This window comes from Camelus dromedarius, chromosome 20 (assembly GCF_036321535.1).
Source record: "Camelus dromedarius isolate mCamDro1 chromosome 20, mCamDro1.pat, whole genome shotgun sequence".
NCBI classification, from domain to species: Eukaryota; Metazoa; Chordata; class Mammalia; order Artiodactyla; family Camelidae; genus Camelus; species Camelus dromedarius.
The window spans coordinates 3,984,800-4,531,079 of NC_087455.1; the positions used below are offsets into that span (position 1 = coordinate 3,984,800).

The 546,280-nt window shown below is 45.5% G+C and overlaps 1 protein-coding gene across 1 annotated transcript; it reads left to right on the top strand.

Moving 5' to 3' along the window:
* Window positions 1-35,518: 35,518 nt before the first annotated feature.
* Window positions 35,519-274,756, top strand: FAM135B (family with sequence similarity 135 member B). Its single transcript, XM_031439672.2, has 20 exons — window positions 35,519-36,008; window positions 117,565-117,660; window positions 152,127-152,206; window positions 182,332-182,471; window positions 185,719-185,789; window positions 190,851-191,024; window positions 194,270-194,396; window positions 233,804-233,957; window positions 236,023-236,072; window positions 242,865-243,020; window positions 243,786-243,859; window positions 250,673-250,827; window positions 254,661-256,680; window positions 258,585-258,751; window positions 263,002-263,093; window positions 263,773-263,870; window positions 264,900-265,051; window positions 267,546-267,656; window positions 269,226-269,339; window positions 269,687-274,756. Exons 2-20 carry the CDS (start codon window positions 117,584-117,586, stop codon window positions 269,890-269,892), a joined length of 4,218 nt encoding a protein of 1,405 aa, XP_031295532.2. The 5' UTR covers window positions 35,519-36,008; window positions 117,565-117,583; the 3' UTR covers window positions 269,893-274,756.
* The last annotated feature ends 271,524 nt before the right edge of the window (window positions 274,757-546,280 follow it).

The window sequence follows — 546,280 nt, forward strand, 5'->3', positions numbered from 1 at the left end:
GCAGGTGCATCAGGCTCATATCTGTCTTCAGCTTCTCAGCGAGCAATTTCCACATCATTGGACCTCACTGCTTATCCCAGAGGGAACTGGCTAAATAGGAAACATAATGACTTTAATGAGGATGACGGTGACAACAGTTGTGAGAGCAACGAGGAAAGAGCTCACGTTCTCCTCGAGCTGCTTTGGCATCATATGCCCCACTGAGCACCTCCCGATATCTCCTCCATCCTCATGGCACGATGAGATGATGACTGTCACCTGCCCCACATCAAACAGGGTGAGTCAGAGTCCTAGAGAGAGAAAAGGACTTGCCGACGTCCAAAAGCAAGGGGCAGAAATGGTTCTGGTTCTCAAGCCAATTTGTACCCACTGCATGTGGAGTTTCTCAAATTGGGATGATAGGGTCCGGGTTCAGTTCCAGAAGTTCTCAACAAGTTGCTTATAATGCTTAGTTCAAATTTAATTTAAAAATAACAGGAAACTTATTCTGGGCCACTCGGATAACGAGCTTGTAGGAAACTACATCCATCATTTTCTGGGGTTGCATTTGTGTTTGTATTCGTGCTTGCCTTGGCCCAGGAATCTTAGCATTTAGCTTTTTTTTTTTCTCAATCATTATTTAAAAAAATTGGGAGGGAGATAAAAAGCAAAACAAAATAAATTACTTCATTATAGCTTAAAGAGTGGAGTTTACACCATGCCTAAATCCACGCACTTATAAAAATGTAAAGTTGACTGAATAACAATATACTATGTTAGTTCTGCTAGAATGGAATATATGTGTTCTTAAAATCACTGAGCTACTTACAGTCATGGGACAAAACCCAAAAGGCTTATGGGAAAGTGGGGCTTGAGCACAGCACTCAGAACAGTCATCGGTGAAATGTTTAAAGAAATCATCCAAACAGTAGCATTGCTTTATAGCTGCAGAATTGTTAAGAAATACATAACTATTATTTTAATTAAAGTAAAGTTGATTTACAATGTTTGTTAGTTTCTGATATACAGCAAAGTTATTTATTTATATACAAGCATATATATTCTTTTACATATTATTTTCCATTATGGTTTGTTACAAGATATTGAACATAGTTCCCTGTGCTGTACAGTAGACCTTGTTGCTTATCTCATTCATATACAGTAGTTTTTATCTATTAATCCCAGACTCCAAATTTGTCCCTCTTCCCCTTTCCCCTTTGGTAACCATAAGTCTATTTTCTATGTCTGTGAGTCTGTTTTGTTTATAAATAAGTTCATTTGTCTCGTTTTTTAGGTTCCACATAAAAGTGATATCATATATTTGTCTTTCTTTGTCTGACCTCACTTAGTATGATCATCTCTAGGCATACAATGGAATACTACTCAGCTGTTAAAAAGGAATGAAATGATACATATATATCAAAATAAGTGTGGTGTTTTACATTGGAAAAGACCTGGAGTTTGCTCGTGAACATGGGTATGAGAGGCTCACAGCGAGTGAGGTGTTGGGAGGTGGGAGAAAGGCTAATGTGAGGCGGGGGGTTGTCGCACCGCCTGGGGATGGGTGTGCCTCCTAACACGTCCAGCCCCTAGATTTTCGCCGTGTGTGTCTTTTGCGTGTTCCTACAGGACCTGGTTTTGCTGGGTGCCATTTTCTACATACGCTTTCTGTGTTCACCCAGTGTCATGAACAAAATCACACATGAGCAGATGCAAAATTCACATTATGCTCCAATTGTTCCCTACTATAGCAAGCATCTCAACTGTGTATAGATGGTGTTGTGATTAATATAAAATATATAGATGAGTTAGAAATGATTACAGAATTGATTCATTCAGCAAATATTGAATTAGTTAATTCAACACAGTCATATTCACTATTGATTCTCTGCCAGGCACAGGTGAAGCCCATAGGAGACTCTGTCTATTATGTAGTTTCTCAATCAGTGGATCCTTGTGCATTACAGTACTTGCTTTTGAAAAGAGGCTCTCATGCTTAAAAAAATTAGGAAAAATTTATTTAAGAATCGGAGAAATTGAAGAGCTGGGAATGCTAATTAACCACCTAGATGATGCTTCAAAGGACATTGGGCAGAACACGATAGACTTCTTGTTAACCATGAGGATTGAATGTGAGTTTATTTCCTTTCCATCTAGATACCCCACTCATACGATAACAAAGAAAAAAAAGAAAGAAACCCACGAAGACACACACACAAAATAACTCCTTTGGTGTGAGTTCTTTCTGTTGTACTGGCCATCTGCATTTTGATTAATTAATTTTAAAGTGGGTCAGCTCAGTGGTTTCTTGTGCTCCTAGAAGTGTAACATCTTGGTTTTCTTGCTGGTGGCTACCCATCATCCACCTAGCACAGTGCCTCACACGTGGGGAAAAACAAAAGAAAAGAAAGAAACACATTGTGATAAGACTAAAAAAATAAAAACACATTTTGTCTGGGTTATATCTTGGGACACAAAGTTTGGCTATCGACAACAGGGAGAGAGGCATGTCTGCCAAACGTGTAGCCTTGGACCAGGAGTCAGGAAAGCGGGATTCCAGCCCCGATTCTGCCCTGGAACAAATCAATTTCTTTCTCTAGACGTTGGTTGCATTACTTATAAACAGCTGGCTCATTTCTATCTCAAGGGTTTGTGTGAACATGAAATAAAGACAACCCAAGTTAGAGGGTCCAGCCCCATCCCCTGCCTGGCATGGAGCCCTCAGTGGATTTGAACTGACTCTCAAACTGAATGCGTGCATTAGGTACTAGTCAGGGAGCTTTTATGTGATTTAATGAGGGGAACATCTTGAAATAGGATTTTAAAATCTGTTCGCTATCAACCTTTTCCAAATGACCATAGCTCATAATTGCTAATAAGTCTGCCCTGGCATCCCCCAGAGTCACAGCCCTGCCAGGGTGGAAAGAAATAATGCTAAGAAAGATTGACCATGAGACCTTAATACATTTATTTTGTAAAGTCTTCAGGGTGCCTAGCAACCATTGAAATTCCTATCCTATTTTCCTCCCCCTCCAAAGGTACCTAGTCACTCAAACACACGTTCCATCCTGCTTGAGGAAAGAGGAATGTTTAGTGGTTCAGGGTCCTGGTCTCACCGTCCCTCCTTCCACCTTTTGTTAGGGGAGCACATCCTGCCACAGGAACCGCTACTGAGTAGAAAGTCTCTCTCTGAATGAGGTTATTTCATCTCTGCCGCACGTGCTCCTCCTGCATTGGTTCTGCTTCCTCGGGTGATCATGGAACGGCCCTGGGGGAAGAACGAGTAATACATCAGGTGGGAAAGCAAAGCACAGCCCTGTAATGTCCCCACCTAATCCAAGTCGTCTCACCAGGAGTAGGTCTTCCCAGTGTACTTGCTTAGCTCACACAAGCTGAGCCCTAGAGGGGGAGCACCCACACCCGGGCACACTTGGATCCAGTGCTGGAGTCGAGGTCAACTTTCACACCCTGTGGCTTTTAGTTCAGTGATGTCCCTGGAACCCATGCTGTCCTTTATGATGTGCACAACATTTGAAGGAACTCGGTCTTGGAGATGCTTGACCGTGAAAACTCAAGTGTGCACATCAGGGTCAGACAGGACAAGATCATAAATTCCCCAAGGTCAGGAACCCTACCTCCTTCATCTTCATGTAACCCCGATACCTGGAGCATCTCTGCAGCTCTCCTGGTGATAATGACTGTGTGACTCCAAACTCCACAGCCAGTGGAAATCCAAAAATCTCCCCCAGATTTATGAAAGTCATTCATTTCCTTTATCTCATCTTCCCCTCAGGTTCTACTTCTTTGCATTCAGTTTTGGTTTTCCACCCTATTGATTCAGATGTGACTCCTTCGTCTGTCTCCGCAGAGAAATAAAAATACACAAAATTCAAACACATAATCAATGTTACCAGAGGAATTGACTTTACTGAAGATCTAGGGTGGGGAGGTGGACAGTGATGACAGGAAAGATTCACCTTGTTCATTAAAAAGTCACAGTAGATCTTTCAGTTCTTAAATATTATCTCTGAGCATCTTCCCTCAAGAAATTCCTCTTTGGTTCATCCTCCCTTCAGTACAATTTTTTTTTTGGTGTCACTAAAAGCTACATACCCCCCTAGGAGATAAAGACTCAGTAAAGAACAAAATAGGCAAGTTTCCCATCCTCAAGAAATTTACAGTGCATTTTAGGGGACAGATTAAAAAAGTGACATACATGGCAATATAATTGCAATGTTCATTAACCGCTGGGGAGAATTCCAAGAGTGAGCAAGAATGCACACACTCTCTTAAGGTCTAGGCTCAGGAATAGCACAGCATCTCCACCTCACTCTGCTGCAAGATCGGCCCATATTGAAGGCGTTGGGGGGTAACACCAGCTCCAGACAGGAGGAGCTTCCTGCAGAGCCTTATTGCAAAGACCATGATTTTAGGATGGAGGTCCCTAAAGAGCCACTCCTAAGACTGTGGATAAATTGGGAGGTTCTGTAAGAGGAGGAGACTACATTGCTCCCCAGGTGATGTCCTTCATCCACTGGGCTCGCTGACCTGACTGATCTTCTTGGAGAAGGCAACAGAGCTTTGGAGAAGGTTAGCCTGGTAACAAGGTCATGAAGAAAAAGGAGAGAGGACCGTTTTCCTCATGTTTCCATTCACCAGAGTTCTAGAAATAGACCCATGCACCGGCCCCAGAGTTTGAGTTCACAGTAGTGTGAGACTGGGGAGTTCAGGCTGGCCGAGGACCCCCACACGTGGAGCTAAGATGTTTTTGCAGCAGAATAATGAAAGGCATGATGGGAGTCAGCCTTGAGAGGCCAGCAGGAAGGCACCGCCTGATTGGGAGGGAGTCCCTTGCAAAGGGGGCGTGAGGAGGTGAACATCCACCATCAGCAACCCTACCACAGGCGGCCACTCCTGGAGCTCCCTTCTCTGCACTCCTTCTCCCCAAAATCAGGAGAGACGGGGAAGAGGGAGTGAGAAGAGAGCGCTACATTCTCCACTCTCTTCATCCCGTTTCTAGGACCACTGATCAAGCACCAATTAGCTTGCTCAGGTAGTGGGGCGGTAGGGTCAGGGTGTAGGGAACCTTGGGTCAGATATGGAAAGGAACTATGAAAATGACCAGGCGAGCCTGAGTAACTTAAGCATGGTGGCTTCAATAACTGAAAATGACCAAAATATCATTGGATCTGACTTAGACGCTAAAGAAAAGCACTTTCCAGTGGGAAGAAAGATTTGAACAGATCACAGCTGGAAAGGGGAAATGGTTTCAGGTTTCTGCCTCCAGTGTATTTAGGTGCCTCCCTACATCAAAGACATAATGGCTACGACACTGATCATTATAAAAATCATCAAGAGGTCTGTTGGGTATCAATCTCCTAGTATTTTTTTTTTTTTCCTTTTGAAAACATCCCTAAGCTTACTTTTTCAGTGTCTGTGGTTGTAGACAATGGGGGATGGATGAAGGCTTTTGAAACGGAGTTTCATTCCTTTTCTTATAGATTTGCTGCTGCTTTAAGTTACCACAAAGTTCAAGTCTCAAAACGTTTTTTCTTCTGATCATTTACTCCATTATTAAACACAAGATCCCCGATTTTCTGTCTGGAGAAAAGAGGAGGAGAATATTACTTTCCCAGCAGATGAAGAAATAAACGGAAAAAGTTGATGAATGTTAAGGGAAAGATTAGTTCTCCCAGAAACATTAAAAAAAAAACCATTTAAAACACTGACACAGATAGAAAGCAATGCAGACTCTTGGAAACTTCCATCTGGTTCTCACAAAGGAGAAAAACCCAGGAAGAGTGAAGAGCGGGTGCATTCTTAATGAATTCATCACTTTCTGTTCATTAAAAATTTAAAGTTGATAAATACCAGATAAAGTAGTAAGTGAAATTCATTATGTATAATAAACTGATACTTGATGCACAGTGAATCTGGCTGGTGCTGATTTTCTTTAAATACCAAAATTTAGTGATTGTCCCTGAGCTATTCATTAAACTTCAAAGTCAATGAATAATGAATAGGAAATCCATTTGTTCATTAACTTGAGAAATGAAAAATACTTCCCTCCCCTGTTATGTTTCTGATTAATTGGGCTCTGAAACATGTTAGCAGGTCTATAAACACCCCCCAGGGCTATATCTGGCTCAACAACCACCACTTTTCTCAAAAGAGATGCAAGTCTGCCTGCATTCAACCTGTTAGCACCTGCCCCAGGTGAAGGTCGGCTGGCTGGGGCTTCCTTCAAGTGGGTTTTCCTACCGTGTGGAGCTGGGGTCATTAGAACACAGTCCCAGAGTGTGCCCCTTGGGTAGGGTTTTAGTGGAGGCTGGTCACTTTTCCAGAAGGCATGTGCTTCTTTAAGGCCATCTAGCAGCAGAAATACCCACGGGGACCAGAAGCAGGAATGCGTTCCAGCTACAGCTGCCAGAATTCCAATCTGGGTCATCTCCGTGGGCTCCCTTTATATTTACTGCTCCATTAGACATTCCCGTGACTTTGACCTGATTTAGTTTTATTTAAAAAATCCCTCCATTTACACATCTAGTTATTGGACCATCCATGCATCTATTCACCCACCTACTTTAGTGAATGTTTGTGGAGGACCTGCTCTGAGCGCTGTGGGTGGGGCCTTGAGCCAGGGAGGCAAGACCTTTGCCCCAAATGTAATGACCCTGACTCTTGGACTCTTTAGTCGACAGAAATTGACAAGAGGCCAGACGAGGAACTTGGCGGTCTTTGTGGGGACCCTTGCTGCAGCACGAAGGAGGGAGGACAAATAGCGCATCCCCTTGTCTCCTCCTTGAGGCGGCACATGCTGGCCCCTTAAAAGGGCTGAGGGCGGGGTCGGGTCTGTGGGTTGGGCTGAGAGGTGGCTGAGGGGGTCAGCCCGCCCCCTTGGTGGTGTGTGCAGGGGTCATGCACAGTCCCCAGATTCTGCTCCTCACAACTCCAAAGTGGCCGTTGTTGGGGGCGAGGGTACAGCTCAGTGGCCATGCATGAGGTCCTGGGTTCAATCACCAGTATGTCCATCAAAAAAAAAAAAAAAAAAAAACCAAAACACACCTAAAAAAAAAAGTGGCAATTCGGTTTTGGCTTCTTTGTATCTTCTTGCTCATAATTTGCCCCAACTGCACATGTATGCAGTTATTTTCGGTCCTTTATAGTTTCTTTGTACCCTGCTGCTTGAGGGAGGAGAGGTTTGTCCAAGTATGAGCACTGCAGCAGCGGGTCCCAGGTCCCAGATCCCAGGCAATCTCACAAGGCACTTACATTCTGGTGGAGACAAATAACCAAAGAAATAAGGCAGACGATTCAAACGGCGACAGGTCAGTGCAATGAAATCCACACACAGGCAGCGGGCGCAGAAGGACCAACAAGGGGAGGCCCCGGGGAGAAGTGGCATGTGGGTGTGAGAGGAAAGAACAGGAGGGAAGCAAATGAAAGACAGAAAAGGGAGAGAGTGGGAAGGTTGCTAAAAAGGAAGGAGGCCCTTCCACGGTGGAGGAGAGAGGGAGGAGCTTACCTCCCAGGGCAGTTTGGAAAGAGGGGTCCGTAATGACTAGATCTTTCAAAGGAGGGCATTGGCCTCGCTGTAGCCCTAGAAGCATACAGGTTCCTCAGAATGTGACGTAACCCAGGCCAGGAAGCACAGTTGTGCCCGATAATCTTTTTGTTCCATCAGAAACTGATTTAAAATCACAGATCTTTGCTTGGTTAGAGTTGACAGACCATGGATAAAACATTCATTTTCCTGACACTCAGTTTCCTCACTTGCTAGAAACAGAAAGAAAAGGAAAAAAGACGTGTATTATTTTTGATGGCTGCCATAAGCAAGGACCCCAAATTTAGTGGCTTAAAACAACACACGTTTATTACCTTACATTCCTGCAGGTTGGAAGTCCTACACAGGTCTCGCTGGGCTAAAGGGAAGACATTAGAAGGCTGTGGTTTTTTTCTGGAGGCCCAGAGGAAAATTCATTTTGCTGCCTTTTCCAGCTCTTAGAGGCTGTCAGCATTCTTTGGCTTGTGGTCCCTTCCAACATCTTCAAAGCCAGCACCTGCAGGTGGAGTCCATCTTACTTCACACCATCCTGAACTTGCATCCATGGTAATGTCTCTTCCTCTGATTCTTCCACTTTGGAGATTCCTCAAAAGACTGAAAACATACTTACCATATGATACAGCAATTCCACTTCTGGGCATATATCCACAGGAAAGCTTACTTCAAAAATATATATGCACCCCAATGTTCATAGCAGCACTGTATACAATAGCCAAGACGTGGAAACAACCTACATGTCCATCGACAGATGACTGGATAAAGAAGATGTGTATATATACAATGGAATACTACTCAGCCATAAAATTAATAAAATAATGCCATTTGCAGCAACATGGATGGACCCAGAGAATGTCATTCTAAGTGAAGTAAGTCAGAAAGAGAAAGAGAAATACCATATGATATCACTTATATGTGGAATCTAAAAAAAAAAATAGACAAATGAACTTATTTACAAAACAGACAGCCTCGCAGACACAGAAAACAAACTCACAGTTACTGGAGGGGAAAGGGGTGGTAGGGAATAAATTGAGAGTTCACGATTTACAGATACTAACTACTACATATATAAAATAGATAAACAACAAGTTTATACTGTCTAGCACAGGGAACTATATTCAATATCTTGTAGTAACTTATGGTGAAAAAGAATATGAAAACAAATATCTGTGTGTTCCTATATGACTGAAGCACTGTGCTGTACACCAGAAATTGATACAACATTGTAAACTGACTATACTTCAATTAAATACATATGTGTGTATGTGTGTCTGTGTATGTGTGTGTCTGTGTGTCTGTGTTGTGATTACTTTGGGCCCACCTGGATGACCTCCCTATGTTAAGGTCGGCTAATTAACAACCGCAATTCCATGCACAACTTTAATTTCACATGGGCTGGGCAATCAACGCATTCACAGGTTCAAGGGCTTAGGACGCGGCCATCTCTGTGGGGGGTTATTACGTGACCTAATTCATCTTCCTCGTTTTCTGTAAGAACCAAACCAGATACTGGGGGTAACATGTCCTGTGTTGTGTCTGCTGCAGGTTGAGGGACGGATGCACTGTAGTCATCATTGCTGTTTATGGTTTCAAACTCTAACCCCCACAATGAACATGGGAAGCAGGCCTTGGGAAGCGGGCCTGACAGGTGCTATCACACCCCTCCCCCGCTGCCTTTTACAGAAGAGGGAACTGAAGCTCAAAGAAGTGGAGAATCCTGCCAGGGGCCACCAGCTGGCTGGCAAATGGGGAGGTGGGCTCTTATTTCAGAGATGCCTCCATAAATCTTAGAATTCTGGGGCGGGATCCGAGGAAAGTGCTGAATGACAAAGCAGTTTCTTGCTTTTAAGAAACGACAGCAAAGCCCCCGATCACACCTCTCCGCTGGGCTGTGCCAAAGCGCTAATGGAAGACATTAGTCAAATTGGAAACAGGCTGTTCTCATTAACCACAGAAAAAACTCCATTTCACGCCCAGATGGAAAGCATCTCACTGTTCCCAACAAACCCTGCTTCCCTTGCCTGCAGTCTCACTTGGATTCATCCCCCACCTTCACCTCCCGGGGCCTTCCCTGCTGACCCCACTGAGGGCACACAGCTTGAGTTTGAGAGGCCCCCTGGGGCTCACGGTGGGACAGAGGGCCAAGCCCCTAGTGCACTAGTGAGGCGTGACTGCAGAGCCTTAGGTGACGTGCTCACAGCTGGGCTGCAGGAAATGGGGTTTGCTGACAGTAGATAAATGAGGCACCTTCATTATCGCAGACACTGCAAAGGAGAAAAGAAGATAAAATCGTTCAGTTTTCCATTCAACATCTTTTTGGTTGAAATACAGTTGATTTACAATGCTGTGTTAGTTTCAGGTGCACAGCAAAGTGATTCAATCACACATACATGTATATTCTTTTTCAGATTCTTTTCCATTATATGTTATTACAAGACATGGAATAGTTCCCTGTGCTGTACCGTAGGCCTCTGCTGTTTATCTATTTTATATATAGTAATGTGTATCTCTTAATCCCAAACTCCTAATTTATTCCTCCCCTCTGCCTTTCCCCTTTGGTAACCATAGTTTGCTTTCTATATCTGTGAGTCTATTTCTGGGTTGTAAATAAGTTCATTTGTATCATTTTATTTTTAGATTCCACATATAAGTGATATCACATGATATTTGTCTTTCTCTGTCTGACTTACTTTACTTAATATGATCATCTCCAGCTCCATCCATGTTGCTGCAGATGGCATTATTTCATTCTTTTTTATGGCTGAGTAATTTTCCACTGTGTATGTATACCACAGCTTCTTCATCCATTCATCTGTCAATGGACACTTCAGTTGCTTCTGTGTCTTGGCTATGGTCCATAAACATCTCTTGACCACCATCTTGGGAGTTGAGCCCCGGGAACCTGGAGATGTGAGCTCACAGTCCAGTGGGCTGACAGCCACACACACATAAACTCTTGGCTGTGCTGCTGGCCCTGCAGCAAAGGCAAGGAACCAGCTGTCACTTCTCCTTGTATAGGTTAGGGGTGGAAGGGTGGGAAGGCAAGAAAGCACACTGAACTCACATCCAGAACAATCCATTTTAGTATCCTTCTGCCACAGACAGGTTATGCCATCTGAATCTCCAGGTTCCTCGTACCTAAAACGGTAATAGTGGCACGTGCCTGCAACCCTGGGTGAATGCAATGGCTGATGAGCTGTGTCTGCAGTCTCCCCAAAATCTGCTGCCGTCCAGGAGCGCACCATCTCATTCTCTGCTGAACCCCCTTGTGCTTGAAGCAGTGCCTGGCTTGTGGTAGACACTCCGTAAATATTTGTCAAATGATGGGGTAAAATGAACCAACTTTGCAAACAATAAAATGATGAGCAAATGCAAAGGACTTTCTAAAATTTAAAAAGGAAACTTGACATGCAATGTTGTTCACTCCATCATCACCGAGAGCAATAAAAAGCAGAGACCATCTAAGTGTGAGGATTAAGAAAAGTGGGCACATACATTTGAGATATTCTGCAGGCAATAACAATCGTGTTCACAAACCTAAGCAAAGATGGAGAGATTGTTTATCTTATAAAGAAAGTGAACAAAACATAAAATGCTATATAAGTCTTGTGTACTCTGTTATCACTGCTGGGTCAAAAAATAAATTCTGTGAAGTTTCCTGTTAAAATCTATAAAGAGGAAAATCAAAGTGCAAAAGGAATTACACTGTTATTCAATGTAATTCAATGGAATGATTACACTGTTAGAACAGTGTGTCTCTGGCTGGTGAGTAACTTTATTTTCTGCTTTCTGCTTTGATGCCATTTCCAACTCCTTTTAAATGAGTATATATTGCTTTTCGAATGGAACAAATAATAAACCCATTAAAATCCCAACACGATTTCTTATTATGGTATGTACTGTGAATATTTTCCTCATGATCGTCTAGCTTGATGTTCTTATGCTGACTCATAGAAGATTGCACCTCCTTTACCAAGAAAATAAATCTTTTTCCTGCCATAGACTCATCACCGCTCAGAGCTAGAATTCTAATCACTAGCATTTGTCACTGAAGAATAGATGTTTTTCATATTATCTCATTTGAATCACGCTATCCCTGTGGGGTTAGCCTTCCTTTAATACCATAGTAACTACCTTATTTTGAATCTTTCTCATGTCGCACGACCTGTGCCAAGCATTATTTATAAAGGCTTCGTTAGATTTCGACAACCTCGTACAGAGAGAACAGCCCGATGCTCACAGAAAGTAAACAACGAAGTCACTAAGCTCATTGAAGTTGCCGGACGAGAATTTGAATCCCGACTTTTGTCTTATTTCATTCAAGCATTCATTCTTTCATTCACTTATTCATCCATCGTTCTTTCGTGTTTAGCCATGCACTGCCCCGTTTTAAAGGGTTGAATGTTCAGCACGTTGGTGAAGCGTGAGCCTGTCTCGGTGGCTCAGCTTGGACACCTGTCGTCACACAGGCTGGGAGGGTCTGCCTTCCACCCTGCTGAGCAGCACAGTGGTCCCGATGCTTGGAGACCATCACTGTTGAAAGGTACCCTTAGGAACTACCAAGCGCACACGTGGGAATGACTTAGAGCTTCACAAAGGAATGTATCCCCGCCATCTCAGCGTAACTCTGTCTTAGGGGGCCCTCGGGAATGCTAGCGCCCCCTTGAGGCTGAGCACTAGATTCCCTTCGGAGGACGTCTACTTGCTCCGCGACTGGGTCCGCCCCCGCCTGCCCTGGGGGAGGCACAGAGCCAGCGCTGCGCACCCACACTTTTATGAGCTACATTCTTAGATATGTATGTAGTTTTATGAAGTTTTATGAAGTTCTAGCAGCCCTGCAAAGTAGGCATGCCCCCATTTTATAGATGCGGCGACCAGGCCTTCGCTTGGACTGCGCACTTCTGAGCTTCCTGAGGTTCAGCCCCGATACAGTAGGAGCAGCTGCTCCCGGGCTTGCCCTCGTGGGAGCGGTTTAGCTGCTGTTTGCTTGCTTGCTTCCTGGGGCAAAGGCCTACAAGTCTCACGTAGAAAGCTTTCCAATTTGCCCCTGTTTGTTTGCCGTGGCGGCCTTGCCTGCATGGGCCCGGAACGGAGGCGGTCACGCAGTCCCCCGCCCCAGACCGCTGCACGTCCGCGCCCCCGCGACCACCGCCCGCACGAGGCGCGGGAGGGGCCCAGGCTCGGGGGGCGGCGCGGCGCCACGCGGGGCGGTAACGTGGAAACCGCCTCGGACCCTGAAGGGGACGCAGAGCGGCCCGCGCGTTTGCGGCTGCTGCTGTTTTAGGGCGTCCCAACATAAAATCTCCCCAAAAGAGCGTCTTAAAAAATGGTTTTCCACGTCTCGGCTGGTGTCCCAAGCACGAGGCTGGTGTTGTTACACTAGTGAGTAATTCAACACAGGTGAAGCCCCAACTTTTCAGTACTATGACTCCATTCATTACTGCTTTTTCTTATCTAAGAATGTAGCTCAGTCCACACACACACACACACACACACACACGCACACACACACACACACACACACACGGACTAACTCTCTCTTTCTCACATGCGTACAACCCCCACACACAACTTACAAACACACACATGTATTTGCCAGAGCTTCTCTCCGAGGCCTTGTTAAGACCCAGAATGCTAGGGCAGCCGCCCATTAAAGGCGCGCCGCCTAGAGACCCTGCAGAGGAGGGAAGCGGGGTCAGCCTGCGTGGACGTACTCATCCCAACCCCAACACTGCTGGCCGTCTGCTCTGTGCCAGCCCGGGTGCTGAGAACTTCAGATTCTCCAGCTCATCGAATCTTGGCAACCTTAATGCGCATTAAAATGTGTTTGTGTGGTGCCTTCTTACAGGTGAGAAGGCTGTGACTCAGATTGGCACAGGCAACCGCCACCTACAAACCAAATCTTTTGGCAAACAGAGTCCTTAGTGGGGCCTTCCTGACGCCTGGACCATCCTCTCCCTTCCGTTCAGTGGCCCCCTTCTGGGTCCCCAGATGAGTTTCTCCTCTAAGTCCTTACGCTTCATCTCTTCAATGATTTATTCTACAGAACTAACCAGGGGTACCCCAGGGGCGGGGATGGGAGCTGCCTCTGTCTTCTGTTGTTCAAGAGGTTGGTAAACTGTTTCTTCCGAGAGCAGAGCCAGGGGTAAATACTTAAGGCTCATGGGGACCACACAGTCTCTGTTGCAGCTACGCCACTCTGTGACTGGAGCAGAAGGCGCTGCAGGCAATCCATGAGTGAATGGGTATGGCCCTGTCCCAACAAAACTTTATTTACAAAAACAGGCTGCCAGTCCACCTTAGTTTGATGACTCCTCTCCGGATCTGATCACGCAGGCAAACTCTGGCTGATGGGATTGTGGAAATCGTGGAGGTAGCTTCCAATCCAGAGGTCACCATCTTGCACCATGTGGACACCACCACACCCCAGCCCTGGTGGAGGGTGAGCTGGGAGGAGCCCGGATCCCTGAGGTCTTCATGGAGCAGAGTGAGACCACAAGCCCTGGAAGGCTTCCTCACGACGGAGTGAAGTCAAGAGAGGAATGACCTTGCCTGTCATAACCCACTGCCGTTTGGGAGCTGCTTTCCCTCGCAGGTGGAATTAATCCTACCTAGGCAAGTGCAGCTGGGCTCACGGTGTATGTTTTGTAGAATCTGCCATCTTCAGACCTTTATATACATCAAAATTATGTTTCACCTGCCTCTGCTCGTTGTAATAGTATCCCCCCTTGCCTCCCTTCCTTCCTCCCTCTCTTGAACAAGTGTCTCTAGAATGCCATGGACGGACCCTGCGCAGGCTTGGGGATGTAACTATGACCAAGACAGGCGAGGTCCCCACTCTCATGGAGCTGTAGCCCAGCAGTCCCAGGAGCCGACTCACTTCATCTCCGCCCCTCTTGGACGTGTCTTTATTTCATTCATTCATTCACATATTTATCTTATTTTATTTCCTCTTCTTTCCTTTTCATTTTTTTCCTATTTATTTATTTTTTTTCCATTTCCTTTTTTGACATTGCTTTGCCCTCTGACCTGGGTTTGGCTCTAACTCACTCTGCTCCCCCAGGACAGTCTCTTTCTCTCTCTTGGACTCACTCCTCATACCCATGCTCTTTAGAAAAAATAAACCAGAGCATGTCACTCACCTGTTTCATGTCTTCCAAGCTTCCAAGGGCTTCCTGTATAAGACTAAGAATAGAATTCCTGAGTCTCACACCACGGCCTATAAATGCTGTGCAGGGCTGGGCTAGCACAGTGTCTGGTACGTAACAGATGCTCATTAAACACCTACCAAACGTTGTGGAGGCCATAATGAGCTTGAACATGATTATTTCCAGATCTGATATTTGAGAGTCTACATTTTTCATTTCTTTTAACTTTCCCACTCCCAGCTTGTGTTTGTATGTGTGGAGGAGAGAAGGAAGGACATAATTTGAGGGAAGAAGGTGTGTTGGCTGGGACACTCACTCCTCAGGTGGTTAACGTAGAGGGAAGTAGTAGTAGCAAGATTCTGAGCCTTGGGGTCACAGGTACAGAGTCTTCTCTTAGTGTCCGAGTGCCTTGGACAGGCTCTCACATTCCCTGAGCCTTCGTTTCCCCTCTGTCAAACGGGTATGGCGGCAGCTCCTTCCATCGGTTGCTGGAGTAGTTAAGGAGGTCTTGTATGCTTCAACACATGTCCCTTGGTGCTTCTCTTGGCTCCATTCCTGTCCATCCCTAGCCCTTCGAGACCAAGACACAGCTACCTAATCTCTCTCCAAAATGCAGCTGCAGAGAGAACTCCTCTCCTGCTCACGAGGTTACGAGGGCTTGCAGAGGCCCTCTCATTCCCTGTGCTATCTGCCGTGAGTCCCAGGTCAGCTGACGGGTCTCTGGGTTCAGGAGGGAGCACATCAAACACAAGGCTGCAGGCGTCCGCAGAGGCTGCTCGCCCTTCCTGGGTGTGAGCTTTCTCCTCCAGATCTCCTGGAAGCTTGCTAAGCCAATTAAGAGCTCAGGCTCTCCTGTAAGTGTAGGCACAGGGAGCCAATCAGGCCGCTTGTCTGCGAGATAGCTCTGGGATGCAGTTAACTTTTAGGGAAAGAGGAATGCTAACTGCTTTCGGAAGGAGGCGAGGCTGTTGCTCTGGAGCTGCAGAGGGAAGAAACATCACCTTGTATTTGACGTTCCCTTTCATTATAATGAACTCAGGGTACCAACCTCCATGCTGAATTGTTTCCATGCTGTGTAATGTCTTTTCCTCTCACCCTCTGTGTGAGCTGAAAACAGGTTCCATTTTAGGGATGAGAAGAGCTAAGTTATAACTCAGGGGTGAATAACACACCCCTGCACCTCTCAAGGAGGAGCTCAAGGTCTCCACGGCAGTGGAGACAGTGGCCTCCCATATGCTCCAGGCTGTAGATCCCCATCTCCAAGATGGTGCTGGGCAAGAATTACATCTAGAAACTCAAGGATGCGTGGGTGTGACACACACATAGACAGTCAGTTCTTTGAGTCTCTGGGGCAGGAACTGCTTGTTACCCGTCTTTGTGTCCCTTGTACCTAGCACAGCATTGATGTTGATGCCAAGATTTCCATGAAAGGACATGGAAGTTGAAGACTACTCAGCTCCAACGGTCACCACGCACTATTACAGGCCGTGGGAAAGGCGTCCTCCAGAGCTGTGCAGGCACGACCTCCGTGGCTGTACGCAGCCTCCCTGCGTCGATGGCTGGTCTTCTTGTCATTTTCCCACTGTTACAAATTGCTGACACTGCCTTGGGCCTTGAGGGCGGTGGAGCTGAGCTAGAACTCAGGTTTCCTAGCTTTGGCTGGGGTGTCGATGCTGATGACATAGCCTACTGTGACTTTGGCCAATTTGGTTCTTCACTTAATTGGATCTGATCTCAGGGCACTTTTCCCTCCCATCCATCTTAATGGCTATTCACTGTGGTAAGGGGAGTACGTGAGCATGTGTATCATTTCCTGCTGCCGTGTAACAAATGATCATAAACTCAGTGGCTTAAGGCAACACAAATTCATTCTCTTATGGTTCCAGAATCCAGAGTCTAAAATGGGTCAGCAGAGCTATGTTCCTTTTGGAGGCTGCGGGGAAGAATCTATTTCTTTGCCTTTTCTACTTAATAAAGATGAGCTGCATTTTTTCAGTTCATGATTCCACATCCGTCTGACCTCTGTTTCATCATAACATCTTCTCTGACTCTGATCATCCTGCTGCCTTCTTCTAGGAACCCTGGCAATGATATCAGGCCAACCCAGATCATTTGGAATAACCTCCCATCCTTCATTTAATCACCTTTGCAGTGTCCCTTAGGCCATACCTGCTAACCTCGTCACAGGTCCTGGGTTTAAGAGTGTGGACAGTGGCGGGCATTTTTCTGTCGACTATAGCACATATATTCCAGAGGAAACTCTTGTTCACTCTCTGACTCACCCAGAGGGCTCCACTTCACCTGTTTCCCATATTCTACTTCCAATTTCAATTTGTTGGAAGAAACAGTCTTGCCAAGGAAACAAATATGCTTGTTTGAAATGTCAGTTGTCCAGGTTCCCTACAGCTCTGAGATGAGAGTTTCCTCAATTCAGAGACTCAAGACGATCTGTTCTGTGGCGTCTCCGATTGGCTGAGTGTCTCCTCAGCACCAGTCCCTCCTCTGGAGGGTCTGACTCAGTGCGTCTGGGATGCCGCTCGTTCGCATTTTTGACCAGTACTCAAAGTGCCTCTCAGCCCTGGCAGGGTTTGGAGGACACCTCTCATCACACTGTATCCACACCCTACCCTGTCAGAGCCCACCTTCAGCCTGCAACCCCTCGGAAGAAGGGACAGTGATGTGGAGGGTTCATTTACAGGAACCTGCTGGCTATTGGGCACCATGCCATACACAAACAGTGTCACAATGTCATCTAGTCCTCAGGATAACCTGAAACGTCAGCATCGGTGTCTCCATCGGGCAGAGCTGGGAGAGGAGGCACGGGCCCCCTTCCGAGGGCCATAGCTAGTGAAGGGGGAGCTGGGATGACAGCGGGGACTGTCCAGATTCTCCTCCACGCCACAGGAAATTTGGCAAGGACTGCACCGGAATCTATGCCTGAACAACTCGACATTGAACTGACTCAGACGTCATGTACAATAAAAGTTCGGGCTCCAAAACCCACTAGAGAGAATCCCTGAAACACATCATTAGGAGGATGTGTTTGACGAATACAGGAAGCCCATTTGTATCGTGTCTGCTGAAACATGCCTCACTTTCCACACAATTACTGTTTTCCTTTCAGCTCAAATTATTGGGATAACTCTGTCCATTCCCCATTTTCCTCGTTGAGTTTAAACATAGCTATGACTTGCCGTTGTTCTCAAAGGAAAGTTGGACCACAAGCAACCAAGCAGAGATTGGACCCGTCATTACCCAGAGAAATAGAGGGGCTGGTAAATGATGTAATTTCCGCCAAACCAAGGGCTTCTATTTTCATTCACAGAGTGAAGCAACTTAATTGAAAAGCATTATTTGTAAATGGACAGACAGGGAGTAATAGGTAAGAGCCTGATGAAGAAACGAAGGCAGGGAGTTGAGTTTCCTAACCGTGTATTCTAAATTTACTTTATTTTCTTAAAATTAAGGGAACACATGGCAGAATAACGTACCATTAAAGCTAGCGGTTCCAGCCTCCTGGGTGAATTTCAAAGAGGTCCTGGCATAACACAACGCCATCAATTTAAGCTCATCCAAACAGCGTATTATTAAGTAAACAGTTTTCCAATACTTCGAAATGAGCAAAGAATGATGGCGTATCTTTTCAATATCATCCTGGAAAATTGTCCAACAGGCGCCGCCAAGGATGCTTAATTCTCTAGGGGCTGTTTTCTTTGACTTATAAATTCACTATTGATTAAGGTCAAGATCTCAAAAAGTTGAGTGTTAATTTGTAGCTTTTTGTCCAGAAGGAATGTAGATTATTTCTTGCCAGAAAGGAAGATAACCACACAACTTCAGATTTTATTGACCTAATGGGCATGGAACAATATTTGAAAGCATTATTTCTGGTGTTAGAATTAGCTAGTAAAAAGGAAATAAAGGTTACAGTCGCCATAGTACAAAATCTTATTTTTCTACATTGAATCAGTTCCTTTATCATTACCTTTCATTGTTGCTGCCTCCTCTGTTGTAACCTTATATTTGATTAGAAAAAACACACCTGAAACTTGAAAATAAGTCCAAGAAGGTGCAGAGAACCCTTGCAATTTCGCTGTGGGGCATTAACAAGTGCCTCCAAGGATTATTGAATTAGCTAGGGGAATTCACCTCTGTCTCATTTGGGAACTTGACATTTCCATGTGACACTCCCTGTCTACTTCTGAGCATTTGCTAGTAATGAAGCAAACGGCTTCTGTCCAGTAGAAAGATGACCTCAAAGGTCGTGGTCTTATTACCCTGCAAACCGCCAACCAGTTCCGTTTTTCTTGCAGACGATTTATTTCAGGCTGCACTTGCTGGGGATCACTTTGTTCACCACCACGTGGGGAAAGTTTCTCTGATGAGTGTGGTCAAGTAGCGACAAACAGAAGCCTTTTACGCTATAGATTTTCATCTCGATTATGATTTTTACAATCTGTGCACTAATCCCACTTTGAAGCTTCATCATGGGGGAGGATTTCTTCCGGAAGGTTATAAACTCTGCAACAGTCTCTCTTTGCATACAGCAGGTGCTTAATAAGTAATGGCAGTTTTGAATCTGATATTTCCTTATACCCTCAGCTAAATAGCAAGTCTCTTGTTTTCTGAAGGAAGCACTGGAACAATGGGCCACGTGGTTTCAAATCTGTTCCCCACACTCCACGAGCGATGCAATGATGTGTCAATTAAATGGTTGATTATGCAACGAATATATAATTTCCATATTCATAAAGCAATCATCTATTATTAAGATTTCTTCTCCATTTAAATGAACAGAATCCTTTCTGTAGGAAGTTAGTAAATTACTTTTACATCAGAAGGGATGGTACATGTTTTCTTTAACACATCAGAATCTTACTTGGAGCCTTGACAGCTTCCACAGATGCATTTATGTGAAAACTGCTGTTTGTGGAATGGTTTGGGTTTCTGCAAAATGAAGTGGGCAAGGCATGAAGTCTGCTTGGAAGCAGAAACTCTCAGGTCACACACGTAAGGAGTGGGGGCTTTGAATGGGTTTCCGCGTCTGTTAGTCCTTTTGTTGCTTGACCTGGAGATCGTCACACTAAGTGAAGGAAGACAGAAAGAGAAAGAGAAAAAACATATGATGTCACTCAGACATGGAATCTGAAAAAAAAAAGGACACAAATGAACTTATTTACAAAACAGAGACAACTCACAAACAGAGAAAACAAACTTATGGTTACCAAGGGAGAAACGGGGTGGGGAGAGGTACATTCGGAGTTCAGGATTTGCAGATACAAACTACTTTATATAAAACAGATAAACAGCAAGGTCCTACTGTACAGCACAGGGAACTATATTCAATACCTTGTAATGGCCTATGATGAGAAAGAATAGGAAAAGGAATATATATATATATATAGGTGTGTGTGTGCGCGTGTGTATAAATAAATCACTATGCTGTACAACAGAAATTAACACAGTATTGTAAATTGACAATACTTCAATACATATAAAAAGAACCCAGGAAGGCAGATTGTCCTGAGGTCATTGTCCCACTCACAGATGCTGTAACGGAGAACAGGATTTGAGTAATTCTCTGGAGTCACAGAGCCAGTGAGCAGGACATGAGCCTCAGGGGGTCCTGAGGAGCGAGGTAGGGATGGGGTGTTGTCAGGGCTCGGCCTTCCAGTGTCTTGGGTGCATGGTCCTCCTGAGCCTCATTTCTCAGTACAGATGAGAGGGTTGCACAGTGAGGCGCGGGGGTCTGAGACCTGGAAAGGGCTTGATGCATGTCAGTTATCACTATTGCCACCGACCCCTACTTCTGAGACCCTCACATAGCAAACTTCCCATTGACGTCCACTGTTTTCTGTGCACAGAGTCTGACAGTCATCTAGGACCTTGCTCAGTGTGCCTCTGGCCCTTGGGTTCCACACCTGCCTCTCCTGGTCTGCTTCCGCACAACGTGCTGCAACGGAGGAGACACTCCTGGTTTATTTTGTGATGTGCACTCAGGTCTCAGCATAAGGCAGAGCTGGACGTGAAGAGCGAGCCAGCCCACAGTCCCGGCACCCCCTCCTTCTGAACTGGCAGATTTCCAACCCTCCCAGGGGCTTCTGTTATGTCCCAGCGGTCTCAGGGAGTCTAAGTAGTGAGAAAATTATTTTCCCTCGGGTGGATGGATGGAAGGAAAGACGGATGGATGGGTAACTATTAAAATACACAAAAGTCTAGAATTTCAAAATTTTGGGTTGTTCAAATCTAGGTGATCAAAAACATTAAACCACATTTATTTTTGCCTGATGACACAAAGAATGATTTCTTATAGGATATTTAGAAAATGTAGCAAAGCATAGCAGAGAGGATTAAAATCTCCTGCTCTTCCAATTCCCTGAGACTATCTTGGTTTTAAATACTTTCAGGGTGTTCTTTTTGTTAATTTTTGTTGTTGTTGTTGGAGGGGAGGTAATTAGGGCAGGCACCAGTGCCTGGCATTAGGTTTATTTATTTACACATTTTTTAAATGGAGGTGCTGGGGATGGAACCCAGGACCTTGTGCATGCTAAGCACGTGCTCTACCACTGAGCTACACCCTCCCCCCAGGGTGTTATTTTTTTTCTTCTTAGTTTTGTACAAAAATGGAATCACAATGTAAAACTCACACAATTGATTTTTCCAATTTTTCCACATAATAGAACATTTTTCTTTATTTTAAAGTACATTTAAAGCATAACTTTAATGATTGACTAATAGCTTATTCTCTTTTATTTTATTCAACCAATCCCTTCTATCGTTGTGCATTAAAACAATCCCCTCCATGACCGTGAATTAAAACGTTTTTCCCAGTTCGTGTTACCACAAACAATGCAGGTTGGACATCCTGGAATCCCAGGAACAGGTTGTTTCTGAGATCACCACACTGGGCTTCACTCTGATTGAGACTTTGCAGGTTGGCTCAAGAAAAGAAGACCTTCCCTGGAGCTTTTCCTTATCTGCTGGGATATCAGAATCAGGGGACATCTTAAAAAGGTGACTGAGGGTTGTTTTATGAATTTGGTCTTTCTGGACTTGAGATCAGTTTGCCCAGGAGAGAATGGCTAACGGTGCTTAGTTTGTGCCTGTGTGCACGTTGTGTGTGTGAGGAGGGTGATGTGAGATTTTAGTTCTGATAAATAAGCAGTTATATGCCAAACAGCAAGGAGGGAGGGAGCAAGGCATGGAAACCTGACAAGACGCAGACGACTTGAGAGATGGCAAGTTGCGCTGTTTGTGTGGAGCACCGACTACATTGCAGAGGCTGCGAACACGAGTCAGAGTTGTAGCCAGTCGCGTAGGCTGTCATGCTAAGCAGTCTGAACTTCCTCACATCCCAGGGCAACCCTCTTCCTAATAATAACTCTCATTTGCAAAGCAATCAACAGTTCCTAGCATGCTTCCTTAACGCTCCTCATTCTCCCAGCCCGCCTGTGTAAAGGACTTGTGAAGGATTACACAGCCAGCAGACGACCAAAGCCCCCTCTTCTGAAACCTCTTAGGTTACCCCTCGGCGGAGTGAGCTGTCCTCTGGTGAGCTTCCTGTAGTGTTTGATGGATGATCCGTTCACAAGTCGGAGGCCCCTCCAAGATGCTGAGCTGTGCTGTGCTCTCAGAACTGACCACTGTGCAGGGGCCAGAGCACGCCCTCTGTCTGATATAGGAGGACACAAATGCACGGACATGGTACTGCTTCCTCCTACATACACTCTCCTAAATCCACCTGTCACTTCCCTCTCCATCCATCACTCCCAGCCTCTGTCCCTGCAGTGGCCGGGATGGGAGTTGCCTTCTGAGGCTTTGGCTCTGTTGTAGTGTGAGGGAAGAAGGGACAGTCAGAGATGCACGCACCCCAGATGCAGGGGCCATATATTGCATCACAGGTCATCAGAGCTGGGAGGGACCTTAGCATAGACTTCATGCAATCCTCTCGTCCACAGGTGTGCCCAGTGTTACGAAGTTTCTGGTCCTTGAAAGGGGACCACAGATGCTTCTGGTATGGAAGAGGAACTCCAGCTCCTCACACACAGCCCATTTTCTCAGGACTGAATGAGATGTCTGTAAGTCTATTCTCGCCATTTGTGTTGTAAATAAGAAGGGCACACTATGGCAGGGAGTGAAGAAGGATCTTGGAAAGTGGCAGAGGATAAAACGACGCTGTATTGCAGGAAAGGGCTGTGCATTATGAACTCAAGTGAAGACAAATAAAGCCAGGTGTTTCAGAGTCTCTCTCTCTTTTTTCTACCTGCAGTGGGTATAGGTGAGATCCAACTCAAGTCTGGTTTGTTTGTCTGTCCTGAAAAAGATGTTTCCTAGCCATCAAACTAGATGATAGTTACCACTGGCCGGAGTACCGCCCACACCACGGGCAGAGGGAGTCAGGTTCACAGGCCCATCTTTGGTTGCACTGAATTTGCACTGATGTCCGACCAGGATGTAGGCAGGGAGGCAGGGCTTAACCCACTCACTGCCCAAGGCTCCAGGGGAAGCAGCGCTATGCAGAGGAATTTGCATGAGCTCTCTTTGCTCAGAAGGGTCCTTCCTACAGGCACAGCAGGCTCCTGGAGCCGTGTGAGTGCCTCCCCCAGGCTCTTGCAAAGGGCTAAGCGGAGGGGGCTGCTGCTATGGACATTTTCAACATGGGGTTTTCATCAAACTCTAGAGATAAGGCCCAGTGGTAGCCATGCCATGAAAATAAGACTTCATATTTTCCTGAGCACCTTCTCTGTGTCAAAATCTGTCATTAGAATCTATTGTGGGTTGAATGGTACCTTTCCAAAATCCGTAAGTTGAAGTCCTAACCCCACCAGGTCCTTACAGTGTAGCTGTATTCGGAAATCAGGCCTTTAAAGAAGCCACTAAGCTAAAATGAGATCAGTAGAATGGGCCCTAATCCAATATTCCTTAGAAGAAGAGGCGATTAGGACACAGGCCCATGAAGAAGGAAGACCGCGTGAAGACACGGGGAGAACACTGACACCTACACGCCCAACAGAGGCCTCGCAAGAAGTCAACCCCCCAACACCGTGAGCTAGGACTTCCGGCCTCGGGAACTGACAGAAAACAAGTATCTGCTGAGTGAGCCATCAAGTCTGCGGTGCTTCGTCCTGGCAGCCCTCACTGACGAATGCGGTACTTTACCCGTATTATCCCAATTCATCCACTTCAGGGAAGAAGGATGCTGAGGTTAAAGTAAAACAAAACAAAACAGAATTGCAGCTTCTGGCTCACTGTGGGGACATGGAAGTTCTCTGGAATCCTCTGGGCCTCAGTTTTCACATGTGTTTAAATTACAGTAACAATCATCATCGCTGTTGTAAGTAACAATTAGAGAATGCTGGAGTTTGAGGAACATTTGCCACAACAACCCTCTGTAGTAGGAATACTGCTATGAGTACTGAAAAACAAAATAAACAACAAAGTCCTCCCGTACAGCACAGGGAACTCTATTTAGTATCTCGTAGTAGCTTATAATGAAAAAGGATAACGAAAGGAATCTATCTATATGTACATGTGTGTGTAACTGAGTCACTGTGCTGTACACCAGAAACTAACACAGCATTGTAAACTGGCGATACTTCAGTTAAAGAATAAAATTTAATAAATAGCAATGAAAAATGGAGGCTATAGCTCAGTGGTAGAGTGTAGGCTTGGCAAGCACGCGGTCCTGGGTTCAATCCCCAGCACCTCTGTTAAAAAATAATAATAAAAATAAAATGAATAAACCTAATCATCCCCACCCAAAAATGGAGACCCTGAGGGATAGAGAGGTTCAGAAACTACTCCAGAGCACACAGCTAGTAAGTGCCTAAACTGCAACTTAACACGACAACCCAGCACAGCAGCTGGGCCAGCGGATCCGCATCTGGGAGGAGGGCCCTGGCTCCCACTCCCCCAGCCTATGGTCTGACTTATGCAGGACGTTGGGTGGTGTGAAGGAAAAAATGTTGCCTGCCAAATCAGTAAACAAAGGATGTTGCAGCCATCAAGCTATCACATTACAGCCGCCCCAGCCGCCCAAACCAGGGAGCCCTAAGGGAACTCAGGATGGAAACCGGATGCAGACCATGAAGCCCTCAGTCTCTGCAGCACCCCCAGCAGTGCCCCCGAGGGGACTCCGGATGGGAGAGCACGGGACACTGGCCCTAGAGAGCTAAGGTGCAGATTAAAGGAATGATTTCAACGAGCCAGACCTTTGATTCTTCCAGTACAAAGAAAAGCGCTAAATTCCTTAACTTTGTTACCAAATGTGTGCCCTACGTACAGTGAGGCCAGACAAACTGAAAATTCAGTTTGGAGCAGAGAAAGTTTATTGCAGGTCTGAGCAAAGAGAACAGGGGACTCATGCCCAAGAAAATCCAGAACTCCCCGACAGGTTTCAGCAAAGCAGTTTTAAAGGCCATGTGAGGGTGGGGGGGAGGTCACAGGTACCTGATCAGCTCGTGCACAATTTTCTGATTGGTTGATGTTGAGGGAACAGGGCAGTCAACATTGTCAGTCCTTAGGCACCAGAAGGTCTGGGGGCTATTTGCTCAAGATCATCGAGTAGTTAATTGCTTCCTTTTGGTGGTCGTTTCTAGCATCTGAAAAACTCAGGGAATATGCCTGAGGTTCTATTATCTGGGTCCTTCAGAGAGGGGCTACAGCAGAAGATATGGGGGAGGGGGTCTGTCTTGGGAAGGCCCCGCAGGGTCCTGCTGGGTTGCAGTTTGCAAGATCTGGTTTTCCTTATTTAACAGTAATCTTTTGACATTTTGACTACCTGGTTTTTGTTGCAAAAACCCATGTATATTCTGGCTCCTCCCTCACCTCTTTGGAGCAGTCCCTCAGAGCTGTCTGAGAGGCTATCTTCTGGGCTTTTGTCTTCAGTTCATTTGCAAAATAAAACACAATTCTCAACTTTTAAGTTGTGCTTTTTTTTTTTTCCCAGGCGACAGGGGGCTGGAATTACCTCCTCTTGTCCCTCAGGGACCTCTCTCTACGTCCTTCCCTTTCTCTCCCCTATCTTCAGTCTCACCCTCAATGGTCCTTTCCCCGCAGCTTATAAACAGGCTCAGTCCTGACCTAACATCCCTCCTCCATCCCTGGGGCTCCCCTAGTGATGAAGGATGAATAAAATGGCCACATTTAGGTTAACAGATCCGCTTATTCTATGCGCGCCCTTAAGACGGTCAACTGACCTGACTGACCAGTTGCTACGCGCAGCTCCAGGCCTGCAGTTAAAATAAAGCTGTTAATTTTACTGTTTCTGCTTAATTCCAGTGATGGAAGGTAATAATCATACTTGGTTTCTGAGTTGCTCTCCAGGGAGAAGTTCACAGAACTGTAACCTTACAAAATAGGCTAAATACCAAGAAGACCATGCCTTGGATGCTTATGAGATAAAGAGATGGAAAAAGTGACAACTGCTAGCGTCTATAGAATTGGTTGCCTGGAGGCATCATGACTCCACTCGAAGTCTTAGGACCAGAAAATGATTCTGTTGATTGTTTGTTGTTCGAGCTATTACTATGTAACACCCCACCCCATCCCCAAGGTGGGTTCACAGTTTTGAAGGCACCAGCCTGCTGTGAGTCCCCTTTGCCCAGCAAAGGAATGAAGCTGCCTCTTTTCTTCTGAGCTCCAAGACCGGGTCTTTGGGTTTTAATTTGGCTCTTCCAGGGTTGGAGGGGGGACACTATTTCGGCAACAGTAACTACTCTTCCATCCAGCAACTGAATCAATAATTGAAACTCTTCCCACAAAGAAAACATTAGAGCCCCTCCAATGGTTTTACAACTGAGTTAACATTCAAGAAGCAGATTATTGTTAATATCATATAAATTTTATCAAAAAGTGAAAATCAGAGGAGACCATACAAGTTACTTTCAGAGGGTATTGTAACCTTGGTTCTACAACTAAACAAGGTGGACAGAGTAAAGGAAAATTCAAATCTCATTAATGAGCATAATGAAACATTTCTAAATAAAACACTGGCAGTCTGAAGAGGAGATACATACAAAAAGACGGTACCTTGTGAGCAGCTAGAGTTGATTCCAAGCATGCGAATTCACATCAGCATTATAGAACACATTAATGCCACCTGCTCTATTAACAGAAGTGAAGAGAAAAATTACTTCCTTATCTTAATAGACTTTGAAAAGAAAATTTGATAAAATTGCAATAACATTTATTATTTTAATAGTTTAGTAATATGAGTAGAAACTTATTTAAATTGGTAAAAAAAAGAGTATCTACAGATAAAATAATGGAATGCTATACCCAGTATTGAACTGTTAAAATCTTTCTCTTTAAAATAAAGATCAAGGGAAGATTGCTCACTGTCAATATCTTCCATTCTATGTTCTGCAGGAGACCTCAGCCAGGGAACTGACATAAAAGAGAAATAATTCCTATAAAATATGGAAAGTAAAAATTACAACTATCATTATTCATAGATAACACAAGTTCTACATCAGAAACGAAAAGAATCTATAGACACATTAGTAGAATTAGTGAGCGATTACAGGGCTCTCTCCAACAAATGATGCTATAGTCAACTGCATTTCTATCTACCGATGGTTAGAAAATGTGACTTTCAAAGGGATACACTGAAACTAGTAACATATATATAAATGGTACCCAGGTCTAAAGCTAACCAAATGTTCACAAGCAGTGTAAATAGAAAATTATAAAATTTTATTGCATTAGAAGACTGAAATAAATGTATAGTCATTTACATAAATATGTCAGTTACTCTAAATTGCTCTATTCAGAGCGATTCCAATGAAAAACATGATGATGTCATCAAACTCAACAAAAGCTTCTCTAACATTTAAAGAAAGAAACTTTAGTCCCAGTCCTTCCATTCTCAGCAGTCTTGAGTTGTCAAGAATCGCTTATAGATTCCTGAAAAAGTACCAGGTGTGTGGCATTGCCCTACTGGATAGAAAAGTTCATTGTAAAACTATAGTGTGAAAAACAGTGACATATTGTTGATAAGAGGGGGAAAAAAACTGTATCAATGAAGCCACATGGAGAACCCAGAGACAGTCCCCTCCATGGATGACAGACTCGGCTGGAACAGAGTTGGCACTGAAGATTACGGGGGGGTGGGGGGGAGATGGCCCAGAAAATAAACAATGCGAGAAGATTGGATGACAAACTTAAAGGTAAAAAGCAGAGAATTACAATTTAAGAAAGAGTAATACAGCAGAGGATCTTAATGTCCTCGAGAGAGAAGCAGTCCTAAAAATCATCAACAAAGAACAAAGAGGGTAAAACCGGCAGTGATACAAAGCTGCTTCCTCCTCGGAAGGCACCGGGGACGTGTGGAAAAGCAACAGCCACAAGCTGCGAGATAACGTGAACACACAAAACCGAAAAATGTGACAAATTCGTGCAAACCTCTAAGAAAAAGAGAAGTGATCCCGTAATAAAAACTGGCCAAACAGCAAGCATTTCAGAGAACAGGAGACATGAATGGCCAGTAAACACATATAGAACTCTGAACGTCATGAGTAATCAGAAACGTGCAAATTAAAACTTGTTCTGAATGAGATGCCATTTCCAATCCATCATATGGGCAAAATCAAATTCTGATCATCCAGGTTCTGGAAAGATGGGCAGCCATGGAAACTCATGTTCCCTGCTGATACAAGTGAAATGATGCTCTCATTTTGGAGAATAATGTGATTCTACCCAGTAAATTGGAACACACGTACTCTATAGCTCAGCAATTGTCCTGAACAGAAAGAGAAGCTGGCACAGGTGTGCCGGGAGACGCATACCTGAATGTTCACAGATATTCACGAGCAGATGGATATTCACTGCACCCTCACTGGAAACGGAGCACACATACACATGCGGGTGAAACAACCCAGATATCCCTCACTAGTAGAATTCATTAAATGAGCTCCACTGTATTCTTAGAAGGAATATTATGCAGGGATAGAAACGATGGACTTTACAGTTACCTTAGTCAACATGACTAGCTCTCAAACACATGAGAAAAAAAACCCAGGTCTTTGAGGAATACATACAATTTAATTTCTTTTACCAAAATAACTAAACAATGCATCTTTATGTTAATATATAAAGCAAGCATGGGACTTAATAACACAAAATTCAGAATAACACCAACCAGTGGAGTAAAGCCAAGAGAATGACATACATGACAAAGGACATACACGACATTGCAGAGGTAGGGACAACAATCTTTTCCTTAAACTGAATTGACTGCACCCAGTTTTTGAAAAATTATTTTTAATGGACAGATGTGAGCATGCTCACTCTCTGGGTGTGTATTACATATACATCTATGTATTATTTTGTCTGTTTAATCTATTTTATAATAAAAAAAACTTAAGACAACAGAAAATACATTCAATTAAGAGAGAAAACACTGATATGAAACAGAGTGATATACTGAGCTGAGTTTCATGCCAAACTTTCCCTTTTTCATGGAGCCACTAGGGGCACGGAGGGAATGGAGTGCGGGTCTGGAGACCCATGGCCAGAAAATTAGAAAGGATCTTAGTGCTCTTTCTATAAACCCTGTCCATTCTAAGGATGAGGAAACTGAGGCTCAAAATGATTTTTCCCAAGGTCACTGAGCTGGTTATTAGCAGATTCTAGGACTAGAAGCAAGGGCTCATAGCTCCCTGACTATATTATTCCTGGGAGATTATCACCTGGTCCCTGAGTCTTTTACATCCCCTACAGGGCATCTGAGCCACAGGAATTTGTGTCTGGGGAGACAATATGAGACTGCAGGTATCCGGGAGGAATGGGCCTAAGATAACTGGGGCCCTTTAGGGTCCAGGTCCATGCTGGGCACCTGAACACCCTGGGGTCCTTTAATCCCCAGAACCATCCCACAAGGGGCAGCATTCATATCCTGCTTCACAGAAGAGGAATCAAATCTCAAGCAGGCTCATGATAAATTCTTCCTCTTTGTAATTCACCAAGGGAAGGCCTTGGAACAGGGCCTGGAGTTTCTGCAGACAGGAATGGTATTGAAGTCCCAGACACTTCGATTACGAGAAGTGAGAAGGTCTTGGCCAACTCCCAAGGCTGTGTCCTTTATAAAAGGAAGAATTTGTCCTCAGAGTACCACTGTAGTCATTTAATTTAATGATTCACTGACTTAAAATTATGTATATATACATATACACAGATATATCTTCTTTACTGAGTTGAAAAATGGTATCATTACAACTTAGTAGGGACATTTATTTGTTAATGTCATCATACTCACTATCAACTCGAGTTCCCCTCTTTTCTCCCTAAGTTTCTGCATTCTAAAAGACAGTAATGATTTATTTCTTACCAATTAACTTCTTTTTTCCATAGTGAATCTAGCTTTTCTCAGCAGTGAAGTAATGAGCATCATTAAGTGTGATAAGTAAACATAACTTACGCCTGGCATTCCATCAGTCAGTCATTCATCACACAAAACTTTCTTGAGATGTCTCAGAGTATATTGGAGGAGGTCAAGGGAGAGGACATGATTTCTAGTTGACCCAGGACCTGGACCAGGTCAACAGGAGACTCCTTGCTCCCTCCCCTTTCCTTGACCCTAAGCTCTGCCCACCATTTCCACAGTTGGAGCCCTTGTGAAGGACACAGCCTTGAGAATGCAACATGTTGTTGAGGCCATCTGGGCAGTGCATGTGACTGAACCCCATTAAGTTGTCTCTATGAAGTTTGGAGATCAGGCCTAGAGGGTGCAGAGGTCTACTTGTTCTGTGGCTGCCCAAGACAAGCCTTGTCTGTAAATACCCTGTTTATTAAGCTGCCACCTACCAATCTGGAGTGGCTACCTCTTTCTTCCATCTTTCCTTGTCTTCTATGTATGGAAGCCAGTTTCAGATTTCATTGTGGGAAGCTCTGAAGATTTTGAACCAATAGCAGTCCTGTGTATAGACCCCAGGACCATTGATTACGGTGAAACTCTGACTCTGCCACTTTCCAGCTTGGACAAGTTCTGTTAGCTCTGTGGATGAAAAATGTTGACTGCCATATCAGCAAAGGATGCTGCGGCCATCGAGCCATCAGCCACAACAGCTGCTCTTATGGTGAGCCCTGAGGGAACTCAGGATGGAGACAAACAGGTTGTCCACTGCCAAGCCCTCAGCCGCTGCAGCCACCCCCAACAGTGCACCCAGAGGGGACGCAGGATGGGAAAGAACGGGATGCTGGCCATAGGTAGCCAAGGTGCATATCAAAGGAGTGATTTCAAAGAGCCCACACTCTTGCAACTTCCTATACAAAGAAAAGAGCTAAATTCATTAACTTGAGATATCTGGTTTTCTTTATAGTAATCTTCTGATGCTCTGACGACCTGGTTAGATTGCAAAACTCCTGTACATCTTGCCTCTTCCCTTACCTCTTTGGAACAGTTCTTCAGAGCGATCTGAGAGGCTGTCTTCTGGGTTTATGTCCTCAGAAAATCTGTCAAATAAAACATAATTCTCAACATTTAGGTTTTGCATTTTTTTTTCAGTCGACAGCTAGCTGTGCTTAGTTTCCTCATTTGGGAAAAAAATCGTACCTCTTCTATTTCCCCAACTCATGCCAACATTTAAAAAATAATAACAGCTCATAGGTACAAGCCTTACTCTGCATGAGGCACAGTTCTAAGTTTTAATCCATTTAAATCCATATATTTTAATCCACTTACAGCCATATAAATTTTAGTCCATTTAATCTTCACAGAAAATACAAGATATATTTATTATCATTCCTGTTTTACAGAAAGGAACTTGAGATACAATTAGGTCAAGTTCGATCTTAAAGGACACACGTTTGGAAGTAGCAAAGCCAGCTTTTAAGGCCGGGCAAGCTGCCCCAGTCTGTGTTCTTCTGTCAGCAAATGTTCCTCCAAACTGTCCTAAAACATGGGGCTGACGCGGTCCAAAGGGAAGGCTATTGCAAGTCCCCATCCTGTGGAGCTCTGAGAGTCTGATACGCATTTCATGACAGTTGCTTCTTCCTTTTTCTTTTTGAAGTATAATTGATTTACAATATTAAATTAGTTTCAGGTGTACAGCATAATGATTCAATATTTTTATAGATTATATTCTACTCGAAGTTATTACAAAATAATGACTACATTGTCCTGGGCTGTACAATACATCCTTGATGCTTATTTACTTTGTACAGAGTGGTTTGTGTCTCTTGGTCCCCAACCCCTATCTTGTCCCTCCTCCTTCCCTCACCCTACTGGTAACTACTAGTTTGCTCTCTATATCTCTGAGTCTGTTTCTGTTTTGTTATATATATGTTCGTTTGTTTTATTTTTTAGATTCCACATATAAGTGATAACAGAGTATTTGTCTTTCTCTGTCTGACTTATTTCACCAAGCATAATATTCCCTAGGTCTGTCGACATTGTGACAAATGGCAGAATTTCATTCTTTGTTATTGCTGAGTAGTGTTCCATTGTGTGTGTATATGTATGTGTGTGTGTGTTTGTATACACACACACACATACACTTTATCCACTTCTCCGTTGATGGACACAGGATGCTTCCATGTCTTGGCTATTGTAAAAAATGCTGCGATGAATATTGAGGTGCACATATCTTTTCAAATTAGTCTTTTCGTTTCTTCTTGATATACACCCATGAGTGGAACTGCTGAATTATATGGTAGTTCTATTTTTAGTTTTTTGAGGAACTTCCATATTTTTTCCATAGTGGCTGCACCAACGTACCTTCCCACAACCAGAGCACACGTGTTCCCTTTTGTCCACATGCTTGCCAACATTTGTTATTTGTGGCCTTTTTGACGATGGCCATTCTGACAGGTGTGAGGTGATACCTCATTGTGGTTTTTATTCGCATTTATCAATGACAAAACAAAAAGACAACCTACTGAATGGGAGAAGATATTTGCAAAAACCAGTAAGGGGTTAATACACAAAATAGATAAACAGCTCATACAATGTAATATTAAAAAAAAGAAAAAACTGGATTAAAATGAGCAGAAGACATGAATAGACATTTTTCCAAGGAAGACATACAGACAGGTAACTGGCATAAGAAACGACAGTTGCTGCTTCTTACCACAGGATGTCACCATCGAAAACCTGCCATCTGCAACAAAGTGATAAAAATGCTGGTCCACTTGGCTGTGATTCTTCACTCATTTTGAAGGGGCTTGAGCCTCTGTGGTCCTGTGAGAGAGGGTGACCTCACCCTCCCAGGCCCAAACTCAGCCAGGAGCACCCCACGCTTAGCTGTATCTCTCAGCGCTCAGCTCTACCATGTGAGGTGTCACCTTCCAACTGCATCAGAGCCCTGGGGCTGGATGGGGCTCTGCAGCTGTCCCAGAACCAAGGTCCTCCTATCCTATCTGCAGCTGCTCACCTCAAAACATAAAGCGAAGATGACACCCATTTCTCTAGACACCATCACTCACAGCCTCCTGATGAAGGACTTTACAAAAATATCTCCTATGGGGGCCCTGCTATTGACAACTTTGAGAGCTGTTTACCTGGTGGCATTGGCCAAAGCTTGTATTTAGTGAGATGTGTGGGAGATGAGGGGGATACAGAGGAGGCGGAGAGACCAGAAGCTTTGGATGATGTTAGGTTTCTGGCTGGTGTGGTATGATGGATGGTGGGTCATTCCCTGGGAGGGAGGGTAACAGTGGAAGGTGGAGGGTTATTTGTGCTTTTCAGTTGGTTCCACTGGGCGGTGGCAAGGGCTTTCTGCAGCCCCCTGACTGTTCAGAGCCTTACCCTGTCGGGCTGCGAATGCACCAGTTTGGTGCAGGGCTCCCAGTGCCTGTCCACAGGAGGGCACTGGGTGAGGGAACTTCTGGGCCCAGAGGATATCACTCCAGCTGCATGATATATGGGTGTCATGTTGGCCACTGCGGACCAGGGACTGTTGTCCAGGGAAGGAGCCCTGGGTCCTGACGCATGACCACGTGTACACAGCTCTGCTGGCGCTGGTGCTCCTGGCCTGGCCTCAGTTCCTGTCTCTGTGCTCCCTCCTCTCTCCTCACCTCTAGTTCACGAGCAGAGCAGGGACTGAATATGAAGGCTTCACAGTAACGTCATAATCCTCTTTTGCCACATAAGGAATTGGGGATGGGTGCGAAGAGTAGGTCTTGGGACACATTCATTTGGGACAAGCTGCATCTTGCATTAAAGGTTATCTCAAGATTCATTAAGAATCTAGTCATGGATGTTAAACATGATATGGGTAAAGTGCATACATATCTTATATACGTATATATGTCACACACATACAGACAGGTGTGTGCGATTTATTTTTGACTCAAAATTCACAAAGTTTTATAAATGTGTGTTGAAAATCTCATTCCTACTCAGATTTTATCCCCCCAGTTCTCCACCCAACTCCACCCCCATAGCGAATGTCCACTTCTACCAAGCTCCTTACACAGCCTTCCCGTATATTTTATGCCAAAATAATCAAATACAAATATACACTGGTGTCTCCCCCCTTTTTTTTTCCACAAGAGTTACAATGAACTCTATTCTGCACTTTGCTTTCACTTCACAATAGATTCTGGGGCTCTTTTATCCCAGCGATGGAAACCCATCCCAGTACAAGCAAACCCTGTGCTCAGGGCACATCTGCACTGCTGAGGACTCAGAGGAAATGGTGGGGACTTGCATTGCTTTTCACAAACAAGTTTGCAGAAAAATGGAGTGTTAATAGCAAACGAGAGGGTCATGTGATTTTGACCACATTGTAAGAACCAAAATTGTGAAAGAAAGGCATACCATTTCTCTGTGGAGAAATAAATATCGATTTATTTGCCATTCACCAGACATTGACAGAGAACATGCACTGTCCAAGGCTTGGCTGGGTGCGGCGGGGCGGGCAAGCAAGGTGGAAGGACCTGGCCTTCCTCTGCCCTGGCCAGGCTGCAGCAACACCATCCTCCTGATCCTCCTGGCAGCCTTAACGCCCTCTTTACCCCTGAGGCAGGCTGAGACCCGAGACCAGGACCCTTTGCTGCAGTGCCTGCACCTGGACAAGCATCACCCCATCAATAGATACAAAGAAACTATAAAGGACTAAAAATAACTGCATACATGCGCAGTGGGAGCAAATTATGTACAATAAGATACAAAAAGAACAAAACCCCAATTGCCACGTCTGAAATGCTCCCTGCATACAGCAGGGTGGGCCGACCCGCCTAAGCCACCCATCTGGCCCCACCCCTGGACCTGACCCCACTCTCACCCCATTTAAGAGACCAGCTTACACATCCCTGAACCCTCAATGTCCAGCATGAAGTAGGGGACCAGCAAATGACGAGTGAGTTGGTTGGCTGACAGCTACTGCTGTTTAGAAGGTAGAGAATGCTCAGGGCTTTATTTAACCTTTTCTCAAGCATCTAATGGGTTGCCCCGGGGCCCCTCTTCAAAGTCCACCACTATTCCCTCCCCTCCCGGGCCCCAGGCACCCATCCCCCTTCCCTGGGGGTCTGGAGAGAGCCTTTTTATTTCCCCTGCGTCCCAGTCTTCCAATTCGGGAGGGCATCTCCCGACGTGGAGACTGAGCATGCTCGCGGCCAGGCCGGGCTGGCGAGGGCGGGTGGGCGTCGGGTCCGGCTGCTTGCGCCCCCCACCGGCCGGGCGGGCGAGCGGGCGGAGTTTGGCTCCCGGGCGGCGGGCCCGGCCCCCAGGCTCCGAGCGCCGCCTCGCCGCGGAGAGGGCCGAGGCTGGGGGAGCGGGCGCCGCGCCGCCCCGCCGGACGCGCAGCCTCTGGGCGGCGCGCAGGGCTGCGGGGAGCCGGGCCAGCCGGCGGCGGCAGGGCGGGCTCTCCGGGCCGCGAGGGCGCGCTGCGCGCGGCGCCGGGCTCTGGCCGCGTCCCGGCGAGCGAAGGAGAGGAGCAAGGGCGCGGAGGTGAGCGGAGCCCGGCGGGCGCGAGCTGAGGGGCGCGAGCGCAGGCTCCCGCTCCTTTCTCTTCTGCCTCGGCGGCGGCGAGTCCTTTCACCGTGTTTGCAACCTTGCCGCCCGCCCGGTTCACTGGGGCTGCCCGGAGGCCGCGGCCGGGCAGCTGTTGCGCCGAGAGGGGGCAGCTGCGGAGTTCCATAACCATAGCAACCGCATCAGCACCACGGCAGCGGCGGCGGCGAGGGCAGCATCCTCTCGCTCCTCCTCCAGGCAGCCTTGCTGCGGGGACCCGAGACCCAGCTCGCAGGTGCTCGGACTCGGCGGGCCGCTTACTGCCGCCGCAAGTGTTGGCGGCCGGAGAAGGCGAAAACTGCAGAGCGAGAGCCCCAGGAGCGGTGGCCCAGGAGGCGAGAGAGGGGAGCCCTGCAGTGGGAGACAGGTAGGTGAGAGCTCTCCAGGGTCGGCAGCTGCAAAACTCTCCTCTGTGGCAGTGACGTTTCTGGAAGCGTGGTTGCTAGTTGGATGGCTTTCTATTACTTAACAGGGATTCCGCCGTGAAATGTACTTTATCTCTTTCTGTCTCCCCCAGTCTCTTGTCCTCTAGTCTCAAGACACATCTGGGCACGTCTTGAGAGGGCAAGAGGGGAAATCTGATGTGATTGGTGGGGAGGTGCTGGGTTAATGATAACGAGGTGGTCCCTGCAGAAGCCCCAAATGGAGGCTGAGGGGGCACATCCGGACCCTTGCCGAGCAAGTCCTCTGAGCCCGTGAACCCCGGGCAGGTTGGGGAGAAGACCAGGGTGGGAGGAAAGGAGCAGTGGTGGCGAATCTCTGTGATCCAGGCTGACCCAAGGACCTGTTCTCTCTGTGGCTTGGCTGGGGACAGGGTTGGGGGGCATTGCAGCTCAAGTGTGACATGGAAAGGGACCAGAGCACACACCAGGTCTTGCTTTGTAAGGTCAGCTTCAAACCCAGCAACTGGAGGGGAAATTTAGATGAAGGGAGTAGAAACTATTACCATTTTGGGATGCAGAGGTATCCCCGGAGTTTATCCTGTTTATTGCCTTTGGCTGTAAGGGGTGGAGTGAAGGTAGATATGGAATTATAAACCAACAGTCAGAAAATCTCCCCTCTTTTTACCTTGTCTCACTTCAGGCCAGTCCCCCCCCCCAACTATTGCTAGCAAAACAAGACTTTCATGAAGTATAAAACAGCCTTTGTCCCCTTGGCCGAAGGGGACGCTAGCCATTGGCAAACTACCCCACTTCGAAACAGCTAGAGGATTCTGCTTCCGTTCTCTGTTTGAACCAGGGAGGCATTGTTTTCCATCAGGTTCCTGATTATAAGCGATGTGTCAGAGCTGAGAGGCACCAGCGCTGTTCCCACAGAGTGATGGGCCGTTAACCTCATCTGCAGGCCAGAGAGGGGGCAAAGGTTTGGGCATGACTTCAAACCCAGCTCTGCAAGGGCCAGGGCCCCTGAAGACCATAGAGGAGGGAGATAAAGTTAGGTGAACAATTTGGGTCTAAAGGCTCTTGCCTATGGGTATGTGGGTCTCTGGGTAATTTCCAAGATGGGCCATTGACTTTGATAGGCTTTTGCTTTATATCCTGGCCTCAGGGGACAGAGATAAGTCCCAGTTAAAAGGCCATGCTCTTTAACTGGGCTTTTAATTTATGCTGTAGTTGTGTTGCCCAAGGGGATGTGATTTGACCAGCATTTCATTTGGGATTTGTGTCATAATGAGGATGATATTACTGTATTCTGGGCAGATAGTAAGGTGTAGAGAAAAGAGGACACAGTTTGAGAGTCAGGAAACATGGATGTGAACTCTGACTTCATCATTCACTTGCTGTGTGACCTTGAGCTCCTGCACCTCTCTGAGACTCCTTTCTCCCATCTGTAGAATGGAGATGCTAACGATTCTTGCAGCTTGACAGCCTCTTGTGACAATTTAGTAGCACATTGGAGAGGATGGATGGGAAAGGACTTCTCCAAACCTAATGTCTTGGGCAAATAAAAGGAATTATCATTGTTTTCTAGAGAAACTTTCTTCCTCAGGTCAGCAAAGCATTAAACAGACATCAGCTATGAGAAGGGAGTAGAAATATTGGTCAATGACTCACAGCTTAAGCATTGTAGTCTTGTCCACGATACACTCAAGGAAATATAAAGGGGGCTTTGTCGGGGAAAACAGCATGTCACCCTTATTTACAAATGTTGAAGGTCAAGGGCTTTGGCATCAAATGCAATGCTTATCTAGTTTGGGAACACTGAGGTCTGCTCATCGCAGAGTTGGACTAAGTGTTTAGTTTACAGTGTAAACAGGGATTTGCACACAGTGGGGACTCATTTAAATGTTGGTTAGATGGAGACGTTAGATACATTGTGAGCTCCTTCGGGCAAAATTCACCTTTATCCAGCTGTGCTCTGTAATGCCGAGTGTTTACCAAATGTTTGTCCAATTTTGACTAAATGCTTACAGCTTGATGGAATGGCTGGGCTGTCTTATACTATTTCCTCCTCTTTTCTACCCCTGTTTTTGCTCATACTCTCTTTGCCTGGAGTGATCATTGCTCACTTCCTTTTCCCCTTCATGACCCAATTCAAATGCCCCTTCCTCCAGGAAGCCTTCCTGGGCTCTCCCCTGTGCTCCGGCAGTGCTTTGAACCGGCTCTGGGACAGCCTGTGCTGTGTCATGTTGTTCTTGCTTGCACCCATGCCTGCTTTCTCTCTAGATGTCATGCTTCCTGAAGGCAGGAACCTGGCCCTTCCTCCCATGAGTGAGGCCTCTGCTTGTAGCGTAGCCACGATGGGTGATTATTGATCACGTGCATGAGCTGTACCTGCGACATGACCACCTGCACAGGAAGAGGCTGGCACGAAGGCTGGCCTCGCTGCCTTCCCCGTCTCAGAATGTGCAGGAAGCCTGAAGGATGCTTGCTGGGTTGTGCATTATTTAGGGTCAACCCACTGAAGCAGAGTGAAGAAGAACAGAAACACATACTTTGCCTTAAAAATGCTCATTTTTTTTCAAGTGGGTACTTTAGAATAACTGTAATCTAGTGTTGAATGGCCTTCAATAGCATTGGCTGGCAACAGCTGAAGGAGAATTTTAACGTGAAAGTGTATTTCTCTCCCTTCAATTTCTTTCCTTGATTTCAGCTCCAGTGTAATGGAAAAGCCCATAGATCGGATCAAGAAAGCCTAGATTTGAATCCTGGTTCTAGGTGGACTGGGAGCTAGGACACTTGGTCTCTTTGTGCCTCAGTTTTCTCATCTGTAAAATGTGGACGGTAACACCTGTCTCACAGAGATGCCAAGTACCTGGAGTGCATGAAAAGCTATGCAGGAAAAGCAATTCCTAAATATAAAATAACTTACCCCAACAATGATTTCTTTCAATTTTTTTTTTTGTCCTAGAAAATGAGCAAAACCTCTTATGTCTGATTACACAGCATCAGAGGACGTGCTGGAAATCCTGGCTCGTTACCCACTTACAAGCTTGGTGTGACCTTTAGTAAATCATTTTGCCCCCCGCCCCCAGCCATTTGCCTTATCTGCATTCCATTATAATGACAGCTACTTTTCAAGATGGGCTGGGAAGACATACATTAAGAAAAGTGTCATTCTGGCACATAATATGTGATATCTGTAATTTCCAAATGACAGATATAATTGCCAAAAATAGAAGGTTCTAACTTTTTTTTTTGGAAATGTCCCAAAATGCATTGTTTCTGTCTATCCCCCTGTTTCACTTACCTTTTAGAGGGGGTGAGGGTGGAGAGAGAGGGAGGGAGGAACTACTAAGAAGAAGATAGTGGGAATATGAAAATGAACGTGTTCATGTGTACGTGTGACTGGGGCCTTGGGCTGCACACCAGAAATTGACACTGTAACTGATTGTACTTCAATTAAAAAAAAAGGAAGATAGTGGTAGTTTACAGAACCCTCTTTTCATGTGAGATACCGTGAAAAAGTAGAATAAGCTAAAGGTTCAGACTGAGTCCTCTAGCTCTGAACCCAGCTGGCCACAGGACTGTAGACCTGACCTCCCCTTTCTGGGCCTCTATTTCTTAACCTGTAAATAGCCTAGGTGATTTCAATGGCCCCATCTTACTCTGTTTTCAGTGCTTCCGTCCACTAATTAATGCTTCTCCTCACCAAGGTTACCTCTGTGGCCCTCAGGATGTCCTTTTGGTCAAAACTCACCACTTGTCCAAACCTTAGATTTTAACGCCCCTCCCCCATCCTCACCACCATGTTCTCCTCTTTTAGAATGTCCCCAGTTTACAAGGTTAGAGTCCCTAATATAATCCTGGGACGTAGGGAGGTGTTGAATACACCATGCCTCCTCTCCTTGTTCCCACTCCATTTCTTGTCTGACCTCAGGCAAGACTTGGTCCATCCTGGAAGATCTCCATTCAAAATACGAGAAACTGTATGAAGTCCTGTCTTACCTGCTAGAGCTGGAGGGGATTCATGGTCATCTCTAATAATCTTCCCAGACCCTGGGCGCTCAGCAGCGTCCAGTGTTTCTGTTCAAACATGAATGATTTCTAGACGGCTGCACACTGATTGCGGGAGCAATTCCTGAGGGAGGGTTTAGCATCACTGGAAACTGGCTCTGTGAACCAGGGCTCTTTCCTGCAGCCCTCCACCTGTGATGTAAATGGAGAGGCCCTGTGTGTGCCCAGTATAGGAATTCTGAATCAGTAGCCTGTCGTGGGTCACTCATCACGCCAGATCCTGGGGGTCAGCAAGCAAGGAGCCTGCCCTGTATAATTGGGGGCTCAGACTTGCAGACAGAAGAATGAACCAGGTAATCAATGCAGGGTTCCAGAGAGCAAAGAGAAAGGGCATTTGACACATTTCATAGGAGAGTCTGTCCAGGAAGGCTTCACAGAAGAGAGTGAGCCTGAAGGAAATCTGCAGGCGTTTCTATGTGGCCAAGGGGCGCTCAGCAGCAGGAAGTAACATGAAAGCCTGGAGGCAGGAGGTAGCAAAGGAGTGTGGTCCAAGGCTGGACCACAAGGGGTGAAGTGGGGTCTGTGGAGGCTGGGAAGGTAAACAGGGGCCACATCTTTGGGAGTCTTTTGAGCCAGACTAAGGAGCATGCCTTCTCACCTGCAGATCTTGGGAACCATAGAAAAGTTTAGAGTCGGGCAGACCGCTTGACCCAACTTCAGAGTAGACGCTGGATTTGAAAAGAAGGATCAAGTAAGAAATACGATGGCCTCCTAGGAGACTTTGCAGATAAGAGCCTTGAATTCAGGAATGAGAGTTGAGATGTAGAGAAGTGATGGGCAGGAAGTAGTGAGAGAAGGAATACTAAGGAGGGAGAATGGAGGAGGGTCAGATGAGTGAACAGACTATCATTTCCCAGAAAAATATCAATGGAACATTCTAGGGATTTTGACCATGAAGGTAGGTCAGGAGGAGGGAAGGGATGCAGGTGACACCCAGGGGTTTCTTTCCATCTTTCCCATGATCACTCTGGTTTAAGCACCTTCACCCCTCACCTGGACGAACGTGCTAGGCTCTTAATGGACATCCCTGCCTCTGTCTCTGCTCCCCCAGTATCCTCTACACAAGGGAGCTAGAGTGATCTTTGTAAAACTGAAGTCGGGTGTGATGAGATCACTTAGGATCTACTCTCTTAGCAAATTGGAGTATATAATACAGTATTGTTACCAGTGTGTGCATTAGATCTCCAGAATGTGTTCATCTTGCGTAACTGAAACTTTGTACCCGTGACTAGCATGTTTCCGTCTGCCCGTCCCCCAGCCTCTGGCAATCACCATGCTGCTCTCTGCTTCTCTGAGCTGGACTCTCTTAGACTCCACATTTGAGTGGGATCATACAGTGGTTGAGTTTCTGTGTCTGGCTTCTGTTACCTAGCATTCCAGCCTCCAGGTCCGTTTGTATCGTCACAGATGACAAGATATCCTAATTTTTTTTAAAAGACTGAGTAGCAGTCCATTCTATGACTGCACCGCATTTCCTTATTCACTCATCTGCAGACGGGCACTCGGGTAGTTGCTGTACCGTGGCTGCCGTGAATATGCGGCCGTGAACGTGGCCTTGCAGGTATCTCTTTGAGAGCCTGATTTCACTTCTTTTGGACGCACACCCGGAGACGGGATTGCTGAGTCATATGGTAGTTCTATTTAAAATTTTTTTAGAAGCCTTCATGCTGTTTTCCATAATGGCTGTACTGATTTCCCTTCCCACCAACAGTGTGCCTCGTTCCCTTTCCTCCACATCTTCACCAACGCTTTTTTTTTTTTTTTTTTTTTTTTTTTTGCTGTTGAGTTGTATGAGTTCTTTACATATTTTGGGTATTAACTCCTTATCAGGCAGATGGTTTCCAAATATTTTCTCCTCTTGTGTGGGTTGCTTTTTCTCTCGGGATGGTTTCCTGTGCTATGCAGAGCCTTCTGGTTTGACGTAGACCCACTTGTTTATTTTCACTTTTGTTGCCTGTGCGTTTGGTGTCATATCCAAAAAGTCACCGCCAAGGCTGATGTCAAGGAGCTTTTTCCCCGCGTGTCCTTCCAGGAGGTTTTTGGTTTCAGATATTAAGTCCTTTCTTTTCCATTTTGAGTTGATTTTGTGTGGGGGTGAGAGAAGAGCTCCGTTTTACACATTTGTATTCAGATACTCAGTTTTCCCAACACCACTTACTGAAGAGACTATCCTTTCCTCATTGTGTGTTCTTGACGCCCTTGTCAAAGATAAGCTGACTGTACATGAGTGAGTTTATTTCTGTTCCATCGGTCTATGCATGTGTTTTTATCCCAGTACCATACCGTTTTAATGACTGTAGGTTGGTCATAGAATTTGAAATCAGAAAATGTGATGCCTCCAGCTTTGCTCAGCAGTGGGAGGACTTTGAAGTGGGAAGGACAGACACACATACACGCTTTGGATTCTGGCTGCAGTGGAGAGGATGCAGTAGGAGAAGCCTAAAATCTTGATGGGAAGCTATTGCAGGAAACCCAGGGTGTGTGGAGGCAGTGGTGGGCCCAGCCAGGGTTAAGGTAATAGGGATGAAGAAGGAGGAGAAGCTTGAGAATGATTAAGGCAGTTGAACGTTGGGAAGTGGGGGTGACTCAACAGACAGTATCTAGAAGTGGAGGAATATCAAGGATGCCCCAGCTTCACACATTGGCCTGATGGCTTGGTGTCGCTGCTGTTCACTGGCCGGGGGACACAGATTTTGAGGAGGGGAACGCTGACTGCTCTTTTGAGTAAGTAGATTTTTAGGTCTCTGGGGAAATCCATGTACATCTTAGGCAATTCGAGATCTCAGTCAAGCTCAGAAAGGTGTTCTTGGCTGAAAATGAAGACAGAGAATCCTCAGCACATAGGTGCCCACTGGGAGCACGGAGGTAGTGGTGACCACTCAAGGGAAGCATCTAGAATGAAGACATAAAAATGTTCTTTTAGACTCACAAGGTCAATAGCACTGCCCATTCAACCCATTCAAAAATAAAACAAAATAGACAAAGCACACGCTCTATAGCATCCTCTTTCTTTAAGGGCTTTTTACTTTGTTTCCAGTGCTGGCTAGGAAAGTCACCCCCTGATGTTTCCGTGGCTCCCTCTGTCCCCTCATCCAAGTCTTTTCTTTACGGAGGTCTCCCTGGACCACCCGTCAAACAGCCCCTTCCGGTCTCCAGCCTCGGAGCTTGCTTTATTTTTCTCTATAGCATTCATCACTATCTATCTGAATATGATTACAGATCTGTTTGTTTACTTAAAAAAAATGATTTCTCTCCTTTGCAAGATAATAAGCTCCATGGGGCAGGGGCTTGGTCATGTTTACAGCTGCACCAAATACTTAACAAAATTCCCTGGCACTCCGGGAGCACTCTGCCAATATTTATCAAAGCACATAGAGAAGAATTCGTACCAGGAATCCTCAGGAACGGAGTAATGCTTTTCCCATTGAAGAACCAACAGCCACAGCCCTGTGTAAGCACCACTTAGAGCTCCAGGTCAGCGGGTGGGCGTCCTGTTCGGGGACACCCTGAAACGTGCACCTGCCCCCTGGAATGGCCTGCCCTTCCTGTCTCCTCAGCCAGCCCGGACACATATCTTTCAAGTTTCAGTTGAAATTAAAAAAAAAAAAAAAAAAAGAAAGAAAATTTCCTCCCAGGACTAAGGGCTGAGGTGGATGCCTTCCACCGCCGTGCTCTGGTGAATGCAGAGCTGGGTGTTTGGCCCCTAAACTGGGAAACAGCTCTGCTTTAGACCAGTAAGTATGAGATATAAGTGCAGCTCCCCCACTGCTCTGCTTAATCCAGAAAGAAAAGCAGCGTGTTCTTGGACAATTGTTCTTAACCTTAATTATGTCAAGGATCACTTTGAGCAGCTGATGGAATCTACAGTCATGCTTCTCAGAAAAAAAAAGTTAATAACTGTATCAGACGGGTTCTGTGTCCCCTGAAGTGCGCCCCTGGACCCCAGCTCAGGATGCGTGTCCTTGGAGAGGGATGGGGCTGCCCTGAGCCTGCGACCATCCCTGCATCAGCGTCACGTGGTGATGTATTCTCTGGTGGAAGCTGAGATGGCAGGTGCCCAGGTTATCCACGAGGCCACTCTCACATAAATGAAGGAGCACCGTCTAGGGTGAGACACCATTAGATGAGGCAGACCTGGGTTCGAATCCTGGTTCTGCCTAGACTGACCAGCTTGTCTCTCTTTTCCCCCTGCGACTGTTCCGGTTTGAAAAGGAAATCTTGCATCTAGGAACCCCCTCAGTCCCAAACAAACCAGGTTAGTCGGTTCCCTTCATTCTGACACTTATTAGCCAAGTGACCCCGGACAGCTGCTTGGCCTCAGTGGAGTGGTCCTACCTGTTTCCTGTCTCAGGTCCTGAGCTGTGGACCTACATCTTCCATCCTGAGAGGCAAAACCTGCAAGTGCTCTGGGCCAGGTGATTGATGGGGTGCTCTCGGTGGAAACCTCAGAGGGAGCGAGGAAAGCAGAAACGGACAGGGAAGAAGGCGGGCATAGGTGCAGGTGCAGCCTCCTCTGCCCTTCGCCCCGTCACACAGGGACCAGGATCCAGGAACTCAGGGACGGGCACAGCAGCCTGCAGAGGGGAGCAGGGTGAAGCACCAGAGCGCCCACTGCATTCTAATGGGTATTTCCACTTATTTCCATTAGACCCCCCAAGTCTTCCTCTAAGAGAAACAAATGTCCCCACAGCTGCTTCTTGGGGGCTCATGACATCTAACCATAAACCCCTCTGATCCTCTTAGAATGTCTGCCCTAAAGGAATCATGAAAACATACTCTAAAAAGATCGCCTTAAACTTTATAATGTTGGTACCCAAGGAGCCCTGCTATAGACCCCCTTCCCTAGTTAGCCACGTCTCCTCGTCATCACTGGTCCAGGAGCATGGCGGTGGGGTGCCAGCTACACTGGTACCTCCCAGCCCGATCATCCATGTGCTGGTCTTCTGCTCACACACTACTGCCCAGTCACTGGTCATCCTGGCACCTGGGGCTTACTTTCCTCACCACCTCGAGTCTTGCCATTATCTTTGATGCCTTCCAAGTCCAGCTCAATGAGCCCTAGAGCAGCTTGGCCCTCACCCTCTCAGCTTGGATAGCTTTTCCTCGACTCCACTCAGCCATAGTCATTCCCGTCTCACGCTTGTTGTACGTACCAAATTACCTGTTGAACCCAGCCTCCCTCCTAGCTTGCTTGCTAGGTTTTTCCACTCATGCTCTTCTTTGACTTCGTGGAAATCTCTGGCCAGTGATCTGTCCTCTTTTCATTCATTAACCCTCTTTTTCTCCTTATTTCCCGTGGGGTCTATGGTGTGCAGTTTCAGCAACACTCTTGATAAGCTCGTCATAATCTCAGCTTCTCTCTAGGTGACTGTGTGTTACTTTACCTGTATTGATCTCGGTTTCCTTGACTCTGAAACAACGGTCAGAGGCAACCCATAAGAAAATTTTAATGAAAATTAAATGCAAAAAAAATAGAAACAAACCAAATCCAACATAACCTATTATGATACTTGACACACACTCGGTGATTAATCAGTGTTTATTCTGATTAAAGACTCATCTGTGTACTTTAAGATCAACGAAGAGGATGGTGAGATTGACATTCCACCATGAAAACGGGAGAACCTGAATGAGACTCTTCCTTGAGTGGAACCTCTCTATGGGGTGGACCAAGGGGTATCCATTAGGCAGGACCTTTGGATCCTGAGTGAAGGAACTCGGCGATGTTCAGCCCTTAGGGGTCTTTGAGAGCATCAAGGCATACCAGCACTAAGCAATAACTTATGTTTGGAAGTGTGACAATGAGTCATCAAGGAAGAACTAAATTATGGTCTGTAAACTCTGTTGAAACAAGGCATGGGAGAATCATTTCTAAAATGAGTTATATCAGAAATTGCTGAAATTGAATATAAAAGTATCGGTATTGAAAGGATTTAGTATAAATTATCTGGAAAATTAATTTCTGGGTGCACATCATCATAGCTGGGGTATTCCTGCAGGGAAGGAGTGGATGATGGAACCATGGTTTCTGTGAAGCCTTATTGATTTAAAATCAGAATATAAAATGCACTGAAGAATAAATTGCCCTTTTTAGTTTGCTGAAAGGAAATGTTTAAAGATAAGATTATCTTTGGAATCTGGCGCCCAAGGTAGAATTCATCACGCTCGGTATTTGAAACGTGCTGACTCGTGTTAGCCTTTTGGGAGAATCAAATGAATATTAATATAATTGCTTCTGAATAACAGAATGAGATTCCCTCGGTTTTTTCTTTTCCCTTTCTTTCCAAAACCACGTGTAAACGGGGGACAGAAAATGATCATAAATCACTGAATAAGGGGAGTCGTGCAGATGAGAGGGAAGGGACGTGCTTTCTTAGTACCTACTATGTGCTGATGCTGTAGTAGTTTTATTCAATCTTCACGCAGGAACTGTCTTTAAAGCTGCGGCGACGCAGGCACAGGGAGGGGAAATAATTTGCTCACAGTCGCACAGATACCCAGGCGGATGCCTGAACCTGACCCTCAGATTGGTCTGATCCCAGAGTTTATTCCTCCTCAGCCATCCTGTAGGTGTCCCTTGTAAAGGGCACCTAAAACTCAGCTGTAGATTATTTTTAAAATGACAAAAAAAAAAAACAAAAAAAAAAACCCCTCAAAAAACTCTTATTTGGTCAAAAACATTTAGCTTTTAAGCACTAAGCTGTTCAAATTTGGGAAATGTGATTAAGCTTCTGTTTTTGACTTAGAATATAAAGAGGGTTAGGGCAGGATTTATCTGATGACCCTTAATACCAGGTCTGCTTCTCAAATCTTTTGAATGTAGATTATGCATGACAAACTGCATGCGTTTATTTGCGAAGATGATTTATGGAATTAGGGGCCTGCTTAGGTTAACGAAAGAAAGAAGGAAAGAAGGAAGGAAGGAAGGAAAGGAAAAAATAAATCAGGGCGATGTGTGTGTCCCCCTGGTTGTTCAGGTAAAAGCAGTTGAAATTTTAAGTGTTTACTTTCCCACTTTGAACTTCATGGGCTGTCTCAAACCACAATGAAAGAAAATACATGGACTAAAATTGCAGAACTGTCTCTTCTTTGTGTGGTTTAATTGCATGCCCCCCTGGGTGTTTGCATTTGAAAGTCCGTGATGAATGTATGTATCAAAACTTCTGGGATGCTAATGTAATCTTCGTGTACATCTGAGCATAAAATCAGTATGTTCCTTGGAGACGCATCTCGTTTTAGTTAAAACTGAGGCCGAATTGGTGCCCAGCGGCATATGATGTGAGTTACGGCAGGAGTGAAGTGCTTGGTGCTTGAAGTTTCCTTTGCAGGAAATCTTGGGGTCCTGATTATGGCTGTCAGAGAGACAGGGAGTGAGGTGTCCCCAGAGAGGGGGTGGTGGATCCATTTATAATTTTAGCACAATGTGTTATTGCCCTTCCAGATACACCCTCCCAACCCCCACGCCCTCCCCCCGCCCCTCACCGCACACCCCGCCGCATCTGCGTCTGGGCAACTTCACCGATTCCGATTCACCCTTAGTTGTGAGGTCTTGATTCCTGGCGCTGGTTCTAGAGTGGTTCCGTGGAGTAGCCGCGAGAGGGCACTTGTGCAGACAGACGCTGGCTTAGATGGGACAGACACAGGAGCAAGGATTTGCAGTTACTACTATATATAAAGTAGATAAACAACGAGGTCCTACTGTAGAGCACAGGGAACTACATTCAGTAGCTTATAATAACCTATAATGAAAGAGAATCTGGAAAAGAATATATATGTAGTATAACTGGATCACTATGCTGTGCACCAGAGACTAACACAGCATTGTAAATCAACCATACTTCAATAAAGTGCAAAAATAATAGAATGGAGGGGCTGCCATTAAAATTGGAGCTTGGGAGGACACCTGGGTATAGAGTCGCAGAGCCAGGTGGGCTGTGTGGAAGCAAGCCCCGAGGGGCTGGACTCCCACGGCTGTTCCCACAGCCAGTCTAAACGCCGGCCCCTCAGCAGAATGGAGAAACCACTAGTTCTGTCCCCAGAACCTGCCCTGCTGGTGTTTGCTCAGGCCCACTCCCTGCCTGGTCGCGCCCAGCAGTGACCTACGAGAAAACTGCTCTAGCCTCAATGTCCATCAACAGATGATCCAATGAAGTTGTGGTGTGTGTATACAATGGAACGCCATTCAGCCACAAAAAGTAACGAAATAATGCCATTTGCAGCAACTAGGATGGACCTAGAGATGATCATACTAAGTGAAGTCAGTCAGACAGAGAAAGAAATACCATATGATGTCACCTGTGTGTGGAATCTCAAAAAATGACAAAAATAAACTTATTTACAAAACAGAAAGAGATTCACAGACATAGAAAACAAAATATGGTTACCACAGGGGAAAGCGGAGAAATTAGGAGTTTGGGATTAGCAGATACAAACTACTATATGTAAACCAGATAAATAGCAAGGTCCTACGGTATAGCACAGGGAACTACATTCAATATCTTATGAGAACCTATAATGAAAAAGAATAGGAAAAGGAATATTTATATATTTATATATTTATATTTATATTTGTATAACCGAATCTCTGTGCTGTACACCAGAAACTAACAGAAATCATAAATCAACTGTACTTCAATAAAAACAAAAACAAAATCGAAACCAAACAAAAAAACTGATCTGAAGATTGCAAGGAAAGCATTTGGGTTCAGAAAGTCCTGGCCCTCTTCCAGCTTTGCCACTCACTAGCTCTGATTTGGAAAACTTACCACCAAATCTGTTTCTTCATCTGTGAATCAGAGGTAGCAAGACCACTTTTCTCACAGGTGGCCTGGACTGTTAAATGACCTACTGCCACATGCACAGGACTTAGACAAATGCATGACACAAAGCAAGAGGACTGAGAATGAATAACTACTTTATTAGTAAAAGGAGTTTAATGTCAAGTACGTGTGATCTGCTGAGCATCATGCTACATGCTGGGACCCTGTGGAGAGCAAGACAGCCTTGGTCCTTCTCTCCTGGGACTTGCATTTTCCCAGTGGGCAGAGGAGGGAGAGGCCGGACACAGCAGGCAGTAAGTCGTTTCTTTCCTTCCGTCCTCCAGATGGGGCACTTAAACGCTCCCTCGTTCGTTCATGCATGCATGCGTTCACGTGTTTCGTCAACAAATGCGTGAACACTGTCCCTGCACCAGTCAGTCCTCGTGGATTGTTCTTGTGGAACCGCCACGACAGTTTTGGAGATGAAAGCATTCTTTCCAGTCCATTTTCACAAACGAAGAGATCAGGTAACTTGCCCAAAATTACACAGATGATCAGACTCAGAACCCAAATTCCAACTTAGGGTCCTCTGATTCCAAAGCTCTTTCCCGAGGGTAAGTTACAAAACAGGTGCAGGAGGATTGCTCCCAGAGCAGCGTTAATGAGGAGAAGCTGACCTGCTTCTCTTGGGCTCACTTTCCCCGTTTTTAAAATAAGAAAGGATGAAGAAGTAATTCCTGGTGGTCTTTCTGCTGAGCATTCTTCCACTTAGAAATAATTTCAGATTTCCTTTGAATTGTCCCTTCTCTGAGCCTCTACTGTTTTTTTCCCCCTTATGCTTTTCATATATGCTTCTTTTATTTTTTTTCTTTTAATAGAGGCATTTGCATACATAATTTTTCTTTCCTATTAGACTGTGGGCAATTTAAAGATGGAATCTGTGTCACAGTCTGTAGGCATATACTAAATACTTATAATTGCTCCAGTAGGATTTTCTTGTTTAACTTAGTGCAACGACCCACGGAAATAGGGTAGACCCACTACGTCAAAGTGCAGATGCTTTGGAACTAGTTGGATCAGAATGACAAGCTCTGAGATTCCCTTGGAGTCACCAGCACAGGCTGAGAGCTGCTCACCAAGCCAGGCTCCCCGGGGCTGAGCACGGGTTGTGAACGGCCACTCACTTCTCTCCAGCCCTCATCTGTCCAGAGAGCCCTGGGGGAAGTACACAGAAAGATGAACATTTCAGAAATGGTAGATCCAGAGCTACACTCCCGCGGACAGCCAGTTCCAACGGACAGCCGCATTATTTAGCCTTGTTTTTGATGAGCCCAGTCCTGCCAACACGATTCATTCCACCAAGAACCTACCTCCTCGGAAAGTTCCTGCCCCAGGGTTGCACTGTGCCCGGAAGCAGACTGTCTTAAGCAGGCATGGAGTCTGCCTGGCGGGGTCAGCCCCAGAGGCTAGCGATCAGGAGCTATTTTGGTGGGAAAATTAGGCGCCTGGGGGTAACACCAGAATTTTGTTATTATTTTAGGCTGGGACTTCAGAGTGCTTTATAATTTAGAATCAAGAGTAAAAGACCTGGATTTCATTTTTTTTAAGAGCTACTTAAAAAAAAATTGAGGTATAGTTGATTTACAGTATCGTGTTAGTTTCTGGTGGACAGCATAGTGATTTGGTTACACATGTATATGCCTTTTCATTATGAGTTATTGCAAAACATTGAGTATATAGTTCCCTGTGCGATGCAGTAGGACCATGTTGTTTCATTTTACTTCTGCATCCAGGAAATACTGTGGAGCACTTACCTAGGGCCACGTCCACTGCTGAGGATACAAAAATACAGTCATTAGCATCATTAGCATCCCAGTGGCTAATATTTATTGAACTTATTTAGCAGGCTTTCCTGTGGGCACTTTTTATGCATTATCGTATTTAATGTGTAAGTGCTCAACTCCCAGGATGCCAGTAGCATTTTACTCTGCACACATCCAAGGATGGGACACTGGTTAGAACACAGTACACTGTCCCTTGGAGTTGTGTTATATAGCAGCCCTAGGGTTATCTCGATTTTACTTATCTCTATGCATTATTTTACTAAATAATTTAGAGAGGAAAAGGTCACAGCTTCAGTAGGGAGAGGCAGTGGAGTTAGAGGCATCCTTACGCATGTGCTGAATGCCTGGTAAGGTGAGCTCTCTGCTCTCCAGGTTTCAAGTTATGGAGGAAGAGGCAGATGTTTAAACCAATAATTAGAAAGCAGTTCATTCATGGCTGTAGCAAAAACAGTCACGGGGGGCTCTGGAAGTTCCAGGTACGGAGGAACTATGGAATCAAGGAAGGCTTCCCAGAAGAGGTGACGTGCCCCCCAGGCTTGCTAGGCCAGTTTTACTTCTCCAGGTGAAGCTGGTGGGGAACAGTCATTCTAAGTCAGAACATGTGCAAAGACAAGGACCTGTAGGAAAATGGGGTTTTCGGGAACTTGCTAAGAGACCAGTTAGGATGATTGGGACTCAGAGAGCATGTGGGGTGAGGAGGTGGTGGGAGGTGGGAGTGATGAGGTATCCAGGGATGGAAAGCGGTTTCACGGCAGCGGGTTGAGAGTTAATCCTGTTGGAGAATGGGTCTCACATAGTTGTGTGGCAGCTGAAATGGGTTAGCTGTGGCAGTAGAAGCCTAATGAGAGTAGGTTGTCCAGACGGAGTTTTATTTCTCTCGGGTGGTGACGGGTCTGGCTTCCGCTGCTGGGTGTGGGAAGTCATCACGAAGATGGGCGCCCCGGGCTTCCTGCTCTGCCGTCTTTAGCACGCGGCTTGCTTTCTCAGATTCCTGGTTGTGGGGTCTTTCCTCTACCATCAGGCATTGCGTCCGTACTTCCGATGTATAGGAAGCAGGAAGAATGAAGAGTGAAGGACTTATGTCCACTAAGTTGATCTCTTGTTAAAGAAAATGATCGCTTTCTCATAATCCCATCCAATACACGTTCCCTAATATCTCCCTGTCCTGAAGTAGGTCTCATGACCACCACTGAGCTAAAGAATGGTCTGAAGACGTGCCTATTTTGGTAGGTGGCAGTGCCAGATAAAGTCTGTGTTCCATGGAGAGAGAAAGGGGAGATGTTTTTTGGATAAGAAACCGAAAGTGCCTGCCCTTGTGAGTGACATGACCAGCTTATGTTTCCAAAAACGGCTTTGACAACCATGAAGTGGCAGACCTTGCAACCATGACCGTCAAGCAGGACTCTGAGTGAGAAAGCAGGTCAATAAACAGGTGATGATAATAAAGAGTGAGGGAGATTAGTGGTGATGGGGAGTCAAATGAAGGAGGGCTTCGCCCAGCTTGGGGCATGGTCTGGGGAGGGGCCCCAGAGGAGGTGACTGTGGGGCGGAACTGAAGGAAGAACCCGGGTAGGTGGCAAAGAAGTAAGGACACACAAGGCAGCTGGGAGGAAAGAGATCTCGTGATACTTGCTGGCAAATGTAAATAATGTTTTTCTTTTAGCGTAGGGCGGAAGGATGTGAAACTTGAAAGAAAGGCAAGGACCAACCAGAGTGTCTTCTTTATCTCAGCTAGGCACTCAGATTCACGGGACAGCCACAGGCTACGTTTGGTACTGGCCTTCGCAGAAACCACAGGTGTTCCCCTCAGCAGGAGTACTTGCAGGAGCCATTCAGCAGAAAGCTTGGGTGCAAAGAGGAACAACCCACTTTGGCTGATGGAGGTTTCACCCTGGCTGGAGAACCTCGTGCCTTCCCGGAGCTGTTTATCTCTTGTAACAACTCCATAGGCATTGCTTCTAAGACCCCTGAAAACATATGCTCCGTACAGGAGTCTTGAAATTCAGGGAAGTCCCAAACAAGGCACCCTCATCAAACATCCATAGTTCTCCCAGTCCAGAGATAATCTCCCCAACATGAGTCATTTTGCAATAAGTGGTGGTGTTTAGTGATACAGTTCACACACACAAAACATCATTATCTGTTTCCAGGGAAACAGGTTTATCCAGTGGTCAGATTCTTAATGCAGAAAGGGAAAGACATTTGCTAACTCTTTGCCCAGAGCCCTTTAATTTGTGAGCTACTGAAAAGACCGGAAGGGTTTTTTGATAGTGGATACCTTGATCGGATTTCCTATTGAAAAGCCCTTCTAGGCTCTGTGGTGGATTGATCAGATAGAGCCATGATGGGTCCATGTAACTAGATAGGAGGCTATTTTTTGGTGGTTTATTTTTAATAGACTTTATTTTTTAGAGCAGTTGTAGGTTCACAGAAAAATTGAGTGGTGGGTGCAGAGTTCCATATGCTACCTGCCCCCCCCCCCATACAACCTCCCCCACTGTCAACATCCTTTACTATGGTGGTACCTCTGTTACAACTGATAAACCTACATTGACACATCATTGTCACCGAAAGTCCGTAATTTCACATCAAGGTTCACTCTTGGCATTGTGCTTTCTGTGGGTTTGGACAAATTTGTAATGACATGTATCAAATTTATTATGACATGACAAAACCAACTTACTATCATGAAGAGTAGTTCCACTGCCCTGATCTTCCGTGCTCTGTCTATCTGTCTCTCATGTATTCTTGGCAACCTCTGACCTTTTTACTGTTTCTGTAGTTTTGACTTCTCCTGAGTGTCATGCAGTTGGAATCACATAGTATGTAGCCTTCTCAGACTGGCTTAGTAATACGCATTTAAGTTTCCTCCATGTCTTTTGATGACTTGATAGCTCTTTTTTCAGTGCTGAATAATATTCCATTGTCTGGATGTACCATACTTTATGGATTTTTTTCACCTACTGAAGGACATCTTGGTTGATCATAAGTTTTGGTAATTCTGAATAAAGCTGCTAAAAACATCAGTGTGTAGGTTTTTGTGGGGGCATAAATTTTCAGCTCATTGGGTAAATACCAAAGAGCAGGGTTGCTGGATTGTATGCCAAGAGTGTGTAGAATTTCCTGAAATACTGCCAGACTGTCTTCCAAAGTGGCTGTAGCAGTCTGCAGTCCCACCAGAATGATGAGAGTTCCTGTTGTTCCACATCCCCAACATCCTTTGGTGGTGTTGGTATTTTGTTTTCTGGGTAAGAAGTGATGGGGTCTGAACTAAGGCTGGTGCAGTGGGGACGGAGCAAGCAAATTCTAGAACTATTGCAGATTTCAGATTGACAGATCTTGGTGATGGATTGGCTTTGGGTGTTAAGGCAGCACATTGAATCTTGGCTGACTCTGGGCTTCTAGTTTGGGTGACAGGATAAATAGCAATGCTGCTTGGAAACACAGAAGAAGAAAGGACCAAGACGAGTTTTCAGAGCTGCAATATGGTGTCTGGTTATGAGATATCCACAGAGTCTGTGGATGTTGGGAGAGATCTGAGTTGGAGATAGAAATACCAGTGTTACTGGCATGAAGACTGTAGTTGAATTCATGAGATTTGATGTGACTCCCCAGTTAGAGCATTTTGGATTCTTTCCTATAGAAAGATAAAAGAAAAGGGCAGGAGAAAGAATTGTGGATGGTGTGGGAACCAGCTTCAACGGGGTCAGGAGAGAAAGGAGAGCTTGCAGCAGACGACACAGCACCTTGCAGGAAGTTTGGAGCCTGAAAGAGTTGAGCTGAATTACCCAGTTTCTGGCTGCCTGTTGTGTTGGGAAACAAGTTATGACTTCAAAAGGCTTTTTTTTTTTTTGCTAATCTGGAAGCAAAAAGAGCAAAATGTTACACAGTTTGGTAACAGCACAAGATGGTACCAGGTCTTGTCCCAAAGTGAGCATGTAAATTATTTTATTCATTTACTGCTGACAACTGTTTCTTATCACTTACTGTGGGATGGGTACTACTTAACACACTGGAAGGAGAGAGCAAACACACCAGACCCAGTCCTCAGTCTCCAGAGCCTCAGATCTAGTGGCAGGAGTCAAACAATACGTAAGTTAAAGGAAAGAGAATGTGACAGGAAGTAATGCAGCAAAATGGAAGGTGGGAGGGCCGGCGGGGAGGCACTGCTTTAGCTCGCGTGCTCAGGGCCGCTCTCTGGGACGAGGGCCCCCATGAAGCAAGGGGCAGACTGTGTGCCTGTGGGAAGGACATTCCGTTTGAAAGAATGAAGCCAGGGATGCTCAGGACCGCATCTTCTGTGCTTCACCCAGAACCCCAGTGAACTTGCATCATTTCTAGCAGGAACAGGATAGGAATAAAACTCACCTAAGCAGAGGGGGCAGGGATGGAGTCCCCACTGTACTTACCCCTTGACCTTTTCTCCTTTGTCCCTGTGGCCATGTGAGCAAGGTAGTATGATTATGCACATTTAGCAGGAGAGAAGTTGAGGCTCAGAGAATGAATACTTTGCCCAAGACCACACAGTTAATGAACGAGAGATCCGAAATGTTACTTGGAGTCTGTCTGGCTTCAAAGTCCTCACTCCTTGGTCAGCCATCCGTATCATCCTGCACAGACAGCCCCAGCACAACGTCCACTGTGTATTCCATGGGGCAGTTTTCACCTCTCTCTGCCCTGGAAAGAAGGAACCAGGGCTGTCTTTGTTTTCTGTTGACTGGCTGACTTTTTAAAATGGTTTTACCATCCTCAGATGGAATCACTGAATCTATTTAAAGTTTTACCCAAGTTGATAAAGTCAAACAAAACAGGAAATATGGATCTTTGTGTAATGTGCGTAACAGGTCCATCCCACGGCACCCTTTGCAGTGTTGCGATCCCCAGGGATAGCTTGCGTTTGACGGAGCTCATTCTGTTTATAGTTTTATGCACATTTACACAGTGCTCAGACTGAATTAAAACAAGGAACGTGCAATCGAATAGAAAGGTTCTTAATCTCTCTCTCTTACATTGGTACGCCAAAAAGGAATAACCTAAAAATAACTACCACTTGGTCAACAATTCTGTTCTTGTTCGTTTTTACTGTCGTTTCATAATGGCTCTGAAGATGGCTGATCCCCTGGTTGTGTGCTGTGAATTACCAGGGCATCATTCTCACTGGCAGCAGACAGCTGCCTTCAGTATCCAAAGAGTCTTTGGGAAATTGGTTTAAAAGATGTTAGGCTGAATCTGGTCGGAACAATGACTTTTCCTCCTTAGAGTGTGATTCCCATTTCAAGAATGACCACATGTTAGCATTTAGGAAGGAAATGGTTATAAGAGTGTAGACCTCTCCAGGGTGTATATGTCCGTGGGGAATGTGGGGTCTGTGGTGGAACGGAGCAGGACAGGAGCCTGGAGGATCAGCAGGGACTTTACCCTAGAGGGCGTGGAAGGCACGCCAAGTGTGCTGTGCCTTGTTCTGTGTTCCTCACGGACACTTGAAAGATTTATAAGCAAAGAATGACATGAAAAGGGTTTAGAATATTTTTACAGATTGTTCAGTGGCAATGAGGGCGTGACTATAGGTTGAGTCAGGCTGGATGCATAGTAAGTACTTTTTAATTCTTTTTTTTATAGTTTCCATTTTAAAATTAATATTTTTTAATTGAAGCAGAGTTGATTTACCATGTTGTGTTAGTTTCTGGTGTACAGCATAGTGATTCAGTCATACATATATATTCTTGTTCATATTCTTTTTCATTATAGGCTATTACAAGGTGTTGAATGTAGTTCCCTGTGCTGTACAGTAGAACTTTGTTGTTTATCTATTTTATACAGAGTTGATTGTATCTCCTAATCCCAAACTCCTAATTTATCTCTCCCCAAGTACTTTTTATTCTTAACGCTTAGTTTCAGATTCTCCTACCAGATGTTTCTGTCTCTCATTATTAATAAAAGCTGTAAGTAGTCAGGAGACAAGCTGATCACATGATCAGTCTTAGGTGGAACAAAAGGTGAAAACATTTCAAGAAGAATTTAATTAATTTCAGTTTATTCTCATTTTTCCACAATGTGATAATTTGTATTAACAGCTGTGCTTCTGACTAGAATCCCTGATGCCCGTGTGCTCTGTGCTGGACTCACAGGGTTTCATGTCCTCTGGGTAGAAGGTGGCACCCCACCCCAAGCTGTGGTCCGTTTGAAATTCCCAAAATGCAGATGGGGTGCTGCACCCCCCACCTTCAGCTGGGAACCCCTCACAGGCTTTCAGGTGCCATTAAGCATGAACACGGGCTTCAGTGTGGTCTGTGCTTATGACAATCTTTCCACCTCCCGAGCCCACATTTTCCCTTACCCTCTGCCCTTTATTTACCCAAGGCGGTGGTTTCCCCAGTGAGAGGCACACATGTCAGGGAATGCTTAAGAGAGTTCATGCGACCCCAGACAGAAAATGCTAGAAATTTTATTTATATTGGTTTCGTAATTATAAAGTAAGAAATTGGGCTTTTGAATGTTCAGTATTCTGCATGGTATTGGTACCCTCCCCCGTGCACGTGTCAGGTGACAACCTGCAGGGTGAGTGTCCTTAGGGAGGGAGGGATGGACCCTAACAAGGCAGATGGGAGGAGTGTTTTTACTTGTCCTTTCACACTCAGTTTATTGTGACTGTCATTTATGGGGCCCAGTTATGTACATTTGTGGGTTACTGTATTCAGTTTTAATTAAACTGCCCTTGCAAAATGGACAGGTGACTTTAAAACATTCCCCCAAGGAAACCTCAGGGTGAAGACAATGTTGATCATTCAAATATGAATGAAAATCAAATAGAAGCTTTCTGTCTGGGGTCCAACCACAAGTTAAAAAAAATAGTTGATAATATTTTCAATGTAAAGAGCCTGCAACATAGCGGTTGGCAGTTACCCACACCTCCGGTGAGCTCTGCCTAGGCACACTGAGTCCTGAAACATTAGTGAGTACATGAACACCAAGTGTGCATGGAGTATGACATCCATGTGTCTGCCGCTGTGCGTTTGGACGGTCCCTGTTATCTGCTGGTCATGAACGTTCTGGAAATATTTAGGAAGCACTCCATGAAAGCTGCATGCTTCCTCTTCTCTTGCCTTAGGGCCTCTGGCTTTTTCCTATTTATGTCTTTCTGATTTCAGCTCAAATATTGAATATCACTTGTGAAAATTATCCTTCTGTTGCATTATTTATTTCTGTAGTGATTTCATTAGCCTGCCTGCTCCAAGTGGAAGAGAACACGTCTGCTTTTGCAAACCTCTGAAACTGCAGCCCCTGGTGTGTGCCACCTCGTCCTAGGTGTTGAATTAATAACTGAAGGTGTCAGTGAACTCCTGTCAGGGGCTGTGCTGGGTGCCTTGCCGCAATTACTGTATTTTCTCAATTAATGCTGCCACTTGCAGAAGATGCTTGGAACTCTGTGTTAGAGACTGTCACCCAAGCTAGTGGATGCAAATCCTGCCCCTTCTTCCTCCAGTGCTATTAGGTAGCATTAGCATGAAGATTCAGAGAGATTGTATCCGCTCAGTCTTATCCTGGGCTTTGCTTTCCCTTCCACGACATCGTGCCTCCAGACATGTGAAGTTACCTGGTTAACTGGGGAGCCTCATACTTGAAGTTCTAGGGCAGAGGGCTCTGTATCCGTCTCTTGGTGTCTGGGTGAGTCCATTGTCCGTTTGTAATGGGTAACACTTGTCTTCCGACTTACCTCCCTAAGATGTGAAGGGTCATGTAGAATCACCTTCTCAGGGTGCCCAATTGGTACCCAGGTTTTGTATTAAATTAGCTGCCACCTAAGCTACTTGGGTCTGTTCTGAGAAGTGCCTAGTTACTAAATTGCCCTGTAAAAATGTCCTTGTCTTGCCTTTCCCATGTCTATTCATTGCCAGTTCCTTTTACCCTTTTATCACGGAGTTCCTTAATTGTAAGAACTTGGTAATTTTTTGTTTTCCTTGTCTCTTACTGACATGGGAAAACAATTCTAATTTAAATGAAAAAGTATGTATATTTAAATTTTAAAAAAGTTTGGATGTTTAAGAGGAGGCTTTCTTGTTAAAGCTGGCTGAATCGAAAGCGAGTGGTGATACATGCAGGCGCAGTGAATGCCTGGTATTTAATGGGAAAGCTTAAATATTGCATGTAAACTTCAACACCCTGTTCACAAAGAGACAGGCAAAGTAAGAGGAGGAGGAGAATGGAGAAAATAATGGAAGCAAGATCGTAATGAAATCAGTTCCTTTGCGATTGGGAGAAGTTTGTAGAACATTTCGTGTTAGTAAACTGTGCAAGCTTTCTTCTGTCCATGGACACTGAGTCATCAAAAGCTAAAGGCTGATGAGTCACAAGGTACGATAAAGTTATTTCTCTCATTTGATCTCCTTGACACATGTAAATAAAACTGTTAGAAGAATGGAAGTCTTCCATTAGTAGGGAAGAAAAGAAAAAAGGGCTTTCAAATACAAACTGCCTTGGAGTTTTGACACATGTCAGGTTCTGTAAATTCCATAGGGATTCTGTATCACAAAAATTTTATTATGAAAATTTTCAATCATCCAGAAAAAAATGAAGAAAGGCACAGTGATTACCTACATTTCCTACATCTAGATTTGGCAGTTGTTAACATACTGGAATACTTCCTTTATCTGCATATGAATATATGCATTTTTTTCTAAAGCACCTGGAAAGAAACTACAGATTTCAAGACAATACAACTCAAATACTTAAGCATGCTTTACGCAGGAAAAATATTCTTCAGTGTGACTTGAATGACATCATCACACTGAAGAAAATTAACACAGTTCCATGATGCCATTCCACATATACTCCGCATTCATAATTTCCCAGTTCATAAAAGGCGCCTGTAGCTATTTTTTGGCTGTACCATTTTGCATTCCCACTAGGAGTGAAGGGTAGTTCCCATTGCTCCACACCGTCACCAGCATTTCGTGTCGTCTGTGTTCTCTGGGTATAGTGGTATCTCATGGTGGTTTTAATTTGTATGTGATACGGTTTCGTGTGCTTATTTACCATTTGTATATTTTCTTTGGCGAGTTACCTGTTAAGCTCTTTGTCCGATTTTTAAATTAGGTTGCATGGGTTCTTATTGTTGAGTTTTAAGAGTTCTTTGTATGTTTTGGATATAAATCCTTTATCAGGTGTGTCTTTTGCAGATATTTTCTCCTAGTCTGTGGCTTGTCTTTTCAGTCTCTTGACATGGTCTTTCACAGAGCAGAAATTTTTTCATTTTAATGAAGACCCGTGTATCAGCGCTTCCTTTCATGGCTCGTGCCTGTGGGGTTGTACCTAAAAGGTCATCACCAAACCCAAGGTCACCTGGATTTTCTTCTATGTTGTCATCTAGGAGTTTCATAGTTTCGTATTTTACATCTATGTCTGTGATCAGTTTTGAGTTAATTTCCCCCCAAGTTTATCAAGTGAGATGTTAGCTATCGTTTCTCTCTCTCTTTTTTTGTTTTTGTAGTTTTTTTTTGTCAAGTTGAGAAAATTCCTCTCTATCTTTAGTTTATTGAGGGTTTTTTTTTTTATCATGAATGGGTGTTGAATTTTGTCAAATGCTTTTCCTGCATCTAAAGATACATTCATGTGACTTTTCTTCTTTAGCCTGGTGATAGAATGGGTTACATTAATTGACTTTTTTAATGTTGAATCAACCTTGCACACCTGGATGAATCCAGGTTCATTGTGGTGTATAGTTCTTCTTATATGTTGTTGGACTTAATTTGTTAATATGTGTTGAGGATTTTTGCATCTATGTCGTGATTTTCTTTTGTTGTAATGGCTTTGTTGGTTTTGGTTTTATAGTAAAGTGGGCTTCATGGAATGAATTAAGAAGTGTTCCATCTATTTCTAGCTTCTGAAAGATATTGTAGGAAACTGGTATAATTTCTTCCTTACATGTTTGTTAGAATTCGTCAGTGAACCCACCGGGCATGCTGCTTTCTGTATTGAAAGGTTATTAATTATCGATTCAGTTTCTTCCGTAGATGTAAGCCTATTCAGATCATCTGTTTCATCTTGTGTGTGTTTTGGAAGATTGTGTCTTTCAGAGAATTGGTCCATTTCATCTAAGTTATCAAATTTATGAGCAAGGAGTTGTTGACAGGAGTCCTTTATTATCCTTTTTATGTCCATGGGATCTGTAGTGATGTCCCTGCTGTCATTTCTCTTAGTAATTTGCGTCCTCTCTTTTTCCTTTTTTTCTTAGTTACCCTGGCTAGAGGCTTATTGATTTTAATGATCTTTTCAGAGAATCAGCTTTTGGTTCCATTGATTTTCTCTAATGATTTCTTGTTTTCAAATTTAATGATTTCACGGTATATAAATTGTTTTTTAAGTGGACAAGTGAAAGGGTAAGTCTTGTCTTTTATTTCTCCTGACTCAGAGTCTGAAGAGAGCTGCATTTCTACGAGGTGATGTATGTCTGTGAAATTCTCTTGGGGATCAATGGAATATTTTACTGATATGGACTCACAATTTATAACTTTTAAAAACCTATTTCCATGATTATGACACTTCACCGTTTGCCTGTGTAATCTTCAGCCATGTCTTATCAATACTTCCTAGGTTTTTAATTACAAAATTTTTTTTTAGAATTAAACATGTAACCAAACAGCTTACTTCCGATATGCATTAAAACCAGACTGAAGAGGTTCTGTCTACTTTACTCGCTCTTCCTCTTTGTCTTAAACTGCATTTCAGCTAATATTAGTATATTTAGTTTCTCCATTTTCCATTTGTTTATTTTGAGTAATGCAGGAAAATATCATAAAGCTCCCAAATGGATCTGCAAATAAATACGGTTTTGATACACAGACGGTTGTTTATGGAAAGTGAACAAATAGGACGGGCAGGCAGAGACGGCCAGCGATGCTTGGCATTTAGTTGCTGGATAAAGGTCTAAATTTGAAATAAGGAAAATGGTCTAAGATTAGCAGAGTAAAAGTTGAGGTCTCCTAAGACAACGGATGTGTGCTAGAAATAGCCTAGCTGGTATTTTGGTTAAAGAATTAAGTCTTAAGTAGCCTGGCTGTTGGAAAAAGAAAAATCACACACACACGTGTGCACACACACACATGCCAGTTAAAGAGTTAGTTACAACGCTGAGGGATTGACATGTCTCACCGACACCAGCAGGCTCTACGCCACGTTGTCAGAGCCTGACCTTGCAAAGCTATGTGATAGGCCCAGCACAGGCCCTCAGGTTTCTCTTCTCAACCTTCTACTCACAACAGTGACTGAGAGGACGGGCCAGGTGTGCCATAAAAACTCCCACGTGCGGGAGTTGCCTGTTTTCTCGTAATGTCATGTACCTTGCTTCTCTGCCTCCTGTATTTCAGAAACACCGGAAGCCAGGTCTGAGGCAGTACTGTCAAGGCCAGCGTTGTGTGGTGACGGCAGGGCTCTGTGTGCACCGTCCAGCGTGGCAGCCGCTGACCACGGATGTTCACCGGGCACTTGAAATGTGGCTGGTGGAACGAAGGCCATGAGTTCTTACTTGCATTTAATTAATTTAAATTTAGATAATCGCATGTGCCTGGCCCTGTGATGTTAGATGCCACAGGTCTAGGGGCTTGATGAATGCAGGTTAACTATTTCAGCAGTAGTGCCTCAGGAATACTTCAAGTATGTTTTGCAGTTTTAGAGGGTTTTGTTCTGTTCATCCTTAGGTGAACACTAGGGTTAAACTGATCAGCCACTGATGTGAGGCAGTGAGGCAGGCTGTGTTTTTCAGTTCCTTCTGCAGGTTGACAGCATAAGCCGAATGGGATCTCCCCGTCAGTATTTGGGGAAGACAAGGATTACATAGAAATTTAGTGACCAAAGACTTCGCCTCGGTCTGTTGTTTTATTTTGGAGTTCGCCCTTTGAGTGAGGAGATAGGTTTTTGGAAAACAACCAGGAAGAATGCTCTTTAACCACCTTCAGCGCTGGGATCTGCTTCCGTTTGTCTCACGTTGTCGCACCTCCTTAATACTTATTCCATGTGAAAACAGGCAGCGTTTCACTGATGACACAGCTTCCTGATCCTGAATCATCAAAGCAAGGCTTATATAAATTTGCCACACCGTCCTTAATAAGGAGGGAAAAACGCAACAACAGGGACTGATGCAAAAATGACGTTCTCTCGTCTCCTGAACAAGACGTAGAGTCAGTTAAACAGAACATCCCCACCTCACCTACGGTGAACGAGGAGCTTTAAAAACAGAAAGGTCTCCTAACCCAGGCTGGCGGCATGGGCGTCGATAGGTGAATTTGCTGCTGCCTCTTACCCTGTAAGGCATCATTTCATTCTTATTTTAGTTTTTACGTTCAGTTGGTCAGCCATTATTTCTTGAGCAAACACAAGTGAACAACTTCTAGTACCAGACACCGGCTCTTCCACGTAAGCGTCACCCAGGGGGCGTTCGGTGGCTCCGTCCGCGCTCTGGCTCTTACACAGACGCTGCACTCACCTGCCCGGCCGATTGCACTGCCCTTTGCTGTGTGCCAGTTCCTATTCTCGTCTGTTCACGGTGAGCGTACTTCACTCGCAGCCTAGGACTGACCTAATTCCCACTCCTGACCGAGATTCTGACCCACTCTCTTTAACTGGGTCACAGTGCGGCTCTCTGGCTTGCTTTGACTTGTCATGGTTTCAGGGCTAGAGAAGGCGGGTCAAGAGCAGGCACCGGTCCGTCTCCTGGACTTGGAGGCGCTGCGTTTCTGCTGGCCAGAGCAAGACGAGGGCTGAGCAGGGGGCCGGCTGCCAGGCCAGGCTCCGGGGCAGGCAGAGAGGCGTCGGTTGTTTGCAGAGCTGGGCTCCTGGAGTTTCCACCAGCTGCACGTGGCTTCATTAAGTGAAGAGTGGGCTGGACAGAGGCACAGGGCTCGAGGGGCGACACCCACCTGAGCCCCGATGAGTTGAGATTGCGTTTGCTGGTGCTTAGGCCAGACTCCTGAGCAAGAAAGAGGAGTTCAGAGATGCAGCTCAGCAGAAAAAGAACAAGGTCCCGAGTGAAGAGAGCAGGGTATCTGGCATTGGATGGCCTTCAGTTCCTCTTGTCATCCGCCCCTCACTTACCAGGTGATCTTAAGGCAAAGTCTTTGACCTTGTGTAACCCCAATTATTGCACCCGTAAATGGGAGATACAGTTAACCCCTCACAGGAAGGTGAAGGTTACATGACAGGGTGTGTCCAAGAGGCCCTAGTGTGTGGGGCCAGGCTCAGAGCCGGAGTTTCACAAGCATCCCCTGGGAAAGGACCGTGAAGGTGACTGACAGGCAGCGTGCGGGTGTCAAACACCTGATGGCCACACCTTCGGGAAGCGCAGCTCCCTCCCTTCCCCACGTCAGGACTCCCCACATGGTGCCCCAGCGTTTACTTGGACGCTGGGAGGGCTGGCTCGGTCTGTGCCTCCTTTTCCCGCATTCCACTTGACAGTTTCTCTCTGAAACTGCAGCCTCTAATTTTCTTGATTGCAAAATTGCCCTCAAGCCTATGATTCCAGATTGTTGCTGTTTCCTTATTAATTGTTCTTTAAACAATGTGTACAGGCAACAGTTTTCCCCCAACTTCCAAATGTATTTTCCCTCAGGAGCTACAGTGTTATAATAGGGCTGGGTGAATGCTAAGTGCTCAGTTCAGGAAGAGACGGTTTCTGTTATTTTAACTGCCATATCCCAGGGCCTAGAATGGGGTGGGAGGCAACCCAGGCACTTAATGCGTGGTACAGAATGTTTGGATGCGTTTTCCATGAGAATATGCTCTGACTTGTTTTTCTAGCATTCTGGGCAGCGGGCCCACTGCCATCCAGCCCCAAGGATCTCTGTTGGGGTGATGGCAGAATATCCTGAAATCCTTCCATTCTGTGTTTTTCCATCTCGGAGCTGCAGTCCCGCAAACCTCCTGTCTCCCTTCCCTCCTTTCTCAGAGCGTTGCCCTCATCCTGAATTCTAAGGCTAACTTTTTATGTTTAGACTACACTGGGAGGGGCCCTTGCCCGTCCCTGAGGCCAGAGAGCTCAGAGATGCAAATGGGACTCTTGGCCCGTGGGGTGCACCCTGTATCCTGTGTAGGGGGGCAGTCTGTTGAGAAGTCCTTCTCTGAAGGTCTGGGTCTGAGCGGGGGCTATTTGATGTCATGCTGGGAACTAAACACAGCAGGCCAAGGAGGTGGCCGTTCCCATCTCGGGAGGGAGTAAGAACCTCTCCTGCGCTTCCTGTCCTCGCTTCCTTTCAGCTGCCCTTTGCTTGGTGACATCTTACCCATCTTACTGTCTTTCACTCTGTACTGCAACATTCTTGACGTCGAGGATGGTGCCCACCTTATTTCTTCATTTACATTATCTAGTGATGCCTGGCACACGGTTTTGATGGTCAAATAGTATGTGATGAAGGCATGAGTGAATACAGCCATGTGAGCTCTCTCGGTCTCCTTGTCTGTAAAAGTAGGTGGTGAGTACTTACTTCATATAATTTTTGAGCAGGTTAAATGAGATCATACAATTTAAGGGTCTACAAATTAAATGAGATGATACAATTTAAGGGTCTAGCATAAAACTTGCTATTTTTAATTGCCCAATAAATGCTGATTATTGTTATTGTTAAAATCTCCCCTCAAAGAGTTGCTCCACCAATCTTAAAATCTTAACATCTCCTTCCACGGGACCCTTCTCAGAACTGCGCGGGCTCAACACTCTAGTCCCCTGCCCCCAAATTTCCCTCCGTTGGGCTCCATCTCCGATTACCATCCTATGTCTCCTTCTCTTTGTTAACTCGCTCCTGGAGAGAGATGCCCACGCCTGCCGCTTCCTCTCTCTCCTGATGTGCCTCCAGGACGGCGGCTTGGGTCAAGGACCCCGGTGTCTTAGAGCCCCTGCTGTGCCCGTGCAGGACCGGTGTCGGGGGAACCTCGCCCCTGGATCCTCACCGCCACTTCCCGCGTAGGCCCTGAGGCACAGACTCCGCCTCCAGGAGCCAGTGGAACTGGGATTCTGTGCTTCCCCCATTTCACTTGGGCTTCCCAACTTATGATCACGGATCTTCGCTCTGTCTGAGAATCCCTGCACCGCCTTCCCTCTTATAATCCTCTTTCATCCTCCTTGAGTCCCCTGAAGCAACTGTCTCCCCATTTTCTAGCTCCTGGCTGGCCCGCCTCTCCTCTCTCACCATCCCTACCCCGTGGGTTCTGCCTTGAATCCTGATTGTTTGGTTGTTGGCCTTTTCACTCCATTAGATTTTTAAATTTTTTTAAATTTATTTTTTGATTGAAGTGGAGTTGCTTTACAGTGTTGGGCTAGTTTCTTTCACTACAGGCCATCACAAGGCACTGAGTGCAGGCCCCGCGCTGTGCAGGAGAGCCTCGCTGCTCATTTTATGTGTGCTAGTTTGCACCTGCTAATCCCAGACTCCCCGTTTATCCCCCCACCCTTTCCCCTTTGGTAAGCCTAAGTTTCTTTTCTATGACTGTGAGTCTCCTTCTGTGTTGTAAGTAAGTTCATTTGTGTCACTTTGTAAAAAGATTCCACCTGTAAGTGATTTCATATGATATTTATCTTTCTCTGGCTTACTTCACTTAGAATGACACCTCCAAGTCCGTCCATGTTGCTGCAAATGGCATAATTTCATTCTTTTTCATGGCTGAGTAGTATTCCATTGTGTGTGCATATATAAAAATATATATTTTATATGTCTATATATATATACACATATATAAATATATATATACACACATATATAAATATATATAAATAAATATATATAAATATATATAAATAAATATAAATGTAAATATATATATATATATATATATATATATATAAAATACCACATCTTTTTCCAGTCATCTGTTGATGGACATTTAGGTTGCTTCCATGTCTCAGCTGTTGTAAATAATGGTGCTGGGAACATTCACTCCCATTAGATTTTAAGGAATTGGAAGGCAGTGACCACCTCTTTTCTTTTTCTCTTTCCTCCACCTGCTTAGTGACAGAACCCGGTGAGGCGCTTACTTGCCCCGTGCTTTGACCACACATACAGGAGCAGAGCCTTCCTCTTGGGACTTCTCGGTCTTCGACTTTGTTTTTTAACACAGAAGCAGTGCTTGTGGGCTTGGTCACAATTTATTGTCATTTCTTACTCTCTCGTTTATTTAAAAAATGTGTTGTAAATGGTCTACCAGTTGTCTACTAGTAATTTTTGGCTGGGTATGTAGAGCAGACTTCAGATCCTGACCACCCGGAACCACTGGAGAGGCTGTGGGTGAAACCCTCAGGCAGGCTGGGCTGGGTAGTGGCTCTGCCCAATCTGGGCCCACATCCAGATGTGCCCTGGATCTCCCCCGCCTGTGTCAGCATCTTGACCCACCTTGCTTCTTCAAATCTCATGCTGGTCCTTGCTAGTGGATAACTATGCAGCATTTTCTAGGGAAAGTCACTAACTTATTTGTTAAAAGGCACCAACTCCCTGTTTTTCAAATGAAGTTGAATTAAAACCTTCCTGTAAAGCAGGTGGACAGAGGACAGAGCTGCTGGGGTTGCGTCACGAGTCGCCTCACTCAGTTGCCCTGGGTTTGACGCCGCCCACCTCTCCCCTGCGTCTCGGGGCTGCATTCTAGGCCCCACGGGCTCTCAGGAGGAGGGTTAGAACCTCCTGGCTCTGTGGTTCTTCCCCGCCTCTCACTGCAAATATGTACCTAACAGTAAAACGGCCTCCTCTGGAGATGACTTAGGTAAAAGCAGAACACTGGGGCCTTAACCCCCACCCTCTTGAATCCCTGAAAGAACGTGCTCTACCAAATGGGCAAGCACTCTGCAAAGCTATAAAACCACGAGTAAATGCGAAGGGCAGTAGAACAAACATGTTGTCCCCAAATGGCCTTTGGTGTATGAGAAAGTAGGGGTCAGCAGAAAGGGGAGGGAAATAATTGTAGTAGCACATATATATATATGTATTTTTCTTTGTCTCTGGAAATATTTGCATTGGATGGATATAGTTTATTGCTTCAATTATTGTGATTATTTGTGTCTATCCAGCCAACCTTGGAGAAGTAACTCAGCTGGCCGTGAAGGTGACTCAGGTTTCTGTGAGGAAACCAGCAGCTCTGTAAAGCTGTGTCGTTTGAGCAGGATGACGGCCACATGACTCATGTTGCTCTAGGTGGGTGGCTATTAGCAACTCTCTCCCACCCTGGTGGCTGAATGCGATGGAGAGAAGCTCATTGGTTTTGAGTATGTGCGGGTTTTGGGAAGACTCAGGGAACAATGTCACTGCCGCCGTGACTTGCAGACAGCGTCAGGCCGGGGCTTGGATGCCAGCACTGTCACAGTTGGGTGTGAGGTCCTGGACTGACTTAGATTTTTGAGGTCTGAATTTTGTCTTTTGTTAAGTACCCCACTCATTTCATAGGCTTCTCATGAGGAGTCAGTGAGAACCGTGAATAGGTGGGGTGTTTGTTAATGTTTCGTTTACATCTCTTAACAGGAGTTCATGTATCGTGGACTCCAAGAGCGAGTCAGTGTCAGTGCTGAGGCCCTCTGTAACTGATTTATCTGGTAATTCCTTGTAGGTATACACTGTCTTTAATGTGTCACACTGCTGCTCAAACCTTTTCTTTGGTTCCTCATTGTAAAAAGTGAAAATCTTCAAAGTGAAATGGACGTTTTCTGATACTTGATTTTATTTCCTTTTTAAAAACAAATGAGGATTGATTCTCCAGAGAGTGAGTGTTCCTTGGAGAACAAGCACCTGTCCCCTGCATCTGGGCACTTGCTGGCTCATGGTGAGTGCCTAGTATCCTGTAGATCTGAGCTCCTTGCAGTGTCAGGCAGATTCCTGTCAGCTCTAAGTAACAGTAGACTAGACCAAAGGTGGTGGCTTCAACTGTTGTTTAATTAACAAGCCTGGAGGTGATCAGTTCCTGACTTTTTTTTTTCTTCATACTTATAAAAAGGGGTCAACTCTCTGTTTTTCAAAGAAAGTTCTTTGCCATCCTTAGCTATGGTCTTGTTGCCTCATGTCACAACATGATGACCAAGGCTCCAGCCATCACATCTGTGTTCAAGGAAGAAGGAATGGGAAGGGCAGCCCCAAGCATTCACCTCCTTTGTCTGTCCCTTTATGACAACAAAAACTCTTTCCAGAAGCCTCACAGAATACTTTCCCTTTTATCTCATCAGCCAAAGTGGGGTCACCTGGCTATTTAAACTAGAGGTTAAATCTGGGGAGGTGATGCTCTGTCTTCCTGTCCCTAGCCTTTATAGGCGGGGCAGGTGCCCATGGAGAAGACTGGGAGTGAATTGCTCTTGGGTGAGACAGTCAGTAGCATCTGCCATGCTGGGGTGAACTGGCTCCCAGACTTGTACTGTGTCCTTTTCTCCCCTTCACTTCCAGAAGTAGGTGTGTCTCACCCTGGAGGCGTGTCTTCTGGACTCAGAAGTCAGGCTTCCAGGGCGGTGGGCATCTTGGGCATCGCAGCGCGGCTCTGGGTTTCGTTCTCATGGGCTTTAAAGCCACGTAGTCCACGGAGTCGTCCACGCGGGCCCCGCTGCTCACTGCTGTGCACCTCTCAACGAAGTGTGTCCCTGACCTGTGAAGTTTCCGTGATGCCTTTGCCTCGTAGAGTGGCCGTGGGGAATCACTGTGATAAGGAATGGGAGGTGCTTACTTAGCTCAGGGTCCCACTCATGTGAGTGCTTCAACTTCGGTAAAGCCAAGGAACAATGGTTAACACTCCCAGGGTGCTTACTAAGAGCCCAGTCCCATCCAGAGTGTTTTTGCAACTGTTAAAGCAGTTAGTCCTCATAACAGACTCAGGAGGAAGGCTCCTCTGTGACATTCATTTTACAGCCAAGGGAACTGAGCACAGACATGAAGTAACGCCCTCGGTCACCTGGGATTCACATCAACCAGCGCAGTCCCGACCCAGCACCCATTCTGCTCATGAAGTTAAAGAGACTCCTAGACTTCCGCAGGGAGCCTTCTCCTTACCTCTCCAGTTCCCCTTGATCTCGGTTGGAGGAGGAGGCAGGAACACCTGAGCTCTCGGAATATAAACGCTTTGACTGTAGGATGCTGGGAAGCCCTCTGTGGCGGTGTCAGGCCCTACTGAGTTGGGATTTGAATCCGAATCTGTGCAGAACTGAGCTTCAGGGTGCAGTTATCTTTGAAGAGGATGGAGACTGACCATGCATCACTGTCCTCCATGTTTAAGTACTGTATTTGCACACCCTGTGGCCCCCATGATCACTTTGGTCCTTGAGGAGATTGTTGCTAAGGCGTTAAAGATCTCTGTGGTCGTCGATAATCTGAAAGCAGCCCTCTCTGGCTGCAGACTGGGCAAGAGATTGGGAGGATTTTTTGAAGTGCCTTTTCAACTTTCTGATTTCACGAATCAGAAAGTTTACAACACTGGGGGTTTACAACACTCCCTGACACTGAAGCCTTCCTTCCAGATCCCCACTGCTCTTTTGCCTTTATCTGACTTCTCCCCCTTGCAGCGTTTTGGGAGAAGCAGTTCTGGAACAATACCAACCAGTTCCCTCCATGCCCGCAGGAAACAGGCTTTGGGAGCCCTGCTGCTGTTAATGACGAAACAGCTGTAAGTCCTGGAATGTCTTTTCTTTGATTGTTCAGTTACCACTTCTGCTGAGTCGCTGTCATTCTTCACCACAGAATATCACAGCCACTGTGGTCATCGCTTTCCCCCATTCCTTGTGCTCTGGGCAGACTTTTTTTTGGGGGTGGGGGTGGGTGGCTATGTGAATTCAGAAGCCGTGACTTCGTTTATTTTGCTGGGCATCTCTGTGTAAGGAATTCCCACACCCGGGCACTGTGTGGCCACTGGCACATGCTGGCAATTTTGCAAGTCAGCTATCCCACACGTCATTTTTCCTTTGCTTAAATTAGTCCTGTGCTGGCAGAAAAAGCATCATCTGCCACTCTCTGTGAACTCAGTGTAACTCGAAAGACAGCAGAGAATGAAGCGAGCCCAAGAGCAGCGTCAGCACACAGCTTCTGTAAACCGCTAGACAGATGGTGAACCTTTTGGGTTGTGTCTCAGGTTGTGCCTCTGTCACAGCTGGTCAGCACTGCTTTTGCAGTGGGAAAGCAGCCCTGGATGGTATGGAAGTGAATGGCTGTGACTGTGTTCCAATAAAGCTTTATTTAAAGAGACAGGCTGTGGGCATGAGATTGTGTGGGCACGTCTACTCACTCCCTTTTCCAGGAAATCCTTTCCAGAGTCTACTCCCCATAGTGACCTTTAACCATTATATTTTGAACCATAATCCTTTCATCTGGCTTACATAAGATTCTCCCATCATGCCTCAGAGCCCCATCTTTTAATTGGTCATTTAGATTCCTGTCAGAGTGCATTCACTTTTTTTAAATTTGTTTTTTTGTTGAAGTAGAGTTGATATATAATATTATATAAGCTACAAGTGTACAATATAGTGATTCACAATTTTTAAAGGTTATACTTCATTTATACTTACTATAAAATATATGCTGTATTTCCCATGTTGTCCAGTATATCCTTGTATCTTATTTTATACCTAATCATTTATACCTCTTAACCCCCTACCTCTGTGTTGCCCCTCTGCCTTCCCACTGGTAACCACTCATTTGTTCTCTGTATCTGAGTCTACTTCTTTTCTTGCTATTTTACTAATTTGTTGTATTTTTTAGATTCTATATATAAGTAATACCGTATGATACTTGTCTTTCTCTGTCTGACTTATTTCATGTAGAATAATGCTCTCTAGGTCCATCCATGTTGCCGAAAATGGCAAAATTTCCTTCTTTTTTAAGGCTGGGTAGTATTCCATTGTGTGTGTGTGTATGTATGTGTGTATATATAGCATCTTCTTTATCCAGTCATCTGTTGATGGACGCTTAGGTGCTTCCATATTCTGGCTATTGTAAATAACACTGCTATGAACCGTGGGGCGGGGGTGTATCTTTTTGAATTAGTGTTTTTATGTTTTCCGGACATATACCCAGGAGTGGAATTGCTGGGTCATATGGTAGTTCTATTTTTAGTTTTGAGAAACCAGAGTGCATTCATTTTTGAGTCTGTTCCTTTAGTCATTCAATATATATTGAGCTCCTGCCATGTGAGGGGCTGCCATTGCGCCGTTTTGTTTAGCGAGGAAACCTATAATGCGTAAGCCATTTTATGCTCATAAGAATACATAATTTATATGTAAAGTTGATGATTGTCTTAAATATTTTAAAGCATAGAGATCCGTATAAAAGGAAATATGAATGTCAAATCCCTGCTCAGAACCCCCCAGCGCCCCCTACCCCCCACCATGCCATCAACTTCGCACAGACAGTAATCTCCTGGGGCACTGGAAACACCAGAGCTGTTCACTGCCCTTCTTCCAAGTTGAGTTGTTGAGCCTTGTTTATTACCTTGCTAGGCCTACCGTGACAAAATGCCACAGATCAGGTGGCTTAAATCACAGACATTTGTTTTCTCACAGTCCTGGTGGCTGAAGGTCCAAAATCAAGGTGTCAGCAGGGTTGGTATCTTCTGAGACCCCTCTCTGTAGCTTGCAGAGGGCTGCCTCCTCCCTGGGTCCTCAGAGTCTCTCCTCTGTGGGCCTTTGTCCCAGTATCTCTTGGCCTGCAGATTTGCTCTTAAAAGGACATGAGCCACATTGGATTAACACCCACTCTAATGGCCATATTTTAATTTAATCACCTCTTCGAAGGCTCCATCTCCAAATACGGTCACATTCTGAAGTACTGGAGGTTGGGGCTTCCATATGGGATTTTTGATTGGGGGGATGTCTAAGTCAACCTGGGCTGTGCTAACAAAGCACCGTAAACTAGGGGCCATATCACAGCGGAAACTTGTTTCTCCCAGTTCTGGAGGTGGACGTCCAAGGTCACGGTGCCAGCATGGTCGGGTTCTTCGGAGCTGCAGATGGCCGACTTCTCATGGCCCCCCACCTGGCAGAAAGGGAGAGCCCCGGGCTCTTCATTCTCCTATAAGGGTACTAATCCCCTCCTGGAGGCTCCACCCTCATGACCGCACTCAAACCTGATTATCTCCTGAAGGCTCCACCTCCAAACACCATCCCCCTGGGGATGAGGCTTCAGCACTGGAATTTCGAGGGGACATAGACATTCAGTGCATAGCCAGGGGGCACGACACAGACCATGGCTCCGTACAAAGGCTCAGGATCTGAACTTCAATGCCCATCTCTGGGTGATGTTGAGGCGGTTGGTTTGCGTGTTACACACTGAGAGACTCTGGCTAGACAGCACGCTGAGGAGGACCCCGTGGGGCCTCCCGCACTCTGTGCAGGTTCCTCATGGATGCAGCCATCAGGTATGTCCGACTTCCTGGTTCCCCATGTCTCTGGGCCCTTGCCACCCTCCTTACATCTGTGCACACATGTACGCAGTGCTCTTTTCCCTTTTGTCCGGTTCCCAGTCACCTTCCAAGGTCTAACATGGACCTGGATGCAATCCCCTCTTGTTTCCAGAGACATCTTGGCTATTCTTTGATTACACTCTATTTTAAATTCTCCATGAAAGCTTACTTTGTATTCCTTTTATTTCTCCTTTTATATCTTCTTTGTGTCCCAGTTTTATTCTCCCCAAAGCTCTCTAGAATGATTTTCCTGGCCCTTCAATTGTTTCATCTTTCCATGTCAGAGATGAGAGAAGTGGGAGAAGACTCAGGAAGGGGGTGTGGCTCGTGTGTACACCCCCCAGTTTCCCTTTCATCTCCCTGAGTGCCGGTCTGTGCCGAGCAGGACTCTTAGAACATGAGTGTCCTTTTCATCCTCTCTCTGATGGGGGAACGTGTGCTTCTAAAGAGCTTCAGAGGACTATGGGGAAACCATCTTTTGGTGGATATTCCACTGAAGATGAAGGCTGAGAAGGCTTTGTAGTCATCTGGTTTTACCTGGGAGTTAGCGGAGCTGCTCATAGGAGACCCAGATAAACCCACTGCTCACAGGCGCCGTGACTAGGGCACAGGGGCTGCCCATCTTAGGGCCAGATGATGCCACCTCTCCAGGCTGGGAACCTGGGTTACACAGAAGTGGCTAACACCTCTTAGCCTTGCCGTCCCTCAGTAAAATGCTTTCTCCCAACTCCCTTCACCATCTGTAGAAATGCACTTGTTTTTGGCAAAGTGCAAATCTGCAGTGGCAAGAGACAAAGGATTAAGAGGATTACCGTCTTTGTGGATCACAATTAGCAGTGAGTTCCTTTTGATGAGCTGAATGTCTGCAAAGCCCGCGAGTTTCAGCTGCATGCCCAGTGATGGGCATGAGGGTTTAAAATCTAAATCTGGAGATTTTCATGGTTTTTTTTTTTTTTTTGCATTTGGGGGATTTTGTTGCTAAAATAATAATGTAAGAGAGACCCGCTGAGCCCTGGCTTTCACTCAGGCCGCTTGCCCGCGTGGGCGCCGTTGTGTTGCTGACTCTCTTGCACATCCTTTCAACATACATTTGCTGAGCGCCTACTATGTGCCGGGTCGTATTTGATCCTGATACACTCTTTTGAGTTGATCACCTATTTCCTTCATTTTATAGAGATTTAAGCTTCCTCCATTTTATAGAAATTGAGGCTCAGAGTAGTCACACAGAAGGGCAAACCTTATGTAAGTTGTAGAGCTGGCATGTGGGTGGATGTATCTGACTTCAGAGCCCGCATACACAGCCTCCATTCTTGGCCACCCCAACAATCCAGCAATGACTCAGCCCACACAACAGTGATCCCCACCGGGAGTCATGGATTAGGTTGGATACTTAGAGATGGTGTTTCCATAACAGTGACATTCCTTTAGTTGCTTCCTGTCTCTTTCCACTCTTTGACTCACCCATACATCTATCCACCCATCCACCCACCTCCTCATCTATTCACGAGGACAGTGATGTCAGGCAAGAAGAGGCAGAGTCAGCATTTAGATGTAGTTGGTCTGTTGGATTTAAATATTTCACCCTTCCTTAGCTGCCTCATCTGTAAAATGGGGATTGTAATAAAAATAAACATAAATGATAATAATAACCTACCTCTTATGTTTGTTGTGAGGATTAAGTGAAGTTATATGCGTAAAGCCTTTAGAACGGCGGCTGGCACTTTGTCCTGGTCATTATATCATTGCAGTTATTATTATTATTTCAACTGTGTTATACCCAGTTTCACGTAGTTGGCTGAAACTTACTAAGAGAGTCTGTCAGACCAACTGCTTGGAACTTACGGAATATGAGACCCTGGTTACTTTGGATTTCCACGGCTGAGATCTGTGACAGTTCTGCAGGCAAGGTCCCGCTGGTTTTTGTTTCTCTGTCTGTGGCCAAAGAATTTGCTGAGCAAATGGGCAGAACCAGCATAACTGCTTGCAGACATGGTTAACCTTCAAAGTCCTTCAGAAGGACCCGTCTACCAACAACACTGTTTCTGTTGGATTTGAAGCAGTCTTACTCCCACATTAAAATAGATCCCCCAAAGGCATCCTCTTTCTGAAGGTCACACAGTTACTCCTAGTTCCCACATTTACTCCTGAATGGACTGGACAAATCACTCAATGAGGCTGAATCCCAGTTCTCCCCTTTTTACTCAGTGCTTGTTCGGTTTCTTAAATTTAAGTGAGATCATTCATTTACTCGACATGTTTGTTGAATGTCTGCTGTATGCCAAGCCCTGGGTGAGACTGATAATACAGGGTCAGAAATGGTGAGCAGAGTTCTTGTTTTTGAGGAGACGACACTCTTGTGGAGAACACAGGCTATGTATGGGGACCTGTAGCAGAGTACCTGGCACATAGTAGGTCCACTCCAGTGAGTTGTTCTCATCCTTGATGTTCCCAGGCTCAGTGATGCTCTCTGTCCGTGAAGGCACATGGTATCAGAGTGAAGCTTCTCCAGTGGACTTAATCTATGGGTACAGGGGTCCTTTTCTTTTTATTGTTAAGTGTTAAGTAATGGAGGAAGAAGGCAAGACCTGAGAACTTCTCCTGGTTCTGCACTGTTTGCTTGATAATATCAAGACAATTCTATAATATGTTTCTTCATCTGTTTGATGAGGTGGTTCAGATAAATATAAACTCCCTGGTCCCTTCCAGGGGAAGATGCTGGAATTTGGAAGTCCTGCCAGGGGAACTCACACTGTAAATCCCTCAGCATTCCAGGGAGGGCAGTTATTTTCCATTTGATGGATGGAGGAGAAAATGGGACACTGTCACATGGCTGTGTTCCAGTCATCCACTTTCCTTTTGGCTCGGCCCATTTCTCAGCCAGGAGAATTGGCCTTGGAAGAAAACCTTGGCCAACGCAATGGCATAAGCACTTAGGCTGCTTGTCGCAAAGGGATTCTCAAAATCATTCTTTCCGTTTTTAAAACCATTGGACTTAAAAGGACCTATCCTGCAGGTACCTTTCCTTTCTCTTGCCCGAGTTGAACTGGTCTCCCCTTCTGCCGCCTGTCGGGACTAACGCGGCACCTACCCGTTGAAGACAGGACGCGTGACTCCTGGGCATAGCTCTCCCGTCTGCATTACGGTGGGAAACACCACTCGGGCCTCCCTGAGAATCAGTCTCCTTCAGTGAAGTGAGGAGAGTGGAGCGTTGCCAAGACAGCAGTGAAGAGCCTCCTGCTTTCCGTAGTTTGTACCTCACCTGGTGGAGGCGGTACTGTGGCAGTCTCCATTGTACAGATACTAAAACTGTGACCCATACAGTGTATGTCATCTGGCAAAAGTCATGACACTAAGGTGTTCTGAATGCTGGCAGCTGAACCCAGGCAGTTAGTCTCCAAACTCACTGTCTGAACCACCACACTCCACTGCTTCTAAGAAAGGTGCTCAGGGCAGCACATGGGAGTAACCTTGACTATGAACCCTGACCTCTAGCTTAAGGGGCTCCCCTGCCTTCTGCTCCTTTTCTGAACTGACCTTTATTATTCTGCTAATTGAGCAAATACCAGACTTCAGGGAGGAGCTCCTTTGGTTTGTAGAGCTGAGGGGTCCTGGGCACATCGGGACTGAGGGGTAAATGATGGACATCATTTTGCCTGTTTTATTTTCATTTTATTTTTTCCCTTGGACCTAAGCAGGAGAAAGGGGACAGTAAAAGGCAAGAATTAATTAGGGTACCTACAATAAATACACATTTGTAAGTGACAGGTGTTTTGTGGAGGGGATGTTTGTTACTAACCTCTCAGCACTGTCCCAGAACAAGCTGTTCCTAACGTGGCGTTTTCACATGAAGGATTCTAAATGTGGGTGAAGGAGGACCCTCCCCGGGTGGCTGTGGCGGGTGAGGTGTTATGGAGGTGGTGGAAGCAGCCCTGGGAGTTTCTGGTCCCCCTGTCTCGCAGACTTGCATCTTCACTCTGCTTCATTTCTAAGTTCTGAATCAAGTCCTTTTGGTAGATGGCTTCCAAGATGGCCCCAGGGTTCCCACCTCCTGATACTCTGTTCGTGTGTTTGTGTAGTCTTCTCCCAAACTGACCTGTGGAATCAGTGGGATGCGGCAGGAATGATGGGGCTGAACTTCTAAGGGTAGGTCATAAAAACGTTGTACCTGCCTCCTTTCTCTCCTGAACCATTTGCTCTGGGAAAAACCAACCGCCATGTAATGAGGGCACTTGAGCTTTCCTGTGGGAAGGCACATGGGAAACTGAGGCCTCCACCCAACAGCCAGCACCGACTTTCTAGGTGTGTGAGTGAACCATCTTGGACAGGGGTACTCCAGCCCCAGGTGAGCCTTGACATGACCACAGCCCTAACGGACATCTTGACTAGAACTTCAGGAGACACCCTGACCAGAACATCTAGCTAAGCTACTCCCAATTTCCAGGTCCACAGAAACTTAAGAGAGTGCTGTTTTTAAGATGCTCAGTCTTGAGATCATGTGTCACACCACGAAGATGACCAGGACAGCCCTCGTTCCTATGGTGGGCCTGGAGGATTTCTGTAAAGAGATGATGGCTCATGTCGCCTTTCTGCCTCTTGTGGTCACATTCAGCCTTCCTGAGCTTCTCATTCCTCCTGTGGACCAGGGTCACCTCTACTTTCAAAGGTAGATTGGGTGGATGAAATAAGAAATTTGGGGTTATAAGATGATAGAATTCCTATTGTGTTTATGATGTTTATATCTACAAAGAGGTCATTCCTTTTGCAAATAGCATTCCTTTTTTTTTCTGTTTAAATGCAATTTACATCTCAGCCTCAGTCCTGGTCAGCTCCATTCACGGCCCTTTAGGTTGGGTGGGTTTCCCCGGCACAGGCCTCTCTGTGGCCTGTGCTTGCCTTTCATTCCACTTAATACAACTAAGTGAATGAACTATTTGCGCGAAGAGCAGCTGGTGCCTTTCTTACCCATGAGACTGTGAGTTCTCGTTCAGCACGCAGCCTTAGTGCTTGGCACACGCCTGATGCTCAGGTAGTAATTTTGTCTTGTGGGTAAACTGGGGCCTCATGGGCTCTCAGCTTATTTACAGTTAATAGATTATTGTTGAAATGACAATGGGGCAATACCAACAACAAAATGGAAGACATTGAAATATAAGAAAAGCTGCCAATGGCCGTCATTAAAAAGTCCACAAACAATAGATGCTGGAGAGGGTGTGGAGAAAAGGGAGCCCTCCTACACTGTTGGCGAGGATTTGGTGCAGCCACTATGGAAAACAGTATGAAGATTCCTTAAAAACTAAAATATGTGATCCAGCAGTGCTTCTCCTGGGCATATAGTGGGAGAAACCTCTAACTCAAAAAGAGGCATGCTGTGCCCCAGTGTCCATAGCAGCAGTATTTACAACAGCCAAGACATGGAAGCAACCTAAATGTCCATCGACAGATGACTGGATAGAGAAGATGTGGTGTGTGTACACACACACACACACACACACCCGTGGAATAGTACTCAACCATAAAAAGAATAAAATACTATCATTTGCAGCCATGTGGAATGACCTAGAGATTGTCATTCTAAGCGAAGTAAGCTAGAAAGAGAAAGAAAAATACCATATGATATCAGTTACATGTGGAATAAAAAATGATACAAATGAACTTATTTACAAAACAGAAAGAGACTCACGGACATAGAAAACAAACTTATGGTTACCAAAGGGGCAGGTGGGGGAGGGATAAATTAGGAGTTTGGGGTTAGCAGATACAAACTACTATATATAAAACAGATAAACAACAAGGTCCTACTGTATAGAACAGGGAACTGTATTCAATAGCTTGTAATAACTTACAATGGAAAAGAATCTGAAAAATAATATATATACTTATATATTTAGTTATATATCTATACATGCATATATCATACATATGTATATGAATCACTATGCTGTACACCAAAAACTAACACAACATTGTAAACCAACTATACTTCTATTGAGAAAAAGAAAGAAAAGCTCCCAAAAGAAAACACAGATGGGTTAGTGAAAAGGGGTTCTCTCTTAAAGTGTAGGGAATCCTCTTTAAAATACTCATGTTCTCTCTGCTCATCTCAGCCATCTCCGTGTGGACAGTCACTGTCTCCCAAGAACTTTCTCTCTGATTCCTATTTCTATTCTATGAACCATCCATACACCCAACCCAAGTGGTTCTGACCTTCTCTGACCTCCCTCCCAAGCTTCTGTCCTTTGTGCTGTGGCTTCTGAGCTTTCTCATGTCTTCGTTGGATTTGTTCAGGACCCTGATTCAGCTCAATAAATCAGGTCATAGGAGAAGACTCAGCACGCAAGGCTCTTTCCCCCTCAGCGGAAGCAGGAAGCCGTGGGAGGGGGACTCAGGCTGCAGTCGCTTTAGCATAGACTGTGTCCTGTGCGTACTGACCTTCAGAAGGGCTCCCCAGCGCCCCACCCTTCGCTGTCTTCATAGAAGCTGGGTGTTACCTGACATGCAGCGTATTTCTTTGTCGTTATTTTGGTTATTGTCACCGTCTCTTCCCTCCACGTGTGTTCTGGGTTCCGTGTGTCAGTCGTATCCACGGCTGTATTCTCAGAGCCCAGGGCAGTGCTGGCCATAGTCAGTGCTGATTAAGCACTTTCTCAATGAATTGATACAGTGAATGAGAATTTTGAAGATAAAGATGTCTTGGATTGACCAGTTAGCACCTTTGTGTGAGTTCTACCTTCTAGGTTTGATGTAAGATCTTAGAAGATCACACAGTGTCTCTTTTTGTTTGCTTTTTCCTATTTTTGTTCCTTGTAGTGAAAGGCTGAGACATCTCAGTGCACCTGATGTAGTACTGACTCAGTGAATTGAGTTGGTATTTCCTGGCTCCTTTTTGGAGATCCTCTTTGGAACTGGTATGACCGAGTAAGAGAAAAATATATATAGATAAGTAAGTTGTTTGTGTCAGATAAACTAGATTTCAGATTCTGTCTCAAACACTTAGTAGTTCTGGAACATTTGCTTCCTGTTCTACTGTTTGGGGTTAATACAGTCTGCTTCACCCAGATGTGATGGGGCACGAGGCTCTCACTGCCTGGAATTCTGGCAGCTCATGGACTGACTTCTCGACTTCACCCAGTACAACGAACAGACAGTTCTGTCTGGATGTAAGACCTAGTGGAGTCATTAACGCAAGCCTTAGGAGGAGTCCTGACCGTCATCAGGAGAAGCTGTCCTCCAACTGTGAGCCACTAACTTAGTTACAGGTAAAGTAAACCGTGAGGTGACGCAGGCGTGTTCTCCCGAGGACCGTTGTCTGGTTCTTTCTGACTTGTCAGTGGCATTGCATTAAAATCGATCCATTTCCCAAACCTCATTGCTGTTTTTTTCATATCAAATTACAGACCCAGCTACAGTGCATCAGCCCTTCCCCTGGGGAGTGGGAACCCCTCTGCATGGCAAGGCTCTTGGACATAATATGGTTCGCCTGGAATTCATTACTCCAGGGACTTGGCGAATTGAAGATCTATTACTTTTTACATTTTGCTTTCTGTGGAGTGTCTGGCATAATGTTCTGGCTCCCCTCCAGAATCATTTTGATTGTTTTTGTCTCTGTCTCTCCTCCTCTCTTTCTGTATAAACACACACACACACACACACACACATCTATATATACACACACCATTTTAATTTTAATTTTTGGCTTTGTTTTATTTTTTCTTTGTGTTTGATGGTGAAGGTTAGGTGGAGACAATATAATGGAAAGATACATCAATTCTAGGCCTGGAAGACAGAACCTGAGTCCTAGCTGGATACAATCATTGGTATTTTAAAACCCGTTGGAAGCGGATGATAATAGCATCTGTATGAAGGATATTGTGTGTACCTGGCACGTAACAGGTGCTCTAAATAGGTGTAGAGCGAATGAAATACTAAACACAGGAACACACACAGTGACTTCTAAAAAGATGCTCAACTGTCAACAGTTATGATTTCCATCTTCTTCACATTAAACCTGATTATTTAAAAATGGAAAACACTAGACTAAGACTAAGAAAAGCTGGATTCTAGTCATGCTACTGTGTGAAAGCATTGTTTTTGGTATTGAATAAAGCAGCAAACAAACAAAATCCTTGGTCTCCTAGAGTATATTTGCTAGGGGGGCAAAGAATAAAAAAATAATAAGCAAATAGCGTGTTACTATGAAGCACCCCATCTACAGAATTGGAGGATCTCGTGATGACCTCCGGTCCAAAGGAAGCCCCCCAAAGCTCCCTCCCCCAAGACTAAATCCTCCTGTAATGTTTTGTGGCTTTGTGTGAGACATTTCCTTTAGGATTGAAGATGCGACTGGTGCCCTGAGATCACACAGTGTCATGGAATGAGTGTGGGATTCAGGACCAAGCTGGCCTTGGTTCCCCCTTGATGGTGCCATGCATGATGAGTTACTTAACTCACAAACCTCTTTTATTGTTCTGTGTGCTGTCAGTTTCCCTTATACCGTCCAGTCAGGGCCTTTATGGGATGACAGTTGCCCATGAGTGTGAAGGTGCTTTGTAATCTGGAAGAACACCACCTTTGTGCTGGTTCTCCACAAAGATTTCCCTGGGTGCACGCGCTGGGACCTTTGCCTGGTGAAGCTCCCCGTGGATAAATGAAGGCCTTCAAGCGAGCAGGAAATAATCGAATTTCTCTGAAAATTAATTGAGATCTGTGTTTTCTAAAGGTTAATGGCCTGGTGAGAGATGTTCTGAGTCAAGCCAATGTGATGGCCCACTGGTTTTTTCAGATACTAATTATCAAACAGGAGTCCCACCTGTCACTGTTCACCTGTTTGCACAGTGGCCTCTCCTGCTCCACCCACAATTGCCGAGTCTCCATGGCAATTACAGGGGAAGAAGATCATCCCATTAAAAGGCATGGAATGCTAACAAGTAAAATGCAGCCCCCGGGAAGCTGGGTTTTAGTCACTGCTCCATTTCATTAAGCAGTAGGACCAGGATGTGCTTGGGGCTACTGTGTGCCGGGAACCAGGCTGGACACAGACTCAAGGGGAAGGAGCCTTGGCCGCCATGCCCAGAGGGCTTGCCTTTCTATTGGGGGTGGGGGTTGGAAGAAGATTTAAAACCAAAAATCAGTGCATATTACAAGAGCAACAGCAATTCCATAAAAAGTAGGCATGAGGTGAGGATGGGCCATCGTTCAGGACACTGCTAATGCTGCTTCGGTGTCTTTAATGATTCCTAACTGCCCAAGATAAGGTGTAAATCCATATCATAGACTCACAGAAGGAAGCAAAAAAATCACCCACTCTTTACCCTTGGCACACTTTCTTCTACGTTGTTTATTGTCTTCGTATCACTTACCAGGGTTCAAAATTATGTTATTCTCTTTCTTTACACACCCCCCCCCCCACAGGGAGAGGCAACGTTTTGATACTAGACTGATAAATGAGAGCTTTGAGGGAGACTGAGGACAGGGTGCATAAAATAAGGTTTGAGAAGACCCAGATATAATAGTTTCCACTGTCAGTTGTGTGATGTAGACTGATAATCTAACACAAAGCAGTGGTAATTTATGCTGAATGTGTAACAGCAGGTCCAGGAAAGCTGGTAAGTGGTTTGGGTCAATTCTAGAACCATGCCTGCAATCTAGTGTGTGTTCAATCATATTCTGATTAATCAATTGATTAATTAATGCTTATACTAAGTTCCCAGGCTCCTTTAGCTGGTCTCTTTAAATACTTTGCCAACCCCCACCCCCGGTGTAAACTTCCCTAAAACCAATATCTTTGTGAGATAAAAACTTCCCAACCTTATAGGAGTCTCTCATTATTTTTTCCCTTTGAAGTCTAAGGGGTATGCGAGTGCTGCAGCTGATTTTCACTGATTGTGAGCATATTTTCCATTATGTCCTTGAGCACAGTTAGAATGGCTGCGAATTCCAATACTGGGTCATCTTGAGGTCAGTCTCCATTGACTGTTTTTTAAGAATTACATTTTTACATATTTTCGCGGACTGAACAGTTTTGGACTCTGCCTTGGATATTTTGAGTGTTGTGTCATGAAGACAGTCACATTCTTCCAGTGAGTGTTGTTAATGTTCCGGTCAATGTTATTGTTGCTGTTTCTTGGCTTGTTTGTTTAGTGGGAAATTAACTTGAACTCAAACTGTAGCCTCTACCTTTTGGGCAGCAGCTCACATCTCAGCTCAGTTATTGTAATCTTCGTACAGCTACGTGGGGCCTGCCCCCTCCGGGCACGGTTTTGGGGTGAGCCGAGATTTGGACAGAACGTATGCACAGGATGTGTGAGTCCTTTCTCTGCTGCTTTGATGTCTAGGTTGCTGCTTCACTTTACAAAGGTTGAAGTTGCTTTGATTTCTGTCTTTTGGTCCTTCTGGCTGAAAATGTTAGAGTCTTTTATAGGAGCGGTACCCTGCCCTCATGCTAAAGCCGCATAGATAGGAAACAGGAATGCAATAATAAGAGTGCAGTTTGAACTTGATTGGTAGTTTTAAGAGGAACTGGAATTTAGCTGGTATTTGCATGCCTTCAAATTCTCCTTTCTTTCACTGTCTTTTACTATCATATTTTCCACTGGACTCCACAGTTTTGCCAAGGAAGCAGAATTCCAAGAAATACTGGGAAGTCTGTAGGATCCTAGCCCTTAAGTACATAACACAGTGCCTTCTCCTAGATGAGAGCTGGAAATTGTAGGAGCTCCGTACTTGAGAGTCCCTTGAGTAATAATCATGAAAAGATGTTATAATAAAACTTTGCATTTAAATTGCCTCTTATTCTTCAGATGTCAGAGTGCTTTACAAACACAAATTGCTAGAAACCTTTTAGCTTAATGAAAACGAGCAGATTTCCAGACAAAGAAGGTGACTCTTTTTGTGATTTTGGGTGGCTTTCTTTTTTTTCACAGGTGAGTGAATCGAGGCACAAGTAAGTTCTTTAACTAGTCACAGCATGATCTGAGAATGGGTGAGTTCGGCATGAGCGCGCCAGCCAGGATGCCGAATTCCATCGCTCTGCCGAATAGTGACGCTAGTATCAGGGATTCACGAGCGCTGGTGTTCACGTAAGAGCATCCGTGCCACCGTGGGCTGGACAGCTGCCGTCAGTCGCCCGTTAGGTTCACAGTCGCATGTTGTTTCCTCCCAGTGCCTCTGTAAGCGGGTCTTCCCTTCACTTTACGCTGCTGAAACGTGGGTCTTATCTTCATTTTACAGCCCAGGAAGCTGGGGCTCAAAGCACTGAAGCAGCTGGCCATGGGTCCTCTTTCTAGGAACTAGCAGAGCTGGGTGGGGGTTTAGCTCAAGTTTGGGTTTTATGACTATACTCTTTTTTCCCCTCCAATGTCATTACCACATGCTGTTACCCCCTCCCCCCCCATTCCTAAACTCCTGAGGAATGTAACATTCTCATCAGAAACAGCAGCTCGTCACAGTCCTGCCGACCTGCAGAGGTGGGTCAGTATTGGGGGTTAAAGGTGATGAAAGGCTATTGGCAGAAGTCGGCACGTGGGGTCCTGGCAAAACAAACTAAGGCGTTTGGACCTCATTCTGTCTATGCATCATCCCGTCTGCCAAGGCTGATCAGGTCCCAGAGGCAAAGGAAAGGAGATTTCCATGATCCTGATTGTATATTAAGGCAGACGCTGTGGGAGACCCATTCCTAGATGTTAGCCTCACAAACCGTACCAGGGAGATTCTTGTCTTCATTACACAGAGTAAGAAACTAAGACTTGGAGCAAGGAAAGGGTTTTCCCAAGGTCGCGAGGCCCTTAAATAACATCACCAGCTTGTTTAATTCCAAGACATTCCAGTTGTCCAGTTCGCACACTGTTTACAGAGTCACGTTCGAATCAGATCCGATGGCTAAATCGGTCTGAATCCAGCATGCCCACCTGTGTCCGTGTACTACATAAGGGTTTCTGTTCAAGGTGGACACATGGCTGCCAGGTTTGGATTTGGAGACGATTGTGATTTTCCAGCCTGGTCACACCAGCAGAATCCAGGTTTTTGTTATGGGAGCACAGACCAGATTGCCATGTGCATTTCACAGAAAGCTGTACTCAGGATGCGGTGGCCACTGGTAAAAACCAGCAGACACTTTGATCCCTGCTGTCCAACCCAAATAAATACATTTCAACATGTATTTCCATAGAGTAAGCCGCTTCTCCACGCTGCATTCCCATCACTCTGCTCAGTCATGGTAACAACACATATAACATCGAAAACAGGGCAAGAGTGTTTTCCAGGGAAATTGAAGACATGCCCATTGTAAGTGGGATCTTTTCACCAGTTCATATGTATTGGTCCTACTACGTCATGGCCAGTGAACTTCCCTTCTTGTGGTTCTCTCATCATTTTATCACCAAGGGTGTTGCTTAGTCCTGTGTTATCACAGCTAAGACAAGCATGAGATTACATGTTCCCTGTATGTCAGGTTGCGTGAAGGTCCTGGAGACCAGCCCCACCTCTTTAATGACACTGTTATTACAAAGTAGGATACACCAGCCCACCCAGTACAGCAGGGCGTGCATATTGTCACAGATGGTGTAGCCCGAAGGGACAGGAGATGCGGTAGAAGGTTCAAACAGCCCTGGTCGACATGGCCGTGCTGACAAGGTGGTTCTGAAGTATCTGCGGAATCCAGACCGCAGCCTGCAGCTGTGCACTGGGGTAGCTTCCTGCAGTTCGGTGGGGGAACCAGATGAAGTCTCTCCTACAAGTTTTAAACAAAAGGGCAACGTGACTAAAGCGGTGGTTTAGAAAGATCACTTTTAGAGAAGAGCAGGGGGCAGTGTGTGAACACACTTCAAATATGTGTTTTGATCAGTTTATGTGGATTTATTTAGAAATGTTTATTGTGGACCTGATTCTTAGAGAAAATTGAGACAGGGTGAGATAATGTAGTTGAAAATACATAAAATCTTTCAAAACTCTTATGCATAAGCTATTTCTAGATACTGTTACTGCATTTGGTAATTAATGTTTAATTTAAGAATGTTATTCTTGCATTTGAGTAAGTAATAAACTAGTAGCATTACTGTCTTTGACTGCGGCAGTGACACTGCTGTTGAAGCTGGTAAAATGAAGACGGCACCCTCGGTTCCCGCGTGGTCAGGAGGCATCAGCGGGATGTCAGGGTGGAGGCTGGAGTGTGGCTTCAGCTGGACTTGGGAGAATGAAAGCTCTAAGAGCAAGGGAAGGGATTGTGGCTGGAGGGGCCTGTGGTCAGTGGCAGGTGGTGGGACTGCTCAGGGCATGTCGTGGAGCTGGGAGGTTTCCAGTCTGGCTGGAGCCACTGTTTTGTAGTTACGTGACAATGGCCTAGACCCCCCACGTACCTGAGCCATGCGTTTCATGTTAACTCTAAGAACCAGGCTTGGCTGGTATCTCCAACTCGTATCCAGTTACAGGTTCAGAGATGACTAGCTTTCCAAGTGCTAATGCAGTGTCCTAGGAGGACGGTAGACAATAAATGTCATAGACCTGTCGGGGAGTGCTGTGAATGTCACTTCCAAAGGGAGCCACACCATGGAGTCACCCTTTCTTGTGCTGTGACCTGGGGGTGGGGTGGGCAGGAGCATCAGGACCCCGGGATTTGGCATCTGCGCACTGTAACAGTAGCCTCATCTTCTGCTGCTTCTGCAGGTGTGTGATCTTGGGCCAGTAAATTACTATAGAACTCCAAGTTCTTCACTCTTCCCCTTTCCTTTCCTTTTCTTTTTCTTTTTTCCTTTCCTTTTTTTTTTCTTTAATTTAAGCTTTCCTGATTATTCTCCCTTCCAAAGAAAATGAAAGCTCAGAATTGAATAAATCCGAGAGCTGCAGAAACAACATTAGATTCCTATTTAGACAGCAATGGATTTTTTTTTCTTGGGTGAGAAAAATTATACATTTGCTTCTAAAATATGAAGAGTGGTGATTATGATTCATGCACGCATGATTCACAGAGAAGGCTGGAGCTAAAACACAGCTAAACTAATAATATTTCGCCCTTGTGACTAAAGCTTGTCTAAGCTTAGAATGCGTAGCCAGAGTCAGAGCAAAGAATCCCAAGGACAGTTTTGCTGAAGCTTTGCCTTCGTACCAGGGGCGCGGGCAGAGAAGGTTGCTTTCTCACAGCCCGCCTCCCCCAGGGGGTGCATTGGTACCATGTGCAGCGGTTCCCTTCTCTTCCCCTGACTGAGTTTCCAAGTATGATTGATTCTGGTAACAATGCCTAGAGCCAGACATGCTCCTCTGCTGTGAATTATTGCAGCAGCTCCTCACGGGTGCCCCGACCTATTCTGTCTCCCCTTCCCCGGCAAACCTGTTCTCTGTCTTCTTCCTGAAGTGAATGCTTAAAGCATCGGTCAGCTGAGCGGCTGAGAAGAAAGGTCATAGACTGGGGCATTTGTCATTTTCTCACCATGTGACCCTCAGCCCCCTAACCTTGCCGAGCCTGCATTTCATCATCTATGAAATAGAAATGACATCCATTTAGCCGTCTCTTTATGAGGAGTCAATGCATATCAGAGAGCTTACGCTGTTCCTGAGGCACAATAGGTAATCAGAAGTTATGTGTTCAGTGGTTTTTTATTGTCAGAAAAAATCAGACCTAATTTGCTTAGGGTTTTTGAGGCCCTCCACGTGTGTCCTTCCCCTTTCACTGTCTGGGTGCTGCCCGCTGCTCCCCTGCCTCCGCCTCCCTGCTCTGACTTGCGCTTTCCCCGTCAGAGTCTTCCAGGAACTGATGCTTGAATGGGGTCCATTGTCTTTCCTTCTGTGTGCCTTTTGCTTGGGCACTTGGACTGTTGCCAGAAAATGAAGGTCTTCTGGGGCCACTTCAGCCCTAACAAATGAGGCAAACAGCACCACTGCTGTGTCTAATTCAGTGCACGTTCATCAGGAATGTGCTACGTGTTCGTGCTGCTAGAGCTTATCATGGTAGCCTGGGTCTGAATCCGATACGGTCTCTCGTCGTACACAGTTTATCTCCTGAGAGGAGGAGAGAAGGCAAAACTAACCCACCCCTAAGTGTATACCGAGGAGACTGAGGAAAGTACCGAGACCGGCCGGGGAATGAGGCAGGGGGCGCATCTGGTCTGGAGGACGCGACCAGAGACTTCCGGGAAAACCAAGATGTGAGAGACGTGCTGAAGAGCAGGAGCAATTTCAGCAGGCGGCTGGGAGTCGCGGGGGCCACACACAGGCTCTGGGTCCAGAGAGAGGGCCTTTGCACACCGGCCCTGCTCCTTACCGCAACTCGCTGTGCCCGCAAAGCCCCTTCGCACCATGTCTTTAAGGCCGGCTCCTGTTCTGTCATTCAGGGCTGTGCTCAGATGTCACGTCCTCTGAGTCCTTGTCTGAACACTCTTTCTGAAGGAAGAAAGGACCCTTTTGTCATCTGTTACTTCTCTTCACATCAGACACTGTAGGCGTCTGGTTCTCTCCTATGCTGCCCCCCATTATTTTGGGTGAGCACCCCTCTGAAATGTGATTTGGGAGAGAGAGACCCTCCCCCCTGCTCCAGGGATGCTCCTGATTGGCATCCGTCCGTTTTGTTCGTCCCCTCCCTTTCCAGTGGCTGATTCAGGGATGGCTGCGTGAGTCAGCCCTGGACGGTGGGGTGTGGGGCCTTGTGGGGACCTCGGGAAGGATGGTTCTCCCTCCCAAGAGAAGCAGTCTCGAGGGGCTGTCTCTTCTGATGTTGTGTCAGTACGTGGACTAGCTGGAGCCACCTTGCAGATCTAAAGGGACCAGCGTTGGATAAAACCGTAACCCAAAAGCCAGGGGATGAAAAGACGAATGAAGCCTGAGAAACGACCCAGGGCATGACGTCATTGTCCTCTGAATCTTGAGTTACTGTGTGTGTATGTGGAGGGGAGGGGACCCGGTAAAGACATTTGTTACATTTCTGTATTGTTTAAGCCAGAGATAGGAAGTCTTTTATGATTTGCTGGCCTGTGACCTGTTACAAGTACTCGAGACTGTAATTGCATCATGAAAGCAACCAGAAGAATATGTAAACACGCAGGTGTTGGCTGTGCCTCAGCAATACATTTTCACAAAGCAGGCGTCAGGCCAGGCCCGTGGGCCAGCACTGGTTTAAGCCATTGACTAGGAATTATCTGTTTCTTTCAGCTGAAGCCAGACCCACTAACGCATTTTCTCTTCCTTTACCCAGGCCCATTTCCTTAAATGACATATTACAGGAAACTAATTATTTCCTTGTTTGCCAATTTAGTCTGTCACTAGAAGGTATGTTCCACTGTGACAAGGGTGCGTTTCCTCTTGCCCAGCGCTTGGCATGGACGAGGAGTTCCAGGAGCGTGTGAAGGGTGTGCAGACCAGTGCATGAACCTGGGCAAGCTTACTCATCGCTTTGACTTTGAGTTTCCCCATTTTCAGTAATGATAATAAATTTGTTGGAGTTCAAGATTTGCAGATACTAACTACTCTGTAGAAAGTAGATACGCAACAAGTTTCTTCTGTACAGCACAGGGAATGGTATTCAATATCTTGTAGTAACCTATAATGAAAAGGAACATGAAAAGGAATGCATGTATGTATATGGATGACTGAAGCATTATGCTGTGTACTGGAAACTGATGCAACGTTGTACATTGACTATACTTCAATAAAAAACAATTTTTAAAGGTTAATGATAATATTAGCTGGAGGTGAATATAAATCTCGGTGTATACCTGTTGTCTCCACATAGTTGCACAAAGCCGCCCCTCCCGCTTTCACTCTCAGAAGTCTCCCAAATTGGATAATAAATGATATGGTCCCTCTAATAACAGCAACTGCCTGTGGAGCCTTGTTCTGCTTGGGGCAAGTGTTAAACTCATTTTGTGTGTTACTTTATTTACTCCGTTCGGAAATCTCGTGGGATAGCTGCTGTTCCCCATATTTCAGAAGTGAGGGACCTGAGGCCCAGAGAGGGAGATAACGTGTTCATGGACACACAGCTGATGGCAGAGCTGAAATGTCTGACTCTGAAGAACGTGACTCTAACCATTATGCTCCAGGAGACTTCATTTCCATAGGTACGTGGAATGATATCTCCTGCCCTTTGCAAAGTGACCTCACCCGTCCCCTGTGGAGAGCCAGAACCTCTTCCTCCTCCCTTTAAAATCTGGGTCAGCCCTCTCACCTGGCTTGAAGAATCGGATGTAGCTGAAGGGCTGCCCTTTACCTTCCAAGCCTGGGCCTTAAGAAATCTGAGCTTCCACCGTCACCTTCTAGGGTGGTCCCTCTTGCCGACCAGCACCAACCTGGACTCTGACAGCCCCACCAGGCACCATTTTGTGCATTCCAGCCATGATGGAGAGCTCCCAGGCTGGGCGTGGGGCCATATGGCTGAGATCTGTGCACTTTCCTGCTCCACGGAATTGGGAAGTATTATTTCAGGGATAAATTGGAATATAAATTAACATATGTAAAGCATCTATCCCAGAGCCTGACGCACTGATGACCAACAATAAACAGCAACTGATTATGATGGTGATGCCATTATTGTTAGTGGAGGGACGGACAACGCATGAGAGTTAAAAAGAGAAGCCTTTGAGGAGGTGGCACGTGGCACCATGGGCACTGAGAAATTAGGGGTGCTCTGGACAGGCTGATGAGGTGGAAATTCCAGGCAAACAGAACAATCTAGGCCAAAACCAAGTGCAGAAACACACAGGGTGATTTTGGGATGAGTAGGGGGCTACTATAGCCAGAATGAAGGGTGCATCAAAGCAACACAAATTGACACATGGGGATTTATCAGGGCATGATATAAAAATCTCTTTAAAGACTGCATTCTGCAGCTAGGTTGGCATAGCTGTGTGATGGGATATGTAAAAATCTAATTGTAGTGGATGCTGCCATGTTGTTTTCCCCTCTGTGGGACATAGTGAAAGGACGGCATTGCTGAGGCTCACTCACTTCCTGCAGGCATTTATTGTGCCTGTAAATTGTTGCAATCTGTTTTCCAATTTAGTTCTCACATCGACTTTGTGAAGGTAGATCTTGCGACTGTGTCTTACAGATCAAGGCTCAGAAATTTTAACCTCTGTCTTTGGTAATGTGTTTTCATCTCGGGATAAAACATAAGGCTTTTGGAAAAATCAAGTTAAAAAGCATATCTCAATATGTTAGTGCCATGGAAGAAACTTTAAAAAAATAATTGAAATAATACACACTTGCATAATTTCAACGGATTTTTGTCAAAACTCAAAAAATCTGGTTTAACCAGCACCTGAATCAAGAAACAGAACATCGTATGAATTCTCCCAAATCCTCTTTGTGCTTTTCTAAAAGTAACAACCCCGAGCCACTGCCGAGGGTAGTTACCATCCTGACTTCTGACACCTTAGGTTATCGTCTTTGACTGTTTTTGAACTTTGTAGAAATAGGATTATATGGTATGTATTCTTTTGCATTTGCTTCTTTTGTTCAAACATGATTGTGCAATTCATCCATATTTCTGTGTATAGTAGTATTTTACCATTAAGTGTCCAAAGTATGAGTATGCCAGAGTTTATTTACCCATTCTGCTAAGATTTGTGTACTTCCCAACTGGAATATTACAAGACATAAGAAGAACATTCTTCTCCATGTCTTTTAACGCACATGTATAGGCGTTTCTGTTGAGGGTGTTACTAAGGAAGACATAGCTATGGTATAGGGTATGTGCATATTTAGTTCTAGTGAATATTGCTACATAGTTTTCCAAAGGGGTCCTATCAGTTCACACTTGCTCCAGCCATCCATAGAAGTTGCATTTATTTCACATCCTCACACACTTGGCATTGTCTGCCTTTTTCAGTTTGACCATCTGGTCAGTATGAACTGATAACAAATTATGATATTAATTTTCGTTTGTGAGATTGTAAAGAAGTTTAAGCACCTTTCCACACGGTTCTTGGTCTTTCGGCGCAGTGCTCTGATGTATGATTTGAGGCGTAGGTTCCTTTCTCGCTGTTCTTACCAGATTGTACTACAATTCTCCAGTTGCTGTGAACTCTTGGTTGCCGTGAACTAAGCCTCATTCCTTTGTGTGCCTTCAGCACCGAGGACAGTGCCTGCCAAACAGTTGTGTTTGACTCAAGCTCAGGGTCCACGTTGAGTAAGAGATGAAGGGAGGATGGAAAGCGGAGCCTGGTGGATGCTGACCCTGGGTTCTGACACTCTGAAGAGGGTGAATAAGGCTTAGTTGCCTCTTCCGTCTCCATTGCGCCGGAGCCATTCCAAATGGAACGCTCAGTGAAGCCAATGAGTGAAGTCCTTCTGAACAATGGGCATTCTGTAAGGGAGCACCCCTGCAAGGGATACAGCTGCATTCCCTCTGACCAGTTTTTGGGGTACAAGAATGGGCTCTGTCTCATCTCCCTCTGCCACCATGTCTCGTGTATGTGGAACCTTACTCAGAGAGATGCTTGATCTTCCAGCTGCACTTGATGCTTCTGAGTAAGTGCCTGTGGCTGAAATACAGTGCCTAAAACATATGCGCTTTGAGATCCAGTCCCACTTTTCATGTACTCTGAGTTTTCGTCAAGTTACTTTCCCTCTCTGAATCTTTTCCAGGTTTAATATCGGAGTGACTTCTTGCACCTCAAAGGTCTTTATAAGGATCAAATAGTCCATGAGTGTAAAATTACTCAGGAGAGCTCCTGGTAACTACTTATCGCTCACTCAATGCCAGATCTTATTATTAGTGGTAATACTTGGAGTGTGTGATTTTGAGATTCAGTGAAAGATAATAATGACCATGTTTGCCCAACAAGGCTTTGGGATGCATTTGTGATGGGCATATTTTGAAGTAAGAGACAAATCAATGCAGTAGATTCTGGCTAACTGAGCATTGCAAAGCTTATGTAGTGCCAGTGCATAGTAAGTATACTTTGAGAAGCTACTTGAGAATTAATATCCATAAAATGCAACGTGATGCATGTCTCAGAAAATGTTGTGGCCAAGGGAAGGAAGAGGAGTTTGCCTGGAAGGCTGGTGTGAGAGATGAGGCTAAGGAAATGCATTGAAGCCAAGTCAGAGAGGGCCTTGGGTGCTGTGCTGAAGAGATGGACTTCAGTTTACAGACGTTGTGAAGCCAGTGGAAATATTTAATAAAGGAGTAAGTAGATAAGGCCATTTTTCAGAGGATGGGCCTAAGGAGAGCTGAGGGGTTAGAGTTAAGTTACTGTATCACTGTCATTCATTCTTAGACTCTGGAGAGTAAAGGCTTTCCCCTGGGACAGTGTCCTCTTAATTAGCTCTTTGCACTAACGACCTCTAGACCGTCTGTCTTCAGCCACTTAAATCATTGATGATCTCCTGCAAAGTCATCTTCAGCTTTGCCCTTTAGGAAGCTTTATGGGAAATGGAAGGAGCTCTGGTGTGAATTAGAGACTTGGGTCCTGGCTTGCTCCCTGCTGCTGCCTTGCTGTGTCCTGGAGCATCTCTTCACCTCCCTGAGTTTCAGTTCCAAACTTTATATTGAGAGAGCTGGCCTGACACGTTCCCCACTGGGCAAAGATTCTGTGATGAAATCCTTTGTCACTGTCACCACAGAGAGCTAAACTGGGATCTGTGGTGCGTCGCAGGAAGTTCAGGGTCAGTTTGACATCGTAGGCAGGAAACTGGTACTTACTGCACACCTGCTCTGGACCAGATACTGTGCAAGGCCCTTAACTCATGGTGACATAGCTCACCGACACAGGCTTACAAGAAATACAGCTGATTTTCTGAGGTTGGACCTCATTTCTAGTCTAACCTCCAAGTCATAGATAACAACCATCACAGAATCCAGAATCTCTCCTCCCTCTTCTGTGCTGTTGAAGCCAAGTTCATGGGCCTGCATAAAGTCACAGAACTGGAGGTGGAGATGGAGGGTGGGAGATTGGCCATTTAACTCTTCGTTATTACCTGCCCTCCCCAGCATGTTTGGAGTTTTATATCTTCCTGTAAGATCCTGAGTCATTAACTTCTCACCCCCTATCCCAAGGACTCCTTCCATTTCTGTCTCAGTGACTCCTTTATAAGGTCCTTCTGATAGGGCACCAGTCAGCCTAGGAAACCTGAGGACTTGCTGTCGACCCAGGGATGTTGACCCAAGCTTGACCCAAGGATGAGGACACAGATACACTCTGCAGAGATTCCTTCGAGTCCTCTGGGGGTTCTGATTCTCTCTTTAGAACAGGGATACTCGGCCAGGTTTGAGGGTGGGGAAGGAGCATGGGGCCTCTTAGCAGGGAGTGCACCAGAGGCACAGCCAGCTCCGCTTCCTCTCCAAGTCTCTCTCAAATGGGCCCATTCCAGTGAAACTTTAAGTCGTTTCTAGGTTGGGGAGGGGGAAGAATAGGTTACAATATGATCTTCTAAAAGTTACTATGTAGTCAAAATTCCTAGACTTTCGAAACTCCAGAATATTTGCCACCAGATTGCAATCTTTCCCCTTAGATTCAAAAGTGTTTTGAAACTTTAACTCAAGGACCAGCTTTGCTCTTTTTGTGCCTACGGTTCTGATGTGCGATCTCTCTCTGGAGGTGGGGGATGCAGGCTGCCCCATGGCCCCCAGTGGAAGGGAGTGCAGGGACAGCAGTCCGTGTGGAAGAAAGCGTCTGTTTATATTTCAGAGTTTTACTCCACTCACATGATCGCCTGTAATCATCACTGCTACCTGTGATGTGTGGCCCTGCAGGCACATGATGGTTTTGATTTTACAGATGAGGAAACGGAGGATCGGTGGGTGGGTAATTTGTCACAGGTCACAAAGACATGAGCATCTTCTGTATTCATTACTTAGGTGGAAACTGAATGAGCTCTTTTGGGTGATACTGAGCTTCCAGTTTTGTGGTGTGTGCATGCATACGTGCATGCTCACGTACGAATGTGCGTGTTTGTACGTGTTCGTGTGCACGTATATGTACATGAACTCTGTGTGTGTGTGCGCACGCGCGCGTGTGCACAGGCATAAGGGATTTTAAGTAGATTGAATTATTAAATTACACAGCAGTTCCTCAGTGTTTTAAAGTCTCTGATCCGTAGAGACACTTCTCAGGTTATAGAACTTTGGGTACTTTATGTTCTTGTTCTGGGGAGTAAAGCTAGCACGGGAGGTGGGGGGCTGGGAGGGGAGGATTGCTGGTCTAGGCAGGGTGAAGAGGGAGGTGAAAAATGCTTGTCGCCGTCTCCCCAGATCTCCTCTGCGGTTTCACCCCGTCATCTCACAAGCTCTCCAAGGCATGAGGGCAGCCGGATCTTGGCCTTGCGGGGTACCACCGGTGACCGATCGGACGGTGGGCTCTGTGTGGAACTGGTTGAAAGAGTTGGTGCTTTTATTCCGTCTCCTCTTTTCCAGCACAGAAATGAGCAGCTTTCAGTTTCAGGTTGAACTTCTCAGCACAGTGTTCAAGAGAAAATTTTTTTTTTTTGCCATTACTTTCCTTATTCTGTTTATCATTTATTTGATAATGAGCAATGGCACGCTCTGGTGCCAGCCAAGAAAAGATCTTTACCCCTGTCCCAGTTGAGTGTGCGGTGTTTTTTGAGAACAATGAATCATTCAAGGTGGACAGATGCTTGAGGTGCTTCAGAGAGCTCAGCCAAGGGATGTGTAGACCAGACAGGGGTCTTCGGGGAAGGTGTCCTAGGTTACTGGAGAGGATGACCCTTTAAATGTGTCATTTAGAGTACTGAGGAATTAACCAGAAGGCCGGTGGTTAAGAAGGAACAGATGAGAAAAGACTTGAGAGTGTGAAACAGATGGCGAGGTGGGGGAAACCCGAGCTGGGGAGTGTCAGCAAGGCAGGAAGGACAAGGGTGGGGGGCGGCGCAAGAAGGTATAGATTCCGGAGGAGAGCGTTAAGCGGGAAACTCCTCATCAGTGTGATTCAAAACCTGTCCATTGCACAGGCGCTTTATTACGTGCTCTGGGAAGGTGAGAGGCTGTGAGAACAAAATTAAAGGATATGGACTTGTAAAACTTTAAGAGTAAAAGGGACACAGTTGGGGTCACCCAGCCACAGAGAGAGAAGGGTCAATAGTTCCCCTTGACAGGACTGCTCTGCTGGGATAGACACTGTCTATCTTAGCCTAGCTGGTCCTGGAAGCAGAGCTGGAGACGAAGGCTTGTGTGCGCACAGTATTAGGGAGGGTGATTCTTGGTTGCAGGAGACGGGGAAATAAAACAAGGCAGGAGAGAGAGCCAGTGCAGGCGATCCCCAGACGCTGTCTCTACGCTGTATTGCCTTCCCAGGGACGTGATCCTCTTCTGCTACTGAGGAAATCAGCTCAGAGGCCTTTCAACCCTTCGGGGGCCTGGAGCCCTTCCTGATCATATCAGCCCCACTGCTGCCTGCTTTCTCCCAGGCCTGCCTTGTACACGTGGCAGCACCAGGTGACATCCCAGGGCAGTGTATCCTGGCCTTGGTTCTCCTGTGTGTGCCGCAGAGCTTTGCCACTGCTACCACCGCAGTGAAATATGGACAGTGTCTTCTTCAACTGTGAACAGCAGTTTAGAATGTGGGTCTTGAAGCTGGACTTGTGGATCTGAATCTCGGTTCTGTGTTCCAGAGCAACTGCAGTAAACTCTCGGCTTCCGTGTCTTCCTCTGAAATAGAGTAGTATTTGTACTGATCTCATGATGCTGTTTTGAAGGTTGGTTAATTTAATACATGAAAAGCACACACACAGTGCAAGAATTTTGTGCAAGGTGTACAAGTTTCACTGTATACACTCTACCCAAGATTTCTCACCCTCGACACGATTGTGTTGTGCTTAGCTGCACCTCTGACCTCTACTCACTAAATGCTGGTGACCCTCTCCAGTTGTGAAAACCAAAAACGCCTCCAGATTCTGCCAGCAGAATTGAGGACCTCTGCCCTGTAGCAATCAAAAGTTCAAGTTTTGGGGGGTAGGGGAGGTAAGTTTGTTTGTTTGTTTGTTTGTTTATGTATTTAACATTTTTTTATTGAGTTATAGTCATTTTACAATGTTGTGTCAAATTCCAGTGTAGAGCACAATTTTTCAGTTATACATGAACATACATATATTCATAATGGAGGTACTGAGGATTGAACCCAGGACTTCGTGCATGCCAGGCACACCCTCTACCACTGAGCTATACCTTCCTCACCTTGTTTTTTTAAATGAATGGCTGGCTGGATGGGAGAGTGTGTCTTTGGGGAGGGGAATGGGCAGAGAGAGAACTGGAGAAGTGTGTAGAATGTGCTGAAGGGACTAAGCTTTCAAGGTCACTGTGCCCTGAGCACAAGGTCAGGGTATAGCCTGGCTCTTCATTGGCACTGGGAAGCCAGTTCCAGTCTCTGGTGCTCAGATTTGTCACCTGTAAAATAGGATTAAAAAATCCTCTTTTTTTGGATTACATGTGAACAGTATAAATATCTGTGGAAATCAGGGCTCACCCAGCCTAAGTTCCCAGAATGCTGGTACTTTTTGTGAAGACCCAATCAAGCCAGACGGTGTTCAAAAATGATGAGGTGAGTTTACTCTCAAAACTTTACCCTGAAATGTGTTACCTGGATGTGGTACTTCTTGTCCATCAGTCACCCTCATCATCAGCTCCTGAGAAAGGAAATGCAATTGGTCATTACCTCTGCAGGAAAATACTAGATTAGATAGAAAGTCTCTCATCCTTGGACTCCTCAGGTCCCAGCGCTGTGTAGCTGGAATTAAAAGGCCATTTTTCTTCCCTTTTGCTGAAGGCTGGGAAAATAGATGTGAAAACATCCCTGAGACCAACATTTGGCTCAGAGCCTGTGCAGGCAAACAGATGGGTTCCTTTAAGTCAGTGGCTGTCAGTCTGGGAAGAGAGGCACCACGAGTGCGCCGTGCCCGCTGAGTCTTGCTTGTTTTATAGTTACTCCACTTCTGTCTGTAGCTGTAGGTTGGGGAGTCCAAGGAGGCAAACAAAGTTCAGGAAGCTTCAGTGATGTGCTGCAGGCTGCAGAGCTGGTAAATGAGAGCTTTTTTCGGGGATTTGATGATACTGGCTTTTCTCAAAGAGTGGATCCTAGTCCATCAGTGCAGGTGATAACCCACAAAGTAAAACCTTCATAATCAAGGAAGGTAGAGACAGATCCTGTACTAGATTTGCTTGGAGTATCTTAGAGGAAATAGTCATATCAAAGGCTCTGAGAAGTCCCGCAACCTTGACACCTGCTTAACCCAGTTTCTCCTCAGATTGGTTGAGCATGGAAACCTCTTTTGATGTAACACCAACAAATATTTCATATAAAAGAGTGTCCAGGCTCATAATTTTGTAGAAAAAATATGCTCAGTTAGATGATCCCCAAGGGGTCTTCCTTTGGAACTCAAACGTATGATGAGTTTCCTGCATTCCCCAGCTGCTCGCTAAGCACGCTGCACTATGAAATCTCATCAGAGGTACTGACACGGTTGAGGCTTTAGTTTCTGCAAAGTCACCAAACTTTCAACAATAAACTGCAGCTAGTCTGCCAGGGTTTCGACTCTTCATCTAAGACAGTATTTCTCAAACATTATAGCTTCTTGGAACATGGACCCAGGGCATATTATGGGATTGTTGTGGGATATATGGGATTTGCAGGTGTCTAAAATTAGGGGAGGGACTTGGGGAGGTATAGCTCAGTGGTAGAGTGCCTGCTTAGTATGCACAAGGTCCTGGGTTCAATTCCCAGGATCTCCATAAAAAAAAATAAACCTAATGACTGCCCCCCCAAAATAAAAAAAATTTAAAAAACTTTTAAAAAGTTTTAAAATATTATTAAGAAAACATAAAAAGTAAAATTAGGGGAAGGAGTCACCTTCCCATAAGTGTGGAGCGAAGCTATGGGTTGCCCAAAGAGAAGATGGTTATGGCGGCCTTGGAAGTAGAAAGTTCCCTGTCTTGTCTGGGTTTAAACAAAGGCTGAGCAGCAACCGGCAAGGAAAGAGGGGATTCTACCGGTTGCATCAGGCAGCTCCTTCCGCATCTGGGATGCTGCTGGGAGAGCAGGCGTCTGCCCTACTTTCCCCTGACTCATCTCCTGGTCCTCCTCCTCGCCTTCTTCCCTTCCTCCCACTTCCCTCCAAAGGTGGTGGGTGGCAGGTGAGACTGGGATAAACCGGGGAGGCGCTGGGACACCAGCCTTACGGAGATGCCTGGGCTTCAAGTCTCCTACCCGCTCTTGATCCCGGGAACGGCACCCTGCGCCCTGGCCGCTCCGGAGCTGGTGTTCGGCAGCGTGCCAGTCTAGACAGGGCCCTGGGTGAGCGGCTGCGTGATGTGCCCTGTGTCTCCCGCTTTATGCCCTTGCCAGGGCACACTTTTTACCAACGAGGTCGGGGAGCTCCAGGATTCCTGTAATTAGGACTTTTTGTTGTATTTCCACATGATGTGCTCTGAAGTTGGGGCTGGATGATTCTGACACGGTTATTTCCATGACTTTTGCCGTGACTGTAATTGGTCACCAGGAAGTCTGTGTCGGTCATGTTCAAAGTAGCCGTCAGCCTGGGAAGATATTAGATGTTGATCATAGTTCATCCATTCATTTGATAAGTATTGGGACCCAACGTGCCCAGCATTGTTTTAGGCACTGGTGATCAGGAATAAATAAAACCATTTTGTTCAATTTTTAAAATATTAGACCTTTCCCCCAAGGAACTCTTGCAGAGCCCTCCCCTCCCCCATCTATAAAAATAGAAAGAAGGGCTTGCTCTGCTCACAGTGGGGCTATTAGAGCCTTCGCGCTGCACCCCCTTGGTTACCCTGAACTCCCTTGATGGAGTCTAAGAAATGTCTCTCCCCTGCCCTGGGGTCTGAGGGGTACCACTCACACTGAGAGGAAATGATTGAGGGAGATTCGAGCTCAGCCTCTGTTTCAGGCAAACTTGGTTGAGTCCTGCTCTGACACTCAGCTGAAATAATTCGTCTGTCTGGGCCTCATGCTTTATGTGTAAATGGGCAGCAGCAATGAGGCATCTCTTAGAGGGCTGCTGTGAACACGGCATGTCTTATTCACAAGCGGCCGCTTCGAAGCCTGAGTGAGGACCCGTTACTAATTCTGCTGGGGCACGACGTTAACTGGGACATTCCCCAGAAAATAAGGACACGTGGGTTAGTTAAGATGGTGCTATGCAGTGAGAGTCCTAAGTTGGCGTCTTTTAAAAAATATATTATTATTATTATTGATGGGGAGACTAAGACCAAATGAGTAGGAAAGTGTTGCTGTAGAGTGAGCTGGTCCAGAGTCCTGGAGGATCTGGGTTCAAGTTCTAGTCACAAAGTGAATACTGTTCTCCTAGTCAATCTTCAAGCAAGAGTCTGTCAAAGAATTTACCAGATGGTGTATTAGGGAAACTAAAGGCTGGAGGCAGGCCAGGGAGGGGTGAGGACTGAGGACAAGAATGTTTATTACTTTCTCTTGGGGTCTGAGCGCTGTTCTCTCAATAGCATATTTTCCATGGCTGCTTCACAAAGGTTCTCATCATAAGCTAATTGCATCAACACGCTGCCTTAAAATGAAAAGATTCTCACTTTGGGGGAACTTCCTCCCATTCTCTGTTCCCCACATCTCCCCTCTCCCACCCACCTGTGAGACCTTATAACGTCTGCGTTGTCCCCGAATCAGGCCTTCACTCCCACACTCTGGGGTCGTGTCTGCAGGTTGATGAGCCGGTTGCCTCCCCTCAGGGGTCTCTGAGCTTGGCTGATTTCTGGTAAAACCCATGACTCACTCTTCCGTGCGCTGTGCGCATCTGCTCCTGTCACCCGGGGCCTGCAGGGCTAGGGGTGGAAGGTAGCAAGGTTTCCACATGTAAACTGAGCAGATTTAATGTGAAGTCACCCATAGAAGAGCTGCTATTTTTTTTTAAACTGAAGTAGAGTCAGTTTACAATGTTGTGCCAATTTCTGGTGCACAGCATAGTGATTCAGTTATACATTATATATATTCCTTTTCATGTTCTTTTTCATTATTGCTGCTACAGGTATTGAATGTAGTTCCCTGTGCTACGCAGTAGGACCTTGCTGTCTCTGTTTTATGTACAGTAGTTAATATCTACAGATCCTGAGCTCCCTGTTTATCCCTCCATCCTCCCCCACTTCAGCATCCTTTGGGCTACACTGCATGCCCTTGAAAATCCAGTCCATGCCTCCTCTCTCCCCTGGGTGCTTTCCCCTGTGTGGACCCAGGGGGCCCGCACTCTGGAGTGTCTGTGCTGTGACTGCTTGCAGCCCCAGTGGGCGCTGGATGGCGGCACCGTCCCCTTTCACACAAGGTGTGAAGCAGCCCCCCGGAGGCCCCACAGTCCTTGAAGAGCGGAGGTGCAGAGCCGCCCTCTGAGCCTGAAGCGTCTGGGAGCTGAGGGAGGGCAGCAGACTCGGGTCCGGGAGAGCGCTACCCCCAGGGCTAAGGGTGGGCAGAGGCAGCCGAGGCTGGTGTGCGCCTCCGTAGGCTGTGACAGTAGATGCAGCGTCTGGGGGGGGAGGTGGCCACCCTGGCTGGTCCGGCTGCCCAAGAAGGGCTCCTTCCGGGCACCTGGGGGCTGCGGTGGGCGGGAGGAGACGGCGCCTCTCTCCTTCTGGGGCTGGAAGACCCAGCGTGTGGCGTCTTCAGAGAAAATGTCCTGGGGACCCGCGCGCTGACGTCAGGCTCTCGGAGCTCTGGCCCCTGGGAGAAGGAGGCTTACCTGTGGGGTCGAAACAAGAAGTGGAACCAGGAGGGGCAGGCAGCCTTGAGGTCAGCTCAGACTTAAGAAAATCATAAGGTTATTCTCTTTTAGAATGAAGTGGTTTTTACCGAGCTGTTGGATGTAATATAAACGTGTGATATTGGAGATTGCATTTTTTAACTTAACCTTGGCTTTTTAAAAAAATTATTTTTTATTGAAGTGTAGCTGAATTGAATATAGCTCCTTGTGCTGTACAGTAGGTCCTTGTTGTTCATTTGTTTTATATATAGTAATGTTAACCTTAACTTAAAATTTTTTTTTTGTTGAAGCATAATTGATTAACAATGTTGTGTTAGTTTCTGGTATACAACATGTGATTCAATCACACATATATTATTTTTCATATTCTTTTTCATTACAGGTTTTTACCTGTACTGAATATAGTTCTCTGTGCTGTGTAGTAGGACCTTGTTGTCTTATCTGTTCTGTATATAGTGGTTTGTATCTGCTAATCTCAAACTCCCAGTTTATCCCTCCCCCACCGGTTTCTCCTTTGGTAACCATATGTTTGTTTTCTGTGTCTGTGAGTCTGTTTCTGTTTTGTAAATAAGTTCATTTGTGTCATTTTTTGAGATTCCACATATAAGTGGTATCATATATTTGTCTTTCTCTGTCGGACTTACTTCACTTAGTACGATATTCTCTAGGTCAGTCCATGTTTTGCAAATGGCATTATTTCATTATTTTTTATGGCTGAGTAGTATTCCATTGTACTTATATATACCACATCTTCTTTATCTAGTCATCTATCGATAGACATTTAGGTTGCTTCTGTGTCTTGGCTGTTGTAAGTAGTGCTGCTATGAACATCGGGGTGCATGTATCTTTTTGAATTGAAGATTTCTCTGCATATATGCCAGGAGTGGGATTTCCGAATCATATGGTAACTCTATTTTTAGCTTTTTAAGGAAGGAGATTGTATCTTTTAAATTGAGATGAAATTCACATAATACAAAATTTCAGCTTGAAGCATACAATTCAGTGACATTTAGCACATTCACAGTGTTGTGCAACCATCCCCTTTATCTAGTTCCAAAACATTTCCATCACCGTAAAAGGACACCCCATTCTCAGTTAGCAACACTCACTGTTACTTCTCTCCACATCCCTGGAAACCTCACAGTGCTGTCTCCGTGGATGTTCCTGTTCTGGAATTTCCTACGAATGGAATCATACAATACATGACATTCTGTATCTGGCTTCTTTCATGTAGAATAACACTTTTGTGATTCATCCCTGGTGTGGGGCTGGGCTTTGCATGCTGGCTGTCTGGCTCCGGACTTCTTGGAAACACTTCATCTGTCACAGAGCCGGGCCCCCTGCAAGATCACAAATGCCTGTGAAATCTGAGTGGACTGAAGCAGCTCGCTGATTCTCGGGCAGCTCAGGATCGGAGGTGATTCCCTGGTTGGGTGATGAGCCGCACTGCTTTGCAGGCTGGGGGACTGCACGTCCCAGCTGAGGCACAGGGTAGCTGAGGTCTGGGGCAGGGAGGTCAAGGGAATGTCTTTTTATGTGTTTAATATGTTTCCTTGAATCCTCTGGTTCTGTGATTGAATGAATGAGCCATGTCCATCTTACAGATAAATGCTAGAGGCACATGTGTCCTTTGGAGAAGTGAGTGCTGGCTGGAGGTGGGTCCAGGGAGAGGGCAACCAGACGGGCTCCTGCTCTGTGCAGCTACGGATGCTCTCAGGATGCGGAGGCAGGGTGAGCTGAGTCAGTGCACCTCACCTTGGGTAAGGATTTCCTGTGTGTGGGGAGATGGGCAGATTGGAAGCTTGTGGTGGAAAAAAAATCTATGTTCCTATCAGCTCTGGACCTCAGTCTCCCCACCAAGATCACTGTTACACACAGAGTTGCTGTGAGGTTAGAATCAGTCAGTGAAGGTATCCACACATGAATACTTAGCGAGCCTTGACTGACAGTATCCAGGGGCTGGTGCTGGGTGCTGGGGAGGGAGGACCCGGTGAATCTGCTCCTGCTCCAGCCCCTCTTCATCCTCCCCACCTCATTCCTGGATCCTGGTGGCTCCGTAGATCACATGGCGCCTGAACACAATCAAGAATGAGTGTCTGCTTGTTCATATGGTCTTTATAGCCAAGCTGGGAAGTGGCTGCCAGCCTCCTCATTCTATCATTTTCTTCCTTTGTTCAGTCTCAGTGACAGTGCGGCTTGTCACATGCTGGCCCCCTGCTCCTCTTGTAGACACGTGGTCAAGGGCACACAAAGGACTCAGAGTTCTGTGGGGGGGACGTCTGTGAAAGGAGCCCTCAGAGGTCCCCGGGCCAGAGGGCCACGATGGGCAGAGCTGGCCTTCTGGTGCAGGTCTGACCCAGAGCCCACACTCTCTTTAGAAAGCCCACTTGTCCTTTCTTTGCACAGATGGGTAAATTGAGGTCCGTAAACAGAAAAAGTAAGTGATAATGAATTTTTGCCCGAGAGGCTGATACTGCAACCCCGATGCCCTGAGTCCTGTTCGTAGGATGTCAGTCGAGTGACTGCCTGCCTTGCTTTGTTGAGCACTGGCTGTGACCTGAAGGCCGCGATAGGGATTTTCCATATATTATTGTAATTGTCACAGACATATGAAAAGGTAACTATTATTCTCATTTTGCAGATAACAAAAATGAGGTGCCACAAAGTTAAATAGTCGGCCTAAACTTCTCTCTTCGTTAAGCAGCAGAGTGGTTAAAATCAAGGTCTTTATGAGTCAGAATTTTCTTGCTTTCTGCCCGCAAAGCACAGGGGCCAGTGACACTCTTTCAGGCTCGAGTGCCCAGAGCCAAGCGTGTGATTGTCAGTAAATGTTTGCTGCACAAATGGGACCTGTGCCCAAGGAGTCTCACCTGGGACCTGGGAAGATGAGATCCATCCTCACAGGTGCCCAGATCCAGAGCCTGTGATCTCATAGGACCGAATCTCGGAGAGGTCAGGTGATAGCACCACGGTCACCCAGGTGGTAAGGGGCAGAGTCTGGATGCGAACTCAGGTTTGTCTCACCCTTGGATTTTTCCCCTCCCCTAGAGCTCCTTTGGCTTTCCAAGCTCTGGCTGGCTCCGAGCGGATCACATCTGTGATGCCAGCTGGGAGACCTTTCATGCTAACCGAGCAGGGGCGATGTCTCACCACCAGGCTCCTTCTATTCTGGGGCTGGAAGTTCTGTGGGGAATTCCTTAGAGGACCCTGAGGCCGTGAGGGGGGCTTAAGAGCAGAGATCATGGCAGGGCTGTGCTGGCCAATTTATTGTACAAGTGGAGACATTTAAATATAATTTATGTCAGTGCAGTCTTACTAGAAAAATCACACTTGGGATTCAGGGTGTGTTTCCCTGGAAGACACAGGTGCACAGAGGAAGGCAAAGACGTTACCTTACTGTATCAGGCGTGTCCTGCTGGATCAGTGGCGGGTGGAGAAGGGCAACGAAATAGAGAAAATGAAGGTCTTGAGAAGGGACACAGTGATGTAATTGTATCCACACTATTAAATGATTTGCTTAGGTGGCTTTATGTGACCCCCCGATCTTTCAGGGAGTTGCATGAAACACCAGCTTCCCGGTGTGTGCCCAGCCAGCAGCCTGCCTCTGCACTACTGTTCTCAGTTGCACAGACCTGAGTTGGGACCTGTCTCCACCAGTCATGGCACTGGGGCCTCACTGAACCCAGTGAAATCGTTGGTAAAATTGGAGGACTGACCCTCACGGAGATGCTGTGGGGTTGAGTGAGTACCAGGGAAAAGGAACGTGGCTGGGGTACCGTGGGAGTGTGCCAGTCACAGAAGGAGGGTCTTCAAGGCCCCCAGCTGCATCTTGGTCCTCTGATGATGGGGACGTTGCTTAGCCTCCCTGAGCCTCTATCCCCTCATCTGTAAAGTGGGGATAATGGCTGTAACCACCCCTAGAACTGATGGGAGGTTGAGCAATGATGTGCTAGCACATAGCTGGAGTCCTGGCCCCTGGCGGCTGTTGAATGAATACTGGCTCACTCCCATCTGGTCCACAGCTCACGAACTGGTGGCCCTTGGCATACACACACTCCACAGATGGGTTTTGTTTGGACTGAAGATGGTTTTGAAAATTACTAAATTCATTGCCAATAATCGATACCAGGAGATTTCACCTAGTAAATAAGATGTCTGTCTTTTAGAAAAATAGGTTGTGCAGCTCCAGGTCTGTTCTGCTCAAGGCTGCCATCTCTGGGGCTCAGGGGTGCTGTGTTCTGGTTCATCACATGACCCCCAGTCTCCATGCATTCATGCAGGTCACCTGCCTGGCCTGATCTGGCCTGCCTCCCCATTTCATAGATGAAGAGACTGAGGCCCAGAGGGGACTTGACTACGTCACAAGCATATGGTGTGCCCATGGAAGAGCTAGGTTCCAATATGGGTGGGATGATTCCTTGATCAGAATTTTGGCTCTCATACCATTCCATCTGTCTCTCTGTCCATCCATGCATCCATGCATATATGCATGCATGTGCATGCATAAATCCATCCATCCATCTACCCATCCATCCATCCATGCATCTGTCCATCCATCTAGCCACATATTCCTCCCTCCATCCTTTCAATGGTCATTATGTGGATACATATTTTATGCCACACTCTACCCTGCTCCCCAGGACATCAGAGACTCCAACTCGAGAGGCATGCAAAGGGGCAATGCAGAGGGACAAGGATGGGGGTGAGTGAGAAGAGATGTCAGGCAAGTGCTCAGTGGGGGCGGGAAGGTACACTACCGTTAAGGTTCCAGCCTGGTGCTACCTGTTGGGGTTCCTCTCCCCTGCAGAGGTCCCCACACTGACATCACAGTAATTCTTTCGGGCAGTAGGGGATTTTCTGCTGGGAAATCTGCCCCTTCAGCCTGCAAACTAAGTTTCAAGAAGTATGTTCATTGTTCTTAGATAACATTGTTCAAGGCAGGGAGAACACTCTTAAAATGTATTATCATTATTATTATTATTATTATTATTATTATTATTACTACTACTACTACTACTATTATTATTATTATTTTAACAAATCAATGTCATAGTCTTCCTGCCTTGAAGACATGAAGTACCAGCATGTTAAAGACTTTGACAAGTCCTGCAGGGTCAAGGATTAACCTTGCTTAATTTGGTGATTCCCAAACTTATTTGACCAAGAGGTTCTTTGGGGAAGAAACGCCTGTTAAAGAATATTTTCTGAACACATTCTGGGAGGTCGTTTCTAAATCCTTTCCAGAGGCCTGCAGCAGGGAAGGGAGTGGGAGGGACGGGAGAAGAGAAACCAGCGCTTAGCGCACCGTCCCCTGCTTGTGCTGGGGCTGTCTCGGGCTAATCTGATTTCCCCCAGACCCATTTTATAGATGAGAACCCAGAAGCCTGGAAGATACTGTGTTACTTGCTCAAAGTCACAAAGTTAAAAAGTGGAGGGATTCAAATTCAGGTCTAATTCCAAAACACTGTTCTTGTCCCATTTTGGCTCAGAAGAAGTCCCACGCCAGTAGACAGCAGAGTAGCTTAGCTCTGTGACTTTGAAGTGAAGGGACGAGATCGACAGGGTGGCTGGGAGTGTTCACTGAGTTCCAAAAAGATTACACGCTTGCAACATACAGGGTTTATTCGGCTCCTGCTTTAAAGTGCATCCTCCCCTCTGCTCCCCTCCAACTGTTGGCTTCATTCACACTTTAGTGTGAATTACACTATTGAGCTAATGTCTTCACACATAGCAAAGTGCTACTTAGTCTTCTTGGCCTAGAGAGTTCCCTGAAGCAGGCCTGGAGTTTCGTGCAAGTTGGGAGTAGAAGCTAGAATGGGTGGGAGGGGTTCCTGGGCTCGGGCCAGAAGATGAAGGAGCAGTTTGCAAAGGCTGTTGCAAAGACAGGAATGGCAAACATTTATTCAAATGAGATGCTTACGTTCCAGACTTTATCTGAATGTGTGACTGTGCGAGGTGTTTTCCATACGTGATCCAGGTCTTTTCAATTAACGAATTAATATCCCACGGAGCCTGAGGAGGCCCGAGCTCCCCGGCGTCTGTGCGGTGCTGGGAGTCAGGGCTGTGGGAGGCTGGAGGGAGGAACTGAGGTACAGACCCTATGAGGTGTGGCCCTTTAGGGGCAGGGCTGAGAGAGTCTGGCTCTGGGGACTCCCTTTCCTCCCCCCTCGGCCAGCCCTGGATGCCCACCTTGTCCGGCGGCCATAGTGAGCTGTTTACCCTTGTCCTCCATTCCTGAATGTCAGATAACACTGTGTATGGTGTCCAGCTAAGTGGTGATGTTCACCTTAGCGATCCCATGTCACGCATGCGCAGGCTTCCTGAGGTGTGAGTCCTGTTAGGCAGTCTCCACCCGCCCTGCCTCTTACACACATGCGGTCCTGATGTGCCACCTTCGTGGCCCAGGAACAGGCTCCCCATGTGCTCCCCCCCCACCATAGTACTTGACGGGGAACACGGTGGGCCAAGTGGGGCCAACTGACGCCCTTCCAAGTCCAGCGACCCCCACTCCTGGGCTCTCAGATGTCTGCCTGGGATCCCGCAGCAGATAAACCACGTTCTTTCCTGGGTGTGTTTCCCCCACCAGCTGACAGCCCTGGGTGATGCCCAAGCACAGATAGCTCCGGCCGGCTTGTTTCAGCCCACCTCTCCACCGAGCTGGCGTCGTAAACCCCACCGCCCCCACCCCCGCTTCGTGGACCCTAAACCTCCTGTCTCACCTGCAGCCAGTCAGAGACTTGCGCACAAGCTGATCAGGCACCTTGTGACCGGGCCTTAGAAAAGACCCCCACAGCCAGCCCTCGGGGCTCACATTGGGCGCCTGTCGTCTGTGTGGCCACTGTTGGCTATGGCGGCTTCACCCAATAAACTCCTCTGCTCTTCTCCTCCTTCATCTCTGCTGAATTCTTTTACCAACCTGTGTGTCACCGTGTCACCAACCAGCCACCCTTGTGTCCCACAACAGGCCGGTGTTATGGGTGGTAAAAGAATTTACCAAAGACGAAGACTGGAAATAGAGAGTGAGGTGGGTGGTCTGCGTGGAAACAGAGACACACACACACTCACACACACACACACAGGCTGAGTCACAGCCGCCCTAGGGAAGCTAACGACAGATGCAGCAAAATTGGGTCCCTCCCGAAGCTCCGAGGCCAGGGCACAAACAGACCGCGCATCTGAAATGCCAGCCTTGACTCAGGGGGCGGGAGCCTCGCGGCTTGCTTTCACCTCCTCTCCTGTTTACACTGTGGCTTCTGGAAGGATAAACAGTGTGTCCCCTGCAGTGGCGCTGCCGTCGGCTGCTGCACCCTCTCCGACCGCCGCTGGCTCCTGCCTGGAATCCCCTCGGGCAGGATGGATCTTCCGCCTCCCGCTCCCCCTCCGCGGACACCCACGCCAGGACGGAAGGAACTCAGGCTTGTGTTAAGGCTGGGAGTTATTTCAGTCTCGAAGGCCTAAGTTGGGGCTGGTGCCGAGTGCTCGGGGAAACTGTATACTTGAGTGAAAAGAAGAATGATCGACCCATTCATTCACTTACCCATTTATATGTGCATTTTTTTGCATTTGTTTAGTCTTTCATTCGTTCTCTCTCACTTGTCCCGCACACGTTATTGCATTCTCTTCTCTACTGTGGGTTTTTTTTTTTTTTTTTTTTTTTTTTAATTTGCTAAACTCGGAGGCTGTCCTTCCTTTAAGGAGCTCGCAGGGCAACCTGAAGATGGATGTGCTCCCAGAATCTAAGCTGGTCAGGGCTGTAGAGGAGGGCTTGTGTCGGGAAGGTGGCGGCCTGGCGGCTCAGGAACGGCTTCCTGGAGGAGGTGTGTTGGACATTCCAGCACAGGGAGCTGGTCACGTAGGGAGGGGAGAGGTGGACCATCTCCTGGAGATTACGGATTGTGCAGAGGTGAGATGTGTTCAGAGGGCGTTGGGGCGCTTTGCTGAGGCTCCCTGCAGAGGTGCTGGTGAGGGTGAGTGACGGCATGAGAGAAGGTAGGTTGGCAATGCAGGAAGGTCCCAGATTTGAAGGGCATGGTTTTTCTGCTGGAGGTTTGGGCTGTGCTGAGGCGAAACGGGCGACAGTCAGGAAGCCCCTGCAGCAGAGGCGGGTCTGTCTGTGCTACGTCGCACAGAGCATCCCACTCCAAGGACCCGGACGGCCCAGGTCCCGCGTGGATCCCCTCTCAGGTGGCTCTGAGAGAAAGCCCCGAAGCCACCCAGACATCCTGTTTCCTCGGCCCCCGTATAAGGGGCTGAGCCAAGTCAGCCCTGAGTTTCCGGTGAGTCTAAAGCGCTGAGATGCTGAGGAGTCTTGTCCTGCCCACTTCCTTCCCCATCACCATGCAGACGTCAGGGGTGCCAGCCCTGCTCTTTTTCTCTCTTGGGGGCCACCTTCAATGATCAGAGGAGATCACGGAGGTAAAGACTTTGACTGATTGCTGTGATGAGTGAGAGTCAGAGACAAGAGACAAGGTGAATTCTGGCCTCCTCTCTGCCCCCTGCCCCCTGGGAGACCCCGCCAGGGGGTCCAGTAAGTCACAGGTGGAAGGAGATGATTGTTTCTTTCCTGCCGTGCCCACATCATGCTGGCTTGTACTTATTAAGCATTTATCAGATGCCAGGCTCCAAAGCAACTTCCATGTGGGGAAACTGAGGCACGGAGTGCTTACTGTCCTATAGCTGCTGAGGGGCTGAGCTCTGTGTGGTTGAGACTGGCCAGGCTCGGGCAGGCTGCCCTGCTGGGCTGTGGCCTTCCCCCCGGGCATCCTCGCTTTCTCTGCCATGGTACCTATCCCTGTAGACCTCAGTTCTGACCGTGGCTCCCCGGGAGCTTGCTGGGCTGTGGTCTGGCGTCCCTTCTCTGTCCTCACTTTCTGCACCATGGCATCAGAAGGTCCTTTCCAGAACCTTCCCCACTTACCATGTTGTAATCCTATGACTTACAATCTTTTGAGCACAGCGACTTTGAGTGCCCTTTCCATAAAGTCAATGCTGATAACGTATTAAGATCAACATGCTTTTTTTTTCATTTAATCTTCAAAGGCCACGCACTTCAAAGATTGATGTTTTAAAAGAAAAATTACGTTTGAAAGGAAGATGTGTTTGTAGAAGGATTTGTTTCCAGGCACTATCTGATGAGGTATTGACATGGTATTTCTCCAAAATAGCCATAATATTTTTAACAAATCTTCTCAGGGGCCACTGAGAATGTTCTAAAACATTTTTGAAAATGTAAATAACTGAGGAGACATTTTAGAAACACAATGAAAAGTACAAACATTACCCCGCTTTAATTGACACGGAAATCAGGCCTCTAGGGAGCCCAGAACCTCTAAAATACAGCAGAGAGGATTTGTGCGTTGGGTTTGGATTGCACCAGGGGCCTTTTGCATTTCTGCCAACAATGTTGCAGGCAGGAATAAAAATACTAGCTGCTTCCACCGATGAGTGATTGACAGTTTGCCAGAAAATGACTGAAGCTTTTTATCTTCGTGATGATCTTTAATGCTCATTGCCACCGTGATGCACTGACTCTCCCCCCGCCGCTTCCCTGTGGAGAGACCGGACCTGGAAAGATCACGTGGTGTAAGAACCAAGGGAAGTGGGTTTAGGCTCAGCTGTGACATGGAGTGGGGAGTAAAGCTTTCTGCCTGGAGGTGGGACTAGCCCAGGCAAGAGGATGATGACCTGGACAACGAGGGAGAGGCTTCGGAGATGGAGAGAAGGGGTTGGGTTCAAGGAACTAAAGACAGTGAGAATTAACAACCATCTGTCTTCGGTGGGGTCTTAGTTCGTTCTGGCAGCTGTAACAAAATACCAGGGGCTGAGAGCTTGTAAACCACAGACATTTACTTCTCACTGTTCTGGAGGCTCTGAGTCCGAGATCAGGGTACCAGCAGGGTCACAGACTTCTCCTGGTGCCCTCACATGGCAAAGCGAGAAGGGAGGTCTCTGGCGGCTCTTTTGTAAGGGCATTAATCCCATTCATGAGTTTCTACCCTCCCAGTCATCTCCCAAAGGCTCCACCTTTTAGTAATTTCACTTTGGGGATTTTCGGCATGTGGATGTTGGGGGTCGTGTTCGGAGTTTAGCGGGAGCAGGGAGGAGAGAGGACTGAAGGTGATGCCCCATTGACGCTCGGGTGAGTGGGTAGATGGCGATGTTCTGCTGCACCTTTGGTGTCACTGGCGGTGCTTCCAGGGTAAGGAATGCACATCTATCTTCTGGCCCTGCTTCTGGGGCAGAGAGCTGCAGGCCATGCAGAACAAGGATTCTCTCCCACCCCCGCGATGTTGGATCCATTAATTCTGCACCTCTTTGTGAACCCGTTCCGAGTGCCCGCCACTGCGTTAGCCCTGGAGAACTCCGAAACCCGTAAATAGACCCGGCCCCTGTTTTCCAGAGACTGCGTCAGTATCTCCTAGTCCTCTCTCCCCTCAAGGAAGAGTAAGGAACGTGCTTATGGTTCCCAAGTAATTTCTCCTCATACTTTACTAAGAGCCTGTTGCCAATGAGAACATTTTAGTACTTTGCAGAGATCTCTTTCATTAGTTACCATTTCAAATCACTCTGTTAGGTGGGTTTTCCCTTGAAGTACAGACGCGGCAATCCAGGCTCTGAGAGGTGACGTATGAGGTGGTGGGAGTCAGGGCTGAGCCGGGGTCCGGGACGTCACAGCCTGCTTCTCTCTTCCGCTCTCTGACTTAGGAGTCATTCCTTGTCACACAAAGGTAAACATGACCTGCCTGGGGATTATGGAGTCTTTGGTCCCTGTGGCTGAAAGGACATTCAGTTGTCACTTAAACACAAGGCAGGGGCCTGGGATTCCAGAAAACGGGGAAATAGGGACCCCATTCTTTGCCTGGACACCCCAGTGATATGGGAAGTTCGTCACACGATGAGATGACTCCATGTCCAGCTGGGTGGCCGTGATGGTTAGGGAGCTGCCAGGACAGGGCAGGACTATGGGGGCCACTCAATAAAGAAATTTTTTTTAAACAAATGCTATTCCACTCTTTCTTCTGGTTCTGCCTTCTGTGATAAAATTAACTAGCATTCTTCTTGGGTTTGTTACATGCCAGATTCCATTCTAAGTGGCTTATGTACATTAACATTTTTTATTTTTATTTTTGTTTTATTTTTTTAATGGAAGTATAGTCAGTTCTAATGTGTCAATTTCTGGTGTACCACACAGTGTCCCAATATGCATATATATGTGTATGTATGTTCATTTTCATATTCTTTTTCATTAAAGGTTATTACAAGATATTGAATATAGTTCCCCGTGCTATACAGAAGGAATTTGCTTTTTATGTATTTTTATATATAGTGGTTAACACTTGCAAATCTCAAACTCCCATATATATCCCTTCCCACCCCTTTTCCCTGGTAACCATAAGATTGTTTACTATGTCTGCAAGTCTGCTTCTTTTGTAGATGAGTTCATTAGTGTCCTCTTTTTTCTTTTTAATTTAATTTTTTTTTAGATTCCACATGAGTGCTATCATATGGTATTTTTCTTTCCCTTTCTGTCTTACTTCACTTAGAATGATGGTCTCCAAGTCCATCCACGTTGCTGCAAATGATATTTATATTAACATTTTTCATTCTCACAAGAACCCTATGAAGAATGTATCATTATTATTATGCCCATTTTACAGAGAAGGAAGATGAGGCACAGGGAGGTTAGGAACAAGTCCAAGGTCACCCCGTGTGAGGGGGACCCACCGCCTGGTTCTCAGCCTGTGTGTGCAGTGCGCCAGAGATAAAGGTGATTCTCCCATTGGCTAGGGAAGGGCTCTGAGGGTTGTTCATCTTCCCTGGAGGATGTTTTGGGGCCCCCCACTGCCCTCTCACCTTTCTCTCCAGGTGTGTTTGTCTGGAAAACGATACCCCAGGTGCAGACTGCCCCACACAGGTGCAGACTGGTGGTGATGCAGCTGAGTGAGGAGCAGGCCAGGGGCTGGGGGTCCAGGAGCCTTGCATGGAGTGCAAGGAAGTCCCAGGGAAGGCGTGCAGATGCCAGGTGAGCTGAGGCTGTGAAGACCCGCTGGAGGTGGGATGGGGAACGATTCACTTTTTTAGAGGGAAGCTTGCATATGTGAACATGGATCCATGCACGACCTGGTCACTCAGAAACCAGCCTTCCCAGGGAGGCCTTCCCGGCCCCGGGCCCGTCACTCTCTCTGGGACGGCTGCTTGATTGCCCTTCCCCAGTCTTTGAGCATCATGAGGGCAAGGCCAGCTTTTTTCTTTCTCTCTTTTTTTTAATTGAAGTAGGGTTGATTTACAATGTGTTAGTTTCTGGTGTACAGCATAGAGATTCAGTTACGTGTATATATACACACACATCATTTTTCATATTCTTTTTCATTATAGGTTATGATAAGATATTGAACATAGTTTTGTTCTGTTTATTCTGAATGTAGTTTTGAGCTCCGTCAGCACAGCACCTGGACACCCCACATCCCTGCAGGAGGTGCTTGTGTGACACAGCATCCCAGGAGCACACCACGTGTAGCAGAATGGTTGAAATCACTAGACTGTAGGTGGCTCTGGTTGTCATAGGAAGTGAGTACAGAGATGTCTGCAGTGTGTGGGGTGTGTGCGCATGGTGTGTGTTCTGTGGGTGGGGTGTGTTGTGTGTGTGGGTGTCGGGCGTGCACTGGGTGAGCACCGTGGGCAGCTGTGGGTGTGTTGAGTACTGTGTGTGCCGTGTCATGTGTTGTGTGTGTCTGCTGGATGTGTGAAGCATGTGCCGCGTGTCTGTCCTGTGTGCGCATCATGCCCATGTTGTGTGTGTGCGCTGATCGGGAAAACAATCTTATGGGGCAGGTACTCTTATTATTCCCAACTGCACAGGAGGGAACTGAGGAACAGAGAGGTTAAGCAAAGCCATGGGCTCAGAGTCACACAGCTCACAAGGAACCAAATGCACTTGGATCTGCTTAACTCTGCAACTCTAGTCTCTGCACCAGGGGTTCTCAGATTAGTGTTTGCTTCAGAGTTCCCTGGAGGACCTGTGAAAACACAGATCCCTGAGTTCACTCCTGCAGTTTCTGATTTAGTAGGTCTGGGTAGGACCTGAAAATGAGAATTTGCTTTCAGAAACAAAGGGGTGCTGGTTCCGCCGGCTGGGGGACTGCACTTGTAAACCGCCCCTGTAAGCATGCTCCCTCTGTTCCAAAGAAGGGTTGGGGAGGGTTGGGAACAAGCCAGAGCTTTTGGATTCCTGCAGATTCCTGCGCTTCCTACAAATTGGCTGTGGCACGGTGACCAGCAAAATCAATGTGGAGCTCTCAACTGATATTCTGAACGGGAGCTCATCCTCATCACTGAGTAACTGAATGTTTGGTTATAACGAATCACATGGTGTTCAAAAGGAAAAGGCAGTTTCCCGCCAAGAAGCTGCATTTGCAACTGCATGTTCCAGGATTATATCCTGCTAGTCCTGAGCCATAGGATGCTACAGTGCATCTTCCCAGTAGAAAACATTATTCCGTACGGTAGTCTCTATGCATTAAATCTGTTTTCTTCTAAACATTAATTTCTAAGACACACACACACACACACACACACACACACACACACGTTGTCTCAACCATTCTGCAAGTAAGGAATGGAGCTAGAAAGCTGAAGTCGTGGGCTCCTGGATCAGAGCTCTCCCCTCATGTGGCCTTGACACACCCCTGTGTGAATCGGGGTCAGTCTTACCTGCTTCAGAGAGGTTTTGAGGCAACATGAAGTCATGGATGGGAATCTTGGAGCAGGATTTAGTGTGTGGTGGGCTGGGGTGTTGGCGTGTACTGTTCTTCTTCTCCCTCTGTTCCTCTCTAATCTCCCGCCAGGATCAGAGAGCACAGAGGGTCCGGGTGTTACTGCAACTGAGAACCACAAGCGCGGCTTTGCCAGTTCTGCTGTGTTTTGAGGACTGAGACTGATGGGGTGATGAGAAAGTGGGGAAGATGCAGTGGTTGCTGTTTAAGGTGACAACAAACTGAAGCACAGAGTGGCTTTCTCTGCTGGCCCCTCCACCAGGCTTTTACTGGAAATACCTTGAAATCGAAACTGAAGGGCAGTTCGGACCTTGACTGGCTGCGGTGCATGAGGCGGGACCAGGGCGCGCCTGGATGGCTCTCCCATTAGGGAAATGGGTTTTCAGTGCATTTTCTGAGTCTGGCCTTTGCAGGCTTATCATCCTGAAATTCCATCCTGCAGATTTTACAGACGTTGGGTCCTTGAATGCTGCATTTTAAATTTGGTATGCAGAATTCTGTGTCCTCAGAAATGTTTACCTGTGGGGCCTGGGAATGTGCCCTGGGAGGCACCCTTGCCAGAGCTGAGATTCAGTGAAGGCCTGATTAATCCCTTGTGCTCTTCTTCTTGGGAGCTGGCCTAGCATGACCCTGTCAGCTGCAGTGAGCTTGGGCTCTGAACCCCAGTAATGGTCTGGTCCTTGAGGTGTCTTGCGGGCAGAAAGAAGAGGGGTTTTGAAAGGAGACTTAGGTGCCAGTCACCACTTGCCAGCTAGGAGAGACAAACCTCCACTTCCTTCTCCTCCTCCTCCCTCATTCTCCCCCTTCCCCAAGATCATGCCAGCTCCTACCTATTGAGAACCTTCTAGTTCCCCCAGAACCTGCTCAATTGCAAGTAATCACCTGATATCTTCCCTCCAGGTAGCTTATATCATCCCCATTACACATGGTAGTAACTGAGGCTGCTTACCAAAGTAGACACCACTAGAACATTCTAGAGTCACAGAGGGGCTCCAGGTTAGAGACGTTCAGATCCTTTTTAAAATCTGTGACATGGGGCAAGATTCTTCTTGGACTCAGTCAGACAACTGACATAAAATGCTTCATGCAGCACCAAGAATATAATTAATACTCACTAGAAGTCAGTTTCTTTTCCTTCTCCAAATGCCTGGTATCTAGATGATTTCATATCCTTCGAAAATCCAGCCTGCCTTGAGTCTCCCTGTCAGTTTATTTCTCTTTCTAGACTGGGAATATTTTAATTTTGGACTCTTTCGTCTTTCCTATCCAACCTTAGTATTGGCCAAGGGTCTCCTGGCTTGGGAAGTTAACAACCTGTCAAGTTGGGTTTAGCATCTGCTTGGTGACTCCCTCTGCTTCCCCTGCTCAGTAGAAAACATATCTGTCCGTGCTACTCCAGACACCTTAGCTCTGTGGATGCCATATGCTAACAACGATAAAGCCATCTTCAGTTATTATTATTAACTATTATTAATGATAGCTACCATTTGTGGACTATTTACTACATGCCTAGAACTGGGCACCATGCTCTATGTCACAGATTTAATCTTCCCATCATCTGTCAGTTATATGCCGTTACCAGTCCTCATGTTACAGATGAGGAAGCTGAGGATGGGAGAAGTTGAATGACTTACTCCAGGTCACACGAGCAGAAGGTGAAACAGCTGGGGTTCCTGCCCTGTCGGCCATGAAGCGGTGCTCCTAGCTGGGGGGTGGCACTCTCCATGGTGCTGACAGATGGGGAGAGGCAAAGGGACTAGCCTAGCTTTAGAATTAGGGTATCTGGGTCCGAGTCCCAGTTCTTGCAGGTGTGAGCTGTGTGACATCATGGAAGTCACTTCATCTCTCTGTGTCTTTTCCTACAAAAGGAACCCCTGAGTGATGACATCCAGTGGACACGTCGTGGTCCCATGGGTCAGATCCTCTTGCCTGTCTAAGTTAGTGCTGTTTGGGTTCCTGTTGCAGAAGCCCTAGCTCTCTGTGTCTGGCTGATGTGATCTCAAGCTGCTCATTTCCCTCTTGTTTTTTTTTTAGGTAATGAACCAAAAAGATCATGTCTGAAGTACAAGGAACGGTTGAGTTTTCTGTAGAGCTACATAAATTTTATAATGTGGATCTCTTTCAGAGGGGGTGAGTATGCTTCCTTATTTGTATTTGTTTATATGTTTGTTGTTTTGTTTTTTCTGTGGCAGGGTGTGATGGTGGTGAGCTCAGGTTATAGGACATTTTGGGTTGGTGTGATTTTTCCTGCCAAGTAGAAAATCTAAACCTTTAGTGCATTTGAAAATAAGCCGTAGATTGACAAAGACTAGAAAATGCTAATTTCTCTCCTCCTCCTGCACCTCTTCCTACTTGCTCTTTCCATTAAACCTGTCAGTCAGTGTTACAGGAAAGTGGATTTACTGGAAATGAAGCTTGCCTGTGTAGCTCTGATAAAAAGGTGTCTGTATGATCAATATTTCTAAGGGCCATCTCCCCAAACCTCATGTCATAAAACCTGTGCCCAGATCTCTCAAAAACGGAGAATTTACAATGTCCTCCTTAAATGAAAACTTAAAATATAGAGGCTTCCAGTTTTTCTGAGGATGTGCTCTGAACTTGGTGCTTTACACGTATGATCGCAGAAAGTCCTCAGGACAGACTTACATCTCGGGGTCACTGTCAACAATGGTGATGTGAAGTGGTTGTACGAAGCATCTGAACATGGACGAGAACTGCCTGTACTCACAGAGGCTGCTGGTCCTGCCCCTGTGTTACAGATGAGGAAACCGAGCTCATAGAAACTGAATTTGAGATGTGCCCAAGGTGACAAACTCGTGTGCAAAACAATAGGTATCTGCTGGTTTGCATTTTTCTGTATAACGAGCGACCCTAAAACTTAGTGGCTTAAAACAACAATTGAGTTGAAGAGTGCGGACATCTAGGCTCACACTTTGATGTGGGTGAGGGAGCAATCTCATGGTCAGACTTGCTTGAGGGTGGGTTTCATCTTAGCTGCATCCATAAAGAGGCCAGGGCAGCTTTTGGATGAAGGGGGATGGAGTGAGTTCTAGGACCTCTCAGGTCCCATCTGCAGTGAGACCTTGAAGTTAATAATCCCCAGCCCCCAGCTTCTGCCTGCGGGGAGCTGTGGACAGGCTGGGCATGGTGCCAGCCAGGATCCTGCAGCTGCTGGGGGAGTTCCTGTCGGGCATGATCCCTGACGCTCAAGTGCTAAGGACTTTCTTCTCTGAATCCCGCAGGAGCCATGTGTATGGTGAAGTGTAATTACTTTACCTCGCAAGTACTCCGTGGGGACATGATGGCTGCAATCCAAACCCAGTCGGCAGGGTGGGGGCCTGGATGAAAAATGATCTCCTGATGTGATCAAAGAGAAGGAAGGTGGGGTTTGGGGAAGCTGGCCCATTTTTGGGGTGTGAGGATGTATGATTATGTGCTCCACAGTGTCCCCAGGTGGTAGAAATCAGAGCGAGGGGCTGTGAGAGAAGGAGAGTGCCCTTCCTTGGACTGAGTAGGACTGTGGTCATCAGGTTCCGCCAGGTTCCTCTGGTTAATGAGAGGCGCCTCCTGTGCCTCCGTCCAGGCGTGCCAGCTCGCCCACCCCATCTGCCCAGACAGACACGCAGCCCTGACTTGCTGTGAGATGCTGTGTTGGAGCCACCTGGGTGCAGAACTGAGAATAGCGCCTGAGGGTTTGCCCTGCTCAAGGGGCTATTTGCTTTTAGCACATTCATAAGTGTCAGTAGGGTTTGCGGTCCCTCAGTGCGTGCTGCCTTTGGTGGTGCTTGCTGTGAACAAACAGGCCGCTTTCCTGTATCCAAAGTGTGTATTGACTGAGGCGAATTCTCAGAGGAAAAGCCTCTCTTCAAACTAGTCAACGAGCATCATGAACTGTCACCCCTGCACTTGGAAGCCTGACAAAGAGGCAGGGGCAGGGAGGCACTGGGGAGCCTGGCTTTGGGGTCAGACCTGACTTTCAAGCCGGGCGCTGCCACTCATAAGCTCTGAGAACGTTGAAGTGTCCCTTTAAAGCCTGTTATCACTGTAAACTGGGGAGGACAGAGCCCATCTCATGGGCTCATCTGAACGGCTGGGAGGGTAGCCATGAGACAGGTGCTGTTAGGGGCTATCACTTCCACGGGTAAACCCTTGCCTCCACTCTGGCCTTAACCCTGTTAGTGGAGCTATTACCCCAAAGGGTTGATGTGACCATCTTGTTCCCCTGTTTAAAAATTCTCCTGCTTTCTTGGGCTCACACCTCAGCCTAGTGCTCAGAGCCCGAAAGGTCTGACCTTCAAACTTCCATCGTATTGTCTGTGCTCGGGCCACTCTTGACCTGCGTCCTCTGAATACCTGCCTTGAAACTTCAGGCTCCAGCTCAGGCTCCCAGCTCACCTAGAACCTCCTCTCCAACCCATTTCTGTATATTCATGTTCACCTCCTGTATTCAGCCCAGTTTTTATGATGCTTGCTTCTCTCTCTTTCTAAAGCGTATCTTACGTGTTTTATCCTGTCGCCCACTCGCACACGCGTGACTGTAAACACTAGTAAGCATGTTACGGGATTAGGCTCTACAAGCGTGGAGACGAAGGCTACTCTGCCTAAAGTGTTTGCCAGCTGATGAGGGACACGGATACGTCCATAGGAAATGACCCTGATGTGTGATACGTTCTCTAACAAAGACAGATTTGGGGTTCTGTGAAGTGAAACAGAAGTAGGGAGCCAGCCTGGGGGTGAGGTCAGAGAAGGTGTCCAGGGAGGAGCTAAGCTGTCACTTGAAAGATGGGTGGTGGAGGGAGGGTAGAGCTCAGTGGTAGCGTGCGTGCTTAGTATGCACGAGGTCTTGGGTTCAATCCCCAGCACCTCCATTAAAAAATAATAAATACATAAATAAACCTAATTATCCCCAGCCTTGCAATAAATAAATAAATAAGTAAACAAATAAGTAAATAAATAAATAAGGAGGATGGATGGGAGTCTGCCATGCAGAGGACCCGGAAAGGCAGGAACAGAAGGGCTCGGCAGGGGGTGTCAGGAAGCAAAGCCCACCTGAAAGGCTCAAGTGAAGTGATGAGTAAGAATGGTGGAGTGGCTGGGGGTAAGAAGGTAACAGAATTTATTCCAGGCTGTCTTTTTTTTCCAATTGATGTATAGTCAGTTACAGTGTGTCAGTCTCCGGTGCACAGCATCATGTCTCAGACTACCTTTTATTAGACTTGTGATTATAAGGATGCTAATGGGAGCCACCATAAACTTTCTTAGATTGCAGTGGGAGTGGGGGGAGGGCTGGGTTGCAAAAGGAAATGATGACGATGTCATGTGTGGCTTTACTTTCTTCTCAACTGGATTCAAGCTCCTTAAGGGTAAGGACCCCGTCGTGTATGACCGTATACAGCCAGTGCCCAGCATAGAGCCTGGTGCACCCTCGCTGACCAGTAACAGCTTCGGTGTGGGCCCACACAGGTCTTTATTAAATGATAGTCATGAAGATGAACATTCCTAACTCCTAACATCCTATTTAAATCAGTACAATCCCAAACGTGGCCAATGGACCAGTATTATCATCGTTACCTGGGAGCTGATTAGAAACGCAAATTTTCGGGCCCCATCTCAGACCTGCTGGGTCACAATCTCTGGTCGTGAGGCTTCGGAAAACTTTTTTTCCTTCTTCTTCTTCTTTTTATTGAGGTATAGTCAGTTTACAATGTTGTGTCAACTTCTGGTGTGCAGGACAATGCTTCAGTCATACATGAATATACATATATTTGTTTTCATATTCTTTTTCACCATAAGCTACTACAAGATACTGAATATAGTTCCCTGTGCTGTATGGTATAAACTTGTTTATCTATTTTATACATACCAGTCAGTATCTGCAAATCTCAAACTCCCAGAGGAAGCTTTTTTTTAACGCGTTCTCCAGGTGATTCTGGTTGAAAGCACAGGAAGCACTGCCAGAAAAGTTTCTATGAAAATATCAACCTAGGCTGTGTACTCAAGTCCTCTGGAGAACTGAAAAATCCACCCTCCAGACAAATTAAGAAACGAAAAATGCTGGGGTGGGACCCAGGCACCTGCATGTTCTCAAGTTCCCTAGGTAACTCCAAGGTTGAGAATGGCTGGATTAGGACTGAGTGCGGAGACACATGCCAAGTAGCCTCAGCCGTGATAACCTCTTCATCATAAAAAAAAAAGGAGACACCGATCTCTTCTTTCCTAATATGATCATGACATCTCCTCTTCCCCAGTAGGAGACTGGATCTTAACTCTCTTTGTGATGCCTTCTGCTCGGAAACCTATAGAGAGATTCCATGTTAACTTTCTAGCATGGGTTCTGGGAGTCACAAAGCGGAAGAGAAGATCTTATTTCATTTACAATAATTTTCTCATAAGGAAATGCTTAAGTGAACAATTCATTATAAAACCCATCGCATGGATATTTGTAAGTCATTAATATATTAATAACTCATTTATACCTATTTATGAGAGCATGAACCTTCATTTCTAATACTGTTGGTTGAAAGGGAGCTAACATTCATCCTTGAAAATGAATTCAAATTTCATTTTGAATCTTAATTCAGGCTGTCACCGGAGAGCAGGTTCTTGACTTGCTCAGGGAAGAACTCAAGAGCGAGCCATAGTAAAGTGAAAGCAAGTTTATTTAGAGAGATACACATTGCATAGACAGAATGTGGTCCATCTCAGAAGGGAGAGTGAGGTGCAGGGGTGGTTGGTTTTTATGGGCTGGATAATTTCATATTCTAACAAGTAGGAGGGTTATTCATATTGTTTTAAGGAAGAGGTGAGGATTTCCAGGAATAGGACCCCCTGCACACTTTTTGGTCTTTTATGGTCAGCCTGGGAACTGCCACGGTGCCTGTGGGCATGTCATTCACCATGCTGATGTATTGCAGTGATTGTATATTGAAGCTCAAGGTCTATTGGAAGTCAAATCTTCCACCATCTTGGGCCTCAGGGTCTACTGGGAACTGACTCTCCTGCCATCTTGGTCTGAGTTGGTTCTAACCAGTTTATCTCGTATCCTCAAGGGCTATGTTGTGCCCTGTCCCCTTCCCTCCTTTCTCAAGATAAGGCTCTGAATCAAACTGATTTTTTTTCTGAGTGAAGTTGTTCAGCATTTGATACTCAGATTCATCTCCTGTCTTTCCTCCACTGCCTTCTCTATCATGTCATTGAAAAGATTTTTCTGCCCAGAGGGTTTAGATGATTTTGCATATAAATTCTGTCCTGCCCACAGAACAGTTGCACCAAAAGGACCTACAATCAACGGTATACAATCCAATGTGAAAGGTCGAAGGCTCATAGAAATGTTAGGGTTGAAATCCTCTGTGAACAAACTCATCTGCCTTTTTAATACCAGAGTGAAAAATGTTAGGTCCTAAGTCAAGTGATTCCCAAAAGAAAATGCCATCTTATGTTTGTGCCCTGACATTCCCCCTCGCGGCCTGATGCCCAGTGACAGCTGTTGCCCTGGGAAATCAGCTAACCAGCCCTGATGTGCCTTAATAGACTCAGAAATACAATTATCTCTGCTTGCCAGAGATCAATTAATTGATTTGTCTCGTTCTGTCAGAGACCATCCCTTTTTTCCACTTCTCTTATTAAAATATGTTGAGATCCTTTCCATTCATCCCCATGCTTTTGAAAGGGAATGGGGATCACACACGGTTTGATTTGGGGTTTTTATCGCTTGTAGTCAAGGGTTCCACCTAGCAAGGAGAGGAGACAGGCTTGATGATCTTTAAGAGTCCGTGGAATTCCATAATTATTAGTTTAATAAAAATCTTATCTTTTCCCCATAAAAGGGTGTTTTAAAATAATTATTCCTATGGGGAATGAACAGACGTCAGCTACCCAAGGGCTTATATAGATGGACCCTCTAGATTATTTTTCTAGCAAATCCATATTCCTGTTAACATGACTTTGTCCCATTTTTTCCTTTCTTTTTTTTTTTTTTAAACCTTTGAATCTGTGACTTCATAAACCTGCTGCTTTAAGCCTTTTATCCTCTTAACCCCTGGCTGAAGACATGCTCAGCAGGTCTGTAGAGAAAAGACCCTTCCAGGGGGCTGAAGCGTGCCCTGCAGAGATTAAAATGTGTCTCTCTCTGATGGGCTCAGAACCACCCACAGGGTCTAATAACCTCCTGGAGGAATAAAGGCAGAGCAGAGAGCCCCTGGGTAGTGTGGGCCTTTCTAGTTTCGGGCTCACAGTGGTTCTCACTCAGGCCTCTCAAGGACGACGAAAGGGCACATGGTCGTGAACACAGTGCAGACAGAAAAGCAGGCACAGACCTGGTCTAAGGGACAGATCTTGGATCTAATCCCATGTCTTCAGTTGCTAGCCGGGTACCTGGGGGCAAGTTACTAATATTCTCCAGCCACCTCAGTTTCTTGACTTCTTTCGCAGCATCTCTGTTAGAAATCACGAGGTGATATTTGTAAAGCATCTAGTTAGACAGCCAGCTTTGCCATGCTGCCAAGATGGGCTAGACTCACTCTACCCTTTTTACCCCATTGATTCCAGCAAAAACTGCACCAGGCGGTCCTCAGCTGGTTAGTGCTGGGGCTGGGACAGACCGTTGACCTGGTTGGACTCTGGAGTGAGGGTTCCTTTTTACATTTTTAGCAGGGGCTTAATGCTCACTCATAGTGGTCACCCAGGTCCCCTTGCTGGTGGGAAAGCGAATGGACTCCATGCTGATTTGTATTGGCTTCAGTGGGGGAAATCCTGCTTTCTGTTCTTGACCTCCTATTTGCAATCTACCAAGTGCAAGTGTCACATTTCTTTTCTTTCCAGCTCTATGGAAATGCAACTGACATGTAACATGGTATAAGTTTAGGGTGTACACGTGATGATTTCATATATGTATATGTTGTTAAAGGATTGCAGTGGGGTTGACATATCCCTCAACTCAAATAGTTACTGGTGTGTGTGTGTGTGTGTGTGTGTGTGTGTGTGTGTACTCTCAGCAACTTTCAAGTACACAGTGCATTTCTAAAGAAATAGTAACTTTAAGGACACTGCTGAAATACTGTAGTTCATAAAGATATTCTCGACTGCAGGATGTTTCTTTTCCAGAAGGTTCTTTGAGAGGATCTTGGGTCAGAGTAGGTGTAAGAGAGTGAGGTCCTTAACGGCCTTGTACTTTTCCTTGTTCTTCACAATACACTTATCACTTTAGTCACCAGAACTCTGTGTGTGTGTGTGTGTGTGTGTGTGTGTTTATATCTCTTTGTCTTTCTCTCCTCTTTCACTTAGCAAACAGCGCACCTCTGTTTCCTGTGCACTAGTGTTTTCCTTTACGAAAATATAGTATGTCAGTTTGTTCTATATTTTTCTCTCTTTCCATGTTGTGACCATTTTTCATAACCCTGCATGTTCGTTCCTTCACAATATACTTACTAGCTGCAAAGACTCCCATCACAGGATCCCATCATAATTTATTTAACCAGTGCTCTATTTTTGGACATTTTGCTTCTTTTATTTCTTTAAATATGAAAATGCGTTTCCTTATTTAGAACTCGTCATGACATTTTTGTTCTTGAATAGTTTGGAAACTATTACAGTTAGGAAACAGGACAGCCTGAAAATGGATAACTTTTTTCATTTGTCTTGCTTCTAAGTCCATGGTAATGTTGACGGAGATTAATTCTGTTTGACCAAGCACTTTTATCCTCCAGCAAGGTGAGGGAGGAGATGACTGCCAGCCCAATGGTCCTCACTTTACTCCCAGCTCTGTTTATCCATCTCTGTCTAAACTTCTGCAAAAGGCATTTTACAAGCTCGGAGGAGTTACACACTGATTAAGAATCTTGATGGCATCAGGCAGTGACTCTCTCCACCTTCTGAGTAGAGGAGCATTTGTGAACAGTGGAAATCTGAAAATCTCCCACGTAGCTGATGTCTGGGTCTCCATGGCTCCACAGATCCCAGGAATTGACACTTGGGTCACTGACATGACTATTTGGGAACTTTGGGGAAAAGACAAGACACCCTTGGAAGCCTGAGCCTCCGTCACACCTCCTAGAAGTGGGCAGACGCTGCTTTCGTCAGTGTGCTTCGTGTTCCCAGAAGAGGTGGAACTCTACGCTTTCTTTGAAAAAAACCATCTCTTTAGTTTCACTGCATGAAACTGTCTTTTATGTCTTAACCCACTAAAGTCAACCAGAATTTATCTGGAGTAGAAAAAAATGTAAATTCTCTATAATGACAACCAACCTCATGTGACCTCATGATTCTACAAATAAGGTAGTGTCTTTCCTAAATCGCAGAGGAAGCTGAGGCGAACACGGGTCAAAGTCTGGCTCAGTTTTGCACATTCTGCAAGTGGCGAGGTGGAGGGGGACTTTGGGGGTGCCAGCACCCCGGATCCATGCGTTTGCTCTCCACCCCCCTAGGCAGGTGTGGTTTCCCTTGGGCTAGACAAGGGCGTTCAGATGTTGTGATGACTCCCCCGCCCGTTCCTTAAGCACCACGCACTGCTGCAGACAACATAGCTGCAGAGCACTGCTTCCCGGGGGGCCTCCTGCTCAGGCGTCCTTTCCTGGCTGCCTGGCACCTCCCTGGATCTTTTCCTTGAATGATGAGAGGATGATGTACCAGGAGTTGAATCCTCCCAGCTAGTGACTGACAGACCCCAGAGGCATTTTCTTCACCAGATATATTCGCACCCCCTTGACAAAAGTTCTTTCCTTAAATAGGACCCTCGGAAATGACCTATCCCTCCCCCAACCCTCTTTATCCATTAAAGCTTTTCCTGGCGTCTTCCTCCTCAGGTGGGGATGTCTGCCATCCCTCCCATGGAACTCCTGTGCAGATCACCCTGTTGTGAAACAGACCTGGGGGCCTCTCTTGTTCACTTGTTTATTTGCGCATTAATTCACTCATTCAGGAGACATTGAGCTCTTGCTCTTGTTTGGCTGTGTCCTAGGATTTCTGGGCAGAACAGCGAGAAAGACAGTTGTGAACTCAAGTTGTTTCCAAGGTACCGTGAGAGACAGAGATGTAAGTCAGCAAGGTGATGTCAGAGATGGAAGAAGCAAGCATGGACAAGGTACCGAGGTGTGGAGGGAGGACAGGAATGCCCTCTCCTCACCCAGGAGGCTTCAGGGCAAATCACCTGGAAGAGGAAGATTCTACTAACGGCTGGAAGGGAATCTCAGGCATTGAGAACAGCATGTGTGAAGTCCTGGAGATGAAAAAGATACTGGCGCCCCCTGGGAAATGCCACGCTGCTCAGGCATGCTGCATGGAGACGGTGTTGTTGATGGAGTGGGAGGGTGGGGACTAGCCATGCTGCAGGGAGACTGACCGTTGAAGGGTGGACTTGTTGTGTCCTGGAGCCCAGATTGCACCTGGTAGGTAAAGGAGGGCTATGAACAATTTAAGTAAGGGAATTACTTGATTACTTGCGTTGTGGAAATGACACTTGGGAAGCAAAGAGGAGGACAGGTGGAGTGGGGAAAATGATGAAGGTGGTGAGGATAGCTCAGAGGAAGAAGAGTTGGAAAAAGCTTGAAGCAATGGAATGGGAAGGATCGGTGCTTTTATGTAATGTTGAGGGTAAGAGAATTCACAGTGATAGCCAGCTGTCCCCCGGGGTGGATTAGTAGATAAAACTGAGGGGGAGGAGGACCAGACAGCCAGAGGAGATGATGCGGGTCCAGAGGTCCCTGGAGGCAGTAGGGTATCTGACTCCAGAGAGCAGGTAGGAGCCAGGGCTGTGGTCTAGCTGCTCATGGGCATGGCTGAGCCTGGTGGAAATCGTTCGGTGACTTTGGACACTTTGTGAGCTCAGACTGTGTGCCAGGACCTCTGCTGAATCAACTCACTTGATGCTGTCGACAGCCCTATGAGCTAGGTGTTATGACTTTCACTTTACAGCTGAATAAACTGAGTACGAAGGCCACCCGGCTGTCCCATGCCAAAGTCAGGGTTTGAATTCGTGGTTGTTTGCCTCCAAAGCAGTGTTATCAACACTGTTCTTTATCCTGTTGTCAAGGCCAGACTTCAAGAGAGAAACCACTATTTAAGTCCATTGGAAGGTGGAGAAACATGCCCAAGTGTCTGGTCTAGAGAGGTGGGGGAGGTGCCAAAAGCATCAGAGGAGAGAAGTCACAGGAAGAGAAGAGAGGGGACGGTCTGGAGGAGGGAGCATCCTCAGAGTCTGATGTTGCAGAGGGATCAAAGGGTTTGGGGACCCTGAGGGATCTTGGATTTGGCCTTGGGTGGTCAAGGCTGGCGTTTGTCAGAGCTGTTTCTGTGTTTGGTGAGAGCAAGGAGCCAGAGAGCTTGGTAGCACGTACAGATGTGAACTGGTCTTGCAGAGGAAGAGCTCACCATGTACCGGGAGGGCTGACCCGTAAAATGGGTTTGCTATTCAGGATGCTTAAGCCAAAGCAGAGCGAATGGGCACAGGCATCTGCCACTTGATGCCCTGTCCGAGCTGAGGCTCCCGAGCAGGGGGAGAGACACAGAGCGGGTTCCCGGGGGAGGTGGGAGTGCACCCTGGGGAGTTTGAACTTTCTCCTCTAGGGATGATGCAGGAGGGGAGAGCATGGACCATTTTCAGTAGGGGAGTTGGCACATCATTGGCCGAAGCATGGAGGATGCATTGCAGCAGGGAGAGAGTGCACCTGCCTGGAAGGTAGTTGGCACTCACACATTTGAATTCCGATTTCCTGAGTGGGGGTACTTACCTGAACTGGGCAGTGATGATGAAGGAGATGTTTCCTGAGCCGTGTGACAAAGGGGTTTCTTCCTGCGCTCCAAGCCCTACCGATTGGTAGTGGCTGGGGTTTGTATAAAGCTCAAAGCCCGCCACCGATTTCTCTCTCCACGTGACTTAGTGAGCCACAGAGCCGTAAGGAACAGCAATGAGATGGAACCAATGTCCTTTGTTTATAGCCAGGAAGGTTCCTAGTACTCTCCTAGTGCAGGGCATTGAGAAAACAGAGCGAGCAGTAAGGAACGGGTGTAGTCATGGATGGCAAGATGGGATTTCGTCCTGCCTCTGTCCACCCCAACTGAGATAAATCTTGAGACTCAAGTGTTTAGGGACAGAGGAGGGAGGGGGGAGCAGAGAAGATGGATGGATGGATACCGGGGACTCAGGAGATGCCCAGGGTTCCTAGGCTGAGCTGCGCTTGCTGAACACGAGGAGTAAAGTGTGGCTGGAAGACCCTGCATGGCTCTTGATGTTTAAGGCAGAGGAACCCTGTCTGTTATTGAAACACTTCCCTTTCAGTGCCTCAGGGACTCACCAATCACTTTGGCAGTGCTTCGCCACATTCACTTCCTGGGGCACCCAGTCCTGTGGATTTAAATGCCACCTGTGAGCCACTGGCTTCCCAATTTACTTATCGGCTTCTTCTCTCTTCCAGACTTCCGACCTGCCCAGCAGGTGTTGACCACCCACTGTCATCTCACTGTCTAAAAGGCATCTTAAACTTGATCTGTCCAGACTGGAAACCTGCCCTCCTGCCCTCCCAAACCTCTTCCACCAAACAAGCCATCTTAGTTAACGGCAACTCTATCCTTCTGGGTGTTGAAGCCAACATCTTAGAGCAATTCTTGACTTCTCTGTTCCTCACACCTCATGTCCACACTATCCAGAAGTCCTATTGGCTCTGTCTTCAACACAAATCCAGAATAAGATGTTCCTCCCCTCTCTGGCTGGTACACTGGTTCTAGCCACCGTCCTGTCCCATCTGGATTTGCACAGTCATCTCCCGTCTGGTCTTCCCGGTGCTTCCCTGGCTCATGTCTAGTTCCATCACAGCACAGAAGCCGGATGGTCCTTCCAAAGCATGAGCCAGACCATGGAGCTCCTCTGTTCCAGCTCTCCAGTAGCTCTCCAGTTCACTGTGAACCAAGCCAGCATCCCTGCGACGGATGGCTCGCTCTTTCTCTCCTTTACGCGTCTCCTGCTGCAGTAGTTTCTTTGTGGTTCCTTGGTTATTCCGGGCATGACCCTGCCTGAGAGCCTTGGCACTGCCTGTTCCATTACCTGGAATGCGCTCCCATCAACTCAAGTTTACTTAATATACGAATAAGGAACCTGGGTGCAGAGAAGAGATACTTTGCTTTGCAATAGCCAGACATCTGGGTGGTGGAAGAATCCTGGATCTCAGATTTCCTAATTCCTTAATTAAGACCTTTTCTCTCGCAGCCAAAAAAACTCATGTTCAGTGGAACGTGAGTCCCTCAGCAGTGGCCTGCCATGGTCCTCTCTTGGGATTTCCCTGTGGCAGTCTCTCTCTACTGGTCATGTCAGAGATGTGCCACACACTCGCGTGTGTGCGCGTCCATGTGTGTGGCACACTGCATGCATGTGTGCACACGCATGGGTGTGTGCACGTGCGTGTGTGCACACACGTGGAGTGGGCTGTGTGACTAGGTTCCAAAGAACATCTCTTGAATGTTGCTCTTTTCCCCATGTTCTTATCCACCTGTCGAAAGGGTAGATTTGCAAAATTGTCCAAAGTTGGGTTTAATTAGCGGGTGAGGACGGCACATTGCCTCATGTCCTTGTCGTCCGGCAGTCTTCCTTTCATTTATAAGGAAACAGGAGTGTTGACTTAGGTGAAGGAGGCGAGTTAACGTGTAGTACCGTCTGTTTATATTAAGAACGTCACGTGGGATTTGTAGTTTTCATCTTGGCGGATCGTGTGAATGAGGAAGCTTCTTGGACGAGAACATGGGGGAGGTTCAGGGGGTCTGCTCAGTGGCTGGGACTTGGGCTCTGCTGTCAGAGTGTCTGAGTCTGAGTCCTGATCCCAAGGCCTCAGAGTGATGTGGTCCGGGACAAATTACTTCATCTCTCCATTTCTGAAAAAGAGATAATGGCAGTCTCTACCGCCTGTGGTTCTCGTGAAGCCAAAATGACACGCGTGTGTATTGTTCCCAGTGACTTTTAGCTTTATATTTATTATTTACCATCATCATCATTATGATTATGACACAGCTCGCCCGAGAGAGCTCCACGGCTGGTAGCATCAGTCCAGGGGTTAAGCTTGCCCCGGGCTCACTGCGAAGTTTACACAGTCTTGTCCGTGCTTTGCAGACAGGGATGCATGCCGGGCCACAAAACTAGCTCTAGTGAGAATTTGTCCGTCTGTCTGTTGACATATCTATTCATTCATTCTCCCATTCACTCTTCCTCTCCTCATGAATATATCAAATATGTAACGTGTGGCCCAACCTATGCAAATACTGGGGAACTAAACGAACAAACACAAAAAGAAACCAAAAAGTGAATGAGCCAGAGCTTAGTGCCTGCTGTGTCCTTGGGGTGGCCTAGGCACTTGATCTGGGTGATTTCAGTCAGTTATCCTGGAGAAGCGGGTACTACCTTCCCCATTTGACACGTGAACAAACCACCTTCAGCCAACAACAGACTAACTGAAGCCATGTAGGCTACGGGCGGTTCCGTTCCCAGTCGGTCTCACTTCCATCCCACACGCTCAGAAGCCACAGTGCTTCCCTTCTGAAACCCACACCGTGGGCCCTCTGCCCCCAGATGTCTTACTGGGGACTCGAGAATTGAGGAGGGTCAGAAACACACTGTTCGTTTTGTTGCAGTAATGTCTCCAGCGGCACTGGTCCAGAGCGAGCTTGAGGAGGATCTGCCCGACTCAAATGTCTTGGCTCGGGTGGCTCATTCCTGGAGCCGTGGGGAGGCTGGGCAAGGCTCGCTCCTCTCTGCTCTGGTCAGACCTCTGGGGCTTTGCATGTCCCATCCAGGTGTCAAATCCAGGACACCTGGCAGTGCGTTGACAAGTGAGTCCTCTAAGCCTGCAAACTTAAGCCCCAGCCGTGCCCAACAAGGAGGAGTTGAATGAACTGAAGAGGATTCAGAACCGTGATCCCCGTTTCAGGAAAACCCATTGGATTCACACTTCGTTTCTTCAGAGGCCAGAAAGAAGACCCTTGCGGTGAAAGGAAGACGCATTTTAAGTCCTTGGTATCAGGAGATATTTCCCAAGGGCGTTGTCTTCAGCGGGCAGGGCTGCTTTGCGCATCAGGAGCGTCCTCGCTCTGAAGAAGGTGGGGTTAAATGGCTGAGAGTCTGAGGAAGCCACACGTTTGGTGGCAGGAAGACGATGCTGTCTTAGGTCAGACAGCTTCACACGCTTCTGAAAAGCGTTGACCTCCTTTCTTCAGAGTGGACCTTAAAGAAAAGCCCGGCGTATTAAAGCAGAAGGTGGAGCAGGTCTGGGCGACATTTCAAGGCTGGAACCTCCGAGGCTGCTCATCGGAACCTGGGGGCTCATCACACCTGTTTGAAAACCCTTGGAGCAATAACAGCAAAAGCCGCAGCCACCGCGTCGGCTAGCATGCACTGAGCCCCGAGCCTGCAGCTCTTCTAGGCTTTGTATTTATTATCTCATTCAACGCTTAAACAACCCCGTGAAATCAGGGCCGCGGTGGTGCTGTGTCACTGTTACGCTGGTGAAAGAACTGAGGGTCATCCACGTGCTGTGACTCACGTGAAAGGACAGCGCTGGTCTGAGGCAGGGCTGGGCTGCGTGTTCCTGCACGGACTGGAGGATCTCTGATTCTCCCGGACCTGGTGTGCCTGGGTCCGGCCCCGACTAGCCAACCCCTGGAGACACACAAGCAGAACACATGGTGGGTGACGGAAGGCTGCTACCTGGATTATCTACAAAGCAATTTAAAAATCTCAGAAGAATGCAGGAGGGCTGTTCACCATGGAAGCAGCAGGCTGCCCCTTCCTGTGGGGTCAGAAGCAACTGGGCGCCCCCTTCTTTTTGGTTCTTCTTCCTTGGGATCTTTCTCGGTGTGATCGTTCCTGCTGCTGGTGCCAAGGACCTGAGACTTCCTGGAAGCACTGTCATCCTTTTCATCCTCTCATGTTGAGACTAAGCCAGTCGTGGGATTCTGGATTGTTGATGCCACAGGAAGCGGTGGTTTGCGTTCTGAAAAGCTGAGCTCTGCTTCCACTCTTGTGTCTGGAAAACATATGGACACATGGTCTCGGAGGGTTAGGACTCGGTGCTGGCGGGATCCTGTTCTGAAAAATTCCATCTCCGGGTGAGCAGCCAGCTCCTCCTGGAGAAGACCTCTTCCTGCCGCAGACCTGCTGTCCCCACCCTCCAGGGAGTCTTTCTTTTGCTCTTTTATGTATTTGCTCATCCAACTGCGATCAGTCCCTGCGTGCCAGTCGGGGGGCGGTCTCTTAGGGACCCAGAGGTGATGAGTGCAAGACCTTTCCCTTGAGCTGCCAACTCCTAGAAACAGACCCACGTTGTGGTGCAGTGTGCCTGGGATGAGCATTAGGAGCCCTGGCTACGTGCCAGGCCCTCTGCTGAGTGCTTACCCCGTCTCACTTACCCTTCGCAGAAACTCAGGCAAGTCCTCTGCACACCTACCACCTGGGGGTGGAAACTGAGGCTGCAGAGGTCGTGTGAGGCAATATGGGAGCTCTTCTGAGGCAGAATCCATTTTGCCCTTGGAGAGTCCAGGAAAGACTGAGAGTCTGAGATTGGGGTCCCCCCTTGTTTTGAGACGTCAGATGCTTTAGCTTGAGCACTGGGTGGTTTGGGGTGGGGAGCGGCTCCAGATAGAGCAGGGGGCAGGAAGCTGGGTTCATATCACCAAGCCCTCAGAGGCCACGCCAAAGGGGTCTGGATGAATACATTGGGGGCACCACCGTGTTCAGCCAAGGATTATCTTGTGATTCCAGCAGCTCACTTGCTTCCCACCCACCCTATCTGCCGGGAGCTAGCCAGGATTCTGTACATTCTGTTGCTTCCAAGCTTTGCACCTTCCCCTGCGATTGCTAGGAGCATTCTTTCCGTTGGCAACATTCTCCCTGCTGACTCCTGTTTACGATTTGTGTCTGTTCTCAGATGTCACCTGTTTCTTATGGCTAAGCCTGGGTCGGGAGCCTTTTCCAGGCTTTCCTTTGTCGTACCTCTGTGTTAACACCTGCCTACTACCTGCAAAGGCCTGGCATCCAGGGTCCATCGATTCCTGGTCCCCAGTGTTGCCACTCAGGGCTGGCGCAGAGTGGAGCTCAATTAAAGCTGGCTGACGAATGGATGATTTCTGCTGAAATATCTGGACCCTCCTCATCTTTGTATTGAACAATAAAACAGTACTTACTGAGTGTCTACTGTAGACTCGACACAGCTCTGGGTGCCATTTCCATGATTATGACCCAAGCCAAACAGTCCCTGCTCTCACAGAACATCGGTCCAGTGGGGGAGAGTCATTAAATCTGAACGCCCTTTTCTGAGCCGCCAATTCAGTATGAAAAAATACGTGCTACGATGTAAAGTCCAGGTGGCGAAGGAACTATGACAGGAGGTGCCTCATTTAGACCGGGGGCTCAGGAGAGGGCTCTTGGAGGAAGTAGCACTTAAACGGAGACTTGGAAGTTAATTAAAAAATAGCCAAGTTTGAGTGGAAGGAAAGAGGCTGAAGGAAGGACAGGCATGAGGCTGGCCCCAGGCAGGGACAGGGTCGTCCAGAAAATGAAGCGAGGACACTGTGGCTGCTGGAAAGGTGAGCTGATACCGGATTCTCGTAGGTGTTATTGCTTGTGCTCAGTCTTAGCAAAAAATATGTGTATATCTACATATAAAGTTATTAATCACCTCTGTCTTTGAGAAAGTGTTGAATGAACTGAGTATCTATTCCACTGCAATATTTGATTGTACAGAGGTGCACTGTTCCATCAGCTAAAGAAACAAAAAAGCTGTGTATACACCACTGTATATAAAGTAGATAGACAGCAAGGACCTACTGTAGAGCACGGGGAACAATCTTCAATATCCTGTAATGACCTATAATGGAAAAGAGTCTGAAAAAAAAATGTATGTATGTTTACGTGTAACTGAATCGCTTTGCTGTACACCTGAAACTAACACAACATTATACTTCAACTATACTTCAACTGAAAAAAAAACAACAGAGCAAGTTAGAGAAAAAGGCTGTGTGTGAGGTTTTGGTACAGCGTCCCAGCTCTGTTATCCTTCTAAAGTGGAGTATTCATGGACTTAAACAATATTCTGTTTAATTGTGTTTGATTTTTAAAAATACATGTGAATTATATATTTTTTAAAAAGTACCAGGTTCTGCATGGCCTCGATGGGCCGCTTGAGGATCTTCCATTATATCCCACTGGGCATCCTGCCTTTGAGAATTACAGGCAGCCACGCACGATCGAATCTCAGCCTCATTCCTGACACTTCTTCTTATCCCCCAGGAATGCCTTTGTCTCTCATTCACAAGGTACCCCAGACCCAGCCCCTCTTCTCACCGTCTTCACTGCTGCCCCCACAGCTCAAGCTGCTGTCCTCTCTCACCCGATGCCTTCCGCTGTCTCTGCCTGGTCTCTCTGCTTCCTCCCTGATCCTGCGCTCCCCTCTGGGCTCAGCACAGCAGGCAGAGGTTCTTTTTAAGACCTCAGCCAGGGAGCATCACGTCTCTGCTCAGAACTTCCCAATGACTCGACTCCTCATTACTCAGGACAGCAGCCCAAGTCCTCACGATGGCCCCCGAGACCCTTCCTGACACTCTGGCCACTCTGGACACCTGTCTGTTCCTCCAACCTGGGTATTTGGGGCATCCTCTTCCATCGGGAACATTCCTCCCTAGCATGTCTGCAAAGCCCAATGTCTTACTTCCTTTCAGTCTCTGTTCACATCACCTTCCTCATCACACTTTAAATCTGCAGCAGCAAACCCCCTGCCCTGCCCAGTGAGACCCTCTTTGCCCTCGTCTTCTTCCAACGTACCATGTCCATAACTCAGGTGTCCTGTTTTTATGTATTTGACCCTCCTGTTAGAGTGTCAGCTGACAGAGGCAGGGATTTTGATTTGTTCTTCTCACTGCTGGCTCTCAGCACGTGAGGCACTACCCAACGGTGGGAACACGTAATGGTTTGTCTAAAAATGGGATGAATGATGTAGGGGAGAGACACGGCTCAGTTGCCTCTTTAAAGGGGCCCTCTAGCTGTTCTGTGGGGACCCTTCACCACTTCCACACGTGAAGCAAACACATCCACCTTCTTTGGGACCCAACTATGCTCCGTTATGCTTTTCAAACAGAGGAGGGGTCTTGCTTCCCTCTGAAGTCCACTGAGTAGGGATTGAGGATTCTGATGATGTCGGAGTGGCAGCTTATTGAGCAGGTGACCTGGAGGGAGAGGAGGTGATGGGCTGGGAATGAATGCAGGAATAGGTGATTTTGGATGTTGAGGAGTTTCTGTTATTAAAAGCACCAGAGTGTGACAGACAGAGAGATTTGTAGAGATGAGATGGAGGAGAGGAGGGGGCTCTCTAGAGGTGAGGAACTCAGGGATCTGGGAGTATCTGATGATCTAACTCAAATTAGGATAATGGCAGCGTTTGGACCGGAGAGGAATATCACAGGTGACCCGCTGTTGCGGTTACGGGCGGAGGTCAGTGGACGGCGGGGAGAAAAGGGATGGGGTGATTTGGCCAAGGGGCACAAACTTAAAAGTAAAGCTCGGACAAGAGGATGGGGTCCCGGTGGTCTGGAAGTGGCCATGGAAAGCACAGAATCCCTGAACTCCGCTTCCCAGTCTCGTGGTGTCCGGATAAGAGAAAAACAAAACCAGCGCCTCCTCCAGAGGGCTTCGGGGCCAGAGCCCTTCAGGGACTCAGGATTTCACTGAGGACAAGGGGATGCAGGGAGTGTTTGGGCAGGTTTGCCGCTTACGAAGTGAGACTGCCGGAGACAGGGCGGGCACAGTGGGAAGGTGGCCGAATGACTGGGGGCGCAGTCGAGGGAAAGGAAGAACAGAACGTCACGGGACTCCTGTGTGGGGAGTGGAACTGGGCAGGTGGGAGCCCGCCGTTCGGACATTGGCTGATGGGAGCAGGGTACGGCCGAGTTCGTCTTTAGCGGAGGCTGGCCCTGGCGCTCGGGGTTCACCGCGCGTGCTGCGGTTCAGTGTAGGAGCTGGGGACGGTTCCTCAGCTTCAGTTCAACCATCTGTGGCTGTAAATAGAGACTAGAGGTGGGATGGAGCTGGCTTTGGAGCCTCGGAGAACCTCGGGGCCCTTCTAAGTTCCGTCTGCAGCCGGAGGTAGAGGTCTGTGGTTAAAAAGACTCATGCACCGCAGTGCTCATAGCAGCACTGTTACAACAGCCAAGACGTGGAAACCACCTAAATGTCCATTGACAGATGACTGGGTAAAGAAGATGCATTATATTTATACTACAGAATACTGCTCAGCCACAAAAAGGAACGAAGCAGTGTCATTTGCAGCAACATGGATGGACCTGGAGATGGTCATACTAAGTGAAGTCAGTCAGACAGAGAAAGACAAATATCACAGGACAACACTTATATGTGAAACCTAGAAAGTAATACAGATGAATCTATTTATGAAACAGACTCATAGACAGAAAAAAAACTTACGGTTACTCGGGTCGGGGTGGGGAAAGGAGGTGCGAAGGGATAAATTGGGAATTTGGGATTGGCTGATACAAACTACTATATATAAAATAGATGAACAGCAAGGCCCTGCTGTACAGCACAGGGAGCTTTATCCAGTGGCTTGTAGTAACCTATAATGAAAAAGAACACATACATACACATCTCTACACATATGTATGTATAACTGAATCTTTATGCGGGACACCAGAAACACAAAGTTGTAAAGCAAAGAAAAAAAAAAAAAGAAGAATCAGTGGCGTCCTTGCCTTTTGTGTGGCTGCTTGTGGCAGCTGTAACGAGGGTGGCAGTGGCCGGGAGAAGTGAACAAGCGGAAACATGCCACTCGCTTCTTCCTGCTCCCACATTTCTGGAGACGAAAACCGCAGGCTTGACGAGAGCCAGTGCCCCCCTCCCCCGACAGCTCTGGTGCTCAGATGTCCTGCCCTCCCTCTGCCTTGAGCCCTCAGGCTTGGATTTTCCCTTGAGCTTCAAAAGGACACTCCCAGTCTTTCAAGCCACAAGTGGAAGAGTCTCAGTGTCTCCACATATTTTTCCTGGTGCAAACTTTTAAGGGGAAAAAAATGCATGCACTTTTTTTCAAGAATCAGTGCATTTCACTGCAGCACGGAACTAAAGGAAAAGCTGACTGGTCAATGAACACGGAGACTTCCCTGCAGTCGGTTCTGACTCCGGTGCATGCATGCTGTGTGCACGCGAGTGTGTGAGCATGTATGCTTCCATGTGCACACGCCTGTCGTCGTGTGTGGTTCCATCTGTGGGCATGACAGTTGCGTGTGTGCTTGTTTGTGGGCACCTGTGCATGCTTGTGTAAACAAAGAGACTAGCAGACATCTCTGAACCCTGTCATAAAGACCTAGGGACTCTGGGCTTTGGGAAGGGACCCTGGTTCTGTTGCTTTCTCCTGTCTCTTCCCCCACGTCATCCTTTAACTGTCCACCTCGACGTGCTAAAAGAGTGTCAGTGCCGCCCTCTCAGACGTCCCCCTTCTCCCAGGGGTCTACGTGGCTGTGTTCTCAGAACAGTGTGATTACCACCGGCCCTTTGAAGTCGCCTGGAGGGCTCTTTGTCACAAGCACAGTTTAAAGCACCATCCCCCTTCTCTGATCTGAAAGGAGGCTGTGCCTTTTGTGACCTTGCAGCTGCCTGCACGGACTCAGAGATCAAGCAGGGACGGATGGTCCTGCTGCCTGGGTGGGGAGGAGCTTCTGGGCGGGTCCTGCCTTGCTCGGTGGTCTCAGAGGAGTCCACGTGTGTGATGCAGGGACACAGGGCTGCCTTTGGAGAACAGGCAGGAACAAAAGATCCTCCAGGAGGGTGTGGTCATTTATGGTTGTCAAGAAAGTGAGCCTTGAACCAACCCTTTGGAAGTGAGTGGGTGTGGAAGGCATTGGGCCGGGGGAGCTTCCCGGCACGGGGCTGGCACATCCCAGGGTGCAGCAGGGGAGGAGGTGACGCGTGTGGAAGTGCCGGCTGGCAGGAACGCTGTTCCAGGTGGAGGAACTTGGAGGCCACCCACTCGGGAGGGTCTCCAAAGGCGGGGCTGCCTGATGGTCAGGGACTCAATGCGGAGATGAGGAATAGTGGGCGGGGGCACGGGCCCTGGGATTCAGGCTGTCCTGGGTTCACTAGTGGGTAGGCTAGCTGTGGGACCAGGGCCTGCCCCCCACTTCCCAGTTGTGTCGTGTCCTGCTTGCAGGTGACAGTTTGGACAATGACATGGACACAGGGATGTGGACATAGGGAGACTGTAGTGCCTCTGGGACAGGGCTCTTGGGAGGCTTTTCTGAGACACCAAATAAGATGCTCGTCACACTGCTGGGGCGCAGGCAGGGGCTCAGTGACTGTCACCTGTTCTGTGCTTTGTACACTGTTCTTGTGGCATCACGGTAGTTTTAGAAGGAGCTCTGGCGTTGGCCGTGGGGGCTGTGAAGCAGGTGGTGCTGCCTGCAGAGGTGCCCCGGGTGGCAGTGCTGCATACACCCTCACCGTCCGTCCCAGGCCTCCCCGTAGACAGCTGACTGGGGCCTCTGGGAAGGGCTGTAGTTCTCCACACGATAGGGGGTTCCTGCGCATCCTGGGATGGTTGAGTTGGGCTCCCAGCAGGTCAGGTGCTAGGAAATCAGATGGAGCATCACACCCACTGCAGGCTGGACTGAATGGTGGTGGGACAAGGTACAAACTGCTCCCTCTCCATCCCCCACGTCTGTCCCCCTCAGGAGTCTGCTGGACAGGATGCACTCAGCCACGTCTCCTTGGAGGCCACCTTTCCTGCAGTGGGCACCCTGGGGGCCTAACAGCGGGGCCTGGGGCAGGAGGCGTGAGTGGGCAAGACTCTTCGGTAACACGGAGCAGGGAGGGATTGCCTTTAGGTTTTAGAGCTGGGACTCTGCAGCTCTCAGCTGAAGGCCTGTCCTCGCCACCGTTTAGACACAGTTCACACCCCACGTTTGTCAAAGGTCATGGCAGCTTCCTGTCTCCACAATCCACCCTCCTTTGTCCTGCTGCCCTCGAAGTCTGCTGGATGTATTAGGTGCCCCTCTTCTTGAGTCCAATCCATTCTTGACCACCGCCCGCCCACCCGGCTTCATGTAGCAAGGAGGTGAATGCGCTGGGGTCGGGGGGAGAGGGTCGATATGGTTTATGTTTAAAATACAAGTTTGGCTAGTTTTTTAACATGATAACAGTCGGCTTCTCGAATCTGAATTCATGCCCCACAGCCAGCCAACACATGTATGATCCTCTGGGGTTTTAAAAATATGTGCAATGCATGGTGGGACTTTTCAAAGTTACATGAAGACCACAGTAGAAGGAGGAAGGGGGCGCTGGGTGAGTCAGCTGAGACGTCATTTAAATACTGGCTGTGGCTCCCTCGTCTGTCACCTCCACAAAGTCTTTGGTGCAAAGCCACCAAAGTCACAGTGAATGCACCTCGGTGAAGTTCTTCCTTTAGTCATCAGCAACTCCCTGGGCACAGTGCTGGGTGATCCGATGGGCACCAACCTGACTTCTATGACGCGCGAGGATGGCTCCATGGGGCAGATCGTTTTCATCATGAGGCCGCGGGTGTGGACAACAAAACTGGGGCCCGAAGACCACACTGAACTGGGGAGTCCTGTCTAGTGCTTTGCATGGGACTTCCCGAGGACCATGTTATTTTTGAGGCATTTGTCCTACTGCACAAAATATGCATTTATTTACACAAATTAGGAAATGCAGAATAACAAAAATCCTATTTCTCAAAATCTTTCTAAACTTTTACAAAACGTACAGACTTCTTTTCTGCATATATACGTTCCCTGCGTATATGTACACACACATGTATATATACAAACATGCACTGATGTAAGCATTTTAAACAAAGATAAGATTGTACACAGTGAACCCATTTTTTTCTGCTGGTTTGCTGGCAGTTGAGTGGATGAATGTTTTCTGAGATCTACAGCTGTTTGCTGTAAGGCAAAGTCCGGGTGACATGAAAATGGAAAAACAGTGCCAGAACAGTATTGCTGGAGGTCAGCAGCAAGAACCCTGGTGGCCGTGCTCTGGCCACCGGAGAAGCCTTAGGGCTGCCACTCATTTCCCTGAATGAATAGGTTGGAGAAAGAGGCTGTAGGAATCAATAAGGCACAGGTTCCTCTAGCAAAGGGCTCGCGGGCTGGCTCTTGGGCTAAGCAGATAAAATCCAAGTGGGTTTTTGTTTGTTTGTTTGTTTGTTTGTTTTTTAGATTCCCACATATGACTGAAACATTATGCTCTACACTGGGAATGGACACACTGTAATTGACTATACTTAGATGAAAAAATTATTTAAGGCAATTTCCTATCAACAGGGACGAAAAAATCCAAGTGTTAATCGTTTCCCTAGTCCCTGCTCTGAGGGACGGCTGGACACCAGGCACGGTGCTGGGGGTTTGGAGTGGACAGGAAGGGGCAGGAGATGGTTCTTGCCCCTCATGGTGCTGGGTTCCCCTAGGGCAAGCCCTCCTGGAAAGCATGCGGGAGACGCAGGGTCACCCGTCTGCAGCCGTGGGGCCCCAGGCACTCAGAGGACGGAGGATGGGTGACAGGTGGTACCCAGCTCTTCACGTGCTGGGGAGGGAGACTTTGAGTCGAGTCCTGACAAGTGAGGACAGTTCTGGAGATGTTTGAGACAGTCATCCCGAGGAAGGGGAGTGGGCGTGCAGAGATGGGGACGTGGGGAGGCGCAGGAGGCATTCACGGGACAGCAGCACGTCACGCTAGGAGCAGAGGCCGACGCCTCGGGAGCATGAAGCAGGCCCCCCGGGGGTGTCAGACGGTGGGAAAAGAGACCCTGATGCAGAGAAGGAACTTGGTAAAAGGCAGATCCTGTGTGGAGGAAACCGGTCTAGGCGTTAGCTGTTCCCGTGCAGGTGTTGGAGATAGTTCATTCCATGGACTGGTCTGAGCCTAATTCCCGTAGGTCCCTGACTGATGGTTCCTTATCTCTTCACAGGTGACTGAGCCCTAGATCTCCTTTGAGTCAATAGCATCTTGCAGTGTTTTTTTTTTCTCAAGGTGCTTTAAGGCTTGTTGAAGGACAGTCATTCTTATTTTTTTTCCCCTAAACTTCCGGGCAAACTTCCTGCTTCCCCAAGTCTTTTGGAGGCTGACTCCTTGCTTTCTACCCGAGGAGTTCTGCAGTGACAATTGGCTTCATGTAACGATCTTTTGATTTAAAACCCCTCCCCCACTGTAATTACAGAGCACACGTCTTGGTCAGATGGCGCTAAGGGACTTCTTTGTTGACGTTCTGTCTGAATGGTTTTGTGGAGATAAAGATCTGACTGATGAAGAGATGGAGATTTTGACCCAGATCAGGAAACCCCTTGAAATCTCCAGAATGGCTTCAGGCCCCTGTTAGCTTTTATATCAAAAGGCAATTAAGAGATATGGCAGCCGAGGGAAGAAAATGAACCGCGGTGCGGTGATGACAGTTTCTTCTCAAAAGAGACACATTCTGATGGGAAGGGCTGGAAATTGGTCAGGGGTCCTTCCTCTGAGAAAACAGTTGGCAGGTGTGTTTATTCATCTCTGTCTGTCTGTACGTCAATCATCGATCGAACTGTTTTTAACAGAGGTTGAGTAACTTGCTTTACCTGTCGTCACAGCCCATGCAGGAAATGTGACTCATGCTAGATTTCCTGTGCCTTTTAGAAAGGAAGCAGGGCAGAAGGTGACATCGTCCAAAACGATGCTTGAGGCATCTGGTATTTTCTGAGTATATAGCGTGTAGGTGCCTTTCACACACGATCACACTTATTCCTGCAACAGACCTCCCGGTGCGTGTGGCTGTCTCTGACTAACACAGAAAGGGAGGCTCAGAGAGCGGAAATGGTTTTCCTAATGTCACACCCCTGGCAGGTGGGAGAGCCAGGATTCAAACCCAGGTTCGATTCCAAAGATCATTCATCCCCAGTGTGGCACAGTGCCTTCCACGAGGCTATCTTGATTAGAATAATGATGATAATAATTACTTCAGCTAATGATTGTTGAGGACTTACTTTGTGTAGAAAGTCTTATCACTTAATGTCAATATATATCCCAGGACTAAATTTCGTCCAGATGTATTGGTGCAGTAGATTGGGCAGTGAGCAAAGTGAGCAGTCTTGTATTCTGGCGTGGATTCTGCAAGTTAGCTTGGTGGGCTTGGCCAGCTCCTTCCCCCTTTCTGCGTCTACTTCTGGATGGCAACATCTGGATAAGGCACGAAGATTTTAATCATTACAGTTAGAGTTTTAAAAGGAATTGGTGCTGACCATGTCTCATACACTGTACCAGGAGCTTTACTTGGAGTGTCCCATTTGCCCTTTACAACCATTGGTTTTTAACATGAGAAAACCAGTGCTCAGAGAGGTCAGATGAATTGCTCAAGGTCACGCACCCCTCGTAAGTGGTGAGTCCAGCGTTAAACACCTGGTCTGTGTGAGGTGCAGGCAGCCCTCTTGGGATCCACTGCCCGTTCTCCTTCCATGCCTTTGATCCCTCCGCATGAAAGACCTGTGAGTTGTGTTTGCTACCCCACCCTGGCCCACCCTCTGAGGGCTTGGACCTGGTTGCTGGATTGGGTCTCACTCATTAGAAAAATTCTCTCTGCATAGACCCTGGTCCCAGTGTGATATTGCAGAGCAGATTTTTCTGGTCTGAGGTTTTAAATTTCCCATGTCATTTCAAGCTGTGCGAGAAGCTTGCAAGCCTGCTTCTACCCGATGTCATTAAATCAAGCAACACAAATGCGAAGAAAATCAAAATTGCCTCCAATCGAAAGGGAAGAGAACCTTCACCTCTTGGGTGTGCACTAGGTGCCAGGCATCCCTGATGACATCCCATTCCACATTGGCTGTTGAGAAGGAGCCTTCACTTTACCTGCCAATGTTGCTTTTCTGGGTGACGTGGAAACTGGCACCACCAAGTTTTCTGAGAGCAACATTGACACATGGCCACTCATGCAAATTAGAAACCCCATCTGGGTTGACGCAGTAGGTAGGAACAACAGGTCCACCAGCCAGTGCGACTAAAAACAGCTGAGGGAGGTGCCAGGGGAGGCACCTTCCAGTTCAGCGGCTCTGCGACCTCATTTGTTCTCCAGAGCATCTCCACCAAGGCTGCTTGTGTTACTGATTTCAGTTCCTTAAGTGGCCTGCTTTTGTGAACAGGAGCATTTGCTTGTGAACCTATTGGGACTGATATCTAAAAATGACAACAGCAAAGATAATACCCATTGTTTATTGAAGCCCAGGGTTGCTCTGCACATCGATTTTTATTTCTGTCTGTATCAACGCCAGGAGGTAACGGATATCCCCCTTTGCAAATGGGAAAACTGAAGTTCAGAGAGTTTTTGCATTGTCTTAAGTTGCACAGAAAACGTCACTGTTGGTGTTACTGCTGCTGTAGTTTTGCTGTGGTTTTTAATGTGCATGAGAAAAGGTGAAAATGGGGGAAGAATTATCGATGTTTTGTTCAGACTTGCAAGTCTGTATGCCGAGGGCACACCTCTTGTGAAGGTCATTCTTTGTTCCACCTTACAGGAGAATTACCCCAGACGCCTAATTAGTACAGCTTTATTCAGTGAGGTGTCTGAGCAATCTAGTATTCTTCCTAAAGGCTTAGCAGTTGGAGTCCCACCCAGCAGTGACTTTCTTAGAATTGTTCTGAATTGCCCTCTCTGGGTTTCAGATTCCCCTTGGTTAAAAGAACGGCGTGGTGCTAGTAACGAGAGGAGGGGGCAGCAGTGATGTGCTGATGAACGTTTAAAACTGGCTCTAAAGAAAAGGAAGAGTCATAACATTTCATGTTTCCGTGATGCGTACACTCGCACCATGGCCAATTTCACGCTGCCCACTTGAAGTCAAAGAACATGACATTTTGCACCATTGACACACCACCGCCTGGTAGGTGAAGTGCCAGTTAAAGTGCAATAACTGTGAATGGGCTTCTGTAGACATTCGATTTAAAAACAATTTGATTGAATCCAACTGCAACTCAGTTTTGCCATTGTTGTGTGTGTGTGCGTGTGTGCATGCGTGCATGCATGTGTGTGTGTGTGTATGAGAGAGAGAGAAAGAGAGAGATTGATTTGCAGTTTCTGCCTTTGACCACTTACTTCCTGGAAGTGCTCAGGAAATATGCACAGAGAGTTAAGCTGCGAGCAATTACTGTCACTTGGGACTTTGGCTTCAAACCCTGTTGGAGAATTCCAGTGAGTTAGGTTCAACTACACAAAGAGATCCCTTTTCCTCCACGAAGTAGCTTTAAAGTCTGGTGAACTGAAAATATCTGCTTTGTTTCAACTAAGAAGTCCAACTTGGGATCTTAGATTTTATTGGCTGACTGCAAGGAAAAGCTAAGCTTTCCACTGCCAAAGGAAAACTCAGTAAGAGGAGTCAGATTGCCTACGGCAGTTCTTCCGAGTTTTCCCCTACAGAAAATACGGCCCCAGGGGGGTCTGGAGTCAGATTCCTTCTGGAAGGATTGTGTTTGGCTTCAGGCATATGACCAACCCTGGCTTAAATGTCATGGGTGTCACAAGAAGTCCAGAAGCAGATGGCGCCTCCATGCCACTGATGACATCAGGGACTCGGGCTGCTTCTGTCTTTTTGGTCTTCCGTCCTTTTCACACAGCTTTCGTCCTCACAGCTGAAAGGTGGCTGCTTGAATGTCCACTATTGGTTTCCATTTGTGTTAAGTCAGAAGACAAAGTCAGAGAAGGGACACGCAGCCCAAGGGCCATGAAACTGAGTCTTCTCCTTCCAGACTTTCCTGTTTGCTGCACGTGGCAGTGTATGCTTTTCTCTCAATAGCCAGGGAAGGATGCCAGGATCTCTCCTAGCTGCAGGGGAGTCGGGAAGGAGGGTACTTTCAGGGAGGTGCACCGCTTTCCCCAGCAAAGCCTGGTTTTCTTTTTTTTTTTTTTTAAGGAAGGAGGGAATTGTGGACATTGAGCAGACAATTCACAGTGTGAGCCCCACACAGACCCTTCTGGATCAGCAAGGAGATGAGGATAAAGGAATGAGGAGGGGTGTCAGAGCAAACCTCTGTGGAATCTGACTGAATGGCTACAACCATTGTTTTGACCATACTGAAGTATCCAGACAAGTTTGCTGAAATATCAGAGTGGACTTTTCTTAAAAAAGCATCTTATCATTACCAAGGCCAATAAAATCCAACAGAATGGTTTTGTAGTCTTGTGGTGGGTGGATACTGTCAGAACGGATGAATCAGTCTATGAGTGTATAGTAAAAATATGTTGGCCATTTCCTGAGTCTTTTTGTTGCTGTTAGTTTTCTGGAACACCAAGTCCTCTCTTACTGACAGGACTTCCCTGGCGTCCCTGCTAGGCCAGAGACTTCCGCCCTGGGATCAACGAGTCTTCCACTGTCAGGCTGTACAGGGTTGCACGTCCAGCACCAGGCAGAGTTCCAGAGGTCACTCCTGACCGCTGTGCTGCATTGCCTAGGGCGGCTCAAAGACAGGTGACCTTTGCCCCAGCCGCGTGGGCAGAGCCGTGTCAGTGGAGCATTGCAGCTTGTGTCCGCCGTTTTGAACTATGAGGTGCTGGGCGCCACAGTCACCTCTGCACCCTGTCCCGCCTGAGCGTCACCTTTGCCCCCGTTTCGCCCCAGCTGTGAGGCTGGAGGGTGGACTAGGCTCATGTCTGGGGGGGAGGTGTCTATTTCACACATGTCCTAGGTAACGGTGACACGAGTATTTTATCTTTGATGAAACGGGCTAGGGCTCTACACACACCATCCTGTTCCTTCCTTATGACAGTTCTGTGAGACCATGACAGGTGTCATCTTCCATGAGAAAACAGGCTCAGAGAAGGCCAGTTATTAAGTTTGCCTGCTGGTTCTGGAACCTAGGCATTCTGACTCCTGAGAATCAGTTTTGACCTTTTCACAAACACAGTGATTCGTACTTTGGGTCATGTCAGATGTCCCTGGGTCACAGTGATGGTTTCATTATCTGTCTGGTAGGAAAGTGGTTATGACAACATGACATGGGTCTCTGTCTTCCCGTTACAGAATAATATTTCTGGCTTTATTAGTATTAGAAGAATTGCATGTGGATTCTGAGCCACTTACACGCTTGTCGGTGTTGGGACTGGATTGTCTGTCCCTCTGGTTTATTGAGGGGGTCTCTGTGATTGGAGTTTTCATTCATTCATTTACTCACGCATCCCTCTGGCACTGAGCGCGTGTCAGCTACGTGCCAGCACCACATTAGTTCCTGGAAGTACAGAAACGAATAGGACACGGTTTGTCTCCTCCAGTAGCTGGTGGTAACAGATATCTCTATAATCAACTGAGAACGAATGTTTATTAGATGTGTTTCTCCCTTTAGTACGGTGCTTTTAGTAACAGCTCCAAGGGACACTTAAAGAAGTAAAAAGCAGCGTTCTTATTCTTAATGTGTTTCTGAGAAAACAGAGGGAAGTACATTAGCGATCAGAATGGGTCGGCTTGGGCTTCTGGGGATAAAACGGTGATGAGGAAATTGAGGTGACCTTCTGCAGGGGAAAGCGCCAGGCTTTACCTCCCCCAAATAAGAGCTTGGTTTTAGTCCAATGACCCTGCATTTTAATCCCTAAACTTCCCGTTAACTAGCTGTGTGCCTGTGGGGAGATTCAGTAACCTCTCTGAGTGATAGTTTGCATGTTGTTAACACAGGGGTGGTCATACGTAGGAGTTCTGTTACGAGGAGGAAATCTGAAAGCCTCTATGCGTGCATTTACTATTATTGATGCAACACACTGCCGTAAACTTAGTGGCTCAGCTTATGACAATGTATTCATTACCTAGCGATTTATTATCCAACAATCCAGGAGGTCAGAAGTCAGAGGTCTGACATGAGTCTCCCTGGGGTGAAATCAGAATGTTGGCAGGACTGCACACCTCTGGGGAGGCTCTAGAGGAGAGTCTATTTCCTTATCTTTTCCAGCTCCTGTTGGCCGCCCCCATGCCTTGACTGTGGTCCTTTCCCTCCTAACAGCCAGGGATGGCTGGTGGAGACTTTCTTACGTTGCATTCCTCCGTCCCTCTCTTCTCTGCCCCTCTCTTTCAGTTAGGAGAAGCCTGGTGACTACATTGGGCACCCCTGGGTAATCCAGAATCACCTCCTGATTTCACGGCTGGTTGATTAGCAACTGTAATTCCACCCACTACCTGAATGCTTTTTCACAGGTTCTGAAGATTAGGGTGTAGATATCTTTGGAAGGGACAGTGTTTCACCTACCATGTTATGTAAAAGGCATAGTTCCGTGTTTCACTAACAGATGGGGGGCAATAAAGGATGACTGTTTTATTATTTCTTGAAAGGAGGCCTGTGCAGAGCTAGACTACTCCAGTGTGCCAGCACATTGTCTGAAGTTGTCCGCGTCCTGGTCTCCTTCTCTGGTCCTTCTGGCTGGAGCTCATTTGCCCATCTTCTCCCACCACTTGCTTGCTCTCCAAGGGTGTGACCTGCCTCTTCCCTTCTTTATAGTGTCTTCCTTGAATCACCACAGCTGTAAGAAGGTGGCTCTAGGATGGTTGAAGGATATCTACTTATGGAAGAATAAGGTCATTGCAGGAGATGTGCTAACAGGATTTACTGAATATGAGACTTGGACAAATGCCTTCATCTCCCGGGGTTAGTTTTCTCATCTTTAAGATGAACGTGGTGGTAAGTTCATGAGAGATTTCCTGAAGGGACCGAACAACATTGTGTGTGACGTGTGTGACATGTTTATGAATTTATGACCTGGCAGAAACTTCACGTCAGACAAAAGAGAATTGCTAAAGGGGATTAAACATTCTGTTTAATCAAGACAGAAGCCAAATGGGCCAACCTAATGGAAATATTTCTTTCAACATGTGCCTATAAAGCATCTGAAGTTGCAAGATGACTGGTTACTAGAAGTCAGGTTCAGTAACATCAAGTGCTTTTAAGGAGCACAAATTCAGACAGTGCTTTGAAGTTGGTTACACAAGAGTTACAATTTTTGCAACAAAGCGCGACTCCTAGGAGATGTAGCAGGCAAAACCAAATTGCTGTTGTTTCTGGAGTTAGGACGCCGTTACCCCTTGCCAGCTTCGTTTGGCTAAGTAGTGAGGTATCTCCAATGGCCCAGAGTCTTCTTTGCTTAACACGTGAGGTACTACTTTCTTTATGGAGGCTTACTGGAGGAGCAACCGCAGTTGCATCTGCATCCATGGAAGCTCCTAGAAGGGGTCCTAGCACAGAGATGCTTACTAAATCTTGAGCACAACTGTAACCGCTCCAAGCACACAATCTGATGGAAAACGGATGCATAGCCTCTGGCAATGACCTTATTTTCTGTTTGGAAAAGAAACCGTTAGACGATTACAAATGCTCGTGGTGGTGGTGGTGGTGGCGGTGGCGGGATTTGTGCCTGTTCCTGTGATGATGAAATCACTGAAATGCATCGGTCTTTTCTTATAGAGATGCTGAAAGTGACATCTTGCATTTGTGCAAATCAGAGTTTGCCAGTCACTGGCCCACGGGGACTTAGCTTGCAGATGTATTTTATCTTGTCAACACAGCGCTTTGTTGTTAACGCCATGGCTGTGGTTGCTGCTGCTAATTGGTTTTGCTTTTGCTGTTGTCATTGTCATTGATTTATGAACCAACATATAAAAATGTAAAGACGTTTTATTAAAATTCCGAATTTCCGTCTTCCCTTGAAGAACTGAACGATTGAGCGTTACGCAGCTAACATTTCTGCACAAGGGTAATTAGCTACTGCGAATGGTAATTAGCTGTCTCCTGTAGACGGTGCAGGGAGCTTCCACTCTGCCTCAGTCTCCCTCACACAGATGGCAGTGCCTGTAGTTATTTGTTACAGTGTGTCTTCTGTGGATTTCATGATGGTCGTGAGCCGTTGCTCCTAAGGGACATACAGGGCTTTGTTCCTGGGAGCTTCCGGTCACAACATTTTCATCAACTTATCAATGCATAACCTTGTTTTAGGTGTGTTTCTGTTTAAAGGCATGTATATAAATTATATATATATATATATTTGGCTCATTAGCATTGCCCTCATGGCTGGCAGCGGTACGGCTCAGACTGCGAGCCCACCTAACACACTATGTTCTGTATAAGGTATATCACAGCCTTCCTGCTTTTAGAAACACTCGGATAGTGCTTTAGCTCTGCACTCAGAGGCCGTTTCCAATATCAGTATCACCAACAAAAAGCAAAACAAATAGAAAACCAAAAAGTGGCAATGGGTCAAGGGCAAGGAGACACTTGTTTACAGTCTGAGAGCTGAGAAAAGACGTGTTGTCTTGTTCAGCTCAGATGAAAACCTGCACGAGGTGACTGGAGCTTTTTGCCTCTCTGAGTGTGTTTCTGAATGACCACCAAGGAGCTGTAAGTATCGTATGTGAGGTGACAAATAAACTTTAGCAAGTAGGAAAATTTGCAAATATAGAATCTGCAAATAATGAGGATCCACTGCATGTGATTTGCAAATACTCTCTCTCTGCCAGTAGCTTATCTTTTAATCCTCTTTGTAGCACATTTTACAGAACAAAAGTTTTAATTTTGAGGAAGCTGAATTTATCAGTTTTTTTATGGATCATGCTTTTGTTGTCAAATTTGAGAACTCTCTACTTAGCTCTAGATTGCAAAGCTTTCCTCTGTTTTTTTTTTTTTTCCCTAGAAGTTTTGTATTTTGCATTTAAGTCTATGATCCACTTGGAGTGAATCTTTATATGAAGAGTGAAGATTTCAGTTGAATTTTTGTTTTGTTTTGTTTTGGCCTGCAGATGTCCGTTTGCTTCAGGCCTGCTTGTTGAAAAGGCTTTATAGAATTGCTTTTGAAACTTTGTCAAAGATCACTTGGGCATGTGTGTGCCCTTGTGCCTGCTGTGTGGGGATAGAAACCCAGGCTCCCCAAATGGTGTCCACTTAAACCAGGCTAGTGGGGTTCTCATTGCCATCTTCTCGTACTGAGAATCTAGCTCCCTACTCCAGACCTTCCCTCGCCAGGGTGGTGGGGGAAGGTGCCTGGTTACAGCTGGGCAGTGGGGGACACCTAGGCTCCCACTGGCCTTTGCCAGTGTGGGTGGAGGCAAAGCCACAGTGATTTCCGTGTTGGTCAACTAGGGTAGAACGACTGTCATCAAATTTTTCTGAGGCGGCTGCTTTCCTGGTCCTTTGTCTAGAGAAAGCAGAGTTTTGTTTTCTGTTTTTGTTTTTTTGTCTTCAGCCATTAGCATTTCTGGGTGGTTGGCCTCTCTCTGTGGTGTGTGAGGCAAAAAGAAATGCAGAAGACTCACCATCATGTCTTCCCTTGGAACTTGAGGTCCCTAGACAGCTTGCTTTTTTCTTCACCTTTAAGAATCTTCTTTTGCGTGTTTTCTGTCGACTGTCTAGAGCCTTTAGTTGAACTTAGTGGAGGAATAGGGAAAAGTATGTGTACTCCATCCTTCCTGGAAGCAGAAGGCATGACAGTTCCCCTTCCTTCTTTCCTTCCTTCTTTCCTTCCTTCCCTTCCCTCCCCTCCTTCCTCCTACCTTCCCTCCCCTCCTTCCTCCTACCTTTCCTTCCTTCCTTCCTTCCTTCCTTTAATCCTCATTTTACAGATACAAGAGTAAGTTCAGGGAAGTTGTGTGATGTTCTCAAAATCACACAGCTCTCACACGATGTCAGCCAGGCTACATGAATGCAGGGCCCGTGCTCTTGACTTGCATCTCCTTGGATCACCAGATACACATAAACACATCTACTCAGACACATTCTCTGTGTGTGTTCACAGTGCGACAGAGTCAATAGCGGAATAGCTCCCAGCTGCGAGTTCGGTGAGCCGTGAGAGACCGATGTGTTCCTGGTCTATTTTACTTCTATTTCCCTTCGTTTTATTCACATTCTGTTACATCATGGGCTTGAAATCAGTGGAAGGGGAGAATAATTACGAGGCCAGAAATGCTCCCAAGTGCTTGCAGACAAAAGGGTCATTAATTGCAAGGCACAGAACCTCATAAAGGGCTTCTGCGTGTGTGGCAAAAGGGGACAGAGGAGCGGGCTTCCTGATAGCATGAGAACGTGCTTGAAGTTCTGAAATGACTGAGTCCGGACGTGGGGTAACATGATACAAAGAAGGGCCCATAAACTCACTGGGAAGAGTGTTTGGCAGTAGCCACAGGATTAGCAACTCAGCCGCTGTGTTTCTAAAGGAAGACTTCGCTGCAACATGATAGCAAGTCGGTTTACCTATGGATTGCCCACCATGCACTGAAGCACCTATTTTTCCTATAAAATGGATTTTTTTGACTAAAGATAAATCATACTCCTTAATGTACCTGTGCCTTAAGACCTGTTTTTTCCCTTTTATCACTCCATCGCTACCGACCTTTTATGTATCTCTCATGATCTCGAATGAACTCAACTTCCTGTCTCCAGCTCGGCCCGTCTCACCCCGTTCTCCCTGTGCTGACAGCATGCATCTCTCTGCGATGCTGGGTGACCGTGCGTGCTGCCCAGACGCTTCCCTGGTTCCTTCCGACCTTTAGGGTTAAGTCTAGGCGTTTTTAGAAGAAGCCGACAATAAGAAATCTGATATTCAGCAGCCTGTCCTCTGTTCTCTTCTTAGGTATTATCAGATCCGAGTGACCTTGAAGGTGTCCTCAAGGATCCCCCACAGACTGAGCGCCTCCATCGTTGGGCAGACAGGTGAGCAGGAGGAGGGCAGTGGGGCACCTGTATGGCAGGGCTTAGCAGAGTGCAAGGCATAGAGAGGCACTCAGTAAATCGTGGTTTATTGTTGAATGAGTGGACTTTGCAAATGGAGACCTACTGTGGTTTTGGCCATGTGCGTACGTTGTTGCAAGGGGAACCTGGCTGAAGGGAAAAAAGAACACTCTTCTAGGATCAGCTGGCATCTGAAGGTCAACCTGGCTATAGGGGCTTGGCTAACATCAAGTCAGGGAGGAAGAAGATGGGATATGTTTAGTTAATCAAGTATGAGATACTGAGAATGCTCTAGAAGGAGTCAAAACACTTGATGTCTTTGATAATTATTAGTGGAGTCATCTTGTGGGGACAAATTATTTAATTTGGCTTTTTTGGGTCACATTTATCTCAAAAACAGAAATAGGAAAATCTTGCTGTGTTTAGAGAGGCAGAATTTAGTTGTGGGGAGGGCCTCCCGTTCTGAGAGTTGCAGGTTCAGATCCTACTCCTGGCGCTTCTCAGCCCTGGGGATTTAGAAAAGTCAGTTAACCAATTTGTTTTTCTGTGTTCTTCGCTTATAAAGTGGGGCTGATAGGAAATTTGTGTTAAGATCCGAATGACTTATGCGGGGAAATGACTGGAACGGTCCTGGCACATGGTCCGCTCACCATAACCATTAGCAAGGGTAAGTGTTGCTATTACGCATTCAGTGGTTGTTCACTTGGCAGCATCTGCCCCACGCTTGCCCCGGGGACACAGCCCTGGGGAGGAGACGCTGCCTGCCTGCTCTGGAGGTGCCCACAGTCTTCTGGGGGAGACAGAAGTGTCACAGTAATAAATACAGCAGAGGTGGAACCTGAGATGTGGTCTTAAAGGAGGCCTGGAGGTGTGAGCAGACGTCGGCCCTGCAGGCAGAGGGAGGGAAGGCTACTCCGGGCAGAGGTGGCAGGTCCTGGTATCTCTGGGACTGGACTGAGCCACGGTGTTTATGGGGTGTTGAGGGAGCTGCTGAGATGGGTGATCTGGACGGGGCCAAGGTGAGAAGAGAAACGTCTGTGGCTGGGTTTGGAGGCCACGTTGGGAGGGCTCGTTGAAGCCAGCAGACTGATTTCGTTTCAAGGCACAGCCAGATGAAATGACAGCAGTTGGGAGACACAAACCCTGTGCTGTTCAAACGCAAGATGTTGCCTCGTACATCAAGGGGCAGAATTACCTGCTCTGGTCCTCTTTTTAGAGACATCTGTTCTCCGGTAGCCGTGTCACATGGAAATGCGTCTCAGTTACGGGGCGACTTAGACGTCACTTCTCTGGATGTGCAGTGCTTTCAAGGCAGGTGTTTGTGTTTAGATTCTGTGGAGTAAGTAGAAAGGTCATCGCTGCCTGGGCGACGTGTGGCCGTAACTTGTACCCTCTGGTGTTTTCTTTTTTCGGGGCTTTCTAAAAGGTGACTTAGGAAAGGTCTCTGGAAAACTGGAGGTTCCGGCTTGTCTGAGTTAGTTCCATATCTCACAGGACAGACTGCGACAGACTCTGAGCTTGCAGCCATCAGGAGCAATCCTCCCCTGGGCATTCTAGCCAGATCCCCGCCTTACGGAAGGGGCAGGTGTGCGAACCGGTGACCACATTACAGCCGTAACAGAGAGTCACAGCTGCTCAGAGAACTGGAGGCAGGGCACAGAGGGGACTACTTAAAACAAAAAACCAAGCAAAGCAGAAGGGAGCCTCTTCTCTGTGGATGTGGAATTGTGAGAGGTTTGGGCTAGCAGTCAGGATGACTCTGAAAGGCCACTGGGTCTAGGCCATCACCAAAAACAGAGAAGTATATATTGGAGGTGATGCTCGAGCAATTCACTGAGGCCAGGACATCCCTGGGCTCTTCTGGAACTTTTCAGATTCCTCCTATGAGCCAAAGCCTTAAGCTTGAGAGGTGGAGGTGAATGATGGTCACTTAAAATATGATGGTTAAGATATTCCAGAAAGAGAAACTGGACGTAAGGAATCTTTAAAAATTACGATGCTGCTTGCTTCAGAGGGTTGCCTGTGTTTTCTGGGTCTCACAGTTGTGTTTTCTGTTTTCCTCTGAGTTCAGGGTTCCAGGTAATTGGCACGTCCGTGTCTGTGAATGAATGTTAACTATGCTCAGCCTTGGCTGTTTCTTTCCACCAAAATGACGCTTTGCAGTCTCTTCCTACCTGGAGACGTTAAAAAATATTATTTTCCCTTAGGGAGATGACCAATTAAGTCAGACATCGGGGAGGGCCGCCGTTTCAGCTTACTGAGGCTGTGCTAAGTGATTTGGTGCAAAACAGCCATCTGCTAGTCACTGCTCATCAAAGCAGGAGACGGGATGGCACCTTGAATCATGGAAACGTGTGAAACTTGCCATGATTAGTTTTCTTAATGTTTTGAGAGGTAATTTCCATTTCCATTAAGTGGAAGCACTTAAGAGTGTCACCATGTAGGGGGTGGGGAGAGACATTTATTCTTCAAATGAATCAAACAAATTTCTTTTTGGGTCCATTAAAGTGCACCTAAATATCAAATAGGCCTGTTTGCATGGCGCATATCAAACAGGGAACACACTCCAGCCCCCAGGCTCCGAGTGCCCTCCTCGGGCGGGAGGATTGCTCAGGCCTGTCAGGAAGGACCAGCCTGGGGGAGCCGAGACTGAGAAGATGCGCTCACCTCTGCCCCGCGCAGCAGTCAACTCAAAACACTGAAGCCAGGGCCCCCCACCTTTGACTCGCAGTCTGCTCTGCCGGCTGGTCTGGTGACCCAGCTCCTCGAGTGGCCAAGCCAGCTTTGTGGCCTAGCCTTTGTCCTTGAGATCAAATCTAAAGTCGGCTTGACCTCCAAAGCCCTCCTTTGGGAAGAGTCTTCAGCTGCTGGTCCCATGGTTTTGGGTCTCTGCCTCTGCTTCTGCTGTTCCTTCTGCTTTTAGTGCCTGTCCCTTCCTTCCTCACACGTCCACCCCTCTAGTCCACGAGGCTGGCAGAAAGGATGTAGGCCTGTTCTCTAAGGGCAGTCCCCTGCCCCCGTCAGAATTCCTGATTCCTTGTCTCACTCCCTGCACACACGCAGCAGGTACCGCCCCCCACATGTGCCTCTCCTGCCCCTTTGCAGGTGCTCTCAGTGCCTGCACCCAGGACTGTGCTTCGGAGGACCCCCCCCCCCCCCAGGCCCCTGGAAGCACTCTCTCCTAGATTCGAATTTGCCTGGGAATTGGAATCCCACAGCCCCCCACCCCCTCCCCCTCCCCCTCCCCGAACCAGTGATTATTAGCGCAGGGATGTGGGCTGCCTGCTCTGTCTCAGGATATGGCTCACATCCCGAGCCCCTGCAGGATCGGGCAGGCGCTCCCTTCTCGAGGACCTGTGTCAAAATGCGCCCAGGCCTGTCTTCCACCTGCCCGTTCCCTGCCCTGTGTCCCTACATCCCGTGTGGTCTCACTGAGCACATGGGAGCTGAGTCACCTGCCCACAGGCCCTCCTCTCTGGTCCACTCTCCACCATCTGTATCTGGAATCTACTAGAGGTAGGGTAGCAGCTCCTCATAATACAATAATAACAGGGTGTGAAGTTAGCCAGACCCGAGTTCACCCGGGTTCCCAGTGACCCCGTGCCCGTGGCCTCTGTTTTCAGTCCCCTGTAGAAACGACCCTGGAGGGCTGTTTAGGGATCAGCTAAGGATACGCATGTGGGTACTAGCCGCATGCACACCCGCACCTCAGGCGACCTCCTTGATTGCCCTCCTGCCACGTTTGTCAGGGGTAATGCTCTCATCTCCCTCACGTGTAATGCACTTTCTGCAGAGATACTGAAGCATCAAATCCCGGTTCCTAACTGGGCACGGTTGCCCAGAGCTTGATGGCTGACCCTACTCTCATGGCTCAAAGGCTGGTGTGGGGAACAGAGGGGCTGAGTGACAGTCAGGATGAGAGGACGAGGGCTCAGCAGGAGGGAGGCCTTGGGGGCTCCGGAAGCCTCACTGGGAAGGCCCAAGTGCTGTCTTCTGAGTCTGTCTCCACTCCCCTGCCATCAGCACACCTGCCCTGGGGCTTCCCTCCACCCTGTACAAGGCTCCTGGGCCCCCCGCCCACTCCTCACTCTGGCCGCATCACCACCAGTCTGCACCTGTGTGGGGGCAGCCTGCACCTGGGGTACCGTGTTCCAGGCAAACACACCTGGAGAGAAAGGTGAGAGGGGAGTGTGGGGCCCCGAGGCATCCTCCAGAGAGGATGCATGAGCCGCAGAGCCCTTCCCTAACTGATGGGAGAACCAGCTTTGTCTCTGGCGCACTGCACACACAGGCTGAGAACTAGGCGGTGGGTCCCCCTCACCCTGGGTGACCTTGGACTTGTTCCTAACCCCCCTGTGCCTCATCTTCCTTCTCTGTAATATGGGCATCATCATCATCATCATCATCATCATCATCATCATCATCATCATCATCATCATCATATGTTGTTCATGGGCTTGTGAGAATTGAAAATGTGCATACACACCAGCACTTAGCCGTCCTCAGCCTGAATAAATGCTGGATACATTTAGTTTTATTACAGAAGCCAGAACCTGCAGATGTGGGTGAAGGTCCCATGGACGGAAATGTTAGTCCTGCTGGGTTTGGCTTATTCAGTACTTACTTCTCGAGTGCCTCCTGTGCGCCCGGCGCTGTTTCTGGAGCGCTTGATGCCCCGCTGCAGATGCTGCCTTCAGAGGCAGTGAGCTTCCCCATCGCTGGAGGCTCCAAGCAGAGGTTTCCACGTGGTATGAGACAGTAGCCGATGAAAAGAACTTTGTATGAGAGTGTGCGTATATGCATTCATTCTAATTTTTTAAACTGAAGAGGCTTTATTATTATTATTTTGGTGGTGGTTGTTATTATTATTTTGGATAATATTAATCCTCAATGTGGAAGCTGAGGATTACATTGCTACCTCAGAGTGCTGGTACCATGTTGCTTTATTCCCTTCTGGCTCCCTGTTGCCTGCTGGAGTACCTGGGGTGCAGTCGGCGTAACAGGTGTATTTATTGAATTAGTGAATGCAAGACCAGAGGGCAGAGCTTGGACCAAAGAATGAAAGGAAGAGGGAGGCTGAATTGCATGCCATTAAAAAAAAATAACAAGTTTTTGAATGCTCAGCAAAACAGGTTGTTTATGGGGGGGAGGAAGCATTTCAGCGGGAAAGGAAGCTGTTTCGACTTCTCAATAGTCATTAAACTCTTGTTAAAAAGAAAAAAAATCCCTGATTATTATTTAGAAACAAAAAACCAAAGTATCCAAAAGAAGCAAGATAACATCTTCCTGATTTGGCTGCGTGGTCACTGAGAGCCTGAGAATGCAGCCTGGTGTGTGGAATTTGGGGTACCCGTGGTGAAGGTGTCCGGGATGAGGTCCTTCTCAAACCTCAGCAGAGTTTCTCACAATGTGGTCCAAGGACCTGCCCTCACAGAAGCTCCTAGGGACTTGCAAACAGTTTCTTAATTCTTTCTCCCCTGCCTCCTAAGTCACACACTTAAGAGTGAGACTAGGGGATACGTGGAGAAAAGACTGAAGAGGAAATTCACACGTGGACGCACGAGGTCCATTCCGCTCTGGGAGACCCTGGAATCCTGTGATTGCCACTAGTAAGCTGACGCTAACGGTGGGTAATTGGCTGATTTAGTCTTCTCCCCACAGTGACTTCCAGTTACAAGCAGAGATTCTGAAGTCTTAGCACCTTCACGTGAGAGACAGGTCCCTTGAGGAGGGACCTGTACGACAGAGGGTCTTTATGCCTCATCTGCTCTCAGATGCATTTTTATCGGTGCCAATGGCAAACAGTGTAATCATGCAATGAAAACAAGTGTTTCCTTCTGAGCTAGCTGAGGCTGATAGAAATAGTGACCACTGAACTGCAGAAAGCCTGCTTCTGTTTGGTCCAGACTCTCCTGGAGATTCATTCTGACTGGGGCATAAACTCTCTTTTCACTGTGCAGATGATAAAATCTGTTCTGTCCAGTGTTCTCTCATGTACAGTGAGGGAGTCTACACCCCCATTTATGTACGGATTTTTTTTAATCCAAGGGAGTGCACAGTGGGAAGCACAGGTATATCAGAACCCCTGGAACAGAGGGAGGAGGAACATTTTGAGGGTACAATTCCTGCTGTTTTACCAGGACAGAGGTCCTGCCCTCCCCGTACTGGGTCCAAGAGCCGTCTCAAAAACTCCCATCATGTCCCAAGCACTCTCATCCTTAGTGACCCCACCCCACTTCCTAGGAAATACATAAAAATGTATAATTTCCCATCCTGAATACAGTTTTTTTTTCCTGTGGAAATGGGGTTTTTGAAATGAATTAGCGCCAAATAACTCTTTATGCATGAGCAGTGGTGATTTTCCTCATACTTAGGAAATGTTGCAAAGTGAAAAAAAGAAATTACCTATAAAGTCTTTGCAAATGGAATGAAATTTCTATGAAGACTAAATGTGATTGTATCATATTATTTTGAGGAACTTCAAAAGAATAACATTATTAAACATTTATCAATTTTGACTTTGCAGTTTTATCTTCAAATTTGGATGCCATTTAAAAAAAAATGTTGATCATTTCTAGGCCCTTGGGCAACTTGTAGACCCCAGGCATCCTGCCAGTGGTGGCCACGGCCTTAAACAGTCTCAGCTGATGGGACACACTGTACGAAGTGTGGAAAAAGGATGTCCCGTGTGTGGAGTAGAGTCCAGGACTACCCGACTGGTTGATATGCTGGTTCCTTTGAATAATAAAAAGTGAAAATTTCCATTTCTCTGTTTCGTTTAAGAATCAACTTTGATCATGACCGTGGGTTGAACTGGACTGCCTGCCAGAGACAGGATGGTTGGGGGCAGGGGCTACAAAGGCAGAGACAGCTGGACTCACATCTTGGCTCAGTCTTGTATGGGTCTTGTGCCTTTGGGCAAGCCACTTGATCTCACTGCACTTCAGGCCTCTTATCTGTAGGATAAGGAGCAGCACACTCAAAGACTTAACTCGCATTTCCCACAACACGTTGTGAGCACCAATGTTGGTTAATACTTGTATAGGACTGTAACGGAGACAAGACCTGTAGGGGCTTTAACCAGGTAAAAGGTGACTCTTCACCCACATTAAAGTCCAAGGTGAGCTGACCACATTGCATGGTGGTCCCACGTGGTCCCCATCAGGGACCCAAGTTGCTGCTGTCTTTCTATTCTTTCAGCTTCCACCTTTAAGGTCACCTTAGGGTCCAGGCTGACTTCTGAACCACAGGCCAGAGGGAGAAGGAAAAACAGAGTAAGAAGATACGCAACCTCTTCCTTTTGAAGGTCCTCCCGGGGGCTGCATGCAGCTGTTCCGACATCTCATTTGTGGGATGTATTTATGTGGCCATGTCATATAACATGTGGGAACAGGAACGCGGAGAACGGCAGCCTTTATTCTAGGATTGCCTCTTGGAAAGAAGAGCCTTTCCCTACTTCCCTTGGTGCTCCTGGGAGTAATCAAGATGGAGTTGGGTGACCTGTGAGATAATGCTCCTGAATATTAATTCCCATGGGAAAGTTTCTTCTTCAATTTTTTTCAAGACCTCTGTTTAATTCAAGGGAAAAATGTGTTTTAGGCTAATAAGTCTTTATCCTTGACCTTTACCAATCTTTCATTTTAGCAAACAGAGCAGGCAAAGATCAACCTCTCTTGCTGTCAAGAGTTCCTGGCTAAACTTTAATAATGTTGATTTCTTTTCACCAGTATCTTCCATATCTATATATGGAAAGTAACTGTGGGTTAGTTTTTATTTAAGAGAATGGCATCACATTTCCCTTTCAAATATATTTTAAAACAAAACAAAGAGAGAAATGCTAGGTAACGCTAGTAGACGTGCTTTGAGGGCACAGTGAAAGTCATGATAGTTTTATGTAAGGAACTGAAGTTGGGGAAACGGCAACATTAAATCTATTAATAGATATAAAGCTCCCAGCTCATGTTCCATTATACTTTTAGTCATTTTTATTTCCTAAAAGATCAGGAATCAAAGGCTCTCTTGCCTTCGCTAGAGTGCCTTTGATTCATTGTGCTGTAAATGTGTGCCCAATAAAAAAAATTAGGAAAATATTACTTGAAGCTTCACTCAAAGCAAAATTCCCCGACAGATGCAAAATGATTTGAATAAGATCCATTTTAAAGCAGAGTAGGGTTGCCCTGGAGAGCGGGGTTGCCCTGGAGAGCGGGGTTGCCGGGTCAGGCTTTCCCACAAATTGGCTTTCCATGCACCTGTCAAATGACCCTTTCTTTCCAATGATAGCTCAACATAAGAGGAAGGTTTTCGGTTGAAATTGCTCATGCAAGAAAATTAACAGAAAGTACCTGTCTTGACCTTTTCATATCTGTAGTGTACTCAGACAGCTGCAGACACAGGATTCCCCGTTTTGTCTTGTTAGCTAATTGGGAAGAACCCAAGGAGAGGCTCTGAGGAACACATGATCTCTGAAGAGTATGGCTTTTACTCAGGATGTTCTTAAAGGAAAAGCATGAGAGTTTTCTTCCACTTTATTCCATAGTTTTTTCCCTAATAATGCATCCACTTTAAGTAGGCAGTGATTTTTTAAATGCTTGACTTAGCTTGACCCAGTACACACATATTCTCAGGGAAACTTGGAAATCTAGATGCCCAGAGCCATCCGGAAGTCAGGTTTTTCAGTCCATGTCCAATGCAGTGATCTCTCTCCACCATCCTCTGGACTCAGTTCACTTGAGTCGCAATCACTGCCCAAGGCGAACCTGCATCACCTTCACACAGAAGCCAGGGTCGTGTTTCTTACAGACAGTTTGGATTATGTTGGGCCCCTACTCAGCATCTTCTAATGATGATGATAACGATGATGACATAGCAGGCTGACTGTGCACCAGGCACTGTTCTAAGTTCTTTGCATATATTGAATTTTCTCGCTTCTCACATCTCTGTAGGGTAGGGGTTATTATTACCCTCACTTTATAGATGAAGATACTTGTGTGCACACCTGGGAAGAGGTGGGGTCAGGATCCCATCCAGGCAGCCTGGGTCTTAACTAATACATCACATTGCTTCTTGTAGACCTTGAAACAAAATGCAAAGTCCTTAGCAGGTCCTGGGAGGCACCTGCTATGACCTGTTCCTTGACCTTAAATGCATTTTTTTCCATCTCCCCCAACACTCTACTCCTCCTTTTTTATTTTTTATTTTTATTTTTTCACTCTTCCTTAAATGCACCAAGCTTATTCCCAACTCAGAGCTTCTGAACTTGGGGCTCCCACCTCCTGGAAGTTAGCAGTTCCTCTCTTGCTCCTTCAGTGAATTCAGGTCAGGCCTCTGCTCAAATGTCACCTCCTCAGAGAAGCTTATTGCCTAGTGTTTTAAAAATAGATTTCCTATTGTCACTCAATTTCTTATTCTACTTCCTTTTTCTGTAGACTACTTCAACTAATTTTATTACATATGTATTTATTGTCTGTGTCTCCTCTAAAATTTAGAAATAATGCTAGTGCCAGTAAACCAACACTGCATGTTTTCTCTGTGCCAGGAAAGAGACTGTTATTTCAAATATTTTAGGTTTTTATGTGTATGAATGTACTTGATTGTCACACCTTCCCTAAGTGATAAGTTACATGAAAAGATCCCTTTTTATAGGAGAGGACATTTGGGCATGGAAAGTTCACAGACTTGCTCAAGGCCCCCAGGTAGTGATCATGGAGCCAGGATTCTAACCCAGTGGGTGTGGCTCCTGAGTCTGGCCGGCCTGGTGTGTTCCCTCCTCCACCCGCAGTGCTGAGCACAGAACTTGAAGTGAGCGTTACTGGAAGGAATAAATCAGCTGTGTTAATAAATGGTCCTGCTGCCCAGTTGGTTCAGCAAGATGGACCAGAACTGCTCCTTGAACGCCATCCACATCCCTAAAAACTTCCAGCCTTATCAGTTGGGACGTTCTCTTCCTCCTAAGGTCTTTCTGGTCCCTTCCGTGCCCAGGGACGTCGCTCTGGTTCAGGCTCACAGTCTCTCTTCCTGGGCTCAGCCTCTCACCCGGCCCCCTTCCCTTCAAGCCTCCACCCTCCTCAGTCCCTCCCACTGCTGCTGTCAGAGTCACAGCAAAGTCTGACCCTCAGGGGCTGCCCAGCCAGAGTTCTGTGGATGTGCTCTTAGGGTCCTGCCTGTGTCTTTCCAGTTTTACTGTTTAAATATTTTTAATCTCTTCAAAAAGATGCAATGAAGGAAATGTTTATGTTGTTATTTTCATGAATGTTTACACATGGAAGATCTACAGAGGAGCACAAGACAACTCCTGCAGTCTGTCTGGGTTCCCGTCCTCGCGCCATCTCTCTGAAGCAGTGAGGCAGGTGCCCGGTGCCTCGGCTCCCACAGGCGCAGAGCCTCTCTCCCAGGGTCGCCTTGACGACTTGGTTATAGTGATGAAATGTCAGCTGCTCTCCTCCTCCTCACCCTCTATCTGTCTTTTTTTCAACTGTCCGCCATTGTGGGACTGACGTAGCAGGTCCAGCCACCTTTAACCCGCCGTGCACAGATCTGATCACGTGACACCGTACACACAGGCACCCCCTCTGCAGCACCCAAGTGAGGGGTCCGGATGCCAGGTCTGGCTGCCCCACCACTCAGCACAGAGTCGTGCAACGACACGAGAGCCGATGGCATGCCGGGTCATCGTGGTCTGGTTACCTGTGATTTCAGCACTCACTCCCAGCTCCCCATGCTTCACATTTCACTTCAGTATTCATGAGGAGGAGCATTTGTTAGATGTAATGATGGAGCTTAGAAACTAAACTCGACCCTGAGCTTTACTTATTGAGTCAGTTTTAGAATTCTTGAGTAATCTCAAGGCAAATAGTGATCATGGGGGGATTAAAATGAAACCAGAACCAAAACAGTGCGGGATGGGGACAGGAGTAATCAAGTGTTTGTCATGCAAATACAAACAGTGGTTCCTGGAAATGCTCAATGTGTTGAATCTTAAGCAATCAGGGAAAAAAAAAAGCGTATCTATGGCTTTGTGGCTCCTGATTTCAACCTTGCATGTGAATCCTGGCCTCATGGTTTCATGGGTTTTCTTTAGCAAACATTATACACTTGAAATATACAAGCTACATTACATTAATAAAATCATGCTTGCATGTTTTACTCATTAGCTTTGCATATAGGATTGAGTTGAGGGGATTGGGGCAGGGGGGAGATGGGTCGCCACTGCCTTAAAATGATTCAGTGTGACAAGATGCACACATGGCCCAGCCACAGGGAAGTCACAGCTGGTTCCAGGGAAGATCTGAGCTGAGGTTCATCTGTGCAGAATTAGCAGCAAATACCCAGAGATGAAAGCCGGCGCTGGGCAGAGGTTTACACGTGAAGGTTCTGTGAGTTTTGAAGAGAAGGCAGCCAAGGACTGCTGGGGCCACATGGACGTCCGGGGTGAGCGGATGAAAAGCATCCTGAAGATGCCTGAGGAGGAACAGCCGGAGAACTGAGAGAAAAAGCAAGGACGAGGGCAGGATTGGACTTGAGAGAGCACGTCCCAGGCCACAGTGCCGAACGTTACAGAGAAGTTTCTGATAGGGAGTAGAAAGCATCCCGTCACCGAACATGTCTAAGCTTTATCTTCAAGGCCTTTGACATAAAACTCTTCAAGTTTCCCCTGACACATGCCCTGGCTCAGCCTGGATGACTTCTTGTTTCCCCCAGGAAGTGGCTGCCTTTGCTTGTCCTGTGATACCTACCAGATACGCTCAACCCGCTCCTTTTTTCTCGGTTATGCCCTGGTATTGCCAGATCAGCAGTGTCCCCAGCTCAGTTTCTTCCTCCTACTTACACAAAACTTCTCATCTTTTCACTTAAGAATCACCTTACTTCTTATAATCTTCCCACAATATTTTATCCGAACATTCCTCACGATTCCTGCTGCTTCTTACCGTGTGCATTAGTATCGCCACTAACGTGCAGGCACCTAGAAGGTGGGACATTTACGTACCTCCTTTGTCTTCCCTCCCCTTTGCCTCCTTGCTCCCACTCCTGCTTCAGTACTTTCCCGAAGTCGATTTCCCCCAGGAAGTGTCCCCCAGCCTGGCCATGTGCTGGTGCCTTTGTGCCTTTTTGTAGTCATCGCTGCGTGCGTGTATTTACGGAAAAGCCACCTGACCCCTCCCTTGGTCCCTGCAGCCTGGAACTCAATGAAGGAAGGGACTGGGCTGTTATGACTCCTCTCCATCCTTAGCATAGATGACCCAGTACCCAGTGCCTGGTATCCATCAGGGTCAGCACCCATGTTCTGTAGATAAGGAGACATTGTCTCTTTGAAAATTGTAGACCCAAAGAATCAATGTCAAAACCCCCGTGGGAACCGCATGCCAGGTTCCTAGATCAGGGCCCTTCCTCTCTGATGAGACAGTTCCCACCCTAGGAGCGCAGTCTGAGAAGCCCACCCCCTGGGACCTTTGCTGCTTTTGGTGTCAGCCTTCTTTGGGCTTGTGCATTTGAGGAGTCTGGGCACAGGATTTCTAACCAAAGGATTGAACCAGCCACGGTAGGATTTTGGAATCGAATCAGGAGTTGTGAGGAACTATTAGGATCTGAAATCTCCTTTCTGGTAGTTAATTTTCATTGAGAAAAGACTCTCAATATCATTGCCTTGAAGTCATTGAAATAGGAACAAGAGAAAGGAGATTTAAATGCAAAATACATCACAGTTTTAGGACCAAAAGGGACTTGAAAGATTAAGTGGAAACCTTGCAGACCCAGAGCTATTAGACAAATGGACCGAGGTCACTAGTCCATGGAAAAGTGGCTATTATAATTCAGGAACTTGAAACTTAATGAACATTTTTACCTTACATAATTGTTTTTGTTCCATTCTGAGAAAGGCCTTCCGTATGCAGTTTAAGTAGTGGGAAATCCATTTAAAATTCCTGAGGTTTAATTTCCCTGGGGGAAGAAGAGGCCTCGTTTTTTTTGTTGTTCAGCTAAATGGATCAAACAGCAGGAAGTTCCCAGCCTCGCACATGGCACTCTCAAGGAAGCTGACTTTCTGGATTTGGATTTTTCTACCAACATTAACCCAGTTCTCCTTCGGACGTGTATGTCTTTCATATGTTCAGCTTTGTGGCATATTGATTTCCAACTCCTGGCTCTGATTGGCTGAGGACAATCAACATATCCCTAGGTCCTAGGCCAAGACCTCTGAGGGACCTCAGAGGGAGGGACCGGTCCTCACTGTCTAGTCTCCTGGTTACTGGGATGTTAGGATGAGAGTTCTGAAACTGCTGTATCCACGGTCCTGTCGTGTGAAGAACAGTCAAAGGCAGCTGGAGAAAGGGAGAGCAGAGAGGGCCTCAGGTTTCGGGTTTCATCCCCCTGCCAGTGAATCAAGTCACACCTGAAGCTGGAGCTATTGCTGGGTTAGGAAGTGTCCTTTCTTGTTGGAGACAGTTTGAACTTTCTGGCCCTTGGAACAGCTTTCTCATGAATACAGATGTTTGATAAATAAGAATTCCCTTAACTTCCTCTTAATTTTAAAGTCAACCTCTTTGAAGACTAGAATAGATAGTCTGATGGTTCAGAGTACACCTTACTTTAAAAGCGAGTGATTTAGCAATCCTACTCCTGGGCGTGTATCTGGGGAAAACTCTCTAATTCGAATAGACACATGCACCTCAATATTCATAGCAGCACTATTTACAATAGCCAAGACGTGGAAGCAACCTAAATGTGTATTGACAGATGACTGGATAAAGAAGTTGTGGTATATTTATACAATGGAATACTCAGCCATAAGAAAGAGTGCAATAATGCCATTTGCAGCAACATGGATGGACCTGGAGATTGTCCTTCTAAGTGAAGTAAGCCAGAAAGAGAAAGAAAAATACCATATGATATCACGTATACATGGAATATTAAAAAACACAAATGAACTTATTTACAGAATGGAAACAGACTCACAGACATAGAGAACAAAATTATGTTACCAGTGGGGAAAAGAAGTGGGAAGAAATAAAATGGGAGTACGAGATTTGCAGACACTAACTACTATATGTAAAATAGATAAACAGCAAGTTTATACTGTATAGCACAGGGAACTATATTTAATACCTTATAATGGCCTATAATGAAAAAATAATGCATATATATATATGCATATATATATATATATACGTATATATGTATATACGTATATATATATCTGAATCACTATGCTGTACACCAGAAATTAACACAACATTGTAAATCAACTATGCTTCAATTAAAAAAAATAACATGAATGGAAGAAAAAAGCCATGCATTTAATGGATGAATGAACAACCCTGGTTTGCTTCCCCCAGAGTGCACGAGGGCTGCTGGCAGGAGGGAGAGTAACACAGGAGGCAGCACTGAGTGGCCATCTCAGTAATTTTCTGCATAAATGACACAGCTCTGTCATTTCAAAGATTTCACCCTTTTATGAGTGGGAGTACATCAGAGATCTATGACTAAAGCCGCCTTGAGCATATGACAAATTAGGCCACAGACATTTCTGACCACCATCCAAAGGCAAGACCCCACCTGTCCCCAAAGAAACCATGGCTAACTTGTTGGTGTATATTCTCTGCCTTTCTGCTAATGGGTTGCACCCCCAGGGTCCCACGTCAGCACCTCTGCACCACCTCCCTGCTGGCTCAGCCTGTGCTCGTCTCCGTCTTGTAACTGGACTTACTTCCCTTCCATACTTTCCCTGTTGAGGTCTTCTTGTCACACCACATGGTCCCATTTGACTAGCCTTAAAGTGGCACCAGGTCAACGCTCATCCCTACGAAACTCACATCTGGTCCATAATAATGTCTCCTTTGCCTCAACAAATTCTGAACGTCTAAGAGCTTATCCCAGTGCGTTAGCCTCTGTCCTGCTGCATGGGATGGCCTTGACTTACCAAGGAGGGAAACACGCACTGGTCCTCTGGTCCCCAGCCGGGGGGGTCTGTATCAGGCTGTTCGGGGAGGCGCTCCGTGCTGGGTTGAGAGGAAGCAACACTGCTTTTCTCTCCTCCACTGGAGGTGGTGTAAATAGAGACAGACTTCATAGCAACAGCTTTCTCGAAACATCCGTGCATATGCCCTCTCCAAATCCTTTCTTCCTTCTCCACCTGATGCCACGGGACTCCTCTAACCTAAGGGAGGAGCTCAGAGCCGTGGTTCTCACCCACTCCCTATGTGGACTCTGCTTTTGAGTCTAGCTTTTCACACTGGTTTGCAGGATCTGTTGTGGCCTTTGTCAAACTTCAACTTTAATGATCCGTCAGATGCCTGTTTTCATCTTTGCAAGCTCACGCGATCCTCCATCCAAGTCGTGTGCCGTATTTTCTTCAATATCTATTCTTGTAGCATTTATGACACTGTAAGTGAGTGTTTCCCCTGAGTCCAGTGTAAGTCCTATGAGGATGGAAACTCTTCCTCACGGCCACAGCTCGGGCACCTGTGGTCACACCTTTGTCGCTCAGTGCCGACGTGTTGAGTCAGTGGGTGGATGGGTGGATGAAAGGATGAGGAGATGAACGACGAGAATTGCACATCACTCCCAGACCTCACTGAAAGACACTTTCCCTCTCACCTAAATCCTCTTTGAAAGCCTTGCCTGAGCCCACGTTCTCCAGGATTGATGGCTTTGGTTTAGAGCCGTTCTGGTCAATATCGTTAGTTTAAAGTACGATAAAAGTCAAGCCTCTTGAAAATGAATGTTCTTGTTTATCTTCGTTGAAGTAAATGTACTTTGCCTCAACTTTCTGAAATAGGTGCCAAAGAATGACCTGCATTTTCATGGATTGGTAGCAGTGGCACTAATAAATCTCTATTGATTTTATAACAGAATAGACCAGGCACTGTGCTAGGTATTTTGTAAATCCTATTTTATAAATCCTCATAACAATCTTTGGAGAAAAGTACCTCTGTTTCCATTTTAAAGGAGCAAACAATCTCAGAGAGTTTATACATCAACAGCATCAAGGAGTTGGGTGTTTTTGAATCATGGCCACAGTTTGATTGTTGTTCCATCAAGTGGATCACTTGACTTCTCTATATTTTTATGATTTTTTGGGGGGTCCTGATCAAATGAGAATGAAATGATTTCTTTAAAAAATATTAAAAAATCAATAGGTTAAAATCTTTATATATATTTTTTCAAACCTAAAAATATATATTTTTCAATTTCACGTTCACCAAAGATCTATCAAGCAGATACCTGAGCAAAAAAGAACCCGTCTTTCACAGAAGATGTAGTCTAATGTAGGGGATGACTCCGTCAATCAGCTTCTTTCACACCAGCTAATGTCACGACACCCAGAGAGACGCATGGTGTCACAACAGCCTGTGACCACGGGCTTGATGGTGTTAGGGAGATGCGAGAACATTTTCTGGGGAAAGGGGTGGATGCGCAGAAGTCAGCGTGGTCTACAGGGAAGGGGAGCACCACTCCAGGCAGAAGGAATACCTAGGGCAAAGGTGATGTGGTGACTCAGGGGGGGCGGCAGGCCCCTGTGGTTGCAAAACAGTAAACGAGGGAGCCCCGAGCAAGACGAAGATGAAAAGGGGCAAACTGGCTTCAAGGACTCTAGCAGGAGGAAAAAAAAGGTTTTCTTCCTTTATCTTAAGAGGCATGGAAAGATACCGAAGGATTTTGAGCAGGGAAGCAGATTGATCCTATTTGCATATTGAAAAGACTCTCCTTTGGCAAGATTGTGGAGAGACAGAACCAGAGGCAGGTGGAGCAGAAGGAAGGCCATGGAGGCGCCCAGAGGAGAGGCCAGGCGAGCTGGGGCAGGCGCGTCGGTGGCTGAGATGGAGAGGAACGAGCATTGGGTGAGGGACCACACTCGGAAGGCAAGGGAGAAGGAGACGCTCAGATTTCTGGTTTACACGACAGGCTGGAGCATAGAACCATTTACTAAAATAAGGAATGCTGGGAAAGAAACCAGAATCTTCGCTTTTTTCTCTCTCTCTCTAGTGGTGCTATGGAGAATTTACTTTTCAACATGTAAAGTAGGTGGTGTCTTTGAAAATCCCAACAGAAGATCTCAAGTAGGCAGCTGAACGTAGAGGTCTTGAACCTAGAGGAAGAGTCTGGGTAAGACACGTACATTTCATTGCCTGGCTCTTGTGCCGTCTTCTGTTTCATGACAGAACTTGGGGAATGCGTGAAACAGGCAAATTCATTGCTCTCCTAGGGCTCACCTTCTGGGTGGAATAGAAGACAGACAATATGCCTCCAATAGTAATAGACACTACGAAGTCAGACAAACCACCGTCAGGGAGGTGGGGGGTGACACTGGGGCAGGGGGGTGCAGGCCTGCTAACTGTCAGAGAGGTGCCCCTGAGGAGGAGGCAGACAGAATCTACCAGAGCGTCAAAAGGAAAGGAGTGGAGCTTGATTGCACAGAGGCCGAGGGAAGAGGATGTTTCAAGGAGGAAGGATTGGCCAGCGTGACAGAATGCTTCTGAGGATTCAAGCACGGTGTGCCCTAAAAGTTTCCTAGAAATCTTAGTGACATGTAGAGCACTAATCACCTTGATAGGAGCTCTTTGGGTGGTCATAAGGGGCCAGAAACCAGATTTTGGGGGGCCGAAGAGTGAATAAAATGATGAGAAGTGGCGATAGCCAGTAGGGACATTCTTTGAGTGAGTGTCACCGCTAAGGCAAGGAGGGAGAGAGTGGTGGCCAGAAAGGATGAGAGTTTTGGCTTTTGTGCGTATTGTATTTTAATGAGAGCAAGTGGGCTTCACTTAGGGGAAGATCTAGTTTAGGAGAAGTTAAAGATGTAAAATAAGGAAGTGAAAATAATTGAAACCCTCCAGTCGTGAAAAGTTTACTTTTTCTCGGGTCCAGCGCCCAGTCCTCTGGCTGCTGAGATGAGTTACAGCTTGAGCGAACCCCAGGGACCACATACAGACATGTACCTAAATAGCCAGCAGATGCTGTGTGCTCATGAGGAATGTAGTGCCCAGCACTGGGTGGGGCTGATTCTGCCGGGATGTCCAGGAGGTGAGCTGCGCCCCCTCCCTGAGCCCAGTGACACCGGCTAGGGGATAGTGGCCATGGTTCACATCAGCAAGTTTGCACAGTCACCTCTGCACCAAGGTGGAGGCATGAAGGAAAATGAGCCTGAGAAAACAGGCCATCTGGTGATTGAATCTAAAGCTGCAATAATTGATTCTGAGGACGTAGGTCTGGGCGTGCATTGATTTTGGAGCCAACTGGCTAAGCCTTGGCCAACACCCAGGCAGGTGCCTCTATGACTTTCAGATGCTCTTTATAGAATTTGCTCAGACACAAAGGCATTGAAACATCCTTGGAAACAGTCCTTCAGTGCCCCAGTGAGCATCAAGGAGGGGCCTGGACTTGGAGGTAGGATTCTGGATTCCACTGCTTGTTCTGCCCTTGGGCTGGATTCTTCATCTTCTTGAGACTCCCAGTTCCTATCTGTGAAATGGGTGTAGGACTACGTACTTTTCTTTTGGCTATTAGTCCCCATATTGATGTGTGGATTCTCAGACTTAGGATAGAGGCTCAGATGAGAAAAGAAAAGTTGCCTTCCTTAATGAGGACTCAGTCTTCCTTTGGGGATGGCCAGGCTACCGCCCCACCTCGTACTTTGCCAAACTCCTGTTAAACATCTAGTTTATTGAGAGCACTTACCTAGGTCCCAGGAAAGAGACCATCCTGTTGTCTAAGCCTTCAGGTAGCTTACAAAACCATGAGAGGGGGCACATGGGTGGGGATACAGTGATTCCAAGATGAATAAAACAGAAGACGGACTATACACAGCACAGGTGTGAGCACGGAAGGATGAGGTGAGAGCAGGTATGCGTTTTTAATAAAAGTAATGACACCCATCATGGTCTTGTCTGACTTCCACAGTGACCTTTAGAGGAAGAGGCTCTCATGATTAGTTTAATATGAAGACTGTTAGGCCCCCAAAACATAAGTAATTTGCAAGGGGGTGTATATCTCGAAAAAACAAAAACACTAATTTGAAGAGATACATACACCGCAATGTTCACAGCAGCAGTATTTACAATAGCCAAGACATGGAAGCAGCCCGAATGTCCATCAACAGGCAAATGGATAAAGAAGATGTGATCTGTATAGATGCATATATAGAGATGTGTACATACACACACACACACACACACACACACACACACACACACAATGGAATACTACTTAGCCACCAAAAAGAATGAAATTCTGCCATTTGCAGTAATATGCCTGGACCTAGAGAATATTATGTAAAATTAGACAGAGAAGGACAAATACTGAATGATATCACTTATATATGTAGTCTAAACAATAATACAAAGAAAGGCATATAGCAAAACAGAAACAGACTCACAGGTGCAGAGAATTAGTGCTTAATGAGGGGAGGGGAGGGGCAGGGGAGGAGTCTGGGATTAGTGGAGACCGACTATTGTGTATAAAATAGATAAGCAACAACCGTCGCTCGAGGACTTACACCCACTATCTTGTGCTAAGTAACCTAGAATGGAGTCTGTACTGTATATTATATTTCAGTACAATTTGTTTTTGAAAGAATAGGTGAAAAAAATATAAAAAAAATTATAAATGAATGGAAAGCCTGAACTCAAATGCAGATTTGATTTCAGAGCCTGGGCTGCTTGTAATAACATAGTAACTACACTAAAAGGGAACATCTCCAGGAAGCGGTGACATTTGTGAGGAGACACAGGATTCTGAGATAAGGATGAGGCTATCAATTCGTTAAAAAATATTAATCGTGTGCCTTTGATGCCAGAGTCCTGCTAGAAGCCAGGAAGGCACTGGTGAGGGATGCACTCTGCAGGCTCAGAGGCCAGTCGCACAGAACTGTAACTCTGTGTGGCAAGCGTTCTAAGTAAGTTGGTGCAAACTGCTCTGGGAACAGGCCGGAGCAGTCACCTCTGCCTGGGGCACTGGGACAACGTCTGAAGAAGGGACAGAGCCGGGGAGCCTTGATGAATGAGAAGAAGAAAGCTTAGTGGGGAAAATGTCATAGGAAAAAGAATATTCAAAAATATAGATTACTGACTTTAAGCAAGCTCTATGCTAGGACCTCTGAAAATGAGCAATACATAACCAGGTCCAATCAGAAACAAACTTGTATTTAGCATGGTAAAAGTTGCTGTCAATCTGTACCCACTTCCAAATAATTAAGAAAGTAATTAGAAGACTGAACTATAGTGTTCGTCTTAGTGAACCACAGGCATTTGTTTCCAGGATCTAATACTGACATGACAATACTGCAATTAAAGATGATGGCTCCATTTTACAGGAAGCAAAGGGATTAAAGGGACATCATGTCGTTGTCATGGGGAAAAATCGAGACACTAACCCGGGCCTCTTAGCACCACCCTGCATCCCAGAGGCCTAAACCATCCTCTGACACTCCTCCCGCCATCCTGCATATTTCTATAATTGACTGAACTAGGTCATAAGTACCAGATTCAAAAGGTGAAACGGTGGAGGAAATGGTAACGTTTATTCGAGGGAAGAGAATGATTAACAGGCCTTCTTCAAGAGCAGGGACTGTCTTGTGTCTCCGGTCCCTGGAATCCTGTGTTTTTGATGGATGGGGTGTTAGTGTGTTGAGGGGGTACAGCCAAAGATGGAGCATCTTCTGTCTCCTGGAGGAGAGGGCTGAGGAGTAAACGTGTAGGATCCAGACGAGGACATTCTCTCCAAGCTGGGATGGTCAGAGACAGCTTGCTGAAAGGGCGAGTGTTTGAAGTAGGCCAGGAAGATGGGAAGGGCTCAGATCCCACCTCAGTCCCTGAGGCTTCCGCTCCCGCAAGTGTCAGCACCACAGTAGTGGGTGGTGGGTGGTTACCATCCACGCCAGCTGTGCCAGATCTGGTCCAGTTGTAGGCTTGAGCCGCGGAGTTCAGATCAGCAAGTTCGGTCAGGGTGCGTGGGAGACACCCCTTGTACTGCGTTTGTTGTGTGTGAAGTTGAAGGTCAGTTGCTAGGTTCAGCCAGTGCCAGGTCTGAGTCAGGCTGACCCATCGGAGTCCAGGACTCTAAGGTATGCTGAGCAACTTCGAGAGCCTGGGGGTATCTCGTGATGGAGGTGGTTTGAGTTGGAGGGAGGAGAGCTGGCCCTGGGATGATTCCCAAGTCTGTGCACAGACGGCCTGTGCGTCTGTGGCACTTGGAGCAGATGTACGGCAGGAGGAAAAGGAGCTGGTGGAGGGAGGGGGAAATACGCCTGCAAGGCCACCCATGCCCTAGGGGACAGGCTCGCAGCTTCCTCTGGGCTGATGCTGGAGTTTAGAGGGAGAATGAGTGAGGCAAAAACATGGGAATCTGGAGACAGCTCTCACTGCAGGGACGGGTCTCAGCAGGGAGGCTGGGCTGACCTGCACATGGCAGGGACATGCCGTGTTCATTTTAACCAGGGGTGATCTTCAACCAATGCATCTGGCATGAACACTTGTCACATTTGCCACTGCACTCACATCTCTAAGCCACTCCTCCACTGGCCAGCTAGCCTGGCCCCTCTCCCAGACCTTCACATTCCCTCTGGTCCATGAATAAAGGATGTGTGCCTGCAGGACACAACACATCACTGTGCCTACGTGCATTCTGATTGGTTGGTACCTGTGCTAACCATGTGGAATATCCCGCCCCCTCTCCTGACTCCTGGCCCGGCCTAAATACATGCCCTAATGGATGGAGGGAGCGGTCCTGATAGATGAAAGGTGAGGCATGGGAGGAGAGACCAGGTGAGAATGCCCCTAACTGCCGCGAGCACCGCTCGTTCATGGCTTGGGGAGGGGACAGTGCTGGGTTCAGCCCTTCGAGAGCTGGGGCCTTGGGGTGCTGATCTCCTTCTGGACTGGACAGTCTTAGCTCAGCCCTGGTAGTGGAGCTGGCCTTCTGGAGGGATCCTCCATCCCTGTTGGAAGAGAAAGGCAGAGCGACCACCTGGTCTGACCTCGTCGCCGTGCCTCTGGGGACTTCCTGACATTTTCATAGCAAGTCACAGCTGTCCCCTGCGTGCTGTGGTCTCCCACTAAGGCCAAGGTCACCGTGGGCTGGAGAAGGGCCCTGTGCTCCTTGGAACACACCAGGACCGCCGTGGGGCGGGGCCTGCAGGTATCTGATTAGCTGCAATTGTGGCTGTACTTAGTTCTCCTGGGGAAGCATATGGTTGAGACAGATGGTTCAGGAAAGTCTGAATCACATAAACAGGGCTCTTTGCCTCCCTTTTGCTGGGGCTCCCAATGACTTCTTAACAGAATGGGTTTCAGGATTAGAAGAGGCAGCCTGGGTTCTACCTTTCTCAGAAAACCCCACGTTGTGTGTTTCAGGCAGACCTAGTCCCGTTTGCAAGGGAGCGGGATAGCTGTGGCTCCAGGGTCATCGTGAGGATGTAGCAGGGAACAGCCTCGGGGAGCTAGCTGCCTGAGCCAAGATTCAGTTCACTTCCTCAAATGCTTATTCAACACTGCTGCCAATTCTCTGTGATCCGGTCACTTGGAGCCTTGGTCAGTCCTGCGTTTTATAAATATTTGCCCGACCTGGACACCACAAAAAGAACTGGCTCTGTGCTAAGCCCTCACCTGGACTGCAGCTTCCAAACTGGTCGTTTGGGGCCAATTAAACTGCAGCAAATAATTTCAGTTCTATTCTAAGAGCGACAGTGGGGGAGTGATGGAGTCTGATTTATATTTTATATTAATAGACTACAGAGCAGTAATGGGAGAAGTCAAGATAAAGTTTTCCATATTCTGTATGGGGAGAAAATTAAGAAGTGATGCCAAAAGGATTAGATTAATCAGAGCTGGATTTTTAAATGTAAACCCAAGTATTTGGGGGGAATTTGAAGAGAGGGTGAGGGTGAAAGGGGAATCAAAGGTGGCCCGGAAATTCTTTCCTCCTTGTGGTTAGGAGATGGGGGAGGAGCATGTGTGGGAAATGCATCCGGAGGTCCTCTGTTGGATATGCAAGTGCATGGTGCGTTTTGATGTCAGAGGAGTAATGTCACGAGGGTGAGGGACCTTGTCCACTCAGGAGAGAGATGGAGCTACAGCCAGACATCTGAGAGTTTTCAGCTTATCAGTGGCGTATGAAGTCTTGGAACTAGCAAGATCTGGGTGGAACGCACAGAGGTGGGAGGTTCGGGAGGTGCCGTCCAGGGGAAGCAGCGAGGTGAAAGGGAAACCATGAACTTAGCTACTTGCCGTCAGCAGGCGGGGTGGGGGCTAAGCAATCCTCTTACTACTCTGTTGAGTCATATTACTGTTACTGCCATTTGGGGATGTGAAAGAACTGAGGCTGGGAGAGTCAAAATCTCACTCAGTGACTCCCTGGCAGGGAGATTCTTGATTCTCCATCTTTCCAGGCAGTGCCCACTGCCCTGGCCCAAGCCCGCCATCTTCCCAACATCAAGAAACAGTTAAGGGTGGGCAGGGCGAAGCTCAGTGGAAAAGCCCGTGCTTAGCATGCATGAAGTCCCGGGTTTGAGCCTCAGTACATCCATTAAAAAAAAAGAAAACAATTGAGGGTTCCCTTTCCACCTCCCCTGAGGGTTCTGCTGGTAGCTGCTAGGGTTCTGTTGTGGATGTGTTTAAGAGTCACATCAGCTACACACGCCCGCCCACCCAGAAGCGCATTCGCTGCAGCTTCTCTGAGCGCCTGCTACATGTTAGCCTCTGTGCCTGGTACCTTCCCAGGTCACCCCGTCCAACCCTCCCAACCCTTGAACTCCCGTCCCCAGGTCACAGATAAGGAGATGGAAGTTCAGACCAGGTAAGTTCCTCTGTTCACAGGTGCATGGTGTATGGATGGCAGAGCCCAGAGCAAATCCATGTCTTTTCACTCCAGTCTGTGCATTGTCCTTACAAAAGCGTGAGGTACAAGACCGGGCACCGGGCTCTGTCATCGGCATACGATGAAAACACCTGAGACTGGGCAGCGCTTAGGACTGGCCTGAAGGACGCCCAGCAGGTGGCCTGGAGCACGTTAAAGATGACACGCCGGCCTTTTACTTTTGAGATTATATAGCCATGCACATTATTGGCTAATAAAGTGCGCTCAAGTGCTGACCTTCCCGGGCTCACTCTAACAGGCAGGGCCCAGCGGCTTACAGTTAGGTAATTAAGCCCATCAGTGTTGATGGCCGAATGCTTACTGATGAGTTACATCAGCAGCCCTTGTTCATTTTCAGGAATTTAAATGGTATTTTTTTCCTGCGTTTTTTTTTGTTTGGTTGACCTCCTTCTGCAAACACGAATCTCTGGCAGCCCACGGTGTCGGCTGTGCAGATCAGGTTTTCTTGTGGAGTAAGTCAGGAAGTACCGCCAACGGAGGGAGCCTTCCAGAAGTCACCCCTCCTCATCCCTGCACTCGTTAATGATTGATTGATTGATTGATTCCGGGCATACTTGAGGAGTACAATATGAAAAGCCAGCTGTTCCATCGTTCTAGGACTTCAGTTCTTTTTCTGCAAAATAGGGGTGATGGCGAAAGCACGGGTGCTGTGAGGAGAGAGCAAGCTGGGGAGTGTGGCACTGAACGTGGCAGACTGTTCCTTATCATTGTTGTTCCGTCACCAGTGACTGGCGCTGTGTCCAGTGTTCTGACTGGCGTCACGCCTGTGTGGTCCTTTAGTTAAATAATAAACACACTGAGACGTGAAGGAATGAAAGCAAACCCGCGCTTTGGAGCCACCGTTCTCCCATCTACGGCCCGTGCTGCTGAGGATGTCAACCCCCCAACCCTGAGTCCCCTCACGAGTAAGATAAAGACTCATGCCCAGGGTCAAGTGAGATAAAGGACGTAAAGTGCCTGTAACTCAGGCCACCCGATCCCAGGCTCACTTCTGTGGAGCAGTTTGAAGTGAGCAGAAGAGTTCTGTGTGTATGACATCTTACAGAGAAGGGACTTTTTCAAATCATTGTTACAGATAATGACATGTATGCAATTTTGTGCAGTTTGTGGTCCATAATCTGCCACCTCAGTTAAAGTTGTCAAAGTGGCCTATATAAGATGTTGTAAATAACGTGATGTATCTGGAGAGATGAGAAATTCGCTCAGACCAGGAGACGTCTGTGGAGATGAAAGACTGAGGGACTCCTCGTCCTTACTCCACGGACAGATGTTGCAGACAGACACAGCCCCCCAGGAGCCCTGTGATTGCAGAGGACTGGGTCCCAGCTTTTTGCCTATGACCTGATGCATAGTAGGTGATTAATAAGAATTTAATGAATTAATTAATGTATTTTATAGCAGAAACCACAGAAACATATTAATTTGGGATTGTGAATAAGGCATACACTCATGTTTATGTGCATTAAAGTAGTCAATATTCCATGCATGGATGGGTACTTCAGCAGCAAGTAAGAAAGACATGTGACATCCTTTCAGATGGCAATCACCCGACAACTAAAATGCAGCTCTTTGTGGATGTGTCATCAATCTGACATGCTTCGGAAGTGGAAGGTGCAAGTATATTGACATCTCTTCAGATGGTCCACAAAAGGGCTTGTGTCCCTAAATGCCCTGTGGGCGGAAATGCCAACCTGCTTCCCCACCTCATGCTGTCCAGGAGGCTCTGGGATTCCACAGTGGAACGGGGTGTTTTTTCTGATTGCCAGGCTAGGAGAAAGCTGGGTCTGATCAGCCCTTGCTCTGGGAGCTTCTCGCGGCCACACAGGTGCCCTGTCCATGGTGAACTTGCTTCTGCGGGGCATCTGCACGGGGGCCTCGGGGGCACCAGCCTCAGAACCCCAGGTTGTTTCTCCTCGGGTGGAGCTCACATACCCAGATGTGGCTCTTCAAAGCACAGCCTTTGCGCTGGGTTAGATGGGTCCACAGAACTTACCAGCTCACGGTGACACCATATCTGCCTTCTACCTGTAAACCATTTGGTCGTGCGGAACGTCCGGTCATCATCTTGGACTCCAGCTTTCCTCAAGGTGCTTCTCTTTCCAGGAACAAGTTCTCCATGCCTGATCCACGTGGTATGTTAATACCTCCTGCATCAAGAAAAAGTCTGTCGCAGTCTAACAGTCTCCCCAGCTTCCAAACTCCAGAAGAAGTCACCAAGACCTTCGTCCCTGGGATCCCAGGATTTCCTGCTCTCTCGAAGCAGACTGTTCCACTTGAACTCCTGGGAAAAGGTCTGTGGGGAAGGTAGCAGCCTTGATGGAATCACGGAAGGTCACTTCATGCCTCTCTACCCTGGCAGTGAGCATTCACTGGTCTTTCCAGTCAGACACTGCTCCTTTGATCCTGGACATCATTCTGGTCCTGCTCTGGGAAAACTGAGCTTCAGGGGGCTTTTTCTTCTTCCTCTTCTTTGAAATGGTTAGAAACAACAATAAAGCTTGGCTTCAAGATGACTTTCTGTCCTTCCTATTCCTCGAAATGGCCAGAAAATTATCTAGTATAGGCATCATCCTTATCATTTTCATCCTACCAGGAAATCAGCTTGAGTTTGGAGAATTTCACGCTGAACCCACACTTCTTTAGTCCTCATCTCATCGGAGCCTCACATCTATGTAACATAAGCAGGGCATGGTTCTTGTCTCATTTAAGCCCAATTTACTGTCCTGCCCAAGGCCATACAGTGAAGAAGTGGTGGGGCAAGTTCTAGAACATACATCTTTGTTTTATTAAACGAGGTCCTGTTCCTAAAAATATCCAAGGTCCGGACCTTGGGTTGCTCATAATCTAACTTGGTTTTTTCCACTTCCATGAACTCTAATGTTTTGGAAGGTTCTCTCATGTGAATGTGGCCTGGGTTTGAAGAAATTCTGGGATAGCTTCTTAGCATCTTCATTTTCAAATAGCCCAGACTTTGCCCAGCTGTCCTCAGGCCTGGCGGGTTGGAGGGACCCCCCAGAGTATTGACTGCTTAGCACAAACCCGATCCTCTGGGGAGCTCCTGTGTGCAGACAGAGCCACGGCTGTGTTCTTGGAATGGGAGTGGGTGCAATCCATAGCTCATGAAGGTGCTCTGGCGTGGGCTCTGGGGCAGGGGTCCATGTCTCATGAATACCGCCTGTGCTTTGTGATCTGTGCTCAGAGTCCTCTGGGGCTGGAGAAGAGTCTCAGCAGAGGGAAGGTCATTGCTTGAGTTGTAAACCCTGAGAGATGCATCAATGTGCGAAGTACTGACCTCACACATTTTTGGGGAAAAGAAACAGCAGAACCTCAAAGTTTCTTTCCTCTTGCTTTCCGGCCTGAAATTCCAGATTAAACTGTTTGAAATGAACTCTTTGGACGGTGGGAGCCGTTGAATACTCCTCTCCCTCCTCGGCCCTGTTCTCTTTTCTCTCCTCCTCTTCCCCCCTCTTCCTTCCTGTCCCTTCTCGTGCTGCTCCCACCTTCTTTCCATTCATCTTGTTTTCCCTCAAAGTTCTGACTCTCCTTTCAGATGATGCTTATGCAGGGTGTCAACCCTGATATATACAAAACCCTGATACATACAAAACCCTGATATATACAGATGTTGGGGAAGATTCTGATCTGCCCCTTCCCATTGGACCACTTGGGTCCCATTGGACCAGGTAAAAACCTGGTCAACACGCAATGAGTAAAAACGGTCCAAAGAGAAAAGTGGCTTTTTACCCCCACACCCTGGAAAGGGTAACTTCCCAAAGTGTGAACAGGTCTTTAAGGATGGAGAGAGTGGGTACTGCCCTCACCCCTGGGTGCCCAGCGCCTGGTGCAGAGAGGAGGGTGAGGGTGCACACGATGTGAATGCGCGCCCTCTGTCAGCCAAGGACGGCTCTGCAGAATGAGCGGGAGAGCCAGTCATAGAAAGTTCAGGTGGCCTGGCCAAGGAGAAGAAAGGAACATTTCCTTCTGGGTGCCAGGAAGAGGGACCCAGGTTGATGAGGAAGGTGTCCAAGCGTGGACTGCCGTGTTGAAGAAGGGAGAATCCCAGTGGGGACAAAGCAGCCAGGTGCCGTCCCAGTGATGCCCTCAGGCCAGGAGGGCGTCTCCTGTTCAGTGAACCTTCCTTTGCAGAAGGCACAGTTCTTTTATGTCCTACTTAATAGTGATGAGGAAACCACAGAAGGTCCCCTGGGGCATCAGAAATGCCTCATCCTGGGCTTCATGGGGCACCTTGGGTTGTGATGACCTTCTGCAAATACTGTTGAGTCCTGTGATGTAGGTTGTCAATCCGCTCAAAGTCAGAGGAGCTCAATCTCCCGTCGATAGGTGGCCCACAGAAATGTACTCAACAGAAAGTGCTAAGACCTTTTTCTAAACACAATTCAAAAGTCATCCTACTGCATTTTGCATGCCTAGTACGTGCCTGGTCTTCAGATCTTGATTTATTTTATTTTCATGTCTCCCCTGATCCCAGGCAGTCAGTGTGGTCATACCCGTTTTTTTTTTTTTTTTTCATGTGGAAAACTGCTGTTACAAGGCATGATGTCATTTGCCCAAGAAGACAAGTGATGGAACTGTTTGGCTGGCTGTCCCTCCAGGTACTAGATGGCTTAGTGTTGCTCTGACCTTCAGAGTATTTACCCCATCCATCCTCTGCCACGTCGTCGGTCTGGCTTATTTATCAACCAAGGCCTTGACAGTGACAGAGAAAGGGCTGGTGTAGCAAATAGAACGGGAAGGCATTTGCACATAAGGATCACTTCTGCTTAAAAGCCACATCAATTTGAAGCCAACAGGTCTAAACAGGGCTGCATCCGGCCAGTCATTTTATTTCCTTCATGATGAAGTGCAAATTAGATCAGGCACATCTGAGCAGCGTTGGAAACCACCTGGGATTTTGCACTTCTTTTCCCGTGCTCTGAAGCTGCCAGGCAGGTGGTGTTGAGGTGTCACTGTGCATCGGGAAGTGACAGTGACCCTCTGTCCCTGTGTCCAAGGGACTGTGTGAGCCATCAGGGGACAGAGCACCAGGCACTTAAGCAGCTTCCCTTTGCTGGTTAGGCCGATTTTTCTTATTTTCTCAGCTCCCTTGGCAATCGTGCTATTTCAGGTTTTCAGAAGGGCTTTGTAGAGTTTCCTGCCTCTTGCTAGGAAATGGGTGCATTTCAGTTATTCACCTGAGACGTCCTTTCCAGTTGTTAGTTAGGTGGATGTGAGGATGAAGCCACACAATGCCTCGTTCACATAGCAGTCACATAGCAGCGATCACGACACCTGCCTCTCCTTTTAGCTTTGGTCTCGTCATCTGCGGCAAAACTTACCCTAGCAATTTTCTATGATGACTAAGGAAAGAAACACATTAGAAAAGCACTTAGGAAGTTGTGAAATACCACATCGTTGGCCATTATTATGAATAGGAAATCCTTGCCTTATATTATATAAATATTAGCATTATTTATTTTAAAATATTTCTATATTTTTTCCAGCTGTGTTTAGTGATTTGTGTGTTAAGTGATTTAGAGGAATCTGCCCATTAACTCTCCACAGTAACCCTGGTCAGCGGATGCAGGAAGGTCTCAGCCTCAGTGGATAGATTCATCTTCCAAGTTCAACTTAACTTTGGGACAATGTTTAGGGGATTAGGGTACATTGAGAATGTATTGGAAAACGTGGAGCTGAACAAGTTCCTGAAAAACTTGGATCTCTAATATAATTAGAACAAGCACGTTTACCTAAAACTCAAGACAGAGTGTCCTTTGTCTCCTGTGTGATATGCAGAAAACACTTCAGTAGAGAGAGGTTCTGTGGGCACTCAGACGTCCTTGTAGAAGAAAGACCAGTTTCTGTCTTTATCTCGGTGCTTTTCTCATTATTTCCAGGAGGCGGGGGGGGGGGGTGGAAGGCTTTGCAGAGGGAGGGGAAGTTGTGAGCAGGTGAAGACTTAGCAGGTACTAATTTTCAGCCAAGGAGCAACGCCCACAGCATATGAAGTGATTTAGCCATGATCCTATGATTTAGAAAGGATTGAACATGGTTCTTTCTGAGAGGCCAGCCCAGTTCACTGGACATAAATCTTACATGGTGGAATCTCATTCACCTGTGGGTTTTGAGCTTTGGAAATTGGGATGCACTTTGGGGCCACTGCTTTCCCTGATCTGGGCTGACAGCCGAGCAGGCTGCAGGTCCAGGGCAGCCCGGGAATTCACAGGCTCCTGCTGGTCCTTGTTTTGCAGACGGCGGCAGCCTGCACTCAGCCTGCGTCCACGAGAGCACCGTGCACAGCCGGGTCTTTCAGATCCTGTACAGGAATGAGGAGGTGCCCGTAAATGATGCCGTGGTCTTCCGTGCTCACTTGCTCCTAGACGGTGAGAGGGTAAGTCGTGGCATCGACCGCCAGCCCCGCCTCGCCAATCCCTCCTGGTGCCTTTTGCCTGGAAAACGGGAAGGGAAGGAGGAGCTGTAGATCGGCTCTGAGATCTGACAGGTCGGGATGTGATTTTAGAGCCTGCCTGCACTTATACGTGAAATACGAAAAAAAAAAAAGACACAAATGAACTTATTTACAAAACAGAAACAGACTCAGACATAGAGAACAAACTTATGGTTACTGGGGGGGAAAGGGAGTGGGAAGGGATAAATTAGGCATTTGAGATTTGTAGATATTAATGACTATAAATAAATAGATAAACAACAAATGTTTACTGTACAGCACAGGGAGCTATATTCAATATCTTGGAGTAACCTATCATGAGAAAGAATATGAAAAGGAATATATGTATGTATATGTATGACTGAAACATGACGCTGTACACCAGAAGTTGACACAACATTGTAAACTGACTATACTTCAAAAATGATAGTTAAAAAATAAAAGAAATTAAAAGTGGCAGAGCGTAAGAAATGTGGAGTAGCTTGGGTATTTTATTTACATACACTTTGTGAGCCACCTCTCCCCACCAGAAGATTTGGGAAGGCTGATAAAATACATAGACTAGTACAAGGAAAAAAAAATAGCAGTAGAATGAGCCAAAGTAGAGGAAAAACAAAAAAGGGGACTAAAACCTGAGTTAAATGTAATGTGAAGGCGCAGGCGTAGCTCTGGACCTTTGCTGGTGGTGGCCCGCACGTTCCGTGCTGAGCTTCCTGCAGCCCAGGCGGAGGAAATACGGTTGTTAGCAACAAGATGCTTACCATCCCGAGGAGGAGGAGGACCAGGTTACAGAAGATAACCCCGAACTCCCGGTTTACCCCTTCCCACCCGCTTTCGCCCCTGGTATCTGTAAGTTTGCTTCTCGTGGGACATTATTTCTTAATTTACAGGTTTATCCACATTAAGTAAGATAGCGTAGGGACAGTGGTCACTGTCGTATGCAGTGTCCTACACTGGAACTCTTCCGTAAATACTAGCTACTCTTAGAATTTCCACTACTCTACAAAACTGATGCCTGGTGCTAAAAAACCACCCTTGAAAGGAAACAATCTCTTTAATCAAAATAAGGCAGGGCACTGGAAGGGCATGTGTGTGTGCGCACGTGCACGTGCGCGTACATGTGTGTGTGTGCATGTGTATATATGCATGTGTGAGTGTGTGCATGTGTGTGTGGATGTGTATACGTGCATGTGTGAGTGTGTGTGTGTATGGAGGGAGGAGTGGGTAACCAACAGCCAGCAGTGAAATAAGTGATTTGAGAAACCAGGGACCACATTCCAGAGCATCTTGCAATTCAAGATTCACTGAGACATCAATGAATTCGTAGCCAGGCTTAATCCAGCCACAGCTTGTCCTGGGCCTGGCTTTCTCTCCTTGTTCCAAAGAAATTGCAGCAAGTTGAAAATGGGAGCCTGCCGCGGATGTTTGTTAACGAGGCAGATGCATACTCCGAGGCGGTTAGGAGGGCTGGCTGTGCCAGCCTCACTGCCCAGAAGCTGGTGTCGAGTCTGTGTTGCTCGGGTGGTGTGCATGAAGCTGGGTTCATGATTATGCAAAACAAAGCTTGGAGAGGAAGTTATTCATGGCACTTGGATTCAGCAAAATGTTAACTTTCAAATGCTTAAAAATTTTTTTAAACAAATTTAAAACCCTGGGGAGCTAAAGATAAATTCCATCCATATGTCTCTGCCTGAATTATACTTCACCAGGAACATGTTTCCAAAGAGGCCTTTGGCTAAGAGATTTCCATCCCTCCAGAATGAGGATATTCTTGCAAAGAAACAGAAACCAACCAAGAGGTGGGCGTGGAGAGGAGCCTTATTTATTCTTCAAGACGCAGGAATACTTTCTATGTGGCAGGTGCTATTCCTGGAGCTGGAGGACCGGAATGGTGAAGACTAGTCTCTCCTTAATGACACCAGATTACAGGGACACTAGGCAGGAGAGGGCCAGGGGGATTTAGCCACAGGCTGGATGGGTATTGTCACTGAGTCTCCCGAGCCCGATTCAAATGCAGCTTTGGAATGCCAGCCCAGCGTAGCCAGATGCAGGGCCTGTTTTTTCAGAAGCTGGAAACCTGCAGTAGGAATGTGAAATTGCCTGATTTTCCGTTTGCTCCTTGTTTAAAACATTAAAAAAAAATACTATGAGGACTAAACGAAACATGGCTGCAGATGATATTTATCTCATGGGCTGTCAGGTTATAAACCTGAAACAGTTTTATAGGAAGCATCGAATGTTAAGATGGACGAAACCACGTGTTGTGTATTACACAGGAGAAGAGGTGCGTCCAGCCTGGGAGTGGGGAGGAGACAATGTCCTGTCACAGGGGGGCAGTTACTTACCTGGGTTTCCGGAGTTAGGGGCAGAGCGAGTTCTGGAATTTAGCAAGTGCCTCCCCGGGAGGTGGCGGTGATGTGTTTAGTGCAGGAAGGAAGACTGGGGGCTACCGTCTTTTAGATGCACGTGAGAAGCTGGCAGGTGGAACAATAAATTCCCGTGCTAATGAATGAAAACAAATTTTTTTTAAAAAGCTAAAAATGGAAATAGCCATGGGTAGGACATGAAATGCTGAAGATCTTGAAGCATAAATGGTTAAAGGCAACGGATCTCAGGACAGAAACGAAGGACAAGCTTTCTTTGTGCAGCTGAGCCATCTTGGGAAATGACTTCACTTCCCTGAGCGTGAGCTTTCTCCTCGGTGAACTTGAAGGAGAGGAGGTGAAGGTGCCTGAAGTAACCTCACCTGCACCGTTATCCCATCTCTGGCTAAGTGGGGTTTCCTCTATGCAGATTCGCTGCTCCACCCTTTCCAAAGCAGGTGCACGGAACACTTCACTCCTGCTTAAAAGGATTCCAGATCAAAGCTGTTTGGGAAATAAGGTTCTCAAAAGTCCTACGATATAGAAAAATTGCTTAACTTTTTTTTTTTTTTTTGCAAATTGGCTTTTCCCCAAATTTCATAATTCCAAATTATGGAAATCCCTTCCTTCTAGCTTGCATGTAATACGGATACCCTCTTCAACCGGAATTCCATAGAACACGCGCTGAAATTCCGCTTTACACGTAAATGACATTCATTTTGTGGTGAGATTCTTTTTCTAAACTTAGGGAAATAGACCAGCAATTTTTTTGTTTCATTTGGACTAGATTTGACGTCTCCAGTCCTTATACTGTGCTTCTCCTCTAGGTGGAAGAGGCGCTAAGTGAAGTTGATTTCCAGCTCAAGGTGGACTTGCACTTCACGGACAGCGAGCAGCAGTGAGTGGCCCTGGAGCCCTCGGGCGGTGATAGTGCACCTTCTTCTGCTCAGCCCTTCCCCAGACCTGGGGTATCCCCCTGGCCACGAACATTCCTCAGAAGCCCAGGTCCTGATGAGCTGTGGTGTCCCTTCAGTGCTCACATATGTGGGCAAGGAATACGCGGTCATTTCAAGCTGCATGCATGTTAGGCGGGTAGCTCGAATGCGGCTTGCACAGAAAACTCCTGACCTCCTGAGTGTGTTACCTGGTAACTTCTCCTGTCTGACCCCTCCATTGCAGTACTCATTAGGTCTTTAGATTAATGACCTTATGAGGCTGCAAACCTCAAGACCCCTTCAGAATCAGAGATTCTGCCAGAATCCTCATCTTTCTACTAAATATCCGCTATTGTATTTCAACTCTCTGAAAATTGGAAATCCGTTTAGGGTGTAACCTACTGATTAAATCAGTCGGAAGCAGCGCTCTTCTTTCTCATAATTGCTTCCTTTAAACTTGCTCTGAGGCCTCCTTCTCCTCCCCCGGGGTAAACCACCAGGTCACGGGGCCTCCCCGTGTTATTTCGTGTAATAGATAGATGGTCATTTTTTTTTCAGGTATTAAAAAATCCAGTCGAATGTATTGCCCAAACTCCAAACTCTCATCTGATTTATAACTTCTCATTTGCACTGCCCCCTTTCTCTGCTGCACCCCACCTCCTGGCCCCAGAGTAGGGAACCCCCAGTGCAGCAACAGGGTATGTTGAGCGGCTTTATAGAGCTTCGTGCCTCCTTCCCCCCGAGGCATGTGGGCCTTGCAGGGTCAGGCGCAAGGAGGAGGGAGGAGCTTGCGGAAGAGGGAAAGAGCTGTAAGCGATGGGTTCAGCTGCCTGCACGGCTCCTCATAGGGCAGATGCAGAATCCTGCTTTCTCTGCTCTTGGGGTGTTCTTGTGCGTTCCTTGCAGATACACCCCTGTGGCAGTCCCCCTCTCCCTGAGCCCCTGCAGTTCTCTGATGCAGTGATGCCTCCTACGGTTGAGTCCTTCACTCCTCGCGGGAAGCTCTTTGGGCTGATTCTTCTCCAAGGAACACGCATCTGGCCCTTGGATGTTGGACAAATGAGCACTTTCACCCTCATGTCGCACTGGGGAGGGGCTCCAGCCCAAGCTGCTCGCTCTTCCTTCAGCCAGCCCAGCCACCCTCACCCTCTCTCCTGAGGACCTTTGCAGGATGGGCACCAGGACCTGTGTTCTGGGGGACATGGGGTATGCTCATGTAGAGACTCCCCTCATTAGGCTTAAAGTGAAGACGGAGGCACTTTTCATCTGTTCTGCTAGCAGAATCTCAGCCCACGCCGACCACTTTCTGCAAGTTAATCCTCACTTCTGATCTCTCTAAACAACCTCTTCAGCAAGTGCTCCGCGTTCTCCAGTGGAGAGTGGGAGATGAGGTTGGGCTAATGTGGGTGGAAAGGTTCCCCAGCCCCTTCAAATTTCAGAGTCCCTGTTAGCACTTTCATTTCCCTCTCAAGGACTGTCCCAGCCCTGAGATGTGTCTGATTGCTATGGGAGTTTTCATAACATGGGAAGTTGAATCGGAGGGGATCTGAACCACCGATGGACTGAAATGTCAGAGACCTGATTGTGTCTGTGCTTTGAGAACAGACATGTGCCGTTGTGTATGTGAATGGTCGCGCCTCATCTCTGGGTGGGCAGGAGGATCTGTCCATGGTCCTGCCACTGTGTCTGGGGCTCAACACCGCAGATTCCTCACACTTGTCTTTATCTGGACTCCAAGCCCCTCTGCCCACCTACTTCTCTCATCACTTCTGCTTTCCTCTTGGTGGGATGGTGGATGCTTGAGAAACCCTATCTTCCTCACACCATCCCCAAGACTTGATGTTCTAGCACCATATTGGACTCAGAAGCCCCTCAAGAGGCTGAGCTTCTTTCTAACCTATAAACTCAGAAGTGAAGTCCCTGCCTCTATGGTTCTCATATTTCCCCTCAACCATCTGAGATTTCTATCGCTCACTCATTGTATTAATTTTATTAACACCTCCTGTCCTATCTCCTTATGCCCACTTCCCTCAGAGGCGTTCATCCATAGCTCCACGATAGACATTTTCGTTTGCTCACAGAACCCTGCCATTATCCCAAACAGCCTAGAAGTCACTCCCCACCCAGCCCTCCAGGCAGCCTCAGTGATAAGTTATGGTGGACACAAGGAATGTGACCTTCTTACCATCAAAACAGTGGTCAGTGGAGGGGCTGGGTCCAGGAGATTGGCCCAGACAAAGTGTACAAAATTCAGCAACAGGCCTGTGATCCTTGACTGTGAGACACTGGGCCCATCCCTGCACTTTTCTAGATCTCAGTAGCCTTATTTATAACATGGACATTATTTCAGATCCTGTACCTCCTAGGTCTGTTATGAAGATTAAGGGAGGTGATGCCAGGTCAGGGGCCTGGCCTCTATGGGATCGATGTCTTCTTCCTCTTCGTGGCTTTCTAGATGCAGGCGGGGCCAGGCTTCCTTGTGTCACTTCCTATGGTACAAAGCATTTAATAACAATCAGAGCTGTGCGTTTTCATGCAGTATGAGATTAGCTAACAGGAACAGGAAGCCAGAGGCTGGGGAGGAGTTGAAAACACCATATTTTTTCATTTTCATAAATTGGGTTTAAGGATGACAAGGCATCTGTAGCAGATCCTGGGGGTAAACTTTGGGCTTTGAAACATGACCCAAGCGGTCAGCTTCTTTGGAGCCGTGTAATCCTGAGCGGGATCAAAATAGAGAATGTGAATCTAGTATCGGGGGTGAAAAGGCTCTTCACGTCCATCTCGTCCAGTGGCTCTCGATGTGGCTGGGACGACCCTGTTCCCCAGGGAAATGTGGCCATTGCTGGAGACATTTTTGATTGTTACACTGGGGGGGCGGGTGCTACTGGCATCTTGTGGGTGGAGTCCACAGATGCTGCTGAATATCCCACAATGCATCGGACTGCACCCCACCCAGCAAACTTATTTGGTCCCCAAGGTCAGTATCACTGAGGGTGAGGAACCCTGCTCGAGCCTACCCTCACATGTGAACCTGCTACTCTGCAAAGCCCCATGAGCGTGTGTTTACACAGGGACAGGGGCTCACACCTCCCCGTCATCTTCGTTCTGTCCCTGGACAGGTCTGCCTGTCCGGAAATTCCTCTTTACTTCAAGGAACAAGTCGTGCTTGTGTGCCTTTCTTCAGTTGCCCTCAACTCCTTGCAACCACTCATAGATTCTCAGTCTGGATGGTGATTCAGATAAACAAGATGCTTTAAGCCATCTTTTCATCTCCAATTAAACACCGAGACTCTCTTTGTATTTTTTGTTTTTTGTTAGTTTGATTTGTTTGTTTGTTTGTTTGTTTTAGTTCCTTTTCTAAGGACCCAGACATTCTCCTCTCAATGCTGTCTGGTTTATCTCTCTTTTTTTTTTTTCTAATTGAGACCTCCTCCCCCAGACTGAGTTTCATCTCCATTTATTAGCTCTATTCATTCCTGAGCAACAAAGAGCTATCACCTCCCTCATTCTGAATTCTTCATTCCTATTAAAGTGGCTTAAATTCTTGTTAACATTTTGGACATCTTTGCTACCCGGACACATGTTTCACCCCCTGCTGCTCAAGCCCGGAGGCTGTTCCTCGGATTCATAGGAGCCTGCGTCTGAATGGATTCGAAGCAGTCACAGGCAGTAACGCAGAGCAAACTGTGCGGCCAGACAGACCTGGGCCGAGCGTTTCAGTTTTGCCTCCTGACTTTGAACAAGTCAGTTAACTGCTGCTGGCTTTGCTTCCCGTCTAGAAATGAGTAACAGCACCTAATACCTCTGTGATTGTCATTTGCATTAAGGGCAGAAGCACCATGTTCGGTTCATAGGAAGGCCTCAGTGATGGTTGTCAGGACTGAAGTGAGTGCTAATGTCAAGGACGTGCTGAAACTCGGGTACACCCCACGGTCCCTCTTCATCACGTTTCTTCCCGGAAAGCGAGGCGGCCATTGTCCGTGGGCTAATTGTGGAATCACACCGGGCTCCCCCGACGTAATCGGCTCTTTCGTCTGCCATTCACTTGTATCCAGGCTCTAAGCAACAAGGGCTTCTGGGAGTAAAACCCCTTAGGCGGGCTTGGGGGCTTGCTCCCCTCTCCTTCTTCTCGCTGTGTCTCTTTTTCTCATCTGTGGAAGGACGGGGAAGTTTCTGCCCTGAACGGCCTCTCAGCTCTCCTCTCTGTTCATGGAAGATGCTCCGTCCGGGTTTCTCCAGTGCTCTGGTTGAGGGACACCCAGGCCGCCTGAGTGATGGGTGTGCAGAGCTGGACATGAGCACTGGATGGCTTTTATTTAGAGAAAATTAACCCCATTTTTATAACCAAAGATTCTGGTCGGCTTTGTCTGCCATTTGGCATATCTCTCAGGAATCAGACACACACGCTAGGGCAGAGGTGGGGGGGGGTCTTGATGAAACCGTTCCCACTTTAAGCATTCCTTTTTGAGGGGGAAGGTCATTCATTTGTTCGTTCAGTCAGTTCTTCCTTGTAATAAGCAAGTACTTGACTGGTTTCTACAGTCTGCCTCATTCTGTGCTTGGTGTTAGGGGTACAAAAATGAATTAGTCACAGTTCTTGCCCTTGAGAGGTAGGAGTCTAGCAGGAAACACAGAGAGACAAAGGAAGTTCTGTGCAGGGTGTCTGGGGGAAATACAAGAGCAAGCGGCTAGCTGGGGTCCAGGGGGGCTTCCCTGTTGAGCCTGGGAGAGTGTCCTGGCATCTCTCCATCACTGACAGGTGAGTTTGGTGTTGGTGATCACAGAGTGTGTGTCCCAACTCGGTGTAAGGTCCCGTGAGTTTTTTTCCCTCTCTGAGCCTCCATTTCGTCATTTGCCAATCACGGGAAAGCGATGTCTACCTGGCAGAGTATCTGCAGGGGTTGAACAGGCTGATGTGGGCACGGGGGTTGTGCCTGAGCAAGGATGCGGTGGCCCTGCCAGGTGACAGCCGGGCCCGCCTGCCCGCCCCCACTCACTGAGCTCACTCGCTTGCCTTCCAGGCTGAGGGACATGGCTGGAGTGCCTGTGATCAGCAGCCGTGCGCTCCGGCTGCACTTCCACCCCCGGAGGGGTCTGCACCACCAGGTCCCCGTCATGTTTGACTATTTCCACCTGTCTGTGATCTCGGTGACTGTCCACGCTGCCCTGGTGGCTCTGCAGCAGCCCCTGATCAGGTATGAGGTGACGGGCCTCGCGGTGCGGGAGCGGCTTTAGTTTCTTGTTATGCTTTAGTCTTGGGTGTGGCTAAGATGCTGAGAGCTGGCGGGGAGAGTTCAGGACAGACCAGGGGAGCTTCTCCCAGGTGCAAGATGTCAGCTCTGAGCCTCGAGCCGGGCAGGGCCGAGGTGGGCAGGGGAGTGGGGAGGGCACCTGGGGTTAAGAGGACATGGGTAGGGATCCTCGGGGCTGAAAACCTGCAAACTGCTGAAGAGACCTGGAGACTGTACGTGGCCTGGCTTTTATTCCAACTGCACCTTATTTAAGGACTCACTTAACATCCCTGAGATACAGTCTTCATCTCTAAAACAGGAACACTAAAGGGTTCCGTCCACATAAGGTTTTAGTGACTCTCACTTGAGGACAGTGCCAGGCACACGGTTTCCTCCCCCCTCATCCAATGGCTGTTTGTTTGAACGCAGGACCACCTGAGTGGCCCTGTGCTCTCCCTTTCAGTGAATGGTCCCAGAGCATCTCCATGGCCCCATGAAGCCCTGAGGTCTTAGGAATTCTGCAGCTGGGGGCACAGAGCTGACAACAGTTAGCACATTGTACTGTGCTCAGATGTCTTCACATACGTACCTGGCACGGCCAAATGTGTGCATCAGCTCACTTCAGAACCTTCCACATGCACGTGGGCATGCGTGGCACACGTGTGCAAAGGGGTGTTTTGGGATGGAATCTTGCAGCATTGAGTTTCTGGAAGGGAACTTTCCCAGTGTCCCTTTACAGGACACTTCTCAGTGCCGGGGGCTGAAATGCCTGTGGGGAGACTCCAGTCCCCACTCACTGTTGGGCAGGGGTCACTGTCCCCGTCCTCTGCAGAGGTCAGCGAGTAGGAGATGAGATCTGGGCCAGGAGATGTGACAGGAGGTGCTGGTCCTGGAGGCCTTCACCCAGTCACGGTGCCCGTCTGCTGATCCTGGGCTCCGCTTGCTAATGGGCTGTTTCAGATCCTCTTTGTAGAAAGTTTAACCTTCTGACAGAAACAGTCCTTTGCAAGTTTATCTGTGGCAACCTTGCCGGAGAGGAGCTCAGTTAGTAATTCACCATCAGAGTTTCGGCTTCTCCAGGGATGGGGGTAAAAATAGACCTGTCTTCTGTTCTCTGGATTCTGCAGGAAGGATTTCTATTAATTCACTCGCAGTGGTTGGGAACAAAGGGAACCTTTAAGGTTATGGGAAATACCTGTCAAATAGGGCCAGCTCCAGTTTTTTTCCAGAAAAGCAGTTTTAGCAGCCTCTGTTAAACCCAGTCAAGAAGAAGCAGGTGTGAAATTAAAATTTAACCTCCAAAGATCCTTCACCTCCCCTGAAACAGGCTGATGTCTGTTTAACCTTCAGTGTTTAACCCTCACGTGGGGACTATGGATTTTGCTTGAGGGATTCAGCTAGTCAAGGCCACACTTGAGTCAAATAACGAGTTCTTTTAGTTATCAGTTTGCAGTCTGCCCCTGCCTGTGCGCTGAGCGTCGCCGCTCACACACGTGGTCTGCGTTTCTCCTGTTCTCCACCTTCGAGCTAAGCTGCAGACTTGCTTCAAATCTCAGTGCTAAACAAATCTGAGTATTGATTCTGTTCTACTGGATTGTGTTTGTGGTGTTAGCAACAGCAACTATATAAAGCTAACAATGGCTAGATTAGGTTGTATTGTTTTGCGGTATTATTGACAATAACTACCTGCGTTTATTGAATTGTTACTGTTTGCCAGACACTGCGCTGGAAGGCGCACTTGGCCCAGCTCAGGGAATCTTCACAGCAAAGCCACTGTTCAGGTGCTGGTATCAAGCCTTCTGACTTACGAGGAAACAGGCACTGGGAGGTTTAAAACTTTCCCCACGGAGCTTAAAGACACTGCACTGGAATTTCAACCCTGGCAGACCAGCTCCGTCGGCTGCCTCTTAAACCCTGGGCCAAACATACTCTGATTATGTGTCATCCTTCACTGTTCATCCCTTTCACTCAGTCTGGTTTATAAACTGCCCTCCTGTGCTCCCTGGACTGAGTTTACTCCACCCCCCTCTCTAGGCCCAAATGCCTTTACAAATAGGACCATACCTTAACCGCCTTGCCCCTGTATCGCCTAATGTGCTGCCTGACGCACGGCACCAGCCTGATAAGTATTTGAATAAGTGGGTTAAACCAGAATGTAATGGGAGCTTTATTTCCCTGTCCGTATTTTAATCTGGAATGTGGGTCTCTTGAATTAAGTCCTTCTGCAGATATTTCCTGAGCACCTCTGATGGAGACGATACCCTCTGAGGCTGTGTTATCAGGACCCTCTTTGCCATCAGAGGCTGTGACTCTCCCTGGGGGAATAACACAGGCCTGTCAAATAGCATTCACAATATAAGGCAGTTAACCACCAGCGTGTTTTATAGAGGGGTCTGAAAGAAAGGGAAAAATGAGTTTAAGTAGACTTTACCGACATGTCAGTTGGTGAAAATCAGAAAGATTAAAGGAGAGGGAGATTATCATCCCACCCAGGTGGGATGAGTTCAGATCACACAGGCTTTTCTGACATCCTCTGATCCTACAGAGGATGGTTGCCCTCATACCATGCCAGGGGGTCCTGTGAGGACGTGCAGAGCTGGGCAGGGTCTGAGTTTCTGTCTGTGGGACAGATTACAGTATTTCCAGCCAGCACCGACACAGTGAGTGCCTCGTCCATCATGACAGCCTTTGAATCCACGATCCCTCTAGACTCTCGCGAGGGTCATGGCCGTGGACGCTGGTTTACGTTCTTCTGCAGAACAGAGGTTCGCGGAGGGGACAGAGGTTAAAGAATCTCACTCCAGGTTGTGCCAAAGAAAGGAGCAGAGGCGGGACTGGGACCTCCCCTTGCCCGCCTGGACCGGAGCCCAGGCCATCCGCCCGTGTGGTTACGTGACCTTGGAGCTCTGCCTCACTGTGTCTCAGCAGGCATGCCGTTGGCATTAGGAGTATTTCTTGGCACACACAGTGGGATGTGTGTCATCCTTGGCCCCCAAGTTCACATGCCAGTTGCACCCACGTGTCATGGTGGCATCCAAAACTGTCCCACCCAACACCCCTGGGGGGTGACTTACTCCTTCTAAATGACTTGTCTCATGGGCTCCCCAATAACACCGTCCAGGGGCTGACTGCATGGCCCCATCATTTTCTTAATGTCCTTTTAGAAAAATTATATACATTTTCAGTTCTTTCAATTCCCTTCTTTTCAGCTTTACTCGTCCAGGAAGAGGCTCCTGGCTGGGTAGAGGCGGCCCAGACACGGGACCAGAACAGTCTAGCCTTTCCCTGGAAAACCTGGTCTTTGGAGCCGGATACTGCAAGCCGACTTCCTCAGAGGTAATGTCTGTGCTGGAGCGGTGGCCCCGAGACTTGCAAATCTCGCTTTCCAGGCTGTGTATGGTCTATGAGATTTCCGCTCCTTTCAAATGTCCCATTGAGAGAATCTGTTCATCCATTCCTTCTTTTAGTTACGGTTACATTTATCAAATGTGTGCCTAATGCCAGGCCCCTGGGTAGATGTGGGTCATAGCGTCTTCACACGACACCTCTTCTGTATGGTCCCTTGAAGAATATGGTTCCATGGAGGTCATGGGACATGAAGTAAAGGGCGTCCTCTGGACTGTGTGTCACCTCAGAAGCCCATCTACATTGAGCTCATTTCAAAACCCAGCTCCACCCTTCATTTGCTCACTTCTCAGAGCCTCAGTTTTCCCACCTGTAGAGTGGGGTTGCTAATACTTACAGCCTCCCCCGGTAACATGCGTATCCATTGCTGTAATGGCTATAAAGTCCCCAGACTAGTACTGGGTACTCAGTAGGCGCTCAGTAAATATGCATATCCTGTTCTTCCCCTCGATCCTTCTTCCCAAGGAACACCTGTTGTCACTCTTCTGTGATGCTCGGGGCTTTGGCACACATAGCATTACTTTGTCCATATTTCTCCTGAGCCAGTACATAATTGTCATTGTTAGGAGCCTGCTCAGAAAGAACCAGACTCCATTTGTTTGGATTCTCCAGTGAAACAGAATCAATAAAAGATAGATAGATGATAGATAGATAGATTTAAGATATGTGTGTGTGTGTGTTTCCCTTATATCTGTAATAAATCTTTTAAGATAAATTTAAATGGTTTATCTACACTAAAAATGTGTTACAAGAAGTTGGCTAACGCGATGATGGTAGCTGAGAGTTTCTACACCGTGTCTGCCCCCTGGAGACCTGGGCGAGACAGTGATGTAAGCGTCTATCTGAGTCTGAGTTTTAAGGCTGGAGAAAACTGACGTCTCAGTGCAAAGAATGACAGAAAGGAAACCCTTTCTCACTTAGCCTTTTTGTTCTACTCAGACCTCTGGTGGATTGGGAGTGCCCGCCACACTGGGGAGGGCAGTTTGCTTCACTCATTCCACTATTTCAAAGGTTAATCTCATCCATAAACACCCTCCCAGACACACCCAGAATAATGTTTAAACAAATATCAAGTTGGCGCACATAGCTAACCATCATGCAGCAGGTGTTGTAAGTGGGAAAGGCTGTCCACTCAGCCAGCCCCCCACCGAGGTGCTGCATCTCCCTGTGCAGCCGTGTCCTGTCCCCAGACCCTCCAGCGCGGCGGGTCCTCTGCTCAGTTTGCTCTCCTGGGACATCACCTGTGAGACCCAGGCAGGAGGTCTGGTGGAAAAAGCTGTCCCAGTCAAGTGTCCCTCCACCTGGTCCAAGCTGCCATGTCACATGTTCTCACTGCGGGGGCTAAGGAGAAGGCTGCCAAGTTCCTCCCGAGGAGCAGGAGACCTGAACTCGGGACGGGGCTCTGTGCCCAGGAAGGAACAGACTATGAGCAAAGAGCACTGCTTGAGGTGGACTCCTGTGGTTACAGGACCCTGGGCCACCACAGAGCATCTAGGAACCAGTGTCCTCAGCTTTGACAAAGGGCCTGGTGACATAAACAGGGAGTGGACTGCAGCCGGCAGGGGTGGTGGTTTCCATGTCATCTCCAGAGCACAGATGGCTTCAGGGCTCCGGGGTGGGTGTGGGGAGGGATAGAAGCCAGGGACTTCCCACTCCCTCCGCATCCCCAGGGCCGAGCATCCTCCTCCATCATCAGGGGATGCTGTGTGCATCTTCTCCATCACCCCGACCCCTGCAGGTTCCCCTGCTCCAAACTTCCCAGGGGTTGACCGAAGCCTTGCTTGTGACCACGTCCCAGCTCAGCCTCTCCCCCTGCCCAGTCTTGCTTCTTATTCCCTGACATGTGCTGGCCCCAGAGCACCCCCCAGACCCCCAGATCCACCTGGAAACCTCCAGCTCAGAGTGTTTTCCCGACGTGGCATGAAACATTATGGGACATCAGAGGCCATGGATCAATTCAGAGCGTCTTTGACACTTACATCCAAGACAAGGGCCTTTGCTGGGGCCACACGAGCATGTGAGAATGTTAATATGGTGTCTTCTTTGAGGGGACTCTCACGCATGCCTTTCTGACCATCCTCCAGTGCTTTATTCAGATGCCACTGCCTCTGGGGAGCCCTCTCTGATTCCCTAGGAAGAAGTGCTCTCTCCCAAATGCTTTCCGTGCAGTCAGCTCTAGGCATCTCTGTCTCTCCTCCATTGGGCTCCGAGCAGCGAGGGACAGAGGCTGTTGCCTTCAGCACCACATGCCCAGGGCCCAGCACCGTGCCTGGTACACAGACTTAGTGCTCAAGAAATGTGTGTTGGATGAATGGCTGATACAAGTGCACGATTTTGTTCATGCAGAACTCTGAGCAGTGAGAGATCTGAGCCGCCCAGGCGCTCCTTGCCTTCCAGGGCGGCAGACCGGAAGTGGGGAGGGCAGGAGAGAGAGGGCATCTCTGTGGACACGTGGGTGCCCAGAGGGGCTGCCTTTGGAGACTGGTGTGGGGTGGGGTGGGGTGGGGAACCTCGTAGGTCATTCTGGCTCATCTAGTTCTGTTCCATCTGAGGATGCTGAACGCGACCCAGCCAGACCTCTACCTTTGACGTGTCAGAGAGAAGGTTCTGGCTTCAGACGCCTGCCCTGCTGCATACGCTGTGGCATGGGGACTCTCTCCATCCTGTGGGAATTCAGGCTCCTCCGCTCTAAAACGGGATAATGCCTGTATTTTAGAGAGGATTTCAGGAGTTAACGTGTGTAAAAGCAGTGCAGAGATGGACTCACAGCAGGAGCATGAGACAGTATAGTTTTTGCCCCCCATTCTCTTCTTGGCTATTTTGGAGGAAAAAGGTGCATATCAAAGAAACATCCCTGCCTTTCACAAGAGTCAGATAAAAGAGCTCATTTGTGGGTGCTCCGCAGTGAACTTGCTCCCTGAGCTCAGCTCAGTGGGTTATTTTCAGGACCTGATTCCTTTCCGGTGCGTTTTCCATTTGGGTCCCATCCAGTTATGCTGGCACAGAGCCCTGTGCCCACCCTGTGCCCTCCCACCAGGCCAGGGCTGCCAAGCGAAGAATGAAATCCACTCCCCTGCCTCCCATGGGAGCTGTGCATCCAAATCCCCCAAGAAGCCCAGAGCATTAAGCAAATAACCTTGGAATCCGTGCAGATTGCAGCATCAGCCGGAAGGCTGAGAGAACAGGTGTTTCTTCAAAATAAGCCTTTCGGTGCAGAGACATTTGCAGAAACGAGAGATTCACAGCAAAATGAGCTAAGTGGTGTGCACAGTCCCGGGGAGGGGAGGGTTGCCCTTTCCCACGGACCCAGGCCCCTCTGGCCCTGCCGCCCCGCTCTTTCTTGCAGCCCGTTAGGCAGGCAGAGCTTCAGATTCAGGGTTGGAGCAGGAGCTTCTGCCCCCCGCCCCCTCCCCGCAAGCCAGCAGCTGTGCCCTAGGCGAACTGTTTTTCCTCTCTGCTCTTGACTTACCTGTCAAAGAGGATTCTGATGCCTGCCTCCCAGGGTGGCTGAGAAGATTAAATGAAATAAGCGTATAAAAGCCTCGAGCGTAGAGCTTGGCACCAAAGTGCTCGATAAAACCCTCTGCTGGTATTATTTTTCTTTGAGTTCATGAACATAATTAAATCGAATGTTACTCCAAGAGCCCCAGTGTTGTCTTGTGGGTTGGACATGGAATGGAGGGTCTTAGATGTTTCCTGTTCTTGGCTTCTGCTCCACCTGCTGTATGACCCTGAACCAGATACTTGCCCTCTCTGGGTCTCAGTTTCTCCATGTTTAGACAGAGGATTGGATGGCCTCCTTCAGTCTTTGCTCTGCTGTTTTATACTGTGACACCTCTGACACTGCTTGCTACAACTGGGGACACTTGGCACATGCTTGATGTATTAGTTTAGATTCTCAAGAGAATACAGAATCAATGGGATAATAAGAAATAGGATCATAAATGTACATATATATGTGTGTGTGTGTGATTCATTTTTTAAAATATTTTTTATTGATTTATAATCATTTTACAATGTTGTGTCAAATCCCAGTGTAGAGCACAATTTTTCAGTTATACATGAACATATATATATATTCATTGTCACACTTTTTTCTCTGTGAGCTACCTTAAGATCTTGTGTATATTTCCCTGTGCTCTACAGTATAATCTTGTTTATCTGTTCTACAATTTTGAAATCCCATCTATCCCTTCCCACCCTCCACCCCCTTGGCAACCACAAGTTTGTATTCTATGTCTGTGAGTCTATTTCTGTTTTGTATTTACGCTTTTTTGTTGTTGTTGTTGTTTTAAGGAATTCTCTCACGTGAATGTGGAGTCTGGCAAGTCTAAAATCTGCAGGTCAGACTAACAGTCTAGAGGCCCAGGGAAGAGTTACAGTTTGAGTCCCAAGGCAGTCTGCTGACCAAATGACCGAATTCCTTCTTCTTTTAGAGTGGGGAGGGCAGCTAGTGCTGTGTGTCAGTCTTTATCTTCTATGATCTTCAACTTATCGGAGGAGGCCCACCCCTATTTCGGAGGGTAATCTGCTTTACCCGGAGTCTAATGATGTACATGTTAATCTCATCTGAAACATACCTTCACAGAAACATCTAGAATAATGTTTGACCGGGCATCTGGGTACCGTGGATTGGCCAAATTGACACATAAAAGTAACCGTCATCCTTAATCAGTGCTCAGGATCTGGCAGATTTTTTCACTGAAGATCAGGAATCCAGTGACTCAAAATCCAGAGAATCCCTTTCTCGCTGCAGGGACACCCCACACCCTCTTTCTTCTCCCTGAGATGAGTGGGGTTGTTCCACTGCCTGGGGCAGGAACGGCCACATGGCAGACAGATGCCACCTTTAGGACTCCCCTGTGTCCAGAGCTCCGCCTCCTCAGGCAAGGGCATCAATGTTTATTTATCCATCTGCCAGTCATTTATTTAGCCCCTCCTGCATGCTGGCCTCTGTGGGCTGCAGGGGCTAAAATGCGCACAACTCAGTCCCCACCCTCAGTGGGTCATGGGACCGAGTGTGGGAGGAAAAGGTGTAAGTAGAATTTGTAAATCCCACGACTGTGTGGAAAGGGTGCTGCTGGTCACTTGAAGTCGCATTTTTGAACACGTGCTCTGCACTAAGGTGCTCTGTGAAGCCGTGAATGCACCTGGACTCTGTCAGTTCCCACCACTGCTTCCCACTTCCTTTTAAGCTGAAGAAACTGAGACAGAGAGAGGTTAAGTTATGTCTCTAAAGTCACACAGCTGGGCAGAGACCAAGCTGGAGTTTTAACTCGATTAAGCCCGATGCCAGCTCTGCCCCCGGTCATTAGCCACTAGGCTGATGGTTAACCAGAGAAGGGGGACTTCGGCTTGTCTGCTTTGCCAGGGCAGGCGTGCTTCTGACCGACTCACCTGGTCTGCCCGGCACAGTGCACCTGCCTGGGAAGCCTTTGTTGGGTGTCTGAAACCGTGGAATCTGAGAACATCTGAATGCAAGAGAACAAAAGCCCTTGCAAGTAGACTGTTAGGCATTTAACTTTCCAACAGATCTTTCCCCAGCCGGGGCGCTCAGCCTCCCTGGTCCTCTGCCCAGCTGTGGAGATCACGGATGCCGTGCGTTGGGCCAGGGCAGATGACTGTGCCTGTGATTCCCTCCACCCTCTGCTTCACTTAGAAGGCGGTTTCCCAGACTGAGGAACACGGAGGAACACGTGTCGTTGAGAGGATGCGCCAGCTCCCTTTTAAGTCGGATTACTGAGGATTGTAGGATGGCATCTTCCTTGAAGGGAATAAGGCTCACGTGACACGCAGGTGGACACAGTGCATGGGTTACAGCGTCCCTCTGTGCCGAGCCTTGTAGCAGGACAGCCTCTCCCTTACTGATGGGAGGCGTGTGTCTGGCAGGGCGGGATGGGAAGGGAAACTGAGGCACGGATCTGACTTCTAGTCAGACATCTCCCCTCTCCCGGGCGTGCTCTTGATTTTTTTCTCCTTTTGCTCCATTTTTATTGGGCTCTTTTCCTCTTCACGCTTTACTTGAAATGCACCGTTGCTTGTTATTGTCACCCCCAGGCCCCTTTCACAAGGATGTGGAGTCACACAGGGAAGACACAGACACTCACTATTACTGTTAAGGCTTCATTATTTTGCCTCTGGACAGTGATGTCTCCAGTAGCAGAGATGCTGCCGTTGGTTTGTTCACTCATCAAATACTTAAGAAGCATCTACTGCTTGTCAGGCTCTGTGCGAGGAGTTAGTGATGTGACGTGCGCTAGCGAACACAGCAGCCTCCACCCCCGCCTGCTGGGGCACCTTCATTTCTGTCGCCCACGGTGGCCATTCGAATGGCTGGCACATCGTAGGTGCTCAGTTAACACTGGAGGCACAGAGCAGGTGCGATGATACCTCCCTCGGTTCTTGATTACACAAGAGAAGTGACTGGGCTGACTCAGCCATCAGTCACAGTGGGCCCAGTACCGAGGGACCACGGTACTTACAGGGGCCAATGAAATGTTTTAATTTCTTTTCGAATCAGAACAACACCAACAAAAGGATATAATATAGTCTGGGTTAAAAAATGGATATCATACAATCTGGGTTATTTTCATCTTTATATCAATGCAATTACACAAATTTAATTTTAAATCTATTTTTTTTTTTAATGGGTGAAAACGCCTAGGGCCCACAGTAGCCATAATTTGGCCCTGGGAACAATGATTCTTCCTTGGCTTTTGTTTGCTGATTAGAGATGTGAAAAAGCACGGCCGGGTGAGCCCAGATAACTTCCCCACGACGGGCAGGCATAAACCTGGGTCTCAGCTCTCTCTTTGGCCCTGTTCTCTGTAGAAACTCATTCCACCAGCACGATACCTACACACAGAGTGTGTTACACAAACACTCGCGTGTGAATGAGTTGCTGAGTGCAGGACATCTGTTCGAAACTTGTGAGTAATATACCCTGAGGTTAACCACTTGGGGAAGGGTGAGAAGTTACGAGGAAAACAGTAGTTATTTAATGGGAAGCATGTTTTACAGTTAAGAAAAAATGTATGTAATGCCTTTCACTGTTTTGAGAATTAAGATGGCAAATCCTGTTGCGTTCACCCTCTCCATTAAAATTAAATAGTTTTACAGTTCTCATTTAAATGATGATCTGATTTACTAAAATCCTTTGAAATAAATAGCAGGTTGCTAAACGCTGCATAGGCTCGGGTGGGCTCTCAGTATGTGGTTCATTACATCAATCCGCATATGCATCCAACATAATTTCAGGTCGTTTCTGAAGGAGGGTATAAACAGTGGAAATGGGCTTTTCAGGCTGAAGTCTACAGTATTGCTTACTTACCCGCCATCCTTTTCCTTAGTGAAAATTCCCGTTAGTCCACATTGGCGGCTTTCAGATGCCTTGCTCCTCTCTAAAGTTCCTAGGCGTGATGGGTGATGTCACGTAGCAGAGATGAGGTAGATGTGCCCCTTTCCAGACTGCCCAGCGTCCCCCCTGCTCTGTCTTCAGTGTCCTGTGCCGCAGACACTCCATAAACACGTACTGAGTCAGTGCACGATGAGGGAGCAGCGGGGCACGTAGGCAAGAACAGAACACCAGATTTGGAGGGCTAAGGCCGGGTTCTTCCATGGATGGGCCGTGAGAACTTGGGCAAGTCGCTTATCCCCTCTGAGCCTGTTTCTTCTTCTTGTCTTCATGGGGAGGAGGAAACCTGGGACTCTGTAAATCTTGCCTGATTGCAGATGGGAAAGGTAGTTCGATCTTTGAGCATCCCTGTCTCCCCGCTGTCTTCTCTCCCCTCCTGTTCCCACCCCAGGGATGGCGTGATGATGACACCACAAGTCACATTTACCTTCTAATGTGATTACATCAGCCAGTGCAGCGATCATGTACTCATGGTAGGCTCTGTGCTGGGTATTTTTAGTAGGCTTTCTCACATGACGTAGTTGAGGAAACAGAAGGTCTGATAACTTCAGCGCGTGGTCCCTGCAGGGCTGGGTCTGACCCCTGCCTTCTGCCCGCTTGGAGCCATGGCTCACCTGCTCATCTCCTGTAATCCTCCAGTGAGTGTGGAGGCGTGTCTGTCACACAGCACCAGGCGCTGAGCCTTCAGCACAGGTCTGTCCTTCCTCAGGAGTTACATTAATGTTCGCTCCTTTTTGCCGTTGAGGAACTCGAGTCTAAGCCGTTCTTTGTGCACTTAACTCAGACCATGGTTATCGTTAACCTTCCAGCGTCAGGAGGAGTGAAGTCACCATGAACAAACTAGCCCCATTCCTGCTCTTGTGGAGTTTGCAATTTTGACAGGAAAAAAAATTTTTTGAAAAAATAATTTCATGTGAGATAAACAGAAGGAATCACCTACAGTGTGATAGCTCTGCTAGAACATGTAATGAGAGGGGTTCAAGAATACTGGGGTGACTGAGGGAAGGTTACTCTGCAAGAGGGAATTTAAGTTGACTTTTCAGCTCGTAGGTAACAACGCAAGAGGAGAGTGGCAGCAGAGAAAACGCATGATCTCTAGTGCCAGATACCTGTGCCGAGGCTGGATGTGCACATTTGTATTTGATCCTTTGTTTTACAGACACTCATTGCAGATCTGACATGCCCTGCTTACTGAAGTCTGGGGATTTAGATCAAAGCAAGATGTACACGTTGTTTCCTGTTGTCAGGGAGGAAGAAAGAGAAAACACAAATTCTTGCTTAATGTTGTCGCAGATACCGAGAGGCTGCTGTTACGGGGGACCTGACCTGGTCTGAGGTACAGAGGAGCTTCCCTGAGCAAGGGGAAGTTGGGGGGAAGTAGGGTTGCCACGTAGAGTTGCGTGAGTTGTACACTGTACAAAAATGCCCAGTGGAGCAGGCAAATTGGGTCTGAAATCCTACCCACTTTCCACTTGCCAGGCTATGCATTGATAGGGTTGTGTCCACCCAGATGAGCGACTTCCCCCGCACCCTGCCCCGATTTACCACCTAGGAGGGAGATCTCTTTCTGATAGCACGAAGGCGTCCTCTGGGCTGACAGTGGTCCTGGAGGAGGAAGAATGAGTTAGAAGATTGCTGTGGCAAAGGCCTTGAGGTGAAAAAGTGGTGTGATGAAGGATGCTATAGTCAGTGGGGCTGAGACCTAGAGACCAAGAGGGTTAGGGTTAAGAGTGAGGCTGAGGAGGTAGCTGGGATCCTGCAGACGGTGTACAAAGGGTAACAGGGTTGACCGCTCAGGGTGACTTAAGATCAAGTGTGGCAAGGATCTGAAGCTCCCTGACGGTGGCTGACCAAGAGCCTGGGCTCCGTGATCCAACAGCCCAATCCTCCAGCATCATCTCCACGCAGCTTTGCTGGTCTCACCATCCCATATGCAGTCATTCTAACAAGATGATTTGTTATTTAAGAAAAATAGCTTCATGAGGAAAGTCAATGGTGGGAGACCAGATGCAGGGGGAGGAGGCTGCCTAAGAATATGAAGGTTCTTAACCGGAACATAGGTGTGTGGGGTGATTTGAGACTAGAGTATTGGCCTGACTGGGGCTTTGGCCTGTGAGCGGGTCCACCACGTGGAATCTGGGAGGTGGCTTTGTTTTTCAAGCGCTTTGACCAGCGCGGATCCAGATGACCCAGTGAGGGAAGGGGGCACAGTTACAGCCACGAGGGGGCTGGCTGCGTGTGTGCTCCAGCTCTGCCGAGGTACGGTCAGTGTTGCTTCAATTTGCAAGCGAGCTCTGAACAGAAGGCGTTCCCCCTCAGTGGGTGTGTGGGGCCCAGCTTCTCCGCCGGCTCTTCGTGGTCAATAGCGGGAGCCTGTGATTGACTTTGCCCAGAACAGTGGTTACTAGTTTGGTTCTTTCTGGGCATCTAGTTGGAGCATGTCCCCTAGTGAGAGTCTTGATGCCAAAGAAAAGGCCTTTTCTATTTAATGTGGTCTTCTTAGTGGAAGGGACGTTGATGTGGGAGGAAGGATTTGGAGATTCGAGAATTGATGTCCCCCGAATCCGTGCTGTGTGACCTCAGCAGAGACCACCCCATGCAAATGGGCTAAATCAGGAAATGCAAACCTTGGGCAGGGTGGGTGTGGAAGGAGAGGCTGTGGCAATGGTCCCAAAGCCCCTCTGCTCTTCTTAGGTTCCCCTGAGGACCACATTTCCCAAATGCACCTCCAGTTGCTGTAGCCTTGAGACTAGGTTCTGGCCAATTAAACGGGAATGAAGCCTCATCCCCTCGCTCTTCAAACATCTGGCTTGATCCTCTGGCCTTTCCTTCCTTTCTGTGGTGACGTCAAGAGTCCTGTGTCGCAGATGGCAGTGACACAAAACCAAAGAACTGGATCTCGAGACCTCATGTGGAGAGCCACTGACCTGTCTCAGACTTTGGGAAAAAACAGAAAAGACAAATGACATTAAGAAAGTGAGATTTATCGATGGCTTATTAAGCAGTTAAAATTAATTAAGAAAAATGTGTTTCTTTCTGCGAGCCATGCACAACAAAAACCTGAAATGCATGGCCCTGACCTTAGCAATGAAGAATCGAGAAATGGGGCTTTGATATCAGGAAATGGGTGTATGAGGACTGTTGTTCCTGGGTGGCAGAATATTTGGTAAACTGTCATCTCTGAGAACTTGGATGGCAGACCACAGGCCTGCTGAGCTGTGTCTCTCAGGGGACGGTTCTGAAGCTCAGCACTATCGACATTTGGGGACACTTTGGGGACACTTTGGGGTAATTCTTTGCTGTGGGGGCTGCTCTGTGCATTGCAGGGTGTTTAGCAACATCCCTGGTCTTTACCCATGAGATGCCAATAGCACCTGCTTTTCACCTGTGACAACCACAGATATCTCCCGACATTGGCAGATGTCCCCTAGGAGCCACAGTCATCCTGGGCTGAGAACCTCTGCTCTGGGGAAAGAGGTTGGAAAACAGAACGTTAGCACTGTGTCTGCACTGTGTGTTTGGTGGCGCGTCACAAGAAATAGGTGAGCTTAGGGAAGAATTAGCTGTCTCAAACAGGCATGGAAAGGAACAGAGAAAGTCTGTGCAGAAATTTGGGGGTGGCAAAGTTGGAAAAGCCTGTTACTTTTTGAACATAAACATTAAGATGACTATTTTTTAAAAAATCAAAAAGAAAAACAAACAAACATTGATCGACAGAGCCCAGGAAAACTCAGTTAAATAAAGTGATAGTGACTCAGGGCAAAAATCAGATGAATGCCCCAACTCTCCCACATATCGACCCAGAAAGCTTCAAGTCAGCTTCCATTTAGTCTCTCAGAGAGACTGGGAGGCAGAAAATCAAAGAAATGAAGCAGATTTAAGAGCATATAAAAGATCTTCTGCCCGTTTTTTTTTTTTTTGACTGAGTTGCTTGTGTTTTGTTATTGTTGGGATGTATGAACTGTTTGTATATTTTGGAAATTAAGCTCTTATCGGTTGCATCGTTTGCAAATAATTTCTCCCAGTCCGTAAGTTGTCTTTCTGTTTTGCTTATGGGCCTTCTTTTTTTTTTTTTTCTGTGCAAAAGCTTGAAAGTTTGATTAGGTCCTATTTGTTTATTTTTGCTTTTATTTTATTTTTTGCCTTGGGAGACTGACCTAAGTAAACATTGTTACATTTAGGTCAGAGAATGTTTTGCATGTATTCTCTTATAGGAGTTTTATGGTGTCCTGTCTTTATGGTCTCCTGACATTTAAGTCTTTAAGCATCTTGAGTATATTTTTGTGTGTGGTGTGAAGTGTTTTAACTTCATTGATTTACAGGCAGGTGTCCAGTTTTCCGAATTCCACTTGCCAAAGAGACTGTCATTACTTCCTTTGACAAAGATAAATTGTCTGGAGGTGTGTGGGTTTATTTCTGGGCTCTTTATTCTATTCTGTTGATCCATATGTATGTTTTGTGCCAATACCACACTGTTCTGATTACTGTAGCTCTGTAGTATTGTCTGAAGTCTGGGAGGGTTATTCCTCCAGCTTCGTTCTTTTTCTTCAGGATTGCTTTGGCAATAGACAGTTGGTGATCAGAATGACAGTGGTGGCAGAGATTGGCTGTTTTCTCACCAGTCCCATTTCCCTTTAATATGCACATTTGAAATGATCTTTCCAAGCTTCCCTTGCAGTTGGTCTGGGGCTAGATGCCTGGATTCCCACCAGTGGAATACATAAGGCATATACCTTAAGAATGTTTTGCATGGTGCTCCAGGCTTTCCACTCATTCTGTGGAACATTTGGAGAGTGCGTGTTAAAGGTGGGAGTGTGGGAAGATGAGGGGACCCTGGATCCCTGAGTCCCTGCTTTTAGGAGGACTGCTTGCAACATCCACAGTAGCTTTTGCATTAGTGACAACTCAGCTTCCATAGTGTTACACACTAAGAGTTCAGGGTTTTTTGTTACTTCAGCACTGTCTGACCTACCCTGAGTGTAACTATGGGTCTCTGGAGAGAGGAGTCCATATTTATCAGACTAGAAGTCTGATGTACAAAACCTGTTTAGAGGCTGCAGTGTGGTCTGAGATCTAGGATGCGTGGTGGGGTTTTGTAGAAGATGGGCCAGACCATGGACGGTCTCCAATGTCAGGACCAGGCATCCTGGGTGGTGACAATTTTTGACTCGATTTATTGCAAGCCCCGTGCCGAGGGTATCAAAAAGGAAGACACGGCAGATATATTGCTGGGAGAGAACAAGTAGGGATATGAACCCGGTGACCCTCCTTTAAATGACTTCCTCCAATAACGAAAACACACAGCAAAGGGCCAACTGACTTTTTGGTGATGCTCTGGCCAGTGTTCGTGTGGTGTGTGCAGACACACACATGTGAGTGCTTACATAGGCACGTGCGGTTATGTTTGCCAGAAAGATGAAGCAGTCCTCACAAAGGAGCCGTGTTCTGTTTGGAGCCCAGTCAGCAGACTAGCAGGACCAGTGCACACTCATTTCCCCGAGGTCCCTGCTTCTGTCCTTGGTCTAAGATGGTAGCTGGTCCAGGAAGAGCAGATGCTGTAGCAGGTGGCTGGAGAGAGTCCTGGGGGCCAGGGGGTGGGCAGGGCCTCTTGCTGCAGTGCAGGCAGCACTTGCAAGCCTCGCCCCGCTCTCCCCTCCTTCCTCCTTGTCCCAGGTCTCACCCTGGACTAAAGGTACACGTGCACTTAAAAGGAAGAAGGGGGAATTAAGATAGGCAGCCCAACGCCTGGCCTGTGTACTGTTTACCCCCAGTAAGCTGACTTGGGAGAGCCTGTTGTTCAGCTCAACCTGTCAAAACTACCTTGTCAGACACAGGTCTCCCCACCGCGAACAAACGCCTGTCAAGCTTCATGGCTTCTTAGCTCTCTGTGTCTGTTGCCATGAGTGTAACCATCAGCAGTCCAACACATTTGCGCTTCTTTTTTCTTACTGACAGTAAACAGTCTTGAAGATGAACCTGGCCACAGGCAGAAAGAGCCTTTGCTTGGGGCTGCCCCTGCTGTTGGGGACCGTGCATAGTTACTAACCAGCGGTGCACATCAGGACCTCCTGGGGAGCTTTTTTTTTTTTAAGATTATGCATGTCCGAGCCCTATTTCCAGAGATTCTGATTCAGCCCAGCTAGAGTGAGGTTTAGAGAGCAGTAATTTAAAAAATCTCCTGGGTAATTCTGACTTATCCTTCAGTGGAGGTCTCCTGGAATGAACCAAAAAGGTGTGGACTTCGGAGTTGGACACACGTGGGTGCAAACCCAGAATCGGTCACTTTAGTCCTTGAGTTTGTACCTCACTGAGCTTGGGGTGATGCACACATACCAGTGCTCAGTTTGGAGGCAGAGCTTAGTAACATTCCTGTCTTGACGGGGATTTGTTTCATGTCTGTGAGGAAGGCAACTGAAGCTTTAAAATAAATGATTCTGAATATTCTAATTAGGCGCTGTTGATGGCAGCATTTTTCTGTCCAATTCCCACCCTCTTCTCTTTCCCCAGAGGCCCTTCTTGGGATCCCAAACACCTTCTTGCTCATCCTTATCATTGCAACCTTTGTATTTCATGGTCATTGCTTGTTTTCTAGCCAGTCTCTTACTAGACTTTGAGCTCCTAGATTGCAAGTATTGGGGGCAGTTACTATTCCTCGTGTGCAGTTCCAGACCAACAGGCGCCTTCAACGTGGACCCTAGGGGAACAGACATTGTCACGTGGCTCTGGAAGCTTTGTAGGCTTTATCCTATTTAATGCCCATGGTAACCCTCTCAGTTAACTGTCATCACTTGCAGTTTGGACACAAGGAAACTGAGGCTCAGAGAGGTAAACTAACTTGCCTTCCTCCAGTCATTCAAGTAGAAAGCTGCAGAAGAGAATCCAGTGTGGCAGACTATGTCTAATACTTGTGTGCCTGACCTTGGAATCTGCATCTGGGGGAACCTAGTCCATCGTGTGAAGAACATCATGTTCTTAGCAGCACCCTCCCACACTGCCACGCCCTGTCCATCCCATTGCCTCACCCTCACCTGCACCTTGCACAGAATGTTTCTCTCTCCTAAATGTAGCAGAAATGCTCCCTGGGCCTCTCTGTACTCATAATTGCTCCAGCTGAGGAAATGAAAACTATAATTTGGACATAACTATTCATTGAGGAGTTAAAGACTTGGCACTGGTTACTGAAAAGAATCATTTTATGTTCTGGCTCTTAGGCATGCCTTAGACTTGGAGTAAAGACACCCATATTTAAATTGGACTCTGCCCTTTACTAGCTTTTGTGCTTGAGGAGGTCAGTGAACCTTCTGAGACTCAGAGCCCCCGGTCAGTAAAGTAACAGTGATACTTACTCCATTTCTTTTTTAACACATTCAGTACCTTGGACACCTCCCTGTATCCTTGTACGTGTTCATCTTTGGTGAGAAAGACAGGTATTGTCCTGCTGTCACGGGCAAGCAGGATACTGGTAGGGGGAGATTGATGGGGGGTTCTATATACTAAACAAATAATTATATCAATAAATCATACATTACAATTGTGATTACTATTCTGCTGTCTCGCTGTCATTACATTTATGTCTCTTTTTGTCACTTCCTGTTCCTGTCCCTAAGTCTGTCTTGTCCTCTTGCCAGGCATCTCTTTTCTCATTTCTCTCTTACTCAGATGGCGTACTTTGTTTATCCCCTTTGCTCTGTGTTCCTCCTGCTTCAGCCTCTTCTCAACTCCTTCTCTCCCTCCCTCTCCATCTCCTCTTGTCTCTCCTCCAAGTCTCCACCTCCCACTCTCTACCTCACCGTCTTTTCCTCACTGTGACTCTCTTTGCTGAGAACTTTTTTTCTTAAATCATTGTCAATCTGTATCATTTTTGGATCCATTTCTATTGCTTGATTTTTTCCCTCATTATGTGTTTTGTTTTCCTGATTCTTTGTATGCTTGCTAATTTTTGATTCAATGTCAGGCATTGTCAGTTCACTTTTTTCATTTTCAGTGTTCTATCATACTACATATCTATTATATATTTAGAGCTTTGTTATGGGAGGCATTTAAGTTACTTGGAGTCAGTGTGATCCTCCCAAGACTTGCTTTTAAAGCTTGTTAGGAAGGACCAGTGAGGTCTTTACTCTGGGACAATGCCCTTCTGAGCTCTCTACCTGTCTTGTGATGAATAGTGAGGTTTTCCGATCTGATTTGTTGATACACCAGTTATTCTCAGTTGCGCATGAGCTCTGGGAATTGTTTGCTCTGCTCCCCTCTCTGGTATTCTGTACTGTAAGCTCCAGGGTCCTTGCTCTCAGCTCAGTCTCCTCAATTCAGGGAGTCTTCCAGGATTTGCTGAATTTCCACTTTCCTGTGTCATGCCCTAGGAGCTCCCTGCAGGCAGCCTGTTAGGACAGTGGTAGGACTCGCTTTGTTTGTAGTCTCTGCAGCCTGATGCCCAATATCTGAGTGCTGTTGTTTCATATGTTTTATCAGGATTTTCAGTTACTTCCAGTGGGAAAGTAAACTTGGTCTCTACTGCTCATTGTTGGCTGGAGCAGTTGTGCCTGCCCTGCCATCCACCCCCACTTTTCGCGGGACCTTTACACAATGATATGTGTGCAAGTTCTTCTTGTTGTTATTCTATTTTCTATTTCCTTGTAAAGCATGAGCTGAAATCTACACCAGCTATTTGAATAAAAAGCTTGACAGTGAGTTTTCTCGGAAGCCTTCTGTGGGTAAAGACACAGCTTGTTGTAATCCTCAGCACCACAGCCATCACTACCACCACTGGCACCATCAGCATCACTGATGTGCCAGATATACTTCATAGCTCTTTATATTTATTTACTCATTCAATTGTTATGACAGCCTATGAGCCAGGTTATTCTTAGGGTCGTTTTTAAGTTAAGGGAACTGAAACACAGAAAGCTCAAGGAATCAGCTGGTGGGCAGAGGTCTAGAGTCCGCACCTAGGCAGTGTTGCTTCAGACTTCCCAGACGAGGTGATTTGTTTCTCAGCAGCAGCTGAACACGGTAGGGCCTTTCCAGGGTGCCCCAGAGGAAGGGTAGCACTTAAGCTGCTGGTTGGAGTGATATTGGAGCTACATTTGCAAGAATGCAGGTCTGGATGAAACAGCAGGTCGTCTCCAGATTCCAAGCTAAAAGGATGACCCAGCCACGTGTCAGAGGACTCTTACTGTAATAGTGGCATCTTTGGGGAGCCCAAGCATTTCAGATTATACACCTGCTTAGTGCCTGTGGTTTCTGCTGTGAACCCTGGACTCTGGATCCAGGTTGGCCATGTGCCATTCTTGACTCTGTCCTTTCTGTGCGTGAGTGAGTGTGTGTGTGTCTCTGGGTGTCTGTGTGTGTGTGTGTGTGTGTGTGTGTGTGTGTGTGTGTGTGATTTTAAGTAAGTTACTTATTCTCTGTATACCTGAGTTAAAGTCATCTGTAAATTATAAATAATATTAATATGGAACATTTAGAGGTTTAGAGTGAGATGTAAATGTGTTAATATATTAAAACATATGACACAGTGCAAGGCACCAGGTCAAGCTTCCATAAGCTGTTATACGTGTGCTAGTTTCTATGAGCAGCTTATCACCAGCACATGCACACTGTGTGTCTGCTACACGGATAATTCCTAGAAAGGAGGAGTGGACGAGGCAGAGGGGGGCTTGCAGTAACCCCGGGAAGAACCTGCCTCCAGGTAACGATAACAGGAAATGGGAGGAGGAGTGTAAAGAGTAAGAGGCATTTGAGGGGAGAATAAGTAGATCTGGGTGAGGGAGAGAAAATTCAGGGACGACTCTGTTTTTCCTGCTTCTGGCTGATGGAGGATGGTATGGCCTTTCCCACTTATTATCCTAAACTGTTCTTTTGATATTTTCTCAGTCTCCATCTCAAATATTTAACCAGACTCAATGCTCTTTACTGTGTAATTGCTCAGCATTCTTCCTGCGTTTACCAGGGCTCGGCGTTTGCTGGTACCTGGGGGCTCTTGTTAAATGACTGAAGGCAGGAAGTCAGTCCCATAATGAAAGCTGCCAGGGGCAGATTCTGGGCTTAGCAATTCTAGAAGTTACAGGAAAACTGGATATTGTGATCTTTTCCTCAAAATATCAGCCTGTTCTCCCAATCACTGCCCTTTTTTTCTCACTGAAAAATGAGCAGGACCAATGGAATATTCCAAAACCCCACACTCTCTATCTCCAATGTTATGCATAATAGAATATATTTGATAGTTTCTATCATCTTGAAAAATTGCTTTTCAAATATTGAAATAATAAAAGATCCATCAGAGAACAGTAGTGGAATATTACCTTCTGTTCCCATGGAGACCAAATCACTAGGGTTCGGCTGTGTGATTATTAATGGCATCTGCCCATAAAGCGCATGTTGAGTTAGCTTGGTAAGTAAGCACATGATATTTATCATTGCCTGCGCTGTGTTCAACTCATTTCAACTTACGTTTGTTGTTGGGATTTTATAAACGTTTTAATTTTTCCACTTTGGTTCCATTTTATTTTTTGAAGGGCACGTTGCCAGGGCCTGGTAAGAAATTTCTTGGCTGTGTTGCTTTATCTGATGGGGAACATTTTATTCGTGTGTGTTATGTGTGTGTGGGTGTTTGTGTGTGTGTTTGGGGGAGGCAGGTCATTGAACAGGATCTCTGGAGTGTAGACTCAGCAGCTGTAGCACACTTAAAGAGGCGAGAAATCCAGTTCCCGGAAAAAAATAAAGAGGGATATTTATTGAGCTACTACTGGGAGTTGTTCACAGTGCTCAGTTTTTGCAAACAGGGTCTCTTCTGAGCCTTCTGATATCCATGAGTATTTCTCATTGTGAGACACATTTTATAGATGAAGAATCTAAGGATCTGAGATGCCAAGCATTTTCCCCAAGGGCAGTTATTTGAAACAAAATTCTAACCCATCTCTATATAACATTTTAAAAAAAAATTTATTTATTTATTATTTTAAAATATTTTTTGGGGGGGAGGAGGTAATTAGGTTTTTATTTGTTTGTTTTTAATGGAGGTACTGGGGATTGAACTCAGGACCTTGTGTGTGCTAGGCACGCGCTCTACCACTGAGCTATACCCTCCCCCTGTCTATATAATTCTAAAGCTCTCTTTTGTATATTGCACTAAATTACATTGTGCTTCTGAGCAAAATATAACGCTAGCCCTATGGACTGTTCTTGTGGCTAATGTATCTAAAGTGATGGGGACTTGGCCAATATCAAATACATGGTAGATCTCTTCTCTGATTTTCATTCTATTGTTTTAATTTTTCTCATCGTTTTTAGTACCACTACAACTGTAAGTAAGAGAGGTTGAATTATTGCTCTTTTGCTCATATACACAAAAGAATTTTAACTCAAGAACTTCATTTACATGGATTCCTTTTTGTTTTTCCCCAAAGTCTCATTGCTCATGCATTTGGAAGTTATCATGTGTCCCTGAAACACTACATTTGCAGCCATTAGCATCTGTCAGTTATACTTGGAAGAGAGAGATAAACAATTTTTTGTTACAGAAACGAGAATTCCCTGAACTTGGAAGCCTGCCTAGAAAGAACACTTGAGATTCCTGTCTTCACCTGGTGGCTGTTCCATAGTAACAATCTACTTCTTAAGTTTTATTCCCATCCTGTCCCCAACACTACAAAAGCTGTGAGGAAGGAACCGTGTCTTTCTTGAATGTTGCTGCATCCAGCGCCTCATTAGCTATTGCCATGGGCAGGAATGATGAGTGAGCAATAAATAACTCATGGGACGTCCAGAGGCAAGGCTTGTTTTCCACATTTTGCAGAGGAGGCTTTTAGAATTCCCAAATCCATTCTTCCAATGCATAAGCTACAAAGAGATAGGAGTATGTGGAGATAGATAGCCAATTCTAGCCACAAAGCACATTTTTTAATTGCGTTACTCTTTATGTGCACATAGATTGTGGATTGATCTTTCCGGGCTCTTGACCTACGTGGGCATCTTTGTCAGGTGCTGATTTTGATAATGTTGACGACAGGCAACACTTACATAGACTAGCTCATGTGGCCCTTACAACAGCTCTGAGGCTACCATTCTTATAACTATGCTGTGCATCAGGAAACCGAGGAACAGAGAGGTGGAGTTATTTGCCCAAATTTGCACAGCTGACAAGTGAAGAAGCTGGTGGACTCTGTAGCCAAGAGCCTGTATCAGCGCTACAGCCCGCTGGTTACAGGGTCCCAGCGCCCAGCTTTTAAAAAATGGTTAGTGTCGGGACAGCCATGTTTTTCAAGTAGCGTTTGTTAGCAAACATAGCAGGGGACTGAGCATTTTTTTTCAAATGAGTGAGAAAGGCAGCACATTAGGATTTGTCCTTTTTTTCTTTTTTTAGATTTCTCCTGGTGCATCTTTCAGGATCCAGGATGAATGTTACTTGCCCAAGGAGCGTTTACCTGACAACCTAGACAGGTTGTACACCCCAGTGATCTCTCTCTGCCCTTTTCGCCCTGTGCACTGCCCATCTCGCTGGAAACGGCTGTGTCTTCCCTACTAGACGGAAAGCCCAGTGAGGGCAGCCCACACCTTCCTTGACGCTATAACCCTCCTCATCTGCGTGAGCACCTGGCACTCAGTAAATATCACATGTATGGATGTGGATGTTACTAGAATTGATTCTGAAAAGTCCTACCCCTGAATCGATCAGGCATGCCCTCTCTTATTTAACTACACCCCCCCCCATAGTTATACATAGTTGTAAATCTTGGTCGTGACCTCATAGAAAGTTTTATTATGGTCATTTATATTTTTATTGGCAACTCCCTGCCAGCATTCCCTCTGGACCTCCTATTCCAGGAGTAGACATGACGAAGAAACCCTCTTGGAATGAGTTATGCCTTTAGACTGTTCCAGGTGTAGACCGGCTCCCTGTCTGCGGGCCTGTGCCATGTGGATGGCACCTCTCACTTTAACACAGTGCTCTACTATTAATTAGTGGAACTGAATCTCATCCCTCCCTGGCTTTGGCCATCCTCTCTGCCTCATGGGCTGCTTTCTCTGGGTAGCACAGAGTCTTGTTTCATATTGATTTCATTCTCTTTCCCAAGAGGACTTTCAGTGAAAATGGTGTCTGCTCCTGGCTGCCAGGATAGCTGTGGGGGCTTTGGGGAATGCTGTGACCTTGGCTCAGCCTTGCCTATAGGATCCGAGCCATTCCTGCAGAGGATAGGGTTGGATAGCGGAGGGCCCCTGAACACTTCCCAATGTGCCTTAGTTCAGCTTTTTGAGAATCAGCATTGATGCTTTGAGTGATGGTGACGCCATCCCTGCGTCCCACAGTGCACTCCCTTTCACCCTGTTTCATTTAGTAGTCGTAACACCCCTGTAATTTGTTAACTCCTTTCATAGAAGGGGCACCTGAGGGCCTGAGAGTGAAAGTGACTTACCTGGGACTGTCCCCATGACAAATTTTGGATCCTGGTTTTAAGACTCTACGTTTGCTACGTAACAGTTGTCTTGGTGATGATGGCAGTGAATTCAGAGATATAGGGGGTGTGTTTCCATAGATAATATTTGGGTAAGACTCCAAACTTTCAGTGAATTAATAGAATAGTCTTAGCTAAAATATATTGAGTCCTCATTTTCTCCAGCCCCTGTCTTAAGCCGTTGCACACGTCATCTGATGTACCTTCGCTAGCGCCCTATGAAAAAGCTGTTAGTGTTCCCCTCGTTTTAAGATAAGGAAACAGCTAAGGAAACCACACAGAGGTAAGTAAGTGGCCCGAGAGCAAGTAGACTGTGAGTGATGGGATTTTAACCCAAGCTGTTGGACTCCGGAGATTGAATCTTAACCATCACATCTGTTTATCTGGTCATCTTGCTAGGACCTAAGCTTTTTTTTTTTCCCCTACGTTGCTTATTTGAGTGAGTCACCAGGAACCTCAGAACTGCCTTTGATTCCTTCTGTCTTACGTCCACATCAGTGACTGATCCCTTCAGACTCTATTTAAGGCATCCTGGGTTGGTGCCCCTCCTTTCCCCTCTTCCACTGCCTAACCAGATGCCCTTCTGCCTGGAAGATGGACCGCTTCCCAGTTCACCTCCTGTCTTCTGACCCTCTTGCCTCTGCTCCGTCTCACCTAGGCTGCTTTGAGATGGTGAGCCTTAAATGTATCATCATGACAAACCAGAGAGGTCTTCCTGCTGCCTCATCTCCTGCCTCTAAATCTAAACACAGCTTCAGCTTTATCCCCACATGTGTGCTATTGCTATGCTGACACCAAACTAAGTTTCTTTCACTTTGGCAAAAGGATCTTCCTCAACATAAGCCTTCACATGTGTGCCTGGAATTTTCATCCTCCTTTTTAAAATCTATTTTTTAAAAATTATAGGGTCGTTTCTTACGTGACATCTTTCTTGACTGGCCCAAGAATGATACAGGGGTGTGTGTGTGTGTGTGTGTGTGTGTGTGTGTGTGTGTACGTGTTACAGTAGCATTTGTGTATACATTTATCATAGCACTTACCAAGCTGCACTGAAACCATTCATCTGCCTGCTGATTTACACACTAAACTATGAAGGGCTGGAACCCAGAAATCATGTACCAATAACCTTTTAAAAAAAATTTCCTAACAGCATTCCACTTAGTGCCTAGCCCTGAAACAACACCCAATAAGTGATTCTTGAAGAAATGTAAACATGCTTAACTTGGGCATGAGGCTGAATGTTGTATGTGTGTACATTCGACTTCTCTCTACGATGTGGCTGTTTGTAGTAATATCAACCATAACTAGAGTCAGAACCCCCAGAACTCCTCCTGAAGGAGGTCTCTCTTGCCTCGGTGTAGAAGTATTGTTAAAGGTAACATCTGAGTAAAGGAAATGACAGAGGAGTTCCCAAGAAGAGAAACATTCTCATCCTAGGATCTCTGTTGAGAAACAAGCAATCTCTCGTGTTTTTAAAATATCACACGTAGCAACTGTCTGGTAATTTTTAAGAAACTTATATATATCCGATTGAATCGAAGAATAGTAATTTATTTCTTTAAGTCGGAGCCTTCCTTCAAACTAGACTTTAAAAATAAAGACATTCATCAGAAAGGTGTTTGGGGTTTTATGAGGATCTGACAACTAAATTGCTTGTTCAGTTTGAGTTGTGTGATGTTGCTCTCAATTAGATTAAATATTAAGAATCCAGTGTGCCAACTGCTAACAAAATTGCTGAACATTGCAAACAGTTTGGAGAAATGCTTTTAATGCAGAACAAATGTAGGTAAAATACTCAAAAATGAAAATGTCAAAGTTGTAAACGTTTTAACAGAGATTCAGCATTTTTGAATGTAGAGTGTTTTTAAGCATTTTCTACATTGTAATGATGCATTGACTCTGGTCACCTTAATTAGGGAATCTACTGTCTGCAGAGTTCTCGTTGGTCGACACAATTTTCAAATGGTCTGTTCATCTCGTTGAAAGGCTCTGTCTATAATACTGAAATTCAGAAGCCCAGAGGATCACTTATATTTGGAAGACCAGAGAAATAGGATTCTGGTTCTCCCTTACCTCCACTTTCTATGCCTTGACATCTTTCGCTCAGAGGAAAGGGAGGCAGTGTCTGTACAGTGTGGTGGCCAGTGCGATGGCCAACAGCATCACCCTCCCTGCTGGGCCCTCTGACCTCGCCTCTCTTTGCATGTTAGGCTCTGTCATCTCTTCTGTTCCCGTAATACAAATACCTATTCTTTGCCAGATATTCTTCTAAGTCCCCTACTTCTATTTTGTGTCTTAGGAAACATGCTCCCCACCATGCTTCTTGGAGTTAATCGCTCTTATCATTACTATTTTATAGCTGAGGTGATAATCACAACTATGAACTAGGCTGTGTGTCATGCAGAAGGTGCTCACTGTACTTAACAAAATACTAGCCAATAATAAGCAGCCAGTAACTGCAGACCAGCACTAAAAACAAGTCAAATTCCTGATCCTCATGCAAGAAATACTGCAGTGCAACACCACCGCTGCCACTTCAGGGGCCTTACTGTTAACGAGTTGGTCCTGAACCCTGAGGCAGGTGCAGCTGATAAAACTGCACAGCAGTGTTTGACTGCAGCATGGTCAGGGACACAATCCAAATTTTACTTAAAATGGGTTCAGATTATTATTGGTCTGTTAATTTTGGTAATATTTTTATAGAAAACTCTCAACTCCTGACACTGTGTCTAGGAGATCCACCTGTCTCTTGATCCATAAAATGAGGACAATAATGACACATACTTACAGGGTTGATTTAAAAGCTCTAGATACACTATGATTTATTATGCATATACTCTTACTTTGGTTTTTACAGTTGCTCTGATCATTCCAAAAAGAACAAAAAAACAAAAATACCCCAGACATACTCCGAGCTGATTTCTTATGGAAGTAAGCATTCAGATAGGACAGTATTCATGTGGTGGCCTCCCATTTGCCTTAATAATCTCTCATAACAGCCTGATCCGTTTTCTGCAGGGGCTAAGAGGGAGCCAGGAATTGTCAGTAGTTAGGAGTGTGGGCTCCGGGATCAGGCACACCTCATTCAAGTCATAGCCATGCCCTGTAGGCACCGTCTGACATGGAGACGGACAGCCATCCCCCACCTCACACTTAGAAGTGATTCTGAGTTCTCTGTGTGTCTTGATAAGAAGGTTTGTAAGGAGCCACATGGATGTTTGCAAGTTTGCAGTCAGAACGTAGAGTCTGTTTTCATTCGTGGTCTGCTCTGGCCTCCTTTCCAGGTTCCCTACAGAATGAACTATATATAGAAAACCCACCAGAAGGACTAGGGGGAGAGATAAGGACCCAATTCACACAAGAGACCTCAGAACTCAAAGTAGGAGAGTAATTATGGATGCCCAGGTGTCAGCTAAAGGAAGTTAGTACCTTCCATAATTAAAATCACAAAAGCGTAGAATTTGACATCTTTAGGAGACCATAGTGAACCTCTACAGCTTCCAAAGTAGAAACACTTAGGGTGCTCACGATATCCCAAGGCACTGAGACTGACAGCTCACTTACTCTGCAGAGAGATCTGAGTTGATGATCTTGGAGCTGGCCTCTGGGGGATGGGAGTATTAATCGGTTGACCCTTCACACGCTGCATAATTAATCCAGTGTATCTGATAGCCATGTCACCTTACTCCTGCTGTTTTTATGGTCCCTATTCTCACTGTCTTGCCCTCAGTTGAGAAGATGTGGATTCTGATGAATTCAGAACGGCACCCTGTGGGAGAACAGAGCAAGGCTGGGCTGTTTTGGAATCCTGGGCTTGTCACTCAGTAATTAGGGGACCAAGGGCCATTTACTTAACCTCTCTAGGACATTCCACTTTCCATTCCACTTTTGTAAATTTACATCATGAGTTTAATTTCCCTGAATGTTTGGAGGGCAGATGCAATGACAAGTGAGAGGCCAGAGTCGTGGAAGGGGGGCCCCAACATGTCTCCCCATCCCCCACTGATGGGCACACCAGCACATTTTGTCCATGTCTTATGTGTCTCTGGGTGTCTGGAAATTGATTTTTGATCAACATGCTATGCCTGGCCCTCCGTGACCAGACGCCAGGCTATTTGTCTAGCATCATCTCCTTCTTCTCTCTCTGGGATTCATTTTCCTTAGCAGCATACTATTGATTATATTTCCCTGTACTTTATTAACTTGTTCACTCCATGTCTTTGTCTGTGATGGTTCCTGTGCTTGGCACAGTCTCTCTCATCTGTGCTCTACCTGCCTAGCCTTTCAGGATTCAACTGCAGCACCACCTCTTCCAGGAAGCCTTCCCTACCACAGCTCTCCACACACTCACAGCATCCTAGGGTTTCTTCTAGTGTGGCATTTAGCACATTGCACTACAATTTTGCTCTTGTGTCCCTGGTTCCTCTAACTTAAGAACATTTGCCTCCAGGTGGGGGCAGTGTGTGTTAACATCTGGAGCTCAAGTGTTCAGCACAATGAGAGGCAGATAGGAAGCACCAGATATAGAGTAATTAGGATCATGATGATAAATGGAATTGGACTGACCCTACTGATGTGCTGAAGAACTTAGAGAAACCCAAAGGGACTCCCAATCATAATACCTCTAACATAAAAATGCAGTTCTGTAAAGTCAGACGGATCAATAGCAACAAAATATGCATTCACCCAAATTACATCATGGGCATTAAGGTAACTTAGAAGATGGTTATGAATTATTGAGAGTCAATATGTCAGTTTATGCAATTACTACTGAATTATTACTTTTAAAGTTGTAAATAGGTCAGAATCTCTTGGTGATACAGGAATTGACCAATTTACTAAAGAAAACGCCATCTCTTAAGTACATCAGTGGAAAATTTCATATGGAGTTCTTACTGATAATAATTATAAGACTAATTGACTGTGTGTTTGCTGTGCTTTATGGAAGGCAAAGAACATCTCCCCTTTAGCCTCATCCTTGTCCGATGAGGACAAGTGTACTGTCCAAGGTGCTGAAGCTGGTGTGCAGCAAAACCCCTTGACCCCAGGACATTTCCGTAATCCCTTGTCCACTGAATTTTTGTGGAACTCTGTTGCTTTACCCCCCAAAATGAAAGCAAAACAAACACAAACAAACCAAAAAACCCTGTTATTTTGGATCAATTTGAATCAAAAAGTATCTTTTAAAAATTGCTGTTTAAAACAGCCTTATAAACAGAGAGGAAAAAAAAAAAAAACAGTAACTGGGAATCAGGAATGAAAACAATGAATGCCAGGGCTTGTTGAGGTCTGATTTTCAGCCACACAATTTGTACTTGTCTTCAGGACCACAGCAGAAAAGCTGAGCACTCAAGGGGCATTAGCTTAGCCCAGAGATTTTCAAAATTTATTTATTTATTAAACAAGGACTTCTTTTTCTTTCTTTTTTTTTTTTTAACATTTTTTATTGATTTATAATCATTTTACAATGTTCTGTCAAATTCCAGTGTCAGCACAATTTTTCAGTTATTCATGGACATATACACACTCATTGTCACATTTTTTTTCTCTGTGAGTTATCACAACATTTTGTGTATATTTCCCTGTGCTATACAGTGTAGTCTATTCTACAATTTTGAAATCCCAGTCTATCCCTTCCCACCCTCCACCCCCCTGGTAACCACAAGTCTGTATTCTCTGTCTGTGAGTCTATTTCTGTCCTTTATTTACGCTTTGTTTTTGTTTGTTTGTTTTTGTTTTTGTTTTTGTTTTTTAGATTCCACATATGAGCGATCTCATATGGTATTTTTCTTTCTCTTTCTGGCTTACTTCACTTAGAATGACATTCTCCAGGAGCATCCATGTTGCTGCAAACGGCATTATGTTGTCGGTTTTTATGGCTGAGTAGTATTCCATTGTATAAATATACCACCTCTTCTTTATCCAGTCACCTGTTGATGGACATTTAGGCTGTTTCCATGTTTTGGCTATTGTAAATAGTGCTGCTATGAACATTGGGGTGCAGGTGTCATCCTGAAGTAGATTTCCTTCTGGATACAAGCCCAGGAGTGGGATTCCTGGGTCATACGGTAAGTCTATTCCTAGTCTTCTGAGGAATCTCCACACTGTTTTCCATAGTGGCTGCACCAAACTGCATTCCCACCAGCAGTGTAGGAGGGTTCCCCTTTCTCCACAGCCTCTCCAGCATTTGTCATTTGTGGATTTTTGAATGACGGCCATTCTGACTGGTGTGAGGTGATACCTCATTGTAGTTTTGATTTGCATTTCTCTGATAATTAGTGATATTGAGCATTTTTTCATGTGCTTTTTGATCATTTGTATGTCTTCCTTGGAGAATTGCTTGTTTAGGTCTTCTGCCCATTTTTGGATTGGGTTGTTTATTTTTTTCTTATTGAGTCGTATGAGCTGCTTATATATTCTGGAGATCAAGCCTTTGTCGGTTTCACTTGCAAAAATTTTCTCCCATTCCGTAGGTTTTCTTCTTGTTTTACTTCTGGTTTCCTTTGCTGTGCAGAAGCTTGTAAGTTTCATTAGGTCCCATTTGTTTATTCTTGCTTTTATTTCTTCTAGGAGAAAATTTTTTAAATGTATGTCAGATAATGTTTTGCCTATGTTTTCCTCTAGGAGGTTTATTGTATCTTGTCTTATGTTTAAGTCTTTAATCCATTTTGAGTTGATTTTTGTATATGGTGTAAGGGAGTGTTCTAGCTTCATTGTTTTACATGCTGCTGTCCAGTTTTCCCAACACCATTTGCTGAAGAGACTGTCTTTATTCCAATGTATATTCTTGCCTCCTTTGTCAAAGATGAGTTGACCAAAAGTTTGTGGGTTCATTTCTGGGCTCTCTATTCTGTTCCATTGGTCTATATGTCTGTTTTGGTACCAATACCATGCTGTCTTGATGACTGTAGCTCTATAGTATTGTCTGAAGTCTGGGAGAGTTATTCCTCCAGCCTCTTTCTTTCTCTTCAGTAATGCTTTGGCAATTCTAGGTCTTTGATGGTTCCATATGAATTTTATTATGATTTGTTCTAGTTCTGTGAAATATGTCCTGGGTAATTGGATAGGGATTGCATTAAATCTGTAGATTGCCTTGGGCAGTGTGACCATTTTAACAATATTGATTCTTCCAATCCAAGAGCATGGAATATCTTTCCATTTTTTAAAGTCTTCTTTAATTTCCTTCATCAGTGGTTTATAGTTTTCTGTGTATAATTCTTTCACCTCCTTGGTTAGATTTATTCCCAGATATTTTATTACTTTGGGTGCTATTTTAAAGGGGACTGTTTCTTTACTTTCTTCTTCTGTTGATTTATCGTTAGTGTAAAGAAATGCAACTGATTTTTGAACGTTAATTTTGTAACCTGCTACCTTGCTGAATTCTTCAATCAGCTCTAGTAGCTTTTGTGTGGACCTTTTAGGGTTTTCTATATATAGTAACATGTCATCAGCATATAATGACACTTTTACCTCTTCTTTTCCAATTTGGATCCCTTTTATTTCTTTCTCTTGCCTGACTGCTGTGGCTAGGACTTCCAGGACTATGTTGAATAGGAGTGGTGATAGTGGGCATCCTTGTCTTGTCCCAGATTTTAGTGGGAAGCTTTTGAGTTTTTCACCGTTGAGTACTATGCTGGCTGTAGGTTTGTCATATATAGCTTTTATTATGTTGAGATATGTTCCCTCTATACCCACTTTGGCGAGAGTTTTTATCATAAATGGGTGTTGAATTTTATCAAATGCTTTTTCTGCATCGATTGAGATGATCATGTGGTTTTTGTCCTTTCTCTTGTTGATGTGATGTATTACACTGATTGATTTGCGTATGTTGAACCAGCCTTGTGTCCCTGGGATGAACCCCACTTGGTCACGATGTATAATCTTTTTTATGTGTTGTTGGATTCTATTTGCTAAAATTTTGGTGAAGATTTTGGCGTCTATGTTCATCAGTGATATTGGCCTATAATTCTCTTTTTTTGTAGTGTCTTTGCCTGGTTTTGGTATCAGGGTGATGGTGGCTTCATAGAATGAGTTTGGGAGTATTCCCTCCTTTTCAATCGTCTGGAAGAGTTTGAGAAGGACTGGTATGAGTTCTTCTTTGTATGTTTGGTAGAATTCCCCGGTGAAGCCGTCCGGTCCTGGACTTTTATTTGTAGGGAGGGTTTTAATTGCCATTTCTATTTCCTTTCTAGTGATCGGATTGTTCAAGTGTTCAGATTCTTCTTGATTCAGTTTTGGTGGACACTATGTTTCCAGAAACTTGTCCATCTCCTCTAGGTTATCCAGTTTGGTTCCATATAGTTTTTCATAATATTCTCGTATGATATTCTGTATTTTTATTTTGTTTGTTGTAATTTCTCCATTTTCCTTTCTTACTTTGCTAATTTGTGCTCTCTCTTTTTTCTTCTTTGTGAGTTTGGCCAGAGGTTTGTCGATTTTATTTACTTCTTCAAAAAACCAGCTTTTGGTTTGGTTGATTTTTTCTATGGTCTTGTTAATCTCTATTGTATTTAATTCCTCTCTGATCTTTATTATTTCCTTCCTTCTGCTGCTTTTTGGGGCTTTTTGTTCTTCTTTTTCTAATTCATTCAGGTGGTGGGTTAACTTGTTTATTTGAGATTGTTCTTCTTTTTTGAGGAAGGCCTGTATCGCTATAAACTTCCCTCTTAGCACTGCCTTTGCTGTGTCCCATACGTTTTGAGTGGTTGTGCTTTCATTATCATTTGTCTCAAGGTATTTTTTAATTTCAGCTTTGATTTCCTCATTGATCCATTGTTTTTTCAATAACATATTGTTTAATCTCCATGCTTTCCTTTTTTTCTCCTTGTTTCTCTGTTGTTGATTTCCAGTTTCATGGCATTGTGGTCAGTAAAGATGCTTAAGATAATTTCTATCTTCTTAAAATTGTTGAGGTTTCTTTTGTGCCCAAGTACATGATCGATCCTGGAAAATGTTCCATGTGCACTTGAAAAGAATGTATATCCTATTTTGGGGGGGTGTAATGCTCTGAAAATATCCACCAAATCTAGTTTTTCTATTGTAGTATTTAATTTCTCTGTTGCCTTGTTTATTTTCTGTCTGGAAGATCTGTCTAGTGATGTTAATGCAGTGTTAAAATCTCCAACTATGATTGTATTCCCATCAATATCCCCCTTTATCTCTGTTAGTAATTCTTGTATGTACTTAGGTGCTCCTATATTGGGTGCATATATATTAACGAGTGTAATATCCTCATCTTGTATCACTCCTTTAATCATTATAAAATGTCCTTCTTTATCTTTCTTTATGGCCTTTGTTTTAAAGTCTATTTTGTCTGAAATCAGTACTGCGACACCTGCTTTTTTGGCTTTTCCATTTGCATGGAATATCCTTTTCCATCCTTTCACTCTCAATCTATATGTGTCCTTCTCCCTAAAGTGGGTCTCTTGTATGCAGCATATTGAAAGTTCTTGCTTTATTATCCAGTCTGCCACTCTGTGTCTTTTGACTGGAGCATTTAGTCCATTAACATTTACAGTAATTAATGATAGATATATGTTTATTGCCATTTTGAACTTATCTTTGCAGTTGAATTGGTATATCCTCTTTGTTCCTTTCTTCTTCCTTTTGTGGTTTGGTAATTTTCCTTTGTATTATCATGGATTTTATTTAATTTTTGTGACTCCTTTGTAAATTTTTGGCTTGTTGTTACCCTTTTTTGTAAATCTGTCAACCCATTACTGTAACTGTTTTTATTAAACTGATAGTAACATGATCTCAAACCCATCCTACTGTTAAAAAAATTTAAAAAAGAAAGAAAAAAGTATTCTATATTTCCCTGCCTCCCTCTCCCACTCTCAGTGATTTGTATGTCTTCTTTTATAATTTCATGTTTACTTTATTTGTAATTCATGAGTTATCACCTTTCCAGTTGTGTGTTTCTCATTTCTGTAGCATCCTGCTGCTTTTCTATTTAGAATAGCCCTTTCAATATTTCTTTTAGCATGGGTTTAGTGTTGCTAAACTCCTGCAGCTTTTTTTTTTGTCTGTGAAACTCTATTTCTCCTTCTATCCTCAAGGATAGCCTTGCTGGATAAAGGATCCTAGGCTGCATCTTTTTTTCATTCAGGGCTTTGAATATATCTTGCCACTCCCTTCTGGCCTGTAGTGTTTGTGTAGAGAAATCAGCTGAGAGCCTTATGGGGGTTCCCTTGTAACTTACTCTTTGCTTTTCTCTTGCTGCCTTTAGAATCATTTCTTTATCCTTGACTCTGGCCATCTTGATTATGATATGTCTTGGTGTGGGTCTATTTGGGTTCTTCCTGTTTGGGACCCTCTGAGCTTCCTGTACTTGGATATCTGATTCCTCCTTTAAGTTTGGGAAGTTTTCAGTCACGATTTCTTCAAAAACCTTTTCAATCCCCTTTGATCTTTCTTATCCTTCTGGGACCCCCTATTACGCGAAGATTGGGACGCTTTATATTATCCCATAGGTCCCTTATGCTATTTTCATTATTTTTTATTTGCTTCTCTTGTAGTTCTTCTGAATGGGTGCTTTCTATTGCCCTGTCTTCTAGATCACTAATTCGTTCCTCTGCATTATCTAGTCGGCTTTGCACAGCTATTAGATCATTCCTCATCTCTGTCAATGAGTTTTACCCATTCTACTTGGCTCTTCTTTATAGCTTCAATTTCATTTTTGACATATTTTATATCTCTAAACACTATCTCTTTTAATTCCTTCAGCAATTCGATCACTCCTTTTTCGAAATCTTGATCTAGTAGGCTGTCGATGTCTATTTCGTTGATCTTTCTTTCAGGGGATTTCTCTTGTTCTTTTAATTGGGAAAGGTTTTTCTGCTTCTTCATCTTGCTCATACCTCTCTGGCACTGTGGTTTATGGAGTATCAGTTGTTTATTTTGGTCCTTAAGGATTTTATCTGTCTGATGCCTATTTAGGAATAGAACTTAGGAAAAAAAGAAAAAAAAATAAGAGAGAAAGAATTTTAAAAGAAGGGAGAAAGAGTTTGAAAACAGTGTATAATGAATAATAGAAGAGTGAGTTGAAGCAGAGTATTAATCGGGTTGAGACGTCCTTTTAAAACCTTTACAAAAAAAGGGGGGGGGAGATGAATAGATGTATCTGAAACCTGTGTCTAATCAATAGCAGGACATCAAAACCCAAGAGAAATAGAAATGAATTAAGAAGTAAAGATTAAGAGAGTAATAGAAAATAGAACAGGTAAAAACAGATTTAAAAAAAAGGGGGGGGGGCGGTTTGTCGGTGTTCTCCTGGAGTCTGTGTGCTTTTAATGTGAAGTCTTTCTGTCTTCGTCCTGTTTTGGAAGCTCAGCTTGCTGTTTTCAGAGGCCCTCCATTGGCGCCCTCTTCTGTGCTGCTCCCAGCACCTGTCGGCAAGCCGATCGCGCCTCCTCCTAACACTGGGTCAGGTGCAGCTCTCTGCTGTGGGCGGGCGGGTCGCTGCCCCTCCGGATGCTGCAGTCAGATGTTGCAGACCGGCCGGGTAGGAGGGCGGGTCGTGCCCCCTCCCAGCACCTCGGTCAGGGGCTGTGTTCCTGCCCGAAAGGCGGGGGGCCGCTCTCGCTCTACCTGCGCCGCCGCCGGTAGCTCCGCTTTCTGTGCGGCTGCGCGCTCCGCCCTGGTCGGCGCTCCGCGGGTGGGCTCGGGGAAGACCGAGGGTCAGCCCTGTCCCTGCTCCGAGCCAAAACCCAGCTCCTTGTTTGTCTTTGTGGAGCAAGTTCTCTGAGGGACCAGGATGGAAGGATCCTATCTGCCCCGGGCTGCAGGCCAGTCTCAGTCTGGCCTTTGAGGCTGCTAAGCCCTTCTGTGCGGATGCAGGTTTCGCCCCCGCCCCCGCCTGAGTGCTCAGCGCGGAGGATATGGTGGCTGTGCCTGCGCCCCGCCTCTCTTCCCCCGAAAACTTTCCGCGGGTTTTCAGAGATGGGGGTGTGCACCCTTCCCCCGAGAGCACATCAACCTTGCTGTTTTATGGAGGGCCCAGGTTGTTCTGCCCTGTGCACCCACAGCCACGGCGCGCAGCCCCTTGCGTTCCCCCGGGGCTGCCTCCGTGCAGCCACTTCCGTCCTCCGCTCGGCTTGTGCAGCCTGGCCCTGCCCGCCGCTGCCGGCCCGCGTCTCAGGCTGGTTGTCGGGGGGGGCGCTCTGTGCCCGTTTAACTTAGTTCTGTTAGTCAAGGGCTGCTCTGTACAGCTCCGAGCCTCGGAGGCTCCCCCTCCGTCCCGCTGGCCTCTCAGTTGGAGAGGGGAGACCCAGCGAGCGAGCGCCAGTCCTCCTTTGCCGCTCCCTCCCCGCGGGACCCGTCCCGCACTGCTTTGCCTTTTGTTCTTTCTTTTTTCCTTTTCTCCTACCAGATTTTTGGCGTCTTTATCTTTTGAAGAGGGCGATGTTCTGTCGGAGTTCCACAGGTGCTCTGGTTGGCTGAGTGGGTCTGTAGATGTGGGTCTTGGTGTATTTGTGGGAGAGGGTGACCTGCGAGCGTCCTTCTACTCCGCCATCTTCTCTGTCTCCTAAGGACTTCTTTTTCAAAGGAATGCCTATGCAGAACCCATCATTAGAACTACTGGGAACAGAAAAGCTCTGATGAAGTGGGGACCTTACCCACCTTGTCCCTTTCTTGCTGCTTATTGCACCCCCATGATTTCTTAAAACAGTGGTTGAAATCCACTGGTCTATTCTAACCCTCCACCAACACTGGCCAGCTCTCCTTGTTTGCTCCATTTTGTCCTGAGCACCCCAAGGAGCCAAATAATATGACACAGGGATACAGTAACGTCAGTGACTTCATCATCAAAGGAGATCAAATCTGCTGGGAGTGACGGGGAACTGATACACAATACCTTCTTCTCCCTAACTGAGTGTTGAGCCAACTGGAAAGTGAGACAAAATAAGACAAACTTGGGTTCAAGCTAAGTTGTGAGATCATTTGGTTTATATCTTTGATCGGGGGTTCCCGGATGTTGAACTCGAGAATTACCTACTTAATTAGGTACAGCTGTGCTAGACAAATGTGGGTCTCCCTTGCAGACCACCTTGTCCACCAGGCTCCTGCCGGGGCTGAGGAAGACGGAGATAAATGCATCAGAGGGAGGACTCGCTGCCAAGAGGAAGACAGGGATGTCTAGTTTCTTATCCCAAACTCACCATCTGCACAATAAACGGAGAGAGGAGCGGGGAGTATAATGGTAATGAGTGTCCCTCCGTGTTGAAAACACACCAAGAGTGAAGAAGTAGTGCTCTCATCCCCGACGCGCGCCTTCCTAGAACGGCCATGCACTGGCTCTCGCTCCACTTGGTGGGACCTTATGCAGTAGCTCCCCCATGGTGGCCCCCATCAGCCACTGATGAGGGATTGCCCACTGTGTGAAAGGAGATGGGAACAGAAGATGAAGAATATTCCGTTCCTGATTTCCAGGAGGGGAGGTGGGAGCACAACAAACATATAAAGGGAAAGAAACACAAAACCAGTTTACTTCTTTTACGGCTGGAGCCTCGTAGCGTTGTCTGTGATCACTCAGGAGTCATTGTATGAACCTCCAATGATGTAGCCACGTGTGGGTGGAGGGCAGCACGCATGTACATGTAGAATGGAGCGGATGCCTGGGTGGGAATATGACGCAGACCTGGGCTATTAACCACCTCCCCCACCCTGCGCCCACCCGTCTGTCCAAGCCTGTAACTCTCATTCTCTCTTTCTTCTGCCTAAGGAAGCTCTGTGGGGTGCCAGTAATAAGGCAGTAGGGACAACTTTGCATGAAGTCATATTAATATGAAATCATTTGTGATTTCTACATTTTAACCATTTTTGGAAAGACATACTTGTAGTTCAACTCACAGCTAGTCACCAGTGCGTTGTGGGGCACAGAACTTGGGAACCCCTGACTCAGATAGCAGCAGTGTGTTGCTGGCAATGAAAAGGCCAGAGCGTTAAGATTGTTTTCCTGGAATCACAGCGAGTTAGTCACAAAGCTGAGGCTAGCCCAGGCGGGTTTGAGTCCCTTTGTAACTTACAGAGCTGGTTTCCTTCGTAAACCAAGGCTTTAGTATGGGCTGGAAGCTCAACTTCTCTGCTTCCTAGTTGTATGAACACAGGCTGTTTCATCCTCCTGCAGCCGAATTCGAAGAGCGAGCTCGGCATCAAGGCTGAGAGTGTGTCTGACTTACTGATTCACCTCCTGAACGTCGTGAGCCCTGCAAACACGCTGTTTACCACTCTGGGGTTTAGTTTTCCAGTCTGTAAAATGGAGATAAATAACTGTGCTTATTTCATAGGATTGGAATAAGAAACAATTAATATATATAAACGCTGTAGCAATTCCTAGCATTTAATAGGGTCAAACAATAAATGTTATTTATTAATGCTGTTGAGTTATTATTTTCTTACTGGTAAAAAATAAAGATAATAATGAGAAACTCACTGCATCATCAAGAAGAGGAATTCAGGGATCAAAAACAAAAAACAGAAAACAAAAAAACAACAGTACCAGCCACACAGCAGGCATACAGTGAACAGCAGCTACTATTAATAGGATTTAGATTTTGAGGTCTGATCAAGCTTTCATTCCTTTTCCAAATAAACATCCAGAATATTGCAGACCCATTCCGTTTGTACATTCTCCCATAATCATAATACAGAAGATGGATGGATATTTTTACACAAAAACGTGTTTTGCATTTATGGTGGGTGTGTTTGAACTAAATGAAAAGTTATCAGTGTTACCACATGCCAAATAAGAATGAGGTTGTGTACATATGTCATATAAAGTGTACATTTGTGTAGGACGTAAATATCTATAGCATGATTATTATGGCGGCCTAGCAAATCCAGATCCCAGAATCGTGTGGAACCTTTGAGGTCTGAGCTGCACAATCCATAGCCGTGTTTCCCGAGGCCATCAATGGGTGTGTCCTTGTCAAAACAAGTTCCTTTTAGTGCACCCCGATGTTACACTGAAGCATCACGCAAGTCTGCAGTTAGTCCTTAACGGCAACCCTAAAGGCCATATTGTGAAGATCCCCTTTTTACAGATGTTGAGCAGATGATGACATGGGTTGGTGGGGTCTCCCACCTGAGTTCACACCCAGCCTAATGTCCTGCTTGCCCTGCACGAACCCTGCTGTATTATTTAGGGTTTCCACTCCAGACTGTGGAAAAGGAGGGACGCTGAAGTGGTCTTTCTTTGTGCTGGGGAGATTGCACAAGGCTTTTCAGTCCACTTCATGCATGTCTGATGGGGGTGCGCTGGTATTTCTGCCCTGGCTCTGCAGGCCTGGAGGGCCGGCTAATGGGATTTTCTGCGGCAAATCATTCACTTTCTAAAAATCATGCTGTTGAGTATCTATGGAAAACAGCATTTGTTTGTTTATAATGATCTCCAATCATATTTTTTTTAAGGATTTCTCTTTCGATTAACATTCTGACTTCATTCTATCTCAATAATCATATTGAATCAGCCTTATGAAGATTGCCCAATATTTTCTTTCTCTCTCTCTCAAAAAATCCATATATATTGGCGTCTAGTCTTAAAAGTGAAACTGAATAACATACTTTCTAGATTCCTTGCCATTGACAATGGGTCTGGGAGGACTTTCAAAAGGAGGCATCGGTGATAAGAAAATGCAGTTGTGAGCAGGTGGCAGGACCAGAAAATGGGAAGTTCAGGCGTGTTTGAAGCCAGCAGACTGGAGACTCGTAGCTACCAGATCTGATGCCTTTGTTAATCTCCTGTCTGCTTCCCATTCTGCTTAGTCACAGCTAATGGATGCATTGCAGGACTTAAATTAATGCCTCTGTCAAAGTAAGCAGACCTGGTCGACCAGCTGTCCTCCACCAGCCGTGGTGACCGGAGGCACACATGGCATATGAGACAGGACTGCCTTCATTTAGCACCTGAACTCGAGAAGCCTTTCTGCTGCGGGCAAAGCCGAGTGACCTTGTGCAACCCCCTAGGTTCTTGGAGCCGCAGTCGTTGATCTGGGAAGTGGGCACTGGCGTTCCTATCACTTACTTGGTCCAATAAGAAAGAACTTTAAGGCGTAAGTGATCAGAAGAAGTAAGAGACATACCCAGAGCGTTTCCCAGCATGTGAGTGTGTCTGGATGTGTTTTTTAGGACAAATATGCATATGAGTGCACGTGTATGCACATCTGCACATGTGCATATGGAAATGTTGTAGGAAGATATATAAGAAATGATTGGATTCTGCGCAGTAGGGAACTTTATATGGTGTTTCCTTTGGTAATACTGAGATTTTTACCTTACCTGTATTCAATTTTGAATATCAAAATCAGAGTATCTGCTTTATAAGGTGCTTGTGAGAGATCAGATGAGATGAAGTTTGTGGGAATATCTAGATGCTTCGTAAACAGTGGGTTCCTTCTGGCTCCACAGACTTGGGGAGTTCAACACACCTCCCTGTTGTGCACAAGCTCTGCCGGTCTTCCTACAACTGCACTGTCTTCTGATCTTAATATAATAGAGATGAGAAACGGGAATGTATAGATTACCCTGCGTGTCTGGTGAACACGGATGTCCCCGCCGACTGAATGTTCTGCTTGTGAAATGGGACAGTCTTTTGATGCCAAAGCTTGTTGACAGTTTCTCTTAAGTTCAGATCAGAAGGGACTTAACCATGCAAAGCCCAGTTCAAGTTGAGGCACTGGGGGAGGGAAGGGAGCTGCTAAGGGTTTCTCCGGTGAACTCTGTGGGCCCAGTTTCCATCTTCAGACCTGATTAACTCACTGATTTGTCACACTGTCAAGGATGTTGGCAGCCAACAGCATACAGCCGAGTCCTCCTCAGGAGGTGACCCTCTCTGAGAGAACTGCTGACCAAGGTCACACCTCTTCCCTGGGGTGACCCACACCCAGTGACAGTCAGTGCCCGGGCGCAAAGACCTGGCCGCTGTCTCTGCAGGTCCAGAGCTCCCCATGGGACCGACTGAGGTCTCTGTGTTCCCACGTGGCAGTGCAATGTGGCTCTTCCCTCTGCCCCATCCCCCTCTCCCATGGGTGTTACTCCTGGGAGCACACGCCCCATGCCCTTTCCGCAGGCCAGTCTTTGTCTTACAGCCTTTTCCCAGGGCACTGACCTAAGGCCACCTCAGCTCGGTGACAGCAGACCATCCAGGTTTCCTCATCTGTACCACTTTGCATCATGTGACCCAGTCATCACAATGCAGTGATTCATGTGTATATGTTACACCCATCATCGCCTTCCTTCCTGGCACGCTAGGAGCCCTGATGACATTCAGATGACGGCTGACCCCTATCAGACCCATCCTGCTCCCCTGGACCAGCTCAGTCCTCTTAGGTGTCAGCAAGGGATGAGAAAGGAAATGAACGAGGCAGGAGGCTGCCACATCAGCAGCTCCACAGGTCAATTCACAGACGCCAAGAGGATGGAGTGACACCAACATGCCACCTGGAGTTTCTTCTGCAGGACAGGCCCGGAAGCACGAGATTGTGAAGGGACATTCGCTCCCTCCTGTCACAGCCACATGAGCAATTGATTCCTGCATCCAGGGTTTCTCCAGCTTGCTGCTCAGTAACTCCCTTTTTCTGCCCAAGTCTATCCCTGTGAGGGTCCTTTTTTTGCTCTTTAAACAAATCCTTCCTGAAATTCACCCCAAGACATCCTTCTCTATTGGGCTTGCAAGAAAGTCATGACTGCCCTGGCCCTCCTACTCCATCATGTCTGAGTCTCCAAGTAAAGTGTGGACTTAGGCATCTCCTCCTCATCAGACAAATTACATCTGTGTAATTCTGCTGGTGTAATGTGTCCTACAGCTACAAACAGAATGCAGTGACACTGCACCTTCACATTCACAGCCTCTTACAAATGCACTTCCAATATTGATTGTTTAAGCTCACAGCATCAGTCCTATTTTACAGCAAAGCGTTTTTCTCCTTCTCAGCGCTATCCATCCACCAATACAAGAGTCTTCCTAAATTCATTTCTCTGTGAAAAGCAGCCCACCTCTGTCTGTCCCATGGCCTCTTCTTATAGTGGCAGGAGAAAGAGGCTTGTAAGTAGGTGATGTTCAGTTGTCCCAAACCTGTGAGGTCAGAGCCCTCTTCATCACCATCACCGTCATCATCACCATCACCACCACCATCATCATCACCATCACCACCATCCTCACCTTCATCTTCATCACCATCATCATCATCATCACCATCACCACCATCATCACCTTCATCTTCATCACCATCATCATCATCACCATCTTAATTATCTTCATCATCATTGTCCTCATTGTTACTACTGTTAATATTATTTTAATTTTGACAGGATAAGACAGAGGCTTGGCCAATTGCAGTGGTTTTCCCATACAGAGGGATAAGAAAGAGATTCAACTTCGCTCTTTTATTGGAACCTTGAACCCCTTCCCAGCTGTCCTCAGGGCCGGGCCACATGTGGCAGCCCTGAGCTTTTGTTTCTGTCTCTGCACACAGGGGAGCTTCTACGTGCCCTCGGAGCACTGCATGCAGCACGCCTACAAGTGGCACCGGGAGCTGTGCTTCCTGCTCTTGCACGCCTACCGGGGGCTCCGCGCCTACTTCCTGACCATCATGAGGGACGTCCCGGAGCTGCCACACATGGAGCTGGGTAAGGGGCCGGGCACGGGGGGACTCAGCCAGCCGCTGACCTTCCGCTTTCGGACTGGGGCTCAAGAAGAGCTGCCATGCTTTTGTACATGTCACAGCAAGCCCCGTTCCCGGCAGGTTTTTTGGTCTTCTGTCTCCATCGTTCCAACAGGAGGAAAACGTGGACTTGCGGCTGCAGAAGGAAACGACACGGCGCCTCACGTCAGGTGTTTTTACTCGTTCATTCATCCATCGAGCATTAACCAAACACCTACCGCCCACCTGGCGCTGTTGGTCCATAGCCTTAAGCTGCTTTCTAAGGGAAATGTGTCCATCGCCTTTCCTTCATTAGGCTGTGGTTGTGGGATTGCAGCTTACAAGAGTGTAAAACAGTCCTAAGAGATGCGGACGTACGTAGTTTTCAATCTGGATGATTCTCGGAAGCTCTTAGTGGTCATCGTACTTGGTTTCCTGGGGATGAGTTGCTTCCTGTACGTCACTGGACTTGGGTGTCTTGATCATCGGGCCTGGGTCCCTCCTGATCGACAGATGGTGGAACGGAAGCGCGGAGAGGTGAATGGACTGCGCAGGGTCACATGGCGATGTGAGGCAGGACAAGACAGGAACGCAGAGGTCCTTCAGTGATGCCTGGGACAGGGGTGGGGTCAGGGTTTCGATCGTGTCGCACTCATTTAATGAGGCCCTTTGCCCCAGAACAGAGGCCTGGCCCTCGGCCTGGTATTCAGGGGTCATGGCAGCCTCGCCGGGTACCTTCCCTCCCTGCACCTGCGACCTTGCCTGCGGAGATAATCGTGGCTTCGGCAGTGCTGGCGGCCTCGTGCGTTGTCTGTTACTACACTGAACATGCCACGTAGTCATTTATTCTCATGTTTCTCTTCCCCGCGAGGCTCAGGGTCTTTGGGAGCAGGTGCCCCAGCTCCCTCACACACAGCGCGTGGCGTGTTGGGTGGGTCAGTAGGCGCAGCCCTGTTGTGGCTTCAACTTCTGCTGCCGTCCTAGCGGCTGACTCAGCTCTGATGCCCTAGACAAGTCAGGCCCTGCTCTTTGAATCACGGGATCTTGGAGTTGAAACTTTTCCAGGTCAGTTTTTTGCACTCAGCGGAGACATGCACAGATCAGGGCCAGCTTAGCTCAGAGGAAAACTGGAGACTGTGCAGTAACAGCTGGCTTCTTGCTTCAGCATTTTTTTTGTTTTACCCAAAGGAGCTGAATGTATTTGTTCCTTCACTCACTCACCCTGTTTTTATTGAGCAGCTACTATGTGCCGGGCATTGGGTCGGATATCAAGGGCATGGTCAGTGACGAAAGTCCACTGTAGCTGGTGGGGCTCGCAGGCCTGGGGACAGCTGCGGGGCGGGCAGTGTGTGCTCATCCCTGAGGACCATACTGAGCTCAAGGTTTACTGCTCTCACCTTGGCAACAATTCTTTAATTAAAGCCCAGGCTGTGGCCCCGTGCAAGGCCTGGCCACAGTGTCATGGAACTAGGGGAGAGGTCTAACACGGGAAAAACGGCAAATGCGAAACCATGAAGGGCCAGAGTCCACCCAGTGTCTGCTGAGAAGACGGCCAGGTTGCAGGCTCCGTTTGCCAGCGTGAATGGTTGAGATGATCAATATGAGGGTCGGTGGTGCTGGGCAGTAGGCTTGGCTCTGCCACTGCACTTCCCTGGACTTCTGAGCATCCACCTGCAGGAAGGAGACAGACAGCCACGTCCCAGGTGTGCCACGTGGACGTGTGTGCTCACACACCTGCAAAAGCACGACAGGACGTGGAATCGCATCGGACCCCACAATGTGCATGTGGGATGGTCTCTTTCTCAGAAATGCATCTCTGGGACAGTGGTGACCTTCATCCAGTGCAAAGTCACGTGGCTGCAAATCAGGGCCACCCTCTTTATAAACATGACTGTTTAGACAGAACCGAGAGAAGGAGAGTTCACGGGAGCTGCATTTTTTTTTCCTGGAACTTCACTGCCAGCTTGAAATCTATGCTTCTTTCATTCCATTAGCAGCTGCTGCATTTCCGCGCGGGTCCATTTACTTGTGTTTTTCTTTTTCCTTCCTAGAGTCACTTGCTGTTGAAGAAACCCTCTCCCAGCTGTGCTCAGAGCTGCAGGTAATTAGGGAACTGACTTCTTGCTTCTGAATGGCAGTCATTACACTGGGGTGAACAGGGTTGCTTGCTTGGTATAGAAATCAGAGAGGAAAAGACACAGCTTGTAACCTCGCATTAGTTGTTAAACTGAAGAAATACTCTTCCATCCCGTTACCCTAAATCATCGTGTCTGTTAGACACCTTTTGTGTGCCTAGCCCTGAGCTAGCTATTTTGAAAAAAACAAACAAGCTAACAGGTCTTGGTTTCCCTGAAATTCGCACTTTTTACTTGTCCATTACCCATCATTTAACAAACATTTATTGAGGACTGGCTACGTGTTTGTCACAGAGGGTGACAGAAACCTCGCACCTGTGCTCAGGCGGCTCCCAGATGGCAGGAGGCTAGCTTCCATGACAGGGATGATGTTGTAAATAGGAGTGTGCCTTTGCCAAAAGTTCAACAAGCATGTGTTGAGAATATGTGCTTAATACGTCCGTGGCCAGTGCACGCTGTTGTTGCTTACAAGCTCTGGACTGCTTTCACATCCCGTGCTGCTGGATGGTCTGGACGAGCACTGTAACCCTCGCATAGAGAGAGGCAGGTACAGATGGAAGGAGTGTGGAACTCAGGGTTGGTGGCGCAGCTAATCAGTGCTATGGGCCGGACTCAACAGACTGCCTCACTGCAAACTGTTACTTCTGTCTGTTAAGCCAGTATTTCTCAGCCCTGATCTCTCAGTAGAGACACATTTGGATCTCAGAGGTGCACCTCTCCTGGGTCCCATCTCAAAGGGTTGAAACAGTATATTGTCGTGGAGCTCAGGTATTTGAATTTTCATTAAAAGCTCCCCAGATGAATCAAAGCCGTGGTGAGATATCACCTCACACCTGTTAGAATGACTCTCATGAAAGACAAGGGACAGGTGTTGGTGAGGATGTGGAGAGAAGGGGACTCTGTGCACTGGTGATGGGCATGTGAATTGGTGCAGCCACTATGGAAAATAGTATGGAGAGCCCTCCGAAAAATTAAAAATAGAACTACCATATGATCCAGCAGTGCTGCTTCTGGGTATTTACTGGAAGGAAACGAAGTCCCGGGCTGGAAGGGGTATCTGCACGCCCACATTCATTGAAGCATTATCTACAATAGCCAAGACATGGAAACCTGAGTGTCTTTCCAAATCCATAAAGAAAGCATGGTGTGTGTGTATACAGTGGGATACTATACGGCCCTAAACAGGGGGGGGATCTTGTCATTTGTGACAACATGGATGAACCTTGAAGGCATTATGCTAAGTGAAATAAGCCATTCCGAGAAAAACAGATACTGTATTATCTCACTTATGTGTGGAATCTAAAAAAAAAGCTCCTAGAAACAGAGACCAGATTGGTGGTTGCTGGGGGGATGGGTGGGGGTGGGAGAAACGGGTAAAGTGGCTGAAAGTACAAACTTCCAGTTATGAGTAAGTTCTGGGAATGTAGATTACTGCCTCCTTTGGCACTGGGCCCCACACTGCAGGGTAACAGCCCCTGGTTTTGAGTTGCCTCAGGGTGCGTACAAAGCCACCAAATTCGCTGACTGCGCAGGGATGCAGCTGCGTGACGGAGGGAGAGGTGGAGTGGGGTGTGCATCAGCCCGCTCTGGGGTTTGATAAAAGGCTGGTTCACTGCTGGGGGCGAAAGAAACAAAGCTTCCTCCCGGGCACCCCCTAAAAGGCACGTTCACAGCCCAGAGTGTTTAGAGGGAGGACATTGCCACCTATTGGCCAACCGTGCACATGGACACAAGTGCATCCGTCTCAAGGACGGATGGGGCCGTGGAAACTGTTACAAGTGATTTAAGACGGTTTGAAAACATAGAGTGCATGGAGCAATTCGTATGCACCTTTAACTCCATGCGACTGTTACAAATGTTTCTTAAGCACCTACTGTGTGCCAGCTTCTCTGCTGTTTGTTGGGATTGCACAGATGGCAGAGACCGTCCCAGGACGAACAGCCTGGTGTTAAATAGACTTGTTCACGCCTAAGGCAGGCGTTGTCCATAGTGTCGGTGCTGGACCAGCAAGCGTAAGTCGAGGGGACTGGGGGAGCCCAGGAGGGGGTGCAGCAGGCTCTGTGTGAAGTCAGCCAGGAAGGAGTGAGGCAGGGAGGGAGCAGCCGTGGAATGACAGGGCAGGAGTCTCCCTGACAGAAGCACTGTGGGTGCCCGGGGCCCAGGAGGGTGGAGTGGGCACCTGAGGCCGGTTGCAGGGGGCTGGGCTGGAAAGGTGAGTTGGAGCTGAGGATAGGGAGCCCTCCTGTGCAGCCTGATGAGAAAAGGGATGAGTCGTGCCCTCCAGGAAGGGTGGGAAAGGCCCTAATGGAACTCAGCCACATGCTTCAGTCCAGCAGGCGGGTTCGAAACATGCTGAGTATCTACCAGGAAGCAGCTGCTGAGTTTCTTTTGAAATTCAGCAGGGTAAGGCTTTCTTCCACACACAAGAGTATTTCCTGGCTGTCACCATACACTTTCAGGAGATCCCAGGTTACCCTATGGTCTTTCCTTGAGTTGCATCCTCCGAGAAGGAAATATTACAAATTACTTATTAGGCGTCAGTGAATGACTCCTGATCGGGCAGCTGGGGCTTTGCTTCTTTTGTTTACTTAGTGGGTTTTAGGCAATCAGTCCCCTTTCCAGGGGGTTTTTGAATTATTTCATCTAAGCCTGAAAACACCTTTGGAGGTGGTTTAAGAGGAGGAGCCCACTGGTCCGGGGGCTCTCGCACCGAATTCTTGTTTTGATTCTGAGGACACAGGCTTTCCCAGCAGAGGAAGCTACAGCTTTAGACGGTGACTGCCCCCCGTGGTCGCGGCGATCTCCTCCTGCCTGGCCCGCCACGGTCCGCGGCACTGTGGCTTTTCAGCACAGATTCTAGAGGGCGACACACAGCTGGGACTGTTTTGAGCCCCTACCCCCCCCCCCCCACCGGAAAGACTTAGTTTCTTTCTTCCATGTCACCCTTGGTCCTGAGTCGTGTGAGTAGATGGGCTTGTAGAGTTGTTCCGGGACACTGCCGGGTAAGAGGCCCTGAGCATCCGGAGGGAAAACGGCCGATGAAGAAGGTCTGCGTCCCAAGCCAGAGCCTCTGGCTACAGCCGGGAGCTTGCAAGGCTTCTGCGTCGGTGGGAGGGTTGGACAGACACGTGGCATGCTGTGGGGTAGGAGCCGCCATGCCGGTCTACGCGGCGGGTGGTGGGATTCACGCAGCCTAGAGTGCGTGGTGGGTCTGGGAGCTGGACTTCCTGGGTCCAGGCGCTGGCTCCCACGTGGTGACTATGTCTGTAACCTCGGTCATGTCACTTAGCCTCCTGGTGCCGTGGTCACCCTAGCCGTCAGATGGGGGTGGTGATAACAGTGTCTACTTACAGGATTGGTACGAGGACTAAGCAGATGCATTCCTGTAAAGCACTTAGCCCAGCACCTAGCAAGGCTCGGTTGTCATCCTTGCCACCGCTATTATTAGACACCCTCTTGTGTGATCAGAAACAGCCGCCGCGGTGAGCAGCGCTGAGCTGAGATCTGAAACAGGAGCGGACACAGCAGGGCCCTTGTGTGGGTGTGATTCCAGACAAAGGGGATGACAGGTGCATGGCAGGGGCTGTGATCCGGAAGGGATACGCAGCCCTGACTGCACACTCAGATCACTTGGGAAACATTTGAAAAATCCTTATGCCGGGGTCCTACCCTCAGAGATGGGCCCAGACACTTTGTGGTCTCCCAGTGATTCCGTGTGCAGCCAGGACTGAGGACCATGCTGAGAGAACACGGCTAGTTCAGGGGATGTGTGGCAGGCTTTTCTCAACCTGACACCTGGTTACTTGAAGACGCAATGCAGGTGTCACCTCCTCCAGGAAGCCTTCCATGACCATTGTACAGCACTCAGGACCTATCTTTCTTAGTACATCATAGATACAACTTTACTGATGTAAAGAGCTGTCACTGGACCACCTGCCCCTTCCAGGACTGGACGTATTTATCTTTGGCTCTCCAGAGCTCAGCATGCTGCACACACATAACAGACATCAGAAAACAGAGCAAAGGGGGGTGAGTGGGGAGTGAGTGTGCAAAGGAGCAGGGCTAGACCCAGCTGAAAGGCGTGGGAGGAGTGATAATGTCCACGGCTGCACATTTTTCAGGCAGCTTCACCTGAAACGGCGTTGGGTCCAAATTGCCTCCTTGTTAGCGTGAAGGGCCTCTCCTCGACTCCCCAGACAACCCTTCCATACCCGTCACCTGTTAACTGAACAGGCCCAGGCATCCGTGAGAGTAGGGAAGTCCTCTTGTGGCTTAATTAGAAGCTTCCTTAATCTTATCTGGAACCATTTGTGTAATCAACTCGGGAGAAAAAATAATTCTCCGAAAGACACATTTAATGAGCGGCTTTTCCTTCCCTCTCTGGTGGCTGAGCTCACAGCTCACGCTGTGCTGGCCGGTTCTGCCGGAGTGGAGGGGAACGGGCTGTGGGCGATGGGGTGAGAAGCTCAGGAAGGGAGGCCCAGTTACTGAGGGCCGCTCACTGTCGCGGTCCCCGCTGTAGTCAACCAAGAGCTCCCAGCGTCCGACAGCCGCGGTGCAGGCACCGAGAACGTCAAGGAGGCTGAAGCTCCGAGTGAAGGCAGAGGAGGGCAGCCTCTGGTGAGCGGGGCCCAGAGAGCAGTGGGAGCAAGGTCAAGTTGACTTCAAGGAGGGGGAGGCTCCTCTTACACGTGGAGCACAGTAGATGTTCCCCCTCAAAAATCATCAGAAACAAGGGGACTGCGCTGGCTCCTTAAACAGTTACCTGCTGGAAAGCAGGCATGTCCGAATGGTGAAGGGAGGGAGAAAGGAGATTGGAGGATGTGAGGAGAAGGCGTTCCAAGGAGAATGTGCAGCCTGGTGCTTGGAAAGAGCTGTGTGTTCAAGCAGGTTGGTGAGGCAGGAGCAATGGGTGTGCACCGGGCCAGAGAGGAGGTAGCCAGAGGGAAGGCAAGGAACTTAGGGGCTGATGCAGGAACTCAGCATAAGGGTAACTAGTTGGAGAATAAATGTAAGCCATTGATACTCCATCTAAAAGCCTCACTCTCCAGCATGGAGGCTTTTCCAGTGGCTGACCACGTCCCCCACTTTCCCCAACCCAATCCTTCCTTTTCTGCCTCTAAATACTTCGGGCCATGCATTATGGGGCTGAACCAGGAGTGGATGTTCCCTGTTTGTTCCCTGCCTCCCAACAGAGCCAGGGATGGAAATGATGCTTCCGTCAGAAGAAAGGAAGTGTCATCCTCTCACTTGGGAGGTTTGTAGCTTGCGAAGTCACCAGGGATGGATCTTTTCTCTTGGAGGATGCAGCTTAGGGATGCTGCAGTTGAATGATACCTTGTATCCGGAAGCTGGCCGTTCATTACAAAGCAGCAATAACCAACAATTAAAGAGTCTTGCTGGGTGTCGAATTCCTCTGCATCTGCTTGTCTCACTCTTAGATACTTCACCCAGCATGCCTTATTCTAGCCTTTAATCCAAGAGTAGCAAAGGGAGCTTTCAGTGTTTCAAGCTAGGCTTTGAACTTAATCTCCCAGCACATTATGACATCCAATAAACAGTTATTTGCTTTGCGTACTCGTTTTGCAGATGAAGAAGTGGGGACACGAAGCAAAGAAGGAATGTTTGAAGTGGCTGTGGTTGTGTGTCTCGGCTGCATCCGAGACAGACAGCTCCCCACCACTCGTTTTTATCCCGTGTTCTTATTTTTAAACATATCTTAGGGGTAGGGATAGTCTAAACATGTTTTCAGTGAAGTATAGTTGACAGCCAATGTTATGTTAGTTCCAGGTGTGCAGCATAGTTTTGGATGTTTTTATAGATTATACTAAATTTAAACTTGTTCTGAAGTATTGGCTGCAGTCTTAATTGTTAACCCACCTTCCGCTGAGGGGTACCCTCCCCTGAACACGGCTCTCTGCAGGCAGAGACAGGCTCTTATTCATCTGTGTGATCCATTTACTCTAAACAGGAGCCTGGGGCCTGGGAGATGCACTTTAAATTCTTGTTGAAAAATGGTGAAGGCTCGGACTCCTTGCTGGGCGTTGCCCGCTGGTTCTCGGGCTGACCTCGGAGGCACGCTCTCTCTTCTCACCCCTCCAGAATTAGAGTTGCCCCGAGTAGGTGGCTCTCCTCGTTGTAAACTGAGGGGTTCCCCGGAAGGCTCCAGGCCCTCTGTGGGCTGGGCCCTTCAGGCTTTACTTAAGGCAATCTGGGATCCTCCTTAAGAAATTTGGAATGACGGGGGGAAGGTGCTGACGGTACTGCTGAGCACGGCCGAGTGGAAGGCACCTCGCTGGGCAGGTGCTGCGAGGGTGCAGCTTCACCGCTTCTTGGGAGATGGTTTACAGCACCTACTGCATGCAGGCAGCATGGCGCTCCGGCTTTGCGGTTGGACAGTCTTATGGCTTTGTGTGACCAGGGGTGTGCTATTTAATCCTTTCTCATTTTATTTTGGTGTAAAATGATGGTTACAACAATGATGGTTACCAGAGGTTAACTGTAGGGGTTCCATAGGAAAGGGCATCTGTTAAAAAGCCTGGTGTTCTGCCTGCCAAGTAGTGGGTATTGACAGGTGGCCGGTGTCACGGTCACGCCTGCAGAGTACTGAGCTCACGACATACCGGGATATAGAGGAGAGTCCAGAGAAGGCAGAGGGATCCTTTGAAAGCTGAGAAGCCCAGTCAAGACTTCAGGAGGAAGACTGCTGTGGCTTCACGGAGCAGAGGTCCTTCACCACCACCGTTTTGCCTCCCCAGATGCTGAATAATCCAGAGAAGATAGCTGAGCAGATAAGCAAGGATCTCGCCTGGCTGGCCTCCCACCTGATGGCTCTGTGGACCCAGTTCCTAGACACGGTGACGCTACACTCCCAAGTGACCACTTACCTCACGCAGGAGCATCACACCTTGAGGGTAAGGTGTCAAATGGTTTCAGTTCTCTAAGCACGTGCCAGTCATCTCCCGAGGAAGCTGTACAACCGTTGGTTCATTGGGCAGAAAAAAAATGGGGACCGACCTGAGCGCTAGTCCTGGCTCTCCTGTGAACTCCCTTAGGCTCTCAAACCTGCATTCATAAAATTCCTGCCTTGGCTCCCAGGTGACAGCAAGCCAATCTCAAGGGCTATGCCAGGTGCTTTGAAAGTGTTTTGAAGAAGTGTTTTCAAATGCAGTCCATTGTTGTGAGTGCACTTGGCCATCGCTTGAGTGTGCGTGGCGGGGAGGCGGGTATTCATGCATCATAAGAGACGCCGGTCTTCGCATTTACTGCGAGAGGAGCAAATAGCTGAGCCTACAGAGTGCTTAGGGGACGTGCTTACAGGACTGGCTTTGCAAATTCCGTTTCATCTGCATTTATTTATGGTCTCTATTTTCAAGTGTCTTACATTCTAGTGGAGGAAATAAGACCTAAATATAAAAACAACGGAAAGCAGTGCAAGAACGGACGCGTAAACGTGCATGAAATTGTGTCCGTAAATCAAGTTTGTGCTAAGAGCTAGAGATGAGCGAGGGCAGCTGTGGAGGGGTGGAAAGGCTGCTGTTTCAGAGCCAGCCTCTAGGCACTGGGCTCTCTTCCTATTAATGTATGTCACATCCCTCCTCGGACCTCAATTTCGTTTTACGAAAGTCAAGGCAACACCCACCCATGAGATAAATTGCTAATGCCATTTTACTCCTTAGGTCCGAAGGTTTTCTGAGGCCTTCTTTTATATGGAGCACCAAAAATTTGCAGTCCTGACCTTTCAGGAAAACCTGTAAGTAACCTCTCACATGTCCCCATCACACCCCGAAAGTGAGCACCAAGGACATTCTTGTTCAAAGTTACTTCTTCCCTTCATGTCTGACCTTGAAGGAGAGAAGTCTGCCCACCTCTGCACATCCAGGTGCATCTTCTCTGAAGGTAGAAGAGTTAGACAAATTGCAGAGCTGGCAGGTGGCAGAGGAGGTCAATAGCCAGAGATTTTTATTGTTCGTGTTGAGCATCATTATGGCTCTATGGACAGAATCAAGCCTTCCGAGGTCCCTGAAGACATCTATGCTGAGTCTTCTTTGCAAGGTGAATTAGAAGCAGGTGGTGTGGCCACAAGCTATGTCAGAAAAAAAAAAGCCCAGAATTCACCTGAGACTTTGCAGTAGTTATGAAATGCATTTAGCATAAGAATTAAGATTGAACTACCTAATTAGGAGGATGGATGGATATCTAAGTTTGACTTCCACCGGAAAAACACACTTAGGAGAGTCAGCGGGCTGACAAAAGATGAGATCATTGTCTCCCATCGCGGCTTTCCCTGGGGGACAGAAGCAGTGCTTCCTCCAAGATGTTTGGTCTTGGTGACACACGTCTGAGGGTTTCTTTTTGTTCTAAAGAGTATGTTTACCTCTGAAATAAATGTGGATGGAATATGTTTGAAATCCCACAGTCAGTCCAGCAGGACAAACCCTTGAAATTCATCCATCACTTGAGACAGACCTGAAGATCTTTCCACCCTCATCTTTATAACCGTACTTTCTCCCCACTCTTCATTCTCTTTGGAAAGTGCAGCAACATTTAAAGTTGGCCTCATGGACTCTGCAATGGAGAGGGGCACCAAGGAAAAGTTACCTGCACCTTAAAATGGCTTTTCTAGAAATCTAGAGTCTTTCACTCACTCATGCGTTCATTCATTCAGTCCAGCCCCCTGCTGGGACCAACAATGTATTTTCTAAAACTAAAATTGGAAGAGTTAACTTGACAAATATAAACTCACTTTGAGGGCCCCTGAGCAAAGTCCTGCACATCAGGGCTACTGCAAGAAATTCGCTTCCTGGGTCATCACAATAACAGGCAAACCTTAGACTCCCCGGCCCTGGCTGTGTCCTGAGGAGTGTGGACACACATGGAGGTGACAGCCATACAGGCAGGTAGTGTCCTGGAAGGCAACAGCTTGTACAAAGTCCAGGTGATACATATTCCTCAGACCTGGCTTCAAAATCCTGCTCTTCCACTGATTTGCAGCCGATCCTTGAGAAAGTTCGTTTTCTTTTTATTTATTTTCTCCCTTAAGCTCACCCAGTCTTTGTTTTCTTAAAACGAGCAGGATAATAGTGTGAGGACCGAAGGAGAACCTCCACGCACTTGGCCCGCCCTGGGCGAGCCACAGACTCTGCTCAGACAATGTTAGGTGAGGATGCTGACTTGCACAGGTGTTTATTGCACACACGGACGCTGGGGACCCAGCAGGGAGCAGAGTAAAGATGCTGTCCTCATGGGTCACTGATTCTAGTGCAGAAACAGGCCAAGAAGTACCTTACAGCATTTCAGACAGTGATAAGTAAAGACAAATAAGTCAAGGCAAGGAAAATGAGGAGCAGGAGTGTGGCCAGCATCGTCATAAATGTTTGCAAGTAGTTCTCAGAAAAGAAAAACAGACAAACAAAAACTCTGGTCTGTGGTGTTCGCCGATTCCCGTGTGTCCGTGCTCCCACCAGGGTCAGGGGTGAGCTCCTGGTATGTTACCACTGAACGTGGATTTGGGGGGAGGTGTATACAGTTGGTTCTTGGAAGCCAGTATGAACTGGCTCCAGCACAGCACGGGGTGTAGGGTAAAGAGTGTTTTAGCCAAAGCAATGAAAGAACATGTTTCTGAGGATGTGGCATCTGAGCAGAGGCTGGGGTTACAACAAGCCATACCCTGACGTGGGAGACTGTTTAGTCAGAGGGAGAGGCTGCTGTAGAGGTTCTTACATGGGAGCACAGAGTCTTTGAAAGCGTCAAGGAGCAAGTGTAACTAGAATGGAAGGAGCAAGTAGGAGAAGGGGGAGTGGGCAGCGAGGTAGGTAGGGGGCCTGCGTGGGACCTTGTGGACTAGGATGAAGAGTTCAGACTTTGTGCAGTGATGATTGTAATGGATGCCTTGAAAAAAAAATTGACAAGTGACTATGGTGGAAAGACCTTGGATTTCAAATCTCATATCCGTGCTTTGAAACCTTGCTCCTGTAACAGAAGACTCGTGACATCAAACTAGTGACTGAACCTCTCACAGCTTGTTCTTAGATGTAAAAGGGAGATTTGAAGGAATGTCTACAAATAGCTGTTTTGTGTTGATTATGTGCCAGACACCATTTTGGATATTGGATATCCAGCAGTGAGCAAAACAGACAAATTGCCCGTCTCGCAGGGCTCATGCTTTAGTAGCTGAAAGCATACGTATAGGTAGATAAGTATATAGGACATGTCAAATGTAGTATGTGCTGTAGAGCGATGTAACAGCGTGGCAGGTACAGAGGTGTTATTTCACAGAGTTGTTAGAGACGGGCTCCCTAAGAAGACATCTGAGCGGAGCTCTGAGCCCTGCCGATAACAGGAGATGATAATTTTTGCTGCATGGTGTCGATTCAGAGATCAGATAAACTTGTTACTACTCAATTCATAGTAGACATTAACCTGTAATAGAAGGCATACACCAGGATAGCAGGGAGGCTAGTTAGGAGGAGGAGGGAAACCTTTAACCGGGTCACTAGGACCTGTGGAGCAGAGAGGGAGGTTTTATTTCAGATTGAGATACTTACTAAGGGACAGACAGATACAGAGCGCTGGGGAGAGCGTCCCACCTCAGACTGAGACAGCGCGCGGGCTCTCTGGCAGGCTGGCCGCTGGGCCTGGGCGTGGCGTGCTCGTCTGGCGCAGAGCGGGGGAGAGGCGCTGCGGGGAGGGCCTCCTGCGTGCTGGGAGGCGGAGCCCCCCTCCCGCATCAGGGTGGGCAAGTGAGACTCGCCCGCCAGGACCCATCTTGTTCAGGCACACGTGTTGCTCAAACAATAGGTCACAGCCACTTAGTGGACTGTGAAATCGTCTGAGTGGATTTGGAGCAGCACGTTTTAAATGAAATAGGATCAGATACGATAGGTAGTAATAGTGAGAAGCGTTTTTGAAACTTTTGTTTCAATGTATGTGTTTCCGGGAGAGAGAGAGAGAGAGAGAGTGAGAGAGAGAGAGAGAGAGAGAGAGAGAGTGTGTGTGTGTGTGTGTGTGTGTGGTGTGTGATGGTCCGGGTTGCCATGTAAAATGAAAACTCTTTCTTGTGTGGGTTGCAATATTTAAAAAGCATTTAAAAAATGATTTAGAACTGGCTAGTAGCAAGGGGGTGCTTTCCTGTGCCCCTTTCTGTTTTACCATGTCAGCCAGTGCTTTTCACCCAGTAAGGAAGTGTTCAGTGAAGGTTCGTTGATTGAATGACCGTGAAAATGTTGATGCATATGAAGGCCTGTACTGATGACTCAGTTCCTGTAAAATGATAATTGAGGTGTCCTTCTTTTATGTTGTCTGTAGTAATCACTTTAACACGGTATCATTTTTTAAAATCATTCATTCTACAAGATGCTATCTGCATAGGGTTGAACATAGTAGGCACTCCCCCTGCCTTCCTGGTGCTGATGAGTCTAGGGAGATGCTTCTGGTAAGAAGCTGTGCTAAGTACTGAGTTCTTAGCTCATTTAATGTTCACACTAACCCCATGAGCTAAGAACTGTCATTGTCCCCACTTTACAGAAGATACAAGGGAAACCTGGGCTCAGAGGGGTTAAGGATGGAAGTTATAGACCACACAGCCAGCACGTGGTGCAAACACGGATTTGTCAGAGTCCGGATGCCAGGCTCCCAGCCTCCTTGCTGTGGCTCTCCTGTATAGCGCTGAGCTGTCATCCCAGAGGATACACCAGAAAAATAAAATGCAGAGTTTTCTCAGCCTGTGAAATAGAAGTATCTGTATGCTGCTGGGCTGCACTCCTGCAGTCAAGGTCAACCTGACATTGAGACAACAGTGAAGTGAACCGAGCCCCCTACGCTCTACTAGAACAGCAGGTCTCTGGAACTTGCTCGCTCACGTCACTGAGACATATGCCCAGTGATTAGCAGTTCTCCGTTCCCCCTCTCCCCAACCCCTGGCAACTGCCATGCCCCTCTTTGACTCTATGAAGTGGACCGTTTTTGATACCTCATGTATAATGGAATCATGTAGTGCTTGTCTGTCTGTGACTGGCTTATTTCGTTTAGCAGAATGTCCTGAAGGCCCATCCACGTTGCCGCATACTGCAGAACCTCCTGTCTTATGGCTGAATAATACTTCATTGTGCCACATTGCCTTCATCCATTCACCTGTCCGTGGGGATTTAGCTTGCTTCTGTGTCTTGGTTGTTATGAATAGTGTTACCATGCACACGGGAGCACTAATATCTCTTAAATATCTCGATTTCAATTATTTTGGATAAATGCTCAAAAGCGGGACTGCCAGATCATATGGTATTTCTGTTTTTCACTTTTTGAGGCACCTCCATACTGTTTTCCACAGTGGCTGCACCATTTTGCATTCCCACCAACAGTGTACAAGGATTCCAACTTCTCCACATCCTCGCCAACACTTGTTTGTTTGTTTGTTTGTTTGTTTGTTTGTTTGAATCGTAGCCATCCTAACAGGTGCGCGGTGCTGTCTCATGGTGTATATGCCCTGGAATTTGTAGTTTTTTTTTTTTTAACACATGATAAGCATTGTTCTAGGCATGTGGTCACATTCACAATGTCTCCAGGCTCAAGAAGCTACATTCCAGCAGGAGATCACTCCCTGCATAGAATAACTTAGCTCTGACTCTCCTGTCCCATTGATTTATCACCTGACTTAGTCATGAGCCTGTAAGCTCTTTAGGTCCAAAATCAAGTTTCATTCTTCTAGGTGTACCCCCTAGCCTGTCTCCACAGCCCTATACACATTGGTGTTCAATCAATATACTGTTTTAATAAACTAAAAACTGGACCAAAACTTCCAGGTTCAGGTGATGGCTGAAAATTTTGTTGCAGAATTGCTTGCAATAAAATTCCATTTAAATATTCAGACACAGGGTCAAAGAATGATGAAGTGGCAGCAGCCTTCATGACTTGGAGGGAGGGAATAAATTGCTTATCTTTTTCTTTCATTGGTTACGGCCCAGTTGAGAAATAAGAAAATAAGATATACACATTTCATATTTATATTAGATGTACGTATATAAAATAGCAGATAGGCAGACATGTTCGTCTTCATCATGTTTGCTCCAGGGGATGCTGAATTGCAGAAGTCGCTCTGGTTTGTGCCAGGTTGCACAGCTACAGTCCTGTGTGGTTGGGGCCTCCAGAGTCAGGCTGCTCAGAAAAAGCTGCAGCTGGACAGAGAGACAGAGAGGCCACCAGACGGTGGCTGTGCGTGCTTAATTCTCCTCCCAAACTCACCGACCTGTTAAAAGTATCATCTTCCCTCGGGCAAGAGTGACTGAGTTGGCATGGAGAAAAATGAGGGAATTGTTTTGTAGTTTCAGATTTTTTTAATTTTAAAATTTTTAATTTTTAAAAATTGAAGTATAGTTGGTTTACAATGTTGTGTTAATTTCTGATGTACAGGATAGTGATTCTGTTATACATATATATATATATAGATGTTCCTTTTCATATTCTTTTTCATTATAGGCTATTAGAAGATACTGAATGTAGTTCCCTGCTCTGTACTGTAGGACCTTGCTGTTTATTTTATATATAGTAGTTAGTATCTGCAAATTCCGAACTCCCAGTTTATCCCTCCACCCACCCCTTTCCCCTCTGGTAATCACAAGTTTATTTTCTCTGTCTGTGAGTCTGTTTCTGTTTTGTGAACAAGTTAATTGTCTCAAAAAATGATGGAATGTTAATATTTTCCTGGAATGGGGGAAAAAGAACTATTTTCTTTGTTGTAAGGACTTGAGGATAAGGGAGGAAGTATTTTCCACCAGCCAAGCCTCTGAATTAGGGATACTGATAATTTCACACTCTGGAATCACACCCTCCTTGTGGAGTGATATTTGGGCTGTGGAGGAACAACATGGGGGCGTTTTAAAGTCTTATGCGGAGGAACCGAAAACCACAATTCCTGAGCTAGGGGAACTTATGCCCTGATCAGGGATGCTGGTGTCCACAGAGCAAGCAGTAAAAAAAGAGATTTTAGATGGTTCTGAATTCAAATGCGTGAAATATGATTCAGACCCTAAATGCAACAGGTGGTTTGAGAAATAAGAATAAAATATGTATAGATTTAAGTTTTTCCTTCAAAATACTAATTTAGGATTCCTAGCCATTTAGAAACTCAGCCCACACTCCACTGGAATAGTATTTATTCCTTTCTACTAATTGGCATGTGGTCAGTACCTTGGTGTTTTGCTTAATCATACAATCCATGTCCTTTAACCTTGGCACCCAGACCAGTCCTGAGGCAAAGCAGACGAGGGCTGTGGGAGCTGGGTAGGGAGCTGGGAGGAAAGAAAAGGTAGACAGACAGATGGAGAGTGTCAGTGTCTGCTGAACATTTTCCGAGTGCTGCCTTGGGGTAAGGGGGTAGGGGGCAGCAAGTTTAAAACATTTAAATCTTCCTTGGGTGCGTGAGCAGGGTATAGCTCAGTGGTAGAGTGTGTGCTTAGCATGTCCAAGGTCCTGGGTTCAATCCCTGGTACCTCCGTTACATAAATACTACCCCCCCAAAAAAAAATTTAAAAAAATATCTTCCTTGGATGCTCACCTGCTCCGCGTTTCCCAGAATACAGACCCACAGCCAGCTGTCTCTGGACATCCGGAACTCGGAGTACCTCACCACCATGCCCCCGCTGCCCGCAGAGTGCCTGGACATTGACGGTGACTGGAACACCCTGCCTGTCATCTTCGAGGACAGATACGTGGACTGCCCCGCAACAGGTGTGTCTTCTTTGTTTTGGAAAGACTCAAGAGTGGGGCTTCCCGCTGCCTTCCTGTAGGTGGCTCTGTTTGGATCCCGACAGCAGTGGGAACACAGTGATGGGCTATTTTGCCTGTTCCCAGAGGGGAACGAGAACTCAGGGTAAGTTAGTTATTTGGAATGGCTTCATTGCTGTGAATTGACAACCAAAGGGAGATGAGACTGGAGACTCCTGGGGTGGGGTTGCATTTAGTGTCTCACCTGTGAAATGGGAACCAGCTTCTCCCCCTCACAGGAGCCCCTTGAGAGTCAGACGGGGCTCCTTTCTTATCTCCAATGTGCAATTCAAATATGAAGTTATTTCTGGCTGAACCCTAACGGCTGGTGTGAACCAGGCAGAGTATTGCAGAAAGTGGGCTGCATAAGTGTATGGACGAATGAATGAAGAGCTCATTTCAGGGAGACGAGAAGACATGTCTGTGTGTACGGACACAGATTACAGTCTGTTTTGCTGGTGCTGTGCAGAGTTTGTTTGTGAACTGACCAATCAGCTGGAGACAGCCTAGTGCACACCGGGCACACAGTGATGTCAGTGTCTGTCCCCTGCACAGCCCTGCTTATGAAAACCCGGCAAGCTTTCACAGAGGACAGAGCCAGACAGACCCATGATCCCTTAAAGCAACAACAACAACAACAACAACAATAAAGAGAAACACGCCAGCCTCTATGCTGGAGGTTTTCTATGCCTTACGTTTTTAATCCTATAGACACCCTCAGAAGCTCGGTGTAACAAAGAACTGAGGCAGCAAGAGGATCAGTGTTAATCTGAGATCCCCCAGCCTGTAAAAGGCACCATGCAAAGCCAATTCGCTTCAGCTCCAAAGCCAGCGTCTGCCTTGTCCTCTGTTTGCAAAGTGTTTTCAAGCCATTATTACTGGGGTGCCCATAATTTAAATGACGGGCCATTTAAATTTCAGAGTTTCTGCAATCTGAGGTTCTTGGGATGTTTGAAAAGTCTAGGTGATGTCCAAGGACAGTGCGACCTTGCCAACAAACGATGTTTTTTTGGTTCTCAGTTGTGCCCTGACATCTAGTGTTGACAGTGTGTATGACGGCTCAAATGTGTGCTAGTGATACAGATGCTCGCCTGCCCAGCGGGTCCCAACAAGCTTAAATATTGGATTGAGACTGTGTGTGTGTGTGTTGATCTTCATTATAGTTATATGATTTAACTACAGAAAACTGAACAAAAAGTATTTAAAATAAGCACCCACTCTCAGACCCCCTACTTTTATCATTAGACTGTTGCAGATTACTTTCTAGGTTTTTTTTTACCATACATATTAATAGATACTCTCGTGGATATAAATCTCAGTCCCCCAACTCATGTGTGCTCTGACACTGCACATCTTTATTTTTTATAAATCAACCTCACTTCAGCTGAGCCCCATCCATCCTGCAGCATTAGCTGGAAGGTCAACCTCCGTCTTCGTGGGGCTCCCCTCCCTAACCTAACCCCTGCCCGCCGCGTCAGCACCCGGCGTCTTAGACAGCGGCAGGACGTGGTTGGGGGAGGTCTCCTAGGGCCAGCTGCCCGTTGCAGGTTCCTGTAAGCCACGCATTGTCCATAACTACGGAGTGTTTTAGGACCCCATCTCTCTGCAGCCGCTGTTCGGCGCTGGGGGCATGGGGCTCGGATGAGGCCAGGACCCCAACATTGATGGTCACATGTCTCTAGAATAACCTCAAGACAGTTGCTGGCTATCCCCCCAAGACTGCTTTCTCTCCCAGGCCTCTCACCCGATCCATCTCCATCCCCCAGACTACGTTTTCAGAGTCACCTGTGTCCGTGCTCAATCCCAGAGCCAGGCTCGACCTTCCTGTTCTTTTACAATGTGCTTTTGTGGTTCTCGAATCCCAGAGCAAAAGCATTAGCAGATAAAGAGCTATTTCCTTCGTCCTCAAGGGCTTGGTGGCCTTAATTTCTATGATTTACAGGGAGGTTATCAGATTTGTGTTGCTTTTTTTCCTTTTTTGGTGTAATGCAAAAAGGGAAGTAAAGGAATTCTGTTTCCATGTGAAAATAGTGACGTTTGTTCGTGGCCTGCAGTAGAACCATGGCTAGAACACCCCCTGTGTACCAGGAACTCGCAAGTTCTGTCTCTGTGCTCCGTAACCCTTTCTCCCACCCACCTTTCCCCCTCCTGTCCCAAGGCGACCGGGCCATTTTTCTGCGGTCTTAACAGTTGGCCAGATGGCCTGGATCTGCATCTCTTTCCCCCCGACAGTTAGCAACTGTGTGAAATGGGCAGCAGGCACCGTGGGTTCTGGTCCGCAGGGCTGCTGTGCGTGGTGGACGGTTTTGTCCACCGAACACTTAGGGGCGACTGTGCAAGTTAGGACGCACGTTGATGGTGTCGTTAGCATCTGAGTCTAAATCCATTCTCTGCGAATCAGATCCTTCGCTGCCCTCGTTTTTCTGTAGTTGCAGTAGTGAGACTAAAATTTCTGTTTGGACAGTCTCCTTCCTCACTGGGCTGCCTCTGTCCCGTCTCAGCTGTCTGTGATAATTCTGGTTAACGCTTTCATTTTGGTTTCAAGAACCCACCAATCTACCTGTTACCTCTAATATAAAGACCAGAGTCCCTATTCATCTGGAGCATTCGAGCTCCTCTGTGTTGCCCACAATGGATTTCTCTCTACCTGTACCACCCATGCCCTCCCCCACTTTCTCTGTTCACTCTGGTGATCCCCCAGTGCCCGACCAGACTGCACCTCCCAGACTTCTGGGCCTCTGCCCACACTGTCCTCCCTGCCTGGTATGACCCGCATCTCGCCATAGTCTCCAGGATACAACCCATATGCTTTGCTGGGAGAACCAGCTGTCCTGTACCCATGTTTGTTTTCCAATATTTTGACACAAATTACCCTGAATTTGGTCAAACTTCACAGATGGTCTCTCTCATTCTCTCCTCTAGTCTCTGTTCTCTTCTCTCTCATTCCCCTCCTCCTCCTTCCTTTCCTTTCTTTATTTCCTTTTTCTCTCTCCCCGCCCCCCCAATAATGCATAATTGGAATAAAATCCCTGCACCACAGATCTCTTGAGAAAGCCATCTGATATGTTACTCAATTTCCATATACACCAAACAAGCAAACAAAAAGAAGACTGGCCTTTTTCTTCAGAAAGTTTTAATCTTTCATGTGCTTTGATTTAAGTTATATTACTATCATAATCATTAACATTATCATGAAGTAAACTGTTGAGACACTTAAAAACTACATGGAGCTTTAAGACATCATTATCTCATACCTTTGAGTGAGCTTTGATTGGGTCAAGAATTAGCGCAAAGATTGTGAACAATGAATCTTTTTTACCTGGACGTGTGCTTTGCATCTTGAGAGACTGAGCAAACCTCCCTTCTTCTGGGCAGCTTACTCAAGGGTTCCATAATGCAGGCATGACTGATCAGTCTGTGGGCCACACGGTGGACCTCAGTCCCCAGCCCACTTCTCCTTCCGAGATGTACCAATGTCACCTGACTCAAACTCCCCGTCAACTTAACACATGGTTGGTCTTCCTGGCGTGGCCAGTCCCTGTCCTGAGTCACCTCCTTCGCATAGGCTGTCAAAGGGCTCACTGTGAGCCAGCGGGTCAGCATTAGTGCTCAGGGCCCACCATGAGGAGCAGACAGTCCAATCGCTTGAGAAATTCCAGGAACTTAGGGGTTATCTCCCAGGAACCAGAAGTCCAGACAAATTCTTTGTTGTAGAATCAGGTATTTGGATAATTTATGAACATAGATTCTTAAACTATAACACATATTTCTTCCTTTTTTTTTTTTTCTTTTTGTAGGGCATAATTTGAGTGTTTACCCTAATTTTGATGCTCTGGCAACAAGTCCTGCAATAATGAATGTAAAAGACAGAGAGGAGAGCCATGTGGTAAACCGAACATCCCCTCTGACGGAAGACCTTGTCTTGCCCACCATGAAACCACCCCAGATGGACTCTGATGAAGAGGTTATTCGGTGTCCAGAGCCAGATGAGAATGCCGCCACCCCAAAACGCCTGGATATGTGCTCTGAGTCTCAGGTGTACCTGACAGTCGGTGAATTCCACAGCAAAGCAGATCTGCCCAAAGATGAAAGTTGGAGTGGCCGAAGGCCTGACGTTGGGGTGCGCCCCCTGGCAGACGAGGACCTGCCCAGAAGGAGTCCCAGCCCAGAGGACGGCCAGGCCCCGGCGCTGACCTACATTGAAGTGACATCCAGCAATAAGGAGCCCCGCGGAGCCGAGCCCACGGTGGTCGTCAGTGCTCAGCACGAGAGTGGGTCCTCTCAGGAAAACTATGAACTGAGCAGAACTGAGTTAAGCAAAGGGGTAGCCGGTGGAAGTCCTCGAAATGCCATCTCTTTGGAGAAGACCACACTCCATGAGTTAAGTGCTCTAGGGAAGGGAGCAGACCAAGGGGGCGGGGTGGCGCTGCTAAGTCTGAGGCTCATCCCCTCGGAGCCCTGTGACCCACTGAGCTCTTCTTTGAGGGATCCCTTGGACTTCAGGGCTTCCCCGAAGGACCCTCGCACGGAGGAGCAGGAGGAAGTGTCAGTGCTATCTGGGGTCATCAAGAGATCCTCTTCCCTCATCTCTGATTCAGGCATTGAGAGTGAGCCGAGCTCCGTCGCCTGGTCCGAGGCGCGAAGCAGAGCCCTGGAGTTACCCAGTGACCGGGACGTCTTGCACCAGCTAGTTCGAAGACATGCCCTCCACAGGAACTCCCTAGAGGGTGGACACACCGAGAGCAACACGAGTTTGCCGAGCGGGATCCAGGCTTCTCTCACCTCCATCAGCTCTCTGCCTTTTGAGGAGGAGGAGCGGGAACTGGCGCTCACCAAACTGACCAAGTCGGTGTCTGCGCCCCAGATCAGTAGCCCAGAGGGGACCAATGAAGATGTGGACTCGGTGCAGCAAAGCGGAGGTCTTGCTGAACCTTCAGCTGCGCACACTGAGGGCATGGATGCCCCAGGACACTGCCTTCAACTCAGTGGTGGCTCCAGAATTCAGGACACTGGGGTTGACCACTCCCTTGTGGAGGTAGTTCCAGATGCTGACAGCCCTCAGGGCCCTGGTTACATAGATATCCCCAAAGGTAACGAGAGTCGGTTTGATCCTCAAGGACCCTGTTGTCTTGATGGCAGGACTGATAACCCTCCAGGTGTTGAAACCAAAGGTCTTAGTTTAAAAATACCACGCATCATAGCACTTGAAAACCCTAGAAACAGACCTTTTCCTAGAGCACCCACGGAGACCCCAAAGGGCACGCCTGAAGACGCTAATGTGGGAGGAAGAGCTCTTTCTAACAGCAGCATCTTGGATGCTGAGAATCTCACTCACCATAAGGTGCCTGAAGTGAGCTGTCCATCAGCTGCCAACACCGTGGACCTGGATTCAACAGGTGAGCAGAGCAGCTCACCTTGCGTCATTGATGGCCCAGTGCTGAGCAGAGGAGCTGACACCTTCCTGGAGGATGGACCCGAAGAAGGCACCGTGTGCTCCACTGTGACTCACTCCACTCACTCCCAAGTTTTGGGAACCCAAGAGCCAAGGGCAGGCACCTCCATCATGGTGTCCCACCTGAGCCCTGCAGAGACCTTCTCTCTGGACAGCCTGAAAGCTGTCGAGGTCGTCAACTTATCTGTGTCTTGCACTGCCACGTGTCTCCCTTTCTCATCTGTGCCCAAGGAGACCCCTGCCAGGGCTGGATTCTCTCCCAAACAGACCCTGTTTCCCATCACTCATCAACCTTTGGGCTCCTTTGGAGTTGTTCCTACTCACTCCAGCAAGTTGGAGGAAGAAGTCAGTGAGAGGATGTTCAGGTAAGCTTGCTGATGGCTAACTCACCCCAGCAGTCTTTGAGATTTTTTTTCCTACATATTTCTCAATTTCATGCATCCTGCTTCAACATTGAGATAGCAGTTATTTTCTGATTTATATAAAATAATATATTCGTATAACCCAAGTCAGAAATGCAGAATAGCATATGGAAGTAAAAATGATCAATAAGCCCATCTCTCAAATACAGCCACTGTGTAAGTCTTCCATAATGTTTTCCTATGTGCACCTAAATGTATATATTATTATTATGCAAAATTAGGATAATTCTTTAAAACTCTTAAGTTTTTCCCCAACTTAATATATTAGAAACATCTTTCTGTGTTTATCAATCTATCCCTGCATTATCATTTTAATGTTTAAATACTATTCCATTGTGTAAATGTACCATGACTTAATAATCCTTTAGAGATAGACATTTAAGATTTTCTTTTTCAGTTTTTGTTATGATGAACAACTCATATACATGTTGTTGTAGCTCCATCTTTGCAGATTTCGAGGGGGCAGTTCTCTAAGAGCCTCTGGAAATAGGACTACTTCATCACATTTTCTTCCTATTCTCCTTTTGGGTGGTTCTTAAGTTTATCATTTCTTTTAAAATGGGAATCCATCCACTTATCCTTGTGTTGGGTTGGCATTCACATTACTCCCTCACCTTTAAACTATCTATTTGATTAATTCGAGTATAGAATGATTTTATCAAAATATCTCATCTCATCTACTTGTTTGAAGAATGCTGAACAGTTACACATGAATGATATCCCCAAAAGGTATCGCACAGGCAGGTCAACTTGGGGTCCCGTGTTTTATAAAGAGCATTAAATACCTGTCGTATGCCCATGCCATCCACTGAGCCAGTGCGCAGCAGGCGCTGTCCAATGTCCTGGTTGTTTCTGTGTTCTCAGTCTTGCGAGGAGACACAGACAGACACAAATGAGGGCAGCTGAGTAAATGGGGTGGTCCCTGTGTGCACAGCTGAGCCAGAAAGAGAGGGACCTGATTTGGCTGGGGACAGTGAGTGTGAATAGAGGTGGTGACCCGGAGAAGCTGTTCAGAGACGACACCTAAGCTGAGGACAAAGTATGAAACGTCATGTTGATGATGATGACGGTGATGATGGTGTTGCTAGTAATAGATAACATTTTTTTTAAGTATTTAATCTGATTTCAAGTGTTGTTCTAAGCATTTTGCGTAGCTTATGTCACTGAATGCACAAAACAAGATGACTTTGTGAGTCGGATAAGGGTGTTATTCCTCTTTTACAAATGAGGAAACTTGATGCAGAGAGGTTAAGCAGTCGGCCCACAGCTAGTAAGTGTCAAAGCTGAGATTCTGACCTTGGAAGTCTGACTCCTGAGACCGTGCGCTTAACCACCACCGTGTCAGATAGCCAGGCGTAGGACATGGTAACCAGGCGGGATTTCAGACAGGTAGACCCAGATGCGCAAAGGCATGGAAATCAAGACAGGAGATGTGATTCAGGCAAAGAATTATGAGAAATGTGTTCTTTTTGGAGGCTGGGAGATGATGCTGGAGAAGTAGATGGAGGCCAGGTTAGTAAACTTTCACTCCCAGGAGATGTCTTAAAGATTGTGTGGATCCTTGAAGCTGGATGGAATCTTAGAAGTTCTGTTCCCTGCAGGAACCACATGGAAAACCGCAGAACTCACATACTTACAGACCTTGGTTTTCCTGGGGTGCATTCCTGCCTCCTTGTTCAGAACAAAGTTCCTTCACTAGTGGCTCCCCTGACGTCTCACACTCAGCCTTTGCCACGTGGCTGATGCCTCCCTGTAGGTGTTCATCTCTCTCACATCCCAGCTCGACTCATCACCTGTTCAACATGGAATCCACAGCTTGGCTTGTGATTAATTAGTGTATTCTCCAGTTTTTATCAGGCCAAAGAAAAATTTAAAAAAGAGCTGAAGATTCATGGATTTCTGTACAGTGACTTATCTGTACTAGCTTCTGATATGCCGTATTTCCCACCAGAGGAAGAGGAAGAAAACTTGGAAGATGGGATTCACCTGGTAGTCTGTGTCCATGGCCTGGATGGTGAGTTCTGAAAAGGTTTCCTCCTCAACATTTTGTGCTATAAAAAATGAGAGTATTTATGAATTAATTCAAATCAGGTGCAGATGTTCAGTTAGCAGGTGTGGAACAGTAGCAGTGTGCAGGGTCTGGGACAGTGGCGTGGCCTTGCTCCCAAAGGGAGGATTGCTCTGGCGCTAAAGTATGTTGAGTTAATGAAGTGCAGAAATGAATGAATGAATGAATGAATACTATCAAGGAATGAATGGGATAAATCAACCACGTCTACTTTACATGGACTCCGGGAGGTAACTGAGGGTCAGAGAAGTGGAAGGACTTTTCTAGGGCGTCACTGGTGATGAAGAGCAAAACCTGTTGTGAAAGAAAATTCGTGTTTTATGGCAAGACAAGAAACATTTAAACAAAAAAATCTCCTCCGCCCTTTGGCCTGCTGTCTCCCCTCACCTGGGCACCTGCATTATGCATCGGCCAAACCTTCTCCATTGGCAGAAATGCCCGCTCAGTCACAAAGGGCAGTGTTCTTCCAGCATCAGCAAGACAACTCCCTGAAGATAACACTCCTTCCTGACCTTGGGAGAGGTCACATGACGCACCACGAAGACGCTCAGATCTGTGCACTGTCAATTATACGTCGTTTAATGTACAGCTCTCTCTGTCTCGAAAAACTTTCATGCCTTGACTTCTAACAGGAGGAACAACTCTCGAGGCTTTCTGGGATGCTCTTCTTGGGTTATAATCCTCAAATTGGGCTTAGAGAACACGCCCCATCTCTTTCTTAGATTGACTGATCAATATTTGATCCGCACTGTGGTTACCTTCTTATGATGATCAACTAGGGAACGGGGATGCGTTTACTTGCATGATAACAGTCTTCTCGGTATCCTGAGTTTTTCTCGCTCTTGGGGCTAATGCATGTAATTGTCTGCATCAACTTCTGGCTACGTGCATCGCAGATCAGGCCGCTAAGTCAGCAGGTCTGTTTGGTGGAGTGTTAAGGAATCCCGTGGTGGGTCACTCTAGATGGTGATGATGATGGAGACCGGAAAGTTTACGTCACTCACCCGGGACTAGGAGCCATTCTAGATGCCGAGCATACATCAGTGCTGTTGATCCTGACAACAGCCCCGCAGAGGAGCTGCTATTGCTACCCCCATTCACAAGTGGGAGAACTCAGTAGGAGGGAGCTACGTCCCTTGTACGGGGTCCCACGGCTGATGCGATTGAGCCAGGATTACAGCCCAGCTCTCAGGCTCCAGAGCCCACGTTTCGTTCTTCATTTTCCCAACAAGCTCATCTCTTCCCTACCCAGACCTTCACCCACACCCCCAAGTCACCTTCCTAAAATCTTACTAGATCTGGTCATGCCATTCCATTACCTAAAACCTTTCTCTGTAGCTCTCAGAAAACAAAATAAAATAAACTCCTATCTTAGAAAGCTTAGAAAACTCCTGGCATAAAATGTTCTTTATGTCTGACCCCTGCATCCGCCCCCCATTCTCATCTCCTGTTCTTTTCCTCATTCAGTTGCACTAATTCGCTCCCATCTCCAGGGACAGAGGCCATTTCACACCGCGGTGTCTGTCTGTCTTTCTGGTGAGCTCTCCTCTCTCTGCTTTGATTCTTACGCCCCCCAAGTCTCAGCCATTCACACATTCCCTTCCCCATATTTACTCTATCCATGGACCTCGTACTATTAATTTCAAAATTTGTGTTGAAATGGTCTTATTTTTTGAATATATTTATTAAAAAAATAAACTTCAAGGGGTTGGGTATAGCTCTGTGGTAGAGCACATACTTAGCATGTGTGAGGTCCTGGGTTCAGTCCGCAGTACCCCCATCAAAAAATAAAATAAAATAAAACTTCAAATCACTACCACAAATTAAATACTACAATCACATGCAACACACAAAGTCACACTGAAAATACTTATAAAGGAAATAACTGTGCTGGAGTCTGACTTGTCCCATTGCCAGGAGACTTTGAGCTTGAGATTCACTTTCTCTTTAAAAAGTATTAAGGTGTTGAAGACAGGCTTGTTTTTAACTGGGATTTGCAATCAGAAAGATTTCAAGAAAGACAAGGAACAACTTTCTCACTCACCCTGTGAGTTTTTAAACACAGGATCTGTGGACAACTTAGCTTCATGCCTTGCATGACGAGTGTCCACCTCTTATTTACCTGATACTAAATTAAAATGAGATGTGCCTCTCCATCTCTTTGTTAAAATAAGAAATCTGGTCGGGCCACAGACTTTTATTTTTTTCCCATCACTCAGGTGGGAGAAGAGGAATGTTGTAGAGAAAGAGCAGCTTCACCAGTGTCTGTGTCAGAAAAGTGAGCTGTCAGCCCTAGCGTTATCCCTCGGGCATAAAGCCACCCAAAAGGCAGCCAGCAATCAAGCACCCGTTTCTCTTGAAGGTGATGCCTCTAGTTCAAGGTGCATGTGCCTAAACTCTGCAGAGTTTCACAGGATCCGTTTGTTCAAATTCTACTTCCAAGGGTGTATTTACATGAACAGAGGACTGAAGACGTTGGTAATGGGCATGAACATTTCCACAACTCTTCATGTGCAAAAAGCCCAAGAGGTACATTCTTGTAGATGTCCTCAATTGAACACACTATCAAATCATATTTTCTGAAAAAGTTTTAAGTTGCAGAAAGTTCTTTCTTGCTCAGTAGCTGAAGAAGAGGGGCCCCCGGCATCTCCTGTTTAGACTCCTTACACTAATATAGACACTTGAGATATCTGTCTATCTGCATGTATATATAGTAAGGCCAGATCTTAGAATGTCGTTAGGTAGCTTTAAACAAGAACAAAAGGACCAAAGAGCCTGCTTTCATTGTCCGGAATGGAAGGAATGAATAAAATTTAACTTAATACAACACCGAAACACTTCCTAGAAGCACCTAAGTGTCTGATAGCTCTGCCCTGCATCCCTGGCCTTGTGCTCAGACGGGCCACCGTCGCGGGGTGGGTGTTTATTTATACTGGGTCATCCTTAAAGATTAGAGAGATTCTATCAAATATCTTTAAGTCTCCCATATCCTGTGTGGCATTTTCACCATCCTTTGAATTGTGTGGTAGTTTCCTAAAGAACAACATAAAATTGGTTGTAAATGGTATCGTTTATAGTTTATAAGCTGCGCGGAAGCTACAGTGACGTGGCGAAGTGGGTCACCTATTTGGCCACATAAGCAACTTCTGACTTTCAACTCTGCAGGGATCCCTTTGAGGAACAGATTAAAAAATTCATGAAGCTACAACTGAATTCTGGCCCCGGGGTGAAAGGGGGTGGGTGGAGGGGTAAACTGGGAGTTCTGGGTTTGCAGATACTGACTCCTATATATAGAACAGAGAATACAGCAAGGTCCTGCTGTGCAGCACAGGGAACTATATTCAATACCTTGTAACAGCCTATAATGAAAAAGAATATGAAAAGTGACATACATGTATAATGTATCACTGAACCTCTCTGCTGTGCACCAGCAATTAACACAACATTGTAAACCGACTCTACTTCAATTAAAAAGCAAAAGCTACAGCCGAACCCCGTGGCCTGCATGAAGTTTACTGCTTAACGAAACTTGAATACGGAGTTTGTTCTGTTGTATCAGAATCACTTCCCACCTGATTTTTACTTCGGGGATGCGTTCTCCATCCTCTGCGCTTAGCAGCAGCCTCAAGTTCTTAAGCTCCTGTTCCTCAGCCCCTGCTGGTCACTCTGGAAGATGGTACCCATGGAGTTTGCACTTACCTGACTCGGGTTCCCAAGGGTGACCCTTGCTCTGCTGTGGATAACTATGTCCCTGCTGGCCTCTGTGAGGGACTTGCTGGCTACATGTAAGTGGCAGAACTAGACAGTCTTTGTACTGAGGAGCAGATTTGAGAGGGGACTTGTCGATGTCACACTGGGCCTCATCAGCCGCAAGGGCCACCACTCTGTTTATCCTGAGTGAACAGAACTGACTTGGAAGAAAAGGGGGGTGGAGAGTGCAGCCATTGCTGTGTCAGAATGTTCACAAGCCACATATTTATAGATGGAGGAATAATTCCATGGAGGGGGGACCACCAGGAGGGGCCTGACCCGTGTGGGCAGGGGGAGGGGGCAGCACAGGACCAGTTGTTCTTATTATCAGCTTAATAAAAAAATGGGAAGTGGGGGGATGGGAGAAGAGTGAGAAGTAAATCCTTGTGCGTCAGCTTTTATGTGATTAATTGTGGGTCCCTGGTGGGGTTGCTTGTCGTTTTTAGGGAACAGTGCAGACCTCCGGCTGGTAAAGACTTTCATAGAACTGGGGCTTCCGGGAGGAAAACTGGACTTCCTCATGTCTGAAAAGAATCAGGTACGACAACAAACTTCAGAACTGAGACAACCCCTGATTCAGGTCTTAGACGGGCTCCTGAAGTCGCCATGAGAGTCTATGGCCACACAGGTGGGAGGGGACCTTGTCAGAGAACACTGACCAGACACGTGGAAGGTCTGGGGACAAGGGACTCGCTTCCTTCTGGGAGGAGGCAATAGGAAGAAGTGTGAACGTGTGAGTCAGGTGTCTTCTGGAACCTTCTCAAAGCCGACGCCTGCCTTCGGGACGTGGCGGGGCAGTGCGGTCTGAGGTCTGCGCTGGGGAAGGGGCCGGGGCTCGCCTCTCGGGCCTGTTCCCTCCTCTGCGAAGCGGGGCAGCGGTACCCGTGCGCCCATGTGAGCCCCCGGCCCGTGGCGTGGCAGCCGGCACGGCACGCCCGCTCTTCTCCGTCTCTTCCTCCTGTCCCTTTACTTTCCACCCTCCCAACTGAAAGTTCTCCAGGGTCCCCAAGGTTCCTCACCAGAGCCCCACTCTGATGCCGCCTCCTCACTGGTAACCCTCCCATCGGGCCTGGGCGCCCTCCCGGGACGCGCCCTGACGGTTAACGAGGAAGCCGGGCCTGTGCGCAGAGCCCGGCCCCGCCCAGCGCCTGGCCCCGCCCAGGGCCCCGCCCCGCGCCCGGCCCCGCCCAGCGCCCGTCTCCTCCTTCTCCTTCCAGATGGACACGTTTGCGGATTTTGACACCATGACGGATCGGTTACTGGATGAAATCATTCAGCACATTCAGCTGTACAACCTCTCCATATCGCGAATTAGGTAAAAGGAAACCACAGGTAGTTAATGCCGGGGGGAGGGGTGCCATGTTTGAGTGTTTGCTGTGTACAAGTTCAGCGTGATGCCTTTTGTGTACGAGTCTGGGACAAGTTCACTTGTGACTTTTGATGGAGTGGTTTAGTTTCAGGGCAGAAATGAGGCCAGGGCTGCTTGACATGCCCATACTTGTGTGCAGGACTATAACATTTTGTAGCTCAGTAGAAAGAGAATTGGACTTTAACAGCCATCTCTAGGTTTTAAATGTGTTCTGCCAACACTTACAAGCTTGCGTCCCAGCTCCACTGTGTAACCTTTTACAAGCTTCCTACATCTCTGAGCCTTTGTTTTCCCATTGACTAAGTGGGACCAGCACTGAGAGATGTATTGCCTGCCCAATAAAAGGATTTCAGTCAGTGCTAAGTGGGTCCTTCCACTATGACAACTCAGGGTCACTGTTGACGTGGTTAAGGTGATAGTCAACAGCTTGTGTGGTTTGTTCTCTAACAAAATTACTTAACATTGACTGAAAGTAGTGATGTGTGGAACCCATAGACCTGTGGCAGCAGTCCCGCCGGAGCAGAGCTGTTGTGGGCTGAGAGCGGGCAGCTCAGAGCTGTGTCCTGAGTAAAGTCAGAGAATGCAGGCAGAGGTCAGGTCAGGAATAACCTCATAAGCCAAGCTCAGGAGCTGGATTTTACCCTGTGAGTGACTGGGATGTCAGTGCTGAGATGCGTATGTCAGAGAGGACCCCCCAGTGCACCGAGGGAGACGTGGAGACCAGAGTGGGGGCTGCTCTACTAACACAAATCTGGGAAGATGCCCACACTCCTCCTCCAGCCACCGTGGGCCAGAGCTTCCATCTCAGGCTTCATGTGGCCAGCGTCCGGAAACCCTGTGGGGATGGACTGGCGGTTTCCCTAAGTGCCATGGGAGGTGGAGGGCGGTCACCCCTTTGTGTTCCCAGTGCAGCGCGTTCCGGGCAGCTGGCCTCCTGCTGTCGCACTCACGTGGACCACTTCTGCCTCTCAACAGCTTCATTGGCCATTCTCTCGGCAACATCATCATCCGATCGGTCCTCACACGGCCCCGGTTCCGGTATTACCTCAACAAACTCCACACCTTCCTGTCGCTGTCCGGGCCTCACCTGGGGACCCTGTACAACAACAGCACCCTGGTCAGTACAGGTGAGACTCTCCCCACCCCCTCGGTTCCTTCAGGGCAGAGGGGAGGTGACAGCCGAGACAGATGCTCTCGCTGCCTGATGGAACCTCCTTGGGACTTTGGAGCCTCTGCAGAGCATGAGGTGGCAGGAGACCCGGCTTAGAAAGGCGTTCTTCCGGTCGTGAGCTGGGTGAGGTTAGATTAGAGGTTTCCCCGGATCTCTTCTGCTTCAACTTTCTGTGAATAAATAGGTGATGGCCCTGGGGTTTTGGCTGGAAAAAACTGAAGAGGTGTAATGATGTGGGGGTGAGAGCTTGGGTGTCTCAATTTGCAACAAATCACCATTAACTGGAGTGGGGGCCTTATAAGCAACAAACATCTATTTCTAGCACTTCTGGAGGCCTGAAAGCCCCAGATCAATGCATCGGCAGATTTGGAGGCCCCACATTCTGATTCACACACAGCCGTCTTCACACTGTGTCCGCACATGGAGGAAGGGTCTCTCTTATAAGGGAACTAATCCCACTTGGGAGGGCTCCACCCTCATCACCTAATCACCCCCCAGAGACCACACCTTCAAACACCATCACACTGAGGGTTTAGTTTTCAGCATACGGATTTTGTGGAAACAAACAGTCTATCAAAATGGGCTTTGAATCAAGTCACTTCCATGACAGGCCTACCGGTAAGTTCTAACCCAGACGTTCGGGGCCTCCTCTGGCCAAGACCTTTAATCTCCATGCTACTTAGTTTCCTTATTTGTCAGATGAGGCCATTAGTTTCCTTATTTGTCAGATGAGGCCAATGTGGATATGTATGTGTGTGTGTAAGTGTGGATACACGTATGGTATATGCTTGTATGTGTATATATGCCTGTGTGTAAGCATGCACATTATATATGTGTGTGTGCTATTTATAAGCATGTATATTTTATATGTATACATGTGTATATACATGTCTATAAGTGTGTATTATATATACACACATATATGTTTACACACACACACACACATATATATATATAGTATGTGCTTTTGTGAATGTGTGTATTACAGAATTATTGAAGATTAAACAGGAGAAGGAAAAAAGAAGTTAACTGACATGTATGGGAGGTCGTCTTTAGCCAGCTTCTAAACTTCTTTCTGCAGCCTGAGGCTCTCATGGTTTCCTCTGTGTTGTAAGGGAGGGACGTCATGGAGGGCAAAGAAGTGAGGCCCAGTGAATCTCGGAAGATGAGTAGAATTTCCAAGACAGTGGACGGTAGGAGAGTTTTCTGTGCGGAAGAAATAGTGTGTTTAGTAACTGAGAGCACGGTGTCATCAGCAAACTGCAGGTGGCTCTCTGTGACAGGAGCACAGGATGGCAGTGACACTGTCAGGAGGAGCCTGATGGTGATAAAGGACCTCGTGTGATGTGACGGGGGTTAGACTGACCCTCTAGACCGTATGGATGCTACTGATGGGGTGGTTACTGGCAGGTGACGAGATTTGGTGTTGGCAGCCGAAGTGGGTCATTGGGGTTTGTACGATAGTGAATAGTTTATTAAGTCATTCCTAACAAAGACTTCAGTGGTCCCCAGTCGGCCAAATCCATTACGTGTTATCCGGGGGTCACCCCAGTAAGCTCCAGCGCCCTGCCCAGCTCCTGGCTCTCTACCCCGGCTCCCCTGTACCTGCCCCACACCCAGGCCAGACCGGGCTGCTTGCTGCCCTCACATGAGGTGGGGCCAGTGTGTTTGCTTTTACATTATTGTAGGACATCATTTGTGACCCCGAGCTCTTTGACACATTGATACGTAACAAATGAGATTCTTTTCCCTCTGTCACGCTGTCTGTCCTCCCAAACCAGGGAAGCTCCTTTAGGCAGAAACAAATGATTTTAACCACCTTTGACTTTTTCCCATAATAATAAAATAACCTTGCAACACTACCAAGAGTTGAAAAATGAGTCATTACCAAGAATGCTTGCAGTGCAGCGTGTCCAGAGTGATCTCGCATGCAGACACGTTTACGTGGCAGTCACCATGATATATACACACCCTTGTTTATTTCCTTGCATTTTTATCAAATTCAGTTTTTGGAGGTGGTGACATATGCTCACACTCCTCAGTGTTAACGTCAGTGTAGCCACTGTAAATGGGTGGACTCAGAAAAGGATGGTTGCTTTTCCCTCTTCCATTTCCTAAATAGATCTTTAAGGAACATTCTTACTTTTTTTTTTCAATTTTATTTAGGAGTGTTCCATTAGGCTAGATTTATGGAAGGGGATTGAAAAATCAAACGATTTGGGTAGTTCCTGACCCCCGAAGCCTGTCCCATATGATTTTCCGTCACTGCCACCAGGACATGAGAAGTCGGACGTCCCTCTGACTCCACAAGTATTTGCTAAATTGCCCAGCGTACTCTCATTTTTAAGTTAACTAAAAACCACAGTTTAATGTTAATCATTCCCTGTTTCTTTTTTTGCCTTTTGTTTGATGTGTTTGATTTTTGCTTTGTTTTGTTTCTGTCTTTCTAGGCTTGTGGCTCATGCAGAAATTGAAGAAATCCGGGTCCCTTTTGCAGCTGACCTTCAGGGATAACACAGATCTGCGCAAATGCTTCCTCTACCAACTAAGCCAAAAAACAGGTGCGCGGCCCCCTCCGCAGCCCCTAGCGGCAGTGATGCGTGTGAACTGGAGATCCCAACCCCCAGACCCGGATTAGCGTCAGCGCTAGTTCACTGGCTCCTGGAAGGGCGGAGTCAGGAGGCGCGGAGAGGCCCGCGGGCCCCTCGGGAGTGCGGCAGCCCTTGGGCCGTCTGCCCCTGGCTGTGAGCGGCGTCGCCAGGGGAGCTGGTGCGCAGTGCCCTCTCTGCAGCCGAGCTGTAGCCCCTATGTCCTGCCAGGCTTTCAATGTCCCAATGGCACAAGCCCCGAGGTCTGTGCGCCGCTCACAGCTCCTTCACCCAGGTGCAGAGCCACCACAAAAAGGGGCAGGGAAACACTGTGCATTTCTGTTGACAGTGCTGGGGGAGATGGGGGTTCTTCCCGCAGGCTTGGTGTCACACCTCCTCCCACATTCTGGGGTGAGGACATGCACATGGCTGTTGAAGACCCTTCCTGCCCTGGGGATGAGCAGGTCACGCACAGCATGACCTCCCTGTCCACAGAAGGGGCAGAGGGGCCGACCCATTGTCCTGCCCCGTCCTGCTGAGGAAGCTCTCCTGGCCCAGGGTCTTGTCTCGCGGTCCGCGTCTTCCATCAGTTTATAGACACTGACTCTGATGGTACCTCTGCCTCCCTGCATGTGAGCTCGGCATAGCCCTGGGCTGATGACAACTGTGGCCAGGCTCCTTACTCACTTCCGTCTTTGTGTGCTGTGCTGAGCCCGCAGGGTATCCCTCCATGGGGAGGCAGGCTTGGGCAGGGCGGGCAGTTGGACCACAACGTGGTCACCCTGGAGATGTCAGTGGGCCCCACCCACTGGGAGCTCGGGACCTGGGGCCGCCCCGCAGTTATCCTGAGTGAGGGCAAAGGGCTAGTGTTTATACCCCTGCCCTGCACCTGCGGGTTACTGAGGCCAGCCAGCCAGCCCCCAGCACACGGTCTGGGGTTGTGATCCTGGATGAGAAGACTCAATTCAGTGGAGGCAGCCGCACAGGGTCACTGAGTCCAGGTGGAGGACCGGGGTGGAGCGCTGCCGGGCCTGGAGATCCCTGATGGGCTCTGGGGGCAGAAGGAATAGGCTGGGAGGCTCTGTCTCAGTGCGAGAGACTGATTGCAGGGAGGCAAGACTACACGCAGGGGATGAGGTCAGAGACTTTTCCTGAAGCAGGTGACACAATCGGGGCTGGAATGAAGGGCACTGTGGGGCTGAGAAGGAGGAGCCCCACACTACATTGACTTCCTTGTGGACCCCGTGGCATTCCCTGCCCAGAAAGGCTTTCTTGCCACTTACGTGTTACTCAGTGTTCACAGTAGCGAGCTGTGTGTCTCCCTAGCTTCCAAGGCCGATGAGGACAAAGCCGTCATCTTCCCACTAACGTGCAAATCCCCTTTCAGCCTCCCAGAGCGGGAGGTCCTCCGCAGCGGCTCGGCTGCTGTGCCTGGTGTCTTCCCCTTTCCCTCTCTCGGGGGCAAGTTTGCACAAAGTGTGCAAAGCTGAGACTGTAAGTTGAAACAACCTGGATAAAAAGTGCCCGCCTGGCTTGTTGCAGGTCTGCAGTATTTTAAAAACGTCGTGCTGGTTGCTTCTCCCCAAGACCGCTACGTGCCATTTCACTCAGCCAGGATCGAAATGTGTAAAACTGCCCTCAAAGACAGACACACAGGTGAGCCGCGTTGCTTCTATTTTTTTTTTTTCTTTTCATTTCATTTCACTTCACTTCATTTCATTTCTTCTTTTTCTTTCCCTTTTCATCTTCCTTCTTCTCTTCTCCTCCTTCTTTTTCTTCTTCATTTTCGTTTTGTGTTTGTCTTCATCTTCGTCTTTGTCTTTTTCCTCTTTTAGTGACTTCTCAATTTGAAAAAGCCAAAGGGACCCGTGAGAGTGACTATGCCTGTGAGGCACATCTGCTGTTCTGCCCAGGGATAGGAGAAAACCCATCCGGTGTTGTTTTTCTCTAGATTCTGCCGCTGAACTCTGCCCCGACCTCCTATCTGTCTTCCCTCCTTGCAGGGCCCGTTTATGCGGAAATGATCGACAACCTTCTCCGCCCGCTGGTGGAAGCCAAGGGCTGCACTTTAGTCCGACACAACGTGTTCCACGCCTTGCCCAACACGGCCAACGCCCTGATTGGCCGAGCCGCTCACATCGCTGTGCTGGACTCTGAACTCTTCCTCGAGAAATTCTTCTTGGTGGCGGGACTCAATTACTTCAAGTAGTGGCTTTGGAGGGGCTCTGCTGGAAACATTTAAGACCCGTGAGAACTCTGGTTGAGACATCCTTTTACAGACCTCCGTCATTCCAGGGTGGCGCTCAGAGAGGGAGGCACTGAGGGCTGGAGGGTGGGGATAGGACCGGACAGCCGAGGTGCTTTCATTTGGAGACTGGGGAAAGCTGAACCCACAGTGTAACAGACAACAGACTTTGGCCGAACCTGGCTAGCCACCTGGAGTCTCATTCAAGAAGCTTTCTAGGAAAATTTTGGGAAAAATAAAGAAACAGAATACTTGGAGTTGGTGAGCCCACCTTCCTTGCCACCACTGGCTCACAGGGAGGTCACTCCCGTTTAACTAGATTTGTCCAGTCTGTTACCAGTTCATAGCTTTATCATGTTTGATGCACACAAGCATTTCAGAACTCAGGTTAACCTCTGTGCAGAAGTGGAACATATTTGTGTAAATATAATCCTCATAGATTCAAATGTGCCGCTGGTTCAAGGCAGTGTGTTGCCCACTCTCTCATTCTCTCCTCATGTTTTCTCAACGAGGGACAAAGCGAGGCTTTAGAAACTCCAACTTGATTTTGTAACAGCAGTGGGCGGGGCAATTTAAGGTATTGGGGGAGATACAGGCAGTGCTACCGGTAAATGCAAGTTTGTTACAAAGAACGTAACTGGAGGGGGACAGGGTAAACTAGCTGCTCCACCTTCTTCCCCAGACTCTTTCTATGCATAGCCCTGGTCCACAGGTCGTTTCTGTGATGGCTTGAATCTTTGTCTGCAATAGAGAAGACTGACTGAGCTAAAGCTAGCAGAAGGAGGCACTGAGATTAATGCACACATGTGTGAAGCTCCTGCTGATAAACTTCCAAAGACATGCTATGTTAGCATTTGACGCACTTGCAAAAAACTAAGACCATTATTACCATGGCCAGCTCTCCTCTCCGTGCAAGGGGAAAGACATCTCGTTGGAGGAGTGCTGGGTTTCAAACCTCAGGGGAGCTCTCAGAAGGGTGCTGGTTATCTTGCACTGGAAATGTCTTCTTGCCTTAGGAAAATAAAAGGGCTAGGAAAGGTCACCATTGATTAAAAACCAATAGACAATGGGGACAAACGTGAGAGCAGAGAGTAGAAGCAGTCAGATCGAGGACTCAGCCCCAGTTGTTATTGGTCGGTGACTTAAGGGGAAGTTTGGAGTTACCAGGGTGTTTAATACGGTCCCAAAGGCTGAGTGCACTTTGTGGGCTAAAGGAAGCCTGCAGAAGCATCATTAGTCATACTGCAGGGACACATGAGCTAGGACCGTAGGGATAGCTGACCTGGGAGACCTGTCGTCTGGAGGCAAAAGCTCCTGCTGCAAAATTCCCTCCTGAAAGTATGGAAACTCGTCTGGGACCAGGTTCCTGGGCCGTAAGATTGGTGATGGTCACCAGTGCCGTGGTGAGAAGCCAAGTGATTCTTGACTCATCTGAGAATTTTAGTTTCTCGTATGTTAAACAGTGTGACTCTGGAAAGCAAAGTAGACCATGGAAAACAAGTCCAGGCAGACGACTTTGAGGAGAGCAGACTAAGGAATTTCTTAAGAAAGGAAAAGGTGGGGAGGGAGCTGACAGACAGACTTCCACGCAGCAGACTGCGGGTTTCTGTGTGTCTTCTTGGAACTCTCAGTGAATCCTAGTCTTGACATGTGTAGGGTCCGTAAGTCCCCTGGTCACTCTGCCACTGGGCATTTTTCCAGTTCCTGGTGGGCATAGCCTGGTTACCTGTGACCCAGGAAGACTTTGATTCCTGTAGAGCAGCCCATGATGTTGTGTTTCCCGGCCCAGACAAGTGCCCACGGACCGTATGTTTGTAGCAACTTCTGCTTTTTGGCCAGATGAGGAGCTCTGCCCCTCTGGTGAGCATTTCATCTTCGTGTTTCCAGTGCCCATCAGCAAAGTTTGTCATTCCCTGGTCATTTGAAAGACCATGCAGCCAGCGGTTATGGAGCCAGGGTGAATCAATGACCATCGTCTTCTCCAATAACCAGATGCCATTTTTAACGTCAATATGCTGTCTGGACATAGAACTAATGGCAATAAACGTCCAGTCGCATGGTGCACCTCTTTTTTACAGGGGTGCTCTGCTGTCTTTGTAAACCCTCTCTGGCCTCTGAGCATCTATTATAATTGTGTAGAAAGTACATCTCTATATTATAAATAAGAGTGTCCAGTGTTGCGTGTCATGCCTCATTTGAAAAGGCTTTTTTATGTCTCTTTCTATCAAAGTATAGATATATAATATATATACACAGAAAAAATATATATGTAATGTAAGACAGGGACGTTGTCTAATTGATTATAAAATTATAAACAAAATGCCTGCCAAGAAAATAGTCTAGTATGTCTTCGTTCTCAACGTAAATTTTGTTTTTTTTGTGGTTTTTTTTAATGAGTTGTTAAGTTTCTCAGAACTATTTAGAAGTAAAAATGACTGATGTTGAGATGAATTGGAATTTGTTGTTCATGAGCCAAATATCCCCAGAGAAGTTGATGCAAATCTAAAGTCACGCTGGGGCAAAATAAATACCTCCATGCCAGGTTGAGAACAACCAGAGTGCTATGCACCTGGGGAGAAGAGGGGGCAAGAACAGACTCTGTTAATTTCTAGAGTCCGCAGATATTTACTGAGCAACTCCCACCTGTGCCAGGTGGGGGCCCAGGGATAGAATGCAGAGTCCCTGCCCTCGAAGAACGCAAGGAAGATCTGGCTGTGTTATTACCACATGATGCAGTGAGGGCTTTGGTGGGGCATGTGCCGGTGCAAGGTGATTCTAGAGGTCCGGTCTTCATTGCCTGGAGGAGGCTGAAAAGGGGGCTTTGAAAGTGAGACTTGAAAAATGAGATACTTCCGTTGCACAGTCTGTTACCACCAAGTGCACCTGCTCATCAATTCATTTATTCATTCAATCATTCATTCATTCAACAAATACGTAATGGGGGCCTGCTGTGTGCTGGGGGTGTATTGGTAAGAATCGGGAGTTTATAGTTTAGGAAAGGACAGTCAATGGGAAATTAGAGCAGGAAGGCCCCAGGGAGGTGGTAGGGATCTGATGGGGCTCATACGGGGGACAGCCAACCTGCACTGGGGATGTGGGGTGGCGTGTGGTCAAGAAGGGCCTTGTGGGAGACTTGATGTCCAAACACAGACACAAGGCTGGAGAAGAGTTGGCTGGGGCCCTCAGGGAGGGAACAGAATGAGTAAAAGGTTTAAGATGAGAGAGAGAGAGCTGGGAGCCTTGGGTGCGCTGGACAGGCAGATGGAGAAACGATTTGGGTACAAGAGTGACAAAGAGGAGGAGTGAGAAGTCAGCTGCCACGCGGGATTTTCTTCTTATGTAAGGAGGAAATCTCCATGGTTGACACTAGTAGGAAAATTTCTGCTCGGTAATGAGGGTCCTGCGGGAGAGGAAGGTCCACCCCCTGCCATCACTTCGCTCTCCAGAGTTGTTGAATTGGAAGCATACCCTTGGGTACTTGCAAAGCCCCAAATGTAATTGACACTTTTTCTGCCACGCTGTTCTCTGACTTCAGTGTTTACTTCTGAGCATTGGTAATCACAGGGCTGCCGTGTACAGGTGCACAGGTTGTGTAAAAAAGAAGAGTGGTCGTGGCAGTGAACACACAGAAGAAGAAAGCTGTGCTTTCTTACTTCGTTCTTACCAGGTGTCCGTCCCAACATCCTTAGGAAGAGTGGATGGTGTTCTTTAATAAGCCAAGCACCATGTCCTGGCGTCTGGATCAACTTGATCAACTTTTTTCCCCTGATTTTTTTCTCATTTAATTTTTCTTTCATTGTTTTATTGAAAATCTATTTTATGTTGGGTGTTGTATGAGGCTGTAGAGGTATTAAGATACATCGTATAGTCCTAAACACTGAAAGGGTCCGGAGCAACGACACAATGTAGTGTTTTATTCTTAGCCGTGAGTTTTTAAATTAAAACCGTGGAATCTCAGAGTTGGAAGAGAAACAATGGGTCGTTTAATCCAGACTCTGTCTGATCTTTAGCGTCCTGAGCTGTGCTCTTCCAACCTCCACTGACCCCAGGGGTCTTCATCCAAGTGTGACAAAGTGAGAGTGGTGACATTACTGACAATAATACATGCATGCGTGCTTTTTTTTTTTTAGATGAAGAGCTGTCCCCATGAAGACTTTTCTATGCATTCAGGGTGCCTTCTGAAGTCTTTCTGAGTCCCTTCCTCTTTTACCTTTTTTTTTTAAAGCTTTATTTTCCATGATATCTCTTTATCGTTACACATCATACCAGAGATACCCCAATAGAAAGCTCTGTGGAACATCTAGAAAAGCTGGACTCTTCCCAGAGACTCTTCTCATGTTGACTGGTAGCAACGCACCTCCGTACTCAGTGGGCCAAGTTCTGCAAACCGGTTTTAATTTTAGGGAAAAGTGACCCAGTCACACAAAGGGATGTCCTCACCATAGAGAGCGGGGCTGCTAGACCAGATGTAAACGTAAGGACGTGCGGGTTTGTATCTAAACCAGGCTATTTCCCTACAGCTGATCTTTTCACAACCAGATTGTCAAGTGGAGAACGTCTGTGGCTTCATTTCATAGATGTGGCTATGATTGTATGACTGTAAGACCCAATCCTCAAACCCAAAACTTCATGACTCAACACAGATTTCAGAGATTTTTAGAGGTAAGACACATGTGGGCTCTCATTTACCTTTTTAGAAACCTTTTTATTGAAGTACAATGTTGTGTCAATTTCTGGTGCACAGCATAATGCTTCAGTCATGTGTATGCATACATACTTTCCTTTTCATATTCTTTTTCATCATAAGTTACAACAAGATATTATATATAGTTCCCTGTGCTTTACAGTAGAAACTTGTATCATTTACCTTATTTTTAACAAGTAAAGGAGCAAAGGAATGAAAGAAACATCCAGTGCTCAACTTTGATTTGCTAGGTCGTGTGCCTGTATGATTTCATGTGTCCTTTAAAACTCACACAAAATACAGAGGATGTTGGGAGAAGTCAAGTAACTTGACGAAAGTCAGTGGCAGAGTCGAAGTTGGAGCCGTGAGCCTCCATTTCCCTCCATTTTATCCTTTGTGCTACAATTCCTCCAACGCAGAGAAGGTAATAAATTGTGAGAGTCTCGCATCTGTTAAAATCAGTATTGGAATTCAAGCCTTCATCTCTTCAACCGTAATCTTACGAGTTTTTTTCTTGTCACATAGTCCTGTACAAGGCACCCACATAACCAATAACTTAGGCAGCAGAGGGGAACGTAAGTCAGTGGCAAAGGGGGTTTTATGAAGCCCTGTCCATGAGCACGATGGGGTGGCTGGCTGGCCTGTTTGGCTCTGGGTTAATCATCTATGTTTCTCAATCACTGTTTCAAATCCTCTTTCTCCTGCAGCCCAAGGCCGCCCCTCCCTAGGCCCTTCCATAGCTGCCCCAGACCGTGCTCTTCCATCTGCTCTCCCCACATGGGAGTGGCTGGTCAGGCCCACCTGGGGATCAGTCCCTTGTACGATCGGTTTGGAACCTGCCCTCGATGGTCCATGAACCATAGATTCCTGCATCAGGCTGAGTCTCAGCTCCATGTCTTGCCATCAGACCTTGGTTTTCTCATGGCTCCGTTAGCCCACTCCCCCTCATTCCTGTGTTCGTGTAGGTCTCCCGCACGTGTCCTCCTCAGAGCAGGAACCACGTCTTGGTTGTCAGCGCCTCCCTGCCGCTCTCCCCAGCGCCAGGCGCAGAGCCGGGGTTCAGTCAGTCAGTGCAGAAGAGGCTGTGCCTCTGGAACGTGGTGTTTTCTTCTTGAGCCTCTCATCCAATGCACAGCGCCTGGCTCCCATGCAGGAAGGGTCTGACCTCGGCTCACGTTTACCCTCTGGCTTCTGTGTTTGCGAGAGAAAAGCAGTTTGATGAGCAAGGACATCATGGTGGTATTTTTCTGTAATGGCAACAGCCACTGTATCTCTGGGGCATACAGAGGGGGATAAGGTCGAGTTTCCTCATCTATAGAACAGGTTTAAAAATGTCTATTTTGAAAGGCAGTTGGAGGGTCTGGATGAGAAAAGGAGAAACAGAGCGTCTGGAGCAGTGCCTGTGCCGAGGAAACATCTTAACATTTGGTAGAGGGGGTGGCGGGGCTTAGCCCTATAAGGGATTTTCTTTATAATCAATCAATACGTTTTCACATGGCCTCAGATTGATTCATTAAGTTACCTTGTTTGAAACTTTAGGCGTAAGCTTCCAGAAGTCAGAACGTTCTGTTGTGGTTCCAAGAGCTTCCGCACGGAGTCTCCCAGCTCCGTTCGGTGCGTGAAGGTGTGACCTATGCAGCAGAACGATTTTCCTGCTCAGGGTGTAGGGGAAGCCATTGTGGAGAGGAAGGGCTGAGACCTGACACACAGCTGAGAACAACTTTGTATCAAAGTGAAGGAGTTTGGAAGAGTTAATTCTGTGAATGTCACTCAGAATATTTTTAATGCATCAAACTGAAAAGACTTGAACCCTTGGGCTGAAATGTCTTTTCTCCCAAGGTTAAGCTTACTGCATTTGGCAAAATTCCCTATTTCACCTTTTTTGCTCCAAGGAAATTTACTAATAACCCAGGTAGATCTGACCACCTGTGTGTATGTCTTTTACGTGTTTTTTTTTTTTTTCAATTTTTTTCTTAAAAGAGTGCACCGCACTGTCCCAACTACTGTCTTTTTTGTACGGAACAAAATCAAAGTCTATGGCTTCACTTTCATTCCCAATTTCCCTGTAACTTTCACTTGGATGCACTTCTTTTTAAATAGAGTTTATTTAGTCTCTGCCTGGCTCTGTGCGGAGCCCTGGTGGCTACAGAAATGAATCAGATGGGACCCTGCCATGTAAGAATTTAGAGTCTAGTGGGGGCACTGGACACCCACAGAAGTAGACGAATGTTCACGGAGAGAGAGTAATATGGCCAGAGAGCAGATGGGAAACACTGAGAACATTGCCTTAGAAGAGGTCCATCTCCTGATGCTGGCGTTCCAGCATCCCAGCAGGGTCTGGATGGAGGAAACCAGCCCAGAGGAGATGCCGCCGTGATCTCTGCTGTGCCGCTCGAGCAGGACATCAGAGCTTCCTGGGGCTGCCGTCCCCCAGTCCGTGTCAATAGGAAATTAGCAGAAGGAGCTCAGTGGTGCAGATTGCAGCTCAGCCTGTCACAAAGCACCCTGTCCTGCATCTGTAGTGCAGAGTCTTTGGATGCTCTGTGAATAATCTTTCTACTTATTTTCAAATTAAGAGACAAAAATAGATTATCAGCTATAAAATGGCCCTCCAGCGGTGTCCATCAACAGGCTCACACTCAGGCTGGACCGAGGGAACCAGCCTACGGCTTATGTGTATTGATCTTGCAACACAGGGCTCTGGGGTTTATTCCGTTTTACTCTATTTTCGTTGAGTTTTCCGGTGTGACCTCCTACCTTCTAGGAGGTAAAGAGAGGCAGGGTCTTCAGCACGGTCCCTTTCTCTGAAAAAGAACCTGACTGTGTAGCTTGATGCCACTGTGAATTCCTAATGCGTATTTATTCTGGGGACAATGTCTATATACAGTAATTGCAACCTCCCCCACACCCTTGGAAATTGTAAAATCGAGACGATGGGAATAAATTGTCAGAACCAATGCAATTCTACTATTTTTCTACATCTGCTCTTTGGTTGGCATTTTGTGTAGCTCGTGATGTGTATCAATGATAAACAATAATAAAAAATCCTTTGACTTTCTTTTGTCAAGACTCCGTGTTTCTGGAACGTATAGCAGCCGCTCTTTAGGAATGCATTGACGGCTGAAGAAGTCATTTCTATATTCAGTCGGAGGACATGTGCCCACAGTAACAGTGTTATTTCTGGGATGCACACTAGGGCCCCTGGTACCCTGGGATGGCTGAGCAGAGCAGTGAGGAGACTCTGAACTGGAACTTAGGAGGATCAGGACAGGAGAGGATGAGGCCCAGGTCTTCATCCCCATGTTCAGTGCTCCTTGATTACTTGAACAATTTAACAGTCAGAGATGTTTATTCAAAATGCCCCTGGAGGGACGCATTCTTGGTCTCTGGCTGGGGGTTTGGCTGAGCATGCCTAGGGGATCGGAAGCAGCTTGTCCTGGGAAGGAGAGCCCACGGTTTCCTGTTACACGGAGAGGTTCTTCATGAGAAGTACTGGTACCCACTGCCCCTTCCAGTAGAAACTGCCCATGAAGACAGCCCCTGCTGGAAAGGAGCCCCCGGGCAGTTCTGTAATCTGTGCGGTGTGGTGTCTACACCACCTGACCCTACTCCTACTGGCCACAGCTCATAGGATCGGGGATGAACAGCTGAGCCAAGGACAGAGCTGCTGTAGACTGGCCAGTGATCTGTACTAGACAGACAGGCAGAACACGGGTGGGGAGAATTAGCAAAACCAGTAAGGATATCTCTATATTTCTAGAAGCTAGACTAGAGAATATAGTAGGGGCCAGGTCTTTGTAGAAGGAAGAGCCTGACCAGATGGCGGAGTCATTGCCAAGTGGGGCGCTAGTGAGCAGAGGCTCTGATCACAGAGGAGATGGCAAGGTAACCAGCCTGGAGCTGCCTGGATGCCTACTGCCAGTCTCCGTGGGATCCCAAGAACCCGGTCCTGGGTCTCCCAGCATGGATTCTGCATCTGAGTGATGTCCAGGAGCCCCGGACAAGGAGAGTTCAAAGGTAAACAAACTGGAGTAAAAAGCATTGGCTTAAGCTGCCAGTTTAAACACATTCTTCCCAGTTTAATAGTCTATGTTCTTTTTTTTTTTTTTTAAGATCCTTAACACGTTGTTCCAAGTCAAGTCTGAAATGTGAAAAGCAGGAAATATTATTTTCCCTGACTTAGATGGAAAGAAACTGAGACTCTAAGAGGCTTAAGAAATTAATCATCTATTTCCAAGACAATTAGTGACAAAGTCAAGACTTTAATCCAACTCTAATTTTATGCAAACACTGTAAGAGTCTCTGGAACCTGAAACTGATGTGGACGGTGTCAGGTAAAGACACACTGCAGCCATCACAGGTTACAAATGGCGCTCACGTCCATTACCCTACTGGGCCCTTGCCAAGCTCTATCAGACGGGACTGTCTGGTGGGTGAGGAGTCCAAGGTAAGGAGTTTAAGTATTCGACCAAAAGTATGTCTCCAATAAATGAAAAAAATAAAGCACTCCATCCTTATTTCCTCCTTCCAGGTCTAGCTGTATTTTCTGCTAAAATGTTAGTGGAGATGCAGTTGAAGATGCCCTACGGTGGCTGGTGTCTCAGAACAGCACCCCAGGGAGAGACAGTGACCTTGACCAGGAAGCGGGAGGTCACCCAGGTGCAGGACGAATGGAGGGCAGGACTGGTTTCACTACCCGCCTCGGGCTTCTGTTTCAGAGATGCGAAATCACTGAGCAGGTGTGATAGGAGGGGCTGTGCATGGGCTCTGAGGGTCAGCAGTGTTCCCTGGACCCCCCTGCAGTGTCGGACAGTGGCCAGGCACTTTTTTTTAATGAAGGCCCTGGGGATCGAACCCAGGACCTCACACATGCTAAGACAAGCTCTACCACTGAGCTATACCCCCGCCCCTAGAGGCACTTTCTTAATCCTGTGAGCCAGTGTCATTTCCAATGTCATTTGTCTCAGAAGGCTGGTTCAGCAATGTGCCTGAGTTCACGCTGAAGCTTACCTTGGTCTCTGAGGCTCATCTCCTCCTGATAATGACTTACAAGACCTTGCTTCACCTGCCCCTTGTCACTTCTCCCGTCCAGTCTGCTTCCCTCCTTGTGCCCCCTCCCACTTCCCTCCTTGTTGGCTCCCGCCCAGACACATGGGCTTCTCTGCTGTTCCTTAAACATATGGCACACCACTGCCTTTGCACTGGCTGTTCCCTCTTCCCGATGCCCTTCCTGCAGTCACTGCTTCTTTCTCCTGCTCCTTCCCTTCCTTCTGGTCTTCATTGCAAAGTCGCCAGCCTTCTTTGGGTTCCGAGAACGTCTAGTCTAAAATCTCCCTGCTCTCCACCCCTTCCCCACCACTCCTTGGTCCTGTGGGCCTTCCCTGTCCTTCATTTTTCTCTCTTGTGCTTCTGCTGACCTGTCCCATGAGATCCCGGACAAAGTGGTAAGGTTGCCCAACTTTGTTGCATCCCATTGGGAAGCGCAGGGGCGGGACAGTGGGAGGGGTTCCTCCCCAAGCACTCAGCCGGGCTCAGAAGACAAACGTCCCACGTGAAGCAGCTCACTCATGGGCCCTAATTCCTGGACCTCAGCTCCCACAAGCAACTTGCAAAGAAGCAAGGGTGAAAAATTCTTCATGGAAAAAATCAATTCGGTTAATACAATTGTGTCCGTTCAATCTAACCCCTTTAGTCCTCCTATTTTTTCTCCATGAAAAATATTAGAAGAAGCATCATTTAAATCTCAGAGGCAGCTGTGGGTCCAGCAACCAAAGCAGTGGCCAGGCCAGATCTCCTGGTCTAGTTTTCTATTTCCCCCAAGGGGCGAGAATCAGCTTTACGCTTGTAGATGTTGTAAAAGAAGGACGTTCTGTAACTGTTGCCGGAGAATGGGAGAACAGATTCTTGCCTTGTGCAGGAAAGAATTCAACAGCAAGGCGTAGTAAAGGGAAAGCAAGCTGATTTAGTGAGAGGCATGCTCCGCAGACAGAATGGGGTCTGTCTTGTACAGAAGGCAGAGCGACTTAGGAGATGCACACTCCGTAAGCAGCATGCAGGCCTTCTCAAAAGACGAGAGGGAGAGAGGCCAAGAGGTGTGGGGTGTTCAGTTTAAAGTAGAAGCAGACACACACTCCACGGACAGAGTGCGGGCCATCCCAGAAAGCAAGAGAGAGCGACCATGAGGGGTGGCATTACTAGTTTCTATAGGCTTGGTGATTTCATATGATAATGAATAGAAACGTTATTCCAACTATGTTGGGGAAGGGGCAGGAATTTCCAGGAATTGGGCCCCTGCCCTTCTGGACCTTTTATGGTCAGCCTAGGCACTGTCATGGCACCTGTGGGTGGGCCATGATGCTCAAGGTCTACTGGAAGTTGAGTCTTCCGCCATCTTGGTTCTAGCCAGGTGGTCCTGTCCTCAATGGCTGTGTCATCCCTTCAGTGCTTGTGCCCTGCCTCCCTTCCTCCTGTCTCATAGCCATTCCCTGACTCTGTGCCCCTGTCTCTCACCCCAAGGGAACTGGAGTCTCCGTCCATCCCCAAGGCTAAACTGCAGTGCCTCACAAGGACACCTTCCAGAGCCCCTCCCAATGCCATCCCCTACTCCTGTGTGTTTCTAAAATCTTTGCCCATGTAAAGCACTGGTGACATTCTTGCCTCTTGAAGGACCCTGTTTTTATAAAGCTTTCTGCTCCAAGTTTCCTTTGCTCTATCCTGTCCCTTAAAAAAAGAATGTACTCCTGACAGAAAGGCAGAGAGTGGCTTTTACTCTTATATGAATCAAGAAGGATCTCTAAGCCCTTTTAATGGGAGACCAGGAGTCAGATGGGTTCTCATAAAGTCCTGGGCTTGTAGGTTGAACATTGACATTTGCTTTTTGGTGTCATATCATTATTAATCCTGCCAATAATATATTTTCCAATAAATTAAATGAAATTTTCTCATACAATCAATAGAAATAACTTTTGGCCATGTTTTCCATGTCCTTTCCATAGTCACCCTTATCAACAGGGCTATGGTGGCCTCTCCTCTTGTCTTGAGGATGATAATTATAAACGAATCAGTGTAATTAATGAACATCGGAGTCAGAACACCATGGGGGGGGGGGAAATTCAGCCCTTATATTTGTAAAATCTCATTTCACAAATTCATCTTTAAAAATGCAAATGTGATATGTTGCTTCCTGTTTGAAACGCTTCCATGAGTGTCCATTGCTCTTAGGACAAAAACTAAATTTCTTGTAAGATCTGACCTGATCCAGCCACCTATGAGCTCTGTCTCATGCTTATCCGTACAGCTCTAGAACCTAGCACAGAGCACAGGCCGCGGGGCTTTGTAACTATTCACTATTATCCATTCACCCACCATTTACTATGAACCTACTTTGTGACTGGCATCAAGAATACACATGGCAGGAGATGGTACAGCTCAGTGGTAGAGTGCGTGCTTAGCATGTGTGAGGTCCTGGGTTCAATCCCCAGTCCCTCCATTAAAAATAAATGAATAAATAAATAAAATAAACAATTTAGAAAAAAAAAGAATGCACGTGGTGGGGGAGGGCATAGCTCAGTGGTAAAGTGTGTGCTTAGCATGCATTAAGTCCTGAGTTCAAGCCCCAGTACCTCCATTAAATAAATAAATAAATAAATAAATAAATAAATAAATAAATAAACAAACAAACCTAATTACCCCCCAAAAATTAAAAAAAAAGAAAAAATCCATTAAAAAAAAGAATGCACGTGGGGATAAGTAAACCTGGGAATTGCCTCAGCCTAGGGTGAAACATTGCGCACAAGGAGTTGAGACTTCTGGAACGGTGGAATCTGCAGCGAAGCGGACACCTTCCCCAGCAATTTAATTGGTAAAAAGTATATAGAAAACAATCACTCAGAGTGTCACAGCAATGGCACTGGACCAAGTTAAAGACAAAGAATATTTTCTGCAGGGCTATTGCAACAGGGGAGATAAACCCGAACTCAGGCTGAGCTGAGGTTGGGCAAGAGGGAGCTCATGGGCCACCTGCTTGCTAACTGGCTTTATCCAAAAGGGAAGGAGGGTTTGTCCTAAGTTATGGCAGGAGGGAGTTTTGCAGCTTGGAGCGGGGCACCCCCAAGCTGGGCTCCTAAACCTTCACGGAGACCGGGACAGAGTGACACTGTCTTCCTTGATGATTGCATTTCAAAGAGAAGTTTCCCGGGTCTTTGAGAAAGACTTCCCTCGGTAGTCAAACCGGGAAAAGGCTTTTAAGAAGATTTACATCTCAAAGGGGCAGAGGAATAATTTATAATTGCAAGTTTTCAGTCTTGCTCTATGAAAAAGGAGATCAGGGGCCCAGAGTCAGGAAGAAGTCTACCTGAAGTTCAGTCAGGCTGAGGGAAACCTGAAGGCCTCCTGGGTCAAAGGATTTGGGAAATTGTCCTAAGGGCGTACAGAACTGGAGAGGCACTCACTTAAGATGTTTTACTAAATCTCAGCAAGAACAGCGGCAGTGCACAGGATTTGAGCCCGAATCTGATTAGCTGTCCCTTCCCCAGCTCCTTGTCATCGATGCTCTGTCCTGGGCACATGCAGCCGAGAAGATGGGGGCTCCCTGTCCCTTCAGCCCCAGCCTGGGGCTGTGGCTTCACCCTGGGAGGGGAGCTCTGCTAATGTTTCCTACCTCACCCCCCTGCCCCCTCCCAGCCCCAAGACACTGAGACTGTATTCCAGGCAGGCACAGCTGAGAAGACTGGCTCTTCCTTCCTCCACCCAGCTCCAACGTGTCCTGCGGAAGGTCTACCCCAGGCATGGGTGCCCGAGAATAGTGAGGCCAGTTTGCTCCCATCCCAGCTCACTCACAGTGTGAGAGGCTCCGGGATGATGACCATCATGAAAACAGAATGTCAGTCCTGCAACCCCAAGGAACTGAATTCTGCCCATAACATGCGAGCTCCTGAGGATTATGAACTTCAGAAGGGAACACAGATCACCCAGCACCATGACTGCAGCCCTGGAGGGCCCTGAGCAGAGGAGCTTGTGAACCCATGGAATAAAAAAGGTGTGGTGTTTTGAGCCCCCAAGTTTGTGGTAACTTGTCATGCAGCATGGAAAGCTAACACACACAACTGACACCCATAATGCTCTGCAACATGCCACACCGAGTCCTCTCTGATGTCCACTTTATAAATCAAGAATCCACAGTTCAGAGAAGGAGCTTGCCTAGAGGCACACAGCTCACCAAAGTGCCAAGGTGATGGAGGCTGAGTGTTCCCCCTCCGATGTGGGGGTTCCCCGGTTTACCAGCTGTCTCACAGCTGGGTGACTTCTCCTGATGCCTGCAGAAACGTCGTATGATGACAAAGTAGAGGTGGCAACTCCCATTTAACATTTGGAGGAAATAAGATTCAGAGAGGCTTGGGGACTTGTCTAGGATAACACAGCTACACTGAATATCATCACCCACCCACCACTGTTTCCCCCGCCACGATTCTTCTGTGGGAGTTAGAGGAGGGGGGCTTGGTTGGGCAGTGAAAAAGCAGTCTTGGAAATCTATAAAATCTTGACTTTCTGAAAACTAGGGGCATTGCTACTGCAGATGATGACTGCTCAAACCAACTTTGGATAGGAGATAATCAACTTCTACATCTGGAAAATGAAAACAAAAACAAACTCCTCCTTAATCTGTTGCACAGATTCCGTCAGCACCTCCTCTGCTACCATCATAAAAGAAGGTGAAGCAGGAAAAGAAACCTCTCCGTAACACGTGCACTTAATTTAGATTTTTTTTGAGCTGCTGGTTTATCCTGCTTCTAGTTAGAGCAACAATGAGGCTTTCTGTTATTCCTGCCAGTACCTTTGGTAAAATGAATTTAAAAGGACAGAGCCGATCTTGCACCTAATTGAATGAATGCATTTGCAGAGTTTGAACCGATACAGTTCATTTAAAGTTCCAAGTCCCAAGGACAAAAAATCTTGAGGATCTAGGTACAGGTCCGCCCAGTCCCGCCTGGACTCCCCATGAGGGTAGAGTCCCGGCTCTGTAAGAAGACGCCCCTGGGAGCACCGTGCACTGCGGCGTGGCCACCTGCAGTCCCCGGGCTCTACACCGGCTCCCCAGCTCCCCGGCTCTCATCCGTCCTAAAGCCGCAAGTCTGTATCTTTTCACCAAACTCTTCCTAGTTCCCCAGCTCCCTCAGCAGTTGGCAGCCACTCTTCTACTCTCTGTTTCTATGAGTTGAACAGTTTTTTTTTTTGTTTGTTTTTTGTTTTTTTACGATTCCACATGTAAGTGACACCATGCAGGATTTCTTTCTTTTCTTTTTGATAGTAGCCATTTTAACATGCGAAGTGATGTCTCATTGTGGTTTGATTTGCTCTCCCCTGACGTTACTGAGGTAGAACATCTTTTCCAGGACCTGTGGGCCTATTTCTTGTATGGGAAAATGTCTATTTAGGTCCTTTGCCCATTTTTTTATATGGATTTTAAAAAGTTTTCAGTTTCTCTTCTCCAACCAGAATATCAATTTCATGGAAGCCAGGATCTTGTCTGTTTTGTTCATCTCTATCCCAGGCATTTAGGACAATATGCAGCATAAGGCAGACACACAATAACCCCTCTAATACGCCCTGAGGTGAGATTAAGCCCCCTCCTCCTTATTTGCTGGTTGAAAGTGGTGCCCTGAACAAGGCTGAGATTTTATTATGTAGTGTATGAGTCTCTGCAACTAGACTTTTCTCCACTAGAGGGCAGAGTACACCGCTTCTTTTTATTTGTCCTTCAAAGGGTTTATTTAGCATGATGCCCCAGGCAGTATAAACAACCCCTTTGGTCAATAAGGGGTTCTTAATACCCACAGAGTAAGTTGCCTGGTGTAATTTGACGCCATCCCTGCCAAAGGTAGAAATGAATACAAACCAAATTCAAAACAAAACAGAAACCCAACATTTCTCTATTAAACGATTTTGTCTTCTTATAAAACGCTGTCACAGCTGTAAAATGCCCAAAACAAACGCATCGATGTGCTCACATTTTGCATTATTAACAAATCAGTCACTCCAAGCCCCTATTAAATAAATGTTATCTAAATATTTAAAGACTGTCCGTCTGAAGAGCAGCCCCGGCCTCTGTGGGGCCGTCACTGGGAGGAGGGGCCGGCGGCTCTGACATCCTCTGAGCCTCTTGCAAAATCAGGCCTGTTGCCACTTCCAGGCCTCGTCCTAATCCTAGGACGGGAGGTACCGTGTCAGCTGCCTCGCGCTTCCTGCGGCGATGCCCAGGCTTGCTGGAAGGCAACAGTCACCGGGTGTGACTGTTAAAAATCCACGTTCCCGGCCTCCAAAAGCAGCCACGCAAGCCTTAGCCTTGCCCGCTTCACCACGCAGCCAGGCCCAGGGGAGAATGTCCTCTCCGCTAACCAAGCGGTTCCCCAATCTGAGTGTACGGCAGTGTCATCTGGGAGTTTCTATTTTTTTTTAAAATTATTTTTTAACTTTTAATTTGTCTATTTTTGGAGAGCTTTTTTTAAAAAAAAAATTCGAATGCTCACGCCTCACCCCAATTCAACCAGAATCTCTGGGGGTGAAGCCCATGTAATATAGGATTTTAATTTATTTATTTTTAAACTGTTTCTGTTTTTTGGGGGGGAAGGTAATTACACTGATTAATTAATTAACTTTTTAATGGAGGTACCGGGGATTGAGCCCAGGACCTCACGCTTGCCAGGCACGTGTGCCACCGCTGCGCTGTACCCTCCCCCCTATAATTTTAAGCCTCGGCAGCTGTGCGAACGAGCAGCCCGGCCTGAGAACCACCGCTTCCGACTCTGATGTGACGGTCAAGCCTGGTAACTGGGGTTTCATCTAGTCATTTGTTCAATCTCTGACCCATCCATCCATCCATCCATCCAGTTACTCATTCATCTGAAGTGCTGTGGCGTCAGACAGACAGGCCTCAAAGCCCAGCTGTGAGACTCCTGAGTCTGTTTAGATCTTTAGTGAACAGTTTTCTACAATGACCTCCTTGGGCCCCTCTCGTGCCCCGGCCCCTGGACCTGGGCCGGCACCGGGTCTGTTCTTCCTCACTCTGGGCGTGCACGAACAGGCCAAAGGCGGCAGTGCTGGACGGCCACGTTCACTCTGTTTCCCTGCGGAGTCACCTTAAATTCTGAGGGGTTTTCGCAGTTGCTGCCCGCACCGGGCTCGCTGCTAGCTCAGCTTCCCGGAGGTGAGTGTGCGCCCTCACTCGGGGCTGCTTCCCTCTCCTCTCTCCACGGCCTCCTCAGCCCCCCGGCCCTGCCCGGAGTCCCACCCTCACTGTAACCAAATGCAGTGGGACCACCTGACCCCTCGCCTCCAACCAGTCCTCTGCGTGTCTGCCTCAACCCACAAACAGCTCTCCCTTGGGACATCTCCTCCATGAAAAGCGACGACGTTACCCAGACTGGCCCAACTTACACTTTGCATCTGTCTTGACACACACTCTCTATTTCTCTTTTTCTTAGAAGTCTGTAGAATTCACTCTCTATTCTCACAAACCCCAGTTTATGCCCACAAAAGGTGCTAGTAAACAGCTGGTGCCCTGCACTGGGCCCTGCACCTCCTTGGTGAGGAGGAGCATCATAAATGCACACTGAGTGGTAGACTCTGCTCACTAACGAGGTGAAGTGCCTCTCCGCCATTCCAGCCTCACCCGGACCCCGTGCCTGTCACCTGTCCAGCCACTGCCTGTTCCCTCATTCACTCAGAACGTCTTTGCTCAGATCCTCTTCAGCGTCAGGTGCTGGGAGCGGTGCTGGGGGTATTCGAATAAATAAGCCACTTGGAGTCACGTCGAGAAGATGAATGTGGGGGCACGTGAGTGACAGCGCAGTGAGACAAAACAGAGCAGAGGGATGTCAGAGGTAAAGACAGCCCCGCGAAGGAGGCGGGCCCCTCCGTCTGGAGCACGGAGGAACATCCCAAAGAGGTGATGCTTGGCTGGTGAATGACAACGAGGGCTCTGTTAGATCATCACGGAGAAAAGAAGGCACTCCAGGAAGAGGGGAGAGATTGCGCAAACCCCTGGGGGCGTGCGCTGTGTTTAGTGTTCACTTACCCCTGCAGCCATTGTGTGCCGAGCACCTGGGGATACAGCAGTGAAGAAAACAGAAAAAAAAAAAAAAATCCCATCCTCCTGGAGTTCACAGGTTTTAATGTTTCAGACGTGAGCTCAGGAGGATGGAAGAACAACACGCGAAAGGGCTGAGGTATAAAATGGGGTTGGCGTGTCAAGAGTGGGTTCACAGAAGGGTCTGCGTGCCAGGCTTGGGGTCTGACACCCGTGTGTTTATGGCTGGGTTCTCGGCCTCAGCACTGCTGGCATTTTGGGCTAGACCATTCCTTGCTGGGGAGGACCGCCCTCTCCCCCATAGGATGTGTAGCAGAAGCTCTGGCCTCTACCCGCATGATAAAGTGCCCTGGCTGTGACACCCGGTGTCTGCTGATACCGCTAAGCGTCCCCTGGAGCTGCAGCAGGGAACCCCTTGGGCTGAGAACCACTGGATTCTGGCGAGGTTGATTCTAACTGGGAAAAACAAGGTCCACTGGGACTTGCCCTAGAAAGCAATGTTTTAGTCCCATGGGCACATCTGGAAGGGCAAAGCATATCTGGGAGGGGTCACGTCTTGAGCAAAGGCATGGAGGAGAGCCCAGAAGGTTTAAGTTGGGAAATATCCTGGAGGCTGGTGTGGATGGATGAAGGTGACGTTCAATCCTCACAACTGGCCAGATTGATGGTTTTTACTTTCCCATTGTCCAGAAAGGTAAACCGAGGTATGTAGAGGTTAAGTGGCTATCCCAAAGCAACAGGGGGCGTGGTGGGATTCCTCTATGTCTCTTCCGTCCAGGAATAAAGCCCCTGCCTTTGACTGGAGCATTTGAGCTCTTAGACCACATGGGCGTCTGGTCAGGTCACAGGAAAGTGAAGGAATTCCACAAGAGCCGAGCAATCAGTGATGTGATGAAACGGCAAACGTCTCCCGTGCCTTTTGCTCACACACACGTTGAGAGAAGGAGACTGTGTGGGGTGTGGGAGGGCTCAGCTATGAGGTGGCTCTGTCCCAGAGCACCCTCTGGTGTCCCCCAGCATCTGCAGGACAGGCACTTGCAGAGTAGAAAAGGTTGGGAGGGTGAGGGGGGACCCCTTCTCACAAAGCTGCTCTCCAAGCGTCTGTGCAGAACGCACATGCTGCTGACTCTAATGAGGCACAGATTGAAAATGGCTAAACACTCGTGTAGTGAAGCCAGGGTGATGGGACCCAGAGGCCCTGTGAAGAAATTCCTCTAATTGCAATTTTTAGTTAGTATCAACATGGTCCCCATACTTCAGGGGTAACTACCAGAGAGCTGTTTTCATTTTTTCCCTGCAATCTCCAGGTCTTTCAGAAAACCAGGAGATGTGGAGCAATTAACCTAATTCAGGACCAAGGATAAGTCTGCTTGTCTTTAAAATTTCCATGTCACTCTTGAATATTCATACACAAACCTTTCTAGAGAGTGAAGAAATAAGTGCTAGGCACTGGGCTAAAATTATTTCCATGTTAGCTTTGCTAATATTAATATAAGGGTTGCTGTTAACGTTGATTACCTACCACGGGCCAGATATTGTCATAACTATTTAATACCCATTGACAACTACATATAAAATTTCTGGGGTATATGGGGTGTCAGACGCTGTGTTAAATATTATGCACCTTAAATACATGACTTAACTTACTCCTGATAATAATTCCTTCATTTGAACGATTGTCATTGCTATATGCGGATGAAGGACGGGTTTGGAGATACTAAGTGTCATGCCCGAAGCCACAACAAGAAAAAGTGAAAACTCAAGATCTGAGCCTTTTGACTCCATCCTGCGCCGCTAACCCTGGGAAGCTGCCTGAGGACCACAGCTCTTGGTTGACACTTGTTCTAACACTGCAATGTCATGAACAGCTCCTACTGTAGCTTTGTAACAAGTCTCACTGCCTGCTAATGAGCCATCCAGCTCCTGTCCCTGTGTGAGTTTGCCTTAGCCGTTACTGTCACTTTGTAACCCCGTCTATATTTAGAATCAGCTTATCAGTTCCCAGTTTTAAGTGTTTGGTATTTGATTACAATCACCACAAACCTGTGGTTCAATCTGAAGAAAGTTGAAATATTTATGATAGTGGTTCTTCCAATTCATTATTAGGATCTCTCTCTCCTTTCATTCATTCATTCATTCGTTTATCCATATATTTTTCTCCTCTGCGTCTTGCAGTGCTACGAATCTAGGTCATATATGACACTTATTAGATTTACTGTTAGACAGCTGACATTTTAATGGTATTTTAAATGACATTTCAAAATGCATATTTTTGATGAAGTATAGAAATGCAATTGAGTTTTGTATATTGATCTCATCAAAGGCTTTCTAAATCCATTTCTTAATTCTAAAGAATGGTTGGTCAGCATTGCTATGTATTATTCTACTTTTGCAACTATATTATCTGCAAAAGGTATCACTTTTTTTTCTTCCTTTCCAATCCATACATCTTCTTTTATTTTATTTCTTTGTACTGGCTATAGAATTATTTGTGAATACTGTCTATTAAGGACGTTTGTTTCTATTCTTTGCTAGGAGTTTTTCATTTTTATTGTGAAGTGATGCTGACATTTATAAAATAATTTTCTTCCATTGACTGTGATGACAATGTGACAGCTTTATTATTCTGTGAATGTGTAAATTATATTGATTCATTTGCAATCAGTAAGTCACCTTTGCATTTTTGAAATAAACCCAACTTGATTGAAAAGTACTTGATGCCCATTTTTTATTAAGTCTATTACATATCCATTAGTATTTTACTTAAAATTTTAAAATTTTCTGTCTATGGGTGAGATTGGCCAGTAGTTTTCATTTTTTGTGATTCTGTTTTCTAGTTTCTGTGCTGAAGTTATATCTAGGCTTTATCAAGAGAGTTAGAGAACTTTCTCTGTTTCCCATTTTCTGAGGGGCAGAAAGAAGTGTGCCGTTAGTACAATACCTTCTCTCAAATGCCTGGAAGAGTTTATTGGTCTGGCCATCTGTCCTGAAGATATTTTCATGTATATCTTTGACATATTTAGTAGGATTATTCAGATTTTATTACACTTTGTTTCAGTTTGGGGGAAGATTTGTTTTTATAGGGATTTGTCCATTTTATCTGTGTTTTCAAATGCAGATGTTAGTAATTTATTTATCATATACATATTGTTAATGTCTGTTGGATTTAGAATACTGGCCGTTTTGATCGCTCTGGATATTTCCCTGTATTCTCTGTCTCTCCCATCATTCTTGCTGGGGGTCTCAATTCTGTTGGTCTCCTCAAAGAACCAACTGCGTGCTTTGTTCATTTTTATGCCCTAAAAGTCTGTTTTTCCTGTTTTGTTACATTGTATTCTTACACTGGTCCTTCCTTTTGCTCATTATCTTTGGCTTTCATCTGCTCTTCTTTTTCTAAATTCTGCATACATACTCAGAAGACTGATCTTTAGTATTTTTCCTTTTATTTTGTACTTAACTATCACTTACCTATGAGTTCAATTATTTAATAGATAAAGGGATATTCAACAATCCATGTCGTTTTGGTTGAGCTTTTGCAGTGCATGTATTTTAAGAAGTTTAAGGAGTTTACATCAAATAATCTAATCAAACTAGATTGTTTGATGTATGGGTGTAACTTCATCTGTCATGTTTCGTCTAATCCTGTCCCTGTCTGAAGGGCCAGTGTCTAGAGAATTCCCCTCTTTCAGTCCTGACATTAGCAACTTGTGTCCTCTCTCCTTTCCCCTTATTCAGCCTGGCCAGCAGTGTATCATTTTTACTGATCTTTTCAAAGAAACCCCTTTCCCCCATTGATTTTCTTTTTTTTTCTCTTTGCAATTTCATTGATTTTTTTCCCCTCTTTATTTTTTCTTTTCTTTTGCTTAATTTGGGTTCACTTGCATTGCTTTCTAGTTTCTTGAGGTGGAAGCTCAGATCGTTGGTATAAGAACTTCCTCCTGCCTAATATAAACATTTAATGCTGCAAATGTCTCCTTAAGCCCAGCTGCAGATGCGTCCACGTGTTTTACTATGTTGTATTTTTATTTTTGTTCAATTTAATATGTTTTCTAATTTTCCGTCTGGTTCTGTATTGGACCCTTGATTTATTTATGTGTTCTTCAATTTGCAAATATTTGACTATTTTTCTCCCACATAGCTGTTATCAGTTTCTAATTTAAATCCATGTGACTAAAGAACATACAGTTTATCCCACCACCCTCCCCACCCACAGCCTCCCATTCCCCTCAAAATATGGTTTATGCTGGTGAATAATCTCTAGTCACTGGGGGAAAAGAAATCTGTTGTTGCTGGATGTTCTATAAATATCAAATAGATAAGCTGGCTGACGTTGGGTTACGTTCTTCTGTATCCTTACTGCTTTTCTCTGTTTTGTTCTGATTACTGAGAGAGGAGTAGTGAAATCTCTAATGATAACAGTGGATTTGCCTATTTTTAACTTTAGATTTACTGGTTTTGCTTCATGTATTTTGAAGCTATATTGGTAGATGGATATAAAATTTGGTGTATTATGCCTTCTTGGAAAACGACTCCTTTATCATTTAGTAGTGTCCCTCTTTATCTTCAGTAAAATGCCTTGTTTTCAAGTCTTCTGTATGTGATATTACTGCTGAGGACGCTAAAGCCCCAGAATGTTCAGGGACTTACCCAAGGCCGCGGGGCAGGACAGCGCAGGTTCAGAGCTGGCAAACCAGTCTCCTGACTCCCAGAGTCATACAAGTCTCACTGCCACACCCTTCGTAAGATCGAGAATTTGTGACACACAACAGAGCATGATGTCTGTTTGGTTCGGGGCCCTACTGTCCCCCCTGCCCTCCCCGGCCTTCTCCAGTGCAGGGCCAGTCCACACTCAGTCCTGAACCGGTCCTGCGGAGGGCTCCGAATGTATTAAAACCTTTCAACCATCAGTCAGGGAGTCCTGAAATTCATTCTATTGCCCTAAACCTAAAGTCATTGTATGTTGAACAAGCTGGTTAATGGCTGTGACCAGTCTTCTCTTAAAGCTTAGATGGTGACCGAAGGGCTGTGCTTTTCCATGCCTTTGTTATTGGCGTTGCCAAGGAGTGATGCTAAAATTACCAATTTTGCATTGATTCTAGGAGAGGAGAGTAAAGGATGAGGAAAGGGTTGTTACACTAAGTAGGACCTTCACATGGAATCATGGGGGTGAGGCACAAATGGTTTCCCCACTAACAAGGAGATCACAGAAGAAGAAACGCCCCAGCCACTCAGGAGTGAGACTTCTTCAGCTGGACCTTATGCCCGCTGGTTTACCTGGCGGCTTCGTTTCAACACCAGCCTCACAGTTCTCTCCTGGGACAGCGGTGTTCTTTCCTAAGTCATTCCCTAGAGCAATGCTGTCGTTGTCATCGTCTCTTTACAGTTTTGTGTCCCTGAATTGTCTCAACCTTCCCGAATGACGAGACCCTGGAGGTGCCCAGAGACGTCCAGACATCACTTTTGTGTGAGCCCACTTACTACATTAGGCACACGGGAGAGCGATCATGTCAGTGATAAGCTCACTGTCCCGTTTCCCAGGAGAACAGAGTGCAATGACTACATGCTGCTGGTACATTCCCCCCCCCCCCAAAGAATAGTTATCATATTGCAGAAGTCCTAAGAGTTTGTACTTTTTAAACCACAATTAAAAATCTTGGATAATGACCATCTTGGAGCCACTGAAGCTGATGCAGGAGCTCCAGATGCTGGGGGAACATCTGTTTCAAAACATCAGCCTCCTCTTCTCTTCTCAGCAGGTGTCTGCAGAGAGATAAGAATGAGCGCAAATGAACACGGAGAGTGTGGAGAGAGGGCTGGACTCTGCCGAGTCTCTTTTAGACTTTCTCCAGTATCTCACTGTGTGTACGCAGCATGAAACGCTGCGACCATTTTTTCTGAGATTAGCACAAATAGACCCCTTTGTAGACAGATGACTTTTCATTTCTTTATTATTTATACATTATTACAGGTTTGGATGTTGCATAGTAAAATTTTGAAAGAAGGGAAAAAAGGGAAAAAGTAAATCATGGATTCTCAACTTTTTTTTTTTTTTAACTTGAGAGCTATTTGAAGGAAAAAACCCCAAAAGCTGCTTCTAGTAAATACCGTGGATTGGCTCAGCTGATATCCACGGCAACCTCCTTCCTGTGCAGCCTGTCCTGCAGGGGTCAGAAACTTAAGTTTTTGCTCGTTTTTCTCAGCTCTGCTTGTTACTAAAGTTCTAGATATGATTTGCAGCGTCCAATTAAGTGCATTCACCTAAATTCAGAGCGGAGCTAAGAAGGCATCTGCGGGGTGAGCTGGCCATGGCCTGGCTCTGGGTCCCACCTTGGAAGCGGCTTCCCTGACTGGCAGGCGACGTCCTCATTCCATCGCCCACAGGCCCTGCAAGCGTGGCTGCACCGCCGGGCCAGCGCCCCAGTGGGCCCCGGAAGCCCGGTCTAGAAGCTCTGTTTCAGCAGCTCTCCCGTGATTCTATTACCTCCTTCACACTCTGCAATAAGTCCCCTGGAACCAGCTGGAGGAGATTCTGTTCTCAGCCAATGAACCCTGATTGATAAAGTATTCAATATATACATTTAAAAACAGGAAGAAAATCCGGTTCCTCTGCTGGGCCCGGGAACAAGCTGTGCTCACTCTGAGGCTAAGCTGACTTCCGGCAAAGTTCTGTTACTTGACTTTTCCAGTAGATACTCCAATCAAAGTCGTGTGATGAGCGGGCCGGCTCCCGGGCCAGCCCGCAGATGCCACTTTAGTTCATAATACAGCTGGACTGTGTTCCGTTGTAACCAGCGATCTGAGTCCTAAGGCCCGTTTAGAAAAGCAGAAGCAAAGGGAATACGTGTAAAGGAAGTTCTTGCACATTTTCTGAGTGTAAACTCAATTTGAGCAAAATTTAAAAATAGGCAAAATTTGCATTTGTCTCTGGTCTACCCAGTAGACAAACGTCAATCCAGAAACAGGATGATGTGTGGTAGATTTTAAAATGTAATCGATACAACACCCACCCTCCCCCAAGAGATAGGTATCGTCCTTTCCTAAGAATCAAGGGGGACACAGTGGCCTGGCCTGGGTCATCCAATTAATATAAAAGCTGAAATTTGACTGAAGAGCTGTTAAGCGTCATAGTCTGTGTGCTTTTTGTTATATGAATCTTTCTTTCCTCATTTGGCCAACCCTTTTCTCCTGTGCCTGGCACCCAGCGAGACAGAGTTTACTCTGGCAGAGAGGACAGACAACACACTTTCTTTTTCCCAAAGTGCTGTTCTGTCAAAACTCCCTCCGTCTCTGCTCAGGGAACAGAGAAGCCACGTGGTTATGCGCAGTCTCGTGCTGACCGCCTAAGAGGTGCTTGTACATGTGTACATGTATACGTGTATGTAAGTCCACTGTTCTTTTAAAAGCTGGTGACTTGAAGTGTTAGACCCTGTTTCACTGGTAATCCGTGCCTTTTCATATACATATAATTCTAAAGACTAAACCTGTTAATCCAAACCAGCCTGTACAGCAGGAAACAGGTTCTGTCTTCAAGCATCTTAGGGGCTGTCATACAGAAAAGGGAGAAAGGAAGGCCTTAGTAACTACGCATGTCCTCACGGGACAGAGTTAGTATGAGTGAGCAGAGCCATCTGTATGCTTTCTAACTTTCTAACCCTAAGAACAGCCCCGGTGTGGATCAGGACTCTGACAAGGAACGGAGGCCTGCTGGGGTCAGGGCGCCTGCTGCAGGAACGAGGGGCTGTTTAGCTCAGTTGCTGCAGGTTGGGCATTTCTGCAGTCTTCTTTATGCTTTTTCAGAGGTGAAAAACAGAGAGGTCCCAGGAGAACAGGAAGCAATAATTTCTTAGGTGAAAAAGAAGTGTAAAAGAAAAGCCATTTCTTCGTTTGATTAGCTCAAATAAACCATGCAAATGCGTGTTAGCTATTGACAGGTAAAAGGTGTAGGAAGGACAGATTTCAGGTTGTCGGTCAATCCAGACAGACCATCTTGTCCCGCTAGCCTAGTAAATGAGTCCTCACACTCTCCTAATCCAATCTTGTACCTGCTTCCACACCATCTCCACTCGCCTCCCATTCCCAACCAATCACCCCCTTTCGCATTTCATGGAGACATGGAAGCTCCTTAGTCATCTCAGCATGTGGCGCTGGGGCTTCAGAGGGTGATGCCTGAGTCACTTGTTTCCCTGCTAAGTACACAATCAACGGAGAGCGACAAGAGGGCGGATCAGGGCGGTCTCATTTGGGCAGCCTTAGCTCAATGACATCTACAAAGACTCTATTTCCAAGTAAGCTGTATGTACAGGAACTAGGGAGTTAGAACTTGGCCATATTTTCTGGCTGGGGCACTATTCTGTCCATCACCATAGGGGTCCATTAGCCTTCTAGTAATTGATGATTTGAAGTGATAACACCCTGTTTCGCTGGTGATATGTGCCTTTTCTTCTTTTTTTTATTAGACTTGATAGAGATTTTTCAAGTTTATTTCTTAAAGAACTAACTTTTCGTTTCATCACTTTTCTGGGGTCCCAAACTTACTCACCCCCCCTTACAATCTTCCGCAAGCCCTCCTTTGGTTGTTTCTTATATTACTTCCAGGGTTTGTAGTTGTAATCAGCTGGGAGAAGAAGGGAAACTAGAGCCTACGCCATCTTGTTACAACTAAGAAAGTAATTCTCATTTTAAAGATGAGAAAGCTGAGTCTAGTGTGGTAAACGATGTGCCCAGTTCTCCCCAGATGTTAACCGGAAGCACTAGGCTTGGTGGGTAATTCTAAGTCGAGTCTTCTTTCTCTTCCACATCATCCCAAGTGTCCTCCCCGTGATCACACAGAAAAGGTCCTCTTCCCACCCCCACCTCTAATATTCACAACCAGAAATTTCAAAGCTTCCCAGGAAGGAAGCAGACTAGCTGGGAAGAGCTGGCATTGGAGCCAGGACTCGGACCCCCTCGCATAAGACCATGACCCCCCGGGGCGGGCATTGGCAGCAAGGTTGGTCTCTAAGAAGAAATGGCCTTCCCTAAAAACTCACATAGGGAGGACTCTTAGTATGCAAAGCACTCTTCTTGTTTGGAGTGAAAATACTGCAGTTATTAGCATCCTTTTCATAAAGTGCAAAGGTTGTTTAATGAACCCATCTGCTTGCTTGGTCTCCAGTGTGCCCCGCTTTTCAGTGTGCACCCCCGCATTATGCAAGGTCCCTCTTGCGGCTCCGGGCTTGTCAGCTCCTTTGTCTTCTCCTGATAAGTCAGCCATGACAACGCCTTTTGTTTTTCCCACTGGAAGGTGAGTGTTTTTCGTTTGTTTGTTTTCCTATTAATTATGTAATAGATGCAGCTTCTGGAAATTCAAGTGAATATACGGTGAATGAAAATGAAAGGAAGATGGCAGATACAGTACTGAGAGCAGAAGCTTAGCAACGGAGAGACTCGACTTCAAACCCTGTCTCTCCTGCTTCCTGCTGCGCTGAACTGTGAGGAATGTCCCCGAGCCTCGTTTTCTCCCCCATGAAATGGGGGATCACTAACGTCTCCTCCTCTTCATTTTCTTTCTCAAGGACACTTGGTCGTCTGTTATAACCACTGTAATGATTTTGCAGAAAGCTGGGTCTTTAGGATGAGGAGTGATTCTGTATCTCCGCCACCTTCTGTCTCACCTTCTCCTCTCTCACGACTCACCCTTTCCTTCCCCTTTCCTGTCTCTTTTAACTTTTACTTCACCCGCTGTCTCCACATTTCCCTCGAGACTTCTCTCGTTTTCCTCTTCCACTCCCCTTCTTCCTTCCTTCCTTCCCTTTCTCCTTTATTTTCTTTTTTCCCCTCCTTTCTCCTTCTGCTCCACTTCCTCCCCTACCTCCTGCTTCTCTGCTCTTCCCAGTCCTCAGCATCTAACACCATTGACTGCTTACTGCCATCATACCCAAAATCTGAGATAGGACAGAACTATCAGCCTAGACTTATTTCCAGGTGCCTTACTCCAAGGGGTGGGGGGAAAGCTTCGTAATCCAAAGTATTTCCCAAGAGGAAAGAAGTTACATCCAACGACCTTCCTCCAGATTTATTTTCATCACATTCTTATACAAGGTCATCAAAAACAAGTTGGCTGAGACTATTAGAAAGATTCTGTGCTTCATCTGGTGATGACATAGACCAAAAACAGGTGCTGTAAGTCAATGTAGGACAGACAGAGGTGGACCGAGACAGTGGTCACTGTAGATGAAATAATAAATTGGCTTCCCTGCAAAGCACCCACTTGTAGTTTAAGCTGAGGCCTTTCTGGGAGAAGAATTTAAAAAAGAAGGCTCTCTGGTGGCAGAGCTGTTCTGGGTGGGGGGTGCATTACTGTAAAATTTGTTGAGAAGATGCCATGCTAAATAACTCAGATTGTTGTGTTTATTTCCCAGCGCTTGCTTGTTGAATGCCTGCTCCGTGCCAGGTGTGCCTCTAGGTGCCGAGGGCGTGGCTGTTAATACCAATGAAGTGTCCTTGGGGAGCGTCCATTCTGGTTGGGAAGATACAGAAACAGGAAGTGGACATGGATACAAGAAATAATATAAGGTAGCGATAAATGTCAAGGAAAAGAAAGTCAAGCAGTGAAAGAGGGTAAGGATTAAGGAAAGATGCGACTACGGGCAGAGTGGTGGCGAAACTGGTGAACAAGCAAGCGTCGGAATAATGCAGGGGCGTGAAACACAAAAAGAAGAAGGAAAACAGCATCACAGGCACAGAATAAGGAGACGCAAAGCCTTGCCCAGGGACAGCGCTTAGCGCGCATGAGAAAGAGGAAGAAGCAACAGCTGAGGGTGGAAAAAGGGAGGAAACCAAGTGAGCGAGGTAGCTAGGCTCCAAGTGACCTTGGTCCTTGAAGTCTATGGGAACGTTTTTGAATGTTATTCAAATATGAAAAGAATGCAGTGGAAGACTTTGAGCAGAGGGTTCTACTTACACCATAGAAGGACTCCACTTTGAGTCCCATGCAGAGCACAGGTAGAGGGAATCAATTCTATTAGGAAGGGGACCATTTAGAAGTTATACGAATGTAGGATAGAAGTGATGGTGATTTGGACTAGTTCAGATGGGGCGCATTTGGGATTTATTTTGAAGGTACGAAATGGCAGAAACTGATGACTGCTTGAGTTTATATCAGAAAGAAGTCAGTCAAAGATAAAACTGAATATTTTCCCTTGAGGACCTGGAAAATGGTGCTGTCAGTTAGGAAGGATTCACAGAGAGGATCAAGCACTGGGGAAGGAAGACTCCAAAGGTTTGTTTTGTCCGTGTTGAAGTTAAGATGCTTATTTATTCAGGTAGATGTATGACCTAGGTACGGCATCAAGAAACTGCATATATATGCAGTTGATTAAAAGCTCTAAGAAGTTCCGCAGTAATGCAAGCTGCTTTATCATTATCTGGCCCAGTTTCCCAAAGCAATTTGGCTAGGAAACCTTTTTGTCTTATGACACATATATATGTACAGGGGAACTGGTGTTCCACAGAACACATTTTGAGATATGCTGGCAGATAAAGCATAGAATGGAGACCGAATAGTTATGTATCTTGAAAATTCGCTGCTGAACTAAAAAAAGAAGAAAGTCATCCTTGTTCAGGCAGAGCGATAACTGTAGAATCAGTGCTTAACCGATGTGTCTCCTCATTCTGTTCATCCAGTTGAAATTAGTGAAAAGTCATTGTTGGGGGGAAAATACGCTTAAATCCAGTGGAGGCTACACACCAGTTTTTCTCCTGCCGCCTTGTAAATTCGTCGAAACTCTCGAGTGCTGAAGCAGTGGATTCTGAAAGTGGGAGAGGAGCCTCATGGGAGCCTTGGTGGTGGGTCTCAACCGCTCACACTGCCGCAGGTTCATAAAGCATCTGGGCGTCGCATTCAGCAGGGGCTTTCCAGACACTGAGCAGAAAGTCATTAGTGTTCACTATACAGTGAAATGTGTTTAGGTTTGAAACACTATTTTAACTTAATATACTGGATGCCAGGGATTGAAATGAGAATAAACAATATCAGAGCGCATCCCAGTTAGGAAGGTTAAATATTGTCTGCAATCTCTGTGTGCGTGTGTGTGTGTGCACAGGGTGTACAAACCCAGAGGCTTTTGGACCAGATTGTACTGATGTACTGTTGCAGTTCCAAACTTCCCTTCAACATTTCCTTCCTATTTAGAGAGCATTCTTTAAGGATATCCTTGTTAAGAAATAATGCTTTTAGTTGACCTTCATTCGAGAATGTTTATATTTTCTTTTTATTCCTGAATCATTTTAACAATAGGAAGACACTGGACCGCTTCTTTCTAGTCTCCATGTTTTCATATACAAAAATCTACTGTCTTTGGAAAAGAGGTTCCCCTGCACATTTCTCCCTGACAGCTTTCAAAATTTTTCTTTGTCTTTTGTTTTTTGGAAGATTAATTATGATGTAGATTGGCGTGGATTTCTTTGTGTATATCCAATTTAGTATTTTCTCAGATTCTTAAATCTGTAGGTTTCTTTTGCCCAATTTGGGAAGGGAACAGTGGTTATTTATTTAAAATTTTTTTCTTCCTTCTCTTTCTTTCCTCTTCTTATGAAACCCCAGTAATGCGAATGTTGCTCTTTAGTTACTGTTCCTAAGTTCCACAAAATTCTGTTCATTTGTTTTTCAGTGTATTTTCTCTCCATTGTTCAGACTGAATTCTATTCTGTCCTTAATTTCACCTCAAGTTGTATGTAGAGAGTTTACCACCATTTAAATACATTTATCCACCAGTTTTATGATGTAGTTATCTTAAATATTATATTGAAGTAATATTTGGTGCTCATTGTGTGTCAGATGGTACCACGTTTTACACAAATACTTTCGCATTAATTTCATAAAAGAGCTGTTAATATTGTTTTGCTATTTTTGCAGATGATTATTAACACTATTTTCAACATTTTTATAAATGCAGAAATTCAGATTCAGAGACTAAATATTTTATCTAAAATTACACTGCTGAATGATTAAGTCAATCTGTCACTCAGGTGTTATATGGATTTAAAGCATAGAACCTTAATTCTGCATTATTGCCCTTTTCAATACGGACTATTCAAGGCTGCCACCCAAACTGGGAAGTCAGAAATACTACTAGGCCAGGAGACAGGAGATTCCAGCTTGACTCCACCTCAGTAGCTCCGAATGTGGACAAGAACTTGCACCAGCCTGGAGCTCACACCTTATCTGCAAAAGCAGATGTTCACATCCAGCAATTCCTACCACAATTTGCATCTCAGACCCTGTGAAACGATATTGGCCAGTACACTTACTATTGTCTATTTCAGTTTTAACATTAGATGGAGATATCTGTGTCACTGACAGAATCTAGTCCTTCCCCTTAGCTCAGGGAGTTAAGTGTCAGAGGGTTTCAGGAAACATTAACCCCCAGGATGCTGTATATTGGACTGGAAGGCCTGCAGTCAGTGTGGCTGGGAAGGTAACGCCCTTCAGTCCCCTTTGGAGAGTCAAAACGTGCTTTTAACCCACCACGTCCTGGCGATAGAATCCGCTTTAATTTACAATAATCCAGATTTTCCACAGTGGAGTCCGTTTTCACAACATCTACTTTGGGAAAACCTGGGTTGGATTTATCCGGCTTGAATGCAGGGGCCTAGACTTACGATTTCTCAAACTGCACACCTCGCGAAATAGACAGAGGTAGACTTTACCTTATAAGGAGAAATAAGAGACGCTTGTTAGATGGCTGTTTTAGGTTTGCCTTATTCACTTACCAAGAAGAGAGAGGGCCGTGACTTGCACGCTGGATGGTGGTTTATCGGGAGAGCTCTGTGGGGTCCTCATCCAGGCCGTGCTTCGTTTGTTCTGAGTAACGAGGCTCGGCCTTGTGTCCTTCCTGTGTGCAGGGCCAGGTGCTAATAAGGGTGAGGGGGAAACAATAAACGCATGGATTCGTTAAATCAGTACTGTCAGCTGGCTTTCTTTCCATCCTCAGAACCAGGAGCTTTGGTCACCTATATTCTAGGAACTAACTAGGGGCTTTCATGTTTAGAAAAGTGTGGTGTATTCACTCAGACTAACAGCTGCTGTCCGCAGCTCTGGGTCACCAACATGGTGTGTAAGGACACCGACACCCAGGACAAATGCTCGGCTCTTCAAGGTGCTGCCCATTTGTAGAAAACAATGTCTCATTTCTAGTGGCCTCAGTCTCATACTTGAAAATACTTGGAAACGATATATAGGGTAGACAGGCAGTTGTAAGAACACCTTCAATTTCCTGTCGACAGGGTCTAGGTGTAGGATATGTGGCCAAGACAGAAAGACTCTTCGTTGGGTCCGTGACGGTGACAACCTGCCACTCTGTGCCTTCAAGCTGACCATTGCCAGCAAGTAGCCTAGCACCAGGGAAACACTCGTGCGTAACTGGAAAGTCCACGTCAGAGGACTTCCTCAGCCCTCCACAATGCATGTTCCATCCCTGCTTTTGTGCACGACGTACAACCAGCGTAGGATGTTTTTCCTTCTATTTACAAATATTTCTATCCTGACCGTTGTTCCAAACCTCCCTTGGGCAGCTCCTCCTCTCTAAAGCACCCAGATCACTCCAGATGGGTTCATTTTCCTCATCCCTCTCAGAGCCCAGCATGTGAACATCATTTATGTCTGCGTCTCTTTATTTCCACACTGTGGTCACTTTTTAATGAGTACATCTTCTCTGCCCCCCCAGACTGTGAGGCCACCATCACCTGGCCCCATGGTAAAAACACACGGATCCCCTTGTCGTGGCCCCGTGTGCAGTGGGTGTGGTGGAGCTGTGAACGCCTACAAGGCCGGTACCTTGGACAGAGGTGACAATTCTCCTTTGGGGCATTCCCAGGGGAAGGATCCTTGACGTAGCATCAGGGCGGGACTGTGCCAGATCAGTAATAATGGCAAAGGCACTCTGGGGAGAACAACGGGGGTATATTAGAAACTCTTAGAAGTCAGGGTGTGGACTAGAGTGGCAAAGGGCAGGTAGTGACCAACGAAGGTGCAAGATTTGGCAGAAGCCAAACCATGCAGCAGCTTCCTATAGCCCATGGCCAAGCACATGGCAAATATTTCTTAAGCACTTTATGGGCTGTATACCGTTCCGGGCTTTGTGGACCCGGTAGGGAAGAGTGAAGCCCCTGCTCTCATGGACTTATATTTTTGTTGGTAAACAATGTGAAGCATTTTCAGAAATGATGAGTGCTATAAAGTATGCAAGGCCAGGTATGGTGACGGTGAGTGAGAGTGTGAGAGACTGCGTTAGATGCGACAGTGAGGAGGCGCCTTACAGAATGGAAAACAGAACCCTGAGTCAAGCACTAAGATGAAGATCCCTGGGAAGAAGAGCATCCTGAAGAGAGGGTCCTGAAGAGAGGGAGCAGCTAAGGCAAAGGTCAAAAAAAAAAAAAAAAGAACGGAGCTTGGCCAGATAGCCAACAGCTCCAAGGGGGCTGTAGCCGAGTAAGCAGAGGGAAGAGAAGAGGGCGAAGGCTGACCGTGGTTGTGGAAAGATGGGCCACAGAAGCGGGAGGCGTGAAGGATGAAGGACACCTTAGAAGCGGAGGGTGATGGTGGCTTGGGGTAGGTGGTGATGGAGACGGGGAGAGTGGCTTTGACGACTTCTTAGCACCTTCCACCAGCTAACCTCGTCCCGGTCCTCGCTGTCTATCACCAAGATGGTGGAGTTAGCCTCTTATCTGGAGTCCTGTATCGTTTCTCGGGCACCTCTTACCCCTACAGGACCCTCGGGAATATTTCCTTTTAAACTTTTTATTAACATATCATTTACATACAGCAAAGGGATGAGCACACAGGAGGATAAGTTTTTACAAATTGAACGCTCCTTCTAACCAGCATCCAGGTAAGAATTAGAACCTGCTCGTTCATCCTCAAGCTGCCTCCTGCTCCCCGCCAGGCACCATCTGCTCTCGACATCATCCTGGCTTCTGACAGCATGGAGGGGCCGTGCCCACTTTTCCACTTTGCACAAGTAAATACAGTGTGTATTCTTTTGTGCCATGTTCCCTCTACAGTGTATCTGTGAAGTCTATGTGTCTTGCACGTGAAACCCTTTTAAAAACATAACTCATACCATGTCATTATCCTGCCCCCAAACCCTCTGATGCTTTTTTAAAAAATCACATTCAGAGTAAAAGCCTCGTGTTGAGGCGCAGACGTCCCCCTGTTCTGGCTTCTGTCCTTCCCCCTCCTTGTTCTGCTTCTTCGTCTACTACTGCCCTCTATCCGCCGTCCCGGGAATTCACCAAGGTGTTCTCCGTACCCCAGAAGGCCGCTGTCTGAGGCTGGAAGCATGATGCCCAGTTTGTAAGCGCATACATATAAGTTTATCTGGGGTCACAGAGCTCCGTGAACAAAGAGCTGACGTACAACCTGGAGTCTGCCCCTCAGCGTCCAGTGTTCGTCCCCTCCCTGCAGAGCTGGGCGTTCAAGATGCTTCAAAACATCCCTCCCGTTCTCCCTGCTGCCTCTCTCTCCGTGGGACCTAGTGACAGTCACCCTCAGTCACTCTTTACTTCAATAGCCATTTCTTTCCCATGTTACTTCTCCCCCTGGAATGCACCCCAACCGCAGCCTCACCACCTCACCCGCCCACTGTTACAAGTTAGTTTTAAAAGGTCTTGTCCGTTGGCCATGGCTGGGTTGAGAGAAGGTAGTTCTCTTCATATGGAATCAGGGGGTTTGGAGTCAAGGAACTCGGATCTCAGGCCCTCTCAGTTTCTGTCTTTGATTTGAAACGCAAACTGCTATGTAGCTGCTACCAACTGGCATTATTGCTGAGTCTTTAGGGATTCGGGAGTCAGACCACCTGGCTTTGAAGACCAGCTTTCCCCGTGTGCTCACTGCGCTTTTGTAAAGATAAACGAGCTAGCTCACATAAAGTGTTCAGAAGAATGTCGGGACTGAGCCTTCCTCAATGCATGTCGCTTATTGTTGTGACCTGCCACCTCCTCCAGGAAGCCTCCGATCACCCCCCTAAGCACCTTTTCCCCGGTGCGCAGGAGACACCCTCCTGACAGGCTAAATGGGCCCCTCCTTCTCTCTCAGCCAGTGGTGAACGTGCACATCTCTCCACGAGGGATTTTACTTCTTGAAGTCAGGGAGGCTGTTTGGGGCCTCTCTATCCTCTGTGTCTGGCAGAGATGAAGCCGTTGTTGGATTTTCTAGTCTGGAACAAGCAAAGGAAAGTCCACAGATGCCCACGAGATGGAGCTCTGAGTCCACGATCGCAGTGAACAGTGAACAGGGCATCCAGGAGAAGGCGCGCCAGAGACTGAGACCCCGGACAAACCACATCGAGCCCCTCTCTTGGGGGCGGGGGCAACCGAGCCTTGGAATTTACCCAGCACGGAGACAAGCCGTTTCTCACACAATATGTGTTTTATCAAGCTCTCTTTTCAGATGTTAGGGAAAAATTCAGAAAGAGCCAAGTGAGAAGCTCTTATTTTATTGAACGACTGTATGACACTTGTGCATTTATGCGATTTCATTTCATGGTTACTGAATGAATAAATCCTTACAATCACTTTGCAGAGCATGCACTCTTATCCCTGGTTTATGATGAGCACACTGAGGACTCCGGAGGTGGAGTTCCTGGCCAGCGCTTGCCTACCACACTCTCATGCTGCCAAGTCAATATCTGAATGTTGCTCCTTCCAAATTTCAAGCCTGTGTTCTTCTCAGCTCCAGTGCCCTACGTTTCCAGAGAATGCCGGCATGAACTTGGATGGGTACCGTTCGTGGGTGTAACTGTCCTCTCTGTAGAAACAGCCCCTGCTCCTATGGGGACTGGAGGGTGGATTGGCCACCCATGGCTTTGTCTAAGGCTTCTGCAAGTGGTCATCAAATACGTCTTTTTGACACATGGGTGCTGTGTCAAAATTACTAGTTCATGCTCTAAATGATCTCCTGTGCTACGTATAGTCATGGCTCTGCCTCTTCAATGGAGTTTCCAGTTTTTCCTGCAGGCTACTAAAATGCAGACTGTAGAGGGTCAAGGGGTTAGATCCCTGGTCTCTTTTCCTCCCTAATTTACTACGTGATCCTGGGGCAAATCACTTACTGTCTCAGAATTTCAGTTTGTTGACTTCTGAGATGAATTAGGCTGGTGAGAAAGGCTCTCTTTCTGTGCATGTGACCATGCTTTGGTTTTTCTTAAAAAAATAGACCACATAGCAGGATATCACATAGCAGGATATCACATGACTGAGATCAATCCAAGGGTTTTACACTCTCTTATTGCAGGTCGACTGCACTGCCCCAGTAGTTTTTATTCTTTGGAAAACATTTCTCCACGCCTGCTGGCGATAAGCCAGGCAGGGGAGACAGGGTGGTGAGTGGGGTCCCCGCTGCGTGCTGCTGGGTCAGACAGCCCCATCCTGCGTTCAGCCGTCCACCTGAAGCTGAGCATCCGGACACGGTGAAACGGTCCTGAGCCTGAGCTTGGTGACCGGAAGCGTGTGACAACCGAGTGCTCGTCCTCAGCCTAACAGACCAGAAGCCAAACACTCCACCAGGCAGCTCTGTCCTTCCAGCGCTGAGAGGGGCTTCCCAGGCCCTTTCCATTACCCTCCTGCATGTGTTCTCTATACGCTGTTGTCGCAAACTACCACGCACTTAGTAGCTTGAAATAGCACAGATACATTATCCCACGGCCGTCCACACTGGGGGTCTGATGGGGGTTACCTGTGACATGGTGTCGGGAGGGCTGCCGTCTGTTGGAGGCCCCAGGGGAGGGGATGTTTCTCTGCCTTTGGGGGTTCCAGAGGCCACCTGCCTGCCTTCATTCATGCCCCTTTCCTCCATCTCCAAAGACAGCAGCACTGCCTCTCCTGTGACCGTCTGGTCATGACTTCTTCTGACCACATCCAGAAAAGCTTCTCAGCTCTGAAGGAGCATTGTGCCGACACTGGGCCCATCGGGAAAACCTGGGATCATCTCTTCATCTCGAAGCCTGAAATTTTAATCACATCTACAAAGTCCCTTTGTCCTGCAAAGTGACACACGCACAGGTTCTGGGGATTGGAACGAGGACATCTCTGGGGCTCCAAAAATCTTCCCATGACACCATCTCAAGGTGGAAACTGCGTTCACAGCAAAATCCATCTTCTACTTCTTTTTGCCTTACTTGGAAATGAAGGGACAAGTTTCTTCTTCAACTATATGAGAATGTGCACATCAAACAAGTAAGTGGAGAATTGGAGCAATACTCATTTTTCCTTAGTTCAAGTATTTTACGGGAAAGGTCATCGTGAGTTCAGTCTGTCTTGCTTAAGAATCATGATCTTCTTCTATTAATATCTTTCCTTCCCACAAAAAGGAGAAAAGAAATCACAAGATGGGAGTCAAGGCCTTTGGGGCACATTGAGACAAAGTTATCAAAATAGTTAGGTATTTTCTCAGGTGGCTTCCAATTTCTGAGTAACATACCTCTGCTTCTATGTCCTCAGGCAAACTGTTTCTAGGTAATGATAATAAAGGTCCTGGTGAAATACAGGGTTTTAACTAGGGAGAGTCGGACGGTCCCTGGGACGCATCAGCCCTCACACATTCTTCTTAGAGGGGATTTAGGTAGGAAATTAGAGTCCTCTGCTAGAGAGAGAGCGAGAGAGAGGACAGAAGCCTGATTTATGATTACTGCAGTCATTCAACAAACAGTCACCGTGTGTCTTCATGAGACAAACGACGGGTCAGGTGTGACGGACAGGGAGGAAGATCATGTGCAGTCTTCCCATTCTTGAAGAGCCCACAGTCCAGCACAGAAGAAGGAAATTTGAAGGTGTAATGAGACATTCCAGCAGAGAGAAGTCCAATAAGGTGCCTGATAAAAGAAGTTCAGGCAGCCATGGAGAGGTGTGGTCTTCAGAGGTGTGGGGGGTGTATCGTGGGGCAGTGGGAGAGGCACTGGGTGAGACAGTGGGCTGAGATTCAATCCAGAATCCACCGTTAATATACTGAGTCCATTAATCATGCAAAACAAATTTAGTTTGGAATAACTTCAGTGTGGTCCTCTCCCCCTTCTGGGGCATCTTCTTTGCTCCTGAGGGAGTTAGATGATGTGACTTTGAAGTCCTCTTCTGGCCATAGGAGTGGGGGTTCTCGCGTAAAGAGAGAAGAAGGCTCGGCGGGGGGCTGAGCGGCCTCAGTGAGCGCAGCTCTTTCTTTTGAAACAGACGCCTTTCAGCCGGTGATGGGAAGTTCTGCTTCAGAGCCTACCTGCTGGAAATGATGAAATCCATTTCTGCGAAAAATACGTGATTCATTTTCTCTTCTGTACTCATGTAATCATACCATAATTCACCCTGAGGTTTATGGCTGAAGGGAGGAAAAAGGAAAGAAAGAAAGAGCAGCTGTGTTCTCCCTTCCTCACTCACTATCCTTAACCTGAAAAAGGAGCCTCTCAAGCACTGGTTCAAAAATAAGTTATCTGGGAAGTGGGTGCCACAGAAAAGTAGGCTTGTAGAAATAAGGTGCTTTTAAGAGAATCACTGATCCTATATTTTGTCTAGACAAAGAAATTATCACTCTCTTCATAAAAACCCATTAAAAAAACATAAACCAGAATATTGGCAGCCAACAATACTCCACAAGGAGATATTGAAACCATGTGACTGAAATTATTCGTCCAGAAGATAAGGTCATAGACATGGGGGCGTGGTGTCTGCCCTCAAAGAGCTTACAGTCTAGCTAGACAAGGAGAGAGGCGAATGAGAAAGGCAGGCGTGTAATTACTGTGATGAGGAATGATAAAGGAAGATGAAAAGTGCCATTTGAACCAAAGAAATCAGTGAGTATCTCGCTGCTGGGATGAGGGGAGAGTATGCTGATGTTTGAAATTAGTTTTGAAGGACAAGTAGCAGGACCTCGCATGGCATAGAAGGGCAGCCCAGGCACTGAGAAGGGCACATGGAGATCAGGAGTATGGGAAAGCGAGGCATGTCTGGGTGTGCGTCCGGGCAGCGGCAAACTCTGCGTGGCCAAGTGGTGGGACTGGATGGGGCTTTGGAACTGCGTGGTACACAAAGCGTTATCAGCCCTAAAGAAGCTTGATCTCTGGCTGGGGAGATGGAGCTTGAGACACCAACTCGTCTGACTACTGATACAAAGAGGAAGAACGAGATATTTCAGACACAGGAGGGTTGAAGCAATCAGATACAATTATTCTCACTGTTTTAATTCAAAGCTGTCTGTGTGGCGCCATCAGTGCGACAGCCCTGCTCCAGGAGCTAGGGGTACGTGAGCAAAGGCAGGGGAGGGGAGCAACATCCCTGCTGTGATGGAACTTACAGTAGTGAAATAAAGATAATAAATAAGTTACAACAAATAAACAAAAAGAAAAACTAGATATGAGATAATGAATGTTGGGTAAAAACTTTGAGTAATGCGATAAGAAGTAACAAGTGGCTGTTTTAAATAAGTGGCTGGGGAGGCTACTCTTATTGGGGAGAAAGTAACGTTTCAGCCTGGTTCCGGTTAGCCAGTAGGAGCTGGACACACAAATATTAAAGGGAGGAACGTTCCTGGAATGGGGAACATCTGGTACAACTGTCCGGACATACGCTGAGCAGGACTTAGAAGAGTCTAAGCTCATACAATAAACCTAGTGCGGCTGGGACATGGGTAAGGGGGGGGGTTTGAGATGAGGTCTAAGGTATTTTGTAGGGGGAGTGTGGTCGGGTAGGGCTGTGTGCCTCTGACTACAACGGAAATGCTGTGGAGGGTTGTACACAAGGAGATTGTATTAACACAAGTATTCATTAAAATCACTCTGCTGCCGCCTGGAGATTGCGCTGTCAACAAGCAGACGTGGTGACGGGGAGGGGCTGTCAGGCTAATCAAGAGAAAAGAACGATGGGTTGGACTGGGCTGCACAACTGACAACAAAAAGAGGTCAAGAGTTACAGGATGAGATTTGGACGAGGAATGGAGCAGGCTGGACTGGCTGGTGGGACAAACAGGAGGAAGATGGCAGAACAGACGTGAAGAGGGAAGAGGAGGGCCGAGGACGACTCGTAGAGCGTTGTCCCGAGGAGGAGGATGGACGACAAAATTCGCCAAGAAACGTAAGCCTGCAGGAGGGGTCCGTTTTCAAGAAGGAAGCACGAGTTTTATCCATGCTTTGTGCACAGGGCATATTTGATATTTACGAGGACTTTGGTGCAGAGGCCTACAATCCCGGGTGTTTATGACTGTAGACATGGAACGGGGAGGCTCTATCGACCACGGGTTGCCCGTGGCCGGTCGTGACAAAGGGCAAAACTACAGCTCGGAAGGGGAGCTTGTTGTTCTCACACGTGAAACAAAGACCTGTGGGCACAAAGCTGTGAGTTCGTTTGGCGGTTTGGTGTCATCAAGGGCCCGGGCGCCTTCTTGCTTCTCCATAAATCTTACTAAGCAGATTCAACTTTTAAGCCGGCTTCACACACAGAGGTGACTTCTGGAAATCCAGCCACCTTGCGTGTGTTCCAGGTAGAAATGATGCTGGCATGGGGGGCAGAAAGCGGTAGGAGGGACTTTCCTGAAAGCTCAAACAGGAGATTTCTAGTTTTTTGATTGTTTTCCTTATAAGCCATGTGATCTGCTAGGGAGACTTAGAAACAGTCTAAACTTTGTGTATATTGACACTTAGAAATAAAATAAGGATTCTGCTGTAAATAAAAGGGGGGGATTGGGTACTGAGGAGATAACCAACCATTTCTGCCATATGGACATTGGCAAACAGATGACGCTTAAAGCCTAATGCAGACAGTCGGCATCTGAGGGGAGGAGACACAATTACATCAAGAGAGTAGTAGGTGGAGAGGACTCGGGGTCTGGCTGAGCCTTGTGCCCATCACCATGGAGATGCGGAAAGGAGGGAGTCGTACCCACCGTGGAACGCACGTTGACTACGACAGGATCCTGACCACAGGGAGTTTGCCATCTGGATGTGAGAAATAAACAATCTAAGTACATCAACAGTCAACATCACGACCAGAAAGACGTATTTCAGGGAGGGTGTGAGATTCTGAGGAATTCTGCCTCAGCTTCACTGTGGGCTTCCTGTGCCAGAACGATTTTTTACAGAGAAAGACACAGCCATGGGAAACAGAAGCCAATGACATTTCCTAAGGTCCTGCTTTAATAGTCTTCTATGGTTTTTAAGTATAAGGAAAAGAAAGGAGGCATTTGGTAAATATCTGGTTTTGCATCCAACAATTTCATATACAGAATTTCATGTAATATTTGTAACGGTGACCTTCTCTCCATTGGCCCACATATAGAAACTTAGGCTGTAGAAAGAGAAATCAAATTCTCAAGGTCACAGAGCAACTCAGTAGCAGATCTGAGACCCGATCCAGTTATGTTTTACGCCACAGTTGTCACTCTGTCAGGTCTCATTTTAATTGTAGAACAGGTTACTCAACCTCAGCGCTGACATTTGAGTTGGGGCTGGATGATTCAGCCGTGCAATGGGGGATGTTTTGAATCATCATTGGCCTCTTCCTCCTGGAGCACCCCCTCTAGACATTGCCAAATGTTCCCCAAGAGGCAACACTCTTCCTTGTTGAGAGCTGAGGACACTTTGCACTTTTGTAGAGTGGGCTTCAGTCAAACTGTCTCTCTTTCCCTCCATCTGTTTCTGCGCGCACACACACACACACACACACACACACACACACACACACACACACACAACCAGCTTCCTGAGGAGCACAGTCCTTCAGTCTGATGGCTCCCCAGGCACTCATTATCCTCCCCCCTAAATCTTCTCCTCTTCTATGATAGACTTTGTGCAATACTATTACCCACCCATCACCTGAAACAGAATCTTGGGAGTCATCCTAGACGCCTCCTTCCGCTGTTTCTCCACAGTAGATCAGTCTCCTGCTTTTGAAACAGCTCTTGGATTGATGCTCTTCCCTGAAGTCCTATTATTACCACCCCAATCCGGGTCTTATTCAGTCTTTCCCGGCACCCTGGCAGCAGTTCAGCCCCTAACAGGTCTCCCTGCTCCATTCCCTCTGCCCTTCCCTCCATCCTCCGGAATGCCGGCACACCAAACTCTCTAAAATGCAAATACAATGCCTGGAACCTGGCCCTTGTTACCAAGCTTTCTAGCACAACAGAGGCTCTTCAAACTCAACCCCAGGTTGTATTTCCACCCTTAATACTTAACAATTTCCGCGCCTGGACCTCAGTAGACTCTGGCCATTCCCTGATAAAACTTGCCTTCTCAGGACACAGGAGTTTTATTTGGGGTGATAGTTCTGCCTTTAATACCATTTTGTTTCAACTCTGCATGTCAAAATTCTAAGAAATCCTCAAGGCTCAGCTTAAATGATGTATTTCTTTGAAAATTGTCTCAGTCCCTTCTCCATGCCTTCTGCTTCCTGGAAGAGCAGTCTGTTTCCATTTTATTTGTACTTCCACCCAGGATTATATTTATGTCATATTAAGTGCTCAATAAATATTTAATTGAGTTGAATAGTTTCATAATCATGATCTAGATAACATACCTCATAGATGTGCACTAATGGCTAAAAATATGGCATTCGTGTGGCAAAATAAAGCTGATGGGTGAGTAGTGTTTAATTGCTAGAGGAAAATGTAGGAACTGAGAGATGAGACTAGTATTAATAGGGATGCCTTTGAACGATCTGATGCTGTGGTAAGAGCGTGGGTCCCAGCATCAGACAGACTTGGGTTTCACTTGCAACACTCAGTGGTTCACGTGATGCTGGGTAAGTCTCTTCATCTCCAGTATGGAAAACAGGAAATAGAATGCCCACTTGGAAATGTCAAATCAGAGTGTGTGTGTATGTTTGTATAAATATATAAATCATAATACTGATTGTCTTGTTCACAATGAGAAGCCATTGATCTGTTTTTAAGCACTGGGATTTGAGTATGGAACGATGGAGTGGAATGGGTGAGTAGTAGAAACAGGCTATAGTGAAAACCAGCCGAGAATGACCTGATGTAGGGTAAGAAGGAAGGGATGTTCCCTTGGGGAACAGATGATAGGTTAAGCCTTGAGCATGCTGGAAAAGACGTGGCCATAGCATATCCACATGGAGATGTCCAGATCACAAATCCTATTCAGGCTTTGATGGAATAAAGTTAATGATGACAGTAAACTCAAAACCTGGCTGACCTTCAGCTCAGTGCTTGGATCACAGCTCTCCTGTCTCACATCCCTTCGCTTGCACTGGATGAGTAAAGCTATTCAGCTGCTGAAATCACAGGGGGTAGAATTCATCATTCTCATTCTGGCCTCAAGTCCCCGGAAATATGCCCTCAAGTTCACCATGTAGACACTGTGTTTTTAATTCTGAAATCACACTCAGAGAAAGGCTGTCCTTCAGTTTAATCTGATTCAATCAATATTTACCAAAGGTCAGCCAGGTTAATGCAGTTAATCTAGTAGATTCCACAAAAAAGAATACCAAAATGAAAGGTTGAGCTTTCCGGCTTTTAATAGTTTACAATATAATTGGAGCCAAAAGTAGAGACAACACAGAAAATATACCTTTTAGTAGAATGCATTGTCTGTCTGTGAAACATATTTAAAATGACACTATGTTTTATTTTATGAATTTAAAAGGTCCTAGCAAATTTCTATAAAGTGGATCAGATTTCACTAAGGGTTTCCATTATAAAATGACAGTCACGTACCTTTAGGGGAGGGGTTCTTGCTCTAATTAAAAACCTTCAGAAAGATGGCACAAGTTATTCACCCACGGAGCACAGAAGGGAGGTGGAAGGCAGCCCATCCACCCACGTCCAGATAAAGAAGGAAGAGCAGTCAGGGGGAGAACGCCGTCACGGCAGAGGGCAGGATGCCTCGCCACCGAGCGTCAGAACCATGTGGTTCTGCTGACGGCCTGCGCTTGCCCCCAGAGACCGCCCACGGGTGGGGTAGTTCTATGGATTGACCACGATGACTGTGTTGTTTTGTTTTTGTTTTTTTGAGCCTATTTTACATAGAAATGACTTCTCTGAATTCAGGAAGCCCCCGCTGAGTCCTCGGCCTGAGGAGAAGCCGTGCGAAGAACATGTGCCTTCTAACCGTCAGTAGGACTAAGATTTAGATCTTTTTTAAAAGTGAAAATTAAAGAAAATCTAACTTTATTATAACCATACCAGAAGCTGGGGAAGATCACCAAACTGGTTACGCTTATAATTTTGCTTGATTCAAACCATGTTAAAGGTCTGACATCCACTGATTCTGAGAATGGAATGGAGGTGTCTCCCTTCCAGGGTCAGCCTAGCATGAAGGCTGCAGGTAGCCACAGAGACATCCAACCAAAAAGGGCGACTGACGGCGGTGAGTCCTAGCTGTGCTTCCCTCTCCCCTTCGGATTCCAGTTTTATTCTTAGCTTTTGTTCTTTTTGATTGGTTTGACACATCCTGGCCTCTGGGGGAAGGATGAGGTGCTTAGAAACAGGACTTAATCCTTCTTCATCTTAACCACATTGCCTTAGGAGAACCACGATCACATTGCACTTGGAAAATTCAGATGCACTATTTGGTTAGATCCGATGTTGGTGCTAAACTGACAAGGACATGTCTGCCACCACTGCACGTTTGCGAAGAAAACGCTCAGGTCTGGAAAGGCAGATTTCTGCGCCCCCTGAGAGGGAGGAGTCAGAAATGGGATCAGAGCCAGAATTTACCATGATGCTACGTGAAGTCATTTACAAAGTACGTTCTTTTAAAATTGTCATTAAATCCCAAGCATTTGAGAACTTTTTAAAAATGTTTTTTAATGGGAAAAGAAGTACTTTTTGGCAGAACATTAAAAAATTTAACATTTGCATCAAACACATCTATTTGGATTCACTCGGGCAATCAGGTTCGATTGCAGTGAGGGATCTCCGTGCACCAGTCCAGGTTTCTATGTCCCAGCTTGTCTGACTGAGTCCCAGTTACGTTAAAGGTGTTTTTGGTGTTTTTTTTTTTTTTTTTTTTTGACTCAAGCTCACTTTCAGGTTTAAAGAAAAAAATATTTTTGGAGGCTGGACGTGCCATGAAATGCAAACAAGTAAAACGTTTAGAGAACAAGCGTTTTACATGCCTTCTACACGGTCATCGCTGAGGGAGGATTCCCACGCCAGGGCTGGGGGATGGCCAGACATGACACCTGACATTGAACAGGTGAGATCCGCGGCAGGTTACTGATCACAGGAACTCACGGCCCAGAGGACGAGCACACGGCACCCACTCAGGGCACACCATGTGCCACAAATATTGCATTTGAGGATGGAACACTCAGCGGCTATAGGAGGCAGGATCTGTAGTACCAAGAGGGTGAGGGGGTACGATTGGGAAGGGGTACGATTGGTCTGTTCGAAGAATTCCATGGGCTGGCAGGGAACCAACACTTGCCCCTCAGGTATAAGCAGGTGCAGTGCCCGGTCCCTGTGACACAGGAGGGTTAGCTGCCTAAGTGACCTTGTCTACAGGAGCAGAGTGGGGAGCGGACCTTGTGAATTAGGTCACTGAAACCTACCCAGCTTCGCTAGAAGTGAAGGCACCACTTACACTGAGCCTTGATTTTAGACCTTACACAACAACAGTGGGGATTTTGGACGTCCCCTGCCCTCTCTGCTGCTGACATTTCTCTCCAGCAGACAAATGGCAGTTACTTTTCCAAAACATTCAAAGCCAGTTTTGTTTTGTTTTGTTTTGTTTTGTCTTGTTTTGTATCTATTCCTGATCCAAATTTCAGTTTTTACAGGAACCGCCACATTAGTAACTCTCATTAAATACTTTTAAGGATCAGCCACCTTTTCTCTTGCAAAATGAGCAAGCCAAGACCTGCCGTCTCCTGTCTGGTCCTGTGTAAGTACCTGCTGATTAAACTACATGTGGACTGGCAAACCCTTCTACCTCCTGCTGGAAGCTTGCAGTCCCACAGGACAGTGACACTGACACAGACTCCGTTAACAACACCCATTGTCCCTCAGCCTATCAGGAAAGGGGAAGGTCATGTTAATTTACCAGGTGATGGAATGGAATACAGAAGAAGGTTAATTAACTTGCCCGAGGCTACGTTGCCGGTGAGCGTTGGATCAGGGACTTTATGCTTGTAATCGCTAATACAGACTGCAGTGTGTTGATTGCTGACACCCATCTCCCTTGCTTGTAGCATGTTTCCTGGTGATGGAGATCATTTCATAATTCTCTTTGTGTCTACTGCAGTAACTTCGTGATCAGGGCAAAAAAAAATGTCTGATGAAAAGAAACTCTGTTGTTGTAGTAAGAATGAAAAGAAGAAGTTATTAAGGAGGAGCGAAAAAAGACTGATTTACTGAAGTATGTGAAGCTGAGGGGACGCTGAGGGTCTGAGTGAGTCCCTTTGGGCAGGTCTCATACTGCGTATATAAAAGTTGGAGGTTTTATGACGTTCGGTGATTGCCTCCCTCTGTCCCGTAAGTCTTAACCAGTTGTGGACTGACTAAGGAGTCAGATCAAGATAGAAAGAGTGAATTTATTAATGACAAGTCTGTACTGGAGTCTGACATGAAACCTCCTATGAGCTTCGGTGAGCCTAGACGTTGGAACACACCTGGGGAGAGACATTGTCCATCTTCAGAAACTCAGTCACTGCAGGGCAGACTACCACCTGCCTCACAGCTTGGCCTCCGGAATAACAGAGAGAAACAGAAGTACAATTCAGGGCTGCGTCGTCTTTCTGATGCAGGGGAACCGTGGAGTGGGGACCACTCTGAGGACCTGATGCAAATTATCCCACGAAATCCTCACAACAGCTCTCTAAGGAAATGACTATTCTTTTTTTTTTTTTTTTTTTTGGTTTTTATTTTTGATTTTATTAATATGCTATGTTGATAAAATTTCAAAGGTTTATTTTTTTTAATTTTTTATTGATTTATAATCATTTTACAGTGTTGTGTCAAATTCCAGTGTAGAGCACACTTTTTCAGTATTACATGAACTTGTCATTGTCACATTTTTTCTCTGTGAGCTACCGTAAGATCTTGTGTATATTTCCCTGTGCTATACAGCATACTTTTGTTTATCTGTCCTACAATTTTGAAATCCCAGTCTATCTCTTTCTACCCCCTGCCTCCCTGGCAACCACAAGTTTGTATTCTATGTCTGTAAGTCTATTTCTGTTTTGATTTATGCTTTTTTTTTTTTTTTAGATTCCACATATGAGCAATCTCATATGGGATTTTTCTTTCTCTTTCTGGCTTACTTCACGTAGAATGACGTTCTCCAGGAGCATCCATGTTGCTGCAAATGGCGTATGTTGTCAGTTTTTATGGTTGAGTAGTATTCCATTGTATAAATATACCACCTCTTCTTTATCCAGTCATCTGTTGATGGACATTTAGGCTGTTTCCATGTCTTGGCTATTGTAAATAATGCTGCTATGAACATTGGGGTGCAGGTGTCATCCTGAAGTAGGGTTCCTTCTGGAAATGACTATTCTTTTCTTCAGTTTTTACAGCCCACCGGCTGGCCACATGTGGATTTGGTGGTTAAACTAAAACAGGGTTGGAGCCCTTGCCTTACTGCTGTAACTTTAACGAGGAACCTGCTGAGAGCTAACTAGGGACTCACTGGGCATCCCCTGAGATGAGATGAAGGACGCAGCGTTGGGCTGACAAAGCTCCTCTTTGGACTAAAGAACCTGATACCAAAGCCGAGCATCCTCTCCCACCTTCCCTTCCGCCCGCTTCCCAAGGCCATGGGCACGTGGAGATGCCAACTGCTGGGCTGTCAAAGGATCATCCTCCAGAAGACATTTGTCAGATATGTCTCTCCCTCTGACAATTTAATTAGAGCAAATTTTGGAAATTTCAGAAAGATTATTGAAGAGGCTTTAAATGTCTCGTAGAGGAGCCTATAATAACTCTCCCAAATGGCAGGGAATGAACAAGCAAAGTGGTCTTTCCACAGGTGCCACAGCCGTAACTCCTTCCTCGCCACCCCCACCCTTTGCTTTTTAACATAAGTGACAGTCTTCAGCTTCAAAATTAGACATTAAAACACAGCCTGCTCCAGAATGATGAGTCCCCAATTCTCTCCCCAGCAGAAACTTCCCGTCCTAGTTTTTAACCACACACAAGTTTTCGTGTTTGAGGCTCACAGTGTATTCCATTGTTGAAAGTTGCATTTTGCCCAGAGTCACAGACCGTTTGCTCGTCTGTGTCAAGGAAAAGTGACAAACGGATTTTTTTCCCTTTTAGACTCGAGAGCAGAGGAAACACCTGCGAGCTGGCGTTATGAAACACCTCTCTGAGTCTGGCACTCCCCTGAGGAAAAGGCAAGTTAATTCCCCCTTTACCCATCCCCCCCGGGGGGGGGGGATCAAGGAAGACAGTGGCTTCAAGTTTTTTTAAACTCTCCTCGAATTAAGAAGGATAAATCATGCTCTGATTCTTTTGATTAGGGTGAGATGGAAAATTCAGAACTTCTAGGGAAAGAGAATGGTAGAAGCGTTTCATTCTCTGGGACATGGGTGTTCATCAGAGAGGACACCTGCCTGCTTCCCGTCCCAGCTCGTCAACCTGTACCTTGGGTGGAAGCTCTGTGCCCAGACTTAGGCTCTTCAGTTGTGCACACAGCCCTGCGTTCCAGACACTGTCTGCTTCCTGAGAGATGGTAAATGAAGGAGACAGAGTTGCACCCTGAGTCTAACTTCAAAATTCCACACATTCCAGCAGGTATCCCTTTCAGCAAGCTGAGGGTGCTTCTAACTCCTTAAATGTCTTTCATGGGACAGAAATTGTGACCACTTAGAGCTCTCCTGTGTCCCACTTGTGATCTCTCTCTCTGATCCACCCATGGGACACACATGTTCACAAATGCAAACAGGCAGAATTTCATTATTTAAAAAATATAAATAGTGCCTGGTTATTGCGAGGAGGGAACAATTGCTTAGAGATGCACATTCTGTCTTTACATAAGGGACTTGGGGCTGTGTCCACCGAACTGAGGCACAGTGGGTCCATATTAGGTCCCCATCTATCCCTGTGAAAAATGGAAAGTGTCATTCTTTGGCTAAACCAGGTTGCATCTGGGGATTTTTCCAAGGCTGTTCATAATACAGGATTGCTTTTAAAATGGGTATTGCCATGTATTGCGTGTACATTGTTTACCTCTCTCGTGAGAGATGGACACATTATCTACACACGTCAGGAGACTCTTCGTTTCTAAGACGATGACTTTCCTCATCTGTTCCATGCTTGGCTGGGGCCAATGCAAGGACCAAGGGAAATTCAGTTCCTCCACTGAATCAGTAAAGTTTCTGCCCATTGTTTTTTAATTGAAGTATAGTTGATGTAAAATGTTGTGTTAATTTCTAGTACACAGCATAGTGATTCATTTATACACACACACACACACACACACGTATATATATATATATTTCTTTCCATTTTCTTTTTCATTATAGGCTATTACAAGGTATTGAATATAGTTCCCTGGGCTCTACAGTGGGACCTTGTTGTTTATCTATTTTATGTATAGTAATATCTACAAATCCCAAACTCCCAGTTTATCCCTTCCCACTGCCCCTTCCCCTCCTGGTAACAGTAAGTTTGTTTTCCATGTCTGTGAGTCTATCTCTGTTTTGTAAATAAATTAATTTGTGCCCCCCCCCCAGCACACACACATAAGTGATGTCATACGGTATTTCTCTTTCTCTTTTTGGCTGACTTCACTTAGCATGATGATCTCCAGGTCCAGCCCCAATGACAAACCCCTCTCTTGACTTTGCTTTATCACAGCTACTAAAATCTCTTTGGCCAAAGCTAATCATACGGTCAAACCCAGGGGCCAGGAATTACACTCTGCAAAGATTTGTCCAGCTCTCATATTTGAAAGGATTCACCAGACTCCAGAGGGAATACTCATGTGAGACCTTTATTTAAAGGCAAAGGAAATGATGCATCAAGATAAAGAAAATGCAGGGAAGCGTCAGGAGTCAGAGAGTCACCTCCTGCACGTTCCATGGGCCTGGGGCGGGACCTCTGTTCTGAAGCCCCCAGCGGATGCCAGTACTGCTGGCACAGGAACCCTGGGCTGCAGGTTAACTGATGGGCTGCTGGGTCAGGAATGTCAGTCCCCAGGGTACCTGAGGTGCGTGGTGAGAATCCAAATCAAGGCAGTGTGAGGAAACCATAAACATCACTAGTGCCTGATTGCTGGAAGGAGGACAGTGTTTCTTCACTATTTGGGATTGCAGGCATCTTTAAAAAAGATTATGGTTTCCTGGGGGGAAGGGGGTGGGGAGGGGTAAATTGGGAGTTCAACATTTGTAGATACTAACTAATATATATAAAATAGATAAATAACAGGTTCATACTGTATAGCACAGGGAACTATTTCAATATCTTATAGTAACTTATGGTGAAAAAGAATATGGAAATGAATATTCGTGTGTTCGTGTAGGACATTGCGCTGCACACCAGAAATTGACACAACTTTGTAAACTGACTACGCTTCAGTGAATATATATATACACAAGAATTATGAAATCTTTGAACTTCTTTCCCCCACAGAAATGTATCTATTTACACAAACACACAGTTGAGAACAGGATTTTTAATTTTCCTTGTCTTGATGCCAATGTAGAGAGTCCCTGTGGTGTCCATGCATCTCAGGTTAAGAATTATTGCTGGGACTGTGGTTCCGAGAACTGGGAGACAGAGCTGCTGTTGACTGGGGGAGGAAGTCAATTTCAGGGGGTTTTCTTCAGGTTGGAATCAAGACATACGCCTCTCCCCCTTCTCCAGATGCTGCAAACCATGCTGGAAGACGTTGGGGAAGCCATTTGTAATATCGGAGGCTTCAAACCATAGGCTTGTTTATGTTTTTCTCACAAAGCATTACAGAATGAGGTCTCTCTGATTCCTGCACAAATTTCCCCCCCTCTCCTCCGCTTCTGTATCTCTTACAGGAGAATGAATGGGCTTTGTTTTCACTTTCCATCTGATTTGTAAGGGGGAAAATATCCTTTTTCCCCTCATAGTTTGGGCTCCCACATTGGCTGCGAGTACCAGCCCAACCCTTGAGTCTCTGTGCTGACTTTGGGGTTTCCTACTGTGCTCTGTTTCCACCCTCCGGCCATATCTCACTGAAACCATTCAGTTTTCCTTTGTTCATCCCATGCAGTCATGGAGTGCCTTCCATCCTTGGAATCTGCAGGAGTCCACAGAAACAGAACCAGCACTTTGTTGTCTGGCTAGGGCACAAAGGGTTCTGTTGTTACTTGTCATGGCCGAGATGACAGTACCTGTCTTCGGTGAAGGAAGGCGGCCAGCAAACCTAGCGCTAAGGCTCAGGAACTAGTTAAACTGCTTATAAAATGGACTTGGATCTACGGTGTCTGAAGATGAGGCGGCTGGCTTTATTTGCCTTATACTTTCTAAATCATTCTTGGTGACAATGATTTAACTTAACGCTCTGCCTCTCAACTAGCCTGGTCTAGTTACTGGCCTATAATCCATGAAAGCAGCCAGCACCCCAATAACAGTCCTGAAAATTGTCCAGAGGTCCCTGTTCCTACTTCTCATCTAACGCTTTTTTTGGTCCCTGATCCTTGGGGGTTTTGTCCCAGTTCTTAGGTCTCACTGTTCACCCACCCAATATCTCCTCAGCTCGAACTTTGGCTTCCTCCTCAAGGAGCTGGATGACTTGAGTCAGACCCAGCTCAGATGAACACAATGTATGAAAAGCTGACCTGAGGTCATGCTGAATTTTGTTATCCTTCCAAGGAGAATGGGCATCTGATCCAAATAGATGTGGATTGAATCTCAGCTTGGCTATTGGTTCAGCTTCTGCATTTGGAGAAGTCGTGTAACCTCTCTGAGCTCACTTTTCTTGTCTATAAATGTCACTTATTAACTCTCTGACCTTGATCAAATTATGCAACTTTCGTGAGCATCCATTTCTTCATGTGTAAAGTGGGGGTTCTGACAGCACTGAGTGTGCCCACTTCATAGATTTGATATGAAGATTAAATACATTCATATGTGCAAGGCATGGGGCATTCATCCCAAGACAAGAAATGCTCAACTCAAGTTAGCTAAGATTATTATTAAGCACACACCTGAGGCTCTTTTGCTTTTTCCTCAAGGCTACCTGGCCAGGTGACAATGAGCATTTAAACAATATTGTGAGAAAACGCTCAGGGATTTTTAAAAGGAAGAAGTGAATGTAGGACATTCTGAGGACCTAGAAAGTTTAGCCGATTGAGGGCAAATCCATCTGTGATCAGGTTGCCCGCTGGGGCTCGTGAGGCTCTGGGAAGCAGAGGCCCAGGGAATGCCCTCCCTGCTGTCCTGTTTGATGTGTCACTAAAGCATGTTCTTACAGTTTGTCTCCTGACCTGCTTGCTTCAAGTTGCTCCACTTAAATGGACGCTTTCAAAAGACGGTGGGACACGGCTTCAGAGCACTTGCTTTGGCAGTGCTTGGCTTCCAGAGATCAAAAGGAAGGCCTGGCAGCCAGAGGGTTGGAAGGACCTTGCAGCAGGGCAAGCGTCGGCGCCAAAGGAGCCCCTCGCCCTCAGAGCAAGAGGAGCACGGCGGCGGCGGCAGCGGCGGCCCTGCAGGAGGCCGAAGGAGAGATCAGAGCTCTTGTCTGGGCTCTGTCACTTTTTGTCTTTGTGACCTTGGGGTGAAAAATGTCATTTCACAGCTTTAAACTTCAGTTGAACCACCGTGAGCCACACTGCTCGTAGGATCCCTTTGTTTTGTGCTTCCTCCATTGAAGGAACGTGCTGTAGCCAGAAGAACATCAGCTTCAGAAGCCGGGGTCACAAATCTGAGTTCACGTTACACCAAAACCATCAACGACGTTGAGATTTTCGGAAAGTTCCTCGATGTCTCTCCACGTGTCTCCTCATCTGTAAAATGGGGATTGTTAGTATTTCGTGGTCATTCCAATGATTAAATGAGTTCGAGTGGGGAGAACACGTAGCTTAGAGATCAGAGGGAAGCGCTCTGTCCTTCCCCTCCTGCGTGCTGCTGACGGCTCCAGGTGAGGGATCAAGCAGCATCATGAACATTTAATTACACGAGTCTTCTAATTCATGCATGGCCTAACCACAGGTGTACACAGAAAGGAGGTTATTAACAAGATATATATTAATATAAGTACCAGAAAGCTCCAGTCCCTCTAGCACCGAATATTTCCACCAACTCCCCATATAAATGATTGAAATACCACCATTGGGGACTGGGTGGATTCTCCGTTATTAACAGGTGAATATGTACCCACATAAATGCGTGTAGGCCGCTGGTGTGACACCTGTTAAAAATAACTGTACCCTTGACAGTGCTACCAGATAATGATATTGACATAAATGTATTGATTTATCTTTGGGTCCCTGTGTCTAATCTAATTCTTGACACATAGTTCACAGTTAATGTCTGTTTGGAACTTGGTTTCTAATCTGTAAAATGAGGATGATGAGTGTTGCGAAGCTTTAAGAGACTGAAGTCGGACATGTGAAATGTGTAAAGTACATCAGTCAACTCTCAGCAATGTTGAGAATTAATTAAAGGATGTTTGTAGGAAGGTAAAAAGCTCTTCCAATATAGAGAATACAATTTCTTACACCTGGGGTCCTGTGGGATGCTGCATCTTGGTGATTTGGAAACATTTTACTTCAAGGTCACTCTCCAAACCCATCTGTCTTGCAGGATCCCAGGTGGCCGAGGCAGTAGGATGGGTACGCCCAGCTGCACAGAGCTGTGTTGGATGACGGGGTTAATGTGATGTGACCGTGTTGAGAGGAACCAGTGAGATGCATCCAGATGGACAGCAGGAGCAGCGCCACCTTTGCTCCTGGGATGGATGCGCTGTTACACTACAAATGGACCAACTCGCCAGAGCATTCCTTTCCATCATTAAAGGACACTGGGTTTAAAGGTTATCTCACAACGTGGCAAAATGCTCACATAGAGTGTGAAAAACATAGTTTTCATATCTTTTTTTTAATTGAACTATAGTCAGTTACATGTGTCAATTTCTGACATTTCTTTTATTATGAAGCATTGTGACTTCCATCTCTTTGAAAAGGAACCAGTGCTCTGTAAAAGGCTCTATCAAACTGTTTAGTCTTCCCAACACAAGATACCACTATGTCTATATACCATGAGTTGTGTATCTACTCGATTATGTCATGCGGTTTCTGAACATTTAGGATAATATTTTATTCAGTTTTGTGGCTTCAAATATTCTCACCTTAGTAAGAACTCAATTTTGTGGATTAATTAGGTTTCCACCAAACAGCAAGCATTTCCATGCTTTTAAGTCAATTAATTCTCCCGCTGTTTTTTAAACCTTCTTGGCTCACTTCAGACTTCTGAACTTCCTCGACCTTTTCTCCACATTTTGGGTAAATGATCGCATCTTCAATCTTGTTTAAAAAAATCTGTTAAGTACGTATCACTAGACCTATGCCCCTCACTCCTACATCTTCTCTCAAAGTATTTTTTAATTAAATTATTAAATATATTTCTTGAAGTATACTTGGCATATGGTAAACCACATATATTTAAAGGGTAGAATTTCGTGTGTTTTAGTATGTGTCCACCTGTAAAATCCTCACCACAAGCAAGAAAGTGACCTGACCCACCACTCCCAGAAGTTTCTGTGTGTTCCTCTGTAATTCAGAAGCCCAGTTCTTACCCCCCATCTGCCACAAGGCGATGACTGAGCTTCTTTCTGTGACTAAATATTTGCTTACTTTTCTTAAAATTTTACATAGATGGAATCATACAGAATACATCCTTCTGGGAGAAGAGCCTGGCTTTGTCTCAGTGTAATGGTTCTGTGGCTCACACCTCCTGCAGCCTGTGTCAATGAGCCATTTATCTGTTTGTTTAACCTTTTAGCTGATGATGGACATTCGGGTTGTTTCCAGTTTCGACAATGATAAGTAAAGCTACTATGAACATTCACATGGAAGTCTTTGCAGGGACGGATAATTTCTCCTGGGTAATATCTAGTCATGGAATAGTTGGATAATATTGTAAGCATATATTTAGCTTTAAAAACAAAACTGAAAACTGCTCAGCTGTTTTCCAAAGTGATTGCATCACACTGAGCTCCCACTAGACGTGTATGGAAGTTCTAATCTCTCTTGGTCAGCACGTAATACCGTCGGCCTTTTCCATTTCAGCTGCTGTAACAGTGGAGCAGTTGCATCTCATTTTGGCTGAAGTGTGCATTTCACTAAGGATTAATGATGTGAGCGGTTTTATTATGACTTACCTCATTTTTGGTGAAATGTCTGTTCAAGTATGTGTAAAATATTATTGGCATGTGGGGGGCTGTTTTCTTCTTATTTGAATTTGAGAAATTTCTTTATATATTATGGATAAAAGCCTTTCATCAGATTTATGATTTGTAAATATTTTCTCCCAGAATCTGGTTTTTTACACTCTAAACAGTAGATTTCAAAGATAATATTTTTAAGCATTTTATGAAATTAAATTATTCTTTGTTTCCTTTTATAACAACAGTTTTGGTGTCATACCGAGGAAATCTTTGATCAACATAAGATCAGAAAGACTGTCTCCTATGTTTTCTTGTGGATGTTTTATAATACTAATTTTTATATTTAGGTATATGATCCATTTTCAGTTAGTTTTGTGTGTGATTTGAGACAAATACGTGTGTGTGTATTTGCATATGGACATCCAGTTATTTCAGTTCTGGATGTCCTTTCTCCACTAAGTTGCCTTGAAGCTTTCTTGAAAATTAGTTGTGCCTAGATGTGTGGTTCTTCCTCTCAGCTATTTATTTTCCGTTCTCTTATTCTCTGTCTGTCTTTACAACAATACTACATTGCTTTTGATTAAAACCATCCATTCAATGGCTACATTGCCTCTTCTTGCTCTATTTTGGAAAGTCCTCATAACAAGCAATCCTAGCTCTTGAACCTTGTTACTTTTATTCAGAGTTGCTTTGGCTAGTCTACAACTCCTGTTTTGCCAAATGCACTTCAGGATCATGTATATTGAGTGTGATTGTATTTAATCTATAGATCAGTTTGGAGAGAATGAATATCTTAGCAATATTGAAACTTCAGCATCGTTTACATAGTGCAGCTCTTCACTTGTTTAGGCTTTCTTTTATTTCTCTCAGCCATGCTTTGTTCTTGTCAGTGTGCTAGTTTTTCACGTACTGGTCAGATTTACCCCTATGTATTTCGTATTCTTGATGCAATTATAAATATTTTAGTATCAATTTCCCATTGTTGATTGGTAGCATATAGAAATACAATGAATTTCCTTGTATCACTCTTCTAGGCTGCAACATTGATGAATTCATTTATTAGTTCTCAAGTTTTATTGTATCCTCACATTTTATACACGCATGTTCGTGTGTTCTATAAAAGAGTTTTGCATTTTCCTTTCCTAGCTAGATGTCTTTTATTTCTTTCTATTGATTCATTGTCATGCCAGAACTTCCAGTACAATGTTGAATAGAACTTGTGAGACTGAACATCCTTGTCTTGTTTCTAAACCCAGAGGGAAAACTTTCAGTCCTTCACCACTAAGCATTATGTTGGCTGTACCTTTTTTTAGATGCCTTTATCCAAAAGAAGTTCCCTTCTGCACATAGATTGTTGTGTTCTTACCATAAGAAGATGTTGGATTTTGTCTAATGTGTTGTGAAATGATTATCTGGCTTCCCTTTTTCAGTTTGCTAATATGGTAAATTACATTGATTTGTGTTAAAAAGTTAAATCAAATCCCTTGGCTAAAGCTCACTTGGTTACAACCTACTGTCCATCATACATGTTATTGAATTTGATTTGCTCAGTTTGGGTTGGAATTTTTGCATCTATGTTAATGAGCAATACTGGCCTATGGATTACATTTCTTTTAGTATCTGTCTGGGTAGATGTCAGAGACTACTGCTCTTAAAATTACTTGAGAAGTGTTTCCTCCTCTTCAAATACCTGGAGCACTGTGTGTAGAACTGGTATTATTTCTTTCTTGATTGTTTGGTAGATATGAAAACAAAGGGACTGGTGTGTTCTTTGTGGGAAAGTTTTTAACTAAAAGTTCAATTTCTTTAATAAAAAGGACTATTTAGGTTATGCATCTTCTTGCATAAGCCTTGATAATTCATGTGTTTCAAGGACTATGTCCATTTTTTCTAAGCTGTCAAAATTATTGGCATAATTTTTAATAATGGTATATTATTATTCTTTTAGCATTTGTAGGATCTCTAGTGATGCTTCCTCCTTCATCCCTGATAATTGTCTTTTTTTCCTTATCAAGATGGCTAGAGGCTTATTGATTATATTGATATTTTCAAAGAACCAGCTTTTGATTCCAGTGATTATTTTTAAGTGGTGCTTTACTTTTGTAGTCTGTTGATCCTCACTCTTAAGCATTTCCTTTCTTCTACTTACTTTTGGTTTAATTTGTTTTTTTCTCCTGGTTTCCTGAGGTAGAAGCTGAAGTCATTGATTTGATATATTTACTTGTATTTCTAATAGGTGTTTTAGTGCCACAAATTTTCCCTACCTCCCAGAGACGTGCTTTAGTGGCAACTCGTATATTTTATTGTAGTGTTTTCATTTTTATTTAGCCAAAAATATTTTCTAATTTTCTTTTGGTTTCTTCTTTGACCAATAGGTTATTTAAATACGCGTTAAGTATTTGCAAATATTTGGGAATTTTTCAGAGACCTTCTTGTTATTGATTACTAATTTTATTGCACTGGGTTAGAAGAGTGTATTTTGTATTATTTGAACCCATTTAAATTTATTAAAGATTATTTTATGTGCCCGAATATGGCCTCTCTTGATAAATGTTCCATGTGCAATTGAAAATAATGTCTGTTCTGCTACTTTGGCATGTAGTTTTCCATAAATGACAAGTAAAACAGTATTTTTGTGTATTTTTGTTCATTTTCTATATTTTAATTCATTTTCTATATACTTTCTCTAATAATTATTGAGAAAGGAATACTGAAATCCATCACTATAATTGTGAATTTGTCTAATAAAATAGAAAGTTGCATCATCCAGAATTACAGTGATCAATATACATTTAAAAATTTCATGTTGAAAGTAGACATAGTGATACTGAAGAAGTGTAATTTTTTGAATAAGAAATATATTATAAAAGGGCCAAACCACTCATCACCCCGGTTTTGGCAAAGAGAATGTTCCTAGAAGTGCCGTGAAGACAAAATTAAAACCAATCATCAAAACATTTGCAGAAATTTTCAACAGCTGTTAAAATCATCCATTCAATAATATATACATATATATACACATACATACATACATATACTCGTACATGTATTCAATTATATGTACACAATAATATATATGCGCGTACCTACATGCATATGGTTGAAAAGTGATTACTAGAAACAAGCAAAGCCTTTGGCAAATTAGTACATCTGACCAGTTGAGCTGCTTCCCTCTCCTAGTGCATTTCATGTCAGTGAATGACAACATGGATGTCATGACCGGCGCGTAATTCTCCTGTACTTTCTACATGTGCTCCATCACCAAGATGTGTCTGCTGCACCTGCTGAAAGCATCTCTTCAGTTCATACCCTTCTCTGGACCTGCCAATGCCCCAGTCTCGGTTACCACCTCCTTCTGCCCCCTGAGGAATCTAAAGACCCTTGTGTCCTGCTCTGCTGTCTTTCAGTACATTTTCCTCTTGGCAGGGAGATTAGGTGGAACACCTTGGGTCAGGTCTTATCACTCCTCCTTAATGAACGTTCTCTGGGTCCTCAGTAGACTTAGGCTGAGGGGAGGCATCTTTAAACCCTTGGAGACGATACGGCCAGGACCTGGTTTGAGTCTCACTTACCGCCCCCACCCCTGGTCCTTAGCTTGGAATGTTCTTCTCTTTCTTCTCTTTCTACTTAGTTGACTTATCTATACCTTTCAGGTCTCACCTGAAAAATTAAAGAAATCTTCCTTTTTAGCCTCATAGAAGATTAAAAAATAATGAATCCGCAGTTAAAGGTTTTTTTTTTTTTCTTTTCATGAATATCTGAGGGTGACTTTCCTTCTAATATTGCCCTGGTCACATCTCCCAGGTTCTGATACACATGGTGCTCACTGGCTGCTCATTTTTTATGGTTTATGATGTGTTTGAATTTCTTCTTCATTCCAAGTTGTAAGAGGGAACTTAAAATTTTCCATGAATAAATATATGTTCATATGTTAACTTCTGACTTTATTGCTTTGAGGCCATTGATATCTCTGTCCTAAGTACTTTCTTTTTCCAGTTTACATTGCTTCCCTCCTCCACCCCCGATGTACATTGCTCTAGCCGTGCAGGACAGAGGCAGCCCTTTTCTCCATTTGTGGGAAGGCAAGATGGGGAGTAGACAGAGCGATGAATTTGTTTATACAGTAGAAAGCCTACTCTATAGCTTTAAGTTCTCCACTTTTAAGGTATGAAAACTTTTTTCATTATATTTAAGTATATCAATTTGCATTATTACTAAAGTCTAATATATCAACACATTTGATAAGTAACGTTTTGTTCTGCTTTTGTAAACTCTATTCATGTCCTTGTACCTTTGTCTCCTGGAGACTTTATTTTGTGTGTTAATGCTTGAGCTTTTTGTATAATAAAGCTCACAACCCTTGGAAAATTATTTACTGAAAACACAGGACATGTTTGCCTTTATAATTTAGGTTACTTTTTTTTTTTTTTGGTAAAACACATTTAAAGTTTTATATATTCAAGTCTGTCCATTTTTCCTTTTTGATTTTTCTCTTTTCTAGAATTTAAAAAGTCAAACCTTTGTCCAGAGATTTGGTAAATTTCCAATGCTATTTTATTTGTTTTTCAATGAATACTGTTTAAAATTTTACCTCTGATCATTGAGGGATTTATTTATTTATTTTTTTAGCATTTCTTATTGAGTTATAGTCAGTTTACAATGTGTGTCAGTTTCCAGTGCAGAGCACAACTTTTCAGTCATACATGAACATACATATATTCATCGGAGGGATTTATTTTGATGCAGGTAGAAGGATGAGAACCTAGAGTAATTTTACTTCCTCTAAATAGCTAATTATTTTTCCGATACCTTCCTTAGGATATCTGTCATTTGCTTCGTCATATTAAATTATTTCCAGTGAGAGTTGTTACCTATTTTATTTCCCAGTTCTCTCTCTTGCTTAAAGAAGGATCATCTTCACAGTTTTATTTTTTAAAAGATCTCAGAACACACCAGAAAATGCCAAACTTTAATCAACCCTCCGCAGTTACTCGTTTATACAGCTTTCAGGTAAGTTTTAGAATGACCAATTGCTTGGGTAACAGAGAGTATGAAGCGGGCTGGGAGCTGGAAATGAATGCAAGGAAAGATCCTGGGAAGTTCCCCCATGTCTTTGGACCTGGAAGGGAGGTTCCTCAGGCTACAGAACACTCAGATACCCACCGCTCCCTTCCCACTAACGTGGCCAAGAACAGCTGTTCTGGTTAACGCACACCTCTGTCGAGTCAGGGCCAAATGTTGTCAGTAATGTCTACTTAATTACTCCTCGTGTTAGTGTTTCCCGGCATTAGCCCGGGTTTCGCCTGGGGGTTCTCAGCTATGCTCATACTTGTTCACATACCAAACGTCTCGGGGATGAGATCTGAACTGAGACTTTTCTGAGTTCAAATCCCAGCCTCCTGCTACATTCTCCTGCCTCTGGGCAGCTGTGATCTGGAACTTCTTCTCCATGATTAGGGCTGGGGCTTTCAGTGATTCCCCCATACATGTGCCCTCTGCTTAATGCCCTTAATTTTTCTTCCTTCTTTTTTTTTTTTTTTTTAATTCCAGTCTTTCTTAACAGTACCAGGGGGAACAAAAGGAAGGGAATTTCTTTTCAGCCAAAGCACTGAGAGATCCTGCAGCAAATGTAAACCCCTGCTAACTCTATTTTGGGTACGAAGCAAAGACTAACTAGTGTTAAAAAATACTTGTAGAAAACTCTGTCCTCTGCCAGAGAGGTTTCAAAGAACATCCGTATCTTTTACACTAGAAGTGCTGGAGAGCTGGCGTTCTCTAAGACCCATTTTTACTCTCAGACGTTGCACAAGTTAAGAAAAGGCGTGCTGAGAAAAACTCCTAGTAGAAGGAATCAGGTGTTTCTGGAGGCAGAGAAGGTGCACAAAAGCAAGCACCTTGCAGGCTGGACCTTAAAGGGTGGGTAGGGGTTTTGAGACCAGGGTAGGGAAAGCTTTTTGAGTCGGAGGAAGGAGTGAGCACAGAAGTACAAGAGGAGAATGATGCAGCATGTTTATAGAATATCAAGAAATTCGGTGTGGTCACAGCTTGTGATTCCTGGGGTCCCAAACCGAGGAGCCCGAAGTTCAGCCTCTCAGTCGCAGGAAACTAACAGCGGTTTTTCCATCAGGCCTTAGAGTCCATCGCCCTCAATAAACTCTCACTCTGCGCCAGACACCATTTTAAGTAGTTTGCATAAATTAATCCACTTAATCCCTGCAGCAAACCTATGGAATAGGTGCTATTATTGTCTGTGCTTCTTTATAGTTGAAGAAACTGATACATACAGTGTTTAATAATCGACCTCATTCAAAGGTTCACAGTATTAAGCGGCAGAAACGGATCTGCGCCCAGAGACTCTGGCCCTGGAGACACGCGCCCGGAATGCCGTATCTTCCTTCCTTGCTGGAGTCAGTGTCCCTCCTGGAGAACAGGAGTGCGGGCGGGGGAAGATGAAGGGTGAGGTCACAGCAGCCACTGTGCCTCTAAATTGATTTGAATTGCAGTGATGGAAAATGCGGTCTTTGTACACTCGGATTCCAAAGCACATCCATCAGGCCGCCCAGGAGGGGGTGCAAATGGCCAAAAGCTGCTTTCTTCCAGCTAGTTCATTTTCCTTCCCTGCCTTTCCTGTAAGTCCTCCTGGTGTTCTTCTGGAAAATCACTCGTGCAACGGTAAACAGTATTTTGTCTACGAGGGTTTGGGTATTTCCTTTCTGTCATCTCAGATTTCTGTCACGTCCAGTGTTACCTTGATCTAGAAAGACAGGTCAGATTTGAAAATGTTAACGCTAGAAAAATGATGGTTTCCAACCCGCTGTTTTGGCCAATTGATGAAAAATAGCCAGACGGGGGGCCATGGAGGGGCTGTGAGAAGTCATGTGCAGTTCTGCCCCAGACAGGATCACCTGCTCTGCAGACCGGGTGCCGGTGCTGTCCGCACTCTTTCCCTCCATGCCCAGCTCAGCAGTTTACACGTCATTTCTTATACTCTCCTTCCCCAGTCTCCCTGGGTTCCCAAACTTGCATAGAACTTTTTGCTTATCTTTCCAAAATCATATCCATATTTTATACTCTAGTTTCTGTCCCTGACTAGACATTGTTGTGCACACATCTTGAGATTTGCAGGTTTTTATATTTTTTGTAGGTGGGGCGCAAGTTGAAACCCAGGATTAGCAAACTCCACTTGCAGAAAGACCCTACCAGCATCTTGTTGTGTATGGCCCATGAAGTTTTCACACTTGTAAATGATTGGGAAAAATATATCAAAAGACGTGTGCGTTTTATGATGTGTGGAAATTACGTAAAATTCAATTTTCAGTGTTGATAAAGCTTTGTGGGAGTGTGTCCACACACTTTCATGTATGTATCGTCTACGGCTGCATCCAGCCTGCACTGGTGGAGTTGAGCAGTTATGACAGAGGCCATGTAGTTCATAACGCCTAAAAATATTTGCTATCCGATGCACTCTCAGTTCTGTGCGTTCTCACTAACTATTCAGAAATGTTCTCCATGTGTATCTTTTCCTCACCTGCTATGATGCAATTTCCCTGAAGGCAGACACCAAATTTACGTTTCTCTTCCATGTCTCACAGCATTGCTCAAATATTACTGGATTGATTTAACAAAAAGAAAGCGACAGGTCTTGAAAAATGTGTTACGTTAATTAACTGCTCTGACCAAGTGCCAGGCTTTGCTGGTGCGCACACAGGCGTGTGTGTGTGTGTGTGAGTAGAGCGTGTGCGGTGTACATGCGATGAGTGATGTGCATGCAACGTGTGCGCGTGTTGCGCGTGTTGCGTGTGTTGCGCGGTGGATCCGCAGAGGACGGAAGCCACTTTAACTTGCGGCTCTGAAATTTCTGCTTTCATACTTCCCTCTTGCTACTCCAGGCTCACAGTAAAGTATTGGCCAAAATGGGCAGTAGGAATTGAGAATACTGCCTCTAAATGTATAACTGAAGTGAAGCATATTGTTTACTGAGACTAATGGGGTCCCGAGGTGCCTCAGAACAGAGTGTGATTGCGGGGTGTGCAGAGGGAGGGTAAGCTCGCAAGCAGAAAATGAAGGCGAGCAGGGTTGTGGCAGGTGCAGCCAATGTAGGGTGAATAATGAAACAATGGACCGTGTAATTAGATGATGCACTGTCCTTGCTGCTGTGGATTATTGCTGCAGGCCCAGCGATGCACCAGGCTGCACTCGCCTGCTGGGTAGAGGGAACAGGCAGCGGGCAACGTGGTGGAATTTTAGGGATACTGAAAACCCCTTTCCTTCTCCCCAAACACCTGTAACAGTCTCTTCTTTATTGAAGTATACCCAGTTTACAACGTCGTGCCAATTTCTGATCCTCAGCATAGTGTTTCAGTCATCCATACACATACCTGTATTTGTTTTCATACTCTTTTCCATTATAGGTTACTACAGGATATTGAATGTAGTTCCCTGTGCTATACATTAGAAATTTGTTGCTTATCTATCTTATATATAGTAGCTCATATCTGCAAGTCTCAAACTCCCAGTTTACCCCTTCCCGTCTCCTTCCTCCCTTGGTAACCATAAGTTTGTTTTCTATGTCTGTTTTGTAAATAAGTTCATTTGTGTCTTTTTTAAGATTCCACTTATAAGTGATATCATATGTTTTTCTTTTTTCTCTTTCTGGCTTTCTTCACTTAGTATGACAATCTCCACGCCCATCCATGTTGCAGCAAATGGCATTGTTTTATGATTTTTCGTGGCTGAGTAATATTCCATTGTATATCTATATATACATATATATATCTCACAACTGCTTTATCCGGTCAGCTTGTGATATTCTCTTACTTGGAAGTTTTTCTTATCATGTATGTTGCATTAAAAATATAAATGGGAGAGACATTCCTGATTTGAAATAACTGTAAAGGGTAAATGAGTATATTTGTTAGGACTTACTTTTTTAACATAAAACTCAACGTGAACCAACATAAGCCAAAAAGAGGCTCATTTGAAAAGTATTCAGAGTTTGCATAGAACCTGAGAATGGGCATGTAGGTGGGTTTCAGGAGTCAATTGGAATCAGGGACTTGGATCTATACAAAGCCTTTCCTTCTTCTTTTCTCCTCTCTTCCTCTCTTTGCAGATTCTTTGTTGTCTCTCTCCTGAATAGTTTCCTCCAAGTTTCAGATCAATTTTGGATACTCATGGCTGTCAACATGAGTTCCTGAGTTTTACACATTACAACTTAAGGCACCCAATTAAGGAATCTGCCTCAATTTTAGTTTCAAAATTATGGAGTAAAGAAAAATTTGGGACCTCATTGTATTTCATGTGCATCCCTGGGTCAATCGGAAGTGCTCAGGGTTGTCACCCTGGACTGACAGCATTTCAGCAGGAACCATGTGGCTGGTGGCGTGGGGACAGTTCCAAGAAAAAGGATGATCCTGGAAAGATAAAATAGTAGCTGTCCACTGACGTGGTATGTGTACATTATGCTGCGAATGACAGGTTGGCAAGTGTGTCAGTGGCCTATGGCTCCCGGATCATCGGTAGTTGATAACTCATTCAGCAGTCAGTTGTGGAGTGACTTCTCCATGCTGAGCGCCGCTGGCTACAGAGGATATGAAGACTGTAAGGTGGAATCCTTACCCTCGGGAGGCTTGTAATTTGGTGGGGAGACTGTTCTAAGCCTCACACTCTTAATCAAGACTCAGCTCTGAAAGTCTGAGTTTTCTCACCTATCACGGAAGAATGGTACCAATGTCATCCTCTGCCTGTATCCCACAGAGCTTTTTGTTTTTCATTTCTTAACACTCTTGATTTTAAAGTACATTTTATCTGATATCAACATGACACTAAAGACGTTTGCTTTCTCTGGGCTTGGTGTATGTTTTCCATCCAATTACTTAGAACATATCTGTGTCTTTATGTACAAAGTCTTTGAGGAAGGTGATGCTAGTTTAGAGGAGCCTCCAGATTTGGAGCTAGAAGACCCGCATGTGTTGTGACAGGCATCGCTGGGAGCAAGGCAGTGGTGTTGGTGCAGCCAGACGCAGGCGAAGTGCATCTCTGGGGGTGAAAACAAGTCAAAATGGACTGAGATTACAGAGGCCAGTTTTCAAGGCTACACAGGGCCAGGGAGCAGGTGGTCCAAGGGAATCAAGACAGGAAAGAATAAGTCAGAGTTCCTGGAAAATTCAGAAATATGCACGAGGTAGACAGGATGGAATCAAAGCTGGAATGTAGAGAGGGGGTGGAAGCATGAGGACCTGCAGATTCGAGGACCCAGAAGAAAATCTGCAGGAAAAGGTGAGTGTGCCTTCAGCCAGCTTCCATTTCTGCCTGTTTCATATTTGAATAACTCCTGACTTTCTGACCTGGAGGCAGAATCTTCTATTTTGGAATTTTCCCATGCAGAACTGCTCTAAAGGAGAGGTCTGAATAGGTAAAGAAATTAGCCGCTGGCATGGAATATAACTGTCGATGTTTTAGCAGCTCCCCAGCCAGTGCTTATGGAAATGGAAGTAACTGTTGTCAAGAAGGGGAAGGCACACTGTTGGTGGCTCATAGCAAGGATCGTGCTCACTCACGTAGTCTCACCACAATTAAAGAGTTCATTCATCTGAGCTACAGCACTGAGTGCCTAGCCTATGCTAAGCCCGTGCGAGATGCTATGGATAAATGGTTAAACGAGGCGGACGTGCACTCTGCTCTGCAGGGACCTGTGGAATGCTAGGTGGTACTGAGGAAAGCACCTTGAATGCCTCCAGGACACGGCGTGCAGCAACGTGCGTTCAGTGATGCTGTGACGAGAAGACCCAGCAGTGTGTTTGTGTGACAGGTTCATTCAACAAGCTGCGTGGCAGACAGACGTGGGAGGGACCCCACGACCCCACTTCCCGGTAGCCATGCCTCTGAATAACCCCAAGATGGGATCGCGGCTGGATTCAAACCCACAGAACGCACCAAGGTGGCAAGGCACCACCCTTGCGACTGTGTTCCGTTATTTAAGACTGTGATTTGCTGCCTGACTCTCTCTGGAATCTTGCTCTCCTGCCAGCTTGGAGGAAGAAAATGATCATAAGCCCTACAGCTAAAGGAAATAAATTCTGCCGACAACCCGGGGGAGACTGGAAGCAGGTTTTTCCCCAGCGGGGCCTCTGATGAGATACGAGCCCTAGGTAGTGCCTTGTGAGACTCAGAGCAGAGGAAATCACTGCCTCTGCCTGGACCCTTGACCCTCAGAAACTGTGAGATGATGTGTGTTATTTTTAAGCTGCAAACTTTGTGGTGACCTGTTACAAGGCAACGGAAAACAAATACACACACAAACAACACGTGGAATGGCTAACTCTGTGCTAGGCGTTGCACTCGGGACATGGAACCAGTGATAAAGAATTCAGCAGTCCCCACCCACGATGCCCAGCCATGCTCGTAGCTGGCAGCCTGGTAGGCGTCATATGCTTGTAAATGCAGTGACAGGCCACGTGAGAAGTGTCCGTGGATTTGTGGTACCTCAGGGAAGCGAGCTTCCAGCTCTGCTCTGTGGGGCGCAGGTAGGTTCATGTTAAGAAAACAGTTGAGCTGAGTCTTTGGCGAGGGAGAATATAGTCGGCTGCCATAGACTCCAGGACCAGGAGGGCGTGGAACGGATGGTGTGGCATTTGCCAAGGCTCAGGGTTGTCGAGGACCATTCTCATACCATCAGAACTTCTCTACCATTTTAGGTGGAACTCATTCATGTGAGCGACAGCACTGAATGCCTAGTATCTGTTAAGCCCTTGCTAGGTACGCTGGATATGCTGTTAAACAGGACAGACAAGAACTCTTCTTTTAGGGCAAGAGGAAACCCTAGAGATTTCTGAGAAGACAGAGAAAACACAGCCTCCATTTGTCGAATAACCGTGTGAGTTAACCTCAGATAGAACTACTTGATTATCCCCCATTCCAGCCTCTCCCCGTTCCCTGAGTTACACACCTTTTGCCAATTCATGACAGCATCGACAGAGTTATTATCTAGCTAAAATTACCACCGCCCACAACGGGAATTTCTGCTGCTATAAAACAAAAGCAAACGCCGAAGCGGGAGGAGAAGGCATATGCTTTAGGGAAGGCCTTTTGCATCTCTTTGCTGGTGATATTCTTTTTATGCTAATCTCTCATAGTTCCTTACCTTAATGACTCCATTAGATGCCAGGAGAGTATTTGCGAGAGAAAAGTGGTACCTGGAGATGAAGACGTGAAGTCACTAAGTGTGTTTTGAGGAACGGAGGTTTCCCAGTAAAGGAGTTAATGTTCCAAAGAAAGCTTTGTTTATCCGACAGACTCAGTGGCTGTGCTGTTTTCTTCGCTCAGCACCTTAATTCTCCACCACCATAAGGCTGTCCAGATGTTTAAAATAAAAAGCCCATTTGGGTATTATCAGAGATTACCGGGAAGAGATAGACAGACATGATGTTTAGCTATGCAACATAAATTCCCCGAGTCTGGGCCATCCAACATGCTCTATTCTCACCCGCTGAAAGGCTGAACTACTAAATCATCAAAACGAGGCACGGGGCCCCGAACACAGTTTACCTCCAGCCAGCTGCCGCCGCGTGGAGGGAGCTGTGGGGGTGGAAATGAATGAAAGCAGGGCTGAGACACAGCGCTTTCCCTCTTCCTGACTTTCAGAATCTGTGCTCTGTCCCCGACCTTCCTCTTCAGACACAGCATCAGCCTTGTTAGACGGGCACCGTGGCATCCGGCCGGCACAGCTAGCATCTGGCACCGTGGCATCCGGCACCGCTGGCATCCGTGTAACGATGCTTTTTCTCATCTCATCCCTTTGCCTCGATTTATTTCATGCCCGCTGCCTGCTGTGCCCGCCCTTCTCATCTCTGCCAATTAGCATTCAGCTTCTCCTTCAAGGGCTTTCTTGAGACCTCAAGATTCTCCAAGCCCTCTGGGGTCACACCAAGCAGAGCAAACCTCTCACGTTCTCGTGTTCCTTAGCTGAGTCACCTCGAAGGCAGGCGTCACGCTAGTCTCGAGTGTGTGAGCATCTGTGCCCAGCTCCTCCATGAGGTTTGACATCTTGAGACCAAGAAGCTCATGCTTTACTTCGGGCAGTTCTCCTCGTCATGGCCGGCATCCTGCGGACCGCTGCCTAGCTCAGCGGCCGCCCTGCAGCTCATGCAGCTGTTTCCCACGCTAATGAGTGTACAGGCCGTTTGTGACAGTGTGACCATCCCTGTGATTCTAAGAGGTGAGAGCCACTGGTTTTGCTTTCTGGATGAGAATGAAACCTGTGTGTGGGAAGCGCTCTACCCGAGGTCACGCAGCTAGTGAAGACTAGAGCGGGGACGCGGGTCCGGGTGCGACTCCGAGACACTGCGCAACCGGGCCTCCCCAGGCCCAGCGTGTGGTGGGAGGTTAAAAACAGCAAAACGAAACAAACAGTCACGAAATGAGTGCGAGTGCAGTGCAGGCCTGAAGGCATGCTCACGTGGAACCTTTATGTACTCTCCTCAGGGCAGTGCAGCTCACCATCAGTCATGCCGTCTTTCCCTGTTTTTTTTTATCACTGTTTACGCTCCTTGTACTTGTTGACAAGTGACTGGCCCAGCCGACCACACCCCTCGGCTGGGTTCTGGCTCTATCATTACCTTGGGCAGGTCCCTTAACTTCTTTTCACCAATCAAGGAGCTCAGGGCGTCACTCCTGTGTTTACCTGGTGGTCAGTCCGTAGTGATGCCAGTGGTGATGGCATGTGGTTGGCACGAGAAAGACTAGGAGAAGGTCAAGAGAGGAAGAAGGGAGAAAAACGCCTCTCATGTTTACTGACAGGAGCCTGTGTGTCCTCAGCACAGAGGGGCCGAGGCTCAGTTACAGCGATGCTGCTCTCCGGAAGGACTGGTCCGCGTGGGTGCTCCCCGTCAGCCTTGGTCAGCCTGCTGGTGAAGCTGGCTGCCAACTCACCTGTCAGTCATTTACGGAACATGCCCAGCGGACCTAGATCTGTTCTAACACCCGAGGGGGAACGGTTCTAGGAAGAAAAATAATTTCAAGTAGGGTGGCTGATGGGACGAGGTTGTAGCCCAGGTCTACTACAAACTAGTTCTATGACTTTTTAATTTCGGAGCCAACATTTATTTATCCAAGTGGTGAGTGTCGTCCTTTCAACGCTGGTGCTGTGCGTATGTGTAGATCCCTGCAAGCGTTCCTGGGAATCTGGCTGCTGCTACTTCTCTGCAAACAGATGGCCAATTATGAGGATGCTCCCGTCCCTTACCTGTAACTCCTAATTGCACAGCATAAATACAAATTCAGCTTTAATTCAATTACATGGCAATGAGGTGGGGAAATAACCCTTGGCTGTGTTACTGCAGTCTGGGTTGGTGAGCAGCGGGCAATAATATTTGTGTTCCCTTAGATTCTAGGTGGTGTTTTCAGAACCCTTTAAAATGCCCTCAGAATACTCTGGCTGTAATAGCCCATTAGAAGCAGACAAAGTGTTCAGAGAAAAGCAAATATATGCATCTTAGAGAGATCTAAATTTAAGTCACTTTAACAATTACTTTTTGAGCCCTTCTTAAGCTCAAGACCCCAGAGGACGTTACACATTCTTCACACCTTCAGGTCCACGTGCCACGTGGTGTCAGTGTGTATCACGGGGCCCACGTCCTCACGTCTACGTTCCCAGCTTCCTCAAGCCCACTGATGGGTTCTTCCATTCGTGTTTTAACTACATTCTGTCCACTGCACCTTAAATTCTACTGTTGTTCAGCACTATTACCAAAATACTACACCGCTCCCTCTGTGAGTATAATCGTCTGCAATAAGGTCTGGAGGCATCCTCCCCCTTTATGCACAGCACCTGTGCTGAGGCCTCCACACCCATTGTTTTTTGTATCCCTCCCTCCTCGTGCTGCCTCCTCCTCGACTCTGGCTCTTTCCTCCCCAACTCGAAGCCCAGGGCTGTTCATCTGAGCTGGCCCCTCTCCCACGAGCTCTTTCCCCTTCCTTTGCATCGGTCTCTTCCTGGCTTCACTGTCCTGCAGAATTCCAAACACACATCAGCCTAACAGAACATCTCTGTGTGTGTGCCTTTGCTCCTGAATGGCTGCCGAGAAAATAATGGAATTCTGGATACTGATGTCAATCAAGAGCAGATCTTCAATCTTAGCTGCATCTTCAATAATGCATATTTGAATAGGTGCTTGTTTTCCATAAGGGTTCTTAAGGAAGCTTCAGTGTACTTTTGAGATGAGCAGAGCTCATCAGATCACGGTGAGCAAAGTGACTCATTCCTGGTTCTTTTCCTCCTTTTCCCATGTCCAACCTCTCAGCAAACTCTGGAATCCCTTTATTTATCTTTCTATGACAATACTGGGTTTCCTAAACCGCCATCACTTCCTGCTGGGATGCTGTCATATCCTGCCGGCTAAGCGCCCTATTTCGGTTGTTGCCCACATAAGCCCTAAAACACCCCAGCAGCTGTGAGACTGACTCTAAGAGGAAGGTCCTACCCGGCCACCCCTCTGCCTCCTCTGCACTCTAATGGCCCCTAGACTTGTTTTTCCTTTGTAAAAGTGCTTTTTCTCTGGTCTAAGAAACTATGCATTTCTACATGATTGGCTCCCAATCTGTTCCTTCAACAGCATTTTCTCCATTACTTCTTTTGTTTATTTTGCTCCAAACTGTTTAATTTAATTCCACATTTTTATCCTTCTCCTTTCAGGAAAAGTATGATCACCCTCCCTCTATAGAAATCTCATTTCCTTACTCTGTATATTGCCTGTTCTTTCCTGGATTTTAAGTCTCAGTTCACATGTTACTGTAGGCTACCCTGTTTAAGGTGCCTCTCACACTAATGTTCTCTAGCTGGACCTTTGTGTGTGTGTGTGTGTGTTTTTTACCTTAATACCCATTCTATGGTATGTATCACCTTACCTATTTTGGCTTCCTAACCTAGTAGAATGTACACTTCTGAAATAATAGGGGAAAGATATTTCTTACTTCCTTTGGCTAGAACAACACCTGGCACATAGTAGAATTTTGATGTACGCTTGCTGAATGAATGAGACAGGAGGGAGAGAGAGAGAAGAAAAAGAAAGAAAGAAAAAGAAGGAGGAGGAGGAAGTGAGGGGAGAAGAGAGAGGGAAGGAGGGAGGGAAAGAAGGAAGAAGGAAGGAAGAGGCCTCTGTCTTGTAGATGGAGATGCTTGGAGAAAAAGGGATGGACTGGCTTATTTCCAAAACAGACAACAGATCGATGTTTTTTGCCCCACTGGTGTTTCAGAGAGAGTGACTTGGATGTTTGAGACAGAAAGTCTTCAGATACTTTACATTTGCTTACTTCGCTCACGTCAGAACATGGGCTCATCTCTGAATGAAGTGGGGTTACTTTCATAGACCCCTCCTCTTGCCCACGGTCGGTCCAGGCCATAACATATAACAAGGTGGGGGAAGTCAAGCTTGCCTACAAAAGCATGTCTTTCTCATAACATCCGCCTTTCTTGCACCGTCGATGGACGAGGCCAATGTCAAAGCCTGGGTGCCTTTCGCTCAGAATCCCTGCTCTCCTAAGACCGTGCTCATGAAACGTCTCGCTTCTGCTCTGCCGTCTCCCTCTCCGCATGTGAATTATCTAACTGCCAGCTTTTTGTTTTTCTGTTTTTATGCCAACAGGAGGCAACACTGTGACACACAGGGTTTCACGTGAACATGCCTTGCACGGAAACCCGTCCGGTCTCCGGAAGCTGGGTGGAGAGTGGTCCAGGCAGCTGGAGCGCTAACCTCACGTTCCCCCCTCTTCCCGACACCCTCACCAGGCAGGGGGCCTTGGGAACCTCCTCTTTTTATATGACGTTGGGCTTTAAAAAAAATCCAAGTGGGCAGCTCACCGCCTTATGAAGTCAGCTTTATTAGCTATTAGTCTCGCCATGTCAAGACAGAAGGATTGTTTGTACAGAGTTGCTATTGAGTTTGCTGTCACTAGAATAAATCACTATTGACCTTTCCACTTTTAAGAATTTAATGAACTTAGGAATGGAAATTACCCACAGAAGTAACAACTGTAACCTTGGCTTCCATAATTAAAACCCACTGTTGTTAATGCTCACTCTCTGACATGCCAGGGCTCACATTAGACCAGGGAAGAAAAACTGACAGCAAATCTAAATGGTCCCAATTCAAAGTCAAACAAGAGATTCTAAATGAAAATTCTATGTGGATAAAAAATGCAGGAGGATAGTGGCACAGCGTCGTAGCGGACTCGCAGGCGGTGAGCTAACGTGCGTGACGCACCCGCTGGTTTTCAGGCACCACGTGTATGCAACGTGCTTTAAGCATCGCTGGGTGTCAGCGAGTCGACAGTCATTATCTCTATCGTAACGTCCGCTCATTGCCATGATCTCTTCCTGCTGCAGACGACTTACAGATAAGGAGACTGAAGCTCGGAAGGGAAGATAATGTGCAGAAATAGTTTACTAACTTAACAGTACTTTTTCCGTTACTGAAAGCCTGCAATGTTCTAGGAAGCAAAGATACAGAGAAACCTCAGACACACTTCCGGGCTTGTCCCTCTAGAGGAATAACACGTGGCTTTTCAGTGGTATAGTTTGCACTTGGCACTAATTTCACCTCATAGTTTTGCTTTTGAATCGAGTGAACACAGAAACACTGAACAGTGTAAAAATAAGATTTTTAGAAGTTTGGATACCTGGGTGCATATTGCTTTCCCACCATATCCTTATACGAAATGAATCAGAAAAATCCTGGAGAATGACATTAACTTTATTAGTGTAAAAGTCATCTAAGAAATTGGTTAAATTCCTATAAATAGCAGTCATCCTATAAATAGCTTTCAAACTGTCCCACTTGCATGAGAATGTATGTTGTGGTGTCTTAGTTACCCAATGCTACATAACAAGCCGTCCTAAAACGCATCATCTTGTACTGGCCATTTAATTTATGCAAAGTCAGTTTAGCAGTCTGGGCCGGGTGCAGCGGGGCAGGTGCTTGCTGGCCTAGCCGGGGATCAGTCATCTGAAGGCTAAACTGGGGCAGCATGGTCCAAAACGGCCTCATGCGCGCGTCTGGTGGTTGGTGCGGGCTGGTGCTTGGGGCATCGCTGTCCTCTTCCACGTGGCCTCTGCAGCAGGTTAGCCCAGACTTGTCCCCTGACAGTCGCACAGAAGCAAGCAGAGAGGCTGTCAGGACTGTCGAGACCTCAGCTCAGAACGCCCCCCATGGTCTTTCTGCTGCAGTTCGATCGAAGCCGATCACAAGGGCAGAACAGACTCAGGTGAATGAAGAAGCGGCACCCAGCTCTTAATTAGATGAGCCGCAGCACCACATTCCAAGGGGGAGGGCACGCTGAAATAAGAGGAATTTGTGGTCATTTTTTGCTGTCTATGAGTCTGCCCTGTGTTTACAAAATAGTCACATTTTCCCACAATCGACTTAAGCTTATCTGAATCTCAGGACCTTCAAAACTGTCGCCCCAATGAGATCAGATCCAGGCTTAAAATCCAGTATCTCATGATCTGCATCAGCGCAGGATGAGGATGGGCGTCTCTTTCTTGGAGTAAGTTGAGTGACACCTTCCTCCTGGGAGTGAACCTGTCCCACTCACCTTCCCCAGCGGATGTGCTCTCGGTTGTGCCTTCTTGTGATCCCGACGCCTGTTAAGCAAAGTGCCCGGTGTGTGTCCACCCCCTACGTGTAATCATGACCAGCAATAAGTGATAAGCACTCCTACGACAACGGGGGGTGGGTAGGAGTCACTTGGCACCCGCAAGTCTGTAGCGGTTCTGAAGTCCAGATGGGCCCCTGGTGCCGTGTCGCCGTACTCGGGCCAGGGAGATATTCCCGATTAGGGCTCGGCTCTGCTCCCATAGGTCTGTTGAGTGGGTTTTTAGTACATGATTCTTCTTGCCTCTTGGCTCCACCCTCTGGGCTCTGAGCTCTACCTTCTGAGCAGTTGGCTCCTCCCTCTGACATCTCTCCTCTTTTCCATGAGAAATAACCGATCGTGCAGCAGGAGGCTTCCTGCCCAGAAACGGTTGACAACCCTAAGGCCTCTTTTCATTTTAAGCTGTATCAGCCCCTTTAATACAAGCTGCCAGTGTCTTTACCTATTAAACTCTCTCTAAAAACGCTGTGGATTTCCTATGTACTGTACCAAATCCTTCTTGCCCTGCTGTGTTTTAGATTTGTTTTAGATCAGCGACTCCTTTATTCCTTCCGCTAGCTCCCTTTTAGAATTGGAATTCCATCCTACGCCTGTTCCACTGTTATATTTTGGAAGCAGACAAGTTGTTTTTTCATTTCACGAGTCTACAGATGGAGAGGAATTTTGCCCCTGGATGCGCTACTCTGCAGGATGCCCCGTCTCTAGCCAACTTTGACGTGGGCGGGATTGACCTGAGGGAACAGTTGTTGAGAACACCATGGTAAGTGTCTCGCTAGAGGTAAATTAGGGTACCGGCGTCTCACTTATCCACCTCATTCAGATGATTTAGGTTATGAGATTTGGAACCTTTTGAGTTGATGATATTTAGAGGAGATTTTTGGATTTAGCATTAATCCTAGAAAATGTTAAGAGTTTTGGTGCTGTTGGAATGAAGTGAATGTGTTTTGCATGTGGGATGGACGTGAATTTTAGGGGGCCAGATGGTGAACTATAGTAGGTTGATCAGTGTCCTTGAAAAATTCATGTTCTGCCAGAACCTCAGAATGCGACCTTATTTGAAAATAGGATCTTTGCAGATGTGATTTGCGATGATGAAGCCATGCTGGATGACAGTGTGCACTGCACCCAATGACTGGTGCTCTTATAGGAAAAAGAAGGACTCACAGAGATACACACAGGGGAAGAAGCCCGTTTGAAAATGGAGGCAGAGATTGGAGGAAGCCAAGGAACACGAGCTGCCAGAAGGCACCAGAAGCTAGGAAGAGGCATGGAAGCATTCTATTCTAGGGCCTTTCAAGGGAGCAAGGCTCTGCTAAAACCTTGATTTTGGACTTTTAGTCTCCCGATTCATAAGGGAATAATTTTTTTTATAGTTTTAAGCCACAAAGTATGTGGTAATTTGTTATGGCAACCCTAGGAGTCTCATACAGGGGTAACTGTCATCATGGCGCTAATGAAGATGCAGGGCCTCTGACTACAAGGACAGTGCCTTTCCCCATGCCATTTATCTACACAAAATCCAGCTGCACTTGGCCTTAGCTGCCAGCCATACCTAGGAAGGATGGCTCCCATCTTGCCTGCTCATCTCTTTTCCTGCCACTCATCTCTGGTTGAAAAGGTGCCATTTCTGTTTCCTACACCTTTCTGAACCTGCCTCTAGCAAGGCACCTATCATGGTGCTCCACTTAATGATCCCCTCGGGTTTATCCTTTCCCACATCAGAGCTGGCGAGAGACATGGCATCCGGCAGAGTGATCAGAGTGATGAAGCACTTGGTCTCTGTAGCCAGATTGGCTGGATTTCAGTCAGAGCATGTAGCTTATTCACCATGTGACTTGGCCAGATTCTCATCCCTTCAGTGTATAAGTCCCACCCCCCCCCATTCCCTTTTTTTTGGGAAGGCTGGTGGAAGATAATGATGATGCATAAGATGAATATACATATACACAGGGAAATGTTTGGGAAAGACACATTATCATCTAGCATTTGCCAAAAGATCTTCCATTTCCAAGGAAACAGGTGTAGGATCACTTAAGCAGGGGGAAGGCAGAGAATGGCATCGGTCAACACATTTTTGTGCCACGGGTCCCTGTGTTCATTTCAAACTAGGGTGCTGTTGGGCGGTGACATGCTGGGATTGAGTTGCCCTTCCCTCCCTGTCCTGCTCATGGCAGAATGTGCAAAGATGCTTCAGATGGAGGTGGCTCATTGTAGCTCCAGGGTACCAGCCAAAGTGGTGCTGGGAGTGGGGGAAGGACAGGGCTACCAAGAAAAGACACGGGTCCTGCTAATGAGGTGTTAGTACCAACACAACATCCCCGCTGCCAGCTCCAGGGGCTTCGCGTGGAGTTTTGGATGAGGTCCAGCTGAAGGAGGCACTCTCACTGGAAGGCTCCTGCGTTAGCGGTTTCCCAAAGGGTACGGGCAGGTGTTTTCTACACGTGCGCTCTGAGGTCCTGTATGACCCACAGGAGAATGATAGAGTACAGACCTTTCTGGATGGCGAATTATTTGACTCTAAGACATTTTCTGACTGGAAGTAAGCAGAATTTGTGTCACTCTGTCACGCTGCCTCCTGAGTCCACCACTTCCTGCCTGAGCAACATGGTCAAGCTTCTGAGCATCGTTGCCCACCCCTCCCTCCCCATCCCCCCAGTTTCTTCACATACAAACAATAGGGGATAATAGTAGTAGAGTAAAATCCATCAGTCCCTGCCTGGTGACTGGAAAGGAGGCTGACACATGGGGCCCCTCAGCTGTCAGCATTATGTCCAGCTGGATCGCCCTCCTCCTCGTCTCAGCTCCCGTGCCGGGCTCCACACTGTCTCTGACGACACCGTCATGTTACTCTCTATGCTATGGTGCCTTTTGGCCTTTAGATCCTTCCCCTGATTCTTGTCAAGACATTCTGCATAACCTAACTCAAATATTATTTTTCCAGAAACCAGAGGAGAACCATGCAGCAAGTTCAATGAGAACTTCGTGTATATATCTCCATTCAGATACCCATCACCCTGAACTCTACTTTGACCTTTCTCTAGCATTGTAATTTTAACTCACTGACACCAGAGACTTACTTATTTCTCCCTCTCCAGCATTTTGCATTATATGTAACACAGTACAAACTCACCACATTCCTTTCCTCTGATTTGATTTGACTGATAAAAAAATAGATGCTATGTTCCTTACAGAAGAAAGAGAGAGATAAACAAAACAAATGTTTTGTGTTGCTAATACTCGTGGTTCTATTCCAATCATGGGATCGTGGACTTTTCATGTTTGCCTTTTTTTGATAATGTAATTAGTTTTTGTAATAAAAGTAATTAAAAAATCACAAAACTATCTTGTTTGTGCAAAATTCTATAACTTTTTCAAGAGTAGTATTTCTATTTTAGTTTATTTATTCAGTTACTCAGCAAACTCGTGTTCAATGCCTCTTATGCTTCCTGCCCTGGAGAATTGAAAAGCTGAGGTATATAAGTGAGGACACTGCCTGGCACACAGTAGGTGCCAGTGAACACTTGTTGAATGACTGATTGAGTGAATTAATTAATGCTGGATGCCTCCTATGTTAACAGAAGGCCAGTGAAATAAAATGACATGTCTGATAGCTGATTAATGGTGGAGCTGGGTGAGATTCTACGTCTCCTAAGGATATTCGCATTTTTCTCTCCACACCATGATGCTGCCTGCTCATGCAAATGTAAGCAAGCAGAAACTATAAATATTATTTACCAGATCTAGGAAACAACGGGAGGCTTTTGTGGCAGATGGGCGTCTTGGTGCAGATATTTCAGAGCTCTGGTGGGACTGGAGTCAGCGATGCTGAGAGAAGTACAGTAAAAATGAACAAGTGACATCAACAATGATGTAACCTTTCCTTAGTATCCAGATGCCATAGACAAGCCAGCCTTGCAAAGAGAGGACATACGTTTTCCAAAAGTTCCTGGCAGGAAGGTGTATTGGGCAGCATCCGGGCAGAGCATGAACTTGGAGTCAGATTCCCTGAGTTGGTAAATAAATAAAACTTGGGCAGGTTTGTTCCCCTTTAGGAGTCCCAGCCCATGGATGTCACTGCAGCAACTTTGTGCTTTGAGCAATGCCTTCCCCAGTGTGGTGCTGGCTTTCTTTTTTCAACTCTGCCTTCAATCATCCTAAATGGTCCTGGGAAACTTGCAAATAGAACAGATCATTCCAAGTGTCAGGAACTCAACTCCACCCCTTGGTCTGAAATAGGACTATAGGCAGTCTTACTGAACCATTCAGAGGGACCCACATGGGGTCTCACATGAGGCTTCTTCCACAGAGCTGAAAATATGACTTCTGGGAGCTCCTGCAACTCCCAGCTCACAATTCTACCATCAGGGAAAGACTGTGTACTGTCTCAACTCCAGTTAAAGAACTCCCAGGGAGGGACTCAGAGTGACCCAAACTGATTTACATGTGCCTCCTACACTGAACCCCCCAGGCTCCTCTCCCCTGCTGGCTTCCTAGAAACATCACTTGCATTATGGGCGGGGGAGAGTCTTGGAAGATCATCCAAGGAAGCCCTAACAAGACTACATGGTGTATTTTTTGCTTATATTTTATAAGAAAATACTATCTTTATTTTTTATTGAAATATGGCTGATTTACAATAGTATAATTAGTTTCAGATGTAGAGCATCGTGATTCAAAGTTTTTGTAGATTATGCTCCATTTAAAGTTATTATAAGATTTTGGCTATATTCCCTATGCTGCGCAATATATCCTTGTAGCTTATTTGTTTTACACATAGTAGTTTGTACCTCTTAATCCCCTACTATCTTGTCGCTTCCCCCACCCCTCTCCCCACTGGCAACCACTAGTTTGTTTTCTATATCTGTGAGTCTGTTTCTGTTTTGTTACATGCATGCATTTGTTTATTTTTTAGATTCCACATAGAAAGGATAACATATAGTATTTTTCTTTCTCTGTCTGACTTATTTCACTAAGCATAATACCCTCCAGGTCCAACCACGTTGTTGCAAATGGCAACATTTCATTCTTTTTTATGACTGAATAATATTCCAGTGTGTTTGTTTTAACCTTTAGCTATATCCAAGAGAATGGGGGAAGGGGTGGGGCTGGTGGAGGGAACAAGACTACATGGTTTAAATGAGAAGCAGCATTACTTACTGATAAGAGGAATGTTGTTCCCAGAGTAAGGGAGTAGGGCAGAGCTGACAAACCTGTAAGTGTCTACAGCAGCATTTATTTCATCACAATTGAATAAATAAATTACACTAACTATTACCATATTCTAACACCCACAACCTGCCCTTTTTCAGACTTGAGTGGTGCTCATCAATGACACGTGACTCTTGGCAAATAATGTATCTTCTTTGTGTCCCACTTTCCTTGTCTATAAAATGATGAGGGAAATAGCATCTCAATGTTATTGTGATGATTGCATTGGAGAGTGTGTGCCAGTGATGAGCTCAGGGTCAGAAACAGGACAGATGCTCAATGCATGTTAGTTTCCCTTTCTCTTTCTAGCTATTCTCCTCCCTCCTCCCTCCCTCCCAAAGTGAATTATCACTTATTCCTTACAACCACCCTATGAGGTAAGGAAAGCATTATTATCACCATTTAACAGATTAAGGACACTCAGACATGGAAAGTGGCTCACTGATTTGTTCATTCAGTCATTCCTATATTTAACAAATATTAACTGAATGCTGTTGGATGTACAAAGATCAGTAAGACACAGCTCTCCCCACAGAGGTGCTAGCAGAGGCAAGTCTCAGCTTGACGATAACACACTCTGCCTCCTCACTCCATGCTCTTTTTGTGCCACCAGACTCCCCCCTAGATGCCAAGGTTGCTGACACACCTGAGAGGTTTGTTTTTCCTCTTGTGGGTTGGCCAAACAATTCAAGGAAGTCAGCAAAAGTAATCTTCCACATGTAAGCAATCATACACCACTTTTTTCCCAAAAAGTTACGAGAACCACGTAGAATTCTGTCTCATTAATTAAGAATGCCCTAGGTTTTTAAAGCTTTTAAAAAATGACAAAAAGCATACCCATTTAGAACTATGGGGCTTGCTGATGCAGAATGAAAATTAGTATCATTATAGAATGTCAAAGATCTGAAATTTATTGCACGTGGTTTCTAGTGATTTAATGTCTGTGAACCTTAGAATTAGACATTGTGGTCTAATTCCATGTTCACTTACAAGGGGCAATATCTTTAGCTCAAAGCTGGTTGAACCCCGTCCATTGCCTCAGAGAAAGCAAGGAGGATTTTATGCTGTGAATTCTGGAGAAAGAAGTGAAGTCTCTCTCTTTTAACATCTGCTTCCTTCCCGTAAATTGTCCGCCCTGCTCTCAGACCCAGTGTTGTCAGGTTACCAGCTGCGGGCTCTGCAGTAAATCATTGCTTCTAAAGTGTTTCTGGAGATGGTGGGATTTACATGTTGATGAAGTTTCCTGTAAGACAGGGAAGATCCCACTTGATTAATGGTGGCTTCCTTTCCGGTTCTGAGGGCCTGAGGACACGTGTAGCTTATGGTCCGTTCCAGAGCGCAGGCCAGAAGCACCAGGCCTGGGGGAAGAATGGCACTAACACATTGGGGTCCCCGTGACATGACCGTCACTGGGCAAAACGTATTTTATCTGGGAGTCTCGCTTGCTCCTCACCAGGGCCTGTGAGTCGGTGAGGGACTGACCACTGTCTCCTTCCCCAATGATGACGGATAAATTATTTAAAAATTTGCAAAGGTTAACACAGGTGATGTTTCATGACCAATTTGGGAAACAATGAAGCATCTGGATCCCACAGTGGGAGGGTCTGGACCCTTGTCTATCAGTCCCACTCGTGGCTTTTTAATCTTTGAGGAGACATCTTCAAAATTTAATGAATTATATTAAAAATTCTTACCACAAAGGCTAAAGAAACCACAAAAAATAAAAGAACACAAGGAAACATTTATGAGTAAAGGTTACGTCTCTTACCTTGTTTGTGGTGATGGTTTCACCGATGTATGCGTATCTCCAAACTCACCAACTTATATATATTAAATATGTGACGTTCTTGTATGTGAGCTATACCTCGTCAAATGACAAAACTAAAACAATTTAGTGATGAGTTTGATGTCCTCTATTCAAGGGAGAATAACCCGTGGATTGGTGGAGAACCCTTCCCAAAAGACACGGGGCAAGAGCAAGCTTTATAGAACTCCGGAGGAAAATGATGATGGGAATGCGTGGTAAACAGCTAACCCCAAATCTGACGACTCTCAGACTCACTTTTAACAGCTCTTGAAGAATGCAGAGCTTGCTTATGAATCTCAAAATACCTGGTATTGTCCCGTTAGCATCAATCGCCCATCACACCATCTACAGCAAGACGAGGTTGTAGAGATCCTGATATTGTCAATATCATTTTGAGTAATTCTTTTCAGACACAAAATGTTTTCGACAACCCCTGTCCTTTCTTAATAGTCTTTCAGGTTTTTTTTTTTTTAAGATTATTTATGGGGAAAAATCTCTTGGTTGCTGATATTTTGAGACGCTTTACCTGTTCGTTCATTTTTTCCCTTACTCATTCATTCATTCAGTGTTTACGGGGGTCCGTTTTGACGGGGTATGTCTTGACGCTCTTGCATTAAGGAAGCTGAGGTCTGACTCTGGACATCGTCAGACCTAGTAAAACGCAAAGGGCAGGACAAGAGCCAGGGCTGGTGGGCATCAGAGAGCAGGAGCTGTGCGGTGGTCAGGGCTTGTGAAGCACAAAGTTACAAGTCATGATTCTTTGGGTTTTTTCAAAATTTCCTCCCTGTGGGGAAGTGATGTCGCTGTTAGATGTTCATGGTGATTTTGATTGAGAATGAATGAGAAATCACAGTTACGGTCATATCATTTTCCTTTCTTTAACTGGACCAGCTATCTTTTCTTTAAATATTTTGGGCCTTATTTTGGGAGAAGGAAGAAATCCAACACAATGGATCAAAGACCTGAGTGCTCTTTTATACCATTTCCACTTATTTTAGTCAATCAAACCAACCCAAGACGTTAGAAACCCCAAGAAATAACATGTGGGCACTCTGGCCCATTCTCTGCATTTGTCCAGGACCCCCCCCACCCCACCCCAGATGAAGACAAACAGAGCATCTTTGTTAGGCAAGTAGGATTTTCCTTTTCTCCTTCAGAAATTATAATTACATATGTTCATCACGAGTCCATGAAGACAGAGGGTGGAAGCTTGATAAAGGCTGGGACCGTCTCTGTTTTTCTCACACTGAATTCCCAGTGCCGACAACGCTGCTGGAGCATGGTCGGTGTTCAGTCCTTGTTTATGGAAAGATGGGACGTAGGACTCCTCTTCCTCCTCCTCTTTGCTTGCTCTGTGCTCCCCGTCCTAGTCCACTGACTATGCAGCTTTGGCCTTCGCCTCTAGCTCCTCCTGGATCCTGGAACTTAGGTAAGTTACCAACTAGTCCCCACTGAACCAAACATAACTTACCCAGGCTGTGCGTCCGTCGCTAACTCTCAGGTCAGATGCTTAGATAACCATGTATCCTCAACACTTAGATAACCACATAACCTCTTTGGAGTTCAGGTTTCTCATCTACCAGGTGGATTGTTCTGACTGTCTGCTGAATAACATGTCAGTATGTCACTTGGGAGGTAAGTGTTATGTGCCTAAAAGTCAAAGCCCCAGTTGGACACAGCAAATATAGGGCTGAGTCAGGCAAGTCTCCCCACCCCAGGGGGCTCAGAGTCTGGTAGATCATTGCCATTACGAGAAAACAAAATGGTTTCACAGCGAACTACGTCTTTAGAAGACCCAGAATCATAAATTTTTTTCTATTTCCAGCCCTTCTGGTTATGTTTCAGAAGAGTGAATCATAACCAAGTTCCAAGAAACAGCAGGGCTGGTTGCCATAAACAACCTCATGTGTGAAACAAGGAATGAATGTTCCCTGATATTTTTCAAATGTTGAGGTGAGAAATGAAGACGGCGACTCTGAATGTGGGGGCCGATTCTGAGAAATGAAAGCCTGAAATGAGGAGCAAAACCAAGACGCCTTCTCCCCACTCTCGACTAGACCGCCGCTGGATTTTGCAGCGAAAAGGTGACAGTAATGAGGAAATAAGGGTCGTTTCTTTCTCAGATTTTCATGGTGAAATCCACAAATGTATATAGATAGCACTTTTCCATTTTTTAAAGAAGTTCAGCTTTATAATAATTGCCACTATTTTGAGTGTATGTATGTACACGTCTGTCACTTCTGGGCATCTTTCCTTGTTTAATGATAAGCATTTAAAATAAGGAGACTGATGCTCAGAGACTAAAAATGGAGCACAATTGCCTTGCCTTAATTTAACACATCTTATAATTTCTGAGCTGATTGGAGTAATACATTAGAAGCGGCGTCTGAGAGCCAAGTGTAGACAAGAAGCCTGAACTGTCTTTCCAGAGGAAATACGAGCTGTGCGATGAGGGTCATCTTGCAAACTGCACAGGCTGTGGGCTCCACGGGGGTTGTGGAGCCTGGGCGTGGTAACACAGCTAGAATAAATTCTTGTCCGTAATTACGGTAAGCTCACATGTTGTGTGCGCTGGATGGTTGATTCACTGGACTGACATGGAAGGAAGTAGATTGGAAGGAAAAATTGGTGTCCTTTCCTCTTTCCCTCCTCCTTTCTCTATTAAGACCGTAAGCTCCTTGAGAGCAAAGGATCTAAGACATTGAAGGGAACTTCAAGCAGAAATTAGAAACTTACTGCAACATTCAAGGATCCCGCCCCTGTGCCCAGCCTCCGGCTTGGCCCTCTCTGCTGGGCATATGGTTGCTTTTCAGCACTGGGGATCTGCTGTGGCTCTCCTCGCCTGCCATGCTGCTCTCAGGCCACCTGTCGTGGCTTAGCTCATGCTGTGCCCTTCTCCTGGAATGTCGCTGGGGTGGTATTCACTGGGTCAAAACTGAATCACCCTTGCCGACTCAGACAGGGTCAGGTCACCCTCTTCACTACGCTCGGTGAGCCTTTCAGACCTGAGAGAGCCGCCGGTTTTCCCACCTTGCCTTGTAATTGTCCGCTAACGCCACTGTCTCCCCAACAAGACCAGGGCTCCTTGAAGGCAGGGAGTTTTCTTTCTGCATCTCTTTGTCTCCAGCATCTGCCATAGAAAACGCATTCAGGGAAGATGTCCAGAATGAATGAGGGTTGCATAATCGTTTTCCTTCAGAATCTGATACTTTGATTCTTTTAATAAAGTCTCTGCCAGTTGCTCTCCAGCCTTGCATAGACACTCCCACACTGACGGAGAATCCACCACCAGCAGATGCAGAGCACACCCACTTCTCCTTTGCTGTAGTTTACTTTCTCTCTTTGTCGCTGGCGGGTCTTGGAAGGCAGAGTGTGCTCATGAAGAATATGCAGGTCTTCAAACTGGAAGATCTAAGACCTCCTTCTGTGGACTTTCAACATCATTACCTAGGCTTGGAAGGGACTAATCTTTAGTTCTGTGATATTAGATAAAGTCTCTTCATCCATTTGGCAGTATTCTTGTGAGGATCAAGTGAAAAAATAAAAAAACAAATTTGAAAGAGCTACCCAAGCTATAAAGTTATTTTGCAGCTATCAATTATAATGTTTATGATATAATTTCATTCCCTGGAGTCAGGCAGGATGCAGACTTATCATTCCAGGCTGATCCAATGTCTTTTTAAAAAATCGTGTTAAATATTGTGGCAGAAAGGGTGAGCTGCAGAGTCGACGCTCCCAATACTTTCGATTTATGAGTCTGAAAAGTTAATGTTGTCTAACTGGCCAATAGAATAATACTTCTAAGATATAATTATCTTGATTTTGTCTTGATAGAAACAATAATGAAGACTGACATTTAGGAGGCTCTGGTCAGCAAAGTACTTTCAGATTAATTGTGAAAACAGCTACCACATTTGAGCACTTACGACTTCCATGTGCTGTGTTAGGCTGTTTATATACAGAATCTCACAACTACTCTATGAAATGTTCACTCCAAGTCTCCTTCTGCACACAAGCAGACTGGGGGTTCGAAAGGTCTGATGCTTGGGCACAGATTTTGCAGGAAAGTGACAGGCATAGGACTTGAAGCCAGCATCCAAGGGCCCTGCCTTTCTGATCGGGAACATCTGTGCCCACAGTGAACGTGATCTCACCTAATCCTGACGAGGACTGTGGGAGTGCGGCTTTGTCAAGCTTCCCACATACAGGGTCACTGAGATCCAGGAAGATTAAGAAGCTTATTTAAGAGCCCAGAACATGAAAGATAAAAAAAAATTTTTTTTTAAATTGTCATTGATCTATTTCTAAGCACCCTATGGCTGGTGCTGTTGGGCGGTCAAAACTCAGCCGGGCTGGTCGCCTTAGGAAGACACACGTTCTCTGCAGCAAGACCAAGGGGTGGTCTTATTGTCCCTCCACAAACGGTGATCTCTTAAAGCTCTCATTGTTTTATACCGCAGAGTCCATTGTTTTCTTGCCGTGCAACATAGGGCAAAAAGCATCTGTAAGCTCTTCAAATAGCCATTGCATCCTTCTGCCCTCTATGTGGTCCCACACATGCTTAACTTTCAAAAGAGCATCGCGTCAGAGCGCTGAGGTTTCTGGATGGCAAGAATCAGCTCTTCCTAAGAGCTTTTACAAACGGTAAGCTGATGTGATGTCCTGTCAGGCCACGGCGCCAATCGGAGAGCTACGTGGCATTTTGCAGGACATGACAGGAGTCAGAAAAATCTGACTTTCAGGTCCCGTTTTGTCCTCTGAGAGCCAGTGACCTCTCTCACCCCAGGCACGTGGAGGGGAGGCATGGAGGTGTCAGCGCAATCCATCTCCCAGGGTGGCAGACAGGCGTATGTCAGAGTACTTAAAACTCCCTGCATGCAAACGTGAGCCCTCATTTCCTTCCGTTTTGTTCCAAGTTACTTTGTAGCGTGTTGTTGCTGTTGTTATTTGTTTGTTTTTATTTCTGAGAGGTCCTTGGAGGCTTTGAATTTAATTCACGTATTTGTTGAAACTCCTTTTGGGTCAGGCTGACTGAAGGGTGAAGGTTAGCAACGAGAACTCGTTAAGAGAAAATTCACGTCCTTGAGTCGTGTTTACCCACCGTCCTGACCGGCCTCGCCCTCCCAGGTCCCTGGGGCGGCGGCCCCCATCCCCAGTGTGGCCACGCCCACCTCTGTGCTGCGCCCCACATGGGGACCTTCCTCTGCCACCAGCTGTGTCAGACGGAGGGAAGGAAGGCATCCAGGTGGACACTCGGGTTTCTGACTCAGCTCAGGCAGCCGAGCGGATGACAGTGTATTCTCTGTGCTGGAAGCACAGAGGAGGAATGTGTTTGGGGGAAGAATAGTTTTAGGGGCCAATGGAATGTCTGTCCTTGCTAAACAGGGCTGACTCTTCCAGACGCCGCTCTCCGGGAAGGCTCTTCTGATCCCTTGGGTGTCCTCCGACCATAGTCTGCTTTTGCAGCATTCAGACCTACCCAAATGGTCACACCTCCCGTGATATACACACACAGAATGTTTCAGAATTTGCTTCCCAAGAAACTCTGAATCTTTTTCATCATGGACCTACCTAGTCATTGTAATTTATGCCCAGCGCCTGCTGCAATGCCTGGCATGTACATAAAGCCCTAAAATAAATAAATAAAGCAAAATTTAAAAAATGTATATATATAAATAAAATAAAGCAAAAAAATAAATAAAGTACTAAATAAAGGTTTGTTGAATGCATACAATAAATACTGAATCCATTGCTTATGTCTTCACGGCCGTCATGCTTACAAATGCAACCTCATCTCTCAACGTGCCCTTCCTTTCTGCCAGGCTCCACCTACTGTGGTTGACTCCATAGTCAAAAATCCTCTGCTCAGGCACAGCGGTGGGGGCGCGGCAACGCACGCTCGGTGAATCAGAGTGAGGGGGCGCCAGCACGGCTGCGGGTGTCTGTCGCCCTTACTCTGGCGATCGCCACCTGCCCATCTTCCCCGCCTCTGCCTTCCCCACTCCTCTCAGCTCCGTCCAGACGCCCAGCATCCTTTCCCCACCTCATCTCTAAAGCCAAATTGACAGCCTGAGAATCCCTGAGCTCCTGGCTGTATTTTTCCAGTTGTATCATTCGGGCTCTATCTTCATTTTATGATTTCTCACCTTGAGGGAAAAACAGAAAGAGCTATTTTTTTTTCCCCCTCTGCCCTGCGGGGGGTAGAGCAGATTCTGAACAATATGAAATGATCTTACCAGGGGCTGAAGTCATTCGCAGGTTCTAACCATGTATCTGTGTATTCAGACGAATGGAGGGGTTAAGTATTTCTTTTCCTGTCAGCAGAATACTGTCTTATTTAGATTCAGTGGGAGAGAGAGAAAAAAAAGAAAAGAAAAGAAAAGACAAGAATAGGAAAGGTCAGAAATAAGGAAGGTTTAGGTCCATGGGTCACTTTTTTTCATCAGTTCAAAGCACTGACACATGCTTTCTTGACCAGAGACATGCACAGTTGAAGACCCCCTTGACCTCACTCCACTTTGTCTCGGATAACAGCCCCTTTGCATAGTTTGCATAATCCTCTTCATTTTGCACAGTAGAGCTGCATCCATTAGCTCATCTTATGCTTTAAAGAGCCCAGTGAAATTTGTAGGATAAAAATTATTTCCAAAGTAACACGTGAGGAAACTGAGGCTGAGAGAGCACATTCAAGCACTGGCCATGACCTCACTGCCGATGGACAGTCACCTGGACCTCATTTTGCCCAAATCTTCCTCTCAGCTCCTCCTCCCCACACTATATGACCTTGTGAAGTGCACAACTAACACAGATTTAATATATTTGAGTCATTTATTTGACTATAATTAGGAGAACAAATATAATTAACCAGGTCATATTTGTGTTTCCTGATTTTAGAATTGGCTTTTCTAAACATTTAAGTTTTCTTTCCTCAATGACCATAAAGTGGACCATTTCATTCTTGATGGGAATCATGAGGATTACTCCTCAGAATTAGGAATTTCCCATTGTTCCTCATTATATCTAATGGGTCATGCACACTGCTGTCTCTGGAGCTTGATTTTTACTGGGTGCCTTCTCACTGGTCAAGTCCAGACATACTTTTAAAATACATTTATAAAGCACACCTGCTGTATGTTAAGTTTGCACATACAAGTCTGTGAGGATCTGATGCACTATTGTGTTAGAGATGATGGTGGCATCACTTAGATAGCACTTCCTGTGTGTGCTGTACACATATAAACTCATAGTCTTATGATTACCCTATGAAATAGGTGCTCTTATTACTCCCATTTTACAGATGGGAAGTCTGGGGTACATGGAGGTGAAATGACCTGCCCACATTGCGCAGAGCGGCCACCACCCCCAGGTGGCCTTGCTTGGAGTCTGTGCCCACACACTGACATACACTGCCCCTCGCAGAACGCTGTGACAGCCCTAAACACGATGCAGATCTGGCGACTTAGGGAAAAGTGGGACTCTTGGAGTGAGGGAATACCTAATTCCTGAAGGATGAACAGAAATCATCAAGACAAGCCCTGGAGGGCATGGCAGGCAGAGGGAACCCACGGTGGGCATAAAGGAGTGTGACCCACCCAAGGACCTCAGCTGCATGATCACAGTTACACATAGAGCACGAGGAAGGGCTGCAGTGGGAGAGGAGCCCAGAAAGTGTGTCAGGGCCACATGCAAAGGCTTAATTGTCAAGCTAAGGGTTTGGGACTTTTCCTGAAAACTTTAGACGGACATGGAATGTTTTTAAATAAGGAAGAAAGAGGATAGGCTTGGTTTGTCTCAGCTGGGTTAGGGAGTCAACCTCAAGGCAGAGACTGGTTGTAATTCCACATGAGACCTCCAGGGGGGCATAGTAAGCACCCGGAGGTGAGCATCCATTAGCTCATCTTACTGATGTAATGGATGAGGGTGGGGATGGAGAAGAGAGAACACACTTGAGAAGAAATTTGGGAACAGTCTGGGGGTTTTAATCATAGAATGGTAGTAGACAATTTTTTTATTTTGCTTTATTGAGGAAAATATTGGTTAGAGAGGAATCTATGTTTGCGTGAGGAGGCAGTGACGGTAATCCAGGACATCAGGGTTTGCGTAAACGAGGTTAGAGATAAGGGGTTGAAGGAAGTAAGTAATTTCAGAAGTGATGAACTAGAATGGGCAACGTGTGTATCTGGCTGCCTGCAGAGTCTGACTCCCAGCCCTGCTCCCAGATGTCCAGCTGGGGGCGGGGGGGGAGGCTAGGTGAATGGTGAGTCATCTGTATGAGCTCTCTCTCCCAGAAAGAAGACTGGGGTAAGATAGAGGAGTGACAATCTAGTTGATAGGGTGTTTCTCATGGGATTGTGGGTACCAATAGACTCCAGAGCTACACCAAGGGCTGGATGAACAAGATTTTTAAGCCAAAGAAAGATGCCCAGTCCCATCACTGTGTCATTATCAGTGTCCTGGGAGCCGAGCAGGAAAGCTGGATACTTCTCAGAAGTAGGCAGGTTACAGAATGGTCACTAAGTAGAATGAGAGGAGGTTTATTTTCTCTTTCTTTTTTATGCTCTCTGGAGCGGCGGATATGAGGTTGTTGGAAAAGGTCAACAATGAAGGAGTCAACAATGTTTAAGCATTTGGAGATGGGACTGTCATCACTGTGTTCCCAACTAACCATCTGCATGAAGCCTTCCCTGATGCTCTCCAAGGCACATTCCTCTTACTCCAAATTTCCAAAATAGTTCATTTCTACTCTACCCACCTTCATTCATCCTTTCACTCATTCATTCACTAATTCTACTTAGTTATCCAACACCCATTGTCTGCTAGGCACTGTTTCAGGTGCTGGAAAGACAGAAATGAAAAAAAAATAGAAAAAATATGTCTCCTTGGGGCTGCAATGACCATGGGGGGATAATCAAATAAATAAGCACACTATGTAGTGTGCACATGTTGATGGTCGCTAAGGAGAGCACATAAAGCAAGACAAGGAGGGAAGAGGGAACGCAGGGGCCAGCGTGGTGCTGCCTTACTGCTCAAAGAGCCACATGGAGATCAGAGTCCAGGGAATCAAGATGACTCGGGAGTCCCAGCATTCCTGGGCTCTTGAGGTTAACCTTGATCTCACGCCAGGCAGTGGTGGCGAGGCCCTGGTTACTGGTGAAAAGGAGGGAGGATGGGAGTGTTACCAGGTACACAGAGCTCATGCCTTTCCACCTGACCCTGCTCAGAGAAGTGTTATGAAGCCATGTCAGCGGGAGCACAAAGAGCCCACAGTATCTGAGCTCACAGGAAGTAACAGTGATCTTTTTTCATCATCATCATCATTTTCAGCATCTTCAACAGTTTTGCTAACACCATTAATTAAAAATGAGCATGGCACATGTTTCAGAATCACGTCCTCAGAAATAAAAGTGTGGGTACCTTGGGGCAGGTGCGTGATCAAGCTCGTTGCTGTGCTTTTGGAAGAGCAAGCCCCACCCCACATCACAGGATGTCTCTCAGGATAAGTAGACTACAGGAAACCCACACCATGAAGGTAACTGTAATCAAGAAAGCCGCTTAATCAACGGAATTTAAAACCAACAACATATATAAAAGATACAAAAGAAGCGGAGCCAGGACTCACAGACTCTTGAAGAAAGGAGAAGGGCCAAAGAAAAACAACTTGTCAGTGTGGATGCAGCTCTGCCCAGGGGCTGGCTACTGTCTCCTGGTTCCATGGAGACACTACTGCAATGATCCAACTCACTTTCATTGCTCTGAACCCAGGGTCCTCGCCAAGCAACCTTAGGATGACAATGCGGTTCTATGCATAGACACCCCGACAGGCGGGAGCGCGCTGATCAGCGTGCACGAGCAAGGGCATTCCAGTGGGCCAGCTGCCATTTTTATTCTGCAGTTTAAACATTAAATTGACGTCTGATGTCTCCATCGGCCCCGTACAATTTTGGTCACTGTGAGCCAGTTCTCTTGAGGCAGATCACCTTTGCAGGTTTTTAAAAATTGAGATTTAAAACCCAAAGAGCCAAAGGGAAAACTCCAGAACCAGTAGGATTTAGCTGACGTGGTTTTGAAAGAAAGGTTCCCCTGGAGACATTGGACAATGTCTGTGGACACTCTGGGTGGTCGCCGCTGGGGAGGTGATGCCGGCAGCTCGTGGACGGAGCCCAGAAACGCTGCCAAACACCCTGCAAAGCACAGGACAGCTTCTCCCCGCCCCCCCTCCCCCCGTCAGAGAATCATCCGGTCTGAAATTTCCATGCTGTCAAGGTTTGGAAAAGTCTGAGCTACAGCAATAACACCTTTGGGTCCTGGTATGAGTTACTCTGAGCCATTTTCTCTGAACTCACTTGGAAACTGTAATAAACACAAGAGCTCTTGTATATTCTAATTTGCCATTTTATTTTATCCTCACTGGTACCTTGTATATAGGAAAGGCTTGCCAGCCCCATTTCTCAGACGTGTCAACCATAGAAAGGATGTCATGGTGCGTGTTAAAATTTCTTGGACGTATTAATAATTGCATTGCAGACTAGAACCCAAATTTTAGCTCTCCTAATCTATTATGTCGTTCTGCAGTCTGGCACCTTCAGACAATAACTCTTGACTTTTTGCTCCAAACTTATATCTGAATGAGCTATCTGATTTTGGTGACTATTCTGATTAAACAAATTATTATTTGTAAAACATGTCAGATGTTTTCTGTCAATGCCATACATCACAAAGAACCCCCCATCCCCCCCAAAAAAAAAGAAAGAAAGAAAAAGAAAAAAGGAAACAATTCGCTTTATGCCTGAGGATATACTGCAGTTTAGGGGAGCTGAAGTCCCATTTGCATATAATTTGATACTTATCTTGTGGTGCAAAAATGTCAGTCTCCTAGATCAGCAACGATACAGCTGAGGAATCGGAGCCATCTGCTGAAAAATTCCCTTGTTTTCTTCTTTTACCTCTGATTTATTTAATGTGAAAGAGGCAACACTGCCATTTGGATGGAGGGTGAGGGAACACCAGTGGAAACGCCAGATGCACAAATCACAGGCAAAGTGTGCAACGCTCCCCCCTAACATGAAGTGCAGGTAGCTCATCAGCCCGTGGGTCTGAAGCGCAGAGGTGCGGCCTCTTAGTCTCAGTGGCAATTGTTCCTGAATGCATACCATTCGCAGAGCTGAACTTCCGGAGTCATTCCCACAACTGATAATTGTTAGCGCCAGGAGTAAAGCCAGAGCTCTGTCTACCAGATTCACATACCATAGAACATGAGCGATGGAATGGTTTCTTAAGGATTATCTGAGAAATGGAAACGTTTGTAAACATGATCCAAATCACTTTCTGAATGAATGAATGGGTGCATCGTAAAAGGTTTGTGAAACCAATGCCTGATGCAGGACGAGAAATTATAATCCTAAAGTGATGCTCAGAGCAGGAAAGAGAATGAAGAGTCACATCCCAGATGTGATCTCAGAGCTGATGAGGGGGAGTCCTGGAGTTGGGTGGGGAGGGGAGCAGTACCCAGAAAGTCAAGGTCTAGTTAGGAAGAGAGTTTTGTGTCACAAAAATAAAGCAAGGAGAGAGGGTGTACAGAGGAAAACATGTCAGGGAGCCGGGAAACAGGAGAGCTGAGAGGTGGGCTAACACCTCAGATGGGTCTGGTGCCACCAGGCATGTTCTCTGTGGTGCCCAGAATAAGCGCCAGCTCTGAGGGCAGAGGAGGGGTTTCTGAAAGGAAGCTTCAAAGAAGTGCATTGGGCCAAACAGGTGGGAGAATTTGCCACTTAACATTACGAGTGCGCTCCAGTTCCTTAGCAAAGAAGAAGAACACATATTTAAGCAAGGTTTTTTTTTTTAAAAAAAAAAAACCAGCTTTTGTCTTTGGGGCGATAAAGATGTTCTGATCACGACACATTTGCAATAATGACTAGTTCTGATTTGTATCTGCTGGTAATAAGGCACAAGGGACAAGGTAAAGCAGAAAATATCAGGAAGAAAATGCACTTTCCAATTGCATCAAACACAGTAGGAGCTCAATAAATGCTTGTTTTATTCCTTCTGTTATTCCCGCTTATAACAGACATTGTAATGACTTGATACACACCAGTTTTCCCCATGGCTTAGAATTCTTGGGGGATGAGATGCAGACGTCCTTAGAAAAGGTCTGCTACATAGCAGGTTCCTAATATACTTAGTGCCATGCCTTCCACCCTCTCTCCCTGCTTGAAGCAAAATAATCTGTGCAAACTGGGTGCCAAAGAAAACAAGGGAATTATGACTGTAGTGATAGCCATCAAATGGCTTTCTTGTTAAACGTTCATTATTCACGCCCGTAGGCATCTTCTTGGGAGGCCCTGGATGCAGTTTAATTTCTATTTGAGACTCTTCCTGGATGAAGATTCCCAGGGTGACGTCCAGCCACCAACTGTCTCATTAAAACAGCCGGCACCACGTGCAAATATCCCCAGCTTCCTTGTGTTGGGCTCCAAAGGGAATTTGTGTTCCTGGGGTGAGCTATATTGAGGGCAACGATCTTTTCAGTGTCATTAGGGCAAATGAGGAGGTAATGGAAGTGCAGATTACAGCAACTTCAATAATTTATTTCACACTCCCCCATCAGGGTAGCTTTTACAAACAGCCAGCATCCTTAATTGAAATGTAAATGAATGGTAAATTATGAAAAATGTATTATGAAAAGTAAAACATGGCCCAAATAAAAGATCAGAAATAAAAAGTTTTATGAAGTTGAAAAAATGAGTCTGAAATGTTAATTGCTTGGCAGGGAAGAGCTCACACCAGCAGGGCGTGGGGGCGGGAGGAAAGAGAGGATAGCCATTTCCGCCTGTCTGTGGAACTGGTCCACATCCTTTTGTTCTCTGCTCTGGAGGAAGTGTGTGCAGGCAGAGCCCTGCCGACGTCCCCTCCTGGAGACAGGAGTCAACAAAAAGGAGGGGAAGGAGAATTAAAGTAAAAGGGTGACACTGGAGGAGTTGGTGAGGATGCTGAGAAGGCTGCCCAGGATGTGGTGGCCTTTTTATTATCAACCCTTTGGATGAGTGAAGTAATTCTGAACAGTAGCCAGCAGCACACTTGAAAATTTGCCTGACCCATGTTGCTCCTTTCGTCATGACTGTAGGCATTGTCCTCGTCCAAGCACGAGGCAGAGGGAAAGGAGTTCACAGTATTTAAAAGACTGCCTGACATCGTATCAGGGAACTGACCTCCCAATTCCACGTCCTTCCTGCGTGCCAGGAGGGTGTCCACATCAGGGAAGGGAGCAGGCTGGGTTTCTGTGTTGTGTCAGGTGTCACTGCCTTTTCTTTGGAATCCCATGATTTACAGCTTCTTCACTGGGGACAACAGTATGCTTTGACAAGGAAGTGTATTAAGCTAGCTTTGCTGCTAGAACAAATTCTTCCCAACTTCGTGGCTGAAAACAACAAAAATGTACTATCTTAAAAATCTGGAGGTCATCTGTTGAACATCAGTCTGAGTGAGATGCAGTTAAGGTGTCTGTGGGGCTCGTTTCTCTTGAAGGCTCTGGAGGAGAAGTTTCCTTGCCCTTTCCACCTTCTTGGAGCTCTGTGCCTTGTGGCACCTTCTTCAGATCACTGCAATCTACTTCCACTGTCATATCTCCTGCTCGCTGACTCTGGCCCTCCTGCTTCTCTCCTGTAAGGACCCTTCGGACTGCTGTGCGGCAGGGAGTCAGTACAGTGGAGTGCACCGTGCGGACAGGGGAGCACATGGCCCATCTTAAGAAGGAAGCTGATGAACAAACACAGCCACACATTTTTTACCAGAATGTTGGCTCAGTGCTTCCAGTGTATGTGATGTTTTCAATGAAAGCCAAGCAAATCAAGATTTTTTTCTGTAAAATATTTTGGTTTTTAAAACATTTTGGCTCAATAAAACTTATTTTTGTTTTTGGAACATTGAGGGTCCCTCTGGGGAACACATGCAGAGGAGCCTCACCTGGTGTTACAACCTGCAACTGACATCGTCTTCTCAGGAAGTCTGGGCCATCCACAACACTACCAACTAAATATAACAAAGATAGTTTTTTAGAAAAACAGAAGTGAGTGAGAAAGGCAGGTGTACACGAGAGCCATTGCATCATCTTCCTAAACCCCTTTGGAACAGGGGAGATGTGTTCAAGTGCTTTGTAAATTTGTTCTCTGATTTTTAGCACCTGTTTGGGATTGAGTTTCTTTGTCTATTGCATGCGGGCTGACAAAGACTTTTATTTTAGGATTTTTAAAAATTAGAAAATGTAATAATGGGACCAGAGGGCTCAGTCCAGTACAAGGCATTGCAGACCATGCTGTGGATTCACGATCTACTCCTGAGTCGCAGACCATCCCCCTAAAGGAGTAGCTTTGAACAGCTGTTTTCTCTGCACATGACTGTGTGGTCAGCAACCTGGGCTGGCACCTGCTGGGTGACTCTTCTGCTCATCTTGCCTGTGGTCACCACTCTGGCTGTATCCCCTGGTGGCTCAAGTTGATGGTTTAAGATGAGCCCACTTAAGCTTCTGGCATTTGGTGCTGGTTGTTAACTAGCCTTTCTCTCATCATTAAGTTCATCAGCCTAAGCCAAATCGTTGAACTAAGGAATCAAGAGAGTGTGACTGGAAGCTGCAAGGAATTCCGTAGGCTTAGGGAATCCCACAATGTCCCTTCTTCCACATTGGCCAACTGACCATTATTACAGGGTTTAGAGGAGCCAATGGCAAATCTCCCCAGGAAGTGAAACTGGAATTGACCTGCATAGAAGAGGAGAAAATTAGAAACGGTTACTATGTATTGAGCACTCACTGTACGTCAGACACAGTTCTAAGATTGACTTGCATCATCTCAGTTAATTCTCAGAGCCACCGTGGGAAGTAGGTATTATAATTTATTCTTATTTCACAGATGAAGAAACCAAGAGACAGAGCAATTAAAATATCTCTCCTGGGGCCACACATCCTGTGGATGAAAAAGCTAAGGTCTGATCCCAAGTCATCAGACTCCAGAGTCATTTCCTAAAACATATTGTAAGGATTATAAGGATTCAATAGAGAGTCGAGGAGGCAGCGAAAGGGCATGCACGCCAGGAGGAGGGGGCGGCCTGTCGGCCCATCCGGGGTCAAGAGGCAAGTCATGGGCAGGAGGCGCTTAAGCGAAATGGAGACAAGACGAAACGGATGGAGGGAGGTATGAAAACGCAGATCCTGGTTACAACTGGAAGCATCATGGATGCCACATGGAGGGGTTTGGTTTTATGCCTCAACCATCAAAAAAAAATAAATAAATAAAAATAAGCAGAGAAAGGAGACATGGCTGTGTCCGGCCGCAGCGACAACGCCGCAGTGCCTAGGTGTTTGCCATTTAGTCTCGTGCTCTGAACACCGTAGTTACGGCATCCTCTGCATTAGAGGCTGACTGGATGGGTGATGCTGTGACCCCTGTGGTCATCTGCGCGTCCTTTGAGATCTACATTGTGTTCGACGTTGATAAAGTAAGAGTACTTAAAGTTACCTTTCTGTAGCAAAAACAGTCTCCTTATTGAAAGCCTGCTCATGTCTTGCATTATCTCATTCACAAATAGCTTTTCTTTGAGCAAATTTGTCAAATCAGAAATTCAACATTTAGAAAATTTACCATTTAGAAAAATGTCATGGGTCATGAGTTGGAAGTGGCATTGAAACACGCCTTAGGCATCTGAACACATTTCTCTCGGACTGAACCCCCCCCCCCAAAAAAAAAAACAAACTGGTGGTGACTCTGGGCAGGCAGCAGCCCTGCTGCCAGGTACAACCTGTTTTAAGCATCTGAAAGACAAGAGAAGAACAGCCTCCTCCAGCAGAAGTGTTCGGTTTCCCCGGGAGAGAAACGGCATAGCAGGGTCAATGTCACCCGCCAAGTATTTGTCAGCGCAAATCTCTCCTAGTTTGAAACTACTGAATGCGGATGTAATTTTAGATATATTTGCGGCCATGCTTCTCAGACAGTAGCCTAGTCATTGGAATGCCCCCTTTCTGGAATTTCCAAGCTATGGGAACCCTGCTTCAATTTCTGTCTCCTTTCCTAACATGTGGCTCTAAATTCAAATGTGAATATGTAACAAGCCGGAGGGGGTTCTGTTTCCAGCTGTGCCCACAGTTGGCTCCGCTTGATGATGGCTCAGGTTGGAACAAACTGTTCTGGGCCAACTGTGTATGGTTTACAGAAGTCCTCCTTTGAGTCAGAAAGTTAGGAGGCTACAGTTGGCCCTGGCAAAGGATGAACCAAAGGCAGAGGGAGAAAGGACCGGCATCCTTTAAGCTGGAGGGTCACCGATCAAACCAGCAGAGGGTGTATCATCAGAGAAGCATCGAGCTTTGGAGCTGGCCAAGGTCTAGGAAATAAGGCTCTGTTCAGCTTGCCACCTGGATGTGTGATCTGGACACGCTGCCGGGACCGCACTCGGGAGCTGGGGAAGACTGAGCTGCATTCGCTCAGCTCCAGGCGGGAGGCACAGGCCAGCACTGAAAAGTGAGGTCTGGGAGGATGAAGCTGGGATGGCTGAGTCATGAGAGCACGGCATCCACAGCCAGCATCAGTGCTGGAGGAAAGGAGCGCAGAGAAACATGGCACTGACCACCAGGCTTTCTCTGTGTTAACAAACATCCGGCTATTGTCTCTTTGAATAAATGTTTTCCATGTCTTCACTGGTTTTCTCCCCATATAATGTCATGTGTATTAGACGCACGTTCAAGCTCATGCTCCCCTCCTTGTGTTTTTACTTCTTTTTCATATTTTTCTATCACCTGTATTCTACCGCTCTCTCTGTATTCTGTTATATATATAAATATATCTATACATAGTCTATAATACATTTATAGATACAGCTATAGAGATCTTTCTCATAAAATCTTATAAATAGAGATTATTTTATATACTAATACTATAAAATATACTAATAACACATACTAATACTGCACATACTAATATAAATATGCAATACTATAATAGATAGTATTTTATATAGTGTATGTAGTCTAATATGTATGGCTATATATATAATGCTTATAATATTTGGGGGATTTCTCCAATTTTAAATTCCAACTCACTGTCTTTTTCTGGAACTAAATGTAGTATGTTGTCAATGCTTACCGTGGATATTATTACACTGATTTACTTCAGTGGCTTTATTTTTTGATTCCAACACTTTCACTTGGTTCCTATTTATTTATCGGTTACTTTTTTCTCATTTACTCAACTTGGTTTTCTTTGAAGAGCTGCTCTTCATTCGTACCTCATTCAGAACTCCAAGTGTACTTACTTGAACTTCCTTTGAGATTCGCCTCACGAGTTCTGTCACCAGAGCGAGCCGCTTCCACGTGTGTTTCTTGTGGTAGCTGCTACGCTTTGGTTGTTTCTTTGGCAGCCGCCTGGAAGTTCCTTTTCCCGCCGCGCTTCCCCTCTTTGTGGCGGGTTTGCGTGGGACGCGGCGGGACCTCCTGCACTGCAGAGCCCTGCATTCTGCATCGTGTCTTTGGCGTGACCTGAAGGTTGCCCTCCTCCCCGGCTGTGTTTCAAGTGACGTTCTTGTTGACAAAGTCGCTTCTCTCTCGTCCCTAAGGCACGCAAAAACAGTGGCGTTCAAGCTACCGGATGGAGCCGTTCCACTCAGGCGAACGCGGTTCAAGGTCCTCGCTTTAGGCCGAGCCCGGCTCCTTCCCACGCGAGCGGTGCCCGCACGCTCCCTTCACAGGCCCTGAGGCGCGGCGGGCCGGGCTCTCGCCCCCGCGGGCCGCGCGGCTTCACCGACCCACCCCCCCCCCAACCCGGCGCTCGCCGCCGGGCGCCCCCTGCTGTTGGCCTACACAGATGCCCTTCCGGTTTCTGGGACATGCTACCTGTCTTTAATTAGTTAAAGAGAGAAAAGTGACGCATTTTGCAATGAAACGCAGAGAAGAGGGTCACGAATTGTGTCTGTCACCCTGACTGGAAGCCTGCCTTCTGTTCTTCTGGTTCCGCAGAAAGCCCGCCCACCTCCGCTAGCCTCTCCAGCGTGGCCTTGCCTCTGGCTCCAAGGCAAAAATCAGCAACTTTCCTGCTCGGCAGCTCTGCGGCCGTGTGTAAGCTACTTTATTTCTCAGTCTCTGTTTACTGTTGGAAGCCAGGGACTAGTAATATTTTGCATTGTTGTCAAGATTTGGAAAAATATGTACATAAGGCGCTGCTTCATGTAAAGTGCTGAGGAGGTGCCGTTTACAGTTACAATGTGAATGCTTGCCACGTGCATACGAGAGCTACCTGAGAACCGCTGTTCGCGGTTGCGGATTGTCTATAGGAAGAGCCTATTGTATACAATTCTGTAAGGTACGGCAGATCTTTGTAAGCTGCAGAAACCGGTTTCCATGCCAAGGAAGCGTGTATGGGTTGAACAGTGTCCCCCAGGAAGGTGTGTTGAAGTCCTAACCCTCAGAACCTCAAAAAGGGCTCTTACTTAGGAACGGGGTCTTTACAGACACAATCAGGTTGAAACGCGGCGGTGAGTGTGGAATGCGAGCTGGGTACCAGGCAGTGCTCACCGCTCCACCACTTGTTAAAATGTGGAGGCACTTGTGTTGCTTGGGAAGTGATCACTGTCTCGAGCCTCAGGTGACCCCCGTTCCATCCCCCGGGCCCCACCTTCCCGACTCGTCCCGGAATCCGCCGACCAAGGGTTAAGCCTGCTCAGGTGAGTGTGCCCCCCCCCACCCCCGTCTAAGGCCAGAGTCTCTACGGTTAGATGTGGGCTCGTGCGTAGCAGGTTGTGACTACAGCCAACATGAGCCCTGTCTGTGTGCTGCTTCCGTTTTGAGGGGGCGGAGGCGCGAGGGCTTTCTGTTACTCTCTGTGACTGCTCTAACCTGACAGAAGGGATGCACGTCCCTCGGTGGCTGCAGATTTATCCCGAGTCAGGCGCCCCCCTCAGAGGTAGATGCTCATTTGGCAAAGAGACCCGTCCCACATCAGGATCTCGTTACCGTCCCCAGATCCTGCAGGTCTCACTTGCTTCTGAGCGGGCTGTCACCGAAGGCAGCGGCAGCTGTCTGTACGGGAGTGAGCCTTACCAGCCTTGCCCAAGAGCAGGCATTTCCATCAGCCTCATTTCTTCTGCCTTTTCTACTTCACTCATTTCCCAAAGCCCGGCTTTCAGACACAGCCTCCAGAGTACCGGTTCCAAGCAGGGTGCACACACTGGAAGAGTAAAAGCCGGCACTGGGGACTTAGATCAGGACGGTGAGCCTAATGAAGTTAATGCTTTTCTCTCATTTTCTCCAAACAGAAAAATCAATGAGGTTCTGTGGCGTCTTTAATGGAGATTAAGTGACTGCAAACAGGGTTTGCCTTATCTGGAGGCTGAGACTTTCTGGTGTTAGCCGCACAGAGTGACACCGCACACGCACGTGCTCGTGCTTCGGGGGCCGCCGTCCCATTGCACAGGACTGGCCCACGGCCAGACCCCAGTTGTTACTGAGTAAGATAAGGATGGTGACGCCTGTCTCCCCGAAATTCTCTCCTTCTTATGACACCCTGTCTGCATTGCCTTTTCGCCGGCTGTTTCCGCTACGCGAACCTGGTCACGCTGTGTTCACACACGCCCCTCCCTCATGCCAGGTTTCCCCCCACTTCGTAGCCCTTGTGTTTCTGGCCCCGTCTGCCTTGATTGCCCTTCTCTTTCTTCACTGTGTTCACTTTTCTTCTCAAAGAAGAAGCTATACATCACAGACATCGTATGATAGGTGTCATAGATTTATTTCTCACATTTCAAGGCAGAATTCCAGTGTTACCCCTTATAGGAGGCCTTCCCTTTACTCCATCCCTCCCATGGACAACTTTGGGGGTACATATGGCCCCGGGAACCTCCTCCTCTTCTGTTAATCTTGGAATTGCTCCAATCTACAGGATGGGCCTCTGGCTGCTGCAGATAACGGGCCAGATTTGGGTACCTGGTCCAAGATATGTCTTTCAGGTTCTCCTTCTGAAGAAGTCACTAGTGAGAACCAAAGAGAGTCAAGCAGACTCTTCCCATCAAAATGGAGGATCAGAGATCCAGGTGCTCTTCAGAGAGACAAGAAAACACCGAGACCCAAGAAAGAGAGGGAGGGCTGAGGCTGTCAGGCCAGGCTGGTGCTCTGCCTAAGGAAACAAGGATATCAGAGTGAAGTCCTTCCCGTCCCACTCTGAGCCCAGGGCGGGAGGACACCACACTGAGCACCAAAGGGGATGCTGGCAGCCCACCCTTGAGAATTAAGGAAGTGAAATTTAGCCTCAAACTGGGTACGTGACTCTTGAAGTCACGGGTAAGAGGGTCAAGAGATTAAGAACAGGAAGAAAATGTTTAAAGAAGATTACTTTGACAGAAGTTCCCGCTCCCTTTTCTTCTCAGGAGGAAGAGCGCTTGGCCCTGCCTCCTACCTCAGGCCGACTGAGGCAGGTTTCATCAGGACCAATGAACACGTGCCCTTAAAATCGTGGAAGGGCTGGAGTCAAGGGCGTTTGCCTCTTGTCCAGCAAGTTGGAAGGACAAGAGCAGGCTGCGCACTAGTATTATCATTCAAACGAGGAAATGTAAGTAATCGACTAACAGATATTAACACTGTCCGCCTTAAGTCAGATTGTTAGAACGTGCTTGGCGGTCCAAGAATTCTGCTCCAGATACGCCTTTCCCCTGTGCAGAGGGGAGCCGCCTCGCACCGAGGCGTGCAGGTGACAGACGAGGGGGGAGAGCACAGAGGCTGAACTTGGCCTCTTCCCGTTTGCCCCTTGGGCCGTGCTGGTAGGTGACCAAGCGAGAACAGCAGATCTTTCTCCTTCCTTTTCCCACAGGCAACCGCCAGTCCGCCTCTGGTTCAGTTCTGCCTTCTTGCATGAATATCATTTACCTTTGTCATTTTCTCTGGAGTAATTATTATGATTTGTCTTCTCAGAAAAAAGCTATTCATGTCAGTCTGCAGCAAAAAAAAAAAAAAAATAATTAAATAGAAACTTTTCAAAAAAATGTCACAACTGATTATAGTTCTAATTGTGCTTGTTCCCAAGTTAAGTACGACACTGCATATTACTGGGTAGAAACAAACCATAAATTATTGTATTTATGGCATGCTCTGCGGCACAGAATTGCATGCCAAATCCTCGTGACAGGCATAAAAGAATTATTCAGAAATACTTCTCTGTTTGGTGCCAAATTTAGTGACAATTTATAGCTGTCTGGATTTCCACACCTGCTGCAAATTCCCTCAGGTCCTCAAGTTTTACTGATTCCCTAGGGGTGGAATTTGAAGAGTGTTTTTTTCACAGGAGGGGAAGTTGTGGTCCTTTGCCGTATCCTTCATTACAAGAATCTAGAAATCTAGAAATTCGGCCCTTGCCAAGACTCGCCGGTGGCCGGACCAGACGCATGCCCTTGTCCCACTTTCTGCCAGGCAGCCGAGGCATCCGGGATGATGGCGGCTTTCCTCCATCTACTGCGGGGAGGGAGGTTTAAAGGGAAACGCTGATGTGCGAGGAGAAACTGGGGATCCCGTCTGTACCTGGGTTGACTTGTAACCCACGTTCTAATAGTGAAAGATTTAGTTAGAAAAATAATAAATTCATAAGCTTGTTTTCTAGCTCTGTGAGTCTGTTTTTGCTTTAAACTATATTCAGTACCTTGTAATAGCCCAGGGTATAAAAGAATATGAAAACATGTATGTATATATGTGTGTGTTCAACTGAGTCACCACGCCATCCACCAGAAACTAACACAACATTGTAATGTCAGTTATTTGAATATTTGTCTTCTTATTTATAATGACTTTAATCATGATGATAATAACTCACTTTTCCTACAAATTTTAACCACTATTTTCTATAATTTACATCGACTCTGTTACCAACTTTTTTTCTAGTACATCTAATATCGTCAGTGCAATTTGGGGAGCTGGTAGCATTGATTACATTTTAAGGAGGGGAAAACCTTGGTAAGGTGAATTTTATCCAAGGGCTCTTGGAAAATGAGTAAAAGCTAACATTGAGTGCCCACAGTACGTCAGGCCTGCTCTAAGCCTCCGTGGTTCAGGGATCCCTTCTTCAACCTCTAAGACAGTGGCCATCATTCCCCTATTTTATGAACGGGTGTCCTGGGGCATGGGAAAGGAACGTGATTTATCACAAATCTCACAGCTGTGAGTCCCCATCTTTGGGAGTTGCCTCTTAAAAAAACCTTATATTAATCTTTAATATTTTCGCAGGAACTAGAAGATACAACACGTGGGAAATATTTTGTCCTGCCCAGCCTTCTGGTCCACTACGTTTGATGCCTGCACTCTGATTTACCTCTGAGAGGCCCCCTCTCCGGCCTTGCAACACGGTACGTGCAGCCCTGCCAGTCAAGGTGCCCCGTCCTACCGTGATGGCCCCAGTCAGAGTGCCCTTGGCATCTGCATCCTGGTTCGGGTGACACAAAGCAGGAGGATGGTTACAGTTAATGCTTCCCGGTCACGGTGAAATGAGTAAAAATGTTCACAGCCTCTGCTGTGCCGAGCCTCGGAGCTGCCTGGACTCTGCTCCTTTATTATTACTACTACTATTACTATTTAACCAGCATCTCCATAGTCCTTACAGCATGTCAGGCAGTATTTGAAATTCCATATGTGTGCTAACTCCTTTAATCCTTACTTCATGTATTCCTTTTTGAGACCAGCTTTCAATGTTTGAACTAACACTTTTCTTCCTGGTAATCCCCACATAAATGTTTTTTTCCCCCTTACATTTGCCTGAGTGGGTCTTTATTGTTAGCACCTAAAGAATACTGCTTCAAAGCAAAATAAACAACCTGGCACAGAGAAATTGGTTCATAAAGTCCCACCATTTAATCACGAAATGTAACCACAAAGAATAGAAAGTAAGCGAGATGCCGAAGCAGGAGGACCACAGGCTGGCAGGGCCGGCCGAGGATGCGCCGCGCCGACCACCTCAGCACACTCACACCCTACCCGGCGCCGGCAGGGGGCGTGAGCGCACCGTGGCACGGCCTAGTCCGCCGGCGCAGCGGGCCGGCGCTGGGGGCGAGGAGCGCAGAAGAGAATTAGTTACAGTCCGTGCTTCGTCAGCTGCGTTAGGCTTGAGCCAGTTTGGTTAATTCTGCCCAAATGGGGCTGGGGGATGGAACTCGGCTTAAAGATATAAATGAATGAAATGAAACTTCCTTCCGAAGGTGCACATCACAGTGAAGAGAGGGTTGACCCAGGCCTGGGTCCTGATTCCGGCTCTGGGACTCACTTGTGAGCTGAGTTTAGGTGACTCGCTTCATCCTGCACTTCAGTTCCTTCATCTGCATAATGAAAGGCTCTGCTATGATCATCTCTGAAGTCTCAGCTTCTGACCTCTAATACTAGGATTTTACGAGTTTTATTTCAAGAAGTAGCAGGTGCTTTAGAGAAGCAGGAACCAAAGTGGTTTACTCCGGATGGGGCAACTTACACAGCGTCTTGTATTTCACAGATCCTCCTACATAAACCTCACTATTACATCCATAGCAGTCTTGTGGGTGCTACTTCTCCTTTAAAGGGACGTGGGGTGGATTTAGGAAGAGCCCACACGTGCTGAGAGTGTGCCGACCAGCCAACACAGGGTCTGAGCCAGCTGCATTAGGCTCCCACCGTGGCGCGCTCAGCTGAGTCTGCTTTGACCAATAATATGCAGAGGAAGGGACCCTGCACAAGCTGCAGGCATCGCCCCTACTTGGACAGGCAGTGCCAACATCCCGCCCCTCGGACAACTTGTTCTCAGGAAGTTCCAGCTCAGAACCTGGCCTCCATGGTGGTCACTGCCCTTATCTGGCCCTGGATCTTCTGCTTTCTTTCCTAGGGGATGCTCACCCCTGGGACATGACCTCTCCAAAACCCATCATCACAGTTTGAGAAGCCCAAGCCATGTCGAGAGGCCACGGGGAGACTGTCCGATGGCTCCATCCAGCTCCACAGTAACCAGCATCAATTGCCAGTCATATGGCTGCACCACCTTGGACAGCAGCCTGTTGGCGCCTTCAGGAGACTCATTGCACAGCCATTATCTACTGCGACCACACGACAGAGTCCAGGGATTCTGACCCAATCACCAGATAAGCCCCGTCAACTCAGGAAACTTAGAAAAAAATAGTGACTTGTTGTTTAAGCCAGTCAGTCTGGGGGGCAGTTTGACACACAGCAATAGTTCACTGAACAGTCTCCCCGACTCCATCACAGCGATGGCTGATGAACTAACAGTGCAAAACACCCACTTGATACAAGCAGGCTATTCATACCTGTTTTTTTCTTTCCTTTTCAGATCAGATAAAGTTGAAATAAAACTGAGGATGACATTGGAAGAACCTGAAGTTACTCACATCTCTCTCTCTTAGCATCTAGCAGCTGCTTGTGGCCAAGTGAAAGTGCCCCCATTTTAGAGATAAAACCCCAAATTAGGATATAGTTCTCCAGCTTCCCTTCAGCATGTAATGCCGCGGGATTCTGTGATTCAGCTGTGGGATCCCCATCACCTGTGACGGGGTCCCTAATGAGGTTTTCCAAGCACAGTCCTCAGAGCGACTCTCAGGACACTCGGCAATGTCACAGCCAAGGGCAAAAGAAACACTGAAACAAAAAGGAATGTACTTTGTAACACAAAGGCAACCTTCGCTTCTATGATCCATTGAAATAAAATCAGATGTTTGGATTGAATTTTCACTTTCTTGCTAGAAGCAGGGCTTATTTATAGAACATAAAGTTCTGTCTAACTCTGTGTGGCAGTTCAACATGAATTTCATTCAAATGGGACCGTCTGTCTCCTCTTGGAAAGTTCCGAACGCCCATCAGTGTGGCCGCAGCACGTCTTCGAGATCACAGCTCTCAATACGTAGTCAGTTTACCCTGCATAACGTGATCAAAAGAGCAAATTTCAAGTTCTCAAAAACAATGGTCCAAAGACTAGGATTCCCTTCAATTTGTAGCTCCTTCTCGGTCAGGTTCAGGAAAAAGTACCCTCACTGTTTATACCTCTACATGCTAAAGCTTAAACATATTCGGATTAGGTTCTGTGTATGAGGGACTCCCCAGTACTCCCCTAATCAAACTCAGTGCCCCCCACTTCCCCTGCAATGGTGTCCGAAGTCACTACATTACAGAAACCCCCAAGTGAAGACAGAAGTTTCTAGGTTCGTGTAAACGCGTGTACTTGCAGACTGAGCGCACCTGCGGACGGCGTGTGCAGACGGCGCCACAAGGGGGCAGCAGAGGGCCGTGCTCCCGAGCCAGAACCAGGGCAGCCGTCAGGGCCAGTCCCTGAGTCCCCAGCCGCCTGCCTGAGCCCCTCTGGGCGTCTGACTGGAGAAATTACTAGTCTGATCCGGTCTGGGAAGCCTGGAATTCCCTGTTTCTCTTTCCAGTTAGTCCGTTTTCCAAGAGGTTCATTCAGTTCTCCTCGTGCGTTCTCCGTGCATTCATTCCGTCATTCACCCCACACTTGCTTTCTCTGTTCTGGGCACAGTTCTGGGCACTGAGCCTACAAAACACATTTGGCCATTTCACCAAGTCCCTTCCATCCTGTGAGTCCCTGCCAGACACGCCTGGGTCCTCACTGCTCCCTGCCATCTCACCTGTGTTTCCTCCGCTTAGAACTGGTAACGATCGTGAAGGTTCTGAGACCTCCACGAGGGTCCCCAGGGTGTCAGAGTGTTTACCGCGCTCCTTCGCTCGGCCTAGGGGCTCAGTTCTGCCTTCAGTCAGCAGGCATTTATTAAGTGCCTGTCGTGTGCCTGACACAGGCCCTGGTAATGCTGTGGTGGCCAGGCAGACAGAGGACCTGCCCCCATGCTAATCATGTCCTCGGGTGCCGGAGGAACAATAAGCAAGTCCAGCAAGTGCCCCGGTGAGTCTGACCCGATCACAGTGGCTGTGGAATTTCCCCCCAACCAAAGCACAGCGTGCAGGTGGGCGGGTGGTGTAGATGGAGGATTTGAACATGGCCTTGAACCAGTGGGGATTAGCTGTGCAGGAAATGGAGTGGGGGCTGGGGTGTGAGACAAGAGAACAGCAAGTGGGCTGGCAGGGAGGGGAGGGGAGGGGAGGCCACCGTGTGCCTGACTGTGGTCCCCCGAGGAGTGGACGGCCCCTCGGGGAGAAGCAGCGGTTGGTCTCACTATCTTTGGGCTCCCAGTGCCCGTGGGCCCTGTGCGGGGTTGCTTACCCCCATCAACTCATTGAAGGCTCATCCTGGCTTAATGGAGTAGGCATGGATACCCTTCTTTTCAGGCAAATTTGACCTTTAAGCTGTACTTAATAAAAATTAGCATCTGAACACGCGCCTCCTTGTTAGGGAAATAGATTTGGGTGTGTTTACAGGTACACCCAGTCTGTCCAAAGCCAGCTGTGATGCCCAGTTAACAACCCCCTACGGGGCCTGATGGCAGTCCTAGATGTCATGAAGGGCTGGTTCCACCTGCCATTGATGGCTTTAGATCAGGCTGCAGCACATTTTTACTAATTCCACTGGCTGCCCCGTGATGTCCCCGGGCTCATGCCCACCTTGCTTGCACCTGATCTTCAAAGCCGCCTCTGGTGCTGTGACTGCAAAGAGAATCTTAAGCAGGGAGCAGCGCTGGTCTTCTTGTGCAGGGGCTGGGAGGATACTTCCTTGGGCACAACAAGGAGACAGCCCGCAGGACCAGTGGTCGGGGGGAGAGCGTCCGGCAGCTGGGACTGGAAACGGAATCGTACGGGAGAAGCTGCATTACTGATTTTTAAAATTGATTTATTGATTTTGTTTTGTTTTCATATTCTTTTTCATTATAGGTCACTACAAGGTATTGACTACAGTTCCCTGTGCTGTACAGTGTGAGCTTGTTTCTCTGTTTTATATATAGTAGTGTCTGCAAATCTCCATCTCCCGATGTATTCCTTCCCACCCGCTACCCCCTGGTGACCATGAGTTTGTTCTATGTGTCTTTGAGTCTGTCTCTGCTTTGTAAATAAGTTATTTGTGTCTTTGATTCGTTGATTCTTGATAAATTTGTTTGCTTATTCACCTGTGTGCTCATCTAGTAAGTGGCATTTGTCGTAGGCCCAGGGATACTGAGAAAAAGGGATGCATTTTGTACAAGAGTTCAGAGCCCACCAGAAAAACAGACTTTTACAAAAAACTTTTATTGAAGTGCAGTTGATTTACAGTGTTAGTTTCAGGTGTAGAGCAAAGCAATTCAGTTATACATACACATACATACACATTTTTTTCAGATTCTTTTCTATTATGTTATTATAAGAAATTGAATACAGTTCTCTGTGAATACTAATATATAATTGAATACAGTAGGTCCTTGTTGTTTATCTGTTTTATATATGGTAGTGTGTGTCTGTTAATCCCCAACCCCTAATTTACCCCTCCCCCACCCCTCCTTTCCCCTTTGATAACTGTAGTTTGTTTCCTACGTCCATGAGTCTGGGTAAACAGACAGTATCATCAATTGATAAACGTTTTTGCAAAATTTAATGTTTCTGTGAAATTTAACTATGTAAGCTTGATAAACTTATCATCTTTCTGCCTCAGTTTGCTTAACTGCAAAATGGGGGAAATAATAATGTGTATCTCAAAAGACTGTTATGAATATTGAACAAGATAATACAAAGGGAACCCTGGGCTGACTTTGTGACATAGCAGGTGCTCAAGGAAGATTAGCTGTAACTATTATTGTCGTTAACACTGTTCATTGACACACGTGTGTATATGGCAAAGTATAGAATCACAGAAGGAATAAAGTACAGTGACTTCACGACAACCACTTCCTCTCAGGATGGAGGAAGGGGAGTAGACTCGGGGAAGGATACAAAGGGAAAACGGATCTGTAATATTGATTTATCCAGTGCATTCATTTAAAAAGTTCTGGAGCAAATGAGACAGAATGTTGATGTCTGTTAATTTGACACAGTATGCTCAAGGGGGGTTATTATATTCTTACAACTTTACTCTTTTGTATGTTTAACTTTTTTAAGTTAAAAAAAGCCTTAGAAAACAGTGAGAAAAGGACGTTGTAAACAAGAGTGATGCATGAGTGTGTCAGCCCGGGGTGAAAGCAGGGTTTGGGGTTCTGGAGCCAGGATCAGGCAGGGAGATGCCACAGGAGGCCTCCTGGATACGTGCAGAAACAGGGAATTTTGAATCTGGGAGAGGGATAGAAAATAAATCACATTTTGGAACACCTACTCCAGGCCAGGCGTAGCGCTGGATTCTTCTTTGAACTGAATTTAATGGGAAACGTAGCAAGCATGGAGAGCTGCATGCGTGCAGCATAAACGCGCACCTGGCCAACTCCTGCAGCCCGGACGCAGGGTAAACCAGTGCCCTCAAGTGGCAGAGCGTTTGACCCTGCGGGGGTCACTTGGCAAAGTCCCAGGGACATTTTTCATTGTCACCAACTGAGGGGAAAGCCCACAATCAGTATCCAGCGAGCAGGGGCCAGGGACGCTGCTGCCCACCCTACGACACACAGGGTGGCCCCGCAACGGGGAATTGTCCAGCCCGAAATGTCGGTGGTGCCGAGGTGGGGATATCCCGGTGTAAGTGCCACCCATCAAGGAGGACATCCTGAACTCTGCGGCAGACCCACATCCCTCACCCCGGGCGTCGCTGCTCCTTCCCGCCCTCCCAGCCCTGGGCCGGCCCCGGCTTTGGTGACGACCTCATTCTCGCTCTTCTGGTTTTCCTACTTGAGTGTGCACCCCTGGACGTCCACGTCCAGGCTCCTCTGCTCACGAGCTGTGTAACCCTCCAGCTCTTGGGGCCTCATTTGCTGCATCTGCAAAGCACTCACTTCGCCGACCGCTGCGTCCCACGCGTCGGGACCCGGGCAATTAGAACAGTGGCAGGTGCCCTGCAGGTGTCCTGTGTGCTGGCCATTATTATGATGATATCAGGGCATTTATGGCAGCAACAAAGGACTGCACGTCTCTCTGGGCAGCAGGTCAAGGGTATACTGATGTGCTGGTTGAACTGCCTTTCTGCTGTTCCATCAACCCGACTGGGCGCCTTGGCAGAGCATGAGGAAGACCCTGCCTCTGTAGCCCACACCACGCCACGCTGGCCTCGGATCTGTTCTGCTGCCTGCCTGTCTCTGCTGAGCCCCGCAGCCCCTGTCATCAGCATTCTCTCTCCCCTGTGCCATGACAGGTGGGGACCTTTTGACTCATTGAAATTTTCTTCTGCAGGAAGAGAGCAGATAACAAGTTGGGTTCAACCAGGAAAAGGCTCCGCCTTGTGGGAATCCACTCCGTGCTGCCCCCCCCCCCCCCCACCGTGTGGCAGCCTCCTCTTTGCCTGCCGCAGCGCGACACTGTATCATTTAACTGTCCCCCGCAGGCTGCAGAGACGCCTGGAACACTGTAGATCTTTCACACTAGAATTCCCTTCCCCTTCCTGATACCACTGCTCCTGCCTGGTCTGCCACTAGGCGGGACTGCCTGGGATTTCTACCAACCTTTCCAGGCCACCGACTCCGTATGAATAAAAATGTGCCTTGTTGAAAGGGAATGGGCATGGTGAGGGTCACAGAATACAGAGTGATTCCCCATAGGGATGGCCGGTGTGTGACTTTCACAGCCTTTTCACCTGCATTTCCCTCTACCTGAGATGGTTAATCCCCTCTGCCCCCGTCTGCCACACCCCTCACCTGGCGAATGTCCATCAATTGCTCAGGGAGAGGCTCTCCTGTAACCTTCTGAGGCAGTAAAACACTGGGAGTGTGAAGGATGCTGCGGTACCACCAGGTGCCCCTGTCAGAGGAGAGGTGCTCCTTCTCCCAGCTGCTGGGAAGGCGGAGCCCTTCCCTGGGGATCGCCCTGAGCCTAAGTGAGCTGTCTTTCCCAATACTCTGTCCTCTTCCGGAAGCAGCTCATGCCAAGTGTAGGTGGTTGTGGGAAAGCAAAACCCTTCCCTTCTTTCAGCTTCAGGCATCTCTGGAGGGACGTTCCAGCTGTGGAATTCCAAGTGGGTCCACAGTGGCCTCTGCTGCCACCACATTATAGTTCAGTTTTTGCTTCCCTCCATTCCTCCCTCCAAGTTAGGGCTCCCGAGAGCACCCCACAGTTAATTTCCCTCATTCAGACAGTCACTCAGGGGCTTTGCGGGAGTGGTCCGGGGAAACAGACAGGAAAATGGAGCTTGAAATTGACCACCGGCTTTGGCTGGCAAAGCAGATTCTGCCACTGGTGGAGTAAGGGAGCCCCAGGGCTCTGGAGCACTTGCTACGGTTCTACCCACGGTGAACTGGGTGGGGAAAGTGCCAGCAGGTGCGCTATCTCAGGCTTGGGGAGATTCACGGGATGTGGCGATCACAGGATTATAGAATCACATAATTACATGTGTGTGCAATCAAGGGCTGAGGACGATGAATTGCTAACTGAAAGCCACGTTTAAAAGCCAGAAGGCCTCCTCGAAAAACATACAGACGCTTTCACTTGCTCCAAGCCAGAGGGCGGAAAAGCAAGGAGACCGGGCCTTAGCTGTCAGCACTGCTGTCTTCCAAAGGCAGCAACGTCCATCACTGTCAATCGTGGATGATCGATTTCAGCAAGTCTTCCAGGTCAAAGCTAGAGCCCTACGTGAGGATGAGAAGGACTCTGAGACTTGGAGTTAGGACGCTTGGATCAACACACTTAAAGTATTTGAATCCATCGATTTCTGTGAACCCTCTTGTCCTGCAGACAAAGCGCTAGTTCTTCCTTCTTGATGCAAAAGCGCTGACTTAGAGACAGCATTGCTCCTCAGGATATAGCTCTGCCTCCCTCCTGGAGTCCAGACCAAAGCAACAGGTGAGCCGCAGCGCAATCCACCCGGGAAAGTGCTGAGCCCAGGAGGAGGTGAAGGAGCCTGGACCCCAGAGGAGCCGCAAGACAGACCCAGAGCGTCCCGGTGGGACTGGAGCGCGGGTGTGCTGCGTTGAGGAGGGAGAGAACACGGGGTTTGACAAGGGGGAGTTTGGTGACACGGGGACATTCTCCAGGGTACAGCATCCTCACTGACTGCGAGGAACCAAGGAGACAGTATGAAGCAATGTCAAAGCTAGGGCAGCAGAGATGCGTGTGGAACTCCTAATGTGGTGTCATGGCTTGAGGACACTCACCAGCCACCTGGCAGTGAGCTGATTACACTGAAGATCATCCATTTTCAAAGGTGTGCTGGTTGCAGTCTCTGGAAAGCAGATGCTCAGAGGACAACAGGTTTATTGTGTAACAGTGGAAGGCAAAGGGGCAGGAGCAGACTGGAAAGGGAGCACCGCCAGGCGGTGATTCGGGGCCAGCTGCCGGGAGTGCTGGCTGCTTCCGCCTCTTGGCTGCATTCTTCCTGGGCGCTGCCTAAGCTGAAGGGCACTGCCTCCTTTAGGTCAGGGCTTCTTCGGAGAACTTGCACTCAGCAACTGGTCCCTCAGCAGAACAAATGCCAGCCCTCTTTTCTCAACTTGGGACAACTGTGAAGAGTGACCCCACCTCCCGAGCACCCCAGGGGCTCTGCCGAGGTCTTCCTGTGAGTGAATCTCAGTTCAACCTTTCCTTTCACCCAGCCATGCTTCCTTGAGTCCTTCCTTGGTGTTGGACTTCCTTGGGTGTTGACCCTGAGCATCCTTCCCAAGTTTCCTCCTGCACATGAGTCTCCACTGCAGAGAACCTGACCTAGATGTGTGGTTAAGCATGCAGACTCTGGACCAGCCTGCCTGCTTCCAAATTCAGCTCTGTCGCTGATCAGTTGCATGACCTTGAGCAAGTTCTTTAAGCTCCGGCTGTCTCCTTCGCCTCATCTGCTCCATGGAGATGACGACATCTATTGTGTCAGGTTATATGAAGGTTAAATGAGACGTAATTGAGGAAGGTAGAACACGGCCTGCTACAGGCAAAGCACTACAGAACTGTCCATTATTATCACGCTTCTGCCGGTGGTTATAGCCGCAGAGTGTATTTGTTAATGAGAGAGCTAATGCAGTCGGACTGGGTGGGACCACAGGGTTTGCTATGCCTGAGCCTTGTGAACTTGACCTTACCTGTCATTACTTTGTCTCACCTGCCTCCCCAGTACGATGGAGGGTAATTGTGCTTGCAGAATACAGTTGTTATGGTGACAATTCATTGAGTAGTATTTGAAGAAAAAAGATCACTTACCTAACTGTGCAATTCATACTAAATCCTCAACGACTACTGATTATGATTAGAAAAAATAATTTAAAAAAAAACTAACACACACGGAACAGTTACTATATGTCAGGCAGTGTGTATCTCATTGAATCCTGTAACAATTTTATTTGATAAATACTTTGCCTCAGAATTTTTAAGTTGCATAGATGCGCTTAAAACCCAGACAGTCTCAAACCAGTTACATCATTGGTGCTGTCATATCCCACTTTTAGGAATTCTTCTCTGATACACCCCCCCCCACTCCTGCAGCACATGCTGGGGTAGGTCTTTTCCGTGTTCCTGGTGTTTTCAGAACCCCTGGCACTGCCCAGATCACCAGCCTTCTCTCTCTTAATTTTCACTGGGTTTTTACCCAGCTGTTTTTCTGAGGACAGAGCTGTCTTATATGCGGTTGGATCCCCAGATCTGGGTCTGGCACCCAGCACACAGTAAATACGCTACAAAATTTGTCAACTTACTATGAATTCAACGAAATTGCGTTTTATCATCCAAATGTAAACTTCATTCGTGTTCCATGTGGACTTTGGGGTTCTCTTCTGAGTGCCCTGTTGCACTGTCTTCCTCACTGGAGTGTCACTCATGACAGCACCCCCTCCCATGATTAGTTATTACGATTCCCAACCCAGATATGAAGAGGCTGGGATCTCTGTCAAGCCCCTCCCCCATCTGACACCTATCTCAGAAGCCTGTCCTTTGAACTCTGGAAACAGACTTTCTCCAATGCACCATTCTGAAGACTGCCACTTCAAAGGTGCCTCCTACATCTGACTTTCTCCCTCCCTGTGTGCCATTCAGGTGACACCAGGCAGTCGGAATGAGGCTCAGGTCACCTTACCAAATGTTTCACAGCTGGCGGGAGCAGCTGCATCTGTTAAATAAATTACTCAAGCTACGTAGAGGCTGGTGCATAATCTTCCTGCAACTCCAGAGAGAAGGCTGCTTGCATCAGCTCTGCTGTCCACGAGGAATCCCTGATCTTAATCAAAGGGATCCTTGTCTTGGGACGCTGTGCATGGGTCATGCTTCATGCATATGGGCCAATGGAGCGAATATATACGTTGCTTAGCTCTGTACATCCTATATCCAATTCAATGGTATATTTTGAATGCAAAGTACAGCAACAGGAGATATAGCATCACTTTCCTATTTTCAGAAGATTGTGATTGTTAAGTAAAGCTTCCTCTCATAACCTGTTGGAATTGGAGGAGTGATATGTTATTGCTTATTTCTAATATGTTTTTCCTTCAATCCTGAAATTACGTATCAAGGAAGACAACATCCCCCACCCTGGTCACAATATCAAACACTGCGGAATCCCAGACCTCACGGCGTAACTACGTAGCAGTTTATTCTTGCTTACGCACCTGTGGCTTTCACGGGCTGCCCATCTGGAGTTGGCTGGTCTCCCTCACGTGTCTATAAGTTGTATGAGTTCCAGATGCACCTTCGCTCACCCTGGCTGGACAGTATCATATATTTCCACATGGGCTGGCTGTGAGCTGGCCTAGGAACTAAGTTTTATACACAGGTTTCCTTCAGAGAATGGAGCACGTTCCTGAGATTTGGAGCAGCTGGTGAAATGTGCAAGACGCTTGCAGTCAACACTTTGTAACATTTCTTGGCACCTGTGCTAGAGGAGCTTTCAAGTTAAATGAGGCTTGGGGACCCGAAGGCGAGTGTGAAGGATGGCTTTTCACCACGTGAGGCTCGGCTTCTTCCCAGTACAGCTATTCTCGCCCCCACAGCCCCCAGCGGCCCTGCCCTCAGGGCTGGTTTGCTAGGGAACAACGTACCACAGACTGAGTGGCTTATGGGTTAGGAAGTTGTCTCACAGCCCTGAAGACCAGGAATCCAAGGTCAAGGTGTTGGCGTGTTGTCCCCACCAGAGCTGGTGAGGGAACGCTTGTTCCAAGCCTCTTTTCCTAGCTTCTTGTGGGAAATCTTTGGGGCTCCTGGGCTTGGAGAAACACCAGCCTGATCTCTGCCTTCGTGTTCACATGGCCTTCTCCCTGGGTGTGTGTCTGTCTCCAAATTTCCCCCTTTTAAATAAGGACACTACTCACATTGGATTAGAATCCCACCACTCCAGGACGACCCCATCTCCACTAATTGCACTTGCAACAAACCTATTTCTAAATAAGGCCACACTCCGAGGTACTGCGGGTTACCATGTCAACATACAAATTTGGGGGGTGGCACAATTCAACCCATAACATATAATAACTTGCTTCTTGCTAGTTTTTTAAATATTATCTTTTATTTCTTCAAACACCTCGTAACAAGTTATTCTATGTTCTGTATCTGTCATTTCCAATATATGAAATCACTGCTAGGGGAGGGGGGGAGTCTTAGAAATTTTATTCTGCAACACTTTACTTGTATATCTGGTGATTTTGTTTCTAAAAATCATTCTTTGTTCAAAGTAATATATAGAAATCCTATATTCGGGATACTTTCCTCCAGACAGGATTTATGTTCACTTCTGCTGGGAACGACTTCCTGGGATGTTCTCAGCATCTCATTAATCTCACTCAGCGCTTCTTGGCCAGTGACGTCCCAGGTTGGAATCAACTCTCCTCTCTTGTCGCAGGCTCCGTGCAGAACTCCTCACAAGTTTCTTTTGGTTCCAGATTCCCAGAGAGCTAGCTTTTTCCCAACTGATATTGGATTAGAATATTTGATGAATTACCGTATGCTTTCTCTCCTGGATTTGCCTTTTTTCCCCCCAAAGATGCAAAATGACTCTTAATACTGTATTTTCTTTTCTTTCCTTCCTACTATCCATGTTTGCCTTCGCATCTTCAACATCTTTGGTTTGGAAGTCAAGTTAAGGGTAAGGCACCAGTAATAACTTATTCTGAGGGAAGGGAGCTGCAGACAGGGTGTCTCCTTTTTTTGATACTTTTCAGGAACCCGCTCACGCCTACAGCCATCGCTCTTCAAATATGGATGATCTGAGCTGTGCTCCCAGAGTCCACTCAAACTCAGCTGGGGGCAGCACACTTCAGTGAAGTGGTTTCATTTTGACTTACTCATGACTTGATGTAGCAAATATTGGCTGAGTCACATGTAGACCCCAATCCTCTTTCAAAGTGAGGCAAATTCGATTTATCTAGAAGTCATTCTAGACTTTTCTAGTCGCTAAAGTGACGTTGGTATCAAGATACATAATGCTTCGTGTTTCACTTTCTTTCCTTTTTATTTCACTGAGTTGGAGAGGGTGCGGCTGGGAACATGATTATGTCGTGCTTATAACATGCGGATGACAAGCCTGGAATCTGTTGAAATCACCCCATGGAGAAGTTCATATTTTAAGGAGAGCAGTACCAGGGAGAGAGGAATGAAGGAAACAATAGAAACTAGAAGGTAATGAGAAAGGCTTGCTGATTCTCACATGAATAGAATTCTAAATATACACAGAAAAATGACCTAGTTCACTGTTTCACAAAGTGTATTTAGATGAATTTTGGGAAACAGACATGTACAAATAAAAAGTATATACATCTTGTTACTTGTGAAACTACTAGACACAGTGTCAAGGCCACGGTCCCTGGCTTTGAAGAGCCAGGTGTCCTATAGTGTGGTTAGTGGGATTAAAGGTGGCATCAAAGTGACACATTCTCATGGGTGCTTTGACTAAAATAGAAATACTTATTAAGATCACAATGCATCTCATTAGTTACAAATCCTAATTTCAACTCAGGTGGTACGCATTCTTCAGAGAAAGAGTAATATAAATGCCAAGCCTCCTTTCTCATTAAGAAGTCTGTCATCACTTAGACTCCAGTTTTCTCCACATTACTTCCACCACTGGTCTCTTAAGCTGGAGGCAGGGTGTTCCAGCCCGTGAAGCCGGATCAGTCAGGGGCTTGAGAAATACGCGCTCCTTTGCTGAACTGTTTGTTATGTATTGAAATCTCAATCTAGGAAGTACAGCCGCGCGTCCCAGGATCCGCTGGATAGCAGGGTAGTTTCTTCTGCTTGCGGGAAGCTTATCCCCGCTTATGGAAATGCTGTAGGAAGGTTCGCAGGTTGGTTTCTGAGAGCGTGGGCACGAGAACACCTGTCTTATTGCACAGCCTTCCAGATCTCCGCCTTCGCTCTAGGCTCCTCCCTCCACTTCCCTTTCCATCTCTGGTGGTCCATTATATTTGTTCTATTCCTATAATTTTTGTTTTTGGAACAAAGGTACAGCTGGTTTGAAGAAAAATTTTTTGAGAAAATAGCTTGCCTGTAAATTCATTGGCTTCACAATAATTAATTTGAACAAACTCCAAAAATATGCTTTAATAACTTCTCTGATCCCAATTAGGGCCAAATAAACGGCTTCTATTTATGGCAGAAGCAATCTGATTAGGCTTCTTGTTTGGTGTGCTGCAAGCATGCAAAATATCCACCCTGAGGGGCACCCAGCAAAACCCAAATCTTCAGATTTATTTAACCACAAATGCGTATTTACAAACTGCAACTGACTTTGCTAATTAATTTTGCACCATGCTAATGATTTTTCTTTGTAACAAGTGATTTTATCATGAAAGATCCCAGCCAGACCTGGAGCCATTCGCAGTCACTGTTAGTTTGGAGAGAAACGAAAGGGAACAGTAACGAAAAGAACTTCCAGGGACTTGGCTCCTGAGAGGTAATCGCTGATTTCACCACACGTCCAGTGAAGTGGTACAATCAGTAACATCGCTTAGTAAGGCCGCTCTGTTACCTGTTTCACAGCGAGGTTTACCTGCAACTGAGATGTTTTCTGCTGAAGAAAATGACGCTTGAAAAGCCTGTGTCAAGGCTAGACATCAAAAAGCATGAAATGGCTCTCAGTTTTGAGAAAGAAAAATTATGAGGACGGATCATCAGGCAAATACAAGGTGTCATGGACAGGACACTGGATGAAGGAGGAGGAGACCTGGCTCTGGGGGTACTTAACTTACGAGCAGTAATTCTGAGTTGACCAACTAGAGGTGACGATATCAGTCCAAGTGAAATTGGAGTGGGGCTGGCACGAGCAGACAGAACATGTCAGATGGAGGAGGTGACGTTCAGCCTTAGCAAAGCTAGAACAGAGTAAAGAGTTGGGTCTAAATATAATTGTATTAAACTGAAGTCCCACTGGAAATATGGGAGCAGAGTTGTGAATGGCGAAGGCTGAGGCAATTCAGAGAGTCCCGTTAGGGTCTACTATAACCCACGAGGAGGTAAGTAAGTGGTACCCAAAACATTTATGGCTGAAAATCTCCATGTAGCTTTACGTATCGATAACTAAGACAATGCAGGGATCTGGAGCTTATGGAGAGAAAGCTGGATTCTTGGACCATGATCCTTCACAGCTGATGGAGGGGATTCTATATGTGACACTTCTGTTGTTCTATTTTTCTGCAAAATAAGATACAGGCTAGATCTCCAAATAGAAGAACATCTTGGCTGGTCAGTGAAAATGAAAGATTTTAGGCTCAAGTCATGTTTTCAAAAGCTCCCCTATTCAAATGTTAGCCCCTGGGAAGAGGCTTGGAAACCAGAAAGTTTGGGACTGTTTCACAAGAGGATGTTGCAGAGCAGAATTTGACTGAAGATTTAGATGAATTAAGTCAGGCTGGAAAATGGATAAAAGAGGAATATATTCCCCAAGCTGTTTATCCAGACCAAGTATGATCAAGAAGGCTCTAAATGGAGGCTGAGGGGCACGTGGGAAATAGAACAAGAAACAGACATTGAGTTGGATTTGATGGGTGCCTGTGTTAATATTTCTTAGGCGCAGGCTTTAGTAACCTACTTCAGTTTAAGAAGAAAAGGATTGACTCCAAGACTAAAGGGGTGCCTCACAGTGCCCCAGGGCAGGGGTGACGCTGAGTCCTGACGTGGACTGAACTACAGGCTCCCAGGAGTCCTTTCTCTCAGATCAGTAGGTCCTGGCAGAAAGGAGCTGCCGGTCAGTCATCAACTGACAGTATCCACTCAACAGACCAGCCAGGCAGCCTGAAGCCTTTCAGGTCTGATTCCTGATTGGCTAGAGCAGGGGGCCCATTCCTGGGCCGTCAAGCGCGGGAAGCAGAGAGAAGGCAGGGCTCAGTGCTTGTGCCCCGCGGCTCCCTTCACCGCAGCCACGGAGACCGGGGACTGGAGGCAGGGGAGTGATTATGGGGGAGGCCAAGGTGCAGGTGGTGGGGGGAGAACAGTTGGTGCTCACTCCACATGGTCAATAGCACTGGGAGAGGTGCTTAGTAAATAGGGAGCAAGACACAGGGCATCACTGACACTCTTGGAAGAGGAAGAACAACTCGACACATGCACCTGAGCACCCTCGGCAAGAGTGAACAGCAGCTAGGCTGTCTGGTCGTTGCTGCCTCCCCAGAATTGAACAAAATTCCCCTCGAGACTCTTGGATGAAGGTACGTGGAATGAACACAGGAGTTATTGGAAAGTGGAGATAGCTTGACACTGCTTTAGAAGGAAAATCTTCTTAAAAGAAGGGTAACTAGTTAATTTGCAGAGAAGTGTTTTGGCAGGGCTGAAAATGGAGCCACGACTGGTCAACACTCTTTACCGGAACTCGCACGAAGCAGGCCAGCTGCTCCGCTTGAGTAGCGGAGGATGTCTAAAGATGGAATTAGCACCCAACCCCACTGCAGGTGAGGAAGCTGGATCTTTAACTGCCAGGTTAGCAGACCCACCCTGTAATGTGTTTCATCTCCTTCTCTGAGATGTGTCCTCAGCATTAAACTCCTGCTTTAGTTAACTGTACTTCCCCTGAATGCAGTTTTGCTTGGTCAGATCAATGCATTTCACTTCACATCAGTCATTTGCGATAACCATCTGTGATTCCTAACATTGCTGTGGGTGAACTGGCCTGCTTATTTTATTTATTCAAATTTATCTTTTCTGCTTCACGTATCTTTACCTTGATCAGCATCCATAGATACTGTATCCTTAGAAGGGCTATAGATTATTAGGGGCCATTCTGATTCTGTGGGACATATTACTTGATATCCGGGGGGCAGGACTAGGGGAGGGGAGACACAGACAGGGAGACGAACAAGAAAGTTCCTGAGATGTGCTCCTCCCACTCACAGCTAACCCCTGGCTCGTGTTGAGATGGTACTTCTCTCCTGCAAGCTGTTTAAAATTCTCGTTTGAATTTTCAAGCATTTAATAAAGGTCCCTTTTGAGCATCTAGTAGATACCAGCCACCATCTGTTATCATGTGAAGTTCACCCTGGGGGCTTGGGAAGGATTGTTCGTGCTGCTGTCTCCCCTGGGTAAACGAGCAAGTGAAGGGTCAGGGAGCTGAAGTAACCAGTTAATGATCATCAGGCTAATATAAGGAAATGCCGCCATCCTAAATTATTTAAAACAATCTTACTTGATTCTGTCTGTGTATTCTGGACCAGCGCTTTAACTGAGAATGTACCTTCCACCAAGCGATCCCCAGGACCCGTCTTGTCCTGAACCTTCCCTTTACCTTCTGTGATCTAACTGTAGCCCAGCTCTCTCTGGGTTGGGTTCTCTGTCGCAGCATCTCACGTGGGTGCTGCCTCTTTCTTCCCCATTCTGCACACATCCAGGCTGAAAGGGAGTGTGCGGGCCTCCTTCCTCTCCATGGCTGTTTTTAATGACTTTCTCCCTCCCTAGAACAAAACAATATAATCAATCAAAAAAAACAAGCTTTAAAAAAAGAAAAGGCACTCTTTGGAATGAATAATATGGATGCCCATCTCATGCATTAAGTTATTAAATGAGTTGGCGTGCTTTAGGCGCTTACCAGGGATTACCACAGTATCAGCTATGGTTAGCAGGAGAATTGGTATTACCAACTGTACGTCTTAAAGGTAACGCAACCTATAAATCTGGTCGTGTCAAAAGAAGCAAAATCCTTTCTGGAAAACAAACAAAACAGTTGCTTAAATGTGCATCATGCATTTGGAGTAATTCTTATTCAGGGAAGCTGGTTTTATATTCATGACAAGCATTTTCAATTTTAATATGTTTACTTACATGAGATGCAGATTGTAATTTAATGGCAGACTGTTTAATTATGCCTTCATTTGTATAAATTGTAATGTTGCTGCTGCGTAAATGAAATAAAAATCTCTTTAATTTCCTTCTCAATATTTAATTTAAATTAATGATAAACAGCGGCCGTCTCTTTGAAACAATGTTAATTAATATTCAGAAGACTAAGTTTGTTTTTGGATGTATGGTATGTGTGGCATGTTATTTTTATAATTGAACTGGAAGTAAGATTGATAGAGTTAAACAACCTCTAAAAAGGGGGAAAAATACTGTGCAATTCAGCTCAGTGCCCTTCTGCCAACAGGAAAATGTACAACATAGGCTTCAGATCATCACATTGTTTATGTAATTGCTGTCCGATATGTAGCTCAGAGCTTAGCTTTAAAAATATTTTATTCAGATGCTACATAATTACTCAGATTGTCGAAGCAACATTTTTTTATTTCAAGCTGATCTGGCCTCTGTGCACATCCTATTAAAGAATTAATAAAGTGAAGAGGGGGTGAGGACAGTCATTTTCTGAGGCCCTGTCAGCCAGACACTCTACTTTGTACCAGGGACATAAATACACAACACAAGACGGCAGCCCTCAAGGGATTTACAATTTAACATAAAGGTGCAGGAAAATGGACAGTTCTAACACACAAAGTGCTAAGTGCCTTTGCAGAGAATAATGCAATATTTGCAGAAGAGGGAGACATGTAGAGCACAATGAACTTGGCCAAAGTTAGCAACACCAAGGCCGTCAGCTCCATCACCCTCATCACGGATACTCACTGAGTCCCGATCCTCCACTCCACGTCAGACAGTGCTCCAGGCGATTTATACTAACCCATTTCATCCTGGTGATACTCCTGCATGGAAACCAAGATCCAGAGATGCTCAGTAATTGGTCCAAGAAGACAGAGCAGGTGGACAGCAGACACTGGAACTAAACCGAGGTAGTCTGGTCTCAAAGTCCATTTGATTAACTCTTCCCTTGTGGGGTAAACGTCACCAAATGTGTGCGTGGGCGTGCTGGCAGAGCCAGGCCAGGCCAGGCCAGTGGGTTTAGAATGGGGGGAGCTTATAGGAGATGATCACTGAGGTCGAGGTGGTAAAGGCACCTGGCCAGGCTAAAACATGAGCCAAAGGTAGTCATTGCCAGCAGAGTTCAGGAAGTCATCAGCTCTGTGAAATTTTATCCTCTGGGGGAACAGAGCAGTGAGGGAATTGAGGAGCGTCCACAATAAAGCCATAAAATTAAAGCCTATCCAACATCACCAGACATTGGAAGAATCTGCTCTCACTGGTTATGTCAAGAGCAGAGGAATCAGAGCCCCCCATGGGGAGGGGAGTGGGTGTGACCCCAGTCACCGAGGGGGTGTGACTCCTCAAGGACGCAGCTAGCAAGGCATTGGGTCAGGCCGTGTTGGCGGGGAGTCAGGGGCAAACCCAGACTGAGAGGGAGCCTTGGCCGTGTTCGTGTGTCATCCCCGCACGTGAATTGGGGCCTTGTCAGCAAGGGAGACCCACGTGGGCAGCTGTGTGACCTAGAAGCTGGGGCTCAGCCTTTCTCAGCATCAGGGAATGTGAGTGCGATTTTAGGTCTGGGAATTTGCTAGTCATGACCATCTCAGAGGGGAGGGCAGGCTCTTCTCTGTAACTGAATACCTGGTCACGCCTCTCCGGGGACTCTGGTACCAGGGAATGGCACTGCCAGGGAAATGGCCCTGCCGTGGCACCTGGCCGCCTTGCACACAACCACGGAGGCCATGCCGGCTTGACCTGCAGCTACTCTGAGTCCTGGGAGAGACTGTCCTCTGGTCCTCCTGAGACAGGAACGGGTGGAATGCTTGTGAGGAGCTGCTGCAGAGCCGTCTCCAGTGCTCCCCCGTCTCCGCTGAGAGGCAGCCGTGAGATGTGTTTTTAATCACCTCCTGTATTCTCAAGAAACATAAGCTTTCTGCCCCATGTCCTCAAAACAGAGCTTCAGAATACAGAACTGCTCAGTAGAAGTCCAGAACTGACTCCTTAAAAATGGGGGATATTCGTTTCCTGCCAGAAAAAATCACTACACACTTGTTGGTCTGAGACTACAGGAATTCATTCTGCCACAGGGCTAGAGGCCAGAAGTCTGAAACTAAGGTGTTGGTATGACCACGCTTCCGCCAGAGCTCTTGGGGATCCTCTTTGCACACCTCTCCCAGCTGCTGGTGGCTCCTGGCGCCCCTTGGCTTGTGACAGCCTCACTCCATCCTCTGCCTCTGTCTGCAGTTTAAGGCCAGATGACTGATGGCGCGCTTCATAGACCCCCATGCCAGCTAGCGCCTACTGCAGCTCTCAACACATCTCCCCCAGCCCACACGCAGACCCCCTGCCTGAAGGGCAGCTGCCCCCCGAATGTGTCTGTCTGATCTCTGCAGAGTCAGCCTTCACAGCTGTATATTTCGTTGCACTCATTTCCTCTTGAACATCTTTGTATCCCTGCCGAGTGCTGACAGTTGTATCTCCCCTACAAGATTTTCTGAGGCTTGAAAGTGATCATGTGCTTGGTACACAGAAGGCGCTCAACTCCCGTTTCCTTTCTCACCATTCTGTCCGGCCCAGCCATGTATCCTGCCCACGGCTCATGCTCATGATGTTTGTAGATCTGTTATTGAAACAATCAAGGCCTCCGCATCCTTCTGGAAGCAATCACCATAAATTAGCTTTATATTTCTCAAAATAGCTAAATGTCAACAGCGACTTTATTCTATTTTTTCTCCTCTAATTACCCCTTAACTTCCTCCTATTTTGAGAGCACGTGCCTTCCGTCTCCCTTCTCCTTGGAATACTGGGTGGCCTGCTGCATTCCCCAAAGCCGCCTCCTGGTTCTCCTTCACATCCCCCTCCTCCCCATCCTCCCTTTTTCCCACCTAAAGAGTAAGTCACTCATGGTTTTAGAAGGCATCAAATACCAGCCTCTGCCACAAAGTGAGAGAACACATAAGGGGATCAAAATCCTGGGGAAGAGGCAGGCAGCTAAGTCCCCCAGATGATAAGACAGCAGTCGTGGATTGTCACTCTGATGAGAAAGTTCAGGAGGGATACATGGAATTGCAGACATGTGACTTTGGACTTAATGGATGGGACTTGGATTTGTGGAGCTTGTTGGATGGATGTGTGTTCCAAGCAGCAGAAACACGAGCAAAGGAATCATGCCTGGAGGGACAGGGGCCCTGGGAAGTGAACTGCCACTGTCATTTGTTGAGAGCCTTCGACATGCCAGGGATTTTAAGTTCGCTGTCTGTCTCATTTAGCACCCACAGTAAAGTTCCACACGGTCTAAGTATCATTATCTTAAGTGTTATAAACGACACGATAAAACTGAGGTTCAAAAGAGGTTCAGAGACTAGCCCAAGGTCACACAGCACATGCCCTTGAACTAGGATCTGTCTGACTCCAGAATCCAAGCAATGTGCACTCCAGCTGGAGGAACCCGACTTCTCAGTTAAGAGGTAGTCTTATTCTGGCCAATTCTTGCTGGGTTTTTAATCTCTACTGACTTAATCTATGATTCTAAGTGTCTGGCCAGCACTTGACTTAACTGTGGCTTGGAGAGGAGATTATTCTCTGCATGCTTTCAGCTTCTGTTACTTATCGATAATCCCAGAGCCCTCCAGGGCAGGGCCTCAGGCCAGGACCAACATCTGCACTGGGAAACCCAGCACATTCTCTGAATGTCTTCCTTTGTTGTCAAACTCAGCCATTGTCTTCCGACACCTGCTCTATGAAAACTTTTTTTTTTTAACTTTCTGCATTTTTTTTTCCTAAAGTATAGTCAGTTTACACTACTCAAACTAATGTGGTCACTTGTCTTTCTAATTGAAGTATAGTTGATTTACAATGTTGTGTTAGTTTCCTGTGTACAGCACAGTGATTCAGCTATACATACACATTTATATATTCCTTTTCATATTCTTTTTCAATAGAGGTTATTACAAGATATTGAATATAGTTCCTGCTATCTCTCCTGAGACCACTTTCTTCAGTCTCCTGATGAACTTTCTTGTTTGGCTCCCACAGAAGCCCTTTGGCATCCTTATGCAAACCTTGATCGTCTCCAGGGCAACCAGCCCCACCCCGGACTCTCCAAATGCAAAGCAATCTCTGCCGACCAGGCCCTGATCCTCCTCACTTCCATCCTTGCTGCTCTCTGCTTCCTGTCTCAGTAGCCTGGACCATTGGCCTTGAACCCCAAAGCCTTTGGAGGTGAGCTGTTTACACGGATCACTCCCTGAACTGCAGTGTGTGCTTCTCATGGAAGGAGGCCATGTCTCTGTTCCCCACACCTAACTATCGTGCGTGTTCAGAAAGGACTGTCCTTTTGAATATAGATGAAACATTTCTTTTAGATTTGTACCTCGTCCACATTCAAAACAAGTATTAGCGACAACTGAAATCCAGAAAGATGTACGAAATCCCTCACAACCTAAATATAAGGTCTGAAACAATATCAAGAGACTGGGAAAAAGTAAGTCAAATCCCCTGTTGTGTAGTTTTATATAGTTTCTGTCTTTCAGAGCTTTAAATTTAATTCTGGAATTCCTGAAAGCCAAGACAGAAAAGAGAAAACGGCACTTTCTGCAAGTCTCACTGTTAGGAGTTACTGCGTTCCCATCCCTTGCCCTCTCCCCTACCAGCACCAGACCGCAACGTGGTGATGGAAAATGACCGTCGTGCGTCTGCGTTCCCCTGTGTGCCATGCTTGTCCTCGCTGGGTCAGCTGAGGCCTCTGCAAACATGGCGGTACCCAGTCCCAGGGTCAGTCCTGACTACTTTTTCACTGCACATGACTGAGCTCAACCCAAACCAGCCCCCTTCCCCCAAGTCCCTCCTGTTCACTGGACGTCGACTAGTAACCTCAAAACCAGCTGTCATTCCACAGAAATAGCTTCTCTAGCTATACCAAGCTGGGTTTTTCATTGTATAGGACAAAAATCCACTTGGCTAACTTAAAGAGAAGAGACGTTTCTGGAAGTACATCGTAGAGAAGCAACGGCAAGCCTGGAGAAGCAGGCTTGCACAGCGGGCCACAGCTATGTGTTAGGGAAACCAAGAGCATAGCAAGGGGTAGGTTCAAACCCAGGGGCCGTGTGATCAGCACATTGCTGTCCTTGGACGGTGCCACTCTGCCATGAATCAGCTCTTATTCTTTATTTCACTTGTCTCATTCTTTCCAAATTAAAGTAGAGGGTGGGGGCAGTTTATTGACAGAAGCTTGGCCACTTCTGAGCCTTTGTTTCAAGCAGACAGGGAGAAGGAAGATCTGGTCTTCCATGGTGTGGTCCCTACTACCCACTACAACGCAAACGCCTACTTAGAAAGGAGTTTCCATGCTGGACAGAAAACACCCAGGAGGTGATGCTGAAATAGTCTGGGGTCTGCTGGGTACACTCGCATCCTTTTTGCTTCCAGCCCAGACTTGGAGGATACTGATGCCTCCCAGAGCGTGCTTAAAGGGGTTGGTACGTCCTCTCGCTGACTTCAGGGATTTGAAGGATTGACAGTGTCAGGGAAATTAGCCCACCCCTCCCAAGTGATAGACCTGAAAACAGGGTGTGAATGGTACTGGGAAACCTTTCTCCATGAAAGAGCTCCCAGACAGCATGAGCTGCCCAGAGGCGAAATGGAAGGCTCGGGACGGCTTGGGTTTCCCGGCCCTGAACCACTCAAGGTGCGGCTGCGTGAAGACACAGCAGAGAATCTCTAGGGCTTCACTTTCCAGCGTGAGAGCTCACGTTCACGGTTAAATTAATCTGAATTTCAAAATTAAGTTCCTCAGTTGCACCTGCCACATTTCAGTGATTCAGTAGCCACATCTGGTCACGTATTTGACAGCACAGCTATAAAACAATGCCATTGTCACAAGAAGTTCTGTTGGGTAGGACTGTTATGGAGGGCTTCGGGCATCAAATTGGGCGACTTGGAATTAAATACACTAATAGGGTGTGTGAAATTACACACCGCAGAGCAGACATTGTTCATGATCTTCATACTCATGTCAGAGCAGAAAAACCAGGCAAGGCCCCCTGCAGAGGTGACAACTGGGCTGTGCCCCGGAACTGGGGACGAGGAACTACAAGGACAGATAGTAAATAGTCTAGCTTTTGCTACCCCTCTGATCTCTGTTGTAACTGCTCAGCTCTGCTGTTGTAATGCAAATACGGCCGCAGACGCCAGAATTACTGTGTTGCTGTGCTCCAATACAATTTTGTTTATGGGCAGCAAAATTTAAATTCTGTATAATTGTCATGTACTACAAAATATATTCTTCTGACTTTTTTTCGCCAACCCCTTACAAAGGTAGTAAACATAGTTTGCCAACTCCTTCCCTAAAGGATCTCTCAGATTTGGGATGGCTAAGAAGACAAGGTCAGCTGACCAGTCCTCTCCAATTTCTGCATTTGCCCCAACACCCAGCCATGAGCGCTGGGTCGCTGTAGTGATGTCAGCCCTGATGCCACGAGCGCCCGCCGCCCTGCCCCGCTGCTTCACCCCGACTGTCCTGAAAGCCCACGTTGCTTAGTAACTACCACCATGGACCCTTTTACGAATCCGAGCTTCCCTACTGAATCACGATGCCGCTTTGAACGATTTAAAGGATCAGTTTACACTTCCACTTTGTTGCCGCTGTTCCTGTTATTTTAAATTGTAAACTATGGCAACATCATATACCCCTTGGAGTTATTTCGAGGGTTAAATGACATAATTTTGGTAAAGCCCTTTGGAAAATATATGTCAGCTACGTATTCTAAATGGAACCCAGTGTTGTCCACATTCATATCATACAATCATTAGACAGAAAATGGTTGATTTGTCATCAAAATTTGCAAATGTAATGACATTAAGGTTGAGAGAGGCTGGACGGAAGAAAATAAGGTCTATCAGAGCCGGCACTCACTAGAATTTTACTCCTAATGCAAACATTTCTTCCCCAAAAGAATAATTTTCAGGGTTATGCCAACTGCTAAATGTCACATAACACCAGGAAACTTGGCTTGTAAGGGAAGAAAAATCATGCATTTGATTGGAATAGCATTTCCTCCAATTTGCAGGAAACTAATCAGACTTTCCTGCAAATGAGGCTTTAATTGGACCCACTTTGAACTGATGAACGAGTCATGGAAATGTATCTTGTGTCTCTCAGGTGGACTTGGTCGCACTTGGGTAAAGGACGTTAGTTAATGGCCCAGCTGTGACCAAGCGTCTTCCTCATTGACCACCGCCTCAAGCAGGGGGCCTGGAGGGAGGGGTGTGCACTGTTTTCCTAATTTAAAAGCAAAAGCCCCTCAAATCATCCAAACTGTAAAAGGCATGTCGTTAGCTGCTCTTTCTTCATTCATCACTGTATGAACTCTACGGACTAAAAGCGTCAGCTCCCATTTTGTATGAACCGTCTTCCTCTGGGCACACAGACAAAGACGAAGTCACACCACGGAATCCACCAGAACGACGTGGTGTGGAAGTAACAGGAAACACACAATTCTGCAGAAAAATATTCAGTTCAATAAACATTTACTGAGCCAAAATGCCAGGCACTGTGACCACATACATGATCCCAAGAACAAAGCAGCCAGCCCCTGCTCTCGGGAAGCCCTTAGTCTAGTGTAAAAGAATGATGCGAACAAAATGTGTTTAAAATGTGGGAGAAGCGTGACCCTGAGTACAAATCCTCTGTAGTGCCGAAGAGATGCCTGCCTCTCACGACCACGTGCGGGCTGTCTCATGCCCAGACCGCGACAGGATGCTCTCCAGTCCCAGCCGCTGACTCAAGCCGTGGGTGCTGGCCCCAGTCCCAGCCCAACTACCAGGAGGAAGGGCCACACTGTTCCTCTCCACAAAGGCTCAGTGCATTTCCCCAGCCTTCTCCTCATTACAGAGGAAAGGAAGAAGAAGAGAAAGAAGGAAAGAAGGAAAAAAGAGAGAAGGAAGGAAGGAAAGAAAGAAAGAAAGAAGGAAAGGAAGGAAGAAGGAAAGAAAAGGAAAAACCACTTAGCGAGCAGGAGGGAGGAGAAAAGTCTTACAAAGACAGAAAGAAAGAAACCAGAGGGAAGAATTCTCACTAAAGGCAGAGCTGGGAAGGTCCTTCGTGATTATCGAGTCCAAACTGGCAAATTTTTCTCTAAAGGTCCAGATAGCAATTTTTGGTTTTTTTGGTTTTAACGATCGTGTGGTCTCTAAAGCAACTACCTGCACAGCTCTGCCTTTACAATAGACACTGTGCAAATACATGGACACGAATTCACTTCAATGAAATGTATTTACCAAAACAGGTCCGATCTGCAGACTGTGGTTTGCTGACCCCTAAATTCTGACCCACTGTTATCAACCCTGCAGCTGCACATCTTGATAACCCTTTAGCCAGCTTCTTGGTAATTTCATATGTATTATCCCATTTACTTCCCACAAACATCCCTGTGACAAAAACCTTATTTTTCTCATTTTACCAGTGAAGAAATTGAGATCCAGAGGCATTAAGCTTGTACAAACTCCCTCAGAAGAATGACTGGGTCTTCCTTAGTAATGCCTTTATCCATTTTCAGCCACCATAATATTTCTCATTTTTCTGAAATATGTAACAAGTCCTCACTTCTACAGTACAGGAAATGGGAGTCTAAGAGAAGTTAAGCCACTTCCCCAGGGGCTGTCATTAAACCCATGCCAGAGTGGGGGCCAGGACGAAGGGTCCTGATGCTATTACCATTTGTTGTCCAAAGCGTAGAAGGGATGTCACATGGAAGCATGCTTCAGTGCGTCCACGGGAGGCACCTTCCAACAACGTCGTTTATTGAATTTGGCTGGTCCTGGAATTATTTCAAATGTGAAGTTTTAATCCAACTTTTTTAAACTAAAAAAAAAACAAACAAACCATATTTTCCCTGAGCTGTTGAAATGCAATGATTGCCTTGAATATTGTGAGGCTCTGGCCGAGCGCCAGCGAGAACAATGTGATTCTAATTTAGTGGGTTTTCAAGTTTTCTGTTATAGATCACTGGGGGCGGGAAGAGGCTGCATTTTTCTTTTCTTTTCAAGTATGAATGGAATATTTGCAACCTGAGATGACAGTTTTAGCAATTTGAGATGAGCTCATCTCCAAATAAACCTAATTTTCAGTATCATCCAAGAGTCACAATCCATTTGTTCTGACCATTAAACAAAATGCTGAAGAACAATGAGCTTCCCAGTTCAGGGATATGTGAGATCATCGTTCTGATCAGAAGGGGGCGCTGCTTCCCAGCACCTGGGGCTCCTTTCTTCACTCTGTGAGGACGTAAGAGTCTCAGGAAGGGAACCAGACACAGTGAATAAGGACACGCCAGAGGGCTCCCAGATCAAACTGAGAAATAGACGCGGTCTTCAGAACAGCCTTGTCTTCCAGCCCAGCCCAGCCCATCCTGTCCCATCCCATCCCTTCAGTTAAATATGTCATTCTGGAGTAGACACGGAAACAAGAAACAGAGAAGAATACAGCAAGAGGAGATGTTTGCTTTGACGTCAGACCTTGATTTATTCCCGACTTTGCCACCTATGATGTAGGTGAGCCTAAGACATTTACTTAATCTCGCTGAACTTGAATGTCTTCATCTGTGAAATGGGAAAAAACGACCTCTGAAGTCCTGAATTTAAAGCAGGTGATGTAGGTATAAAACGATGGGCTCCTAGCCAACATTAGTAAGTATTACTCTACTAAAAGAAATAGACTGTGGGCGAAACACCCTCACTGATTCAGATAATGGAAAAGGAAAGAGACGGGCGAACATTCAAACAGAGTAGAGCTGCGGGAGCAAAAGGGGAGGGTTGTTACTTTTTCTTTCCCTTGGACACTTAGGGAAAGTTCCACGAAGAAAACAGCACCTTAGCTGGGAAGAGCAAGGCATGGGGAGGACCTGGACGATTAAGGAAAGTGTGAGGGGCGTGTGGGGGGGCAGAAGGTTGCAGGGCTGTGACTGCAGCAGCTTAAGGGAATCACTTTTTAAAATCAATCCAGTATGTATTAACTGTATACTTACGCATTGGGCTGGCTGCTGGTGATGAGCAAGACAGACAAGGCACTTCCTCCGTGGAGCTGAAGTCCTAGCAGGGCAACAGACAGCAAGCAGCTGCATAAATAATGAGAGCTGTTTCAGGCAGCAAGAAAGGCCACGCAGAAACAGGGCTCAGATTACCATTCTCCCCGGACAGGACCCGTTCTCCCCATTAGTGCTTTGGTATCTGGGGACTGGGAGTCAAGGGTGCACACTTACATCACACATTGTGACTGACTATACTTCAATCAAAATTAAATTAAATTAAATTAAGTTAAAAATTCTAAAAATGCACAGAACCTGTATTCTCAAGCGTCCACACCGTTCCCTCACAGAAAGAATGGGTTAGCCCTTGTTTCACATCCTATGTGTGCAGGTGGTCACTCTTCAGTTAAATATTCTAAGCTGCCCGCCTCTTAAAGAAGATTCTTTTTGCATGTGCATTTTTAAAAATTTGATGTTTTACTGAAGTATGGTCAGTTTACAATGTTGTGTCAATTTCTGGTGTACAGCTTAATAGCTCAGTCCTATGTATACATGCATATATTCATTTTCATATTCTTTTTCATTGCAGATCACTACAAGGTATTGCCTTTAGTTCCCAGGGCACTCCTGGGCATGTATCCAGAGGGCACTTTAATTTGAAAAGATACATGCACCCCAGTGTTCATAGCGGCAGTATTTACAATAGCCAAGACAAGGAAACAGCCTAAACAACCCACAGTATCTTGAGCTAAATTTAAAATATCCTTTTTTAAGAACTAGTTTTGGGTGTTATTTGTTACACAGTAAAAGCTCACCAATGAAGCGGGATTCACATGTTTCCAAGGACAGCAGCATGACCACTGCAGCCTTGAGGGGTGTTGAAGAAAGCCTTCAAGAAGCTACATGCTGAAGGGTTTTTAAACCAGGAGCTGGATAACCAGATTTTCTCTTTTTAGTAAGATCATGCCTCTGCCCATTTGAATAACAGACTGCAAGGGGAGAGGGTCCTTATCAGGGAGACCCGCTCCTGCAGAGGCAAAGGCTGAAAACTGCTTATTTAAAATAACTAAATGCAGTGAGGAGGGGAAGGGAGGGCGGGGACTGGGAGATGCTTGGAAGGCAGGATTTTCGCTTCTGAGAAATTCTTCCTGGTTTTCCCACTTCGAGTTCAGACTGCCTCCTCTCTCCCCTACTATTTCTGGAGAACCTTCCGCTCTCACAGCATGGACTTCAGGGGACTGTTGGTAAATCTGCACAGGCCACGCTCCCCGGCCACGTGGAGAGAGCAGCGAGAATGGGAAACGCAGCTCCTTGCAGGTCCCTGTCACCCCACACTCGGCTGTGTTTCTCGTGGCTTCATAAATGTCTTACAAAATAAGTCAAAAAGAGTTTAAAGTGAGTTACGCTGTCTTCAATTATTTTTTCATCTTTTGTCTCTTGCGGGAGAAAAAGGATCTCCAAGCACAAGCCCAGCGTCTGGGTGTCGCCCTGTGGTCTTTGGTTTTGGCGCTGAAACGTCTCACGGTTCTGTGGAGCAAGTGTCCCTTGGCTGTTGCTCCCTGTTAGTGTTACTTTGTCCCTTCTCATCTTCAAATTTCAGTTTCAGCGTCCACGGTGTCTGAAGTCTCGCAATTCTGCAGCTCTAATGTATTTGGTCAGGGAGCCACAAGCACTCCTTTCAATTCTGAGACTCAGCACTCCAGAAAATTAGACATGAACTCAATGCACAAAAGATAACTCTGCAAGGAAAATGGTTCTATGACTCCGTCTCTGGGCAGAGCTGGGCCTCCAGCCCATGTGCAGTTTTTTTTTTTTTTTTTTTTTTTTAATATATAGATTCAATCATTGCAAACACAGCCACGGTTCTCATCTCTAACTTTCCAAAACTGTCATTTTCAATCAAGGGCAAGAGCTAGCCATGAAATTAAGAAATGCTAAGGAAGGCGAAGAGCTGGAGGGAAGAAGAGAGCTATTTCAGAATTAAAATGACTCGGAGGAAGTCCGTCGAAGTTCACAGTATATCGGAATAATTGTCTGAAAAAATGGCCAAGCCATCACCCTTTCATCCCTTATGAAATGCTTCTGCGTGTTGTGTGCCTGTGTGTCCGCGGAAAGAGGAAGAGGAGGAGGGAGATTGGAAGAAGGAAGAGGAGGAAGAGGACGGGAGAGAAGAGAGAAAAAGAATGTGGAATGGGATGTGGGAAGGGCTTTTTTCTCTTAGGTAAGGAAATTTTACCTTCTGGTCGAGTCTTTTACCTCAAGGCATAGGGAAAGACCAGGGGTATAGGGGCTCCCTGTGGGGGAGACAGTGAGAGAGAAGAGGATAAAGAAGTGTAGGCTAAGAATTATAAACATAACCCTACAGACCTTAACACTGAAAAGGGAAGGTAATAAAGCAAGATGCTTAAAATGCAAGGGAACTAGAAAGCAATGCATTTGTGAACAAGGAGGGAGCAAGGCAGGCCGGCGAGCAGGGGAGAAGGAGGAGAAGCAAGAAGAGAAAAGATTGTACCAATGACAAAAAAGCAAACTTTAAAGAAGAAAAAGGGGAGGGGAGAAATAAAGAAAAACAATCAATTGTACTTTAAATCTCACTACTTGTTGAAACGCCTTTGCTATTGTTTACAGCCAGCTGCTATCACGGCCAGGGAAGAGAAGACGTTGAACCTCCTATTTCCCCAGTCTTGTTCAGGGTGCAAAGCATCTGCAAAATAATTCTGAAAAAGTATCAAGATAGAGCTGACTTTTGAAATCACCACTTTATTTTCAACACCCTCCTCTCCTCCAAAAAAAAAGTAATACAGTGTTGGAGGTAACCTAAGAAAATTAATCCACAACACTGAGAATACAATTTGGGTTCCATTAAAAGTATTCCATTATAATGTATTTCTAATTCAAAACAGAAAAGGTTAGATTATTTTTGATGGTTTTAAATCTTTAAAATATAATTATCCAAGCTAACGCACACTAATAATTCTTGTTTCCTCTCTCACTATTGCAAGCTGTGTTTGCTCCTATGTTACCAGGATCCCAGGTCTCCGCATGACTAGTCAAACTCTAGCTTTTGTTTGAAACACCCTTTTCCCATTTTCTGATGCCAAAATCATAAAGGAAGGGAGGTGACAGGAATCACAGAGGGAAACTTCTTAACCCAAGTTTCCTTCCTTACATCAAAGAACAACCCCGTTTAAGGAACACCATCGTGGACTCATTTAAGTCCTACACCCAGATAGGAACACTGGACCTCTTTTACTTCTTTTAGTTACTTCATGTTGTTCCTTTTAGCAAGAGGAGGAGAATGGGATAGTGATAAAGTCTGGGAACTTTAAAACTAGGCAGAAAGAGACTGTTAACCATAGGACGATGGCTTCTAGTCCCAGCTCAGACACACTCTCTGGTCCTGGGCACGTCCTCAAGTCCTTACTGGATCCAGATTTCCAGAACATGAAATGTGGCTCTGGAACGGATGTTGTCCAAGCTCCTTTCTGATTCTGATGTTCTAGGATTCAAAGTAGAAATGCCCAGATGCTACTGAAAAAGGTGAACATATGGATGAATTTCTGACCTGCTGGCAGAGGAGCTGCCTCCTTAGTTACCAGGCAGAATGAGCTCATCGCCCAGGATTTCACAGATGTCCCAGGTCTCCATTAGGCAAACTGTTTGGATCGCAATTTCTTAAAAGCTTTACAAAATATTTCGCTTCATCTGTCCTTTGATTCCTGTGCTCTTCTGTTTTCAGGGATGGAAGGGTAAAAATGAGCAGGAAAAAAAGAGAAAGGAAATCACCATCACCCTTAAGGAACTGATGCTACCTCAGGTAACGCTCTCTAGGAAGTCTTGCAGTTATTAAGTTCAGAAGAAGAAACATTTAGGATTGGCCACGGCAGGAGCTGGGGTTTCAAAGGTTGATAACACAGCAGTTCCATCCTCCAGGAGCTTACAGTCTGCGATGGAAGAGGGACAGTAACAGATTGTAGTATGCTAAGTGTTAAGAGAAAGAAAAACAGAATTTATTTCCCACACTTATGGAGGCTGGGAAGTCTAAGGTCAAGGTGCCAACTGACTTGGTTCTCAGAAGGCCACTCCTCCCGTCTTGCAGATGGCTTTCGTCTTTCAGTGTCCTCACATGGTAGAGAGAGAGAGAGATGCACCTTTTGTCTCCTTCCATAGGGGCACTAATATCATCATGAGGGCCCCGTCCTTATTGCCTTGTCTGAACCTAATTCCCTCTAGAGGTCTCACCCCCAGATGCCACCACATTGGGTGGTGGGACTTTAACAAGTGAACTTTGGGGGAACACAGACGTTCAGTCCATGACAGCTCCCATTCATCCTCACTCAAAGTTTCTCTCTTTGGGATGTTAACCATCCTGCATTTCCAATTTGCATGTGGATAGTCTGCCAGTAGATTCCTGTAATGTTCCTTGTGGTAAAATGAACAGAGAAACCCCAAAAGATAAGTAAGACTGTCGAGGATCTGAGGCTGCAGGTGGGGCACTGGCAGGATGCGTCTTGCAGTGCGGTGGTGGCTGGAATAAGGGGCAGGCAAGGCTGAAAGAATCAGAAATGTTCCGTAAGGTGTATTCAACGAAAGCACCTCTTTGTACACTTATTCTGGCCATTAATACTCAAAAACAAAGGTACAAGAGAATCACCCAGGGCTAAATAAATGCTAGCTCCCTTCTCTACCTCCTCTGTTCTCTGCAGACATCCCTCGTTTCTTATAATTAAAGTCAAATCACATTAGAAGAACAGTACAATCTCGAGCTATTTACAGGTTACAGAGCCAGAGTTCAGCATAACCACACGACCTATGCAGCTCATCCTCCTGTGATGTGCGCTCTTTGTAACTGAAGCATTTGTTGAGTCCTAACAATTTTCCAATAACTGCCACCCTAGGAGCCTATATTAAAGCCACATCGCAGTGGGATCATGCCATGAATGCTTTCCACCTTAGTGGAAATGCCTTCAACCCAATTAGCCTGTGCAATATAACTTTTTCAATGCAAATCACTGCGGCTTAATTAAATTCAGTTGGACACAAATCAGTAGAAATCTATTCCAAGTGACTGGCCTCCCCGTTCACCAATAGGATTGAATTACGTGCACCTAATGAAGATTCACCCAATGGCTGACCTGTTTCTAAAATTTATGGCGGCGACTGTGGTGTTAGGTTGCCGGTGACAGTCTAGGAAGTGGTGTACCGATTCCTAGTGGGCTGCTGTCACTTACGGAGTGGGGGAGTACGTTAGAAAAAATAAATACGAAATATACTCTGTCTATTTAATGAGCTGCACTGATGGTTTATCTTCCCAACACCCATAAAAAATAGGTAAGAAAAACTATCTCTGAAGGTGGAGCGATGCTGAATTATGTCGGGTGAATTTCCTATAGCGTCCGATATGCCAGGGCGGAGATGGCCGTCTGATGGTGTGCCGATGTGTGTGCTTTTTGTGGACCAACGTCTCTCAGCTGTCCCAGTGGAAAACATTTGTAACCAGCCTCCCTGCTTCTGCTTTTGTTCTCCAGCTGTCCATTCAGCTGTCCATTCAGTCTTTTTTACAACCTAATCATGATAGATAATTTCATGGATTGCAGACAATGTGCCAAAGTGATACAGATGGTCATCAGATCACATTTCGAGAAATGCTGACGTGGAGCAATCTCCCACTCACTGTGAGAAGCCCCTCTGTCGTTGCTGTTGGAGTCCAGTGACTCAGCTCCTTTTAGTGACATCAAGCTCTTATGTTACGCCAATGGCATTTCCGACTTTAAATTGTGTGGCATTCACTTTCTGATTGAACTCCAAAATTTCACAAGATGCACTTTCAGTCTAGTATTCTGCTGGTCTGCAGTAAACAGCATTCCTAGCTGGTTTACTTCAAAGACCTACTGGGGACATAGCGGGAGATCGAAATAGAAATAAGGCATCAGGGGTGCAGAGGAACCGATGAACACATGGTTCTGAAAAACTGCTTGATGTAAGGGTTTGAAAGGTAGGTATTAAGATCATGCTTGTAAAATAGCCTATTTTTCAATTTGAAAAGTTGTGACTCTTGAAAGATCTTCCTCATTAACTCATCTGTTCACTCATTGAAAGGATTCAGGATTCATTGAAATATTAGCTTGATCTAGACAAGGTAGAAGCGACTGAAACTAGTTTCCATCTAACATACATTTGTTATCCTAATTTAGCTGCCCAGACAAAATTGTCTGGGTAAAATTGTCTAAATTTGTCCTGCTAAAATTGTCTAAAATTGTCCTGCTGCTTGGAGGCGAGTTCCATGTCCTCTCTTACAGATGAAACACCTGCAGAGCTTTACATCGCTCCTCTCAGGACAGTTTCCACACTCCTCACCACGATCATCACTCTCCTTAGATTGACACTTAGCAAGTAGTTCCAGACCTAAGGCAGAACGTGACAGAAGGAGGAAGGGGGATAAAGAACAGTCCTCTGCTTGGGACACTGCTTACATTAATCAGATTACCTTCAAACATCACCCCGGGGATTTTAGTTCGGAACACAGAAGACGACTGGAATGTTAATTACTTTCAAATATTGGCAGGACTTCCATAGAGAAGTAGAGAAAATATTTAACTAGAAGTTAGGAAAAAAGTGTTCAAGTCATAGCTTTGTCTTTATTCTAAAAGGTGACCTTGAGAAAGCCACATAATCTGTCTGGATCTCTGTACATTGGAGATACTAGTATTATATGTTTCTCAGTTTCAGGTGAGGATCAAAATAGATACTTTGTGATTTATAAAGCGAAATGCGCCGTATGTACACAAGTTGATTTTTAAAATTAATATTTTCTTGTTAGTTTTGAGACTTCAGACTGATTTGCTGGTTTCTGTCGGTCAGGCTTGACTTACATTTTCGGTAATTCCATGTAAGTGAAATCACATGCCACGTGTTCTTTTATGTTTGGTTTCTTTCATGAGGGATAATTTTGAGATGGGTTCATATTGTTTCCTGTAGAAAAGGAAACATGAAAGATACTATTGACAACAGTCGTTAGGTCAATGTAACACTGAACTTTCTAATATCTGAAGCTGCCCACTCCCTGGCTCGACCATCTCGCCAGGAAGTGAGCGTCTCACCGTAATAAATGTAATCGAAGAGCCTGGACAAATTTGTCCAGGTTCGTATACGGTCATTGTCATTTTGTATTGGTCAAAATTTTACAATATATATTGCCAAATTGGTTTCGTGCTGGCTTTTCCTTCCAGTATGTGATGCATTAAAAAAAACATGTGGACAACAGCTAAGCAGTTAAACTAGGAAATTTGGTTTTCAAAAAAATAAACGGCAAGCATTTGGCATGATGAAAAATGCACTAGAAATCAAGGACATATAAACTAAAACAACAATCAGATGCCATTTTTAATCCATCAGAAGAAGGATTTAAAAAATACATGAAAAAAAGTTAAAGCAATCACCCTTTGGTGGGGAACAAGGTTCACTAACATGTGAAGATGCTAAGACAAACTTCAGAAGTGCTTCTCGAAAACGTGGCAGCGTTTTTTGAATTCCAAGTGTGCTTGCCTTTTGATTCATAAATTCCTTTTCATAAAAGCTACAGCAGACAAACATTCGGACATCTCTCTCTCCCCCTTCACTTCCTCTCCCCCTTGTTCTCATTGGGAGAAGAGAGCCAAGGAAAAAAAAAAGGCTTGAAATGTCTCTCATTTTCTTTCAAGGGGAAGAAAGTAACCCTTGTGAAAATGACTGTTGCGATGTGCAAGTTGTAATCCACACTCGAGACGAAAGGGCACCGGATGAAGGTCTTTTCCAGCCGCGTGTTCACTTCCGTTTGTGTGCGGTGAGCTGAGGAACGGGTCACGGACGGCGCCGGGGCTGCCTCTCAGGCCTGCACGCGGCCGCTGCCTCCCTCCGCTCTGTCGCTGGCACACATGACGCTACCTATTAAACTAATTAGTTGTGCTCCTTTGGTATAATTAATAAGCAATAACCATACTGTTGTCTGAGGATGCTAAAATTTTAATGCCCTCTTGTTATCTGCCTCACTTGAATACTGAGGAGCATAATGGTCCCACGGAGTCGTGAAGTAGCCAGGACCCTTTTCAGTTTTATTGTTATTGCCAGCTCTAGCCTGCTTTTGACTGTGGTGTTAAACCGCTTCAGATAATTGAGACAGTCACAGGCACCGGGCAAGGAATCGCTGTGACGTGATGTGAATAGGAGGTGATGACGTTTACTGCCTTGCGCCTTCGCAATGGGAACGGGGAATTCAGGCTAAGGGATTGTTCTTAGTTCAAGCTTTCCCGGCTGTTTAAAGCCAATACACTACCTGGAAGGCTCCTAAAATTTTATTTTTGTGTTTTTCAGTTAATAGCTAAGTTTAGGGCACCTACCAGTTAGTCTCCTGTGATCTGGGATGAAACGGGGGTCTAGTCACTCATTGTCTATGTCCTTACTGAGCGCCCAGTATGTGCTGGGCCTTGCCCTGAGGCCAGAGGACATGGTTTCCACCTTTTTGTGGCTTTCAGACAGAATCATAGATTATCTCCGTTGGGGCTAACATCGAAAGATGTCCAGCGCAACTCTTCATCGAGTGCTAGTGTGGCTGGCACGCCCAACAGCCGCGTTGAATAGATTTCCAGCCTCGGATTGGACTTCTCAGGTGTGGGAGAACCTGGTATCTCCACGTCAGTCCACCCTGCTCTTTGCACAACTTGGATCACTGAAATATATTTCACGACCGGTGCCATGCTTTATCGCAGCACAGCATCTCCTTCGGGGCATTATGAGAAACATGCCTGTTCTTTCACAGGGAAGGGTTCAGTTGTTACACCAGTGTGACCTCCCACTCGCCAGTCCATTCTTCTCTTTCTTATCCAGCATGATTTCAACTCTCTCCAAGACACTTATTAGCTGGGTTTCCCGGCTCTGCTGCAGGGCAAGGTGATGCCTGGAGTCTAAAGCCTAAAGTGGAATTTACTTGCCATCCTATCAACAGAGAGAGGGACTTTCCTCTCTCATTCTAGATTAAAAAAAAAATAATAATGTTAACCAATTTTACATTAGAATCAAAGAAAAAAAAATACTCATGTGACATAGAAACTTGTCTTGCAAGGGAATTGCCTCAACTGTGCCATGAAAGGATTCACACAGATTTATTTCCACTGATGCTGAGAACATGGGGAGAGGACTTTGCGGGGGGGATGGGCATGGCTCCCCTGCAGAAGCCTGTGCTGCGGGACCTTGGCAGTGGGGATAGAAAGACTACAGAGACATATGTTGGCGGGTAGGAGCCCTTTGAAAATGTCTGATGTCTAGGATACGGGTGAAGAAGCCACTTTGAATTATCCTCAAAGTCAAGTAATGAAAGCGAGTGCGCTGACCCACCTGGGATCCGGCTGGTGTGCTGGTCGGGGGCTGCCCACGGGGAGCAGTGAGAGAGGGAAGAGAAAGGCAGATGCTCCAGACGGTAGGTAGCAGGTCGAATGAGCAAATAACTTACATACAGGGCTTGTCTTGGACCAAATGACGAATAGATCTCCTCACCGGCCACCGCCCACCTGCCAGCACCCTCAAAGTTTATAGAGAGGCCTTACCAGGGTTCAGTCAAGTGCACTGTCCAAAGGCTCTTAACAATACATTGCTCTCAAGACCGTGTCCTTGGAATTGCTTGCCCTGTGGGAGCCAGGAGTCAGGGCAGAGCATCCATCCCGAGGACAGGGGAGCAGATGAGGAGCCTGGGACCAGCCCAGCTAGCAGTCACTTGCTCTCCGTCACCTCCTACAGCAGTTAGACAAGCCCACTCGTCCCCCAGTGAGACCGCTCGTCCCCCAGTGAGACCGCGCGTCCCCCAGCGAGACTGTAGCCTGCTGGGATGAGGATGTGTGACAGGCAGTGATGCAAAGACCCAGAACAGATCATGAATAGCCATCGCTCTTTTCTTTGGGCAACATGGAGTTAAGAGTGAGTAATTCTCCCTGGTAAGAATTTGGAATGGTTTCCCTGAAAGTGAAACAGTACCTATAAAAAACAGATAAAATTTATCGGGTGCTTGTATGTTGCTGGAATTGTGCAGAGGGCAGCGCGTGCTGTATCTTACTCCCTGCACGGAATCCCGTGGATGGGGTTTTTACGATGCCTAGTTTACAGATAAGGAAATCAGGGGTTCAGGGGGGCCGTATAACTTGCCAGGGCCCCATAAATAACAAAAGGTCTAGCGAGGTAAGAACCCAGGTAGTTTGACTCAAGAGCCTTCAGTCGCCACAACGGAATACAAATCCTGTGTTAGGCACAGCCGATCAATAACCAGTGGTTCATGTGGTTGCCATTAACATTCAGTTTACCTGAAATTAGTTTTGACACTGAATTATGGCTCTAGGCTGACTGGGGGGCTTCTGTCAACAGAAAACAAAAGTCCTCCAGAGGCTGATAAATCGCTTTACTGTTGATTCTCTGGGTTGAAGGGTGTTTTAGAGCTTTGCTCCTCGGTGTGGTTTGCATATTTGAAGCATCAACATTCCCTGAGAGCTTGTTGGAGATGCAGACGCTTGGGCCCCACCCCAGATATGCTGAATCGGAGTCTGCCGTCCAAAAAGATCCCCGGTGTTTTGTCTGTATATTAAATTTCAGAAGAGCTGCTATAAAGCACAGGTAAGACGCACAGCCTGCACTGATGCTGTTAGTGCGAAGGGACAGAAAAAGCAATTGGTGCCTCAGCCTCACAGGCTCGTGTCTTGAGTCATAAGCCAGGTCACCAGCAGACACAGACTTGTAATTTGTCTTACAAAAAACAAAACAAAACAAAAACGAAGTTTATGACACTACCACTAAAACTACCACTATCAACAACAACCGCAGCTGACTTCAGTGCCCCGCGGCCGCGCTCCAGCTCACACATCCTCTCTGCCACCAGGGTTTTCACAGTGCAAGGGCATCGCATAAGATTATAGCTCTTGTTTCGCTCATTCTTTCCAAAGATACATAAGGGATGTGACGGGAGTAGAGAGAAGGGGGCGTCAAGCACATCTTTGCAGAGGTGTCACTTGACTTTGACGCTGAAGGGTGGAAGGGGCATTGGTGAAGGTGGCTCCTGCATGCCCGGGGGTCGCATCCCCCTGATGTCATGAGCTTGTCCATCTCTTCGTCCGTCCCTTCCTTTTCTTCCTTCTTACCTTCGTTTCTAGCTTTCTTTCTAGCTCCTGTCCTTCCTTGTGGCATATTTTATGAAGCCCTATTATGTGCATTTGGTGTTGACTTAGGCAAGGTTCTGTGGTCGATACTTGTACCTAAAGGAGGTTCGAACTCATAAGCTTTGATTTTACTCAGTCTGCAGCCTGGGAGGGGTGATGGCTAATGAAACATGAGCAAAGCAGAGATCATAGTGAACTGTTGTGACAGGAAGGACACAAACAATGGGTCATAATAGGGAAGAGTGCAAGGTGCCTATTTATATAGGATGGGTGGAGTGAATGATATTTAAAAGAGGAAAGAAGCTGAAAGGGGCCAAACATGCGAAGAGGAAGAGGAAGGCACCCCAGGGAGAAAGCACCAGGCCAGCGCGCACCGCGGGGGGAGCCCCACAGCCTGAAGACAGCCCTGGGGGCTGCGCGTGGCCCGAGGGGGCTGACGCTGGAAAGCCAGGCCCCGTGCGTCAGATGGTGAATTATCTGCTGGAGTCTAAGCATGGAAGCCCCTTGTGTTTTATTCAGTGTGCAACAGGAAGCCACTGAAGAACTTTAGGAAAGAACAAACACAGAAAAATGCCTTCAGCCATTTTGTATTTGAAAGCAGTACCCAAGTTTGCCGTGCGGTGAACGGAGAGGAGTCAGGAAGGAAGTCAGAGTGAGGTCAGGGCGTCTATCTTTCCACCCGCTCTGAGAACCTGCCTACTTGCCACGTCAAGCAGTCAGCATCCCTCCGGGATTGCACCTCCGCTTTGATATACCCTCCCCTTAGGGTATTGACCTATGAACTCAATGTCTGGGTTCCCTGATTCAGGAGGCTGGGCCAGCCTCCCATCTCCAGCCATGGGAAGGAGTCTTTCTGTGCAAACACTGATGGACCAGAGGACAGCAGAGAGCTGTCTCAATCCTCTAGCCACACGCCCTGCCTGGAACTCTCCATCACCACTCTCCACCCTCCTGCACGTACCTTGTTGTCAAATAGAACCTTGTTCCCCGTGACAGCAAAGCCTTACGTCCCCGGCAGCTGCACACCTGCAGGGCTGACTCCCGAATGGATTATACAAACGTCTCCCTGCTGGCTTACTACGTGCCAGGCTCTGGGAGCCCCAGGGACACTGCCAAGAACACATCAGATCAGATTTCTATGTTTAGGAAGTTACCATGTTTGCAAACATAAATTTGACAACACAAAGGCAGAGTTGTGGAAGATGTGTTCAGCGGTGTAGCCTGGTGGCAGGCGATGCCAGGAGTTTCTGCCACGATTAGGAGTCTGGGTCCTGGGAGAAGGGCAATGTAGTCCCAGTACACTTATTTGATTCCCAAGAGAATGTCTTTTTCTCAGTTTGCATTACCAACCTGAGGTTTTGTGATGCAACGCAATTATGTTTCTGTTAGCCACTCCAACTATCAACAGTGAATAATTAAATAATGATACAAATTATTTATCTTGATTTTTCCCCAATTACTTACCTTTATAAGAGTTTTCACAAGCATCAACTCAGCTGAAGCTCCTGTCACCCCAGGATGCACATATGGTAAGTATGACTATACCCATTAGACTGATGGGCTCACTGATGCCAAAGACATTATGTGGGAAATCACATGAACTGCTTCTTACAGGGATGACAAATAAGTAAATCTTGGGCTGCCACATGCCCCCTTCATCACATCCCTTCTCCATGCCCCTGGCAGACATCACTAATTCATCATGGCATTTCTCTGCTGAGCTCAGATGCAGCTTCCAAGTTTTATATATAGCCCTTCAGGTAAGATCATGACCAATAAAAGAATGGAGTTCAGGTACACGTCAAAATGCGTCCGCTACCTACCTCTGGCCTGTTACACGATTGCTATTGTGCGCGTGCTTTATATACACCGTGTCGTTAACAATCAAAGAAACTGATAAGCATGCCCATTGCTCAAGGAGCCAATGTCCTTTTCTGAAGAGTAGCCAGAATGAGGTATCATCTCACCCCAAAACTTGTGTTGTCAACTATTTTATGGAACACAAATTTAGCTAATGTGGAAAAGCATACTCAACTTTCATTTAAATTCTCACCCTGAATTTGAAAAAAATATTAAGAGAAGATAAAATTATATTGAGTACTAGATATGCCTCTTTCCTGCTTAAATTAATATACTTTCCCAGTTTGCATGATTCTTAGTAACCACATCGGATACTACACAGGTCTGAAGTTTTTTAGATTTGGGGCACATCGGTTCTCCAAGCCGAGGTTCAGCAGATTTCAGATGATGACCAGACATCCATGATTATACCAGTTTAGCTCGATAAGACATGCTGTCCTGAAACTCACACAGAGCTGTCATCAAGGGAGATGTGACCCCTAGCTTCCCGGACCCATACTGGAGAGATCCCAGTGGAAATCTGCATTTGGTTGATGCAGCCTGGGTTACACGGCGATGCAACTCCTCTCCTGTCTCGGTCTCCAGGCTTGTGACGTTCCAGGGCGAGAACTAACAGGTGTTGTGCACCGACTGCACGCCAGGCACTGTGCCGCCACGCTGGCGCAAAGAGCAGCTGAGGGGTGAGCCACGCCTCAGGGACAAAGGACAGGCTGGTTGAAAAGAACACGTAAGTAGAAAGCTCAGAAACCGCAGGTTTCTTAAGCCCGAGTCTGCACCCGGTGTAGATGTCCTGCAGTTACTTATGTTGAAAAACGCAGGCAGACTAAGTTAACAGTCATCCCCAAGCCAGGATTTGTTTACTGAAGCCATGCTTACTGCCTTTTAGGGAAGCGAGGTTTTGTTTTTGTCTTTGTCTTCTAGGTGGCAGGTGGATTGCGAAGTAGAAGCTTTACTTTGTAGGCAGAGTTAGAAAAAGAATTCGTGACTTTCATTTTCTTCACTGCATCTCTCAGCGTAGGAAGAACAGAGATTCACCTCTACCACCTCAGTCCAATCTCTTATCTCATTTTATCCCTTTGGAAATAGCCCCCACGTTCTTTGAGCCCGTCCATTCCCCGTTGCTGTGTTCCTTCAGAGATCATAGCAATCATAATCATGTCAGAAAATTCTTCACTAATTTCTTATGAAAAATGCCCCATTAGGCTTTCCAATTATCATGCACACATGCTTATTAACATTCATAACTAATATAGCTTTCCATTTCTGTTTATGATTATTGATGATCTTATTACTGACTGCCTTCTTTGCTACTGTACAACTTACATGAGAGCAGGGGATATCTGTTTTTGTTCATCTTTGTTTCCTAAGCACCTAGTAACGTTGATTTTAAGAACAAACAATTGCTAAAAGCAACATACGATTTTACAGCTAAAGAAATAGATTCAGTATAGTCACACAACATGCTACCTGTCACAGAATTTATAAACGGCAAAGACTGATTTAGAACCCATAGTTTGCATGACTTCAAAAGTCCAAGTTTTGACTGCATCCCCCATCCCCACTTATACAATTAAGTGTTCCCTCACTTACAAGAGGGAACATAACATCTATCAGGACTCGTGTGCTGGATCAGGAGAGAAAAAGACACGCTGGTGCTTCTCCCAACAGTTGACATCTGAATCCTTGTTTTTAGCTCATGATCCACAGAGAATGTTTCTCTTTCCGGCTAGATGTGTGAACCTGACATTCCCCAGCAAGGCAGTGAGACTGGACAGTGGGTCTGATTTATGTCCAGTGGATGCAGAAATAGTGTCCTCCGCTCCCAGGCTGCATCTTTACAACATGCCTGCTAACTCTCATATTCGCTCCCCTATGCCTTGCGGTGCTGGAAACACATAGTCCTAAAAAAAATTTTTTTTTTTTTATTGAAGAGCAGTCAGTTACAATGTGTCACTTTCTGGTGTGCAGCACAATGTCCCAGTCATGCATATACATACATGTATTCACTTTCATATTCTTTTCCATTAAAGGTTATTAGAAGATATTGAATATAGTCCCCTGTACTGTACAGAAGAATTCTAGTTTTTTAAATCTATTTTTATATATAGTGGCTAACATTTGCAAATCTCAAACTCCCAGATTTATTCCTTCCCACCCCCTTTCCTTCTTAAGATGGCAATGGTACTGGATGGAAGGAGATCAGATTCCTTTGTCACCAGTCAGAGCACATCTTCCCCAGCGACTGTCTGAGTGCGACGGGGGAGAGGATTGAGCTGTTAAACTCAGGAAGCGGGTGGTACAGAGTCTGCTCCATCCTAAGCATTTACCAAGCATTAGCAAAAATCAGCCAAACTTCTGCCACGTCTTAGGTTCCTTATTTGCAAGCCGGTTCAGAAGCACCTAACCATCTCATCCAGTTGTGATGCTTAATCCAATGACGAGTAAATGTGACGACACTGGTGAAGCCGTGGACAAAGACTGGAGTGAGGTCGTGAATTAAAGACTGGTAGCCACTGTCTGTGTCTTCTTACAGACCCAGCAACACAGCCTGGCATCAAGATTCGTGTTCGTTGTCTCCCATTGTGATCCTACGGTGAACACTCTGACAGTTAAATTTATTTCTCCCTGAGGCAATGTGGAGAGAATTAAGATCAATTCAAGGTCAGCATAGCTTTTTAAATAGGCAATATTGGATATCACCAGGTGACGGAAAGAGATCGCAGGTGGTTACACGTCAACAAAGATCTCCCCGTGTCCCTTTGGTCATTTCCCAGAGATGGAGTAGTGAGCAGCCTGGAGATGGCGTTCAGTTTTCAGAAGTGTTCATACTTGCCCTCCGCTTCTTCTTCCCAGAGTGAGCAATTAGATAAAATGCTGATAAAGTGCTCAACATTTCGGGCCATAAAAATGAAAGAGAAAACCACATTTGCTAAAGTCCCGGGAGTGTCTCAGGGAGCTCCACCAGCGTTTGTCAGAGCTGCTTATTTTTCTACCATAAGCGTTCAAGGGTCTTCAGGAAAGGAAGATAATTATTTCTCACTGACACTGAAACATCTCAAGAAATGCTTTCCAGCAGCCACCCACACCCTCTCAGACTTCAGAACTTCCTCCCTCCACTCCCCCAAGGCTTTCTTTATGTTTATTCACCTCCCTGCGGCTCAGCCGGCAAGTATTAATGAGGCTCTCACTGCTTCACAGTGTGTCTTAGGAAAAGAAGGTGGTTCGAGGCCACACAGATCTCCAGTCAACCCCTCTGTGCTCTGACGCTATGGCCCTGGGAGATGAGCTGCAGGAACGTGTTGAGAATCGTGTCCGCTGATGTGAAGTTCATGGCAGACTCCCTGGCGTTCACCACGCTCACATCATGGTAACAAATTGCATGAGTGCTTTATATCTTTTACCTATCGGTGTTCTTGTTTCTCAAATTCACCGGCGAAACTTTCCAAACTTTGCTTTTTTTTTTCTGATGCCATGATTTACCTTTCCTCCCCCTTTCTGTTTTCATGTCTCCATTTTCCGCCTCCAACCACCATCGCTTTCAGTCCCCTATCACTCAACTCCAAAATACTTTCCATCTTTTCGGCTCTTTATAGTTTAAGTTAAGCATTTCTTTAAACATAGATTTTTCCTGGAACTCTCCTCCACATTTCTCCGAGATGAATACGCACACACAAGCATATTGATGCAAATGCCTATAAGTAAACAGGAACACATCTCTGCATGTGCACATATACATGTAAATATACGTGTGCACATGCATGTATACACACATGTAAATATACACACAAATGTACAAACATAACTCTACTGGAGACCATATTTTGGCACGCTGCTTTATGTGACTGTATAATTCACCTATTCAATATTTATTAAATATTGCAGACAATATTGGTCAAGATTCTGTTCTCATAAAGCCCTGAGTATAGTAGGGGACAGCTATTAAGCAAAGACTTATTCAAATAATTAATTAGCTAAAATCGTGGTGAGTTCTAGCAGTTAGGAATACGGGTTGCCAGTGGAGTATTAAACTAACCCAAACAACCTGGAAATTACATTTAAACTTAGATCTAGAGGGTGTCTAGGAGTCTGTTTCCTGGAGGACGATTTCAAATTTCATGAGGTGTGAAGGGCCCCCAAACAGAGGATCCAACAGAGGAGTTGAAAACAGAAGGCATCAAACTCTGTGTGTGTGTGTGTGTGTGTGTGTGTGTGTGTGTGTGTATGTGTGTGTGTGTGTCCACAGCGTGGGGAGTAAGACGAGGAAGGCAACATGAAAACAGCCTGGAGATATGGAAAAGGGCAAGGACAGGGAATTCCAGGAGATAACCCAATATTTCAAATTTTGCTCCAAAATAATGGGAAATCCACTGGCAGATTTTTGCAAAGGCCTTTGCCTTCGTGGTATTGGAGACTGCAGTTTGGGAAATGTATTGTGTTGGGGGAAGGGAGTCGGGGTGAGAGGGGAGAAATGAACACAGGAGGTCAGGTGAGACCTTAGCAAAGCAGTTTCCTTGGAAACACCTAAGTTCGATTTGAAGAATAAGTAAGATTCAGCAGGTCTTGGTTATTGACGTAATACAAGGGCGAAGGGAAGAGTTGGTCAGTAAAGATGACCTCTGGGTTTCTGGCATTAGAAATTTGCTACCCTGGGATGGAAGCAACACATGGTTGAGGTGGTACCATTTACTGAGACGAGGAACTTGAGACAAATGAGAGGCTGGGAGAAAGCAGGCAGATACGGTTTCATCACACTGAGTTTGAGGGCTTGAGGTCCTACTGCAGTCCCTATATGATGAGTACAGTTACAGAGAGCTGTAGCTCAGAGAGCAATTTTGAATCTCAAGGGACAAAAAACAGCTGGAAAAATGAAAGAAGAATGAAAAGTCACCCCAGCAATCTGTGGTAGACACTCTTAATGCCTCTAATATTTCTCATCTGCATGGAAGACTATCTTCCCACCCTCTGTCATCGCAGTGGTTCCATGTGACTAGTTCCTGGCACTTGGTTGCATCAAAAAGTGATGTGTGCATGTCCAGCTGAAACATGTGAGGACTGGTGCTTGCTTTCCCGTGCTCCTTTCTCTTGCCCCAGCAATCACGGAAGTATCCTTGGGATGGAAGCAGCCTCTCTTACAGAGTCACCACCTGCAGAAAACTTGTCTGTGAGTTGACTAGACCTGCAGCAGATATTGGGGACACGAGAAATACATTTTTGTTGTTTCAGTCCATCAGGATTTGGTGTTATGTGTTATTATTGCTAACCAGCAGTCTCTCCTGACTCACATGACACCTTCGCAACAACTGGAGGTTGGCCTTCAGACATCAGGAACTTCAAAAAAAAAGAAAAGAAAAGAAAAGAAAAAAGAGGATACTTATGAACTCATCTACAATGGAAACAGACTCGCAGACACAGTAAACAATCTTATGATTACTGGGGAAAGAGGGTGGGAAGGGCTAAATTTGGGAGTTTGAGATTTGCAAATGTTAACCACTATATATGAAAGTAGATAAAAGACAGATTTCTTCTGTACAGCACAGGGAACCATATTCAATATCTTGTAATAACCGTTAATGAAAAAGAATATGAAAACGAATATATGTACCTGTATGTATGACTGGGACACTGTGCTGCACACCAGAAACTGACACATTGTAGCTGACTACACTGCAATGAAAAAAACAAAAGCATTGGCCCACCTGCACTGTTAAGGGAAGGCTGCGGGGCCGACACGGGGCCTGTCTAGCAGAAACCAGCGGAATAGCAGGGGCTTCAAACGTGAGCAGGAGAGAGGAATGCATGTAGCTGGTTTGCGAGGTCGAAAATACATTGAGCACAGATGAGATACCTTCTCGGGATTCCCAGAGCTTGTCTGTTTTCCCCAGAGGGAGTTGCTAAGTAGGATTATAATGTTTAGAAACTGTTCTTATGCAACCAGGTATTTGAAGTGGCAGGATCCTCCAGGAAATGAGTCTAGTCCCCAGCAGTAGGGAGAGTAACTGCTGAGTAAGAGAATGACTTCAAAGGAAAGGAGGCGCCCTGGAAGCACCTTAGGTGGGGAATTAGCAGGGAGCTGTATATAGATTTGAATACTGTGATTTAAATTATGTTTTTAGAGCACACTTCACATTTTTTCTTTCTTTCTTTTTTTTTTTTTTTTGGTTTCTTTTGACCCAGTTGTACGTGCATCATGATACTTAACATTCTGGGATTTTGCACTGAATTTCTTTTTATGCTCGTGAGTTGGTGGACTCCTTCACGCAGAGCATGATGACCTCTATGATGACCGAGTAAGGCCTTTCCTTTAAAAACTGAGAGACGCTGAGACCCCAGTAAATGGCCTCCCCTTCCTTTCTCCCAGACCCTCTTCTGTTCTCTTTCTTACAAAGGAGTATCACTGGCTGCGGCGTCCTGTCCACCAGTGTTTCATATGCTGGGCTGCCAGGGGAGTCACACCTGGATTCCAGAGGCAGCACAGAACACTTCCAGCCAAACATCTACGTTGTGTTCTAGGAACTAAGTCCTCTCTGAAGTTCCTCTTTCTTGTTTGGTGACCAGGACTCCACGGAGAACTTAAAAGCTCCGTTGGTCATCTCTCCATGAGCTCTGACAGAAATGAACCTTAGGAGATCCTACCCCACCCCACCCCCGAGCACATTTCCCGGCATCTTTAGATGGCGTCCTAGTTCTCCGACCTTCCTAGGTCATTCTCGGGCTAAAGTTTTGTTAGTTAAGTATCCTTTCCTTCTGTGTTCTTCCCCACCCCCTCCATCCCTCTGTGTCTTCCTTCGGTCCCTCTTCCTTCCATCCACACACATTTTTCTGAGTGGCTCTCACCTGTCTGTCACTATTATAGACAGTAGACACTTGGCAGTAAACACGTGAATTAATTGTTATCATGTTCATCTATTCTAGTGAGAGAACCAAAGATACAGCCACAAGGGCACCAAAGTCAGTTGGTCGTGAAAGTTTCCTTTTGAGGAAGTGACGTTGAGCCGGAACTTGGGTATGGAGAAGGGTGGAGCCAAGCAAAGATCTGAAAGGAAAAATCAGATTTATCTTTCTTTACAGAAGAAAAGAGGAAAGTGGAAGAATTCTTTGCCAATTCAATTTCACTGTCTAAAAAAATACCTCCTCTGACCAATGCCAGGTTTAGGAGCAAAGGAATAAGAAGGAGTAACAATAAGAAAGTGTTCTTGACGTGGCAAAGGGTTGCTCTTTCTTTGGTTGTCACAGCAAAGGAAGAGGTTGAATGGGGGGCCAGTGGTCCCTAAGAATTATTCATTCACGGGAAGGAGCCAAGTGATCCATCCACATGCTTACCCAGCAGCAATGTAACCAATTCTAATCACGGTATTTAGTTGTAAACTCATCCATATGGGGACGACCTGGAACATTTGATGATTCCAGTGAGAGTTAATATAATTTGTCCCAAAATGCATTCAGTGAAAAAATAGTCTTTTGAAAGTGTAACGTTGGTTATTTTGTATTTTCTGTGTTCTACTTTAATCAATTTTCCATTTTTCCCCCTTTATGAAAAATATTTTAGAACTACAGGCACATATTTACATAACACAGGAAAAGAAACCTTGAAAAACAACCACGAAGAAAAATCTTAACAGAAATTCAGTAAGGTTAAAATTTCCTATGCAAAGTGTTTAGTGGAAGTTGTAAAAACAAGTTAAACTAGAAAGGAACGCGTGCCTACAGGTGCCCTTGAGCACAGGAAAAGGGTACAGGGGTTCGCAAAGCTTAACGTACTCCATTGAGAAGTTTGAATATAGGGAACTTGGGTAAAAATGAGACACAATCCAAAGGGAGAAAGCTTCTTTATCGGAATCCAGTGTTGGAATATGCCATGGGGCTAATGAAGGAGTCACAGTAGAACTAAAAACAGCAACAAAGGTAAAAGTAATCATAATAAAAATAATAATAGTGACTCAGTGGTGTATTCACATGTTAATATGGTTCAACAAATATTTAATAGGCGAATACTAAGTTCTGGAGTCTCTCTCTCTCTCTCTATATATATATTTCTTTTTAAATTTAAAACTCATTTAATCTTTCCGGTGATCCAAAAGAATTAGCACATTATCACCGCCACTTAAAGATGAAGAAGCTGAATTAGGGGGAAGTTAATTGATGGAAAAGGAATTAGTCTTATCCTGAGAACAAAGGCCAGTAACTATGAAAGAGAAAAGGCATTCAACGGATGGGAAGTCTCTTGTGCAAGCATTTCAGAAGGAAACACAGGATGACATCTACAAAGTGTGTGGCCCCAAGAGTCCAAAGAAATGGAACACTCACCGTGGTCCGGAAAATTCAGAGCAGCTTCATGGAGGAGATGGAACTCAGGACTGATCTCAAAGGATAGAGTGGGGTATATTTATAGAGGGGAGGGGAGGCCGTGGTACCCGCAGTAACCCGTGGGCGCAGGCATGCACATGACACTCCAGGGATCATGGCAAGACTCAGACCCAACAGAGAGCGTGTCTAGGAGAAGAGGCACGCTAGGTCATGACAGCCCAGTGACCGATGAGCAAGATTTCTGTGCCCACTTAGGTCTCAAACATGTTCTGAGTATAACAGAGCAGGGTAAGCACCCTGGCCACCATACACAGTACAAGTTGTGTGTGTGTGTTTGTATATAATCATATCTTTATCCTTTATAATTTACACATATATGCAGATATATGTATACATTAATACAACATATAATGTACATAAAATGTATAATAGATATGACTTAAATATATTTTATGCATGAAACTATTTTCCACTGAAATTGTATATATGTGAATATATGGAAATCTATATATTCATATCCTTAGATGTTGATATAGGTATGGTTAGGGGGTCCTACTCATCCTGGTAGAAATAAGAGAACTAAAACTGCTAGAGAAAAGAGTTTTGGAGGGAAAATAAGCTGTCCCCTGAAGTTTCTTACTTGGGGAAGAGTCTCCCTTATGACACAGGAGGTCACGTCTGCTCCTGGAGTAAATGATCATGCTGTTTCTTTTGGCGTGTTTATATATTTTTAATCTTTCTACAATGGAAATTGTTATTGATGAAATAAATAGGGGAAGATGTTTTTGTAAGAAATACGTTGTATGATATCACACAACTCACAAAGAGTTTCACGACACGTTCATTCATTTACCATGTACAACATCCACACCATGTGTCCGAGAGCGGAGTCAGCCTTGCTGTGGTGTTGGCGAGCTCCTGGGGGCACAGAGTGGGTGGGAATGGGGCTGAAAAGACAACTCCGTACCCAGCGCCTGCAAAGGAATCTGGTCCTGCCCCCGCCAGTCCTTCCCAGTGACCTGCGGTCAGATCTGCCAGCCCAGCCGATCAGCGAGGGCTGGGGTAGGTTTCCCTCCCTGAGTGACTCCACAGCTGCCCTTGCTGTGACAATCTGATAACCTTCTCCCTCTTCAAGTGCAGAGGAGCAGGGACATGCAGGATCAGATAGGAGAAAATGGATCCTGACAAGGCATTTTCAGGTTTTCAAAAGGCAGGTCTTCACTCCAGCCTGATGCTCCATCAGGGTTTATAATCTTCCCATTATGAGAAAATCAAAAGAGGTCATTTGGTGAGGTTTTATCTTCCTCTTCTTCTGAGGAGCCCTGATGAAACATTTATGAGTTTTCTGACAGTATCAAACCAAGCTTTCTCTGCAGCTCTGTCTTCCCAAGCTGCGCCCTTCCGAGGTGCAGCTCCTTCCACGAGACCGGAGTGCTCTCAGTGCTGTCTCTGGAGGTTAACTCATTAATGGCAATGGTTTTCCTTTCTGCAAGTCTCCAGCGAAGATGACTCCCCACCTTCTGAAATAACTGGGCTAAATTAGTCAAATGGAATGGCTTCATTTTGGATAGTAGTTTTCTATGGCAACTACCTGTTTTGAAATTAACCTGAAATCTGAGCAAGCGTGTAAACGCTGGCAGAGAAACTGAGTTCTAGATTAAATTGTTTCGTATTCCTTGGATGTTCTAAGCCAGACCCAACTCTTCTTGATCACACCTTCTTCATTTAAAGCTGATGGATCTGTGTTGTAATAAGGAAATAAAACAGTAGCAAGTATTTTATAAATACTTAACAGCTACTTAAGAATGGAAAAGTTATCAATATTAGTGACTTAATTGTCCAAACATTTATTATTGATCACCCAGCAGGCCCCTTGCATCTGCAATGCTGCAGTTCCAAAGATGAATATGATGACAGAGAAGGTCTCAGATGGGAAACATAGGAATAGTGTGTTAAATATTTTAAAAGTCAGAGGTATAAAAGTCAATAGAAAACTGTTAACAGACTGGTGTAAGAGGGAAGAAAAATAATCCAAAAACTAATTGAGCATCTACTCTGTGCCAGGAAATTAAAAAATTATTTCATTCATTTCATGTAATCATTCGGTCCAGTGGGTCTTTGTTATTTCCGTTTTACAGATGAAAAAAGCTGATGCTTAGTAAGATTAAACAACCTGCCTGGAAATGTCACAACTCATAGGTGTGTAAACAGAATTTAAATAATTTATAAAGAGCTCCAAACCTATTCTTTTCCCCCTCTTGGTTGTGTTTATCTGTTTTATATATGATATCATTGACAAAAGGCCTCTCTCTGTATCTCTCTCTACACACGCACACACGCACACACACACGTGCACACACACACACTCAGAGCCTCCATTAGTATTAGTAAAATATGGATAAAACATCTTACTAAAGAATTACAAACTAAAAATGAAAACAAATTATGCTCAATTCAGTTTGTATTCCATCTCCAGGATCAAACAGAGAGTTTATCAAGTAAAAATCAATCGAATGGATTTTAACACACTAAAATGGTTTTCTTGAAAACTCACTTAATGACTTTTAGTTGCAAAATGCTTTGCTTTCTAATTTACAGTTTTGTGTGGGTGTTTTTTCTTGTTCTCTTTTTAATTGTTCGGAACTCATATTAAAGCCTGGGCTTTACAGGGAGCTTTGGAAGGTTTTACGCTTCTTGTTTCTTTAAGAGGAACGATGTATAAAATTGAAACTGTTGGAGTTCTGAACAATGTGTTAAGTTGTTACTGTAAGCAACTGTGAAGATGTGATGCAAGCATTGTGAGGAGACATAATAGCAATTTAACAGTGCTAAGTTTAAAATACTAAGTGAATCTTAAATAAATGAACCCTATTGTAGCAGGTTGTCTTTTCCGAAGAACACTCTGGAAAATGTCTCTCCTACAGGTTCTTTTACAAAATTATCACTGTTCATCCATATGTATGGCTGTATCCCCTACTTTTAAACCTGGGTGGACACTTGTGATTAATTTGGCCAAAACAGTATGTCAAAAGGGACCTTACAGAACATCCAAAGCTAAGTCGAAATATGCCACTTACTTGTCTGTAGGTTTAGGACTGTTGTCTTAAAACCCAGCCTCCATGCTGTAAGAAACCCTTTGAGGGATCTGCTTGGAGGGGAAACAATGCCTCAAGCCACATTCTCAGCTGGGCTCCCAGGGAATGGCCAGCACCGGTTTGCTCAGTTGTGCGTGCACCATCTTGAAAATGGAGCCTTCATCCTCCAGCGATGCTGGAATTGATGCTTTGTGGAGCAAGATGGGTTTGTCCCACCAAAACCTGCCTGAATTGCAGGCACCCTAAATAGACCTTGGTGTTTTAAGCCACCGATTCTTGAGGTGGTTAGTTACATAACAACGGATGACTGAGTTGCTTCTTAAAAGAAGTGCTTTGCAGATACTCAACATACAACTGTAATGTAATCAATTTTGTCGTGTTCACTGTTGACTGATTATATGTATATGCGTCAGAAACGGAGGTGTCGAGGCAAGGATTAGGCTTATTTCAGGCGAAACCCCGGGTTTTGACTCTGTGTCCAGTAAGTAAGTGTGCTCAGAGGGCGGCATAAATGATGTACCGGGAAATTTGCATTCTGGGAAAGGCGATCAGTTCTTAAGGAATAAAGAGTTCTGCTGTCTACTAGACTTAGGAAAGGCTTAGGGGAATGACAACCCATGTAATCTAAATTAATCTAGGAGAAGTCCTACCAGGCAGGACTGAAACTGAAATTTAATTTTGTGATGATTTAAACAAATGTCTTTGATCAACAAATTGTGATTCTCTCACACACTTTTAGAACCATTTTTTGATGTTAATGAACAAAAACAGCACGTATTTAAATTGTGTAATTCAGTCAGTTTTATTATTTGTATACAACTACAAGGCCATCACCACAATTAAGATAGGGAACACGCCTGTCCCCCCTCAAGTTTTCCCCACGCCCTTCTACACTTCTTCTTTCCCGGCTCTTGCCCAGCCCCTTTCCACCTGCAATCACTGATCTGCTTCCGAGACTATTGAGAAAAAATGTCACCAACGGATATCCCAAACTTCTGGGTTTGATGCATTGAGACAAACTATCCATATGCTATTACTGTCAAAAATACTTAACTGAATATAATCATAAGGTCACATTCAAACAAAATCCAGACTGTGGGAAATTCTTGCATGCCACATTTGCTTTTTTAGCTAATGAAATTAAAATAGTCAATACGGAAAAGGGAGTCATAGTTCATGATGTGCAGAGAGCATTAAGAGAACATCTCAGACAGTGAGAACGTCCTGAGTGAAGGGTCAAATGAGATTATGTGCTTAACCAAGTGCTCCTCTAGAGAAGCGATGAAGGACAATGAAAAATACAGAAATTTGAAAGTTATCTCTTTGTGTCTATAAACTACTCATATGGTATTGATGAGTTCCCATCAGACTTTCAGCCACATCAGCTTTTACCATAAATCCGGGTTGCCTCGCATCCAGTCTACTTACATCAGGGATGGACTTGGTCTGCTGAAATGCTGAGGGCAGGGAGGACGAAGCCCAGAAGCATCAGTTACCGTGGCCAATGGCAAGCAGGCGTGGATATTGAGCAAATGGAAAAGCTTCTTCCGACAGCTGCCTTTCCCAGAGTCTTCAATTATATCTGAGATCTCGCTGTTAAAACTGGCATTTGAGCAATAACAAGTCTTTCCAATTCTCTCTTTGGGATTGGAGATTCATGAATTATGCATGTCTATGCAGATTTTTCACCTGTGACAGGTGTAGTATGGGCAATTTCCCTAACATATTAAGAAAACCAGCCATAACACCAGTAAGGGATATAAATGAGATGTTCCTGCCAGTTTATTTAACTATTTCACATCACCACGTGGTGGGAGAACGCCACAGCGTGAAACACAATTATTGGTGAGAATCCTACAAATAGCAGCCCGTGGTGATGGGGTTCTTGGAGAAAAGATGGACAGGTTGTGGCTTGTTTACTGCTTCATTTATTTATTTTTCCCCTCGGAACCATACCACCTGAATCACGGCACATCCCAGCTGAAAACCCAGGTGGCAGGCTCTGCAGAGTGTTTCCTTGAGAGATGAGACAGATGTCAGGAGGGGAGAAAAAATTACCAGTAACCCATACCCCTTCCCTCTTCCTGGATGCAGCTGCAAGTGGAAATGCTTTACTCCCAGGCCTCTGTGGCGCATAATTCCTTTCTCTGAGGCCCCCTTTTCTCTGTAATCGCTTTAACTGGCAAAGTCCTGCATGAATTGTATCTAAGGAGATCAGGTGCCCCCACGTCAACCATGCATGCTAGAGGTTAAGAAAATATTTTCGTAGTGAATGATCTGTAGTTCAGTGAGAGGAATCTGGGCTGGGAAACTCGAGGCTCCAGGTCTTGCCCTGACTCTGAAGTTGATGAGCGGAACCCCGCCTCAGGGAAGTCAGGTGACTCCTCCAGCCCTACTTGTCTTATGTGGGTGAAAAGCAGCAGGACTCCCTGGGCAAGTCCCATGACCTCTCCCAGGAGCAGCTCCTCACAATCGTTTCCGGGAGAGAACTGGCGTCTCCAGGGAGAGGTGAGTTGCGGGAAAGACGCGCTTACGGTTCAGCTCCAGATGAGATCGTAAAACAGAACACCTGGGTACCAGGTGCCACTCCAAGTGCTTTCTGAATATGAGCTCACGAATCCTCTCAACTCTGTAAAAGCACAAAAGACTCAGAGAGAAACAAAGAGAAGCAATTTGCCTGAAGGTTTGAGGTTAATAAGTGGCAAAGCCAAGATATCTTCCCAGAGCAGATAGGGCTGACTCCAAAACAAACAAACAAACAGAAAAGCATCTGGAGGCTTTGAGCAGTATCCCTACTTCCCAGAATTGGATGAAAGGCATAGACCAGGCCAGAGGACGTCACTGGACTCTGCCTTATCCTATGAGAGCACTGCTTTAAGTGGACTAAGTCTCGGTGAGCTGTTTCAGATGCTGGGGAGAGGCTGGGCCACAGACACCTCTTGTTTCAGCTCAGCATCTCTATGGATGGATTACATGAAGTCTGGAGCACACTGTCTTACACTCCCCTGAAAGGACATCCCTGCACAGAGAGGCCGAGCACATGCCACTAGGAACACAGACGCCAGCCGGGCCCAGCTCCCAGCTCTTCCCTTTCAGGGATGTGAATGTGCACGTCAGTTAACTGCCCTCTAACTCAGCTTCTGCAGCTTCAAGTGGGGGTGATGATGTGCCAACCCTCTTGGATCACTGCAAAGATTAAATGATTTATAGAAAGAAAGAAACATACATATGTGTATGTGTGTGTACTTTTTACAAAAGTATCTGTGGCCAGCTTGTATGACTTCCCTGTGCCTTCTACTTTTCCAAGCTAAATGCCCCCAAGTCTGTCATCTGCCACTGTTTCTGGATTGTCCAGTAGGCTGGCTGATCTCCTCTGGACATGGTCGAGATGGCCAATGGCTCCTTTAAAGCACAGCAGCCAGAACTGAGCAATCCATTAGGTGAGCATGTATGCATCCATCCCCTTTTTCTCTGCTAGCTGCCCCTTGTGATGGAGCGATGCAGAAACCTTACTCACTGCCTTTACAGATGAGAATAAGGTGTTGGGTCTTTGGCTGCGAGAATGAAAGGTTAGAAAAAGTGACATTACCGCTTTGACCTCTGAGAAAGAAAATCAATGACTTCACTTTCCCTCAACTACTTCCTTCCATGATCAAAAAGTAGAAATCTTGTCTGCCATCAAAATCGAGTTTTGGGGTTATCCACACTTAGAGAGATTTCAAGAGTAAGAAAAATATTTTAAAGTTAGTTTTCCATAGGGCTCCCTTGCATGGGAGTTCTTTTTTCTGAGTGAGGTTGCTTTTTCTCTCTTCTGTCGTGCAGGGGTCAGTCAGGAGGACCTGGGATTCTGGCTTGGGAAGAGGCAATGTCTGCCTTATTTGTTAAAGCACCAAGCACAAAGTAGGGCAAGTCCGAGGAGAAGGAGGCTTGCAAATGAGGATGCTAGCCTTACTTACGCTCGCTGGATGGACTAACGTGTGCTTCAGTCTAGCTCAGAGGGGCGGGGTGCTTACTGAGGCGGGGCCCAAACCCGAGCCAGTACTGCAGCGGGTCGTGCTGAGTTTGCCCTCTGTGTGTAAAACCCGGGAGCCTGGGTCAGGGAGACAGCTGATGGGGGATATGACTCCTTTATGTGGGGGCCGTGACTGAATAAGATAGATCCCGTCAGCGGTTCCAGAATGGGAGACTGAGTTGATGGTGACATAATTAACAAGTCAAAGAGACTGCATGACTATTTAGGTGACAAAAAATCATTTTTGAAGCTCCTGAGTCTGGGGTTTCTAATGGTCACCTCAGCCATCCCAGGTTGTCAGATAAAAACAGGTGTGAAATATTTGAATTTCAGATCTACTTATCTGTCCTTCTGGCTATATTCTATTTTTTATTTGGTTAATCTGGTAACCTTAATCTCAGTGGCAGTCCTCAAAAGTATTAGATATTGTGCATTTGGGCTCCAAAGAATGGTTAAGCATCAAGTAATTTTTTTTTCCTATGAAATGAGGGAAATATACCTTAAGGTACATTAACATGTAAAGCTTTGGCCACTATTCAGATATCTAGGGGGGAGAGAGAGAGAGAGAGAGAAACTGTTTTTTCTGGCTTTGTTTGAGTTCTCAAAAGCAATTCCTGAGTCAGGGATTTGAAACAAGTGATTTATTTGGAAGGCAATCCTGCAAACACAGGCAGGGGAGTGGGGAAGTGACACCAGGTGGAGGGGAAGTCAGCAGAGGGGCTGGAATAATGAGGCCTCTGGTGTGGGCTGGCGCCAGGCCTGGGGAAGCTTCGAGAGACGGTGTAAGAGATGCGTCAAAATTGCCCCATGTTTTATAGGACGGGGACTGTCCCAGGAGCTGTCTTCTCCAGAAATTCCAGATTGCCCGGCACAGGGTGAGAGAAACCCTCCGTGGAAGGTGATAGATGTCTACACCAGGGCATCATCAGAGGGAAGGGGGTGACACCTGCTGAGGGGGATGACATCAGGCACTAAGAGCAGCTGCCAGAGTGTGCGTATCCGTCAGTATGGAGAAATACAGCTGGATTCTGCTGTACATTTTATATGCCGTATATAGACACTTTTTTAGACCGTATCTAAATGAACTCAAATTGCTAGCAATCTTCGCTTGTCCTGTTGCTATGTGCAGTCTGACCACAACTAACTGCGTGAGAAGCCCTATGCTTGTAAGCCTCCAATCCCGCTTTGGGCCGTCCTCCCAGCGCTCAGTCTCACGAGCAGCAGAGGCAAAGGGTGGTGGTGCCCTACAGTACTTCTGCACCCCAAGAACCACTCACTCCCCCTCCCCTTTCCTCTTCAGTTCTACTGCTGTCTCTCTGTTCAAACACCCAGGAGTCCTGTCGCTCAATCCGATTGCCCCTGGGTCTTATCCAATAACTTTGTTGTGAGGAAACCACACTGTGGGGAAAGTGGGTAAAATGAGATCATGTGAAAAACCAAAAGGGGCCTATTTTAAAATTCTAATAGGAAATTTTTAAAAAGGAATATTAGTGATCTATCAAGAAATGGATATGCTTTAAGCCCCTTGGGTTAATTTCCACCAGCAAATGTTTTGTGGGTTGAAAACCTGCATCACTGCAATTCAGCTCCCAGAGAAAGTCTGTGGTTGACTCTGTCTATGGAAGGGGCCGGGTCTTAGCCCGAAGGCGGCTGTGAAGTCCCACAGCATCTGCCACGAGTTACCTTTCACAGATGCATGTGAGGCTCCACTGGGTCACAAACACTGTAATTAGAGCTACCAAGAGAGTGGTGTAGAGGTGGTGTTTTTAATTTGAAAGGGAAACTTCTATTCTCTTTAAGAAACTACCAACTGTACACTACCACATAAAACTGATTCCTTCTTCTAAACTTCTTTGCTTTTTACTTCTGTCTCTGACCATCAGGGACTTTGTGCTGTTTTCAGGCTGGAAGGGGCTACAGCCGTGCCTGGCATGTCCTGGCGAGTAACATAAGCTCACAGAGCCGGGCCCGAACCGGGAGAATATTCCGTTCCTGAGCAGTGCCTGTGACCCGCACAGACGGAGGCGCTTCTGGAGGCCCGCGTGGGCCTGCGTGTAAGTCAGGAAGGTGCCTCCTAGTGCTTGGTTCTAAGATCCTCATGAGGAAATGTGTGCTGACACCCAGCCTTGGCTTTTCTAGCTTGAAGAAGGCTTCCCTGGGGACTTGGCCCAATTCTTACCCTCTGTGTCTTGTAGTTTAGGGTTGCCAGAGTCAGCAAATGTAAATCCAGGATGCTTCCAAAACTGGAGTTTCAGATGAGTATGGATACGCACACTATGTAGGTACGTGTATATGTATACACACCACACACATAGTGTGCACATACATGTATATTGTGTATGCGTACACATGAGTATGGAGATTTTTTTTAAGTGCAAGTAGGCACCAGGAAACATTTGGGATATTTTAAAAATGTTGATTATCTACAATTCCAATTCTTCTGGGGTTTGATATTTCATCTCACAACCAAGACCCCGCTTGCCTTGGCAGGGTAATCTGCTCAGGCCCTGGAATTCTCAGATGAAAATAGAACACAAGTGAACGCAGAGTGGGCATTCTTGAGGATATCAGTCCTTCTGTCCTCCCACGCTCGGGAGGTCAGGCCCCTGCGCCCACCACCAGGCTGACCTCACTCCAGGGCATTCTGAAACATGAAGAGGCCCTGAGGAAAAGCTGGTCCAGCGCACCTCCCTGACCCCTCACTCATGCCCTCACTCAGGCATCACAATCTCAGAGCACGGGACCTTCCGCTCCCTAAAGCCCGGTCCCTCACGCATTTAAAGGGACATTGCAAGGGCTGAGTGCACATACCCCAGTTCTCTTAATAGCAAAAACCCTCTGTCACAGCACAGCATTAATTCTACACTTTCATTCTGTTACTAGGGCTCCTTAATACACTGCACGCCCCTCTTTGACTGAGGTCACTCTCCGAGCTCCGAGCACTGTGTCCATAAGCTATTTCATTGCCTCCCCTTCTGTGATAACTTTTCACTGCTCCCCTTTGCTCCGACTTTGTTAAGCAGGGAAATCTTAATTATCATCATCGTGTTCAGAGATTATTGCCCTTGCCAGAAAGACTAAAAAATAATCACTTGACCACGGCCCCCTCGAATATCAGGCGTTTATATTGTAGGATATTATCTGAAATTATTACCAGAAATCACTGCGCGTGGGAGACTGCACCTGGGGACCCACGTAATTGTCAGCCAGTAAATTATCCAGATCAAAGATGGGACCATAAAAACGGGAGTGTTCTCCTCATTCACTCTGCGTTTTGTAGAACAAAAGGGAAGGTGTAAACAGAAGATAAACTAGTTATTCTGGAACACCAGCAGACACAAGGTGGTAGAGAGATCCGTGGTGAGGGGAACCCCGTTACTGAATCCTAGTGGGAAAGCTGGATACCGGGGGTTTGGAATAGTCGGCCAGGTACGGGCTGTGTGGGCCAGCTGGGCACAGAAAGGATTTTGGAATTTAGTTCAAGTGCAAACACGTTTATTTACCCCTTGAAGGGATTTAAGACGGGACCGGCGTGAAAGGATCTGCATTGAAAACTGCAATTTAGGCCGCTACACACAGAACTGATTGTAAGGGAGTGACAGTGGGTGTGCAGGTAGAAGCAGGCGGAGTATTTCAGCAGTACATGTCAGAGATGATGATGGCTCGGAGTAGGGGAGGTGACAGCACAGCAGGGTGGACAGATGTAAGACGGATTTGGAAACAGAATCAGCAGATTGAAGTCAAAATTGCATGTAGGTTATAAAAAAAAAGGTGGGGGTTAAGAACGATTTCCAGTTTTATAGCTTGATCACATGAGTTAAAATGGATATAAGACAGGAAGGGCAGGTATTAAGTGAAGATGAGGTTTGAAGACATGATTAAGAGATCAGTTTGGGGCTGGTTAAGGGTAAGATGCTGGCGAGATGGATCCAGGCAGTGACACCTGTGGACACCTGGAAATCATAGTCTGAAAGTCAGTGTGAGGTTTAGGTAGGATAGATAAATGTGGAGATCATGAACGCAAGCCATCTGTTTAGAAACATGAAAAAGAATGAGGTCATCAAAGAAAAGAGTCCAAGGAAACAGAGGCACTGAGAATTGCTGAGCCCTGGGAAAAGGCGGGTATGAGCCAGATCCTAATGACGTACAAGTACCTGCTTGTTTTTCAGTTTCCCCCCGTATCCCCGTTGTTCCACGTCCGAATCTCATGCTCTTGATCTGTGCTCTTACAGTTCAATGTGACCTCTTCTGGAACATCAGTGTCTGTACCGCGCTGGGACATCATTTTGGCTGCCTGTTTATTTATGGAGAGAATTTGTTTAATTTATCCGTGCACTCCCAGGGCTCAGAATGCTGTCTGTTACAACACACAGTCTCTACAGGTAATAAAGAGTTGGACAGACGGATGGATAATCTCTTACAATCACACCTAATTTACAATCCTACAATATTATGCCCTTTTCATAAATTGAGAAATTCTGGAGAAGACTGAAACTACCGGTGCTAGAACCCAGCCATGGAGACCAGGTCAATGGAAGCTAATTTATGTTCTCTGTATTCACTGCGGAATCTCAGTAAAAGACATTTCTGAGACTGGTATGTCTAAAATGAACCCAAATGCTACTTTTGCATCTTTGAGATGCTCTTGTGGTTTTTATCCTTCATTCTACTCTCTGCTTCTGTGAGTCTGACTATTGTAAGCTCCTTATCTAAGTGGTATCATGTGGTCTTTGTCCTTCTATATGTGGCTAATTTCATTTAGCATAATGTGCTCCAGGTTCTCCCACGTTGTCACAAATGGCAGGACTTTCTTCTTTTTTTAAGAGTGAATAATATTCTGTTGTATGTACACTTCTTTTTATCCTTTCATACTTTGATGGACATTTAGATTGCTTTCATGTTTTGGCTGTTGTGAATGAGGCTTCAATGAACTTGGAATTATGGGTGTTTCTTTGAGATATTTAACCAGACTAACCAAGGGGAAAAAAGAGGAAACTCAAATAAATAAAATCAAAATGAAAGAGGAGACATTACAACTAATGCCACAGAAATTAACTATATACACATACCGTAAACATTATAAACATTATAAACATTATATATCAGCAAATCGAACAACTTAGATGAGATGGATAAATGCCTAGAAATACACAACCTACCAATTCTGAATCAAGAAGGAATAGACAGCCTGAACAGACCAATAACCAACAAGGAGATTGAATCTGTAATAAACATCTTTCAGCAAAGAATATCTCAGAACCAGATGGTGTCACAGGTGAATTCTATGCAGCATTTTCTGAAAAATTAATATCAATTCTTCTAAACTCGTCCAAAAAAATAGAAGAGAGAACATTTAAAAATATCTTTATACATCCTGGAAGAATTTGCTACGAAGTTCTTTGGAATTACGAGAGCATTCCAAATGGCTCAATTGTGTTCTCCAGTTTCAGCACATTAAAAATGCTAGTTACTTCCAGGGAATACACTTCCTGGGCACTAATTGTGCTGTTCAGGGAAAAGTGACTAGATCTGCTTTAAGACTGAATTATTGGAATCAAAGAATTCATTAGAATCTCTACGTAAGCCCTATTGGGAGGAAAAACACGCTGTCTCTGCAGTTAGCTCTGTTCAGATCACGCACTGGAGATGTAAGGGAACATCGCCTATTTTATGATTTCTGCTGTAAACATCACCCTTGAGTGAAATAAATGGTTTCTTTATCCCCTTTTGTTCCAAACGTTTCTCTCTCTGTCTTTCTCTCTTTGGAGGCTGGTGACAAACCCTAGTTTATTTCTATTGTGGTTAATCTACACGTAACTCCGACACCGAGCTGTGAAAACCACACGCTCATTTACTTAGCAGACATCTGAGTGCACCTTCTCTCTGTCTGAGCCTGTGTTAGAAGCGGGAGGTACTTGCAAGTCACTCTCTTATAGTCCAGAGAGATAACACACTACAAAGTCACGGAGTAAGAATGGCATTTTTAGAGGGAGGATAAAGTAGGGGAAGGAAGCTAAGGAGGTTTGAGTGCTTCGCCTGCGTGTTTGAGTAAGTAGTGCAGTTACAGACAGAGACTGGGACCGTCACCCCGGAGTGGGCTTTGGCAGTTTGGGACATACTTAATTTCAGTACTAGAAACAGCTGGGTGAGTATGTCTTAGGAAGCTGTGTACTTGGGCCTGGCGTTTGGGGTGATATTAAAGATGGAGATTTTTTTCCACGGTGCACGTCCAATTAGCAGCTCTGTTCACTATTATGTAGACACAGAAAAGATGAGCAAAGTGGAAATAGAGAGGGGATTTGCCAGTCATTATTCCCACATGTTTATTCAAAGTAACCAGAGTGCTGGTATGGTGTGGGTCAGAGCGAGGATGGAGATGGAGATACAGAGACAGACGTAGGGCAGGAAAGTGAAACAGTGTAAATGAGAGGTTGGCTTTCCTGCTTCTCAGACCTTCAGCCTCGCGCTGGAACTGCACCATGTGCTTTCCTGGGTCTTCGCATCCTAAGTACAGATCGTGGGACTTCCCAACCTCCACAACCACAGGAGCCAATTTCTTACAATAAACCTTGAGGTAGATAGGCAGGTAGCGAGAACACTTAGGGGAGGGGTCATGTCGTTTAGATGTTGTGAGACAAAATAACGAGAGGCCTTCAGAAACTACAGGATTTCTGACACTCACGGAAAATAGAGCAGATAAGACAGCTCCCACACAGGTCTGGCTGTTGCCTGAGCTGGAGCATCCACAACAGTAGATGTGGAGCTCTGCAAGTGAATTAGAAATTAATTTAAATCTCAAATGGTAAAAAAAAAATGTAGAGATAGATATAGTTAAGTTACAGATGAGATCTATATCTCTTGCCATATCTATGTATCTGTCTGTCCGTCTGTCTACCCCCTACTGATTCTGTATCTCTCAGGAACCCTACCTAATACATCCACTAAATACAAGGAAACAGCCCTATGTCTTAGCTTGGGTTCTTTATGAACAGAGTGTGTGCATATGCATTCAGGTAGATTATTTTGGAAACTTATTTCATAGAATAAAAGTGGATGTCATGGGAAGAATGAATGATTTCAAGAAAAACCAAGGCAAGGGTGGATAGTTGAGCTGGTTATTGTTTAAAGCAACTAATGCTAATGTACTGGGACTCCATGCGAAGTCATTTAGAATATGCCCCAGAATATACATGCGAGGCTTGGTGGAGGAGGCGTTTGCCTGCTGATTCCCATGCCTCATTTCTCCCTGATGCTCCAGGGGTAATAGCCCCCTCATAGTCGATCCAGCAGCACACTCCTGAAGCAGAAGGGCCACCGGCCAGGGCGAGGTAGGCATGGCGCATCAGAAACCAGGATCGTCAGACCACGTTCACGCACATCTGGCTGGTACCACAGTGACTGGACCAGAGAAGAAGGCCAAGAGACTGATGGGCTACGTAAGATTCCTGCCACGCCCCACCAGGGCTACGCAAGTTCTGGTCAAAGCAGTATGATTTAATGAAATAAGCACCACCTTTTGGGTCAACATCTTAAGCTTGCATCACAATTTGGGGGGAAGAGCAGAGAAAGCATGGAAACTGGGAAGATTTGGGAAGATCTTTTTTTTTCCATTTAATGAGAATAGAGTGATCTGATTTAATGTTATTCACTGGCCATGGCTTTGTTATAACTTTCACTTTCTGCTGGAGGGTCCTGTACTTTTCCTTTCCTCTTCGGTGACGAGGGCGGATATTCTATCAAGATGTGTGATTCTCCACGTGGGAGGGGCTGCGAGGTGTGAGAGAGGGGGAGCTAAGTGTCCGGAATGAGGACACCCATGACTTCGGCTCATTCAGCCACCTGCTGACTTAGGGACCTTGGGCTACGCCCTTGTCCTCCCTGAGCCTCTTTTGTGAAAGGGAAGAATTTGATAGACTCTGCCCTACTGGAGTTAAAAAAAAATGAAGTCTTGTAACATGGCCATGAATGCTAAGAGAAACTGCACGCCCCACCCCTGCTCCTCTCCACACTGGACATAAAATTCTATAATCTTATTCAGATCCTAATCCACTGTACAAATGAGTTTGGCAAGATGCCTCCAAGCTCCTTAATGCAGCCCCTTTCAAGAAGAAAAACATTTTCACACATTGAAACAGGAAACGCAAACGAGCCGTTCTCTCCCTGGTGACCACACTGTTTGTTCAGTAAACTTTGTCGCCCCAGAAGCCCTGTTTAGGGTCCCTGCTGCGCGTTATCATTCAACATCTTATTACGTGAAGCCTGAGCAGCGATGACTCTGGACTAATGGGGTTGTAGCCAATCTATTTTGAGGATGGATTCATTAGATGCTAATTGCCCAAAGAGTGTCCAAGTTAATTCCCACCTCTTCTGTTTGCATATTCCTTGGCCCTAGACAGTAATAGCAGAAAAAAAAAAAAAAAAAAAAAGAAATCCATCTGTCTCCATGGAAACAGAGGAAGCTATAAAGAACCAACAGAGCTTGACCAGGCTAGGGAGAGAGAATCTGTAGGTGGATGGTAATTGCATTTTAAACAGTGTGTCGGCTCTCAGAATAGGAGCTTTGTGCTCAGACCAAGAGAAGACGCACAAGGACACTGGGCATTCACCCCAGGGTTTGGTAGCCACTTAAAGGAGCCCCAGGGGGTGGTAATAGCCCAGGCAGGAAAAAGGAGTGGTAACTAGTAAGCTACATCAGAACCAGTTGCTAAAACACCGGAGGTTTCAGAAAAGGGAAGAAGAAGTTGTTCGGGAGCATCCACTCAGTCAGGGCACCCTTACATGTTACCTGCTGCTTACTCAGTCTAGTCCTCGACACCCTACGGGCAAAATAACAAGCAAGCAGACAAGGTGGTTCCAGTCCTCATGAGGTTTTGCATTTTTTTTTCAGAGGATAAGGCAATGAATAAGCTAGCAAGAAAATATATTAAATGATTATAAACCTCAAGAGGTGTTGCAAGCAAAGGAAAACAGTAGAATGCTAAATTAGGAAAAAAGCAGAGGAAGCTATTTTAGTTGGAGTGGTCAGAGAGGACCTCTTTGGGAGACAACCGACAAGGGGAGAATGAAGTGCTAAGAGACAGGGGTGCAGAAGGAGAGAAGGTGCAGGAGAGCTGTCTTCCTGTCCCCACGTTCCCACTAATCAGGTCTGAGATATTGGTGAATTCATACTCATTTTCTGGTTTCAGTATTTTCAACCGTGTAACTGAATGACTAGGACAGAGCTGTGCATTTTACTCTGCAGTTCCATGGTGTCTTGGGCTCAACAAATCGAGGAGACGGGGAAAGGGAGATTGAGTTGAGGGAGAAAAGTCCTGAAAACTTCACTCAAGTCTCAACCAAATAAAAGCCCACTTTTGATACATTTTTATACTGAGGCTGTAGTTCTGGGTGAGTGAGAGCTCCGTATTTAAACTCCATTAGCCTACACGGTCTTCACCGTCTTCCCTGCACGAAAATCGTCATAGACCCAAGAGAAGAGACAGTCAAGATAATGAGTCTGCAGGTGAACATTACTTTCTTGCTCCTTCATTTTAATTTCAGTTTACAGCAGTCTTTCTCTTCCATTCCATCTTTGGATTTAGGTTTGTGATAAACCTTCCTCCAGTTTATTATGTCAACCGCGTGCTCCAGCTACGATGTAGACTTCCGATTGTTTTAGAAAAGCCTGTGAGCAATTACAGTCTACAATTTATGCCGTACCTTAGATGGTAATAACTGTGATTCATTTTAGAAACGGCTGTTATAATCGAACCACTAACATTCCATAACAAACTACTATTTGCAACCATTAAACTGAAACAGCGTGTGTTTTGAAGGTTTTTTTTTTTTTTAATAGTGAGAATTGTTCTGTTAGCTCTTTGCTTTGTCAGGAGAACATGAAGCCTCTAGGTGACAGGTTCCAACAGAGACAAGTTTCTCTAAGGTTGTGGCTTAATCAAATATTTGTTAATGAAAATTAATGGCAGGGATACAACTTTCTTAATGCAAAGATTTTTACTGAAGACATAAAGGATGTACAAAAACAAATACTATTATTTTAAATAAATTGACCAAAGACAATTAGGCCAAGAAGTTTTAATCAACTGATGCAGGAAAGAGCCCTCACTTTCCAACAGAAATAGAAATTACATGTGCATGAAGCAAATTCAGGACTCAACCTGTAGACAGAATTCACATCCCCCAGTAACAATTTTCCACTTAACCTTGGAAGCACATTTAATGTTCCTGGGGCCCATGTCTCTCATTTCTAAATGGAATTGCCTGGACTACATATTCTCTGAGGCACTTCAAGATTGGGAGGCATGAACATGTAATGAGATATTCATGATGTTAATTAAAATAATATTTACTTAAAATGTCAACACTGAGTCAAATTGTATCCTGCCCATGTAATGTCAAAAAAATCCCTTAACTTTTACCGTAAAGACTAAACTTTTTATTTGACAAGTGTTTATTTCTTTTTATAGATACCTTAATTCTACACTTGTGCCCTGAAAAAAATATTTGCAGAGAGACAGACACAGAGATGTGTTATGAAAATGGTGATTTTCTGTGCACTTTTTCTTTACCTCCACGAAATTTTTAAATTCCTGGTAGCAAAGACTGTGCCTAAATTATTTATCACTATTTCTCTGGAGTCTAGCAGAGCCAGGCATGTAGGAGACCCTCAACAAATAAATATTGGAAAAGAGAGACATAGTGCTGGTCTTGAGTAGTTGCTGAGGTCCAAATATGGTGCTTTTCAATGGTCAAATATTTATCTACCGTTTAGTAGGTCTTTTCCGTATAGCTCAACACTGAAGACGGGAAGAGTTTAGTAACTTAAAAATCCACTAGAGAGATGGATGAGGGGTTCTAATCGCAATTCTTTGTAACTTTCTTTGCTGTGTGATGGGCCCCTCTTCTCCGCGACAGGCTGGTTTCACAGTGCAGGGGTGAGTGCGTCCCCCTTCCACTCACTAAGTGGCTAGTGAGCTTGTAACCGTCCTGGAATGTCATGGGGGGGGGGTGTTCCCTATGGGGGATGGGACACAGTCGCTTGCTGCTACTTTCCTCTGTGTCATCCTCAACCTCATCATCACAACGCGTGGTAACAAGAGCTAGTGTTTTTCAAATGTTTATTTTGTGTCGGGTTCTGATGGGATGGCTCCACCCCACAGCGCCCTTTAAGGTATTTACTGTTGTAGTCCAGTTGAAAACAACAACAGCAAACACTGAGGGACACAAAGGGAAACTAAATGTCCTGCTTCGGGTCACACGCTGGGAAGAGAAGGCCTGAGGTGAGAACCCGCGCGTCTTGACCTGGGAACGGTCTGCTGCGCCGCCCTGGGAGAGCGGCCGTGACCTTCCCCATCCAGTGGATGTTCTCTGCGCGCCCGCCTGGTTCTGTCTGTGGTCTGGTTTAATCCGGGCAAGAACTCCCGTGAGGGGAGTGTTTTTATTACCACTTACAGGTGAGTAGGAAGGCACAGAGCAGGAGGGCGAGTGGGGGAAGCGGGCTGATGAGCCCGGACGGGCGAGCCTTGCACAGTCTGCTCTCAGCCGCCTGATCAGAGCAAACCACACTGTTCAACTCACGGGGACTCTCTGCTCTGCCCGGTTTACCAGACTTGTTCCATTTAATTCTCTTAGGAACCCTATGTTACAAGTATGCACTATTCCCATTTTACAGACGCGTCCCGTGACGGCACGGAGACGCTAGACGCTCACGTAAGGGTGCAGAATTACTAAGCGGCAGAGCTTGGATGCGAACGCAAGCAGTCCGTCGCCAGTAACCAGCTGCTGTGCTGACTCGCCTCTCAGATCTGGGGCTGGGAGCACAGATACCAGGAAGGGAGGGCGGACCACTAACACGACGAACGCATCTGTGAGGCGGCTACCCGCCGAGTTACGGTCCTTGACTGGCGTCACCGTCACCGTCTAACGCAGCTTGTGCACCCAAACGGCACACTCGGAGCCCTGCTTCTTAAAGGGCTGCCCTGGGCTGCTCCAAATAGCTCACTTTCTACAGCCCGACTGCGGGTTCCAGCACCTCCTGAGCTGACCCTCCCCACGGATTCCTGCTTAGACTGCGGTCCTTCCCTCAAGAAAGGCCTCACCCCAGCAGCCTCTGTGTGTGTTTTGTCTGTCCACAAGCAGCCTCTCAATTTTCAGTGTTTTCGCTTTCTTCCTTCCCCCTCCCTCCTCGCCTTCCTTCCTCCCTTCCTTCCATTTTCTCATTCTCTTTCTTTCTCTTAATTCTGCTCGGAAGATGAAGAGGGTCTGGTATTATAAACACATATTCAATAGATAATGAAGCCCCCACCGTGGTTCTCTTTCCTTCTTACTGACTGTCTCAATAAATACAGACGGTTTCCTGTGAGTATCCAGGGATAAACGCACACACACGCACACACACGCACACACACGCACACACGCACACACACGCACACACGCGCGCACACACGCACGCACACATACACACACGCACGCACACGCACACACACGCACACACACGCATGCATGGATAGCTTTGATTTGCAGAAAGTATTTATATTGCATTAAATCATTTCTCTCCTCCTCAAAGCCATTCTGAGACATCAAGAAGAAATGTCATTATCATCATTTCATTCATGGAATCTGAGATTCGCGATAGGTAAGGGTAATTCTCTGAGTGATGCTGAGAGCAGGTGGCTCGTTTGAGATCAGCAGCTGGAGTGTCCTGTGCCAGGTCCAGTGTCCTTCATGCTGTACCAGGTCACCTTGTGAATAACTCCGGGACGGCACAGGAACAAGAGAAATGCACCCCTCTCATGCTGTCAGTGTCCGTGCAGCACCTAGTCTGTAATTTATTGTACATCTTTATATTTATACTTAGGATATCAGAATATTTTAAATCAAGGTCTAGAAAAATTGCTTTATTTCTCGTGTGGAAACTGCTTCTGAATTTAAAGTGTAACCAACTTAAATAGTAACAATGATTTTCACCTTTTGTATTTCAATCAAAATTTCAATTAAAATAATAGGCACCAATATATTCAAATCAAACTCTTTCTCTTCTCCTTATAAAGTTGGGAAATAGTTTAATAAGGCGTGAAGGGTAAACTGAACCATAGCAGAGTGAAGAATTAATTTGCCAGTAACCATGTCAATTTTACCAACATGCATATTTGTACAATGATAGGAAATGCCTTTCAGGGAGAGACACGTATACTGTATAAATCTCTAGCTGAATTATAATTAACACTATAAAATGTGGCAGGTTGAAAAATTTGGAGTAATAAAACATGATAGCAGAACTGACTTCCCTGATGTCAAAGACAGAGTGGGAAGGAGCCAATGAGAGTAAAAGAAAATCTTATTTTATGGAGACTTCTCAAAGTGTTTCTGTATTAACTGCATTTTATATCAGATGAGTCAAATCTCATTTTTAGATCATCTGCTGAGTTGCTGTTTTGAGTGTCTCCTGAAATGGAAACTTTCAAGGTACAGCCAAAAAAAAAAAAAAAAAAAAAAAAAGGACACTAACTTAAAAATTCAAGAATAAAATGTAGTGCTTCAAATAAATCCCAAGTCTTAACTGCTTGTGTGAGTCTTCTGTGCTTCTCAAAAATGATCAGTATTTGCATCAGGCAGGGCTGAGGTGGTAGAAGGTAGTAAGTCTTGACAGAACTAGATTTCTGACCCTGACGAACATCCACGTTCATCAGGAAATATGCCTTGTTTATAAATAAGTCATAAGATGTGATGGAAAACATTGCGATGAGTATGTTCTGCCAATGTACATGTTTTGTTTCATTTTGTTCAGATTTTCCCCAAGATGTGTAGCCTGAACTAAATGTTTTCAACACTGTTTGAATTTATGCCGCCCAAGTGTCCTGACTTGGGATGATAGTGGAGTTTTTCTGAAGGACAATTGGGTGCTTACTGAGATGTATGGGCACAGCTGGGGTTGATGGTGATGGCTACAATTCAGATGTGACTGAGGTGAATTCCATCCGACTACCTTTCCAATGGCCACGCTCAGAAAGACTTTGCCTTGCTTTTCAGTGCGATAGTTGTTCCCCGACTGGATGAGATGTTTCAGTCCTGAGGTCCTGGGATGCAACTAAGAATAAACTTTATCTCAAAAAAACAAATAAGCTTTCCCCATTTGCAATGAGATGACCTCGCAATGTATCGCAGGCTAGTCATTTTCTTAGGCGTGTTAGAAAGCAAACCCTCGAGCAGAATTACGTACCTCAGCGAGCGTGCAGACGGTTTGGCCGTCACAGAGAAGACGTGCGAGGTGTGTGCAAAGCGGGAGGTAGACTCGGGAAGGCACTTCGTATCAGGACGTTTTCTTCTGTGCACCTGGCATTCGTATGCATTCTTCTCTCCTCCTTTCTCCTCCATTCAATAATTACTCTCCACTCTCTATTGTTTTGGAGTAATTTTAATTAAAAGTCGATAAAATACAAATTCACGCTTTAAATGCAATTATTCTTATTGGGCACACTTTCTATCATCTATTATATAGGCATTTCAAAATATTTCAGGTGGCTTTTTAAATGAGTAAAGGCTGCTCATTGCTTTTGATTTTGCGATTTCAAAAGGCCATCCTACAAAATTAAAGTTTACAGATGTTTGAACGTTTTTCTAAGTGTCCCAGATTTTAGCCTTATTGTCAACGTCTGTGGCTGTATCACGTTTGATCGTTGAGAGGGCGCCTGGTTGTCTGCTCTTCGCAAAAGATACTGTTTCCTGAATTGTCTTTTTTCTTTCTCTTTCTGCTTCTCCTCCTTCTCCTCTCGCTCTCTCTGACAGTAGAATAAGCATAAGTGAAGATAAGTTTTAGGACTTTCTCGCATCTCTTCTTTTTATCACGATGTGGATATTTAAAGCCTTTATCCTCCTGCTTTGTGGAATAAATGATAATCCAGACTCTACTTTCACATATCTAAGGATAAGGAACTTGCTTCCAATTGGAGTAGACAATTTAATCTTTGGACAAATCTGAACTTTTTTTCTGATATATAATTTTGACCCATCTCAGATCATACAGTATAGAGGAAATACATGTTCTGATTTCTCCATAGTTTACAGAAGCAATCAACGTTAGATGGGCCCAGCACATAATAAGCTGATGAATTTTCAATCTTTCCAGTTGGAAGCCAAGTCTAACATTTCTTCTCTTCCATGTAAGCTTTTTTTTCTTTCCTTAATGGTTAAATAAATACCAGAGTCCATTCCTCCCATCAGTTCCTCCGTCTGCTATTTCCTTTGTCCTGCTTACAAAGTAACAGCAAGTGGTGATTATTTCAAATTTGGCTTCTCTTTGCATGTTTTCCTGACAGCTATGAAAACCTGTCTTTTGAAGCGTGATGCTGGCTGGGAAGGGATGCATACTTTAGGTTGCATAATTCAATAATAAAAATAAAACCTGCGTTTGTCAGTGAAGAGTCACTGTTGCTGGGGTCCGTTCTCCAGCAGCGGCTGAGAGTCTGGGTGCTGACTAATCTCTGTGTCCTTTTCGTTTATGTAAATCCAGTAAAGAACATGCCTTTAAATTTTTCTAAAATACTCAGCATGTTCTTTCAGGTTTTTACATTCTCAGTGCCAGGGGCCCTTCCTGTGAGATGATAGCAGGATAAATCGCACCGTTCTATTTCACTTATAAGGAGCCACGCAAGCTTGCCCCTTTGTGCTGAGCAGAAGGTGAACCTGTCCTCCCGCGATGTTGGATGCCGGATGCTGGCTGCTGCCTTCGCAAGCCCGATTCGGCTGCCCTCACTGTGGTGATGCACTCGTAGGTTTCGGCCTCGCCCAGCTCCTGAGTTAATCCCAATGAAGTCTGACAAAGTATGCAGGTACTAGAGGCAGTACAGTAGTGGCTTCCAGATTCTCTACACAAACGGGGTGAAAGGCCGCACTGTTGTGTGAGCAGTGGAATTGGGGTAATGGGCGTAGAGAGACTTGTACCAAAACTGTGTTTGAAGAAGCAGGTATCTTTACCAGTATTACCAGTTAGGGGTAAATAAAAATGCTGCATATTTTAATAATTTTGGACAATTTTATGTTAAGCTGAAAACACATCGATGTAGGTAAAGAACGCTAAGTGTTGTAATACCGGGGACGGAGGGGGTGACATAAAGCATCACGAAGCACCACTTTCTGTCGTCGCTGCCACAGCTGGGCTCTGGAATGGCTTGTGCTGCGTCATCAGGGATCCAGGCAACCTGTCAGTCATGCTGTTTCTGCCATCACCCTGTGGCTGTCTGGGTCTGCCGTGTCAGGGGAGCATGTCAGTTTGGTCTCTCCTTAAGAAAAAACTTGCGATTTCTTCTTCCCTCCAAGATGATGCAACAGGAAATCTATTTACCTGACTGCCTCAATGTGTATGTATATGTATACTGAAAAATGGAAAATATATAAAGCTGTGATTTTCAAAACATTGAACATCAGATAATGAAGGACAGTTATTACTTAAGGATGGGAGGAGGGGAAGAAAATAAAGCTCCAGGACTGCCCCAGCTTATTGCCTGGAGAGTTTCCAGACCACAGAAGAGTGAGGGAGGACCCCAAAGAGCCTGGCAGTCTTCATGTTTGAGAGAGGGCTGAGTATCAGAGAGGAGAGAACTGAACAGAGAATTCTGGATACCTGCAGAAGACCTCCTTCAAGCCTTCAACTGGTAACATGTGGGTGAGTTAATTATCAGAGGGCAGTGAAAGAAACAGCTGAAGGATTGGAGGGAACAAATCTCAGGCTCGGACAATCCTGGGGAGACTTACTGTTCCCACCAGTTAGACTGGAAAAACTCTTAGTTCCTGGGTTATCAAGGAGACGACTTTGAAGCGTTTTGTCTTAGTAATGGCACAAAATTAGCCCTAGACTCAGTGAAATTTTGTCCTACTTCATGAAGCTAAAAAGCAAATAGCAAAAATATTTGTTATAAATTAGCTGAGATCCAGAACAAAGTTCAAGAATATTTGTCGATGTATGAAAAAATAGCCCACACACAACAAGGTAAAATTCACAATGTCTGGCATCCAATAGAAAATTATCACTTGTGCAAAAAAGCTGGAAAAGAGGAGGCTTAGTGAGTGGATGCATCAATCAATTGAAACCAACCCAGAAATGACACATGATAGAATTAGATCAGGACACTGAAACAGTCATTATAACTGTATTTGACACATCCCATGGTACAAGGAATTCTGAGCATGTTAAGTACAGATGTGGAAAATATATTAAATGCCTAAATCAGATCTACCAAAGATGAAAAATACAATATTTCGGTTGAAATCTACACTGGATGGGATTAACAGAAGATTACACGTATTGCTTAGCAAAAGTAAGACTGAATCTCAAAATAATTGTGCTGAGTAAAGGAAGCCAGGCAGCAGTACACACATACTTGTGTGATTCCATTTATATAAATATCTAGAAAATGCAAACTAATCTACTGTCACAGAAAGCAGGGCATCCATCCATAGCTGCCGCGGACGGGTGGCTATGCGGGCAGAGGGGTTATCAAGGGCCACAGAGAAGCTTTAGGATGTGATGTGTGTGTTCACTGTCTTATTGTGGCGATTGAGGCATGAGTGTGTACACACATCAAATCGCCACACTGTATCTTTTAAACATTTACAACGTATTGTATATCAATATACCTGTTAAGGATCTAAATAAATTATGGGTGAAACAGAAATACTAACCGTTTATAAAATGTGTCTAAGTAAATAGTGAGGAAAGTTTGCCTATGACAACATGCAGGATGTAGCCGAACTGAAAATAGCAGCCAAATGTATGACACTAAATACCTGTATTAGCAAAGAGGAAATTAAGTTTTATTAATGAGTAGCCATTCAAATTTAAAAATTTAAGGAGGAAAAAATTCAAAATAAAACACAAAATAGGAAAAAATAATAAAGCTAAGAGCAGACATTAATGTCATATAAGTCCAGGATGTGAAAGAGAAAACAAAGTCTAAAGTTGTATTTTTAACTTTTTTATTTCCATCCCCCGAAAAGTTGTATTTTTTAAAAAACTAAAGAAATAGATCTCTGTTAAGACTGATCAGGGAAAAATAATTGAGTGCAAATAAACATAATAGAAAACATAAAACCTGGCAGTAGTGCAGATCAGCAGAAATAGAAAAGAAAGAGAAATATTACAAATAATATTTCTTCTTTCTGCCAATAAATTTGAAAATTTCAATGAACTTAACAATTAGAAATTAGAGCTAATTAGATAGTGTACCAGAATTCTAAACAAGTACAAAATATAAATTATACTACTATAATTAAAATAATTAATGTTATTAGGTAAATTGTTCACTTAAATAAAATACATAGATGAAAATTTTAACACAGCAGATTATCTTACAGTAAGTTGTGTTAAACATTCAATGACATAAAAATAAATTTGAAAAAAGAAAAAAAGACATTCTTTAATTTATATTATAAGGCAGGTATTATCTCTGTACCAAAAATATTTTGAGAAATATTTTTCTAAAATCTTATTAGCATCTATCTTCCTATCATCCTTTATTGTCTGAAAACAGAGACACTATGTAGAATTATTTAAGTTCAGTCCCTTTAAACATGTGAGTGACGTTACTTTGTCTGCCCCAGTTTTTCTTTAACAAAGCTAAACAACCCTCTGTTAAAATTACCTGTGTCAAATCAAATTGTAGTGCACACACAGAAGTAAGGAAGCAGTGTTCTCACCTAGTAGGGTGTTTTTCTCTTAAGTAAGTCCTCTAAAAGTCAAGAATTACAGTGATTCACTGGTGCAAATGGGAATTCTGGTTTATATAAAACAGAAGGGAAAATATTTCTTTCTCTATTCACCACAAATTCTTCCCGCAATTTCTCCTTCTCTGCCTCTATACCTTTCAGGTTTGGCTCTCTGGATTTCCTGCCTCAAGTCACGACTGTCATCGTTGTATCCGATTATAATGCATCTTATAAACAGGGTTCATGTCCTAGAATGTAAAAGATGGCATCTGAGCAGTCACTTCTCATTGGATTGTTGGCTGAGCCATTATTTAAATCCATCATTTGGGATGAAATGTCAGGTGATCCTATCAGTATGCTGTGTGTAATCACTGGGTGTCAGTCTCTTTACTTTTGGTCCAGTTTGTAATTTTCTCAGAACGATTATTGTCCTGATAAAGTCCTGCATCTACACCTCTCTGTGAGCCCAGGTGGAGAGAAAGCGGTACCCCTGCCGATAGACAGATGCTTGATAAGCAAATGAAACAACAGCAGGACATAGCTTTCAGGAAATTAAAGTCTTCTCTCCTTTAGGAGACAAAGTTGAGGGAAGAAACAGTGTGTATACGTCAACAGTGATGGTGCTTATTTTCATTTTGTTTTGATATACCAACCGAAGTCACCAGTGTTACACTTTTCTTAAGATTGTTACATATCCATATACCTTATACTTCCATTTTTTGCTATCTCTGTATACTTTTAAACCCCAGAATCCCAGAATCCCATAATTAGTTGCATTCAGGATGTGTAAGGAATCTAGCAAAGGCTGTGAAAGATGCATGTGTTCATGGAAATGAGCGTCTATAAATAACTACATTTTTGTCATCACAGGGTATTACATGCCCGAGAGATTTATACCGTATTTCAATCCCGCTAGAATTGTCATGCCTACAGACACTTCTGTTCATCAGAGAGGATCTTTCCTAGTTGAATTCCCTCTAGGCAACTCTTTCATGACCAATAGCTTTGTTATCCAACAGATGTAACAGGTGCTTAATGGCTCCCTTGGTGTGGCAGCATGTAGGTCTCATTGCAACGTTGATCCAGGAAGTTCTTATTCTTTTTGGTCCCAAGAGTTTGGAACATCTGCCTTTTGTCATCTCTTGACTTTTAACGTCTTTTCATTTAATTTATTACTGGAGGTAGCCTGGTTTTCTGGGAAAGGTAAGTGCATGTCTATATATATATGCATGCCATTTATTAAAACCGATTATTTTTCAATCCTAATGGGCGATGTCACATACTCTCCATCCAGGAAAGAGAACATCAGTAACACATTTGTTCTGAGCAAAAAAATAATTTAACTCTATTGTTCATTCTCTCATTCATGCGTCCATATCATTATAATGACGTATTCACCCTGAGGCAGACCCTGTGCCAGGCCTATAAACTGGCAGTACTCAGATCTGTCCTCGTGGATCTCAGCGTCTTGAGTTAAGTGTGTGTAATTACCTGTCTTTATGTTCAACGTTCTGAGCCCATAAGCTTCATTAAAAATTGCATTTCCTAGCAAGCTTGCAAATAGTGTATTTAAACATTGCCTGTTACACTTTATTTATGGGGACTATTGTGGAAAGCTGTCACTTAACCCCTCTCTACAGCCAATTATCTAACTGTCTATCAGTCTGTCTAATCTGTCTTAAAGCAGACCCTGAGACAAGGACTTGGAAGCAGGTAGTTTGTTTGGGAGATGATTCCAGAAGTGCAAGGGAAGGAGTGCAAAATGAAAAAGGGTAAGAGAAAAACCAATGAAGTGTGCGTGAGTATGAAATAGTCCTGAGTTTGACTGTGGCAGAGAAAAAAAAAAAGATAGGGAGAAAAAAATTAGAAAAATTTCTCATCTCTTACATTTTTCTTGTTCTTGATTCAACATTCCCAAATAAATGTGATACAGTTAAAAAAAAAAGAAAAGAAAAGAGTGCATCAGTGAGTAGGCTTAGCACTCTGAGCAACTGGAACTCAACCCCACAGGGGTCTCTCTGAGTAACATTAGCATTTTCCTACCAAAATCTGGAGAGACTGAGGTCATTCATCACTGACTCCCATCCCCTTTCTGATGAAAATGATTCTGGCGGTATCAGCTTCCTGAACTTGCAGGGCAGGGAAAGCTTATGTTTCCAGAGCAAACCCTCCAACGAGTCAGGGAGAGACACATTGTCCTCTTGCTGGTAATTATCCAGCAGAGTGCAGGTGAGCTCCAGGGTGGTCAGGAGAGTGTGGATTGGACCAGACATTCCTGCTGTACCACTTACATATCATTATATTTAGTGAAAATCCCTGGTTATCTCCACAGTGGAAGGTGCTGACACTAAGGAGAGAGAAGTGGGGATGGGGTTTGTACCAGACGACACAGAAGAGCGTGGGCAGTCAGGGGCTAGAAATGAGAGATACTGGATTTTGGTCTGAGCTCCGTCTGTACAATAGCCATTCTCCCGTTTTGTTATAGCTGCTGCTCCTCCTCCTTCTCCTCCTACCGCTGTTATCTCAATGTCTTACTATTTACTTTCTTATGATTACACTACTACTGAGCTTATTTGCTCTTCCACCCACAATAACCCCATTCCAACATGAACTCAAATATAGGAGACACACCCAGACGGTGTTTATAAACTGAACGGTCGTGGGGGAGAACTGGGGACACTGAAGTGCGAGCTCAAGAAAAAGAAGGCAGAACTGAATCCAATATAAAACAAGAAAAAGATTAGTTAAACTGCTTCCACCCATCTGAGCTTCTGATGGCGATTCCTCTCAAAGGCACTCACATTAACCCCACGTTCCCAGTAGACAGATGGACCCTGCAAAGATTCAAAATGCCCCTCTGAGAAACCAGCTCTCGCTCTGAACCCCCATTAGATCAATGATCTGGAAAGGCACAGCTCTGTGGTTTTGACGTTTGATTGATAAGAGTAATATGCATGGTATTACCGGCCATGCTGATACGTTGATATTTGACTTTTTCAGAAAAAAAACACAAAAGTATTTTTTTTCTTAAAGGGAAAACTGGCCAGCTGTTTTCTTATCTGTTAAAAGAAATGACAGTACTTCCCATTACCACCAGATACTTTATGAGTCTGGATTATTTATTGACTCACAAAATCTCAGTTTGGATGCAGCATCTGGCTGCTCAATGAAGTCTAAGATTTTACACAATTTTCCACCTGGACTCACCAGAAAATACAAATCTCTACTTGATATAAATGCCAAATACTCCTTTATGTCAGATTATTTATTTCCAAACTTCTATAAAATGGTTAGGCTACCTAGAGCCTCGAGATTAGGTTCCCGTCCCAACCCTCGACCCCACCAAATCTTCAAGCCAATGTGAATTCCAACATCAATTTGCAATTCTAAATGTGGGTAAAGGTGAGAAACGTGACTAGAAGAGGAAGGGTCAGGCTGGAAAGGGCATGACACCATCTTCCCAGCGTCCTGCTCTTACCTGTCCTCTGGTTCTCATTGTTAAGGTCACTGACACTCACTTGTGTGAGCAATGCTACTGAGATCCCTTCAGATTTTCCTTCTCAGGGGAGATCTGAGGGGCCGTGGTGGTCTGGCCGCAGGTTCAGGATCTGGTTATGTGCCTGTCACACGTTAAATACACATCATCTACCTGATTAAACTGAATACTAGGTGTTTGTACCAGACCAATGCTTGTTCAATAGTCTTCATCTCAACTAGACTGAAAATGTCATGAGGACGTTCAGTATCTTGTAATTCAATATCTTGTAATAACCTTTAATGAAAAAGAATATGAGAACAAATATATGTATGTATATGCCTGACTAGGACATTGTGCTGCACACCAGAAACTGACACATGGTAACTGACTATCCTTCAATAAAACTTTTTTTAAAAAGGAGCAGTTCTTTGATGGAGCCTCCACCTCACCCCTGCTTCTGAAGCCCTGCCTTTGAACATTAGCCTGAGGCTTGACTACAGCTGACACTTTCTTGGCCCCTTCATGTCATCCCAAAGCTGGGAGTCTATCTGTGGTTCTGGCTTCTTGCAACGTATCCTGTAAGACGCTGTGATCACACAGTATCTGTCCCATTTTCTGCATTTGGTAAAAAGACTATTCTTCCCTATGTGAGTTGCTTTTTACACTCTTGAAAAAACCAGTTATACATACTTGTCCGAGTGGGTTTCTGGGTTCTCTTTTCTCTACCATTGATGTCTGTGTCTGTCTCCCGCCAGCACCACACAGCTTTGGTTCCTAGCTGTGGAACACATCTTGAAACCTGGTGGACTGTTCCCACCACCGTGTTTTCCTTTTTCAAAACTGTCATCCTATTCTGGTTAATTTGTCCTCCCGTATCAATTTTAGAATAATCTAGTCTCTATCTGCAGACAGCTTTGCTTGAGTTTCAGTAGGCTTTGTGTTAAACCCATACATTAATTTAAGTAAAATTGCACCATGTACTCTGTTGTGTCTTCCATTACATTTTTATAATATAACCCATTAACATTACATTTTCTCCCTTCCTTTATGTTGTCATTGGTTTCTTTCATCAGCGCTGTGCAGTTTTCACCGTACAAGTCCTAAATATGCGTTCTTAGGTTTACACCAAAGTATTTTATTTCTTAATGATTTTAAATGGTATTGCTTCTTTAGTTTTGGTGCCCAGGCGTTCCCTGCTGGTGTGCACAAACACACTGATTTTTGCATGTCCATTCTGCATTCTGTCATCTTACTGAATTTGCTTTTTACCTCTAGGAGTCATTGTCTATGTGGTTTGGTATTTTCTAAGCACATAATCATGCCATCTGCAAACAGGAACAGTTCTATTGCTTGCTTTCTCATCCGTTTGGCTTTGATTTGCCTTTCCTAGCTCATTATACTGGTTAGATCTGGTATTATGCTGAATAAGGGCAGAGAGAGCAAACATCTCTGCCTTGATCGTGCTCCCAGGGGGAAAGCATTAACACTCCCATTTCATTTCAAGCGCCGTGTGATCCGGAGGCTTTCTGTAGATGTTCTTTCTCAAGTGAAGGAAATTTTCCCAGTTCTCCTAGTTTCTGAGAGTTATTGAGAATGGGTGTTGAATCTTGCCAGATGCTTTTTCTGCATCGATTGATATGATCTTGTGATGCTTCTACTGATTTTCAGATATTAAATTAGTCTTGCTTCGTGGACTCAGCCCCATTGCCCACGTTGTATAATTCTTTTTACATGTTGATTCCATGTCCTAATACTTTGTTAAGGATTTTTTGCATCTATATTCATAAGCAATATTGATCTGTAATTTTTTTTTCTTTATTTGGTTTTGATATCAGTGTAATATAGCTTCATAAACTACATTAAGCAGTACTCTTGTTTTCTATTCTCTGGAAAAGTTTTTGTAGAATTGGTGATAATCCTTCATTAAACATTTGGTAGAATTCTCCAGGGAAAACATCTGATCCTTGGGATTTCCTTCTTAGAAATTTTTAAATTATGCGTTGAATAATCTTGCTAATTATTGGGCTGTCTAAATTTTGTATTTCACATTGGGCGAGTGTGATAATTTGTGCTTTTCCCAGAACTTTTCTATACTGGTGAGTTTTCAAAGTTTATGCGTACAATTATCTGTAGTGTCCTCTCACTTTTTTGATGTTTGCAGAATCTGTAATGATCGATCCTGTTTCATACCTGATTTTGGTAACCTGCGCTTTCTCTCTCTTTTGCTACGTCCGTCTATAAGTTTGATACAAGTTTATCAATTTCCTTCCTCTTTTCAAAGACCCAGCTTTTATTTAATTGATTTCATCAATTGTTTTTCTGTTTCTAATTTCACTGAACTAGGCTCTTATTTTTAGTATGTCCTTTTTGTATTGGTTTTGTGTTCATGTGGTTTTCCTTTTACTAGGATTTTGATGTGTGAGTTTAGACAATGAATTTCAGATTTCACCTATTTTCTAACATAAGCATTTACTGCTCTAAATTTCCCTCTTCACACTGTTTTCCTGTGTCCCACAAACGTTTGCTATTTTGTACTTTCATTTGCATTCAGTTCAGTGTATTTTAAATGCTTTTTTCCTGAGACATTCTTTTTGGCCCATTCATTATTCAAGAATTTACTGTTTTGTTTTCAGTTTTTTCAGATTTCCTGTTATTTGCCTGTTGGCTTCTAGTTTGATTCCTTTGCGGTTAGAGGGCACATTCTGTATGATTTCATTTTTTAAAAATTTGTTGAGGTTTCTTTGATGGCCCAGAGTGCCATCTGCCTTTGAAAAGAACGTGAATTCGGCTGTTGCTGGGTGGATTACTTTATAAATGTAAATCAGATCACGTTGGTTGATGATGAGGTGGAGTTCTCCCAGATCCTGTCTTGTTTTCTGTCTGACTGTCCTGTCACTGCCGAAAGCCTTGTCCCCAGCTGTCATTGTGGATTTGTCCATTTCTTCCACTTCTGTCTGTTTTTGTTTCACCCACTTGGCAGGTCTGTGTTTGGTACAAACACGTTTATAGTTTATCTGTCTTCTTGGTGGACTGGCCCTTTTATCACCATACATTGCCCCTCTCTGTCTCTGATAATTTCCTTTGCTCTGAAATTACTATCAGATACGTTATCCGGTATTAATATGGATAGTCTTATTTTATGTTGATTAGTGTTGAGGTGGTATATTTTCTTCCCTTCTCTTCCTTTCAACTTACATACATCATCATATTTTCAGTGGGTTTCTTTCAGACAACATATAGTTGAGTCAAGGTCTTTAATCCACTTCCCCAATTTCTGTCTTTTAACTGATTAGTTAGAACAGTTATATTTATTATATTGTTTTTTTTTATTAAAGTATATAGTCAGTTACAATGTGTTAATTTCTGGTGTGCAGCACAATGTCCCAGTCATGCATATATATACATATATTTGTTTTCATATTCTTTTCCATTAAAGGTTATTACAAATTACATTTACTGTGCATATTGATATATTAGGGCTTATCTTTGCCATATTATTAATTTTTGTTTGTTTTATCTGATATTTATTTCTTTTTTATGCCACTCTTTGGGTTCCTTGCATAGTTTGGGGACGACTCCATTTTGATTTATCTATAGTGTTTTTGAATATATTCCTTTGTGCAGCTGTTTTAGTGGTTGCTCTGTGTAGTACCTTATATATAATAACTTATTATAGCATGCTGGTTTTGACATTTTCTCAGTTTCAGTTTCAGTGAAACTTAGAAACCTTACCTTTATGTTCCTCCCTTGTTTATAATTTAATCATCTTAAATATTTTCTCTATACGCTTTCATAACCTCCTTCAACAGTGCTATACTTTTTAACACCCTTAAACGTAACTTAGAAAACGTAAGAGGCAAAGAAAAAGTCTAGGATATCTGCCCGTGCATTTGCTTTCTGTGTTTTCTCTCACTGATTATCATTTGGTTCTCACACTGTATCCTAAAATAGGTAAGAAACTGTTACCATTCTCTTTCCACAGACAACAGTCTTAGTTTCATAGAGTGACTCACGGTCCTCGCTCACTAAATGGCAGCATCGGAATCTGAATTCCAAATTTAGAGCTCTTCTGTCCTGCAACAGACTGCCTTTCTAAAGGAAAGCTGCACTGAATAAGACACAGCTCCAACAGAGTCGCCAGCCTGGGTTTGAATCCCATTTCCGCAGTGTACGAGTTTTGTGAATTAGCAAGATTAACTTTTCCTTCCCTCGTGTTTTCATTTGTACAAGATGGTAATAATCGCATCTGTCTTGTAGAGCTGTTATAAAAATTAAAACTCTTGGGGTCTAATATCTGGCATATAGTAAGTTGGTTATTATTATAGATAAAACTAACTTTATATTTAGGAACTTTATAAATAGGAGTTGAGTTGGCCCGTCAGTGGGAGAGCAGAGACTAGCTGGATGGGGGTAGAAGGTGTGGCCGGACAGTCCTCTCTAACGGTACATTTGCACAAGTAAAGCTCAGCCACAGACTACTTTAGCTTCAGACGGGAAGACAAGCAGGGCTAGCTGAAAGATTTGAATTGCAGTAGCATGATAAAAGACATATTTTAAAAAGATTAATCTTGACCAGAGTATGTGTGGAAAATGCATTGGAGGCAGAGAACTCTGACTCTCTAAGCCAATCAAAATCTCCAAAGTGACATGCATAGCTCCTTGATTCATCTTTCATAAGGGCTCCTGTATAGATCATTTTTCATAAAATCAAGTGAAATTTTCAAATAGCATATCTGGGTTTAAGGATTCTTTGTTCACTGCAAATAGTCCCAGCAGTAAAAAGATTAATTTCAACACCTCAGCACGTATGGTTGTAATGTGTTCCCCTGAAATACAATTTCATATCGTACCACTGGAGGGGAACAGATTGAACTCAATTCTTTCATTCTCTTCCTTATTACTGAAATATTGTAGCACAACAAAGACACTTTCCTTCCCCCACCACCAATTGCTTGTTCTCTGGCTGCTGGCATATTGTTGGTTCTCAAAAATTCCAAATATTGATGTCGAAGTGACAATATATATTTCTTCACCACAAGCAAGTGTCAGAAATAAAGGAATTGCCAGGGAAAGCACATGGTAAATCAAGAAATCTCCTGCCATGGCACTTCCTCACCAGGAACAAACATTGGTCAAGAAAAGAGAAATAGAAATGCTTGACTCTGAAAGGAGCGTGGAAAGCTTGATAAGGCTTCATCTATCATTCTCTGGCAAGCCTTCTGGGTGGCCCCCTTCCTCGCCTGTGTGTAAAGCCTGAGATCAGCAGAACCTTCCCCTGCAGTATATTTTGCACAGCCTATGAAGAAAAATATTCCCATAAATGAAAAAAAAACCACTGCCTACACCTGTGCTCAGATCAATATTTTCCAATGGTGTGCATTTCACTGTGTCACGACTGAGGAATGTCTACAAACAGCAGTAAAGAAAAAAAAGGAAAGAATCAGAGAGCACGAGGGAGAGTGAAAAAGGGTGTAACAGACTAGCTATTACTCTGTGCCTTTCTCCTCTGGGTCCTCGGGTTATCATGAAGTTTTATTCATGGACAAATGCTTCATTTATACTTTCTTGGACTCATGCCTGTGGTCTTTATAAATAATATCTTATATTTGCCTAGTAGCCTCTAAAACGTCTGCATCCATCATCTCCTTCAAAGAACAGTCATCAATGTTGAAATAAGTACTGAAAGAAGATTGAAAATAGATATGGTAAATGAGCTCAAAGAAATTATCTATTCTAAATAAAATAACAGGGCAGGTCATTCGCAAAAGGGTTCCTTGGACCACAACCTTATGATTCCGAATGCAGTGCATTTCTGCTCAGGTAAATCAGTCATCTGAAATAAAAGAGCTTGCACAATCCCCGCATGGTGGTACCTAATCAAGGTGAGATGATGAGATGGTTAATTTTATGTGTCACCTTAACTGGGCGAAGGGATACCCAGGAAGCTGGTGAAACATTATGTCTGGGAGTCTCTGTGCAGACATTTCTAGAAAAATCAGCGTTTGCATCAGCAGACTGAGTAAAGAAGATCTACTCTCACCAAGGTGGATGGACATCATCCAATCCTTTGAGGGTCTGAATAGAATAAAATGGCGGAGGTCAGAAGCCAGAGCAGACATGGGTTTTCAGTCCATCCCCAGGGCTCTAGCTCATGGCTGTGAGGTTCCAGCCTGCTCCTGCCACTCCCCCCACCTTCCTGCCCCTTGGACTCTGAACGCCAACATCAGACTTGGAGACACAGCCCCAGAGAACCTGCCTCACTGGTTCCATAATTGTGCAAGCCAATTCCTTGCAACAAGCTGATACACAAATAATTAATGCATGAGGCTCTGAGAGAAAACAGGGGTCATGTGTAAGCTGGCTTACTTTGAAAGGTTTCAAGGAAAAAAAAAAAAAGAGAAAAATTTGGGCTAATTTCCAAAGAATTTCCAAACTTGGAGATTTAAAGAGGAGCTTTTTTCATGGCCCCATACCCTAGAGGCTGAGATAAACCCCAGAGATAAACAAACCCTTCAATGACACAGTCCACAGCAGTGGCTGAATCCGGATTGAGTGCCTCCTTCCATTCTGACTGAGAGCTACGTGAAGGGAGGGGAATTGGTTCTCTCCGCTGTGCCACGAAACTATGGACACCTTGCTTTCTTGTCTGCTGTCTGTTGGAGACTGAGGTGGCACAATTTGTGATAGAAGCCATAGATATTACACTCTCTGGGGTCAGACTGTAAGATCAATCATCAGTACGAAGGGCGACTTTCCCCTATCAACAGTAAGTTGTTCGGGACCCTTGGGGTGGTTAATTTCAGATAACGGTCTGCATCCGGTCTTTTATAATTATATGTCGATCTTGTAATTATAATATTATTGTTAGTCTTATTCTTATTACTTCTTTTCTTGGGGGGGAGTTCTTTATGTTATTGAAGTACAGCCGATTACAATGTGTCGATTACTGGTGTGCAGCCCAATGTCTCAGTCATGCATATACATACATATATTCATTTTCATATTCTTTTTCATTAAAGATTATTACAAGATATTGGACATAGTTCCCTGTGCTAGACAGAAGAAACTTTTTAAAAAATCTATTTTTATATATAATGGCTAACATTTATAAATCTCAAACTCCCAAATTTATACCTCCCTATCCCCTTTCCCCGGTAAGCATAAGATTGTTTACTATGTCTGAGAACCTGTTTCTGTTTTGTGGATGAGTTCATAGTGTCTTTTTTTTAGATTCCACATATGAGTGATATCATATTGTATTTTTCTTTCTCTTTCTGGCTTACTTCACTTAGAATGACAATCTCTTTCTTAATGCTAGTAAAGCAGAGATGTTTGAGAAGAAAATTTAAAAAATAAAAGATTCTAGGATACTCAGACCCAATGTACCATCCTTAATTACACCATCACTCAACTATTTATCTTTGATAGATGACTTACAGTTTACGTCTTTAAACTTTTGCAGTTTTAAAGCCCCACAAAATCAATGTTTTTATAATGGGACACAGTTATATACTAAATACAGAGACTAATTATCCTGAAAGATCACATTTGGAGTATACCACCAAGTCATTGGCTGGAATCTGAGATTCTAGACTCAGGTGAGTTGAAAAGACACACGTGAATAGTCAACAGATTCTCTCATCTCCAGGGATTTCTTTTACAGGGCATATCAGCAAACTCACACCATCTATTACGGAAATCAATCAAAGACGTGTCTCTTTTATTTCACTTCAGTCACATCCAGTGATAAACTAGCTGTTTGATTACCATCCATGGGGTTGAACATATTTCTAATCTAACAGGGAAGAAGTCCTGTATCAAAAGTTAGAAATTACTTTCCTCAGCAACTACAGTCTCTACGTATTTTCAGGCAGCCTGTTCAGGGCACCCTTCCCGAAGACAGTGCCGGAAGTAGAGAATTAGATATCAGATTTACTAGAAGCGAGTCTAGAGTTAGTATAATCACCCTACCAGGAAGGCTGTGGATGGATGGCCCCTGGACAGACACATGTCCACCAAGACCTGGGTCCCTGCCTGGACTCTGCCAAACTAATGCATTGTTGGGGTGTCATGTGACCCACCGGCTACAAGCAGGACCCTAGTGTCCTTGTCTGCACTCAGCTGCACCACCATGATTAATATAACCAGGACACCATTTCTGAAGTCCTCTGAGACTTGGCACCTCATTGGTAAAATGGTGAGAACAAAGATCATGCACTTGATGGGAGTCATTAAGAGGATAGCGTAGCATCGTGTAGACCAAGTCTTCAGGCCTGGTACACCATCCACACACCACAAATGCCAGCTTTCCCCACGGGTGCTCAGTTCCTGTAAGCGTTCAGGCCACCTCCTGGCCCAAAGTCATTCAGTAATATTACATGCTCACGGGAGGGAAGGACCGGGCCTCCAGGGTTCCCTGCCTGTTTGAGCGCTGACTCTTGCCCCATGTACTTATGCTTACACGGACATCCTTGCACGTGAACTTCCTCCCCCTTAATCTTGTTTCTTATTCTGTTATCCTCTCATCACCACCAGTTCAGAGCTTGAATATATTGAAGCTATTTGGGCTATGATTTGAATTGACATTCAGCCCCCACAGCGTGACACAAGTGTATCCTGATCTGGCCTGACTCCCAGTGTCTGACACCCCTTTGTGGAGCTGTGTGTGGGCTGCATCGCTTCTTGGTTTGCATCAAACTCAAAAATGAAGCCTAGAAATACACTTGACGCTGTTGGAGACTTGTCTTAAATATCAGCCACTGGGCTAAGTCTCTAAAATATCCCACATTTTCTGCAGGTGATTTATTCCCTGCACTGAGGCCTCTCAGCTGTCACTTGGCTACTGTCTCAGGAGGCCTGGATTCACACTCCATCACGTCTCTGTTACTCACTGACTGTAAATGTCCTGAATAGACGTTGGCAGACAGGAATCATGCATTCTACCAACTTCTCTTGGGAGCCTACTCTAGACACTGCTCTAAGCCCGCATTGTTCACATAGAGGAGTCACGTAGCCGATTCTGTGAGCGAGAGGCTTGCTCGAGGGAAGACATGGCACAGAGGGAGCAGGGCAGGCCAGTCTCGACAGGAGAACAGGGCGGAACTTCGGTGTGGATGAGAAACAAGAAATCTGGCTAAATTGGGCAGGTGGGGAGAGTTCTGTGCGAAGCATCGCATGCAAGGCACAGCATGGAGGCATCAGTTACACAAGTGGAATATGTCTGGAGCACAAGGCCTGGGAACTAAGGACATGTGACAATTACAGTGACAGGTCAGACTAGCCTGCAGGCAATATTAACCCCATCATTCCCCATGGCCTCCCTAGGAGGCTCGGCCTCCCATGTCATGACCTTGCACTTGCGCTGGCCAATCCTGAGCCAAGTACTTAGAGTTATTGTCTATCCGCACTCATCTCTCTGGATGCGTTGCACCTTTGCCATGAGAACGTGTTCAAACAACCATTTCAGCTTCAGCTGGGGCCCCAGAGTGAGCACGTCGGGTGAGCCTGCAGTCTGGATCCAAACCCAGGTGATCTGTACCCTGACCAAGTCACCTGCCAAACTTTGCACCTGTGAGCAAGAAATAAATGCCTCCTGTTGTTTGCCACTGAGATCTGTGTGATCGTATGTTACTCGGAGATGATAGCTGATTAATTCAATAGCTTATAAGGATGTAGTGCTTAACATTTAAGAACTTGACTTGTTGTCTTTCCAACAACACTATGAAGAATATGTCATGATCTGCATTTTACGGGTGAGGGAACTAAATGGTTAAGTGACTTGCTGAGATCACACAGCAAGAGAGTCTAGATCCCAACCCATCACGGTCAGAAGAGGTGAGACTGAAAATGCTGTTCAAGTCTGGAAAGCATGGGATTTTTAATCATCTCACAAAGTTTGGATTTCCTCTTAGAAGTTTGCAAGGCATTGAAGAAGGACATACTCAGATTTTGCTCTAATGACCCTCTCACCTCCACGTCAAGCATGAGCTGAAGGAAGAAAGAAGGTTCGCTCTGCTCTCTCCTGCCTCATGGCAGGGCTGACTTCATGGATGTCCAATTTGTGCAGTAGCACGAGGGTCTCACTCAGAAGAAAGGCAAAGTTGGTTTAAAGCTCTGCTGTCACCAACTTGAAATCTTCAGTAATTTTCTCTCCAAACTTATATTTTGTGAAATTGGAAGGGACCACGGAGCACGTGGGTGAGCAGGGGAGGCAGCTGTGTTATGCCTGTTCTCGGCTGCTCCACCTGCAGGTAGCATCCTTGTTGCTGTGTGGACCCTGAATTCTGGGTCAGCAAGACTCAGAAAGTGTACAAGGTAAGTATACCTGCAACTAAGCGGGGCTGCTGGCAGCCCAGAGAGTCTGAAATGATGAGGTAGAAGAAAAGGGAGCCGGCAGGTCACCGGTAATTCCTTTTCCTTTAAGCCTTTCCTTATTCATCAGTAAACTGAAGGTAGAACGTGTTGGTGGAATGTTTATGTTTCAGGAAGTGAAATAAAACTACACACCAGAAATGAACACACTGTAATTGATTGTACTTGAAAATTAATTAATTAAGTAACTAATTAATTAATTAAAAAAAAACTATGTGTTAGTTTTGGGCAGCATTTCCACTCCTTTTTGGTAAAAATAAAATATGTATGCACGTACAAATCAGGCAATTCACGTTAGTGATTTTACATAAGAGTTTCATGCTTTTATGTGTGCAGTGAAACCTAGTATCATGCAATGGATGGATAAATTCACACTAATAATTCAAAAACTTTATATTTTCTCTAGCTAGAATGGCATCAAATAGCAAGTAAAAACACCGTGACAAGTTGAGAGAGAAACTACAGAAGACAGATGACTTTTTGAACAAAGGGACGTTCATTTGCATTTTACACTAGACCCTGCAAATTATGTAGCCAGGCTTGCCTCTGGGTTTATGCATAAAAGGATTCCGCACATATTTCAAGTTTCAGCTAAAACATCATTTCTTCAAAAAATCCTTTCCTAGACATTCAAACCTGCTTTGTTTTCTCTCGTCTGTGTTCCCCTGTCGTGCTGTGTGTGTTCTTTTCCTTACAGTCATTTCTGATTTATATGTTTCTGTTCTTTTCCAGACTCTGAACACCTCAAAGGCAAGAGTGCTATTTTCTTTACTATTATATCCCAGAAACAGAGCTCTTTTTCTTTAATAAAAAGTGAATTAAACACCATATATTTACAGCGAAGAAGTGCTAGATTTAATTCTCATTGAAAAAAATAACTTTGGAGAATTATGAGTTTCTCCATTTTGGAATTTGTGTAGAATTTAGAAAGATGCATGCTGAGATGAGATCGTCAAATTAGCAGGAGGCTGACTTGGAAGCATCTTGCATGCTGTTCAGTGACGGCTTTATTCTATTTTAAGGGGGTTTTGAAGTAAGGAGATTTATTCACTTATGCAACAAATGATATTGCAGGTCTGCTGTATGCTAGTTGATATTAGTGCATGGGATACATCAAAATCTCTGTCCTTGTGGTGCTTCAATTTTATTGGAATGGCATTCTCAGTGCTGCATTTTAGGAAGACCATACATAGACATTATCAGGAGGACTCCCCACAGTATGGATTTGTCACTCTGAGATTTCCTTCAGCGATCAAATCTTTTTTGGAAACTTAAGAATCTTGTGGCAATCAACTTTTGCCCCTGACCCTGAAAGTCTCAAAACATATCTAGGAATTCAAATCTCTTGTCACTAAATTAATGCCTTACAATCGTTTTTGCCTTTCCCATCCAATTTTTAAAAAATCTAACCTTAACTGAATTCTTGAAAGATCACACTACCCTGCTATTTGGACTCCAAACAGAAACTGACAAGTACAGATTGTCAGGTGTTCCAGGGAAGAGAAATGCAGGGTTTTAAAAGAGAATTTTCCATTTCCAGAGGGAACTAAAAGGGCAGAAAGATTGAGAATAAGGAGAGTTTGAAGTATCCGCAGGGTAGAGACCTCTGCCCCTCCACGCGAGCCTTCAGCACTTCTCGCCGTAATTCCACTGGACTCTCCTGGTTTTATTCAGCTCCCAGACCATCAGCCTAGAGGTGATGGGTGAAGTCACGAGAGGCCCCACAGCTACTCAACAAAAAAGCAGGCATTCCGAAGAAAAGAAGAGAAAGTTGGGCTGGGGGTAGAACCAGGAGGAAGCCCTGCATCTAAAGGAGAGCCTGGAGGAGGCGCAGGAAATGGAGAGCGTGCTCCCAGGGGTGAGTGAGGAAGCACAAGCCTCGTCAGGGTACACGGAAGAAACAGGAAGCTGACCTCGGGTTTGCTGCGCTTATGAAACGTGACTCTTTTCATCAAGAGGAGAAACACAATCTCAAATGAATGGCCTCTCGAACTCCTTATAATCAGATCACCTGAGGGCCTCTTTAAAGGGCATGGTTGCAAGCCTGAGAATACATCTTTTTTCCTTTTCCACAGCTTCCCAGGATTTTGATGTATGATCATCAATACTGTGCTATTATTATATTTTATTTTTGCATAAATATAACATAGAGTAGCAATGAGTTAGCACCACCCACTCCCTGGGCACCTGAGAGTTGTCCCAGAACACAAAAAATTACAGTAAAATCTAGCAAGAAGATGAATGAATTTCCTCATTAAGCCACGTCGCCGCAGATGGAAAAAGAAACAACCTCGGAAGTGCAAAATAAAGTAGATCTCGTCAGCGGAAAGGAGGGTGTTTATAACTGTGTAAATAGTGATTCCAGCACCGTCCTCAGAGCGTAATAGATGGGGAAATGGGCATCAGACTACATTATGTAAGACGGAGTAATGAATAATTGTGGGGTTTTCTTTGACAACTTTGCTAGCTGAGTGCTTCTCCGTTCTCACTGAAATCCTCGAGAGGACAAGTGACAGGCTGGATTTCTAGCCGGGGTTCCTCTGCGTGTTACCCGGACAGTGTGATATCTGCCGTCGCGGGGAGCGCTCTGCATGAAGTGGGGTCAGACAAGGCAGAAACTGGCTTTTGCAGAATCAAGCAAGATCTTCCGCCGGCAGCACAGAAGCCAGGGGTGTAGAGAAAAGGCAGGCCAACAAGAAGGGGGCGTCGGTGCTGCTCGCCTCTGCCGTCTCTGACTAAGCTGGAGCCATGTCCTCAGTGGAGCCGCTCCCCTGATTTTCCACGAGGCACTCTTCACTGCAGCCAGACTCTCAATGTCCCGCTTCAGCTGCTTCATGGGAAACCCCAGTGTCCACACACCCGCAGCCAAAGGACGGGTCTTCCCCTGAGATCTGCATCATCTTGTCTTCACCGTCTTACAGAGCAGAGTCGTGGAGTCACAAGCCAGCGTCACTGTGCCCGTCTCACCTGCACCCACCCTGTGCTTCCCTCTCCTTCCTCTTTCCTTCTACTGTTACTCTCTCGTCACAACTGGTTTTTCTCTCGTATTTGCTGTTTGATTAAATTATAAGGCCCCGAGTTCGGAGGTCCTTGTCTTTAATTCCTCTCCACTCAAGACATACGCTGCCATGGGGAGAAAATGTTGAAATAAAAATCCGATCAGATTCTTCTATAGTTTAAAATGACTTGGTAGCCACTACCAGGATGGTGACTTGAGACTTTTCATTTCATGGCTCCTTTGAGCCACAGGTGACTTCTTTTTTCCTTTTTTTTTTTTTTTTTGAAACTTTTTTACTGACGTATAGTCAGTTCACAATTTTACAATGTTGTGTCAATTTCTGGTCACACGTGACTTCTTTTCTGAACTCAGGAGCATAGTCAGCTGAGTACAATGGTCAAGAACTCAAGTTCTCAAGTCAAGAGGTGTGGATTCTTATCCTGGATCTGCCGTTTAAGCTTTTGCTGAAATGTGGTGTTCTACTGTCTTCTCATCTGTGCTGTGCGGATGAGGAAAATTAGTAACAGACATTCCCAAAGGGTTCTGGCCACTAGCAGTTAATTCACGTAAGGACTGAGGACAGTGCTTAGCTAGCTGTAAGTGCTCAGAGACGGTAAGCACTGTCATTGCTTTTTAACTGTCCTTTTATGCTCATCTGCATATCCTTGGATGTCCCTCTCTTACTCATAATTTTATGGACTTCCATGCATTGTTTCTCTCGCCAAGAAGCCTATCTTGTCTTCCATTTCAGTCTCAGCTTAAGAGCATTTCCCGGAAAGCCTTCTGTGGTTTGTTAACTTTGCCCCCACCACTCCAGCCGTTCCTTTTAAGCATCTCATCCCTGCGATCGGTTTCAATCGCTGTGTATCTAGCTTTCTAGTAACTGTCCTTGTAATAATTTATTTACTTACTCACCCCCGTCCTAAGTGCATTCCTTACGGATATCTCATCCCAGTACCCCCACTGCTTAATGTACGGTACACGCTGAGTGTGTTTGTTAAATAAATGGATCTTAAAAAAAAAGGGAATTGTGTAATTGCCACAGTGAAGAGCATAAGAGAATCAAACAGGGGACGCTTTGCCGCCTCATGGGGACCAGTGAATTCGCTGGAGAGATGGCAAACGCTTCCTCTCCCTCCTCTGACTAAGGGGGCAAGAGCCTCACTGAGTTATGAAGGCCCTGTGAGAGCTCATCTAGGGACGGAAGAGCCTCTTCCCAGATTTCCTGTTGCACCAGAACTAAGTGATCATGAAGCGGAAAGATGGAGGTCAAGCAGGAAGAGGAGTTGGTAAAGCGGACGGGAATGTAGAAATGGGAATTCAGGAGGATTCCCCAGCATGAGAAGACAGAGGCTCAGAATGCGGAGAAGACAAGGGTTTGAACAGCCGGTCTATTTGGCAGGGGTTCGGAGGAGCATTTCCTCTGTGATTAAATGTCTGAATGAGGTCGATTCCACCAACTAACCCTTTTGTGTAGGAGCAGCGGGAGTTGAGTTCAGGTGCCTGCATGTTTAGTCTGAGGACAGAGAGAACTTGTCAGAAGCTGGGACCGTCTCACTCCTGACGAATGTTGTGGTGTGGGCCCATCCCAGCTCCAATAATGAGGGCGTGACTGTAAAACTGCGTGATTTTAGATGTCCCTCACATCAGCTTCCTTATTATTACTGGGGCTGGAATATGCTTTGAGGGTGGCTCTGTGATGTGTCGACTTGACAAGACCACATTTCGCTGAATCCTGTGTCTTGTATGTTTTCTTTTAAAACGGACCACAAGGGAAGTTCTTGGAAGATTTGGAGGACAGAAAGGAAGTGAAAACTCTCTCTTGAGCCCACATGTTTTGTGGCTGGTCTATTGTTGACTTCATTGGCATAAAGTAGCAACTGCCCTGGCTTCCTTCTGTCTTCTTCACCTTCTCTGACTCTGGGTTATGAGTGTGGGGGTTGAGGCTGGGGATGAGGGCGTCAGAGTCTGCAAGGTACACACGTCACCCCAATCAGAGGCAAAGACGACTGACACAGGCTGCAGTCCATCCCCGTGGTTTCCAGCTCACGCCTGTGGGTCCCAGCCTGCCCTCGCTCCTCTCGCTTCACACCTGTCCTTCCTTCCCGACCACCTGACCTCTAGGCTTCAAGCTCTAGCATCATGTGCAGAGATCCAGCCTTAGAGAGCTGCCTGCCGGCTCCACAACTGTGCAAGTCCAAACCCTTTTAACAAATCTCTCTCTGTAGCTAACCTCTCTTTCTGTGTGTGTGTATGCACACACACACATACATGCATATGCACTGTATATATATATGAACTGGTTCTATTCCTCTGCTTGAATTGTGGCTGATACAGAATTCTTCTTCTGTTTGCTTATGTAAGCTGTATTTGTTACACAGAATAAAATGTCTTAAGAGTCTTAACTGCTGTTCAGTCACACTTTCATAGTCACAAGCCCCCTCCACGGTCTCCCCCACATATTCTTACACCCATTCCATTCAGTTACAGTAACAGACACAACAACAGAAGTGGCAACAGCTACAAAAATTAGGGCTCTTACTTGGCTTAGTTCACAGGTATCAAAAGGTGAATTTTCATTGTTCTGAAAATATTAAGGATTTGGGAACTCAGCAACTTGTAAGAAAGCCCACCCATTTTGTGTTATTTCTGTTGACTAGAAATTCTTCTCATTGTGGTGATTAAAAAAGTCATGTTCTGATAACTTTCATCTAATGGTTTTGTAGCTCCTTTCTGGATACAAGAAAATAAGTCTCAGCCATTGTTTGTACGTTAATTCTTCAGAAATCTCAGGACAGTCCTTGTGTCCCCGTAAGTCATGCATTCTCCACGTGTTTTAACTTCTCTGAACCCTTCTCGAGCATGTTAGAGCAGTCCCAAGACTTTCTTCTCAACAGGACAAACTGTGTTTCCCTTTCTAGGGTACGTAGGCTGAAACAATCTGAAGTCTTCCTGGACTTGTCAATTAAAGAAGAGCGTTTTGCACCCTCTGGTTTCATGGGGGCATTATTGTGTGGTCTTAAGGCATAAATTCGAAGTGAAGTACTTAGGATTTTATCGGTGGTGAGCTTGGAAACTAAGTTAGGAACTCGATATGATCATATAAACGCCCAGACTGGTCATAAAGAAACTTGACAAGCTAGTTGGGGAAGCAGTAGGCTGATTTGTGGCCCCATTGTTGAGTTGCTTAGCTGCGATTATAAATAGTAAACTCCCTAAACATAATGAAGTAGTGCCTGACAACAGGAAATCAATAATGCATGGAAACATCTCTGTGATTTACTGACATTTAAGCCGTCCCCACACTGTCGGGTTCAAAGCTTGTCGGAAAACCACCTTCAAGGACGGAGAAGTGACTGCATATACGATAACACTGTGGAGGATGCGGACGTTAACTAACTTCACATTCATGGTTTAATAATTACCGAGATGACTCGGTTCCCATGGGGTGGGGAGTTCATGGAGCCAGGTCAGCCGATTTGCAGTAAAGCTGTTTAATTGCACCGACATTCTTTGTCGTTAAGATATGCCTTTGTTTATGGGCAATGATGACTAAAGCAAACACCTTGGCCTCTGTCAGTGCTCTTGTGAGAGAACAAGACCTCACACGTCATCTTCTTGAACACGTGGCTCACAGGGAAGAGCAGAATGACTGGCATCCACTCTGTAATGGGGCAGCTGACATATGGTCCTCTTTGTTGTTGTTGTTGCTGTTATTTTTTTAATTAAGTTACTGTCAGTTATAACGTGTCTGTTTCTGATGTACAGCACAGTGTCCCAGTCATGGATTTACACACATATATTCATTTTCATCTTCTTTTTCATTAAAGGTTATTACAAGATATTGAACATAATTCCCTGTGCTACACAGAAGAAATTTTTAAGTCTATTTTTCTATATAGTGGCTAACATTTAATTCTTTCTCTTTATTTCTCTTTTCTTCCTTCCTCCCTCCCATCTTCCATTCCTAAATCCCCATTTTCCTAATCTCCAAAACTTTTTATTATATTGATGTTTAGGCCACAGGAAAATAGATTTTAAAACATTATGCAGTAGTCAACAGATACGATACAGCATAAATTTTAAGATAAACATGCCAGTGAGAGACTCTGTAAACATATGGCTCCAGGAAATGTAGATAAAACACACTGAAAAAAATTTTTTTTCTAAGACTACAGGTGGTAAGTGTCAACACTGAGAAAAAGCAGATTTGCAATGAATAGTGATTTTCCACTTTAAAACAAAAATACAAATTCCACAGTAACAAAGGACATGGAAAAAATGAATTAAATCAATATATATGGAAACATTGCTGTGAAGCCTGATGAGAAAGCCTTTTCAAGGTTCTTTCTGAAATAAATATGATTGACGGGGAAGCGCTCACAGTATTAATGAGCGTAAGAAAGTAACAAGACCCCCAATTTTCGAGGTCAGGGATCTATTAATGCTGGGATGGTACTAAAGCAATAGAAAACATAATAGCTTCTATTTACTTATCCCAACACCACACTGTGTCTTGTCTCCTCTTTTCTCTTCCAGCCAAATGAGTTTCTCCAGTAGAAGTGGTCTAAGAAGTTTACACTGGCATGAAGTTAGACAAGACAGAGTTTTCCATTTTCTTCAAACTGCTGTCTTGCTCCTGATTCAGGTGGGGAAGATGCAGCTTGAGGCAAATGAAGCGGCTTTTAGAGGAAGGTCCACAAGGCAGCTCAGGGGAAGGTCAGTCGATGAATGAACTAGGTCACCGGACACTGGCCAAGAGCTTAGCAATTCTCCCGGAAGAACGCCGCTCAGTAACGCTGCATTCAGGCACCCGGGTTGCCTTGGCTTAGAACACAGAGAGGGCTCGGCTGGCTTTCTGTCTTTGAAGTTTTGTATGCTTAGGTGCTGGTAAACCTTCACCACATTTTCTTCCTTATCCAATATATCAGCTTAAAACTCTAACATCATTCTATTCCTTTTCTTTGTTCCCAGTTCTTATAAGATCAGTTTAAGCTTCTTAACCTAGTTAATAAATCTCTTCATCAATGGACACCAGACACTTCTCGCCGTTCTTTCTGGGTTTAAACACCAGTGAACCTTGTGTAGCTCCAATATCGAAGTGAGTTCTTTGGAGCCTGGATATGGTTAGGAACCAAGAACACACCCTGCACCCTCTCCTCTGGGCACAACTTCTCTTGCTTCCAAGGCAGACGTTTACCTCCTCTGGGTAGGACCTCACTCCCTGCCTCCACGCAGGTGCCTCCTTCAACCCAGTTTAGAAATGTTCCATTTGTATTACCGAGCGAACTCCACAGTAGAAGCACTTTGGGTTGAAATGACCCTCTGGTGGTCTGGCTATGGTTTGAGGCTCCTGATAAAGTCCTAAAAACCCACATCAATCACCTGCTTCCCGTAAGCCAAAGTACCAGCACTGGGCAGCGCGGGTAGTTCCTCAGCCCTGGGGTGTTTCACATCAGTGACTGCCGGCGTGTAAGCAGGGGACTGGTGGGGCATGAGAGCAGCTGGATTTGTTGTTCTGCGGTTACGAAGATGTACCTTTACTGGAGTCACCTCCCATCACTTTATTCTCTCTGCAGCCTGGAGTGTGGGTTCCCTGAGGGGAGGAGCATGTCTCCTCCCTGGATGTGCTCCACAGCAGCTTGAACTCTTGAGAAGGACACTCTCTGAGTGTGATACACCCCAGTTTAATGAATGTGCGAGCTAGGTGGGAGAATCTGAGAGGAGGATGCAGACGAACCACACTTCCCTCTTTTAGTGCTCACTCAAAGGAGTAACGAGTGTATATGGTTAAAAATCCAAGGGAAGGAAAGGAGAGGCGAAACGAACCATCTCATTCTCACCTCCCTTCCTAGCAATGCCATGTGTCCCCCATCCCACCCAGGTACCTATTTTGTTTTATTAGTTTCTTTTGTGTTCTTGTAGTGTCACTTTGTAAAAACACAAGACAAAATGGTATCTGCTCTCACGCCCTCCACTGTGAAATGAAGGCAGCGTGTTCTACCGTCTGTCTTAATCTTTCCTGCCTTCTCTTAACGTATCTCGTGATACCTTCTGCAACCATCCTTAGACAAATGTAGAAACGCGGGTTGTCTCGAACACTAGAGAAAATCCTGAAAATCCTGAGCTACAGACTGTCAGCCCTATGCCCTCCACAGACGATCATCACAATCCTTCTTCAAGGAGGGCACACGCCCACGACTGCCACCGGGAGCGCGGGCGTCTTTCAGACACTGAGCCTTCCTTTTGTACAACTGAGTATATCCATCCTTGTCTTCAAGGCTTCCTTCATCTCCTTCAAAGCTACTTTCCCGTTTTCCTCATAGAGATTTTTAGCATTTCTTAGTCCTGCTAGAGCGCTTAAAAAAAAATTTGTTGCTGTCACAAATGAGGTCTCTTTTCTGCTCTGTATTCCTGCTGGCATGATTTATCTACATGAGGGCTATAGACTTCCGTGTATTAACTTTTTCCTCTGCTGTCTTGCTGCTCTGAAGTCTCCCCTTTTGTTCTCCTGCGTTGTGTTTTAGTAATATAATTATGCCATCTACAGACTGTGATAGTGGTAATGACTCTTCTTTACGGACCTTTCATTTATTTTTCTGTTTGAATTGCATTCATGATTTTTCCCAGTGCAACAATAAATAGAGGTGGTGTGGTGGGCTTCTTGTCTTGTTCTTCTAAATAAAGGAGGTGCTTCCAGAGTTTCCATGTTAACCATTGTGTTTGTGTTTGGCCCCAGAAAAAAACAGTTCTTGGAAAAGTGTCCCATGGTTGTAGCCTTTATGCTCCAAAGAATTTTATCTTCGCTGACCCCTCAGGGTTTTAGCAGGGCTGCGTAAAGAAGCCTGTGGAACTATTACAGTCTCCTGCGGAATGCCCCGAGGAATGCAGAGAGCAAGAAGCAATTAGGCTTCTCTCGGGGACTCAGATGTGCATTTTTGCTTGTTTCTAACTTGATTAAACCCTCTTCCTGTACCACTTTTCAGACCAATAAGACCTGAAATATATTAATATGCTTGTGACTATGGCTTTTTTGTGAGTTTTTCATCTTATTTATGGCCAATTCATTTATCTGCGGCCAATTCATTGTTAGATCAGTGATTGCAACTAATGGACAATTAAGAAACTGAAGATGCCTCATGAAAATGTCACCAGGAAGTTCTAGAAAAGTTTTGACTGTCTGAGAAATCATTTGCTTGATGGATCTTTAGATGGACTCCCGGAATTTCTCTCCAAGGCACCAAAGGTCTGTGGGGCGGAGACCCAACGTGAGTCGGCCTGGCATGCATGAAATGGCTTTCTGATCCCTGAGGAGTTTTTGTCCTAAGAATTGTTTTAAGCTGATGACTGCAAGAAAGAAGGCTTCAGTTTAATCTCATCTCTGTCCTCGCTTAGGTGAGTTGTCTTAGGTGAAATGTTACTACTCCCACTGAAATTGAGTTTATTCCCTTATAAAAGAGGACAAGCCACATTTTTTATCTCACACTCTCACCATGAAGATATAAAGTTAGCGGTGGGATGGTGCTTTGAAAATCCACAGTCCTGTACGGATTCAAGTCTTCAAATAGACACTGAGACCCCACAGGACGAGAATGACATTATTCCTTAATGACGTTTCTCTACAATGTCTACCCTGTGCCGCCTCATTTTATTATTTTCCAATCTGCCCTCTGTGTTGTCATCACACTGTCCTTCTATAAATAAAAATATGATCCCATTGCTCCTCTATTAACATTTTTTTCATTGAACCCTCAATGCCCGCATAATAAAATCAAAGCTCACTTACAAAGCCAACATCAGGGTCATTTTTCAAGTCCTGGTTCTCTCTGCCTCCATTTCACGGCTCCTCCTTGACCATACAGTGCTCTCCCCCCTGTGCTTTTGCAAATCCTGTTTCCTCTCTTTGGATCCCCTATCCATTCTGGAGGCACTACCAGTACTTTCCAGTAACTAGTAACCTTTCCTTCCCTTGACCCACTACCAATCTGCAATTCCTGGCCCTTTGTTTCCACATCCGCCACAGGAAAGAATTTGGGGCAACTTGATAAGGACGGAAGTGAGGGATGCCACCGCCAGGACCAGACTCTAACACCGCTTGGCAGGATCCAGGGAAGCAGGCAGAGGACCCTGAGAGGAGGAAAAGGCTGGAGGTGCCTGGTTCCTAGGTTATGCATGCAGCTTAACCATAGCTTCCAGCTGAGCTGCGGGTGGAGTGGATCATGGAATGCAAGGTGGGCAAGAAACAAGTCTTTACTGTGCGAAGCCTCTGATGTTTGGCAGTATTTGTAAAAGAAGCTAGAATTACTTATCTGAATGGTGCGTTCCCCTCCCGCCCCACTGCCGCAGGACATCTTTAAGGCGTGGGCTAGGTATGAGCTTCCCTAAGACGCTTTCCATGATCCTTCCAGAGTTAGGATCCACTTTCTCTAGCATCCTTTAGATTCACCGTAGCAGTTGCTCCTCTTCTTACAATATTTTTTAAAAAGACATCTTTACAAACGTTCTGTAACTCCCGTGAGGGCAGGATTTTTACCTTTGTACATTTACACCCTCAGCAACATTGCAGAGAAGCTGCAGGATTTTCAATTAATGTTAAATAGATAATGAGTGAAACGAATCTAATGAATTTATTAATGTTTATAAGTATAAAGATGGTGTTGAACAGCATTTCCATCAAAAGTTGGGTGCAATGGCATAGTCTTAAATCTATTCCTTAAGTCATAGGGTATCACTTCTTGAGGAACCAGCCTTGTAGCCTTAATATGAATAATTTCCATTTTAAATCCTACTTCTGTTATATTACTTTGCCCATGTTTTAGTCAGAGAGAAAATCCCCCTGCCAGAGAATAGGTTTATAACTCAACGCATCTAACAAATTGAGGAAAACCACAGAACTCAATGACTTCTGATCACTTTTATAAAAGATAAACTACTCTAAGAAGGGCTATTTGGAAACCTCAGTGTTCTTTTGCATTGGCCTTTTGTTTATGCAAGTAAATTCTAATTTCAGAATGGTTGCTGTTTTATGACAGTGATTGGGGTTTATTAAACATTCTCAGTTCTCAGAAACACACTAAGGAAGAGGCTGTTTTGATAGATGTCCCAGCTGTTGTAGAAAGACCCACAGAACCAGATGGACTCAGAGCATTATTGTGGTGCTTACAGTGGTGTAATTAGGCTTAGCTACCACAGAAAGGGGGATTAATCACTCTCTTAAGTTTTCCTATGTCTACCTTAAAAAGTACAGAATTACATTAAAAGAGGAAGGAGGGTAAATGAATGAAGCTTGCTAGATCTAGATGTCAAGGTTTAAGGAAATAAAGTAAATCGTTTAAAATCTATTTTCCTCTGAATCCCTTATCCTAAATGCCAAATAGCCACATTCTTACTTAGTCCAGAGGGGGGTAAAAAAAAAAAAAAGGAGGGAGTGAAAATGAGCAATCTACTAACATTTGGACTCCAGCAGAATACCTATCACTCACGATCTTTTGCACGAGTGTGTTACAGTAATTATTTCTCAAGGGGAAAAAAAGATAGATTACTTTAAACATACACCCAAATGAAAATGTGGGAAACATTTGCTTTGTTGCTGCACAAGAGCAGAATTGCAATTTCCTCTTTTATTCCATAGACCCATGTGAGTGCCATGAATTAATGTGTGGCTTCTTACCAGGTCAAAGTTATCCTGTAGGTAATAATGGAGTTAGATTTTACCATCCTCAGAGTTGCTTTTCCATGCTCTTGAGGCTTAGTAACAAATGGAAAATAGTATTAATGCATTAACATTCAGGAGACGTATAAATATAAAGTTAGTCTTTCCATTTCACTTTCACTCAGTAAGTGTTTACAACATCTGGATGTTGTCATACACTTTACATGCATGTGTACGAGTCCTAGCTTGTTTCATTATTGTAACTAACCTACTGAGTAAATATTATCTATAGTTCCCCCAAAAGAAATTGACATTTTAGAGAAACTGTCCCGTGTCACATAACTAGTCACCATCGCAGCTGGGTTTCAAAATCGTTTTTTTCCAAACATTGTACTTTCCCTTTCAGATAGTCGCATGGTATTTTTATTAAACAAAGAGCTAAACAAGAAACCACTTTGTTGCAAACTTTTATTGTTCTAAATTCTTCAGAATGTCTAAGCCACATTGCCTGCTTTCCTTGATAAAGTCTACTTATAACTTTTTTTCCCCTAGATTATTGAGTATCTCACTCATGCCTGTCAAGCACTGTAAACAGTAATTCTGATTTTATGGGTATGTAGTTACTATAGGAAATCTCTAGGAATTTTCCTTTCAGAATAAATGAGTAACAGCCTTCTGTTAGCTTGTGATTTAGCTCTTCCTCCTACGTATTTTAAGTGTGTGAGAGACCTTGCGAATGCATATCTGAGTTGGCCGATGTGGTATCTAACTGAGTTGCCTCATGAGGGAGAAGTTAGGTAAATGCCTTGACTTGGGGCTTCTGTAGGCAATGGTTCTGCTACGTTAGCTGAGTCCCCGGCAGGGAAGCACGCGCGTCGAGGCCAGAGCCGGAGAAGGGCTCAGTTGTCTGAGGAAGGGGGGGAGTGAGGTTGAACTGGGGAAAAGAGCAGAAGAGAAAAACGGCTGACCCTCAAATCCCAAGAGACTGAAACTTCCTGCAGGACCTCCGAGGGAACCATGTCATTTATCATATGAGACTTTGCAGTACACATACTCTGCTCTGCCTGCGGGACCCAGAGAAGGGAGAAGCCCTCCTTCTGGCTACAGTGGAAGCAACTTTAAGCTGCTTCAACCTGGCTCCACTTTGGCTCCATCCCAGCTCCAACTTAAGGTAGAAAATATCCTGAAGATTGAGGGTCAGCTTAGGAACATCTTATTACATCAGCGTCATTGAATTTCTAAAGACTAATTCCAAACTAAAAAAAAAAAAAAAAAAAAATTAAGGAACACTGTCTAAAATAAATAAATAGATTGAAAATGTCCATTTCCCCAAACTGGATGCTGGAATCATCAAAATCTGTTCTTCATCCTGAAAGCTGTGTAGCCTGACTTGTCCTTGCCCTGGAATCATTAAAATTCTCCCATCCTTGGAGGACCAAGTGAAACATCTGGCAGACATTCCTCAGTTCTCTCTGAAGGACACACCTTGTCAGAGGAATGTCTGAGAATCTACACACTACTGCATGTTTGTGTGGAGAAGCGTGACTGAGCAGACACTGAGTATTTATATGGATGGATACAAGTGACTTCATGTGTTACGTGTCTAGGTGAATTTGCATGTGAGCTTTTATTAGAGAAAACCATGGGTAACGAATCTTCCCGCCCTTGGATATTGGGCTCCTGGAGAATCTTCTACAACGGTGATGGGCAGAACAGTACCCAAAGCTGCACATCTCTGACTAAGATTTAACTAGACCAGAAGAACCCTTTTCTCCTGGATTTTCATTTAATATGAACTAATACAAGCCAAAAGCAAAAGGGGGGTCGTGGAAGAAAATTCCCCAAAACTATGAGTGGTGCCATTTGGGAGCTGATGGATCTAGTATTTCTTGGTGACATGACCTCCACCTTGCTGTTTTTCAACTCAGATGGTTACGGTGTATTTTTTCTGGAAGGGGATGAAATCTGAAGACCTTAAAAAGTGCTACTCAGTAAGAAAGGAAAATGGAGAAATTACAACAAACAAAATAGAAATACAGAATATCATACGAGAGTATTATGAAAAACTATATGGAACCAAACTGGATAACCTAGAGGAGATGGACAAGTTTCTGGAAACATACTGTCCACCAAAACTGAATCAAGAAGAATCTGAACACTTGAACAATCCGATCACTAGAAAGGAAATAGAAATAGCAATTAAAAACCTCCCTACAAATAAAAGTCCAGGACCGGACGGCTTCACCGGGGAATTCTACCAAACATACAAAGAAGAACTCATACCAGTCCTTCGCAAACTCTTCCAGACGATTGAAAAGGAGGGAATACTCCCAAACTCATTCTATGAAGCCACCATCACCCTGATACCAAAACCAGGCAAAGACACTACAAAAAAAGAGAATTACAGGCCAATATCACTGATGAACATAGACGCCAAAATCCTCACCAAAATTTTAGCAAATAGAATCCAACAACACATAAAAAAGATTATACATCATGACCAAGTGGGGTTCATCCCAGGGACACAAGGCTGGTTCAACATACGCAAATCAATCAGTGTAATACATCACATCAACAAGAGAAAGGACAAAAACCACATGATCATCTCAATCGATGCAGAAAAAGCATTTGATAAAATTCAACACTCATTTATGATAAAAACTCTCACCAAAGTGGGTATAGAGGGAACATATCTCAACATAATAAAAGCTATATATGACAAACCTACAGCCAGCATAGTACTCAATGGTGAAAAACTCAAAAGCTTCCCACTAAAATCTGGGACAAGACAAGGATGCCCACTATCACCACTCCTATTCAACATAGTCCTGGAAGTCCTAGCCACAGCAGTCAGGCAAGAGAAAGAAATAAAAGGGATCCAAATTGGAAAAGAAGAGGTAAAAGTGTCATTATATGCTGATGACATGTTACTATATATAGAAAACCCTAAAAGGTCCACACAAAAGCTACTAGAGCTGATTGAAGAATTCAGCAAGGTAGCAGGTTACAAAATTAACGTTCAAAAATCAGTTGCATTTCTTTACACTAACGATAAATCAACAGAAGAAGAAAGTAAAGAAACAGTCCCCTTTAAAATAGCACCCAAAGTAATAAAATATCTGGGAATAAATCTAACCAAGGAGGTGAAAGAATTATACACAGAAAACTATAAACCACTGATGAAGGAAATTAAAGAAGACTTTAAAAAATGGAAAGATATTCCATGCTCTTGGATTGGAAGAATCAATATTGTTAAAATGGTCACACTGCCCAAGGCAATCTACAGATTTAATGCAATCCCTATCCAATTACCCAGGACATATTTCACAGAACTAGAACAAATCATAATAAAATTCATATGGAACCATCAAAGACCTAGAATTGCCAAAGCATTACTGAAGAGAAAGAAAGAGGCTGGAGGAATAACTCTCCCAGACTTCAGACAATACTATAGAGCTACAGTCATCAAGACAGCATGGTATTGGTACCAAAACAGACATATAGACCAATGGAACAGAATAGAGAGCCCAGAAATGAACCCACAAACTTTTGGTCAACTCATCTTCGACAAAGGAGGCAAGAATATACAATGGAATAAAGACAGTCTCTTCAGCAAATGGTGTTGGGAAAACTGGACAGCAGCATGTAAAACAATGAAGCTAGAACACTCCCTTACACCATATACAAAAATCAACTCAAAATGGATTAAAGACTTAAACATAAGACAAGATACAATAAACCTCCTAGAGGAAAACATAGGCAAAACATTATCTGACATACATTTCAAAAATTTTCTCCTAGAAGAAATAAAAGCAAGAATAAACAAATGGGACCTAATGAAACTTACAAGCTTCTGCACAGCAAAGGAAACCAGAAGTAAAACAAGAAGAAAACCTACGGAATGGGAGAAAATTTTTGCAAGTGAAACCGACAAAGGCTTGATCTCCAGAATATATAAGCAGCTCATACGACTCAATAAGAAAAAAATAAACAACCCAATCCAAAAATGGGCAGAAGACCTAAACAAGCAATTCTCCAAGGAAGACATACAAATGATCAAAAAGCACATGAAAAAATGCTCAATATCACTAATTATCAGAGAAATGCAAATCAAAACTACAATGAGGTATCACCTCACACCAGTCAGAATGGCCGTCATTCAAAAATCCACAAATGATAAATGCTGGAGAGGCTGTGGAGAAAGGGGAACCCTCCTACACTGCTGGTGGGAATGCAGTTTGGTGCAGCCACTATGGAAAACAGTGTGGAGATTCCTCAGAAGACTAGGAATAGACTTACCGTATGACCCAGGAATCCCACTCCTGGGCTTGTATCCAGAAGGAAATCTACTTCAGGATGACACCTGCACCCCAATGTTCATAGCAGCACTATTTACAATAGCCAAAACATGGAAACAGCCTAAATGTCCATCAACAGGTGACTGGATAAAGAAGAGGTGGTATATTTGTACAATGGAATACTACTCAGCCATAAAAACCGACAACATAATGCCGTTTGCAGCAACATGGATGCTCCTGGAGAATGTCATTCTAAGTGAAGTAAGCCAGAAAGAGAAAGAAAAATACCATATGAGATCGCTCATATGTGGAATCTAAAAAACAAAAACAAAAACAAACAAACAAACAAAAACAAAGCGTAAATAAAGGACAGAAATAGACTCACAGACAGAGAATACAGACTTGTGGTTACCAGCGGGGTGGAGGGTGGGAAGGGATAGACTGGGATTTCAAAATTGTAGAATAGACTACACTGTATGGCACAGGGAAATATGCACAAAATGTTGTGATAACTCACAGAGAAAAGAGTGTGACAATGAGTGTGTGTGTGTCCATGAATGGCTGAGGGATTGTGCTGAACGCTGGAAATTATCAAAGCATTGTGAAGTGATTATAAATCAATAAAAAATGTTAAAAAAAAGTGCTACTCTGTTAGTTCATATTAAATGCAAAACCCAGGATTAAGAGTATGAACACCAAGAATTAATAAGATCTTAGTTATCAAAAGGTGAAAAGCAGTCTAAGGTAATTAGAGTGCGTAGGTTAGGACCCATTTAATAGAGGAAGAAATCTCCATTGACAGGATCTTCTTCTAAATTCACATCGTCTCTAGTCCACATAGATTCAGTGACTGTCAAACTGGTCCCCTTCTTGCACTAGCTGGATCTCCTCCAGGTCGTCGCCATTGTACCGTGAAAGTGACCTTACACAATGCAAATCTGCTTATTGGACTCCCCTTCAGTCTCTCAATCACTTTTAAGAACAAAATCCAGCTCCTTATCTTAACACAATAGCACTTGGATCCAATTCCGAGCACTTCATTTTTGAAAGGGCTTTGACAAACACAAGTGCATCTAGAGGACAGTGATAAGGTTGACAGAGGCTCCGGGAATCCCAACAGGATGACTGTCGTGAAGAACTGAGGGTCTGCAAAGTGGGCGAGAGAAAGTTACAGAAGTCAAGCCTTGAGCACAGCGTGAAGGAGCGCGTCACGGCAGCGCAGGGGAGGGCGCCGGCTGCAGCCACTGGCGTCAGGGGCGAGGGGGTCCGAGGCGTGTTAGCTGTGGATTCTCAGAAAACTTCCATGATCTATTTGCATCCTAGTTTATACATCTCTGATACGGGGTAAGAGTGGTCTCCGTCCCATAGGGGGTTGAGGGATCCAATGTGTACGAAGCAGTTAACACCATTCCTGGGACATTAACGAGCACTCCAGAACTGGTGGCCAGGGTGGCTGCTAGCCCCCCTTCTCAACAAGAGCATCTCAAAAATGAAATTAACTGTAATGAATGAAATGAATAATGAAAACTAATGAGATTAATTAAGGTAGTGAGTTGCCTGTGTGGGAAAATAAAACTTGTTTAAAATTCTTGGTTTCCCTGTAGAAAGACCTAGCTCCCGGAGACACGGGCGCCCAGCTTGCTGGCCTTCCCACGTGGCCTGTTATTTTCCTCCCCTCCGACATTTGAATGGTCTTCTCATTACTGAGACCTGGTTCTCACGCTGTTTATTTTGGAAGGCTTTTCTGTCAGTTCTGAGTGAAAAAGAGCTAGCACTTTAATTTCATAGTCTTCAGAGAGCATTTACCAGGACCCAGATTCATGGGTGTACATGTATACGTGTCAGTCTTCATCTATAAACCTCTGTCTCACCTCTCTACCTGTCTCGTTTCTGTCTTCCTACTAGACTTTACGCTTTTTGACATCAGAGGCTCTGTCTGTCTTGTCTGCTACTTTAGGTCCAAAGCACAGAACAGTGCCTGGGATAGAGTGGGTATTTCCTAGATATTTGAGGGGGAACTCAGAGGTTTTTCTTCTTGTTTATGTCTTCAAGCCCCCCAGCTTGTATGATTTTGAAGCGGCCAGGCCTCATTATGTTGTAAGTGCTTAAACAATGATCTCCTTACTTTCCTGCCCAGGAAAGATGTTTAATGGGGTCATGAAAAATCTGCCACATCCTCCATTTCCTGTTGGTATCCTGGTTGGAAAGTGACCCATCCTTCTAAAGTGACTTTAAAAGTCACACCTTATAATTCCCAGTGTCAGAGAACACTGTTTACAGCGACCTTTACCCTTGTGTCTACCTGTGTGGGACCACACCTCTCTCTCCTTCTCTCCCACTGAAACTAGAAATGGATACCCCTCGATTTGTTCCATGGTTTTCATCTCCTCTTGTCTCAGTAGTTCTGCTTCTGGAATTATCTCTTTTCTCCTGAATGTTTCATTTGTTTTTCAAATTCCCTGTTGGATCAGCACGCAAACAGGCAAACATTATATTCTGCCTATCAGTGTCATGTCAGTTGTCTTCGTGTTTATCCACCCACCTCCTTTATACAAAGGCTCCCAAACAAGTTACCCATTTTTCTGTTTCCACTTACCAACTGCACATCCCTCAACCCTTCTCAATCAAATTTTCTGTTAAATCATCTTTATGAGAAATACCAATGATATCTGTTTTGCAAAATCTAGTCGAAATTTGAAGTTTTCATTTTAATTGAATTCTAGAAAGCATTCTACACAAATAATTAGTATTAAAAAAAATAAGACCATGACTTCGTTGGTCTGTGACACTCTCAATATTTTTTCCTAACTCTCTGGTAATTTACTCTCAGTGACGTTAGTTAATTCTCTCCCTTGGTCCAAGCTCTAAATAAATTTACAATTTAGAATTTTAAACCAGGTCATCTTATCACCTATGAGGTTTTTAAAACATGATATAAACAAACAAACAAAAAAGGATGGAGGTAGGAGGTGCAGAATTCAGGACAATGAACATCAATAGAGTATAAAAGCAAAACAATTTAATTCCTAGGATGCTTTTTTAAAAAATTATCTTAATTATAACTGCAAAGCAGATCCTAAGACTACCAAGTCTAACAGGTTAGAAGGTTCTGGAAAAAGTATGTATTCAAGAGGAAAATGAAGCTCTAAAATATTTGACGGTTTAGACTGGAGGGGAAATGGATTGAAGAGATGTTTTCTAAGTTCTAGAGGCCGTAGAAAGACTTAGATGCCCAATAAATCTAAGATCCAAAAAGTAAAGTGATTAGTACTTCCCAAGATGACGCAATAGTTGTACAAGAAGAGATGTAATGATGGTGTATTGCTTGACTAAGCAGAGAATATTTTCATAGTCAGAATACTGAAGTCAGCAAGCATGTATTTAAGGCTGTTGAAAAATATGTACATTGGGGTATTGGGGGTGTGCAAGAGGCAGTATAAATAGGTTGATTCTAAAGCGATAGGTAATAGATAACCTGAAGGAGAAAAATAAAGCCAGAATAGGCAAAATGAAACTAAAAGGAGGGGAGGAGTTTGCCTCTGGGAGAAGGACAGGCGTTGAGAGTGGAGAAAAGGCGCTATCTCTTGAATCTGCTCTGTTACAAGCCTTTAGCATAACTTACACGTTTATTATTGCATGTGATAGTTTGACAATAAATAAAATTAAAGGTTAAACTGAATAAATCCAGAGAAGTTTCACCCCAAATCAACCCAGTAATTTTCCTTCCCGCTGAACCTAACAGAGATTCCTCTTCATCTTTAAGTTTCGGGGTGCCTCCCAGGCAAAGGGCACAGTCAGCCCTAAGCTTGCCCACTGGGCACTAGCAGAGGAAAGAGGTGTTTGATCTAAGTGTATCACCCTCACACTTCTCACCAGGGATGTGAGGTTTCCCAGATCCTGGAAAACCTATAGAGGAGGAACTTCTTGAGTTTCCTCCACTTTGTTCTCGATACATAGGCATTCCTCTTAGAGAAGGTTGGGGTAGGCGCCACTGCTGTGAGCATGATCTGGTCAGTCTCTGCTTCAAAGAGGCAGGAAGTGGGGCTTGCCTTAAAAAATAAGCATCTAGAAACTGCAGGTCCCATTCTCTTCCTTTTCTTAAAAATTTCAGGTAGAGCATGGGAGCAGTAATTCACTGCATTCTTAAATTCTGCATTCTATCACATTAATGATTCATTAAATGATTCAATCTACGAATTAGGGAATCAAGTAAGTAATGAATGTCTGAATGAGTGAGTTTTTCCCACCACAGGAGTAAAATAAGACCTTGAGACTTATTCCAGGTGGACTCCAAAAGTGACGAGGCAGCAGATCCCTCCCCAATCATTTTTTGATACCAAAGGTCTGACTAAGCAGAAAAGTAAATAATCCATACAGAATCTAAATTATTCCTGAACAAGATGGAGGGTTTTGGTTAATTTAGTTTCTAAGTGAAACTGCCATCCAAAATTTCATCTGTGTGAAGAAAATCTAATAGGTCAAATACTGCAATCTCACATTCACAGATGCAACAAGGTAATCTCTCTGCCCATCACCCCGTGCGGTCCTGCGGTGCCTCTCCCTGCGGTTCTTGATGAGAAAGTATAGATCCTTCCCTCGGAGGGAGGGAATTTGTGAATCACTTTACTGTCAAGTTGAAGTGTTCCAGTTTGAAGGGAAAATTGGAAGTAGTGGGGTTTTTTGCTTTTTTAAATTTAACTAAGCTAAAAACATTAAGTCTTTCAAACAGTAGGGAGGAAACCACAGGGATAATGAACAGAGTCCTGGACATAGAATCACAAGATATGGTTTCCAATATGGTGTATTCATTACTTGACCTCTTTCTGTTTTTTGTTTTCAAAACTATAAAAAGATGAGGATAATCTTTGGCTCAAAGAATAGCTGGGAAGGTTGGTAAGGTCTTCCAAGCATGGGGTGCTGAAGCCTGAGCCAGGTGAAGGGCGCACCCGCACAGCAGAGCTGTTTACCGTGGGACGCTGGAGCCCAGTGGGGCGTGAGAGCAGCCATGAGAGCGTGTGGTTTGGCACAGAGTGTCGGAGCGAGAGTGGGCTGAGGGGGTCCCTGTGAAGGGGTGGCTCCTTATGGGGTAGTAAAGCCTCATCTAAGAAAAAGCAGTTCTTTTTCACAGGGGGAGTCCCAGTGCAAATGCCAGAGCCTAAATGGGGTGAGGAGGGCTTCTGTTTGGGGATGTTTTAGCCCAAAAGAGGGACCATCAACATGAATGTGGTGACAGAGCAGGGGTGAGAGAGCTTCTCCTGGGCATTTTGGGTCAATTTAGCCATCAGAGTAAGTCAGGAAAATACTAGATTATAACCTATTGGAAAAAAGAGGAAGCCATGGGTGTATACTGATGTCAATAGGTAAATGAATAACATTGCAAGTTTGATGAAGAAAGAGGTCTGAATATTAACGTACCTCCCCACAAAATATTTATTAACAAAAAGGAGAAATATGTAACTGCACAATCAAGAAACCTGCCAGACATCACACCAGTCCAGTGATCCGTGTGAAACTCTTTCGTCACTGGACAACACAGAATCACATGCTGTGTAACAGGATGCCCTGGGTAGGACTTGACTTCACTTCAGTGACATTCCTGCCAAAAAGATGCATAAACTGAATCTACACCTGAGAAAATCCCAAGTGCAAGTGGAGGAGCACTCTTCTAAAAATAAACACACACACACACACACACACACACACACACACACACACACACACACACACCCACCCCGACCTACGATTTTCAGAAACGGCAAATTCGCGAAAGTCAAAGGAAGCCGAGAAACTCTTCCCGACTGAAAGAAGCTAGGACGTGACATGGCACCTATGTCATGCGCTGTGAAAATTAATAGAGAACCCTCATTAATACTGGGTCAGGAGGCCAGAAGGGGGGGCGCTCAGGCAGGTACCACTTCTTGTCAATACAGGTCCTGACAGAAGAGACCTGATTTACTACCCGCCTGCAGGAGGAAGAAAACGTTCCCTTTGCCTGGCAACGGCTCAGCCAATGAGAGACCGTCACAACTCAGCCAGTAGAAAACCACTATACTGCAAATTCTTAGTTTCCTCCAATGAACTTTTTGCTTAGAACAGCTCCTCCCAACTTCCCCTTCTCCTCTATAAAAGTTTCCTTTTTTTGTGTGTTTTGTTTTTGTTTGACTGACTTGCCATAATTGCATGTCCCAGATTGCAATTCTTTACTGTTCCCCAAAAAACCCATTTTTGCTTGTGACGTAAGTGGCTGTTTTTGTTTGTTTAAGGTTAACAGTGTGATTCTGGATGAGAAGATTTTAAAGAACACTGTTGGGAGGACTGGCAAAACTTCAGTGGAGTCTGAAAATTGAATGGTCTATTAGACGTAGAGTGGGTCAGTGTTGCTTTCCTGATTTTGATCCTTGTGTTGAGGGTATGTAAGAGAATGTCCTTATTTGTAGGAAGTACATGCTAAAGAATTTAGAGCCATGGAACATCAAGTTTAGGAAAAAGAACATTATTTGTATGCACTTGCAAAGCTTCTGTACACTTGAGATTGCTTCAAAACTTAAAAATAAATTAAAAACATGCAATTTTACTTTAATTTGGTATAAGACACATTTCACATTGTAATACTAGTAGACAATCTTGTTCAAATCTATATTCTTTAAATCATATTTTATTTTTTGACCCAGAGATAGTTAATCATGAGGACAAATTTGGATCCTGATAAAAGCAGAAATACCGAAGTCTTTTGAGAAAACGAAAATTATGCTTAAAAGAAAAAATAAAATCCTCAGAGAATTCTCATTAAATTTTTAATAAATTTAAAACAATGAAAATGAGCAGACTTCTATTAAGTATGAATCATATAAAATCCACCTACAGGATATTACAGATTCTTGATGAAGGTTTAATTACTGATTAAACCAAGAGACTGCAAAAGAGAACAATTCATGCTGTAAGTCTGACTTTCCCATTATAAAGTGAAGAAATGTATCCTTAGATCAGGCCAAAAAAATTAAGCCACCTGGACTTTGTGACTTTAGTGGATTATGGTCCTGGAAAATGGCTTTCACATCCTTCTGATGGTGTGAGGAAGTTTCTAGAAAATGCAATCAAATTCTGATTAAAATTAGTGACAGAAAATTTCCATTTGTCAACCATGCCAAAAAGTCTAGTATTTAATTTTTTTTAAAAAAAGTGTTTTATTCAAATATAGAAAGTAACTGGTGTTTTAGACTAAGTTGAAAGACGATACATTTTGTTGTTCCTTTTACGTGTTTCACAATAAATCTTCAAGATTGACTTTCATTAATGCAGATTTTGTGATCCTAGATATTTGTGTGAAATAAAACACCCATCCAATTGCTAGACTAGAAAAACAAAAGACAGATAAATAGCAAACAATAATATTATTCAGCCAAGACAAGTAAATACTGATGCAGAACGTTGAATAATTCAAAGAATGACAGTCCTTAGCAGAGCATAATGAGGCTTTGTACGGCCCTGACAGCCCAACGGTTACAGACAACAATGGACAACTTCTAGGCTCAGTAGAACTGATTCTGAAATCTGACGTCAGAATGGCCAAAGCTATGAGACGTGGGCTGGGAAGGAGGGAGGAAGGAAGGAAAGAAGGAAGGAAGGAAGGAAGAAAGGAAGGAAGGAAGGAAGGAAGGAGAGTAGAGAGAGGAAGAAAGAATGAAACAATGATTTCTATCTAAAATGGAAAATGCAAAATAGTATTAATAGTTTAGTGGTATTAACGTGAGACAAGACTCACATATAAAATTTTAAAAGTAAATAATTTTCCATTCAAGCATTGTTGGTAAAGAAACTCAGAATTTTGGCCAAAATTACAAGCACTGTTTGGGCCTCACACAGTTGCGTATTTTCTTATTAGAAGGCACCGCCCCAACTGTACCGACAGTGATAATATTCTTTGTAACAGTTAAATGATATGATATTTTCTGAATCTCTCCAAACCTTTTGGATGAAGTGTGTCTCTGATTTGGGGTTTCTTTTTTTGTTTTTTTTTTCCTAGGCAAGCAGTCAAACAGTGAGGATGGCAACTAAAAGCTATTGAAGAAATAAGATTTCTCTTAGATGAGAAATGAGAGAGTAGAGGAAATGAGCTGGCACGTGGAAGACTGGAGAGGAGGAGCCAGGTGCACCTGGACAGGACGAGCCAGGGAGGTTCAGGAAGCCAGCACAGCGTGGAGCTCGGGGTGGAGGGGCAGGGATACAGACCTCGCATCCTCAAAGCGAGGCCAAGAAGAGAAAAACTGGGGCTCCCTGAGAGTGAGAGGCACCCCCGGAGGGTTCGCAGCAGAGAATCAATGTGGTCTATTTATATTCTAAAGGATTCCTGTGCTGACCACGCACTGAGCACACTGAGCATAGGACAGGGGAGGGTCTGGAGTCCAGCATGGCTTGTGGCTTTGTTGTACCGAGTCTGGGTTCTCTTATCTCAGAACTCCCTGTGATGTGAGAAGGAAAAAAATAATAATAAAACAAAACAAACCATTCCAGCCCTCATTAATGAAGCCATTGTCTTTTCATCTTAGTCTTCTGCTGCCTCTCTCCTTCCCGCCCCTCCCTTCCTTCTCCTTCTTCTCCGCCTTCACTTCCGCTCCAGCCCCTTACACCCTCCTAAACTCCAAAAGGAAGAGACAACTGGCGTGAGGCTGACAGAGGAGGCAAGTGTCATTAACAAGAGAAAAGTAGCAGAAAAAAAAATTCTGGGAAGGGAGATGTGAGACAGGGATGGGGCGTCTCGGGGAACTTTCCAAGGGGTTGGAGGGGCAGGAGGAAATGAAGGCGACCCATGTGTGAGCGATTACAAGGAGCTCTGCCGTCACCCCAGGGGGTCCTCCTCTCCCACCCACCCGTTCCAAGATGTCTGAGGTTTCTGAGAAGGCGATGAACAAGACTGAACTCGTTTCTCAGGGTGGTAGCTGGGAGTGTCAAGGGCGGACAGCGGGAAGTCAAGACCGGCATTAGGCTGTGGGAGGGCAGGTCCGGAGCCCCAGACACCATAGCATCATTGCTGGCTCCATTTTAGTTAATTCGAAGCTAGAGAAGCCCCGAGAAAGAACACCGATGGAGAGCTTGGCTCTGGAAACCATCCTGACCGGACAGCTCCAGGTCCTGTGCTGCTCTGTGACGCACAAGCTGTGTGGCTGTGGACCAGTTACTTAAACTCTCTGCGTCTCATCTGGGGATGATGATCCCAAACTCGAACAGCTGTTTGTGAGGACGGGACCGGGCACAGATGCCCCGAGCCCAGTGCCCGACACGGTAAACGTGACTGCGAGGGAGCTCTTCTTAGCCAGCGAGGAGGTGGACTCTTTCCTGTCCTGCAGAATGTGTCTCAGATGTCTCCTGTGCCGGGAACCTTCCCCTGAACTTTGCGTCCTCAGATAAAGAGTCTCCTTTCCTGCACCTTGTCTTCGTTTGTGTCCGCTAGCAGATCTATGCATTTGTTCTCGACTTTACAGAACTGCACTCCACAGGGTGGTGCTGTTTGTTAGACGATTGCATGAGGGAACCATCTGGCTTCCAAATTCCCCCACATCCATGTAACATCCACCTTATTTCTCCCTATGCCTTTAACTTTGCATTATTTTTCTGTCTCCCTCCCTGCTGTCTCCTCCTCTCTTCCTTCTCTGTAACCCCTTCCTTTCTCTTCTCTTTCTGTTTCTCTCTCTTCTCCTCCCACCCCCAAGGACCGAATCATAAAATGAGGCAATGCGTCAAAATGATCTTAAATAATGGGTGGTGATCGGTGTGAAACTGTCTTACCCCACATGCTGCATGCCCGTTATGTGCGATTAATCAACAGCATAGGACTGCTGGGAGAACGCAGCTCCTGCCAAAATACTCTTTAATTTAGCTGAAACAGAAACAAACAATGTCCACGGTGCTTATTTGCATAATAAAGAGCTATGTAGGGGTGAGATTTTAAAAAATGCATCTAATAAAGAATGCCTTCGTGGGACTCCCAGTTAACCAGATTCGGGTCTAATGATAATAAAGGAGAGAAATGGGACCAACCGCCACGTGGGATCCTTTTGACAGCTGCCTCCACCACTGCCTGCAGCTGGAATGCCTTCCCTGGGCTCCGCCACTCTGATGGTCTAGGGAGCCTCATCACGGGGGCGGGGGGCATCCAACTCATCAGGGCAGGGAAGAGAGACTGGCATTTCTAACTACCGTCCCAGAGGAGTCTCCCTCCACAAATAGAATTCTTGAGCTATTTTTAGGAGATGAATGTTTAATGAAGACCAGCTGTGCAAAATGTTAGTATGGGGCAACGAGACTGAGATGGGATTTTCATTCAAGAGGAATAAAAAAACAAAAGACACATCTTTTAACAGTCGTCTTCCATTAGGAAAGTTTGCACCATGCCATTCTGGAGCCATTTAAATGGATGATGTCAAGGGTTGAATTGCACCACAACACCCTCCCCCACAAAAAAAGTGTGTTGAAGTCCTAACCCCTGGTATCCATGAATGGGACTTTACTTGAAAATAAGGCCCTTGCTGATGTAATTAAGTTAAGAAAGTTCATACTAGATTAGGGTAGGGTTTCATACGATGACTGGTGTCCTCATAAGAGGGGAACTTGGACACAGAGGAAACAGACAGGATCCATGTGAAGACAGAGGCAGAGACTGGGCTAGTACACCTGCAAACCAAGGACAAAGATTGCCAGCAACCACCAGCGGCTGGAAGAGAAGCATGGAACAGACTCTCCCTCAGAGCCTCCAGTAAAAACCAACCTGGCTGATACCCTGATATCAGCATGACTTCCAGATTTGTGACAGAATAAACTCTGCTGTTTTAAGCCACCTGGTTTGTGGCACTCCATCATGGCCGCCGAGGGAACTAACACAGATGGGTAACCTCACACATTCAATTTAATTTAATAAACGTTTTTGGAGGCTGTACAATTTCATAAAATTATGAATATATTCAAATGGGTGTAGGAAGAAACATTCCTATTCAACTGGAACCAACGCCCTTATTTGATATTAAATTTGAATCAGAGTTTCAGAGAGGTTATATGCACCTAATAGTCCACATTTTGCAGGTATTTTCTGGGCTCTTAGAATGTGCCAGACTCTGCTGTGAGCTGGGGAGACAGCACTGAGAATCCTGTCCTCGTGAAGGTTACAGTCTGGCCAGGTTGTAAGTAACTACCGTGAAGTGTGGGGAACGTCATTCTCGGGGAAAAAGAAGTGGGTTATAGAAACAGACAACAGGGCTTGTATTCAAAGACAGTCTCCTTGGTAAACTGATTTGCAAAGTTTAGTGTGACCTCTAGGATTCAGGCCAGAGCCTCAGTGACATCCAGCTGGGTACAGACTCTGACGCCCCAGGGAAGATCTCTGAGTAAGGGGTGCCCTGAGTGACAGACTTCCACCTGTACATGCCATGTTCCCAAGGAGAGCGAGTGACTCTGGTTCTCGCCCCTCTGTCTTGCTGTTTCCAGATCATCATTGAAAAACTGGACCCTTTCTTTGTACTTTTTTGATTTTCTCTAAATTTCTAAAACCCTATGTGTAATATTATTTGTGAGCAGGAAAACAAAACCAAATAAAGTTGATAAAAAGTTTTGGTAAAAGAAAAAAAAAACTAACAGAGACCTGATGTTGCCTTTTCACACTCACCTGCTATTTTTTCTCATGTAGCAAAGTAAAAACGCAGGACCTTTCATATCACCACTCATTATTTTCAAATGGAATGCGATACAGTACAAGCTGTTTCCCCGGGAGCGTCTTCTACTATGCAGCAATATTTTGAATGAAAGCATTTTTAAATCATTACTTTTTGCCCCCAAACGGCTGCTTTATATTCTCTATTTTTTTAATATTCCGAGAGATGGATGGCTTTCTAACTTTTTCTGAATTTATATTCTTTTGAATGTATACAATTGATGGCCGGCAGAATTCCCATTAATTCTCAACAATCATTGAGTCACTGAGTCATGATGGATATCTATCAGAGGTCCTGGAATAAAGTAGGGGCTCAATTAATATTCTAGAAGAGGAGGGAGGAAGGAAGGGAAGGAGGGAGGAAGGAAGGGAAGGAGGGAGTAAGGAAGGGAAGGAGGGAGGGGGAGGGAAGGAGGGAGGGGGAGGGAAGGAGGGAAGGGGGAGGAAGAATAAACGATGAAAAAAGTGGTTAGATAACATGAGATATCAACAAAAGGTTTTGGAAAGCATCCACAAAAGCATCCAAAAACAACAGAGTTGTTCCTCATGAGACTTGCATTCAAGCCTTACCCCTGACATGAAATCAACAACATGATAATGGGAAAGCCTTTTGGTCTTTGACTCTGTTCTCTCCTTAATGAAGTACAGATAATAGATTAACAATAAATTTATAGACATGCTGTGACTATCTTGAAAATGCTTGAAAATGCAGTTTTTGCAAATTATGTGTTAATATTATAAAACTGATTTATCCAAATTGGTATTTTCCTAGCCCAATGCCTGGTATGTGGTAGCTGTATACTCAGTAATTGTACACCTAATAAGTGATTGAGGGGGTGAACGAAAACTAGAGAGATGACATACGTTGCTGAAGCTTTAGAAACAAAGAATGTTGAAGTCCAGATCTCCGGCTAGAGTTTCAGTGTTCTCTCCTGTATGTTTGAAGTCTGTGATCTCTGTTTATATCCGGATCCTTTTTGCGTGGAGACTTTCATGCAAATATTTGGAAGCCTGAATATCAGATTCAAACTTTTACCTTTTACATAGTCCTCATTAATTGCAGTTCTCATTAATTTCAAGTCAGAAAAGATGAAGAGATGCTGTTCAATTGGGTTTCTTTTCTATAGAATATATTCAATAACGTTCATCTACCTTTAAGCTCCATGTTTATCTCATACCATACCTCCCCACGAATTTAAATAAAGTTATCAATTCAGTGTAATTAAACATTCATTTATTTAGTACTTACATTGGACCATCTATTCTGTTATTAATTAAGCAATTAATTAATTAATTATAATACATTTATGGAATACGTACTATATGCTGGGAGCCCAGTGGAAAAAGCAGGCTTGGTTGTGACTTGCATTTGACTTAAAGTCTAGTAATGAGAAACAATTAAACAAATAACTATTAGAGAGAAACTTGTAGTCCCTGTCCCACTGTCTAAATTTAGGTTAAAACCTTGCTTATTATTTTAAAACCGTTATATTATGTCATCTCCTTATTATCACTTATTTTTTTTTCCTTTATTCAAACCACACAGCTCACATTGGCATGGTAGAATGAGCAGTTATTTGGGATCTAAACATAATTGATGTTTGAATCATTACTGATGAGGTTTTTTTTTTTTTCTTTTTTAACTTGGGCAAGTTAATTCACCTCTCCAAGGCTTGTTTTTGTCTTTGTTTGAAATAATGCCTTCTTGCCAACTTGAGAAAAATGAATTGTTCCCTGAGTTCTACTTAAATAGTTGTGAATGTCCCTTAAAACATGGGACCCAACCAAACATGAGTGTCATTTAATATCATATATAGCGTTTAATTTTGTACAGATTCTTGTCTTCTCTCACCCCCTGCTCATCTCATGAAATTGTGACCTACATTTCCCATAGGCATCTCCATGTCTTTCTACCTTTTCTTCGCTGCTGGAATGTTCTGTTCATTCCTTCCTCCACCTCCAGAAATCGCGTCCATCCCACAAACACAGGCTTAGAAGCCACCTTCTCATCCATCTGTGTGGGAGGTCATTTAATCCTCACAGGAACACTGTGAACTGGGTGTCACTGCCATTTCCTCATCTTACAGATGAATGCTGAGGCAGAGAGATTAAGGAGCTAGTATAAGGTCACGTAGCTTAGATTAGTATTGGAACCTGACCTACAGTCTGTTCCCGGAAGGAGCAAGCATAATGAATGATGGAACTGGTTGTGACTAAGCTGAAGTGACTTTAGGATATAGCTGTTAAGAAACTATGTGGTCAGTACTCAATCTGAAAACAGGTCTGAGAGTTCCAGCTGAAATCCAGTCCTGTCTAAGTGAGATCAGATCAGATAAGGAAGGGTATGATAAAAACGCACTCTGTGTTTGCTTTAAAACCATGATTTCACCAGTAAGAGCATAAACAAGGTCATAAACATCTACTAATAGACCATAAGATCCTTCTGTGCACTGCAAAAAACCCCAAATAAATGCCTGCCTTACCTGTGCCCCTTATAAGCAGAAAACTCTCTCTTCCAGGAACTGATACTTTAACATGCTTATGGCCAATTTTTTAATCAACCTCCAAAATTAGTTTTAAAGGTGACCAATATTTAATACTTTTCACCTACAATTACTGCATAACTAGAATTTCCTGAAGACTCTAATTTAGTATTCTAACAACAACAACAAAAAAATTGGAGTTGCCATGCAATGCTTTGTGTGAGATACTGCAAACTTCCTACTGTGCATACACAATCAGAGATAATTAGGATTCTCATAATTTTGCTCTGCAGTATGTCATCGGTACTGTCTTGGGTTGGTCGAGAGTTTTGATTGCTGCTATTTTGGTAGTCATTAATAGATATGGCGGATGACGGCTGGGTTGAATTTTGCTGATCATTTCATTCTTGTGTAAATACTGTGTTTTAAGGCTCTGGGTCCCATTTGTTATTTTCTATGTCTTTATCATCATTGAGTTGCTTCCCTTTTTCCCCCCACATCAAAAGTGGAGAAGAGTCGAGGAGACCTGTTTCTTGGGGCTGATGGGCCTGTTGACTGTTGGTACCCAGTCAAGGCCATTTCTCTTCCTCCTTCTTTGCAATGGTGCCTGTAGCTGAAGGCTGTTGTCAGGGTTAAGCACTTGCCAGGATTAAGCACTTGCCAGGATTTTGAAGCCTTCCATGAGAAACACCCAGTTAATATATTCTTTTACTCCCTGGCGTTGAACCGCTGTTGGGAACCGACTCTCGTGACCTCTGCAAAGAGTGTAAACACTTAACGTGACTTTCTCCCACTGTTTCTCATGATCAACGGGACCCTACATAAGAGTTCCATTCTTTCTTTGGATGCTTATTTTCAACTATTTGAGGACATAAAATGGTCCCCCCATTTCCCAACTCTTCATTGTTTTTGTTTCTAAAAGGAAATCAATTTGTGTAAACAAGGAGGTGGGAACAAACACTTGCCAAGCTCCCATTGCATGTTAGGCACTGTAATTAAAAAAAAAAAAATCTTCCTAATGTATTTATTTTCTCATTGAGTCCCTACAACAACCAAATGAAATAATTGTTACAACAACTCAGAAAAATGAGGCAAAGAGAAGGGAGTGTCAAGGTTTTTCATTCAGGTCTGTCTGACTCGAGTGCCCGTGATCTTTCTTTTCCACGGTGACAGGAAATCAACAGACCAGGAGCACCGCCATCCACTCTGTCCCATTCGTCATCATCACACGTGCGGGGCACCAGTTTGTGCAAGGCCCATTTAAAAACTCATTTCAACTGAGGAGAAGCATAATGGGGGTGGAAGAGGTCAATTCAGGCAAACAGATGAGGCAAGCATCGCCTGTGATATTTTAAGACGATAATTAATCACCCTTAATATCGCAACCATCTAAATGTTGCAGGCATTTGCTCTCCATCCTTATCTAATTCTGATTACCTCTCATAAAGAGATTCATTTTGAAAATGACCGTTTCCTTAATGTAGTGGAAAGACATTTTCAATTTTATTTCCACCTCCAACACATCCCTGATGAGTCTGAGATTTAACTTAGTCAGTTACTGAATGGGGTAACCAAGATGGATGGATTGGAAGAAGTGGTTCCCTCACCATGCCTTTCCTTTTGGCTTAATTACTAGAATTAGTCATGAGCTCTCCACACATGTGAAAAATGAAAATGCGGAAATTGGCTCCTGGCCAAAAAGAAATGAAGCAAAGTGTAGATGGAATTGGGCAGAGGCTTGAAAGCACCCACTGTGATGGTAAGTTTCACTGAGGCCCTGAAGGAAGCACTTGGAGGTGGGACACGTGCTTCCCACTTTATAAAACAATTAAAGAAGATGTAATACACACACATACACACACACACACACACACTGGAATACTACTCAGCCATAAAAAGGAATGAAATAATGCCATTTGCAGCAACATGGACTGGCATGGAGATTGTCATACTAAGTGAAGTAAGCCAGAAAGAGAAAGAAAAATATCATATGATATCACTCACATGTGCAATCTAAAAAAATAACACAAATGAACTTACTTACAAAACAGAAGGAGACTCACAGACATGGTTACTGGGGGTGAAAAGGGGGTGTGGAGGGATAAATTGGGAGTTCAGGATTTGCAGATACTAACTACTATATATAAAATACATAGACAACAAGGTCCTACTGTACAGCACAGGGAACTATATTCATACCTTGTAATAACTTATAATGAAAAAGAATATAAAAAGGAATATATATATATATGTATAACTGAAACACTGTGCTGTACACCAGAAACTAACACAACATTGTAAACTGACTATACTTATTTAAAAAAAAAAGCAGTGCTTTTTCCCAAATCTGTTCTTGTTGAAACCCCACCAGTCCTTCCAAATTCAGCTAGCCAAGGAGCTGGCTCAGATGCTCAGCCTGATGGGGGCTCATGGCCTTTTAGAAACAATACACACAGAACGTGTCACTCTGTATTGTGGGTGTCTGTGCGCCATTCTCTCCTTACTAGTGCTGTTTGTCACCATATCATCATTCCTCCCACTACATGGCCATCATATAAAAAGCCCAAGCTATTCAACTTTGCTCTCCTGAGTCCAGCATGGTGAAGCTGATTTCTCAGTCATGGTTGAATTGCTCTATTCTGATGATTACCATCCTATCTGCCTTTCTAAGCCAGCCTGCAGATATGTCCATCAGCTCTACAAGAGGAGGGCGTGAGGGTGTGGTGCCCAGGTCGGGGACCTGGAGACAACGTAACCCAAGGAGAAGCCAGTGGAGCCTTAGCTAATGTCCAATCAAAATCAGGGGGATGGAGAAGAGGACGAAATACGGTGCAAGGGAGGGGAGAGAAGTGGTTCAGAATGAGGACCACAGGTGTCAAAGGTGGACTGGGTCCTCCTCTTTCAAAAAGTTCCCTTCCTTGTCACGGGTGCAAATTTTACCTCAGTTAATGCACCAATCAGTGTTTCTTGCTTAGCAGACAGCGAGCTTCGTGAAGCGGGGGCATTATTGCTTAGTGATTTCTTGTCCAAGTGTCCAGTACAATGTTGAATGCACACAAGGATTGATATAGAAAAATTTTAATGCAAGCAAACACTATTACGCACATGCAAAAACAGTCATATAGCTTGAAAATATCCCGACTTTGTTCCCTTAGATGCTCTGGTAGCACCTTGCATATAAAATGCTTTCTTGAAAAACACAGTAGTTCTCTAGAGAATTCAGTTAGAATTAATTATTATCAACAAATAGAACCCTCAGAATCCAAGGTCCCAGGACCTTCTGCTAAACCGTGGCTAGAATGCCAGTCCAAAAGGTATTCAACATAGAAGCACTTCTAAGTCTGTACGCCATCCCCATGCTTTTTTGGAAATTACACTGAAATTTTTTAGCCAGTCCATATTTCTTGAATACTATTTATGACATCAACAGCCTATTTCTAAAGTTTCACATGCTATTTCTAAATCCATAATTTCACCATCAATAATTTATTTCTAACATTCATTATGTTAATTAGCAAAACTGGTGTTGACCTGGGTTGCAGATAATTGAAACCCCCAGTTGCCATCTGTGGAGTGTATTTATGATTAAGACAAGAAATAACTTCTACAATTTAGTTTAAACTATAACATATATACCACCAAACTTCATGATAAAGGATTCTAAAGAAAATCGTTGACTTTCTAACACCGCTAATCCCATCATTTTGTGGGTATTTGGAATTCTATCTGAGCAGCTCTTTCTGTGCAGCTGACTAAAGCAATCTTCACTTGGTGGTCACAATTTTAATCCTTAGATTTAAAAATGCATAGGTTCCAGACTCACTCCCTAAGGTGAGAAGTAGCAACTTAGACGTTTAGACGTATCACGCCCACTTTTGTTTCCTAGGACAGTGATGAGGGGGAAAGATGCTAAAGGTTCTAGACCCAATTCCAGTGTGTGTTGGGAGTTGGGGGATTTCCAAATCATTAAGCAATTTTGGGCGCCAGTGGGTGACCCACAATTCAACTCGCTTCTGACACTGTCTCCTAGGAGAGAGCCCCAGATTCCCACAGGTTAAGGGCTCAGTCCTACAAGACTGTCCCCCTGCATTCAGATGCCAATCACAAGTCCAGGTCGTCACCTGTGCTTCTGACAGACCTGCTTCAGGTTAGAGAGGCTAACTAGTGAACTCACTTCTGCTTGTAATAAGATGCGTTTTTATGGGAAATGTCAATTTTTAAGAAAATAGATGAATTTTACAGCAGCAGTGGGGGGGGGTGCCCCAAACTGTACTTGCTCACCACCTCCTTGCACCCTTAATTCCTTACCCCTGCAGGGGGCTCACTCAGGAACCTCCTTGCACCCTTAATTCCTTACCCCTGCAGGGGGCTCACTCAGGAACCTCCTTGCACCCTTAATTCCTTACCCCTGCAGGGGGCTCACTCAGGAACCTCCTTGCACCCTTAATTCCTTACCCCTGCAGGGGGCTCACTCAGGAACCTCCTTGCACCCTTAATTCCTTACCCCTGCAGGGGGCTCACTCAGGAACCTCCGCAGCATCTTACGGCTCTCGAGGCTCTAATTAAGCACCTTTGCTTTGGAATCAGTTTTCTCAAAAAGAGTAAAAATGCATTGAAAACAAGACGAGCCTATCCCACTGCCCTAGTCCTCCCAGCCCAGTGACGCCTTTCTAACAAGGACAGAGGACAACAGCATTGTAGTCACCAGCTCTGCAAACAATGTTCGAGCACTTACTGTGTATTCCACACTGGGCTAAACTTTTACATATTTATTTTATTGAAGCCTTACCACAGGCTTGTAAGAAAGACACTGTTTATATTCCTAGCACAGAGATGAGAAGACAGGTCCAGGAAGGGTAAGTAACTTGCTGGAGTTTCTGCATCTTGAAAGGACAGAGCTGTAGACCGAGTGGTTGTAGAGACAATGTGCTGCTGGGGTCAGGTTGGTTGCCAGTGTTCCCTCTTCTTCAGGACCTACCACTCAAGAACAAGGCTGAACCTCTCACTTCCTGCAACCCCTCGCCTCCCCCAGACCTGGAGGAGTTCTCAAAAAAGGAGGAATGTTCTAGGGGAGAGAGCTGGGCTGGGAATTCCTACAAAGACTCTTGGCCCTTGCTGTGTGACTTTGGGGGATGTATGCAAGGTCTCTGAATTCCAGCTCCTCATCTCTTATCCAGGAAAATACTCCCTCTACCCTGGAGTGTTGAGGGCACTGAGCAGGATGGCTTGTTCCAAATGTCCAGCTCATTTGCAGCCCATGTTTGCCAATGAGAGCCCCGCACCCTCTGCCTCTCAGCCTGGGCACTCTCCCCAGCCTCAGCTCATTAGTATGTGCTCAGCAAGCAGCTCATTTGGACGCTGCCACCTCAAATCAGATAATAAACCGCACGACACCATCTCCATCGCCACCTGTGCTTTGCAGAAATCACATTCCGTTCAATTAAGTTAAGTGGACGCTGAAGTTGAGTCACATGCTTCTACCATTTGCCTGATTTGAAGGAAGAAAAAAGGATGGGGTGCGGGGGGCATGTGCATTCTGGCCTCCGGGGCCCTGAGGTGAGGACGCAAACAGGATGCTGTTTCAGAGGGAAGTTTGCAGCTCTCCTGCGGTCTTGAAGTTTCAGTCCTTTAAGCCTGTTCAGGGTGCCAGCCCTGATGGTGAACTTTTGGAAAGCTGGGAGAACGAAAGTAGCCACCCTCGGTGATATCGCGGGGGCCACAGGGGTCTGCAGGGGGACCACCCTGTCAGTTACCCGTCAGCAGGCCGGTCTTCCTTCCATATCGTCTTTCAGCACCCAGGACAGTGTCTGCTCCACATCTCCACCCACTCTTCTTTATCCATAGCGAAATGGGTGAGGTTCTGCTTGGTGCATGGGGCGCCGATGGCTGCCCTGTGGTGGCGTAAGCTACACTCCAGGGCTCCCTCCAGCATCTACATGCTGGACAATCTGAAGCTGCCACAAGTCTCTGAATATCAATGCTCTCCTTTTCCAAATGCGTGTGGCAGCTGTAAACCCTCACCTTGCAGTGGGGTGAACGTCAAATCTAAGAGTGTCTGTGAAACTACCTTGTAAATTGGGGGGCACTGCACACTGCATGTCTCTTTTTTCTTTCAAAATATGGAGCTTTCATCAAGAAAGGGTGTATTGGTTTCCCACGGCCGCTGTCACAGATTGTCACAAACACAGTGACTTAAAACAACAAAAACGTATCGCCTTTCAGTTCCGGGGTCAGGTCTTGTCAGACTGTGGTCAAGGTGTCTGAAGACACTTCCTGATCACTCCATCTTGCAGTTAATGCCATGTGTCCCTCAGCTCGGCCACCCAACCTCTGGAGGCACCAGCCCCCACTCCGTCCCTGTGTCCCAGTTTTAGAAACTGTCCATGTGTCCCCGTTTTAGAAAACAATTGACCTGACTGGTGAGAGACACTGTTTGCTCTTGCAAGAAATGACACACAAATCTAGGGTGCTTTTGAGTGTGTAGTTACCCTTGGTGTGGAGAGCTACTGAAGAGGAAAAATGTCTGCAGACTCATTCCATCACTATAAGGCCATGCGTGACCAGCATCATCTCCGTCCAGGGGAGTCCAGAGGACAAGTGACCGGGCCAGGGTCACCAGGGAGTTTGCCACATGTCAGGGCAGCTCCCGCTTCTGTTCCCTGTGCACGTCCTCGAGGGGTTCAGCTGTGACAGAGAGGCCGTCTCTCCCACCTGACAAGAAAAACTGCCCTCTGTGTCAGGGCTGCTCCCCTCCTCAAGACTGGACGTTTTCCAGAACTGGTGGTCAGGAGGCCTTTTTAACGGGAGCAGGACAGTTGCAGAAATGCCAAGTGCTGACTTGTCTCCTCCCAGAACCCGGAGCAGCACCTTCCAAATGTCGGCAGCTCAGGAAAGGACAATGTCCAATAGTATAAATTCCCTGCCCACCTCCGTTAAGGGTAACCATTTCAAAGGATCTCAATGAAAATGGGAGGTGAAGTTTATTTCCTTTATGTTTTTAACCCCTGTTTGCCAGAGATGCTTGCTGTGTGTACCCAGGACAGGCTCCCTTATGAACTGCCTCTGGGCTTTGTCACATGCTGGCGCTGGTTCATTGTTTTAGGAGCGGCTCCAGGAAACCCTTAACTTGTAGACTAATAAGATAAGGGTTCTCTAGGTCAGGCTTACCTGACTTTGCCCATTTATTATCTCGATGTTCACAGAGCAGCACACAGAATTTGTAAAAAAGCAGTGGTTGTTCATTGGCTATTAGTCCAAAAGATGTAGCAGAGAATAAGTGAATGGTAATTTCCAGGAACAGGAGGTCTAAACAGAAGGCTGACTCGGCTTCCGGCTGTTCTGCAATGAAAGCACAGCTCCTGCGTTTCTCAGTCGTCTTGAGGTGATGTAACAGGGCGTGGTCATTGGATACATTATTCAGCCTTTGGAAAGAAAAAAATCACTGATCTTTCCTCCCTGCTATGGGTGAGATGTTTTTTTCTTCTTCAGCACACTTCAGTACCAGGAGAGCTTCTTGTCCCTCTGCCAAACAAGGACGCCGCCAGTCCTGATGGGCTGTTCGTGACTTGACTTGTCACACCCTGGAGACAGCATCCCTGGCTCCCTGAGGTCGGCCCCGATCCACCCGAGCCAGAAGCGATCTCTCCCACTCTCACTAGTTCATTCATTCATTCACAGACTTATTAACCAAATATTTATTGCAGCTCCACTATGTGCCAGGCATGATGCCAGGCATGGAGGAAAAATGGTGACCAAAATCATACATAACCTTTGCTTTCGTGGAATTTTTGGTGTGGTTATCTTGAGGCTGCTGATATGCATTGAAGTCTAGAAGGAGTCAATTGTTTTAACGTCTCCCATCATCATATGATAGTAGTCATCTCAGCCTTTGCTCATTACCAATATATGGTTTCATTTTTGCTAGTTTGCAGCTGGCACATGGAATAACATTGTGATGTTAATAAGAATTTTAGTAAGACTTGGCTATATGTTTTTATTAATTTTAAATCAATGGTGTCAGGGTGCTTTGTGAAGAGGCAAGTCTGTGTTTGGCATCCAGAGTTTACCTATGCCTCCAGAAGGAAGCCCAACATAGTTGGAAACAAACAAACAAATAAACAAACTTTTCTGGCTTGCAGCCATGGAACAAAGGTGGTAGAGAATGCTGGCCATGAGGAACATAAGACTATCCTCGCACAGAACACAGACAAACCCAATTAATCATCTCTGTTAAAAAAAAATACAAATTTTGTTAGATACCCAAATGTTTGATGTAAAGCCCCAATACTAAATTTTGTGATTAATTTTGGACATAAGCAGAATGCAAGGTCTTCAATGTTTAAAATATGGTTTAATTTCAGAAATTCATATATTTACTTTACCGAAGACTTCCTGTGTTCTAAGCACTATACTTTCCATTTGACACACAGAAGTGAGGCAGACATGTGTTTCTCAAATTTCTCATCCTCTAGAGAGATACAAAATTCCAACAGCACTGACTCCGTGGTGTGAAATACGCCATCATGCCCACACACACCAGAGCACCTCGGGAACAGAGGGGGAAACACATCATCTTTGTTGAGGAGAGGAGGCCCAGTAATTCTAGAAAAAGACAAATTTAGTTGAGAAAATTCTTAGGGGATGAATAAGAATTTACTATGAGGTTGAGGATATAACAGACGTTTCAAGAAAAAGTAATGACATTTGTGAAGGCACAGGAATGCGTAAGCTGCCTTTCCATGACTTTACTTTCTTCAATATGGCTATATTGTAGAACTCAAAAATAAAAATATTTAGTGACCAGTATGGTGAAATAATTACGTGGTAGTCTATAAAGACACTTCATTTGAATCTTAAGGAGCTGGAATTTGTCATGATGACGACTGTGAAATCTGAAGTAGCTTCAGATAATGAGGTTTCTATTTCAGGAAGATCTTTATCTTTGTAATATTGAGAATTAACTGCAAGTGGGGAGGTGAATGAGTAGAGAGATAAGGAGTCACAATAATATCCCAAACATCCAGCAAAAAATGATGACAGACCCATGAGAGGACTGTGACAGTGAGATTGGAGAGCTGTCCGTTATAATTACGAGATGTTAGGATGCACTAGTCAGTTTTTCTAGGCTATACTTCAGTAACAAAGCACCTCAATGTTCAGCAGCTTACAAAAATAACTTATTTATCACTCATGTTGGTGTCTATATTTGGGGCTTTGCTCCATGGCCTCATCCTTGGGCACAGACTGAAGGACAAATCCTACATGTCACATCTATTATTATGGCAGAAAGGAAAAAAGAGAGAGTGGCCAAAACGTTTAAGGGCTCAGGGCTTTTGCACAGGTGTGGTATATGTCATATCCTTTCACAGCCATTGGATAAAACAACTCACATGGCCACGCCCAATGGCAATGGTGATTGACAATCCTCTGGGGAAAGTGAATGTTTGAGAACAAAATTTAATCTGTCACAGAAGGCCAGAGGAACAGAATTTAGAAGTTCATTTGTTGGAGGGCAAGTGTGGGCAGGGCTTGGAGAAGGATGATCAGAGAGATGGAGAAATCTAGAATGACTCCTATGGCCCTTGTTGGGCACTGGCTGACAGAGAAGTGTGCTAGTCATTAAGATGCTGAATGTAACAGTTAACCAGACTCAGAATCTGTGTCAGAGTAGATTGGACAGGGAAGGTAATGAGTTCAGCCTTGAAAAAACTGACTGTGATTTCAAGGCGGAGTGGTTCAGGATGCTTTTGTCCTTTGGGTCTCAAGCTCAAGCGAATTTAAATCTACTGACAGAGGTCATCAAAGTTTATCAAAAGTGATAACTACCTGCTCTTTGTTTACAATTCATTGAATTTAATTTCCGTAGTATTAAAAGTGGTAAAATCTGTTTTTAGAATTTAGCCAATTTCTTTCTTAAGAAAAACAGCAGAGAAGCCGTAGCTTGGCCTAGTCTAACAAAAGCCCCATCCCGTTCTTTATTTATGATATGTATTCTACACGCTTTCAGACCCACTCCAGGCGGAACGTGGAGACAGGCGCCCTGATCACTAGTCCCTGTAAAACTTCCCCCTAAAGTCCTGCTGAGATATAATTGGCATATTGTGTAAGTTTAAGTTGTACAATAAAATAATTTGATATACGGTTGACCCTTGAACAGCACAAGTTTGAACTGAGCAGACCCACATTTTTTTTTAAACTTTTTTAACTTTTATTTTTTTGGTGAGGGAGGTAATTAGGTATTTATTTATTTATCTGGAGGTCCTGAGGATTGAACCCGGGGCCTTTTCCATGCCAAGCATGCGCTCTACCACCGAGCTATATCCTCACCCTCTTGGGCCCACCTGCACGCGGATTTCTTTTCAATAAGTATGTCCTACAGCACTACCCGGCCCATGTTTGGCTGAATGAACCCACACACGCAGAACCACAGACTGAGGCCATCTGTAAGTTACACTCAACGTTTCACCTGCACGGCACGTGGGTGCCCCAAACCCTCGCGCTGTTAAAGGGTCAGCTGCATTTTTAATTGCAAAATGATTACCACAATAAATTTACTTAACATTCATCACCTTACGTAATTACAGTTCTGGGCGGGTGGGGGTGAGCTGCTATCAGGACCTCAGTTTCTCCATCTGACATGTCAGAGCTCCATGAGGAAAAACACTTAATTTAAGCTGTACACTCATGTATCAGTAGCACGCAGCACAGTCTGACAGGCAGTCAGCATTAGGTAAATATTTGTTGAATTAATTGGATTGAGAAACCCTCGGTGCTATGATTTGTCTTATTTATCTCAGGGCTAAACATTGAGGCTTATACTTGGTGGTGGGTGTATTGATGAGAGTTGCTTGGGGCTTTAACTCTTGTGCTCAGTAAACAGCGTGCCCTGGTAAGAGGAGAATGCCTGAGAAGGTCTTCAAGGGAGGTGGGCTCTGAAGCATGGGGGCGTTTCACCAGACAGCAAAGAGTTAATAAAAATGGGCTCGTAAGTATTTGCTGGGTTTGTGCACATTTGGCACAAGCCACGCTCACCTCACGCACTGCCTGGTCAACTGAACGCACTGAGGGCTACAGTTTTAAATAACAGAGCTAGACATTTGGATTTATGAAGCCAGTGTGCAGTGGGATTGCACGGAACGCTTAAGCACGCAATTTCCCAGGTCCACTTTTGCATTTTGATTTTTGTTGCATTCCTACTCCGGCTTTGTCAATAAAGTTTCTCAAATGAGTGCACTTTTATTTCCCCAGGTTACTACTCTAACATTAAATAAAACCTGTGCCGGACCTAATCTTTGCAGACCTTAATCTCAGCTGCTTGGGCTTTTAATTATGCCACTTGCCATTTTATTTTGCTGAGCCTACATGGTGGAAGAAAAATGGGGAAAAAAATGACGAACAGTAAAAGGAAGCATAAGCGCATGTTCAGGTACATATATACGTGCGCAAGGCTCACCATCTAATTAGCCCATGTACCCAAGTCGGTGGAGGTCTGCTGCTGACCTTGGTCTCTCCTGGGCTTAGGGAATCGGTGCGCACTTCATTAAGCAGACCTGAGAAAATGCCACAATCCTCATCCTTTACGGATCCCTTTCTCTCAGCACCTTGATCTGTTCCGCATCATTTGTACCTCCAAAGTATCTCTACTAGAAAGGCACTTCTCTCCCTCCCTGGCACTACATCCTCTTCGAAGCATCTTCCTTAGATAATCTGCCTCTCTACGTCCTGGAAGGAGCCGTCAGCATCCTCCACGACTTTCCCATTTCACTGGGTGGGTATCAGTGACCTGAACTGGGGGAATACGATTCACTGATTAGGCTGGAAATTTGTGTTTTTTTCCTCTCTTAGCAATGGCAGAAATGGGATATTGAAACAGGTTTAATTAATCATAGATTCCACACTAGATGAAAAGACTCACACAATTCAGGGCTGCAGGCAAAACTGGGGTTGCCAAGGCGGGATGCATGCCAAAAAAAGAAGAGGAAACGGTTGCGAAGAGAAAATTATATGCATCATACATAAGGAGAGCTGCAGTGTTAGGAGGACAAAAGCATATTGATTTTCCATTGTTGCTGTAACAAATTACCACATATTTCGTGGCTTAAAAGAGCATCAAAGGGTTGTCTCACAGTTCTGGTGGTCAGAGGTCTGACACGGGGCTGACTAGGCTAAAATCAAGGTGTTGGCAGGAGTGTTTTCTGGAGGCTCTGGGGGAAAATCCACGTTCAGTTCATTCAAGTGGTTGGCAGAATTCCACTCCTTGCGGACGGAAGGCTGAAGCCCCTCGTTTCTTGCTGTCTGTCAGCAGGACAGAGAGATCTCGGCTTCAAAAGCGTGTGGCTTTCGGTTCCTTGGCTCGTGGTCTTCTTCTTCCATCCTCAAAGCCAGGAGTGGTGAGTCAAGTCCTTCTCATACGTCAGATCTCGCTTCCCCTCCTGCCCCATCTCTCCTTTGCTTTCTCCTACGGCCACATTGGTCCTACTCCAGCTTCATGGCATTGGACTGGGCCCATCCAGCTCATCCAGCACAGTCTCCTTGTTTTATAGTCTTCAGCCTTACTTATAACTGCAAAGCCCCTTCACAGCAGTACCTAGATTAGTGTTAGACTGAATAGCCAGGGGATTGAAGCTTCAGAGGACCCTCTTTAGACGCCTGCCTCCTGCTGTGAGAGACAGAGTGAGAGAGACACAGAGGCAGAGGCAGGGAGGCAGATGCTTAGAGGAGTTGGTGGCTTCCTGATAACATTTCAGTCCCTGGTTTAGATCCTTCCTAAGGCTTTAAAGCATTTCCTTTCCTGGGTTTCCAAGAGATGCTCCTCTCTCCTTACAGTAACCTCCCTGCTTGCTTAAGTTGACCTACAAAGGTCCTGTTAACAAACAAGCAGAACGCCCCCCATCTAAGGCCTTTTTGTCACAATCAAAATTTCCCAATGGTAAATAACAATATAGTGCTTAAGAAAATGTGTCCTGGATTCATTATGCATGGATTCACGATCAAGCTTCCTGTGTACTGGAAGTTTGATTTCTCAGAGCCTCTGTTTTCTTATCTGTACAATCCAGATTAGGCAGAGGTTGACTCATTGATTTCCCATAAGGATTAAAGAGATAAGATGTGCAAAATCACCCCTGGCAGCAACGCAAAATAAAAGCAGACGTGGTAAGGTGAGTCAGTCAAGCTTCTACATTAATTTTTTTAAGTGACCTCATACTTGGTCAATAAGAGATAGAGCAGGCAAGCTTGGTTTCCCCAAATTCTTCAAATATGTAACAAAACATTCTTGTACTGTATCAGTTTTCTTTTCTCTCTCCTTTCAAACCCATTCAGACTCCAGACAGATTCCATCCTCGTCCACCAGTGAGTGGGACTAGCGAGGCCAGAGTCTACTACGCAAAATGTGTCTTGTCTTATTAACATGATATTAACATGAGGGGTGACATTTATTGTGGAGGAAAGGGGAAATTATGGGTTTTGAGCACTGGGGTCACGAGATACGGTTTTCTGAAACATCTGCTTAGTGTGGAGAATGTTTTAGAGAAATAACACTGGACAGGACCTGGGAGACCAGTTGCTTAGATGGAGGCATGGAAGAAATGACCACAGGTTTGCAGGTTTGATGGGAACAAACATGGAAGAAGTTCCTTTCTGGTAGAGGCTCTTGTGCCTATGGAAGGACGTGACATTGTCCAGTGGAAACAGAGGAAACATTCTAGGGTGTTGGTGGTCAAGGTGTCACCAGATCAGAGAGTTTGAAATGGTCATTGCAAAGAATAGTTGGCATGAGTGGGAAATCCCATTAGGATTTCCTGGCATAGTTGAATCGCAGACAGCACGGAATCTCTCAGGGCCATAAGGAGGAAATAAGCATCACTACCAGAAGTCAGGAGACACTGCTCCAACTCCACAGGGCATGGCAGACTGGCTCTAAAAAGATGGGAAGGAGTTCGCTGCGTGAAGAAGGAAACACATTCCAGATAGAGGACCCGGTGTTAGGACCACAGTGGGAAGGCTGCCCCGGCCAAGCCTAGAATGTGCATGGGAAAAGGCAGCAGGAAGGAGTCAGAGACAAGGATCCAGAGTCAATTCCAGACTTCTCTCTGCCTTCTTAGAATTACGGATGCTTTTCGTAGACACAGAGATGGCAGAGGGATCCAAGCACTGGTCGCATGATTCTTTGTCTCTTCATCTTTTATTCACTTATTCCACAAATATTTACTGAGTCACTATTAAGCGCCAGATACTCTTTTTAGGGACACTGATAACATTTAGAAAGGTAAGTGTAATAATTCTAATAATTATTATTAATAGCTAACTTGTGGAGGGCCTGCTAAGCACTAGGTACTGTGTAAATTTTCTTCTAAGTAATACCACAGAGCAAGAAGCAATGCTAATGGCGTCCTTTCAAACAAGAGAACAGAGGTACGGATTAGTTGGGGGACCAAAACTAAAGTCGCATCGCTGTGGGCGGAGGCTCCAGAATCTGAGCGTAGGCAATGTGGGGTCAGAACCTGAAATCTCAGTGGCCTGGCTTTCTGGAAGAGGACCTGAGGGAGGGACTACAGGCGGGCGGGGGCTTCTGCTAAGAGTTACTGCTCTGGGCTTTAATTTGTTGTTATTTTTCTGGTGGGAGGAGGGAAGCAGAAGGATATGAGGGGGCCGTCAGGAAAAATCTTTGCAGTGTCGGAATGGTATGTTTTATGGATATTTCTTTGTCTGGTATATATGGTCTCCATCTGAATGGTTCAGTTCCCTCAATGGAAAAATCTATGTGGTTTTACACACAGTTCTCTCAACGAGCCTGGAGATCTGATGGACTGTAGCCCATAAAACACTTTGTCATCGCCTGCGGTTTCATATAGCTCATTAAATTAAGATTTCCAAAAGAGAGTGGATGTCCAGTTTACAGCAATAAATTGAGATTGTACATAAGAGTTTACAAGGGTTAGGAAAGCTGGTTGAAAAGCTTGTTGTATGTGGGTTTTTATAACTGGAGCTAATAAAATTGACATAAATCAAGAGTTAATAGGTATTCCCTAGGGAGAACTTCCAGAAATTAAATTAATGCTTAAGCAATATTTGTAGGCATTTATAAAAGGTTTTGAAGATGAAAACTATTCTAGTTTTTCAGCTGCTTTACTATGTGAGATGAGATCAATTTCTTACAAAGTCTTCAGGATAAGTTAAAAATGAGAAGGTGGTATAATTATTACTCAGAATTTCTTCAAATTGGATTAATAGTATGATTCTTTATTGTTTCATTTCATGATTTTGTTTTTTTACATCCAAACACTTAAACTTAATGAAATGCAAATAAAATATTTGACTGTCCCTTCTCTTACTTTCTATCTATCTATATATATATATGAGTAACATATGAATATCTATAGGTAAGGCAAAGAACTTGCACTGACTTGTAAGTGTTTCTTTGTTTTCTACTTTTCATTCCTTCTATATCTAACTCCCAGTTGATCTTTTACATTTGTATCAGGAATTGCTTTTCCAACAAGCTTTCTTGCATTCCTATCTGTTGTTGTTTTGCCCTAATATTCACCACATTTGTATTCAAAATATTTATCGACATAGTAATAACCTCCCAGCCACAGCCCCCAGCAATGGACTGCACAGAGTGGATCCTGGATGGTTCTTGCATTGTTACTGCTGCACTGAAGTTAACTGAAGTGACCTGGCGGTGAAATAAGTAAGCTCACAGATGTAAAAATTGTAATTAAAGTTTCAGTCTTCAAGCTTTAAATTCTCTGCTATGAAGCAATGTCAAGGCTCCTACTCAGGGCCTGTCATTAGTTACCTAGTGAACATTTATGTGATTATGGGTTTTGTTAACGTTCTTTGCGGGAAGAGGCATAAAGCAAAAGTCACTATGTTACTCTTCTTCACGGGGCTTACACTCTAAACCCAGCCAGGTTCGCTAGGGTATATTCATTGGACAGGAGAGAATATTATATTTCGAGAATCCTTTTCAAAATTGAATAATAAAAATTACACAGGCAACTGCTCAAAACCTACTTATTGCTCAGTAAATTTATATTATCAATTTCAAGTAACATCTGTGATACCCAGCTGTCAAGCACGATGATCTTTATAGCTCAACGCAGTTTCTCCTCCCTAATAATTAGGGACTTACATATATTAAATGTGGATCTCCTATGTTTCGCTTGGGATTTACCTTTATATTTCACTGCAAATGCATTTTTTCCCAATAGAATATTAGTTGATAAATGTCCTTTTAGGATTAGATTCTCTAGTCTAATTATTATTCTTCCAAGATCTTGGATCTGTAACTTAATCTCTCTAAGCTATCAGCTTCTATTTTTTTATTATAGCATAATACTGCTAAATTCCTTAAACTCCTACTAACTTTATAAGGATTATCAGAAGATAAATATTAATAACAATACACTGAATTAGCTTTATACAGTACAGGCCATTTTTGCCTTCCTTATCTCATCTGATGGCAGTTTTTTGGTTTTTTTTTTTTTAACTTACATTTTTGTCCTGGGTTTGTAATTAAACACTTCTGGAAATTCTGTAAATATAAAATTATCATTATTTACTACCAATATACTCAAGAGAGGGGCTAAATATTCTATCATATAAAACATAAATCAGCAAAGAAAACAGATACAAAATCAACTCTACCAAATAGGTAGATAAGTTATCAACTAGATTTGCACCCAATTGAAAAGCTGTTTGGAAGGATAATTAAAACTTACCAGGAACCAAAGAAAGTCAAAATTATAGCAAAATTATAGGCATTTCATAACCTACAGGCAACCTAGTTTAAAGATGCGATGGTGCTATTAATGAGAGTGTAATGAGAAGTCAAATAAATGAAACAAAAGAATACATGATCCCAGCAAAAGTCCCGATAGGACTGTAACGCTTAGCATAAGAAGTTTGGTAAGAAAACCTGAAATATGAAATAAAGTACGTATAAGATCATCCTGGAAATATTCACACGTTTAACCTTTGTTTCTTCCAATTTAACCTAAGGGAGTAATACAGATCTGCGAAACAGTGAATACATCAACATACTGGAGGGAAAAGAAAATTTTACCTCTCTCCCTTCTTAATGTTTTTCTGGCTGGGCCTGAGAATTAAACTGACATAACACAGATTAACCAGGGAAAACACACAGATTTATTATAAGTTGTACCTGACAAGGGAGCTCCCATAAGGAAATGGTGGAACCTACAAGCTTTCTCTACTAGGCTGAACAAAGAAAAGTAATTGTGGAAAAGCAACTAAAATTTGTGGGGAGACTAAAGGAAGACGCAAATCATGCCAACAGGGTCGTACAGAATTCTCTCGGCCTCAACTTCTCATTCTTGATGATAATGTTACTTTCCTTCTAGTAGAGGGAAGGCATCATTTATATGAGTGTTTTCATCTCCTCTTCAAGAGGAAAAGAGGAGATTAGACTGTCCTTGCATCTGCTGTTTTTCAAGTGCCTTTAGCTCAAAATAATCCATATACAGAGGTGGCGTATTTTGAGATGGCCTGTTCTGCCTCCCTTGGATGCTTACCACTGCATTACCTGTAGATAGCAAATAGGAAACAATGCAACATTGGAGTATTATGTGAGTTGTTATGATCCATTATCCTGGTAAAATGTTATAAAAACAAGAAAATGTATCATAGTGCTTACAGAGGACACAGAGCATATGCTTCTCTGCTATTTGTAAAAAGATGATAAGGGAATGCTATGAGCAACTCTATACTCATGAATCTGATAAATTAGATGAAATGGGCTAATATGTTGAAAGACAGAAACTCCCAAAACCTGTACAAAAAGAAAAACAGACCCTAAATTCATCTACGCCTATTAAAGAATCTTCTAAATCTTCCAAAAAAGAAAATGTCCAGTCCAGATGGCTTCACTGATGAAGTCTATCAAATATTTAAGGAAGAAATAATGCCAGTGCTCCACAATCTATTTCATAAAACAGAGACAGGAGGAGCACTTCCTAATTCATTTTAAAGGACTACAATTATCTGAATACCAAGCACTATAACCAGATACAGATATTACCAGGAAGGAAACCTGTAGCTTAATACCTCTCATAGACACAGCAAAAAAAATCCAACAGAATAATAGCAACTTTAATCCAACAACTTATACAACTAAGTATACACCACAACCACGTGGGATCTATCACAGATATGCAAGATTAGTTAAATATTTGAAAAATCAACCAATGAAATCCATCATGTCAACACATTAAAGAAGAAAAACCACTTGATTGTATCAATTGATGTAGGAAAATCATATGACAAAATCCAACACTGATTCATGATAAAATTTTTTAGTACTAAAGGGAAACATCCTCAACTTGATTAAAAAAATCTATAAGAACCCTACTGTTAACAGCATACTTAACTGTGAGAGACAGGGCACTTCTCCCCCAGCATCAGGAGGAAGTCAAAGGTTGCTCTCTCTCACCCACTAAATAACATCCTGGGCATTCTAGCTAGCACAGCAAAACAACAGGAGAAATAAAAGTTGTACAGATTGGAGAGGAAGAAATAAAATTGTCTTTATTCACAAATGACATAGTAGTCTATGTAGAAAACTCTGAAGTACTACAAAAATTTCTGGATAATACTAATAAACACATATTACAAGTTTACAGAATACAAGGTCGATATTAAAAAGTCAGTTGTTTTCCTGTATACCATCCATGAGAAATTGGAATTTAAAAATTTTAAAAAGTGACATCTTCCACGGGATGAAAAAATATTAGGACATCAGTAGGAACTCATGTTTAGTTTAACACAGAGACAACATAGATATAAATATAGAAATATTTATAGATATATGTATTCATGTGGGTTAGTATACAGCACTCACATTTATTTCATTGTTCTATCAGTCAACAAAACACCAGTAGCAATGAGCATACCTAGCATTCTGATCTTGGTTTCTAACATTTCTCCATGAAAAGAAACCAAGATTCCTTGGGAAAATGGCTGATTTGAGAATCTGAGCAGTGTACATCCAGAATTATAATGGAGCATGTTGTAGTGAGGAAAAGTAAGGATGCTTAACAAAACAGAAAAATTTTAAGTGTTGGGCTTATTTCAAAAGATCACATGGTGTTTCTGGCATAGTGTGGGTCTAACAACAGAAATTGAGGCTTTGTGGCAAGTAGGATACAAAAATATATCTTCTTTTGCCCCATACAATTGCAATTAGCAAGAGAGCTTCTCATGTCTTCAGAGACAGAACACTGTTCAATATGCATTCAAAACGTAGCAAACAAAGACAGTGGGAATGCACTGGAGATAATTTTCACAATTAATCATCCAGTGTCCTCCTTTACCCATGGTGTTTCAGGATGGACTGTGTGAAGTAATTGGCATCAAGCACGATATCGTATCCATTCTGGAGTTTTTAGTAAATGTGCTTTCTCATGATTGGAGAGAACACATTTTGTTCCTAAAGAAGTCATCACTGTGCATGTGAACAGGCTGCTAACTGTCAAAATGCACAATGATGTTCATTACGATGTTTCTAGTAATTTTCCAGGGTTTCCATGACCAGCTACACAGATGAGGTGCCTTCCACAACAGAAATGTATTTTCTCACACTTCGGGAAGCTTGAGCTTCAAGATCCAGTTGTCAGCTAGCTTGGTTTATCCTGAGGCTGTTCTCCTTGGCTTCCAGATGATCTCCCCGCAATGTCATCACAGGCTTTCCTTTATGTGTTCACACCCCTGGTGTCCAGTTCTTCCCTTTTATAAGAACACTGCTCCAATTGGATTAGGGCTCACCCTAGTGGCTTCATTTTAACTTAATCACCTTTTTAGAGGCCCTATCTCCAAACACAGTCACATTCTGAGTTATCGGGGGTTAAATCTTCAGCATATGAATTTGGAGGGGACACAATTCGGTCTATAATGATGCTGAGTTTAATAAAACAATAGAGATTTTCTAAATATGCAATATAAGGGAAATGATCAAAACATTATATGATATGCACAAATTGAACATAATACAGCCATAATATGTATCCATAATAATAAATTGTTTTCATGATGACTGTACTTCCATGGCAACATATTATCCAATATAGTTGCCAACTGGAATTTAAACAAGTTTAATAGCACAGGAAATAGCAGTACGCAAGCTTGGGTGTAGAGAACGCCCAGACTCTGTAAACAGAAGTGCAGAAAGAATGGTGCTTCACCAGGGATTATAGTTAGTTATTCAGTGTAATTGGTTTTTATTTCTTTCCAAATGTGTGCATCTTGCAGATTTTTGGTAATGAGTCTGTATTATTTTCATAATGCCAAAATTATGCTGTCTTTAAAACAATATAATAAAATTCATTAATTTAAATAAGAATGAAAATTATCCAAACACCCTGGCTATTTTGCAGAGGCTCCTCAGGGTGCGCCACCGTCTGGGCCTCAGAGAAACAGGAAGGGGACAATTGTGTTTTCGGCCCACAGCACTGCTGTGATTCATGCTCTTTCGGAGCCATTTTCTTTGCCAAGGAACGCAGATGAAACGCCAGCGAAGATGTTGGTGCAAGGAACTTCACATTGTTATCTCTCATGAAAGAAGTGATAAAATAGGGGGGGGAATCGACTTTTTTGGTACAGTCATCCCTCCATATCTGATGGGGATTGGTTCCAAGATCTGCGGATACCAAAATTCACAGACGCTTGAGTCCCTGATATAAACCTATGTATATCTTCTTTATACATTAAATCATCTCTAGACTGCTTACAATACCTAACACAGTGTCAGCGCTGTGTAAATACTTGTCAGCCCACGGCAAATTCAAATTTTGCACTTTTGGAACTTTCTGGATTATTTTTCAAATATTTTTGATCCCCGGTTGCTTGACTCTGCAGATGTGGACTTGTGGATCCAGAATCCAAAACAAAAGATACAGAGGGCTGACTGTAGTCTGGATATGAATCAAAAGCTTGCAGCCACCCAAGGAACCTCTATTTTATTTAAAAGAAAAAGAATTTTTTAAGAAGCCAATTGTTGGTAAGAAGAGTGAGCTTTGTGGCATTTTAACCTCCTCCAGCTCTGTCTTAACAATCTTATGTAAGTGATAGCCATGAACACAACAATCGAGTTAAGGGAACATATTCTGAGTTCCCTGGCCCGGAGGGGAAGAAGGGGCCTCGAGACTGGAAGGGGGCAGGGCACAGCCATTCAAAGAACAACACAATTAACACCAGGATGGCTGAGGGTTCAACCCCCAGGAGGCCTTGAGGCTCAAGAGGGTGGGAGATTTGACTTCTAGCAGAACTTGAGCTTCATTATATGTCCACTGTAATATATTAGCATGGTCAATAACACGCCCACAGTCGCCATGGCAGTCCCAAGGCTGGCCACAAAAGGTCAAAGAGTGGGAAATGGCCAACTTCCTGGGAATTCCAGCCCCTTCCCCAGGGTAGTTAGAATGGTCCTTCCACTTATTAGCATAAAAAGCCACTGAGCTCATAAAAACTGGCAACACAGCACCTTGCTGCCGTCCCCCTCTCTCCCTCTTCAAAAACAGCCCGCACTCTGCCTATGGAGTGTGTACCTACTTTTACTCTAATCTGAGCACCCAACCCCCACACCTCGTGGCCTTCCCCTTGCCTTTTGATGTATCTCTAAATAAATCTACCTTTACTCAACTGTGGCTCGCTCTTGAATTCTCTCCTGCGTGAAGCCAAGGACCCACACTTGGCAGGGCACGTCCCAGGGGCTCCACCGAAGCTGGGACACGGCCCTCCTCATGCCCCACATCCGCTTTTCCTCCATCAGCCTCATTCACAAAGAAACGTTATATAAACTTTTTGTTCTGACCTGTCTGAGGGCCCCTCGTTAAACTGGCTCAAATGGACTGTCATTATTGGGAATAACTTGCCACTGGCTCAGTGCCACGGGACCTGTGGATTGAGAGGGGGCATTCGCGGAAAACATTTATAGGCTGCTGTCCTAGCTGCCTTGCCTCGGGGGACACACAGCACTCGGTGCAACAGCAGATGAATCAAAAAGCCTGGGAGGAAAGCTCAGGGGAGGAGGTCTCTGAAAGCATTTTGAAATGTTCCCAAGTATCAGGAAAGACTTGAGAAGACCTGAGGCTTGCACCTTCTGCTCACCTTGAGCTCTGCGGGAGCAGGGAGTGAAGGCTAAGATGTGGGAGAGGACGCGACTGCGGCTGACCTGAGAACTGGACCTGGGCAGTCAGAGGCTCCTGGGCCCTCCCCGTGAGGGAGCAGGAAGTGAACTCCCCTGACGCTAACACTGCTTGCTGAGTCTTTCTGACTAAGAAAGCTTGCAGTTTGCTTCCTCTCCCTTACTGCTTCAGTGCTAAGCTACCCCCAGACTTCTCCCTGACACTTTGCAATAGTTTTAACCCAGAGGCTGCTCTCCAGGAAGAAGGTAATGGGCCGATAGTCTCAGAAGGATGGACAGGCCCTCCCTCCACAGCTCCCCCAGGACGCCAGGAAGACTCACGGAGGCTGAGGAGAATGTAGCAGCACCATGCAAAGTGCCCTGAGATCACCTTTTCTGTTCCTTTTTTTTTTTTTTTTTTTCTATAAAACTTCAAGACCCAACTCCGGGATGGATTCACAGTCTCTAAGGCAAGAGCCTGCTGTGACACCGCTTTGCCTGGCAAAGAAATAAAGCTGTTCTTTTTTCCCCAAACTCTGCCTCCAAGTCTCAATCTGGCTTTCAAGGAGCAGAGGCCGACTTTGCAGTAACAACCTTGGTGACCCAGCGTGGGACGCGACCCCCTTACCTCTTTCTGCCCCGGGACTCCTCGGGTTGATCGATGTCCTGAGGGCAACCCCTGCGCCGGCCTCCCTTGGGACGGTGGAGGGTTGGGGGGACCCGGGCCGCCAGACCTCCAGGGCAACCTGCAACCGGAGGGAAGATCTGTGTCTGAACCACTGGGCTGCCGTAAACGAAAAGCGGGCCTCCGCGGCGGAAGTCAAGAGCGGAAGTCCATGGGAGGCGGAAGTCCGTGGGAGGCGGAAGTCAGCGGGAGGCGGAAGTCCGAGGCCGGACGGGAGCAGAAGGGCTGCCAGCAGCAGCAGCAGCAGCTGAAGCCCTTTTTGCTTGGAGACCCTTTTCCTTCTTCTTCCAGCCTCGGTTTGGACCGCTGGTGCCGGAAAACTTGGGAGGAAGAAGAGCGCTGCGGGGCCGTCGCGGCCCCTGGGCCAGCGCTTGGGTGAGCTGCCCGGGGGTGGCCGAGGCCCCCAGGCCCCTCGGGGCTCCGTAAGGCTGGGGAGGCCCAGGTCGCTGGGGCCCTTTCCCTGAGTGAGCTCCCGCTTGATAGGCTCCGGCTGGGTAGCGGTCCTGGGCTTAGTGAAACTAGGAAGCTGTTGTTCTGACTTTGAATTTTGCCCTGTGCCTGCTAGGAATTTTGAGGCTTCCACTTGCTGGCCGAGGTTTGAATTTTGTGTTTGGTGTGCAGAAAGGTGAAAATGGGCGGGACTGCTTCGGTTCCATCAGACAAGTCAGACTACAGACTACGTGCCTTTGAGATGCAAATGTTCTGCCTGGCCTTCTCTGAGAACCCTGATCTCACCATCTTTTTAAAACGCAGATCTCGAGAAAGGGAGTAAATAATTTGGAACTTGACTTGTTAAAGACAAAAAGAAGTCTTGTCTCTTCGTAAATATTCATAAAAATAACTAGAGCCCTTTGTTTTGTTTGTGTCACAAGTGTATGGTATTTTTGAAATTAATTTCTAATTGGCTTAAAGAAAATCAAGTACTTATATGAATACTCAGAAATATAAAGAAAACTGATCAAAATAAATTTCAGGTTCACATGACTGGGAAATATTCAGTACTAAATCGGTATCTGGTACTAAAGCCAGCTTAAGCTTATTGGTTTAACTAATATAGACATGTCTTTAGAATCATTCTTTTGCACCTAGGCCGACTGGAAGTGGAATAAGACGTTATTATATCTGTTGCAAATTTGTCAACAAGGAAAATAACTCAATGTGAAAAAACTTTCAAGAAAAGTAAAAGTAAATAAAATAGGAGTTTTTAGGTAAATTCTATAGGAATAATTATGTTTTGGGAATGCCTACCTAAAATTGTCTCTCCAGATTGTGGTAACTTAAAACTACATTAAATGAAAGAACTCGCTAACTGTGTCATTTATAAAACATTGAAACGTTAATTGTTGGGCCTAAGTTTACCTACTTTGCCTTCTTAGGAGGGAAAAACGAAAGCATATGTTTCCAGTCAGGAAATGCTGGTATGACAACCAATTCACAATTACTTGCTTCTTGGTTTTTGCCAAAGTTAAGGTTTTTAAGGGTTAAAATGATAATACAAGTAATTTTAAAAGCTCCTTAAATAATAAGGGACAAACTCATAGAGATACAGAAAGTGATGGAAGGTTCATAAAAGAGGAGCCCCGAGAACAGTTTTATGTGTAATCTGGATTGGCTAAATTTAAAATAAATTTAGTTAAGCAAATAAATTTTAAAAAGAAGCTAATGCAAAACTGGAATTTGATTCTCTCTGCTAAAAGGACAAATTTTTCTTAAAATGTTAATCTGTTTTTGGTAACAGATTGTAAAGTTTTGTTTTACCCCTTAAGTGATCTAGTCCATATTTGCCTTTGAAATATTTTATTGTTATCTTGGGAATAAGTATTGTTTCACAATGACCTGTGATCTTATCTGACCAAGTGTTTTAAAACTTTTTTACAAGCTCCCCAAATGCCAAACTTTGATTAAGTTTCTTTTGGCCTCCAGCTAATTTTGGGATGCTTCAGAGGGCCTCGGAAGCACCCCAAAGAGAGGTATTAAACTAATTAGGTTCATTTGGTATGCTAAATTGCATGCAAAGTGTTGTAAATAAGTAATAGATCTTCTTAGATTATGTTGTATGGGAAAATGTTATTAATATAGATATTCTAGAAGTTATATGGAATTCCTAAAAATTTGGTATGTCTGAAACGTTACCAGTTATAATTCTGGTTATTATAACCAGGATTCCTCATCGATTACAGCGTGACCAGGTGTATAACCATGCTTTCAAGCCCTTTGTCATTTATAGATGGTTATTGTTTTACTCTGATGTTTTTGCAAAATGCTTTCTCTTCAGGAAGATTTATTTAAAAAACTTTTTGATAAGTACAAGTTTCTGATCACTTTTGAATCATACTGCTAAACTGGGTAAGAAATTTAAAAGGTCTAATGGAAACTAATTTCATAAAATTCTTACATGGTATGGAGTAAACCGATGAATATGGTTGTAATTTTTGGTTCTGTCTGAAATGTTACTGGTTTTTAATCTGTGTTTTCCAGATATTAAAAAAAAAAGTCCTCAAGCTAATTATGACTTATAGCAAGTTGGTAAACTATACATTTATCTTTTTCTCTCTGCCTGATCCCTCGAGAGACTGGAAACTCTTGGGTTCCCGGTACCTTTATCAGGTAAATTAAGATTATCTCCTAACAAGTGGAAAAATCTCAAGGCATTTTAGGGACCTCAAAAAAAAAAAAAATAGGAGAAATTTTATTTGGCTATATTTGATTGAAAATGAAGATCATTATGAAAAAAGATCACATTTCAGTGGATATTAAATTCTAGTTTTGTTAATTGAGGTCTGTATTTAACTAAGACTTACTTCCCAGACCATTCCTTGCTGTTATATTGTTGCAAAGTTTAGTTGAATTATTAAAAGAACTCTGGGTTTGTTTCTGAAGCAACAAGAAGGAATTAGCTGTGACTCCCTTTTGCCTGGCAAAGCAATAAAGCTGTTCTTTTTCTCCCAAAACTCTGCATCCAATTCTCAATCTGGCTTTTGGGGTGCAGAGGCTGTTTTTTGTGGCAACACCCATCTTTGGAATGTACGCTCTGCCCACCATCCCCACTGTGGGACTGTGTACCTGACTGAACTCCATGAAGGCCTCTCTATAAAGATGCCAGGGGGCGGTGTGGAGATCTACTTGTCTTGAGTCTGGTCTGCAAGTTCCATGCTTAGTCAACCTGCCACCTAACTGATTGCCCCTTTCTTCCATCTCTCCTTGTCTTCCATAGATGGGGACCAGTTTGTGAACCAACAATTGATGAGCTGGAGAAATAGGTCTTGGGAAAGAAGCCTCTGAGGGGGAAATCCTTGTGTGGGGGCCGTCAGCCTCTGTGTGGGGACGGGTGGCCCAGATGTCAGATGCTCATGGATGCCACGTGAGTGTGGGGACTCCTGGAAAATGCCTGCTGGTCTGCTGAGCTGTTTGCAAAGCCACATGGAGCAGCTGATGCACAGACAGGAGGTGAGGGCTGTGCAGACAGCTGGCCTCCATGCTAAGGGATGGGGTCCCTAGGAAAGCAGGGAGAGCAGAGAGGAGGGTGTTGTGGAGATTGACCTTGAAATGGACCACACACCCCGGGCTGTCCGACCCCTAATACAATGGAAAGAAAAAGTGCAGCCATGACAGCCCCAGCCAGTGGGCCAGGCCCCTATTCAGATGATTTATTGAATTTTTTTTTACTTTTTTTTTTTAGGATGTTTATTGTGGCTTTATTTGTATTTTTTTAAACAACTTTATCGTGGTGTAATTTCTGTACAGTAAACTACACATATTTCAGATGTGCAATTTGATGAGTTTTGATAGGTTGTATATACCTGTGAAACCACCGCCACGAACATTTCTGAAAGAAAAGGTAGCTGATAACCAAAGAATTCTGTGTCTGCCAGATCTGCCCTTGAAAATACAGGGAGCGTTTAAGACATTCTCAGACAAAAAGTGAGTTTTTTGTTACAATCAGACCTGCCCTACCACCAGTACTAATGGAGGGCTTACAGGCTGGGAAGAAGGGACACTGAGCAAGAACTCGAGTCTACATGAAAAGATAAAGAACACTTGGAAATATAGCTGTGTAGTCAGGTTTTAAAAAGAACAGTATGAATGTATTTTTGCTGCTAATTTTTTTTGGTTCTTTCTTCTCCCAAAACTCAGGATTTCAAATTTTGTGCTCACTTTACTTCCGACTCATTATAGGTTTCAAATATTGTGAATCCTCTTGTAAATCCTAAACAGCCCTTCTGTGAATCCTGTGCTCCAGGTAATTTTAATAATCCATTTCCTTTATACATTTTTACAACCTGGTTTCTCATTGTTCTTGACTTTGCTCCAACCAGGGTGAACCTAATAGACTCATTTGGGAGGTATTACTGGATTGTTAGCTCAAGAATAATGCTGAGGTCCTTGTGCAGTTTTCAGAGTTTTTTTAATTCTTATTTTTTCTTGAAGTGTAGTTGATTTATAATGTTAGTTTCATGTGTACAGCAGTGCAATTCAGTTATATGTACGCATACATATATATATTTTTCAGATTTTTTCCCATTACAGCTCATTACAAGAAATTGGATTTAGTTCCCTGTGCTATACAGTAGGTCCTTGTTGTTTGTCTATTTTATATATAGTTACGTGTATCTATTAATCCCAAACCCCTAATCTATCCCCCCAACCCTACTTTCTCCCCCTGGTAACCACAGTTTGTTTTCTGTGTCTGTGAATCTATCCCTGGTTTGTAGTTAATTTTTTTTTTTTAGATTCCACATATAAACAACATCATGGGACATTTGTCTTCCCTCTCTCTGACTGACTTCGCTTACAATGATAATCACTAGGTCCATCCGTGTTGCTACAAATAGTTAGGAATGTCTCCAATTATCTTATTTGTGCATATAATGCTAAAAAGCAAAGCAGGCAAATACATCTTTTTGGGTGAATTTTCAATCATTGGGAAGTTCTAATCCCTGCCCCTCCATCACACAAAATGTGCAAACTAATAATTGAGAAATTCGCATGTACAGTAGGGAAGTGACAGGCTGGGTCACAGGCTGGGAAGGGTTAATTGTGTGGCGTGGTTCTAGGGGGCTATCTCTCCCTTGAGGAACAGTTGAAGAGATGGATAACATTAATCTTAGAAAAGAAGAGATTAAAATAGTGCTTTTCAAAATGGCTTCTAAATTACTAAAAGACTTTGATTTTGTGACAATGAAAATCCAAAATCACGAAGCTGATAAGAAGGAGAGCTCCTGTGGCTGAAACAAGGTCAGAAACCATAGGACCAGAAACCAGTCTCTGGAGCTTAACTCTGAGACCCTTTATCTTGGCATTCTCCCTGGGGTTGTGGAAAAGCACTTTTCTAAAAAGATAGTTTTAGATACCTTACTATATAAGGTACTATAAATTTCTTCGTAAGGAATAAAAGTAAGGATAAGTTGCATTGACCTAAAAGAGAGTTTCAAGACTACTTTTTAAAAGTATAACTGGATTACAATAGAGCATATGGTATAGGATGTGATAATTATTTTAATGACAATGATGGTTTCTACCAGTAATTGGATTATTTCTGTGGTTATGAATCAAGACTTATAAACCTGAATCCTCGCTGTGTGCCCTTGGGCAAATAACAAACTATCTTTGACTGAGTTTCTTCATCTATAAAATAGGCATACAGTGTACCTTTGTCATCAGTTTTTATGTCACATTACTAAACAATTTAGTATGTGTGTTACATTTAGAAGATCTTAGCACCCAGGTAGTACTAGTTATAGTTCTGACACATAGGTAAATAAGTAAGCGAGGCACTGCATAGACAAAGCAGACAATCATTGAGCAAAAAATTACAGAAGATGTTGTTACGTGGAAGTTAATGATTTGTAAAATTGAAACCTTAGAGGTTTAATGACTTATGAGGGTTTGTTTAAAACAAACCTGCTTAGCTAAAGAAACAAAATTTAACATTGTGTCTGATAATGAATTGTGGCATTCTTCATCAGTACACTGCTAATCATCTCAAGTGTCTTCAGAAAAATTGATAGAAATTTGATCTTACGTAATTCTTAGGTTTAATTTCCCAGGAATATTTTGTTCAAATGAACCTCTGGAGTTGAAGTCCTGATGTATCTGGGTTTGTTTCTCACACACGGTTCAAAGAAGACCAGCCGTTGTGGCGAGTGGGTCTGAGCAGGAAGGAGTCAGAGTCCAAGTGAAACGCCACAATCAGGAGAACGCAGGTACCAGCGCAGATGTTCCCAGGTCCCTGGCAGTCGTCAGATGGGTCCCTTAAATTACGGAGAGACCTTGTGAGATCAGTAGCGCAGGAGCTGGGTTTAGGTTCCTGATGGTCCCCACGGGTGCCCTCTATGGGAGAGGTCATTTTGGAAAGTTTATGGAAATAAAGCTTCCCTGTCATAGGACGCCCCTGCCCACACCTTCCTTCCATCGTGACGCATTGATATGAAAGAGAGTGCACACGCCAGGTGTTTTATTCTCTTAGGAATATTTTCCTGTGAAGTGGCTTCAGGGTAGGAAGCTCAGATTGTAAAGCCCCCGGGTAAGAAATGCCACTTGCCGCTGCCCCTCGCCCCCACCGTCTGCGGGTGAAAAGCAGAAGGTCCTTGTGACAGGCTTCTAAGCTGCTGCTTTTTGAGTGTCTGGAGACTTCCTGCCTGGCTTTCCCAGTAGTGCTATTAGAGCCTCAATTCTAACAGATGGATTCTTGGATTAATAAGTGGGAAGGATGGGCTGATGATGTGTTGGTTCAGAGTGTTTTATCAAATATAAGGCGTAAAGAGTTGGAAACAAGTGTGGTAATATTTCTGACCTAATTATGATCACCTTAGGGGACACAGAAGCTATCAGATGGTTTAAAACAAATAGAAACTTTGATTCTTCATCAAAGGTTAGCAAACTTTGATGGACTAAGACAATTGTCCTAACTTTTTTTTGAGAGTCTGTGGTAGGAATAAAAAAGCAGTATTGAATAGTGAAAACAAAGCACAACCACTGTGTCTGTGAGGGAGATTGTAACCATGTGGATGGAAGAAGTGTTTATTCATTGATTTGTTGGGTTGAATGATGGATTTGTATATTCAGTCACTCAGCAAATGGTTATTAAAGCCTGCAAGTTTTCCTCAGCCTCCGTTTCCACAGTCATCTAAGCTCATTGGTGTTTGCGTGTCCTGTGTTCTGACAACAATGAGTTAATTACAGTTCCTAGAAATGCCTTGTTATTTTTCTGAACAGCTAAGTACATATTAATTTGGAACCCTCATTTTTCTACCTAGGATTTTCTGAATCATTTTTTATGGACATGGTTCAAATTTTACCCCTGTGACATCACCTAAGACTGGATAAGGTAGTTAGTGTACCTTTGGAAATGTTCCTGAAACCTCTGACTTTGCAAATGCAACTATGATAGAGAACTTGAGAGGAAAGTCATGTAAGTTTCCTCTGTGCCAGCCACAGTCTTGCAGAGACACTTGAAAGAAGACGGAAGAATCCATGATGGAAAAAATAATTTTGGAGGAAAAAAAATAATTAAAAAGAAAATTACAAAGTTCAGCTTAATGCCCCCCAGGATTTTAGGGAAGGCGTCGCACCTGTAACACAGAACTGGACTGCTCAGCAGAACAGGAGGCAAACGTTGCGAGAAGAGGAGTGCTGAGTCAAGGTGAATGGGCAAGGGGCTGGGGGTGGAGGGAAGGGGCAGAAGGCAGAGCTCAGCGGGAAGCATTTGCGCTCATCAGCTCTCCAGCCACCCACAACCCAGGCTGGGATTCACAGACATTCTACCTTTCACGCCCATTGATGCCCATTTAGACTGTCCAGGAGATGGATGACTGCACTGACTGCCTTGCACACTGGATTTATAGGGAGGATTTAGTGGAATATTTCCTCCAATAAATCACGCTATAAATATTGATTGTGGAGCCCTGTACTTACCTAAAAGTTTTATGTGAATTATTTAAAAAAAAAAAGCAGTGACTGTTTCAGTGGAAGGGTTTGAAGAGGAAGGATCTCGTCGAGGAAACAAATCTACGGCGTGTTCTCCAAGGTGCTTGGCCAGCATGATGTGGTGAAGAATGCATATGTAACGGCACTGCCGATCGGGACCGATTTATTAGCTGCTATACAGGTGCTAAACTGCCTTAAATCAATAGTTTGCAAGACAGCTGAAGGTTGGGCATAATAAGTCATCATCTTAATGAAATACAGATCATTCCAAAACTATTAAACAAGCGGTAGGTGTCGGGAAAATTGTTCACTTTTCAGAGCTAAACAAAACCGTCTATTCCAGACGAGGGAAATCAATAGACGTCAGTGGCCTGCCTTGTAGCCCGAACATTTACATGAGTGGACGGTTAAAATCACTCACTGATACCTGGCTGGGTTACACAGCCTTCACTGTTGCTTAATTTCTGAAAACTAATTTTATAGGACATACACTGAAGGAGGAATACACTTCCTCTCCCTCATCTTCATTTTTCTCCCCTTTTCTTTCTCTCCTTTGTCTTCGCTGCCACTCACAGAGCATCTATTATGTGATAATAGATACTGACCTGGGTGGTTTGTACAGGTTAATCTAGGTGATGCTTAAAACAGTGCTGAGACAGAGGTGTGATTACCTCGTGCCACTGGCTAGGTGTAGGCGTTGAGGATAATTATGTAATCTGCCCATTGCTGGACATTTACGAAGAGAGCTGGGCATCAGATGCAGATACTGAAATGGGCTCTGGTTTCCTCTGGGAGATCTTGTGAACATCACACCAGCCTCTCCACATGGACACCAACTTGCCTCATGTTGCTGAAGTCCCTGTTTGCAAACGTCCTCTTCCTCTATGTGGCTGCAGTGGTGAGTCCTGTTTGAGAGCAGTCACCTTCCAAATGGGCATTTCTCGACGTGGCTTGTCATCAAAAGAACCGGAGGTCAAGTTCAGTATTATGCATGCCTCAGCCCACGCCAGACTCATAAGGGAAACTTAAAAGGAAATCTGAAGACTTTTTTTTCCTTCCCGTGGGGATTTCAAGGTTGGGAGACACTCGGGTATCACAGATCTTAAGTGCCTTGCTGAGATCCTTGGATTCTGAAATCTGCTTCTGCTGTTAAATTCTCACATCCTCTAATAGAGAAATAAGGGGGAAAAGCTAGTTTTGTCTCTGTTAGTGTGACCTTTCTTTCCTCCCCATTTCATTGCCTTGCTCTCTTTTCCTTTGACTTTTCATTAACTCCATCAGTATATCCATGACCTCAATCATATTATCGACATTTTTAGTAGACTTTCGTGCAATCATTTGCTCGTGTGTTCAACACAGGTGTATCGAGTGCCCATTGTGTGACAGATAAGATGCTATTTAATCATCATGGCAAAATCCTAAGAGGTACTTTGACATGATCACCTTTTACGGATGGTGAAATGGGAATGTTCTTTCATTTAAATTAAGTGGAAGACCCAGAACTTGACTTAATTTCTTATGGCTGGGAGTTTGAATTTTTTCCAGAGGTTTCCATATGTGTCAGTTCACCCAAATCCTTAATAACTCCTAATATTTCACTCTTATGACTGAGTTCACTTATTCATTTATTTAAAAAAAAATGTTTTAAGATGCCTTTTTTTGCACTAGGTGTCAGAGATAAATGGTGACTTCAGAAGAGACATAAACCCTGGTTTCCTGAAGCTTAGAGCACACAGAAGAGCAGTAACCAAATAGTTATCCAACCAGCAATGATTCTAATAGATGATAAAGGTTACGAAGAAAGTTATAGATTGCTGAGAGAGAACATGAGAGGAGGCAGGACCTTGTTAAAATAGCACAGTTTTCCTAAAGAAGTGATGTTTGAGGTTGATTCTTGAAGCCTAAAAAACTGGCTGAAGAGGGGAATTTCACTGAGCACTCAGAACAGCAACAGCATGAGCAAAGGCCCTGAGGCAGCAGGACATAGGGCATCAGAAAGGAAATGAAAGGGAGCTCAGTGGCTGAGCAGAAAGACTGAAGGGGAAAATAATTAAACAAAGGGCTAGAGAGATGGAAACTGCAAAACTACTGTAGGATTTTCAGGTTGTGTGTCTTTATTCTTAAGACAGAAACACGAAAAGTTACTGAGCAGCAAAGTGGTATTGCCAGAGCTGCTGAAGCACAGGAGGCTGGCCTCCACCTCCTCCTCTGGGATGGAGTGTGACCTTTTGTAACCTTGAGAGTCCTGCCTGTTTGACTTCACCCCACATTCACCTAATTGCTGCTCACCTCCATGGATTTCACACTTGTCTCTGGCATCCCTGTTAAAAGGTCAAAGAAAACAAAACACTCCTCGCTCTGTCCTATAAAATGTATCTGCAATCTACAGGTGTAAGGAAATGACTATAATCTAATGTGATTATTAGAAGCTTTGACTTTCGAAGGAGAGTGATGTATTTCTCTTGGTCCCAATGTCAATTAACCAAGCATGGTGGATAGGAAGCCATCCAGGGTTCATGTGAGAAGAGATGGGAGAGAAACTGGAATAGTGGGTGAAAGGCGAATCTCAGCAACACGGAGGCTGTGTGTGGAGGGAAGACCTGCATAACTGCAGGCATCAAAGGACCTGAGGTGTCGGGTGAGGCTGTGCTGCAAGGAGAGGGCTGCAGGCAACCAGAGAGTAAATGAGGATGATGAAAACGGAGGTGGAGAGACATATTTGGCTTCAAACAGCATTTGGAAACTAGATCTTCCTGCAATCAGATGGCATAATAGGGAAGTTATAATAATGCAATTCAAGGTAATGCATAATTTTAAAAATTTTGTACAAATCCACACCAAATATTATAAAGTATGAATTCAAAACACATTTATCTTTCCTGGCAAACTGATGCTCATTTTTTAAAATTAAGTAATGAGCAGTATAATGCAATTTGCTCCTGTTTTTGAATACCAGAACGCTCCAAAATAAAGTTAGTGCTTATCAGTCGCCTTCCAGGTCCCAGAGTTTTTGAAGAGCTAATTCCTTTGTCTCTTAATATCATTATTTAAACAATAAATTTTAGCCTTTATCTTCTTTTTTTTTTAATTCAGAAAGTCATGTGATTGTTAACGCATGCTGCTCCAGATCCTGTGTGCACGGTGATGTCATGTACACAAAAAGAAAGCTGTTGAATGAGCTTGCATGTTTACTGTTTACCAGTGCGTTTGTCCATGTGGATGGACGTATCCATAGAATTTGTTAGAAATAAAGGGCAGGTATGGAATGACCTAGCATCAGCCAATGAATGGTGATGTGTTTTTAAAATGGGCTTTAATGGGTGGAGAGAGGACCTATTCTGGCAGGGGAAGTTCTTAGCTCTGTGACCTCAGGCGTGTGCATTCATGGGGGTGGCAGTAACTATTACTAGTATGATGCTGGGAGGATTGAGTGATGGGATGACGCCCGGTAGGCTGTCAGCAAGAGATGCTGTCTTTCCTCCTTAATAATTCCACTCCAGCTAAAGTATGTAATGATTCTAAGCAAGATAATAGCCAACAGGAATTAAATTTTATTTCTACCAAATGGTGTTGATGAACATAGAAGAATAAGATGCTAATGAAAATCTCCTCTAATTTCTCAAGGCTGCTAAATGAAGCTGGAAATAGCAAAGCGCCAGCATTCTCTCCTTTCCTGGAATACCTCCCACCCCAGCTTCTGTCCTTCGGCCTCACATGTAGAGTTCCGGGCCCAGCTGGCGCTCTGAGGAATTCAGAAAGAAAGAATGAAATGATTAGCATTGAACAAACAGTGAGCATCATGAGTATGGAAACTCCCTGCCTCGGAGAACTTACACCCTGGATAACAAATGAAGACATTTTGGCACTTGAGAAAAACCTAGCCAAAAATAAATCCTGCCAGGCCCAGTTGGTTCAGAAAATAAATAGAAATTCAGGGAGGGCCTTTTTCCTTCTTTTCTGAGCGAGCTTTCATTATAATTCTCATCACCATGAGCTCTATTTTAAGAATATCATCAGAATTTCTGTAAGCAGGAACGCCTTGCACCAGTGTCCCCACACCGCTACAAGGGAATGGTAAAAAATGGAATGTCAGTATGTGCTTTCTAGATAATGAGTTTGTCTCCTGACTTTGTGCACAGAATTCATTATATCTGGAATGTTTTTTTCTTCCCTTTACCATGTGAACTCCTATTTGCCCTTCAAATCCCAGCTCATCTGTCCCCTCTTCCGAGAAGTCACCCAGCTCCCTTTGGCACATACAAGCCCTCTGCTCTTTGTTTGGTGTTGTCTTTATGCCTACATTATAAATCAGCCTCTGACAAGCAAGGTGCGAGCATGTTACTTAGATTGCATCATTTAATCTTTGTAAGAATGAACCTGTTATCACCTCTGTGGTGCAGATGTTGAAATCCAGGTAACCTGGATTAAGGTACTTGCCTAAAGTTACACACCTGGTGGTTGTCGGGACCTGGACTGGAATCCGGAGATACCTGGACTCAGTTGTGGGCCCTTAGCCTACCCAGCCTCACTCCCTTTTCTCAGAATCCCTTTCCCAGCCTTGATGGGGGTGGACAGACCACCCAGATCTGTTCCAGTACATGGGATTTTGACCCAAACAGGTACTCGATCACATCAGTGCACTCTAGGTGTAGATCACTGATTTGCAGAAAGACAGGCCTGCATTCACTTTCAACCTCTGTCCCATAGTTTTGTGACCATGGCTAATTTAGTTAAACTTCGAGCTGCCATTTCTTTCTGCAGAAAACAGGAGGGGAAAAAAGCACCTCACGCACACAAAGGTTTGCCTCGTGACTTTGTGAGAGTTAATTGAGATAACAGCTTAAAGTGATTCGTAAAATGCCTACTCTGCAGTGTCAGTTCATGACAGCTATGAAGATAGTAGTAGTTACTGTGAGTATTGTCATAATTATGAGATGTCAAAACCAGAAAGGAGAATGAATTAGGAAACCTGAGTCCAGTAAGACGGTCTGAGCCCTTGTCGTTCCCTCTCCTTGAATGCCATTAATGCCCTCATCCACCCAGCCGGCACGCACTGAGCAGCTGCCACACGCCAGGCACAGTGCTAGTGCTGGTTTTGTCATCATGTAGCTTTGAGTTCAACTTCCACTTTCCTTAGGGAAGCGTTTCCTGTCCACACTCTCTAATAACTAACTCAGACTAGAAGATGCATTCATATAAAAAGGTAAATAGTACATAGATAAGAGCAAGAAAAAGCAGTTTAAGAGCAAAGGAAGCAGTGAGCTGAAAATGTCACAAAACTTCCTGTAAGGAAATGCCTGAAGAAATAAGCGAACCAGAAAAAAAAAAAAAAAAAAAGACAAGAAAGTGACATGAATTGATGGATGGCTAAGGGATAAAAACAAAGTGGTGTAGAGAAGCAAAATCCCATTTTATTTGTTTGTTTATCTTTATTTTCTATTGAAGTGTAGTGTCAGTGTCAGTTTCAAGTGTGCAGCAAAGTGCTTCAGTCCTACATCTACATGCATATGCAGATTCTTTTCCATTATATGTTATTAAAAGAAATCGAATATAGTTTCCTGTGCTATACTGTAGGTCCCTGTTTATCTATTTTATATACAGTCATGTGTATCTATTAATCCCAAACTCCTAATTTATCCCTCCCCTTCTCTTTCCCCGTTGGTAACCATAGTTTGTTTTCTATGTCCCTGAGTCTGGTTTTGATTTGTAAATAGAATTTGTATCATTTTTTTGAAAATTCCACATATGAGAGATGTCATATGACATTTATCTTTCTCTGTCTGACTTACTTCACTTAATAAGATGATCTCTAGGTCCACCCATGTTGCTACAAATGGCATTATATCATTCTTTTTTATGGCTGAGTAGTTCCATGTTTATTGTATAAATAAGCCACATCTTCTTTATCCAGTCGTCTGTTGATGGACATTTTGGCTGTTCCATGTCTTGGCTGTTGTAAATAGAGCTGTTCTGAATGTTGAGGAGCATGTGTCTTTTCGAATTATAGTTTCCTCTGGATACATGCCCAGGAGTGGGATTGCTGGCTCCTAGGGTAAGTCTACTTTTAGTTTTTTAAGGGAACTCCATACTGTCCTCCATACTGGCTGCACCAGTTTACATTCCCGTCAACAGTGCAGGAGGCTTCCTTTTCTCCACACCCTCTCCGGCCCTGATTCTTCATAGACTTTTGAACGATGGCCATTCTGATTGGTGTGAAGTGATACCTCACTGTGGTTTTGATTTGCATTTCTCTGATAATTAGTGATATCAATAACCTCATTTTTATAAAATACCCAACTCCTTCAACATACTGCCTCCCCTGCATGTCTGCTGATGCTCACTGAGAGCTGCCCACCAGGATGGAAGCTGATGTTACCATGCTTCGTTTTTAAGTAGTGAGGTTTGCAGGGATTTATTTTTCACTTTCATCATTTTTTATAGCTTTAAATTTTTTAATAGACATGTATCACTTTGTATGAAACAATAAACCAATTTTCCTTTGAAATGGAAACAATGACCAGATTCCAGCAGTGACTCATTCTGCGAGGTGCAGACAAGGACTATCGGTATATTCTTCTCTGTAACTTTATGTATATTTTTCAACTGAAACTGAAAATGTTTTCAATCAAAAATTACAGAGCAAATGCTGAGTTATCTGAGGCAATCTTACCAAGCGGTCGCTCTCGGCCTCAGGTGGGGCTCCGTGCCAGCGCAGCGGGCAGGTCAGGGAGAGGCGCAGGTCAAGTGCGGAGAATAGGGATGGACTTACACACCTTGTCTATTGATTCCTTCTTGAATTTACAACATGGCATTATTGTATTTGTTTAAATACCTGTTCAACTGGCGTATACGACCCTCGGGACAGGAAATTTGTCTTACTTCTTTACTTTGTATAGAACCTGACACTTTGTAAGTGTTTAATAACAGTCTCTTGAAAGAAAGTAACTTTTCTTAGTTCCAACCAGCTGTGAAGTCTTAGCCACGCCATATAACTTCACCTTGTTTCTCTCGATAAGAACAATCTCTATTATTTTCCCCACCAGCAACATGATGTGGTCTGCCCTGCTCCAAGAATCATATTTTCCGATGACAGAAATCCTTAGCTACCTCAACTCCAGTGAGACACTTGCTTTTCCTCCAAACAGAAACAAGGCTTCAGAATCTCATCATCTGCTCCATTTAATTACTTGCCAATTCGCAGTGTTGAGTTTCTCAGGATGCTAATGGAGCCCCCAAGAAAGCGGAGAGAAAGGTCTAAAATGTCCTGGTATTTTAATGGGGTTGGGGGTGGTGAATGTTAGATATAATTTAATCTATAGGAACTAACAGCTTTTGAAATAATGATGCCTCTTGACGATCAACTTGAAAGCTACTCAGAGTAATTGAACGCTTATTCCAACTCAGAGAAGTGTTGCTTATTTTTGTGTTCGTGATTTAAAGACTGGAGCAATTGGCTCACACATTAAGAACACCAGTGGGTGACACACACTTCTGTCTTAATTTAGTTATCACTTTAGAAAAAATATTAAATGCACATAAGCTTAAAATGAGCATGCACCCTGCTCTAGGTGTATGTATTTATATTAAAATTGTATATGTCTTAATGTATTGCCATATATATTCATATAAATAACCACATAAAATATTTTAATTAAAAAAAAGAGACATATGAATGAACATTGTAATATTTTCTTCTGACAGACTAACAAAACACGTGATGGTACTAAAGCCTCTGCGCTTCCCCCGAGCCTCCCATGGGGATCAAAGGCCCAGTGCCACGTGTGGCCGTGTCCAGCACTGTGGACAGACCCACATCTGGTTCTAACCAAGCAGCAGTGAGGAAATAGTGCCGTGTTTGGGAGACGAATAAAACTAGCAGACGGCTGAGCGGTTTGACTGCAGCTAAGGGGCACTCTTCTTTATGTAATAATATTCTAGTCTGTTAAATTTAATAAATCTCTTCTTGATAGAGTGCCAGGCACTTGCAGTGGTGGGAGGGTCAGTCCACATGGCTTCAAAGGGAAGAGTTTATCTTTGAAAAGGGCTCTCGAACGGCCCCGATACTCACGACTCCCACTAAACACTGGGTCACGTGTGTGTACTGCGTAAGTCCTTTTAGCCTCCTCTCCAAGGCACTCAAGTCCTTGTCCTTCCGAGTGCCTCTCGGGGTGCTGGCTCTGCCTTCTGGAAAGCAGTTAAGCGTGTTTCTGCACCCGACGCCTGTAGCTGTTTCCATTTCTTCACAGTAGACCTCTTGCATGTCTGTCATTTGCCATGTGCTCAGTGGGACTCGAGAATTTTAAGAGGAGGGGGAAGGCGCTGTTCCCAAGAAATGCAGGGTCAAAAGGCAGTTTGTGAAATTACAAAAAAAAAAAAAAAAAAAAAAGGATGATCTATTATCAAATTATGCATTAAAACTCAATGTGTTATCAAATAGTTTAACATCATTTAACTTTTCCAAGTTAACAACTTTCAGTTTATTTAATCATTCCTTCCAGAGCAGCATGATCGCAGTAGTTTTTGTTTTAAGATACATCCCTCTCTTCGTCCCTCCCTCTCTCTCTGTCTCTCTCTCTTTCTCTCTCTTTATCTCTCTATCTATCTCTGTGTATAACAGATAAAAGAGCATTTATATGTGCCAAGCAGCACAAAAGATATTGGCAACAGAGACAAAACACTAATTCCTGTTTTCAAGAAGACACTGTGTGACAACAGCTATGATATTAGCATTAGGTAGAGGCAGGCTTTTTGGTGGGTTCCCGTAACAAGAGCACTCAGTTCACATGAAAGGTAGGAAGGGAAGGCTTCCTGGAGGAGGAGAAACGCGACTTACCGCTAGGTACGTGGACGCATGAACAGTAGCGGTCAGGAGGTCGAGGAAATGTGCGCAGCTGAAGCGGCGGCTGCTCAGTGACTGTCTTGTCTGATGTGAGCTTCAGGGACCATGCTAGTGACTACGAACATTTAAACTCAACTCAGAACGGACAAACAAAAACACTGCAGGTCCGATCAGGTCCGCAGCCACCAATGTGTGACATGACTTCGAGTCTGTCAGACGGAAAAGGAGGCAGAAAGGTGGACGGCAGGAAGAATGAGAGCCAAGGCCAGCAACTCAAGGACATTGCTGTATTTTTGCCAATAGCAGAGAATTAATACGCATGTACTGAATTGGAAAAAACAAAAAACAAAAAAAACAAAACAAAACAAAACAAAAAAAACCAGCACCGGAGCGAGGCCTGAGCGGGGACAGGGAGCCAGCAGGAGCCGGGAACAGCCAGGTCTGAGGACGCTGGTGGACGTGAGTCAGGCCGTGAAGCCGTACACGCCCTCCGGGTGTCCAGCTCTCCCATGGCTTCCTCCCCTCTGAGAAAACCGGGCGCCGTGCCATTTGCGTCTCCTTAGTGGCTGCCTCTTCCAGTCCCGTTGTTGCCCCAACCTGCAGATCTCCGCCAGCTCTTAGGTGCGTCTGTGCCTCAAAGAGCCACAGACAACAGGCAGGCACGACCTCAGACTCCATATCCAGTTTGGAGTTGCCATTGTAAGTTTCCGACAGCGTGTGAAAGGAACCCAGAAGGAACGAGTACTTTTTTTCCATCTAGTTTAAGCATTTAGCACTCAAATCTCTCTGAAGATTACACCCTGGTGAGCTAGGCTTGTCCACCAACAAACTTCTAGGATTCATTTTGTTGGCTGATTGAAGACCTAGAAAAATAGTCCTCAATTGCTTTCACTCTGTTTCACAGTTGATGGAATGATGAGCTGGTACCTCCCACGGCCTCCGGTCGGTGCACTGTCCTTTATTTAAAGGCTGTGGTACAGACAAGGGAGGCCGGGCACACTTCCTAGCGTGCTGTTTGCGGGGACCATGGAAAACAGCTTGACCCAGGAGCAGGGTTCCGTAGTTTATTTTATCTGGGCTCATAGACGGAGAGTGCCGGCAGAGGCCTTACCATCTGGTTAGGGACTGAGTCCTGGGAAATGACTCTCTATACATCCGTTAAAAACTAAAATAAAGCCCCGATCATCTGTTCAGGAGGTGAATTGAGGGACACAGAGGCAGGTGTGGTCTCTGTGTGCTCGAGCTGTCCCTCCTGGTCAGAGGTGAACAGTGGTGAGTTGGGCTGGTATGAAGAGAGATGAGACGGACGTGAAGATCAGTCCATGTTTGTCAAGAAAATGAGCCGAGCATCATTTTTAAGGCAGCAGAGCCAAGGAAGCATACGATGTAAGGAGGAGGTAGACTCGAAGGCTCCCTCTCTCCTAAACTATATGACGACACAGGTGCAACAATAATGAACGCCCTGAGCACTGAGGAGGAGGACAGGTTATATACGTCCCTTGTCCTGGATACTAACCCCAAATGCATTTGTCACTGACGTAATTGTACCAGGACAGCAAGGAGGGACGAGTCCTTGCCTGCAGGCTCAGGAATCAGTTTCCCCTGCCTCCCTCCTGGAGCTGCCTCAGGTTACACTGGTTGCCTGGGGGCATATTGACAGGAAGGTGATGTGTGTGCCTCTGGCAGGAACTAGCCTCAAAATGTTCAAGCATGAAGATAGCTAGGAATGAGCAGAGAAAGGGGAGGCATGGGCTAAATGGCAGAAAACCATACATCTTGTGAACAGGGGGCCTGGGGCAGAAAAAGAGAAGCAGGATCCTCTGGGCTGATAAGCAATCACATATTTGGGGGTGACAGGTGTCCTGGAGGCAGGCAAAGCAAGGTGGGAAAAGGCAGGAATCCCCGGGCATCTGAATATAACCTTTTGCTCATTATGCCCTCATTACAATAAAATTAGCCTTGCAGATTAGAAGTACCCATCATGCTCCGACACCTTGACACTTCCCATCCAGGCTAAATAAGGACACAAATCCCTCCTCCCTTCAGGAAGGTGGAGTCGGGATGAAAATCTGAATAAGACCCCCAGTCCCTCCCTCCCCAATGAATATTCCACCCGTTTATTTTCACACCTTATGTAACCAACGTGCCAAAGAAACTCAGCCCAGCTGCTCACCGGAGCCTGCCCACTCTCCCCTTGAGAGTGTACCATCCATCCCTTAATAAATCCTCACTTTACTCTTTTGACCTCTGTGTCTCAGCTCCGAATTCTTCCTGCAACAAGACAAGAACATGATTGCCGGCAGCAAAGTTACCCTCTGGCTTACTACTTTTAGGAGCTGGAGATGTAGTAGTTTGTATCCGATGGGGAAAGAGGGCGAGGGCCGTCCTTAGCAGTCAGGGAGACTGTGGCCCGTCACTGGGGGCGGCCGCGGAACTCTGTATACTTGGATTTACTTCACCTTCTCTGATCAGCCATGAGAACAGCACTTCGGTTGTGGTCTCCTCTACAGTCTGTTACGTTCTGGAGAAGGGCTGGGAGCCGTTTTTCTGCACCCGGACTCTCTTTCCTCCTCTCTGTCCTGACAGCGGCAGCCCCCGTTGGTGGGGTGGTGCATCACATGTAGATTGCCTGTAATTCTCACAAAGCCTTGCGGAGCATCACTGTCATAGGAATGAGGAGACTTGCGGGTTAAATCCAACGATAAGCACATAAGGGGGCCCAATGGCCATCAGTTATTGATCTATACCAGGAATTCTGTGTGCGTTCTTGGTATCTTCTTCACACTTGAACTACACCATAGGTTTAATTGTTCCCATTTTACAGATGTCAAACTGAAACCCATTAAGACGACGTAAGTAAGGCTTTACAGCTATTACAGATTAGGTGCAGGACACAAGCACATGTTCATCTGGCTGCAAAGCCCATCTGCTGCTTTGCCCTTTTTGCTCAAAGTCTATCTTCTGACCGCCGTGCAATATAGCGCAGCATTCTGAATAACGCCTCTATGGCTGAGCAAGTCTGCTATTTCAAACTCCCAACAGCTGACTGAGTCCATGTTAGTTTTATCAATACTCTAGAGAAAAAGAGATTTGATTGAATTCCAAATAATATGCAGATGACTATCCCTAATATTATTGGTAGAGTAACTTACTCATAATAAAATGAGGATAATTCATAAAACGTCCATAGGTGGGTGGGTCTGTTTTTAATGCACATGTTTGTGCTCAGTGAGGTCCCAGTAGAACACACGGACAAGTGTTACTGCAGGGCGGCTGGTGAGGGGTCTTCACGAGGGGGGGCACGTCTAAGGGGGACTCATGGGGGAGGGTGTTGCGTCCCTGGGCTGCGCTGTCAGCCCTGGGCTTGGAGGTTCAAAGGGAGTGAGTAGTCACTGAAACCCGGACAAAAAAAATAAAAAGTAAAAATAAAACCGAACAGGAGCGGTGGGAAGAGGCGCCCCGACAGCAACGAGGACCTTCCTCGCGGGACTGCAGTCTCTCAGAACCTTGGCCTGATGGGGAAAGAGCCAGGAACACCGACACAGGGACCTCGATCTCCGACCACAGGTGCAGGCAGGCAAACAGTGCCGAACCCTGGGTGCGTACGCACGTACTCATGTGGCAGACACACCAGGTCCTCGTGTCACAGTCCTTCACACTGTGAGTGACAGATACCAGAGGAAGGAATGGCTCCCTCATTCAGTTACTTCTTTCACTGCATGTTCAGTGAGTGCCCACCACCTGTCTAACTTTTTCCAGAACTGTCTCTCTCGGTGACCATTGTCAACTCAACATGTAAATGCATCCTTTTTTCCTTCAAGTTTTATTGAGCTATAATTGACGTATAGCACTGTGTACTTTTTTGGGTGGAGGGGGAGGTAATTAGGTTGTGTTTATTTACTTACTTCACTGGAGGTGCCGGGGACTGAACCCAGGACCTCGTGCATGGTAGGCATGTGCTCTACCACTGAGCTGTACCCTCCTCCCCCCTAAATGGATCCTTTTAGAAGGGAAACTCCTAGATAGCACACTTGTGTTCTGTTCTGCAGAGCGTTCGCACTGCGTCTGGAACACACCGCCAAGTCCTCACGCGCCCTGCAGGCCCCGCCGGGCACAGCGCCCCGTCCCCACTCCTCCCCTCATTCCTCTGACTCCTTGCTGCTTCGGCTGCAGATATTCTTCACTTTTTAGTCTTCTTTGAACACAGGAATCCCATTCCCACCTCACTCCCACCTCACTCCGTGGTATTTTCTCTGCCTGCAACATTCTCCCCCAGAACGTCCACACGGCTGACCGATGGGAGCCCTGTTGCTCCACGTGGGTGTCTGTGCGTCGCTCACCCCCACAGAGCGTCCTCCCTGACCCCACACCATTCACAGTGCGTGAGGGCAAACCCCATCTCCCGCATCTCTCTTCTCTTGTCCTTCTTTATTTTCCTCACAGTTAGTAGCACTGAGAACGTAATGTGTATTTACTAGCTGTCTCTTCATCTATCTACCTGTCTGTCTGTCTGTGTATCTATCTACCTACCTCTCTGTCTATTTGCCTGTCTGTCTGTCTCCATCTGTCTGCCATCCACTGATCTATCTATAAAGATGGTTCACGTACCTACGAACATCTCCCAGAGGATGAATCCTTAGTTTGTTGTGTTCATTGCTGATTCTCAGCCTCTAATACAGAGTCAGGCACATAAAAGATGTTTAAAATATTAGTTGGAATAAAGAAAGGAAGAGAGGGAGGGGGCAGGGAGCCTTCAGTTAACGGATGCAGAAAGCGCCTTTAATAGGTCAAGTTCCTTGCCTGCACTTTGCTGCTCTTTACAAAATGATCTCACCCCCTTGCTTAAATGAAAACTTTGCTGTCTTCAGAGGAGGCAGCAGCCCTCAGCAGCGGGGGTGTTTTTCCTCTCATGTCTCCCTTACCTGAGAGCCAGGTGCACAGGGTCACGCTTGTATCCTGATTGTTGCCCTCGCCCTCTGGACCCACCTGCTCCAGGTGTCTGAGGTCGCACCGCCCAGCCACGGCCTCACCATCTCCCTTTGTGTTAGTGGGATTGGATCTTTGAGTCTCTAGTTCTGGCTCAGAATCTCCCCCTGCTCCCATTTTTTTTTTTTACCCCATCTTTGCTCCGTCAGTGGCACTTTCTTCCCCAGCTAACACAGTGTCAGCAGATTCTCAAGTTAGGAAGCCATGGACTGATGAAGCTTTAATAGAGCAAGAAACAGAAAACGTTGTTAAGAAGAGTACAGATTCGCACATCTGATTTACTCAGTAGCTGGGGCCGAGGACGGGCAGTCCTGCCCACCAGTAAGGTGTGTTATGAGCCGTGTAATATTGGTATCAAAGAGCGGAAACCTGAAAACCGGGGGAGCAGGTGAAAACATTACACACTTTTAAAGTATTGTTATAATTCCTAGAATAGGAAGTGGGCTATGAAAACCGTAGTTCATTGCACTGGGATAAATAACAAAGAATGATCTCGAATGTTTCTTGTATATAGTGAAGTAGGCTTCCCTGATTTTTTTCCTGTGAATTTAGGTGGCTGAAAGACTTTAACTAAAGTGCATTAAGTATTAGCTCAATCCTGGCTTTATTGTCAAATCGGAGCCGCCATCAGAGCTGGTGAGAACATCTCTTTGCAGCCAGGACAGAAGGGACGTGTTCCTCCTCACTGTTCACCCTCTGCCTGACTGTCTCTGGTTGTTATTCAGCTTCAACCCCCCCCCCCCAAATTCCAGGCATAACTGACTGCATTTTTTCGAGTTTTCAAAGAAAAGCCTTCTGGACAAAAATTTTTCATTAATTTATTTTTAGCCAGAGAGAAACAGGTGATAACCTTCAAAAAGAAGTAAATGGAACTGCTAGGGGGGAAAAATGAAACACAAGGGAAATGAGTTAGCCATTTTCCTGTCCTACCAGTTCTCTGAAAGTTTAACATTTTTTTTCTGTGATTTTTTTTTCCCTCTGTCCTGTTAAACATCATGAAAGGACATTGTACCATAAGTGCAGGCAGGGAACAGAGTGTCTCATTAAACTTGGGCACCGGAGATAAACTCTCGGGGGTGCTCCGGAGACAAAGGGACTGCCTGCCTGAGACACGCTGTAAAAGACTAGTAGTTTGAACCATAGTTCAAAATATATCTTAGTGGAGTCATCTTAATTACATTCCTTACTATAACCTTATTAGGAGCTAATATGTGCTGAGCCTCTTAAAACCTCAGACACATGTCCTTTCCCTATGGATCCTCTTGTCCTGGAAAGTGGTGGGGTGGGAGGGAAGCGATTGTGCTTGGGTGTCTCCTTCGGGTGAGGATGTCTACGTAGCTGCCTTACTTCCCGCCTCTACAGACCCGTGATGTTCATGTTGACGTCCCTGTTCTGTAGTTGGGGAAACCGATGTCCAGAAATGAGAGGAAATACAGTCTAAACCAGAAAGCTTTTGATAGTTCCACTTGGGTTCAGTGAACCATAAAAAGATACAGATACGTCGCTGTGGTCTCTCTGAGGAAGGAGAGATGACATTTTCCTCTTGTGGGGTGGCAGGATTTTAAAAAGCTTCATGGGAGAGACTGCTATTTAGACAGAACTCAAATAATATAAAGGGGTTTGAAGAGAAAGCTGGGGAGGGAGGGGGTTTTCTAGGGAAGAAAACAGCACAGGGAGAACAGGGAAGAAAGGAACATGGCGGCTGAAGAAGGAATGACGTCAACGCAGAGATGGGGTTGAACAGAGTGTATGGTGCCCCCAGGTCTGGAGAGGAGGGTCAGGTAAGACCACAGAGGGCAGAACTACAGTCGGAAAATGTTAGTTATTCCCCTGCAGTGTGCGAGCTAAACAGTGGTGTGTCCAGTGTTTGCTTGGAATATCAACCTGTCATCAATGCAAAAGACACTCTGAAGGAGAAAGTCCCTGAAGCAGCTCCTTGGGAAATACAGTGGAGATGGACCATTTGGAACATTCTGGAAGCAGAAAGCTTGGGTGGCATTCTGTCTCTAGGGACGGATAGTGTCAGTTGGGTCCGTATCACATGCCACACCATTTCATTCATTTCAGGTTTTAACAATCCTTCCAAACCCTTCAAAATCCTCTGAGAATGTAGCAGTCTGGGAGGTGCTGCCTTCCTGTTTGTTGAGGACAAAACTGAAACAATCGGGAGCACACAGCTTGGGCTCTTCCGGAAGAGGGGTCAAAGGTGACAGAGGTTTGAGCTGGAGAGTCTGGGTGTGGCTGAGACGCGCGCCCGTCGACGCCCCCGCTTGCCCTTCCTGAGCGCGGGGGTGGGCCGCACTTATTAAGGTAATTATCAAAGTCTAACTCTGACTTCAGAAGAAGGGGAGTAACATATTTTAAGCAAGGACATAATCACTTTTTTGTAACTATTGCCAAGGGGTAAAACAATAAACCTAGAAAATGCTCTTAAGAGCGAAGAAGGAAAAAAAAAAAAACTGATTCCTTTTACTCACGTAAGCTATTTCCAGGTAACTTTTCCTTTCAGATATTTCATTTGTAAATGACGCTCTCAGTAAATACTGTACGATTCTTTACACCCGTGGACCACAGAGCTTATGCATCCGCATCCCGCCATGGCCTGGTGGCGGGAGGGCCTCTCCCCTCGCCTTTGGTTTTGCGCTTGGCCGTTGGCTCATCTGGCCAGCGGTCACTGCAGACACGAGTAAGGCAAACAGAGGCTTAAAATGTGCTTGCTGGGTGACACCTAACTTTTTGTCCCTCCGTCCTTTCCATGAAAAGATCCTGCCGCATTTTGCCTTTCGCCCAAGAGAAGACAAACAGGTCGTACCTGGACCGATTCATAGCCTGGAGCCGCTTCCATGGAAGGCAAAAATAGATGCCTTTTTTGGTGGTGGTCAGTCGGTAGGAACAGTGTGACACAACTTAACCAGCCCCGAAGCCTGCACTGTCCTGTGGTCCTTCCATTCATTGTGTACTTTTTTTTTTTTATCCCCCAAATATCTTCCACCCTAAGAAAGGACCCTTGGTGCCGCCCTATCCGTGCCTTCTCTTCCTTTTGCTGCTGTTCACCCGGCACCTGGCAGATGCCAGCGATGGCACCGGGTGCGGTGGACACTGCGATAAATGCAAGGCGTCTCCCCAGCATCTCCCAGTCCCGAGGAACCTTTACATCAGCGACTCTGGACCAAGCAAGGCTTTCCTTCCTGTTAATACCAACTCCATTCACCGTGAAGGACCAGCCACGGTACTTTTAAACTGAGCCTTGAGTCGACTGCTTATGACCGCCTGCATCCTCGGACCGCCTTTACTGTAACTTCAGAGAGGATGAGGGCGCAGCTCCTGGTGGCGCATGTGGGACCCACCTCAGAGCTGCAACTCACCGCCGACGGAGGAGTCCTGCCACCTGGTGATGAGAGCGCGGGGCTCACGCGCCGCTCGGCTCTGAGCGGGAGTGGGCGTAGTTGCCGTTCAGCGGTGCGTGAACACGGAGATGGGAAGGCAGACGAACTGAAACACTGGGTTGCTACTTACATCTTAGCTTGCTGCTACGTTGAGTTGAAGAAACACCAACTATATTTCCCTGAGGAAACTGTTTAAGCAGCATCTCTGTGCTCCCACTCCTGGGCTGGCATCCTGAGGCTGCTACCTGGCCCCTCCCACCAGCTCTGCTCTCTCACAGCAGAGGGACCTTGCGCTCCACACCCCTGATTCTCAGCTTCTTACTCGGCTAAGAACCACCAAGTAACTGAGCATCTTTATTCAGACAGTCACCTCGTGGTGCTTTCTTTCGCTAGTTTACATGTCCGTCTCTCCCCCCCGTCCACATGCAATGACGCCCACCCGGCTAGCACTGTGCCTGCCATGTTAAAGCTTCAAACAAATGTGCAAATGACAAAATATGACAGGAAGAGATGAATAAAATTAGTGGGGAAACACATTCATTTCTGAAAAGGTTTCACTTTAACTTCTATTGAAGTTGATTTTCTTTCCAAACCACTTCACGAGGAGGAAGACGAATAGGAAATGAGTAAGTAAGAAAGTAAGTAAATGAATAAATGTTTTCAAACACAATTATAAAGTAAGACATTAATACTAACATAAACTGGAACTAATATAAGCTATGTTTCTTCTCTTTCCTTTATGCCCTCAAACCACAAACTAAATTACACTGTACTCTTTAATCTCTGGCATTGTCCAAATTGGGGGAAGCAATTTGGAAAGGCTCATACATAATTTATTAAAGGTTCCCTGAGTAGTGTGTTTGCCCTAATTCAATAACATCACACTATTATAATTTGACTTTTAATATATTATGGTTATTTATGAAAATTTTAATTAGTCTCAGAATTGCTTTTTGCAGGCTCTAAAATCCGTTTTAATAACAGAACTCCATTTCAGTCTTTTGTGTCTTTGCAATTGTAAGTCTCTTGTGTTCCTGTACAAGCCTTTAGAAATTGCACTCGAGTCCACAATGTCCACGTGCACAGATACACACACACACACACACACACACTCACTCCCACATGCGCTGGGCGGGAGGCTAACGTCCGGGGGGAGGAGGGGTACACTGCTGCTACCTTTGTGGAACGCTCTCTTGTTAAAATTCTGTTCCAGGACTAACTGTGCACATCACATGAAATGTTCAGACCTTCTCTGAACACACTGATATTCTTGGGGAAAAATTATTTTTTCTTTCTTTCTTTTTTTTTTTTTTTTGGTCTCCACAAGTAAGTCTGAATTTCACAGCAGGAGTCAAGATGAAGCCAGACCTTTGTCTTCAGAAACCTGTGATATCCACAAACAGGGCAATGCAAAGGCATGGCATTGGAGTACACAGTAGAAGCCCTGCTGTACGAATGGAATAGTCTCCTTTCCTACTTTATACATCAGTGGCGTCAGTATCTAAACTGCAGTGTGTTTACAAAGAGCCAGCTTAGCACCCGCCACATAGCAGGAAGCTGGTATATATTTTCTGAATGACTCTATGAAAAGCTTGCTTTGCTAGAAAATTCTTAAAAATGCATTTATATGTTTGTTTCCAAAGGTCTCTTCCTTTACTGCTTAATGCTTACCTTCAAAAACATAGCATCACTCACCCGTGTTTATAAAATGAAATTCAAACTTCCTTCAGACATGATCTGGCTTCTGTTTTCTCTCCAGCCACCTTCCACCCACCAGGTAACTTTGTAACCACGTGGATAAACTCCCGCTCGTTCCACCCTGCAGGCATCTCTAAATTTTCTCAGAATTTTCTACTTCACCAAAAAGCTCTCCTCTCTTTGCTAGAACTCAAAAAAAGCACCTCTTGTTTCTAGCACTTTTGCCGGGCTTCTTGGCAGAATCAAGCAACTTGGCATCGGTGTGGCTGCAACACCCTGCAGACATTTTGTCTCTCGTGGTGGTTTCCATAGAGTTGCACGGCAATTCGGAAGCAGGGATAAGCAGCGAATTAGACACCGAGCGTCTTGAGATTCACAGACATCCACATTTGTATCAGCAACACCTGACATAGTAATTTTACACAGTAATTATTTGATAAATGATTGTCGGGTTAAAGTTAAATACAGACAAGTGTATACAAAGTTTATGGTTGCACTGATAAATGTAGACTTGCAACATAAGACCCACAAGTAGTTCTTTGGACTAACAACAAAAAGGAACTACAAACGAAAGGAAAACAGATGTATGTAAAGACTTGGCAAAGTAAGCAAAACAGGTGGATTTTGAAGAAAAATCAAAACATGGAGATGTGACCTCCCAGGGGTGAGGGTCTCCGACTTTTTGTTTGTTTCCCCAAGAGTCACCCCAGCTGGCAACAGGTGGCACAGCTGTGTTGACCAAAACTCGAAGAGCAACCATGTACATCCAGACAGAGGAAAGAGGAAAAGTGGACGCTGGCGAACGGAGCATGTGGAGATTCCTGATTATTGATCATTAAGAAATGGGTCCCTTAAATCTATGAGCCTGCAAAACTTTCAGGTTCATCTCTGAGTTATGCATGCGTGACACAGACCCAAAGCCGCCTAACAGAGAGCTGTGGAGCTGAACTGAAATCGGAACCACTGTTCAATCCCAAACGAAGCCCAGAACGACACGAGCTTGGAAGGAGACAAACCAGAGCCCCACAGGCGTGGAGAACTGAGCTGACACAGCAACTGAGCACAAGACGGAGCAGCTCCTCCCCGTCCCGCGTGTGGGTGGAGAAGACGCAGAGCAGCGGGGCTAGGCTTAGAGACCTGAGCCGGGCCTGGGGCCGCCACAGACGGAAGACGGGACAGCGTCTGCTGTGTGAAGGAACTGGGGCTGACTGTCTGCTAAAACAAAACATCCGCGTTCTCCACAGGCTTATAATAGGACCCAGGGTCCGCAGGACATAACGTTTATAATGTTCACATTAAATGTAAGTTTACTTAATATACAAAAAAAAAAAGAAAAAAATTCTTAAGTGAAAAACAACCAGTAGATGCTAACCCCAATAGGACTCAGATAGGAGAATCATAAAAAAAAAAAAAAAAAAAGACTTGAAGCCAGCTATTATAACAGGGCTCCGTGAAGTAAAGAGGTATCTTCAATGTCAATGAAAAAGAAGTTCTCAGCTCAGAAACCAAAACTTAAAAAAAAGAAAAGAAAAGAAAAAGAAAGTGAAAATATTGAACTGAAAAATACAGAATCTAAATAAAAATTCCCTCAATGGACTCAATTACATAATGAAGAGAATACAAATAAAAGTCAGTGAGCTTGAAGACAGACTAAGAGGCATTATTCACTCTGAATAACAAAGGAAAATATTGGGGAAAAATAACAGGGAAATTTTCAAAATGTTTAACGTACGTGCATCGAGATGACAGAAGCAGGAGAAATATATGTTGATGTTGAAAAATATTTGGAAAAGTGTACAGCTGAAAATTTTCCAAATGTGCCAGATGATTTAAATTTATAGTTAAAAAAGCTCAGTAAACCTCAAACACAATAAACTCAAAGTTAACTATGTTTAGATAATCATATTAAAATGCTAAAAATTAAAAATAAGAAAAAAATCTTGAAAGCGTCTCGGGCAAATGACTTAGGACACAAAGGTGACTTTGAACTGAGTGACTGTGACATGCTCATCAGGAAACACAGAGACCAGAAGGCAGTGAAGAAAAGTCAATACTCCAAGGAAGCAATGTCGCTGCAGGACTCTCTATCAGTTCAAAATGCAAAAATATTCTACCAGAATAAAAGTAGGAAAAAAAAAAAAAAAAGACAGTCTCAGATAAAGGAAAACTGAAGAATGTATCACCTATAGACATTTTCAAAAAGAAATTCTAAAATGCCTTCAAGCTGAAGGGAAATAGCCAGACGATAACATGAATTTGGGGGACGGAGGAAGGACAAGAGAAATGGTAAACGTCCGGGTAAATATGAACAACTATATATTTCCTCTTGTGTTCTTTGACATATATATATGCATATGCATCTTAAAGCAAATACTACAATTTCCAGGGGTGTTTTCAAAGCGTATAGAAACACCTCATATGACAAGTATAGTATGAGCAGAAATGTTTGTGATGGGGGTTAAAGCAAACCCATATCATTTCAAGTGTTCAACACTTTCTGTGAAATAGCACAATACTGTTTCTAATTAGAGTGTGAGAGAGTGAACAGGCGGGCGTAATCCCTAGAGCATCCAATAAAAAATGCAGAGGTAACCAAAATGCCCACAGAAAACTTCAAGTGGAATACAAAATATGATTCAGATCATCCAGTACAAAGGTGGCAGTGGGGAATAATGAATTAAAAAAAACAGCAAAGTGAAAACATATAATAAGATGGCAGACTAAAATCCACCCAACTGATAATTACATTTAGTTTTGTAAATATTCTAAATAAAAGGCAGAGATAGACAAAGTGGAAAAGAAACCAACAAACAAGACCCTAATATAAGCTGCCTACAAGGCGTATTTTGATTTCAAAGACACAGAAAGGCTGAAAGAGAACGGATGGCAGAAGATCCATCACGAACAGTAAACACCGCTGGTTAATCTGGTATCACTGAGCTCTCCAGAGACAAGGAGGAATACATCCTGAGGCTAAAAGGGACAACTAATCAGGCATTCACAACCATTGTAACTGTCCATGCATCTGGTAAAAATAATCTCTAATTATATAAAGCAAAATTGACAAAAGTAAAGGGAAAGGCGATTCCACAGTTAGTGCAGGCGACTGCAGTACCACCCTGCTGGCAGCTCATGGGACAACAGCAACAAAGTCGGCAGCGACGTATACAACTTGAGGAAACCTAACAAATGCCTTGGTTTAACTGAGTGTACGAATCCCTGCACCAACCAATGTAGGATACACATCTTTTTAACGTGCACACGGGACGTTTGCCACTATGGTTGCCATGATGGACTATAAAATTCATACAAAATATATTCTTTGATAAAATAGAGTTAATTTAGAAATCAGTAAGCTGTCTAGAAAATCCCCAAGTATCTGGATGTGAAGTAGCACATTTCTAAAGAATTTACTGATTGAAAATAAAATCACCAGAGAAATTAGAAAATATTTCAAACCAAAGGACAATATAACTCAAATGAGGGAAACTTAGAGCTTTAAAATGCTTAGACTAGAAAATAATTAGAATATAAAATCAATGCCCCAAGGATCCATCCAAGTAAAAGGAAAAAAAAAAAAAGAGAGAGAGAGAGAGAAAGAAAACACGCCTGAGAAGATAAATAATAGA

Bases quoted from the DNA above. Each gene is read 5' to 3' on its own strand.
- FAM135B (XM_031439672.2), top strand. From the start codon at position 117,584: ATGTCTGAAGTACAAGGAACGGTTGAGTTTTCTGTAGAGCTACATAAA. The intron at 117,661-152,126 runs GTGAGTATGCTT...TTCTCTTCTTAG, and splicing joins GTGGATCTCTTTCAGAGGGG to GTATTATCAGATCCGAGTGA. The intron at 265,052-267,545 runs GTGAGACTCTCC...CTGTCTTTCTAG, and splicing joins CAGCACCCTGGTCAGTACAG to GCTTGTGGCTCATGCAGAAA.